The sequence below is a fragment of the Phacochoerus africanus genome, chromosome 1 (assembly GCF_016906955.1).
Source record: "Phacochoerus africanus isolate WHEZ1 chromosome 1, ROS_Pafr_v1, whole genome shotgun sequence".
Taxonomy (NCBI): domain Eukaryota; kingdom Metazoa; phylum Chordata; class Mammalia; order Artiodactyla; family Suidae; genus Phacochoerus; species Phacochoerus africanus.
In genome coordinates, this window is record NC_062544.1 from 91,330,827 (window position 1) to 91,907,542 (window position 576,716).

General features: G+C 40.4%; 1 protein-coding gene across 5 annotated transcripts; it reads right to left on the bottom strand.

Moving 5' to 3' along the window:
* Positions 1 to 4,767: 4,767 nt before the first annotated feature.
* Positions 4,768 to 464,049, bottom strand: THRB (thyroid hormone receptor beta). Of its 5 annotated transcripts, none has more exons than XM_047769184.1 (10): positions 463,812 to 464,049; positions 265,865 to 265,936; positions 137,910 to 137,973; positions 97,893 to 98,153; positions 47,472 to 47,572; positions 41,102 to 41,249; positions 37,690 to 37,895; positions 25,323 to 25,469; positions 18,218 to 18,476; positions 4,768 to 9,617 (listed from the first exon to the last, which is right to left on the bottom strand). In XM_047769184.1, the coding sequence occupies exons 3-10, from the start codon at positions 137,929 to 137,931 to the stop codon at positions 9,376 to 9,378; spliced, it is 1,386 nt and encodes a 461-aa protein (XP_047625140.1). In that variant the 5' UTR covers positions 137,932 to 137,973; positions 265,865 to 265,936; positions 463,812 to 464,049; the 3' UTR covers positions 4,768 to 9,375. The 5 variants fall into 5 exon arrangements, with proteins under 5 accessions (XP_047625140.1, XP_047625134.1, XP_047625131.1 ...); XM_047769178.1 differs by having other exon boundaries at positions 265,734 to 265,936; XM_047769175.1 differs by having other exon boundaries at positions 265,734 to 265,936; positions 463,708 to 463,818.
* Between the last annotated feature and the right edge of the window lie 112,667 nt (positions 464,050 to 576,716).

Here is a 576,716-nt window from a genome sequence, read left to right on the forward strand (position 1 = left end):
CACAGCCACAGCAATGCCATATCTGAGCCGTGTCTGTGGCCTACACCACAGCTTGTGGCAATGCTGGGTTCTCAACCCACTGAGTGGGGCCAGGGATTAAACTTACATCCTCATAGATGCTAGTCAGGTTTGTTTCTGCTGAGCCACAATGGGAACTCCATAAATGTTCTATATTTCTATTGCATTTCATGTATTTTTCTTATTGACTTGGAAAACCCACCTGTATACTCCTGACACTAATCCCATGACATTTCAGACATTGCCTTACTGAAAAAATTTCCCCCTAATGTGTCTGGGTTTGGTTGCTAATATTTGGCTTAAGACTTTTGCTGTTTTCCTTTAATTGCAAGAGTGAAAGTTGGATAAAAGAGGCTCTTTCTGCTTTCCTGTGGAAAATTCCATGAGGACTTTCAGTTTAGTAACTCATCCTCCTGTCTATGTGCAGTCTTAAATAAATGTATCTTCCAGATGTCAGCTACAGCCCTGGAGAAACTGTATTGAAAAACTTCTCTCTCAATTTTCTGAAACCAGATAAAGGAACTCCCATGAATTCTGTGTCCATGTTTTTATCAAGACCTCCTTTGCCCTGGGGCTCTATTGTTCCAATTCAAGATGACAGCTGAGGAGTTCCCTTGTGGCACAGTGGGTTTAAGGATCCAGCATTGTCACTGCTGTGGCTGTGATTACTGCTACGTGTGGTTTGATCCCTGGCCTGGGAATTTCCACATGCCATGGGCATGACCAAAAAAAAAACAACAGCTGAATGTCCCTTTTCATTTGTTTCTATAGGAAAATCACCTGCACCATAATTTGCCAATTTTAAGTTGATTATCAGTTCCGGGAGTGGTGGCACCATATTCCATCTTGAAACTTAAGTGTTTCTCCTGTCCTCTCTGTACCCCCTCAACTTCCATTGCTGTAAATTCTCCTTCCATTATGCAGAACACTTTGGCTCCCCTAGACTGAACCACTTAGCAAAACAAAGTATCGTCTTATTAGACAGACACCTGTAGAAGGCAGTTGGGTTATAAGTAGGTCCTGCAAAGAAGAATTACTCTTCAGTGTTGCAACACCAATGTGTGATTTTGCAATAGACATGTTGCCTTTTTTCAGGATGCTGGTGTTTTTTCCACCAGGGTAGAGGAGCCATTTCGGAAGGGGGATGGTAAACATTTCCAGAGCAGAGTTGCCTTTGCTTTTTCTTCAGGACCTAAGTCGACATGCAGGTCTTATTTGTGCAGGTTGTAAAAAGGACATGGATCTTGGGACCCTATGTGCTCTGACATTTGTAAACTGTGTGATGTTGGATAAGTTACTTACACTGAGCCTCAATTTCCCCAACATCAAATAACGATACTCACACCTACTTTATGGGTTTTGAGGATTAAAGGTAATATAGAGGGTCTAATAGGATTCCCAACTTTGAGGAAGTGTTCATCACGTGGTGGGCCCTCACTCTCTGCTCCATTGTGACAGTGAGGAGCTTTGGAAGGCAGTGCCAACCTCTGGGATGGCACTGGGACTTTTGAATGGAAAGTAAGTGATGAGTGGTATTTGTGTCAAAGTGCTGGAGAAAACGAAGATGAATTTCCTGAGATGTTCAGTTGGATTTTCACAGTAACACAGGATCTGAGCCACATCTGAGAACTACACTACAGAGTTTGGCAGTGCCGGATACTTAACCCACTGAGCGAGCCAGGGATTGAACCCACATCCTCATGGGCACTAGGTGGGTTCCTCACCCGCTGAGCCACAACAGGAACTCCCTACATGAACCGTTTGTATTCGATTAAAAACCCCTGCACATACAAATTCATGATACGGTGAAATACAAGTTTGGCTGGTTGTTGAGCTTTGTGATTCTCTTTGGAACTTGAGATATGGCGCCCCATCTCCAGATAATCAGTAGGATTTGCTGGCCAGAGGAACCCCTGTATCAGAACCCCTTGCAGATCCTCTAAGCTCTGTTTCTCTGCTCAGGACCCAGGGGCATTTGCTTCACCCCACTTGCCACCTGGTCTGTCACTCAGTCTAGATGGACTGTGTCCAGCTGTGGGAGTGGAGATAACTTCCTACTTGTGGGGTCGCTTTTGCTCCTGAAGCATGAGACACCACAGGAGTGGCTCTGGGGCCAGGCATATACAACCGAGCAGAGTGAAGTCAACCCCATTTTATAGCAGGAGGTGAGAGCTGGTAATTATTATTTCCCCCTCTCATGTGAACCATCCAGAGATGCAATGGTTCAACTGGCCCCTTAGAAGATGGTCTTTTTTTTTTTTGTCTTTTTGCCATTTCTTGGGCTGCTCCTGCGGCATATGGGATGTTCCCAGGCTAGGGGTCTAATCGGAGCTGTAGCTGCCAGCCTACACCAGAGCCACAGCAACGTGGGATCTGAGCTGTGTCTGCAACCTACACCACAGCTCATGGCAACGCTGGGTCCTTAACCCACTGAGAGAGGCCAGGGATGGAACCTGCGTCCTCATGGATGCTAGTCAGATTCGTTTCTGCTGAGCCACAATGGGAATTCTCAAAGATAGTCTTTTTGTTCATTTGTTTGTTTGTTTTTATCTTTTTAGGACCACACCTGCGGCACCTGGTATTTCCCAGGTTAGGGTTTGTATCCGAGCTGCAGCTGCTGGTGCATACCACAGCCATAGCAATGCTAGATCTGAGCCCCATCTGTGACCTATACCACGCTCGTGGCAATGCCAGATCCTTGACCCATGAAGCCAGGCCAGGGATTGAACCCTCATCCTCATGGATACCAGTCAGGTTCGTTACCACTGAGCCATGATGGGAATTCTTAGAAAATGGTCTTGCACGATTGAATAGTCAGTGGTGCTTAGTGTGGCTGGTTCAACAATGCATCCTTGCTTTTACTCTCTTTCCCTCCTTGCTTCATTCTTTTTTTCCTCCTTTCCTGTTTCTTTTGGAGTTGTATCTCCAGTAAAACTGTAGCAAATAAACTCTGGCTTTTGGGGAACACTAGCTAAGACAGCTCTCTTTCATTTTAATACCATTTCACTGATACAGACTTCACTTCTGACTTCACCAGTGTATGGTATAAATGGATTCTGTCTTTCAAGAGTATAACATGGAACATTTTTGTCAAATAGCTCATGGTTCCTTAGAGATAGATATCCAAAGGGCATAGGTAACACTTTACATTTCAGTAGTTCTACTCAGTATTGCTTTGGCTTGAACATGTACTGTGTCAGATCTTGGGTACATGAACCTAATGACAGTTCCACTTATTTATAAAGCCAATGTGCCCTGAGTAGCTAAATATGAAGCCAAGATGAACTGTCATCCTGAGATGGGAAAGCAAACCAACTGTGCCCTCTGGCTTCTCTTCATTCCAGATTATTAAATTGTCCAGGGTGACATGACACCAGCTCCATAACCCAAATCAAGCCATTAGATATCACACTAGTTTTGGGTTGGCTTTGCCTGTGTAATGGGGTTAAGAACCATACACAGCTGGAATATATGTGTAAAAAGCTCTCCCAAGGAAAATGAATAATTTCTTGGGGGAGGAAATGTGTTCATTAGGGTGGACTTGAGTGATAGATAGTGTGAAAAGGAGACAAATATGTAAAATTTATGCATAGTCCTTTGAACAGAGAGTGGGAAGACTCAGAAAATGGTACTCTGAACTGATCTTGCCCAGAGAAATGATAGCTGCTCACTTCATCTTACCTTCATCTTGGCCTCTTTCATGAGCCAGGTAGGATGGAATCAAACACTTCCTTTGGAGTGTTTGACTCATGTCCTGGCTAAATTGTGCTGATCTTCCTCTCCATTCAGACTTGTTGCTGTACCAAAAATGGATGTGCTTTCAGACTTAACTCCTGGTGTGGACATTTGTTCTTTTGCTTGCTTGCTGTTCCTCCCACTTCTTATAGTAGCAAGACTTAGAATTTTCTTTGAGGGAACCATTCCTGACTCAACTCTCAGTCCAGTTTGAATGGGGCTGGTTATCCCTCTTTCCCCAGCCCAGTTCCATGATTTTAGAGGATTAAGATAATTAGCATATCTGTGCTCCTCAGCATAGTGATTGGTTTAGGAACGGGCACCTGACTCCATTTGGGCCAATGAGGAGTGGGCTAGGATTTTTACAGGAAGTCTTTCTACTGGTTTGGAGATATGAGGATAGTCTTGGAGTTACTGGGGGCCCCCATAAGATGAAATGCTATGTGAGCATGAAGTCCACATGAAGGAAATTTGTACAGAGGAACCTGCATAGAGAGAGGAAAAGAGGCATGTCCTGATGTACTGAGGAAGTGCCCACATCCAGCTACACATGAAGCCATCTTACTCCTGGACTTCCCAGATATTATGAAAAATAAATTCCTATTAGGGGCTTTTTTGGTTACTCATCACAGCAGAAGTCCTAACTAATGCATGTTTAGGGAATTGGGGATTGAGATATATGTTGATAGCCGATATAAGTCCATTAATAATATTTTGGAACATTTTGAGATTAAAAGATCAATGTGGTCCTTTAGCTGCAAAAACTTCTGTCTTCCCTCCTCACCCTATTTCTGTGGCTCCTTCCAAAGAGAATATCTCCCGTTAGCCTTTTACTTCTCCCCTCCCCCCATGCTCTCCTCCCAAGAAAACTTGCTTATTCTAGTAGATGTTTATGAAACAAATGCCCTTACATCTCTGTTCTCTGTCCTTCAGAAACAGTTAGGTGAGAAGAGCAGGCAACCTTATGCCTATTCAGAAAATAATAATATTTAAATAAAGAGACAAGAAAGTATATCTGTTATAAGCTTTTTCTTTTTTTTTTCTTTTTTAGAATTGTAGCTTATGAGTTTATCTACGCCCGCTATAGTCATAATTACAATTTAATATCTGCATACAAAAGCTATGTAAAAATCCATTTTTTTCCCAAATATACAAATTTTCTTTTTGGATAGTTTAAAACATTTTGATCACAGATTTCAATAGAGTTTTAGGCTGAAAAAATATGACCAACCTAGCAATATCACTTAACACTGTTTACAAAACACAAATCTTCAGGTGACTGTAAATCTCTTCCTACTCTGTTGTACTTTTCTGATTCTCAGGGCATGAGAACATGGTGGGGGAAAGAGTTGTTTTTTTTGAAGAAAGCCTGGATAACTCATTTGGCTCTATAATCAAATGGAAAATGCCAATTAGGAAGAACCAAAAGAATGAAGTGGCATAAGGTCTGCTCATTCATGCCCTGATATCTTCCATGTCAGTGATACACATGTAATTAAAGTGTCTTCCTTTGTCTTGCATTGTGCTCCATAATTTACATGAGTGTTATCTGCATCCTGAGGAGGACAGATTTTGTATCTGATTGTCTTGTGCATAAGGTGGGTCAGCTTTAACTGTGCAACAGAAAGCCACAAACAGCGTTTTACCTGCACGATATTGCTCTTGAAGGCGGCATTAAGTAATGTAGAAATACACTAGAAATGCACACTTTTTGCATTTGCAAACATTTGTACAGCACAGTAAAAATTCTGTGATAAGGCCAAACCTTTTTTCCCCCCTCAGTCTTTTTTGCGTGTGTGTGTTGTGTTTTTAATGTATTTTTTTTTTAAAGATTAAAGTAAAAGGTTTCAATTGTAAAAAATACACACCGGGCAAATCCTTACCTGGATAATAAATATCTACATCACAGTACAATAAAATTTCTTCTCTATAAAATTTAAATATGGATTATAGTCTATCACTATCAAAAGAAACACTATGCTAATATTTCCATATTATTAAAATAACAGGAAAAATTACGAGCTTATTTTAGAACCTGATGCCATAGCCATTGGAAAGGGCAGAGAGATTCAAATGTCTTTAAGCACACTCCTTTTGAAGAGGAACGGTGGCTTGGTTATTCACTTAAATTCAGTTTATGAAAAAGGTTTAGCCTTACAAATGCTGGCTACATTTCAAAAACCATAAGACCAGTTTCATATTTTATGACTCATGCAGCAAAAGGTCAACAGGACACGAATGGGCTAGAGTTCCATAGAATAAAAATGTATCACGGACAGTGACATGCTTTGAGGGCGTCAGCAGTTCGTGGAGGCTGAGTCTGCGGGGGGCGGGGCGGGGTGGGGCTTAGTATGGAGGAAGGGCCCGGCCTCACACCTGGTCACAGGAGAGCGACGAGAAGGCGATGCTGGAGCAGAGCCGGGCCTGGCGGTCCACCCCAACGACTGTGCTGCAGGTAGAGGAGGTGTCACTCAGGGCGTCACTGGGCTGAGGCATCAACACGGCAAGTGTGTCACTGAAGACCGAGGCTCATTTGACTAGAAAAAGCTCAGAGGCGGCACGTGGTGTTTTGAGCAGAATCATAAAGAGGAAAAGATCTTTTTTTTTTTAAACTATTTCTAGAAACACCACACGTCTAATTGAAGAGCAAAGTACACTTGAAGGCTACACACACACACACACACACACACACACACACACACACACAGCACTCATCCCCAAAAGTTGTGATTTATAAATAAGAATCCCAGCTGTCAGGTTTGTTCCCCTCTGCTGGGATGTCTCCCCACTGTGAGGAGTTTCAATCAGTCCACATTTGATTTGAAAGTCTGGACAACATAAGAAAAAAATGTTTACAAAAATCCAGAGCAAATCCCTCCTATTTGAGTTTTATGGGATGGAGTCTTGAGATGCACAAAATATCTCAATCAGTTACAGAAGGAATGAGTCACTTTGATCATAGGGGTCTTGATTCTTTCAGATCTTATAGCTTTTCAATCAAAGTACTTGAAGGCTTGTCCTATTCAGCCTAAAGGAGTCAGCTTTCAGCAAGACTTTTAGGTCAGTGGTTTGCTTGTTTAAAGCAATCATGTAAGGAGCCATATTTACTTGGGGCTGGCTGGGTCACTGTCAATCTACCCAACCATTTGGCCAATGGCCAATCATGGTTAATCCCGGAAGCTTTCTGATGCAGCTTTAGATGAGGCTCTGTACTTATACCAAATCTGGGGGTATCTGATCTACTGGGAATCTCTTTCAAACAAATTGAGAAGAACTTCCTTGGGACCCTTGCTGCCCAAGGAGTCCATGAACCTCCAGTACCCATCTGCTTGCCTTCCTCTGCTTCCCTTCTGAGGGAAAACTTGCCCCACTCTGAAAAGCTTCTTAGAGTTGCTCTGGAGCAGAGAAGGTGATTAAGTGCTTCAGTTTTGTTCTCCAAGGAGAGCCAACGAAGGGAACTGAGATGTTAGCAAAGTGAGGACTTGAGGAGACTGGCTAGAGGCTGCCTAGGGAAAATAAACCCCAAAAACCTGTCTGTAGAAAAGTCATGGCACGTAATCTGCCCATGAACTTCATGCTCATAATCTTAACCTCTTCACCTACTTCCTTTTTCTCTTAGCGAGTTCACAGAATCATTCTTGTTTGCTTTCCTCAGAAGACTGTATCATTGTCTCAGCACATTAAACAAATAATTTTCCTCCCAGATTATTTCTGGTCACACTTGGGATTTTTGATGCTGCTCCTCTCCCTTTCCCAAAGCCATCCTGCCTTTCTCAAAATAATTGGTGAGTAGAATGTCAAATTCCTATTTGGAATCAATACCAAATCTACTTTTCTTAACTGTTAAGATGGTCATAATTTCTGTCTAATTGAGTTAGAAATTTGAATATGAAAGAAACCATCAAAAACACCTGATTCCCCCTGCCCAAATTAGTACCATATTAAGTATGGCAAGGATTTGAGAGTTCAGGACATATTCATCAGGTGAGAAAGCCAAGACTCTAGGTCACAGATCTACCAGTTGACAGTACAAACTATAATTCAGGGACCATGACTTCTGGGCCAGTTAAGAAAGAATTAATCCACATGGTTTTTAGGCAAATTTTACCAATATGGCTTATTTCCCTTAGTACTTCCAGGATAAGGCAGTACAAGGCAGGCAGAAGAATAGTATATGTCTGCCATGCCAGTGAAGGGTGAGGTACATTCAACTGCATGGGTATATTCTTCACCCACTTTCTGACATTGAAACAACCAGGGGCACATTTGTTACTGGGCACACACTACATCAGCATTTGTCCTTGGGGAGGTGGGTGGGGCAGGGAAGGTGAGTGAGGGTTCCTATGAATGGTCTGTGGGTATTTCCTGTTGAATGTCTGTCAGGGCAATGCTATCAGAGAAACAGAGAGGGTCAGTGGCCAGACCAGTCTTTGTTTAGTGATAGTCACACCTCAGAGTTGGAGGGAAAAAGGGACCTGGAAACACTTGTGTGTTAGAGCAAAGACCTTGAGGATCTAAGACCAGAGGGAAGCTGAGGGGGCTTTAAGACCACGGCATTTCCTTCAACTTAGAACATAACCACAATAATCTCTCCTCAGAATTCCTCCAGAACAAGACTCAAATTTCAGCTTGCTATCTCTCCTTGATGAGAAGATTTGATCCACAGGGCAATTTGTTGTCAGGTCAGCAAAGAAGCAATCAAGTTGAATAACTTCAGGCATTTGGGAGATGCAGGCTTAGGTGTCACTGAATAGCGACAACACTCTGTAAATAGGTTTGATTTTTGTGAGAATTTTCTCTGAGCCCATACTGTAAGAAGCCTTCTGACTATGAGGTAACACTACGTGGAATTTTTGGAAACTGTTGAATCACTGACATTAGTGAGGATTTTGGGCTCACTGAAGGCAACTGTTTTCCTTGTTGGCCTCAACCAGTCAAATACCTGCACATTTTTGAGTCATGCCCATGTGTAACTAGACTTAAATCAATATAATTTTAATAATGAAATTAAATGAGAAATTTCATTATAAAAATTATAGTGAAAGGACAGCTAATTTGAGGGAAACAAATATTCCTGTAGATTCTAGGTTAGGCTGCGAGGAGAGAGTAATGAGTACTGAAAAACAGCATGCTCTTGAATAGATAAAAATTTGTCCAGACCTTTCCTTTGGAAGTGAAAGCCTCATTTAACTAAAGGTGGTCAGTGCTGTGCTAATCTCAGCCCTGCAAAAATCAGGATTGCATCAAAGGGACCACATTGTCTTGGTAATAAGTCTTCTTTAGTCTTCTGCCTCGCCATTTTGCTTGCTTGAGTCTCTGACTGGGACAGATGGGAGCTGGTGATGACTTGGTGCTGGTGAATGAATGATTGTCCCCTCCCCACCTCCACAACTGTAAAAACATCCAAAGCATTCACATCAAAGGACTGGAGAACAAAACGCAATAGTTACAAATACCCGCATTCAAGGGGCAATTCATCCATGTCTATGCCAATGACTTCCTCCCTTTACCCCCAAACAATCCCTCCCAACACAAAGAAATAAAGGAACAAACAAAGAGGAGCGAGGCAATGGAATGAAATGACAGCCAGTAGTGCTGATGGAATCATGAGCATGAGTCAGTCTAATCCTCAAACACTTCCAAGAACAACGGGGGAAAGAGTTCTGTGGGGCATTCCACCTTCATGTGCAGGAAGCGGCTAGCGTGGCAGGCTCCAATCATCCTCAGGTCTGTCACCTTCATCAGGAGTTTTGGCCAAAAGTGAGTCACGTGGTGTTTTCGGTAATTGATATAGTGTTCAAAGGCCAGCAGGAAACTATCCTGGTATTTCTCTATTCTCTCAACGCAGGCAAGCCCTGGGCGATCTGAGAGAAGAAAGGAGATGGCTATTAACTCAAAGATGGAAAGGAGATGGCTTGCCCAGTCCAGTTCAAGCCCTTTGGTGTGAAGTGGGCCCATCTGGGGACTTTTATCTCCTAGGAATAGGCATGGATGCAACAAGAATTCTGGGGCATCAGGGACCAAGATACCAGGGAGTGCTGTAATTTACATGAACGGAGTCAACACTTTGCTCAGATCAATATCTATGGTTTAGACAAATCATCTCCTTGGGTGTGAAGGATACCCAAGGACAAATCACCTCCTTTCTAGGGTACAGAAGGAGAAGCCTCACCTAGGGAGTGGAAACACTTTGCATAATGAGGAAGGATCTTGATGAGTGTGGACACGCAGAGAAGGGAGAGACATGAAAGGATACCAGGAAGATCTCAGGAGGCATGGATGCCAAAGGAGGATGTTAGCTGTGAAGAAACTGGTGAAGACAGAGCAGCACAATATCCAATTTCAGTTGTTTATTGGACTGTAATGAACAACTTCCCTTTGAACTTTGGTTGCTACTGTAGCAGCCTTGTGTTGGTGGTGTCTTGGGAAATTAAAATGAAAAGGGGATGTAGGCTGTGCTAGCATCACCCTGGACAGAGAAGAGAAGACTCATAGCAGGAAGCTAGAGCTAGAGGAGACCATGACAACGTACAGCCCACAAGAGCTTCCCACAACATGTAGGAAAGACTCAAGGCAGTATCAAAAAATGATAAAAGGATATCAAGAGAAAGCTAGATTATTGGGGAAGAGCTAGGGTGCAAACGCTCAGGTTGCAAAAGTATGTATAGAGGGAATGTGCTTCAACATAATAAAGGCCATATGTGACAAGTCCATAGCTAACTTCATACTAAATGTTGAAGAGCTGAAAGCTTGAGAAAGATTAGGGAACAAGACAAGGGTGCCTATTCTTGCCACTTTTATTGACCATAGCATTATAAGTCCTATCCAGAGAAATTAGGAAAGAAAAAGAGATATAAGGCATCTAAACTGGAAAGGAAAAAGAGAAACTGTCACTATTTGCAGAGGAGAATCCTGAATGTATCAAAAGAGTAAAATATCTAGGAATAAATTCAGCCAAGGAGGTGAAAGACCTACACACTGAAAGCTATAAAACATTGATGAAAGAAATCAAAGAAGACACGGTAAGTAGAAAGATATCCTTTGCACATGGATTGGAAAAGCTAATATTGTTAAAATGTCCACACTACCCAAAGCAATCTGCAGATTCAGTGCAATCCCTATCAAAATTCCAATGGCACTTTTCACAAAAATAGAATAAACAGCACTAAAATGTGTATGGAACCACAGCAGACCTGAATAGCCAAAGCAATCTGGATAAAGAAGAACAAAGATGGAGGCACCATATGCTCTGATTTAAAAGTATATTACAAAGCTATAGAAATCAAAACAGTATGGTATTGGCATAAAAACAGACACATAGATCAATGGAACAGAATAGAGAGCCTAGAAATAAACCCAGGCATATATGGGCAATTAATTTACAACAAAGGGGCCAAAAATATACAATAGGGAAAGGACAATCTCTTTAATAAATGGTGTTGGGAAAACTGGAGAGCCACATGCAAAAGAATGAAATTAGATTCCCTATCTCACATCATACACAAAAATTAGCTCAAAGTGGTAAGACCTGAAACCATAAAACCCCTAGAAGAAAACATAGGTGGTAAGCTAGCTGACACAGGTCTTGGCGATGAATTTTTTGTATTTGACTCCAAAAGCAAAGAGAACAAGAGCAAAAATAAACAACTGGTACAACTAAAAATCTTTTGCACAGCAGAAGAAACCATCAATAAAATGAAAAGACAACTTATTGAATGGGAGGAGATATTTGCAAATCATATATCTGATAAGGGGTTAATAATTCCTACAACTCAGTAACAAAAAACCCAAATAACCCAATTAAAACATGGGGAGAGGATCTGAATAGATATTTTTCCAAAGAAGGCATACATACAACTGGTCAATAGGGACATGAAATCATGCCTGGCATCACCAGTCATCAGGGAAATGTAAATCAAAACCACACTGAGATATCACCTCACACCTGTTAGAGTGGCTATTGCCAAAAAGAAAAGAGATAGCAAGGGAACCCTTGGGCATTTTTTTTTTGGGAATGTAAGTTGGTGCAACCACTATGGAAAATAGTATGGATATTCCTCAAAAAATTAAAATAGAACTACCCTAAGGTCCAGCATTACATTCCTGTATTTATCTGAAGAAAACAAAACCACTAAATCCAAAGCATGTTTGCACCTCTGTGTTCTCTGAAGGATTATTACAATAGATAAGGTATGAAAACAACCTAAGTGTTCCTGATGGATGAATGGATAAAGAAGATGTGATTTACACACACGCACACACACACAAACACCCTGGAATACTATTTAGCCATAAAGTATGAACTGTTGCCATCTGGAACAACATGGATGAACCTTAAAGAAATTATGTTAAGTGAAATAAGGCAAAGAAAGATGATCTCACTTATATGTGCAATCTAAAAAAATAACAACAACGAAACAAATAAAAAATGCCAAGCTCATAGACACAGAGTAGATTGGTGGTTGCAGAGGCAGGGGCTTGGGGGAGGGTGAAAGGGGTGAAGGAGATCAAAAGGTACAAACTTACAGTTATGAAATGAGCCCTGGGGATGTGTAATATACAGTTAGGTAACAATAGTTAATAATACTGTGTTGCATATTTGAGAGAGCAAATCTCAAGAGTCCTTATCACAAGAAAAAAAATGGGCAACAATATATGAGGATGGATGTTAGTTGGACTTATTGTGGTGATCATTTATTCATTCTTTCTTTTTTTTGGCTTTGCGGCATGCGGATGTTCGAGAGCCAGGGATTGAACCTGTGCCACAGTAGCAACAATGCTGGATCCTTAACTCACTAAGCCACCAGGGAACTCTGCGGTGATCATTTTGAAATACGTACAAATATCTAATTGTCATACTATACACCTGGAACTAATGCAATGTTATATGTCAGTTATACCTAAATTAAAAAAATGAAAAGAAATGTGTAAACCTGGATGAAATCCTCATACAGCTCCAGAGAGCACTACGATCCCCCTGCCCAGTTCTCCTGTTTGTGGCTCTGATCAAATACATTCATGCTTCAGGTGATCAGTTATGGAAATATCTGTATTAGTAAAACTCTTAATAGGATTCTGCTTAGCCTGAAAGAATCAGGGCTAATGTTTCAATCCACCCTTCTTGATTGTAAACAATATATACTGGCTTTTGGACACCACTGTCCATCTCAGACTGCCATTTGTGCATTTTAATGTTGTATTTTCCTTCATATTTGATGCTTCTGCTCTGTGGCTCTACTCCCCCCCACATCTCTGTCTTATCTCTCTCTCTTTCTCTCTGAGTATGCCAGAAGAATTCTCCCCACAGGATCCTTTAACTTTTGATTCAAACAGAAAATCAACATGGCATTGCTCAGGGTATTTTCAAGGAGGAAAAATAACCTGGGTTTGGTGGCATCAAAACTCTGTCCTTTGGAGTTCCTGTTGTTGCTCAGTGGCAGTGAACCTGACTGGTATCCATGAGGACTCGGGTTCCATTCCTGGCCTTGCTCTGTGGGTTAAGGATCCAGTGTTGCCTTGAGCTGTGGTGTAGGTTGCAGATGCGGTTTGGGTCCCGCATTGCTATGGCTGTGGTGTAGGCCGGCAGCTACACTTCTGATTCAACCCTTAGCCTGGAAACTTCCATATGCCGTAAGTGCAGACCTAAGGAAAAAAAAAGAAAGACATCCCCCCCCCCCCCCAAAAAAAAAACCTTTGTCCTTTGATGAGAGACAAAGATAAGGTGGTCATATCAGTGACACAGAGATGATGAAAGGACATTCTGATGAGGTCAAGTGGTACTAAACATGTTCATGAAGAAACACTTTAAAGGTCAAAAGACTGTTTTTAACTCCCTAAGACAACAATCTCTCAAAGATGTGTTTTGGAATCATTCCCAGCTTACTCTCTGTTTATCACTGCAGGACCCAGGGACTTAGAGAATTAGCTCCTGGAAGAGGCATTGAAGAAAAATCCTGAAAGACAGTGTAAATGGAAATAAATACTGGGGCTCAGAAGACAATGCTGAGGAGGAATTGGGGCCTCAGAGCTTGGATGTGGAGTGTCAAGTGTCCTGGAATATTTTTCTGGTCCTGGCAGTATTCATGAAAAGTATCTAGGTCATTGGAGCAGGGAAGATTTAAAAAAGTTAGCAAGTATGTCACGTGGCTGTCAGGTAGTGGTGGTGTCATAAAAATAAAAGAATTAGGGAGTTCTTGCTGTGGCACAGTGGATTAAGAACCCGGCAGAGGCTTGGGTTACTGCAGAAGCATGGGTTTGATCCCTGGCCCGTGCAGTGGGTTAAAGGATCTGGTGTTGCTGCAGCTGTGGCTCACATTCAATCTCTGGCCTGGAAGCTTCCATATAACATGGGTGTGGCCATGAAAAAAAGAATTGGTAAGAATCATTCAGTTAAGTATTTGACAGTTTGAAATTACATTCACGAGTTTGGCCATCTCCACACACTCCCTTTATCTACTTTACTGACATTATTTACTTAAGAATCTATTAAATTGGTTTGCTGCAGGGGAAAAAATATTTAGAAAATAGTATTTAGGCCATAAATAGAAAATAATCACAAAAATGGATGCATGGCAAAAACCTTGATTAAACTTTAGCTAAAGTTTCTTGCTCAAGATGGCTCCTGAGATCTGCTCTCTCTTGGTTGAGGGAGGGGAGGTTAGCAAGTGTTAGAGAGGTGCAAAGGACAGATTAGCATCCAAATGAATCTCCTTCTTCATCTAATTTAGGAAGACAGATAATTTGAAAGAAAACTGTAAGAGAAATAGCTTTCTCACTATGTGTTTCAGTGTTATTTAAAACTCCCTTTGTACCACTAAAATCTTGGCTAAAAATTACTTGAAGCAGAAGAAGAAGAAAAAAAAGGAGTTCCCATTGCGGCTCAGCAGTTAATGAATCTGACTAGCATCCATGAGGACGCAGGTTCCATCCCTGACCTCGCTCAGTGGGTTCAGGATCCGACATTGCCTTGAGCTGTGGTGTAGGTCGCAGACACGGCTCGGATTCCATGTTGCTGTGGCTCTGGTGTAAGCTGGTGGCTACAGCTCCGATTAGACCCCTCACCTGGGAACCTCCATACGCTGCAAGTGCGGCCCCAAAAAAGCAAAAAAAAAAAAAATTACCTTGAATCCTCCCTTCAGGAATATAATCCCTACTTATTTAGTTCAGTTTTTTTATTTTAAAGGATACTGAAGGCCGAGATGCTAGAGGAGCCACCCAAGGTCACACAGGGAGGCCTTAGATAATTTACCCATTTTATTTCTTTAGGGATAATTCTACTAAAGAGCTGGCAGCTCCGATTTCTACCTGGCTGTCCACTGGAGACAAGAGGCCAATAAGCAGCTCCTGTCATGTGAGTTTTCCCAACATCAGGCCAGCAATGAACACCTCTAGAGCAAGTCTGCTCCCAAGAGGGAATTGTATATAATATAACGTAATAGGGTCACATGGGGTGACACTGAATCCTCCATAGCAAGTCATGGGTTCTCACACTCAACAGGAAGGGATTGTACAGGGGTGTGGACTTTAGAAGGGGAGGAAATGGGAGTCCATACTAGAGCCTGTTCATCACAGAGTGCAAGAGGGTCCATTATTCTATTCTACTACTTATATTTATTTCTGAGATTTTCCATAGTAAAAAGAATAATTTCCTTTTAAGTGGAGTTCCCGTTGTGGCACAGCAGAAACGAATCTGACTAGTAAACATGAGGATTCGGGTTCCATCCCTGGCCTTGATCAGTGGGTCAGGATCCAGCATTGCTGTGAACTGTGGTGTAGGTTGCAGATGTGGCTTGAATCCTACGTTGCTGTGGCTGTGGCCTAGGCTGGCAGTTGCAGCTCTGATTTGACTCCTAGCCCGGGCACTTACATATGCTGTGGGTGTGGCCCTAAAAAAGAAAGAAAAAAAAAGAAAAGCAAAAATTAACAAATGGGACCTAATCAAACTTATAAGCTTTTGCACAGCAAAGGAAACCATAAACAAAATGAAAAGACAACCTATGGACTGGGAGAAGGTATTTGCAAGATGTGACCAATAAGGGCTAATTTCCAAAATATATGTACAGCTTATACAATTCAATAACAACAAACCAAACAACCCAATTGAAAAATGGGCAGAAGACTTAAACAGACATTTCTCCAAAGAAGACATATGGATGGTCAACAGGCACGTGAAAAGATCTCATCATCATTAATTATTAGAGAAAGGAAAATCAAAACTACAATGAGGTACCACCTCACACCAACCAGAATGGCTAGCATCAAGAAGTCTACAAGTAGTAAATGCTGGAGAAGTGGTGGAGAAGGGAGAACGCTCCTGCACTTGGTGGGAATGTAAATTAGTGTAGCCACTATGAAGAACAGTATGGAGGTTCCTTTAAAAACGAAAAATAGAGTTATCATATGATCCAGCAATCTCACTCCTGGGTATATACCCAGACAAAACCATAATTTGAAAAGATACATGCACCCCATGTTCATAGCAGCACTATTTATAATAGCTAAGACATGAAAACAACCTAAATGTCCATCAACAGATGAACGGAAAATGAAGATGTGGTATATATACAATGGGATATTATTCAGTGATAAAAAAAGAATGAAATAATGCCATTAGCAGTAACATGAATGGACCTAGAGATGATCATACTAAGTGAAGTAAGTCAGACAGAGAAAAACAAATACCATATGATTATCACTTATATGTGGAATCTAAAAAATAGTACAGATGAACTTACTTACAAAACAGAAAATGACTCAGAGACATAGAAAACAAACTTATGGTTGCCAAAGGGGAAAGTGGAGAGGAAGGATAAGTTAGAATTATGGGATTACCATATATACACTATTATATATAAAATGCATAAACAACAGCACAGGGAACTATATTCAATATCTTAAACTATAATGGAAAAGAATAAAAAAGAATATATATATATATTCATATGTATGTATAACCAAAACACTTTGCTTTATACCTGAAACTAACACAATGTTGTAAATCAACTATACTTCAATAAAAAAATAAAAAAACTCAAAGTTAAAAAAAAAAAGTCTGCCATGCCAAAATTTTCTGTACCAAATACATTTCTAGATTGGCTTAAAAAAAGGAATTCTACTAAATTAACCCACAAGCATCAACTCTGTAAAGGATTCTCATTGTACTTGTGACTGATATTTTACCCATCTAGTCAATAATTAATCCAGTAAACACTTCTAGAATCCTACTAAACACTGGCCTAGAAGCTACGTGCACAATTAGATACATCTCTGTCCTCAAAATAATAAATAGTCCAGGTGTTCCCAGTGTGGCACAGTGGGTTAAGCATCCAGCATTGCTGCAGCTGAGGCATAGGTTGCAACTGTGGCTCCGGTCGGATCCCTGGTCTGGGAACTTCCATATGCCATGAATGTGGCCAAAAACGAAAAAAAACAAGGTCCAGAGGGAGAGATGAGCAGGTGAAGTAAGGAGCTATAGTGCAGAGTGACAAGTGCCGAGGCACAGGTAAACTTAGGGTAACTCTGAAAATGCAGAGGATGACTCTGAAACCGCCTTCTATGTAAAAACTAGCTTTCCTTAAAGAGTCTGATGCAGCTTGCCTTTCTTATTTATTATGACATGATGCCCGAAGAAAAAGTGTCTGCGCTATTCTCCACTTTTCACCATGGAGAGTTAGAGGCTGTGATAATGAGCTGTGGCAGGTTAAGAGGGCTATAGATTCTTTTCCCTCCTCCCACCCAGAGCTAGACTGCAATCTGGGCTGGTGCTGGGACTTGTCTGGACCAGCAGTATGTGACTGAAGTGATGCTATATGACTTAAAACTGGGCCTTATCTACAACTTAAAAAAAATTGAAGTGTATATATTGTTTTCTTTTGGGGTGTGCCTGCAGCATGTGGAAGTTCCCCGGCCAGGGATCGAACCTGTGTCACAGCAGTGACAATACCCAATCCTTAACCACTAGGCCACCAGGGAACTCCTTATCAAATCTTTTTTTTTTTAGGGCTGCACCCACAGCATGTGGAGGTTCCCAGGCTAGGGGTAGAATCAGAGCTGTAGCTGCCTTCTTATGCCACAGCCATAGCAATGCCAGATCTGAGCTGCTTCCTACACCACAGCTCATGGCAATGCTGAATCCTTAACCCACTGAGCCAGGCCAGGGATCGAACCTGCATCCTCATGGATACTAGTCAGATTCATTTCTGATGTGCCACGATGGGAACTCCCTCATTGGGTCTTTAAAATGACTCTTTGATTTCCTTCCCTCCACACTGGGAAACCAGAAAGCGTCATGCCCTTGACGCCCTCCTTCTGTTTCCAGGCTGTTGGCAAACCCCTGCTTGCTCCCTGGAGGAGAGTGAGATATGATTCTGATGCTAAAGGGGGACTGGAACTCATCACATGATGTGAAGTAGCACTGGACAAGCACCAGCTCTCCTGAAGCCCCATCCCGAGCCTGCACACCCACCTGAAGACATCAGCAGGACGGCCTGGAGGAGGGCAACTTCGGTGTCATCCAGGTTGAAAGAAGACAAAGACATGCCCAGGTCGAAGATGGCATCTGACACCACGCCAAGACCCCCATTCTTCAGCTGGCCCCGCGTCACTGCCATCTCCCCGTTCAAGGTTAACGTCTCGCTTTCTGGGTCATAGCGCACAGCAGCGCGAAGGGACATGATTTCCATGCAGCAGCCTTTGAGGAGGATTATCTGGTCTTCACATGGCAGCTGAAAAGAAGTAGCCCACGTCAGCAAGGAGCAAGTGGAGAAGTGTCATTAGGCACAGCACTCGAGATCTTAGTGTGTGGAACGATAGGAACGACCCCCTGCAATGACCCCTCTGCCCCCGTCCTGGGCTCCCTGAGCCCCCAGCTTTCCCTTCCTGCTTGGCTCTAGGCTTTCAACACCATTTTTCACACTCCAAGTTGGTGGTCATATCTCCACTAGCCTTAACCCTGTAGTCTGCATTCTATTACAGTCATTTGTGTAATTGTGCTCAGAAGCCCTAACTCTGGAGGTTTCTGTTACCGCACCAAAAGTGAGACCTGCTTCACTTTACACAATTTTTGTCTTGTAGCTCTGACAGTTGATGGCTGACTTCACTGTTCAGCTGGCAACTGTGCTGCTCTGTCTCTTTTTCTTTTTTCTTTTCTTTGGTCTTTTTAGGGCTGCACCTGCGGCATATGGAAGTTCCCAGGCCAGGGGTTTAATCAGAGCTGCAGCTGCTGGCTTATGCCACAGCCACAGCAATGCAGGATCCAAGCCTTATCTGTGACCTACACCACAGCTCATGGCAATGCCGGATCCTTAATGCACTGAGTGAGGCCAGGGATTGACCCCGCATCCTCATGAGTCACATGAGTGTTTGCAAGTGAGGGGAGGGTTGGAAGCTGGCTCTGTCAGAATCCAAGGTCAAGATAACAGGAGAACTTGTTCTTTGAAGGACTTTGGGTGTCAGTTTCTGTAAACAATGAAAACATGGAGTTCCTGTCGTGTCTCAGTGGTTAACGAACCTGACTAGTATCCATGAGGATACAGGTTCCATCCCTTGCCTCCCTTGGTAGGTTAGGATCTGGTGTTGCCGTGAGCTGTGGTGTGGGTTGAAGATATGACTCGGATCTGGCATTGCTGTGACTGTGGTGTAGGCCAGCAGCTGTAGCCTCGATTTGACTCCTAGCCTGGGCATTTCCATATGCTGCAGGTATGGCCCTAAAAAGACAAAAGACGAAAAGAAAAAAACCACCAAAAAAAACAAATACGTAATGACACGTTTCCATCTTGTCATTAAAACGGGTACCAATTATTTTTTGGGAAATACTCTTAGCAATACTTGACCAGTTTGGTTTACGTTATTATGTAAGGCTGAAAGTAATACTACTGAATGACTTTACAATATAGAGGATTTCATAGTTTTTACTAATGCAACCTACCCGCTTTACCATTTAATTTCAGATTGCTTTGCTTTTCCTACAGAATAAAAGGCATTTTGTATTTGTTTCTTGAATCCATTCATGTGAATTCTCTCCTTCTACTCACGGGGAAAAAAAAAGACTGTGAGTAGGTCTTATTAAGGTGCTAATTTGTATTCCTTAATTACATCCTTTGATTCCTGTCCCAGGGGCATGGTAGGAAAGAGGAAACAGAAAGTTGACTAGATCCTCCACAGGCAAATGGGGAATTGGCTGAGGTGGGCAGGGGCTGGCTTTACTGCCAAGGACAGTGGTCCTGTCCACAACCCCATCACCACACCCACTACCATCAGCAGGTGCCTGTTAAACACACATTGCTAAGCCCTACCCTCTGGGTGTCTGCATTCTCCAGATTCCCAGGTAATGCCCATGCACCTGATTCAGGGACCCCGGTCTTGAGAACCACAGACACAGACTAGCAAAGAGAAATTACTCATCAGATAAAACGACTGATTTTTTTTTCAGCTGTCACCAAGTGTGCAAACTTGGGCTTGCCCCATCTTTGTAGCCAAGTCTGATTACTGATGAAGCAGATCTTTTCTTTTGAAAACTTACTTTTGATGAGTTCAAAATTTAAATAAAAGTGGAATCAGGATTTATCAAGGGTCACCAATGGCTTAAAAATGAGGTCAGGAGTTCCCGTTGTGGCTCAGTGGTTAGCGAACCTGACTAGCATCCATGAGGACGCAGGTTCAATCCCTGGCTGTGCTCAGTGGGTTAAGGATCTGGCATTGCTGTGAGCTGTGGTGTAGGTCACAGATGCAGCTCAGATCCCAAGTTGCTATGACTCTGGCGTAGGCTGGCTGGTGGCTGCGGTTTCGATTGGACACCTAGCCTGGGAACCTCCATGTGCTGCAGGTGTGGCCCTAAAAGACAAAAAGACAAAAATAAATAAATAAATAAATAAAACGAAATAAAAATGAGGCCAGATGCCTTTTCTTTTAAGAGGGATTTGTAGGAATCTGATGAGACCTGTTTCCACATGTGGGCAAATAATCTCTTAGTCAGCTGGCAAAATGCTTCCATTGTGAGACTGCTCCAAGAAGGGTATGCCAGGTGCAGAGGCAGGGGCCCTTCACAGAGGCTTGCTGCCCCCTGGGATTGTGTCACTCATGTTGACTGGTGGGAAGGATAGCACTCTGCACTCTAGAAGTGATTCTTGCGTTGTCAGCAGTTCTGTCAGCCATGATTTAGATTTTTTGAAGCCCTTGCTTGGTAGGTTGGCATGGATCTTAGCAGAAAATTATCATGAGTGCAATTTGAATACAGATGCATCAAACTGCTCCTGGCAAGAAACTTCTGGTTCCAAGACTACCTGGGCTCTCCAGCCCACTCCATTGGTAGCTCAGGGACCTATGCGGTTCATTTCCCTCCTTGTGGTTCCAAAGAGGGCTTCAAAAGGTAAAGGCCCTCAGGAGGCCACAAACATGGAAACCTATGCATCTCTGCTGTCAAGTAGCCTTCCTTTTTTTCTCCCTCCTCTTCAATTTGGAGACTACAAAATATCAGGGTTGAAAGAGATATGGGATCAAGACTTTGAAGCAGGCTTAAACTCCCGAGGGAAACTTGAAAGGAAAGCTTGCCACAACCCATGCTTGAAAACTTCCGTGCCCAGCCCTCACCATTGCCGAAGGCACAAGTGCATGGTGTGTGTGTTGCTGGTGGTGGCAGTGGCTTCTTTTCTTTCTTTAGCTGACGTATCTCTCAGTTATTGGTTTCCCTGAGTTTACATTTTCTCTTTTCCTTCCTTCCTTCCTTTCTTTTTTCTCTTCTTTCTTTCTTTCTTTCTTTCTTTCTTTCTTTCTTTCTTTCTTTTTTCTTTTCTTCTTCCTTTCTCCGCCTTCCTTCTTTCTTCCTTTCTTCCTTTCTTTTCTTTCTTTTCTCTTTCTCTCTCTCTTTCTTTCTTTCTTCTTTTCTTTTTTTCTTCTTCTCTTTCTTTCTTTTTCTTTCTTTCTCTTCCTTTCCTTCTTTCTTTCTTTCTTTCTTCTTCTTTCTTTCCTTCTTTCTTTTTTTCTTTCTTTTCCTTCTTTCCTTTTCTTCTTTCTTCTTTCTTTCTTTCTTTTCTTTTTTTCTTTCTTTCTTCTCTTCTTCTCCTTCCTTCTCTCTTTCTTCTTTCTTTTTCTTTCTTTCTCTTTCTCTCTCTCTTTCTTTTCTTTCTTTCTCTTTCTTTTCTTTTCTTTCTTTCCCTTCCTTCCTTCCTTCCTCATTCTTTCTCTCTTTCTTCCTTTTTTTGTCTTTTTAGGACCATACCCGTGGCATATGGAGGTTCAGGGTAGGGGCTGAATCGGAGCTGTAGCCACTGGCCTACACCAAAGCTCATGGCAACTCCGGATCCTTAACCTGCTGAGTGAGGCCAGGGATCGAACCTGCATCCTCATGGATACTATCCAGATTGGTTTCCTCTGAGCCACGATGGGAACTCCATGTTTACATTTTCTAAAAAAACCTTTCTGGTGGGTATTCAAAGGGGAAACATGCATTGTAGGGGTAGCAAACTCAATGGAGTCCTTTTCAGACACCAAGGACTGAGAAATGAGGACACACCCCGGAGAGAGAGGACCAAGAAAGGTCCAGGAAAACAAATGCCACCCAATGCACCAAAAGGAAAGAGGGCATCCGGATCGAGAGGAAATTGGGGTCCTTGGCACAGACGTGGGAAGGGTACACACTTTCTAGAGGGCAGCTGGGCAACACATATGGACAGCCTTAAAAGGTGTAGCCTCGGTCCTTAAATTCCACTTCTGGGATGTGCCGTTAGAAAATAGGTAGTTTTTTGAGTAGGGCACAGGTACCAGAATGCTCACTGTAGAATATTTAGTGAAATATTGGAAGTGAGCTAAAGAGCCTGTAAAGGCAGATAACTTAACTTGTGGGAGATCTGCTCTTTGGAATACTACGTGGTCATTAAATGTTATTTTGTCTAGTGGTTATCAGTGGGGAGGAGGGAGGGACAATTTAGGGGGGAGGGGGAGGCAAACTACACTGTTGGGTGTAAGATAGGCTCAAGGATGTATTGTACAACATGAGGAATTGAGCCAATATTTTGTAATAACTGTAAGTGGTGAGTAACCTTTAAAAACTGCATAAAATAAAAAATTAAAAAATTAACTACAGAATTAAAAATAGTATTTCATGAGAGAATACTTAAATGATACGAAGAAAGTTAGGTACAACAGGGTGCTGGTAGCATCCTATTTCTTTATCTTGGAGCTGTTACGCAAGTGTGCTAAGTCTGTGAAAATTCATTGATAATGCACCCTTATAATATGTGTTCTTTACTTGTTAATAAAAAGTTAAAAAAAGTAGTTTCAGGAGTTCCCGTTGTAGCTTAGTGGTAAGGAACCTATCTAGTATCTATGAGGATGTGGGTTCCATCCCTGGCTCACTCAGTGGGTTAAGGATCCAGCATTGCCATGAGCTGTGGTGTAGGTCCCAGACATGGCTCGGATCCCACGTTGCAGTGGCTGTGGTGTGGGCCAGCAGCTTCAGCTCTGTAGGTCAACTCCGAGCTTGAGATCCTCCATATGCCACAGCTGCAGCCCTAAAAAGCATAAAAAAAAGTAGTTTCATAAGTGGAAACTACTTATGGTACAAACTATATTAATATATTTCATATATGTGTGTGTATATATGTAAATGTGTGTACATGTATTTTTGAAAAAAGGAAACAGCTTCCAAAGCGTCAGCAGTTAGCAGTTTATCTCTTGGTGGGGTTACCATGAATCGTTATGCTTATGGTGCTGTAGCAATCTCCAGTGAATATGTATTACTTCTGTAAGATCCTCTGAAACTTTAATAAACACTAATTTTAAAAAAGATGGTCAGAGGCAGGAAAAGCTCCACACCAAATACAGATACCAGTCAAATTTCCTTCCCCAGGACTCACTGGCCCCTCTGGAGTGGGGCAGGAATGGTCCCACTGCAGGGCAGCTGGCAGGCACGTGTGGTCCTGGGCTCCCGGCCCCCAGGGCAGAGAGCCAGTGTTAAGAAGGAGGCGCCCCCTCTCTCAGCGAGGTCTAGGGCCAGATCCCTGCGTCCCGAAGCCCACTGCTCTGTCCTCTGGGAACAGCTTCTGTGGAGGCTCAGAAATGGCAACGAGAAGGGTCCCCATCATAGTTTGAGGTCTCCCAGCATCTAGCTGGGCTCCCGTTATTGCAAACTCAGGACGCATGTGGACTGGAGCCGAGGTGGGGGACGGGGTCATTCCAGGTGAGGAAACTAAGCTGCTTCCTCTGGGTGAGACCAGATTCACTTGTCACTCAGGTAGCTCACACAAGGGCTCATGGCAGAGCGTGGCCCTCTCTGATATCTCTCTGGGTCCTCTTGGAGGTGTGAAGAGCAATAGATTGGCACTTGGCAGGCATTTTTCAAAGGGGAGAATTCTCCAGAAAAAGTAACCAACCCCACTTGATTAAAAAGAGGAAGCCAGATGGTAATATAGTAGGTGAAAGAACAGCAGAATGAACAGCTAAAATTGATGGAACGTTTATGATCCAGGGACTATCCATATATTATCCCATTGAAGCCTCTAAGAGGAAGATACTACTATGACTCCCATTTTAAAGATGAGATAATCAAGATTTGAAGCCATGTGATAGCTACTGTAGGATCTTGGCCCCTGCATCTGTCCAGGAGCCCACGTTCTCAGCTCCCACTTGGCAGGATGGCTACAGTTAGGGAGGAAGTGTCCCAAGGAAAGTCTACGAGCTCTGGCAGTGAGCTCCTCAAGGTGCCCTGAACATGTGGTCAGAAAGGGTGAACTTACAAGAAAAGAAGGAAGATTTAAGGAGATTTCCTTTTTTTAGGGCTGTACCCGCAGCATATGGAGGTTCCCAGACTAAGGGTCGAATCAGAGCTATAGCTGCCAGCCTGCACCACAGCCACAGAAACGCCAGATCTGAGCTTCTGTGACCTACACCACAGCTCACAGCAACATAGGATCCTTAACCCACTGAGCAAGGCCAGGGATCAAACCCGCATCCTCATGGATACTAGTCAGGTTTGTTACTGCTGAGCCATAACAGGAACACTGACCTAAGGATATTTTTCGATCCCTACTCTGTGAGGTCATTTCACTTATTCTTGAGGATGAAGAAACAACCACGCAGCCATCTTGCTGGGAAACAGGGTGGAAATAACACAGACTGAGATGCAAAGCGTGGCCCCACCCCCGAGTAAGTGAACTTCATCTCTTTGACCTTAATTTTCCCCATTTGTGAAATGGGGTTAATTAAAGCTGTCCTGCTGGTTTGTTACCGAGATTGGACTTAATGTGGCAAACTTGAACATGGTAACTAGGACATCACAGATGCCGACTGGATGGAAGTCTGGCTATCACGTATTCCTGGACCTGCAGTTGGGTAGGTGGTGAGGCTCTTCACCGACCTCATGCAGATGAGCTAATGGACAATGACTGACTAGAGAGGTGGGAAAACACAAACAGGACTCCATCCCAGAAACAGTGCATTTTCATTTTGTAATGCCATTTGTTTCCCATGACTAATCCCTACTCATCAGCATTAAATTATAAGCAATACTCAGTTTTCCTGGACATCGATGGAACTATAATGAAAAATATCAAAGAAGGAAAAACCAGTTTCCTCACCTCACAAAACATAGGCAACTTTTTGGCAAAATCCACCACTCTGGTAATTGCTGGTGTGATGATTTTTGTAAAATGGCTGAAGGCTTCTAAGTCGACCTTTCCACCTTCTGGGGCATTTACTATTGGTGCTTGTCCAATATCTTCTGGCTGAGGAGAGAGAAAGATTTAAGTGAAGATGTTGAAGGGATTATTGTTCTTTTGTGGCAGAAAATCTCCTCTGAGCGGATGTACTATACAGTTTTCACATCCTTTAGGTCTATGGGCAAAGATACACATTTTAGCCATTGCTTTAAAAGGCTCCCAGTGGTCATGTTCACAGGATTGTTGCTGCAGAAAGAAAAAGGTAGAGAGAGAGATGGAGGGAGGGAGAAACAATAGGAGTTTGGGTTCTGCTTCTGAATGCACAGAGATGACACACATCCTGAGGGCTCTGAGTGGCATTTTCAGAGCACTGCCTATTCTGGTGGGTGTCCTTCTGTGGGAGGTGGGCAAGGCATGGGCAGGGATGGGGAACCTTGGCAAATAGCACCCTAGGATTTATTCTTGCTTTTCAAATTTATTTATTTTATTTAAAAAAAATTTTGGCAGTGCCCATAGCATGGCAGAAGTTCCTGGGCCAGGGATCGAACCTGCACCACAGCAGTGACAATACTGGTTCCTTACTACTAGGCTACCAGGAAATGCCTCATCTTTGCTTTTGATTCCTTTTGCTTGGCTCCAAGTTTGTGTCTGCCCTCTGGGCTCCAGCTGGAGGAAGCCTCTGCAGGCTAGGGGAAGCCCTCAGTGGCAGGCTGCCTCCAGGAACCCGGCTTTGTATACTGGGCAAATTTTAGGGCAGTGGAGAATTTACTAGAGGACTGTGCCTGTTTGCCCAACCGTCCATCGCCTTGCTGCTTAGAGGGTGGTATAGCAGCTTGGATGTCACCTGGAGATTTCTTAGAAATGCAGAATCTGGAGTTCCCATCATGGCTTAGTAGTAATGAACCTGACTAGTACCCATGAGGATGTGGGTTCTATCCCTGGCCTTGATCAGTGGGTTAAGGATCTGGCATTGCCGTGAGCTGTGGCATAGGTCACAGACACAGCTCTGATCCATGTCGCTGCGGCTGTGATGTAGATTGTCAGCTACAGCTTCGATTCAACCCCTAGCCTGGGAATCTCCATATCCTGCAGGTACAACCCTAAAAGAAAAAGACCAAAAAAAAAAAAATGCAGAATCCCAGCCCCTTCCCCAGACCTAAAGGTGCAGAACCATGACATCAGCAGACTCCCTAGGCACTATGCTCACAACAGGCCCCCAAGTCCACTGGAGCCTTCTAGCTCCTCAGCCCGGTGTGCAGGACCTTCATGCTGTGGGCTCTCTCACGTCTCCTATTGTCACCAGTGCTTCCTGCCAGGAATAGTCCCCCAGTCACCTTTTCTGGTCCCTCTGATAATGACCACCTCAGGTAGTTCTCACACAGCTCCCGATTGTCAGGTGAGCAAACAAGCCACCGGGGAGGTTAAGGATGGTCCCTGAGTCCAGGACGGATCCTTGGTCATCCAGGAAGTTGTAGATGCGATCAAAGGGATCCAACACTGCCTGAGGGTGGCCCCCTTTGCCCAGAGCCACAGTGGGCAGACAGGAACAAGGCACCTAGGGTTTGAGGCACGGGGAGGAAGGCAGAAAGGGCAGGAGGAAGTGGCTCTGTGAGCTAGTTGAGTGAGGCTGGTCCCTCACCACAGAGTGGCTGGTCAGGGCACCACCGGTGACAAGACTGTGGCCCACCAGGGAGGTCTTTAAACTTCACTGTGCATCAGAATGACCTGCAGACTTTCTGATTTAGGAGGTCTCTCTTAGAGAATCTGCATTTCTAACAATTTCCCAAGGCGAGTGGATACTGCTGGTCTGAGCCCTCCCTTTAGGAACCACTGGACCAGCAGAGACCACATCCAGCCCGGAGGAATCCAGTTCCCATTTCCCATGCCTCTCCTGTTACCACGCACATCTAATTTTTAGCACAAAGAAAAGCAAGGATGATTCTTTCACTCTCCTGTTGCCAGGGCACCAGGGTCAACAGGAGCAGCCCAGTCCCTCCAAAGGTGCAGCTGTGGTTGCAGCCTGGGGGAGGATATTTAAATCAATTACATAACAAATTTGGGCAGCATCAACCTTTTTTTGGATTATTCAGGAGGTTCTTCTATTTATTTTGTTTTACTTTGTTATTGTTTGTTTGGGGGGCAGCGACTGGATGGGAAAGCAAGCTGGTTTCAGTTGTGTTTTCTTAAACAATGATGATGTTTTGGGGCAACTGTTGTCATGGCAAGCCCATGGAAGGCCACCTCTCTGCTGGTTCTCTGGATGCAGATGGAATTGATGGAATAATCCCAGTACAGCTTCTCCCGCCCTCCCTTCCTTCTCTTTCTCTCATAGACTGAGCTAAAGGAAAAGATACATAAGAAAGTTGGGGTGATTTTGACACACAATGAAGTTTGGGCACTGCTGCTCCTGGCAGCCTTGACTCTTCCTAACAGGTCTTTCCAATCCCTCCCACCCTAAAATGAGGCCCGTCACACTGCATGTCTACTTGATAACTCTTCTATGAAGATCAACTGATTAAAAGGAATATGGTCACATGTTAAAAAGGTAGGGAGTTGGATACACAGACAAACACACATATGCATGGTGAACTTTTAAAGAAATTAAAATAAAAAAAAAGTATTTTCAGCAGCTCCCTTTGTGGCTCAGTGGAAACAAATCTGACTAGTAACTATGAAGTTGTGGGTTCTGTCCCTGGCCTCACTCAGTGGGTTAAGGATCTGGTGTTGCTGTGAGCTGTGGTATAGGTCGCAGACATGGCTTGGATCCTTCGAGGCTGTGGCATAGGCCAGAAGCTGTAGCTCAGATTTGACTCCTACCCTGGGAACTTCCATATGCTGTGGGTGTGGCCCTAAAAAGCAAAAAAAAAAAAAAATTTTTTTTTCATAGAATAGTTTCGACCTGCTTGAATCTAAGCACCCTCTCATTGAACACTGATACATCTAATCTCATACTGAATGGTTTTCAGTGTTCTTGGAAAGGTCAGTAGCTTAATACTGATTTTAATAATTTCCATTCAATCTGTGAGTCTATAGGTTATGTGAATCACCATCTGTGAAACCTCTAAATGTTTGAAAAACAGGAGAGAAATTATACAAGAAAAAAATGACAACAGTAATTAAAATTAAATGCCCAAATGTAACAACCTCACAAGCTTTTCTGTTGATAAATATCAGAGTAGGAAAAAATTTACTTTTAGGCCTTTGGGTATTTAATGGAAAATGGAACTGCTAGAAGTAAAACTGACACAAAGTAAAAGCTTTGTATTATATAACTATTATATCATTAAGGTTTATATCCATAAAAGACCTTGGATACTAGGAAACACACACACACACACATATATATGAATGGACCCCAAGTTAACAACATATCAAGTATAAAAAATTAAAGTTTAGCAATGCAATTTTTTTTTCTTTTTTTTCTTTTTTAGGGCTGCACCTGTGGCTTATGGAAGTTCCCAGGCTAGGGGTAGAATCAGAGCTGCAGTTGCCAGCCTATACCACAACCACAGTAATGCAGGATCCAAACTGTGTCTGTGATCTATACCACAGCTTGCTGCAATGGCGGATCCTTAACCCACTGAGAGAGGCCAGGAATTAAACCCTCATCCTCATGGATAGTAGTCGGGTTCATAACCCGCTGAGCTACAACAGGAACTTGGAGCAGTGCAATCTTGTTTGTGACTTCCCTGAAGATTTTTCACTATAAGGACAACATATTATTTGCTAAGATATTTGGAAGATGTTAAAAATAAAGAAGAGTTCAAATGTTTGGCATTGGCGTAAGTGGCTAGATGTCTTCTAATAATGGATAGCCTGCAATCCATTATCTGAACATTTGCTCACACTCACACATGTGTGTTTATGCTCATAAGATTACATTTGGAGACTGAGGCTAGGTCTCTGGTTTGCAAACTCACCAGTGGAGACTATGGGGAAGCCTGATTTTTGCCTCTGTGCATCGCACTGCCTGAGCTCCTCCTGGGGATGGGTGGGGTCCTAATGGACATCCAGAGCCAACCCAGCCCACCTCTTGACACCTCCTCCCAGAACTGCCTTGCCTCTTCCATCTCAGGCCTGCCTTCCCTCCTGACTTTTGCTTTCTTCAACGTCCTGACTTCTGTTTTATCTCTACCAATTCCAAATCCCACCCAGTGAGACACATTAATTGAATTAACCAAATTAAAGACAAAGAGAAAATATTAAAAGTAACAAGGAAAAAGCAACAAATAACATACAAGAGAACCCTCAGAAAGTTATCAGCTGATTTTTTTTTTTTTTTTTTTTAGCAGAAATGCTGCAGGCCAGAAGGGAGTGGAATGGCATGAAATATTTATAAGTGATGAAAGAAAAAACATACAACCAAGAATACTCTAGCCAGCAAGGCTCTCATTCAGAGTCAAGGGAGAAATCTAAGATAAGCAAAAGCTAAGAGAATTCAGTACCACCAAACCCACTTTACAACAAATGCTAAAGGAACTTCTCTAGGCAGAAAAGAAAAGGCCATGACTAGAAACAAGAAAATTAAAAAATGAGAAAGCTCCCTGGTAAAGACAAACATGTAAAGGCAGGAAACCATCCACACACAAATATGATACCAAAACTAGCAATTGTGACAAGAGGAGAGTATGACTGCAGGATACTGGAAAGGCATTTGAAATTAAGAGACCAGCAACTTAAAATAATATATATTGGATCCCATCCAATTCTAATTCTATTTTCTCTTCTAAGCCTTTCCTGATTACTTCAGTGTGAAATGATATCTACCTCATCTGAATCACAGGGTCACCCATGTAATCACTCACCTGGCATTTAGGAATTTATTACCATTACTTTTGTTATAGATTTATTTATTTATTTAGTCTTTTTAGGGCTGCACCTGCAGCATATGGAGGTTCCCAGGCTAGGGGTCGAATCGGAGCTGAAGCTGCCTGCCTAGACCACAGCCAGAGCAACACCAGATCCGAGCTGTATCTGTGACATACACCATAGCTCACGGCAATGCCGAATCCTTAACCCACTGAGTAAGGCTAGGGATCGAACCTGCAACCTCATGGTTCGTAGTCGGATTTGTTAACCACTGAGCCATGACAGGTACTCTGGAATCTGCCTTAAGTACTTTTGCCTGCCTTGTAGAAGGCATTGGGTCAAGTGGTGGAGGACAGAGTGAGTGAATACATGTATGTTTATACATGTACTCAACCAGTATTTACTGAGCGACTACTATGGAGTCAGACCTTGTTCTAGATGCTGAGGTAACAGCAGTAAACAATGTGTTGTCAAGGAACATTCACAGAGGGAAGACAGACAATAAATAAAAAGAATACTCTCATGGAAGAATTTTAGTTTGTGATAAGGCTGGAGGTGACATAATACATGGGGCTCAGGAGATGGAGTGGTTAGCCAAGGGCCCTTTGAGAAGTGATCTGTGAGCTTTAACTTGAAGAATATCAAGAAGGCACTCCTCCATAGATGCACAGAACATTTAAATCCAGTGCAAAGTCCCAAGGTTAGAAAGGAGGCCCATGTGGTTAGGCTCAGAGATGGCAAGAGATAAAGGATGGAAGGAAGGCCAGTGTCCCATCATGGTGGGCCTCTATGGGTCCTGGAGGAGATGGGTAGATCTTAAATGCAAAGGGAAACCACTGATGGGCTTTAAACAGGGGAGAAGCACACTGAGATTTATGGTTCCTATGTGGAGAAAGGGTGTGGGAGCCAAGGGAAGAGACAGGTGAGCAGCAGCAGTGGTTTGGGCAGGAGATGAAGTTGGCTGGACCATGGGGGAAAGGGGCAGTAGAGATGGAGAAGAGTGAGCCTTCAAGATGTAGTCCAATAGCCAAGAACAGGGATTTCGATGGATTGGATGTGAGGTAAAGGTCCATAAGGAATATACCACAGCTCCTCTAGGGCATTGGAAGGGGTTGGGGGAGATGTATAGAAGGATATTTGGGGGTGTATGCAGGTGTGAACTTCTACCCCAGTCCAGCCCTAGAGAAGGCCAGATGAACCAGGTTCTGCTTTGACTGTTTCATCAGAAGTGTTCAAGGTGAGTAGGAAATGCCACCTGATGACCTCTTTGCAGGTGGCTGTCTCAGAGCTGAGGTCTTCTTAGTTAGCGTCTCTGGCACATGCAGATGGGAGGGGGCCAGACGGGGACTTCCTCTGAGTGACTTTAAGGCATCTCCCTACACCTTGCTGATGGTGGACAAACAGTGATTAAAGGTCCCTAGGCTTGGGATGTTACTGCTGGCTCTCCTTTTTCTGGGATGAGGAGGGACAAGAGGTGTGTGTCATGGGGGGAGGGATGACACATGGAGTAACCCTGTGTGAGGTTGTGAATGAGATGCCCAGCACTAACACACACACATATATATGTTTATATTTATTTATTTTTAGGGCTGCACCTGCGGCATATTGGAAATTCCCAGGTTAGGGGTGGAATCGGAGCTGCAGCTGCTGGCCTATACCACAGCAATGCCAGATCCAAGCTACATCACAGCTTGTGGCAATGCCGGATCCTTAACCTACCGAGAGAGGCCAAGGATTGAACCCACATCCTCATTAATACCACTTGGGTTCTTAACCGGATGAGCCACAGTGGGAACTCCCACATCTAGTGCTTTTAGACCACTGTAAGGGCTTAAAGGCAACTGAGCTTCCAGATGAGAAAGTAACTTACAGAAAGTCACATAATGAAAAAGCAACAGAGTTCCCGTCTTGACTCAGTGGTTAACAAATTCGACTAGGAACCATGAGGTTACAGGTTCGATCCCTGGCCTTGCTCAGTGGATTAAGGATCTGGTGTTGCCATGAGCTGTGGTGTGGGTCTCAGACTCGGCTCGGATCCTGCGTTGCTATGACTCTGGCATAGGCTGGTGGCTATAGCTCCGATTAGATCCCTACCCTGGGAACCTCCATGTGCCTCGGGAATGACTCAATAAAAAGGCAAAAAATGAAAAAAAAAGCAACAGAGGCAAGCAACAAACTCAGACTGTCTGGTTCCAACCTCTATGCACATAACTATAGCCCACACTTCTGTGTGATTAGAGTCATTTGGGGCAACAGAAGCCTTCCTGACTTGACGGCACTTATCTGATGACCCGTCTGCACAGAACACGTGTCCAAATGCCTCGTCCTGCCTCACCCTTCTGCTTGTGCCCCTTTTCTGAGGCTATTCCCATCCAGAATGTGTGACATCAGACTGTGAGCTCTGCCAGGGAAAAGCAGGGAAGGCCTGCTCCGGTTCTGATGGTCATATTTTGGGTGGAAAATCCATCCAGCACCATACCTTTGGATGTGAACTAGAGGAGAAGAGGAATAGACTGGGTCCATATACAATGTTTTTGTTAGCAGGGGATTGACTCCAAATCTATGTATCCCACATCTGGGAGGTGTGGACGTGAGTTACCTTGGCAGAGAGACCCTGCTTTCACTTGCTGGGTGCCACATTCCTCCTTGGCCCCAGCTCTGTCCACATCTACTTTTCATCATCGCTGTCATCACACAGGAATTGGCACCTCTGTGCCATCAGAGATTCGAGTTGATTGGAGAAAACTAGAAAACTATATGACTTAAACACTTTCAGTAGTAGTTTTAGAATGGATGTGAAAGTCTGCATGGCTGTTGCAAAAGTTCCTTATTTGCCAATGACCCTTATTTTCACAGACACATTGACTTGAAATCGAGGTCAACCCACCAATCTGTTTATGACTTGAGCCCTAGTCTTAGGGAGAAAAATGGTTAAGAAGTGCCTTTATTTCTCTGGCTGCCCCTGCAGCTTGAGGAAGTTCCCAGGCCAGGGATTGAATCTGTGCCACAGCAGATAACCAGAGCCACAGCAGTGACAACACCAGGTCCCTAACCCACTGAGCCACCAGGGAACTCTCAGAAGCTCCTTTTGGGGAGTAGGTAACTTATTCATTTCAGATAAATGAATACTGTTAGTTCTTATGACAACCAACACCTTTGAATCCCTTAAGATATATTAATATACTGTTACTTTTAATCTCTTATGCTATATTACTATACTAACATATAACTACACTATTATTAACATAATATGTCTCTTCAAATTCTTTTCCAGAACAACATGGGCCATCATTTCTTAAAAATAAATGAAACAATATACATAGCAGCACCGTAAGCAAAAAAAGTGGTATCAGCCACAGAGGAGATGCAAATTCTTTGGTGCAGAAGCCAATTCAGGACATGGATAATATGTAGCAAAGCTGTCTTTTTTTTTTCCTTTTGTCTTTTTAGGGCCGCACCTTTGCCATGTGTAGGTTCCCAGGCTGGTCGAATCCGAGCTGTAGCTGCCAGCCTTCGCCACAGCCACAGCAACACCAGATCTGAGCTGTGTCTGTGACTTGTACCACAGCTCACGGCAACACCGGATCCTTAACCCACTGAACGAGGCCAGGGATCGAACCCTCATCCTTGTGGATACCAGTCAGGTTTTTTTACCACTGAGCCACGATGGGAGCTCCACAAAGCTGTCTTTAATTCCTTGCAGGAATAAATCACCACTCAAAAGAGTGAACTTTTTTAAAAAAAGAAAGTATATGCCTTCCAACTTTGTTCTTTTCCCAAATTGTTTTGGCTTCTCTGGATTCTTTGTATTTCTGTGTACGTATTACCTTGTCAATATCTGCAAAAAAACCTGTGGGCTTTTTTGGGTGTGTGTGTTATTGAACTTATTGATCAATTTGTAAGACAACTGCCAAATGAACAATACCCAGTCTTCTATGAAAAAAAAAAAAAGACTGAATTTTTTATCCTGAGCCACCCTTCTACGGGGTGTGTGTCAATGTGTCAAGTGGCTAGGGATTAGTGTGCTGTCTCTGAGGATGGGCCTGTGGAACTGGATAGTCCATTTCACAAATCTTTATTGGCTTCTGTTCTGGAGATCTACTGTGATGTGACAAATTATAAATACCCCCAAACTTTGTGGCTTAAAACAACAAATTTTCACTGTCTCTCAGCTTTCTAGGCATTGATGGGCTCAGCTGGATGGTTCCACTCGGGGTCCCTCATCAAGTGGCAGCAGAGGCTGGTGTCCTCTGTGGGCTTTTTGACTCACATTTCTGGTGCCTGGTCTGGTTGGTTGGTTGGGAGTCTCTCCACAGGGCGTTTACATGGCTAGCCTGGGCTTCTTCTCAGCATGGTGGTCTCAAGGTAGTTGGACTTTTTTTTTTTTTTTTTTTTTAAGAGACGCACCCACAGCATATGGAAGTTCCCAGACCAGAGATCGAATTGGAGCTGCAGCTGCTCCTTGATGCCCCAGACACAACAACACCAGAGCCGAGCCTAGTCTGTGACCTACACCACAGCTCATAGCAATGCTGGATCCTTAAACCACTGAGCGAGGCCAGGGATCAAACTCACATCCCCATGCATATCATTTGGGTTCATTACTACTGAGCCACAATGGGAACTCCAGTAGGACTTTTTTACATGGTAGCTGGCTTCCCTCAGAGAGACCAGGTGGTGTCTCTCCTCAAGATAACCAACTGAAACTGTAAGCCCTCTTATGACTCAGCCTTAGAAATCACTGTGTCCAAATCCATTGCTTCAAGGAATCCCAGACCAGCCCAAATCCCTGGGAGAGAACGGTGTATGAAGACAGGGAGGAGAGAAGGAAAGACTGGAAGTTATCTTGGCGAAAACTACCACAAGCTGCAACCACACAGGTGACAGACACTGAAGTGATGGTGCTGGAGGAACATGGTCCTTCCCCCAGGAGAGCAGGGGTGGCCCAGACACAGAAGGGGGTTGGCTGATAGAAACGAAGTTCATTGTAGAGACAGATGGGACAATGGAGACATTCTGTCTCCCCCCACACCCCTCTAAGAAAAAATGTCCTGGAGAAGCAGATCTGTTCAACACTTCCTTGAACACATCAAGGACCTATAAAATACACGTTTCACACCAGCTCTGCAGTGGGTGGGGAGATTGGTGGGTGAAGCAGCGGCTCTGTAAAAATCAGTTTCCTGAAGGAAAACCTCTTGTGCCTGGATAACCTCATGGTCCTGAAACAAAACTAATGGCAAATCACTCTGTGAAACATCTTCCTTGGTCCTTTCTATAGATGGTCAGACTGATGAAAAGCCTTAGGAGCCTTTGAGTTAAAGGTGCAGGCCTGGCTGGTTTTAATTACTGGAAATCATGCTATCTTTTTTTGTTGTCTTTTTAGGGCCTCATCCATGACATATGGAAGTTCATAGGCTAGGGGTCGAATCGGAGCTGTACCACAGCCATAGCAATGCCAGATCCTTAATCCACTGAGTAAGGCCAGGGATCAATCTCAGATCCTCATGCATACTAGTTGGGTTCATTACCACTGAGCCACAGCAGAAACTCTGAAATCATGCTATTTTGGCTGAAGATACCATGACGCCTGCAGAGGTTTGATTCTATTTTACCCAAGAGTTGGTTTCTCAGCTCACATGTTACCTCTTCAGACACACCTTTTCTGACCACCCTATTTAGAGAAGTGAAGTCTCTCCCTCCTTCCAATTCAGTCACTCTGTCCATTAGATTATTTATTTTCCTCTATACACTTACCACCGTATGCATTTATCTTGTTTTTTTTTTTTTTTTTTTTGACCCTCATTGTCTGGAAGAAGTCTGAGTTTTACCTCCACTAGAAGGTGCCTAAGTTTTACCATTTCCTAGCACCTAATAGCTGCTTAATAATTTTAAAAAATTTTTCATCTATTTTTTTTGTCTTTTTGCCATTTCTAGGGCCACTCCCTTGGCATATAGAGGTTCCCAGGCTAGGGGTCTAATTGGAGCTGTAGCTGCCGGCCTACGCCACAGCCACAGCAACGTGGGATCTGAGCCATGTCTGCAACCTACACCACAGCTCAAGGCAACGCCGGATCCTTAACCCACTGAGCGAGGCCAGGGATCGAACCCAAAACCTCATGGTTCCTAGTTGGATTCATTAACCACTGTGCCACAATGGGAACTCCAATAATTTTTTTTTTTTAAATAAAAGAACAAATCTTTAGAGTCTGGAAAGAAACACCTTATGGACAACTGAAACTAGTTTAGTTAGACTAGTATCCATTCTCTTTTGGAAGAAAGGAAGATTGGATTACAAAATTCCCTAGGGGACATCCAAGATGTGTCCCAAACCTTCCCCTTTTCTTGGAATTTGGACACTACTTTGAAATTAGGTCAGAAGTGGTTCCCACAACATTGATTTATGACTGATGCATTTGGGGACAGGACAGATTTTCATATAGGATTAAGGTGGGACTCTATCTTGCTGTGCCCCAAATATACTGGGTTAACATTGATTTCTATCCAAAATCAGTGTTTCTTAATTCCTGGTAGATATGCCAGGGTAGGGCTGAAGATGCAAGAACAAGGCACCAGGAGGCTGCCCCTCCAAAGATGTTGTATCTTTCCAAGCCTCTTTGGGTTTGTGCTTGTGGCCGAGCTGCCCAGTGTGATGATTAAAAGTATGGATCCTGGAGCTGGGCTGCATCCTTCATCATTGCTCACTAGCTGTGGACCTCAGGAAGGTCTTTTTAACATTTCTGTCTCTGTTTGCTCCTCTATAAAATGGAGATATTAACCATATCTACCTACAAGGTGGACATAAGGAGTCAATATGTGAAAAGCACTTAAACTAGTACCTGGCACTCGGCCAGGGCCATCTAAATGTCTCCTATTGTTCCTGTTTCAGAATGGTTAGTCTTTATAAGAAGACTGATATCCCAAGGGTCTGGAAAGCCCTGTTTTCTTTACTCCCCACTCCCCTGTCTCTACTTCCCATTTCCATTGTCCTTCTGGATTCAATATCATTTATTTTAAACTCCACATTCTGACTTCTATATTTTTGACATAAAAATACATTAGAGAGAAGTGGGTCACTTCATCCTAGGGGTGACTGTAAAGGGGGTATTTTGGAGTGAGTTTAGGGGACTAAGTATGTACATAAATGAGCATCTGAGGGAAGAAATGGGTATAAAAAGGGAAAGCTGGCAGGTACAGGATTTTGCTAATTAGTTGATACAGGGCTAGCCTTACAGCAAAAGGATAACTTGGTGGAATCAAGTGCATTGGAATTCAGTGACTCGCAGGCAGAAGGCTGACCGAGCCTCTGCCCTCAGACAGTCCTAAATTCATACCCCGGCTCTGCACTCAACACAGCCCCCCCGGACGCAGCACAGTCGAAGCCTCCCTGCCAGAAGATGCCGAGGTGACACCAGCAGCTCAAGTTCTGAGGGCTGATTGCACAGAAGCCTAAGCGGCATCGGAAGGGGTGGGGCCTTACCAGGAACTTCCGCTTCTGTTTCCAGTGGCTGCCTTGGGCGTTGGTGGCCACATGGGCCTCAGTGACGGTCTTGATGAGCTCCCACTCCTGGTCTGTGGGCTCTGGCTTGTGCCCGATGGATCGCTGCAGCTCCTCCCGCCGCCTCTTCTCCCGGTTCTCCTCGATCAGCTTCCTCTTGGCCAGGCGCTTGCTGTCGTCCAGGACCACTGGGGGCGGAGAAGACACAGAGCAGACACTCCCCAGACACCTGGCAGAGCTGGCTCAGGGCCCTGCCAGGGACACCTTGGGCCATTTCTCCTTTGGCAGAAAACTGCCATTGAGCCACTGAATACCACGAGCCCCAGTGCCAAATTCGTTTTGTCTAGCTAGCTTTCCAAAACAAAGCGGGGGTATTGAGACGGTGAGCGTCCCAGCTCCGTAGAGGGTGACCCTAAATAATGATGTAGAGACAGGTCAAGCCCATCCTACCCACAGGTGCACAGGCGGGTCTGTCTAGCCAGTCATCTGAATTCACTCTTAGGGCTTCTGTTCCTCCCCTTCAGCCACCAAATAGCTCTTAGTAAGAACTTAAGGTTGGAGTTCCCGTGGTGGCGCAGTGGTTAATGAATCCGACTAGGAACGATGAGATTGTGGGTTCGATCCCTGGCCTTGCTCAGTGGATTATGGATCCGGTGTTGCCGTGAGCTGTGGTGTAGGTCGCAGACGAGGCTCGGATCCAGAGTGGCCATGGATGTGGTGTGGGCCAGCTCCAATTAGACCCCTAGCCTGGGAACCTCCATATGCTGCAGGAGCAGCCCTAGAAAAGACAAAAAAAAAAAAAAAAAAAAAAAACCAACAACAACAACAAAAAAAACAAAAAAGAACTTAAGGTTAAAAAAGTTTTGGAGCAGTAAAAGGAGGCTGAAGATCCCTTCGTTAGGGGAAACAGGAATGTAACTCTTTGTTAGTTTCCTGAAGGCTGACTGGGGTGTGCTTGGGCCTGGCTCAGGCCTCATGGGTACTCCCTTTGCATTTCTCTCTGCCTAGTCAACCCTCAAAGGTGATGAAAGAGCCTAGGCTTTTGGAATCTAGGAAGACCCAGGTTGGAATCCTGGAACTACCACATTCTGGCTGTGTGACCTCTGGCAAGTTATTGAGGTTCTCTGAGCTTTCATTTCTTCCCATATAAAATGAGATCCATAATAACAACTTTGCAGGGTATCCATGTGATAATGCACTACACATGCTCTAAAAATAGAGCCATGACTTTTATCATATATGCAAAAGGGAAATAAGAAGGGCAGGTAACAAGAAACTAGTACTTCTGGGGTTAATTTTCAAAATGAAACCATTTCACCAGACTCTTGGTAGCTCTCAGGGGCATGGAAAGACTCAGGTTTAACACTATAGAGTCATAATTTTATGACTAAGGGGACCTCAGCTCCAATCTAGTCCAGTTCCCTCCCAGGAGATCATGAGCTGTCTAGAGTCACAGCAAGTTCATAGCAGAGCCAGGGCAAGACCCAGGACCCCCAAGTGCAGTCCTGGGGCCATTTCTTGAGGAAGGTGTGACATGGTAGGAAACGAAAATCAGCAAATGTAGCAGAGGAAGAGAACCAAAGGGGCCCAGCAAATCCACAAACAGAATAACAAAACCCTAGGTCACATAGTGTGACTGGGTCATCAAAGTCTGGTAGGCACTTGCAAACGTGAGCAGGATAGATGAGCCCTGTTAAATCATTGTCGTTGTGGTTCATAAAGGGAGATGAGGAATGAGCTTTACTGGCAGCCCCACTCCCCATGGTGCACATGGTATTGGACATGCATTACCTAATTTAATCCTGAAGACCACCTGTGAGGTGGACGATGATTTCACACAAAGGAAACCTAAGTCCAATGGTCACACAGCTAGCTAGCCTGATGGCAGCCCTGGGTCTTCAGCAGTTTTTCTGATTATAAAAGCTGAGCTCTTGTAATGAATGCCTCACAAGCCAGCAAGGTGCACTCAAGATTAATTTCCACTCCATGTAGATTAACACTGAGTTTTTAAAATGTCATCAACATTCAAATCTTTAACTGCTCAATAAAACAATGCAGTGGACACTCAGTGGGCCATTCATTTTCACAGAACCTTAGCGGGCATTTTATCGGCAATGGCTAAAAGCCTTTCAAAGAGAAAGACAAAGAACTCAGCCAGAGGTGGGATTAACCCAGGGTTTCCAGCCTAACGCCCTGACACAACCCTCCTCCTTTTTAAAAGATTGTTCCAGACTTCCCACTGTGGCTCAGTGGAAATGAACCTGACTAGCATCCATGAGAATGTGAGTTTGATCCCTGGCCTCGCTCAGTGGGTTAAGGATCCAGCATTGCTGTGAGCTGTGGTGTAGGTCACAGATGTGTCTCGGCTCTGGTGTTGCTATAACTGGGGTGTAGGCTGGCAGCTGCAGATCTGATTTGACCCCTAGCCTGGGAACCTCCATATGCTCCAGGTGTGGCCCTAAAAATGCCAAAAAAAATTTTTTTTCCTTCTGTCTTTAGTGGGCAAACCAGAACATTCCACAGATTTGTTTTGTTCTACCTGTGAAAACCCTGTTTATCACATAAATGTAGCTGTTATTATTCCCTCTTCATGAGGATTCTCATTGCATTCTTTTTCCTTTTCCTTTTCTTTTTTGTTAACTAAAAGTTAAAATCTTTCATTCAACCGGAAAAATTTATGCCACTAGAGCCTATTAACCCTGATGCCTGGCAAAAGGGAGGCCACACATTCTGAATGACATGATTCCTATCTAATGATTAGATTAATTAAAGTGACTGGTGTAAATCCCTTCCTTGCACAGTGTGGGGAGAAGAGACTCCAACGGCTAATCTCACCACCATATGCTGTGGCACTTTGAAAACTGGGTAGGACGACTTCAGCTTGGAATGTTTTTATGGCTAAAAATATAACAAAAGAACCAACTGCAGAATGAATCATGCACGAGCACTCAAGTTCACATTCTTCAGACACTTCTGAACACGATGCTTTCTGCCAGTGCCCCAATTCCAAAAATGTCCACAAGATAAATTACTGTCTGTGCTTTTGAAAAAAATATTAGGACCACTCTGTGCAGTTCTCCATGCATGTTGCATGGAAAATTACATCTCCTCAAGACCCCTCATCTGTAACCTCCGTGCAAACAGAATATTGCTGACCATCCTACAAGCACGAGGAGGACAATTTAACCTCTGTCCCTCACCTGTTGTCTGGATGCCTTGTTAGGATGGAAATTGCCCAACCATGGCTGGCAGGAAGGGTCCCTGGAAATGCTGGGTGCCCTCTCCTTGTCCACATGGGCTCCCGCTTTCCTCCCTGCCTGGTCCATCTCCTTGAACCAATCTTCCCCCCAGTCAACACTCTTTGACTGTGAAGCAAAGGAAGAAGATTACTTACAATCTGTTGCCATGCCAACGTAGATGCATTTTTTAAAGCGACATTCCTGGCACTGATTTCTGGTGACTTTGTCTATGACACATTTTCCTTCATATTTACAGGCATAGGATGGATGGAGATTTTTCTGAATGGTTCTTCTAAAGAAACCCTATGTGAAAAAGAAAGACCCAAGACAACAGTTTCATATTTTCTAGAAATAAATGACTCCAGCATTTTGAGTCTTCCTAAATGCTTTTTTTAGGGCCCCACCGGAGGCATATGGAAGTTCCCAGGCTGGGGGCTGAATCAGAGCTACAGCTGCCAGCCTACATCACAGCCATAGCAACGTGGGATCTGAGCTGCATCTGCAACCTACACCACAGCTCATGGCAACTCTGGATCCACACTGAGCGGGGCCAGGGATCAAACCCGAGTCCTCATGGATACTAGTTGGGTTCGTTACGACTGAGCTACAACAGGAACTCCCTGTGTCTTCCTAATTGTGATGGATTATTTGGACCTTACCTGTGTACCAGCCCATGGTTCTACCTATTCAAATATAGGACATTTGGCCCAAAGTGAATCTAAAGAATTATAAGTCAGAGCTGAAGGAGATGTCAGAGGCTTCAGAGTCAACATCTCAACATTTTTTGGCATTTACTCAAGGCTAATGGGAAAAATCTCTAGTTTATTTTTTTATGAATCCTATAAATAAATTATTTTATTTTATTTCATAGAGTGCCATACTTGTATTGCAAAGTTAAGCTGTGAAGAGGTTTGTTGTACTTTATACTGGAGAATAAAAGAGTCGGATACTGGTGATGCAATATTAATTGATAATTTAATCATTTGGTATTTAAATGGATGCATTAACTGCCATTTGAAACTTAGTTTATCCAACAACCTTCTGAGGTAGGTACTCTTAATATCTCCGCTGTGGAGATTAAAACACCAAGCCTTAGACAGATTAAATCACTTGCCCCAGATTGCATGGCAAGTACATGCTGGAACTTGGCCTGGAACTAAGGAGTTGGACTCCTAATCTTATTTATTTAACTGCTTTTATGATATAAATTGAGACCAATTTTACTATATTATTTAAACGTTTTAGATGAACATATTATAAATAGTCCCCTTTCAGTCACCCCTCAAAAAACAGTTTTGGTAGAATAGCAAGGCAAGACACATTATTTTTTTTAATGAGGCAAGCATTTTTAATATTATCATCCCTTTTTACAGATGAGGAAGCGGAGACACGTAGAGGTTTATGGGTGAAGGAACTTGCCCAAAGTCATCTAGCAAAACAAAATTTGAAGGATGTTGTCCAATAAAGCTTAAAAGGACCTCTAACTTTATTGCAGAAATGGTGGGACTGAAATGGCAGTTGATCTAGATTTAAGTCCACATTTTAATTACCCTGTTTAAGTTGCTCTGGCTCTGATGATGTACCTACTCCACTTGTATATTCCTCCCTCAGACACAGGAGCTCTTCCTTATAATGAAAAGGTCAAAGGTAGGATTTTATATTGGGCAAAGCAGAATAAGATGGAAAAATGCCAGCAATAACTGAGACAGGAGTTCCCATTGTGGCGCAGTGGTTAACGAATCCGACTAGGAATCGTGAGGTTGCGGGTTTGATCCCTGGCCTTGCTCAGTGGGTTAATGATCCGGCGTTACCGTGAGCTGTGGTGTAGGTTGCAGGCGCAGCTCGGATCCTGCCTTGCTGTGGCTCTGGCATAGACTGGTGGCTACGGCTCCGATTAGACCCCTAGCCTGGGAATCTCCATATGCCGCGGAAGCAGCCCAAGAAATAGCAAAAAAAAGAAAGAAAGAAAGAAAGAAAAGAAAAAAAAATAACTGAGACAAACTCACGGACTTGGTCTTGGGGCATGTGTGCAAATCCCTGATCTAGTGCTGAAATTCTAATAGAAGACCTGCCATATTAGGTGGTTTGCATCCTTAAATACTGAGTCCATTAGTTTGAATGACACTGACATATGGTCATAAGACTCGCTAAAGCACACACGGGGCAGCTGCTGACATGTCGGTGGTGTCTCCTGGGTGTTCAGGGTAGGCAATGCTGCCAGGGCTTGGATGTCAGGGCCTGCATAGAGCAAAAACCAAGCTTCTGGTCACCCCTCCTCTACCTCTGTCCCCCTCCATCCAATCCACCCTTCAGGCATTACACTTGCTTGAAAGGCAAAAGAAGGCATATGTCATAGACAGGGAAGGGGAGGGACCAGGTAGCATAACCTTCCTGGAGGAGGCCAAATTTCCCTAAAAGTGTGACACAAAAATCCAGGGTCTCCAGTGAGCCTTTGACTGCTGCTTGGAAGCTGGGGAATCATTAGTCTGAAGTTGGGAGATCTTTTCTCATCCATAGTCTCACATTGGCTGCTGTTCTGGGGGGTGGGAGCATACTGAGGAGTCAGACAACACTGGGGAGAGAATGAGGTGATACACTAGACATGGCAGGAATGCTCATTTCTCCAAAAAGGCTATTCTGTGATCCTTTAGAAGGAATGAGTGAGTAACTTATACTTGGCTTATTTTGAAAAAAGGAAAAAAAAAAAAGGTTGAGGTAGCAGGCTTGGTTATTTGCAGTGCCATCTCTTCTGTGGTTCTCTTGCTGGCTTTTCTTGGGCACTTCATGGACCAAATCCTTTTAAAGATGTCGGCCTCTCCTAAGTGATGATAAAAGCATATTTGACACCTGAGAGACCACTTCATTTGAGTAAATGTTAAAGATGGTAGGTCCCTTAATTTTAAAAGGTGACAAAAATTAACTTTTGGAAGTGAACTTGGCCAGAAAATATTTAACAGTCTAGTTATCAAAAGAATTTTTTATTTATTTATTTTTTTCCTACTATTAAGTACAGTGACTTTATTAAAAAAATTATGGTTCAGCGTACAAAATTCTTCTTTTAAAATCAAGCTCAAATTATCACACGCTAGTTATACAATGGTTTTCACATTTTAAGAATCTGCGCTATTTACAAAATTTTGAATTGATATTTCTATTTGATGACACGTTCTCATACCAACAGAATCTTTCGAAAGCTAAATATTAGACATGTTTCATTTTATCCTCAAAAAGATCAGACAAAAGAAATAAGGAAATAAAAGATCAGGAAAGTTGAGTAGCTTGCCTTAGGTCACAGAATTAGACAGCGGCAGAGCCATGGTTGGAACTCAGATCTGACATTTATACCATAATTAGGAGATTTTTCTGAGTAGCAATGTTCTTATATTAACTGTTCTTGTTTGATTTTTTTAAGGTTTTTACAGACAGAAAGGTTACCGTAGCTATTTTACTGCCTAGCACAAGACGCATTCCTCAAAAAACACCTGGAAGAACTGTTATTAAAAGTATGTTGCGGGGAGTTCCCATTGTGGCGCAGTGGTTAACGAATCCGACTAGGAACCATGAGGTTGCGGGTTTGGTCCCTGCCCTTGCTCAGTGGGTTAACGATCCGGCGTTGCCGTGAGCTGTGGTGTAGGTTGCAGACACGGCTCGGATCCTGTGTTGCTGTGGCTCTGGCATAGGCTGGTGGCTACAGCTCCGATTAAACCCCTAGCCTGGGAACCTCCATATGCCGCAGGAGTGGCCCAAAAAATGCCAAAAAGACAAAAAAAAAGAGGTGAGCTGACAGAAGAGATGTCCCAGGGACTGAATAAGGACATCTTATCTCATTGATAATTTCTTGGTAAGCGAAGGTTTTGCTTTTATAAATCGATATCAGCCATGTTTCTCTGCATTTTGAGAACTGGATCCATTTCTTAGTGGCTCGAAATGATGCAATGATCCATGCTACAAGGAGGTGTCATTCTCCTTGTTCAATATTTGGGCAACTGTCAAAAAACTTTGGAGTCTTTCTTTAAAAAGTGGTTTATTGTGGAGCAGTATCAATGTTCTCTCTACAAAAGACGCTTAAAAACTGGCCCATCGCAATAGACAAAACATCTCCAATTTCCATTGTCTTCAGGGAAAAAATAGGCAAAAAAGATTCTCCCTCTACACATTGCAATGATGGGGTAAAAATAGTTGTAAACTATAGGTTAAAAGAAATACGATGTGAAGAGTAACTTTTTTCATCTTTGGCTACTTTTAAAAACTGTGTTTCATTTGAACACCTCTTTTGTCTTTTTAAAGGGCACTTTATCCTTACATTGAATGATCTGTATAACCATCCTAGGAAGGCTTTCTGATTTTATGACTGGAGCAATCTGGGAAACAGGATTTTAATCTGTGACAAAGGCACCTCCCTTTCTGCTACACGATTTATTCTTTTAAGTAGACTTCCATTGAATCAGGCTCCAAACATCCTGTGATCTTGGGAAAAGAGGCTAGTGGATCTTGACCATCGTGAAGACATGCATGAGTCAAGGGCACGGGTTAATAGGCTTGGTTCTCCTTTGTTTAAGTCAATCACTAATAAGCGCTGAGTCCTCTTGAAGGCACATGTGGTCTTCAGAGTCACTTTGGGAGTTGAGTATTAAATGGAATTTTCATTAGCATCTCTCCCAGCATTCAAAATTTATCATTAAAAACTGATTTGAAAGAATCTCAGTGCTGCATAATCAGGTAGGTTAAAGCCTTATGAATTGGGGCTAATTTAGAAAAAAGGCCTGTTTGAATTACTGAGTTTTTTGGAATGAGAGGATACATCTAAAGTAATGCAGTTTTATTACTTTCAAATCAATCCCATGAAGTTGGGCTTTCAAGAGACCATCGGCAAATTTCCCAATTATTAAACAGCCACAATTTATTTGTAGTTAATTACATTAAACTCCTTAAGACATTAGTTTCATAGATGTAATGGCAACCTTTAGCCCAGTCTTTGTTAAAAGGTTACAAATTCTAGATCAAAGGGGTCTGGGTGAATGAGAACACATTCCCTCACATTCCAAAAACCAGACCTTAAAAATGCCTCTTCCCAATGGAGATACCATTTCAGCACTTCAGCAGGCTAAGTGTTTCCTAATTTTGTGCACCAAAAGTAGGGCGTTTGCACGGAAAATCTTCCACTAGGGAAATGAGACACATAAGTGTGAAATTGAGCTAACGAGTTTTGGTGTTTAGGGTCAAAGATTAGGAGAAAAGAGGGTATTTACAGGAAGGAAAGGGGAGGAGAGGGGATGAGGTGAGTGACAGAGGAGGGAAGACTGAATTGTTTTATAAATTTTAATAACGATTATTTTATTTTTGTCTTTTTGGTATTTCTTGGGCCACTCCCACAGCATATGGAGTTCCCAGGCTAGGGGTCGAATAGGAGCTGTAGCCACCGGCCTATGCCGGAGCCACAGCAATGCGGGATCTGAGCCGTTTCTGCAACCTGCACCACAGGTCACGGCAACGCCAGATCGTTAACCCACTAAGCAAGGGCAGGGACCGAACCCGCAACCTCAAGGTTCCTAGTAGGATTCGTTAACCACTACGCCACGACGGGAACTCCTTAATAACGATTTTTGCTCTAGGGTTTATGTCTTGTGACAATTTAGTTTTAAATATAAAAGGTAAATAAAACATGTAATAAAAAATTAAAATCTTTCTGTGACTTACTACCTCCTTTATAAAACATTAGCAGAACACTGGATCTAGCACTGGGTTAAGCATTATTTACCTTTATAGTGGACTTTCTTTTCTAGGCTAGGTTGTTCCACCAAAAGATGTTTGCCAGAAATGCATCTTCATTTTGATAATGAAGATGTAGGTAGGTAAGTCCAAGTTCACTTTCAGGAAATAAACTGACTGTTGTTCACTGGTGTATTCTTGTCAAGTATCTCCTAAAGATAGGTCTGGAAAGCATGTAATTAGCTGATAGATGACCAGAATTTACTTACTGACTGCAGGCTGTACAGAAAGCCAATTTGGATAATTTCAGCACATAATTGAATCTAAGGAGCCTCAAAGATACTCCCTAATGGAACCCTTAAAAGTGAGCATATTCACTCTGATTAACACTGGCAAACAGTCTGTGGTGGAGCGAACCCTGTCTCCTCAAACACTGGAGATAAAACAGGAGGAGAAATGGTTATTTCTTAGGATGATACCATGGTATACAATATGTATGCATTTTTAAATGCAAAGGGAGACTTTTTTTAAAAATCAAATTCTCATTTTATCAATTTTCTCCCTGTCTAAAAAAACCAGACATCACACTCTCACAAAACTTCATTTAGTTATTTTTGTTTTGGAAAAAAAAAAATAAATTCAGTTCTTGAACAAGCCCCACAATGAAGAAGATAACCGGATACCTGGATGAGCATAGACTGTGAATGTTGGAATCTGGTTCTAATTTGAACTTAAATTAAGGTTGCATTCTGGAGGAATCCTGGGAGGGGCTGGATCTGGGCTGAGCTCTGGGCTCACTGGCCCCAGGCCACTTACCTTGCAGCCTTCGCATGTGATGCAGCGGTAGTGATAGCCAGTGGCCTTGTCACCACACACCACACAAAGCTCGTCCTTGTCTAAGTAACTGGGGATGTAGCCTGTGAAGGAGGAAAAGGAGGAATATGAGAAAACAGTATCATGCTAAAGTCACCACAGCCAAGAGGAGGGATCAGGAGAGGACAGGAGGAAGGTGGATGAGGGAGGAGGCAAGACTGAACTGTTTTATACATCTTAATACAATGTTTGCTTTGTAGTTTATATCTCATGGTCATTTAGTTTTAAAAATCCAAGGTAAATGAAACATTTATCAAGAAAACATTTTAAAAGTCATTCCCTGACTTAATACACTTCCTCAGTATCTTATCCTTCTCTAGGATCTTAGCTCACAGCTACAGAGTTAAGATTCAGCCCAGGATATTCAAATACCTTAAAAACAGGTGTGCTTATTCTTGCTTGTTCAGGTGGGGACAGGCCCTGGAGGCTCTTGGAAGCAATGGGTGTGGCACAGAGGCTGGGATTTGCAATCCAGAGGCTGGGGTGCTCTGGATTCTGGATAACACAGTCTCTTTCAGAAGGCTTATTTCTGAACTTATTCTTAGGAGACTTGATCCACTTTGGAATCAAGGCACTAGGCAATAAATTCAGGAAACTCGATAGCCAGAAAGGTCCTAGGAGAGCAAGTACTTCTGAGGTAAACAAGCCTTCAGTGGTTTGGCCTTCCTCAGGCTCACACTAGAAATTAACAACAGAGGCTAAAACCCAGATCTCCTGAATTCTAGCCCTCCAGTGTAAGTTATGTCAATCTTTTCCTGAAAATAGACAGTTATCTTCAAGTAGAATGGTTAAGGCCATTAAAAAAACAAAAAAGAGATTCAGCACACTTGTGATGTTATAATAACACAACCCAACAATGCCAGCTAGTGTGAAATAATAGAGGTTCTACTGATTAAGAAAAAGAGAAACTCCAACCATGATAACTCTCTTTATTACTGCACTATTAGTTTATTGGCTTAGAGTCCTTGACCCAGGAAACTAAAGTTTAAAAACACAGACAAAAGCTGTCTACCTCCCCCTGACTTTGCTTCTTTCCTTTCCTTATACATGATGTCTGAACACACAAAAAAACCATTTCAGAAGGGCAAATACAGGTTCATATGTATCAATGGTTTACCATAGAAGCACAGAGCTTTAGATAAGACCAAAAAAATCAAAATAGGGCCTGATATGTTGGGATGGAGAGGGTAAAACGAGGAAACAAAATCATTCTTTCTCCTGATCATGGTCCTTCCAAAGTTCTTTGACTCAGGAAACTGGTGGGTTTCAAAAAAGATGAGCCAGGTTGAAATGACAGATGACTTACTATGTTTTACCATGACATTTTCATAGATCCTTCATTAAACTAGGTCATTGAGGGCTTACTTTTCAGAAAAAAAGCCATTAAGAAAACAGAAGAAAATGAATCCTTTCTATAGTTACTGTGCGCAGACTTTATTTTAGAAAAATGTCCCTTTGGGGAGGGAGAGAAATGAGTTCAAAGCGAGATTTGGTAATACACAGGATTATCTTTTTAAATATCACAGCTTTTCTTAGTTTACTTTTGCATCATGCAAACCATGAGTCATCTGTTGAGTTCACTTCAAGGGTTTCAAAACTCATCAGAGATTTGAATAAAGAGAATTCTGAGGAGGATCTGGGCAGAGAAAAAGGGGAATGGAATGATGTGTGTGTTCATCCAATCATTCATCTATTCATGAAGTTAGAAAACATTTATTTAGTGCCTGCCATGTGCTTAGCACTGTGCTTGGTGCTGATACTATAAAAACAAATAAGACATGGTTTCCTCCTTTGGGAAGCATATGCGTAAGCAACTGAGTTCTGGACTTCCAGTCTTGGTCACTTCTCAATGAGAAAAAAAGATGAAAATGAAGGAAAGAACATGAAAAGATGATCAACACCATTGCAAGAAAGTGCAAACCAGGATCACACTTAACATCCTCTAGGATGGTTATAGCAGAAATGACAGACAACAACAAATATTGGTGAGGATATGGAGAAATCAAAACTTTCATATATTGCTCAAAGGAATGTAAAATGTGTTTTGGAAAACAGTTCGGCAGTTCCTCAAAAGGTTCAACATAACATGACATACGACCCGGCATATTGTAGAGACACACGTTTTCAATTCTCTACTCAAGAGAATTGAAAACGTGTGTCTGTACAATAACTTGTATATGAAAGTTCAAAGTGGTGTTATTCATAATATTCAAAAGGTAGAAACAAACAGGGAGTTCCCTGCTGGCATAGTAGGTTAAAGATCAAGGCCGCTGCTGTGATACAGGTTCAGTCCCTGGCCCAGGAACTTCTGTATGTTGTGGGCATGGGCATTTATATAAAAAAAAAACAACACACATGCAAAAGGTAGAAAGAACCCAAATTTCTAGCAAATGATGAATGGATAAACGAAATGTGATACATTTGTACAACAGAATATTATTCAACCATGAAAAGGAATAAAGTACTGTTATATGCTACAACATGGATGATCCTTGAAAACAGTCAATGAAAAGAAGCCAGAAATGAAAGGCCACATATCGTATACTTCCATTTGTGTGGAATATCTAGAACAGGCAAATTCATAGAGACAGAAATTAGGTTAGTGGTTGCCAAGGCCTGGAGGGAGGGAGAATGGGGAGTGACCACTAAAGGATACAAAGTTTCTTTTCAGGGTAATGAAAATATTCTGGAATTGTGTAGTGTTGATGGTTGCGCAACTCTGTGAATGTACTAAAAACCACTGAGTGAAAAACCCTTGTTTTGTGTGAATGTATTTTGTACATTTTAAATGTGTTAATTTTATAGCATGTGAAATATATCCAATAAATCCCTTATTAAAAAACAAAGAGAGGGGGAGAATAAAAGAGGGCAGTTCCATTCAACAAACATATATGGAGGGAGGACTATGTGGTTGGCAACCTGCCAAGGATCTAAAGCTGACTAAGTTGTTTTTCAGTGCTGCACTGGCTGCATATGTAAGTTCCCAGGCTAGGGGTTGAATCGGAGCTGCAGCTGCTGGCCTATACCACAGCTATAGCAATGCCAGATCCAGGTGACGTCTGCAACCTACACCACAGCTCATGGCAACACCAGATCCTTAACCCACTGAGCAGGGATCGAACCTGCCTTCTCATGGATACTAGCTGGGTTCGTTACTGCTGAGCCACAACAGCAACTCCTAAAGCTAAGTTTTGGTTCTTGGGGAAGCTTTCAGTACTTTGGGGAAAACAGACAATGATAGATCATCTGCCTCTAAGGTGGTAGGTTCTGGGACAGGGTTATCCACATCAAAAGGGGGAAGCTCTTTGAAAAGACTTCCTGCCGACCTCAGCCTGAGTCCAGGTTGGGCACCCTGTGCTTCCCCAATCTGAGCCCTTTATTGTCTGTATCACAGTAACATGAATTTTTTCCTCCTTTAGATGGTGATCTCTGGTTCACCCCAGGTTTTATTGGTCCGGCTAGAGGGTAGGATCACATCTTGGCACCTACTCTCCCAGTGGATGGCATCACAGTCTCTCTAGATGGTTGCTATCTGCCAATTGCAAAAATGCAAGGGAGGGGGCTTAAATCTGGAACCTGCAGACACAGGCTTGAAGTCTGGAGGTGTGCCTGAGGAGGCTGAGGGTCTCGGCAAGGGTTTCTGAAAGAGGTGGTAATGCAGACACAGGAGCCCAAACTTCCGGTCTCGTGAAAATTGCATTAAAAAAAATTGAATTTTGGTAAAGAAACCAAGATTCTGCTCAGATTAAGGCTAAGACATCCAGATGCAAGCTCACTAAGACCTCATGATCTGGGGACATGCATGCTCACTAATCAAGGAGATTCTGTCCCACTTTCTTTGATGGCTCTGAGCACTGGGTTTACTAGAGTGACACAGGACGAAAGAGGGCTTAAGGGCAATGCCATGTTCCCACAAGAGAAAAATGAAAATCACTATGTCCAGGCCTGTCTGGTTAAGATGCTGTGGCCAAAAGTGGAGAGTAGAAGTCTGAATTTTATACAACTTGCTCAGTTGTCTAAAACCCACTCTTGGCGTTCCCATCTTGGCACAGCAGAAACAAATCTGACTAGGATCCATAAGGACACAGGTTCAATCCCTGGCTTTGCTCAGTGGATTAAGGATCCAGCACTGCCATGATCTATGGTATAGATTGCAGATGCGGCTCGGATCTGGTGTTGCCGTGGCTGTGGCACAGGCCAGCAGCTACAGCTCTGACTCTCCTCCTAGCCTGGGAACCTCCATATGCTGTGGGTGTGGCCCTAAAAAGCAAAAGCAAAACAAAACAAAACAAAACAAAGCAAACCACCACCACAACAAGCCCCCCCCGCCCTTCATTACACTCAAAAGAGTCTGTGCTTGCTGGTTAGATTTCCTCTTCACATGATCATAAACCTAAATCTCAAGGTCCACTAGGTAGCTGATGTGCTGTGGCTCAAATTGAAGGAGAAATACTAATAAAATCTATAGGAAAACTCAAGAAGCATTAATTCTTTCCAAATAAATGTTGGGGGAGTTCATCCTTAAGAAGAAACAATATAAACACCCCAGCAGGGCTATGTGTCCAGAGAACCAACCAGTTCAGAAGTGTGTAGAACTGGGGGGAGAGTCATAGTGAAAATGCTCAGAAATACTCTGGACCTAAGTAACATTTACCAGTGGTCCTCAGTTGTCAGTCTTTAGGAATTAAAAACAATGTGTATCTTAGTTCAGATTTTTTAAGTAAAAAAAAAAATTTACACAAGTAATATAATTCATTGTGGAAAAATTGTGAGACATAAGTTAGCAAAAAACCAAATTTACCTACCAACTTTCTACCACAGAGATAACCACTGTAACACTTTGTGTTTCTACACCTTAGATTAGTATGTTTAACTGTATGCTTGTGTGTGCATTGAAACATACACTTATAAAGCACAAGGTAACTTTTCAATAACAAAGCAACCCTAATTATTAAAACATGCACCTCCCTGGTGAAGGCCCATGGGGTATACATATCTATATTGTCAGGAAAACATCTTTTTTTAAAAATTAAGTTTTCTTGTTAAAGTATAGTTGATGTACAATATTATGTGTTACAGTTGTACAATACAGCAATTCACAATTTTTAAAGTTTACTCCATTTATAGCCCTCATAACATACTGTCCATATTCCCTATATTATACAGTATGTTCTTATAGCTTATTTTATACCAGAGAGTTTGTACCTCTTAACCCCCTACTTCTTGCCCCTCCCCTTCTCTCCCCCCATTGCTCACCACTATTTGTTCTCTATATCTGTGAGTCTGCTTCTTTTTTCATTATATTCACTAGTTTGTTGTATTTTTTAGACATATAAATGATCTTGTACAGTTTTTGTCTTTCTCTGAATTATTTCACTTAGCATAGTGCCCTCCAAAGTACAGCCACATTGTTGCAAATGGCAAAATTTCATTCCATTTTGTGGCTGAGTGAGGTACACTTAAGTTGCTTCCAATCTTGGCTGTTGTAAATAATGCTGCTATGAACACTGGAGTGCATGTATCTTTTCAAATTATTGTTTTTATTTTTGGGGAGTACATACCCAGGAGTGGAATTGCTGGGTCATATGGTAGTTCTACTTTTAGTTTATTTTGAGGAACCCCATACTGTTTTCCCTAGTGGAAATAACAGTGTTCCATTTTTTCCATATCCTTGCCAACATATGTTATTTGTGCTCTTTTCTATGACAGCCATTCTGCTAGGTGTGAGGTGATATCTTATTGTGGTTTTGATTTGCATGTTCCTGCTAATTTGTGATGTTGAGCATCTTTTCATGTGCCCGTCAGCCATCTGCACAGGAAAGCTGCATCTTGACCTCTTATACCTAGAGGTTAGGTATAGTTGATCAGAGTAAAGACTTTTGAGTTCTTGGTATCAAGTGCAGATGGCAGAGACAAGGGAGAAAGAGGTGGAGGTCTTTTCCTTCTAATCTCCCATTTGGGAAGCAATTGTAGTGCCCCTGGACACTGCTTTGCTTGTGGATCCTGGGAGGTCCTTGGGAGGACTGGAGAATATCTACCTGAGTTGGGAAGATGCAGGTCCCTTGCCATCTCTGACCCTATGTAGATGGTTGAATCCATTTGGCCTTAAGTACTTATGAACTCTGGAATCCAGAGGTCATTCAATCTGTCAGTGGAATGGGTTCCTTCTGTTTTCCAACTGCTAGTCTGAGGGGTGGTTTGCTTTGCTCTCTTATTTCTCCCAGATTATCTGCTTGGTGGGTGGATAAATAGAGGATTTAACTGTGTTTTTACAAAGTCATCAAAACCTCTACAGACACATCTCCTTAAGTAGTTAGCTGTGGCTTACATGATCACACTAGTACACCCCACCCATCTCTCTCTTTCCTCTAAAATATCAACTTGGAACCAATTTATTTACTCAAAACAGTCACCACAGGCAACGACACAAGTCCATTATTCATCATTAAATAACTGTCAGCAGGGAGTAAAATCCCACACAGCATGAGCAGGTAGATGGGGACTCTCTCAAGGTGACTGAATATACTGGGCTGCATCGAATGCTAACGACCTCTCCTAGAGAACCTCGCCATTGCTTGCTCTCCATCCTTTTTCTTTTTCATGCTCCCCAAATGAGTTACGGGCTGGCCACTATGGTGAGCTGAGGAAGGGGCACGCTGCCAGCAGTGGACACTCAATGGATGTCAGTGTTGGGTTCTGCCTAGAAACAAATAAGACACACACACTTTGGGAACCTTATTGCTCACCTAAGAATTGCATCTGCGAGTTGTCCCAGGTGACTGTTAAAGAAGGGTGGTTAATCATGCCCAGAAAAACCATGACTCTGTGAGAGGCCAAAGATGATGTATTTTCCCCAGCTTTTATATCCTCAGATGCATTATTTTTCAGACTAATAAACTATGCTGTCACTTTATCAAGCATATTATTAGGAAAGCAAACTCCATCTGTTTGTTCAACAATGGACTTAGAGATTTTTTGAGTGGACACTTGGCAGTGTCTGAGGAACTGCTAAGCATTATTCTGCATATATAATAGGTAGACATGGTAAAATATTACTAGCATTTTTAACCTTTTTTGCAAAGAGCTTTATTAAGTTATAACACACACACTCTACAATTCAATGGCTTTTAATATATTTATAGAGTTGTGAAATCATCACCACAATCAAATTTAGGACATTTTCATCATCCCCCAAAGAAATCTGGTAGCTTTAGTGGTCACTCCCTATTTCTCCCAACTCCTCTGCCCACTCTGCCCTAAGCAACCACTAATCTCCTTTCTGTTGCTTCAGATTTGCCTACTCTCAACATTTCATACAATTGAAATTATACGATACATATTCTTTTGTGACTGGCTTTTCACTTGACACAGTGTTTTCAAGGTTTATCCATGTTGTAGCTAACATTAGCTTTTAAAAATTTTATTCTCAGAAGGACTTGCTATGTGGAAGGGAAAGTTGTGTACATTTGCCCTAGAAATCATGCCATAGGCAATAAGCCTGGCTTCTTGATTTGCACTGAGTGCCAATCACTTGGTTTCCCATGAATGGGTAAAATCAGAAGGCTGGCTAGTTTCTCTTCTGAGTGAGTTATAACAGCATCTATTATTTTGCCCTTTTTTTAGGGCTGCACCCATGGCATACGGAAGTTCCCAGGTTAGGGGTTGAATCAGAGCTACAGCTACAGGCCTATACCAAAGCACATCAAAGCAGGGTCCAAACTGTGTCTGTGACCTACACTGAAGCTCACAGCAACTCTGGATCCTTAACCCAGTGAGCAGGGCCAGAGATGGAACCCAAATCCTCATGGATACTAGTTGGGTTTGTTACTGCTGAGCCACAGTGGGAACTCCCTCTAAGAGCATCTTAAGTTCAGAAAAAGAAACACTGGCACCCCTTGTTATCTCAGCAGACTTGTAGTCCTTAGGAATAGAACATAAGGCAGACTGATTCTTTTTTTTAATGTGTGTGTTTTCTAAGTCACTTTATTTATGTATTTATTTATTTATTTTGTATTTTTAGGACCCTACCCACAGCATATGGAGGTTCCCAGGCTAGGGGTTGAATCAGAGCTGTAGCTGCTGGCCTATGCCACAGCCACAGCCACACCAGATCCGAGCTGCATCTACGACCTACGCCACAGCTCATGGCAACGCTGGATCCTTAACCCATTGAGTGATGCCAGGGATTGAATCTGCATCCTCAAGGATGCTCGTCAGATTCGTTTCCACTGAGCCACAATGGGAACTCCTCATTTTATTTTTAAGCAAATTATTTATTTATTTATTTGGTCTCACCCTTGGTATGTGGAAGTTCCCAGGCCAGGAATCAAACCTGCACTACAGCAGGAACCCGCGCCACAGCAGTGACGATGCTGGATCATTAACCTGCTGAGCCTCCAGGTAACTCCTAGGCAGACTGATCTTGATGGTAAGTGTAAAGTAGAATGAGCTGCCTAGGAGGCTAGATGGAGCAGAGGGGAAAGGAGCTGAGCTCAGAGACTATTTCCAATCTGGCTAACTTTACCTTTCACATAAGACCACTTGCCTAGTAAACCAGTCCTGGCATCTAAAAGGAGCAGTGGTTATCACCAGTGGTGGGACATACTTTGGGCAGCTCAGAAATTCACATGTGGAATTATCAGCTTAGAGTGAGCAAAGAACCCTGAGTGGTTTGAGTCAGGATATCAAATGAGAATGTATTTTCACATCCTTAAGGAAGCTAAACCATTAGCATGTTTTGTCACTCTTCCAGTTTTATATGGAACTTCCTGAAATCATCCCACAGCTCAGGCTCTTCTGATTTAAGCTCCCCCTCCCTCATTGGCACCTTCTTCTTGCTGTCACTTCTTTATATACTTAAAAAAATTGAACAGCTCATCCTTTAGCTTTTTCCCAAGATATAAATCCCGATTCTTTCTACATTTAATACTTGGTATTATATATACCAAGTTTTGTATCACATTAATATTTAACCCTCTGATAAACACAATATTCATCCATCCATCCATCCATCCATCCATTTATCTAAAAAATATGTATGGCTCATTGTGTAAGACATGGGCTCAAACTTGAAGTAGCATTAACTTTAAAGGTATTCTTTCATTGCTGTCTGCGAATTCCCAGCAGAGCTGCACAGGGGCTCCCATTCATGAAATCTTTCCTTGGAACAGCACTGTCTCTCTGCTCTACCTTCACGGAATTACTGAGTACCTTCGCTTTACACATTGCCCTCTGGCTGGCTGGGGGGTGAAGATGCCCGAGTCCCAGGTCTTTGAACTCTAGAGCATGGGGGGCAGAGAAGGGAAAGGGAAGCTGAAGGTGTTAATCCAGAAAAGGGGAGAGAACATGATGACAAAGCACTCTCAGTTTCCTTCATCTGAAAGCCTTAGGGCAGGAAAAGGGACAAATTGAGTTTTAGATGATTTCTTCTGAAAGAATTCCTGAAACTAAACTATATATTTTTTAGGGCTAGGCTTGGGCATAAAACAGTTTCACACACAAAGAGTCCCTAACTAACCTTCCTTCTCCCTGTTCCCATAGACTCCAACATTTAGGAGCTAACATAATCTTACAATCCATGATTACAGCTAAACCATTCGAAGATGAAAATCACTAGGAAAGGGAAAAGATTGGTATAGTGAGTCAGTCAAAATTTTATTTTATTTTATTTTACTTTACTTGTCTTTCTTAGGGCTGATCCTGTGGCATGTGGAAGTTCCCAGGCTAGGGGTCTAATCAGAGCTGTAGCCACCAGCCTACGCCAGAGCCACAGCAACATGGAATCCGAGCCACGTCTGCAACCTGCACCACAGCTCATGGCAACGCCGGATCCTTAACCCACTGAGCAAGGCCAGGGATCAAACCCGAAACTTAATGGTTCCTAGTTGGATTCATTAACCACCGCGCCACGATGGGAACTCCAGTCAAAATTTTAATCAAAAGGACACACACACTGACAGTTTTCGGGGTTTGGCTTTCAGAGTGTTTAAAATTCTCAGCCAATTTTCAAAATCAGAATTTCATATAAAATGCGGATTTCTTGCTTTGTGTGAAAAATGGGAAACTATGGCAATTTCCTTCCTTCCTTCCTCCTTCCTCCCTCCTTTCCTTCCTTTGTTTTTTTTTTTTTGTGGGGGGGAGGTCTTTTTAGGGCCATACTTATGGCATATGGTGGTTCCCAGACTAGGGGTAGAATTGGAGCTGTATCTGCTGGCCTATGCCACAGCCACAGCAACGCAGGATCTGAACCACATCTGTGATCTACACCACAGCTCATGGCAACACTGGATCCTTAACCCACTGATTGGGGCCAGGGATCGAACCCGAATCCTCATGGATACTAGTCAGGTTCATTACTGCTGAGCCACATCAGGAACTCAGCATTGTCTTTCCATATGTAAAGAGCTGTTTCACAGAATTTTTATCTTTGTCACAAGTAGGAAGAAAAAAGGAATTCAAAAAATGAATTAAGTGGAGTTCCCATCGTGGTGCAGTGGAAAGGAACCATGAGGTTGCGGGTTTGATCCCTGGCCTTGCTCAGTGGGTTAAGGATCTGGCATTGCCATGAGCTGTGGTGTAGGTTGCAGACACGGCTCAGATTTGGTGTTGCTGTGGCTGTGGCGTAGCCTGGCAGCTGTAGCTCTGATTAGATCCCTAGCCTGGGAACCTCCATATGCCGTGGGTGCGATACTCAAAAGACAAAAGTCAAAAAAAAAAAAAAAGAATTAAGATATTTCTGTATGGAAGTGAAAATTCTTATCCCATAATATAGAAACAATGTGTGTGATGGTTGAAAAATTTAAATTAAGTAGTCCTTCTGGAACAACTGTGCCTCTCTCTGATTAGTGTCAGCTCTCTGGTAATCATAAGCTTTGGAGTTTTAGAACCTTGACGCTAAGGAGATCACTTGTTTTAAAAGAGGGGACGGGTTAGAAAGCAGGAAGGTAAAATGTGTTAGGAGAGTGTGGAAAGGGAGAGGGGAGAAAAGGCCCTGTGGCTGCCTCTGATTTTGCTCTGGGAGTTAATTTATGGCACAGGGCTTACACAGAAGCACCCAGAGTTAATTCATGTCTTGTATGTTTGAGAAAGATGGGTGCGTTTTCTTTATCTGAATATTCATTCAGAATGAACTTCAAGGCTATAGCTCTAAAAACATGGATGGCCAGCTGCTCAGCCTGATGTCACAGGAAGGCAAGGAGCAGGTGCCTTTATCATCAGGATAATCTCATTTTTGTTTGTTTGTTTGTTTTTGCCACAGTGTGCAGCAGCTTGATGTGGGATCCCAGCTCCCAGACTGGGGATTGAACCCAGGCCACAGCAGTGAAAGCGCCAACTCCTAACCACTAGATCCCAAGGAACTCCCACCTCATTGTTGTTATAAGCTGCTCTGGTCTCCCTGAAGCCACCCCTGTACGTCACAGAGAGGGGAGTAAAGGAGGTTGCTGTCTTCATGTGCTTATGATCTAGACAGAGTTGACATAAATAAGCCTAAATGATGAAGACACCCCAATCCAGACAATGGGACCGATCTGTAACACACACATGTAAGTAGCATGTTGCATGTATAGATGGATATGTGTGCTCAAGCATATTCCACTTTGAAACAACTCAACATACAAAAATCTAAACTTTTTGTTTGTTTTTTTAGGGCCACACCCATGGCACATGGAAGTTCCCAGGCTAGGGACTGAATTGGAGCTACAGCTGCAGGCCTACTCCATAGCCACATTAATGCTAGATCCGAGCTACATCTGTGACCTACACCACACTCACAGCAACGCCAGATCTTTAACCCACTGAGCAAGGCCAGGGATCGAAACCACATCCTTATGGATACTAGTTGGATTTGTTTCCACTGTGCCACAATGGGAACTCCAAAAAATCTAAACTTTTCAATTTGAATGCTGAGGAGGGATTTTTTTTACATTCCAAAATGAACCTTTACAAGAGATCCTTTGCTTCAGATGTTCTCCACATATTAATTTCTTTTAATGCAGTTTTCTCAACTACAGGTGATTTTGCCCCCAAGAGGGAATCTGGCACTATCTGGAGACAGCCAATGAGGTGAGGGTTGTATGCTACTGGCATCTAGTGCCTAGAGGCCAGGAGTGCTGCCAAATATTCTACAAGGCACAGGACAGCCCCCACCACAAAGAATATCTGGCCTCAGAAGTCACTAGCGCCAAGACTGAGAAACTGGTTTAGTACACATTCTGTATAATTAATTTCTTCAAAGAGAGATGATTTACACAAATGATTCAGCGCTGCTGTACTAGACAAGGGATACTGGTCTTTGAGATCAGGGCCGATGGGGAGTGGGGCTTTTGGAGAGAATGTGGTGCTGGTTAAAGAGAAAAGGCTGGGGGGCTGTGAAATGAACTAGTGACCTGAAATGATGTAGGCTGAGAAGGGCAGGGTGCACACTGCAGTGTGGCTGGGAAAAAACAGAATTGCTTCAGGGGTTGGGAGCAGTATTGAAACAGAGCAGGGCCCTATGGTCCTCCCCCTGCCCCATCCGATGTCCTCCACCTGCCTTTTGTCTGTAGAAAAGCTTTACCCAAAGAATAAGTTTAATTAGAGAAGTGAGAAAGTGCAGAAGCAAAGGAAAGCAAACAAAAGCAAATAGTAATAGTTTAGTCATGAAGCAAAGTCAAAGAACTTAATTCCTTCTCAAAGGCTACAGATAAAATTCTGAGCCATATCCTTTGAACAATTTTGTAGAGACTGAAACCCCACCAGGTGGAAGAAGTTAACTACAAGATGCCCAGGCTGTAGCCATGACACAAGCTGCCACAATTCCTAGAACTGGCCTCAAAGAAGTGGAAAAAAACTGACCTTAGCTGAAGATTAACTGTACTTAAAACTATCAAGATGACACTGATGAGACCACCATGTAACCAATTTCAAGATGACTGTCAGAACTGACTGCTGGTTCTGCATGTAGCCCCCTCCCCAGCCTGTGCAACCCTGAAACTCCCCTTTAGAGCTCTTGCCTACTGACTGTCAGCAGTGGAGGCAGAGGGGGATTCAGCCTTTGGACATGAGTCCATCCTCCTGCCACCTGGGGTTTCTGACCTCTGAAATAAAGTAAACGCTCCTTTTCACCAACCCAGAGAAATTGGCTTTAAAGCAGTGAGCAGCTGGACCCCACTTTTGATGACAGTATGGCAGAAGAAACTGGCTGAGATTTCTGAAATGGAGGGTGTGGGTGGAAGCACAAAACCAGAACCCAAATGGAAATCTTTAGGACAGGGATGTGTTGGTGGAGTCACGGTTTGCTGCAACAGGTCATGGAAAGGGTGTGAGACTTTGAGGATGAGCCCTGCAGAGAGGGCAGAGGAGAACTGCCATGGATTGACCAGAAGGAGAAAACTTTGGGGGAGAGGTGACGGGGCATGCAGAGAGAGAACAGGAAAGCATGGCGAGAAGTATTTGCAGACAAGGAATAGGGTGGGTGGAGTGACCATTTCTGGAGAATGAGGAAATTCTCTTAAGGTGGCTGGAACAGAGGATGCTGAGATGAGCATGGTACCAAGGACAGCGCACAGAAGCCAGCAGCCAGGAGGATGTGAAAAAGGGAGACTACAGATCCTAAGCAAGCTGGTATTGATATCAATATGAGAAAGGGGGTCTTAAAAACTGGACCAGAGAAGATGGTAGAGCTGGAAGCAACTGGACCTTAGGCTTAAGACACCTGAATGCTGGGAGCTGAGAAAAAAACCTTTGAGTTCTCGAGAAAGATTTTGTGGAGGGATATGAGGTGGTGGATGTGAACCCCATAAACAGCACTAACATTCCTCCAAGAAGCCTGATGGCATTTGACTTTAGTTTCTCATAAGACTTGGGACTCTTGCTATTAAGCTTTCATCTCAAGGAATGGCAGTGGATGCTTTAGGATAGGGTTAGGGCATATAATAAAATCTCTGAAGGACTTGTCTTTGATAAGACAGATACCTCAGGAAATGGAAGAAAGAGGAGTCAGCTCATGCTTTTGTCTGCATTTGAACTTGGTTTAGAAACAACTATTGTTTTTTTGCTTGCATTTCTTGGTGCTGAGAGACATTTTATTTAACCAAAGTACAGCATGTGTACTTTGTGTTTGAAAAAATGGTTCTAGGAGTTTTCTTGTGGCACAGTGGGTTAAGGATCCCATGTTGTCACTGCAACAGCTCGGGCAGCTGCTATGGCGTGGATTCGATCCCTGGGCAGGAACATCCCCATACCTTGGGTTCAGCCAATAAATAAATAAATAAATAAATAAATAAAATAAAAAATGGTTCTGTGGTTTTCCAGAGTCATGTTGACTCAATAACATTTGGGTGGCAGTGCCCAATTCGAAATCCTAACTTTACATCCTCATCCTTACAATTACATAAGCATGCATAAAAATCTGCTGTTGCATTAACCTCTTAAGTGTTATATAATTTTTTTTTTGATTATAGCTGATTTACAATGTTCTGTTAATGAATTTCTGCTGTACAGCAAAATGAGCCAGGTATACATGTATATACATTCTTTGTTTCATATTATCTTCTATCATGTTCTATCACAAGTGCTTGGATATAGTTCCTTGTGCTCTACAGCAGGACCTCATTGCTTATCCATTCTCAATGTAATTGCATCTACATATTAAAGACATGATGCCTGCAATGCTTAGTTCATTGGGTGGATCAATCCTATAGGTGTTTAAATTAAGCAAATTCAACTAGAGAGGAAGAGTAGGAGCCCGAGAGAGTGGGGGAGAGAAGGAGAGACTGAGAGAGCAGGGTAGAGAGGAAGTAGTAGGGGAGAGAGACAAAGGGAGGGAGAAGGGGGAAGGAAGGGAGAGAAGGGCTGAGAGAGAGAAGCTGAGATAGTGTGTGATGATTTCACTTTCAAGTTCATGGGAGTCATTATGGCAATGAGACTCATAAATCTTCCTTTTTTGGGGTTTCCTTTCCTGTCTGCCTGCCTCTCCCTGGACTGAGTGTGATTCTAGAGTTTAAAGGTACTTGCTTCTAATGTAGTACTTCCGTGCCCCCCGCCCAAGAGCAGCCTTTGGAACCTCCTTATCCCCAACTCTACTGTATAGCAATTCTTCTTTAACTTTCAAAAAGGCTTAGGAAATTCTAACTAGAGACCATGTTTCTCTGGGGCTTAATTCTTGTTTTTAATCCAGTCCTCTTGATATGGGGGTCACTTCAAACATCCCCTACCTTACCATTTCATTTCCATTTCTAATATTTACACAATTACTCACATGCAGTCGACAGTGCTGCAGAACATGAAAAAAAAAAAAAAAGATTTAGCTTCCTGACCAGGGGCAGAGGAACAATGAAAACAGATAGATAAAGGGCAGATCTAGGTGGAGTTCCTGCTTCCATGATTCATTTTTCTTTCTACAATGCTAAGAATGTGGCTGTAGAACAAGCACATGTGACATCAAACCCCTGAACTGAACAGGGCAAACACACCCCATCTCCTTGATCCTGGCTCAAAAACAGGAAGTTCTTACTCTCTTGGCCCTGATAACCAACATGCATGCAGACACACAAGCTACTTTTGGGACATGCAACTCCTGCAATGATGGTACAGAGGATGTTAGGCAAAGAATCCTGTGGAGGAGGCTGCACAGGACAGACACTCCAAGTTAGGATTCTGCTGAAACGAACCCAGAGGCAGGCTGGCCAAGCTGCCCGCAGAGCGGCCAGACTCAAGCAGTTTGGGGACTTTGGAATGCAATTGGAATTTCTGGTGGAAACAGCCAGCACCCCCTGCAAAAAAAAAAAAAAAAAAAAAAAACGGACATCAACTTTTAGTTATGCTGAAACTTTGGCCACAAAGGAGAAGACACAGCACCGTGGTTGCCAATTCTCTTCCCCTCTGTCTGATTTCTATACTTAATCCCCCCTTCCTCCTGAGCTGAGCCAGGGAGGAGGAAGTGAAGCAGAACTGGGTGTATTGGCTGATTTTTAACATGACAAACCGTGGTTGTGTTATTCAGAAGACAAAAAAAAAAAAAAAAAGGAACTTGTATCTTCTTAGCGATGGCTAGAGTTCTCTTTATTTATCCCTAACTTTAAAACGTCAAACATGTGTTTTCTCCCATACGAAATAAGAGACAGACATCACATTCTGCATTTCAGTCCCTCTCAATGTGAAAATTATACTCCCTACCTTAAAGTTTTATTTTATATTTGATTCAATGAACTGAATTTGGACTCTCCATTAATTCAGAGTCTCAGTGCTTCAGGAGCTCGATAACTTTTCCTCCTCTTGGCTATAAATGTAAAAACAGAAGAACACCACCAAGAGAACTAAGTCATTCTAAAGTCTACTGTTGAGATAACCAGTCTTGTCATTGGGTCCTATAGCCTTCCTTTATTTCATCGGTGTGTACTTCTAACACATTTTTTTTTTACAAGATTATGATCATTTTCTGCATGCCAGAAAACTCCAATTAAAGGCTAGAGAATAAGCCACTCTTAATAAAAATAATGAAAAAGTTTAGACAGCTGCATTATTGAAGAGTGTATAGAGCTGTTGTGACAGCGACAAGCACAGATGAAGCAATTATGAATTTCATGAAAATAGATAAAAATCCAATTGGAATAATGAGGCCTGCCCCGCTGAACACCTGTTTATAGTCTTAATTTTGCCTTAAGGAGATACTACTGATGTTCTCCAACAACAACAAAAATCAATAATGGATCAATATGGATAAACATGTTGGGTACGACCTTTTGTCCTAAGAGACAGTTAACAGCTGGGTTTAGTTTTACTGGGATTTACTTAAAGACTTGTAACAGTAAATAATGGTGCATTTAAGAATATTTGCCTGCTTTGGTTTAGTGAGGTTGGCAGGTGGCTGTGGCCTTTCAATGGCATATGGCTTTGAGAAATTACATCAATATATGCATACAATGTGTCTTAGCCTCTGGTTCCCTGCGTCAAGCTAATTAGTAAAGAATCACTGGTTTAAATTTTATAAGCAAATATTCTCTAGTTCCCCGGGTGAAGAAAATGCAGTGAAAATACCGAAGAAAAAAGAAGAAAAGCCTTTAAAGTTTTGCAAGAATTTTTAAGAATAGGAGAATGCCCAAATACAGAGACAGACCAATATTTTCTTGAGATCTTACATTATGAAAAGCACATTATAATGAGGCAATGTTAACTTCTTTTCAAAGATAAATTACTTATAAGTGTAATATGAATGAAATAGAAAACATACGATCTATCTCAAATGTTCCCATTAGCGGATTTCCACCGTGTGCCTCTTGTATTAAATGAGAAATTCTGATGACTTTTAAGAGATGTGAAGCTAAATGAAAATGCAGAAGAACGATTCTGAATGTGTTTTATGCTGTAATTCCCTTTGTATTTCATATTTGTAAGGTATGGAATAGCACAGAAAATAGAAACAGTGTATGGTAAAAACTAAAAGGGATTTTACTTTTAGTTTTTTTTATTATAATTGTTTTCAAAATGGGCTACTTTTAATTGTGGAGCCACTTTAAGAAAAGCAAGCGATAATATTCATGGGAGCCACAATCAAATGAACCACATTATATTTTAAGATCACTTCACAGAGAAATTCATCTTTTGAGATCATAGGGGCATTATATTCTTGCAAGTTATGGAAACCTGTAAATTTGGTTTCCTCTGCAATGTGGATTGTACACAGAAAAGACAAGTTTCTGGCATCTTTGTGTTAGAATTTATGCTATTTCCAAAAGCATTTCTAGCTGGCAGTTGTTTTTAAGTTCCTTGAGTACTACCTGTTTGCTGCTTTTATTTTAGTTTTTGGTAACACTAAGACATGTTCTACCGACAGAGAATTAAACAGCGTTGGAAAGCCGCAGTGTCTATTAAAATGAATGGATATTGCACTTATTTGAATACTAGCTATTTCAAAGGCTATTTCACTTTCCTTCGTACAGAGAGTTCGTTTGGCATGACGGCAGACACGTCCAACTTCAGGGACACAGCAGCAAGATAAGGTGGATCAGTTTCTTTTTGAGTTTTATGTTCTTAACGGCTTGGTATGATGACAAGTGGATTCCTTACAGTTTACATGGCTAAGTAAATAGGTTAAGAAGAACTTTTACAAATCCCAACATATCAACATTATAGCACAGTCAGAAAAATCGCTAAAATAATTGACCGATTACCTAAAATAAACTTTTGAAACGAAGTGCCAAGAAAAAGTCAAGGAGTTTTTGATCTGAACCTGAGCCAAGGAGAAGGATCCCACTCCAAACGCCAGAGTCCTGTCCACACAGGGGAAGACTTTACGTATCTTCCTTAGCAAAGAAGCTGACAATTTTCAGTTTGGGAAGTACACACACACACACACACACACACACACACAATTGATATATACAACACACACAGCCTAAAAAGCCCACTCAATCCAGCTTTCCTAGATAAAGAAAAAAAAATGCTTGGAAATCTTTGTTATTCAAGGACCCCTTTCAATCACTTAGCAACCTCTCTTTCCTGTTCTTTTTAATTTCAAACATTCAGCGTTCAAAATCAAAAGTCTGATGAGGCGGATGCAAATGGTAACTTTAAAACACCGCAGAGACACCCATGGAAACTCTGACCCAATGCAAGTAAAACAGTCCCTACCTTTTTTTTGAGAGTACGCTGGCGACTGCGCTTGAGAAAAAGTAGGCTTTTCTTCCGTGAAATAGTCAGGTTGGCTGTATTGATTCAGGGCCATGTCCAAGTCAGAGTCCTTGCTTTTCAGCACGTTTCCAGGGTAACTACAGGTATAAGGCTGATTCACTGCCCAGGCCTGTTCCATATATATGTTGTTACTGGGCACAGCCTGAGCGTTGCCACCAGTGTAACCTGGACTGTCTTCGAAATATGTGTAATAATCAGTGGCCTGCATGTAGCAGTTGCTGCCGGCAGCTGGGTGGACTTCATAGAGTTCTTGCACGCAGAAGTTCATGTTGTTAACTTGGTTCCGTTTCTACTTTACATATACACGCACTCTATGCATGCATTCAGCCCATACACCCCGGGAGCCGGGCATATACGGCGAGAAGCGTACAGCCATACACACGAAAGGAGAAGGGAGATGAATAAACACCACCAGCCACACGGCAACCCAGCCTGCTGTACTTTGGAACAGCACCCGACGTGCTAAAATCCTATTTAGGTGGAGGTGTCTTTGGAGCTCTCCTGCCATTCAAACATATTGGAAAGCAGATTTCTGACTATCCAAGGTCTTAGGCTGTGAATGAAGCTAATTCCTGGGGAAGATGGCAGGCAGGTAGGGCTGACCTCCACCCAGCCAGAGGAGTAACAGCAAGGAGGTTTCTGTTGCTCCGAAGCTGGGAAGATCCATTTTATACGCTGTTTTTAACCCCTTTCAACATGATCAGAAAATGATTACTCATTGTTATGTCACTTTGCTTGACAACTTAAGCATGACACACATTATACTGACATCTTAGAGAATATCCTTGGATATGCAGAAAATCCGAAAATCAATAATCTAGTTTATTAGCTCAGACCAGAGAAAATCCAAAAGTAACGAGCCTGATGACTGATTCCAGGAAATTAATCTAGGCACACAAATGTTAGAGGTTACATCTGTCATTGAAGGCTCCTGACGGGTTTTTAAAGCAGGATTCAACCACCTTCCTAATGACACAGAGGACACACAGGTTTTTACAACATGCTACGGGAGGCACATCTGAAAACACTGCTGGTGTCGGGGAGTGAGTTCTGCTCTGCTCCTTGTTCCTGGTGATTTTCTACACCATTAGCCTAATTGACACAGGACCTCAAGCTTCACTCCGCTCTGCTCATTCTTTCCTGGTTGTGTTTGTAAGTACACGATGGAGGAGGCTGTGCCTGGACTCTAAGGGAGGAGCGTTAGCTCTGAGAGCAGTGTCCCCCTTGTGATCGTGAGTGACAGCGGTCTTCCCAGTTGCCTGTGGAAACTGTGTACAACCCTCATTTTACTCCCATTCGAATTGGCTCTCGAGATGATTTTTGAACTTCATTGTGATTTTAAGTAGTCTCCACGCACTTGACATTGATAGTGACCCCCCTGAAAGGGAAATGTATTTTCTAGGGGAATCACTGTATCCCTTAACTAAGACAAAAATAAATATCCAACTAGGGCATAAATGTTTGTGAAGATGATGACTAATGGTATTCTCTCCATGTGGATGATGGTGAGCACATGCATTTTAGACCATGATTCAGAAGAGGGTGGGCGCTGCTTGTTTTGAAGGTGGAGTTCTTTCTCATTCTTCTGGAGACTCGGTTTGCAGGGCTGGTCTGTCCCCAAATGGGTGACCTGTTGGTATTTCCCTCCTAAGGGGCCACAGACAGTGGAACATTGTACTATTCAACAGTGACACCTCCACTTTGGATGCAAAGCTCCAGCCAATGGCAAGGTGGAATTTGAGGCAGGAACTTAGGACCAGAGAAAGGAGGGTATTACAGTCACTCAACAAACATCTCTGCAGTGTCTGTGAAGTACAACAGAGAAGTGGGGGGAGCAGAGGGGGCCATTCAAAAAGCCAATCATGGTCCCTGCCACCAAGCAGCTTAACAGCAGGTGTATTCAATAGACAGTCAAGTGGACCACAGTTGGGAAGGGTGTCTGTAAGTGCTGACTATCTAACACCATGCAGTAAAGGAGCCATTGATTCAGGGAAGAAGGTCAACAATTAGAGAACAAGCAGCAGATGAGAGAAGATGACGGAAGAAACCCAGCAGATCCCGTGGATGTTTCATAATGAGACTTCTTGGAAAACAGCACCTGAACTGACAAAGGAATTTTTAAAACAAGCAAAGGAATTTTCTCCAAATTGGCACATTTGAACCCAAAAAGAACTGCAACATCCTAGAAAGCATGAAAGGAACCATAAGGAATAAAGAGCACAGCTAACATTTCAATAGCGTTTTTTTTTTTTTTTTAACTCTCTGATGACTGGTAAACTAAATAAAAGATTTATTCACAAGTGTTTTTTTAAGAACATATACACATAACATTACAATTAACATTTTCTCCCTACTGAAAATGTCAAAACATTTCATTGGAAGCAATAACTATTTTCTGAAAACCCCAGGAAAAAGGATCCAGGCCTTATGTTTTTTTCTCTGATCTCATTTATTTATCTCAAATTTCCCCAAACTAATCTGAAAATTAAACTTTCAATAAAGCAGTTTTCTTTCCTGGCACACACATATGTTCCAAGACCTCTTTTTCTGGTTAGAAGCTGCATGTCAAATCCATCCAAGTTTGCAGTTTTGCCCACTGCATTTCCTGGCTCCCTTTCTATTTCACTGAAGGCACAAATCCAAGCAATTTCTTGCTTTTCACCAGTAACAATATCAATGAAAGCAAGAGTCTCGAATTTCATCACAAAGGAACACTTCAAAACAATTTTCCAAAATCTCTAAATGTGCTTGAGAAAACAGAGTTTTCTTCGGCCCTAGAATTGGATCCACATTCTGCAGTGAAGAAAGAAAAAAGAGCCTTTCCAAAACGTTGATTCTCTCTGTCTTCACTAAACATTTGGAAGACCTTTGAGACTCAATAGCCGTTTTTTTTGTTGCTTTATTTTTTGGCCTGTACCCATGGCATATGAAAGTTTCCGGGCTAGGGGTTGAATTGGAGCTGCAGCTGCAGGCAACGCTGGAATTGAGCCGCATCTGTGACCTACACTGCAGCTTGTGGCAACACCAGATCCTTAACCCACTGAGTGAGGCCAGAATTCTAACCTGCAATCCTCATGGATGCTAGTCAGGTTCTTAACTTGCTGAACCACAACAGGAACTCCTCAATAGCATTTTGATCAAATGAAAACAGAGCTGAATTCTCTCAGGTATCTTATATTATTATTTTTTTGGCTGTGCCCATGGGAGATGGAAGTTCCCAGGCCAGGGATCGAACCTGCCTCACAGCAGCAACAACCGCAGGATCCTTAACCTGCTGTGCCACCAGGGAAGTCCTCCCTCAGAACTCTTAGAATGGGAAACAAGTTTTGAAACATATTTAAGAGAACCTACTTTGCTAACTTTTCTCTTTGGTGGAAAACAAATGTTTCTGAAATGTAGTCTTCTTGGACCAAGTGGGGAGACTCTTTTCTTTGAAGGAGCGACGCTCTCATTCCTGCTAGCTGGAGATGGAGTGCCACGCTGGCACTGAAGTTGAAATATGGCCCCTTGCACCCTGACAGGAGCAATCACCACGCTGCCACTCGTGATCGATCCAGGCTGCTTCTTTGTGAAGTCAATAAAGCCATTTAAACATATTATATGTCACAAATGAGGTGAGCTTGAGTCAGACTGTGTTCTTATTTCCCTGGCTGACTACTCTAATTTAGTTACTTCGAGAGAAGCTTACGAGTTATTTGACCCATAGAGCATCAAACTGCCTGAAAAAAAAAAAAAAAAAGAAAGAAAGAAACTCAGGAGGGGCTTTAATAATTCTCATTAGAAGTGTTTCGATCAATAATAATTTATTATCTTAATGCACTTTTGTCCTTGGAGGGAAGGAAATCATGTAAAAGGGTAAGAGTAATGATCTTGCTTGGGAAACCTGGTAGGTAAGCAACAAATCCTTAAGGTCTCTGAAGGAGACCTGTTTCCCTCTTTTGGTCTCTCTTTCCTTCTCCTTTCAGCTGTGTTTATTCTCAAGGCTGCATGTTGGAATCACCCATAAACTTTAATTAATTAATTAATTTTCTTGACCACGCCCACAGCATGTGGAAGTTCCCAGGCCAGGGATCAAACCCAAGCCACGGCAGTGACAATGTTGGATCCTTAACCTGCTGTGCCGCCAGGGAATTCCACCTGTAAATTTTATTTTATTTATTTATTTATTTATTTTTTTGAAAATCCAATTCTTTTTATTTTCTTTTCCTTTTTTTAATTTTTTTTTTATTTTCCCACTGTACAGCAAGGGGATCAAGTTATCCTTACATGTATACATTACAATTACATTTTTTCCCCCAGCCTTTCTTCTGTTGCAACATGAGTATCTAGACAAAGTTCTCAATGCTATTCAGCAGGATCTCCTTGTAAATCTATTCCAAGTTGTGTCTGATAAGCCCAAGCTCCCGATCCCTCCCCCTCCCATCAGGCAGCCACAAGTCTCTTCTCCAAGTCCATGATTTTCTTTTCTGAGGAGATGTTCATTTGTGCCGCATATTAGATTCCAGTTATAAGTGATATCATATGGTATTTGTCTTTGTCTTTCTGGCTCATTTCACTCAGCATGAGATTCTCTAGCTCCATCCATGTTGCTGCAAATGGCATTATGTCATTCTTTTTTATGGCTGAGTAGTATTCCATTGTGTATATATACCACTTCTTCCGAATCCAATCATCTGTCGATGGACATTTGGGTTGTTTCCATGTCCTGGCTATTGTGAAGAGTGCTGCAATGAACATGCGGGTGCACGTGTCTCTTTTAAGTAGAGTTTTGTCCGGATAGATGCCCAAGAGTGGGATTGCGGGGTCATATGGAAGTTCTATGTATAGATTTCTAAGGTATCTCCAGACTGTTCTCCATAGTGGCTGTACCAGTTTACATTCCCACCAGCAGTGGAGGAGGGTTCCCTTTTCTCCACAGCCCCTCCAGCACTTGCTATTTGTCGATTTATTAATGATGGCCATTCTGACTGGTGTGAGGTGATATCTCATGGTAGTTTTGATTTGCATTTCTCTTATAATCAGCGATGTTGAGCATTTTTTCATGTGTTTGTTGGCCATCTGTATATCTTCTTTGGAGAAATGTCTATTCAGGTCTTTTGCCCATTTTTCCATTGATTGATTGGTTTTTTTGCTGTTGGGTTGTATAAGTTGTTTCTATATTCTAGAGATTAAGCCCTTGTCGGTTGCATCATTTGAAACTGTTTTCTCCCATTCTGTAAGTTGTCTTTTTGTTTTCTTTTGGGTTTCCTTTGCTGTGCAAAAGCTTTTCAGTTGGATGAGGTCCCATGGGTTTATTTTTGCTCTAATTTCTATTGCTTTGGGAGACTGACCTGAGAAAATATTCATGATGTTGATGTCAGAGAGTGTTTTGCCTATGTTTTCTTCTAGGAGTTTGATGGTGTCCTGTCGTATATTTAAGTCTTTCAGCCATTTGGAGTTTATTTTTGTGCATGGTGTGAGGGTGTGTTCTAGTCTCATTGCTTTGCATGCAGCTGTCCAGGTTTCCCAGCAATGCTTGCTGAATAGACTTTCTTTTTCCCATTTGATGTTCCTGCCTCCCTTGTCAAAGATTAATTGACCCTAGGTGTCAGGGTTTATTTCCGGGTTCTCTATTCTGTTCCATTGGTCTGTCTGTCTGTTTTGATACCAGTACCACACTGTTTTGATGACTGTGGCTTTGTAGTATTTCTTGAAGTCTGGGAGAGTGATGCCTCCTGCTTGGTTTTTGTTTCTCAGGATTGCTTTGGCGATTCTGGGTCTTTGGTTGTTCCATATAAATGTTTGGATTGTTTGTTCTAGTTCTGTGAAAACTGTCATGGGTAATTTGATAGGGATTGCATTGAATCTGTAGATTGCTTTGGGTAGGATGGCCATTTTTACAATATTAATTTTCCCAATCCAGGAACATGGACTATCTTTCCATTTCTTTACATCTTCTTTGATTTCTTTGATGAAAGTTTTATAGTTCTCGGCATATAGGTCCTTTACCTCCTTGGTCAGGTGTATTCCGAGGTATTTGATTTTGTGAGGTGCAATTTTAAAAGGTATCGTATTTTTGGATTCCTTTTCTAATATTTCATTGCTGGTATACAGAAATGCAACTGACTTCTGAATGTTCATCTTATATCCTGCTACTTTGCTGAATTTATGAATCAGTTCAAGGAGTTTTGGGGTTGAGTCCTTAGGGTTTTCTATGTATAGTATCATGTCATCTGCATACAGTGACAGTTTTCTCTCTTCTCTTCCTATGTGGATGCCTTTTATTTCTTTTGTTTGTCTAATTGCTGTGGCTAGGACTTCCAAAACTATGTTGAAGAGCAGTGGTGAGAGTGGGCATCCCTGTCTTGTTCCAGATTGGAGTGAGAAGGCTTTCAGTTTTTCCCCATTGAGTATTATATTTGCTATGGGTTTATCATAAATGGCTTTGATTATATTCAGGAATGTTCCCTCTATACCCACTTTGGCGAGGGTCCACCTGTAAATTTTAAAACCACTAGTGCCTAAGTGTCACCCTCAGAAATTCTGATGTAATTGATGTGGAGAGGAACCCAAGGGTGAGGGTTTTTGCAAGTTGCCCAGGTTATGTTTTACAGGCAGTGAACCTGGAGAACTGCTCTTCTATTGGGCGCCCAAGTCCAGCCCCTCACTGGGCATCAGGACTTCCTGCAAACTCACTCTTTTTTTTTTTTTTTCATTTGCAGCTTCACTGCCTATATCCTTCTGTTCTTAAAAATTTACCTTCCATACCTCAATCTGGCCTCACTGCCTTTGAGTCATCTGGTTACGTAAAGGAGACAAGTCAAGAAAGCATGATGACCATGACATGGGAACACAGGAAGGATCAGCCTCAGGGTCTGGGGACGCCTTTGCAGAGAGGTGACCTGGGAGCTGGCATTTGGAGAGTACGTGGGACTCAACAGTGGGGGCCAGAGAGAAAAGACAGCTGAGAAGAAATGTCTTAGGGAGAGGGGGGTCAGCTATACTTGTGAAAAGGTACATGAAGCAAGATTAATAAACATTAGGACAACTGGTCAGATGCTTCTAGCTTCACTCCAGCTATTGTTCTCACTCTGCTTTAGTAAAAGAACCTCTAAATTTTACTTGGGTACATAGCCCTGTTTCCCAGTCTCCCTTGCACCTGGCTGTGTCTGGGTGACTAACTTTTGGCCAGTGAGGTATAATAGAAGAAATATTGTAAGGCAGATTCCAGGAAACTTAAAAGACAACTTAAAAAGACAAGTGGTGAATGGCATTTGCCTCTTCTCCCTAGCATTTACTTCTTCCTGCTGCCAGCAATGTGTATATGATGGCTGGAACCTCAGCCACCATTTTGGTCTGTGAGGATGAGAATCTTACTCTAGAGCTAGCAGAAGAATAAACTGGAAGGAATTTAGGTTGCTGATGTCCATAGGATTGTTATACTAGCCTTGATTGCCAACCTCTGGAATTTTTTTTTTCTCAAAAGGGAGAAATCAACTTTTTATTTAGGTCATAGTTTTTTTCAGCTCTAAAATAGAAATAACAGTACCCACTTCATTGGCTATTGTCAAGATAGTGAGTTAAATATAAAGAACAGTGAGTGGCATAGTAAGTGACATGATTATATATAAATAGTAATAACTATTATTGAAGTGCCTTAGCTCTGCCTTGGAATATTTCTCTTCTCAGTCTGCATTTTCACTAGGTCAGGAGTCAGTAAGCTTCTGCCTGCAGACCAACTATGGCCTAATACCTGCTTTATTGGAACATGGCTGTGTTCATCTGTTTACATATTGTCTGCTTCTATAGCTACTCTGTGCTACAGCGGCAGAGTGGGGTGTTATGATGGAAACCATGTGACCTGCTGAAAATATTTAGCATGTGGCACTTTAGAGAAAAAGTTTGCCATCCCTGCTGTGGGTGATTTCATCCTGTCCCATAGCTTTATTTTTTCTAAATTTGTTTTAAAATTTTTATTGAAGTATATTGATTTAACATATTGTGTTAGTTTCTGGTATATATATAGCAAAGTAACTCAGCCTCTATTCCTTCCCAGATTCTTTTCCATTATCAGTTATTATATGATATGACTATAGTTCCCTGTATTACATAGTAGGTCCTTGTTGATTATCTATTTTATTTATAGTAGTGTATATCCTTAATCCAAACTCCTAATTTATCCCACCTTGCCCCTCCTTTCCCCTTTGATAACCATATTCATCTCTTCCCTCCCCTTCCACTATTCCATTTGGTAACCCTGTTTTTTTCTATGTTTGTGAGTCTATTTCTGTTTCATAAATAAGTTCATTTATGTTGTATTTTATATTCTGCCTATAAGTGATATCATATGACGCTTGTCTTTTTCTTTCTGACTTATTTCACTTAGTATGATAATTCCTAGGTCCATTCATCTTGCTGCAACTGGAAATATTTCATTCTTTTTTATGGCTGAGTAGTATTCCATTGTGTATATATACCATATTTTTATCCATTCATCTACTGATGAACATTTAGGTTGCTTCCGTGTCTTGGCTATTATAAGTAGTGCCGTTATGAACATTGTGGTGCATGTATCTTTTCAAATTAGAGTTTTATCTGGATGTATATCCAAAATATATTTTTAAGAGTTCCCATTGTGGCTCTGTGGTAACGAAACCTGACTAGTATCCATGAGGACATGGGTTCGATCCCTGGCCTTGCTCAGTGGGTTAAGGATCCTGTGTTTCTATGGATATGGCATACGCTATAGCTCAGATTTGACTCCTAGCCTGGGAACTTCTCTATGCCACAGGTGTGGCCCTAAAAAGAAAAAAACAAAAAACAAAACAAAACAAAAATTAATTCAACTACTTTTCTGTTTCCACTGCCGTCACCCTACACCAAACTCTTACGACCTCTTCACTGGACTCTCCAGATGGCCTCCTCACTGGTCTTGCCCTGTTGTAATTCTTTCTTGATACAACAACAAGCCATGTTTAAAAAACTGCACACCCAATCATGTTACCTCCCTGCTTAAGACCTCCCATGGCTTTTTGCTGCATTTGGAATAAACTTCCAACTCTTCACTAAAAGGCATTCCTTCACCACCTCCTGTCACCCCTCCCCTGGCTTCCTCTTACACACTCCATTCCGCCCAAAAGGTATCTCTGCCATTCCTTGACTTGCGTGACTCAGGGACACTGCGCGAGCTCCTCTCTGTCTGAAATGCCTCTCCCTGTGGCTCTCTACAGGGCAGGGTCCTTCTCATCCTCCACGATTTAGCTTCTCTGTCCCTTGCTCTGTGTTTCAGAGGCCTCTTGACTCCATCATGGTGGAAGGCTCCTGACCCTGATCACCTATGTGAGAGCGGTTGTTCAACCTTTCAGAAGAAAGGTGAGGACTCCCAATGCCTCCCAAACTATGTCCACTTTTAAAACAAGACAACATTTTATATGTTGCAGTAAATAGATTTCCTGAGGCTTGAAAAGTTCCTGTGAACCATCTATCTGTCTGAAGTTGAGCCAGTTTACTGTTTTATATTTTACTGCTACAGAGAGACCTGCTTCTTAAATCTACCTCCATCAAGGCTTGGGATCAGGAATGTGTGTCCTCAGGGCCAAGCACTTCTGCTCCAAGAGAGGTTGTAAAAAGGGGAGGAACATTGCCTGCATCTGAAGGAGCCACCCAGGTTGAGGAAAGATCCCTTATAGATATAAGGGGTGAGGTCCAGATCTCGCCAGATGAGAGCTGAAGGCATTCTCTAAATGTTAGGTCACATATCTGCAGGAAACAAGAGGGCTGCAAAATAACTTTTTGAGCGTGCAATGCGTCTGTTCATCTTTTTTCTTTTTTCTTTTTCTTTTGGTCTTTTGTCCTTTTAGGGCCACACCTACGGCATATGGAGGTTCCCAGGCTAGGGGTCGAATCAGAGCTACAGCTGCTGGCCTACACCACAGCCACAGCAATGTGGGATGCGAGCTGCATCTGCGACCTACACCACAGCTCATGGCAACACCGGATCCTTAACCCACTGAGCAAGGCCAGGGATTGAACCGTATCCTCATGGATACTAGTCAGATTCGTAACCTGCTGAGCTACAACAGGAACTCCAGTTCCTTTAAAAAAAACAAAAACAAAAACAAAAACCCTAGGAGTTCCTTGTTGGCTCAGTAGGTTCAGGATCCTGTGTTGTCACTGCTGTGGTGCTTGTATGATCCCTGGCCTGGGAAATTCTGCATGATCCAGGCACAGTTCAACTCTAGAGATGAGAGCAGAGCAAGCTCCTGGCACTTTGGGACCACTCTATCTTCAAACTGCCCTCCTCCCCTGGACAGCTGGGAAATGATGGCGGCTTCCCCGAGGATCCTAGGATATTAGAATGAGAACTTCTGAGCTTTGCATTCCATATGTATTTTATTTGCTATTGGGACCAGAACCCACTCTTGCATTGTGTGTATCAGGATTTCAGATGAGGTCTTTATTTCCCCAACTCTGGTGCTTTAGGCTTAAAACACTGCGTTAGAGGGAGGGAGGGAATAAAGGGGTTTGTCCCAGGCCTAGGGACTGAGTGTGCCTCCTCAGGACTCCTACTAAATTATATAAAACCTGGAGCTGCTGGGATCATGTCAAACTAACCATTTGAAACTTTTTACTCCCTCAGACCTAGATGTGTGAATTGACATGACTCATTCTCCCCTTGATTACAGTAATTTTGTGATCCTTATTAAATCAACACCATGGCTGCTGGATTAACATTCAGATGGTTTTCCCGAAAGTGGTTCAAAATATCAGTTCCAAGGGATACTTTGAAGAAAAAGCAATAAAAAGAGGTTTTATGGTCAAATGAGTTTGCAAAGTTGTATATGCTTCTCTTGGGGATTCACAAAGGAAAGCTGCTGAACCTTGCATGACTTTGTGTAACTCAGTGTTTCCTGAACACATCTGATGGTAGAACCCTGTGTATTTTGTAATATCCATTACAAGCATGCCATGAAGCATCCTTTGAAAAACACAGAATTCTGTTCTGTTGGAGATATTTTGGAGGTCAGGTTGTTTGTAGGGATGTACCACTTGGAGGAATGGTGTTTTTTTCTCAGGTCACAGACCAAAGATGGAGGAGAAGCCTGGAAGGCTATCAACTGTGAATGTCTTTTTCTTTGGTCTCGGTCAAAGAAGAAGAACTATTGGGCAGACAAGGCCAGAGGAACCATGAAGTACCAATTCTCAGTGGGCCAGAACAAGCCTTTGGGCTTGGAATAGAAACTCAAAGCCCTCTTCTTTTAAAATGTCTTGTGCTCTCAAATGAACCTGTTTACAGAACAGAAACAGACTCACAGACGCAGAGAACAGACTTGCGGTTGCCAAGAGGGAGGGGTGAGGGGGTGGGATGGACTGGGAGTTTGGGGTTAGTAGATGCAAAATATTACATTTAGAATGGATAAGCAATGAGGTCCTGCTGTATAGCACAGGGAGCTGTATCCTATCACTTGTGACAGAACATGAAGGAAGATAATATGAGAAAAAGATTATGTATACATGTATGACGGGATCACTTTTCCGTACAGCAGAAATTGACAGAACATTGTAAATCAACAATATGTTAATTAAAAAAAATTAAAAAGAGTCTTGTTCTCTGGTTTATTTTCTAATTTTCTCCTTTAATAATTGAGAAGAACTTCTTGGTAGTTCCAGCTCTTGATGGTGCTACTGATGATTACCAAGGGGAGGCTTTTGTGCTCCATCCATCACCAAGCAGAACTGGCTTTTATAAAAGTGTGCTTGAGTTCCCGTCGTGGCTCAGTGGTTAACGAATCCGACTAGGAACCATGAGGTTGCGGGTTTGGTCCCTGCCCTTGCTCAGTGGGTTAACGATCCGGCGTTGCCGTGAGCTGTGGTGTAGGTTGCAGACGTGGCTCGGATCCTGCGTTGCTGTGGCTCTGGTGTGGGCCGGCGGCTACAGCTCCAATTAGACCCCTAGCCTGGGAACCTCCATGTGCCATGGGTGCGGCCCGAGAAATGGCAAAAAGACAAAAAAAAAAAGTATGCTTGAAAAGGCAGCAATGTCGTTTACTAGCATAAAGGGAAGGGATTCTGATCTGTGCAATGGAAAAAAAAGATGGCTCTAATGAAGACACTGGAGCGGGAACCAGGCACTCTGGGGTCCCAAGCAGCCCCAATAACTTAGGGATTTCCAAAGAGAAGGAAGCTCTCATTCAGGCAGTCCTGGTGGCTTCTCTTTCCAGGTCTAAGGTTTGGAGGTCGTATATATATATATATTTTTTTTTCTTTTTTTCTTTTTTAGGGCTGCACGTGTGGCATATGAAAGTTCCCAGGCTAGGGGTTGAATCAGCTACAGCTGGCGGCCTCCACCACAGCCACAGTAAAGTGGGATCTGAGTTACATCTGCCATGTATACCGCAGCTCACAGCAATCCTGGATCCTTAACCCACTGAACAAGGCCAGGGATTGAACCCCCATCCTCATGGATACTAGTTGGGTTCGTTACTGTTGAACCACAAGGGGAACTCCCTGGAGGTTGTGTATTTTATTTCACTAGGTTGCCCAACACATTCATGCAAAAGATACCACCAACCCACTTATAGAAGTTTTTTTTTTTGCCAATTGCTTAACTTTACTTGGTTTACAATGTTGTGCTAACTTCTGCTGTACAGCAAAATGGCTTAGTTGTACACATGTATACCTTCTTTTTCATATTCTTTTGCATGATGGTTTATCTCAGGAGATTGGCTATAGTTCTCTGTGCTGTACAGTAGGGCTTTGTGGTTTATAGAAGCTTTTTATAGATGAAATAGATCAATTTAGAGGATGAATGAGTTCAAGAAAACAGCCCTTCAAAAATTCTTAGGCTTGGAGTTCCCATTGTGGTGCTACGGAAACAAATCCAACTAGGAACCATGAGGTTGTGGGTTTGATCCCTGGCCTCACTCAGTAGGTTAAGGATCTGACATTGCTGTTAGCTGTGGTATAGGTTGCAGATACAGCTCAGATCTGGCGTGGCTGTGGCTGCAGCCAGTGGCTATAGCTCCAATTCGATCCCTAGCCTGGAAAGCTCCATATGCCATGGATCCAGCCCTAAAAAAAAGACAAAAAAAAAAGACCAAAAAGAAAGAAAAAAAAGAAAATCCTTAGGCTGGTTCTTTTTTTCAAAATGCAATTGGTAAAAAAATTTTTGGGCAGGAGGTTTTTATTTTTATTTATTTTTAATTTTTAAATTATAGTTGACTTACAGTGTTGTGCCAATTTATGCTGTATACAAAAGTGACCCAGTCATACATATATACACATTCTTTTCCCCATAGTATTTTCCATCATATTCTATCCCAAGAGACTGGATATAGTTCCCTGTGCTGTACGAAGGTTAGTGGTTCTTGAAACGTGGTTCCTGAATCAGCAGCATTACCATCTCCTGGAACTTCTTAGAGATTCAACGTCTTCAGCCCCACCCTAGACCCACTAAACAGAAACTCTGGGGGTGGGGCCAGCAGTGCATGTGGTGACAAGCCTCCTGGGGACTCTGGTCCCGGCTAACGTCTCAGGACCATGGCCCTCGAGGAAAGCTAAGGTGGTCCATTACCTTGGTCTCTGCCAACTCTTCCATGCTCACTGGCTGCCACCTGGAGCCCTGGATTCTCAAAGCTCTTTTCTTCTGTTTGCTGCTTGCTGTGGCAGGTGTTTTGGCTTTGTCCTTGATCTGAAAGCTTTTGGGCCTAATTAGCCCAGGGGAAATCGTGTGCTCCACGTGGCCAGCTTATTTCCACTTACCCAGCCTCTCCTTTGGGCTTTGGTGACCAGTCACTACCTGTCTAATAGCACTGAGCACACTTTATAATTGCCACTTGGGAACTCTGGGAAGGAGCAGTGACTTCCAATATCTTTTGGTTTCTGGACATAATGCTATGGTATCTGCTTCCACCCTCCCCTACAGCCACACCTGCTGATGGTGTTGTAGAAACCTCTGTGTCATGATGCCTTTTTTCATGTGCCTCCTACATCTCTGCTCGATTCTTTCCCCTCTTTTTCAAGAGATATCTCCTCAGCCTGCCTTATTATTTGTTTTCTTTCTTTTTAGGGCCATGCCCTCAGCATATGGAAGTTCCTGCACTAGGGGTCAAATTGAAGCTATAGCTGCTGGCCTATGCCACAGCCACGGCAACACCAGATCTGAGCCACATCTGTGACCTACACTGCAGCTCCTGGCAACACTAGATACTTAACCCACTGAGTGAGGCCAGGGATGGAACCTGAATCCTCATGGACACTATGTTGGGTTCTTACCTGCTGAGCCACAACGGGAACTCCTCAGCCTGCCTTTCAATTTGGCTTTCCCTTTGGTTTATCCTTAACCTTCTTCTAACCACACATGTTCTCACCAGGCTACCTGATCAATGCCCACAGTTCTGACTACTGCCCTGTGCCCCTAGGTCTGCCTGTTGGCCACCTACCCAACACCTCTCCCTGGATGCCTCTGCTGTACCCCACCCTCTGAGACTGAACTTACCTAAAAGTCTGTGCTGAGTGTTTATAAACATCATCTTATTTCATCTTTATGATGGTCCTTCAGGGCAGCCATGGCTATCCATATTACTTTTGGCTATCCCTATTTTTTAAATAAAAAACCCATCTCTTTGTCTAAAGTGGCACAGCTGGTAACTTGAAGAGTCAGGATTCAAACCCAGGTCTTTTCCATAGAACCTGCCTGCTTAGACTTTTCCTTGCAGCTTATTTATCTCTCTCTGGCTTTTCCACAACATCTGGTCATGAAGGGCTGACTAGAGAGTCCCTGCTGTGGCTCAGCAGGTTAAGAATCTCACATAGTGTCCGTGAGGATGTGGGTTCAATCCCTGGCTTCCTTCTGTGGGTTAAGGACCCAGTGTTGCTGTGGCTGTGGCACAAGTTGCAGATGTAGTTTCCATTCAAGCCCTAGCCCAGGAACTTCCATGTGCCGCAGATGTACCCATAAAAAGGAAAAACAAACAAACAAACAAACAAACAAAACCAAAGGGCTAATATGTCCAGGCTGCCACTCTCTTCATGAAACTCCCACCACTTCCCTTAAGAGTTGGTGAACCCAGCATATTTCTATACCTGTAATCTTACTCTAACCTTTCAATTCATCTTCCACAGACAAGCCAAATTGACTGTCAAGGAGAATCTAAAACATGTCACTTCTTCCATCTTCCACAACCCTCATCCCAGCTTGAAATCATACTCACCTTTCAGGAAAAAGTTTAGAGGTCCTTCATAATGTGGTCCTGGACTGGTTTTTATTCCCCTCTCCTTTTTTTTTTTTTTTTTGGCAGCGCCTGCAGCATACAGAGGTTCCCAGGCTAGGGACTGAACCAGAGCCACAGAAGTGACCTGAGCTGCAGCAGTGACAACACTGGATCCTTAGCCTGCTGAGCCACCAGAGAACTCTCTCACCCCTCATTCTTATAACCCCAACTCTGGCGTTTCTACTTTTACTGAGTAGCATCTCTGGCTACAACGTGGCCACACACCGTGCCCTTTTCCTACCTTATCTCTATTCCAAACAGTGAGCCAAACACCATGAAATGCTTTTCATACAGATATCATTTAAACCTCACAACAATCTCATAGGTAGATAGCATCGGTCTGGTTTTAGAGATGAGGAAATGGAGACCTGGAGAAGTTAGGTAACCTGCCCAAGGTCATAGGGATGATCACGGGTGATTTCAATGCAGGTTTATTTGGCTGCTGACCCCATACTTATTTCCAAAATACTGTTCCTTCACTAGGAATATTATCTTTCCATGCAGTAAAGCTGGAATAATTATATTTATGTTTCTACCTTTGTTCTCTTAAAGTCAATGCATAAATTACAGATAAAGGTTATAGTACTCATTGGAGTTCCCGCTGTGGTGCAGTGGGTGAAGAATCTGACTGCAGCAGCTCGGGTCACTGCAGAGATGTGGGTTTCTATCCCTGGCCCAGCATAGTGTGGTTAAAGGATCCCGTGTTACTGCAGCGGCAGCGTAGGTCACAGCTGTGGCTGAGTCCATCCCTGGTCCGGTAACTTCCATACGCCGCAGAAGCAGCCATAACACACAAAAAATTTTTTTTAGACCACTGCTATCAGCATTGAATCCATCTCTTTTCTAAGCCAACCATGGAATTTCTGCTCTTTTTTTCATAAATGAACAACTGATTCAAAAGCAAACGTTTCCTGACTGTAACATAGTCTGATAAGCTTGGACATCACGGCCTAGAAAACATATCATAAAAGTTTAGTTTTAGTGTAACTTTAATTAGAGCACTGGCTAAATGATGACACTGAGGTCTACTGTGTGTTATCTTCACAACCAAACAATAAGACAGGGGCAGAGAGGTATTTCCATTTGACAAAGTGGAAAATGGAAAGAAAGGTTTTCTCACCCTTACTTAGTTACTAAGGGGAGATGTTAGTATTGAAATTTCAGCTCTTGAATTGTTCTTCTAGAGCTGGCTTGTCTCACTTCCCCACACTGCTTTTCTAAGTAGAGAATTATTTTAATGTTTTGAAAGTTCTGGGCAACTAAGTATGTGTGTCAACACAAATTCGATGATCACTGTGATGATTTATCTGTTTTTCCAAAGATGTGCTTAATTTAATGCTACTTCATACATTTATTTTGATCAATATGTTTGTTTCCCTCTATCTCTAGAACAAAAAAAGACCTTCAACATTTTATTCTTTTTATGAATATCATTTATGGTTTGCATGAATATTACATAGCCACTCATTTTATGTATTCTTTCATTTAATCACCCACAGTGTGAGATCCATTTCCCCTTAATTTAATGTGTTAAAATGATTATTTCATTGTAATTCACACTGATGGACTTGATTTGAAAAGTTGAGTGCTTGTTTGAGTGGAATGGTTTTGACATTTAACAGCTATAGTACACTTTTAAAATTCTAGAATAACATATCAGAGATTAATTTTATAACCAATTTCCCTAATAAAAGGAGTAATGAATGAGTGATTGAATCATCTGCATTTCCTTTGCTTTTTCACCTTTAAGAACAACGAATGCAAAATCTAGACCCTGCCACAATTGATGTCATTTTCAAAAGGTTTATTCTTTGCTCATGAAAGACTCTAGTTCTATACTTATACTTGAAAGTATTATGAAGAATAGTTAAAGGTAAAAAGTTCAAAGTATTAATACATGTTACGACATGGGTGCACCTCAAAAACATTATGTTAAGTAAAAGATGTCAGTCTTGCTATATGATTCCACTTTTGTGAGATGTAAAGAAAAATCTGAACAGAGAGTAGGTGAGTAGTTGCCCGGGGCTTGGGAACAGGACAGAAGAGTAACTGTGAATCAGCTCAGAGTTTCTCTGGGGCTGATGGGAATGTTCTAAAATAAGATTGTGGTCATGGTCACACAACTCCGTAAATCTACCAGCAATTATGGAATGGTACACTTAACACTGAAGAATTTTATGATATGTAAAATCTACTTCAACAAAGCTTTACCCAAATAGATGTGAGATTCAAATAGCTTGTGGTAATTAAATCTGATTGTAAACATAAAGAAAAATGAATTAAGTTCACATCATTTATATACCAATACTCTTTATGTTCTTTTCCTGTATCTAATGGAGGATACACTGTAGAAGGAAGACATGATTTTCCTCTGAAATTGGCAACCCAGCCAAAAAAAAAAAAAATCTATCAACAAGCAGAAAGCAGTGCCTGATATACTATTGCCTCTAGGGATAGGTGAACATGGAGAAAAACGGAATTATTATTTCTGGAACAACATAGGTTCTTTATTCTTCTTTAAAAGAAATACCAGCCCATAGAATTTTCACCATTGCTTGGTCACCAACAAGGTAGTTGTTCTTTTCAAGTCTAAACTCAAAGCTCTTCCAACATTTCTATCTGGAAAATCCCATGCAGAAAGTAGGGTGTCTCATCAAACTTCTTATTCTCAATACATAGAACAGTACTGGCCATAGAAAACACCCTAGAAACATTTCTGATGTAAATCAAGATAAACTGAGAGTTCTCTGCTGTGGCTCAGGTTTCGGTCCATGGTCCAGAAACTTCCATATACAGGTGTGGCAAAAAAAAAAAAAAAAAAAGGCAGGGCATGGTTAGTACTTTAATAAAATGTCATGATCGCATGAATAAAGAAATGATTCCTTTTGATGGGGAATACAGAATCCTAGAGCAAGTGAGATCTGAACTGGGCTTTGAAGGATGAGGAGAGTGAAAGAGGATTTGTAAATGTTTTCAAAAGCATGATCTACTTGATGCCAGTACCCTAAGATACAGACCTAGAACTGGTGAACTGAAATTCTTCATTCTATTTCAAAGGCCTAAATAGTCTAGAAAGATCCATGGCAGAGATCAAGATGAACCTAATACCAACCCCAATCTTCACTGTTTTGTAATTTACTATGATTTGAATTATGGAAAGAAAAGAAGGCCCAGTTCAACACGAGAAGAGGAAGCATCTATTTGTTATCCTCAGAGAACTCCTCAGATGGTATAGAATCTCTCCATCCTGCTACAAAGAAAGGAGCCCTCAGGTAGGCATCACCCTACCATTCCCATCTTAGAAATGTCACAGGAAACAGAAACAGACAACTTTTATTCCTATGACATGTACCCTTAGAACACTGAATTGATGCTTCACAAAAGGATGGGCGTGGTTTGGAAGACTGGAAACTAGTTCTGAACTACAGACTTCAATTTAAATTTTTACAGGCACAAATATCATGTGATACACCATTTTTTTTCTTTTTTTGGTTTTTTTACCCACCATGCACAATCTGATTCTAACCATGAGGAAACATCAGTCAAAGCCAAACTGAGGGATATTTCTACAAAATAATCGAAGTGCATTCTTCACAAATGTCAAGTGCCATGAAAGACAAAGAAAGGTGGTGAATTGTTCCAGATTAAAGAAGACTAAGCAGACACAAAACAAAATGAAAGGCACACTACTGGCCTGGTCCTGGCTCAGAAAACAAAGCCGGTTTAAGGAACATTGGTGGCCTGGCCCAGCCCTGTCAGGAATGAAGTCACAAACCATAGACATGACTTCTCCCAGGCCTGGGCTCAACTTTGATCTCCCCTCCGGGAGGAGAGAAAGGCAGGGAGGGACAATTTGTGAAATTTAAATAAAGTCTGTAGGTTAGGTAATAACTTGCATCAGTGATAAATTTCTTGATTTTAATCACTGAATTATGGTTTTCTAAGAGAATTTCTTTGCTTTTAGGAGAAGCACTGAAGTATTTAAAGGGGAATGCTGCCTGCAACTTTCACATGGTTCTGAAAAGTAATAATACATGTCTATGCCAACAGAGTATTCACACAACCAGAGTGATAAAGCAAATATGGTAACATGGTAGCAACTGATGACTTCAAGGGAGGGCACTTGTGAGAGTTCCCTATACCATTTCCACCTTTTGGAAAAGCTGAGGTTACTTTAAAATAAAACAAAGAATAATTTATAGGTTTGCCTCAGCAAATCTTCCAAGAAAACACACAACTCACTCAAACTTGAAGACACAATGGCCCCTTGCCACCAGTTTTATTTTTCCAATTCAACTCTTAAAAATAGAAACTAACTCAAAAGGTAAACAGATTTAGTGGTGATCATTTTGAAACTATAGAAATATTGAATCACTAAGTTGTGCACCAGGAACTGGTATAGTGATGTAGGGCAATTACATTTCAAAAATAACCCAAAAACTCACAGAAAAAGAGACCAGGTTTGTGGTTACCAGAGGCAGTGGGAGGTTGGAGAGAGAATTGGATAAAGGTGGTCAAAAGGTACAAACTTCCAGTTATAAGATAAGTAAGTACTAGGGATGTAATGTACAACATGATAAATGTAATTAACATAGTTACATATGAAAGTTAAGAGAGTACTTTCTTTTTTTCTTTCTTTTCTTTTTTTTCCTTTTTAGGGACACACACAAGGCATACGGAGGTTCCCAGGCTAGGGGTCTAATCAGAGCTACAGGTGCCAGCCTGTACCACAGCCACAGCAACACCTGTGCCTACACCATAGCTCATGGCAATGCCAGATCCTTAACCCACTAAGGAAGGCCAGGGATCGAACCTACAACCTCTTGGTCCCTAGTCAGATTTGTTTCCACTGAGCCACAATGGGGACTCCAAGAGTACTTTCTAAAAGTGTTTATCACAAGGAAAAAATATTTTTTTCTGTTTCTTTAACTTTGTATCTATATGGGGATGTTCACTAAAGTTACTGGGGTCATCATTTCATGGTGTATGTAACTCAACTCATTATGCTGTACCCGTTATACAGTGCTGTGTGTCAATCTCAATAAAACTGGGAGAAAAAATTTAAAAGCAAGCCAATTTGCAATAAAACAAGAAGTGAAGTCTAATAGCTTTTGACTCATCTGAGAAAATGTGCCTGATTTATTACCATTATTTTCTTACTTAGTGGTGATCACCCTTACTCTTAACATTCTTTTTTTAATGAGAAAAAATTTTTATTAGAGAATAGTTGATATTCTTAACATTCTTAATTCTGAAAGGCTTATCTTCTTAATATTGCAAAATATTTTAAAATATCATAAGAATGAGCAGTCACTTCCCTTTTTGGTGGAAGAAATGAGACTCAAACATACAAGGGGCACTTCAAAGGAAAGTCAAGAATGAGCATATCAAGTGTAAGTAGAAAGGGATAACAAGAATGCATTACCCCCATGTCCAGTCGTAAATATTAAAAGAGATGAACCCATTGCAGATACCTGTTTCCTTGGAAACACAGTCAATTGAAACTTCTGCAAAAATTAACATGTATTTTTTTCCCCCTTAAAGGGCAGGATCATCTTTGACTTACACAGTTTTGACCTTTAGTTTTATATCTTAGGCTTATTATAAGATGTTCGTTCCAGAGCTAGGCAAATAAAGAGCCAAATAAGGATCTTTTCATTAGTTCTGAAGCCTGGCTTACACTATCATGGCCTTTGTAGCTGCACATTATGGGGCAACTATGGGTAGGATAGTTGGGGTAAACCTGCCATCCACTGAATACTGCCATCTAGACTCATAAACCATTGAGCCACATGCAATATTCTATCTTGTGCTGAGTGACTTCACAGTATGGCTAGTTGAGTTAAATAGCCATCTTTGCAATACAGTTCTGTTTCAAGAGGTGTAGTCATATTTCCAATACAGTTCTATATTTTAAGAGGCAGTAAAGTTGAATCAAGCCAAATCTCTTGTACAAGCCAATACTGAAAAATGTCATGGGGATAGTGGTTCACCAGACATAACGTTTCTGTTTCAGGCTGATGCCATGGAGGATGGCTCTGGACCATGGAGACTTTTTGACTCTTTTTTCCAGAGCCTGACTGGTTCTGGATTTCTGGTATCTTTGCAATGTGTGTGGAGAAACAGTTCAAGTCAAGGAGGATGACCTGGTACACCAAGGCTAATCTCTAAAGATAGTTCATCATGAGCATCAGTGACAGAAGGAACCAACCACCCCTGTATCAATACAGGTAGTATGCACAGGTGAAATGGTCCCCAGTAGACTTGCCCACTGTGACTGCAATGCTGCTACCAGGGACTGCTCTTGGCATGGGATCTCTGAGGATTTCAAAACCCAAAGCTTCTGATCTTCAGAGGTAAGGCTAGAAGGTAGTACTGGTCACCACTACCTTCCGGGGTATAAGTACGTTTTCAGAAACTGAAGAGGGAAGAAACTTAGACTTACTAAAGAACCAAGACTAGCCTGAAGTCTCCTCCATTCCTGGGGGAAGCTGGCCCAGAGTGAAATAAGAACACTAAAAGAGGCAGTGCAAGGCAACTAATTTCCCAATTCATCCTGGAGTTGGTTCTGTATTTTTATAATGATCATAGCTTAGGTTTGGGGCCTGGTACTAATTTAACATATTTGGCTCTGCTTTCCCTACAATGGAAAATATAGTTATTGTATTGGAGAGCTACTTTAAAGTGGTTGATGTCCTTGGTTTCTTTGTAGCCAACTAATCTTCGATGACGGTATTTGCTGGAGGGAATCAGTGATTTGTCCACGATTAAATAGCTGGAAAGTGTCAGAACCAAGAGCCAAACCATGGTCTTCTGTTCAACGTTCTCTTTGTGCTTACCAAGTGCTGGGCAGCATCCCTAAGGCTTGGTGTGGCAGCCAGCTGTGTAACGTGTGGTTTCTAGAAATGTCTTTTTTTCAGCTTTGTTGTAGTATAATTGACAAATAAAATTGCAAGATATTTAAAACATACATTCTGATGATTTTATGTATTTATACATTGTGAAAGGATCCCTCATCTAGTTAGTTAAAATCCATCACTATATTTATATACACACACACACGCACACACACACACACATACATACGTTTGTGTGATCCTGTGTGTGTATGAGAGAGAGAATATGTAAGGTCTGCTCTCTTAGCAAATTTTTAAAAATCGAAGTATAGTTGATTTACAATGTTATGTTAGTTTCAGGTGTACAGCAAAGTGATTCAGTTTCTCATATATATATTGTATATATAATGTATAAATATATAATATATATTCTTTTTCAGATTCTTTTCCATTATAGATTATTACAAGATTCTGAATACAGTTCCTCGTGCTATACAGTAGGTTCTTGTTGGTTATCTATTTTATATATAGTAGTGTGTATCTGTTAACATAAACTCCTAATTTATCCCTCCCCCGACATTTCCTCTTTGGTAACCATAAGTTTGTGAGTCTGTTTTTGTTTTGTAAATAACTTCATCTTATCATTTTTAAGTTAGATTCTACATATAAGTGGTCTCATACGGTATTTGTCTTTCTCTGTCTGACTTACTTCACTTAGTATGATAATTTCTAGGTCCATCCACGGTGCTGCACATGGCATTATCTCTTTCTCTTTTACGGCTGAGTAGTGTTCCATTGTATATGCGTACAATATCTTATTTATCTATTCCTCTGTTGATGGGCATTTAGGTTGCTTCCATGTCTTAGCAAATTTAAATCATAGCAAAAAGTGTCATCAGTCTTGGAATCTCTTGATAGCCATTGATCAATATGCCATTCACACATTCGTCTAAATTTGGCTGGAATGTCTTTGTATTTTCATCCTGTGTTCAGTGTCAGTTCCTGGCAAGCAGTGAAGCAGGTGATTCTTGTTTTCAGGGTGCCATGTTGGAGGTGAACATGGCTCCCACTGCACAGTGCACAACCTGACAACCTGCACGGTGCCTCTCAGGAATCCTTGCTCCTTGATCCCTCTCTCTCCTCCATCTCCCTGTGATCTTCTTTTCCAGCCTCCTTCCATTCCCAGTCCTTCCACTTCCTTTACTGGATCCTGTGAAGGGGGAAGGAATCTGACCCAGTTCTCCACTTGGAGATGCTAGTGACTTGAGAAGATATCCAGCCAGGAGGTTTAATTTTGCAAGACCACAGAGAGAGGGTCATGTTGGAATCACAGGCATTCTAGGCAACTCAGAGGAGAAGGGAAGGACTTTGAATTCCAATGGTCACCTTTGATGTCTTTGTAAGGCTGACTCTTTCCAATAATACCTTTTAACTATTCATGTTGTATCAGTCTGAAAACTACCTGTCGGGAGTGTCAGGGGACTTGGCTGTTGCTTCTGTTGCTCCTGCATCCATTACATTCCGGGATTTAGAAACTTCAACCCTGTTCGTATCAACTCAGCAGTTCTTCCCACATGGGCATCCTATATCCCTATCTGATCTGCTTCTCATCATGTTTCCAAGCTTCGTGATGAGAAAATAACTCTTATTTACTGAACACTCACAGTGTCCTGTGGAGTCATCCGAACTTTTTTCTTTCCACGGTTCTGTAGGAGAGGGTCCCCATTTTACAGACGAGCAAGAAGGCTCAGGCAGGCTAATGGTTGGTAAGTGGCAGCTCCCGAGTCTGATCTTAGACTGTAACCCTAGGTACGGGCTGAGCCTCCTGCCCCACTATGGCAGATACGACGGCCCTGCACCTTCCCCTCGGTGTGGACCAGTGCCTTCTCTGTGGTCTTAGATTTCTTCTTTAGAATTCCTGCTTAGAATTCTCTTGTCCCTTTGTGTTATAAGTAAAATTGTAAAGAGCTCTGATGCTGGAGTCAGGCTGCCTGGTGTAAAGTTCATTTCAGCTCCTTCATACCTTTCTTAGGGTCTTATTGAATCTTTTTTTTTTTTTTTTAACTTTTTAAAGAGTTTGAAAAATACCTCGGTTGTTGCCATGGATTCTTCTTTCAGCTGTTTATGCCCCTCCTACAGCTGTGTATGTGATAGTTTGTTCTGCTTCTCTTCACTTATGTTTATCTAGTTTGTCCATGTATTTCCAAGGTTCCAAAGGGTGACAAAAACTAGAGGCAGGGGGAAACCAGGATAAGAGACTGTTTATATTTTAAGAACGGTTATCACTGAGTCTCTACCACGTGACAGGCACTATGCTTTACGTACATTATCTTTCATCTTTACAACCAATCTGAAAGTTGGGTGATATTACCTCATTTAAAATTAAGTGGACTCGGAGTCAGAGAAGATAAAAAATTTGCCCTGAGTTGGGGAATGAAAGAGACAGAAGTCAACCTAAGCCTGACTGACTATAAAGCATAGGATATTAATATTAAAAAAAAAAGAACTGCAGAGGTTATTCATTAATGCACTTTTTTTTTTTTTTTGGCCGCACTCTTGGCTTAATGGAAGTTCCTGGACAGGGATCGAATCTGAGCTACAGCTGCAACCTATGCTACAGCTGGAGCAATGCTGGAGCAGGCTGGGGTTGAATCAGCACCTCCACAGAGATAAGTCAGATCATTAACCCACTGCACCTGGCAGTGGATTGAACCTGGGCCTGAGCAGCAACCTGAGCTGCCGCAGAGATGGTTCCGGATCCTTAACCTGCTGTGCCACTGCGGGAACTCCCATTCATGCATTCTTATTGTAAAAAAATGTTGAATATTGTTCTATATCAAGTTAATATTAGCATCCTCCTTTATTCCACTCTTTCCTTTCTAAGGTATCTACTAAAGGGTGATGTGTATCTGTGGACATTTTTTTATGCACATTTGTGCACACAACTATAGACTTTTTAAGTCATTTGGCTGTGCCCACAGCAAACTTTATGCCAGAGACCCAACCTGTGCCACAGCAGTGACAATGCCCATCCTTAACCACTAGGCCACCAGTGAACTCTATAGACTTTTAAAACTCTATATGGACACAATACTGTAAATCAACTATACTCCAGTTAGAAAATACAAAAACCCCTCTACATGGGATCATGCTATACTTAATAAATGGTTCTTCCTTATTAACTTTTCCTAAAACTGCTCCTTTAAAAAAATCTGTTTTCTAGTGGAAGCCTTAGATATACTGTAATTTTTTCAAACATTCTCCATGGATGGACATCTGGATTGTTACCAGTCTTTCAGTAAAAATAACAAAAGTGCAAAGAAAACTTCTGAACACAGATCTTTGTGCCCACGTGTGACTATTTCTAGGGGACAGATTTTTTTTTTGTCTTTTTAGGGCCACTCCTGTGGCATACAGAAGCTTCCAGGCTAAGGGTCAAATAGGAGCCGCAGCCGCCCGCCTACACCACAGCTCATGGCTATGCTGGATCCTTAACCCACTGAGCAAGGCCAGGGATGGAACCCATGTCCTCATGGATACTACTAGGACAAGTGCATTACCTGTAGTTCAGTCCATTACCACTGAGCCATAACTCGATCTCTATAGGGGACAGAATATTTTAAGAAGGACAGCTAGACCAAAGCACATCTGCATTTTATGTTAAAACAGATGCTACGAAATTGGCCTCACAAAGCCTGTGGTCCCCACACGGCTCCAAGCTGCACCTCAATGAAAACTGTGGTTGGGCGAGCAGAGCTTTGGATTCTGAGGTCTGCCTTCCTTTGCCATTGCTGTTCCTGCTTTCTCCCCCTCCCCCGCCCCCATTGCACTCTGGCTGATGGCTTTTCTTTCTTTTCTAGCTCTTCTATTTCTGCCGGCCTTGGGCTACTTATGGGTGTGCTTTCCTGCCTTTAAAGTATCACATCTCAGAATTCTCTAGCATATGTCAGAAGCTGGTGGAGAGCACTTAGTCTCCTGTTGACCACTGAGGCTCCCTAGCGCCCTTGAGGTGTTTGAATCACCGGGTGCTCTCAGCTGGGACTACACTCCCTGATGTATGGGGAGCAGGGCCAGAGAGGAGAGCGGAGATGGATGGAGCAGATGGTCTACTGGTAGAAGGGCTCAAACTTTTTAATCTTCCACCTTTTAAAAAATTTTTCATTTTAGGGCTGTACCCGTGGCACATGGAGGTTCCCAGGTTAAGGGTCAAATCCGAGCTACATCTGCCGGCCTACACCACAGCCACAGCAACACCAGATCCGAGCCACCTCTTTGACCTACACCACAGCTTGGGGCAATGCTGGATCCTTAACCCACTGAGCAAAGCCAGGGATCAAACCCAAGTCCTCATGGATACTAGTCGGATTCATTACTGCTGAGCCACAATGGGAACTCCAATCCTCCACCTTCTAAAATACTCATTTACCTGAAGAGTTCCTTGCATTTTACTTAAGGTCAAAGATAGTGATCCTCTGCTGAAAATGTGAACGTCTACCTTGAAGGATCATGATGCACACAATGACTTGACCTCACGTCTCTCATTCTTAGGACCCTTTGTTATTTTAGTGTATGAGAACTGTACATCATTTAAAATTAATCATTTATTTATTTATTTTCCTCCTTATGAGTGAACAGTCTGCTTCTTTGCTGACATAAGATATTGTTTTAAAAATTACTTTAACTTGTCTGAATCTTGGGGACTAGTTTAAAAAATTATAGTATATCTATAAGCAAAAATAATCTATAGCCAATAAAAGTCAGGACTCAGAAGGATATTTAATGACAAGAGAATAGGTTCATGATATATTGTTAGGCATTAACAGCTGGTTAAAAATGATATGCCTAGTATGATTCCAACTTTGTAAAAAACAGATATGCACAGAAAAAAGATTGAACTATAATAAAGATTTTAACACTGCTTGCCCTTAGAGGATAGAATTACAAATAATTTTTAAAATTTATTTTATTTAATTAATTATTATTTTTTTTAAATTTTAGGGCTGCATCTTCAGCATATGGAAGTTCTCAGGCTGGGGTCAAATCAGAGCTGCAGCTGCCAGCCTACATTGCAGCCACAGCAACGCCAGATCCGAGTTGCATCTGTGACCTACACCACAGCTCGTTGCAACTCCAGATCCTTAGCCCACTGAGCAGGGCCAGGGATGGAACCCACATCCTCATGGATATTAGTTGGGTTTGTTACCACTGAGCCACAGCAGGAACTCCCAGAAATGATTTTTTAAAAGTTATTTCTGTTGAACTTTTGGAAATTTTTCACTTTTTTATGTACATGGGAGGCTTTTGCAGTGAGAGAAAATAACTTTTTAGTAAAATGATTTTGACTGTCTTTTCTGACTGTCTTTTCTTGTCTTCCTGGGTATCTGAGATTCACTTCTCTCGGTATTACACACAGAGCAGACCTACAGAGAAAATTCAGTGAGATCACTGGGTTGCTCCTATCTTTTTTCTGATACAACCAGGGAGATGGGTCCTTGTTTCTCCCACCAGGTTCCAGTGTTTCAGGAAGGTCTCCGACTGACATTAAGGGCAAACATCCCAGTCTGGGGGTCTGAAGGTCTGGGTTCAGCAGGGCTGGCAAGATCCAGTACAGGGGTGCATGCACCTGTCTAGGACCCATCCTTGTGGGGTTGGTGGGACCTGTGGTTTCTGGAGAGAAGCTCAAGGGGGCATAAGAGGGCTCAGTGGAGAAGCCCTAAAAGAACATGGAGGAGGAGCAGGGCTCCAGTCAAATAGAGTGGACTCTCAGAAGGGTTCAAATCCCAAAGGGATGTTACTAGGCCAAGTGATTAAGAAGAACACCCAGGTGGCAATTAAGATATCTGGAATGGATGAGCAAGGGGATCTTACTGTACAGCACAGGGAAATTGGGTCACTTTGCTGTACAACAGAACTTAACGAAACATTGTAAATCAACTATAATTAATAATAATAATAATAGTAATAAAAAATAAGTAAGTAATAAAACAAAGATAAGCCAGGCCTCAGGAAAGGACCAATCAAGAACGGAAAGACTTAGGTAGCTCCCCAGGTGCACTCAAGAGAAGGTTTTAAGGTGCACATTCCCAAGTGTCCACTAGGTGGCAGACACTTTCCTTTACTAGTACTAAGCACTTGTTAGTATTCTCTGGCACTTCCCCATACTCAAGTCTTACTGAATTCCTAAGGGAACTGGTAAAACACAGATTCCTGGGCCCCTTTCCAGACCTTCTGACTCGTAGTCTGGGGATGGGGTCTGAGATTCTGCATTTCTAAGAAGGTCCAAGTGCCAACAGTGCCACTGGTTGGTGAACTTGGAGCATCATCTTAGACTCTGGGAAGGAGGGAGGTGGACCGGAGGAGGTTGTGGTCCCCATGGCTGAGCAATCAGTTCAAATTGAGGCAAAAACTCGAGGGAGGTGTAGAAAGGTGGCTTGGGGGAATGGAACAGGGTCACCTGCTTCTAGTTGGAAATAACCTCTTGTACTAGTGCAGACTTGAATTGTTGGATCTGTAGCAGAATGTAAGGACTCCAGGACTATCATTTTATTTGAATGTGTTGTCAACTAATTTCCTTAGCACTTAGCATGCAGGAGCACCTGTATACGCAGATGAAGATAAAAGCACTATTTGGGCAAAATGGAAAACAAGACATTAAGTATGTCCCCAAAATAAGCCTAAAGAAAAACAGTAAGAATACTATCAAGCACGCATCAGTAAATCTCAAACACTTTAAAGCGAAAGACCATTTAAAAAATATCCAGTCTACACGGCTCAATGCTTGCTTCTGCTACACAAGACTTTACCTAGCTCTCGCTCTGTGTGACTAACCAGGTGAGTTTGATAATATCCAACTGGACTACCATCCTGTTCCGGAAGATGAATCCGATGAGCACGCATCTGAATGCCAGTGGCAATGCTCTTTGGCTATCACAGTTTCTAAAGCTTACTCTCGGTTCCAATACTTGTACCAATAGAGAGGGGGAGCAAGTAACAGTTTGCAGAAATGCACCCAACCACAGACCACACTTAGAGGTGCACTGGCTTGGTGCCTGATTTGGGAGATGGGCTTTTGCACAACCTCAAAAAGTCTGTTTTTTTGTTTGTTTGTTTTTTGGTTTTTGTTTTTTTTGGCTCCCCCATTGCAGCTCCTGAACTTTTTGTCTCTTTTAAGGGTCATTTTGTTCTTATTAATTCCACTTGGGGTCCTCAAAATGGGGATGCCTGGATGTAGTTTTGGTCATGCTGCTATTTCTTTGAGGACCTCAAGGACAATGTCCTACACATAGTAGGCACTTAACAGACATGGATGGGATGCAGGCATGGAACCATAGCCCAGGAATGAGTTGTCAATCATGCCTGGGGGCTAGACAGAGCCAGGAAATCAATGCCTAGCACGGATGGATATCCAAAGAGAGCTCTTCTCACAGTGACTATCAGAAGGCAGCAGGCAAGCAGAGCAGATGGAGAGGAACCAATTTCAAAAAGAAAAGCAACTGACCTAGTTGTTGCCTTGTCTTCACCCACACCTCCCCCAATACATAGGGAATGAGTGAAATTCAATTTACAAGGTTTGTGCCATGACAATGTACACTCTTTGTGGCATCTTCGTGTTGAACCAAGGCATTGCCTCACGTTCACGCCAAGGTGAAACCTGGTGGTTGCTCTGGAAACTTCAGATGGGTTGATCTTCGCTGTTTTCCTTTTAAAGCTAGAATCTGGAGGAAGGACTTTATTAATTTAATTATATATTTTTTTATTAAACAATTCTCTGCCTTTCAGTCAAAGACAGCTGAATGAATGCAAAATGGATTATCTTGTCTAACCTCCCTGAAACGTCACACCCTACCCCACACTCAGCTGTCCTGGTCTCTTTCTCTGTCCCTAACCAGACACATAGCACAGCTTGTAATTTAAAGATGCATAGCTAATAATAACAATCACAGTAAGAATGAAGCTGCCATTTGGTGAGCCCTGTAAGAGGTACTATGCTAGCTAAGTGCTTAAATACACGATTTTCACTTTTTTTTTTTTTAGGGCCACACCCGTAGCATATGTAAGTTCCCAGGCTAGGGGTCTAATCAGAGCTTCAGCTGCTGGCCTAAGCCACAGCCACAGCCATGCCAGATCTGAGCCAAATCTTTGACCTACACCACAGCTCAAAGGCACGCTGGATCCTTAACCCACTGAGTGAGGCCAGGGATCGAACCTGCGTCCTCATGGATGCTAGTCAGATTGTTTCTGCTGAGCCATGATGGGAACTCTGAGAACATGGGTAGTTTTGACTGCCTTCAAATCAGAGCTCATATGTCTATTTTATTATTTGTTTCAATAATCCTATTTCCATATGAAACAATTTGCACACTCAGCTTCCCAGGTCAACTGGTGGCTGGCTCCAAGGAGCTTTGGAAGTGTTTTCAGAAAAGTTAAAGGACCAGCAGTTTTTTGAGAGGGATGAATATAGTCTTATGTTTATGTTCAAGTTAGAAAAGTTTGCAAAAGTCCTTCATGGCTTATATACAAGAGTCTTTACAAGCTTCCATTAACATATCTTGCCATGTGATTGGGCGCTTTCAAATATACCATTTATTTATTTATCTATTATTATTATTTGGCTGCATCCATGGCTTGCAGAAGTTCTTGGGTAAGTGATTGAACCTGAGCCACAGCAGTGACAATGCCATGTCCTTAAACCCACTACGCCACCAAGGAACTCCTCAAATACACCATTTAAAACTTTATCATGCTAATATAACATTGTAAATCAATTATACTTCCATAAAAGAACTTCATCAGGAGTCAAAGTTTTTAAAGAAAATGGAAAAAGATTTTGCATTAAAAAAAACTAAATTGAAAAAGAGTAGGGAAGTCACATGAACTTGGACATTTAAAGACGCCAATTGATTTAAGAAGCCAAGATTTTGGGGAGCCCTAAGACCATAAAGCGATCAGCACAAAGACATCTGTCAGGGTGGAGGCGACCTGAGGTAAAGACCAGTTAAATCTAATGCAATCAGGAACTTAGGCCAGTTTAACATTTTTTATGAGGTGACAACCCTCTAACACCATAATCTTGCCTTTCAGGATGATGACACAGGACTTAATGAGTAAAAGAAAACAACTTCAAACCTCTCTTTTGAACATGAATTGTCTATGTAGGTTAAACGTAGACTCTGAGATCCCATTAGCTACTGGCACAATTGGGAAAAGTCATGTACGCGCGTGCACACGTGGACACACACACACACACACATGCACACACTTCAAAGCAAGTAGTTATGTAACGATAGCAATGTCTGTTTCTACTCAGGTTTGAATACAGAATTAAAGCCCAACTAACAACTCTCCGGCTAATTAGAGAAATAAAAAATGTCTGCTCCCCAAGGGCACCAATCCAACACGCAACTGAAGTGAACTGCTTTCCTTTGGAACCTGCCTATTTATTTACATTTCAAAGAGGATCTGGGGATAAAGAAACTTTGGAAGAGCAGCCCCGGGAAAACACAGAGACAGCATCCATGGAATGAATGGAGACCCAGAACACACTTCCAAGAGCAAATGATTTACCTGGTTGCAACACTGGATACAGTTTAATAACAAAACCTGGTTACCTTTACATTTCTTCTCTTCCGTTTGGAAGGTCTGGGCACCGGGGACACTCTGATCATTCACATCGTCGTGGTCCAGATGGAGTATCGAGCTGGTCCAGGTGGCCTGGATGAGGTGCGGTGACGACTGTTCATTTTTCAACGTGCTGCGCCTCTCAGGGTAGGTCTTCCTCTGCAGGCAGGCGTCAGACATCCCCACTAGCTTCCAGTCCTGCTCGCTGTCTGGACAATGCTTCGGCTTGTCCCAGGCTGGAAGGCCATTTTCTGGAGGGTTGAAAAACACGAGATGACACGCTGTTGGCATTATCAAGACTGGGATGAGATGAAGAGTTGTGGCAAGCAGGTTGTTTCTCGATTTGGGGAGGGGACGCTGACAGCGTGCACGTACCCCTCCTCGGACAGCAGGGACAAGATGCAGAGTGTGTCAGCCTGGGGCACGGAGCCACTGTTGCCGGATTGCCTGTTGGAGTGATCAATACGTCCCCCCTGATGTTCAGTGCCTAAAAAGGCATTGGCTTCTCCATGGGGAGGCTGCACTTTCACCAGGCCCGCTCCCAGAGACAATGGCCCGGGAGCAAGTTTACATCAACTTATGTTACTGCTTAGATGACCATTTGAGGTCTCGAGGGTCAGGGCTGGCCATGAACACTTTTCAGATCCTTAGGACATAAAACGTCCAGGATTCGGCCTGGTTTGACTTGGGTGTTATCACCGGCTGACCTGAGAGGCACTCTGTTCCGTAAATGGGACATGCCACGTGGTGGCAAGAGTGACAACTCTGTTCTCCTTGTCACCTTCCTCTCCTGACAACCTAACACAAAGGGCTGGATCTTCCACGAGAAGTAAGAAATTCTGTTGATGGTTTCAACGTCATCCCAAATAGATCAGAGAGTGGTGGGGTGAACTCATAGCTCTAACGATGGAACGGAAAAACCCCAGGTCTCTTTGGTTGATGTACTGACAGTTAAAAAAAAAAAAAGAATGGATAAGTAATGGAGTCCTACTGTACAGCGCACAGAACTACATCCAATCATGCATAATGACTTATGCATGTTACATTGTTTTCTCTATTCAATTTATAGGGACTTTCAGCTCTGCTCTCTAGAAAATGGGAAAAACTATAAAAATATAATGCAAATCTTCTCGTACTAACCTTCCCTGGTGGTAAATTTACCTCCTTGAATATCTTTATGGAACGAGGATATAAAGTAGAGAGTAAAATGGAGCAAGCTTATATATATATATATATATATATATATATATATACACACACACTATATTATATATATACTATATATTATACTATATAGTATAATACACATTATATATACTATATATTATACTATATATAGTATAATACATAGATGCATTTAGATTAAAAAACATAATCCATCTGGTCATCCATAGTTTTAGAAAGTTTTAGGCTACTGTCTGTCAAAATGAAAAAAATATAGCATGAATAGAGTTCTACATTTAAAGTGATTCTAGGCAGTGATTAAAACGCTATGTACTTCGTAAGTGAATTTTCTTGTATGCTGAAATGGCCAAAGAACTATAAATATCCACAGTGGAGATTCAAGTCCATCCTGCTCTGTGCAGAGTACTGGGAGTTTAAAGCTGCTTTGCAAACATTTAAAATAAATTTTAAATTAATTAATGCAAGGGTTAAATATGGCTTAGGTTTTCATAAGCCCCCTCTGGAAGCTACCAGGCATCTTTAGGGATGTTGGTTAGGGTGGTTTCTCTAAAGGTGTCATGTGCTCTCAGCCCCTTTTGGAAGCTGCATCTACCTTTCCTGGTCTTGGGGTTACTGTGTAGAAACCCCAAGACCCATACAGTTTCTTTCTAGTACAGGAGAAGACTGTAAACAACTATACATATATAGCAATAATCAATGAATGTTGTCTCTGTTTCAGTAAATGCAAAACTGCAGCTTGAAACACCCAAACTTGGCCAGAAAGCAATGATTGCCTTAAAAAAAAATCATACAGGAGTTCCCTGGTGGCTCAGTGGGTTAAAGATTTAGCCTTGTCACTACTGTGGCTTGGGTTGCTGCTCTGGCCCTGGTTCGACTCCCAGACCTGGAACTTCCACATGCCACTGGCGTGGCCAAAGATAAATAATTAAAAAATCATACAATGCTTCTGGATGGAACATTTGATCTTAATCTGAGAGGAGCCCTGAAAATTCACTCTATGCAAAGGGCTGTGCCGGGCGTTGCATGTGAGGTGAGTTAAAAAGTCATGGGTTCTTTGTCCTCGGTGTATTCGGCACTGTTCCAATGGTGAATCAAAGAGGTGTGGACCTGACCGTGCCAGCGACTGGTGCCACTAGAGGCACATATTGCCATTTTCCATGAAAAGAAAACAACAGATTATGATCTTGGAGATTGTACTCATTTATCTGTGAGGGTTCAAGGTTTTCATGAGCTAAACATGAAGCCATTGAATGCAAGGGTTAATTCTGGGCTCAGAGAGTTTCATCCTGTTTCCGCAGATGGGAGAAGCCTTCTCCCTTATGCCCGTTTCTGTGATGTCTGCTCTATTTTCACGGACTCTAAAATCATTGGTAAATTGCTCTGTGTAACGCTCCATTTGAAGTAATATTGAAGTTATCACAGTATTTTGTAGAACCTCCAACACTGGATTTTTCTGAGGAAAATTTTTTTCTTTTTTTAGGGCTGTACCCATGGCATGTGGAGGTTCCCACACTAGGGGTCCAATCAGAGCTACCGGTGCCAGCCTACATCACAGCCACAGCAACGCAGGATCCGAGCTGCGTCGGTGACCTATACCACAGCTCATGGCAATGCCAGATCCTTAACCCACTGAGAGAGGCCAGGGATCAAACCCATGACCTCATGGTTCCTAGTCGGATTCATTTCCACTGTGCCCTGATGGAAACTTCTGAGGAAATTCTTAAAATTTGATATTCATTCCTCTGCCTGAACAGAAATGAAGAAATACAGCCCAAAGGGGAGTCACTTGCTCCCCAGTGAAGGGAGCAATGGATGAGATGCTGGAAGGGGCTCCAGCCAAGAGGAGAGTCCCCCTAAAGCACAGCCCCTTAAAGTTTGCTCAGGGATTTCTTCAAAGCAAGAAAGGTTATTTTGGGGGGTGAGGCAGGGGATAGGATTGGCTTCCATTTTCTTGAGAAAAGAAGCTGAGGTGGTTTGGGAAAGGGCTTCATTCAAGGGAGGCATTTATGAGCTCGTAATTACTGCCTATAATGACTTTCATGATGATGATATTCAGTTGCCTAACTGGAAGGTTTATTGGTTAGGGTGCTGTTGGGAAATCTGGGGACCAGGAAGTCTTGGTTGGGTCATGGCAAAACTCAAGAGGGATTTATTGAAGGGGGGGTCTTAATTCTTATCCCCCCAAGAAGAGAGGGCACATAGAATTCCTATTCCACTCCCAAGGAGGGACGAAACACCATGCCAGACTCCTCACGTTCTGCCTGCTGGGGGATGCTGTGGACTATGTTTCCTCCATGTGGGCTGGGCAATGATGGTTTCCAGGGATTTCCCACTATTTCTATGTTGAATGCTCTTTTCCTTTGGTTCCTCCAAAACTCAAACCAATGAGACATTTCTTTTTAGAGAGGTTAAAGATCCCAAAAGATTAAATCAGTGATTCTCAAGTTTTGGTGAGAATCAGTCACATGAGGCATTATTAAAGGAAGCAGACTTATGAAGCAGGAGGGGGCCTGGGCATCTGCATAGTCACCAAGTTCTCAGATGGTTCTTTTTATTATTATTATAGCAGATTTTAATATACCTTTTTCAATATTTGATAGAGCAAGCAAAACAATATCAATAATAATACGAAAACTTTGAACAAAAAATTAGCAAAGCATCTAAAGGGTTTAAAGAACATAGCACTCAATGCAGAACACTGTTTTCAGGCACTAATAAAACATTTTTAAAAAACTGACCATACACCAGGCCAGGGATTGACAAACTTTGGTAAAGGGCTACAGAGTAAATATTTTAGGCTGTGCTGGGCAAATACAGTCTTTGTCACATCTTACTACCTATGTTTCCACCTTTTCTTCTTTCTTCTAGAGAGAGGGCTGGCGGTTTTTCGGTAGGGATGGAGGAGTGAGTGATGGCTTGATGGGAGGGGAAGGAATTCCGTCCTTAATGTAATACTGTCCTTTACGGATACATTCATTCATTCCTTCCTTCCTCTTCCTTCTTCCTCTTCTTTCTTTCTTTCTTTCTTTCTTTCTTTCTTTCTTTCTTTCTTTCTTTCTTTCTTTCTTTTTTCTTTTTTCTTTTTCTTTTTCTTTCATGGTCACACCTGGGGCATATGGAAGTTCCTTGGGGCCAGGGGTCAAAATGGAGCTGCAACTAAGCCCTATGCCACAGCCACAGCAACATCAGATCCAAGCTGCATTTGTAATCGGATCCTCAACCCACTGATCAAGGCCAGGGATCAAACCTGCATCCTCACAGAGACAATGTCGGGTCCTTAACCTACTAAGCCACAACAGGAATGCCCTTATTTTTTTTTAAACACCCCTTTAAAATGTAAACATCTTACATTTACTTAGCTCCTTGGTACAAAAGTAGACTGGGTGCTAGACTTGGCTCAATAATTGTTATTTGCCAGTCCCCGTACTAGGCTGTAAAATAAATCAGATGGTTCTAATACACAATAGAGTTTGAGGTCCACAGGGTTAAGGAAATCTAAGGTAAGGAAACAAATTATTGGCAGTCCTCATCTCAAACTCTAATGTTTTACACAGCCCTGGACTAAATTGGCATTATAATTAAAACATTCATCAGTTGTTTTGGTATCTACTGCTCGAAACATTAAAAGTCAGATATTAATTGGATGTTACCTTGTAGATTGCAGGCATGGATGTAAATAAACAACCACTCAAAAAGCCTGTTGTTTTGGGACTATCTGGTTCATGTGTACAGTAGCAGAAATACTTTTTTTTTTTTTTTTTTTTTTAAAAAAGGGAGATTTTGGAAAGGAACATATCTTGTTATTCACATGAAGTATGATTTCCTTAATGGATCCCAGCTAACATCTGGCTTTTAATATTTCATCTTCTAGACATCGACAGTTGATTAATTTAACTTGTCAGATATAAGGCAAATTAATAAATAAGTAGGATCAAAGAACATAACTAGAAAGGGACGTGTTAACTGCTACTAACACAATTGGACACACATTGGCCTGTGTGTGTCGAGGGAGTTTAGATTTGAATGACTGAGTTTGTGGTAGATAAATAAATCTAGTGGCCTGGGTGATCCAACATTGATGGAAAGAGTTCTGTTGCAAAAAGAAACAAACATAAATCCCATTAACATAACTCCCATATACTATCTCTGGAAATTTCACTAAAGATGACAGAAAAGAAATCTGTTCATCAAAAGGGGGAGAAAGACAGAAATCATATCACTTATATGTGGAATCTAAAATGAAAAAGATACACATGAACTTACTAGCAGAGCAGAAACAGACTCACAGACTTTGAAAACAAACTGATGGTTACCAAAGGGGACAGGTGCGGAGGAGGGATGAACTGGCGGTTTGAGGTTGGCATATGCACACTGAGGTATATGGCATGACTGGCCATCAGGGACCTGGTGTATAGCACAGGGAGCGCTACCCAACATTCTGTGATAAGCTATATGGGGAAAGAATCTGAAAGAGATGGGTATGTGTATATGTAAAGCTGAATCATTTTGTTGTGCAGCAGAAATGATCACAACCTTGTTAATCAACTATACTTCAATACAATTTTAAAAAATGAAAAAATTACATGAAAATATTCAGGTGTTTTAGGACACAAAAGCAAGCTGATACCTCAGAAATGTGCTAAGTCAAAAGAAACAGGATTACAACAAAGTGCCAGAAAGGCTCAGGGAAGTAGGCTGGGATCCCATGGCACCATTTAGGAGTGTTTAGTTGGCACTAAAAGGCCATCAATACAAGGCACTGAAACCCCAAACCATACTCTGTATTCAGGAGATGTGTATATAATATGCTGTGCAAACTCAGGGAGCATGTAGAATTATCATTGTATAGCACCAGGACATTAAATATAATGTCTCTGAATTCCACTTAAATTTTTTACTACAACCCATAAGTTTTAGGCTTGTTGAGACTTCCTGTTGTGGCTCAGCAGTAGTGAATCTGACTAGTATCCATGAGGAGGCGAGTTGGATTCCTGGTTCCACTCAATGGGTTAAGGATCCAGTGTTGCTGTGAGCTGTGGGGTAGGTTGCAGAAATGGCTTGGATCCCACATTGCTGTGGCTGTGGTGTGGGCTGGCACCTGCAGCTCCAATTAGACCCCTAGCCTGGGAACTTCCATATGCTGCGGGTGGGGCCCTAAAAAAAAAAGACCAAAAAAAAAAAAGTTTTAGGCTTGTTAACTCTGTACATATCAACCAACTTTTATTTGTGGAGTCATGTAGAACAGGAGACTCATATTTGGCTGAGCATTTACTACGGGCCAGGTATGGAGCTGGATGCTTTAACTTATCTTCATAAACATCCTGGAAAGTACACAGTGTCACACTGCTTGATGGACAAGGAAACTGAAATTCGGGACACACTTCTCTGCTCTTTTATGTTTTCTGTATCGTTAAGTGATATTCTCATTGTTTGCCTTAGTTTTGTGAGTCATTCTTGACCTATTAATAGCTACCATGTGAGGAATACTGTGAAAGTTCTTTCTAAACTATGATTATTGTCTTATTCAATTTTCCCAATTACTCATTTACAGTTACAACTGGTCCTCGCTTTCACTCTCAGCCACCTTCAATCCATAGTCCACTCAGCAGCTAGACTGAGTTTTTGAAAACATTCATCAGAGAGGATTTCTCTGCTGATTCACAATCTTCAGGTGACTTCCCATCAATACTGGAATGAAGTCCTCTGGCCTTACTGGGGCCTGCCGGGCTCTGTGGGCTTTACCAGCCTTGCACTCTGTCTTCTGGCCGTGTGGCTTTTAAGCTGGGAAGCACATTCCCACCACAGGGTCTTTGGTGAAGCTCCTCCTATGCCTGAACTGCTCCTGTCCCAATCCTTATACAACCGCCTCCTACTGTACCCAGAAAATGAAGAGGATCCAACTTCCTCTCCCTTTTATAGGAAGGTTAGATCTCCCCTCTTTCAAAAACCTGTCAAGGTTGCATATTTCCAGGAAGATAACTGAAAATGAAACACCTGATGGACTGGACCCAGGTACATCTTGGTGAAGGGGAGGAGGGGAGGAGTTTGGGAGATCTGAGTCCCAATCCTTCTCTGGAACAGCTGAAGGGTCTAGTCTTGGGAAGATCACTTCCTGTCTCTGAGTCTCAGTTTTTCATTTGTAAAAGGACAATGTAATACTGCTCACGAGGGGAGTTCCCCTTGTGGCTCAGCAGTAACCAACTCAACTAGTATCCAGGAGGATGAGGGTGTGATCCCTGGCCTCACTCAGTGGGTTAAGGATCTGGCATTGCTGTGAGCTGTGGTGGCAGATGTGACTCAGATCCTGAGTTGCTGTGGCTGTGGCATAGGTTGGCTGCTGCAGCTCCGATTCAACCCCTAGCCTGGCAACTTCCATATGCTGCAGATGCAGCCCTTAAAAATAAACAAATAAAACATTAATACTGCTCATGGGATTTTTCTAAGGCTCAAATGAAGGAATGTATGTGAATGTATTTAATAATTACAGGCTATTCACAGTACATATTGCTGTAACTACCTAATCCATATCACATTCATGGCCACAACTATCTCTTTCTATCCAAAGAGAAAAATACCATTAATAAAACAAAATGTTACTTTTACTAATAAAACTTTTTTTTTTTCTTTTTAGGGCTGCACCTGCGGCACATGGAAGTTCCCAGCCAGGGATCGAATTGGAGCTGCAGCTTCCAGCCTACACCACAGCCATAGCAACACCAGATCTGAGCTGTATATGTGACCAATGCCACAGCTTGCAGCAATGCCTGATTTTTAACCCACTGCTTGAGGCCAGGGATTGAACCTGCATCCTCATGGATACTAGGTTGGGTTCTTAACCCACTGAGCCACAATAGGAACGCCAATAATAAAACATTCTACGTTGAGTGGATATAGCTACTTTACCTTTATCATCACCACCACTACCATCACCACTGGTCCTCAACAGAACAGGTGTGTAGGTGAGGTTGCTTTTGATGACCTCCCGCTTCCCCCTTGACCCCCCTTCCTTTTGTCATCTCTCTTCCTCCTCCTAAGTCCTAGCTGTTCTAATGCTGTCCTTTGAGTGCTCAGTCCCCACAGTGGGTGGATCAATCACACAACATATTTTTTATGTTATGGCAAAGTTACTTCTCTTCTCTAAATTTCAGTTTCCTCATCTTTAAGATAGGAACATTCTCTTGCTGTGATGATTGAATAAGTTAATATGTGGAAAAATCTTGGAACAGTGTGTGGCACACTGTAACCAGTGTTAACTCCTCATACGTGCACTCAAAATTATCTCTTTCCTTTGCCCCATCCTCCAAACTCAAGTCTTTTCTAAACATCATTTTCTTCTTTTTCTTTTTTTAGGGGTGCTCCTGGGGCATATGGAGGTTCCCAGGGTAGGGGTCTATCAGACCTGTAGCTGCTGGCCTGCACCACAGCCACAGCAACACCAGATCCAAGCCACCTCTTTGACCTACACCACAGCTCACGGCAATGCCAGATTGTTAACCCACTGAAGGAGGCTAGGGATTGAACCTGTGTCCTCATGGATGCTGGTCAGATTCGTTTCTGCTGAGCCACAATGGGAACTCCTCCAAACATCATTTTCAAAGGAAATCTCTAAGAGGAAGAGATTTGACAAATGACTTCACACCACTATGCTGGTATGAGTCACCCCTCTCAGCAGACACTGTGATTTAAAGAGGCTGCTTGGAAAGGATAAGACCACGGGCCCAGGAATGAATGTCTAAGATTGGATTCCTGATTGCTGTGCAAGGCAGGTGGGAGAGACATTGTGGTGAAGTAAGAATTTCTATCAAGGCTGCCTGACCAACATCACACCTGGCTTGCTTAGTGTGATGGGTCAAACGACACACACAAATCACAATAGGTTTGATGCCATTCAACTTTCAAGACCTAGTTCATTGTTTAAGCTTTCTTGAACCAATCCATCCACCCTCAAATTTCCAGAACAGTTCCCATGAACTTCCCTTCCTTCATGTGCTGCTTTTAACCTTGTGATATAGTCATTTACATACATGAAGATGTGGTATGTATATACAATGGAATACTACTCAGTCACGAAGAAGAATGAAATAATGGGATTTGGAGTAACATGGATGGACCCAAAGATTATCATACTAAGTGAAGTAAGGCAAAGATAATTATCATATGATATTGCTTACATGTGGAGTCTTAAAAAATGATACAAATGAACTTATTTACAAAATGAAATAGACTCACAGACATAAAGAACAGACTTGTGGTTGCTATCGGGCAGGTGGTAGGAGAGGATTGGAGTGGGAGTTTGGGATGAGCAGATGCAAACTATTACACATAGAATGGATAAACACAAGGTCCTACCATACAGCACAGGGAACTATATTCAATACTCTATAATAAACCATAATTGAAAGAATATTAAAAAGAATATATATATATATATATATATGAGTCACTTTGCTGTACATCAGAAACTAATACAACATTGTAAATCAACTATACCTTAATAAAATAAATTTTAAAAATCATTTACACACATGTATAGTTTTCTTTTTTTGGTTTCACCTAACATTGTCTAGCACAATGTCCTAATTAATATTTATCATCCCCTAATAATCTGGTAATTGCAAAGAGAAAACTATTTCCCTTTCTGTCTGCCTTTTTCTTATCCAAAAGCCACAGGTTAGTCACAAGGTGGATACATCACTATTACAACCAATTCAATGCAGATTTTCTACTACCAACAGTATTATCTTCCCCAAACTGCTGGTGAAAATGAAAACTATTCTGCTTTTTAGAGGCAGGAGAGGAGAGTGGCTAAGACTATGGGCTCTGATAGTCAAGGTATGAATTCTGGCTCTGCCACTTATTAGCTGTGTGACTTTGGGGAAACTGCATCCCTCTCCAGAATATCCGGACTATTTTCTGTATCTCCTCTGTAAGGCAAGAACTTGCCATGGCCTCTTTGTGTGCCAGTGGTATCTGTACTTTCCCCTCCTTTTCCTGCACTCTAATCAAAGTATCCCTCTCTCAAATCCCACAGGTTTAAGCACAGTGTCTTAACATGTCAGGACCTCAATAAATATTATTTGGAAATAATTGAACATAATCTAGACAGGGTCAAATCAAAATAACCCCTGAAGCTGAACAAAGCACATACAGCCTCTTATTTAGGAGGAATTTCATCTAGGAATTTCTACCCACAGAGCAATACCATGTGCTATGTGAGTCAACTCAACCAGACAGGTCAGCATCAATAGAAAAGGTGGCCCCTCCAGGGACGGATGCTGCAGCACAGGCTGAGGGGTGTTCTGTGCTCAGAGAAGGCAGAGAGGCAGCAAGATGACTCCTCCTCCAGTCCCAGGCTGGGGAATCCCACTGTTTTTACTTTGGCATTTATACCCCATGAATGCTCTGCCTAAGCTGTGGGTGTAGCCTATTTGCTTGCCCAGATCACATGGGTGGCAGAGCTCCACTGTGGTGGCTGCTGTGTCTCAGGTCCATCCCCTGACTGGGTACAGCTCCCCTAGTCTAGTAGCATCTGCGATGAGGCAGGCTGGCCACCATAGGATAGGCTCTGGGCTTGCCTCCTGGTACCTTGGGATCTGTCCAGGGTGGCTTTATCTGGCCTGGGGATCTTCCAGAGTGGCTTGGAGCTGCAGGGCCTGGGCCACCATTTACTTCCATTTATGAAGGCCTCTTCCCCCATGGAAGGCATAAGACTTGTAAATTTGGAATATTTGGGCAAGAAAGGGAGATGTCTCTGAAATAGAGAAAAATCAAATTGATGACTGTTTCTTAAAGGATATTCACTATTATTGCTTTCAAAAGAATTGTGAGGGAAGGGTTACACAACCTATCTGAGTCTCATTAATAACCTGGGGTGAAAACACCTCACGGGGTTGATGTAGGGATGACATGAGCCAACATACAGACCAGGTCTAGCTTAAAGCAGAAATTCAGGTGCTTGCAGTATCCCCTTCCTATTTTACTACTAATGATTATGGAGATGACACCCACTGTTCTCAGTGGGTGGGGTCCTCCAGGACCCCTCCCAGCTCAGTGTGGCCCTAAGCACATAGCCTTCCTTTACTATGCCAGCCTGTGATGAGTTTCTCTTCCTTTGGAAACCATCTTTTATTTGTTTTTGTTTGTTTGTTTGTTTGTTTTGTCTTTTGGCCTTTTCTAGGGCTGCACCTGCAGCATATGGAGGTTTCCAGGCTAGGGGTCTAATCGCAGCTACAGCTGCCAGCCTGTGCCACAGCCACAGCAACGCCTGTGCCTACATCACACCTCATGGCAACACAGAATCCTTAACCCACTGAGCAAGGCCGGGGATCGAACCCGCAACCTCATGGTTCCTGGCCGGATTTGTTAAGTGATGAGCCATGACAGGAACTCCTATTATTTGTTATAATGCCATGTAATAGTGTATTGTTTTTGAGATCTTGCTGATATACATTCATATGCCTAATATGAAGGCTTGGCTAGCCCTTGAGATTGGACCAGTTACAGCTTTGATCCTCTCCACAATTTAAACCTGCCAAATAGAATGAGATGTTCTGGTTATTGTAAGAACATGAGGGAATGGGCCATAGCTGGGGAGGGGGCCTTCCAGGCCACTGGCCTCAAAAGGGATTGTAGCTAATGAGAATAAGAAAGGAAGGAAACCATATTGTGTGCAAGGTATTTTTCATGTACATCATGATAATACTGGTACAAGCAGCTTTTGGCAGGAAAGAGCTCTCTGTAGGAAGTAGCCGTCTGCAGGAGGCCCCTTGGTGGTCTTGTCACTAACCTTAAGTCAGGCACCCCCATGCTCTACTCACCTCTGGGCCAAGCCCACCTTTTGAATCTTTTGATTACTCAATACCTTGCCTAAACTGTTGGTTCTTTCCTGAGCTTAGAGAACTAAAATGGAGAGTAAGTAATTAACAGATGATCAGATCTCCTCCCTAGATTCCGCTTCAATAATGTCTTGAGCAAACTGAACAAGACAGCATCTAAAGTAAAAATCAGAAGGCGACGACAAGTCTGCCTGAAGTGGAAGAGGGTTGTGAGTTTGATCCCTCATCCCAATGATCCACTGAGATTTTGTCCCCTTTTCTCTTTAAAAACTGTCATGGCTGAGCAGAATCTTCAGAGCTGGATTTGGGACACCAGTTTGCCTTCTCCCCAGATTGCCAGCTTTCTGATTAAAGGCAACATTTTCCATTTCTACTACCACTGGCCTCTTGAGTATTGATTTTTGAGATGGGGGCAGCCAGACCAGAGTTCAATAACACTGTAAAAATGTACTGAGCACTTACTGCAAGCCAGGCTACTAGACTGGGCCCCATATGTAATAATTGCTATTCACTGAGCACCTACTGTGTGCCAGGTAGCATCCTAAGTGCTTTTCATATATTATCTTATTTAAATCACATAACAACATCAATAAATAGTTATTCTTATGGTCTTTGGAGGAGACAGTTTGGGGGATAGGGGGATGTGCTTGGGTTATGGGATGGAAATCCTGTGAAATTGGACTCTGATGATCATTATACAACTATAGATGGGTTAATTCATGTGAGTAATAAATAACAAAAAAAAGAAATAGTTATTGCTTCTGTCATTTAAACCAATGATGAAATAAGGGTGGAGGGAAGTTAACTGACTCCTGTGTTTCTATTGAGACTGGGTTACAACACACTGCAATTATTAGTTCACCACCGGCAATTGTGAGTCCTTAACAGCTGGGACCTTGGGTTGTTTAGCTGTGCATGCAGCACACAGCATCAGGTCTGTTCCGCTGAGTGCCCACTGTCTGGGGTGAAACTGCACTAAACTGAGCAGGTCTCCCCATCTCCCGCCCTCCCATGCATAGCCCAATGGACCCTGGAAGGCAGTGAGAGCATCCTTCTCCCTAAGTGCCCATTCCTATGATCTTTTCTTGGTCCCCACACTCTTTCCCCTAAACATCTCTTCCTTCATTTCCTCCCCTTTCCAAATGCTGCATGTCTGTGGCTATTTAAAGATTTGGAGCAGAGGCCTCTAAAGAAACTGGACACTTGGGTTTAAGCAACAAATAATGGCATTTTATGTATAGTTTATTTGAAAATTTAAAAAGAAAAGCTTTTATTTTTGTTGTTTTTGGAGACTGACCTGAGAAAACATTTGTAAGGTTGATGTCTAGTCACTTATGATGGAGCCTGATAATGTGAGAAAAAAGAATGTATACATGTATGTGTAACTGGGTCACCATGCTGTACAGTAGAAAAAAAATAAAAGGTAAAAAAAAAAGAAAAGAAAAACTTTTATTAACATTGATGTACTACTGTACAGCACAGGGAACTACATCCCATCTCTTATGATAGAACATAATAGAAGATAGTATGAGAAAAAGAATGTGTATAAATATATGGCTGGGTCATGATGCTGTAAAGAAGAAATTGACACAACATGGTAAATCAATTATATGCTAATGAAAATAAAATAAATAAAAAACAAAAACAAAAACATTGACGTACATGTGAATGAATAAGTGAAATACTGAGGTAAGGGCAATATGCTCAAACATTCCAGTCAGGGCTTACTCATCTGCTGCTTCACCCCTGAAACTTTATAAACAAGACTGCAGAGCCCCTTGCTCAGTCTTTGTCTAGTTACCTGAAATGCATCCTCTGAAATATAGTCTTGTAGGCAAAGACTTGCAGACTTAGCCTCTTTGTTCAGATAGGCTGCCATCCATTGCTGTATGGTTTTGGTTTTCGCTCTCCAAGCACCTGCCTATTAATTTTCCTGCTTGTTGATCCTGGCCCTCTTGGCCCCCACATTCAGGTGAATTTAAGTTTGCTATCTCAGAGGTTTTCTCTTGTTTCACTGGCAGGGATTCTCAGTCCATTAAGTGAGTGAGATCTGGGAACTGCTAAGAGAGAAACAAATCTTTTCCTTATCTGGCTCTTTCCCATTTCTCTGGTTTTCCTGCCTATTCCATTAGGCAATCACTATCCCAATGAAAAACAATCATCATAGCTAGAGAAACTGCAAACAATTCTTCTGAAACTAGAACCAACAATGATAATCTCTTGATAAGTTAAAACCATTAATTTTTTTTACAAGTGTGTGTTTAGGACTTTTATGTGGGATGCACATGAATCTCTTTGAAAGTTTAGCCTGAAAAACAGTTAAGAAGCCAAACCACAAAACAACGTGTGTTCAAAGACCATGGGAGAAATTCCACTTGGGGTGTCAATGTGTGTCAGGAGTGACATCTGACAACTGGCCACATGGGAACAAGCTGTCTGCTAGAACATGGACTGGAGGCCCTGTAGACTGGGAAACAACCTTCCAGAGAATACAATGGAATCCTCCCCTAGGAATGGTCATTGGTTTTCCATAATTCATACCGGATTTAGTCAGAGAATCCTCAGGTCAAATGACTCAAACTTGGAGTTAATTACTCTAAAGGCCACAGCGATTCCATTTAGGATATTAAAAAAGCTCCAGCTGTGGCAGAACCATTCCTATTAAAGAGCCACACATGCACAGACAAGGGAACAGATGTTTGTTGCCAGGATTAGATTTCTCCTGTGTGAAGTTCAGAACATAATGTTTATTCTTGTTGCCAGTCTGAACCTAGACTTTTTTTTGAAAAAAAAAAAAAAAAGCAACATATGTTTGCTGTATGTTTGGCCCGAATTTGATGTTCCCCACCTTGAAATATACCTTCCAAAAGGAAGAAATACAAGTGAATCTTTTCTAATGCTGCAAACTAGGACTGGCACACAGTTGGTGGATAAAGAACAAATTCTGAGATTTGCCATTTATCAAGTAGGCAAAATGTGACTCTTGGGTAATCAGAACAAATTTCTACATCACAATTTAAAAGGGGTCACTACTTGGCAGCAAGCATACATACTCTATCAATGAATTACACTCAGGGATTAATGACATAGACAAAAATATACACTGGTGTTGACACACAAAAAATTATTTTCCAGAGATGGGATTAAGATGGTGGAATAGAAGGACTGGAGCTCAACTTCTCTCCTAAAAACAACAAAATTCACAACTAAAGACTGAGCACTTTTCACCCAAATGGACTGGGAACCTTAAAAAAGATAGCCTACTCCACAAGAAAAAGAGGAGGCCACATCAAGAGGTAGGAGGGGCGATTTCATGATATACCTCCTGGGTGGGAAGTGCCACAGACTGGAAACTAATTGGTTCACAGAGACTCACCTACAGGAATGAGAGTTCTGAGCCCCACATCAAACCCTCATATGCGGGGATCTGGCACTGGGAGAAAGAGCCCCCGGAGCATCTGACATTGAAGGCCAGTGGGGCTTGTGCACAGGAGCTCCACAGGACTGGGGGAAACGGAGACCCCATTCTTAAAAGGGGCACACAGACTTTCACGTGCACTGGATCCCAGGGCAGAGTGAGGTCTCCATGGGAATCTGGGTCAAACCTGACTGCAGTTCTTGGAGGACATCCTGGGAAAACAGGGGTGAACATGGCTTGTTGTGAGGGAAGGACATTGAAAGCAAAGCACATAGGAATATTCAGCAGTAGTGCCTTTCTCTGGAGGTGGCCATTTTGGGAAAATCTGGCCCCACCTGTCAGTCAGCTGCTGAGAAGCCCCAGGGCAAACAACAATCCAGGTGGGATCACAGCCCCGCCTCTCAGTAAACAGGCTACCTAAAGACACCTCAGGCACACAGCTGCCTCTAATCCCATCCAGAGACTAAGCCCCACCCACCAGAGGGATTAGAATCAGCTCCACCTACCAGTGGGCAGGCATCAGCCCCTCCTATCAGGAAGCCTACAGCAAGCCCCCATACTGACTTCAGCCACAAGGGGGGCAGACACCAGAAGTAAGAGAGGCTACAACTCTATTATCTGCAAAAAGATCACCACACCAAAAACCCATAAGAATGAAAAGACAGAGAACTATAACTCAGATGAGGGAGAAAGGAAAAACCCCAGGAAATCAGCTAAGTGGTGAAGAGATTCTCAGCCTCCAGGAAAAGTTTACTTTAGACTGTTGATGCTGAAGATGATACAAGACATTGGAAATAAACCGGAGGCAAAGATGGATAACTTACAGGAAACACTGACCAAAGAGATACAAGATATAAAACTAAATGAGAAGAGATGGAAAATACAATAACTGAAATAAAAAATTCACTAGAAGCAGCTAACAGCAGAATACAGGAGGCAGAAGAATGAATAAGTGAGGTGGAAGACAGATTAGTGGAAATTATGGATGCAGAACAGAAAAGAGAAAAAATATTGAAAACAAATGAAGAGAGTCTCAGAGAACTCTGGGACAATGTTAAATGCACCAACATCCATATTATAGGTGTGCCAGAAGGAGAAGAGAGAGAGAAGGGGACAGAAAAAATATTCCAAGAGATAATAGCTGAAAACTTCCCTAACATGGGGAAGGAATCACTCCCTCAAATCCAGGAAGCACAACAAGTACCATACAAAATAAACCCAAGGAGGAATACACTGAGACACATAGTAATCAAACTGACCAAAATTCAAGACAAAGAGAAAATCCTGAAAGCAGCTAGGGAAAAGAAACAACATACAAGGGGACCCTGATAAGGTTATTGGCAGATTTTTCAGCAGAAACTCTGCAGGCCAGAAGGGAGTGGCGTGATATACTTCACGTGATGAAAGGAAAAAACCTCCAACCAAGATTACTTGACCCAGCAAGGCTCTCATTCAGATTTGAAGGAGAAATCAAAACCTTCACAGATAAGTAAAAGCTGAGAGAATTCAGCAACACTAAACCAGCCTTACAACAAATACTAAAGGAACTTCTCTAGGCAGAAAAGAACAAGAGAAGACGGAAAGAAAAAAGAGCAGCAAAAGCAAATCCAAAGCAATTTATAAAACGGCAATAAGAACATACATATCAATAATGACCTTAAATGTGAATGGACTAAATGCCCCAACCAAAAGACATAGACTGGCTGAATGGATACAAAAACAAGACCCATATATATGCTGTCTTCAAGAGACCCACTTCACTTCTAGGGACACATACAAATTGAAAGTGAGAGGATGGAAGAAAATATTTCATGCAAACGGGGATCAAAAGAAGGCTGGAGTAGCAATACTCATATCAGACAAAATAGGCTTTAAAATGAAGAATATTTTAAGAGACAAAGAAGAACATTACATAATGATCAAAGGATCAACCCAAGGAGAAAACATAACAATTTTAAATATCTATGCACCCAACATAGGTTCACCACAATATATAAGGCAACTGCCAACATCCTTAAAAGGAGAAATTGACAATAACACAATCATAGTGGGGGACTTTAAGACCCCACTTACAGCAATGGACAGATCAACAAGACAGAAAATCAATAAGGAAACACAGGCATTAGACCAGATGGACTTCATAGATATTTATAGGACATTCCATCCTGAAGCAACAGAATACACATTCTTCTCAAGTGCACATGGAACAGTCTCTAAGATTGATCATATCCTGGGCTACAAATCCAACCTCGGTAACTGTAAGAAAATTGAAATCATATCAAGCATCTTTTCCAATCACAATGCTATATGGTTGTGGTCGGAAAAAACTGCAAAAAACGCACACATGTGGAGAGTAAACAACATGCTACTAAATAACCAATGCATCACTGAAGAAATCAAAGAGGAAATTAAAAAATACTTAGCAGCAAATGACAACGAAGATACGACACTCCAAAACCTATGGGATACAGCAAAAGCCGTTCTAAGAGGAAAATTTATAGCAATACAAGCCCACCTCAGGAAACAAGAAAAAGCTCGAATAAACAAGCTAACTTTACATCTAAAGTAGCTCGAGAGAGAAGAACAGACAAGACCTAAACTTAGTAGAAGGAAAGAAATCTTAAAGATCAGAGCAGAAATCAATGAAATAGAAAAGCAGAAAACCATAGAAAACATCAATGAAACAAAAAGCTGGTTCTTTGAAAAGATCAACAAAATTGATAAACCCCTAGCCAGACTTATCAAGCAAAAAAGAGAGAGGACTCAAATCAATCAAATTAGAAATGAAAAAGGAGAAGTAACAAAGGACATCACAGAAATACAAAGGATCATAAGAGATTACTATATGCAGCTATATGCCAAGAAAATGGCAAACTTAGAAGAAATGGACAAAGTCTTAGAAAAGTACAGTCTTCCAACACTAAACCAAGATGAAATAGAAAAGATGAATTGTACAATCACAAGGACTGAAATTGAAACTGTGATATAAAAACTTCCAACAAACAAAAGTCCAGGACCAGATGGCTTCACAGGTGAATTCTATCAACCATTTAGAGAAGAGCTAACACCTCTCCTTCTGAAGCTATTTCAAAAAATTGCAGAGGAGGGGATACTCCCAAACTCATTCTATGAGGCCTCCATCACCCTGATACCAAAACCAGACAAAGATACCAAAAAAAAAAAAAAAAAAAAAAAAGCAAACTACAGGCCAATTTCACTGATGAACATCAATGCAAAAGTCCTCAACAAGATACTAGCAAACCGCATCCAACAATATATTCAAAGGATTGTACATCATGATCAAGTGGGATTTATCCCAGGGATGCAAGGGTTCTTCAATACCCACAAATCCATCAGTGTGATATACCACATTAACACACTGAAGAATAAAAACCATAGGATCCTCTCAGTTGATGCAGAAAAAGCCTTTGACAAAATCCAACACCCATTTCTGATAAAAGCCCCTCAGAAAGTGGGCATAGTGGGAACCTAGGTCAACATAATAAAGGCCATATATGACAAACCCACAGCGAACATCATTCTCAATGGTGAAAAGCTGAAAGAATTCCCGCTGAGATCAGGAACAAGACAAGGATATCTGCTCTCGCCACTACTCTTCAACATAGTTCTGGAAGTCCTAGCCACAGCCATCAGAGAAGTAAAAGAAATAAAAGGAATCCAAATTGCAAAGGAAGAAGTAAAACTATCACTATTTGTAGATGACATGGTACTATACCTAGAGAATCCTAAAGATTCTACCAGAAAACTGTTAGAGCTCATCCACGAATTTGGCAAAGTCACAGGATACAAAATTAATACACAGAAATTGACAGCATTTCTATACACTAACAATGAAAGAGCAGAAAAAGAAATTAGGGAAGTAATCGCATCCAAAAGAATGAAATGCCTAGGAGTAAACCTACCTAAAGAGACAAAAGACCTGTACTCTGAAAACTATCAGACACTGATGAAAGAAATCAAAGATGACACAAATAGATGGAAAGATACACCATGCTCGTGGATTGGAAGAGTTAATATTATCAAAACGACTATACTACCCAAGGCAATCTACAGATTCAATGCAATCCCTATCAAATTACCAAGGACATTTTTCACAGAACGTGAACAAAATATTTTAAAGTTTTTTTGGAAGCACAACAGACCCAGAATAGCCAAAGACATCCTGGAAAAGAAAAATGGAGCTGGAGGAATCAGGCTCCCAGACTTTAGACTCTACTACAAAGCAACAATCATCAAAACCATATGGTACTGGCACAAAGACAGAAATGTAGATCAGTGGAACAGGATAGAATTAAACCCATGCACCTACAGCCAACTAATGTATAACAACGCAGGCAAGGATATACAATGGAGAGAGGACAGCTTGTTCAATAAGTGGTGCTGGAAAAACTGGACAGCCACATGGAAAAGAATGAAATGAGAACACTCCCTAACACCATACACAAAAATAAACTCAAAATGGATTAAAGACCTAGATATAAGACCAGACACTGTAAAACTCTTAGAGGAAAACATAGGCCAAACACTCTCTGACATAAACGACAGCAACATCTTCTCTGAGCCACCTCTTAGAGTATTGACAATAAAAACAAAAATAAACAAATGGGACCTAATCAAATGGAAAAGTTTCTGCACAGCAAAGGAAACTCTAAACAAAACGAAAAGACAACCCACAGAATGGGAGAAAATCTTTGCAAGTGAATCAACTGACAAGGGATTGATCTCCAAAATTTATAAACAACTTCTATAGTTCCATACCAAAAAAACAAACAACCCCATCGAAAAATGGGCAGAAGATCTAAACAGACAGTTCTCCAAAGAAGACATACAGATGGCCAAAAAACACATGAAAAGATGTTCAACATCACTCATTATTAGAGAAATGCAAATCAAAACCACTCTGAGGTACCACCTTACACCAGTCAGAATGGCCATCATCCAAAAGTCTACAAATAATAGGTGCTGGAGAGGGTGTGGAGAAAAAGGAACCCTAGTACACTGTTGGTGGGATGGTAACTTGGTGCAACCACTATGCAAAACAGCATGGAGATTCCTCAGAAAACTAAAAATAGAAGTACCATTTGATCCAGCAATCCCACTCCTGGGCATCTATCCAGAGAAAACCATGACTCGCAAAGACACAGGTACTCCAATGTTCATTGCAACACTCTTTTCAATAGCCAAGACATGGAAACAACTTAAATGTCCATCGACAGAGGAGTGGATCCAGAAGATGTGGTACACATACACAATGGAATATTACTCAGCCTTTAAAAATAACAAAATAACGGCATTCTTAGCAACATGGATGGACCTAGAAACTATGATGCTAAGTGAAGTCAGCCATACAATGAGACACCAACATCCAATGCTTTCACTGACATGTGGAATCTGAAAAACGGACAGACTGAACTTCTTTGCAGAACAGATGCTGACTCACAGACATTGAAAAACTTATGGTCTCTGGAGGAGACAGTTTGGGGGGTGGGAAGATGTGCCTGGGCTGTGGGATGGAAATCCTGTGAAATCAGATTGTTGTGATCATTATACAACTACAGATGTGATAAATTCATTTGAGTAATAAAGAAAAATTAAGGGAAAAAAATAAAATGTAAAAAAAATACACCGGTGTTAATAAAATATAGTAACGTACAGGCCTGCAGAGTCCTCCTTCTTCTGGGTTTTCATAGAATCTCACTACCCTTTTCCAGATATTATTTTGTGCAAATAAGTTACTAGGATCAAGATCAATGTAGATATTCCCTTCATTTACTGAGAAGACATTTCAATCAGGAGAAGCTGGGTCTTCCCTTTTGGTCAGGAAGAGTGGGCTGGCCACATCTTCCTCACCCTTGGTTATTATGCCAGGTGAGCTTCTTCAGGGAGGGGAGGGCCCCTTGGGGGATATTTTTAGGCCCTCAAAATACTATTTTTTTTTAAATTGATTTGCTCAGATGACTAAGGTTTTACTATTTGTAGGAAAGATTTTTGAGATTTGTTTTTGTTTTTGGCTGCACCCACACCATGTGGAAATTTCCAGGCCGGGGATCAAATCTGTGCCACAGCAGTGATTAATACTGGATCCTTTAACCACTAGGCCACCAGGGAACTCCCTAAAATGCTATTAAGTGCTTCGAAACCTATTTTCTTCAGTGGGCCAGAGTGGAAAGACACCACTCCCAGCAGGTCTGTGATGTCTTTCCAGGAGGACCTGGCTTAGCACCTGCACCTCACAGCCCCACCCTAACTGCAGGCACTGAGGAGAAAATTAAATGGTCCTCTTTCCGCCTGTCTTGTGGAAGATAACTTAGCATTGCAGGTGGGTCAAAGTGCTTGGTTTAATCTGTTCCATGATGCTTTTACAGGTCAGAAAAATCAAGAGAAGAAGGTGGGATTTCCACTGTCTTGTTCCACACCATGTTGCTTTTTTTCTTAAACTTTCGCAAATAGACCTGGTGAAGTTGGGGCAGGAGAGGGGAGTCTGGCACAGAGTTCCTGTAAGCCTGGACCTCTCCACCCTGCTTGCCCCTCAGGAGGGCCAGACATGCTCCCACTTCCTCCAGTTTCAATGGTCTGTGAGTATCAAAGGTCTTGTTCCTCTAATTGGTCTGGGACCCTCAGCATCAGCATCACTGGGAGCCTCTTAGACACATGGATTCTGGCCCCAGAACCGAAGAATCAGCATTTTAACATGATCCTCATGTTATTTCCAGGCACACTGATGTTTGAGACACTGTTCTAGAGCACAGACTCCATAGAAAGTAGATGAGATTTGTTCAATGCATAGTTAGCCAGTTTAAACTTTGGTGGGATTTAATTTTTACTATATAGAGAGAAGATATTCCAATCCTGGAATCTGATGGATTGTAGGTGAGGGAACGTAAAGGGAAGTGCCTTTAATGTTTTTATTTACTCAATGGTTAGTTGGTAAACTTGGCTCATGAAACAGACAAATCCAAACATAAAGATTTGTGATCATAATTTCATCTTTTGTAGGATTTACTCCCTAGAGACTTTCAACACAATTATAAAAGTAATAGCTAACATTTATTGTATACTTACTAGATGCCAGCCTGAGCCCTTTACATAAGTGTATCTTCACAAGTTACTCTATGAGGCAGAGATAGTATCCTCATTTTTTAAATGAGAGAACTGGGACACAGAGAGGTTTAACAACCAACTCAAGGTCACACAGTGAGTAAGTGACAGAGTCAGGATCCAAACCCAAGGAGGTCTAGCCAACCATGCCGCACCTCTACCTGTTATGGGAAACTGACACCAGATGACTTAGGTGAGAAGAAGAACTCAGGCAGAAGAACTAAATTCTGTGAACTAAAATATGGCCTTAGAGGTCTGGAATAAGAGAAACTAAGTCTCAGAGAGGTCACATTCCTGCTCAAGGTTACCCAGATGAGGGATTCCTTTTCCCATGATGTTTTAATTGAAAACATATGTTTTGTGGTATACACCACAGATTTATTGCTCAATCTCTACACTGTTTTGAATTTGGACATTTTCACTCGACCCATCAAACATTAAGAGCTGTTTTTCTAATTCAAACTTTTGTCTTCCACTCAATTTGTCAAAGAGAAGACACTTCTACAGGGAGCAATCTTGATTCCCGCACTGGCTGTGGCTGCTGCTTTTTTTTCAAAAGGCTAATGTTTATGATGGTATGGGCTCTGCCTCCAAGTGACCAAAAACCTTCGAAAGGCTAACACAAACAACACAGCCACGGTGCATCTGGGCTGCTCATCCCAAAGGTTAAAAGGCCACCTAAGAGATTAGAACTGACAACAGGATAGTTTCATTTTGCATTTGTGATATTGAGAGGTAACCCTTAGAGAAGGCTCCTGTGTGCCAGGCATGGCGCACACAGCATTTATTTACTCGTTAACAACAAAGCCGTGAAAGAGATGCTGTTATTAGCCTCATTTTGTGGATGGGAAAACTCTGCCTGAGAGAGCTACAGATACAGCTCAAAGTTACAGACGGTGAATGGGGAGCCCTTCTAATAATTCCCAGGCTACAGTTTACGTGAGGCAAGGGTAGCGGGAGAAGAAACACATTTGGCCACAGTCACAAAGCTAGTTAAAGGGCAATGCTGTGCCTAGAATCTACCTCAAGATGGGCCAGGCTGGCCTGGTGGCAAATGGGACATCCTATGGAATGACAGAGGACCATCTCTCAGCATAAATATTGCTCTAGAGAGGTTTATCTATTTCCTCAGGAAACATGGCTTCAGGAAGCAAAATCTCTCCTCAAAAAAGAATGGAATCAGGAGTTCCCGTCATGGTGCAGTGGAAACGAATCTGACTAGTATCCATGAGGTCGCGGGTTTGATCCCTGGCCTCATTCAGCGGGTCAAGGATCTGGCGTTGCTGTGATCTGTGGTGTATGTCGCAGACGCAGCTCAGATCCTGCGTGGTATAGGCTGGCAGCTGTAGCTCTGATTTGACCCGTAACCTGGGAACCTCCATATGCCGTGGGTGGGGCCCTAAAAATTAAAACACAAACAAGCAAAAGAATGGAGTCAAAGAGCATGTTTCTTTAGAAATGTAGGAAAGACATTATGTTCAAATGAACAGGCTTGTCTAATTTTGACTGTATAACAATAGATGCTTGAGATACGACATATTACAACTTTCTGAAAGTCTGGCCTGAGATGTTTTCTGCCTAAATAGTTACCAAAAGAACAAATAATATTGGACTGTTAGCAATTATCCAGTCTGTCTGGTATATATCCACGGATGACAGCTTCTGCAGGAGGGGTTGAACTAACAAAATGGCAGTGCGAAAGCACTCTCTAATCAGAGGGCATATTCTCTTGTGTATTCTCATTGTTGGATTTATTTGGGACAATGTGGCAAGTGAAGTAGAAGGGGTCAAAAGTGGTCCAAGCTTGCTCCCCAAGTTGGATGGGCAGCTTACTCCCTGGGGCTGCCTTGCCTACAACTGCCTGAATTTTAGGGTCCACTTGCCTGGAAAGAAGAGAAAAGGTAAGGTGGACCAAGGGAACTGCCCAGGTGAGGGAGATGCTTTGGAAGAAGAGTCCCATTCTGCATGTTACCACCTTATGAAGAGGACTCAGTGGATTTATATTCAGATTCAAAAAGAGACCGAAGCTACCAGAAGCACCTATAAGGCTTCCCCTAAGCTGGGAGTCCTTACCCAGGCTTTTTGCCTCCCTAGAGATGGTTGACAACGGTTAGAGACTGGCTACTGCTAAACATTTTATAATGCCCAGGTTAGCCCTCCACAACAAAGAATTATCCATACCCTAAAGGCAATGGTGCTGAGGTTGAGAAATCTGCCTGCAAAGCTGTGAGGTGAGTGACCCCTGATTCCAAATGTTCTTACTCTGATCTGAGACAGTGGAGTTCCTCCTATGTACCTCCCCACCACTGTGACTGATTCCAGAAGGTCAAATCTGATTGAATGAATATGTGCTAAGGTATGAATGACCGATAGATCCAGCACCAGCCAACTGCCTGTATTTTAAGTGGCCCACTAATTTATTCCAAACTCAGCTCCAATCTGGTAAATTTCAGCGAGGGTGGTCTAATAATGCAGGCACTTACTTTCAGCAGATGGGCAAGATGGTGAAATTTGCATAGCGCTGCTCACCTTTTTAAGTCCAAGTATGTATAAACAAATCTGTGATGTGATTCCATTGGGATAAAATCATGATCACTTGTTTATTATAATCAATTATTTGCATTTGGTATTGATCAAAATTGCTTTCCAGCAAGGGAAGAAACACTATTAAAAGCTTTCTGTGCCCCAAATAAAGCTTATTTACTTTCTTTTCATTTCTAATATTGACTTGTGGGTTTGACATGATAGGGCCAATTTTTTGGATGTTTGAATGGTCCTTGTTACCCTAAGTCCCAAGCTGTCTTCCCTCTGGACTTTCCTTTGCCACTTTGGGTGGCAGGCTGTATAGGCCTTTTATTTATTTTATTTAAAAATTTAAAAAATTACTTTATTTAAAGCAAGTGAGGCAGACTGCATAAGCGAAATAATTAGCAGTGGAGATGAGTGTCAGATTCATTTCTTCTCATCTTAAGGTTCAAAAATGGAAGGTTTTACCTTTTTTTTTTTTAATGCAAAGCATGTGATGGGGCCAAAGGGAAGTGCTCCTCCCTTGGCAAACCCACACTGGGGTGACTTCCCGGGTCACTTTACCTCTCTCTAGATTCTTTGTCCTTCTGACCATCAGCTCAGGACATGTATGGTAGATTGATGTGTAGAAATATTCCATGCTGAATTTCAGAGACAAATGAACTAGCTCAACTGGTTCTCACTTTAGGACTCTGAACAGTAAAATTTAGAGAAATGGTTGGGGCTAAAAGGGACCTTTGATCTCATCCCAGTTCCAACACCTCATTTATAGAAAAGGAAACTTGATTCCAAGAAGGTGGCCTGCTTTGATCAAGGCCATTTGGACAGTCAGCAGCAAAACCAAGCCTGACCTCCCACAAGTATGCTGACTCCTAATACAAAGTTCCATCAGGAGCCTTCTACATGACACAGGGAGAGCTCAGACCATCTGTGGTGAAACTGGGTGAAGGCAGGTAGCCCCCATCCAGATGAAGCCACCTTTTTGTTCCCAGAACTGGCAGCCCCAATCTTACATATCTCTTATCTGGCCTCAGGATTAAGGCAGCTGCTGATTGTTTAGGATGAACTGATATTGGGCATTTAGATGATTCCTTGTGCCAAGATAGTTGGCAGACTTTCTAGACCACCCCTGGGGACTGGATAATGATGGTACTCTGTGGGGGTGGACCACTCTGGCAGCACGGCATGATGTCAGCAGGGGAAGGGGGCAAAGTGATGAAAGCTACAATTGTGTCAAGCAGACCAGACCCTTAGATAGAATTCCTGGGAGACTGAGAAAGAGAAGTCATGATGATGGACAGGGCTGATGGGGAAGGGAGGTGAAATGGTCATCGGACTGGACAGCCTGTCCCAGGTCCAGGAACCTCATGTGCTGGTCAATTTAATTCTTGTCCTCTTGGCCAGTGCATGTGGATATCAAAGGCCTTTCTTCAAGTAATTTGTGGCATATGGAAAATTCCTATGAAGGGTTAGGGCTTGACAGGCTCAGGAAGAACAACATATTCTTAATCTCAGAAATTTGGAATCTTAAGGAGGTCTCTAATGATTAAACATGCCATGGACTCTGCAGTTTGAAGGGAGAGGAAATCTATCAGGACTACATTGACCTGCCTGAAAGCAGAGATTAGTCTAATCATAGGTTTGCTCAGTATTTCCCAAGTTCTTCCAAGAGAAGGGGCCAGGTGAGAAATCCTTGTCTGGAGAGGAGGGAACAATATAGTTGGATGTATTATAAGGGCAGGCAAGTGACAAGAAGATTATAGAAACCTTGATAATAGACTTTCAGCGATGTCTTCTTTTACAAACATCCTGAGGGGATATTTAAAATGAATGGGCAATTCTCAAGGATCAGGCCTAGCAAGTGGGACTGGAAGGCCCATTTCTGAGTCACATCTATGACTCTTCACTTCTTGGACTGTGGAATGGGATGGCATTTGGTCATGGGATATATCAAATGTGCCTGAGCAAGATAACAAGATAGCTTCATTCATGCTCCTAAACTCTCTTGGCAGGGGTGGTGCATTTGGCCTGGAGATACAAAGATGATGTTATATATTGTTTATTCCTTGTGCTTGCAATGTTCTAGCCCTTGTGCTTATAAGCATGTTATTTCTTTTGCCCCTTACGTTATCGAGATAAATACTAATGGTCATCTCCATTTTACAGATGAAGAAATGGAGGATTAAGAAAGGGAAGGCAACTTGCTCAAAGTCGTAGCTGAAGAGGTAGAGCCACACTAGATCCCAGGTGGAAGCAACCACAGGCCTGCCCTTGGCCCCTCTGCTGCCTTTTAAGGGGTCAGATGTGCAGGTGTGGTTTGGGCTGTTGGAAGTGGTTGATGCAGAGTTAACTGAGGTCAAGGATGGGGTGAAGGATGCAGAGCTAATTGGGATCAAGGATGCAGAGCTAATTGGGGTCAAGATATTGTTTGTCTGTCCCATCTCCCCTCCATCCTCTTCTGCATTTAAAAGAAAAAGGTAAAAGCAAAAAAAGGAGGTGATGGGGGGTGGGGGAGGGAGAGAAATAGAACAGAGCTTCATGGAAAGAACAAGGCAAGAGAATGAAAAATAGGCTTTAAAACAAACAAATATAAAGTTTCTCTGTTCTTTTTAGAAATCATCAGAAGCAATACAACAAGAGCTGAGAGACAAAGAGTCAAGGAGGACCAGAGGTGAAGGTTCCCCAAGTGAGACCTCAGGAAGACACCCCATCTAGAAGACAGGGCAGGCACTGCACCCTTCCTGCTCCTGGCGGCCTTGTCTGCCCAAGACCCAACCTATTAGCAAGAAGGAGGGGCTGACCCACTCCCCACCTCTGCAGATCCCCCATCTCTGATCTGTAAAGGATGCTTTGTGATGCAAAGGCTGCTAGCCATGAAGAGGGCTCTTGGCTCAGACGTTTCTCTTATTGGAACTGAGCAAGCATTTGTTTGTAGCTCAAATTGTTTCATTTTAAGCCCTTGTCCCTCCCACATGCCTCATAACATCACCATGTCAATTCAAGTCCAAAGAACAGGAACAACAGAAACATCTCCCACGGGACCTCTTTGTCTCAAGGATGGATCATCAGACACTGATGTATCCTACCTGGAATTTCTAGGTACTAGCCTGTTCTTATGTCTTAGATGCATAAGGCCAAAAAGAAATAAATGGAAATCATATCAAATTTGTAGTGTGTACCATGGAGGGTCATGGTGGGGGGATGAGAGCCCTCGTTTTTTTTCTTTTTCTTTTTAGGGTTGCACCTGTGGCATATGGAAGCTGCCACTCTAAGAGTAGAATAGGAGCTACATTGTGGTCTACACCACGGACATGGCAACACTGGATCCAAGCTGCATCTGCGACCTACCCTACAGCTTGCAACAATGTCTGATCTTTAACCCACTGAGTGAGGCCAGGGATTGAACCTGCATCCTCATGGATACTAGTTGGATTCTTAACGGAGCCACAATAGGAACTCCAGCCTTCATGTTTATTAAATGCCTACCAGGGACAAGGACTTCAGGCATATAACTCTGTACCTTATTTATTTACTCTCGGCTGTTTCCCTAGGTACCAAACTTGTCACATAGGAGAACCTCCATAAATGTTTAGTGATTTAATTAGAGTCTTACTGCAACATTAGGATGCTTTCTGTCCCTAACTTGACAATAAGGGAATTGAGGCTACTAGACCTTAATTGACTTGCTGAAATTTATGATCTTAATAAGAGGCAAACTGGAGATTTGGACCCAAGAACACATGACTCCAATGTTCTTTTCATGATACCATGCCACTCCAGAAGCAACTAGAACAGGTGGGGAAAAAAGATCATTCCAGCCCCATCTAGAGATGCTGACATTACCCAGAGGAGATGCAGAGGACCGTAACATGTATTTTATTTTTTGGCCGTGGCCATGGCCTGCAGAAGTTCTTGGGGCCAGGGATCAACTCCGTGCCACAGGAGTGACCTGATCCACAGTGGTGACAACACTGCTGAGCCACCCATAAAGATGATGACTTCAACATAAAGACCAAGTCCTTGCTAGCCTTACTTACTTGACATTATTGTGAATTTTAAAAAATGGCCACACCTACAGCATATGGAAGTTCTTGGGCCAGGAATTGAATTTGAGCCACAGCTGCTACTGCAGCAATGCTAGATCCTTTAACCCACTGCATTGGGGCCAGGCATCCAAACTTCGCCTCCGCAGCAACCTGGGCTGCTTCCTAACCCACTGTGACACAGCGAGAACTCCTATCTTGTATTTGCATTGTCCTTTGTGACGCAGACTCATATCAATATCTGTGCCCTGCCTGCTTCCTGGGTACGCAGCTGGACCACACTCCCAGTCTCCCTGAGATGAGCTATGGCTGTGTGCCTGAATTCCAGGCAATGGAATGAATAAAAACACTGGCCACCATCTCCAGGCCTGGCCTATAAAACTCCACAGAGCTATTCTTTTCTTTTCTCCCTTCTGTAGGATGGAGGGAATTCTAAAATTCTAGAGGTGAATGGAGTTGGAAGAGGGAAGGAGCCTTGGTCCTCGATGACCACAGGAACATTACCCATCAACCAAGAACATGAAGCCCTGGACTTAACATGAGTCAGATGTAAAACTCCATTGTATGAAGTCACTGAGATTTTAGGATTCACCTTGGTGCAGCCAAGAGCACTGTTTCATTATAGGTCTCCTAACAATTCCAAACAGATTTCTTAGCTATTGTATCACTCAATTGCAACAAGTCAATGGAAGCTTAAGGAGTGTGAAGAATTATCTAGCAGAAGCATCCAAGCATCCAAACAGTGGTGCACTGTTGCATGGCCAGAATCACATTCCTTTAAGTTCACCGGCTTAGTATCTCCAATGTAATTTCAGGGTGTTGGGTCAGATGGTCTCTAAGATTCCTTCTAATTCTAAAACTCTGTCTTGGAATTCCCATCATGGTTCAGCAGAAACAAATCTGACTAGCATCCATGAGGACAAAGGTTCGATCCCTGGCCTTGCTCAGTGGGTTAAGGATCCGGCGTTGCCATGAGCTGTGGTGTTAAGTGGCAGACACGATCTGGATCTGGCCTTGCTGTGGCTGTGGTGAAGGCCAGAGGCTACAGCTCTGATTAGAGCCCTAGCCTGGGAACCTCCATATGCTGTGGGTGCGGCCCTAAAAGAAAAAAAAAAAACCTTGTATTTTTCTATGTTAAAAATATATATTGTGATGTGTTCAGACACTGATCTTTTGATACTGTGATTTCTTCAAAGGTAAGGACTATTTCTTAGCTATGCTTATATGCCTAGAATTCAATCTCTTAGATGCTTTAATGTTAAATTTAATTAGAATTTTCTGCTGGGGAAAAAAAAACTCAAAGAATTTACGAATGTTCTGATTTATGCCAATGATTTCTTGATCTAATTTGAAGCACAGTATCAAATGATTGAAATTCTCATGAATATTTTCATTATGCATTACTGAGTATGATAGGCTATTTTATATTCATTTACATAGACTTAATCTTTGAGGAATGATTTTATAATAATACTGAAAGACTTTTTTGATTAAAGGTAGTGCCAGCAGTAATTGGTATTCTGATGGCTTCATTTATAGTTCTATTTAGCTGAATAATATAGGAGCATAATTCCCACTTAGAGTTGAGAAAATTGGAGTACAGAATATTCAGAATTTTCTCATTCAAATGGATCTTAACTGGAGGTTCATAAAAGTAGTATTGGGTGAACTATGAACAATTTAAAAAGTTTGAAAAGGCCCAAGGGAAATGATACAATTATACAAGGCAGCCTAGGTCACTTTCATGAAAAATGCCTTATGTTTTTGAAAAATAAAGACATATTTTATGCCTTCTTGTTTTTGAAAATACATTTTTTCTATATGTTTATGTGGTGTGGGAACACTGGTCATTTCATCCTGTTCATCAAAAGTATCAGATTATATGTTTTTGGTTACTAAGAAGAGTGAACAAATTCTATTACTTAAAAAGCGTAATTTATCAGGTAAAGTGTTTGAAAGTACAGGGTTGAAGGGAGGTAGGGGGTGGATAACAAGAGGTTCCTGGCAGAAAAAATGGGAATCACAATTTGACACTGTACAGGTAGAATGAAATCTAATGCTAGGAAGCCAGCCCCCGCCCCCCCGACTTTTAAAACTTCTTTTTATTGGCAGCTGCGGGGGGGGGGTTGTTTATTCCCCTCCCATGTTCTGCCATCACTTTCCAGCTGATGTGGTTATACCATGCTCCATCCTATCGCCTGGGGAGTTCAGAACATCCAAGATGCTGTGTGATATGGGTACTTTGCCTCAGCTGGCATAGAAACCTGGGCCTATTGGAAATGAAATAATGATAATTCCAGCAAGCATTTTAAGATGCTTATTTTATCAGGGATTGCAGAAAGGAAGAGACTGTATTCCAAATGATCTATTTCCTTTCGCATGAACTGTTTGCTTCAAATATTATGTTTAGATCACTGCTTCATTAAAATTATCTTTCCACAAAAATAATAAAGAGTAACAAAGGTATTTCTTATCTCTCACTTTTTAGAAAGGGAAAAGGCCTTAAGCTGTACAGAAAAATTTTTCAGGAAATCCCAAATAGGAGGCAGAATTTGAATGTGACCCTAAAGAGAAGTCATGGATTATGGGAATGAGCTTAAGCAAAGCTAGGAAAATGTAAACTACCCTGTAAAACGATTCTTTAAAAACCTACGAACATTCATTTACATCTGCTTTTTTTTTCAGTAATTCTTTGGGCCATTTCTCACTATTAAATTGACATAAAGATGTGGTACATGTATTCAATGGAATTTTACTCGGCCATAAAAAAGAATGAAATAATGCCATGTGCAGCAACATGGATAGTCCTAGAGATGATCATGCTATGTGAAGTAAGAGAAAGACAAATATCCTATGAGAGCGTTTATATGTAGCATCTTAAAAAATGATACAAATGAACTTATTCGCGAAACCGAAAGACACTCACAGACCTCGAAAACAGATGTATGGTTACCAAAGGGGAAAGGTGGGGGGGGGATAAATTAGGAGTTTGGGATTAACATAGACACACTACTATATATAAAATAGATAACTAACAAAGACCTTCTTTACAGCACAGGGAATTCAATATTCTGTTATAATATATAATGGAAAAGAATCTGAAAAGGACTGGATATATGTATATGTATAACTGATTCACTTTGCTTACACCTGAAAGTAACACAACACTGTAAGTCAACTATACTCCAATAAGATTTAAAAACCAGAAAGAAGAAAAAGAAAAAGAGGATGTATTAGCTGTACAGAAGTTCTCTTTCTTAGTGTTTTTCTTTTTTTTTTCTTTTTAGGGCCACACCCGCGGCACATGGAGGTTCCCAGGCTAGGGTTGAATCAGAGCTGTAGCTGCCAGCCTATGCCACAACCACAGCAATGCAGGATAGAGCAGTGTCTGCAACCTACACCACCACTCACGGCAATGCTGGATCCTTAACCCACTGAGCGAGGCTGGTGCCAGGGATTGAACCCTCATCCTCATTGGAAACTAGTAGGATTCGTTTCTGCTGAGCCAGGATGGGAACTCCTTTAGTGCTTTTCTTTTGATTTCTCCCATTATGGTGGAAACTGTAGGAAATCTTGAACTGAGATGCTGGTCAGACTGGACACCCTACAGGGACTTTCAATTTTTAAATTTATTTTATTTTATTTTTTCCTGCTGTACAGCATGGGGATCAAGTTATTCTTACATGTATACATTTTCCCCCCACCCTTTGTTCTGTTGTAATATGAGTATCTAGACATAGTTCTCAATGCTACTCAGCAGGATCTCCTTGTAAATCTACTCTAAGTTGTATCTGATAACCCCAAGCTCCTGATCCCTCCCACTCCCTCCCTCTCCTGTCGGGCAGCCACAAATCTACTCTCCAAGTCCATGATTTTCTTTTCTGAGGAGATGTTCATTTGTGCTGGATATTAGATTCCAGTTATAAGTGATATCATATGGTATTCGTCTTTGTCTTTCTGACTCATTTCACTCAGGATGAGATTCTCTAGCTCCATCCATGTTGCTGCAAATGGCATTATTCTGTTCTTTTTTATGGCTGAGTAGTATTCCATTGTGTATATATACCACATCCTCCGAATCCAATCCTCTGTTGATGGACATTTGGGTTGTTTCCATGTCCTGGCTACTGTGAATAGTGCTGCAATGAACACGCGGGTGCATGTGTCTCTTTTAAGTAGAGTTTTGTCTGGATATATGCCCAAGAGTGGGATTGCAGGGTCATATGGAAGTTCTATGTATAGATTTCTAAGGTATCTCCAAACTGTTCTCCATAGTGGCTGTACCAGTTTACATTCCCACCAACAGTGCGGGAAGGTTCCCTTTTCTCCACAACCCCTCTAGCACTCGTTATTTGTGGACTTATTAATGATGGCCATTCTGACTGGTGTGAGGTGGTATCTCGTGGTAGTTTTGATTTGCATTTCTCTTATAATCAGTGATGTTGAGCGACTTTCAATTTTTTAGCAATTCGTGTGTGATGGGGAAAATTTAAAACGATAAGCATTTGTGGTTTCCCTTCCTTTGCTTTCTCAGGTGAGCTCCTTAGAAAGGGAAACCTGTTTATTTTGCCGAGTTGGATCATAAAGGGGGATGCAGATGGGCAAGGTGGAGCCAGCGGCCACCATCTCCAATGGAAATAAGCAGGTGGAGAAGGGCTGGGAGGAGGAGCTGGGTGGGTGGGGCTCCTGACTGGAGAGGGCGGGGCCTGCAGCCTCTGAGAAGAAGCGGAGGACCTGAGGTTTCTGAGTGAGGGTGAGAGGCATCTGGGGACGAAGATTCCCAGTGCACTGTGTATGCAGTAGTCTCCCTCTTGTCCTCAAGGCATTTTGGGGCAGATTCATATTTCCTTTGTAGTTTACGTGCAGTGAGATTTTTGTTACTTTGAGAAGTGGCACCAGGCTGAGGAGGGAGCAAAGAGATCCCTTTTGCTTTGGGTGGTTAAATACCTCAGAAATAAAAGCAAAGTTCCCTTTTGTGATTGGCTTTACCAACAGTAGAGCAAACTGTTTGAGCAAGTTGGTATTTTTCTTCCTCTAAAACTATTTGTAGCAACATTGTAATGTGTGTGGACCGCTCAATGGAATCCAAGGCCACATTTTATTATTGGCCACAACTGCGGAAACAGGAATTCGGAAGAGAGTGAAATAAGCCTCCAGAAGCCCTTTCAGAACAATCCCATTGGGATTGTATAAATCAACAGCATGCTCCTGGTTCCTGGAGAGACATGGGACAGGAAGCAGAACCACACCTGGCTTCTGTGTTGCCTCCCTTGTTGGGGTGACCAGGAAACACACCTGGGCATGGCTTCCTGATTTGGGCAGGAGGGACAGAAGGACAGCTAGCACTGTTGGATGTCCCCTTCCTGCCCTCTAAGGCCAGGGCAGGAGCACCGTGGGGGTGTGGTTGGTGCATACAAGGGTTTTTGTTGAGATGGCCTTCGACCTTAGCTGGTCATTTCTGTGTCCAAGTAAAAAGAACTGCATGTTGGAATAAAAGTGCTGACTCAGCCCAAAGACCTACCGAGCCCCAGCCTTCAGTGCTCACCAGAGGTCATTTCTCAGACTAGAAAAGAAGACAGACATCATACAGTGACACCTCACTATATCTAAACTGAAAACTTCTGTATGTCAAAAATACTACTGCATCATGTTCACAGCTTATTTGCAAATGGCTCAAAATAAAAATTATATTCATAGGGATAGAAAGAGCTAGGGAAAAGAATTAAGCAGACATGATGCTAACATTTGAGGACTTTGGGTAAAGAGTACCCGGAAATTCTTTGAACTAATCTTGCAACCTTGCTGTCAGTATGGAATTATTTCAAAAGAATAAAACATTTAAGAAGGTCAAATATTACCACAAACAAAAAGGAGAGAAATATACTAAAATGGGAAAAATATTTCTAACATTTATGATAGACAATGAATTAAATCCTTAACATATAAACCATGAGAAACAGGCACAAAGTACAACAGAAAAGTTCTTTGAACAGGTAAGTTAGAAAAGAAGACATTTAAGTGGCCAATCATTTTGTGTGTGTGTGTGTGTGTGTGTGTGTAGTCAAACTTATTATCAGTAAGAAAAATGTAAGGTTTTGAAAAAGCTTTGATAAAAACTGTGATAAAACTTTGTCTAGGAGTTCTCTTGTGGCATAGTGGGTTAAGGATCTGGCATTGTCACTGCAGCAGCCCAGGTTACTGCTGCAGTGTAGTTTGATCTCTAGCCGGGGAACTTCCACATGCTGCGGGTATGGCTGAAAAAACAAACAAACGCACAAAACTTTGCCTAATGTATTGTCTTTCTCAAAAATAAACTACCAAAAATCTCCACAATTGGAAGGTATTTAATTAAATGGAAACTGCACTGCTGATTGGTCCAGTAATCTAGTTACAATTTGGCAATAAAAAAGGTTTTGAAAGATGTTCAGTTCCTTTGCCCCAGGGACTTAACTTTTCTCTTTTCTCTTCTCTTCTCTCTTCCTTTCCCTTCCCTTCCCTTTTCTTTTCTTGCTTAGTAGAATTTATCCCAAGGAAATAATCAGAGAGGTGCCAAATTATGTACACTGGAGTTCATTATATCATTATTTATAATAACGTTATATTAAAAGCCTAATATGCAGGGACTATATTACTGTTTGATGGGTCACTAAGGAACTGTGAACAGAATCTTATTTTAGAAGAGTGTTTATTGATGGAAAATGTTAACACCACACACGCTGTTAGAACTGGTTATCTTTTTATATTTATTTATTTATTTATTTATTTATTTATTTATTTATTTATTTATTTTGCTTTTTAGGGCCACATGTACAGCATAGGGAAGTGCCCAGGCTAGGGGTCCAATCAGAGCTACAGCTGCCAGCCTAAGCCACAGCCACAGCAATGCAGGATCTGAGCCACATCTGTGACCTAACCACAGCTCATGGCAACGCCAGATCCTTAACCCACTGAGCGAGGCCAGGGACTGAACCCACAACCTCATGACTCCTAGTCAGATTCGTTTCTGCTGCGCCACGATGGGAACTCCAGCACTGGTTATCTTTGAGTGGTGTTATTGTCTGGCTGTGAACCACCTCTGACCTCCTGAGGTGGTATCCTACACAGGTCATAGGAAAAGAGCACAAATGTGGCTCTGCCTCTGAAGTGGTCATCAGGAGGGGTGAAAAGCCTTAGGGACACCTGGCAGGCCACCTCTGAAAATGACGTGGGCTTTACAATAAAATATCAAACTGCTCCAACTTAGATGTTTTGCTTGACTCTGAAAAACTTGTACAGTAGGATAGCCTCAAAACACAAAAAAACCTTTCTCCAGGGTGCCTTTTCCTTCATACGCAACCAGCAATGTCCCCATGCCCTATTGTTACGAACATGTGATTGATAAAATGTCCAAATCTGAAGAACAACCTCATGTTAAAAGTGGAGGGAGATTAAGAGATGAACTAGCTCCACTTTCCTCCTTTAATTGATAAGGAAGTCAAGCTCTAGAGACATTAAGTGACTTGCTTGGTTATTATTCTTAATATGTAATAAATTGATTCTATGAATAATGAGAAGGATATAAAACTCACAGTGGGCAACTGGACAGTATATATGAACAAGCAAGTTATGAATGAAGAAATACAAGTGGCCCATAAACATGTAAAAGCACCTCAACCTCGGGAGCAGTGAGAAATGTAAACTTTCAAACACACTTAACAATGCGGGACAAGTGGCTTCTATAGTATCTATTTCAGATTCTTCTATATTGTACAGAGTGGGGTGTGCACCCCCATCAACTGCCTTTTTTGGTCACGCCCATGCCATGTGAAAGTTCTTGGGCCAGGGATTGAACCTGCACCACCCAGCAACCCGAGTCACAGCAGGGACAACACCAGATCCCTAACTCTCTGAGCCACCAGGGAATTCCCTCTACTGCCTTTTCTGTTTCCCATAACCTCCCTCCCACCTATACGAAATGTTGGGGCGGATGAAGAACCCTCTGCTTCATGCCCTTCTACCAACGACAATACATTTTGCTTTTTTTCCTCTTCAAAAACACAAAAACAACCCTCCCAAACAAGCAAGCCAACAATCTGAAGGTCACCCAGTGAGAACACTGGGACACTGAAAGCTTCGGTCCCATCCTGCAGACACTCCTCCCCTGGCCTCTGGGACACTCTCTATATGATGCCTCAATAGAAAAAAAGGAGCAGACAGAGGTCACAGCAGGGAAGTCTGATGAACATGCAGGTCCCAAAAGAAGAGGTGTAGGTCACACAGCTGCGTGAGGACTGTGTTATTCACATGGCAGTATTCCTAACAGTGGGACCCTATGTCTCATCCTAACTCTCTAGAGCCAGGTCAGGGAAAAGGCGACAGAGCCCTGTTTCTGCCTCTTCAGGCCACATTTAGAGGAGTCTGAGCTCTCAGTTCCCTTTTCTTCAGGGCTAAACGCCTCTAACTTCGGTATTTCATAATTTTAGGTATTCATACTACAACAAACTCCCCTATGCTGTGAATCATGATTTGATGTGAAGTGGAGCTCATTACAATGACCCAAATGTTAGCTGAGGAGCTCCCGCTGTGGCGAAGCAGATTAAGGATCCAGTGTGACCGTAGCTATGGCATAGCTCAAAGCTGCAGCTTGGATTCAATCCCTGGCCTGGGAACTTCCATATGCTGCAGGTGTGGCAAAAAAAAAAAAAAAAAAAATCCCTCTCGATGACCTAAGAAGCCATGCTTAATATCAGACCAAATACATATTGCATTAAGGCACTTTCTTCCTTTCCTCTAAGATTTGGTATTTTCAATGAATGATTTCAAATCATCCCAATTTCAAATTAGGTGGGGAAAGAGCAATGTGAACATTTTAGCAAGAGTGGTCTCCACTGCAGCTGATACTAAACAGCCCCAGAAAATAAACAATTCTCCATTTGAGTTAATATAAAGTATATAAATTTCATAAGTGCTATGGCCGAAGGCTTTTTTATCTGAAAATGCTGGTCTGCTCAGTTTTAGTAAAACAGATTCTTAGTCCTGTTCATGTAAAGATTTTTTTTTCATAAAGGTTAACTGATTTCCTGTATTGCATAACAGTAAGGGTACCCATTATGTGTTTTAAAGAGGAAACTATGCATATTTGCCCTTTAAATTATGCTCTTAAAGCAAGCACTTAGTTCTGATGACTTACAGCTTTATTATGGGCTCCTCTTGGGTTTCTTAAAATAAACATGCAGCTCGAAGACAGAGGGAGAAGGACACTGTTTTATTTCATCCACAAACAAGGGAGACGAAAGGAATGATTTTCTCAGTTGAGCCATTAACATACACTGAGCATATGTGTGTGTGGAGTAGATTTCTTTTGAAAATAGAACTGCTGTTATTTTCTACGCTATGAAGCAAACTCTAGGAAGCAAAAACTCCCTCCTCCACAGGGAGGCAGCTGGTTCCAGTCCAGTCTGTAGGGAAAGCATTCAGCATTCTGCATCTACAGATTGACTGAAAGCTGTTCTAGTCCGGGACCATCCTGGTGGGAGCCCAGGCTCCTAGCTTGGTCCTAGAGATGATCTGCCTCCGCCTGGGGGTTCTGCTCAATAATAAGATGGTCTGCACTACCTTCGATTCTAGACTACGGGTCAGCAGACTACAGTCCTCAGGCCAGATCTGGCTTGCTGCCTATTTTGTAAATAAAGTTTTATGGAGACATGACCAAGCCTATTTAAACACAGTCTGTGGCTTTTTCATGCTACAATGGCCCAATTTGCAGTGGAAGAAATGGGAGGGGGTGTGTTTTGATGCTTGTTACTGAGAAATAAGATGAGAAGATGTGATTCTGAGCCCCGTCCCCGACTTACGGGGGTGCATTATTCTGGTTTGCCCAGGTGCTCTATCTTTTTGCTGCACCAGGAACTCAGATGTAGATGGGTAGAGAGGCAGGGCAATGCAATGATGCTGGGAGATATGATGTTATGGTCATTATGTAAGGCTTGTAAACTTGCAGAAGGCTGAGGTCTATAGGTATCTGCCCTGTTGCTATGGTAACCAAAGGACAGTCCTAGGCTTGGTGTGGGGCTGGATGGTGTGCAGCCCATTGTTGAGTCCAGTCAGCCCATGAATCTTTGAGATTTTTATATATTAATTGTTTACAATTAGAAATGGGGACATTTCATTCAACATTTGGATTTGCAGCTTCTCTGAAAATTTGAAATCTCTGGACACACTGGGCTCCTTTTCTGCTTGTTGGTGATTGCCTGGGGCAAGAATCCAGACAGAATCTGGTTCACCTGTATGGTTTGTTTTTCCTTACATCTAGCTGTTTCAGGCTTTGGGTTGGTGTTATCTGCCTGGCCCCTGGGCATCTGAGTTTTCAACTCCTGCTCTGTGCATTGCAGAGGAATTCAATTTAATGCAACCTTTTGTTCCTTGGGGGTCATTCTCCTGTCTCAGGGAGGGGGGGTCCTCTCCTCTGTCTTGCTAAGATTTTCTAGCTCACTTTATCTTATGTGCTCTAATCATATTCCATTCTGACTCCACTGTTGAGCGCTCCATCTAGGAAGATGCCTGGACTCAGTTGTCATTGAGTACGTAGAGCCATTTCTTATATTGATCTCAATGGAATGTGAAGGATAAATGTATCAGGTGTGCAATAGCCTAGACCTGAGGATCTAGGATTTCACAGTGATTTATCATTTCCTCCTATCACATTTCTGGTGATGTTGCATCTCATCATTTCTGAAAATGCTGGAAGCACATTTGTAGGATGTATTCACAGGATATATTTACATCTCATAATACTCGTTGGCTTGGAAATAATGGTTGCTGGGACTCTTTTAGGAAGCCTATATTTCTCTTTGGGTAGAACAAAAATGGAGGCACACAAAGGAAAGAAAAGAAAACAGATACCTGTCATACTGTTGGGAGTCATGGGTTAGTAATCATTCTGGACCCCTTTTTTCACTGACATCTCCTACAGAGAAAAAAGACAAGAAAAATACCATGGGTTATAACCTGCATTTTCCACAAAGTTTTGTTCCAAAAAATATCACATGCATTCATTAGCTCAAGGTGACCTGTTACTTTCAACTCAGAGCTGGGGAAGGTGAAGCATAGTTGGGCTGTGTGACACACATTAAGTTTATAATACTTTGAATTTTCACCTCAGGATTTCTTCTAGAAACATGTCTTTTTAAAATTCTTTATTCAAGATCACATGTATATTTTTCCATCTCAAGTTTTTAAGAAGGCACCAGCCTATTGATTTGAAGGTTTTCCCAAGATTGGCTAAGAGGCACTAGCATCTTTGATACAGATCCTTGCTTCTCAATGTGTGGTCTGTGGACCAGCAGTTCCAGCATTGCTGGGAGCTTGCTAGACCTGCAGAATAGCACAGGGAACTCTACTCAATATTCTGTGATAACCTATACAGGAAAAGAATCAGAAAAAGAATGGAGATACATATATGTATCTGAATCACTCTGTTGTACAGCAGAAACTAACGCAACACTGTAAATTAACTCTGCTGCAATGAAATTTAAAAAAAAATGAAAAAAAAAGAAATAGAAAATTTGGGTTCTCTGTCAAAACAACTCCATCTAATCTGCATTTGGATGAGACCCACAGGTGATTCATGTGCATTTTAAAGTCTTAGACATGCTGCTTCTCCAGGGAAGGGAATCCATATTCTCATCATATTTGTGACTTTTCCTTGGTCAGTGCTCCTCTTCATCACCATATCAGTGAGATCTGAGAGCAGCAGACAGTCCTGACTTCATTAAGGAATTAGAAGGGAGAGAAAAAAGCAGGGAAATGTCTGAAAGTATAGAGCACTCCGCTCTATCACCAAAAAGCTGGTTTCAAGTTAACTTTTTTATTTTTAGTTTTTCAACTTAATTTTTTTTTATTGGAGTTAGTTGATTTACAATGTTGTATTAGTTTCAGGTGTACAACATACTGATTCAGCTATACATATACATATATCCATTCCTTTTCACATTCTTTTCCCTTAATGGTTATTACAGAAGATTAAGAAGACCTCCCTGTGATATATAGTAGGTCCTTGTTGGTTATCTGTTTTATATATAGTAGTGTGTATTTGTTAATTCCAAACTCCTAATTTAACCGCCCCCCCCCATCCACTTTGGTAACCATAAGTTTATTTTCAATGTCTGAGTGTTTCTGTTACATAAGTAAGTTAATTTGTGTCATATTTTAGATTCCACATGTAAGTGACATCACATGGTATTTGTCTTTCTTTGTCTGACTTACTTCACCTAGTATGATCATCTCTAGGTCCAGCCATGTTGCTGAAAATGGCATTATTTCATTCTTTTTCATGGCTGAGTGGTTTCCAGTTTATTTATATTTGTTTATTTATTATTATCATTAGTCTTTTAGGGCCACACCTATGGCATATGGAAGTTCCCAGGCTAGGGGTCAAATTGGAGCTGTCACCATCGGCCTATGCCACAGCCGCAGCAACACTGGATCCTTAACCCACTGATCAAGGCCAGGGATTGAACCCGTGTCTTCACGGATACTAGTAGTTGGGTTTGTTACTGCTGAGCCACAGAAGGAACTCCTGTTTCAAGTTTCAAGTAAATCAACCACCCAGCGATATTCGTAAATGAAAAGAAATACTTAAAAAAAATACATGCTGAGTAAGTGAATAAAATGAAATAAATCAAAGTCGATAGAGTGTGATTTGAGCTCCTGGAATTGGTATCTGGTAGAAGATGGAACGAAAAACACATTCTTGCTCCTGGTGAAGATTTCAAGAGTCACCACCCCCAAGCCCTGTGCTCTAGTCTCTTCAACTGTCCAGCTGGGCTGTGAGCGAGAGGATTGGGTTCCGAGACCCCTTAAAGTGAGGGCTCAGATCACACTATGGTGCTGACTGCCCAGACCTCTTGTTCTTAGAAACTGAGACACCATTAACTCCCCTCCTGACCTGTGGACATGGCCATGTGCTCACACAGCACTGCTCCTGAATGTTCCTGAGAGGATGAGGAACATGGCTCAAGCCGGGTCCACCACAGCAGCCCACCTTGGCTGACCTGCGTCAAGACCTGAGGTGGCCCATACTATGCTTTTTGGGAATGTTTGGAGAGAGGAGGACAGAGACATGAAGGGGAGGAAGAGAGAGGGAGGGGGGGTCACTTAGTCCCTCTCTGGCAGCAGAATTTATAGGAGCTAAAACCTGCTGAGGCCTGTCTGAGGCCAGGTCTCTCAGCCCCATAGTGAAAGCCTGTCTGTAGGTGCGAGAGAGGATGAACCTGACGTTCGCTGCGAACTTGAGGTAAGAAGAGAAGGATGCGTCCTTCCACCCCCTCAACCCTTCCTGAGCAAGATGGTGCCCAAGTCTTCCCACGGCATCCATGAAGCTGGCTCCAGTCAGGTTTCTCCCCCTTGCCACCAAAGGAATTCCGACTGATAACACTGATACTAAAATATAGCACGCATACAAGCATGTCAGAAGAATTCTGTGTCCTTTTTATCACCTTGAAGGTGAAATCCCGGTTATGTTCTTGATATACCAACACGTTAAAAATATTTTTGTTTTCAGGGAGTTCCCACTGTGGCGCAGCGGAAACGAACCTGAGTTCGATCCCTGGCCTCTCTCAGTAGGTTAAAGATCTATGCTATACTGTTATTGCTACGGCATTGCTGTGGCTGTGGTGTAGGCCAGCAGCGACAGCTCCGATTCGACTCCTAGCCTGGGAACTTCCATATGCTGTGAGTGTGGCCCTAAAAAGAAAAAAAAAAATCTGTGTTTTCAAACTTTCAATTGAATAAGCAGAGGAACTATAGAAAGGTACTGAGAAGCAGAAAGTATCCAGGAACAGGAAAAATGTCTTAGGAAGGCCTAAAAAATATTGTTAACACCACAACATCTAGTACTGATGTTGCTATTAGTACTGTTTTCCTTTTATAGCAGCACTATAGTACTTTAGCATTACCATACTATACTGAACTGTTACTATTACTCTGTCAGTAATAGGATATTCCTATTCCTATATTGCTTTAGTATTTCTATGCTATGTGATACTGTTACCATTGCTATAGCATTAATAGTATATTTCTATAGCACTTGAGTATTACTACATGATGCTATACTATGCTATACTGCTATTGCTACGGCATTACTAGTAGATTCCTGTCTCTATTCTTACAGTACTCTAGTATTTCCTATTATTTAGTGCTATTTTCCTTCAACAGGCTCTTGAGTTTTAAACTATAGTTAAATGTTCTGAGCAGGAAAGCTTCCCAGCACTGATTTGGGGTCACTTATGACACAGAGAAGGAAGCACAGAAGGTCCCCTCCAGACCCACCACAGGGGTCACACCGTCAAAGGAGGAAATGAAGGCTTAACAGCTTAAAAAGAAAGAAAGCTGAGTTTTTCACTTGCAGGGAAAGGAAACAGTGCAGGGCTTCCCCCATGAATGGGTCCGTGGTGATGTGAGCAGCCCGCGGTGCCCGAGGAGGACTGACCACAGCACTGCCCTGCTGTCTTTGTTCCCTCTGCCCAGAGGCCGAGTCGCAGCCTGCCCATCACAGTTACAGCAATCCCACTGCTTCAGGGCAGAGAAGCGCCTCCAGTGAGGCCTGGCAAGGGTCTGCATTCCAGGCCCTCAGAGCTGAGGGGCCTTTAACAGAGTCAACATTTCAGCACCAATGGAGGGGACAGTGACCTTCAGTGTCATCTCCTAGTAAAGTGCTGCTGAACTCAGGCAGAACATTCCTTTCATATGAGTCATTCCTTTATCTGGCTGGTCAGTCCAGAGGACTTGATTGAGGGCACTGCCCAAGGCTTTGTCCAAAGACAACGCTAGGGCCTGTCTGCATGGGGCTTCTAGTCTAACAGAGGGAGAGAATCAAGTCCATGCACATGTGTATATAAATACTGGTTGAGCCCACAGCACGCAGAAGTTCCCCGGCCAGGGATTGAACCCATGCCATAGTAGCAAACCCAGTCACAGCTGTGGCAATGCCCGGTCCTTAACCTGCTGAGCCACCAGGGAACTCAAAATGTTTGTATATGTATGTGTGGGTGGGTGTGTATACACACACACATGTATATTTATGGGTGTGTATATATATATATTTATTGTCACACCCATGGCCTATGGAAGTTCCCCATTAGGGACTGAATGCCAGCCACAGCTGTGGCAACTTGTAGCAACACCCAATCCTTTAACTCACTGCATGGGTCAGGGATCAGACCTGTGACTCCACAGCAACCTGAGCTACTGCGGTCATATTCTTAATCCACTGAACCATGTTAGGAACTCCCAAAATGAATTTATATTTTAAAAATACAAACGACGGAAAGTTATTGTACACTGAAACTGAAAAGGAGGTTATTATGGACCCTTAAGAAATAGGTCCAGGAGCTCTGGAAGACACCAGTCCATGCATCCCCTGGGTTTGTGTGGGTGGAAGAACAGCCTGTAGAACTGCAGCCAGACAAGCTGCACTGGGCTATGATATTTAAGATAGAGCCTCACGTAGAGTGTCTGGGATGACGGAAATGTTGAAAGTGACCTGGAAAGGTGACATGCAATATTGGAAGGTGTTGGTACTATTAAAATCAGCTCATCTCCTGGCCAGCCCCAGTCATCCCTAAGGTGTGGGAAATTGGAGCTGTTATCTGGCCTCCACTTGGGGGCGCCACAAGTTGGTTTCAAAGAAAGCTCAGACGTGCACCTCTCTGGATCTCATCATTCCCAGGGTAAAATGGAGTGGAACAGATCTTCTCTCCCCTGCCATTCTCCTCTTCCCACACTGAATTTTGCTTTTATTAATTTTTTTCCAAGTTCATTTAAATTTGTTATGGGGAGCACGGAAGGTTGAGAACACAGGTGAATTATACCCAGTTCTATGGCAGCCCAAATGCAGCCCCAGTTGTCCTTCCCTGAGTTCTTTGCCTTTGAACAGTAAATCCAGGATCCAATGAGGTGAATATATACTGGTTGAATTTCTGATAATAGTAATAACTTAGGAACTCATATAGAAGAGAACAGAGGCAAAGGATATTCCAATCATACAACTCTTTAATCCACCTTTTCCACTTGCTAAAACTAATGGTCTTTGGGAGTGTGGCATCAAAAAAATCAGTCAGAGAAAAAAAATTAAAAGCCAGCACAGACAAGGGATCAGGCTGGTTACAATGGGGCAAAAGACCATGAGATAGTTAATAAAGATGTGGAAAAATAAGAGTATCTCTGCCCGGTGTTATGGCCCAGGTGTTAGTCCCAGAGGCTCACCTCTTAGAGTGGAAGGAAGGCAGGGTCAGAATTCTTCTGCTGGGTGTGGTGGGAGCAAGGGCCCCACATCAGAAACATCAGTAAACTATTGATGGCAAAGCTACGATTTCCTTTTCAGATTGTAAATAGTCACTGCAAGGGTTGTGCCTCCAGGAGTAAGAAGTTACAACAAGGATTTGTGGTTGAAACTGAGCTTAATTTGCTGTGGCCGATTTTTTTCAATTTCTCTTTATTTTTTTAAGAATCTTTTAAAATTTTATATTCATTTTATGTATTTATTTAAAAATTTTAATTGAAGTATAGTTGATTTATGATGTTGTGTTAGTTTCAAGTGTCCAGCAAAGTGGTTCAGCTACACATACACACACACACATTTTTTTTCAGATTCTTTTTCATTATAGGTTATTGCAAGTTATTGAGTAAAGTTCCCTGTGCTATATGGTAGGTCCCCCTTGCTTTGATTTCTTTTCCTGTCTTGGTAAATTGATTAGTCTTTACTTCCACTCCACCTGCCCCTTTTAATTCAAGTTCAACAATCTCATTCTGGCGCTCATTTCTGCTCTTCCTTTTAACCTCTTCTTTCCCTCTTCCCTCCTCTTTTTCATTCTCTCTCCTGGGCAAAGTCACCATGGCTTGGAGGGAGCATGGGCACTGCTATCTGTCAACAGAATGATACAGGGATGTCAAGAGTTATGTCCCTAGGGAGGTAAGGCCATATACCTCAAAGGGAACATTTGGATTAAATACGACAAATACACTTGGCACTTGCCAATATTCTTCCATCCTCATGTGTGAGTCTGGGGCCACAGACTGAGAAAAATCCTGTTTCTACTTTGAGGACTAGGTCAGCAGTGGTAGGCATGCAGTCTGGGGGTCAGAGTGGGCTTTAAAACAAACACAAAAGCCCCCTGTGAACCTAAAACCATCTGCTACATCTCACTCAATGTCACACGGAGTGAAATTTGGAACAATTTCTAGCCACACAATGCAGTGATAGAAAAGTCAAGAAGAAACCAGCCAGAAAAAATTTTATGAGGCCAGCTCTGACAGCATCAACTTGACTGCCTGCTCTGTTGACAGCACACTTTCCTGGTAGCTACCTCTTTCTTTAAGTGGACTGTTGCCTCCGAATGCTTCTAAGAAGAGGAAGCCAGACTCTGAAGAGGAAGGAGATGGGTGGTTTGAGGAAATGTCTGACCCAGCAGGAGAAACAACCTCAGCAGATGCCCTGTTGGCCAAAGCAAGCCACGAAAACTGCCTCTGCTGACACCTGGTGGAGAGCAAGCAGCTTCCTTGCGCCAAAGATAACAGCATGGGGGCGGGGGTGGAGGTGGGGGTTGAGTGGCCTGGGATGCATTCATTACAACGCCTGAGGGATGAGGGGACCACGCAGAACCACCAGATGCTGGAGTGTTTACGTGTGGCTAGGTGACTCATCAAGACACATGCATGGAAAACCGCAAACATGAATCGGAAAATAAAACATTAGCATCGAAGCCAATGATGTGTTATTGATGTCTTAAAAGTGTTTGATGACAAATAAGACAACAAACAAAAACTCACTCCATACTCCTGCTCTAGACATCTTCCTAAGAAAAGGCTCCACTGCTTGACCCCTGGCAGAGGTACCAGCTCCATCCCAGGAAGAAAAGGGTGCCCAGATGGAGCTTGGACTCTGCTGCCTCTGGCGTCTGCAGTGAGCTCCCTGCAGATTTTCCTGTGTGTGTGTGTGTGTGTGTGTGTGTGTGTGTGTGTGTGTGTGTGTGTGTCTTTTTTAGGGCTGCACATGCGGCACATGGAGGTTCCTAGGCTATGGGTCGAATCGGAGCTGTAGCCACCAGTCTACACCACAGCCAAAGCAATATGCCAGATCTGAGCCACATCCTTGATCTATGCCACAGCTCACTGCAACACTGGATCCTTAACTGACTGAGTGAAGCCAGGGATCGAACCTGTATCCTCATGGACACTAGTTGGGTTCTTAACCTGCTGAGCCACAACAGGAACTCCTCCCTGCAGATTTTTAACCCTGGTATAGAAAGCATACTCTTCCAAAAGGAAATATTCTGAAGATGGCTTTGTCCCTAAAAGCCCTTGAAGATGAAAATAAAATTCTCCTAATAAATGCAATTACAAGTGTTTACTACTCTTTAAATGCCAAATGTGAGTGAGGGGGTGGGGGCTGCATCACAGAGTTCCTACATAAAATGGATTTCATAAACTTGTTACAATCTCCATTTTCCCCTTCCATGGGTTCTTTAAAGCTGCCTGGTGAAGGCTGACTTTTTGGGGGGGCAAATTCAATGGTTTCTAGCACAGTGCACACACAGCCTAGATTTTGTCTTTCAACAATCTGTTTTAAAGGTGATTTTCAGGAATGTACTAGAGTAATTATTAGCTCAAATTTGTAAGAATCCATTATGTTTAAGTTATGAAGAAAGTTTTTGTTTGTTTTAAATCACAGGCAGTTTGGTTATGGGCAAACTCAGGGAGTTGGGAGGAACAGATCTACATATGAAGGTAAGAAAGAAAAGAAACCACTAGGAGTTTCCATTGTGGCTCATTGGCTAAGGACCTGACATTGTCTCCTTGAGGATATGAGTTTGATCCCTGGCCTCACTCATTGGGTTAAGAATCTGGCATTGCCACAAGCTGCTGGTGTAGGTTGCAGATACGGCTCAGATCTGGCAAGGCTGTGGCTGTGGTGTAGGCCTGCAGCTGCACCTCTGATTCGACCCCCATGACCCATAGCCAGGGGACTTCCATATGCCTCAGATGTAGCTGTAAAAAGAAGAAGAAGAAGAAAAAAGAAACCCCTAAAAGACTCATGTAGTTGCAATTATAGTTTTTTCTCTCTAAGATAAATTTAGAATGTATATTTCCTTAACTATGCTGGCTCAGATGTATGATTCTGACCACAAAATGTACAACAAAAATATACCTCCTCCCATGGTCAGTGATTCTACGACACAGAGATTCTCAACTTTCATGGCACCCTTTGTGTTTTGGTAATTGTTTCACAGTGACCCCAGGTAAAAGGAATAAATATTCTGTTTATTAACTAAGGTCCAAACAGCCTAATAGTAGCATTTGCATGGTGTCTGACAGTTGTTGTGATTCCCTTAAAAATGAACGAAAGACATTCCATTGTGTTCCTCTGGGTTTGTGGTGGTACCCACCCCCCATCCCCCCCACCCCCCTGCCAAGGTGCCTTGGTACCATGGCTATGACAGCTTTGGGAATCAGTGAAAAGTTCAAGGGTATGGTTTACCGGATCTCTTTTCAGCCCTCTGTGAGACCAGGGCTACATAATTTGACCTTTCAGTATCATTCTGCTCAGTGAGTCAGAGTGGCGTAGGCTGTGGTGTGGGGAATAGAGAATGAAATCTTTGCTGGATTGAAGCTCGCCTTGGGAATAAACAAGACTTGGTCATTATTTAATAGTATTTCCTGAGCCCCTATCATCTGGGGAAGAGGCAATGAAGTCTCTAAATAAAAAAGCACAGCTCTTGCCGCGTCTTAGAAAGAAGATGCAATAAGTCACATTAACACTGGGAATTGCAGGACCAGCAAGGGGTGGCTGGATGCTATGTTCTTTGGTGAAAATCTGACGAATGAGCATGAGGTGTTAAATACACCAGAATCCTTGGAAGAGTATCTCAATAAATCCATAAATGACTGGTCGCCTGCTTTTCTGTCCTGTTCTGTTCCTGGCTTATATGGAGCAAGCAAGCTGTGTATAAATTAAATTACTGGTTCTCAAAGTTTGGCAAGCACCTGGAGAGCTCCTTGAAACAGACTGCCTAGCTCCACCCCCAGAATTTCTGATTTAGCCAGTCTAGTGGTGGTGGGGGGTAGGGGTGTCTGAGAGTCTGAATTTATAACAAGTTCCCAGGTCATCAGACTGTACTTTCCAGGAACCACACGTTGGGAGGCACCAGCCTAAACCATGTGGGGACATGTTAGAAGGGAGGAGGTGCCATCTTGGGGGCTACCCTTTGAAGACCCTAGGCAGGCGTCCCTACCTCTTCAATCCTGACCAGCCCTGACCACCTGGTCCGGAACACACCAAAAAGATGGGCTTATCAAGGCCCCCAGGTTCCTTCTCTGAAGGCCACTTGCATTTTAAGAGGGTACCCTGGAATTTGAGACACTTAAGTCTTGTTGGAACAGAGTGATGAGATAACGATGATGGGAAGGAGTTTTGTGTGTTCAGAGGTTGGCTTTGCAGTCTGTTCACTTGGCAACACCAGGGAGGGGTTCCTCATCTCAAGAATGGAGTTTACAGCAGAATCTGCAGAGAAGCCTTGCTCATCCTCTCCAGGGCTGGGCCCCGGGCACAGGTACCTAGAGAAAGCTTCCCACCTGATCCTTTTGAGAACTTCTGCTTGTAAGAGGAGTACTTGAGTGTGTGGGGATGGGTCACACTACTGTCATCCTCTTATCTCTGAAGCCATTCAGCTGCTTACACCTGCCCACACAGGGGCTCATGGCTTCGGAGTCACTGGACACACCCCTGCTATCCTATGTCCTGTTTGGCTGCCTTAGGCCTGCAGGGAACTCTTTTTCCCTGCCCCTCACCATGCTTCCTTGGAGGGTAACAAACTATGGCCATTGTGGTTTATCCAAAGCATGTTGCTAATTTAAAGCTATTAGCTATGCACTAAGGGACCCACCAGAGCACTGACAAACCATGTTACCTTACCTGGACTTCTGCACCCAATCTACATTCTCATCCACACTCTCCTGCCCCAGGCACTGATTTCCTTTTTTTTTTTTTCTTTTCTTCTTTTTTTTAATCTTTTTAGGGCCATACCCAAGGCATATGGAAGTTCCCAGGCTAAGGGTCGAATTGTAGCTGTAGCTACCAGCCTACACCACAGCCACAGCAATGCCAGATCTAAGCTGTATCTGTGACCTACACCACAGCTCATGGCAATGCTGGATCCTTAACCCACTGAGCAAGGCTAGGGATTGAACCTGAATCCTCATGGATACTAGTTGGGTTCATTACCTCTTTGCCACCACAGGAATTCCCTTAGGCACTGATTTCCTCAAGCAGGTTCTCTAGCATGGCCCCAGATCAGCACCACCAGCCTCACCTGGGAGCTCATTAGAAATGCAGAGGCTCAGGCTGTACCCCAGACCCATGGAGCTGGGAACTCTGAGGGTGAAGTCCAGCAGGATAGGCTTTAACAAGTCCTCCAGGTGATGGGTGACTCTGGCGCTGCTGGTGTTCAAAAACCCATGGCCCCAGATCAGAAGGTCTTCCAAAGGTAGGGAGCCGCTCTTCATCCTCTCCCACCAGCTGGCCCAGTGATCAGCACAAAACACTCTTAAGGTACTAACGCTAGGGTAGCCCTACTTCCTGCTCCGCGGAGACAATGAACACTCACTTGGCCTGCTGCCTCCGAGAGGCTGCCAATGCTGCGGTCCAAATCATCTCTAAAGGGTTGTATTTTCCATATTCCCCAATCAGTTTTCCCTAAATATTCTCCAAGTTTTTTTTTTTTTTTTTTTTTTAACATTCCTTTCAGCTCAGGAAGCCAAAAACAAGATGCCATGTTTTCGCCAGTGTCTATTTCCCATGGGGAGCAGGAGCATTTCTGCAGGATTCTTCTATTCCCTCCTCCCAGCGTTGTGATTATTTTCTGAACAATAGAAGGAGATTGCTGATTCATGTTTGGCTCATGGCTCCAGGCATCTTTTTTCCTGGCTGTGCTTGTGCCTGATGCAACACAATAATGTTCTATTCATCCCTCTGCATTAGAAATGCCAACAGCTCAGCTCTGCAACTGAAGGGTCCCCCCTCCCCTTTGGCTTATTTAAAGGCTTCCCACAAGCAACACGTTTTGAAATATTATATGGTGTTCACTCTGAGCCATTTGGTTTTGTCAAGGATGGAGACCTTCCTTGCACAATGCCTGGCACACTGGAACCAAGATTCTTCAAAAATACCTGTTGAGTGAATGACAAACCCACTTCCTGAGGTTCAAATCTTACCCTCCTCTTCTGCCCTGATATGGGATACGCAGCCCCCTGTCTGGGGTGGGGAGGAAGCTGGCTCTCACATTCAGGCTTGTGTTTGCAGCCAGTCAAAGAATGGGCTGGACCTCCTCTAGGTCCCATGGCCCAGGGGAGCTCCGTCCAGCCCTTGGCCCTGTTTGCACACGCACTGCCACTTCTGGCCCTGCAGTGAGGCCCTGGTCACCTCTCAGCACAGCCTTGCCAACAGCAGCCAGTCCAGCTGCAAAGTCACACTGTTGGGACTACTCTGTACTCATAAAACTCTAATGGTCAAGCTGAGCAGCACATCTGAATTACCTGGGTAGCTTTGCTAGGCCCCAGTGCCCAGGCTGCATCCCAAATCAATTGGTGTTTTGTAACTCAGGCCTCAGTTTTGTCAAGCTGCCTGGGCCATTTGGATATGCTGCCAAGGTTGAGAACCACAGCCCTCAGGTGGCTCTAAATAGCGTCTGGGAGGTTTCGCTATTCTGCTCTTGTTCCCTCCTAATCTCGTCTCAACAAGGAAGTCGGAGGATATAATTCAGCTCATGGCAGCCTCTGCTTCAAACCCCGCCATGGCTCCTATGCTCTGTCCCCATCTGTCGTGGTTTCCTACTTTTCTCTTCATTTCAGCTCCACCAACCTCCTCACTATTCCTCAAACATGTCATCCACTTCCCCACCAGACAGCCTTTGCACAGGACTGTTCCTGTGTTGGAAATGCTCATCCCCTGGACACCTGCTCAGTCCTTCCCTCACCTTCACTAAGTTTTACAGATCTTAACTTCTTGGGGATGCCACCTTGACCTCCCAGTCCCTGCTATAACCTGCCCCTTCCCTGTGCTCTGACCTCCCCAACACCCCTCATCTGCCCCACTCTTTCTTTTTTACCCCAAAGTATGCAACATCTTTTAACATGCTGCACAGTTGACTTCTGGTTTTATCGCTGTTTTTTGTTGTTGCTTATTGTTTTGTCTCCCTCTGCTGGGAAGTAAACTCCTTACGGTCAAGGGTCTTTGTTTTGTTCCCCAATTAGCTCAAGTGTTCAGTGTAAGGCACATGGCAGGCCCTTAATACACTCTCATTAATGAGGAACAGTGGTCACCTGTGAAGGTGGTGATGAAAGATGGGGGATGAATGGAGGAGAGGAGGCTCAGAGAAACATGAATGAATTTTCTCAAAAATGACAGATTTTGAGGGAACACTTATCATTTGATTCTGATTATAAGTCAAGGGAAGGAACTGCCAGGTAAAGTCTAGGTTACAAAAAAATCACACATATAGAGGCAGAAAATGGATTAGTGGCAATTCAAGGCTAAGCAGTGGGGGGTGGGTAGTGGAGGGGTTGGTATAGGGATGGGGAATGACTGGTAATGGATCCAAGGTTTTTTTTTTTTTTTGCGGGGGAGGGGGCAATGAAAATGTTCTTAAATGAGATTATGATGATAGCTGCACAACTCTGTAAATATACTAAAATGCACTGGATTGTACACTTCCAATGCGAGAATGCTGTTATGTAAATTAGGTCTCAATAAAACAGTTAAAAATGCACACAAATGAAACATCATAGACTATTAAATTTAAAGCTAAAAAAGAAACATAGTCATTATTATTTCCCATCAAGCATGTGGCTTTTTTTCTGGCTTAGGTTTGGAATTGGAGGTGGGAGAGCCTTCCTTAGCCCATAACTGCTTCCAGAGACATCTATTAGTCAATAATGGAACTTATGATTCCATGGCATATGCAGGTTCCCAGGCTGGGGGGTCAAATCAGAGCACAGCTGCCAGCCTACGCCACAGCCCACGCCACAGCTTTGTGGGATCTGAGCCAAGTCTGTGACCTACACCACAGCTCATGGCAAAGCCAGATCCTTAACCCACTGAGCAAGGACAGGGATCAAACCTGCATCCTCTTGGATACTAGTCAGGTTCCCTAACCACTGAGCCACAACAGGAACTCTGGAACTTAAGATTCTTGATCAAGGCTTAACTCAAGAGTAAATTATTTGGATTAAATGGCTTTCCCTTAATAACTTCAACACCTCCCCAAAGTCTGGTCTTTTTCAAGACTAGCACTTCTGGGAAACAAGCTGCCACTTTATATGAATCTGGTCTTTGTATAGATTTGATACTTTTGAACTTACAATGCTAAGAAACACTCCATCCTTGCTGACATTTACCATCTACTGATGGATGGCCAAGTACCCTGCACATTGCAGAGTTCAATTTGTCTGCAGTTGTAGCTTGAGATGCTGCTTGCCTAGCAGCCTTGTGAACCTCCTCCAACTTGCTGATGCAGTGCTTATCTAATAACAGGTATGGAACAATAACAGCACTTTGTGATTAAAATGATGGAAAGTGGCAACTCAACGAGGAACACTCTCCCTCCGCCAGGAGCACAATAGCACACCTTGTGGGACCATGAAGGGGAAAATGTTCCCTCTGCTGTTCTGCCCAGTTCTCTGCTCACAATCATTTTATTTTATTTCTATTTTATTTTACTTTATTATTTTATTTTATTTTATTTTCCTTTAGGGCTGAACCTATGGCATATATATGGAAGTTCCCAGGCTAGGGGTTGAATTGGAGCTGCAGCTGCCATCCAAACCACAGTCACAGCAATGCCGGATCCTTAACCCACTAAGAGAGGCCAAGGATTTTCCAACATCCTTGTGGATACTAGTTGGGCTCATTACTGCTGAGCCACAATGGGAACTTCCTCACAATCTTTTTAAAAACTTAAAAAAATTTATATTTTAAATTTATTTTTATTTTCTTTTATTTGTTCCTTTTCATTTGAAAGTAATTTTTTTTTAATTTTTATTTTTTGCCTTTTTTAGGGCTGAACCAGTGACATATGGTGGTTCCCAGACTAGGGGTCAAATCGGAGATGCAGCTGCTGGTCTACACCACAGCCACAGCAACACCAGATCCAAGCCGCATCTGCCACCTACACCACAGTTCATGACAATGCCAGATCCTTAACCCATTGAGCAAGGCCAGGGATCGAACCCACAATATCATGGTTCCTAGTCAGATTCGTTTCTGCTTGTAAATCATTTTTAAAATTGAAATATAGTTAATTTACAATGTTGTGTTGGTTTTAGGTGTGCAGCAACATGATTCAGTTACACTATATATATAATATACATTATTTTTCAGATTCTTTTCTATTATAGGTTATTAAAAGATATTGGATATACTTCCTTGTGCCATAGAGTAGGTCCTTGTTGTTTTTCTATTTTATATATAGTAGTGTGTCTGCCCACAATCTTGACACATGCTCACCCAAGCACAGAATGTCTGGTTGAACTAAGGTCAGGAGGCTACCCTGAGTCCTGGTTTCAATATTCTCACGAGGGAATCCCTAAAACTGAGCAATGGTGTGATGTAGGAAGACCTTTGGAGACTGCTATGTCTCCAGATTCCTGGGGACACAGACTCTGTTTGAAGGAAGAGATGCTCAGAGTTGTTTCTGCTAATTGATGAAACAGAGGGTTGGAGGGACAGAGAAACTTCATCCTCCAGCTGGTGAGAAGAGGAGTTAGAATGTCAGCCTAGAGACAGTACTCTTCATTGCTGAGCCATCTTCACACCCGCCATGTGCGTGTCCCTCAGCTGGATGCCTTGATGGGCACAGAGATGACTAAGCCCTACTCCTTTCCCTCTGTAAGCACTGCCTGGTAGAGTTGACACGCATGATTCTAATCAGAGGAAGTTGTATTTGGTACTCTATCAGAAGCGCAGAGGGTCATGGAAGTATGTGGGAGGGAAGGAGTAACTAAAACGCCCCAACTTTACAAAACACAGATGCTCCGCAAATAATCACTCCATTCTGCACAGAGGTTATACCAGTTTTCCTGGTCCAGATTCAGCTGCAAACAGAGTGTCTTTCAGAACATGGATTGTACAACGTGTAGGTGATTGGACTGAAATCATCCTGACCATGCACTCTGGATGCTTGGGCAGAATACCTTTATCAGCTTGTTTTAATGTCATTTGAACATTTGTCCTTAGGAGTTCCTGTCGTGGTGCAGCAGAAATGAATCTGACTAGGAAACATGAGGCTGCAGGTTCAATCCCTGGCCTTGCTCAGTGGGTTAAGGATCTGGTGTTGCCATGAGCTGTGGTATAGGTCATAGATATGGCTTGGATCCTGTGTGTTACTGTGGTTGTGGTATAGGCTGGCAGCTGTAGCTCCGATTTGACCCCTAGCCTGGGAACCTCCATAAGCCTCAGTTGTGGCCCTAAAAAGGAAAAACAAAAACAAAAGCAAAAACAATAACAACCCCCCCCCCCAAAAAAAGTTTGTCCTTGAAGAAGAAAATAGGATGACCCCTGACAGAGCTGTTATGAAGATTCAATGGGTTCATTCAAGAAAAGTGCTTCTATTGTGCAAGAGGGAAGAACTGCCAGGTGAAGCTGTGTTCTCTTGGTGGGGTAGCTGAGGTGGGGACAGGGGTGGAGAGCTCCCTAGGTAGCACTGCTCTCTGCTGAGAGCTTGGCTTCCTTCATGTTAGGTTCTAGTTTATAAAAAGGGCAAAGTATTAGACACACATTTGTCAGGGTATAATTTTTTGAAAAATAAATGGTAACATTGGGAAAGCATGGGATTTCCATCCTCTAGGGTGATACTGTGTAAGAGAGATTTGATTAGAGGAAAACCCAATTCTTGGGGGCCAGCTGCATTTGTCAAACGGACTCTTAAGCAGCAGTGCAACAATCACTGGTTACCATTTGAATGGTCTCTGTTGGGATTTCAACTAATGCTGTCTCAGTGAGAGGATATTTAAATAAATATTTTCCACAACTCTACTTGCCCTCCAAAAACAATCACTTTTTTGGTCCAAAAGTGATTTTTATAGATGTGAGATGAAACACTTCAGTTGAATCATTGCTGGAGCTGTTGTTTTTTTTTGTTTGTTTGTTTTTGGCTTCAGAAGTTCCTCGGCCAGGGATTGAACCTGAGCTATGGAAATAACAATGCCAAATCCTTAACTGTGAGGCCACCAGGGAACTCCCTCTAGAGTCATTATTTATGGTAAACAAGACCCAATTTCCTACCTGTTTCTTATACGAAAAGGAAAGACAGTGGGCCTTGGTCGTCAATTTGTATTGTAGGTTATATCTACCATAGAGAAAACAAATTGTGTGATTTTCAGGAAAAATAAATTCATATGATTGAAACAAAGATTTTCAGAGAAAGGGAAATCAACCAGTTTCTATAACATCCAAGAAAATGCAGATCCCATGTGAAATGCATGAATGTGTACCTGGAGATACTTCTACCCAGGCCCCATGGCAGAGGCCAACTAGACCAAACATAGCCGTTGGCTTTGTCGTAAAATGTACAGCTGATCTAAAGAGGTTCTACTTGTGTGCTCAAGGACATGGAGTAGAGAAAAAAGAAGATAATGATATTTATGTCAACGTTACCGTGTTAATCACTATGTATCTTGCACATGTGCATATGTTTCCCTAAAAGCAGGCTAATGATGATAAAAATCAAGGCAATACCACTAACAGCAACTAACATTTATTGAGTGCTTGACATTGTGCTAAGTGTCCTACATATAATACCTCTGTTGTTACTCTCAACAACCTATGATGGAGGTGGAACCACCCCATTTTATGGTTAAGAGATGTGACTCCCTTGCACAAGGTCATAACGATTTTTAAGTGGGAGCATCAGGAACTGAACCCAGGTCTCGTGGATCCAGACATTTTGCTCTCAGCTACTACACTTGACTTCCCCTTGCAAGAATAAAGATTATCTGCATTTACAGTGCCTTTTTACATGGATCATTTCATTCAACGCCCACAACTTCACTTTATGATATCTTTTACAAATGAGGACACATAGGCTCAGATGTTAAAGGTTTCAAGTTAAACACATTGGTATATGGGAAAAATTGAGACTCAAAATTCTGCCACCTGACTTCTAAGCCAAGTGTGTTCTTCAAGAATCTGAGCTTAAATCATTTCTGAATGGAAAGTCCTGACAACGAATTGCCCATATCAGTGTCTATGAAGGCAAAGATTGAACAATGATTGCACCCATGGGATTTTTTTTTTTAAACATAAAATTTCTAGCTCAGAACATAAGGTCACTGAAATTCTAATATATAGAACACATGGTTTGGTTAGGCTGACACAAATTATTTGAAAAGTTCACTTTTGATGAATCTGAAACTCCCTCACACACCCACATCAGTGAGCCACATAAAGTGGCAGGCAAACATTTCTTGCTAGATATAAGACAATTTCTGAGTTCAATAAAGGTTACATCACTATTCATAAAATTAGAAGTTCTATTAATAATCACTGCTCCATTTGATTGAGGATATTATTCCCCTTATTTTGTGGCCGAGTTGATGAGAATAAGCCTTATCAATGTACCAAGTGGGTAGGAGTGTGTGAAAATGAACTGACCCCTCATATGCTGCTAGGCCCAACCTCATATTAATGCTGCTGGAAAAGTTTATAAAGGGATTACCAGTGAGTACTCCCTTAATAAAGGAAAGGTGATTTTCTTGAAAAGACAAGACATATCTGGAAATTTGGAATATCAGTAGTTATTTGAAGGAAAGGAAAAATTGCACAATGGATAAAGCTGGCTGACAGCAGCTTACGAAAACACAGACCCCAACCCAAAACTGAGCACCAATTTGTTACCTGTAGCCCCCACCTCCAAGCTCCAAATCTGCTCTTCTACTCCCTGCTCTGTGATTCTGGGGCAAACTCCCACAGTGCCTTGTTAGACGGTGTTCAATTTGATTCTGCCAATAGGAGGTGCTAGAGGGAGATTGGAGGGCCCTTCCTTCCCTCTCTCTGTGCCCCCTGGGAGCCACTGCCAGCAGTGGCTGTGGGCTGCAGCCTCTGGTCTCTTTCAGCATTTCCTGCAGCAGTCTCTGCCTCCTGCAGATTTTCTAGCAGCACTGGTTGGAGCCCTTTCTTAATGCTCTGAACACCAACTCGACAGGACTGCTCTCTGAGCATGTGACAAATGATAGCCCCCGACTGAAGGGTAGTTGATGGAAGACTCCAAAGGACTGAATGTTTAAAAATATTTTTTAGTGTAAAAATAACTCCTGTTTAAGTGGAAATGTTTGTGAACATTTTGTGAGCAGTGTAAAGGAGAAAAAAAATTAAAACCTGTTCTAGATTTAACCACTGATATTTTCACATATTCTTTCTGGTCTCCCTCCCCCTCTTCTGCAATACTTCTACATATTAAGAAAAAAAAGATGATTTTAAACTAACACTTGGTGTCTAGTATTTTCATATGATGTGACAACATGAGGAGCTCAACTCTAAGAGGGATATGACCTTGCTTCATCACAAGGACAACTTGTCTCTTCCATTTTGGGACTGGATCTCTCTGGTAAGGGCTGCTCACCTCTGGCCCAGAAACTAGACAATGGCTAGGACTACAGGCTCCTACCTCTTCTATGTCTGTTATGCTTTCTCAGTTGGGATCACAAAACAGAAGAAATCTGTACAAATTCAGGAGGAATGTTTAGTATATTATGAGCTGGATCCTGGGGTGAGTCTATAAAAAATGTTGAAGCAATATGAAACACAACAGTCTGCTCTGTAAGGAGTGGCATGTTTGGCCGAGAGGTGGCACAAAAATGCTATACTAATTACTCTGGTATGCAACACATATATAGTAATTTGCTACTTCTACATCCATTCACTCATTCACTCACACATTCATTCATGTGCTCATTCATTCACTCATTCATTCATTCACTCATTCAAACTACTACCAGAGTATCTACCCAGAGCAAGGGTAAAGCACTGTGCTACTTACCAGATTCATGAATAATACAATTGCTGCCCTTTCTTGCAAAATTATAGCCAGAATAACCAAACTCTGGGAAGAAGGAATTAAGACCAAGCACATATACCCTCATACCACTTTTGTGATTAATAAAGCATCTCATTATTACACACATTTGTTCTTGGCTCACTCACAGGTACATTTGTCACCAACTCCTTCTACCCCTTTGAGAAGTCTTCAACTATGAGATTTTTCTCAGATAAATTCAGTGTAGACTAATTGTCTATTTATTGGTCCAATGTTTCAATCTCATCTGCCTTAAAATTATTTACCAAGTTGAATACGACCATTATGAATTTTTATGCTCCAAATAACATAATATAATAACATATGAAATTAAAACAAAGAAATTTCAAGGCAAAATAAATGGAAACACAAGAGTAGTTGAAGATTTTAAAAATATCTTGCATTCCTTGAAAGAATAAGTAGATATAAAACAAGAAAGAATGTCAGAATAATATTACTAATAATGTTAATCTGGAATTATATATAAAATTTCATACCTAAAAACAGAATAATTACAGAATGATGAATAAAAGCAAAATAATTATAAAATGGAACATGATGGAGGATAATGTGAGAAAAAGAATGTATGTATATATGTATGACTGGGTCATTTTGCTGCACAGTAGAAATTGACGGAACACTGAAAATCAACTATAATGGAAAAAATAAAAATCATTAAAAAAAAAGAAAATGTGCCAAATAAAGCTAAAGACATTACCACTGACAACAAAAAATGTGACCAATGTTAGGTGATAAAGAATCTTCCCAAGTGTAGAAATACTAGAGAGGAATATTCTTCCTACAATATAATAAACTTAGAAATTTAAAAAGGGGAAAAAAAAGCAGACATATTAAAAAAAACCCTGCAATTACTTGAAATCAAGAAAACTCTTTCCTAAACAACTCATCAAGAGTACATAACAATTATAATACATACGCATCCAACACTGGAGCATCTAAATATACAAAGCAAATATTAACAGATCTGAAGTGAAAAATGGACAGCAATACAACAAGGGGAGGCACTTCATACTTCACATTCACCAATGGATAAATCATCCAGACTGAAAATCAATAAGAAAAGAGTAGACTTGAATAATACTTTAGATCAAATGAACCTAAAAGTTATATACAGAACATTTAAACCAATATCAGCAAATTATTCTCTCTTGCACACAGAACATTCTCTAAGAGAGAGCATATGTTAGGCCACAAAACAAACCTTAACAAATTTAAGAAGACTGAAAACATACCAAGTATATTTTCTGACAACAATGCTATGAAACTAGAAATCAACAACATGAAGAAAACTGGAAAATTCACCTATGTGTGGAAAGTAAACAACACACTCCTAAACAACCAATGTCAAAGAAAAATTCAAAGGGAAATCTAAAACATCTTTAGACAAGCAAAAATGGAAATCCAACATAACAAAACTTATGGGATACAGCAATAGCAGTTCTAAGAGGGAAGTTTATAGTGATAAACACCTATATGAAGAAAAAAATTCAAACAACTTAACTTTACACCAAAAAACTAATAAAAGAAGAACAAACTAAGCCCAAATTAGCGAAAGAAAGAAATAAAGAAAGGTTAGAGCAGACATAAATGAAATAGAGGCTAGAAAGACAATAGAAAAGATCAACAAAAATAGAAGTCATTTTTTAAAAGATAAAACTGACAAAACTTCAACTACACACACCAAAAAAAGAGGCCTCAAATAAAACTATAAGTGAAAAAAGAAACATTACAATGATACCACAAAAATACAAAGGATAAGAGAATTACTGTGAACATTCATATACCAACAAATTAGATAATCCAAAAGGAATGGATAAATTTCTGTATACTTACAACCTACCAAGACTGACTCATGAAGAAAAAGAAAATCTGAACAAAAATAGAAAATCTAACCAGTAAAGAGATGGAAGTGGTATTTTAAAAATTCCCAAGAAAAAAAAGCCTAGGATCATCTGGCTTCACTGGTTAAGTTCTACCAAATATTTAAGGAAGAATTAACAGTAATCTTCTCAAAATATTTCTAAAAATTGAAAAGGAAGACATGCTCGCAAATTTATTATATGAGGCCAGTATTACCCTGATACCAAAGTCAGATATGGACACTGTGAGGAAAGAAAATGACAGGCCAATATTCCTAATGAGTACTGATGCAAAAGTCCTCAACAAAATATATGCACACTTAATTTAACAACACATTAAAGGACCATGCACCATGATCATGTGGGATTTATCCCTGTGATGCAAATAATTCAACATACCCAATTCAATATATGTGACACATAAAACCAATAGAATGAAAGAGAAAAGTCATATGATTATCTCAACAGAGTCAGAAAAAGCATTAGACAAATTTCAACATTGTTTTCAACAACTCTCAACAAACTAGGTAAGAAGTGAATGTATCTCAACATAATAATGGCCTATATGAAAAGCTCATAGCTAACATCTGAAAGCTTTTCCTCTAACATCAGGAACAAGACAAGGGTACTCACTCACACCAATTCTATTCAACATAGTACTAGAACTCCTAGCTAGAGAAATTAGGCAAGAAGAAGGAATAAAAAACATCTATATCAGAAAGGAAAATGCTAAATTGTCTCTGTTTTCAGGTGACATGATCTTATATAGATAGGACCCTAAAGACTCCACCCCAAAACTATTAGAACTAATCAATTAATTCAGTAAAGTTGCAGGGTAAAAAAATCAATATTTATATAAAATTGTTGCATTTCTATACACTAACTGCAAAACTACCTAAAAAAATTAAGAAAACAATTCTATTTATGAGAGTATCAAAAAACAAAATACTTAGGAGTAAATTTAACTAAGGAGGTAAAAGATCTTTACAAAGAAAATTGTAAAACATTGATGAAAGAAATATAAGAAGACACAAATAAATGGAAAGATATTCTGTGCTTATGGACCAGAAGAATTAATATTGTTAAAGTGTTCACTCTATCCAAATCCAACCATAGATTCAATGTAATCCATATCAAAATTTCTGTAACATTTTTCACAGAAATAGAAGAAACAATCCTAAAATTTGTATGAAACCACAAAAATCCCCAAATAGCCAAAGCAATCTTTAGAAAGAAGAACAAAGCTGGAGACAACACACTTCCTGATTTTAAACTATATTACAAAATTATAGTAATCAAAACTGTATAATTCTGCATAAAAGTAGACACATAGACCAACTGAACAGAATAGAAAGCCCAGAAATAAACCCACACATATACGGTTAGCTAATTTTTGACCTAAGAATACACAGTGGGAAAAGGATAGTTTCTGCAATAAATGGTACTGGAAAACTGAATATCCACATGCAAAAGAATGAAACTGGACCCTTATCTTAGACCACTCACGAAAGTTAGCTTGAGATAGATTAAAGACTTACATATAAGATTTAAAACTATAAAACTCATAGAAGAAAACATAGAGAAAATCTTGACATTGGTCTTGGCAGTAATTTTTTTTTGGATCTGACACTAAAGGCATAGACAACAAAAGCAAAAATCAACACTTGCGACTACATCAAACTAAAAAGTTTCTGCACAGCTAAGGAAACCACCTATGAAGTAGGAGAAAATATTTACAAATCATGTATCAGATAAGGGGTTAAGATCCAAAATATGTAAGGAACTCAGACAACTCAATAGCAAAAAAATCAAATAACCTACTTTTAAAAATGTGGAGAGGTGCTGAAGAGATGTTTTTCCAAAGAAGATACACAAATAGTCAATAGGTATACAAAAAGTTGCTCAACATCACTAATCATCATGAGATTGAAAATCAAAATGATATTACCTCACATCTGTTAGAATGGTTATTACTGAAAGACAAGATAACAAATATTAGTGAGGATGTGGGAAAAAGCAAAACTTGGTATACAGTATCAGTGGGACTGTACATTGGTACAGCCATTATAGAAAACAGTATGGAAGTTCCTCAAAAAATTGAATATAAAAATATCACATGATCCAGAAGTTCCACTTTGGGGAATATATCCAAAAGTAACAATATCAATGTCTTGAAGAGATATCTGCACTCCAATGTTCTCTGCAACATTATTCACAATAGCCAAAGATATGAAAACTACCTATGTATGCATCAATGAATGAATGAATACAGAAAATATGGTATGCACAGAATGGGATATTATTCATCCATAAAAAACAAACCCTGTCATTTGTGACAACATGGATAATACCTAGAAGATATTATGTTATGTGAAGTAAACCAGACACAGAAAGCCAAATACTGTATGATCTCGCTTATATGTGGAACCTAAAGATGTCAGTCCCATAGAATTAGAGAGCAGAATGGTAGTTTCCTGGGGATGAAGGTGGGAAAAGTGAAGAGATGTTGGTCAATGTGTACAAATTTTCAGTTATGAGATGAATAAGGTCTGAAGATCCAATGTACAGCATGGTGATTATAGTTAAGAATACTGTATTGCATATTTGAAACTCGCTAAGAGAGTAGATCTTAAGTGTTCTCACCACACTCATAAAAAGTGGTAACTATGTGAGGTGATGAATATGTTAATTGCCTTGATTATGGTAATCATTTCACAATATACACATATGTTAAATCATCCAATTGCACACTTAAAGAATCATATTGAAAATCTACATATACATAATTTCATACTAATAAAGCTGGAAAAAAAATCCAAATGCATTATGCATTTAACATTAGGTATATTAGAAAAAAACCCTAAAGTAAAGAAATGTTGAAAGAAGAATTAATAATATCAGAAAGCTTATATAATTAGAAAAATTGTAACAGGACTGAGAAGTAAAGATATCCAAAGTTGGTTCTTTGGAACAAACAAAACCAAGACAATAAAAAGATGAACTACCAGTTAACTTAATTAAGAAAAAAAGAAAAATAAAAAATTCACAAAATTAGGAATAGAAAGAGATATTAAGGTACGGATGCTGAGAATTAGAACAATTATAATGACTTTGATTAACTTTGTGTCAATAAATAGGCAGAAGATCTAAACAGACAATTCTCCAAAGAAGACATACAGATGGCTGAAAAACACATGAAAAGATGTTCAACGTCACTCATCATTAAAGAAATGCAAGTCAAAACCACTCTGAGGTACCACCTTACACCAGGCCAGAATGGCCATCATCCAAAAGTCTACAAACAATAAGTGCTGGAGAGGGTGTGGAGAAAAGGGAACCCTAGTACACTGTTGGTGGGAATGAAAATTGGTGCAACCACTGTGCAAAACAGTATGGAGATTCCTCAGAAAACTAAACATAGAACTACCATTTGATCCAGTAATCCCACTCCTGGGCATCTATCCAGAGAAAACCATGACTTGCAAAGACACATGTACTCCAGTGTTCATTGCAGCACACTATATATATAATAGCCAAGACATGGAAACAGCCTAAATGTCCATTGACAGAGGAGTGGATCAAGAAGATGTGGTACATATATACAATGGAATATTACTCAGCCATTAAAAAGAACAATAAAAGGGCATTTTTAGCAACATGGATGGACCTAGAAATTATCATGTTAAGTGAAGTCAGCCATACAATGAGACACCAACATCAAATGCTTTCACTGACATGTGGAATCTGAAAAAAGGACAGACTGAACTTCTTTGCAGAACAGATGCTGACTCACAGACATTGAAAAACTTATGGTCTCTGGAGGAGACAGTTTGGGGGTTGGGGGGATGTTCTTGGGTTGTGGGATGGAAATCCTGTGAAATCAGATCGTGATGATCATTATACAACTACAGATATGATAAATTCATTTGAGTAATGAAAAAAATAATAAAAAAGAACCATTATAATGACTTTGATTAACTTTGTGTAAATAAATCAAAACCTTAATTAACTGACTTTCTTGAAAAATACAAAGGAGCAAAATAAATAAATGACAATTCCATAGAGACTAATGATTATGGAAAAATAAACACTGTCAAGGAATTCCACTACCCCTTCCTTGAGAGTATGACATCCAGATGATTTCATTTTTGGTTATTCCATAGACAAAATGCTATTTAAACTTTTTGATAGCACAAAGAGAGCAGAAACCTTCCCAATGATTTTTGTGAAGCCACAGTAATTATGGTACAAAAATATGAAAAAATGATCTGCCCAGATCACTTGTTTATATATATATATATACATACATATATGTATATTTATTTATTTATGTATGTATATATACACCAAAAACACTCTTGAGAAAAATTAAAAGAGCAATATTTCAGAAAAAGTGGAATATTTTCAGGAAAGCAAGGATGGCTCAATATAAGCAACACTGAAATGGCTAATCTTGGTCATATGTACACTGAGTAAAAAAGTATTTGATCTTGAAGGATGCTAAAATAGCATGTCATAACATTCACTGCTTGTTCTCGATAACTTAAAAACCCTCTGAGAAGAGGCACTGTATGAATATTATCTTGACATAATAGCAAATATATGGAAAATTTTGAAAAAGAGGAGTAATGTGAAGGAATTAACTCTGTTAGATATTAAAACATAGTACAATGCCTTCATGTTTAAAACAATGTGCATGAATAGATTACAGATTGACAGAGCAGCAAAGAAGTTCAGAAATAGACCTTAATATATAGGGAAATTGAGAGTATGATAAAAAGCTAGCTCTTCAATTCACGGAGATGGGACAACCACTTAAGCCATCTAGAACAGAAGTCAATGTTGAATCCACAACTTATACCTGATAAGATAACTTGGTTAACTAAGTAGATGAAAGCTTTAAATGTACCAAATGCCATGTCCCAGAAGAAACAGTGAGAGAATTCTTTCAAAGCTCTAAAACAGAGAAGACTTTCTAACTATGGCAGAAAATAATAGAAGGTACCCACGGTCTCACTTCTTAAACACCTACAACATCCACATCTTGACACCTGTAAAAGGAGATATATGAAATGTAAGTATCCATCAACAGGGCCTATGTAAATAAACCATCTGAAAGTCACTCAGTGGAGTGCCATATGGATGTAAAAAAGAATGACAAAACTCTTTATGAGTTGATATGGAATAATCTTCAAGAAATACGACGTGAGGAAAGCAAAGTACAAAATGCATATGGTATCAATCATCTGTGAAAACAAAGAGAAAGATGAATATATAAGTGTGTATGCAAAGAACATCTACGGAGGGGCACTGCAAGTGGAAAATATTGCATCAGTAAACAAAGGATGCTGCGGCCTTCAAGCCATCACATTCAGCTGCCCTGAGGTGAGCCCTGAGGGAACTCGGGATGAAGCCTGCTGCCAAGCCCTCAGTCACTGCAGCCACCGCCAACATTGCACCCTGAGGAGACTCACAGTGAGAAAGCACAGGAAGCTGGCTCCATTCCACGGTGCCCGAGGGGCACATCAAAGGAATGATTTCAGTGAGCCCAGACTCTTGTCTACAAACTCATTAACTTGACATACCTGTTTTTCTTAATTAACAGTAATCCTTTGATGTTCCAACTACCTGGTCTTTGTTACAGAAACTCCTGTATATCCTGGCTACTCTTGTATCTCTTCGGAGCGATCCCTCAGTCCCAGGCTTAAACTGGCCCAACAAATAAAATGTAATTTTCAACCTTTAGGTTGCACTTTTTTTCTCCCCCACAAACACACAGATTGACAACATGCAAAAAATTATCAGCATTGCTAATGAGGAAAGAACCTAGTGATTAAGGGATGGTGGTTGGAGGGATACTTTACTGCAACTTTTTAATACATTCTGAATTCTGAACCATGTACAGAATTTAGCATGTGTTCAAAAGAATGCAATGGATGCCACTGAATAGGTAGAAAAATCCAAGGGAAAAATCAGAGGTGATATGCATTTTACAAAATTGTTGTGAAGATAATGCAGGAATGTTGTGATGATGGCAGAAAATAAATCATACAGGAAAGAAAGTGAAAGTATACATGCTCTAAAATGTTCTTGATCTATACAAAGGTATGAATCGGTCTTCCTTTCTACTACATAAGACTCTGGGGAAAGGGTTGTAAACTCAACTGCCCACAGGGGTTATACAGTCATTCATTCACTCATTCAGCAGGTAGGCAGTAGTGCCAGCTATTCCCCAGGTACTGGGGACAGAGCTGTGAACAAACACAGGAAAAAGTCTCTGCAGTGGTGAGCTTTCAAACGAGAGGGGTGGTACAGACAATTCAACAAAAGTCACACAGGGAGCTCACTGGTGGCTCAATGAGTTAGAGATCTGGCATTGTCACTGCTGTGGCTCAGGTCACTGCTGTGGTATGGTTCTGGTCCCTGGCTCAGGAACTTCCGCATGGCAACAAATGTCACGAAACATCATACAGAATAACAGACAGCCAAGGGGGGAGGAGTTCAGTTGTGAATAGTGACATCAGCTGGGTGATGATGGCAGTGAGGGCCAGGTCTGGCTCTTCCTTTATAAAGGAGGCAGCAGGCAGGTCCCTCCATCAGAAGACTATCACGTGGGGCTGTGGGAACAGTTTTGCCAGATCTTCAGAGGACACCAGAAATAAAAATTTGTACTTGAAATCTCCTTGTAAAATCCTGACTCCATTTTTGTATAAACCTCTGTGTTATCCAAATAAAATACATCTTGCTGGCCAAGACTGGCCCTGGGGGATGGCCAGTTCAAAATCTCTAAAGAAATGAGATTTGAGTTTTAAAACAAACATATGAAACTTGTAAGCGTTGTCATCTGATGAAGCTATGAATGTTTTCCATTTCTCGAAATATTTCTGGAACTTCTCACAGAAAACCAGTTGGCTCTTAAGAGCCTTTTTTCTCACCACATAAGAAAACCTGTATCCACAGTTCCCGTTGTGGCTCAGTGGGTTACGAACCTGACTAATATCCATTAGGACATGGGTTCCAGCTCTGGCTTAGCTCAGTGAGTGAAGATCTGGTGTTGCCATGAATGTGGTGTAGGGAGGTCTCAGATGTGGCTGCCATCTGGCATTGCTGTGTCTGTGGCATAGGAGGGCAGCTGCAGCTCCAATGCGACCCCTAGCTAGGAACTTCCATATGCCATAGGTGTGGCCTAAAATAAAAGAAAAAGAAAAAAAAAAGAAAAGAAAAGGAAAAAACCAGCATCATTTGGACTTAAATCTCATTTTCGGACAAAATATTATTACTTAGCTTGATGCCTCATTTTATTCACCAGATTTGATTCTTCATAACACTGGGTTTTCAAAAAATCAAATTTACCCTCAAAGACTAAGCATCTGTTTAATAATAGACTCTTGGCCTTGAAGGGAGTCCCAAAGAGGAGTTACAAATACTTAGAGTAAGGGCAATGTCACTCAAATGAAAATACTTTCTTCTATTCTTTCTAAGATAACTGTTGAAGAGAATGCACTTAAATGTGTTAGGGGTCAACCCAAGCATCCTAGTTTCCTAGGCATTTAGTAAAAGACTCAATACTTTGGAGTCAGTTGATTGTTATAGGGTGCTGTCTTTTTTTTTTTTTTTTAAGTAAGGGCTCGATTCCTTGAACATGATTGAATCCTATAAGGCCGTTCATTCTAGGGATCCTTAGCATGCAAATGCATATCCACCCACACCAAGGCTTTGTGACAAATACAACCAGGACAACACCATTTTTATTTTCCTGTGACCGATGCCTTAGTTTCTGTGGTCGTTTGATGACATTAGTCATGTAGAAGTGCCGTGAAGAAGAATGCAGGACTTTTCATATGCCTGTGACAGCTTGGATTTTTCCTCCCTCACAACATGGATGAATCAGAAGCCACAAGTTTGCATTTGAGAAATATTTGTGGTAGTTAAGAAACACACACCACACTTGTTATTATTACATTCTCATAAAAATAGAGTGTCCCTGGGATGAATGTAAAAACAGCATGGTGATGGCCAAGGTATTGACTTCAGCAATCCCATCGTCAAATGCCTATGTTTCCCTCACTTTTTGTTAATGGAAAATTTGCAGTGTTCAACCCATCAGTCTAGTGCCTATGCTAAAGCATCTTAGATTGAACATGCTACAACTGTTATCTGTCCATCCACCCTTTCTTCCCTCTCTCCTGCCCTTGTCCTCCCTCTATCCATTTCTTCCATGAAATATATATTGAGCACCTACTATTGACCAACCACTATGCTAGGCAAACAAAAATAGTATCTGTCTTTCAGGTGCTCACTGTCTTTGGGGAGAGAAGAGATGTCAAGTCAATCATACAATTCAGTGTAAAATGAGAGCTAGCTATTATTAATTCGATGTAAAACTACATCTAGGCTACATCATATAATATAAGGGAAAGATTAAAATGCAGATTTTGACTTAAGGAAGGCTGAGAAGTGGTGGTGGGGGGTTGTTAGATTCCTAGAAGTGCCCATGGGGATGAAATCAAAACAGGAGTAGGAGTTGGCCAGCTGGAACGGGAGAGAAGGGTACTCAAGAATAAGGGTAGAATGAGCCCAGGCTCTGTGCCCAGGGGGAGGGGGAAGAAGGAGCCTGGCCCAAAGGTGGAGTGAAAAAGCCTGGTGCTGGCAGAGGAGGGAGGTGGGAGGGGAAAAATCCAAATGAAAACAGTATTGCTCAGAGAGCTCTCCAATATGGACCATGGAGGCCACTGAGGAAGTGGGACTAAGGCATGTCTCAGCCTGGATGGAACCATGCCATGCAGTTGTGAAAGCAGCTGTGGGTGGACAATGCATGAGTGAATGAGCACAGCCCAGAGAAATGTTTGCAGAAAGTGGCATTGGATTTGGCCCTTGGGTCGGCATTTGCCCCCTGATATAAACCATGTGATTCCAGTTTGCTTTTTAGGGAATGTTCAGTCCTCCTAATTGGTCTGAGGAGAATGAAGCACTTTGCATGCGACGAGTTATATGATGCTTTAAACACGCTAACAGAGCAAGTGGATGTGCCCCAGGTGTACAAGTGCAGCAGACTCCTGCAGTTACACTCTGAGGAGCCCAGCACTTGTATCCCTGCAACTAAATCCATCTTTGGGTAGAAGTCAGTTCCATGGTTCAGCCCCTCAGACCTAAGCAACACCTCCAAACATGGACTGTGTGAAGAGCCATGGTCTCTAGTGGTTCTAGACCTCTAGGGATTAAGGTCCAAGCCGTGCAGAAATCAAACCCTCCTGTTTCTGTGGCTTTATGTACAAAAGGGTTGGAGAGGTATCCCTCTGAACAGAGCAGAGAAGGAGGGAAAGAAGGGCAAAATCAGGAGGCTCAGAAGCAGCACGAAGCCTAGAGATCATGTGGGGGCAGGGGAAGGACTTAAAAAGGGCACCCAGAAATGCTGGCAATGCTGCAGGGCCAACAGGACCCCCCAGGCTGAGGCTCAGAGATTCAGAGACAGGAAGAGGCTGTGGGTCTGCCCTTGGTCAGCTCCTCTGGGGAATCCTGGTTTCCAAAGCAAAATAAACTTGGGAGAGTCAGAGGGGAGAAAGGAAAGAAACAGACAAGGAGCAATTCACTTATGATTTCTCCCAACCAACAGTCCTAGCCCTAAACTTGGCTGCCTGAAACTCCATGGCGTCATCTAGCCCTTTTCTGGACTGTTACTTTATAGTTAGTACCGTGTGGTTAATAATCTTGTATGTACCAGCCTCGCTTCCCAGGGAGACTGACAGTGGGTTTGAGGCCACCTTTTTTGTTTTGTGTTGATTGAGCACAGACACATTCTGGCTGTAAATACTGATAGCCTTGACCCCATCGCAGGCCCTGTGAGACAGTAACTTATGGTATCTAGGCAACAGGTGAGAGCTGGGAAGTACCAGGTGTGGAGAGCCTGAAGAACCAGAATGTGGTCACAAGCAAGCAGCAAGGCAGAATTCCAACCAACTCATCTGGACTCTGGGGCCACAGTTTTCCACCTCCCCAGAAGTTCATGGCTTTTCTTAAGATTGTTGTTGGAAAGAACACCACAGGTCACTTGATTCAGCTCCTCATTTTTAGAGGTGGAAGTGGAGAATGGAGTGACTTGCCCAAGGTCAAGAGCCACTGGCTGAAAAGCTAACTTGGCCTCCTGATGCATCCTTCTTGCTCTGACTGCAGAGTCCCATGCTGCTCAGTGAGTGTCCAGTGACTTCTCCATAAACAGCCACCAAGTCCTCAGAGGTTCATTTGGGATCCTGGAAGACAAGACTGCATGGTCTTGGGACTCTTTTACTCAAAGACAAATTGACTGAGATAGATAATTGAGGTGTCACTTTAAATCACTGGGAGCAAGAGATAAGTAAATGCCAGCATGGTTTAAAACAGGGACAAGTTCTATATTTAGTTTTCTGAGGAAACTCCATACTGTTTTCCATAGTGGTTGTACCAATTTACATTCCCACCAGTGGTCCAGCAATCCTACTCCTGGGCATATACCTAGACAAAATTTTCGTTCAAAAAGAACATGCACTCCTATGTTCATCACAGCACTATTCATAGCAGCCAGCACATGGAAACAACCTAAATGTCCATCGACAGATGAACGGATTAAGAAGATGTGGTACACATACACAATGGAATACTACTCAGCCAGAAAAAACAAAACAATGCCATTTGCTGCAACATGGATGCAACTAAAGATTCTTATACTAAGTGAAGTAAGGCAGAAAGAGAAAGACAAATATCTTACTTACATGTAGAATCTAAACTATGGCACAAATGATCCTATCTACAAAACAGAAAGAGATCACAGACATAGAGAGCAGACTTGTGGTTGCCAAGGGGAAGAGGAGGAAGTGGGATGAACAAGGAGTTTGAAGTTGGTAGATGCAAGCTGTTGCATTTGGAATGGATAAGCAATGGGGTCCTGCTGTACAGTACAGGGAATTATGTCCAATCTCTTAGGGAAGAACACGATGGAAAATAGTATGAGAGGAGGAATGCAGATATATGTACGACCGGGTCACTATGCTGTACAGCAGAAATGGGCACAACACTGTAAATCAACAGTACCCTAATAAAAAAATAAAATTAAAAATATTTAAAATACCTAAAAAAACTAGGAACAAGTTGCACATTTTAATGAAGGCATGAAAAGGAGTGTGGCTCCCTAAACTTGGAGCAAAAAATCGAATGCAAAAGTGAAACAAAGGACACAATTAGTGTTCTGCCCTGAAGCTGATGGAAGCAGAAATGAATTTGTTCTCAACAGCATGTGCTTGGACAAAAGCAGGAATGGATCACCTTCAGACTTCTGGGAGCATTTGTCTTGATCAATCAGCTAGGTCAGAGAGGATCTAGTTTTGAAAAGTAGAAGTAACAGCAGCTTTTCATCCAAGTTTTTCACAATGGAGCACCACAGAGCAGGAACTGGCTTTTTTTTTTTTTTTTAAAGGAATGAAATGCTTAACTCCTGGAAGTTATTCCAGACACTATAAGTTTTTTTTTTTTTTTTTCTGTCTTTTTAGGGCCGAATCTACGGCACATGGAGTTTCCTAGGCTAGGGGTCAAATTGGAGCTGTAACTGCCGGCCTATGCCATAGCCACAGCAACAGCACCGTGGGATGTGAGCTGCATCTGTGACCTACATCATGGCTCGCAGCAATGCCAGATCCTTAACCCACTGAGCAAGGCCAGGGATCGAACCTGCATCCTCATGGATACTAGTTGGGATTGTTAACCATTGAGCCATGATAGAAACTCCTAAGTTTTTTGTTTGTTTGTTTTTTAATATATTAGATGGCCCTCAGCATTTGATGGAAGTTCTTCTATGTATTTAAAGATAGGTGCAGGAGTTCCCATTGTGGCTCAGCGGGTTAAGGACCTGACATTGTTTCTATGAGGATGCAGGTTCAACCCGTGGCCTCTCTCAGTGGGTTAAGGATCAGGCATGGCTGAAAGCTGCTGCATAGGTTGCAGATATGGCTCAGATCTGGTGTGGCTGTGGTTGTGGCGTAGGCTGGCAGCTACAGCTCCAATACAGACCCCTAGCCTGGGAATTTCCGTATGCCGCAGGTGTGGCCATTAAACAATAATAACGATAAAAAATAAGTATAGATGTAAAAGAATTCAGTATTATATTTAAATGATTTGCTTTCAGTAACAAGTCCTTGATTTTCATCTATAGGGATGAGCAATGAAATGTGTGGGTGTTCAAGTTTGAGATATAATTCACATACCATACAATTTACTCATATAAAGTGTAAAATTCAATGGATTACGGTAAATTCACAGATATATGTGCTGTCACTTTTAGAACACTTTCATCACTTCAAGAGACCCTTAGCTATCACCCTCTACCCTGCATTACTCTTGCGCTAATCACTAACCTACTTCCTGTCTATAGATTTGCCTATTCTGGACATTTCTTATCAATCCAATCATACCATATGGGGTCTTGTATGACTGGCAAGTTTTTGCTTAAATAATAATTTTGTCCAAATTGGAAAAGATGGTGGGTAGGGAGGAAATGAAGAAACAGCTTTCTGGGCACTCTGTGGGTGCATGCTTCTGCTCTGACTGGTGTGCCATCTGATCAGTTCAGCACCCTTTGTCAGATGCACCGCCTGGGACTTGTAAACTGTGGTGGTGGCATGGCAAGACTGCAGACATGACTCTCCCACCAAAAAGCAAACAGGGCAGCCATCCAAGCTGGACCTTGAACCTTAAGCGTAAGAGGTAAATTGGTCTTTAGGAAATGTATAGTTTCTGAGCTGGAAAGCAATGTTTACCTATAAAGCTCTTATTTATAAGGTATTAGTCATTTTCTTCATTTATTCCTCCTGTGGATTCAGTGCTCTTTTGTCTTGTCAACTCCAGCTGGACAGGGCTGGAGAAAAGGACACAAGTGGACTGCCTCCGTGTGGACATGTGATCATGACCCCCAGGCAGGCACTTGATGTTCTTAGGCACTTTCCCTGTATCTGCTAGATCACAAAGCTGCCTCTCCTCCTGGGTAACTACTTCAAACATCTCCTTTCTCTTCAAATCTCCTGCAGCTTCTCCCTAATCCTCATTCCTGGCTAATGTCCTTCTTATTTCCCTGAGAAAATACAGGCAGCCAGAAAAGGGTTTCCCACACTCCCAGGACCATATGAGTACCTGTGCTACATAAGTCCCAACCTCAGCGTTTCTGCAGCAGGAGATCTGGGGCAGGGCCTGAGAATCTGCACTCCTCATAATGATGGTGATGCGAGTGGTCCCGGCCCACACTTTGAGAACTGCTGCAACAGGTGATCTACCGTCCTAGCTAAGGTCAACCTCTCCACTTGTGAACTCCACCCCTAGCCCTCCCACTCAGGAACACAGCTCCATCAATTCTCCCCTTTACTTCTGCCTTCATCACTTGTCCTTATTTATTGAACCAACTTACTGACCAACCCACGTATTATTTCTTGGATAAATATCTCTCTCTGACCCCACTTTCTTCTTGGGCTCAATTTGTCTGCTCCCCTTTAGAGCAGAGGAGTTGTGCTCACCCCCTGATTCCAATTCCTCCCCCTCTTCCTCTCCAATCAGCCTGGGCCCCACCACTCACACATATTTCCCCAGTCAAGCCAGCACTGCCCATGTTCCCCACATGGCTGAATCCTATGGCCAACACGTGGGCCTCATTCTGTTGGATTTATTTATTTATTTATTTTGGGGGGGTGCACCCACGGCTTATGGAAGTTCTCAGGCTAGGGGTCGAATTGGAGCTACAGCTGCCAGTCACAGCCACAGGCACGGCAGATCAAGCTGCATCTGTGACTTACACCACAGCTCACGGCAACGCTGGATCCTTAATCCAGTGAGCGAGGCCAGGGATCAAACCCACATCCTCATGGATACTAGTCAGGTTCGTTACCACTGAGCCATGATGGGAACTCCCTCATTCTGCTAGATTTAGAAGCAGTGTTTGACACAGCTGATTTGTACATTTCCTTGAAGCTCTTTCTTCTGTTGTCCTCCAGGATACAACGTTTTCCTGATTTTTCTCACAAATCACTGGCCACTCTTTTTCAGTCTTTTCTGGCTCTTTTTCATCTATCTGTTGAGATGCTCCAAGATTCACTCCTTGGACATCTTCTGTTCTTTATCTTTACTCACTCCCTTGCTGATCTCTTTCTGTCTCCTGGCTTTAGGTACCATCCCTAAGCATGTATCTACAGCCCAGACCTCTCCCTGGAAATTTAATTGTTTGCCTTAATGGACATACTAAAGTTGACATGTCTAAAACTAGATCGAGACCTTCCCCTCCTTGAAAAACTCAAACACACTTGTTCTCCCTGTGATCTTCCTCCTCACGAAAAATAATGTTTCTAAATGATTCAGACTCAAAATGTCCTTCCCACCTTGATCATTACTGTCATCACCTCTAACCTGATTACAACAGCTTGGTTTGCCTGCTTTCCTCCCTGCTTCCAACATTTTTTTTTTTTCATTTTTGGCTGCCCTGCGGCATATGAAGTTCCCAGACCAGGGATCAGATCCACGCCACAGTCACGACCTAAGCTGCAACTGCGGCAATGCTAGATCCTTAACCCACAGTGCCAGGCCAGGGACAGAATCTGAATCCTAGTGCTCGAAAGATGCTGAGGATCCTGTCATGCCACAGCGGGAACTCCCTTGCTTCCAACATTTTAACCTCAACATGCAGCTGGAGGTGATCCTTTTAAAACATGCATTGGATTGTAAAAATGGCCATACTACCCAAAGCAATCTACAGATTCAATGCAATCCCTATCAAATTACCCAGGACATTTTTCACAGAACTAGAACAAACAATCCAAACATTTATATGGAACCACAAAAGACCCAGAATCGCCAAAGCAATCCTGAGAAACAAAAACCAAGCAGGAGGCATCACTCTCCCAGACTTCAAGAAATACTACAAAGCCACAGTCATCAAAACAGTGTGGTACTGGTATCAAAACAGACAGACAGACCAATGGAACAGAATAGAGAACCCGGAAATAAACCCTGACACCTATGGTCAATTACTCTTTGACAAGGGAGGCAAGAACATCAAATGGGAAAAAGAAAGTCTATTCAGCAAGCATTGCTGGGAAACCTGGACAGCTGCATGCAAAGCAATGAGACTAGAACACACCCTCACACCATGCACAAAAATAAACTCCAAATGGCTGAAAGACTTAAATATAAGACAGGACACCATCCAACTCCTAGAAGAAAACATAGGCAAAACACTCTCTGACATCAACATCATGAATATTTTCTCAGGTCAGTCTCCCAAAGCAATAGAAATTAGAGCAAAAATAAACCCATGGGACCTCATCCAACTGAAAAGCTTTTGCACAGCAAAGGAAACCCAAAAGAAAACAAAAAGACAACTTACAGAATGGCAGAAGACAGTTTCAAATGATGCAACCGACAAGGGCTTAATCTCTAGAATATAGAAACAACTTATACAACCCAACAGCAAAAAAGCCAATCAATCAATGGAAAAATGGGCAAAAGACCTGAATAGACTGTTCTCCAAAGAAGATATATAGATGGCCAACAAACACATGAAAAAATGCTCAACATCGCTGATTATAAGAGAAATACAAATCAAAACTACCATGAGATATCACCTCACACCAGTCAGAATGGCCATCATTAATAAATCCACAAAGAACAAGTGCTGGAGGGGCTGTGGAGAAAAGGGAACCCTCCTGCACTGTTGGTGGGAATGTAAACTGGTACAGCCACTATGGAGAACAGTTTGGAGATACCTTAGAAATCTATCCATAGAACTTCCATATGACCCCGCAATCCCACTCTTGGGCATCTATCCGGACAAAACTCTACTTAAAGAGACACGTGCACCCGCATGATCATTGCAGCACTCTTCACAATAGCCAGGACATGGAAACAACCCAAATGTCCATCGACAGATGATTGGATTCGGAAGAAGTGGTATATATACACAATGGAATACTCCTCAGCCATAAAAAAGAATGCCACAATGCCATTTGCAGCAACATGGATGGAGCTAGAGAATCTCATGCTGAGTGAAATGAGCCAGAAAGACAAAGACAAATACCATATGATATCACTCATAACTGGAATCTAATATCCAGCACAAATGAACATCTCCTTAGAAAAGAAAATCATGGACTTGGAGAAGAGACTTGTGGCTGCCTGATGGGAGGGGGAGGGGGAGGGAGTGGGAGGGATCGGGAGCTTGGGCTTATCAGACACAAGTTAGAATAGATTTACAAGGAGATCCTGCTGAATAGCATTGAGAACTTTGTCTAGATACTCATGTTGCAACAGAAGAAAGGGTGGGGGAAAAAATGTAATTGTAATGTATACATGTAAGGATAACCTGACCCCCTTGCTGTACAGTGGGAAAATAAAAAAATAAAAAAAAATAAAAAAATAAAAACTAAGTTCACACACACACACACACACACACACACACAACAACAACAAAAAAAAAACAAAAAAAACATGCATTGGTTGACCTGTTGCTTGAATTGTGTGTCAGTTCATTTTATCCCTCTGCATAAACACTGCAATGGTGTCCTGCCATACTCTGGATAAAAATGAAAGCCCCCCCGACCTCTGTTTCACTGCCTGATGCTCTTCCTCACTCACCTCACTCCAGTCCAGCCGACTTCCTTGCTCTTCCTCTAACAAGAGGCTTGCTTCTGCCTCAGGCCCTTTGAACACGCTCTTTCTGGAAAAACGATTTTTTCTTTGTGTTATTTATTGCCTAGTTCTCCCCCACTAGATTGTAAACACCATGAAGATAGGGGTTTTTCCCTCTATTTTGTTCACCGCTCTATCTCCAGTGTCTCAAACAGTGCTAGGCACATAGCAGTTACTTGACATATTTATTTGTAGAATGTAGTTCTTGCAAATCTTGTTTCAGCCAATTTAGATGGTGGGTTAAAACTGAACTTGTCTCTTTTAGAGAGTCTGGGCCCAGAACAGAAAGACAGTGGAGAGCACTACGATACAGAGGGCAAAGCATTCCATTTTTAGTTTCAAACCTAACAGAAGATATTACTTTTCAGCTTTTTCATGACTTCCAGTCATTTTCATACAATATTAAGCAACTTTTCCATTTTCGGCATCCTGCCGATCCCAGCTTGCCTCCTGGACTGCTTTCAAGTTTCTTTTCTCTGTTTCTTTTTGTTTGTTTGTTTGTTTGTTCTTTTTCACTCAACAGCTGCCATGTATTGAGTGTATATGCCAGGCTCTTTGTACATACACATTATCTTATTTAATCCTTACAAAATCCCTGCAAATTAGAGAGTATTACCTCTGATGATTAAGGATAATCTCAGATGCATAGAGAGGTAAGGTGGCTTGTTCAAGACCACACAGCTAATAAGAGGTTGAAAAGAAATTTGTCATATCCCAAAGCAGATGCTTCAAAATGTATATTATGACACCATCATTATGCATTATATAACTAATATATCCAATTTCCCAGCTTTTTTTCCTTTTTTGGCTGTGTCCAAGGCATGAGGAAGTTACTGGGCCAGGGATTGAACCAGCTTTTAACTTTTGGCATTTTACCCCCAATTATTTTTAAGATGGCACTGGGAATGATATCAAGACACATTAGATAGAAGATTTCATAAGGACTGGGTTACCGCTATCTCTTTTGTTGATGTTTCCTTCATGCCAGCACAGGGTGGGTTACTCAATGTATGTTGACAGAATAGCTTTTGTTGGATGAAACGTAATCATGCATAATTATATTAATACAAAGTTAATTACATTCAGAAACACAGCTCTCCTTCCTAAGATAAGGACTACCTCTAGAAGCTTTAAAGAAGTAACTTTGTGGTAAAATAAGAATTTTCAGGTGTTAACTGACAGTTAACTGGGCATGTAATAAACACACCAATAATGCTCTTAGTCTTAGGATTCTGGATCCACCATGCCTGGGAAGGATGAAGAAATGACATTTTGTCCCCCTGTGGCACGCGCTAAGCACAATTGCTGAAAGCGTCTTCCACCTGAAAGGACCCTCCGCCTCATTTTACATTTGCGGAACCTGAGGTCTGGAGTAGGGAAACAAATCTCAATGTGACACAGAGAAATCAGCATCAGAGTTGAATCAAGAACTCAGGCCCCTCTGGTATGGGACAACGTAACTGTTTCTCCACCGTGTCATTTTTTTGCAGAAAAAGTTGCAGACAAAGCTTGGACATAGAAAACCAGCTTTATGCCAAAGCTTGGGAAAGCTGTCTTTATGTTTCTCACGTTATTGCCTTGTTTTCTCAGCTGACAGTGCTTATTCTAAATGAGATAATATATGTAAATTCCTTAGCACAAAGGTTGGTCCTGAGAAAACACTGATTGAACAGTAACTGTCATAATACACCAAGGTTGCTGAACATTTTAAGTTATTCTTATATCAGGTAGATTAGAAATGTATTACTCTGCCACCTGAAAATCAGTAAGTCTCAGGTATTTGACATTTGAGGACGAGCCCTGCCCCCCGACCCCCAACCAAGGCCACCACAAAACAACAAGCCAGTGGTTGCAAAAAATGAAACCACTTTGTGCCTTTAGTAGCAGTATCCTAAAAGTCCACAAGAGGGCAGCCCCTCTCACAGCAGAAAGGCATCAGGGCTGTAGGAGGGTAGAAGGGAATTGTGGGTGCTGCGGTAAGCTAATAAAAACCATCAGTCAGAGCCATTATTTTATTATGACTGTTTTTAGAGCTATTATTAAGACACTTTTAAGTTATGAGAAGCACTATGGAGAAAATAAAGCAGAATAATGGAATAGAGAATGACTCCAGGGGAGGATAATTATCTGAACCCTTGAAGGAGACAGGGTCAGCCATGAGTAGACTGGGGGAAGAGTGTGATGTCTGAGGGAGTCAGGGGCCAAGGTGGACATGATCTTGGCCTGCTTGAGGGACAGAAGTCAGTCAGTCATTGGAACATAATGAAAGAAGGATATGAAGAGGGAGGTGTGGAGGGGGCATCAGATTCCACAAAGACATAGAGACCTTGGGAATAGATCCCAGGTCATTCTGACCCCAGAGTTTGTGCACTGAATCACTATGCTACCCTGAACTCTGCATAAAAAGCCAAAGGGCAGTTTGTGTAGTAAAAGTGATACTTTTTGAAAACAATGACAAAACAACTTAAGAAATACTTTAGTTGCTTTCATCAAATAATCCAGCAGAATTTACATGATTTAAGAACTTAAATTTATGAGGAACAAACACTAAGAGACATATATGTAAATTTATTCAAAATTTTATGGCCCAAGAAGTAACCTGGTGCAGGGTTTCTCTTTGTCATTTTTATAGCACTGTATAATAATCAAGGTTTATAATGATTAATAACATATTTTAAAGGAAATACTCCCAATGATTTATATAGAATGATGTTTATCCCAGCATTAATGTTAAGAAAAATTATAAATAGCATAAATGCCCACTAATTGGGGATTATTTAAATACATTTGCATGCTTCCAAATGACTAAAATCATTTTTTCCCCAAAATATTTAAGGCTCCGTTAAATTCTTATAGTATACTGTTAGAGGCAAAGCAAACAATAAAATAAAAAGCGATATATGCAGTATAAATCCAATTTTTAAAAGCTGTACAACAGTAACCAGAATATTAAAAGAAAACACACCAAATGATATGAGAATGAATGCATTTTTTACAATGCTTTTCCATATTAAATTTTTTTCAAAAAATATATTCTCTTACAATGCTAAAATCAAAAATAAAATTAGATATTTGGCATGGAAGTTTTAATCTCCATTTAAACTTTTCAAAATCTGCGTGGTGCTTTTTTTATAGAGAAACTTAGGTGATTTTTGAGATGATATGGGGAAATGATCACTGTGTGAAGCTGGATCATAGGATCTGCCTCCTATAACATAACGAATAAAAAAAATAAAGTAATTATTTACAGCAGCCACAAAACAGAGAGAGGAGTATAACTACATATCCTCATTTAAAAAGGTGTGGGCCAAAAGACTAAGGCATGATCCCTCCACTGATCCCTCCACCTCTGAGACAACATAGAGGAAAGAAGATCAACAGGCTGAATTAAGAGACTCTTTGGGACTTCCTGTCATTGCTCAGTGGTTAACAAATCTGACTAGGAACCATAAGGTTGCAGGTTTGATCCCTGGCCTCGCTCAGTGGGTTAAAAATCCGGCATTGTTGTGAGCTGTGGTGTAAGCTGCAGATGTGGCTTGGATCTCGCGTGGCTGTGGCTGTGGCTGTGGCTTGGATCCTGCATTACTGTGGCTGTGGCGTAGGCTGGAGGCTGCAGCTCCGATTAGACCCCTTGCCTGGGAACCTCCATATGCTGCGGGCGAGGCCCTAAAAAGACAAAAAGGGAAAAAAAAAGACAGACTATTCGATGGTGTCTTTTTTTTTTTTTTTCCTTTTTATGGCAGCATCTGTGGCATATGGAAGTTCTCAGGCCAGGGGTCAAATCAGAGCTGCAGTTGTGGCCAACACCACAGCCACAGTAACACTGGATCTGAACTGCACCCGCTAACTACTCCACAGCTTGTGGCAGCACCAGATCCTTAACTCACTGAGCCACAATGGGAACTCCTCTCTCATGATGTCTTTAGACTTGGAAAGTAGTGATCTGAGAGATGTACAGAGGTAGCCCTGGGAAAAATCAAGAGAAACACCTCAGAGAAGAATTGCTCTTCTGTAGGATCATGGGACACTGGCCAAGGCAGGGCTCTGATCCAAATCAGGGGGAGAGCTGAAGCCCATAGCCATGGATCCACTCCAGGTGGTTGTTTGTGATATCTCATGGGATTTAGAAGAGGGAGCTGAGCCCAGGTCCTCAGCAAAGGTGACTTGCTGCACTTTCACATTAGCATGTTTTCGCTTTAGAAAAGACTTTGGAAGCCAATATTCAGCCCACAAGTTGTACTCACGGAGGAAGACAAAGGTAGATGATGTGGGTCAAATGTTAAGAAAAAGTCCCCTACACTCTACTAGAGTAAAAAGAAGGTCTGGCCAGAGCTTTCTCGTCAAGCAGGAGGAAGACCAAGAGATACTGCATGGACCTGTGGAAGAGGGAAGGCAGAGAGAAAGAGTGGGACAGACAGTCCCTCAGAAGGATACAGGCTTATGACAATGTTGGTATATTGCTTCATGACCAGCAGCTGTCTTGGACATTTCTCCACAAGTATGACGTGCTGCCTTCTGGCTCATAAACGTTGTTGATTTGAATTAAAGTAAAAAACTGGCAATGCAAATGGGAAAGGAATCAAAAAGTCTTCATGATTTACTAATATCGTCCCCAAGAAAGAGTAAACATTGCCTCTTGTGGGACACTGGCCAAGGCAGAGCTCTGATCATATATGTGTACACATATACACATACACACACGCGCACACACACATACATACATATATATGAAATAAGGTAAAAGTATCTATGTAAATTATATAAATGAAATATAAATAGCACTATATTATATAATATAAAAATATATTTAAATAATTTCCAATTAAGGGTAACATTAGTTTCTATGTTCCAGCTCTAGTTTATCTACCTTGACAAGTAATTTGAGCACAGATGCCAAATTAGTAAGAAATTAAGTGTAAACACTTTAATGTTTGATATATACATTCATGATTTATACAATAATTTTTTCCTTCTTTGGTTGCCTTTTTTTCTGAAATATTTTCTTCCAAAACTACTCGTATTTTTTCTTTTTTTTCAACATCTAATGTATTTGAGCATTGAGGAATTAAGGCTATTTAACTTCTTGCAAATGTTGTGTATTTACTCAGATTAGGAAATGAGAAGGAACTATTTTAAAAACTACCACCATATAGACTAGAGTTTTATATCTTAGAAATGCAGACGATAAGAGAGTTCTATTGGAAATGGCAAAAAAATTTAAAACTGCAACTCTAAGGCAGTATTGCATCTTTCTTATTCATAATTTGTCTTGCTTCACATCTTTGAAAAGCAAACAAGCTGTTAAAAGCATGCATGATGTGCTGGACACTTAACTAGGTTTATTACTGCATGGGGAATGATTTTATTAAACTTGAAACACATTTTAACGAGCTAGAGGTATAGTTTGTTCTGCAAAACTACAATGAATTACTCACTCCCTAACTCACTTTAAAAATGAAATACAAGTGTCAGGTCAAAGATGAGCTGGAAATCCCATCTAATTATCAAACTAACAAGAATGTAAAGGGATCCATGCTGCCATTTAATCAAGGGAGCCTGCAGTCTTGGGTGCTAACATTATGAGCCTCTATCTATAATGCCATTACTCAGGCTGGCTAGAAATTAGATACTTCCCAGCCCTTCCAGCTGCAGCTTAATAGAAGCATTGCTAGCATCTGTGCAATTCTTTCAAGGGTCTGAAAAGGAGCTGAAATAGCAGCTAACGATGGGTCAGTTCATAAGGACACGGAAATTTAAGTCAGATGGTGTCCTGGAAATGGCACTGGTCTGGGAACTAGCAGATGTGACTTCTAGCCTTGCCTGTGTCCTGATCGGCCAGGAGCTCTTGGATGAGTCTCTGTGCCCTTTGGGTCTCCTTCTAAAACTGTTACTGAGCCAAGCTTGTACTGCTCACAGCATGACAGGTCAATAAATTGAGAAACGAGTTGTTGGGGCAAGGAATAATGACTTTATTAGGAAAGCTGGCAGACTGAGAAGATGGTGAACTTGTGTCCCAAAGAGCTGTCCTGCCTGAGTTAGAAGTCAGGCTTCTTTCATACTGAAAGTGGAGGGGTTTAAGTCAAACATTTCCTGGTTCTGATCAGCCTCTGGAGAGGATGTGTCAACTTCTTCCTCCCTGCAGCTATTCACAGGTAGGCTTGGTCATAATGTTTCCTGTGAGCTAAACAAAGGTATTTTAGCTTAATTTCATTACCTGGGAGGCAGAGTTCCCAGAGATGGGTCATTATGTATAATTGGAGTTTATAGGCAACATCCCTTTAGTGATTAACTTATAATACAAATATTCTTCTCTTTTACAAAATGTAGAGTCTTGACTAGTTTATTTGTAAAGTTCTTTTCTTAACATACTTTGATTATTAAAAGCATGAATTTTCAGGAGTTCCCGTCATGGCGCAGTGGAAACGAAACTGACTAGGAACCATGAGGCAACAGGTTCGAGACCTGACCTCACTCAGTAGGTTAAGGATCCGGCATTGCTGAGAGCTGTGGTGTAGGTCGCAGATGTGGCTTGGATCTGGCGTTGCTGTGGCTGTGGTGTAGGCCAGCAGCTGTAGCTCCAATTTGACCCCTAGCCTGGGAACTTCCATATGCCATGCTTGTGGCCCCAAAAAGCAAAAAAAAAAAAAAAAAAAAAAAAAAAGAAAAAGAAAAAAAAGAGCATGAATTTTCATCTGATCTTGCACAGGAAAGTTGCTGTCCTACCTAGCTGAGACTTCCTGACAAGGTTGATTCAAGACAGGAAAGCTCCTTTTCTCAAAATACCTTCTTCCCTGGGTGCTCGTTTAAGACATTTTTCTAGTAGAGATATGCAGTCAAAACACAGCCCTCTCTAGGAATATATAGATAACAACTTATCACTATTCCTTCTGAGTAATATTTTTATTGGCTGTTTTAGTTAATGAGCATATTTGAGTGTAGGACACGATCTCTGTCATAAAAATGAATTCTCTATCCCAGGAGGATATTTAGTACTGGGACCAAAATGCAGTTCTCTCTTTTACAAAATCAAACCATCATTTGTTTTTTTAAACCAGGGCATTTGCACGAACCTGTAATGCACGCAGCTTAAGAAGCAACTGAAGAAATCAGAACTTGTTCTTTTTTGGTGGGAGGAGGGATCTGCCACACAGCATGCGGAAGTTCCCAGACCAGGGACAGAAGCCAGGCCATAGCAGTGATGTCACTGGATCTTTACCCCCCTGAACCACCAGGGAACTCCCAGAACTTGTTCTTTTTTACCTATTCCACTTCCCAAGATTTGCAGCTTTAGAAATGGAGTGAAAAGACAGGAATGAAGACAAGATCTGTGTCTTCTTCGAATGTTCATTCCTGAGTTTGGCTAAATTTGGAACGCAAACAGCTATGGGAAGCAGCACTGTGGTGTGAGGTTATTAAAGGGCTTTCATCAGGAGAAACAGAAAGCATCTCTGATATCCTTTAAGAAGCAGCCCTCTAACCATGATGGAAGAGAATGCTTCTACTATTTTTTTCCAGATAGAGGTTCTCATTAGAAGAGAAAACAATTTGAAAAAGAATTTGTACATATATGTATACACATATATATACATAACTCACTTTGCTATACACTTGAAACTAACACAACATGTAAATTAACTATCCTTCAATAAAAAAAATTCTTAGATTTTTGTCGTTAGTATCATGTTAATCTTCAAAGTGTGAAGGATGTAATAAAAAATATCCATAAAAAAGGAAGACACTTATCTGAGCCCTCTTTGAATTTCTGGAAGCTCCTCACCAGAATCTTACCAGAATTGGAGAAAAGTCTAATAACTTTCAAGTCCAAATGGGTGTCTAGGAATGTCCTCATAGACCAGTTTCTCAGTCAAGTACACACTGCATGTCTCAGTGTATACTACGTGTCTTAGGACAACAGCACTTTTTCCTTGAGAGTTAAGCTAACTTCATAGCCAGAGTACAGGCACGTGGGCTCCAGGGAACTTTTTTTCCCCAGTGTTAGAGGTGAAGGGGGAAATATTTATCACATGGTAAATGACTAGAGAAAAGAGTAAGGGTCTTAAGTCAGTGTTTGTGTTCTAACTCAAGATCCTTAAATGAAGATATACATTCAAATATATCTAAAACCAATAGAGTTCTTACGTTTAAAGCATAGCTAACAAAAATCATCTTTTTTGGTCATACCCACAACATGTGGAAGTTTCTGGGCCAGAGACTGAACCTGTGCCACAGCAGTGACCTGAATCACAGCAGTGACAATGCCAGGTCCTTAACCACTAGGCAACCAGGGAACTCCAATAATACCTACTTTTATAGTTCAGGTGGCTTGAAAATGTTAGTTTCATGCAACACCAGAGAAAATTCTCTTCTGGTAACATCTTGTTCACAGATAGCAGGTAAGCAATTATGTGAACTGAAAGTGTTTAATATTTAAAGATCCTCCAGCAGTAACTAAATCAGTTAACTCACTGGAGTTTTTTCAAGGGAACAGATACCCTGAGTTCAAGTTTTTCAACAATAAAATCCCTTTTCACTGTTTTGTCCATTTTATCCTAAGTCTGTGGTCTCAAAAGCTCTCTTCCCTTCATATGAAAACTTCGGGAAACTGAGTAAATAAAGTAGATTTGCCCAGAGACATATTCATTTAAAAAGAGGCGGGGAGGGCTTTGGGGAGGGAGAGAGGCTGGAAATTCACTGTTTCCTCGTCTGTGGGCTCTGTCAAGCTCCTTAAGAACTGCCTGTGACCTCGTCAGGTTCTTTGTAGTACACCTTTGTTCTAGACCTGAATAGTAGTGCAAGCCTCCCCTGGAGCTTGCTGGAAATGCAGAATCTCAAGGCCCACCCCAGACCAGCTCAATCAGCATCTGCAGTTTTCATAAGACCCCCATGATGTGCATGCACCTTGAAGTTTGTTAAGCCCTGGCTTGGAAGAGTGAGAGAGATTTCACAGAGAAAGTGGGTGAGAGGAAGGTCTGTATCAGCAATTCTCAAATTCAGCTGCATCGGAATCACCTGCAAGGGTTGTTAGACTACAGACCTCTGGGTCTCCATCTCTGGAGAGGTTTTTTTGTTGTTGTTTTTTGTTTTTGTTTTTTGTGTATGTGTCTTTTTAGGGCCACTCCTGCAGCATGTGGAAGTTCCCAGGCCAGGGGCTGAATTGGAGCAGCAGCTGCCAGCCTATGCCACAGCCACAGCAACACCAGATCTGACTTACACCACAGCTCATGACAACTCCAGATCCTTAACCCATTGAGCAAGGCCAGGATCAAACCAGCATCCTTATGGACACCAGCTGGGTTTGTTACTGCTAAGCCACAATGGGAACTCCTGGAGGTTCTGATTCTGTACCTTGGGGATGGGTAATCCCCCCAATCTTCATTTCTACTAAGTTTCCAGGTGATGCTGATGCTGCTGGTCCAGAGACCACACTTTGTGAACTATTTTATCTATACTTCCTTACTGCTCACCTTTTACCTTTCTCACTGTTCATTTCACCTGTCTGCCTGCCCATCTGTTTTTAGCCAGCTCCCCATCCCTCTGCCTTTCTCCCCCCGCTTGCTTTCTTATTATTGGAGAGAACAACAGAGTGAATATTTAGCTTCAACTTGCTGTCACTGCTCACCTCTCACCTCATTTAAGGCTGTGAGGGTTATGAGTGATGCTCCTTAATCTTGCCCTCACATGCTGTCAACTCTTTAGGGCGGATAAGATAGTACACAAATATCTATAACCTAAGTTGGAAAAAGAGAAATGCCCTAAAGGAGAGCCATGGAAAGTGCTAAGCAATAGAGAGACAGTTGAAAAATGTCAATTCCTTCACTGAGTACGATACACTGGTCTTTCTGAGATGATTCAGGGTCTTGGACATTCAAGTAGGATTTATTGAACTAAAATGTTTGAATATTAGAATAATGAATGATGCTTAACCATTATCACAGCAATTTCAAATTCTCAAGAAGAAATCTGTTTTTTGTACACTTGTTCTACGTGTATACAGATAGGCAGTATAGAAGGGTGGTTTGAATTTTAGTTTTTAGGTTTCCATCATTTGTTTCTTCTAAAAAATTCAATAGGGAAATTTATGGTTACATGATGGTCCTGCTACTTTATTTTTTCTATTATAGTTGATTTACAATGTTCTGTTAATTTCTGCTGTACAGCAAAGTGACCCAGTCATATATATACATATATGTGTATATATATATATATATATATATATATATATATATATACACATACACACACAGGCACATTCTTTTTCTTACATTATCTTCTATCGTGTTCCATCACAAGTGACTAGATATAATTCCCTGTGCTATATAGCAGGATCTCATTTCTTATCCACTCCAAATGCAATAGTTTGCATCTACTAACCCCAAATGCCCAGTCCATCCCACTCCCTCCCCCTCTCCCTTGGCAACCACAAGTCTGTTCTCCAAGTCTATGAGTTTCTTTTCTGTGGCCATTTATTAGATTCCAAATAGAAGTGATATCATATAGTATTTATCTTTCTCTTTCTGACTTACTTCACTTGTATAAGAGTCTCTAGTTCCATCCATGTTGCTGCAAATGGCCTTATTTCATTCTTTCTTTATGGCTGAGTAGTATTCCATTGTGTATATATACCACATCTTTTTAATCCATTCATCTGTTGGTGAACATTTAGGTTGTTTCCATGTCTTGGCTATTGTGAAAAGTGCTGCAATGAACTCAGGGGTGCGTGTATCTTTTTAAATGAAAGTTTTGTCTGAATATACACCGAGGAGTGGGATTGCTGGGTCATAAGGTAGTTCTATATAGTCCTACTATTTCAATTCCAGGTAACTGAGGTTTTACTTTATGCTGATCCTGTCTTCTTTATGGAAGCCTGAATAATATACATAAGTATGTTAAAAAGTCAGGCAAGCAGATGATTTGTTACACTACTGGGAGGAGGAGACCAGCTATTGTGGGTATGAATTTTTCTTTTTTTGGGCACACCCACGGCATACAGAAGTTCCTGGCTCAGGGATTAAGCCTGAGCCACAGCTGCAAACTGGGCCACATCTGCAGCAGTGCTGGATCCTCAGCCTACTGTGCTACAGTGGGAACTCCTTTTTTTAATTGGTCAGGAAACCATATTTAATTTAATTAAATTATTTATTTTGGCTCTGCCTGAGAGCATGAGTTTCTGGGCCAGGGATCAAATCTGCACCACAGCAGTGACCTGAGCCACAGCAATGGCAATACCAGATCCTCCTTCCCCAGGCTACTAGGGAACCCCTAACTCATGTTTTAGGTTATCTCTCTGAATATACAAAGTATAGTACAATCTACTTGTAATAAAATATAGGGAGGGACACAGCCCACAGCTGGTTTGGACAGAGGGGTCCTTGGGAGCAAGAGGGGAGCACACAGTGACCCCCGGGGCTAGCAGACACTTGTCCATCCACACCCCACACAGGATGCGCTGGCATGGAGCAGAAGTGCTCTCTGTGATTTTCTATCTCCCACTGGGTGCTGGTGACCCCACTCAACCAAGGGTCACACACCAGACCCGACACAATGCCCTGGAGTAAAGTGCAAATTATAAGATTGGCCTTCTGTATCCTCATCTTGTATAGCCATTGATTGTAAAGTCAAGTCCTTTAGCAAGTTGCTGAAAGGCACGGTTAGGAGCAAACCTCTCGTGGCGCTGCAATCTGCCTGTTGGAGTCCCCTCTCACTGCCACCATGGGTGTCTGCCTCAGAGATGCCCAGGGACATGTGTGTCCACTCAGCCAGCGCTCAAACAGGCACAATGCGAGGGGAAGCCCAGAACAGCATGGTTTGCACTCTGCTCAGCAGGAAAATCAAGGAGCACTAGCAAAAGGAGAGATGACCCCAAGGGGAGGAGAAACAGATACCAAAGAGGGTGCACAGGGCCTGAGCTAAATCAGTGGGAGGCAGGAAGGAAAGGACAGATGGAACCACAGGAGAAGAGTTCTGAATCTTTACATGGCGAATACCAATTCTGAAAGAGCTAGAGAACATCTGAAGTCAAAAGAAAGAATGGGGACTATTTCAAAGTGGGTGTACAGGAGTTCCCGTCGTGGCTTGGATCATGCATTGCTATGGCTCTGGCGTAGGCCGGTGGCTACAGCTCTGATTAGACCCCTAGCCTGGGAACCTCCATATGCCCAGGGAGTGGCCCTAGAAAAGGAAAAAAGACAAAATAAATAAATAAATAAAGTGGGTGTGCGGACGTCGGACTTAGAGGAAGGCACAACATAACAAACTCTTAATAGCTAAAATTAGCATCAAGCAGATATAATCATTCCTGGCCAAATCAGACTGGAAGTGAATGGAGAAGTGTGCTCAGGTCAATACCGAATCCTCTTATGCCTACAGTCTTCCTGGACCTGCTAGAACCACATTCTAGATCCCCAGGGGGCAGGGCTCACACCTTGGGAACAAACAATACAGCAAAGTTCTAGATGGCACTTATTTTGTCCCTGAAGGAACAATCTTTAGTCTCTATTGTCTTATTTCAAACCTCAGCCTTAACAGGATGTCTTAAAGGCTCTTTTCATTTTAAAGACTCAGCATCTTTTTTATAAATCAAATATACTACACCCCAAAGCACCTCTACCAATTTCTAATGCATACCAGGGAACTCAATGCATTTTTTAAAGGGGTGAATTGATGATGTTTAGCTTTAATTAAACTCAGTTTCTATGAGAATATTTCCTTCCTTTGATTAGTTCACATGGAAAGTCTTTTTTTTTTTTGTCTTTTGTCTTTTTAGGGCTGCACTGCAGCATATGAAGGTTCCCAGGCTAGGGTCGAACTGGAGCTATAGCTGCCGGCCTACATCACAGCCACAGCAACGCCAGATCCAAGCTCCATCTGCGACCTACACCACAGCTCATGGCAATGTTGGATCCTTAATCAGGGATCAAACCCACAACCTCATGGCTCCTAGTCGGATTCGTTTCCACTGTACCACGATGGGAATTCCCTGGAGAGTCTTTGCTTAAAATAAATTAAGTTATAGTACAGAAATTCTGTAATTCTTTTCTGGCAGTACCTGGCAAATCTATAACTAAAAGTTTCATTATTTAAGATGTCACAGGAAACAAGAACACCATTAGTAGGATAATTAAAATTCCAGAAATCTGGGAGTTCCCTGGTGGCCTGGTAGTTCTCACTGCATGGTTTGGGTCACTGCTGTGGTGTGAGTTTGATCCCTGGTCCAGGAACTTCCACATGTCATGGGCATGACAAAAAAAAAAAAAAATTCCCACAAATTTATTTCAGAATGAACAATTTCAATCCATTCTTTTGTGTAAGGAAAGAATGGTAAGTTGAAAAGACTATTATCTGAGATGAATTCTCTTGTCTTTGTGGGTATATTCATGGTAATAAGCAGAAAATGAGAACACTCTTCAGAAACATGCATTATAATAATTGGAATTGGGAGTTCCCATCGTGGCTCAGTGGAAATGGATGTGACTAGTATCCATGAGCATGAAGGTTCAATCCCTGGCCTCGCTCAGTGGGTTAAGGATCTGGCATTGCCGTGAGCTGTGGTGTAGGTTGCAGATGCGGCTTGGATCCAGCATTGCTGTGGCTGTGGTGTAGGCCAGTGGCTACAGCCCCCATTCAACCCCTAGCCTGGGAACCTCCATATGCCCCAGGAGCAGCCCTAAAAAGACAAAAAAGGAAAAAAAAAAAAAGGAATTGCTCATTGTGTCAGTTACCTTTATACCAGGGAACCACAGATCTTTAAAGTGCTTCATGCATCTTATGTGACTGAAGGAAGACAGCGTGGTACACTGAACAATATATGATCAGATGGATATTGGATTTCCCTACTTTGCCACGGAGTGTGGTATACACCTAGAAAGTCATTAAAAAAATTTTTTTTTAATGTCCACACTTACGGAAGTCCCTGCTGCAGTTGTGACCTCACCACAGCTGTGGAAGTACCGGCTCCCTAATCCACTGAGCTGGGCTGGGATTGATCCTTCACTGCCACAGAGACAACACCAGATCCTTAACCTTCTGTGCCATAGTGGAAATTCTTCTCTTTAACCTTTTGGAATTCCACTTTCCTCAATTGAAAAATGAGAATGGGAGCAGTGATACCAGTCTCATAAGTTTGTAAGCTGATTAATATTTACTGTCCAGTGCCCGGCCAATGCTAAGTAATCGCTAGGAGAAGCCTGTTATGATTGTGATGACCAAGGGGTTGTTTGGGTTAGAAGATAATGGCTACTTACTGATAATTGAGCTCTACAACCTTTGGACAAATAGGATGATGAACCATTTAAAATTTCACTATAATCTGTAGTTGGAAAGGGATGGCAGGATTTTGTCATGGTTCTGAAAAAACTAATTCATGATGTGCTAACATGCTGCCTTCACTTACCAGAGAGTGATACTGCCTTACTCTTAGTTGGGAATAATTTTTTTCCCTGACAAATAATTTTTGTTCTTTTTTTTTCCTTTCAGGGCCCAACCTGTGGCATATGGAAGTTCCCAGGCTAGAAGTTGAATTGGAGCTGCAGCTGCTGGCCTATGCCACAGCTCACGGCAACGCCGGATTCTTGACCCACTGAGTGAGGCCAGGGATGGAACCTGCATTCTTATGGATACTAGTTGGGCTCATGATCCGCTGAGCCACAACACCAACTCCCAATTTTTGTTCATTTAATCACACTTTTATCAAAACCATACCCACAGGAGACAAGGGAGAAGAACCAAATTCACTTCCTTTCTGGAAGAATTAAGCCGTGATTACACTAGTTTCTTTTTGCCATCACATTTCATCCAGCAGTAGTCATATTTTGTTGTGACCATGAAAATCAATTTAGATCCTTGGTTGCTAAGCAAGTTTCTTTTTAAAATTTCCCTGAATTATTTTATTATTTATGCTGAATTATTTTACTATGTTCGTGGTCTTTTTTTCCTTATTAAGGTTCATTGAATGCTCACTTATTTTTAGACCATCTGCATCTAAAATAGCACAGAAAATTAAATACTCTGTCTTTAAAAAATAACCATCGGTACTGAATACTTATTTGTGTTGACTCAGTTTCAGATGATTCAGTATATGACGTTGCCTTCTGGAATCCCTTAGCCAATTTCTGTTTACAACGGAAGAACTAGTTGGAAATGTTCACATATACATGTATTTTGTTTTTCATAAAAAGAATGTAACAGGTTGCTCTGAGTTGAACACACCCCCCCCATAAGTCAACTCTCTATATCCATGAGTTGTTAGTGCTAATTTTAGTGTTTGCATGGGTTGTTAACTTGCAGATCTTTCAAAATTTTTTTTTTTTTTAACCAACTAAGCCTCTCTAATGTGTCAGGTACACTTTCAAGTGCTTGAGATACATCAGTGAACAAAACAGCCCTCCTTTCCTCATAAAGCTTCTGTGGGGCCATTTGGAAATCTCTTTAGTAATTACCAAGTCGAATATTACATGAATTAACATAGCTCATCACCACAGGGCCATGGTTGTAACCGGAGAATTAGAAAAATTATGATCAGAGGCTACACACACAGTTCACACATTGCCATCCTTGGACCGTGCCAGTCTGTTGGCGGGGCGGGGGGGGCTCCCAGTTTCATGCAAAAATGAGACGGAAAAGGGCATGTAACATACATGAACATGATTTCTTATTTGTAATTTCAAAATCCAAAAATGTCTGAAAATTGAAAGGTTTCTCAGAACTTATTGGGTGGTAAAAGCTGACCTGATTTCTTATAGGTAAACTATCAATCTTTATCAATCCAGTTTAGTGAATGTTCATGCTTCACTGCAGAAATATTAATGCGTTTGATACAGTGTGGGATATTCCCTGAGATGCACAATACTTACCCATCCTCTCTAAAACAAATCTGAATTCTGAGACCTGTCCAGCAAGGGCTTTGGACAAGGGACTTTAGACCTGTCTGTATCCTTGTACAGTTGGCAACCACATCTTCTTGGAAAGGCCTATCCTCCCCCCTGCTGATATTATCTTTCTTGCTTTGGAGATTTTTAAAAATATTCTTTTCTTTTTTTTTAACGTTGTGATAACAAACAAAATGTTTGTTCCGTTTTCAAATATCTTTATTTGGGAAAATAGAAAGGTTGGCAGTCCCCTTTCTTTTTAAACATACAGCTCATCTGTGAAATGTGAAATTCAGGGTGATACTGACCTAGAATAGCAAGCCTGCTTCCTAGTCACTCATATTCCACCCGCGATCCATCTGCCTCATTATTTAATTATTATAGCGCTTTAAACTGGCCCACTTAGAAAAGCTGAAATAAACTGCTTTACAAAAAATTCTGTCACTACTGGAAATGGAAAATTGGTATCATTTGCCATAAAAGGGAGGTCACTGAAAAATGAACGTGTTAGAAACAAAATATCTTGGTCCACCTAAACTCACATGTGCATCTCACACATGCTTCTACCCTTGAAATGAGTCAGATTTAGAACATTTAGGGTTTCTTTCTATTTGACTCTATTTCTTCTCTCCCAAGACTATTTATTTATTTATTTGTTTATTACTCAATGAATTTATTATATTTATAGGTGTACAATGATCATCACAATCCAAGACAATTCAATTCCTTTTCATTCTAACCTGTAAGTCACCAACCTCCTTCCAAGTATTTCATAAGTCCCACAGGATAATCGCATCACATCTTGGATTTTTTTCCCCCAACTTGGATCTCAACTGTTCCAGCATAGCCCTGGATTTCCTTCCTCTTACAAGGGGATAGCCTGATGCTTCTCAAACGTTGCAGGCACTCAACAGCTCTGGGCATCCTGTTAAAATGCAGCCTTTGGTTCTGCAGGTCTGCAGTGGACACTGAGACGTGCTTTTGCCCAGGATCCTAGGGATGCTGATGCTGCTGGTCTCAAGACCACACTTTGAGCAGCAGCAGTGTCTCTGGTAATGAAATTGGCAATCTGACTGGAGGGATGGGATGGTCTAGATTATCTTTGGAGCTTCTCACTATTCTTCTTTATCCTGTAATTTTTTTTCTAAACTTGAAGTATAGTTGACTTACGATGCTGTGTTAATTTACATGTGACTACACAGCACATTACACAGCAATGTGATTATTTTATGTATGTGTGTATTTATTTATGAATATATACACATATTCTTTTTTTGGATTCTTGCCCTATAATTTCAGAGAGTCCTTTCCTAAGACTGACACAGCCTTAAGTTATTCTAATATCCATTTGGTAACTGAGTCTGTGGCAAACTGACTTTTCCTCATTTCTATTTCTCTGCATCTGATGGTACTTATACAAGCCTAATGGTATATACTACATTGACACACTATTTATATTGACTGAAATTATTATTATTTTTTTCATCTTAGGGCCACACCTATGGTATATAGAAGTTCCCAGGCTAGGGATTGAATTGGAGCTGCAGCTGCTGGCCTATGCCACAGCCACGGCAATGTCATATTTGAGCTGCATCTGTGACCTATGCCACAGCTTGAGGCAACACCAGATCCTTAACCCATCGAGCAGGGACTGGGATCTAACCCACACCCTCATGGGTACTAGTCGGATTCTTAACCCACTGAGCCACAAAGGGAACTCCTTGACTGAAATTATAAAATGTTTAGGGCAAAAAACAAAGGGATAAGCAATTAAGATTTACTGCGGAAGCAAATTAGTATTAACTATTTTTCAGTTCCTATAGATTCATTTGTGTTTTCTTTCTCTGTCAGCTACAAAAATGCACAATTTTATTTTACTTTTCCAAAAAATTATCTCAAGAAATCAGGAATGAATGTATGCATAAGAAATTTGTGAGGCCTTTGTAATGACCAGCTTTTGGAGTTCCTAAGCCAGGGATTAGATCCGAACCACAGTTGCAACCTGTGCTACAGCTGTGGCAACACTGGATCCTTTAACCCACTGCAGTGGGGCTGGGGATAAATCCCACAACCCACACTGCTGCAGACGGTTTCTTAACCCACTGTGCCACAGCAGGAATTCCTGTAATGACCAATTTTGATGAGCCTAACTCTTTCTTTCTGTTTCCTTTTCCTCCCTTTCCTTCTTTCCAACATGTTCATTTCCCTTTTTCTACTATCCTGATCAAAAACATCCACATCCTAGTTGTAACATATAAACAAGTTGAAATTCACATGGTACCTGCCTCCAGAGAGTGAAGCAAAGATTCACCGTATTTAAATCGCTGCAAAAATACCACACTGTTACTTTCCCAGTTAGTGGTTTTGGTTCACTAAATTTTAAGAAACACTGAGCCCAGCAGAAAATTTCACTGCCAGCAAAGTTTTCACTCAAGTATCTTACATTGTTTACTAATCCATTTACTTTTCTCTGAGTTTTTATACTATCTGATCAGGTTTATACTTTTAAAATATGTAATATCAGGAGTTCCCGCCATGGTTCAGTGGTAATGAAACCAACTAGTATCCATGAGGATGTGGTTTTGATCCCTGGCTCCACTCAGTGGGTTAAGGATCCCACGTTGCTGTGGCTGTGGTGTAGGCTGGCAGCTACATCTCTGATTCAACCCCTAGCTGGGAACTTCCACATGCTGCAGGTGTGGCCGTAAAGAGACAAAAAAAATAACATGTATAAATTTTAGGTATAATAACATATATATATATATATATATATATATATAGTATCTTAATTCTAAATATATGCAAAAATTATAATTTGGACATCAATCTATTTTTCTTTATCTTTCCATCTGTTTATTGATTGAGGGGAAAGTGAGAAAGAGCAACCAAGCAAGTGAGCTCAGGTTCTGAGTTTTCACAGCAGCCCTTCCATTCCTGGAATGACTGCAACCTCTTTGATTGTCTGTTTACTCATCTGTAAAAGGGGACTAATGGCTTACTGTGGGAGAATGAAAGGAGGTAACTCATACCCAGCACTTAACACAGAATCTGGTTCACTGAACTCAATAAAACTATCATTCTTTTAAGATCCCATGGGAAAAGATACTCTTGTCTGCCAATAAGCTCTGGGGTTTTGTTCTAAGGAAAATTTGTGTCATTGATTGTAGATTCAAGAGACGCAGAACAGGAGTTCCCATTGTGGCGCAGAGGTTAACGAATCCGACTAGGAACCATGAGGTTGCGGGTTCGATCCCTGCCCTTGCTCAGTGGGTTAAGAATCCGGCGTTGCTGTGAGCTGTGGTGTAGGTCGCAGACACGGCTCAGATCCCGCGTTGCTGTGGCTCTGGCGTAGGCTGGTGGCTACAGCTCCGATTAGACCCCTAGCCCGGGAACCTTCATGTGTTGAGGGAGCGGCCCAGAAATGGCCAAAAGACAAAAAAAAAAAAAAAAAAGAATGCAGAACAACTAAGTTTTTTAAAAAATAAATTTCTTTCCATATGGATGTACACAATTTCTTCATGATTTTATTTATTTGTTTATTACTGCACCCATGGCAGGCCAGGGATCAAACCCACGCCGAAGCAGCTACCTGAGCTGCTGTGGTGACCACACCAGATCCTGAACCTGTTGCACCACCAGAGAACACCCATGTAATGCTTCATGATATAACTTTTTTATCTATAAAGCGAAGGTATTGGACTAGATGGTCTATAATAAGAAATATATCTTGCATTGCCATACCCTCGGCCACATACCCCAAACAAAGTGTCATGAAACAATATTTAGTCTTTCTGCAGGAGATATACTATGGTAGCTTCTATTCTGATCCATTGTTTTGCATTCAAAAAACTGGATATGAGCCCCTTAACTCATTTCCTGCTCACTATCTGTCACAACTTGCAGTCTGAGAGCCCTGGACCAGGGGAGGCACAACTTCCAATTCCAGTGGGTTGTGAATAGAATTCTTTTGACGATCAAAGCAGCCTTCACGTCTAACACTCTCTAACCAGAATTTTAGTACCAGCTTTGTTTTCAGTTCTAAGCACTCTGTTTTTCTGTTCTCACATAATGTACTGTTTATGATTTTATAAACCAAACCTCAGCAGGGGGTGGGGGCATGCTATCAGAGAATGTGAAATCTTCCCTCGCCCTTTGCTTTTCCCAGCAAACCACTTGGATCACGGCTGGCACATTCCTCTTCCAAATATTTTTGAAACAGGCAGTTTGCATCTTGGGTTTCAACACAAACATAAAAGTTTGTTTGGAAAAGGAATATAGGAGGCAGCACATAGCAATCGTTCTACATTCACATAAGGAGAAATCAAATGCTATAATATGAAATGAGTAAAATAAATTTAAACATTATGTTTGACAAAAATGCTCTGGCAGTTTGCCTGGTGCATTAATAATCACTTCTAATTTTATGAAACTTTTAAAGCTGAAGTTTTATGAAACTTTTTAAGCTGAACTGGTGTCCCCCTCTTCATCTGAGGATGCTGCTGGCTCTTTTGAGGACAGTTCTGTTGTGAAAGGCCAGCCTGCAGTGAGGCACCCTCACTGCTGCTTTGCCTGTAGCCGAACTTTGCGGTCCAACAGTTTCTCTTATGAAGGGAAGAAGTCCGGAAAAAAGAAGCTGCCAGTCGTCCATCCTGGGAGAGCCCTGTTTCATGTACACTGTCGTGTCACACTGCTTTTAGCTACATTCCACTTTCTTCCTTGGTGCTGACGGAGCAGCATGGAAGTGTCTCTGTCTTTTTTTTTTTTTTTTTTTTTTTTTAGGGCCGCACGCACTGCATATGGAGGTTCCCAGGCTAGGAGTGGAATCAAAGCTAAAGCTCCAGCCTACACCACAGCCACAGCAACGCCAGATCTGAGCCCTGTCTTTGACCTACATGGCAGCTCTCAGTAAGGCCGGATCCTTAACCCACTGATTGAGGCAAGGAATGGAACCCGCATCCTCATGGATACTAGTCAGTTTCTTGACCCACCGAGCCACACTGGGAACTCCTTTGCCGGGGTTTTTGAGGGCAACCTAACTCTGGGACCGACTCTTGCTTCTTTGGATGCTGGGAACCACCTGGGAGGAGGTGTTGCAGGACAGTGGCTCTCCACCTCTGCTGCCCAGCTGAGTCTCTGCAGACTTGAAAATGAAAGACCAGGGCACAGCCTTTGAGATTCTGATTCAATAGGTCCCACTGCACCTGCACAACCCTCTACCGTTTGAAAATGCACTCTCAGGCATTTTCATATAGCAGACATATATGACATATATTGACATATAGCAGAGACTGAGAACTGGTGGATTTGGACACATTCGAGGGCCTTGACCTCATCTCTAAACTGCCACTGCCCCAAGAGAAGTCCCAGAGAGCATGGGAAGTCTCCCTCTAGTCTTCTGTTTCCTTTATTCCTAGCTCTTGGAGGCAGCCTTCTGATGGAAGCCATTATTGCCCTTAGAGATGGAAGACCCAATTCAACTGTCCTTATTGAACATAACTTCACCAAGTAATACTTTTTGGGGCAGTTTCTAAACAATTTTCCCAACTGTTGCCACTTATTAGTCTATAATGATCAATACATTATATGAGTGAACTTTTAGGGAGTTCATCTGAAAGCTTTCATTATTAGCTATAAATAATCAAGTGAATTATTCATCCATTTATTTGTTCATTCATCCTTCATTAAAGAGTGAATGCATTCACCAGCCATGTGCGAAACCCTGAAAGCTGGGCAGAGATTAACAGCCTGAGACCAAGGATCTCCCTGGGGTCAAATTCAGCTCCATCATTTCTCCAGTTTTTGACCTTGAACAAAGTCTCTTACTTTATAGATCTCAGTTTTCTTCTCTGCCAACAGGAATAATGATGGAACCTGCCTCACCTGCAGTGGTATGAGAAAATGGCTTCAAAACACTCAGCACAGTGTCTAGGACATGATAACTCTGCAGTAAAGGTTAGTGCTGATTGTTATCATAATGTGTAAGGCACAGGGCTGGTCCTGAGGATACAAGGATGGATAACACTGGATGACTTAGAGTACAGAATTGAGGAGTCCAACATCAATTAATACACGGAGGAACTGTGCTGGGCATAGCTGAAGGAGCCCATGGCTATTGTGGCTGGCCAGGGGGGTGGGGTTGTGCTCAGAGAGCCTTAGTGATAGATGTTGGAGTAAGGTTCTAAAAAAAAGATTAGCAATTAACTACTCTTTATTAAAAAGAATTATTATTGTCTCATATAATTAATTACAAAAATTATATGAGTACATTCAAATAAAATATATTTCAAAAGTTTAAGCTTTCAGTAATCTTTTTTTTGGGTGGGTGGGGTCAGTGGGATGAGTTACCAATCCCATGGATTCTGATGGGAGAAGGGAAATAACTCACACTGGAAGCAGAGGTAACTGTCACTCAAAGCTGGAGGGTGTTCTAGAGCAAAGGTTCTCAAAAGGGGAATATGTTGCTTCTCATGGGACATTTGGCAATGTCTGGAGACATTTTTTTTTTTTTTTTTAAATTTTAGGACCACACCCACAGCATATGGAAGTTCCCAGGCTAGGGGTTGAATTGGAGCTATAGCTGCCTATACCACAGCCACAGCAAACTGGGATCTGAGCCACGTCTGTGACCTACACCACAGCTTACAGCAACGCTGGATCCTTAACCCACTGAGCAAGACCAAGGATTGAACCCGAATCCTCATGGATACTAGCTGGATGCGTTTCTGCTCCGCCACAACAGGAACACCAGGAGGAAACATTTTTCATTGTCATGACTGGGGAGGGTGCTGCTGGCACCTAGCAGGTAGAGGCCAGGAATGCTGCTAAACAGCTGATAACACACAGGATAGCCCCCTATAGCAAAGAATGATCTGGATCAAAATGCCAATCTAAAGTAGTGATTCGCAAACTATAGCGTGCACCAAGACTGCTTAGAGAGCTTGTTAAAACCTACATTTCTGGGCCCCATCCCCAGAAGTTCTGATTTTGTAGGTCTGGGGTAGGACTCAAAAACCTACATCTCCAGACTATTACATTCAGAATGTATAAACAAGGTCCTACTGTATAGCCCAGGCAACTCTATCCAATCTCCTGGGATATACCATGATGGAAAAGAATGTAAAAAAAATATATGTATAACTGAGTCACTTTGCATCATAGCAGAAATTGGCACAACAGTGTAAATCTACAACACTTTAATACAAAAATAATAATAAAAAAGAATTTGCATCTCTAACAAGTTCCCAGGTGATAACGATGATGCTGGTTTGGGGACCCTGGTATATACAAATTTTATATTCCTTTTCAAACTTAAGATCTCTGAGTTCTGTGAGGTTTCAAATTTATACAAAAATTTAAGTGGAAAGTGACCAAGTATTTTTACATCATTTGCCAATAAGGCTCAGTCAGTTTGAGAAATGGGTAGACTTAAGCCAATCATAAAAGTTTCAAAGTCAGTCGTCCATGTGCTGTCCCAAATTTCAACTACTGCCTTTGGCCCACCCAGTCCTTTCCCTCGATGGCTGTCTCGGCCCAATGTAATGTCACACTTAAGTTCTAGGTTTAAGGAATTACTGGTCCTTCCTCTGAAATTCTAGTTTGTTACCGTAAGTCAGCCCTTTGTCATTTACCAAATAACCCATGTTCTCAATTAAGTGGTAACATCATTAACAACGCATTCACTCACTGATGATTATGCTATGATATTTGTACCGCACATGGATATATTTTTATTAAGCTTGATTTTTCTTCTAAAGAGATAGAAGTCTAGTTCTATTCTTCTCATCTTAAGAGGGGTTTGGGGATTTAAGTTGGGCTAAAGGGATCCATAATGATATTGGGATATAGAAACTAGTCAGAAAAATTATGAGAACCAGAATCATAGCTCTCAAAAAAAAAAAAAAAGATTCATAATGCCTTGCAAGTACATGTATTCACTCTCTTACTAATTCATTCTTTTTTTTTAATTCAAGAAAATATATGAGAGAGATATATATATACGATTATGGTGTCTGGCTAATCTCCATTTTCAGAATTTATAAAAAAGGCATAAAGTATACTATAAAGAAACAAGAGAAGAGAAATGTGAACTCATTGGAGCATTGTTAAAACAGGTAAGATTTGCTGTGAGGCTGTGTAACGTGTAAAAATTCAGCAGATTTCATCCTATTCGTGAAGTCTGAGAATGTCTTGCCCAAAGGCATGGGGATGGAAGAGTTGGTCAGCATCTCTAGAAAAAGCCCATTTTTTTGGCTTCTCAAACAGGCAGCATAATATTATACTTTGCACAAAAGGATGACATACTTTTCGCTGAAAAAGCACCCACGATTTTGGGAAAGGGAGGACATATTACATCACAACCCTCTATTTATGCTCTAACATTTGAGAAAACAAGTTTTAAAAAAATTAACAGCACTTAAAACTTGTTTTAAAAAAAATTAAAAAAAAATAACTTGAGAAAACAAGTTTTAAAAAAATCAGTAAAAAGAATTGTCTTTTGACTTGTTCCTCACAGCCTCCAGATTCTCAGGAACCTCATCTTTAATGATTCCATCTCATCATGATTCCAGCAAGCAGCACACTCCTGGCCTGGCAAGTGCTCAGAACTGCTCCCTAAATAAAGATGGCCCACCCAGCCCTTATATTTAAATGGAAACTTCCTATTTCAGAGGACATCATTTGATGGGACTTTGATTCTATAAGCAGAGAATTGGAAATATTTATACTAGGAAAAGTGAACACGTGGGACTTGCCTAAGAGAAAAAGAAACACTAATATTGAAGAAAAAAAAAAAAAAACCTCTGGAAAGCACATAAAAGAGAGGAGAGTCAGTAAAAAAGGATTTGCAGACCCAGTTTTGGCTGTTCTCTGGTCTCTCTTCCCAAGCACTGTGACGGGCTCTCATGCTACTTTTAGATCAGTCAGAACCTCATTTTTCATCCTCACGTTGCCTTGTAAAATGGTCATTATAATGCACTGAAAATGTTCTCTTCACTGCATCCCTCTCCCTTACCCGTCCTCTGGGTTTCAAGTACCTGGGGCTCTTAATCTGTGGTTTATGAACCCCAATCCCCAAAGGGTCCAGGGATGAAGCTCTATTTCAGTATAATTCATTTCCTTTATAATCCTAAGTATTTTCTTTCATATATTTAAAAGCATTATTCTGAAAAACACATCTATAGGCTTCACCAAGATGGCCAAAGGGGCTCATGGCACAAAATGGTTACAAACATCAAGCTGCCTTGGCTGAAAGATGCTTACTCATTACCTTTCTTCCTCACAAGATATGGAGCCAGTGTCTCATACCACAAATGTTTTATTTCTTCCCGGATGATTCACTATCTAACCCTAACTGCGTGAATATTCCCTAGGTTCCAAATGTAAATAAATGCCCCAGAAAATGGTGCTACAGCTATCATTCAAACAATTGCTAAATTATCATCCACGATGTATCTAGAGTGAAAGTAATTTTGCCATTACATTGACCACTGAAGTCAGAAGATCTTTAGCAGTTTAAAATTTTCATTTTTAGCGTTATGCCTTGTTATGGGCTGATGCTTCGTGTCTGTGCCCACCCCCCCACCTCCCCCAGACTTATGTGTTGAAGTTCTAACCCTGGGACCCTCTGGCTGGGATTAGGGATCTCAGAAGAGGAAGACAGAAAAACCTCACTCTTTCGAAAGGCATGCACCAAACAAAGGCCACAGAGAATATAATGAGAAGGCAGATGTCTGCCAACCAGGAAGAGGGCCCTCCAGCAGCAAATCTACCGGCTTTTGGTTTTGGACTTCCCAGCCTCCAGAACCGTGAGAAATACAGCTTTGTTGTTTAAACTATGGAAATCCATGGTGTTTTGCTACAGCAGCCCCACCTAAGACTCTCCTTCACAGGCCTTTATCAACAAATGCAGGAGTCATCAGTGACCACATGCTTTTATAAAATAGTAGCTCGTGGGAGTTCCCCTTTTGGCTCAGCCGGCTACGAATCCAACTAGTACTCATGAGGATGCTGCTTCGGTCCCTGGCCTTGCTCACTGGGTTAAGGGTCTGGCATTGCTATGAGCTGTGGTGTAGGCTGCAGACGTGGCTCGGATCCCACATTGCTGTGGCTGTGGTAAAGGCCGGCCGCTGCAGCTCTGATTCAACCCCTAGCCTGGGAACTTCCATAACTCACTAAAGAAACCATTACCTTTGTAGTAATTTTTTCCAGGATGGTTCAAGAAGATGTTGATCGATACAAAGAAAGAAATCTCACCTGCTGCATTCTCCCCCATTCAACCCTGTCGCCATCACTAGCTGAGAGGCGACGGAGAACTTCTGCATGCAGCCGACTTAATGCCTATGGTTTAATACTCCATCCTCAACTATTTGGTTTCTTGCCTCTAAACATCTCAAAACTCTGCATCTGAACCAACAGCTAGATAATTGATAGACAGAACTGAAAAATGGTCCACTCTTAGGCTGAGCTCAATGCCTTCGACTAGCAGCTTTGTTTCTTCCTGTTAAAATCAGAACTACTTCAAGGCTTAATATCAAGGCATAACTAAAAGAAACAGAAATGTCATATCGAAGCGAAATTTCCTCATCATAACATCTCTCTCTTCCCATGAAAATGCTGTCCTTTATACCCTTCTTATCCTTTATTTCTCTGGTAAACAATCATATTTATATCAGGAAATGCATATTCTCACCACCAGCCAGGGTGGAATGGGGTGCACAGTCAGGAGAAGCACAAGACTGGGGCTCACATGGCCCTTCTTACATTCCACTTCAGTGTAAATTAAGAAGCTGAAGGTCAAGTTTGACAGAATTTCAAGTTGGATAAATTCTAGTGACTAACGTTCAATATTCATGAGCTGTAGGTACATAAGCAGCCCTCTAAAGGTCCTGCAGCTTGTTCTGGAAATCTAGGCTGAGCTTCTGGAATACCCAGTATAACCTGCAGGTGCAATGAGGAGGTGGGGGTGTCACACAGCCTCTTAGGCAGGTTTCTCTTCCTTTTCTTTCCTTTGCCACTGAATTCTTCTGCTTGGATTTCCCCTACCTAATGCCCTTGATTTAACCTCTTTTCCTTTATTCAGATCTAAGCCCTGTACACTCACCATAAAAATCAGACTCTGAAGCCATGAGGACTTGCAAAGCTTTCTCTGCTGTCCCCCAATTAGGTCTGGACTGATTGAAACATAAGAGAACCTAGCACTCATGTTTGTCACAGCATTTTCCTGTGCATTGTCTTATTTGATGCTCACACCCACTTGTGAGCAATGCAGGCCAGGAGTGGTTTTCCCAGCTTAGAGAAGCAGAGACCCAGCTGCAAGGAAGCATAGCTTCTACTAGTCTCCTGGTTTGCAGGTGGAATGACAGTCACCCTTGGCAGTTCTGCTCCCCCACTGAACCTGTTTCTGGCTCTTCCTGACCCCCTTGGGAGAGTAAGAAAACTGACTTTCAAAAATATGGAAGTACCTATGTGTTCTAATAACCACACAGGGAATGTTGAGTTCAGTTTTGGATATAAATTCAAATGTTTTTAGAAAAAGATTTAACAAGTAGTTAATAAGAGGTAGAGGAGTTCCTATTGTGACTCAGTGGAAACAAAACGAATCTGACTAGTTTCCATGAGGACACAGGTTCGATCCCTGGCCTCGCTCAGTGGGTTAAGGACCCGGCATTGCTGTGAGCTCTGGTGTAGGTTGCAGAAGTGGCTCAGATCTGGCATTGCTGTGGCTGTGGTGTAGGCCAGCAGCTATAGCTCAGATTCAACCCCTAGCCTGGGAACCTGCCTATGCTGAGGGTGCGGCCCTAAAAAAGCGAAACGAAATAAGTAAATAAATAAATAAGAGGTAGAAACCATGCAAAGAAATAATTTGATTCAGTGATACAAAATCTTCCTGAAAGGACTCTCCACCATTAATGTCTAGGTTAGTCTACCTTTTGACAGGGGTGTTGTGGGAAAAATTCAAACCTTAGGTGGGTTATGACAGCAAAAGAGCTTTAAGTTTCCGAAATGTATCAGTTTTGAGACTCAAGTCTGGAAGCAAGCAGAGACAATGTGATGAGTGCAGCTTTCCCACCATCTGATAAGACCACTGAAAGCCATATTGATGCTACATGGGGAATTATCACCAAATGTGAAGCACCAGTGTTTCCACAAGCAGCTCGTAGCCTTCATCACTCCCAATGTTTGGGGAGATATTTTTTTTTTTCCTCAAGAAGAAGTGGTAGGAGAATGAGGAAAGACTATATGCTAAATAAGATGTTTATTTTTGAAAGATGAGCTTTTCTGATCGATGCAAACAACACTGCTTGCCTCACAGCATTTCTTCTTAGATTCTCAAAATTCAAATTGGGGAAAGTTTTATAATTTGTGTGGACATAACATATGCAAATATACGATGAAAAGGCAATTATCTGTGAAACGAAAACAAAAATGGAGAAAACTGACTTTCAGTGAGAAGACGTGCAGCATTCTCCCATAATCCTATAGAGTGCCCAAGAACCCTTCTTTTCGGCTTGATGGCCTTCAAATGTTTTTTTGGGATGGTGTGGGGAACACAAATGTGCAAAGAACAACCACAGACGTCCCTTTGAAGTTCAGTGTGACGTTGCATCATAGGAAATAATTAAAATTCAGGCTCCTGGGCTGATTTGATCCTGTTCACTTTCTGTTGTCATCTGATAAATTCCCATCCAGGGTTGGCATGAACTTCCAATGGAGATATAAATAGCCAAAGACCAAGAGGAGAAAAGCAACACTGACTCCTATCACTAAATGAAAACTTCCCAGTACAGAATTCACTATTGCACTGGTCTTGGATCTTCTCTACACTTAGAACTGTACTGACTAGAATTCTGAGTGGGGTCATGGATACATCGTAGAATCAGAACTTGCCTTCAGATCTCAAGAACATCTTTTAGTTTGTCCCAAATCTAGAAAACAAGTGTGAGCAGAGCAGGCTGATGCCCAAGGAAGTAAAAGGAAGGCTGGGTGAAGCTGGTTGTGAGATGAAGCAGCCAGTGGCTAGAAGCCCAGAGAACACTCAGTTCCTGGTCCCGACAGGAAACGAGGCATGACTGGCAGTCAGAGCCAGGCTGCCTAAATCAGCCTCCTGCGTATTCTCCTCTCCCGCCTGCATCTGAATATCTGCATTCCTAACTACCTGGAAAGCAGGCTGGCCCTCTTTAGTTATCAGCCAAGAGCTGTCCCGGGAAGCAAAGTTCTAGAGCTCAAGTCTGTGGGCTTCCATCTACTTTCTCAGAGTGCGTGGCAGCAGTACTTTTTAACCCCTTGTTATGGTTTGGTTGAGGCATGCTTCCATGAATAGACTTCATACCTGTGTATTCCACTGCTATTAAAAGTCTTCTGAAAGCTGCCGAAGGATGTTTTTACCGTGTTCCTAGCAATGAATAGTCCTGCCTTTTTCTGCTGATATACACCAGCCTGGGGTTGACTGCCAAACTTGAAATTCCCAGGCTGAGGCAAGTACACTAAAGCAGTGTTGTTCCAACTATGGGTCCCAACTCATCCACAGGCTGTGAAATCAATTTAGTGGGTGGCAAGGAGCCCCTTGTAAAAAATGAAATCGAGTGGACTGGAAAGCAGCAGAGTTCACTGTATTTACTAAGAGTAAGGATGGTTTTGTGAGGCTTTCGTTTGAGTTTGCAGACACCTACCGCTTGTGGGCTCAGTCGTTATGGAAAACGTACTTCTTACTGTGGACTGTGATCATCATTTTGAAAGCCGCTGCACCAAAGCCAGGCCAGAAATGCTGAAAAAAGTGACTTGCTGAAGGAAATAAAGCCCTTCTGATTTCTGACTGTTGTCCAGAGAACTGGCTAAGAAAAGGGAGGGGACTGGGAGACTCGAAAACTGGACACGAGCCCAGGATGGGGTTTCAAGCCAGAGGCTAGCTGGCCAAATGGGAGGGTTGGCAAGTGGACAAACAAGGGTTTATTACTGCCGCTTATTAGCTGCATGAAGACTAAGGCATTTTTAAAGAAACCAAGCACATAGGATTTAAAGCCCAACCAGATCTCCAGCCATGTGATTTCACTTTGAGAACGTTATTTCATAAACTGCGTGGTTGACGACTGGCACCAAGTTCTAAATGCTCAATAAAAGCACACAAAAGTGTAAGTGTGCTTGAGATGCATATTCTACTAGGTTAAAACATAAAACATTGCCACAATTTAGTCCTTTCACCTACAGAAATTGCATTTTTATATATTCAAAGAAACTGCATTCCAATTTTTCTCCAGGTAAAACAGCCAGGGTGTGTGTATATCCATCTGTCTGTCTGTCTGTCTGTCTGTCTGTCTGTCTATCTATCTATCTATCTATCTATCTATCTATCTATCTACCTACCTACCTATGTATTATTTGGGGGGCTGACAATAAGGATTAAAATGCCAGTTTGTCTTTCAGAAATGAAGCAAAGTGTCAATATCCTTAAGTGGTACCTAAAGAACCAAAACCTCAGAGTTTGGGAGATTGGGGCTTTTCCCTGTCATATTGAAAAAATCTCAAATCGTGGCACTTTACCTACAGATTCCCCATCCCCAGAAAAATCTTCAATTCTTTCATAAACAACTGCCTTATTTTCTAAGGCAAGGCTTATCTTCTCTCTCCTGATTTTTAAACTGTAGCAGACAGCATTTATTCTTCTGGAGATTATTTCCTAGTAGAAAAAAAATAAACCAAGCTGTGCTTCCTTTTCCTTTCCTCAGCTGCCCAGAAACGTGTCTGCAAGGCAATAAAGTTTTCCATAATGTCTGAGCTGAAGAAGAAATGAGCCAAGAAAAATCCCTAAACACTGGCAGAAAGAAAAATATTTGGTGCTTAGTTATGTTTCTTTTTAGATAGGAAGGAGGGGAAAGAAATCGTTCAGAAAGTTTGCTAAGTGACTTTAGTGAAATGCATGCACGGGCCATGGGGCTTTCAGAGTGTTGTTTATCTGCTTTTGGGCCCTCCTGAACTGTTGGAATTGACATGAAAGGCATCTTGTCAACAAAATATACCTTTAGGTCAGCATCGTACCCTAGGCATGTTTACCATAAACCTCAAAAACTATAGTAAAAAAAAATTGGAAACAAAAAGATTATGGATCAAAATTCTTCCTTAGATGTACTCAAAGTATTTTCTTTCTTTTTACGGCTGCACCATGGCATATGGAAGTTCCCAGGACAGGGGTTGAATTGGAGCTGCAGCTGCCCGCCTACACCACAGATACAGCAATGTGGGATCTGAGCTGAGTCCGTGACCTACACCACAGCTCGTGGCAAGGCTGGATCCTTAACCCACTGAGTGAGGTCAGAGATCAAACCTGTGTCCGCATGGATACTAGTCGGTTTTGTTACTGCTGAGCCACAATGGGAATTCCCAGTATTCAGAGCATTTTCATCATTGAAAGTGTGATTTTTCTGACAACTAAATTCCATGTCTACTCTAGGAGACATGGTGCACAATGAAGTGGTTAAAATACCCTCATTAATCAGAAATTGAAACAAACATTCTTTCTGACAAGAGGAGACTGTTTTTTTTTCCAGCAATTGTTGATCCTGGGCTGGTGTTCACACCAGTCACAGTGAACAATCAAATGGCCACGACCAACCCTGCAACACTGACTTGGAGATTCCTAAATCTGACATCTAGCCCTAGAAACTAATATTTTTCTATGCTCTCAGGCATGAAAGAAAGGATCTTAAAGTGGCCCTTGAAATTTTTTTGACTGACTGTAGGGAAGTGGTATAAGGGACAAGAGAAGTCACAAAACTGAGCCTAGCCTTCCACACTGTATGAGATCAGGGGATGGGTCACCTGTCCTGCTCACTTGTGACTGATTGAACAAAAGACATCACCTGCGTTTTCCTAACTGTCACCACTCTCAGCTTCCCTCCGGGGGACCTCACTTAACAGATCATTTCCCTCCCACGACAAGAGGTTATAAGTCATGCTGTACATGAACCGAAAGTTTAAGGAAACTCTTCAACTAAATGCCCACCCCACAGAGTTTTAAATACTGGGCTCTGCCACTTCCTTTTATTAGCAAAATGACACAGGGCTCTGCTTGGACCTTTCTTGAAAATGAAGGGCAAGTTTGGTCTCAAAGCTCCATCAGTCCCTTTGTGAACATGTGGGTTATTTCCCTGTACACTGTCAGTAAGAGGGCAAAATAGTCCACCATTATAGCAACACCTGTCCGAATTCTAAGTGTGTATGGCCTCTGACCCTATGATCCCACCTCTTGGAATTTATCTCTCAGACACACATATATATTCATATATTCATGTATATATAATATACATATTCACTGAGGCTTGTGTGACATGACAACAATCTGGAAACAAATGTTCATGAATAGAAGGTTCAGTGAATAAGGTTTGATACATTAAATCATTCTACTAATATGTGGCTATTTAAAAGATGAAAGAGGGAGCTCCCCTTGTGGCTCAGTGGGTTAAGAAATACAGTGTCCCTGAGGATGCAGGTTCGATCCCTGGCCTCGCTCGGTGGGTTAAGAATGTGGCGTTGCCTCAAGCTACGGCATAGGTTGCAGATGCATCTAGGATCTGGTGTTGCTGTGGCTGGTGGCAATGGCCTCGGCTGCAGCTCTGGTTCAACTCCTAGCCTGGGAACTTCCATATGCCACAGGTGTGACAGTAAAAAGGAAAAAAAAAAAGATGAAAGAGTAAGACAGAGTGAAATAAAGTTGTATAGAGAGGTATGGAAAGATGTCAAAGTCTTGTTATTTAAGAGAAAAGTCACAGCATGATAGAGTAGATTCCATTTGTGTAAAAGATATAAATACATATATATGTATTATCTATCTGTCTCTATCTATCCATCCATCATCCCTGTGTGTGTATGTGATAGCTATCTACATCTATAGTTATAGCTGTAGTTATAAAATATAAATACTGTGCGTATGAAATTTTTGGTAAGATATATGAGAAAATGTTACCACTGGTTTCCTATAAGGATTAGGCCTGGGAAATTGAGAGGAGAGCTTTTACATCTTATTTGATATCCTTCTGAACTTTTGAACGTTATTATTATTTTCACTATAAGCATGCACTACTTTTATTAAAATATGTAAAAAGAGCTCCATGGTCATAGTTACTACAAAAATTATCTCTTTTAGCCCCCAGGGGCATTAAGGACATGTCTAACTCTAATGCTTGTTTTTTTGTTTGTTTTTTGTTTTTTGTTTTGGCCATGTCAATGGCATGTGTCAATCCTCTGGGGCTAGAGATTGAACCGAGCCACAGTGGTAACAACACTAGATCCTTAACCTATTCAGCCACCAGGGAACTCCTGACACTTAGGGTGGTAGCAAGGCCATGAACCAAGATGCGGATGCTGGTTCCTCCTCTGTGCTCCTGTGCACTGCACCAGGGTACCACCTTGCTCCGCACCCTCCTCCCTAGCTGGAAGGCTGGATGGGAAGTACCACTGTCCACCCCACACTCCCCAGCCCCCCACTCCGCTCAGGGACAGGAACTGTCTTGCCTTCATTAATGAATCTCTGGTTCTCAGCACAGCACCTGGCAATTACTAGGCAGCCAATGTGTCTTGTTGACAAAAAGAAGCCAGCAGCTTCATCTCAACTGTGGTTCTAACAGGAGCATTACATGTTAGATTTAAACATCAACAGGGGAAGGAGGACAACATACCTTGAAGATATTAGCAAAATTCGGCATAAATCCCAAATGCAGAAAACAAGGAGTAGGCTTCAATGGATGGAGGTCCTTGCACCCACCCCTTGGAAGACTTTGAAGACTCCTGTTCACTGTCACTGTCCTCTAGTTGTCTAAAGCTTCCTCTCTCTCTCGTTAAAGGACAGCTACTCCTGCCACATTTATTTCAATGAGATTTAAATTTTTTTTCCAAATTATAGTTGATTTACAATGTTCTGTCAATTTCTCCTGTAGAGCAAAGTGGCCCAGTCATATATCATACACACACACACACACACACACACACACACACACATATTCTTTTTCTCGTATTTTCTTCCATTGTGTTCTATCACAAGTGACTGGATCTTTGAGATTTTAAACTGTGTTTGCTGGAATCCAACATCTTCCAAAGGATTCTGGCAAAATACTCATTGGTGCTGATTAAATGACTTCCTTTGCAGAATTTGATGGGGTGGGGACTGGGGAAGGAGGACTCAAGAGCATAGGGTAAATGAACTAAAGAAAATGACTGCTCTCTGGAGTTGAAAACCAACAGAATGCTGTGGAACAGGGATGTCTGGCTCGGGGGAGTAAACTCTTCCTGAAGTTCTGAGCCTGCTAAGCCTTTAGGCTCTCCTGGACTTCCCTTAAGAGGCAATATCTTGCAGTGGCTTTGAAGTCAGGATGTCTTGGGTTGTAATCCAGCTCCATTACTTACTAGCTGTGCAACCTCTGGCAATTTATTTAACCTTTCTCAACCTCAGTTTCCTCATTGGTAAAATGGGAATTATCACAGTCCCATCTCACAGAGGGTTTGTGGAGGTTGAATGAGATATCTGTAAAGTTTCCCATAGTGTTAGTTAATGGTAATAGCTGTTATTATTTTTTTGGCTGCTCCCCTGGCATGCTGAAGTTCCCAGGCCAGGGATTCAACCTGTGCCACAGCAGGGACCTCAGCCACTGCAGAGACAACACCAGATCCTTAACCCACTGAGCCACATGGAACTCCATGGTTTTGTTTTTGTAAATAATACTGTAGGCATATTCTTTTTTTTTATTTTAATTCTCCATTTTATTTTCTTGGCATTAGCTCTAGTAATTCTCAGAAAGCCTCAATAAATTGACAGCAGAGTGCAGCACAGTGGTTATTAGAACTTCTTCACGGCATTTCCCTACAGCTAACTTCTGTTCCCAAGCAGCTGATCAGGGTCCACCTTTCAGCCCGGTCTAGCTTCACTGTCAGTTGTGTTACAGAATGTAGGCATATTCTGATATAAAAATATCAGAATATGGAGTTCCCATTGTGGCTGCAGTGTAGGTCGCAGAAGCAGCTCGCATTTGACCCCTAGCCTGGGAGCTTCCATATTCCACAGGTACACCTGTAAAAAGAAAAAAAAAAAAAAAAAAAAGGAAGAAGAAAAATACCAGAATACAATGCAAATTTGGATCAGCTCACCCTGCTTCCTGGCCCTTTCACTGATCGATGGCTTTCAGACCATGTAAAAACTTCAATGTCCCATAAACTAGATTGAGGCATTTCAATGCAAAAACAGAAATTTGGTCAGAATTAAATAATTTAATTTATTTAAACTTTAGCAAATTTTACCAATTTTCCAAAAATAAAAAAATTTGAGAGAATTTCTCAGCTGCAAAGCTTTTGTGTGTTTCCCATAATTTTTTGTACCTTCTACCGCTCATTGCTCTGTCCCAGAATCAAGTATAAAATCTTAGTTGATTTTATCCAAAATGAGGTTCATTACTTGTGAAAGGTCCCTGCATCATTATGTTTTGGTGCCCTAGGAGGTTGACGACCTCCAGACATTCTGACAGCTGTATGGATTTGGATTTGAGACTGTTGCGACCTGTTGTTAACTAAGTCATTGAACTTTCCCTAGACTCTATAGCCACCCCCCAGCATTATCCCATCACATACAGGGCCCTCCCATCTGGAGCTGTGGCCTTGGGAAGAGAGAAGCTTCAGTTGGAGAGAGCAATGAAAATCAGCTAGAAATGCCCTTTTCCTTCTCACTAAGGACCCCTAAGCTCACTACAGTACTCTATTATTTTTGTTTAAAATTATATGTTATGTTAAATCTACAAAAAAGTGTGAAAGTCAATATAACAAAACCCAAGGACAGCCTACTTCAACTGATCAAATCTTACCATTTTGCCATATTGCTGAACTTATTGTTTATCAGTCCCCACGCACATTTTATCCTGTTTAAATATATGGTAATCTATTCTTGAACTAATGCAACTTTAGAGAAAATGAAGCCGGGTTCATTCAGTTCTCTCAAACGGAATTTAGATGCACGGTATCATTTCCTGAGCATGGCCATGCTGGTACTGTATTCTCAGAGGTCATTTAAAGGGCTGAACTGGACCAGGCCATGTCCAGGCGATGACCAGTGCAGCAAACCGGATGCACAGTGACATCTGAAATGTCAGGTACAGTTTATAAGAACTGGAGAATTCCTTGCACTCTACAGGTTGTGGGCAATCTGACTTTGCCACCCCTTTCATCAAGAGATGGCACTGATTTCCTCTCCCTCTGAGTTAAGGCAACCCTGGGCGGCTCCTCCTTCCTATTCTTTTGGACATCGGTTACTGCACAGGAAATCAGATGACTCCCAGTCGGCCGTGATGTGAGGAAGCCCAAGCTGGCCACATGGAGAGGCCCTGTGTGAGCAAAGAGAAATGCCTGGCCAGCCAAAATAAAAGACGCATGGGTGAAGATGTTATCCAGGAGACACCACACTGAGCAGAAATGCCACCCAGCGAAGCCCAGTCAGACTGCAGAATCACAGGAAGTAAGAACTTACTGTTTAAAGCCACTAGATTTTGGGGGGTTTGTTAGATGTTACTGGGTCACTGAAACACCCACTTAGAGTTAAGGTATGAGCATGTAACCTGGTTCTGGCCAAGAGATGTCAGAGGCAGTTTGCTAGAGGTAGTGTGTGTGTATGTGCGGAGGGGGGTAGGTTTCTGGAAGAGGTGTTGCTTCCTATAATGAAGACACATGTGAGGAGAAACTGCTTCTATTCCAGGCTTTGGATGCAGATGCAGTCGGGCAAGCATATGATGCCCAGAGATGTGACAGTTTGTGACTCTGAGGGGACAAGCCTGGGATGGAAGACATCATGGGAGAAACAGCAGAGCAATAAGATGGTATCTGGATGGACGTAGAGATGAACATACTAAGGGAAGTAAGTCAAACAGAGAAAGACAAACATCATGTGATATCACTTAACATGGAATCTTAAAAAATGAACTTATTTACAAAACAGAAACAGACTCACAAGACTTTGAAAACACACTTACATGGTAAACAAAGACGAAAGGTGAGGAGAGGGAGGAGATGGATTGGGGCTTTGGGATTGGCATGTGTACACTGTTGTATGTGGAATGGATGGTCAACAGGGACCTGGCTGCACAGTGCAGAGAACTCTACTCAATATTCTGTGATAATCTCTATGGGAGGAGAATTTGAAAAAAGCGGATGTGTGTATATGTATAATTGAATCATTTTACTGTATAGCAGAAATCAAGATAACATCGTAAATCAACTATACCTCAATAAAAAAAGAAATGGCATCTGAATGATCTATTCCAGAGAATGAACAAACTCTAAAACCAATCATTTCCACAGTTCTTGCTTTGTGAGATAACTTTTAAGTCATTTTTGGCCTGGAGTTATGTACTTTTCTGTCAAATAACTCAAACACTATTAAAATGTGACTCCAGTGAATAGAGAGGAAACTTCCCCGAAACACTAGCCATACACTGTTTTCTAATTAACCATCTGGCTCTCAGCACCATCACCCAAGGTGCTAAAAGAAACAGGATAGAGATGTCTTCACTCAAGTGTAGGTAGATGAATTGCCTGTGAATTCCATCAAATCCCTGTTAGCTTTCTGAAATACCATGTCCAAAAATGTCCCTGTAACTATGACACCAACACCCATTCCTCACATACTGGCATTTTAAATGTCATCCCAGGTCTGAAAACTCACCGCCTTGGTTTCTGGAGACCCGATTTAAACGGATAAAGAAATCTGATATTCTTTAGAGCAGGTCAAACGTGGGCACATTCTCCTTCGTCCTGAAACCAGCTCAAGACAGTAGACAAATTGGAACACACATAGGAAACATTTTGAAAAGCCAAATGAGTCACATCAATGGATGATGCTGGACAGCCCTAACCGCAAGTCTGTATACACAGAAGATGCAAATGTGTGTTTTTCTTTGGGGAATATTTTGAAACACAATCATATGTAATTACTGTAGCAGGCTACAAGTGTGTACACTGAGGTTGTGATTAGTATGCAACTTCCTCACCTGATATTAAGTTGAGTGATTAGATGGTGTTTTGATGGCCCCATAGCTTACCATTTTGACTTGAGTATAAAGGCAAGTTTTGTTCAGAAGTTGTTTTCCACTTAATTACTATGCCGTGGACTTTCTACTCTATTTCAGTAAGTTTGCTTCATGTAATAGCACTGAATGGCTATTTTGTACTTTCTAAATCAACTGAAGTTTGCTAGCCTTCTGCATTTTCTTGGACCCACACAAACAAGAACAGTGAAAGTGGGCACATCTAACAGCATGGAGTGTTAGGAGGCTAGCCTGGGGTTCCCGAGGTTGGGGTTCCAGGCCTAGGCCTACTGTGTGTCCTTGGGCCAGTCACTGACCTTCTCCAGCTGTCAGGTTTCCCACATGCAAGGGGGTGGGATGTGTCCAGAGCTGGCCAGTAGAACTTACTCTGACAATGGTGATGCTCCGTATCTGCCCTACCCAATATGGCAGCCATTGGCCATACTGGAAATGTGGCTAATGTCACTGAAGAATTGAATACTTAATTTTGCTTCACTTTACCAATTGACATTTAAACTAAATAGCCCCCTGTGGCTAGTGGCTACTTATTCCTCCTCTGTCAACCTTCCACTTAGACTTCTCTTCCCTACATTCACCCTCCAACTTGCCATTGTCTTTGTATTTCACTTAGAATTAAAGATCAGATACTCCTCCATTGCCATTCTGGCTTAGAGTCAAGAGCTCAGAATGAACCTTCAGCATTAACTCACTTCTTGAAATTGAGAAAAGAATCAGGTCTTAAGAGCGTCTTTGATCTTCCATTAGAGCCACACTGGAGAGTCAGGAACTATTTGGATGGGATGAGAGCTGACATTTATCGAGTCAAAAGGCAGCATTGATGTGGCTTCCTATTTTAGGATCATGTCTGCTTCAGTTAAAAGCGTTACTGTCCAAAGGTTCTGCTAATAAATATGGCCACATTGTCAGGATGGGCCACTCACTTGCCAAACATCGTCTCCTGTAATTACATGGGGTGGTTCCAATCATGTGCCAAGGCCTAGAACTAATTTGAGGCTGGGAATGTGAGGAAGAGTCCCTTCTCTTCTAGAAAGAGCCCAGGTCTAACAGAGGAGCCCGGCCAGAGGCTAAATATTTATAACACACTGTGCACCTCCTATAATCAATGTGACTACAGAGGCCAGAGCAAGCGAGGGAAGGTTTCAGAAGGGAGGTACCACGTGAAGGGTGGTAAGGAGTTTATTAAAGTGTCAAGGACAAGAGTTTCCGTTGTGGTTCAGTGGGTTAAAAACCCGACAGAGTGTCCACAAGGATGGAGTTCCTTGGCCTCGCTCAGTGAATTAAGGATCTGGTGTTGCCTCAAGCTGCAGCATAGGTTGCAGATGCAGCTTGGACCTGACATTGCAGTGGCTGTGGTGTAGGCTGGCAGCTGCAACTCTGATTCGACCCCTCACCTGGGAACTTTCATAGGCCACAGGTATGGCCCTAAAAAGGAGAAAAAAAAAAAAGTATCAAGGGCAGAGGAATTTTTGCCAGGGTGGCTCCTTCGGGGCTGTCAGTTGATTAAGACTGTCCATAAACTTCATGTTTAAGTTGCAGGGAGAAGACGAAGACATTAGTGGTGATTTTTCGACCTCTCACCAACTAGCTGTCTGGCTAATGCCTTCTCATGTAGGTGAAATGATTCAAACTTTAGGTTCTGAATCTTGCTTATTTCAATGGGCAACTTCCTTTCCTTGATAAATGATCAGACCCCTTCCAATCCGACTCAACCTGACCTCTTGGATACAGTTAAGGACATTCTAAGGCATATCTGAAAAGAGAAGTGTTCTGAAGGTAGTGGGTGCAAGAGAGAACCTGGGGGTGAGAAAGGGGGCCAGGGATCAGGAAGCTGGATAAACAGCAAGTCTAGTCATTTGCAGTGCTGATTTCTCCCATCAAAATAGAACTATCTTTCATCACCAGAGTAACTGAACCTTGGCGCACAAACTTCTCAGAGTCTAATGCTGACCTCTGTGAAACAGAGATGTTGAGTCTCCCAGAAGTTTGTTTTCCTGCATTTCCTTTTCCTAAAGTGAAGTCATCAAGGCAGATGAGATATACAGCACTGGAATTGGCCTCTCTGGCGAGCTGTGGAAAGGGATTTCTGCCTTATTGTGATCATCTGTTTAATTGCAGTGTTTAGTTGCTTGTACAGTTACCCCGCCCCCTCGTCCCTGCCATTTAGCAATTTATAGGCTAAAAGGAGCATGATGACCCAGACAGGATATTAAGGCTCTACAAACAAATACATGCTTATTATTGAAACATACAGTAAAGAGCTGTCTTCTCTGAAGGCCACAGGCCAAGGTGGGTGGGTGCTGGCAGATCTGGCTTGAGGCAGTTAAATGATGCTCTTCTCACCTGCTGTTGACAAATACCTTATGGGAGGTTTCCAAGCTCCTTCCCTGTCTTAGGCAAATTGTTCACAAATGTAGCTATACATTAGGATCATCTGGGGAACTTTTAAAAATCTGGATGTCCAGGTCACTCCCCAGATCGATTAACTTGGAAGCCCAGAGGTAACCCAGGCCTCAATACTTTTTAAACTCCTTGGGTGATTCCAGCATGCAGTAAAGTTTAAGAACCTCTGCTGTAGACTTCAGAGCAGCGGTTCCTAATTTTGGTGTTAAAAAAATACAGATTTCTGGGCCTCATCCCAGACCTACTGAGTCACCATCTCTAGGGGCGAATTTTGACTTTAATTTTAAAAAATATCATAAGCCAGTCTGATACCTGCTCTTAGTTTGAAAACGTCTGTTTAAAGCACTGAATTTCTCCTCTGTTGTGCACAAGAAATGTGAGAAAGATTGAAATAAAAGAATACAGTCTGTTAAAGACCAGAGGATATTTACTTTTTGGGACATCTTTTTTTTTTTTTTTTTAATTTAAACTTTCATTACAAAATTTTTTTTTAAACTTTTTATTTTATTTTAATTTTTGGCTGCACCTACAGCATGTGGAAGTTCCCAGGCCTGGGATCAAACCTGGGCCACAGCAGTGACAACACCAGATCCTTAACCTGCTGAGCCACCAGGAAATTCCTATTTCAACTTTTTATTAAAGTGTAACACAGTTATTGGCACATGCATTGACTGGAAGCGCAACCATAATAAAACCCCAAAGCTACCCAGTCACCCAGGAGCCTCTTCTGGCAGGTGACCTCCCTCCCCACCAGCCCCAGAGGAATCACACACCTGATTTCTAACATCAGTTCTTCTTCTTAGAGCTTTATTTATGCCCATTATCAAATGCAGAAGATTTGGCCTATTTTTTTTTTTGTGCCTTTTTTGTCTTTTTGTTGTTGTTGTTGTTGTTGCTATTTCTTGGGGCCGCTCCCGTGGCATATGGAGGTTCCCAGGCCAGGGGTCGAATCGGAGCTGTAGCCACCAGCCTACGCCAGAGCCACAGCAACGCGGGATCCCAGCCGCGTCTGCAACCTACACCACAGCTCACGGCAACGCCAGATCGTTAACCCACTGAGCAAGGGCAGGGATCGAACCTGCAACCTCATGGTTCCTAGTCGGATTCGTTAACCACTGCGCCACAACGGGAACTCCCAGATTTGGCCTATTTTGATGCAAATAATTACTGTGAGATAATGAAGAAGGCAGCAGTATTTTGAGAGCAAATGGCCTATTACACTTCCTATTGTTCTTTATGGTTATTTAAAACAAGAAAGAATAAAATGAGGAAAAAACATCTTCCTGGATTTTCATAGATTTTAGTTATTTGGTACAATTTTCCAACACTTTATGGCACGAACCCTAAGCCTTGCGACAACTCTGCAGAGATGAGAACTACTGTCATCCCCACTTAATAGACAAAAGCTTGGAGCCAAGATTTCACCTTCAGTCCCTCCTTTGCCAAGGCCTCTCTGGGCCTACCCAGTCTCACATTTGTAATTTAACTGAAAATTTAATCTCCCATAAATATGGGCATGTAGAAGGTCTCCAGGCATTCACACTATGAAATTCAGAGCATGGATTGTAACTAAATGGGTTGCTTCTTTAAAAATCTACTCCCCAAATACTTTCATGAACTATAATTCTCAAATCACATAGATGAGTTTTTTGTTAATGTGTTTTTTTTTTCTGATTAGAAAAGCAATTTATGTGCAATATAGAATAAGATAAAAATATGGAAGAAGAAATTAGGAATTGTGCATGATACCTAATGGTTCTTCAAAAGAACCTTCAAGAGCTGGCTGGGCAGTCTCCAGCCTTGCCTGCAGGAAGGAAAGTCAGTTACTTGATCTTTGGATGGATGTGACTGACTTATTTCTAGATATTTCTAAGTATTCTGGAGTTGCTACAGATATGCTCCACTCTATACAGGATGCAAATGATTTAAAAAGATCAATAACTATCTGATCTCAGGTTTTCATAGATTACCAGATATACTGCATCTTTGCACATTTTAAAAAAATACAGTTTCTATGATCAAAGAAACTTTCATCTTTTTTTCCCTACCTGTTAATCATATTGGGATGAAATCATGGGATCAAGAAATTTATCATCAGGACATCTGGATTCTTAACTGAGATTCCAGGAAGTCTTGAGGTTTCTGGGCAAGTGAGCTTTTTTTTTTTTTTTTTTTTTAAGCAAACATACCAGGGTTTATACCTTTAAATGCATGTGGTTTTTCTTTGGAGGAGGAAGAAGCTGTGTACCTTTTTCAGTGTGTTCTCACTGCTCAGAATATTCTGGGGGAATTACAGGAAGCAGAGGGAAGGCAGCTTTGAGCAGCCCATCCCAACACTGCCTCTCAGTTCCTGGACTAAATGGCACAGGAATTTTCTCAGTCAGCAATGACTCTGTCAAAAGCCACTGATTACATCTCTAAATCTGTCCAGTCAAATCACAAAACAGTATTCTCACTGCGCCTCGGGGAGGGCAGAATCAAAACACTTTGCTACTCTTGGAACTAAGAACATACTCAAAGGATGGAGAAGCTTGAGAGAGAAGCAAGGGTAGCCTCCTACAGGAGGCTGAGTAATGGGGACCAGCATGGCTGGGCATCCGTGACTGTCATACTAAGAATTAGGGAATCAAGATACTTCTACAGGACCCCAGGCATGGTGGCTCAAAAGAAAGTAACCTCTTCCACTTAAACCATCACACATGAACTCTGGCATAATCTACCCATCACTCTGCCCACAATGAAAGCTGATATGTTCTTCCATATATTTCTCAAATCTCTTTCATATACACATCCATGAAATAGGTGTACCACAATTTTTTTTTCAGTTATTCCCCAAGCGTTTCCAGACTCTTCCTTCCTTTACCACAATGATGATGCAATAACATTTTGTGCACAAAATCCTGCATACTGGTGCTTTTATTTTTATGGGCCAGTTTCCCAGGAGCTGAGTCATGTAATATAGGATATGTGTATGTTTCTGCATTAATAGTTTGCTTTTCAGAAATTCACAAAAGACCACAGCAGAGTACCCTACCACCCTCTCCCTCTTTATCCACCACAGCTGTGGATAACCAATTTGATTAAAGGGATAATATTTCTTAGGAGTGACTGAATAGTAGCTGCTGCCCCCCAGCAATATGTCCAAGTTCTAATCTGCAGAATCTAGAAATATAACCTCATTTTAAAAAAGGGTCTTTGCACATAAAGAACAGATTTTCTTTTCACCAAGGGGGAGGGGTTTGGGGAGGAAAAAGTATTGGGATTTTGGGATTAGCAGATATAAACCATTATATACTGTATGGATAAATAACAAGGTCTTACCAAATAGCACAGGGAACTATATTCAGTAACCTGTGATAAACCATAATGGAAAAGAGCATGAAAAACTATATATGAATATATATGAATCACTTTTGCTATACAGCAGAAATTAACCCAACTATACTTCAAAAAAAAGTAAAAAAAATAAAAAAAGAGTCTTTGCAGGTATAACTAAGGATATCTAGATGAGATCATCCTGGACTATTTGATAGGCCCTAAACCCAATAACAAGGATCCCTGTAGTAGGCACACAGGGAGAGGAGGAAAGGACCATGTGAAGAAGGAGGCAGAGACTAGAGTTAGGCAGCCCCAAGCTAAGGAGAACCTAAAGCCAATAGACACTGACAGACAAAGGACAGGGTTCCTGGAGACCTCAGAAGGGATCATGGCCTTGACCTTGATGTTGGACCCTCTACTTCCAGAACTGTGAGAACAATGTATTTCTGTTGTTTTAAGCCACTCGAGTTTGTGGCAATTGGTTATGGCATGCCTAGGGAACCAATATACTCATTGTTACCACATACTTGTGGTTTTCTGCAAATGTCTGAAGTTGAACATATTCTGTGGTTTTACTGGCCATTTTTCTTTTCTGTAAACTGACTCTTCAGATCTTTGCCCCACTTTTCAAAGGTTGTCTTATCTTTTCTTTCTTTCTTTCTTTCTTTCTTCCTTTCTTTCTTTCTTTCTTTCTTTCTTTCTTTCTTTCTTTCTTTCTTTCTTTCTTTTTTCCTTTTCTTTTTTCTTTTTGTCTTTTTAGGGCCACACCTGAGGCATATGGAGGTTCCCAGGCTAGGGGCTGAATCGGAGCTATAGCCGCTGGTGCCATAGCCACAGCAATGCAGAATCTGAGTCATGTCTGTGACCTATACCACAGCTTACAGCAACACCTGGATCCTTAACCCACTGACCAAGGCCAGGGATGGAACCCACATCCTCATGGATACTAGTTGGGTTCATTAACCGCTGAGCCACGACGGAAACTCCAAAGGTTGTCCTTTCTATCAATTCTTATGAACGCTGTGTTGTAAAAAGGCAGACATTAACTCTCTGCCTGCGACATGGTGTAAGACATCTCGTTTGTGTCTGTTGAATTTCTTTATGGCATGTTTCATCACACAATTAAAGCAAATTACATAGCACAGCATACCCATCTTTTTCTTTATCGCTTATGAGTTAGTTTCCTGTTGATGATAAACATTTCTCTGATATCTGGATTATGAAAACATCCTAATTCTCCTTTAAAATGTTTGTCATAGGCACAAAGAGGATCCCCAAAGACGTCCATGGCCTTATCCTTGGAACCTGTGAAGGTGCTACCTTTTCCATGGCAAAAGAGCCTTTTGCAGATGTGATTAAACATACAGGCCTTGAGCTGGGGAGAGAAGCCTGGGTTATCTAAATGGGCCCAATCTGGTCCTAAGGGTCTTCAGAGGGAGAGCCTTTCCCAGGTGTGGTCAGAGGGAGGTATGACTATGGAAGAACTGTCAGAGAGCCGTAACACCACTGGTTTGAAGGTGGAGGAAGGGGGCCACAGCCAAGGAATGTGGGGCAAACCTTGGGAATGGGGAGGAAATGGATTCTCCCTCAAAGGCTCCAGAAAGGAATACAATCCTGCTGATTCCATAGCCCTGTGGGACAGAAGTCAGACTTTTTACATACAGAACTGGCAGGGAAAAAAAATTTATTTTCCTTAAGCCACTAGGTTGGTGAGGATGTGTCATGGCAGCAATAGAAAAGGAATACATATTTACTGCTCAATTAAAAAATCTGTACCTTTATCCATCTATAATTTACTTTTGAATATACTAGCAAGTGGAAGTAGCTTTGGTTCTAGATGGACTCTGCAATCTGTTGTTCTGATCAATTTGTTTATTCCTCTGCCAAGATCATGTTGTCTTGATATGGTCGCTTCAACATGCTCAAATATCTGGTAGGCAAGTTAGCCTCCTCTGTTTTTGTTTTAAAAATAGTTTTCTTTCTTTCTTTCTTCCTTTCTTCCTTTCTTTCTTTCTTTCTTTCTTTCTTTCTTTCTTTCTTTCTTTCTTTCTTTCTTTCTTTCTTTCTTTCTTTCTCTCTCTCTCTCTCTCTCTTTCTTTCTTTCTTTTTAATTCTTATGGCCATAACCAAGCCATAACCAGGCCAGAGAGTGAATCGGAGCCACAGCTGTGACCTACACCACAGCTATGGCAACACTGGGTCCTTTTTACCCACTGTGCTGGGCCAGAGATTGAACCCACACCTCTGCAGCAAACTGAGCCACTGAAGTTAGATTCTTAACCCAATGTGCCATGGTGACAATTCTAAAGATAGTTTTCTTGGGTTTTTATAGATACTGTTTTATGTTCTTCAAATTAGTATTTCTTGCTAAAGTTCATCCCTAAGTGTTTTTTTTTGTTTGTTTTTTTGTTTTGTTTTGTTTTTGAGGTGGCGGCATGCCTGCAGCATGTGGAAGTTCTTGAGCCAGGGATTGAACCCATGCCACAGCAGCAACCTGAGTCACTGCAGTGATGATGTCAGATCCTTAACCCACTCAGCTACCAGGAAACTCATTCCTAAGTATTTTATAAGGTGTTGTGAGGGTGACAATTCCTTCTCCATTTGTAACTGATGGCTCTTATAAATCAAGCACACAAAGCACAGCCTTGTCTCAAGGCCTTTGACCATGCTGTTCTCTCTGACAAGAATGTGCTTGTCTCAATTCTTTGCATGGCAGGTTTCCTCCTGGGCCTCAGGTCTCTGCTCAGATGCCAAACTGTTTGTATCAGGGAGGCCTTCCCTAGTCCCCCATAGGAAACAACAGAGCACTGCCCGCTACCCATGTTGCCTGATATGCATTTACTGTACTACTTGGCTTTATAGCTTTCTCCAAGCACTTGACTCCATCTGACTTATTATTTACTCATTTGCGGTTTATTTTCCATTTCTATCAACTAAAATGTCAGCCCCATGAGGAAAAGTATTTTCTCTCTTTCCTTCGTCACTATATCTCCAGGGACTAGATGAGTGTGTTGGGGCCCAGGGTGGGCATCCCCCAAGTGGACCTCAGTGGCATGTTGATTATTTTGAATTATAGTTACAAGACGGCCAACGCAAGAAGAACACACTGACCCTCCTTTCTGACTTTCTGAAAACAGGAACTAAATCTCTCATATGCAAGGTGCCCTTCTTGAATCTGGAGGTGGAAGGACACCCTTATCATAGAGATAGAGAATTTAGAGCTGAGAAGCCTGTATAAATAAACCTTGTCACATCTTTAAGACCTCAAGTCCAAACTCTGCTGAGATTCTTCAGTAATTAAGCACCCAAAGCCCAAGTTCCTTTGTCCTGTCAGTTCTTCGCAAAGGTACTGTTCCTTGTCTAAAAACTATAAACACTGCCTGCTTTGCCCACTTCTCAGATCCCATTTCTATGGGACCTTCATGTACATGAATTCAAATTTGTTTCTTCGTCTCCTGTTAATCTGACCTGAGTTGGTATTTTGATAAGTCCAGCCACCAGGGTAGAGTCCAGGGTAGAGGGGAAAATTTCTTCTCTCTGGTAAGTGCTCTCGGCTTTCATTCAGCCAGTGTTCAATAAATATTTGTTAAATGAATGTTTCTAAAGAAGACCTATTGATTTTTCTATATTTATTTTTAATCCACTCCCCTTGTCAAATATCATTATGCATCATAGCAATTGCATTTTACTAGAGTCCCTTGACTTTTGCAAGTGTACAGTCACATCATCAACAAAAAAGGATAATATTACTTTTCTGGTTGCATGAACTATGCTAAATATTTCTTTTCTCACAAGTTCACTGGAACCTCTGAAACTATGATGAATAATATTAGCGGAAGATGGCAAAGGCCATCTCAGTTCTCCTTGCATCCGTGCCCTCTGTCCTGAAACTCTGCAGGGCTTCGCCCTCTGAGTCTACTCTGAGCCATGTGAGTCCTTGGGGTGTTAGCAAATTGGATGCAAGCAGAGGCCTGGAAAGTACTTCTGAGATTGAGCTTGCTTTTGCTCTGCTCTTACTACCGTGAGAGTGTGCCCGGGCTAGCCAGCTGGAATATGAGAACATGTGCAGAGTAAAATTTTCTCAATTATTTTAGCAGAGACATCCTATATCAGTCCCCAGCCAGCCAGCCCCACACACGTGAGCAAGCCCCACACACGTGAGAAAGCCCAGTCAGGAACCCAGAGATGCCCGGAGGACCCCAGATGGACGAGCTCACAGCCCAGCTCACATCCCTTGATCCCCACCACCAGGAGCTACCTACATTCTTATACGCCCCTGTAGTTTGGTAGTTGTTTGTGTTACCGTATTATTGTGACAACAGATCCCTGCTATACTCTCTCAGGCCTGATTTTAACATAAAGAGCCACCATTTAGAATTTTGTTGACAGTTTTTGGTGGCTAGTCTATCACATTTAAGTAAAACAGAAATAGAAAGCAATTAAGATGTTTTATTAAAAAGGGCTGAATTTTACAAATGCCTTTTCCAGATGTATTGTTACAATCTTTTTTTTCCTTCCTTTTATTATTTGGATAGATTTCCTTATTTTTAACCATGTTTATATTCTAGGAACAAGCCCTTCTGGGTCATAATGTATTATTCTTTTGAGATGCCTTTGGATTTTAGTTAGTAATATTTCATTAAGAAATTTGCATCTACATGTATAAGTGAAAATGGTCTGTGGTTTTTCTGTTGGTTTGTTTCTTTTTCTGTTTTTTGGTCTCTATTTTGTTTATCAGATTTTGAAAGAAAGGTTATGTTGGCTTTAGGAAATGATTTGGGAAATTTCGGAATGGATATAGAAGACCAAAGACAAGAACGGACATAGAGATTTGAAAAACATAAGCCACAATCTAATAGGCTTATGCACAAAACTTTATCATAATGGAACAAAATAAAACATAAATTATAAGACTAAAAAGACAAATAATAAAATAATAGCTAGTCAATCTTAACTACTTGAAAAAAAAGTCCTTCAATACTCTAGGATTAATGAGAAGAGCAAAATCTAAATTATAAACTATCTAGAACCAAAGCAAAGGAGAATATTTTCCACTAAAACTTATAGAATACGGCTAAAGCTATATTCAGTGGAAAATGTGCAGCTTATAGCTATGATAGCTTCATTACTGACTTACAATGAATGAACACAGTACTCATACTAAGAATTTTCATAAAGAATAAAAGAATAATACTAAATAAAATACAAAGAATAAATTACTAAAGATAAGTGCTAAAATAAATGAAATGGAAAACAAACATGGTAGAAGGAACAAAATACACTCAAAGCTGGTTCTTTTATAAAATATATAGCCATCTCATGAGTATGATTGAGGAAAGAACAGAAAAAAAATATTAGGATTGAGAGAGAAGAGAGAAACACACACAAACATTTTAAAATAATTACAAGAAAGTACTACATTTAAGCTCTTTGCCATAGATGTGAAAACCTAGAGGGAATGGATTATTTTTTAAACAAAATAGGAATTAACTAGCCCAAGAAGAAGTTAAAAAAAAGCTAGAGATTGAAAGAGTGATTACAGTCAATCTTTTAAAAAGAGGAAAAAGTACTAAGATAAATAATTTCACGGATCAGTTCCAGCTAACTTTTAAAAAACAGATGATGCCAATGCTATTTAAACTATTCCAGACCAGAGAAAAAGAAGTTTCTAAATTCATTATATGAAACATATAGATCTGTGGTGCTCACAGAGTGTTTCCTAGACCAGCATCATCTGGAACTGTGCTAGAAATGCAAATTAACTGGTCATACCCCAGACCTATTGAATCAGAAACTTGGGGAGAGAAGGCCTTCAAATGCCAAATTCTGAGAACCACTGCTGTGGATGTAGCTGGCATACATTTTATGCACAAAGGCTACAAATGTTTCACTTTCAGGAATGTATCTCCAGATTTGACCTGGTCTCTTTTCTTTTTCTCCTCATAAAATCTATCTTACAAACATAAACTTGCTCACAAATTTTTCCCTCCCACAAAACAGATACTTTGTTGCACATCAAATCCCTTCCATGTACAGATACATCCAGGCATTTACTCTGTGAGTACCTGGAAAGTCTTTTCTTTAGAGGGCAAGGGAGTGGGGGGGGAGCAGGTGGAATGTGGGCTGGGTATGGGAGTGTTGGTGGGAATGTGCTCTCAGTATCAATTTCCCGGTGCTGAGGCTCCTATTGGGAAGAGAGGTTGCACATGTGGGATGAAGTTCAGGGCCATGGCTTGAGTATCAGCATTAGTATCTGTTTATATATTGGTAGGAATTTATTAATTTATTATTATAAATATATGTATATATTTCCATTAAATATATACATATATTTTATACAATATAAAATTATATATAAAAATATTTTATATTATATAAAATTAAATAATATTTTATATAATATAAAATCATATATATAATATTTTATATTATATAAAATCATATAATATAAATTATACATTATATAATATAAAATTATATAATTATGTATAATATAACATTAATTTTGTATATGTTAATTTACATATGATATAAAATATAAATATATATAAATAAATTATAAATGAAATAATTTTTATTTATTGTATTGGTAGGAATTTATATATTGGAAGGCATTGGTGGTAATTGATTCCAAACTAAGGTAGAGCATGAGCATTTGCATATTGCATATTGCATATTGCATTTCCATTACCAAATGAGAAGTACATTTTTCCTGTAAGGGTGAACAAACTACCATGGGTTGGAAGCATTTCAGATGCTTTAGTATTGTGATGAAGAGGTATGTGAAATATTACCACAAAAGCCAAACGTTCTATGTCCATTAGATCATTTCCTCTATATCACTGTGGAGAGTATTTATTATGAACTCCCTTCTTTTTTAACTTTATGACTTTAACTTTTTAAATTTTATTGGAGTAGAGTTGACTTACAATGTTGTGTTAGTTTCAGGTGTACAGCAAAGCAAATCTGTAATACATACACATATACTCCATTCCTTTTCTGATTCTTTTCCCATAGAGATTATTATAGAGTCTTGGAACCCCATTTTTTTTCCTTTTTAGGGCAACACTTGCAGCATATGGAAGTTTCCCGGCTAGGGGTTGAATCAGACATATGTCACAGCCACAGCAACGGGGGAGTCCAAGCAGCATCTGTGACCTACACTGGAACTTGTGGCAACGTCGAATCCTTAACCCACTGAGCAAGACCAGGGATCAAACTCACATCCTCACGGACACTATGTTGGGTTCTTAACCCACTGAGCCACAATGGGAACTCCATTTTTTTTTTTTTTAAATGAGGAAAGAAGGAGCCAAAAAACATTGGGAATGTGCCCAAGGACACCTGATTCTATACAAGATTCAAAATCAGGTTTGCCTCGCTCTAATCCTGCTTTGGCTCCTTCTATGAAACCTCTTAGACTTTTTCTCTCAGGCAGACTTGGCTCCCAAGACATCTGAGTCTGTCTCCTTCTCCAACGGCTAACTCCTTCAGAAGGGTTTTTTCCAACAGATAACACATTTCCTTTCTTTGCTCATTTAGATGAACTTCAAAATCAAAGCCCTTCAGTGATGCTTTTATTGCATTGGCCAGATATGAATAAATCGTTACACATGCTATATAAAAGAAACCATTTTAATATTACTTCTCCTGTCGTTGGAGGATTAAGAGTTTGGGGTTTGCTTGGCATGCAGAAAGAATATTAGTTACCTGTAATTCTGGTTTTCAGGAGGCTCATAAGCTGTCATAGATAACAGCTCTCTGAATCTACATTTCCTGGCATCACAGGCCTGCGCTGGAAAGCTCAGGTTCCCTGCCTCAGACCACCCACAGGAGGAGGCAGGAATGTGTCAACAGTGTGGTCTCCTCCACAAAGCAGCCTTCCACAGAAGCCTCTGGTTCCTCCCACAGCGCCCCAGCCATGATGATTGGGTCGTCATAAATACAGACTCCCTCAGAGCAGAAATTATAAATGGGGTTGAGGAACAAGGGGAAAATTCTCCAAAACAGAGGAGCATACGTTTTTCTGATTATCTGTCTGTTCCTGGCTGACTGACTTGGTCTCTAGGGATGGAGGCGGCTTATCACCAAATTTTCAAGGTGATCGGAATAGTTGGTCATGCTTCTTTCCAAGGCAAAAGTGAATGGCTTGACAGCTGGGTGAAGAAATAAAGTGTTTGTTAGGCTGAATCCCTCTGCCTCCTCCTTGAAGTCCTTGAACTGACACAGTACTCCAACCTTGCTGATCAGAACACGGGTAACCTTGTAACTTATAACTGTGGGGGGAATTGGGGGAGTCGGTAAAACTTCTAAAGAGAGCTAAAATCTCTCTGCGTGCAAACAGTTCTCTTGCCTTTCCTACAATTTCTTGACAACATTAAGTAATCGGTTAGGGAGGCCCTGTGTTTACTGTGAGCCAGTTAATAACCACATATCCGGTTCTGAAAAAGGGCTACGTCCTTAAAGCAAACCATGATTACAAATCCCTCTCTTTTCCCTCACAATAAAGAATCAAAATCTCCTATGAGTTCTTGATTGTTTTATAAACACAACCAACAAAAAACTATAAAATATTAACGTTGCTTTATTACTTGACAATATTTGTGACTAAACTAAACAAGTGTATACTCATTGATGGCTGGCAAAGAAAAGTTTGATATCCTACCCAGTGCCCTGTGTACACTGAATACTATCTGACACCATGAATTATTTTTACATTTCCTGGGGAGAAGCAGCATGATAAGGTTTGAGCTAAAGTTTATCTGTTTAGAACATAAAAGGAATATATTTTATGGGAGAAAAATATTTAAAACACTGAAAAGTATAAGAAAAAAATGACTAGTCCATATCTAGATCTCTAACTCTTATTTCCTTCAGCTTTTCTATGCATCTGTTTCATATATAGATGAGACTGTATCATAAATTCTTCCGATCTTTTCTTTATAACATTAACCATTCAGTTACTCTCGTCATAAACAACACTTTTGTTTTTGGTCTTTTTAAGGCTGGACCTATGGCACATGGAAGTTCCCAGTCTAGGGGTCAAGTTGGAGCTGTAGCTGCTGGCCCATGCCACAGCCACAGCTTTGTGAGATTCGAGCCGCATCTGAGACCTACACCATGGCTCAGGGCAATGCTGCATTCTTCATCCACTGAGTGAGGCCAGGGATAGAACCCGAGTGCTCATGGATAGGAGCTGGGTTTGTTACTGCTGAGCCACAATGAGAACTCCAAAACTTACAATGACTTTAAATAATCCACTACATAGACGTAGTATTTAATATACTTAACACTCTCCTGTTGAAAGATATTTGATTAATTTTCAAATGGAAATAATGCCACAAATAACATTTCTGTTCCGAAATCTATTTCTGAATTATTTCCTTAAGAAAAAATTTTTAGAAGTATTCCAGAAGATTCTCAAATTACTGCTTCAAAGACTATGAACATTTAGCAAGTTCTTGATATGACTGCAAATTACCATGTCTTAACCTGTTTGCTTAAAGGATCCTTCACAAATTTCCCTGTAACTTTGCTTGGTCTATACTCAGGTTTTTTTTTTTTTTTTTTTTTTTACTGGATTCTAGTTGTTTTGAGCTAAAGTATGAATACTGTTTCTGGAGTTTCCAGACCACTCGCCAATGGCCTGTGGTTCTACAATCCATCATAGTCAAGGTGAGACTAAGAGTCTACATTGTCAACGGCTGAAATAGCTTTTGTTACCACAGTCCATTGTAGTCAAGGTGAGACTAAGAGTCTATATTGTCAACTACTGAAATAGCTTTTGTTACCACTGTTGCAGTCTCTGTGAATTCTGCCCACCTGGCAAAGAAAGTGGGAGGCTGAGTTCTGAAGAAGCTGCAGGCTGTTAAGTGGGCAGGAAAGTAGGTAAACACTGCTCAATAGGCCTGTAAAAGGAGCTTGGGCAGTTGAACTAGGTGAGATGGCAGGGAGATAGGAGGCTTAAAACAATGGTGATCACATCAACCACAGCCATGGTATAAGTTTGTTACAAACACAGGCATAATTACTGTCCAAGCGTTGGCTTTTGAATCTGGGGTTCTATGAAAGATTCAGGGAGCCTTGGGGTGCAGACTAGACTGTTACAGGTTATAATGCTTTGTTTGAGGTCCAAGAATATAAAATCACCCACTGGATACAGACAATCCCTATCTTTTGAAATATATATCAGAGCAGATAATCTAATGAGGCAGAAACCATTCTGTTTTAGATAATTAGGCAGAAACTAGTCTGGAGTGAATGAAGTCTTTGTTAGAAAGCCAAATAGAGAAAAGTAAATTTCAGGCATGTGGAATGGATATTCTTAAAAAGGAGATGACTGACTTTTATGAATAGGTGAGTTATAATCTTTGGCTTTTGTGCTTATGTGTATTTAGAACCCTACACTGACATCTTCAAACTCTTATTTATCTTCAAATTCACCCAGCATAATTATTTGCCCATGGTAAAAACTCCATAAATATTTGCTGAATTTTAATTGAATGTATGTTTTCTTTCTACAAGTTATTTGAATTGGGGCTTTTCCATGTGTTTGACATGAGACCTAGCTGTGTTTATGGAATAGATTCATGTCCCCCTTTTGTTTTGGTAACTCTAACAACCCCAGGTTCTCAAATTTTCCTTCCTGAGGAGGAAGGAGATGAACTGTCCATTTTCTTTGCCATTTAGGTTGCCACACACCAGGTACTGAGGCCCCAGCAGAACACTTGCCGTCCCTTTTGTCTGGAAGGCTGGCTTTGTCCTGCGGGCTCCCCCCACCTCATTGGGTAACGCTGGAAGGGTCCTCCATCAGAGAGACCATCCCTGACCACACGGCTAATGTCGGCTGTCTCCCTGCCCTTGACATTTTTTGTGATTTCCTATCTTCCTTCATTATTCTTTTCAAGGCATGCATTACAATCAAAACCATTTCATTTATTCATTTATTTAAAAAATTTCAATATTTTCCAAACTTTCAAAACGCATAACAAGAAATGTCTGACTCTGACTTATACTGTCACACACACATACAACTGAAATGACAGTCTGATGAAATAACACACTTAAGAACTATGGTAGAAGGAGGTCCACTTTCTTCATTCTACTCTAGTCTGTTCATTAAAGAAATAATTACAAAAGCTGTTTGTGACCAGCTAGCCTGATCTCATAATCCACTGACTGGGTACAACTCAAAAATTAAACTACTGGGTTATTTGCTGTCTCTTTCCTCTGACTACAAAAACATGGAAACTCCATGAGGCCAGAGAATAAATATTTGTCTTCTTCACTGTTATACAGTCGACAATAAATATTTTTTGAACAAATCAATATGTGAAAAGAAGAGAATAGGTGAATGAACAAAGTCTTACTAAATTTATCTTCCTTAGTTTGGCATACTTGACTCTTTAAAAATAATTACATGGAACATCATTTCCTTTTCTAATAAAATGATTTTTGAAATCCAATCTAATGGGGGCCCCAGCAGGCATTATTTTAAATTACTCGATGAATTTTATTACATTTATAGGTGTACAAAAATCATCACAACCAAATTTTATAGCATTTCCATCCTAAACCCTCAGTGCGTTCCCCCCCATCCCCCACCCCCTAACGTCTCATTTGGAAACCATAAATTTTTCAAAGTCTGTGAGTCAGCATCTGTTCTGCAAAGAAGTTCATTGTGCCCTTTTTTTTTAGATTCAACATGTAAGTGATAGCATTTGATGTTGGTGTCTCATTGTCTGACTGACTTCACTTAGCATGATAATTTCTAGGTCCATCCATGTTGCTGCAAATGCCATTCTTTCTTTCCTTTTAATGGCTGAGTAATATTCCATTGTGTATATGTACCCCATCTTCTTTATCCACTCCTCTGTTGATGGACATTTAGCTTGTTTCCATGTTTTGGCTACTGTATATAGTGCTGAAATGAACACTGGAGTACATGTGTCTTTTTGAGTCATGGTTTCCTCTGGATAGATGCCCAGGAGTGGGATACCAGCAGACATTTTGTAAAAATGTCAACATTATTGAATTGTTTAACAACTCATACAATTTGCAAGTACACTTGAAGAATTAAAGTTTTTGTCTTTTTTTGGGGGTGGGGGGCATCCCCGCAGCATATGGCAGTTCCCAGGCTAGGGCCATATCAGAGCTGCAGCTGCCAGCCTATGCCACAGCCACAATGTCTTTGACCTACACCACAGCTCATGGAAACACCAGATCCTTAACCCACTGAGCGATGCCAGGCTGTGTCCTCATGGATCCTAGTTGGGTTCATTAACGCTGAGCCACAACAGGAACTCCATGAAGAATAAAACTTTTGTCTGAATTTTTATAATTTGTAGGATGGGCTATACAATTGCTGTTTAAATGGATCAGAAAACTTCGCCCCCTTGTTCAGTCCTGTTTAGGGTAGAAAAGGGGCAAGTGAATAAACAAGTGACAAAGGAAGCTGAGGGAAAAAACAAAGGAAAGGTTTCCCTCACACAGACACCTGTCTTTGCTTTCGAAACGCTGTAGGGTGCTGGGCAGACAGCGCGGGCCTCTCACCCCCATGAAAGCTCTGTATCACATTTCTATTCTACTTGCAGCAAGTTTTTCCATGCACTTATTTAAAATCTCTCTTCATCCATCTGATATCCAATCATGTGACCATTGTTTGATTTTTGTGAACTAAGGAGAAAGGAATTCTGTTCAGAGTCACAAATTTTTCATGTGATTTAAAAATTGTCTCTAAGAATTTTCCATGACAGGGAACTATTGATCGGTAATCTTTGCCTTGCAGAAATAAAATGATGTACTTTCACTTCCTTCCTTAAGAAAGAAAGGAAAATGGAAGACAGAAGATCTTCCCTTATCCAAAATCTTTTTTTTTTTTTTACATAAATAACTATTTCTGGTGAAATTTTTGTGACCGTTCATTTGCTCCAGGGTTGTGCTTTTCAAACTTTAGTGTTGATCAGAATCATCTGGATGGCTTCTTAAATACAGATTGTTAGCTCCACATCTAGAGTTTTTTTTTTTTTTTTTTTCCTCTCACAGAATCTGCATTTCTAATGAGTAATGCTAATACTGTGGTCTAGGCACAATTTTTTTTTAAGATGCTTTCTTTTTTTGGTAAGATTTTTATTTATTTTTTATTATAGTTGATTTACAATGGTTTGTCAATTTCTGCTGTACAGCAAATTGACCCAGTCACACACACACGCACACATATATATATATATATAGACCCAGTCATATATATATGTGTGTGTGTGTGTGTGTATATATATAGAGAGAGACCCAGTCATATATATATGTGTGTGTGTATATATATATATAGACATTCTTTATATATTTTGGTCTTTTAGTCTTTTTTGGGCCACACCTGCAGCATATGGAGGTTCCCAGGCTAGGGGTCCAATAGGAGCTGAAGTTGCCAGCCTACGCCACAGCCATAGCAATGAGGTCTGCGTCTGCGACCTATACCACAGTTCATGGCAACACTGGATCCTTAACTCACTGAGTGAGGCCAGGGATCAAACGGGTGTCCTCATGGATGCTAATTGGGTTTGCTAACTACTGAACCATGACAGGAACTCCTATATATACATTCCTTTTCTCACATTATCCTCCATCATGCTCCATCACAAGTAATCCAATATACTTCTCTGTGCTACACAGCAGGATCTCATTGCTTATCCACTCCAAATGCAATAGTTTTCTTGTAAGGTCACAAGATTTTGAGAACCATTGCTCTAAACAATGATTCTCAACTGGGTCAATGTGGTCCCTACCCCCTGTGGACATTTGGCAATGTCTGAACTTTTAGAGACATGTCTGATTGTCATGACTGGATCTGGGGAGGTCTTTGCTGGCATCTAGTAAGTGAGGCCAGGGGTGCTTCTAATTATCTATCTTCCAACACACCAGACAGCCCCTGATAATAAAAATTAACCAGCCCCAAATGTCAGTAGTGTTGAAGGTGGGAAAGGAACTCTCTCTCATGGAAGCCTGATGTTTAATACAAGTTTAAATAACAGGGAAAACAAGAGCTACTCATTCCAGAAGGTTTCAGCCACAGTGGGGTGATGTCACAGAAATTACATTAATTGGGTGGAGTCTCAAGCAGATATCTGTCGTCTGTCTCTCCCACATTCACAGGTCCATGAAGCTTATAAAACACCACAGTCCAGACATTTACTCATCCAAGAAGTAAATGAGGACTTGCATTGGGCCAAAGAGGGATATGAAGCCAGCTGGGTTGAGGAAACACTTTTATTCCCCAAGGGGCTGCAATGCACCTGTCCAAAGTGGGTAAGACTCTGGGCCCACCATGATCGTAGAAAATGTTCACACAGGTTATCACAGAATAATGGAGTTGGAAAGCACCTAGCAGACTCAATATTTCTCTTTAATATTATTTATTAATAATGGAGGAACTTGCCTAGCATCTTGGCCAAGGCTTAAGCCAAATTAAGGAGGACTCAGTGATTCTCTGAGGACCTTCTTAGCTCCCTTCTCCACCATTCACAAACTCTTCCAGCCATCTAGCTGCAGAGTTTACAGAGCCCACAGCACAGAGAAAACCTGCTCTCAGATAACAAAAGAAATATATTTCACCATCTGATGTGACTTCTCCCAACTTTCCTTTTGCATTTGAGTCCCTGTCTTAGCCAATGGCTCCCTGGGAGAAGCTGCCCATGGTGGAAACATATGAATGAGCTTCTTTTTGCTTGTTTCTCATGCACCCCTGCAGCAAGTTTATATCCAAGCCTTTCAGATGATCCTTTTCAAATCTCTCTTCTGGATCTTCTCCATTCTTTCTACCTCTCTGTTGGATCATACCAACATCATTTCTCTTCTGGATTATAGCATAGCCTTTCAATTGGCCTGCCAACCTCTGGTTGGCCCCTCTGAAGACTCTCTCCAGAGTGAGCTGTTTATTTATTTATTGTTTTTGGCTCTGCACATGCCAGGCGAAGTTCCTGGGCCAAGGATTGAACTGGAGCCACTGCAGTGACAATGCCAGATCCTTAACCTGCTGAGCCACCAGGGAACCCCTCCAAAGAGAGCTCTTTAAAACATGTATCAGGAGTTCCCATTGTGGCTCTACAGGTAATGAATCGAATTAGGATCCATGAGGACTCGGGTTCGATCCCTGGGCTTGATCAGTGGGTTAAGAATCTGGCGTTACCATGAGCTTCGGTATAGGTCACAGATGCGGCTTGGATCCTGTATTGCTGTGGCTGTGGTGTAGGATGGCAGCTGTAGCTCTGATTTGACCCCTAGCCTGGGAACATCCATATGCCGCAGGTGCAGCCCTAAAAAGCAAAATTAAGAAATAAATAAGTTAAATAAAAATAAAAATAAAAATAAAACACATATCAGATCATGTCATCCCACTGCTTGAAAGCTTGCATTTGCTACTGACCTGTCAGAAGACCTTATGATGACTGTAAGACTGTGTTCACAGGCTGCAGCATACTTCTCACATATGGTTCCTCTATTCCCCGCTCCCCCACCTTCCTGTCATGTTCCAACCATCCTGAACTTTTCTGGTTTCTGTGATAGTGTCACACCACCCCAACACAACATCCTCTCTCATGGACTGTGTCTCCTGCCAAGGATCCCGGGACACTTGCCTCTGCCTTCTGCCCCAGACCCATGCTGTTAAGTCTTGGCTAAAACGGCATTTTCCCTGGGAAGCTTCCCTCCACCTCCCGAGTCAGAGTCAGGTATCCCACCCTTGTGTTCTCATAGCATCTGGTACAACTCCTCAACCTGATTATTTTTTGCCGTGCTTGTCTGCATCCCCTGATGGCCTGAAAACACTAAGAAGGTAGGTCTCTTTTCTTTTTCTTTTTAAAATAATGATTTTTATTTTTTTCCATTTTAGCTGGTTTATAGCATTTTGTCAACTTTCTACTGTAAAAGTCTCTTTTCTTATAGCTCCTCTACCCAGTATAATACTTGATGCACAGGAAATACTGGCTATTCCTCTTGGCGGGGATTTAATGAACTATATCACCCTGGGAGAGAATTCAATGAAGCTGGTAAAGGAGACACATTTTGAAATATAAAAGGAGGCTTCCCTGGGGGGTCCTTGACACTAAACCATGGTGCTGGTATTTTCCACTTAGATGCCCCCATGTGTGTGGCAGAATCATTCTCAAACCAAGCTTTCTCGCTAAGTTTGAGCTGATCTCTTTACATGGCCTTAGGGAATGTTCACATGCTTTTTCTCTATTGTACATCTAACTGGCTCCCAGCATCCTAGGAGGGCAGTGTGGCTGGACCCTGGTAGGCTAAGGGGAGAAGAACAGGGGCGAATCTGGACCACATCCTACAGGGCCTAGTCAGCCAGGTGAGGAGCGAAGACCTCATCTGTAGCCCAGAGGGAAACCTCTGAAGAGTTTCCAACTCAGGGGTGACCTCATCACACCATTTCTTTTATGGAAAATGGATTCAAGGATGGGCCCAGCAGGGAGAGAGCAAGTCTGGTTAACCTACTAAAGCATTTCAGAGAAATGATGGTGGCCTGACCCAAGATGATGGCCACAGAGATGGTGAGAGTCAAGATACATTTTGGAGGTAGAAGGTGAGAGTCTGGATTGAGGGATGCGGGAAAGTGGAAGCGAGTATCATTTCTAGGGCTTTGGACTGAACACCCAGATGAGTGGTGCTGCCATTTATTGAGACAGGAAGACAGAAACTCCCACTGATTTTCGAGATCCAGCTCAGTCCTCCCCTCCTCCACAAAAGCTATCATCAACTGCCACACACAATGTTCCTTCTCTCCTCTCAACAACTTGGGAAGTCACTGCCAGTACCACTCCTCCTTTTAGGAGCATGTGTTGACCTCTCCAATCTGGCTTATGGTCCTTGTAGGTGAGAGGCACCCCTGCTTCCTGCCTTCCCAGGAATAGCTCTGGATACAGTAGGTGTGCCTCACAAATCCGCTGCTTGGTGAATTAAATATGATTCGCATTGGAGCAAAGACTCTGGACCTGTTCCCTGGAGATTCCAGCTGCTAAGAATAGCCTGCCTCCCATGGAACTAAGTGTTCATATCCTCCAGTTCAAACCCCATTGGACGTTTTAAGAAGCCCATTACCAAAGGGCTTTGAAAACTATATTCCTCTCTAGAATCTTAAAGACAGGCATTTAGCTGCTATACTCTGTGATTATTCAGTATTACCACTTCTCACTTGATATACAGTTCTTTTTCTTTCCCATTATTAATATTACTTTAAAATGCAACATCATTTCCTCTTCTATTAAAGAGAAATTCAGGATAAGTTTCTCCTCATTGAAAACACTTTGAATCATCTCAAGTACCTTTCATTTTCTACAAGGTTCTTTCACACCTTGGTTAGAATGCTTAAAAAAAAAAACACAACAAACTTTAAGAGGAGTGCCTGCTGTGGCACAGTGGGTTAAAGGATACGGCATTGCTGAGGCATAGATCACAGCTGCGACTTGGATTCAATCCCTGGCCTGGGAACTTCCATATGCCACGACAAACAAAACCCCAAAGCAAAACCTCTAAGATGCCATAATATCACCTTTCAATTCATTTTACAAGTTTTTTAAGAAATATAAATCTGGTACATGTTCAGAGTTAGACATTTATTGTTACTTCCCACACAAAGCTAGAATGCTGTCTCAAATATTCCTAACAGTAAAAAAAGGAACATAATTATGAAGAACTTATGCATAGGCAAGATTTCAGCTTTTTCCTGCTCTTTCTTCAACCCATAATTTTTGAGAATTATTTAGAAAAGTTCATTTTTTTTTTGCTCATCATCCACTCTAGAACTGGGATAAGCATTTTGCATACCCTTTGTCACTGAATGATCCCAATCACCCAGTAATAGGTTTGACCTCCATTCCCAGCGGGGTGAGGGGATTTTTAGCAGGGTAGATAAATTGTCTGAGGAGCACAGCTAGAAGCAGTGTCACCTGTATGCCGATCCTATTCTCTGTGAGTCTAAAGCCCACAGACCATCCATGCAGGTTCCAGGGATTGGGGAGTAAATCCCCTTAAGAAAAACTGGGTTCCACTCTAAGACTTGCCAAACTCTTGGAGAATTCTTTCTTAACTCAAACCTAATCCTGGAAATTTCCATTCGCTCTCAGTCCTACTGTCTTAAACAGGAGTTATTTACATGAATGTCCTAAGATCCCACGAAATCCCTGATCTTATGGGCCAATTTTGCACTTCGAACAGTGCATTTTCCTTTTTTTTTTCTTTTTTTATGGCCACACCTGCAGCATATGGAGGTTCCCAGGCTAGGGAATTGGAGCTGTAGCCACCGGCCTATACCACAGCCACAACAATGTGGTTTCCAAGTGGAGTCTGCAACCTACACCACAGCTCACAGCAACGCTGGATCCTTAACCCACTGGGCAGGGCCAGGGATTGAACCTGCATCCTCATGGACATTATGTCAGATTCTTAACCTGCCGAACCACAATGGGAACTCCGCTTTTTTTTTTTTTAAATTCATTTTGTCAAAGAGGTCTATCATTCCCCTCCCCAAAGGATGAAACCCTTTTCCTTGAAAAATAACTAGTAGTGCCCTTACTTTGTCCTTCCTCTTTCGACTTAAAAACAGCTGTGATCACTTCCCCACCCTTCTCGTTCCCAGATTAAACACCTCCAGGCCTTCCCACTCTTCTTGTAGAACTCAGAGCTTCTCCAAAGCCTCAGCTTCCATGGAACACACTGTGGCTGTGCCCTCAGGCATGGCACTCGAGGGAACTCAAGGTCCCTCAATGTATGGCACCAGGAACCGATTTCAGTTGTCTGTTCACATATACATTCAACATTTTCTTGAAGAATCAGAAGCTAATTTTTCTTTTACAAATCTCCTTAAAACATGTAAAGTTGAGGAAACACAGCATTATAATCTATATCCCTTTATCATCCCCCTTCCCATCCTCCATCAAAAAAAAGCTTGACACCTAAGAGTTTTATATACACATACACACACACACACACACACACACACACACATATACATATATAACAAAATCCAGGACTTTTCTACATGTGTGTGTGTGTGTATACATATATATATATATATATATATATATATATATTTTTTTTTTTTTTTGCCTTGTCTTTAGCTGCCAATTCAAGATGTACGCGAAATATTGGAAAAGCACATTTGTGTGATCTCACGCTTAACAATGCTCTATTAGAACTTAAAGAAAAGTTGGCTGTGGGAAGCCCATGCCTGGAGATGGACAGGCCGTGACCCGCACCTGAGCTGTAACAAAATCCCCTTTGGCGTCCACACCGAGAGCGTCCGTCACAGGGGTGGCTGGACACTTACCCTGCTGTCTCCTGGCGTTTGGGACCGGCTGGCATGTCCACCCCCTCAGCCTGACCTGCTCCCACTCTCCTTCCAAGTCAAATGGGAGAAAGGCTTTCTCAGCGAAGATACTGCTTGAACCCACAGCCACATCCCGCACCTCTGTGGCCGAGGGCGCCTAATTAGATGCCCTTCAACTGCCACTCAGACGCCAGAGCTGATGGAGGCTGGGCTGGCGTCACGACTGGACGGGTTTTGCCACATAACTTGCTCCCCAGATCAATGGTTCAGACTTGGGGTTGGGGTCCAGCTCTGGGCTTCCTCATGCCTCCAGCCTGCTCCCCAAAGTCAGTCCTGCAGCAGGAAGATGAGTGAAGCTTGCGGTAACCTGAACCCCCGAGAAATGAGACTCCAATAACACCAGGACAGCTAACACCTGCTATGCCACCTTATCCACGTCTGCAGGCCCTGTGGTGATGAGAACTTTTCCCCCTCTCCTCATGCCAAGCCCCGGGCACTCAGCCTGCTCAGCACAACTGCAAAGGGAAATCATTTGTTCCGCTAATGACGCTGCTTATCCCAGCTAAGAGGACAAGAATAACTGGGCTTGAAATAAGGCTTGTGACTCCCATACATTGCAAGTTTCCTTGGGTTGGAAGCCATCAAGATGTAAGCTGGGGAGGCTGAATTTCAAATGGCCTTTTTTCAAAAAGAAAAAAAAAATTATTTTTAAGAAAAGCTTCATTCCGAAAATGTATCGCAGCACTTGTCTGCGGCCGGGTGCTGAGCAATGAATTTAATTTGCTTCCTTGCATCTTCAGATAACATGTTTCTGCTGGTGTGTAAAGTCTGGAAGCTGTCTGCATGCCAAGGCAATGCCCCTTAAATGAAGTCTTACATAAGCCTGACAAATTACCTGCAGATAGAAGTCATCTCAATGGGCTATCATAGAGCCATGACAATAACTGTACCACCGAAACAAAAGCTGGCTGAGAAAAGCCTTCCCAAAGCCCCAACCATTTGTGGACTTAGGAACATTTTACCATGAGATATTTTTAAGGCACTGACATTTTTTCCTTCTCTTTTCACACTTTCTTCCCTCTTTTTCCCCCCACTCCTCCCTTTCTGTAAACATTATTGTCTCTCTCTCTGTTTCTTCTGCCTCCCTTTTCTTTCTTCTTCTCTCTCTTTTTCTTTCTTTCTTTCTTTTTTTTTTGGCACATGGAAGTTCCCAGGCTAGGGGTCAAATTAGAGCTGCAGCTGCTGGCTTACACCACAGCCACAGCAACTCGGGATCCAAGCCGAATCTGCGACCTACACCACACCTCATGGCAATGCCAGACCCTTAATCCACTGAGCGAGGCCAGGGATCAAACCCAAAACCTCATGGATACTAGTCAGGTTCTAAACACTCTGAGCCATAATGGGGACTCCCCCTCCCCTTTCTTGCTCTCACCTGTCTGTCTTCTGCCCTCACATGTCCCCTCTTTGCATGTTACAGTTCAGACTCCAGATTTTATTGTCAACCCAGTGATTCTCCTAGATTCCAAATACCCTACATCCTTGAATTTCACGCTCTCCTGAGTCACAGCGATGAAGACATCCTTCAGCTTTCTGCTCAGTGTTAACATGCTTAGTGGTTTCGCTGAGATGAAGCTTTGCTCTCCAGCCTGTGAAGGGGGCCCTCCAATCCGGCCCCCAGTGCGGCATCTCCTGTCCTGTCTCCCACGCTCACCTCAGCCCACATGCCTTAACCCCTCCCACCTCCAGCACCCACGTCCCCTCTAAACCCCTCTGCTTCTCAGGCCTCTGGCAGCTGCCCCTTCTGTTCATGCCTTTACACAGGGGCTGGGCGTGTCTTTGAGGCCCAAGCCCTTCCCTCCCTCCCCAGGCTGAGTTAGGTCCTTGCCTCCTTCCTCCTCGGGCTCATACTGCATTGCAAACATTTTTTCGCCTGTCTTGTCAAATAGGTGAAGAGTTCCCAGGGCAAAGGTGTTGCTGACTCACTCGCCAGGCAGTTGCTCAATATGTCTTTGCTGAATGAACTTTGTTCTTCTGAGTTTCTCCTTGATACCTCACCCAGAAGAAGCAGCAGCAGTGGACAGTGTTTACAGGAATGAAGGTGTGGGTTCAAATCCTGTGACTTGAGCAAGTATGCAAACCTCTTGCGGCCCCAGTTCCCCATCTGTCAGTGGAGGTGATATTGTCCAGCTCTGGGTGGTGGGGAGAATGAAGTGAGTGGCTTTATGTTATGTAGTTAAAATGCTGCCTGGCAAAGGGAAAGGGACACATGTCACGTGAGAGTTGTTAAATACAGCGGAGGTCATTCTGATACCCCATGGTGTCCTTGGCTGTGCTTGAGGGAGAAGGTTTTGGTCATTATCAGGGCTGACTTGGTTTAGATGAGAAGATCCTTGATTAGGAATGTGACTGTCTGCCTCACTCCTCCAATCAAAAGGACAGATATAAATACCTAGAACAAAACTCCATTCTGCATGAAAACTTAAAAAAGTGGGCGTGTACCACCGTCAGGGCTACTGCGTGGGCTAGGGAGTTAGATCTGGAAGGCATATAAGAAAAGAAAACCCCTAATGGAGAAAATACAATTCTTAGGCCGGCATCTATAAAGAAGTTCATATTGGTTGCAAACTGCTTAAAAGGAAATGTGTTCAGGTTCAGATGAGAAATTGGAAAGAAGTCTAACATCACGCAATTTAACTTCAAAGGGTGAGTACAAGTTCAAACTCAGAAATTCAGAGACAGCAGCCAGAGGGGAGTCTTCTTTTTTTTTTTAGGCCCACACCTGTAACATATGGAGGTTTCCACACCGGAGGTCAAATTGGAGCTGTAGTCACGGGCTTATGCCACAGCCACAGCAATGCGGGACCCAAGCTGCACCTGTGACCTACACCACAGCTCATGGCAATGACAGATCCTTAACCCACTGAGCTCATGGCAATGCCAGATCTTTAGTGCAGGGATTGAACCTGTATCCTTAGGGACACTGATGGATTTGTTTCTGCTGAGCCACAACAGGAATGCCCCAGAGGGGAGTTTGTTTCTTTTTCTTGTGGGTGCCCTGAGAAGGAGATTCTCTAGGCTGAAATTCTGCAAAATCTATCTTCTCCTAAGTACCCCCTGCACCACGTGGCCCTGCAGACATGCTGGCTGGGTCTCCAGCCTGTGCTGTCTCCTCTGCACAAGCCTGATGCTCCAGCTGCCCTGGCGGTCCCATCTCCATGCGTTTGTGCTGTGGCTGCCTTGCCTGGTGCCCTCCCTCTGCTCTTGGAAACACTCACTTGGGTTTTGACTCTTCCTGGGAAGACTTTCCTTGTTCTCTCCAACCACCTTTCCTCTGGGCTTCAAAGCCCTGAACACACACATTCTTCACAGCCCTCACACTGCAGGGCACTTGTCAGCTACTTTCTGTCTCCCTCACTAGACTGTAAGTCTTTGAAGAGAGGGACTGTACCTGGGTCCCCATTGCTTCCTCAATGTTCAGCACAGTGCTCGAAACAAGGTAGGTGCTCCATAAGTATTTGTCAGGTACTTACTGACCAGGTAAACTCACTGCAAGGTGTCTATGGCAGCAATGCTGGGGGTTCACTGTGCACTGCCTATCAGGGCCAAGCCCTGGGGATAGTGCACCAGGGGTGCAACTGAAGAATTTTCACATTTGACAAAGTTGGGGTGATGGCACAATGAGGCATCGCCTCTCTCAGCAAGGAGAAATAGGATTCCTGAAAAGGATTAATAACTATCGCATGTGTAGCTGATCGAGCCAAGACTTTAAAAGCTTCTTCATGAACTTCCATAATTTTTATGACTCACCTATTGTAGATGAAGATGCACTTCAAAGGCACAATGAGACATCACTATACACCCATCAGGATCGCTAAAGTTAAAAAGACTGACATTACCAAATGTTGGCGAGGACAAGGGGCAACTAGAAGTCTAGGTGCTGCTGCTGGCTCTGTATGTTTTTACAACCACTTCGAGAAACTGGAGGTTCCTAATAAAGTTAAACATACACTTACCTATGATCTAGCATTTCTACTTCTTGGTATATATCCAAGAGAAATGCATATGTTCACCAAAAGACAGCCCCAAACTGGAAGCAACCCAAATGTCTACCAGTGGGAGAATGGATAAACAAACTGTGGTATATTCACATAATCAATGCTGCTCAGCAATAAAAAGAGTAAAATATTGACATCCACATCAATATGAGTGAATATCTCAATTCAGCAAAAAAAGTCAAATACTTGGAAGTATATTTATGTAATTTCATGTGTAGGAAGTTGAAAAACAGGTTAAAGAAATGAACCAATGGTGATGGAAATGAGAATAGTGGTAAACCCACAGGGAAGGGTTAGGTTCTGATGGGGGGCAGAGGAGACATGAGAGAAATTTCTGGAATGTGGAAATGTTCTGTGTCTCCTGAGTGGTGGTGACATGGGTGAATGTCTATTTAAAAAAGTCATCAAGTCTTACATACTTCAGCACATGCATGCAATACATCACTAAAGAGTTACAAATAGATGGATAGATCCCTGCTGAAGCTTAAATGAGCGTAAGGGACTGAAACACTCCACCATTTATGTGGATCTCAGGCACTGGGTCATATAGGTCCTCATTGTTTCAGGGAAAGAGATGATCACTGAACAAAACCCAACAAACTCTGGAGTGGGTGTGGAACAGAGAATTAGGGGAAATGCAATTTGTTTGAACAAGTAAGAGCGAGGCTGTGTCCTTTCCAGGAGGCTGTACTAGGAGCATAACTCCTTCTGGGGGAGTTCCCACTGTGGCACAGGGGGTTATAGGATCCAGCATTGCCACAGCTGTGGCGTGGGTCACAGTTGTGACTTGGACTTTACCCTGGTCTAGGAACTCCCATATGCTGCAGGTGTGGCAAAAAAAAAAATAATAATAATAATAATTCCCTCTGGGGGATGAGTGAATAAAGAGTTCAGAAATCTCTATAATGAGATGGTTGCAACACAGGCTTTTTCTTTGTTGTTTTATTTCCTTGGGGTTACACTGTTTGAAAGTTATTTTAAACAAAAAGTTAAAATTCTCTCAAGAGGGTAAGCATACTAAAGCCAGAAAGGGAAAATAAAGCCTTTCTCTAAAGTCTTTCGGCAAAGCTCTGCAGAAATGTGAGAATAGCCAAAGGTGGTCAGAAATCGCCAATCCTTGAAACTTTCTATGTCCATCACACCTGTCCAACCCAAAGAAAATAGATGCTCCAGGAAAATGCATTTTCTCCCCATTATCAAACAGGGCCTTTGCCCCAAACCTGAGTCAAACTTGACACCATATAGGGAACTAGAGAATCCTTATTACTCTTTTAACATTTCTCAACTGGGGTGTTACAGCACTGGGGGCAGGACAGATCTTTAGGTGCAGAACTGTCCCTTGTACTGAGGTCTCATAGGCTAGTGGCATCCCAGCACCCACCCCACTGTGGGATCAACAAAATGCACAGAGCCAGTTACTGACTGAGAACCACCACTGATGTTTTTGGCTGAAGACTTAACTGGCATCTTATTGACCTAGTCCATACCACAAAACACACCACCTGACACCAGTGTTCTCACTGGTGTCTCTAGAGTTTAATAATAATAATAACAATAGAGTCACCATTTGAAAGAACAGGTCATTTTACTCAAAAGTTCACATTTCCGGTTCCTTAAGAAGTGACTCATTTCAGTTATCTGCCCAGTGTTTGCTAGCGTTTGAATTTTTAGCCTGGACTTGAGGTCAATGCTGCAGGAAGGTCAAGTGGACAATTATTGGCTGTGTCTCGCATCTGTCCAGTGGGACTCACCAAATGGACTTCAACAGGAGGAAGCCAGCAAAGAGAGCGGGAGAAAAAGCCCATGTCTTTAAGGGCTAAAGCAACCTCATCTGAGTCACCATCCCAGGCCTCCTTCCCTCAACTCCCCCTCCCAACTCCATTTCTCCTAAGAGAGAAGAGGTGAAGAGCTATCTTCTGGCAAAGAGAGTCAGGGGAGAAAATGCATCAATAGAAGGAAAAACCCCACAATTCTATGGCCCATGAACCATGCCAAAGTGAACAATTCTGCCCAGTCTTATGCCCCTAACCCCATCCCCCCACTGTACAGATTTAACAGCTCAACCGGTTATATTACTGTCGTGATCTTGTGCTGTGTCTCTAGACACTGCGTTTCACTCCTGCAGCCTATCAGAGTGAGCCTTAGAGCAAGTTCATCTGGTTCCCATAGCCCTAAATAATGCAAGTGATAGAAAAGATGAATTTAGGAGGTAGTTCTTGTGGATGAACAGCTAAAACAAATTAATAAATATTTTTAATGATACAAATGAACCTATTTGCAAACTTTTACATTTAGAATGGATCAACAAGGTCCTGCTGTATAGCACAGGGAACTATATCCAATCTCCTGGGATAAACCATAATGGAAAGGAATATCTATATCCACATATCTATATTTATATCTATATCTATATGTGTATAACTGGGTCACTCTGTGGTACAGAGAAATGAGCACAATACTGTAAATCAACTATGCTTTCTTGTAACAACCTATGGTGGAAAAGAATCTCAAAAGAATACGTACTGAATCACTTTGCTGTATACCTGAAACATTGTAAATTAACGATGCTTCAGTCTTTAAAAATAAATAATACAAAACAGTTATTTTTACAGTTATCTTTTACTTTTGGCAAATGACACATTTTTCATCTACAGAAGTGACTTAAATGAAAAAAAAAATTTATGTGACTCCCAAAGGTCAACAACTAAGAAAACTTGTGAGACTAGTGATGGAATTATTATGGTTTAGGATTATTTTATGATTGAAAGTCCAAGGTAGCTTCAAGGAGTTAGGGCAAATGTGTGTGGGCGAGAATTTTTCTGGGATGAAGCCCACAGTTTTCTTCAGGTTATCCTAAGCCTATTGAGCACACGTGGCTACTGAGCACTTGTCACATGGCTAGTTTGAAGCGAGATGTGCTGTAGGTGTATAATACGTTCAGGATTTCAAAGACATGAAAAAGAGGATGTAAAATATCTCAATGATTTTCATATTGGTTACTTGTGGGAATGATATTTTGGATATTGAGTTACATAAAATATAATATAAACATACATTTATCTTGCTTTCCTTTGTTAATATGGTTTACTAGAAAACTTCGCATATGTGCTTATATTCGTGGCTCACATTATATTTTTAGTGGGTAGTACTGGGCTATATAGCATAGGGCAGAAAAAAATAAAATAAATCTCACAAGTCCATGAGAAATTACAACTGTGAATACACTTTAAAAGCATATTTATAAAGTAAAAAAATGAGCTTTTGTAAAATACTGATTTAGAAACAATCCTACAAGTATATATTTCCCTTTGTCCCCTTAGTCACTGAGCCAGGAAAATAAACCAGTATTTGAAGCTTAAACCCTTTTATCTTTTCAAATCAAAACCATAATTTCTATAGGTTCAAACAAAGGGTTTTTAAAAGTTCATGGGAAAAGTAGGTAGATGGGTTAAGTATCAGTTTTTGTTAATCTAATCTACATGCACCAAATAACAGAGCATTTATTGTATTTACCTTGGGCAGAGTCCAGCTCCGACCTCTGTCTTGTGAGCCCTTCTAGGGGTAATTAAAGTGTATAAAGTCTTTTAGAGCAACAGTTGTGGCTCCTTTTATCCCCCCCGCCCCCCGGAGCTTTAGGAAGGCACTTTTCTCTTTGGGTCTTTAGATCTTGGGGGCATCAGAATCCGTCTTCAGCTTTTCCTTCTGAACTGAAAGCTAGTTGCTTCAGAGTATAGTTGCCCAGGAATAATGGAATATTATTGTGAAATTTTTTTCTCTTCCATCGTTATCAAAGTTTTGACTCAGCTAGAACATTCTACTGAAAGACACTTCTTATTATACAAGCTGAATCTTCTGTGGCTGAACAATATGTGGGTATAGTCTCACATTCATTTTATTACATGGTCCTGCATATATAATCTATTACAGAAAAGATCAAAGCCTTTAGCTCCATCTCCTCTTCCTAATATGCTGCCACCTTTTGCAATACAAACAAGGCAAATGTCTGTGTGCTATTTATTTATTTATTTAATTTTTTCTTTTTAGGGCCACACCCATGGCATATGGACGTTCCCAGGCTAGGGGTTGAACTGGAGCTGCAGCTGGAGGCCTACGCCAAAGCCACAGAAACACCAGATCCAAGCTGCATCTGTGACCTACACCACAGTTTACTGCAACGCTGGATCCCAGACCCACTGAGCAAGGCCAGGGATTGGACCCATGTCCTCATGGAAAGTAGATGGGTTCATTAATCACTAAGCCACTATGGGAACTCCCTCTGTGTGCTATTTAATGGTACATTCTCAGGTACAGGTGTGGAACTCACGAGTGAATTTAGTTGTGCTGGGCTGAGGATGAAACCCATGTCTCTGCAGAGACCTGAGCTGCTGCAGAAACAATGCCAGATCCTTAACCTGCTATGCCACAGCAGGAACTCCATATGTGCATTTTTCCCATAAGCATTGCATTCATGTTCACTTCTTTCCCAGTCACTCCATTCACTACTCCCCTCAAATCTTTTAAAAGTAGTGCTGTTGGTGTCCAACATTTCCACAAAATGATGCCATTCATTTTAATGAGTGTTAAGTGGGCCACAGATACAGAGACCATCATGTTTTCCTTAACAAGTTGACTCGTTCTAACAAACTCAAGTCCCAGGCAACCGAAGTTCCTAAGCATATTTTTTTGGATCATGTTCTCACTTTGTTTCCTGGGAACATCACTTCTGTCTTTTAAAATGGCAACTGCTCCCCTAGCCAAGAGAGAAGCTGTTAATGACTCTGTTTTGTTTTCCTATGTTCTTAGGGCAGCGGCAATAATCTTAGCACACAGCTAGCCGTGCGTGCAAGGGTGCTGAGGATGGACTCTGGTTTCTCCCATTTCACTGTGTGTAAGAATCCCCTGGGGAGCTTATTAAAGTGCAGATACTGATTTACTAGGTCTAGAGAAAGCACTGCGATTCTGCATTTTCTTTCTTCTCTTTTTCTTTTCTGAGTTTTTTTTTTTTTTTTTTTTTGGTCTTTTCTAGGGCCGCACCAGTGGCACATGGAGATTCCCAGGCTAGGGGTCGAATCAGAGCTGTAGTCGCCAGCCTACGCCGCAACCACAGCAACAAGGGATCCGAGCCACATCTGCGACCTACACCTTTCTTTTTTTTTGGTCTTTTTAGGGCTGCACCCATGGCACATGCAAGTTCTGAGGCTAGGAGTAAATTCAGAGCTGTAGCTTTCGCTTATGACACAGCCATAGCAATGCCAGATCTGAACTGCATCTGCAACCTATGCTGCAGCTTGAGGCAATGCTGGATCCTTAACTCAGTGAGTGAGGCCAGGGATCGAACTCACATCCTCATGGACACTAGTTGAGGTCTTCACCTGCTGAGCCACAACAGGAACTCACAGATTCTGAATTTCTGACAAGCTCCCAAGTGGTACATGGCAGTACACATACTTATTGGAACTGATAAACAATGGATGTGACAGAAGGCTCTGTGAATTTTTGTGTTTGCCATAGCCACACCTTGTGTAACAAAGGAGTTCATCTCTAGGAAATCTTCCATCTCCAGGATTATATAATCTGGGAGACCAGAAACCAACAGTTGACATGAGAAGGGGTGGATTATCCTTAGGACCTTTGCTAGACTGCTCCAGAAGTCATAGTACCAGTTGTAGAAATTTATTTAAGTATGAGGATTTAGAAATTAAGTCTGAGAGTCTATCACCAGACCACTTTAGAATCTTGTAGTGGATCAAGTTTCTATCTAGTAGTTAGACAGTCTCTACAAATAGCCCCTTTATATCCCAGCTAGATCCCTGATAATAGGATGCAAAACATGTCTATGTTTATTCAGTGACTAGTTACATAAAGCAGCTATCTTGAATCCTTATGCAAAGAAAAATTTTGCTAAATAAATATTGGCTATTCAATTTATCCATTCAATAAATACAAATGCTCCTGTGTAAGGTTTGCTTAAGTGGAACATATCTCTCTCATTCCGTATCTGATAAGCATGAAGAAAATAATTTGTATTCAGGGCAAACACAAAAATTCACAGAGCCTTCCATCACATCCATTGTTTATCAATTCCAATAAGTATGTATACTGCCATGTATTTGATACTGGTAATAAATTCCTTGGTGTAGGTAAATTCTTTAAAAAATGATGAAGTAGGCTAAGTGAAAGTCAAAATGAAACTAATATATGATTTTTTGAATGTATGTTTTTTTCTGCTTCTCTTGACTAATGGGAGATGATTTTTCATGATTTTAACTGTCATGTGTCAAACTCCGTGCGAGGTGCTGGAAGGGGAGGGGGTAAGGGGTGAGAAAATGATAATTACAGCCTCTGCCCCAGTCAGGCTCAACTGAGTGGGGGGAGACAGGCACCTAGCTAGGTATTTACAGCATAATATGCCTCTAATGGAAATATCTATAAAATGGAATGCAGAACAGAGGAACTACCTGGATGGAATGCTGGCCTCTGAGTCCTAATGAAATACATTCTTATGTAGTCTAAAGTTTTATGGAAAAAATTGAGCATGCATGCCTAGGTAACTTTTCAGCAAGTTTTGGAATTTAAACTAATTCACTGCAAGGGCAGAAGGGAGTGAATGATTCAGGTTGTGGAAGTGGGATTTGAACTCATCTTTGTCTCACATCTAAGTCCAGGCTTGTACTCCTGCAACAGACTGGGTCTTAAGAAATTCTCAACTTTTCATAGGCTTGGCTTCATTTCTAAGTAAGTAATAGTAATAATAATAATAATAATAATTCAGCTGAAGCTAATACTAATACAGCTCCTTTATCTGCCAGGCATTCACTGTTCTAGGCATTTTACATATATTAACTCATTTAACCTTCTTAACAACCCTGTGAACTACTGTCTCCATTTTATGGCCGAGAAAATAAGTAAAAGCTAGTGAAATAATTTCCTTACAGTCACACAGTAAATACACGGCAAAATTAGGATTTGAACCTGAGAAATCTGGTCCTGGAGCCACTTTGCTACTCAAAGAGCAGTGTATTTAGCAGCATCATGGGCATTCCTCAGGGCTTTGTTCGGAATACAGACTCCCAGGCCCTGTCCTAGATGTCTGGATCCAGAATCAACTTTTTTTTTTTTGTCTTTTTTAGGGCCACACCGCGGTACATGGAGGTTCCCAGGTTAGGGGGTCAAATAGGAGCTGCAGCTGCCGGCCTACACCACAGCCACAGCAACACCAGATCCGAGCCACGTCTGCGACCCGTACCACAGCTCACGGGCAACGCCAGATCCTTAACTGACCGAGCAAGGCCAGGGATCAAACCTGCACCTCATGGTTCCTAGTCAGATTTGTTTCTGCTGCACCACGATGGGAATTCCCAGAATCAACATTTTTAACAAGACTCCCAGTTGATGTCACTGTCACTAAAGCTTGAGATACACTACTCTAAACCACCATAATATGCAGCATCTGGGGGTGGGAGACCAACCCCTCCACCATCTTCCACTTTGGCCTGAACTCTCATTCTGAAAGATTCCTACAATCCCCACCATCACCTCAGACACCTGTGGCACCTCACCTGTCTCAGCTTCACCCCATGACCTGAGTCAAAAGTAGGTTCTTTCTATAACAGGTCTATTAGCACCAAACATTTCAACTTCTTTTTTTTTTTTTTCTTTTTATGGCCTCACCTGCAGCATATGGAAGTTCCCAGGCAAGGTGTCTAATCAGAGCTGCAGCTACGGCAACATTGTATCTGAACCGCTTGAAACAACTCCAGATCCTTAACCCATGGATTTGATCTCTGGCCAGATCTCAGGCCAGAGATCAAACCCATGTTCTCACAGACAACATCGGGTCCTTAACCTGATGAGCCACAATGAGAACTCCCATTTCAGCTTCTTTAGTGAGGATCTGAGGGGACATAGAGAGGAGTCATTTTACTACCTTACAATCTTCTGTTATCTCTCTGGCCTTTTGTCCACTACTGTTCATTCATTCATTCCCTCCTCCCACCTCTACCTCCATATCCATCCCCATATCCATTCCTATGACCCATCTCCCCTCCATCCCCATGCACATCTCCCATCTCTGTCTCCATCCCCCATCTCCATCTCCATCTCCTATCTCTCATCTTCACCTCCATCCTCATCCCTGTCTCCTTTCTCCATCCCCATCCTCCCATCTCTCCATCCCCATCTCCCATCTCCTTCCCCATTCCCATCCCATTTCCATCCCCATCTCCTATCTCTCATCTCCACCTCCATCCTCATCCCTATCTCTCATCTCCATCTCTATCTGGAGTAATGGCCAAAACCTTTCTTTCCTTCCAGCAAACAGTTCCACTCTCACCCAGATGCCTTGGAGGCTTTTCTTTTTACTTCCAAGAATATTGGTCAAGGCATTTTCCCAAGTAAACACAGTTCATTTTCTTAGAGAAATTCTGTTGCTAGTTGTTACTACATATCATTTTCCATTATCTTAAGTTACTTCTTCTGTGCTGCCTCTTTCTTTAAAAATTGTGAAATATAATATGAATTCAGAAAACTGCATATATTTTAATTTTTTACCTTCGACTTCTACTCTCTTTGATTTTTAATGGAGAAAATAGTTGCTTTTCATGAAAAACTTATTAATAAAAATAAGAACCATATCATTTAGTAAAATGGCCATAATTAGTGGCTCACAGATCCAAGATACACATGAACTGAGGCCAAGCTTAAACTAGTAAACTAAAGGTCTCTATTGGTTGCTAAATGGGATGTACCAGACTGTCTTTTACTCCCAGGAATGCTAGAAAGTCAAGTAGGTTAAATTCTTAAAATAAACATATTCCAGTGCTGTGCCTACCTTTATGCAAAATATCTAATTAAATGAAAAATGCAAAATATATATGATAGTATTTTTTTTTTTTTTGCCATTTCTTGGGCCGCTCCCACGGCATATGGAGGTTCCCAGGCTAGGGGTCTGATTGGAGCTGTAGCCACTGGCCTATGCCAGAGCCACAGCAACGCGGGATCCGAGCCGCGTCTGCGACCTACACCACAGCTCAAGGCAACGCCGGATCGTTAACCCACTGAGCAAGGGCAGGGACCGAACCTGCAACCTCATGGTTCCTAGTCGGATTCGTTAACCACTGCACCATGACGGGAACTCCGATGATAGTATTTTGGATTAAATGGGAACATCTCATAAAATAGATAACTTCAACTGGTTCCTACTTAGTCACGGTCTGTGTCTTCAGACTGTGGATTAAGCTCCTCCTTCTAGTTTTTGGCTGTCTTTGATCCTCTTTCAGGCAATAATAAGAAGTAGTAGAAGAGAAAGAAGTCAAATATATAGTCTATCAGATGAAATTCTGTTATATATTAATTACTATCACAAAATATTTGCTAAGAAAAAAGGTTATGCTCCTTACTAAATAGCGGTCTCTAGATTATGTGAAGCAGCTCACCACTGCTCCCTCTGACCCTGTTATCACTGATAACTAATGCTTGGTATGATACCTGCCATATCAAATGCTTCCTTTCAAAGGAAGAAAAAGAGCACTGAAAAAAAAGTGACTGTCTGTCCTTGGGATAGGGACAAAGGCGAGATGGGCGAGAGGACGGCTGCGGGGCGTCTGCCGCCGGCCCACAGTCCGCCCGCCCAGAAGGGGGGCGGGGATGGAGCGGAGGGCGGGAGGTGCGGGAGGGCGGGGGGCGGGCGGGCGGGCTTGCCGGCGGGCGGCGGGTCTGTCGGGCTGGCTTGCGCGATGGGCGGTCGGTCCGGGCTGGCTGTTAGTTCTGTCTGTTCTGGCCTGGCTTGCTGTCTTGTCGTGGCGGGCCGGGCGTGCTGGCGGTCTGGTCGGGCCTGCGCCCCTCCGGCAGGCTGGCGGCCGGGCCTGATTTCTTGGCATGCCTGTCCGGCCCGCCTCCTGCCGGCCTGTCCGCCTTCCGTTCCTTCCCTTCCTCTTCCTCCGTCCTTCTCTTCCTCCTTCCTTCCTCCTCCTCTTCCTTCCTTCCTTCCTTCCTTCCTTCCTTCCTTCTGCTGTCTTTTGATAGTCAGTCTACATATAAATAACCTTGCTAGATTTTCCTTATTGATTAATTTCAATTTTATGTTAGTGTAATCAAATCTTCAAAGTAGAGATAAAAACTTGTTCGTACATGTACTAAACCATAGTACAGCAATTGACTAGAAATGAAACCATGACAACAATGAAAACATGAAAAAAACCCCACAAAACCAACTGTTAAATGTTGGAAATAGGTTTAAGGATTACCAGCTTCCCTCTCTCTTCCTTCTCTTCTATAAAAGTCAAATTCTCTGATTTGAATCCTAATCCCTTCAGTAAAGGTTTCATAGGTCACTGGCACTTACATCATCTCTTCCTCGTCTTCTATCTTAAATATGTAATTGGCCCCATTCATTTTGCCAAAAACATAAATATTAAGAACAAAAATTATTGTTTACCCTTTCCTGCATATGTATGTTCACTCCCCCATTAATTTCAAGTTCTTTGGGGAAGTAAAATTGGCAGTACCTTTTGCAGCTCCAATTGGCAGAGCATGAGGTTTTGCATAGAGGAAAGCTTAATAAATATTTTACAACGTACTTTCCCAAAGGGTGTTGGTAACTGGCTATTCCACCTATCATTAATAGGAAGCACAGTTCCAAACCAGAAATTATTGTGCCTTGGTATGATCTAAAAGTAAAAGCTGTCTAATCAATGTGGTTTTCTTAAGGGGTTGGCATTAAGGGTATCCATGAAACAAGTCAACACAACACAGAAATCAATGATTACAAAAACTGATGTTTAAAATAAACTAGATAATTTGTACATTTTGTGAAAGAGATGAACATTTTTTTGATGAATGATTTGGTTCAAGTAAATGTTGAAAAACTTCCCTCATTCTTCTACTTCTAAGGATGCATTTAGAGATGAATAAATTTGAATTTTGCTTCTAGTTCAACCAACAAATTTCTTATAAAACTGTCAGTAAATCCTGGTGGCAAAGGTTTAAAACATTTATTGGTAGATAATGAAAGAATCTAGTTTCCATCAAACTATTTCAGGTTCTAATCAGACTCTATGTGTATGAATTTAAATTAGGATTTTTAAAAGGTAGACTTGTGAGCTAATAACAGAGTGATGAAGAAGTTTTAAAAATGAGATGAAATTGACAGTTTTGAGGACAATCCCTAGTTAGAGCCTCATCTCACACTATATATGCTAGTAAATGCCAGATGGTAAAGAGTAATTCTTTTAAGGAAACTTAAAAAATCAAGAAAACATAGCTGAATATTAATTCAGTTCTACATGGGGAAAATATTTAAGCATGAAAATAATGAAAGAGATTGCAAAGGAAAGACAAACTTACATCAATTAAATTCTGAAACTCTAGGACAATATAAAAAATATAGCAGCAATTCATACTCATGTAACAGATATTTATTAAGTATCTATTATGTGCCAGATATTATTCTAGGTGTTTAGGTATCTATCTATCTATCTATCTATCTATCTATCTATCTATCTATCATCTATCTAACAGACAAAGGTCTGTACATCCTTTCTATCAAGGATTCTAGTGGATATTCTGTGGATAAAGACTTAAATTTAACAAAATAAATAAATTATATTTCATTCGAAAAAGTGGAAGTGCTATGGAAAAAAGAAAAGTGGAGCCAAGGCAGAATCAGAAGGGCCAAGGGCTGTGCTTGTTGGGTGGCCAAACTATTAAATAGGGTGGTGTCAATAAGGGATAAGATTCAAATAAAGACTTGCAGGAGTTGTGGGGGAGAGCCCAGTGGGTATCTGGTGAGATAGGTGAGGTGTCCAGGCAGAGGGAACAGCCGCCTATTGAGCTACTAGAACAAAGACACAGGAAAAACTAGAAAAACAAATTTGCAACAAATGAAATGGGTGGAGAGATGATATCCTTAAAACAGAACAGTTCTTAGAAATTGGTTTAAAATCAATATCTGACAGAAAATGAGCAAATGACATGAACAGATAATCTCTGGATAAAAGTCAACAAGGAGTGAAGTATGTCCAATCTTACAGTAATTGGGAAAGTATGGACTGAAGTAACCTCACAATTAGGAAATCAGATTTGTGACGATTAATAATCTTGGTGAAGTTATGATGAGCTGGACTTTGTTCTAAATGTCCATGGAAGCATAAACATCACCTTTGTCAAATCAAATGGTTATGTTTACCAACAGCCTTTATTCTAGACGTATCTCCCATGGGAATGATGAGTAAGAGAAAAATTTATTTAAAGATAAATTCATTGCAGCCTTGTCGACAATGACATCTAAATGATCGATACCTAGGTATCATCTAAACTGGTTTCCAGCCCAGGAACTATCTGTGATCACGTGATGCCCCCAAATGGATGTTCCATAAGCACCTCCAACTCAAAATGTTCAAACTAACTCATCTTCTCCAGCCCCAACACCAGTTCTCAAATCTCCTCCTCTTGGCTTTCTGTGAATGGCATCAATGCCTGCCCATTGCCTAAGACACAAACACAGACACTGGCGCAAGTCCTTGATGGCTTCTCTCTTGCTCCCTGATTTCTAGCATTCCTGTTTTGTCCATTCTATTTTTATAGTATTTCTTGAATCTGTCGTATCCTTTCCATTCCCACCAAAACTGCCTTAGTTCAGCTCTTATTTCACACCTAGGCTACTAGAGGCTCATCTGGACCGAGATAGCCAATCTCAGTTCCATGCCATCTGGCACATCATTGCCATAGGATTCTTTCTAAAATATTAAGCTGGATTAAATCTCTCCTTTGTTTAACCGTTTTCGGGGCTCCCTGGTGTTTTCAGGTTAAAATCCAAACACCTTAGGTAGACTTAACATAAGCTGACTCTTGATCGCCAGCTTGCTTGTCCTGCTAATCTGAATTCTTTACTCTATCACAACCAACTTGCAAATTATATAATATGCCTCTCTGTTTTTGTCTAGGCTACCGCCTCTGTTTGCTCCCACCCCCCACCTTTACTGTTTCCCAGGTGACTTTCTTCCCCTTTCTAAATTCAACTAACATAAGATACAATCTTAGTTTTTAGTTCTGGTCAGTCTAAGCTAGTGTATCTCAAAGTTAAGCATGAATCAGAATCATCTGGATGGCTTGTTAAAGTTTCCTGGGTTCCACTTCCAGATCTTCTGATTTAGTGGGTCTGGCATTGGGCCTGGGAACATGTATTTTAACAAGTTACCAGGTGACACAGATGCTGCTGGTCTAGGGGTCACACGTTAAGAACCACTTGCCCGAGAAGTCTTCATCGAGGAAACTAGAGTTTGGTTGACTGCTCCCTTTTTCATTCATTAAACAAGTGTCTGCTATGTGAGTATTTGTCTATTCCAGGTGGAATGAGGCCAGGGATTCTGCATAGAGGCATAAGGCGGGGGGAGGGTCTCTCTGATGGGAAGGAGGCAGTTCTGACACAGACAATTTTGAGCAAACGGTACCCACTGAGGTGCTGCAGCCCAACCAGAGGTGATGGTCCTGGAAGTCAGAGAAACAAGCCTCTGGTTTACGGAGCCGTGTAATACATACCATGATACAAAGATGTACTGGTTTCTTTGAGACATGAGCAGAACCTCCAAACTCAGATATGAATGGAGGGCAGGGAGTCAAACGAGGCTTCCTAGAGGAAGTGATACCTCTGTTGAGTCTGGAAAGGTGAGAAGTTATCTGGGGAACAGTGAGGGCAGAAGGAGGCAAGGAAAGGAAGTAGCACACACAGAAATGCAGAAGCAAGGATATGTGATTGCAAGTAGACTGCTACAGTTGAAGGAAATAATTTCAAGGGCTCCACTCATTTTACCCTATATGAGGGGCATTTGCTCAATTTTAAAGTTTTTAAAATTATGAACTATTTCACACATTCAAAAGGTATATAAAACAATATCACAAACACAAGTGCCCCACCATTCAGGGTTAAAATTTTTTTTTTATTATAGTTGATTTACAATGTCAGATTTCCACTATTTGCTTCATCTCTTTTCCTTTCTTCTCTCTCTCTCTCTTTTTTTTTTTTTTGGGTCCATATCTACAGAATGTGGACGTTCCAGGGCCAGGGATGGAACCTAAGCCACGCAGTAACAACACTGAATCCTTAACCTCAGGCCACCAGGAAACGCCTCGTCTCTTTCTTTATAAGAAATAAAATACAAGAAAACATTCATGACCTATCTCCCTCCGCTTTCCTCTCCCTCCCACTCTTCACCCAGCTAGCCACAGTGTTACAGTTGGCATGTTTTTCCCATGCATGCGTTTGTAATTTTCTTACGTAAGTGTATAGGCATTTACTTTTTAATGAGAGGCTCTGACCAGGACGTTAACAGCAGAAATTACAACGCTTGCCTCAGCAGGCTTCCTGGGAAGACACGGGGAAGAGCAGCCATCCAGTGCCTGCCCCTCTCCAAGGTGTGGGAAAAACAGGACTCACACTAGCTTTCCAAAAGGCTATCAGAGGGGGTTAAATCAGAAAAATCAAGTTCTGCCTATTCAGATGATTTTAAAAGTGAAAGTGAAAACTCATGTTGCCCGGCAGCCAAAGATGTCAAACACAAAGCATCAAGAAAGCTGTACTGATCAACTTGGTTGTTTTTGTCCAGTGCTGTGGATTACGTACACAAAGGGTGTGTGCATATGTGGGCATGCTGTGTACCACAGATGCGAGGAGTTCCAAAATAGCTGTGCCGGGGGCCTGCCTCCGTCCTACCAGCACCACAGATGGGTTTTGGTTTTGTCATCTGCAAAATGGCCGTTACCTGCTGCCCACTGGCTTAATAAAAGGAATGTGATGATGGCTTGGAGCTTAACTTCTTTCTCATTTGGGAACTCAGAATGAGAAGCCTATGAAAATATGGTTAGCAAATGCATGATTCTACTCCTAAAATTAAAGGAGAGACAGCAAGACAGCACGAGAAGGAAAGAAAGAGAGAGAAGGAAAGCAAAACTAGTTTCCTCCTCCATCCTGATTTTCCTACTTCCTCCAGCTTAGCTTTTTTTGAGGTGGGGGGGCTGCACCCTCAGAATGCAGAAGTGCCAGGAATGTGACCTGTAACACAGCAGTGACAACACTGGATCCTTAACCTGCTGAGCCACCAGGGACCTCCTAGCTTGGCTCCTTAGGACAACCTCTTATCTTTACAACTCTTTCATCCTTTGTTTCCCTTAAAAGTCTATTATTTAGCCCCTTGTAATTCTTCCTTTTTCTTTGGGGATGCTGAAGTTTGAAAATCATTGCAATCAGTGGTATGGAGTCCTAGAAAAGTTTTATATTGTTTGTGTTCTGTGAATGCATGTATGGATTTATTGATATATGATTTCTCTATGGCCAAGAGACTGCATTGTAAATCTCCAGCAAGTTTTCTGTATAGGAAAAAAAAAACATGAAATTTTTTGTTTATCCAGATCCTGTTTCCTAGAAGTTTAGCAAGATATATTTCCTGGGTTGCCATTCACTATACGTTATATATATATATATATATATATGCATATATATATATATATATATATGTATGTAAGCATATATATATATATGCACTCATATATATATACACACACATACGTAAATGTATGTGCTCTAACATATACACATTCGTGTACATGAAAATATGTATATGAATATGTAAATACATATATGAATATGTATATATGTGTATATATATATATATACGTATATATAATGTATTTTTCTACACATACACACCTGCTACTAAGACATGTGTATGTTTGTTGAAATCTAGTTTTGAATTGCACAGTTAATTAACGAATACATTCTCCTTAGTCAATGCATTTTTCACCAATCTGATCACATTGATTTCTTCCCTCCTGTCCCTAATGCCACCTCAGTAATACAAAATTCACCACCACGACCTGGAGTCCTCAATTCTGTCTTCTGTTGCTCCCACTTTTACCTATCATGCAGTTGGCTACAAGATCAGTTCCTGTAGCCATAAAAGAGAATGAACTAATGTCATGTGCAGCAACACAGATGGACCTAGAGGTTATTACACTAAGTCAAGTTAGTCAGACAAAGACAAATGTCATCTGACATCACATACATGTGGAATCTAAAATATCACATAAATGAACTTATCTACAAAACAGAAACAGACTCACTTTTTTTTCTTTTGCTTTTTAGGGCCACACCCGTGGCATATGGAGATCCCCAGGCTAGGGGGTGAATGAATCAGAGCTACAGCTGCCAGCCTATGCAACGGTCACAGCAACAAAGGATCTGAGCCGAATCTGCGACCTACACCACAGCTCGCAGCAATGCCAGATCCTTAACCCACTTAGTGAGGCCAGGGATTGAACCCGAAACCTCATGGTTCCTAGTCAGATTCACTTCCATTGTGCCAGATTTTGAAAACAAACTTATGGTTACCAAAGGGGAAATGTGGAAGAGAGGGATAAATTATAATTCTGGGATTAGCAGATACACACTACTATATATAAAATAAATAACCAACAAGGACCTGCTGTATAGCACTCAATATTCTGTGATAATCTATATGGGAAAAGAATCTGATATAGAGTAGATATATGTATATATGTAACTGATTCACTTTGCTGTCCACCTGAAACTAATACAACATTGTAAATCAAGTGAGATATAAAATATTGGCTGACATATTGGTAAAAAAGGACGTCACAATCACTAGTGATTGCAGCCAGCTCCTAGCAGGAGAGCTCTGGGGGAACTCAGGAAGGAAAGAACGAATCCCTGCCATCCAGCGGCTATCAGACTGTAGCCACTCCCCAGGGTTAGCACTCAGGATGTGAAAGCACAGGATACCAGCCCCAGAAGGCTGAGGTGCATATCAAAGGAATGATTCCAGTGAGCTGAGACCCTTGCAAGACCCATACAGGGAAAAGTGCTAAATTCCTTAACTTGAGAAATCTAGTTTTCTGTTATTAACAATAACTTTTTGTTCCTACCACCTGCCCTTTGTTGCAAAATTCCTATCTATCCTAGTTCTCTCTTCAGAGTGGTTTCTCAGGGTTACTTGAGATGCTGCCTCTTGGTGTTAAGTCCTTAGTTTTGTTCACCAAATAAGACATAACTCTCAACTTTAGGTTGTGTATAATTTTCAGTCAACACAAGTATACTCCCAAAAAAAAAGATCAGGGAGTTCCCTTCATGGCTCGGTGGTTAAGGAACCTGACTAGGATCCATGAGGATGCGGGTTCAATCCCCGGCCTTGCTCAATGGGTTAAGGAACTGGCGTTGTTGTGGGTATGGCATAGGCCAGCAGCTGTAGCTCTGATTTGACCCCTAGCTTGAGAACTTCATATGCTTCAGGTGCAGCCCTAAAAAGCAAAAAAAAAAAAAAAAAAAAAAAAACCCAAAAAACCAGTTTCTCTAGAACACCACCCTGATCATGCCTCTACAAAACTGCACAACCTTTAATAGCTGCCTAATTGTGACTATCTGCCTCCATGATATTCCTTTATAACCAAATCCTACTTTGCTTTTGGATGGCAAAGTACCCAGCTACATTTCTCAGATTCTTTTGCAACCAGGAGTTGGTAGCTGAGATTGCAGGTAGAAGCGATAAGGTGGAAATTCAGGGAAGGCCTCCTAGAGAGAAAAAAACAGCTGGTAATGGATGCCTTTTGCCCTTCTCTTTCCATCTTTTCTGCTACCTAGAATTTATGCGTGAGGGCTAGAGCTCCAGCAGCCATCTTGAGCCAAAAGGTAACCTTGAGAATAAAGTCATATGCTTAAGAAGAGAAACACACAGAGAGAGAGAAGGTATCTGAGTCCTGGATGATAACAGAACCACCTCCCACTGCCCTGGAGAGAAAGATAAATTTTTTTGTGTTTGTCACTTTATTTAAGATTTTCTGCTATGTGTAGGCTCCAAATAGTAGCTTATTCTCTCCAAAAATTTAGCTATTTCTCTGCTCCAACCAATGTAATATGATGATTAGTTTCAATCCATTGCTTCCCTTCTCAAAACAGGGGCTTGCTTTTTTTTTTTTTCTTTTTTAGGGCTGCCCCTGAGGCATATGGAAGTTGCTAGGCTAGGGGTCAAATCAGAACTGCAGCTGCCGGTCTACACCACAGCCACAGCAACACGGGATCCAAGCCATGTCTGCAACCTATACCACAGGTCATGGCAACACTGGATCCTTAACTTACTGAGTGAGGACAGGGATCAAACCTGCATCCTCACGGATACTAATTGGGTTTGTAACCCACTGTGCCATAATAGGAACTCCAAGACTTGGGTGTATAGACAGAAAGGTCTGAGTTCAAGCCCAGTCCTGTCACTATGACAGTGACACCTTTAGGCATGGCTTCTGATCTTTTACCCTCCATTTTCTTGTCTGGAAACTGAGAATAATAATAATCTGCACACTAAGTGTTTGTTATTTTCTTTCATCCAGTTTTTCAGTTGTTATTCATCCAATGGCATAAATAGGAAAAATAGTTGGGGGAAGGAGAAGGAGCTAAACTCAAATCAGGATATTTTCCTATTTGTTAGCCCTCATAAGAAGTTTAATGGATGAAAAGGTTCAAGTTGCTGATTTTTAAAAGTCAATGGAAAGGTTTATTTATGCCGTGTATTACTGGGATGGACTGGGAATCTGGGGTTAATAGGTTCAAACTATTGCATTTGTCATGGATAAGCAATTAATCCTGCTGTATAGTACTGGGAACTATATCTAGTCACTTGTGATGGAACATGATGGAGGATAATGTGAGAAAAAGAATATATATATGTATGTGTGACTGGGTCACTTTGCTGTACAGTAGAATATTGACAGAACACTGTAAACCAACTATAATGGAAAAAATAAAAATCATTTAAAAAATTCAATTGGAAAAATTATCAATAGATTGGACTTCAGTTATTGACATTTTACTCTCATTCTCATGAGTTACTGAAATCTGAATACATACATTTTCCTAACACCGCCTGCCCTGTAGATAAATGCATACACACATATACACTTTAAGAATGTTAGCTCCAGAAGAATGGGAAGGTCTTGTCCCAAGTCCCAGGAATGGAGAAGTCACACAATTCGTCTTGATAGTTTCCATTTGGATAAGGTGACTCTTAATGACTTGAAGAAACAGTTCCTTTCAAATGGGCACTGAATTGCAAAAAGAGCAAATTCTGCTCAAACTCTTCCATTGTGCAATTTCATTTCTGCTCTTATGCACATTAAACTAAATTGGTTGTATACAAATCTTGCTAAATTAAACTTGATTCGATTAGGACATCTGCGTGTATGTGCAGGCAAAGTGCAGTATGTGTGGGTTAAAAAATGTCCTAGTTATTTAAAATGTTCTTTTTACAGATGATTTGGTTTTGCCATAGCTCCATTTAGTGAGCTAAATTTTTGTTAATGTAGATTCATCCTGTGAGTGAAAGAGCCCTTGGCCCTTTGCTGGGACATTACTGAAGAAGCAGTTTGTTCTTTTTGAAGAAAAGTTACACTTCCCTGAAGACTGGAACCTTCGACCCAGTCTGTCCTCCAGATCAATCTGGGGTTGGCTGACTCCATGGATGCAGCTCCTCAGATCTGGAAGGCCGACTGTTCCACACCCTTTCAGCTACCTGAGGGCCTTGAGCACCTGTGGGTTTTGGTAAATGCGGAGCTTTTGGGACCATTTCCTCTGAATACGTAGGAACCACTGTATATTTAAATCTTTCCTACTCTTGCTTCACGCAACCGTCTCTTACCACTTTCCAACACTGTCATCATTTTCTTCTCAAGAAATTCTCCTTGCTCCTCCCAGCCCAGTGTCCTCATCAGGCTCTAAAAGTCAGGGTTTATGCTGGGTGCCGCCTTCTTGGCCTATGACCTTAGCAGCATTTCAACCCAAATAAAGACCCTCCAGGGTACTGCTAGACTTCTAAAACACAAATGAAAAAATTTAAGTAGGGTTGGCTCCAAGTATTTGAGAAAGAAGAAAGGCATTTTAAAGGATCCCTAGAACTCTGATTTGAAAAGATACTTGCAACCCAGTGTTCACTGCAGCACTATTTACAATAGTCAAAACATGGAAACCATCTAACCGTCCCCTGACAGATGGATGACTAAAGATGCGGCACATATATAAAACGGAATATTACTTAGCCATAAAAAGAATGAAATAATGCCATTTGCAGCAATATGGATGGACCTAGAGAGGATCATATCAAGTGAAGTAAACCAGACAAAGACAAATATCATATGATATCACTTATACATGGAATATAAAAAGAGATACAAGTGAACTCATTTACACATTAGAAATAGATCCATAGACATATACATAGACACAAACTATGGTTTCCAAAGAGGAAAGAGGGAAGGGGAGGGATAAATTAGGAATCTGGAATTAACAGATACACACTGCTCTACATAAAATAGGTAAACAACAAGATCTAATGTATAGGGAGTTCTCGTCGTGGCGCAGTGGTTAACGAATCCAACTAGGAACCATGAGGTTGCAGGTTTGGTCCCTGGCCTTGCTCAGTGGGTTAACGATCTGGCGTTGCCTGTGAGCTGTGGTGTAGGTGACAGATGCGGCTCGGATCCTGTGTGGCTGTGGCTGTGGCATAGGCTGGTGGCTACAGCTCCGATTCGACCCCTAGCCTGGGAACCTCCATATGCCATGGGAGCCGCCTTAGAAAAGACAAAAAGACCACACACACACACACAGAAACAAATCTACTGTATAGCACATGGAACTTTACTCCATATCTTGTAATACCGTATAAGGGAAAAGACTCTGAGAAATATGTATGTGTATATATATATGTTTACATGTATAATTGAATCACTGTGCTGTACACCTGAAACTAACGCAACACTGTAAATCAAATACAGTTAAATTTCCTAAAAAAAGGGTCCAAATGCCTTATTGCAAGGATGGAGGTATTACTTGAGGCCTGAATTCCAGCCTGGCACCAGAAGTTCCACTCTGGTAAGATACATGAAAAGGACTCCTGCATTTTTCTTAGGTCCCCCAAAAAGCATTCTGATGAAGGATCAAAAGATTAAAAATTATGAACAATTTCCTGAGCCTTATCAATAGTCCATGTCACAGGAATGCACAAATCAAGTTTGTATTTGAAGTTTCTATTCCAAAACTCCTACCTCATCCTTCAGCTAGCTGTATTACAGGCTAGAAGACCCCAGAAGATATTTAGTGGTTCTATAGTCTGAAATTCTGCGATTTCTCTTTTTTTTTTTTCTGATTTAGATAATTACTGAACAAAGAAAGTGTCAGAAAAGCAGCATGATCTCCTGTCTCCTGCGACTCTGCGTAATGACTGCGGACCCCACTCAATAAACAGCTTACGTAATTTAGGAAAGACTGTAAGGATTTTCAGTATTTAAGGAAGCGCTCAGTGTTTTCATCCACCAAATGGCTGGTTTTCTGGCTTTATTTTCCTTCTTTGGTGTTATTTTTTAAGGGAGGTACAATTTATGTACAGTAAAAAGCACAGAAGAGTTTTGACAAATGCCATGCAGGCCACGCTCCTATTAAGATATGCATTCCTATCACCCCAGAAAATTCCCTTGTGCCTCTTCCCAGTCCATCCTGTCTCTCCCCCCAGGCCAGGTCCTTAACCCACTAAGCCACCAGGGAACTCCTAATGTCTCATGATTTAAGCATTTATACAATCACCTCTTAGTTTCCTTATCTGAAAACTGAGGGGCTCACGCTGTGCAAATGGTATACAAGTATTTGGAGGAGTCGAAGGTTTTTTGGGGGTGGGTGGAGTGGAGGCTGAAGAATGGAGTTGAGAGCAGCCTTCTCTCCTCCAAAGGGAACAGCTCTACTTTTCCGTGTCTGATAAACTGCATTTCATTGGAAGATTTCATTTGGGTAAAGGGTTCTTTGTGGAAAAAAAAAAAGGTAGAGAACTGCAGGTCTAGACGATCCTTACTGATCTCTTTCCCTGGCACATTCTATAAATTACAAATAGCGTTTCTGATAGAAGAGCTGGGACTGGTCCCCTGGAGAGAGGGCTGGGAGACAGAGGCAGCCAGACTGGGGGCCCCCAGGGAGAGCCTGGCCCTCGAGCACTGTAATATTAGTACTGGTTACAATCAGATAGCGCCACCCCAACTGAGGCGGCTGGACAATAGGCCAGAGGCCCTGGCGATGGGAGGCACAAAGACAGCATTCAATCGGCCCGACTCCCACAGCAGCCTGCACTTCTATAGACGCCACAGACCTCGGCCCAGCCGGAATGACACCTCACTGCCAGAAAGCCGTTTTTCCTGGTTAGCTTTTAAAGTGCTAAAAATAATAAACAGAGAAAGGGAAGTGCTGACACAACTCTAACTGCAAAGCCAAGCTGAAACTGTTGTTATAATAATGTAAACAAACTGGGTTCCCAAATGACATCCTAGCATCCCAAACAGGCTGCCTGATGTCTGCCAAACATCTGGGGACTAGAGGGAGGTTGGGGGGGCTTCTCAGGAAGGGGAGACCACCTTCCCTGTACAGGTGCTCGTGTCTACCTGACTCGCTCTGACCCAGGGTGACCTGATCCTTTTGCCTTCTTTAGCACTCAAGGAAAAGAGAGATTTAAGAGACCGCTGCCTCTCCATTGAGCATTTTCTTTCTTTTCTTTCTTGCTTTCCCTCTCTTCCTTTCTTTTGCATTTTAGGGCCACACCTGCAGCATATGGAAGGTCCCAGGCTAGGGATCAAATAGGAGCTGCAGCTGCTGGCCTGATTCAGCCACAGCAATGCCGGATCTGAGCTGAGTCTGCAACCTACACCACAGCTCACAGCAATGCTGGATCCTTAACCCACTGAGCAAAGGCAGAGATCAAACCCGCATCCTCATGGATACCAGCTGGGTTCGTTACCGCTGAGCCACGACGGGAACTCCCTCCACTGAGCATTTTCCACATCACCAATGAAAAAATGGGCTCCTTTCTCTGTCCAATTATTACTCTTCTTCCCCCAAGAGAATTTGAAGCCTCCTTTTCTCCTTTATGTTTGTTTTTAGCCCCTGTAATGCTTTATATTTCTCCTGAATACCTACAGAGTTCAAAACTCTCTTAAAGAACCACAGCAGCACTGCCGCAAATAAGGAGGTCATTCCCAGAACGCCAAAACGTGACAACCATAAAGATCACGAGTCTGCCAACAGCCAAGTCAAGCCTGACATCTGACCTTCCGATCCATGAAATCCCATGTGGAACTCGGCACCCACGCAGGACGGCCAATGGGAGGGAAACCACAGATCTGGGGGAAAAAAAAAAGAGGAAACACAAGAAGATAAATAGAAGTGTTTTGTTGTTGTTGTTTTTAAAGTTTCCCAACATTTGCTTGATCGGCCGCTGTTCTTCTTTCTATGTTTAAATAGGGTCTGGTTTCAGAGCTCTTTCTGATTCTGAATACATGCAGATAGACTTAGATAAAAATCTCATTCCAAAGGGGAGATGGTTACAGAGAAAGAGACTTTAACACAAAGATCGTAATAACACAGTATAGGCATGGGACATGAGGATCCCAAAGACCTACTTTTCTGTGCACAACAGGGCTCCAGGGTTTTGGATTCCCAGCCTGGGAAGAGGATGAAAAGGCAAATATGAATCTTAAACCATTCAGAACTTTTGTGCTTAAAAAAGGTCCAGCTGGGTGTCGGGGGACGGTTTTGATAAGTCCTAACAAACACCAACTGGGGCCATGGACATCAGGGTGTGTGCATGAGAGGAAACTATGAAGCCGTCTAGATGGTGTCAAGGGCGATGACACTGGGGACACTTCCCTTGCATGTAAGCAGATGAAAGAGAAACCATGGCATCTGCTCTTGCAGTAGACAACGTCTTCGGGAGTCTGTTTGCACAGCAAGTAAAGACCTGCTTTTTCAGTAACTGGTCCCACAATTGTTTTCATGGTCCCGGGGTGGGGACTTAGAAATCACAGGGAAACAGAGGTTGGCAGGACAAATGTCTGGGGTCCCCACTACCCAAGAAGGGACTGTTGACAACATGGTGTCATATCTGCTCTTTTTTTAAAATTAAACAAAATAGAGCACAGGTATAATCTCCTTGACAACCTCACTCCAAGACCAGACCATGAATTGGTTTGAATCTTTGTAGGACACATTTTAAAAAGCATTTACGTGTATCCAGGACAATGGACAGTGAGTGTGTGTTTTGTTTTGTTTTTCTGTTTTGCTTTCTAGGGCTACACCCATGGCATATGGAAGTTCCTGGGTTAGGGGTTAATCAGAGCTGCAGCCACCAGCCACAGCCACCAGCCACAGCCACAGCAACGCAGGATCCTTAACCCACTGAGCGAGGCCAGGGATTGAACCTGCATCACCATGGATACTAGATGGGTTCATTTCTGCTGAGCCACAAGGGAACTCCAGTAAGGGTGTGCTTTAATTCATCTTTATGATTTAACTCAACACATGTGTATCTACGGTTCTACATTTTGACTCAACATCTCGTGTGGGAGCTGACCTCACTGACTGCAGAAGCTCATGCCCTTTCCTGGCACACTGAGTCTAAGCTCAGTCACTGCCTTTTCACCTAACACACCATTGAAACATTAAAGTGTCTATAATGGCCTTGTTGTGTTATTAAAGCATGTGCTGGTTGTGTGTGTGTGCCTGTGAGCACATGTATGTGTGGAGGTGTGAATTTTCTCTGCAGCTCCCTCTCTGTGAGCTTCTCAGGATTCTGTTCTTCTAAGCTATGGCTCCATGCAAGCCGGATACTCAGTGTGTTGAAAGACAAAATATATTTCTGGTGTCAGAAAAATTGATCTGCTTATTATTAATTTTCTCCCCTTTTCGAACAACATTAAGGACCACTTGGGGGTTGTATTTATCTATTTTCTTCAAAGTACCTCTCTGCTTGCTTTTGTGATAAATCTTTAACTTCCAAATTGTCATTATCAATGCACTGTTTGCTAGGCCATCAGAAGCGCTGATATTATGAGGCTGAAGACCAGGACATTTTAGAAGCCCATTTACAAAACAGACTCACAGACAGAAAACAAGCTTATGGTTATCAAAGGGGAAAGCTGGGAGAGGTTTAAATTAGGAATTTGGAGTTAGCACATATACACTACTATATATAAAATAGATAAACAGCAAGGACCTAGCGTATAGCACAGAGAATAACCCATAATGGAAAACAATATGAAAAAAATATATATAATGAATCACTTTGCTGTACACCATAAACTACCAGAACATTGTAAATCAACTATACTTTAACCAAAAAAAAAAAAAAAGCAATAACAATGCATATTCTAAAAGTGGTCTCAAAGACTAAATTGACAAAGCCTGGAAGAAGCTTGTGTTTGTAGCTGTTGTGGTTTTCTAGTGAATATGAGTAGACATACCCTACCACCCTTGACACTATTATCTAAAAAGAAGCAGTGCCTTTGTGTGAAAATAATATTGAACCTCAACTAATTTTTTTGAGGACATAATTCTGATTTAGACCTTGAAGAATATATGTGACCCTAACTCAGTGAAAACAACCTAAACACTCTCACATCATGATTCATAATAAGCATTTTAATGCAGAACATGTCTCAGGTAACTTTTGTGGGCTAGGGTATGCTAACTTTCCCATCCAATTTCACGTAATCCTCACAATGGCCCTAGGAGGTATGTATTATTAATAACCCTATTTCTCAGATGAGGAAAGGAGTGACAGAGAAAGGTTTAAAATTTTGTCCAAAGCCAAAGAGTGAAAAAGAGGCTAGCCAGGCATCTCACTCAGGCAGCAAGATGTCATGGACCTCATTCTGAATTACTGAGAACTGGCTCAGATTGAAAGATAAAACTGCAGAGAAGAAAACTGAAAAACAGTGTCACCGAGGTGGCTTCCAAGTTTTGCTGTAATACAAACAGACAGCATCTCTTTCATGGTGTGGCTCAAACCAAGAACACACCAAATTAGAGTTCTCCAAGTAGACAAATTCAAAGTGATTTCCTAGTGATGAAGGAAATTTAAAGTAGCAAGGTCAAGCCCCAGACCTTTCCAACTTAAACATTCCCATTTTTAAATTCTTCTCTTTAGAAAGCAGGGAGCTGTGGATTTGCTCATAGCTCAAAGGAGGCTGCCCGGTTTGTTTACACAAGATTCAAAGCAAAAATGAGAATCGTTCCTGGGGACAACTTTGGCCTAGAATGTGTGTTCTTTGCACATTTTTAATTGGGACACAAATACATTAACAGTGTGGTTATTTTGTACTTTCAAAAGATTCTGTTTTGTAACTGATTCATATTTATATTTGGAATACATTTATTTCTGGGTATGAAACAGTTCATTTTGTTAAGTCATCTGACCTGAAGTGAGGTTGGCACTATTTCCCATGACTGCTCCCAATTAATGCAAATTGAAGGTTAAAAAAATAAATAAAGTCCCTTTAACTTGGTTTATTAATATATGTTATTTATAAATGGCTCTTGGTCTATTTTTTTTTCAGTCTGTAACTATGTACAAATATACTCTACAGAACAAACTAGTAAATACATAATGTGTATTTTCTTGCAAAATTTTCATTTAAAAAAGGGTTACTATTATGGCCCCAAACTAATGTCATCTATCTATTTCTCTGGTTTCAGGTCTCTCCCCAAATCCTGTGGAGCCTGAGATAGACAGATTGTGTGGCATTCACGACCTACATCTTCAGCCCTCCCTGTTCCTACCCTTTTGTCATGTAACTCTGCAGATCCTCTCACTAAAGAGATCAAGTTAGTTTCCTCACTCCCTTTGATTCTGGTTTTGGCCATGCAACTTGCTTTGGCCCATGGAATATTATTAGCAGGTAGGCTGCATGTCAAAGTTTGAAAAAGTTCTCGTGTTTATCGGTTTTCTTAGCTCCTCTGTAATCACCATGAGAACATGCCTGGGCTGGCTTGTCATACTTGAGCAATATAGAATGGCCATCACAGATCAGCCTGGAGCAGCCAAGCCCCACACATACAAGAGCACCCAAAGATGAGCAGCGCCCCCCAGCTGACCCACAGGTGCATGGGTGGACTAGCTAGAACTCAGAGAACCACCAAGTAGCCAACCTTCAGACTTGTGAACTTAGAAACGCCAATTGTTTCAAACCATTGATTTTGAGGTAATGTGTTACTCCCCCAGGTAAGCCTGTATAACGCTACCCCTGGTTTGCTCAAAAAAAGAGAGGCCCTCCTAGAAAATAGTTTAAAATCAGGCAGTAACATTCAGCAAATATCCACCCAATGTCAGTCCTATCAGTCAAGGTTCCAGTAGGAAAACATAAGGTGGACTAAGTATTTAAACAGAAGGACTCTTGTCAGGGAATTGATGACATAGGAGAAGGAAGGATGTGAAGGCAAACAGGGAAGAATGAGGCATCCAGGAACTCAGTAACTGCAGAAAATCCCTGAGTGACAGACATGAAGAATAGAAGTGTGGGTGCGAAAGCCCAGAGGCCAGGGCGATCCCACAGAAGCTCACAGCCCAAAGGGCCTCCCTAGGAGGAGCTGACGCCCCAGGGGAGACCAGCTGCTACCAGAGAGACTCTTCAGGGCTTCCCAAGGCTGACCGCAGCTGGAGGCCCCTTGACTCAGGACCCTGGACAGCCCACTCCTAGGGGCAGCCTCTCAGTCACACCAGGAAAGGGCAAGGAGGGATCTGAAGACCATCAGGCCAACACACCACAAGGATGGTCAAGACGCTACACACGGCATGAGCCGGTGCTGAGAACACCATCCACAGAAATAACTGAGAGTCAGAAGAGACACTGGGCTTAAAGGTTAGAAAGGGCCTGAGCAGGTGAGGGGGTGGGTGGGAGCACAGTGAGGGAACATTGAGAGAAAAAGGCATGTTCCAATTAGGCTGAGACGGTTGTGTATTTGGGAGGAGGCAGGAGGACTGGAGTGGGAGCAATGAGGCCACAAAGTGAGAGCTTGAAAGATTGAACTTCTTTCTGTTCTGAAAGCAATGGGATGTGAATCAGTTCTGAGCAGAGAGGAATATCACTTATATGTGGAATATATTTTAAAAAATGCTACAAAGGGACCTATTTACTAAACAGAAACAGACACACAAACAGAAAACAAACTTACGGATACCAGAGGAGAAAGAGGGGGGAGGGATAAATTAGGAGTATGGGATTAACAGATACACACTACTATATATAAAATAAACCATCAACAAAGACCTGCTGTATAGCACAGAGAACTCTACTCAACATTCTGTAATCACCTATATGGGAAAAAAAATCTGAAAAAGAATGGATATATGTAGATGTACAACTGATTCACTTTGCTGTACACTTGAAAGTAACACAATATTGGAAGTCAACTGTACTGCAATATAAAATGTGAATTAAATTAAATTGAGAAAAATAATTTTTTTTAAAAAAGAAATAATTACTCTGATAAAAGTTTGAGCGATAGGTGGGAGGGAAACAACCAGACTAGGATTTATAATTAAGCATCGACCTCCGGTAGCCCATAGCCCTCCTGAGCAAATTGGCAGGAGTCTGTGCAAGCTTTCAGTTTTCTGAGAGGTGGCACTGAGCTTTCACGTGGCTTTCAATGGAGTCCCTGACCCTTGACCCTAACCAACATTTGTAAGCACCAGAAGCAGGGAAGCCATCTAGAGAGCTCCTCGAATAATTCTTTTAATGAGGATCAAAAGTGCAACAGTGGCAACGGGTACAGAAAGGAATAAACAGACATAAACATTTGCAAGGAATTATCTAAAATAATCTGGATAGCTATGAGCAGAAATGACAGAGGCGCAAGAGATACTAGAAGGTTTAATTTTGTAAATGAAGGATAATGAAAATATTGATCTCTGGGTTGTACACTTGAGACTGATATAATATTGCAAATCTATTACCCTTCAATTTAAAAAAAGGGTACAGAAGAAAACAAATAAAAGGTTTAATTTTGGGTTACCTCTATCTGCTTTCCTTTCCTTCTCCCTATAAAATGGAGGAAGGCACGCATGTTTCCAAGATACCATAAAGATTACTAAATTGAAAAGTTTCAACATAAACAAGTGGCATATACATCATCACTGTCCCCACCCATGTCATCACAGATATTACTAATCAAATGCCACCTCTCCTTACTGCTGAGTCCAAACACAACCTCCAAACCCCTCTCAAACAGCTCCTCAGGTAGCCAATGCTGTTTTCTAGAGTGAATGTTTTTATTTATTGTATTGCCTCTTCTTTGTTTTCATAAGGATTAATGATGTACCAATGAATTGATGCATTTGGTCAAAGGTATTATATACTAATATGATCTATATACACATATTTATAAGTGCATTTCCCATGTATGGATAATTTACATACCATTGCTCTACCCTCTAGATCTTACCTAAGTTCATGAGTCTACTTAATATGCACTCAAAGCAATGAATACAAACTTAAACTAAGCTGAATTAAGGGGGAAAATTTTGCATGCATGAAAACTTACTTGGTTAGTAAATTATTATAGTAAAGTTTTAAAATCAGCCCATGTCATCACAATTAGCTACTAGTGACTTCATTGTTTGGTAAAGTCTTAACTCTAATCACAGGCAATCAGATATATGGTTGCCATGAGCCAGCCTTGTGTCAAAATATGATGACCCTTGGTTTGGTATTTGAATGACACTATGGAAGTTTTCTGACCTGGGGTGTTTTCTTTCTGACATTTGAAAAGAGGTGTCATTATCAGAGTTGCTTTCTATATAGAACCATAATAAAGACAGATTCCGATAAGCCAAGCTTTTTCTACTTGTAGTTTTGATCAGCAGGAAGGTAACTGCTATCTATATTAACATAGAAACTTCCCTGCTCACCTTAACCCCAAACCCCAAAGTCTGATCTGTTCAATTCCAAAGAAACAACTTTTGGGAGTTCCTGTTGTGGCTCAGCGGGAAGAAACCCAACTAGTATCCACAAGAACATGGGTTCAATCCCTGGCCTCACTCATGGGTTAAGGATCCGGCGTTACCATGAGCTGTGGTATAGGTCGCAGATGCACCTTGAATCTGTTACTGTGTTTCTGTGGCTGTGGTGTAGGCTGGCAGCTGTAGCTCTGATTCAATCCCTATACTGGTAACTTCTATATGCCACAGGTGTGGTCCTAAAAGCAAAAAATAAAAGAAACAACTTTTGGAAACCATCTATATAAAAAAAAATATTCCCAGCAAAAAGTAGGAAAAAACCCTCTAATGTAAAAAAATTTCCAGCAGTAATTATTTGACCATGACTCACAATATGAAGCTTGTTTTGATCTCTAACACATGTGCAGAAATTTAAATGTGTGTATGTATATCTACCTGAAACAAAAGTTCTCTAAGACAATATTCTTGCTTATGTGAAGTACTTGGATATTTTCTATTCCATTCAACCCTTCTCTTTCTATTTGTTTTTATATACTATTTCATTAAAGAAAAGTTGGTCATAACTTGCTAAACTGATTTCATAATCCGCTAATAGGGCCTAACCCACAGTCTGAAAAGCACGACTGTAGCAAAATCACAAAAGGATTCTGCCTTTGTTCACCAATGTAAACATATCCACGAAAGACCAATCCTCAGCAACTTAGTAAGGAAAAAAAAAAATCTCTTGGCCCTCTCTCTAGTACCCTGGGTGAAGCCAAGGTTTGCTGAGCCAACTTTTGTACTTCGTGATGGTTGGCAATGATGGAAGACTGAAAGACGGAGATCAAATCCTCTCTGTCCTCAACACATCTCTTCCGCTGGGTAATTTATACCATGCAAGTATCAAGCTATTCCATTTTGCTGTCATTTACTGTTCTTTTTCCAACCTCAATGGAAACTCAGGATCAGTTTACTGTCTTCTCACTTTGGTGGAATTAGATTCTTCTCCCTCTGGCCCCTTTGAACAAAGATGGCATTCATTCCTCTGGAGAACCACCACCTCTGTTTGATCTGCAAACAAAGCATGGCAGGGAAACCACTACCCGTGAAGGGGCAATAGCAGAAACCAGTGTTGAGGATGTCCATCCGGATCACAGACTAGAGCGAACTTGTAATGATTCTTTTGACCAAACGCACACAATTAGAATTGGAACCACACAATGAACTGTAAGAACCAACAAATGGCACAAGGCTTTAGAGCTTCAAAGTCAGTGGCAGCCAGCAAAAGAGAGCCATTGATTGAAAAACTAAAAACCATTTCCTTGGAGTTCCCTGGTGGCCTGCTGGTTAAGGATCCAGCCTTGTACCTGCTGTGGTACAGGTTTGATCCCTGACCTGGGAACTTCTGCATGCCATGGGTGTGGCCAAAAAAACCCTAAGCAACCAACCAAACAACAACCAAAAAACCCCATTTCCTCTTTCTTAAAAAAAAATGAGCAGATACTACAGAATCATCATATTGCAGTCTTTGGAGGCTTTCTGGCCAGTACTCTGGTGCTAGAATAGCCTTTCTTACCTGTGACTTCTTTGATATTCATGCAGTTACTATGCACCCTTCCTTCCACCTGTATTCACCCAACTAGTAAAACATTAGCAAGCATATCAAAACCCTGAAGTTTTCAGGTTCTTTTATTCAGTCTTTCTTCTTCCCAGGATTTATCTTAAATAAATGGTTAAGGCTATATGCAAGGCCTCTGTGGCAGAGATGTTCATGAGGTATTATCTACAACAGCAAAGGGCTCAATGGATATACAATGAATAGCTGAAAGCAGTCCTCTTTGGGTGGCTGGGTCATTGAGATTTAAATTTATTCTGTACGAGTTCCCGTCATGGCGCAGTGGTTAATGAATCTGGCTAGGAACCATGGGGTTACGGGTTCGATCCCTGGCCTTGCTCAGTGGGTTGAGGACCTGGTGTTGCTGTGAGCTGTGGTGTAGGTGGCAGATGTGGCTTGGATCCCACATTGCTGTTTCTCTGGAGTAGGCCAGTGGCTACAGCTCCAGTTCAACCCCTAGCCTGGGAATCTCCATATGCCATGGGAGCAGCCCTAGAAAAGGCAAAAAGACCAAAAAAAAAAAAAATATTCTGTATACTTACCTATGCTTTCTGAATTTTCCAAAATAAAAATAACATGTAAGAACTGAAAATAACACATCTGTGCTTCTACTTGTTACTGACACACTGGTGAGTCTTTGAGTGATTTTCACCAGGCCCCGGGATGCACATGTATGATCTCGCCCTGACACACACTTCAGGGCACTCCAGTTCCCACCTTGGGTTCCTCAATGATAAAATGGGGACAGTAATAACCATCTAATTCACAGAGTTGTGGGAGGATTAAGTTAATAAAATATTGAATGCATAAAGTGTTTAGAACAGTGCCTGGCACATGGAGGCATGATGTAAAGGTTAATATCATGCTGACCCAGGAAACTGGAAGATTCTTATCTAGTACCATGATGAACCCAACGCAAAGGCCCAGGAAGAAATAGGTTTGTTCTAAGTGCCCTCAAAGTAATGTGGACTTGTGGTTGCCAAGAGGGTGGAGGGAGGGAGAGTAATGGACAGGGAGTTTGGTAGATGCAAACTATTCCATTTAAAATGGATAAGCAATGGGATCCTCCTGCACAGTACAGGGAACTATGTCCAATCTCCTAGGTTAAAATGTGATGGAAGATCATATGAAAAAAAGAATGTGTATGTGTGTGTGTGTGTGTGTGTGTGTGTGTGTGTGTGAGTGAGTGACTGGGTCACTTGGCTGTATAGCAGAAATTGAAGGAACATTGTAAATCAACCACACTTTAATTAAAAAAAAAAAACCAAGGACCTACTGTATTGCACAGGGAAATCTACTTAAGACTGTGTAAATAGCTTATATGGGAAAAGAATCTGAAAAAGAATGGATATATGTACATGTATAACTACTTTACTTGGCTATATACTTGAAACTAACACAACTTTGTAAGTCAACTGTGCTCCAATAACATCTATTTTAAAAATGTGAAAAGGAAGGATGCTCTGCACTTGGAGAATCAAAATGGAGCATAAAGAAACCTTAGTGGATAATGGATATATTCATTATGTTGATTGTGGTGATGTTTTAATAGTCAAAACATACTAAACTGAGTATTTTAAATACATTCAGTTTATTTTATATCAGTTACACCCCAATAAGACTGTTTCAAAATGAAGATGAATTAAAGACCTTTTTAGATGAGGAATCCTAAGAGAATTTTTTCACCAGCACAACAACACTAAAATCACATTAAAGAGCTGTACCTCAGGCAGGAGAGAAAAGGTCCAGATGGGAACTTGGAAACTTACAAAGAATGATGAGTGACAAAAATGGTAAATATGTAGCAAAACTAAATGAATATTAACTGTTTTTAAAACAATAATTGTAATGTCTGTCTTATACTTTTAAAATGTATGTAAAGTTGAAATATAAGCAATAATAACTCAAAAGATATGAGCAATAAATAGAATTAAAATGCTCTGTTGCACTTTCTAGTCATAATTTGTATAACAAATTAATAGTACAAATTAATAGTACAATCTTAATTTCTAGGGTAGATATTAAAATGAAGTAAAAGAACATAGGACTAAAAAGCCAATTGAGGCTTTTAGAATTTAAGTGAAAGAAAGGCTGGAAATTAAGGAACAGAAAAGGAGGAAGATGGGATTAAGATGGTGGAATAGAAGGACTGGAGCTCAATTTCTGTCCTAAAAACAACAAAATTCACAACTAAAGGCTGAGCAAGCTTCAACCAAATGGACCAGAAACCTTCAAAAAGATACCCTACTCCAGAAGACAAGGAGGAGGCCACATCAAGAGGTAGGAAGGGTGATTATATGATATAAAAAACCTCTTAACTCCCAGGTGGGAAGCCTCACAGACTGGAAACTAACTGGTTCACAGAAACTCAACTACAGGAGTGAGAGTTCTGAGCACCGCAACAAAATCCCACGTATGGGGATCTGGCATGGGGAGAAAGAGCCCCTGGAGCATCTGGCATTAAAGGCCAGTGGAGCTTGTGCATAGGAGCTCCTTGGGACTGGGAGAAATGGAGACCCCGTTCTTAAAAGGCACACACAGACTTTCACATGCACTGGGTCCCAGGGCAAAGCAAAGTCTCCATAGGAATCTGGGTCAAACCTGACTGCAGTTCTTGGAGGACATCTGGGGAAAACAGGGGTGAATGTGACTTGTTGTGAGGGAAGGACATTGGAAGCAAAGCTCTCAGGAATACTCAGCAGCGTGCCTTTCTCTGGAGGTGGGCATTTTGGGAAAATCTGGCCCCACCCATCAGTCAGTGCTGAGAAGCCCCAGGGCAAGCAACAACCCAGGTGGGATCACAGCCCTGCCCCTCAGTAAACAGGCTGCCTAAAGACACCTCAGGCACACAGCTGCCTCTAATCCCATCCAGAGACTAAGCCCCACCCACCAGAGGGATTAGAATTGGCTCCACCTACCAGTGGGCAGGCACCAGGCCCTCCCATCAGGAAGCCTACAGCAAGCCCCCATACCAACTTCAGCCACAAGGGGGGCAGACACCAGAAGTAAGAGAGGCTACAAATCTAACATCTGTGAAAAGGTCACCATGCCAAAAACCTATAAAAATGAAAAGACAGAGAACTATAACTCAGATGAGGGAGAAAGGAAAAACCCCTGGAAATCAGCTAAATGATGAAGAGATTCTCAGCCTCCAGGAAAAAGACTTTAGACTGTTGATGCTGAAGATGATGCAAGATATTGGAAATAAACTGGAGGAAAGGATGGATAACTTACAGGAAACACTGACCAAAGAGATACAAGGTATAAAACTAAACGAGAAGAGATGGAAAATACAATAACTGAAACAAAGAATTTACTAGAAGCAGCTAACAGCAGAATACAGGAGGCAGAAGAATGAATAAGCAAGGTGGAGGACAGATTAGAAGAAATTATGGATGCAGAACTGAAAAGAGAAAAAAGATTGAAAACAAATGAAGAGAGTCTCAGAGAACTCTGGGACAATGTTAAATGCACCAGCATCCGTATTATAGGTGTGCCAGAAGGAGAAGAGAGAGAGAAGGGGACAGGAAAAATATTCCAAGAGATAATAGCTGAAAACTTCCCTAACATGGGGAAGGAATCACTCCCTCAAATCCAGGAAGCACAACAAGTACCCTATAAAATAAACCCAAGGAGGAAGACACATAGTAATCAAACTGACCAAAGTTCAAGACAAAGAGAAAATCCTGAAAGCAGCCAGGGAAGAGAAACAAGTAACACACAAGGGGACCCTGATAAGGTTATTGGCAGATTTTTCAGCAGAAACTCTGCAGGCCAGAAGGGAGTGGCATGATATACTTCACGTGATGAAAGGAAAAAACCTCCAACCAAGATTACTTGACCCAGCAAGGCTCTCATTCAGATGTGAAGGAGAAGTCAAAACCTAAGAGAATTCAGCAACACGAAACCAGCCTTACAACAAACACTAAAGGAACTTCTCTAGGCAGAAAAGAAAAGACAGCAACAGGAAACAAAACTGCCACAAATGACAAGGCTCACCAGTAAAGGTATATATACAGTAAAGATACGAAATTATCCATGCACAATTATACCACCAAAATCAGAAATCACGAGTAGAGGTGGGTACAAATGCAGGACACTGGAGATGCACTTGCAATTAAGAGAACAACAACTTAAAATAATCTCATATACATATAGACTCTTACATCAAAACTTCAGAATAATGGCAAACTAAAAATCTACAGTGGATACACAAACAAAGAAAAATCAACTCAAATACAACACTAAAGATAGTCATCAAATCAGAAGAGGAGAGAAGAAGAGAAGAAGGGAAGAAAAAAAGAGCCACCAAAGCAAATCCAAAGCAATTAATAAAATGGCAACAAGAACATACATATCAATAATGACCTGAAATGTTGATGGAATAAACACCCCAACCAAAAGACATAGACTGGCTGAATGGATACAAAAACAAGATCCATATGTATGCTGTCTTCCAGAGACCCACTTCACTTCTAGGGACACATACAACTTGAAAGTGAGAGGATGGAAGAAACTATTTCATGCAAATGGGAATCAAAAGAAAGCTGGGGTAGCAACTCTCATATCAGATAAAATAGACATTAAAATGAATATTTTAAGGGTCAAGGAAGGTCACTACATAATGATCAAAGGATCAATCCAAGAAGAAGATATGACAATTTTAAATATCTACACATGCAACCTAGGTTCACCCCAAGATATAAGGCGACTGCTAACAACCTTAAAAGGACAAATCCACAATAACACAATCATAGTGGGGGACTTTAACACCCCACTTACAGCCATGGACAGATCATCCAGACAGAAAATCAATAAGGAAACACAGGCCCTGAATGACGCCTTAGACCAGATGGACTTCATACATATTTATAGGACATTCCATCCCAAAGCAACAGAATACACATTCTTCTCAAGTGCACATGGAACAGTCTCTAAGATTGATCACATCCTGGGCTACAAATCCAACCTCGGTAACTGTAAGAAAATTGAAATCATATCAAGCATCTTTTCCAAACACAACACTATACGACTGGAAATCAACAACAAGGAAAAAACTGCAAAAAACACAAACACGTGGAGACTAAACAACATGCGACTAAACAACCAATGGATCACTGAAGAAATCAAAGTGGAAGTTAAAAAATACCTAGAAGCAAATGACAACACAGATACAACACTCCAAAACCTATGGGATATAGCAAAAGCCATTCGAAGAGGAAAGTTTATAACTAACACAAGCCCACCTCAGGAAACAAGAAAAAGCTCAAAGAAACAAGCTAACTTTACATCTAAAGCAGCTAGAGAGAGGAGGACAGCCAAGAGCTAAAGTTAGTAGAAGGAAAGAAATCATAAAGGTCAGAGCAGAAATCAACGAAATAGAAACAAAGAAAACCATAGAAAAGAGCAAAGGAACAAAAACCTGGTTCTTTGAAAAGATCAACAAAATTGATAAACCCTTAGCCAGACTTCTCAAGAAAAAAAAGAGAGAGGACGCAAATCAATCAAATTAGAAATGAAAAAGGAGAAGTAACAAAGGACATCACAGAAACACAAAGGATCATAGAAACTACTCCATGCAACTATATGCCAATAAAACGGAAAACCTAGAAGAAACGGACAAATGCTTAGAAAAGTACAATCTTCCAAGACTAAACCAAGATGAAATAGAAAAGATGAACAGACCAATCACAAGAACGGAAATTGAAACTGTGAATAAAAAACTTCCAACAAACAAAAGTCCAGGACCAGATGGCTTCACAGGTGAATTCTATCAAACATTTAGAGAAGAGCTAACACCTCTCCTTCTGAAACTATTTCAAAAAATTGCAGAGGAAGAGATACTCCCAAGCTCATTCTATGAGGCCTCCATCACCCTGAAACAAGCTAACTTGACAAAGATACCACAAAAAAAGGAAACTACAGGCCAGTTTCACAGATGAACATCAATGCAAAAATCCTCCACAAGATACTAGCAAACCGCATCCAATAATATATTCAAAGGATTGTACATCATGATCAAGTGGGATTTATCCCAGGGATGCAAGGGTTCTTCAGTATCTGCAAGTCCATCAGTATGATATACCACATGAACACACTGAAGAATACAATCCACAGGATCCTCTCAATTGACACAGAAAAAGCCTTTGACAAATATCCAACACCCATTTCTGATAAAAACCCTTCAGAAAGTGGGCATAGTGGGAACCTATGTCAACATAATAAAGGCCATATATAACAAAGCCACAGCTAACATCATTCTCAATGGTGAAAAGCTGAAAGAATTCCCACTGAGATCAGGAACAAGACAGGGATGTTTGCTTTCACCACTACTCTTCAACATAGTTTTGGGAGTCCTAGCCGCAGCCATCAGAGAAGTAAAAGAAATAAAAGGAATCCAAATTGGAAAGGAAGAAGGAAAACTATCACTATTTGCAGATGACATGATACCATACCTAGAGAATCCTAAAGACTCTACCAGAAAACTGTTAGAGCTCATCCACGAATTTGGCAAAGTCACAGGATACAAAATTAATACACAGAAATTGATAGCATTTCTATACACTAACAATGAAAGAGGAGAAAAAGAAATTAGGGAAGTAATCCCGTTTACCATCACATCCAAAAGAATGAAATACCTAGGAGTAAACCTACCTAAAGAGACAAAAGACCTGTACTCTGAAAACTATCAGACACTGATGAAAGAAATCAAAGATGACACAAATAGATGGAAAGATATACCATGCTCGTGGATTGGAAGAGTTAATATTATCAAAATGACTATACTACCTAAGGCAATCTACAGATTCAATGCAATCCCTATCAAATTACCAAGGACATTTTTCACAGAACGTGAACAAAATATTTTAAAGTTTTTTTGGAAGCACAGCAGAGCCGGAATAGCCAAAGACATCCTTAAAAAGAAAAATGGAGGTGGAGGAATCAGGCTCCCAGACTTTAGACTCTACTACAAAGCAACAATCATCAAAACCATATGGTACTGGCACAAAGACAGAAATGTAGATCAGTGGAGCAGGATAGATAGTCCAGAATCAAACCCATGCAGCTACAGCCAACTAATGTATGACAAAGCAGGCAAGGATATACAATGGAGAGAGGACAGCTTGTTCAATAAGTGGTGCTGGGAAAACTGGACAGCCACATGGAAAAGAATGAAATGAGAACACTCTCTAACACCATACACAAAAATAAACTCAAAATGGATTAAAGTCCTAGATATAAGACCAGACACTATAAAACTCTTAGAGGAAGCATAGGCCAATCACTCTCTGACATAAATGACAGCAACATCTTCTTAGTTCCCCCTCTTAGAGTATTGACCATAAAAACAAAAATAAACAAATGGGACCTAAGCAAACTTCAAAGTTTCTGCACAGCAAAGGAAACCCTAAACAAAATGAAAGATGACCCACAGAATGGGAGAAAATCTTTGCAAAGGAATCAACTGACAATGGATTCATCTCCAAAATTTATAAACACCTCCTACCACTCAATACCAAAAGAACAAACAACCCCATCTAAAATGGGCAGAAGATCTAAACAGACAATTCTCCAAAGAAGATGTACATATGGCCAAGACACACATGAAAAGATGTTCAACATTACTCTTCATTAGAGATATGCAAATCAGAACCACTATGAGGTACCACCTTACACCAGTCAGAATGGCCATCATCCAAAATTCTACAAACAATAAGTGCTGAAGGGGGTGTGGAGAACATGGAATCCTAGTACACTGTTGGCGGGATTGTAAATTGGTGCAACCACTGTGGAAAACAGTATGGAGCTTCCTTAGAAAACTAAAAATAGAAGTACCAATGATCCAGTGATCCCACTCCTGGGCATCTACCCAGAGAAAACCATGACTCGCAAAGACGCATGTAGTCCTACTTTCATTGCAGCACTATTTGCAATAGCCAAGACGTGGAAACAACCTAAATGTCCATTGACAGAGGAGTGGATCAAGAAGACGTGGTACATATGTTGAAGTTCCTGCTGTGGCGCAGTGGTTAACGAATCTGACTAGGAACCATGTGGTTGCAGGTTCGATCCCTGGCCTTGCTCAGTGGGTTAAGGATCTGGTGTTGCCGTGAGCTGTGGTGTAGGTTGCAGACCTGGCTTCGATCCTGCATTGTTGTGGTTTTGGTGTAGGCCAGTGGCTACAGCTCCGATTAGACCCCTTGCCTGGGAACCTCCATATGCTGTAGGAGTTGTCCTAGAAAAGCAAAAAGACAGAAAAAAAAAAAAAGAAGATGTGGTACATATACACAATGGAGTATTACTCAGCCATTAAAAGGAATGAAATATGAGCATTTTTAGCAACATGGTTGGACCTAGAAATTATCATGCTAAGTAAAGTCAGCCATACAATGAGACACCAACATCAAATGCTATCACTGACATGTTGAATTTGAAAAAAGGACAGACTGAACTTCTTTGCAGAACAGATGCTTACTCACAGACATTGAAAAACTTATCGTCTCAGGAGGAGACAGTTTGGCAGGGAGGATGTGCTTGGGTTGTGGGATGGAAATCATGTGAAATTAGATTGTGATGATCATTACGCAACTACAGATATGACGAATTCATTTGAGTAATAAAAAAATAAAAAAATGCACAATAAAGAAAAAAAAAGCCAATTGAGGCAAAATACATCATTAATTCTAAACGAAGAGGAAAGAATCACTCAACTCTTGGGGCAAATAAAAAAATCAAATAGCAATAACATAGATTATAACTCAAATATATCAGTAATTGCATAAAATATAAATGGATGAAACAGTAATATACTTGCACTAAATTTTTTTTTAAATCCCAGTTCAATGCTGCTTAAATGAGACACATTTTGGATATAAGGACACAAACATTGAAAGAAATAAAAAGATTGGAAAAAAACATATAAATTATATTAATATAAGACAGTGAATTTAATGATAAAAGAAATTGGAAGTGGTAAATGGGATATTTCATAATGACCAAAGAATCAATCCATTGGAAGCCATAACAATTCTAAATCTGAATGTACCTGATAGGAAATTCCTTAAATATATAAAGCCAACATTGCTAGAGCTGAAAGAGAAGTAAATAAACCTAAAATCAGTGTGGGAAATTGCAACATACCTCTCTCAGAAACTTGGAGAACACCATTTTAAATGAGTTCAGATATAGATCTGGATAACACGATTTATAAAATGAGACTTACTCTATTTAGAGCTCTTGGCCAATACCTATAAAACACACAGCATGTTTACTGGATATGTACCCAAACTTACCATGTTCTGGGCAACAAATAAATATGGAAAAATATCAACGATAAAAAAAATAGAATGATCTCTAATCACAGTGGAATTAAGCTAAAAATCAATAATAAAACCATAACTAAAAATTATACAAATGTTTGAAATTAAGTATTATTAATGCTACACTTCTAATTACCCTATGGGTTAAGGCCAAGGCACAACAAAAATTAGATAATATTATGAACTAAAATATGAAGAAAACATGATATAGCAAAGTGTGCGAAATGCAGCTAAAAGTGATGGGAAGGAAATTCATATACCTAAATGTATCTTTTATAAAAGAATTAAGGCTGAAAATCAATAATGTAAGTATCTGTCTCAAGAAGTCCTAAAAAAATACCAAAGTCAACAAAAGTGGAAAGATAAAAAAAATTAGAAATTATTATATGGAAAATACAGATTAATAGAGAAAATAACCCACACCAATTTTTTCTTTGAATATACTAATAAAATCCGTAAGTCTGTAGCCAGGTTAATCAAGAAAAAAGAAGAGGAGGGCAAAAATTACAAATATGGAATGAAGAAGAGAAATCACTTATAGATTCTATGGAGATTAAAAAATATGAGGATATTTGAACACTATGACAGTACTTGAAAAGGTTGATGAAATGGATAAAGTACTGAAAAATATTTACCAAAACAGGAAAAAAATAATATAAATGTGAATGGTCCTATATCAATTAAAAATTGACTTGATACTTAAAAATTTCCCCACAAAACAATCTGCAGTCTTAAACTGCTTTATCGATGAATTTTACCAAGTACTTACGGGAAAACCATACCAATCTTACATAGTTTGTTCAGAATATAGGAAAAGAGGGATCACGTCTTAATTTACTGCGTGAAAATGTATTTTATGAGGCCAAGACAGCCTTGTTCCTGTAACTGAGCAAAAACATTACAAGACAAGGAAGTTACAAACTAAAACCCCTTATGAACTTAGGAGAAAAATACTACACAAAATATTAATAAACTGAGTCCTGAGACATTTTTAAAAGGATAACACATTATGAGCAAGAGGGATTTTTTTTTCTTTTTACTAGAAATAGAAAGTTGGTTTAACACTGAAAAATCAAACAATGTAAAGCATCCTATTAACAGAAAAGTGAGGGGACAAGCACATGATTATTTTAATAGCTACAGAAAAAGCATTTGATATTTGAAAGCAATAAAAAATCTTCCAGCAAACTGGGATTAGAAGGAAACTTTCTCAATTTGATAAAACCCTACAACAAATATCTTATGATAAATATTGAAAGCTTCACTCTTAGATTAGGAAAATTTCAAGGATCCCTTTATAACCATCTCTATTCAACATTGTACTTGTGGTCCTAGCTGCTGCAATAAGAAAAAAAAAAACAGACTGAAAAAAGGAAGAAGGAAAATCATGATTATTCCCCGACATTATAATTATGTAAAGAAAAACCAAAATAATTCTCTGAGAAATTATTGAAACTAATAGGTGAATTTAGCCATGTTACTGTATATATGATAACCATACAAAATTCAATTAGATTGCTATACAACAAAAACAATTAGAAAATAAAATTTGATAAATTATAACACATTTATTAGCATAATATCCAATACATAAGAAATAAATCCAAAAAAAAAAAAGATGTGCAAGGCTTCAACATGGAAAACTATATAACCTTACTCGAAATAAAGAGGAAGGCAAGAATACATGATCATAGGTTGGGAGAATCAATATGGTAAAGACGTGAAGTCTCCCCAAATTACTACAGAGATTCAATATAATCCTTATCAAAATCATGTAAGTATTTTTTAGTGGAAGTTAGCTGATTCTAAAGTTTATGTGGAGGAATTCTTGCTGTGGTGCAGCAGTTTAAGAATCCAGCATTGTCTTTGTTGTGGCATGGGTTCGATCCCAGGCCTGGTGCAGTGGGTTAAGTATCTGGCATCACCGCAGCTGTGGTGCAGGTCACAGCTGTGGCTCGGATTCAACCCCTGGCCCAGAAAATTCCATATGCCATGTGGACAGACAAAAAACCCCACCAAGTTTATGTGGAAAAGCAATGAGACAAGAATAGTTAAGGCAACACTTGGAAAGAATAAGTTCAGACTAACACTACCAGTTATGGTATTATAAACAGACATTAATTAACATAGCATGCCACTGACACAAGGATAGACAAATAGATCAAAAGAGCTCAAAAGAGAGTCCAGAAACAGACTCACCCATATACTACCATTGATCACTGAAGGTGACACTGCCCTGCAGTGAAAAAAAGGATGAAGTTTTGAATAAATGGTGGTAGGTCAACCTCACATGACACAGAAAAATCAATTCCAGGTGGAGTGTCAGTCTAAATGTAATAGATATATAGCATGGGTAACAAAGAATTTCTTAAACAGAACACAAAAAATGCTAATGAAAAAGGAAAAAGAAAATAAAGGGGGAAAGAAACAAAAAGCAAATAAAGAAAAATAAATTAGATTGTGTTAAAGTTACGAGTTTTTGTTCACTGTTATGAGAGTGAAAAGTACAAAATAATATTTTCAATATATATGGTTGACAAAGGAATAATATTCAGAATATACATAGAACTCCTCTAAAGCATTAAGAAAAGACAGGGTGACCCAAGAAAAATGACCAAAAGATTTGACCAATATTCTCTCTCTCATGTGAGAGAATATTGAAGTGCATTCAAGCATATAAAAAAATGCTCAGCCTCATTATTTATCAGGAAAATGCAAATTAAAAACATAAGGAAGAGTTCCCGTCGTGGCTCAGTGGTTAAAGAATCCGACTAGGAACCATGAGGTTGCGGGTTCGAACCCTGGCCTTGCTCAGTGGGTTAAGGATCCGGCGTTGCCGTGAGCTGTGGTGTAGGTTGCAGACGTGGCTCGGATCCCGCGTTGCTGTGGCTGTTGTGTAGGCCGGCGGCTACAGCTCCGACTGGACCCCTAGCCTGGGAACCTCCATATGCCTCAGAAGCAGCCCTAGAAATGGCAAAAAGACCAAAACAAAACAAAACAAACAAACAAAAAAACCGCAAGGAGATATCTATACACACCTACACACCCACCAGATGGCTAATATGAAAAGTACTGCCAACACCTAGTGTTGGAGAAGATACAGAGAAACGAACTCTCACACATTGCTTATGGGAATACAATCACTGATTGTTCTATATCACTTGAAGCTGAATGTGTGTGTATATATATATATACATATATATATACACACACACATACACACACACACATATATATACACATATATAGTTATGAGCCAGAAATTGTATTCCCAATCACAACAGAAATGTATACATTTGCTCACCAACAGACCTGTACATAAATGTCCATAGCTGCACTTTTCATCATAGCCAAAGCTGTCAGCAATTAAAATATTCATCATCAGTAGAAGGGATGCATGCACACAATGGAATATAAGTCAGCAATGATGAATGCCTCACAAACTTAACACTGGGCAAAATAAGTCAGACACAATAAAAAAAAAAAACCTACAAGAGTCCTTTACATAAAGTTCAAAACAAAGCAAAATTAATCTCTAGTTTCATAACTCAAGAAAGTTCACTCTTTTGGGGAAAATGCTGAAGGAGATCTTCCTGTCAAAGTTCCATTTCATGATTTAAATGGTGGTTACATGGGTATTTACATTTTGTGAAAATGTACCAAGCTGTATGCTAATGACTTGTATATATACTTAGTTGCAAGACATTAATGGTCCATGGCATTTTCTTAGCAAGTAACCACCATTTTTAATGGAATGGATGTTTGTTTTCCTGTATGTTTTAGTGGAATGTATGTATGCTTTCCTTCAAAAAATGTTATGAAACTTTAAGAAATATTATGTTTCCTACTGAGCATTCATAAGAACATTGACATACATAGTAAGGAGCTGTGATAGGACCTAGAATATTCGTCAGGGTAAATTTCAGATGTCTTGTAGAGTTTGGAGTGATGCTGTTATTTATATGGGGAAGGGGGAGGCTGAAGGAAACAAACCGTTAAGTTGCCAGGGTTTTCTCTAAAGAGATTGTTTAGTGTGTTACTCATTTTTCTCTTTGTGAAAAATAGCGGAAAATCTTTTCTTCTACATAGTTGTAGGAAACGAGCAGCAAAAATTGTATGTTTCCCTTTTCTCATTGGCTTTTAGAAAACTCAGCTCTAAATTTGCGCATACCTACAGGTCGGTGATTTTCAAATTTTCTTTTTATTGTGGCCATGGTAAGAAACAGGTTTTATATCATGACCCAACCATATACAAACACACATGTAAATTTGAAACATACATTTTTGTAAGTAATACCCTTACTTTGTGCAGTGCCCTTTGACATTATCTGTTCTATTCCATTCTAACCTTTACATCCTATTCCATTAAAAATGGTGGTCACTTACTTAAAAGATTTCATGGACCATTAATGTGCTGCAACTAAGTTTGAAAAATGTGTTCCAGAGTTCCTGGCAAATATTAGGCACTCGGGAAAAATTTATTAAATGTATAATGGTATATATTTGCATATTAACCTAATCTCTATCTCATTATTAGCCTCTATTCCTTTCCTTTGCTTCTTGCTTTTTCTTATCCTTTATAACTTATGTTAACTTGTTACAGTATATATATATTTATAAGCTATCATCATCTTTTCCAGAATGAGCCCCCCTAAAATGCTTTCAAAGTCACAAAGTAAATCATCAGTCGGGGCAGAGCCAGAAGAGAAAGGTCGTGGCAAGGCACCCGGTCCAGCTTCTCTGGGAACAGGAAGCTCAGTACCTGTAAGAGAGGTACTTCCTGTCCCATCACTGCAGCAATGTCTGCAGCCAGAGCAGATGGTGGCAGTGACCATGTGACAGGGGCTCCCCTTCTAACCTTACCAGGAACAATATATACTCTTGCTTTCCATAAAGTTCTCTTGTATTTCCGACAGCTGGGAGAGAGACAGCCAGCTCATTCTGAGAAACACAAAGACACCTTTGAAAGAGTAACAAAGGATTCTACAATGACTATGAAGAATGGTGTAGCATCTATGTGCATCTCTGTGATAAAGGAGTTCATGGTCTTGAGTTTCCTTTATCTCTCTTTTCAGGGTGTAAAGTCCTTCTCGGGTCATTGACATTTATGTGTCTACAGAAGAGCTAGCAAATGTGCCCAAAGAAGCTAGCCCAGGTATGTGGGAATAAACCATATCTTTCTAACACAGGAACACATTTTACCTTAACAAAACTTTTATTTTAAAACCTTCTCTCAGGTCCTACGGAACAAAACTTTCCTTTCAAAAGGTTCTTGGATCACTGTTGGGCAAGTTGCCATCCTGGCTTATCTTCTACACACAAAGAAAGGAAAACACGTTTTGGGCCAAGCACCATGGTCCACTTCAGTAACACTGTTTTTGTGAGGACGAGGTTGTGGGCTAAAGAGGGATGTGAACGTGACTGGTCATTCCCTTTAGCAAAAAAGGATCACCAGGAATTTAACAGGGCTGAAATGGAACAATTCTTCCCTAGGACTTAGATCCTAGGCTTTGTTTCTTCTTTAGCTCCAAGAGAGTATGGATGCTGCCAAAGAAAAAACCAGATGTATTTGCCTTAGTAGTGTGAAGTCAGAAGCAGCCTATAAATTCTGAAGTGGGGGCAAACCTTTTAAAAAAGTAATAATGCAGCCATGAAAACTAATATTTAAAATCACAGTGTTAGAAATGACCACAAAATGTCAAATATAAAAAAAACAGGATGAAAAACTATAGATACAAAATATGAATTCAGCCATTTTAAGGCACATATATATTATTATCTGCATGGAAAAATATTTGGAAGAACACTCCAAAATGTTAAGAGAAGCTACAAACACTGGCTAGTGAAATCAAAAGTGAATATTAAATATGCTTTTTTTTGGATTTTTTCTTAGGGCCACAGTTGTGGCCTAGGGAGGTTCCCAGGCTAGGAGTCAACGCCACAGCCATAGCAGCTCCAGATCCAAGCTGCATCTGCAACTTATGCAACAACTCACAGCAATGCTTCATCCTTAACCTACTGAGCGAGACCAGGCATCAAACCTACATCCTCATGGATACTAGTTGGGTTCTTAACCCACAGCCACAATGGGAACTCCTAAATATCTTTTTTTATTCTTTTCTCCTTTTTTTCAAAATTTCCAATATAGGCATGGATTGCTTTTACTACTAGATAAAGGCCATTGTAAAAAATGTAATGATGCATTTCTTTATAAATTCTAGTTTGTTCATTTGCTGATTCATAAATATTTGGAAACTTTATCCATTTTCTCTTTAATGACAACTTTAGGAGTTTAATTTCTAACAACATGAAGAACAAAAAGACTGGTTGCCTCAGAGACTCATGCAAAAAAAAAAAAGGTGAAACATGGGTTCTTACCATCTGAACATATTTGCATGAAGCAAGACCAAGTTAAAAAAACACCCTGTTTGTCTGGAGTTCCTGTTGTGGCTCAGTGGTTAACGAACCTGCTTAGCATCCAGGAGGATGTGGGTTTAATCCCTGACCTCGCTCACTGGGTTAAGGATCCCATGTTGCCTTGAGCTGTGGTGTAGGCAAGCAGCTACAGATCCAATTGGACCCCCAGCCTAGGAACCTCCATATGCTGTGAGTGTGGCCTTAAAAAGACAAAAAAAAATCCTCTTTTTCTAATATATATGTATTTTTTTATGTCGGTTGTGTGAACTGATTTAATACTGTAGCTTATCAATAACATTAAAGGTTTAGATACCTATCTGAAAGCCCATATAGTTAATGTAAATGTCACATATATGCATGAATTCCCTGGCACAATTCCCTAATCCTGCAGCAGATAATGTTGTCCAGCTGGTTACAGGCAAAAGTGAGCAACAGAGTAATTTCCACAGCTATTTAAAAAGGAAATGAAGGTAGTAGAAAGAAATGATGCTGGCTTACTCAAGCTAGGACCGCAGGATACTCACAATTAGTTTTTTCTTTTTCTTTTTTTTCCCTTTTTACAGCTGTACCTGCTGCATAAGGAAGTTCCTGGCTTAGGGGTTGAATCAGAGCTGTAGCTGCTGGCCTACACCACAGCCACAGCAATGCCAGATCCTTAACCCAACTGAGCCAGGTCAGGGATCAAACCCCAGTCCTTAAGGATACTAGTGGGGTTCATTAACCATTGAGTCATGACAGGAATTCCTAGTTTTTGTTGTTGTCTTTCTGTTTTGTTTTTTTTTTTTTTTCCTTTTACAGCTGCACCTGCCACATATGGAAGCTCTCAGGCTAGAGGCTGAATCAGAGCTGCAGCTGCTGGCCTACACCATAGCCATGGCAACACCAGATCTGAGCTGTATCTGTGAGCTATGTCACAGCTCAAGGCAACACTGGCTCCTTAACCCACTGAGTGAAGTAAGGTATCAAATCCAGACACAATGTCAATTTCTTAACCAGCTGAGCCAAAAGGGCAACTCCTAACAATTAGTTTAGCTGGCACAGCAGGTCAGTATGGGGTATCCCCAAAGGCCTACTGTTTCACTGGCAGATTCAGGGGGGAAAAGATGGTCCATTTTATCACTTATTTCTCTAACGTGGCATATTTGACAGATGTAAAACCTTGTGGAAAAGAAAACACCTATAAAACCTTGTTGCTAGCAAGCCGTTTAACCAATTAAGAGATTTGCTTTTTTATCCCTTAGATAATTTAGGAATTGAGGATTAACAGATACACATTACTATATACATAATAGGTAAACAACAAGGACCTACTATATAGCACAGGGAAAGGTACTCAATATATTGTAATAAACCTATAAGGGAAAAGAATCTGAAAAGGAGTATATATACATATATATAAATACTCTTTTATTTGTTTATATAATATATCCTTTATATATGTTTATATATAATACACTCATATATATTATAACTGAATCACTTTGTTGTACATTTGAAACTACCACAACATTAGAAATTATACCTCAATAAAAAAAGAAATATATTACTGAAATGAAGTAACAACAACAAAAATAAAACTAGAAAGATTGTCAAAATACTTTGAGCCTTATTAAAATATGCCCTCCATTCTTTGGGAGAGGATAGATATAATTTCCACTGCAGGTGCAAATGTTGTGCTGTATTAGAAATAAACATTATTGCAATTGAATATAACCTATATGTGAAATGGCATCGGTATATATTGGACACTAAGAGAGTAAAATAAATTCAGTATGTAAAAAAAAAAGTCCCTTGATTTAAATAAAATAAGATTTAATAAAGCAAGTCCATGAAGCAAATTGTAAATACTGAGACTCTGGCAACAAAGCAACCTTGATCCCTTGCTAAACTCCTCTAAATTAAAAAAAAAATTTCTTTGTAAGATGGGCATACCACCTACAGCGTGGCAGTCTTATGCCTCCCTGCTCTCATTCACAGTTCCTAAATAAAGAGGCTTTTTTGTTTTGTTTTGTTGTTTTTGCTTTTCTTTTTTGCCGAAAACATAGGGAAGTTCCCAGGCCAGGGATTGAACTTGTGCCACAGCAGTGACCACGCTGGATCCTTAACCACTAGGCCACCAGGACACTCCTCTAAAGAGTTTTAAAGGAAATTCAGGTACCATAACAAACTGGATAGAAGCTCAAGTTTACTTTGAAAAAATGCCAGGCTTAAAGGGTTCCTAGAACCTACCCATTGGGTTTTCTGGTCTGTAATGGAAAGGTAAACTTTTTTGACATCTTGGAATCTTTTATAGTACTTAGGCCGAGACATTTCGTACTGAATTTGGAATATTCACTTGGGCCATTGCATGTACACCCTGGAGGGGAGAAAAGAGAGGAGCACGGGTCTCTCCAAGAAGGGATCTCAGTGTCAACCTGTGAGTACCAGTGAAGAAAGCCACACTTCCAGGTTAAATAAAGGCCTTGGTTTGGAAACAAGATGATGAATCCCGTTTGGCTATGAAGTCTTTCCTGTGCATCCACCCTCCCATGCCCCCCTCTCTAGGCAGCTCCAAGTTCTGGATGCTCTGGCTGGTTCTCAGTGATTCTGGAGTGGGGGGACCACAGAAGCCTCAAGACCTAAGGGTATAGGGTTTCTCCACAAGTCTGCACTGATGGAATAAAGATACGAACACATAAACAGAAGAGAAATCATAGAATGCCAACTAATAAATACAGAAGGAACAACAGCACTAGGAAACCATCAATGGATGTTAAAACTAGTGGGTAAAAATTTGAGGAGGAAATCGGTATTTGTATCATCTCAAGGTACTTCCTCCTAAATAACATATTAATTCCAAAGAGAAAAGTAGTAACCTTACTGGGGAAAACCTGGCAGACAGCTCCTTAAGTGATCAAAACGGACATCATCAACTAGTGCAACAAACTCGCAGCAAGTGTCCTAAAAAAGCCACAAGATCACTGCTGTGGTTTTCCTTCCAGAAAGGCACTACCTGAATCTCACGTTGAGGAAATATCAGAAATCCAATTCTACAAAAGAATTGGCCTGTACCCTCCAAAAACATCAAGGTCAAGAAACACAAAGACTGAGGAAATGTTTCAGAATAAGGAGACATGACAGCTAAATGTAGTAGGATGTTGTGGAACAAGTCCAGACTAGGGGAAAAAAAATTGCTACCAAGAACATGATTGGACAGTCAACAAAATTTGAATACAGAATGTTGATTAGATCATAGGGTCATATCAGTGTTGAATTTCCTGGGTTTGGTAACTATACTGTAGTTAGGAAAGAGACTGTCTATGTTCTTAAGAAATAGATGCTAAAGCATTGGGGAGTGAGGGCAAAAAAGACAGCAAGGTGGGGAGCAGAGATTTGATGACACAAAAACAGCACGGTCTCCACCCTGGAATTCCTCCCCAGCTCTATCAGAGAGGAGGGCCTCCTGGGGCGTGGGGGGCAGGGGGCAGGTCTGCTTAGAATAGCTTGCATCTGCACATTTTGCAACTTGTCATGTGAGGCCTTCTCTAAATGACGCCTTATGGAAAGATAATGTTCATCTTGATTACAGTCAACTCCAGGTGGGCCAGTCCAAGGAGTGGGATGTGGCGGAGATGAAAACCAGGACTTGAAACACGATCCATTTTGAGTTCCAGTCACACAACTGCAAGCCTTACTTGAATCAATAATGCAAATATCAGTTAATCTAAACTCCATAGGGATCTTGTCAAAATTCAGATTCTGACTCGGTGTGTCTAAGGGGATCCTGAGAGTCTGCATTTCTAACAAGAACATGCCAACACTGCCAGCGGGCTTCTCAAAAAGGGGGTCTTCAAAGCACGAGATGTTAGCACCTTACACCAGAGGAGCGAGGTGGTCTTAGGCCCATTTTTAAGATGAGAAAACTGAAGATCAGCCTGATCAAATCCCTCTGCCAAGGAAACAAGGCAAGCAGGGGAGAGGTAGAATTGAAGCTCTAGCCTCTTCCATTAAACATCCCTGGCCCAAAGTCTGTTTCCCCCTCCTTCCCCAGGTGTCCAATAGAAGGGTGGGTGGGAGTGGGGGGAGGCTGCTGGACTGAGAGCACTTGTCAGCCATGTGGACAGCAAGTGGGCCCCTGATCTTTTCTGGGTCATGTGTCTGTCCCTGGGGGAATCTAACGTAGGCAATTTTGAGGTCGTTGTTGCCTTGTTTCCAGACAGAGTTCTTGCACACTTACACTGTTCTACGTACAGTCCTAGCAAGTTTATGGACCACTTCCCTGTGGACTCCTGGGATAAGAACAGGAGGTGTTCAGGCTGCAGGAAGATGCCTAAGATCTCATAAAGCTTCAATACTCCATAAATGGTGGCCATGGGTACACCAAAGGTCCTTCCGTGTCCACATACCCCCTCCAGAAGGATGAAAAAAGGAACAGTTCTTCCTCACTTGCTTTTCAAGCAAACCTGAGCTATTGCCAAAGTGAGTAAATTTTTAAAAGAAGTTTTTGTGACTCTGTCAACACCTTGAATTATTATGCAATAAATTGGTCTGACCCTACTGCTTAAGCTTATATTTATATTTTTATTTTTTTGCTTTTTTTTTCTTTAGGGCTGCACCTGTGGCATATGGAGGTTCCCAGGCTAGGGGTTGAATTGGAACTGCAGCTGCTAACTTACACCACAGCTCACAGCAATGCTGGATCCTTAACCCACTGGTCAGGGATTGTAACCAAAACCTCATGGATACTAGTAAGATTCATTACCACTGAGCCACAATGGGAACTCCTAAGCTGATATTATTGATGAAAATTCAAGCCAACGTGAATTCATGGTCAAAGTCAATAGAAGGGCTGAGTCAGATATGACCATGTCAATTGAATATGCAAACAGAAAAAAGAAAAAAAAAAACAAAAACCCAAAAGTTCCTGAGGCTTTCCTGATCATCAAAGACAGGCTTTGATCACTGCAGTCCTAAAATATTTCTTGTTGAGGTGGAGTAGAGGAACATAAAAATAGAATAAGTTATCCTTTGGCAATATAGAACAGTTTGTATTTTTTAAAATTTTAGCACTAGCCACAACCATTCTTGGTGACCTCTTGTCAACAATGTAACCAGAACATAAGGCTCTTTCTTGGTTTGGGGAACCTGGCCTGAAGTCTGAGGTGAAAAAAAAAAAAAAAACCGGGCTGCTGTGAGTTCCTGCTGTGGCGCAATTGAAAGGAATCCGACTAGTATCCATGAGGATGCGTGGTCGATCCCTGGCCTCGCTCAGTGGGTTAAGGATCCAGCATTGCCATGAGCTGTGGTGTAAGTTGCAGACTTGGCTTGGACCCCATGTTGCTGTGGTTGTGGTGTAGGCTGGCAGCTGTAGCTCCTATCTGACCCCTAGCCTGGGAACCTTCATGTGCTGTGGGTGTGGCCCTAAAAAGCCAAAAAAAAAAAAAAAAAAGGCTGGTAGGCCCAAATCAGTTTTGTAGTTTGTTTTTCTCCTGGTTGTTTTTTTGTTTTTGTTTTTGATCCCTCTGTGTCTCTTCTCCTTCTGGGACTCCAATAACATGAATGTTGGTGTTCTTGATGTTATTCCAAAGATCCCTCTCCTGGTTGTTTTTTAATGTTTTCTTTCTGCCTTAGTAGAAAAGTGACTTAGTAAAGTGACTTGCTCAGTTGTAACATTGTGCTAATGCTGGAACCCCTGTCTCTTTTATTGGTAGAATAGTATAAAACCTATGTGGAGCTAAAAAACAAAACAAAACAAAACAAGCAAACAAAACACCACCATGCAAAGGGAGTCTCCAAAGAGCTGGCTGCCATCGGTAGAGCCTGACTCATTCTCCCAAAAATGTTCCTTGCACACATGTGCATAGATATCTATGTGTCCTTTTTTCCCCAGAGATAAAGGATCGTGTTATAAATTTCTCTGGCTCATTTTGTCTGGCTCTTGGTTTGAATTCTTTCATACTGATATATTCAAATGTGCTTCCTTCTTCTACATGGCTTGTGTGGAATTCCATACTTACTCCACTCATCCTTTCTTAAAGCACTTTCCTAATGACGTACTTTTAGGTTGTTTGCTGTTCTTTAGCCCTACAAGTCACGCTGTGCCAACTGAATATATTTCACCTGTATGTATATTTTCATGCTCTTCTTTCCCTTGTTTCTGCCACTTGTTTCTTTTTCTGAAAACTTCCCACACTAGCAGCCATTCCTCATCATTCTTTACCCTCCTCACCTCGTTCTAATTGCCTCTGCAGCATTTATCACTAAATGAAATAGAAGGTTATTTGCTTATTTATTTTTTTGTCATTTGTATCTGCTAGCAGAATGGAAGCTCCATGGGATTAGGAACTTAGTTTTATTCATTGCTGTATACTTAGCACAGAAAATAGTTACAGGCTTTCGATAGGTGCTCAATACTTAATGAATCAATGAATGAATGGTTTGCACATTTTACTATTAGATTATTGGTGTTTTCCTTATGATTCTTATGAGTTCTTTATATAGTAATTAAATAAAACTTTGTTTTCATTTGCCTTACTAATATAACTTCCAGTGGGGTGTTCGTTATTTAACTATGTTGATGGCATACTTTTTGGCATAAAGAAAGGTTGAATTATTATATACTCAAGCATAACATATTTGTCCTTTACAGCTTTTGAGTTTTGTCTTGCTTATAAAGGCCTTATGCACTCCAGAGTTATTTTTAAAAACTTGTCTGGTATTTTCATGGTTTGTTTTTACGTTGGAATCTTTGATTCATTTGGAATTTATTTTGGCATAGGTAGTGGCTATGTAATCAGCTTTGTTATTTTTTTCCCAAATAGTTAGCCAGTTGATCCAACATTAATTAAAGAACAATTCGTCCTTTTCTCATTGCTGTACATGCCATTTTATCACATATCAAATTCCCACAAGTATTTATACTGTATCTGATCTCTATTCTGCTCTGATAATTTGTCTGTCTATTCCTGTGTTGGTACTAATTTATCTTAATTCCCTTTGCATTATAGTGATTTTAACATCTGGGTAAGACTGAGCCCTCCCCCTTGTCCTCTTTCCGCCATAAATTTTCGGTCAATTCTCATGTGGTTATTTTTTCATCAGAATATCAGAAGCCACAAAGCCAATCAACCCTCCCTCCCAAAAATTATCTCACCATTTCATTGAGGTCAGATGACTTTTTGGAAGAAATGACATCAATACAAGTACCCCGCTCTCTTGACTCTTGAATGTTTTTTATGCTCTCCTGGGTTCCCTGATACACACAGATGGAACTTGTCTCTCACTCCTATGCACACCACCTTGGCAGGGATGACAGGAAGGCTGAACCCAGCTGGGATTATTCCACAGAGACTCTAGATGTGGCCTCTCTATCACGGCAGCTTCAAGGCTGTCGGACTTCTTCGATGATGGCTGGACCCAAGAGCAAGTGTCCAGAGAACAAGGGGCAGCTATGGGGCCACCTAAGTCCTCATATCCCTTCCCCATGCACTATTGGTCAAAGTGCTCACATGCCCACCAGCTTCAGGGGAAGGGGATGTAGTCCCTCCCCTTTTGCTGGGAGAGGGTCAAGGCCACGTTTTAAAGCCACCATACCTTCTATTAGGAGAAAACTGGACAGTTTTCTCATTCATTTCATTACTGATGACTTTTCTACAATTTTTCTTCCACTTCTCCTTCTCTTTCTCCATGTTTGCCTCTGGAAACACTGACCTGGTTTAGAACTGGAATGTAACTCATTTTTGAAATAAAATTTTCAGCTGAGTTGCATTCTTTGCTGACATCCAAGGGGACAGCCGTGTCCTCAGCCTGACTCTGGCATTCTCATGTCCATTCTCCATGCTACCTTCAGCCATACCCACTTTAGAGCTTGCTGGTGTCCCCCTCCCAGAGGGTTTCAGGAGCAGAGGAAGTCAACTCTAATTCTTTCAATTTTTAGAGACTTGTTATTTGGCACCAATTTTGCATAAGGTTGGAAAGGGAATGAAAATGAAAGTTAAGTGTTTTGAGGAGTCATGGTGAAATTCAATCACTTAATACAGAGAACACCAGGGTTGGCTGTTCTTTCTAAGACTAATGGCCTTATTTCAAAGACCCTAAAAGACGTGCCCTGGTGATTCCCTGGGACCCTTCCTAGATCATCCTCTTTTCTTCTAAATTCTAGTCATAACAGCAACATGTACTGAATACCCACTGTGTAGGTATTTATAGATGTTTATTATCACATTTGACTCTAACTTCAAAGGTGAGAATTCTCTTTTTTTTCTTTTTACTACTGCACCTGCAGCATATGGAGTTTCCCAGGCTTGGGGCTGAATCAGAGCTGCAGCTGAGGCCTATGCCACTGCCACGGCAATGCCGATCCGAGCCGCATCTGCGACTTACACTACAACTTGTGGCAATGCCAGATCCTTAACCCACCAAGCAAGGCCAGGGACCAAACCAGCATCCTCACAGAGACTATGTTGGGTCCTTAACCTGCTGAGCCACAACAGGAACTCCTGAGCTGAGAATTCTGAAGCCCAATTTAGAGCTGAGAAGACTGTTGCTCAAAGTGATTAACTGAATTGTCCCAGTGTCACAGAGCTGAAGTAGAGCCAAGCTCTTCCCACATTATTGCCCTACAAAACGCAGCCCCCTTGCCAACATTATTGGCATCATGTGGGAGCTTGTCTGAAATGCAGAACCTCGGGCCCCATCACAAGCTACGGTTTAACAGGATCCCCAGATGACACAGGTTCATCTGAGAGTTTGAGAATTATGGCTCTGTGTCCCTGCAATCTTCCTATACATGGAATCCCATGGAAAGCTATTAAAAATCCTGATGCCTGAGTTCCTTTCCCCTCTTACTTGCCATTTAATTGGTTTGGGGTGCAACCTGGACATCACGGTTTTTCCAATGCCCCCACCCCAGGTGGTTCTAACATGTATCGAAGATAGAACCAGTGCTTTATACGGCTCACTTGGTACTAAGCATATCTCGTATTCTGCATGCTTGCTTATTACCATTTTTATATATGGTCTATGCCCCCAACACGAACATATTTTACACATTAGCTCTCTTTCCAGAGTGGTTTCTGGCACAAAATATGCACTCAGTAAACATTTGCTGCTACTGCTGTTATTGAAATTGGTGCTTTAATTGGTTGCTGTGGGAGTGGGGCATCAGTGTTTTTGACAAGGTGCCTCCTGTGATTCTATCGTGCAGTCAAGGTTGAACACCACTGGGTTGGTTCCTGCAGCTCCAGCTAATGGTTGCTATGGAGAAATTTGGGTGGAGGAGTGCCAAATGTTCCAATTTTTTGAAGAACCTTAAAACCCCCATTTCATAATAAATGTCATCAACAAATTTAGGTTTTTGAAAAAGCAGAGTAAAAGTAAAATAAACCATATTTGTTTGTATGTATGCTTGCACCTGTAAAAGATATGGGAAACTCAATATATTTCCAGTCATCCACTGGGGGTGTGTGTCCATGACCCCCTCAAAGTCTAATGATTATAAATGCCACCACCCCCACCATCTTGGAAAAAACACATCACAATCATTGCATAACCATCCAAGCTTAAAAAAAGAGTCCCTATATTGTTCTGTCAATGAGTATAATACACAGCCCAAACTAGAGATTGTCAAGCCTTGAAGAAGAGTAAACTGTGCCTAATTTTGTGTTCTATGCAATGCCTAGATGTGCCAACAGAACCAGGGAATGTGTGACAACAATAGGGGGCAGGAGGTAGTTTGCAATTCTGGAAAGAAAAGCGCTGTTTATCAACAAGACGCTATTGTCACGATTTCCACCCACTGCCTGAGCTCTGTTTAGTGATGAAGCAAAACCAAGGAAAAGAGACTTAAACGAAGAGAAGCCAAGAGTAGAAATGAAGGAGTACAGAAGAAATATCATGGCCAGAAGAAAAGTTTTCTATCTTGTTCCTTCATGACCAGGGCGTCCCTCTGAATGGAGTCATTTGCCTGGAAAATGGACAGCAGGGCTTCTCCTGAAGCTGCTGTGGGTGGTTGAAGTACAGGGGGCATGGGCTACATGGTCCATGACATTCTCAGTGAAATGCTCCAGGTATTGAATTTGCAGTCACCTTTTCTTATTTAACTTGGGTCCAAAGATGATTGAGGGCCCCAATTCTAACCCCACATCCTTGCATTTGTCTCATGATGATTAAGGACCCAGAAGCAAGGCCAACATCGAAATAAATGATGAGAAAGAGGAGAAAGATGATGATGGTGGTGTTGGTGATGACAGAGCCAGCACCAATCATCTCAGCAGTTGTCAATTACCAAATGCTTACAATGAGCCATAAGCTGTACTAAATGGCTCACATGTTATAGCTCGTTTATTCTCAACATGATGTCCACACTGATTCCTTTTAAAGGGAAGTCCGATCTTGTTCTCCTGTCCTTCAAACATTTTATGGCCCCCTCCCTCTTGACTCATTTCCTCTCTGACCTCACCTCCAGCTTATCCCTTCTCCCATCCATCTCATTAACTTCAAGAGATGTTGGCTATTCCTCCAACATGAAGTCTTTGCACTGTGTATTCCTAAGTTAGGAAACTCTTCTTCAGATGTCACAAGCATCCTTCCTGCCACCTTCTTAGTGAGTCCTTCTCAGACTGATTTGTCTAAAATTGCATGTCCCCACTCCTTCAGCCCCCTTTACCTTATTCTTTCCATAGCACTTACCACCTTCTAACATCCAATACTTAATGATTTTTTAAATTGTGTTTCACCTACTAGATGGTAAGGTTCATGGCTGTATCCATGGTATCTAGAAAGATGGTAGGCATATAACTGGTGCTCAATAAATATTTTTTAATGAATATATAAGTGAATTTCATGCTCACAACAATCCTGAAAGATAGGTGCTATAAGTATCCTGCTCTTACAAATGGATAAAGTTTAAAGAGGTTGCATTTGCCCAAGATCACAAAGGAGAAATTGCTAGAGAGGAGATGTGAAACTAGGACCCAGTAGCACCAAAGCTCATAACAATTCATGACCTGCTCTGTTGTGATTTTTAACAGTTTGGGGCCTTTCTGCGGAAATAACAAATGTAACAATTAAAGCTTAGAGGTGGAGCTGTATTTGGTGCAGTTGGAAATAGGGGAGTTACTGGAAGCTGGTGAGAAAAGGAAAAACCATTTTTGTTCCCTCTGGTTAGGGTAATTCTTAATGTTTAGAGCAGTTGATACCATTTCTTGAATGCTCATTTGTTAAGAAATTGGAATTTTTGGAGTACTACACTGATGGAAAATTAATCAAGGCTTAGCAAGTCATATTTCTTTGGGGTAAGTAAGTCAAGGGCCACTTGGAACCCTAAATCGCTTAAGAATTTCATCCGGTATGATCCTGCTATATGAAGTTAAGGGTCCAAAGACACCACATGTCATGCAAACATTTCTCCAGGAATCTTAAAGGCTTCTGTAGATAGCACATTGCATTAACTCAGCCTAATGACCACTCCAACATTCCTCCATCCAAGACTAAAATGAATAGAACTCAACTCATGCCAATCTCACTATGCCTAAGGTGGCTGAATGTGCCTTGGGGACACTTGGTAAATATTAAGCAACATACTTGAGGCTGAGCTTTCAGTGGGTCAAAGTGTTTAGTCTGTGAGGCATTCATTTATGTGGTGTTTGGCCAAACCAAAAAGCAAAGTTCAAGGAAAAGAAGACTGAACAGAAAGAGACTCACATACTTTGACAACAAACTTATGGTTACCAAAGGGGTCAGGTTGGCAGGGGGAAGGAAAGGACTGGGGGTTTGGGATTGGCATGTGCATATTGCAGTATATGGAATGATTTGCCAGTGGGGACCTGCTGTACAGCACAGGGAATTCTACCCAATATCCTGTGATGGTCTATGTGCAAAAAGTATCTGAAAGAAAACAGATGTGTACACATGTATAATTGAATCACTTTGTTGTACAGCAGATATTGTCACAACATTGCACCTCAACCGTACTTCAATAAAACTTTAAAAAAGAAAAAAAAAGGAAGCTAAAACTAAAACATTTTCTCTGAAAAAAGTTTGCAAACACCCTTTGAAAATTGTCTGAAAAACAGTATACAAGCAGAAAACATCTTTTGGCAAGTAAGTGAGGAACTAGGTGGATGAGATGTTTCTTAAGTTTCTAATACAATTTAAGGATAAGAAATAAATTTGGTGACTTGACTTTTTAAAGTTCACTCATTTTAAATAATGAATTTTAAAGTTTCCAGAAAAATCACATATGTGTATTTTGCTGGTGGGAAAGTCTGAACTTCTAGGCTAAGAACAAAGAAATTAATATTTATATTAGAAGGTGAAAAGGCATAATACCCTTAAACAATCTGAGATTCATTTTTTTATTCCTTACATAAATCCCTGTCTACTTGGTTACTAAGGATGGATGGAGCCAGAGAAGTAACACAAGGATCAATCCATGTATCCAGAATGACTGCTTGAATTGCAAACATGAAAATTCCACCTAAGCTTTACTGAAACAAAATAGATACTGGCTCAGTTATAAAGGCCTCACACTCTTAATGCAAATATTTATTTACCTAGGGATACTTGGCAAACCAACGTCTGAAAAGCATATTGTGGTAGAAACAATAGACCAGGGATAGAGAGGGAAGTTTTAGAAATGGGAACGGAGGAGCACAAGTAAAACATGAATAGATATATATTAAAGACCAGCTACAATTAAGTGTTCTCATCAATATCTGCAATCATCTGATACATCATTGGCTGTGATGACTTAATCAGACCAACCTAAGTGAGGTAATGCAGTGCTTCACAATGACAGAAAATCACTTTTTCTAAAAGTCTACCATGTTTTGGGCACTTCACATTTTAATCATAATAGCCAGCCTTTGGTAAGAGCCTTCAAGATTGAACCACCCACACATTATTTCTAATCCTTACAAAGATACCCTGAAATAGATGTTATCTCCATTTTACAGATGAGAAAACTGAGATTTGAAAAGGTTAAATAATGTGGTCTATATTACTTCGTTAGTAAGCAAATCAGAATCCAAACCTAGTTCTGATTCTAAAGCCCCACATATTTCTGATTTGTTACCTGGCTGAAACAATATGTCATAATGTTAAGTGACTTACAAGGCTCCCTATGGAAGGAGCTACTGAAAGAATTCACATGGAAAATTATGAACAATGAGAACATTCCCAAACTCATTCTATGAGGCCACCACCACCCTGATACCAAAACCAGACAAAGATATCACACACAAAAAAGAAAATTACAGGCCAATATCACTGATGAATACAGATGCAAAGATCCTCAACAAAATACCAGCAAACCAAATCCAGCAATACAATAAAAGGATCATACACTATGATCAAGTGGGATTTATCCCAGGGATGCAAGGATTTTTCAATATCCACAAATGAATCAGTGTGATATAACACATTAACAAACTGAAGAATAAAAACCATATGATCCTCGCGATAGATGTGGCAAAAAGATTTTGACAAAATCAAACATCCACTTCTGATAAAAACCCTCTAGAAAGTGGGCATAGAGGGAACCTACCTTGACATAGTAAAGACCATATATGACAAACCCAAAGCTAACATCATTCTCAATGGTGAAAAGCTGAATGAATTCCCGCTAAGATCAGGGTCAAGACAAGAATATCCACTCTAGCCATTTCTATTCAACATAGTTTTGGAAGTCCTAGCCATGGAAGTCATGGAAGAAAAAGAAATAAAAGGAATCCAAATTGGAAAGGAAGAAGTAAAACTATCAGTTTGCAGATGACATGATACTGTACCCAGTAAATCCTAAAGATGCTATCAGAAAACTGTTAGAGCTCATCAATGAATTTGGTAAAGTTGCAAAATACAAAAACTAATACCTAGTAAATCCTAAAGATGCTACCAGAACACTGTTAGAGCTCATCAATTTATGTGGTAAAGTTTCAGAATACAAAAATTAATACATTGAAATTGATTGTATTTCTATATACTAACAATGAATGATTGGAAAGAGAAATTAGAGAAGCAATCCATGTATCATCACATCAAAAAAGAATAAAATACCTAGGGATAAACCTACCAAAAGAGACAAAATATCTGTACTCTGAAAACTGTAAGACACTAATGAAAGAAATCAAAGTTGATACAAACAGATGGAAAGATATACCATGTTCTTGGATTGGAAGAATCAATATCATCAAAATGAGTATGCTACCCAAGGCAATCTACAGATTCAATGCAATCCTTATCAAATTACCAATGGCATTTTTCACAGAACTAGATCAAAAAAGTTTTTAATTTGTATGGAAACACAAAAGACCCCAAATAGCCAAGTAATTCTGAGAAAGAAAAAATGGAGCAGGAGGAATCAGGCACCTCTACTTCAGGCTATCCTATAAAGCTACAGTCATCGAAACAGTATGGTATCGGCACAAAAAAACAGAAATATAGATCAGTGGAACAGGATAGAAAGCCCAGAAATAAACCCAAGCACCTATGGTCAATTAATCCATGACAAAGGAAGCAAGGCTATACAATGGAGAAAAGACATTCTCTTCAATAAATGGTGCTGGGAAAACTGGACAGTTATATGTGAAAGAATGAAATTAGAACATTCTCTAACACCATACACAAAAGTAAACTCAAAATGGATTAAAGAACAGATGTTCTAAATGTAAGAATGGATACAATAAAACTCTTAGAGGAAAACATAGGCCAAAGACTCTGATATAAACTGCAGCAATATATTCTCAGATCCATATCCTTAGAGTAATGATGATAAAAATAAAAATAAACAAATGGGAGCTAATTAAACTTAAAAGTTTTTGAACATCAAAGGAAACTGTAAACAAAACAGAGACAACCCATAGAATGGGAGAAAATATCTGCAAATGAAGCAGCTGACAAGGGCTTAATCTCAAAAATATATCAACACCTCCTGCAGCTCAATATCAAAAAAACAAACAACCCAATAAAAAAAATGGGCAATAGATCAAAATAGACATTTCTCCAAAGAAGATATATGGATAGCCAAAAAACACATGAAAAGATGTTCAACATCACCAATTATTAGAGAAATGCAAATCAAAACTATCATGAAGTACCACCTTAGACCAGTCAGAATGGCCATCATCAAAAAATCCATAAATAATAAATGCTGGATACTTTGATAGGGGTTTCATTGAATCTGTAGATTGCTTTGGGTTGTATAGCCATTTTTATAATAGTAATTTTTCTGACCTGGGAGCATGCAATATATTTCCATTTCTTTGAATCCTCTTTAATTTCCTTGATTAATGTTTTATAGTTCTCAGCATATAAGTCTTTCACCTCCTTGGTCAGGTTTATTCCAAGGTATTTGATTTTTTTGGGGTATAATTTTAAAAGGTATTGTATTTTTGTATTCCTATTCTAATATCTCATTGCTGGTATATAGAACGTGACTGATTTCTAAATGTTAATCTCATATCCTGCTACTTTCCTGAATCTGTTGATCAGTTCAAGTAGTTTTTGAGTTGAGTCCCTAGGGTTTTCTACATATAGTATCATGTCATCTGCATACAGTGAAAATTTTACCTCTTTTCCAATTTGGATACCTTTTATTTCTTTCATTTGTCTGATTGCTATGGTTTGTACTTCCAATATTATGTTGAATAAAAGTGGTGAGGGTAGGCATCCTTATCTTGTTCCAGATTTTAGTGTGAAGGCTTTCAGCTTTTCTCCACTGAGTATTACATTTGCTGTGAGTTTGTCATAAATGGCTTCTATTATATTAAGGTGTGTTCCCTCTATACCCACTTTGGTAAGAGTTTTTGTCATGAATGGATGTTGTACTTTGTCAAATGCTTTTTCGGCATCTATTGAGATGATCATGTGGTTTTTGACTTTTCTTTTGTTAATGTGGTACATGAGGTTGATTGATTGTGTATGTCGAACCATCCTTGTGAACCTGGGATGATTCCCACTTGGTTGTGGTGCATGATCTTTTTCATATGTTGTTGGATTCAGACGGCTAAAATTTTGTTGAGAATTTTTGCGTTTAGATCCATCAAAGATATTGGCCTATAGTTTTCTTTTTTGGTAGTATCTTTGTCTGATGTTGATATTAGGGTGACAGTGGCATCACAGAATGTCTTTGGGAGTACTCCTTCTTCTTCAACCTTTTAGAAAAGTTTAAGGAGGATGGGTATAAGTTCCTCCTTGTATGTTTGGTAGAATTCGTCTGTGAAGCCATCTGTTACCAAAACAGACATACCAATGAATGGAACAGAATAGAGAACCCAGAAATAAACCCAGACACCTACAGTCAATTTATCTTTGACAAAGGAGGCAAGAATATAAAATGGGAAAAAGACAGTCTTTTCAGTAAGTGGTGCTGGAAAAAACTGGACAGCCACACGTAAATCAATGAAACTGGAACACACCCTCACACCATGCACAAAAATAAACTCAAAATGGCTTAAAGACTTAAACATAAGACACCATCAAACTCCTAGAAGAGAATATAGGCAAAACATTCTCTGATATCAACCTTACAAATGTTTTCTCAGGTCAGTCTCCCAAAGCAACAGACATAAAAACAAAAATAAACCAGTGGGACCTAATCAACTTACAAGATTTTGCACAGCAAAGGAAACCACAAAAAAAAAAAAAAAAGAGAAAACTTACAGAATGGGAGAAAGTAGTTTCAAATGATGCAAAGGACAAGGGCTTCATCTCTAAAATATACAAACAACTTCTACAACTCAACAGCAAAAAAACCAACAATGCAATGGAAAAAATGGGCAAAAGACCTGAGTAGACATTTCTCCGAAGAAGATATACAGATGGCCAACAAGCACATGAAAAAATGCTCAACATCACTGATTATTAGAGAAATTCAAATCAAAACTACTATAAGTTACCACCTTACACCAGTCAGAAAGGCCATCATTAATTAGTCCACAAATAACAAATGCTGGAGAGGGTGTGGAGAAAAGAGAACCCTCCTAACTGTTGGTGGGAATGTAAATTGGTACAACTACTATGGAAAACAGTTTGGAGGTACCTTAGAAAACTAAATATAGAACTACCATACGATCCAGCAATCCAAATTTTGGGCATATATCCAGACAAAACTTTCCTTGAAAAAGACACCTACACCCACATGTTCACTACAGCACTATTCACAATAGCCAAGACATGGAAACAACCCAAATGTCTATTGACAAATGAATGGATTAAGAAGATGTGGTATCTATACACAATGGCATACTACTCAGCCATAAAAAAGAAAAATAATGCCATTTGCAGCAACATGGATGGAATTAGAGACTCTCACACTAAGTGAAGTAAGTCAGAAATAGAAAGACAAAAACCATACAATATCACTTCTATCTGGAATAATCTACATACAGCACAAATGAAACTTTCCACAGAAAAGAAACTCATGGACTTAGAGAACAGATTTGTGGTTGCCAAGGGGGAAGGGGAGGGGGTGGGATGGACTGAGCATTTGGGGTTAATAGATGAAAACTATTGCCTTTGGAATGGATAAGCAATGAGATCCTGCTGTATAGCACCGGGAACTATGTTTAGTCACTTATGATGGAGCATGATAATGTGAGAAAAAAGAATGTATATATGTATGTGTGAATGGGTCACCATGCTGTGCAGTAGAAAATTGACAGAACACTATAAACCAGCTATAATGGAAAAAAAAATTTTTAAAAAGAAATAATAAAACAAGCATCCTTGCTTTGTTCCTAAAAATAAGAAGAAGAATAAATGCTGGAGAAAAGGGAACTCTATTACACTGTTGGTGGAATGTACATTGTGTAACCACTATGGAAAACAGTATGGCGTTTCCTCAAAAAACTAAAAATAGAATTACAATTTGATCCAGCACTCCCACTCCTGGACATCCATCCAGAGAAAACTATAATTTGAAAAGATACACATACCCCAATGTTCACTGCAGCACTATTTACAATAGCCAAGACATGGAAATGACCTAAATGTCCATCAACAGAGGAGTGGATAAAGAATGTGTGGTACATATACACAATGGAATATGTGCATAGCACAAAAAGAATGAAACAATGCCATTTGCAGCAACATGGATGGACCTAGAAACTATCATACTACGTGAAGTTAGACAGTGAAAGACAAACATCACATGATATCACATATAAGTGGAATCTAAAAAAAAAGGATACAAATGAACTTATCTGCAGAACAGAAAGAGACTCACAGACTTCAGAAAAACTTATGGCTACCAAAGGGGACAGTTGGGGGATCGGGAGGGAGGGACTATAGGTTTGGGACTGGTATATGGAATGATTGGCTAACGGGAACCTGCTGTATAGCACAGAGAACTCTACCCAATATTCTGTGATCATCTGTGTGGGAAAAGAATCTGAGAGATAATGGATATGTATATATGTATGACTGGGTCACTTTGTTGTACAGCAGAAATTATCACAATTTTTTAAATTAACTATACTTCAATAAAACTTTAAAAATTTATGAAAGATATAAATAAGCCAGTAAGAGAAATCAGCCACTGTAGGTTATACTTTTTATGATGAACAACTGAGAAAAGTAGGCCTTGAAAAAGCCTATGGAGGTCATTTAAACATTGAAAAACATTTTTTTTTTTTTTTGGTGTTGCTTCAGAGAAATAACAAGTAAGCGAATGACATCATTTTGCAGTGAGACAAAACCCTATAGCTGTGTATACGTCTGTGTCTGTATTTTCCATACCAGAAAGGGCATTTTTTTTCTAATTTTATTCATTCTAGTATCTTATTTCCAAATATGCATAGAATATGCAAGAAGTGAAAGGCTCCCCATCTTTGGCATGTTAGAGGTAAACTGCCTAATTTCAAAACATAATTGTGGGGGGGGAGGGGATATATCAAGAGTTTGGGATTAACATATATACACTACTGTTTATAAAATAATTAAAAAGGATCTGCTGTATAGCAGAGGATAATCTACTCAATAATCTGTAATAACCTATGTGGGAAAAGAGTTTGCAAAATAATGGATATATGTATATGTATCACTGATTTACTTTGCTGTGCACCTGAAACTACCACGATATTGTAAGTGAACTATACTCCAATAAAATGTTTGAAAAACTGTATTTCCAAGCCTTGTGTTTATAAGAAAAGTCATTTACCTGCCACATTATCAGCCTGATCATTTTTTAAATTCACAAGCATTATTTCCTGCCTTCTTCAGCAAGAGTTACTTGAGAGAGGGCACCATTCCAGACAGAGTCATGGTGTCAAGGTCACCCCATGAACTTGAGGGCTCAGGAGTGTGCAGGAACAAGTCTGGGGCAGAATGGGCCTCTCTCCACCCACCTTTGGGAGCTGACAGCCTGTGGAGAGCAAGTGATGAATGCCACAGTCCTCAGCCAACTTCGTGCTTTTGGACTTTACAAAAACAAATAAACCTAAGCTTTTCAACTGACTAGAACTGCTTAAACAACTTTATTAACGCGGCTGCTTTAGAAGGTCCCTGGGCAGTTTGTCTTTGGGCTGTAGATAAGATACCTTGCAAAGAGCAAAGCCATTAATATTCATTATTATAAACATGGGAATCACAAAGAAATATGGCAATTGTAAACAAGATAATTATAACATGGATAGTTTTTATTGGCTAGAAAAATTAACTTGGTTTTCTTAAAAACATTCATTTTATTTTTAAGTTTGAACTTCAAAAGCTTAAATATTGCCTGGTACAATTACTTAACAGAAATCTCATTCTACATCTCACATTTCTTTCCTTAGTGATTAAATATTTTTAATGGCTTCTGGAACTTCATGAGCTTATACAAATTCACTTTGAATATATTTTTCTCCTCATCAATAATCTCAATGTACTGGCAAAGTAATATCAAGAAACAATGTACTCTTGTCATATTTGATAAGGTGAGAAAGAAGAGAAAGAAATAATTTTTAATGAGGGGTATTTTGATCTCAATCACATTTACTGGCTAAAAAGCTGTATAATGCATTCAGGTCAGAGTTATTTGTTTAACTGGCTACTTTCAATATTAATCAGTTAGGCTTGGTACATATTATTTGCATTTTGAAACCTATGATTACCTTTTCCAAACTAAAAATCAAAATGTGTCAGAAAAGTACAGGTACACTTAAAAAGAGATGAAATATTTTCAGTTAGAATTGTTCTTGGAAAACCAGATCACGTACCCAGAGAGCTTCACTCTAATCCAGATGTGTCAGTCAATGTAGAGAGTAGCTCTTAAAGACAACTTCATCCAGTTCTAGTTTTTGGCAGCAGAGCTACACACAAGGTGTCAATGGGACCTACAGCTCTCAACCATGCTTAAGTTAGGGCTGACTCACTCCATGCAGAACAAGCATCCTCCATTCAGCCTCACTGTGGCCATTATGTCACCTCGTGGTGCCAATCTAGACCAGACTTAGGGTAGCCAGGGTAAGCCAGAGTCCCTCTTCCACTTTACCTTTACCCCTGAGCTTGGGGGAAGTCATAGCCAGGGTGGCAATGGTGGGGTGAGAGGCTAAGTCCAACTTCTACTGCTTGGTTCCAACATCTACATCTCTGCCCACCAACCTGTAGGTTGCTCTACTTCCTGGAAGCATGTGTACTCTGATTGTCTAAAGGATCTAGAGTTAAGTTATTTCCACTGACATTCATCAGTATTTGTTTTCATATCCATTTTTCCCTGTGACTATTTCACAGCTGCCTTTCTTCTTCTTCTTTTTTTAAAGCCATACCTGCAGCATATGGAATTTCCCAGGCCAGAGGTCAAATCAGAGTGTGGCTGCCAGCCTACACCACAGCCACAGCAACACCAGATCTGAGCCACAGCTTGAGGCAATGCCAGATCCTTAACCTACTGAGTGAGGCCAGGGATCATACCCACATCCTCACAGAGACAAAGTCAGGTCCTTAGCCCACTGAGCCACAAGGGGAACTCCCATAGCTGCCCTTCTTAAACAACACTCCCCAGCATTTACAAAACTGATGACACATTCATAATTACTTCAATGAATGTGTACTGAGCCCCAGGTGTTTGCTAGGAAGTGAGCTGGAGGCTGAAAATATAAAGCCAACTCAAATGGTAGTGTCCTCACCTTGGATGGACTTTCAGCTTATTGGGAAGATCATGACACTGTTCTAGGACCACTGGAAGGGTACAGACAGAGCTCACTGGAGACTCTGAGGAGGGAGGGAGTATCCACACCTGGGAATAGGTTAGGGTAGTGATTAAGGACTGAGTCAATGCAGAGGAAGGGATGTGAAAAACACTTGCATACATTATTACCACATAAATGAATATATATTACTATAATGATATTAATATTACATCACATATATTAAACAAAGATTCACTGCACTTGAGGCTGGCGACGGCAGCCAGGGGGTGAAGACCCTGTGGTTTTATCAACCACATTGGGATGAACAGAGACATGAAATAACCATCCCTTGGGCTCACTTCTTCATGGTACATAACACCAAATTCAGACTTGTTAGATCAGATTGCTGTGTGGTATAGAAGACCAGCTTTTAGGTTGAGCTCAGCCTAGCTGGGTTCAAGTCTTGCTGTGCCATTTAGAGCCAAGAGAATGTAGATAAATTGCCTGAGTTCCTCTCTTCTCATCTGCAGTAAGAATACCAGGGTAGGGAGTTCCCTTTGGGGCTCAGCAGTTAACGAACCCGATTAGGATCCATGAGGACGCAGGTTTGATCCCCGGCCTTGCTCAGTGGGTTAAGGATCTGGTGTTGCCGTGAGCTATGGTGTAGGTCACAGACGCGGCTCAGATCCTGTGCGGCTGTGGCTGTGGCTGTGGCTGGCAGCTGTAGCTCCGATTAGATCACTAGCCTGGGAACTTCCACATGCCACAGGTATGGCCCTAAAAAGCAAAAACAAAACAAACAAACAAAAACAACACAACAAACAAAAAAAAAACCCCAGAATACCAGGGTATGTAACATGCTCTGAAGATTCCGACTTTTATCGGATATTCTGAAGGACATTCTATAGCAATATAACCAGATTATAATCAGCAAAATATCTGAAGTTCTGCTGGGCTTGCAGAAAATCTCCAAGGGGTTTAATGATATAAAACAGTGATATAAATCTAGAAGCGTGAGTGGTGAGCAAATGAATGAACCGCCATTGCCCCGGAGCCAAATGTTGAACTCTCACCCAGATCAGAGGCAGAAACCTGGGGTTCCATACAAGGAGGCTGGGGATTAAACATAAGACCTTCTGGAAGCTAAAATCCTTAAAGGGACTAGAATGGCCCCAGGTGAGCAAAAATACAGGTGGAGAGCTAGATTCGGTCTGTGGGTCATAGCTTCCTGAATATTGACATAAGATAATAATAATGCTTAACATATTTTAAGCTTTATGATCTGTAAATCCTTTTCTATGTGTTATCTAATTTGATCTGTATACAACTCCTACAAGCTAAGTCAAAGGTGGAATAGCCCTTATCCTGTTGGACACAGTGTACCACCAATAGGACATGTGGTAACAGAAATATTAATGTTAGGTATAAACCAAAGAAGATAAGATACTATGCTATAGCTTCATAGAAGAAGAGGACAGAAAAGTTGAGGAAAGGTTGGAAAAGCTTTTTGGTTGCCACTGTGAACATCAATTGAACTATCGACAAAACGAAATAAACTATTTCAACAAAGTCATGTCCATTTCCTTCCTGTAGCTTTACTGCAGAAGCCGGCAAAAGTTGTGACTCAACACAGTGCCACCGGTTACCTTAACTATGCTACTTCCCTGGCAATGGCCAAAAAAGAACAGAAAATTCATGCACACCTGAACTCACAATGTACGATCATTTCTTCTTCCCACTTTGTATGTGCAAGAAAACTTCGCTCATGTGGCAGGATTTACACAGCATTGTAGACCTGGACTGTAGCTCAGAAATACCTTCATTCAATTGGCCTTCATTCATTTTTTTTGGCCAAGCCCATGGCATGCAGGCCAGGGATTGAACCCACGCCAAGCAGTGACCTGAGCCACAGCAGTGACAGTGCCACACCCTTAACCCTCTGCCCACCAGGGAACTCCACTGCTACATTTTAAAGTGGAAAGAGAGATTCATAGGGATAGATAAGACTATAAACAATGGTCCTGCATTAGCTGCTAAAGATGTAAGGCATTATAAATATCATGTAGATATCACTCTCAAGGACGCATAATCCTATAAAGACAGAGCACTGGCTGACACAGATAAGTGCTGGTGCAGAAAATAAAGGAGAAAAATGAAGAGGGAGGAGGTGTCATTGTGACTGCCATGTGAGGTGCTGGTGTCACACATTCCATGTGACATCTGATTTAAATATCATGACTCTGCCACGAGGTTGTATTTGTATTTTGCAAAAGAGGAAGTGGAGATTCAGCAGTGCATCTCAGGCCTGCTAGCTGGTGAGTGGCAGAGCTGAGGTTTGAATTCAGGTCTCTACTGGCTCCAAAGTGCTTTTTACTGAACACCCTGCTTCCACCACAGGGTGCTCTGCATTTGGGGACAAGTGTAGAAAGGAAGGATAAGGAGAAAAGAAAATCAACCTCCATCGTGAGACATCGGATGATAGATGTTCATGCATTTGACTGAACTTAACAAGGGGGCAGTATTTTACCCCAAGTTGGGTCATTTTTAACACTCTCTTCCTTTAAACTTTAAATAAAAAAATTTTTTTTTTGTCTTTTGTATTTTTAGGGCCACACCTGCCGCATATGGAGATTTCAAGGCTAGGGGTCTAATCGGAGCTACAGCTGCCAGCTTACACCGCAGCCACAGCAATGTCAGATCAGAGCAGCATCTGTGACTTACACCACAGATCATGGCAATGCTGGATCCTTAACCCACTGAGCAAGACCAGGGATCAAACCCGCAAACTCATGGTTCCTAGTTGGATTCGTTTCTGTTGCGCCATGATGGGAACTCCTCTAACCATTTTTTTCAACAATAATCATAACACATATATTTCACACGTGACTAAAAATTACTAAACAAAAATATTTCAGCTCACCATGTACCCTCTGTTTCACCATTTTAAATTTAAAGCACAAGTAAAAATTCCAGGTGATCACATCGTACGATAGAACTGAAGGAATTTGTTTCTTCGTCTCTAGTCCTTGGGCTATTACTGTTTATTTTGAAACTATTTAAATGTCAATTACATAGTCCCCCAAGGGCTGGGGATACAAACAATTCTAAAAGCATTGAACATCTAGAGAGGGATGGGAGTTTGTGGTTAGCAGATGCAATTATATACAGAATGAATAACAAGGTCCTACTATACAGCCCAGAGAACTTTATTCAATATCCTATGATAAATCACAATGGAAAAGAACGAAAAAGAATATACGTGTGTATAACAGAATCACTTTTGTGTATAGTGGAAATTAACACAACATGGTAAATCAACTATACCACAATTTAAAAAAACCTGCAAAGAACAAAAAGAGAAGCAACAGGAAACAAAAACAAAACAAAACACAGAACATCCTTCAAACCTCTAGGAACTAACTGGAAACTAAGATGTGCTGCTGAGTTCTATGTGCTGGAACTGACAGTATAGAGGGGAATTCATGTGAATTTACATTTATTAAATGATACAGAATACAATTTGCTGATTTGAGCCTGAAAAATATGTGACTAAAACTCAACAGTACTTGCAGCCATTGTTTAGAACTTGAATCAACAAAATATATTTTTTAGGGGTAGCTTTTTATTACCGAGATTCTTTAGAACAGGCATGATGATTTTAAGACCCATTGGTTTTTACTGGTTTTATTATCGTTTTTGGATTCTCTACAGACAATGTGCCCCCTCATGGCCTGCAGAGCCTAGGACGGACCAAGGCCAACATCTTGTCCTTGGTACGTCTCTGTACTGGAATTTTGAAAAATCAAGTATGGATGCCTCTTCTTTCTGGCATGCTCCATTAGCACACATGCCCTGAGCTCCCCTGGCTTTACTGTGGTGGGGTGTCAAGATGATCACGGTGGGCTGTGTGTGATGTTTGCACGTACGTGTGCCCCAAGGAACAGGGGAGATTCTGCAATGTGGAAAGCACACTCAACATAGCTAGTCATCTGCAGAGTGATTAAGAGAGGAACAATGCTCCAATGTTCCAGAAGATTCTCAAGGGACCTCACTGGTCTGGGGAAAGCCCTGTAAAACAGAATGGATAATGACAGGGCATCTCACCAGGCACAGGGACTCACTTATGGCACCATATTACCACATCTTCTCAAGCTTGCCAGCTTCACCTCTGACAAATTCAGACAGACTCCCAGGGGCTCCTCAAGCTGGAAAGTGGCTTAATTTTAGCTTTGGCTCCTCTGGCTGCAGGTTCACTCCATGGAACCGCTGGTCAAGGTCCTAAGTGATGTCACCACTTGAACTTAGGCCATGGGACCATTTGACTCACTCTTTAATGCGGTTAATGCCTTTCGGTTAATTGAGCTCTGTTTGCCTGTAATTTTCAAAAAGGCCCCAGGAAAGAAAGACTATTATTAACCCCATTTGATGAATGAAGAAACAGAGGCTTAGGGAGGATAAGAAACTGGTACAAGTTCAGGGAAACTGCAGGGATAGAGCTGGAGCTCCAAGATAGCTCTAATGCTTAAGTCCATTCTCTTAACTTTTACAGTATGTTTATGAGCAATAAAGGAGTTAGAAATTCTCCCTAAGACAAACACAATTTCAAAGTGATAAATGTAGCTTAAGGTTAAAGTACAAAATAAAAGGTACAGATTTGTCTCTCTGTACCATTTGTGAAAATATTTTGACCCGAGAACCTTAGATAGGAATTCCCATTGTGGCACAGTGGAAATAAATCTAACTACTATCCATGAGGATGTGGGTTAGATCCCTGGCCTCATTTGGTGGGTTGGGATCCTACGTTGCTGTGGCTGTGACATAGGTGAGGAGCTATAGCTCTGATTCGACCCCTAGCCTGGTAACTTCCATATGCCATGGGTGCAGCCTTAAAAAGCAAAAAATAAAAGCAAAGAAAATAAAAAATAAAAATAAAATTAAAAAAGAGCCCTAGATAGAGGGCCAGGGTAACAACATCCAGAGTCTTAGTCCACAAAACAAACAAACAAACAGAGGTTATAACTAAATATATAGTTATAGAACATAAGATAAGCCTGTTTTCAATCAAAAGGTGAAGAAAATCACTTTTTTTTTGTCTTTTGTCTTTTTAGGGCTGCACCTGCAACATATGGAGATTCCCAGGCTAGGGGTCTAATTGGAGCTGTAGCTGCTCGCCACAGCAACGCGGGATCCGAGCTGAGTCTGCGACCTACACCACAGCACACAGCAACACCGCATCCTTAACCCACTGAGCAAGGCAAGGGATCAACCCGAAACCTCATGGTTCCTAGTCGGATTCATTTCCGCTGCTCCACGACGGGAACTCCAAATCGCATATTTGAAGCATACTTGGTAGAGATTTTATGTTCTCATCTGACTAATAATAATTTGTCTGTAAACTGCTTATTTATTTATTTTTAGGTTTCATTGAGAGCACCTGGAGAAATTTCCAGCAGTGCTAGGATTATCCACGGCCACCTTTCATCCAGATTCTCATTTGGCTGGATGTGTGTTACCTGCAAAGTCAGAGACTGGCTAGCTTCTTGCACTTTCCTTAAGGAGAAAGCCATTTGCAGGCCCTCACCTGTCCTGTGTACTGGTAATTCCAGCAGCAACATCCTCAAGGCTGGAGTCAGGTCACTTTGGAGGCTGGCACCCAACAGAACCCCTTCACTAGCCAGCGATTCCAGCCCTGGGAAGCACTGAAAGCATTTGTCTTTTAAGAGTCCACAGCTCCATTTTAAAGAATGGCTTTAAATGCATTTCTAGGTAATTCAGCCTATGTCTGATATTTATGATTCTTTAAAAGCATATATAACGTTGCGTTTATAGGATCTGCTATGGTGACACTCATTTTTTAAATTTATTTTTTATTTTTGGCCATGCCCACAGCAGGCAGAAGTTCCCAGGCCAAGGACTGAACCCCTGCCACAGAAGGGACCCAAGCCCCTGCAGTGACAACGCCAGATCCTCCACCTGCTGCGCCACCAGGGAACTCTGATGCTCATTCGGTTTAATGAAGTAAAATAAGGTCAGTTCATGCTCATCATGTTCTTTCTCTGTCTTTCCATTAACTAGTGGAAATGACAGTGCTGGCACTTCTGCTGGCACCGTTTTTGTTCGAGGTTCTTTCACACACACTTGGACTTCCACAACAAATCAGGGAGACAGACAGAGCAGGTATTGTCTTCTGCAGTTAATGGATGAGAAAATTGAGGGGTAAAATGTTGAGGAGGAGTATTGGATCTGTAATTTGAAAGCTTCTACTCACAGTGGGCTGGTACAACAGCTCTCTCAAAAAAAAAAAAAAAAAAAAAAAAAGGCCCCACGTAGCTGATTTTCAGGTGTAAGGAATTCCTCCATAGACGTTTTAAACTACCGACACAATACTACTGCGTCTGTGGAGGTGGGGAGATGTGGAAAATTAGCAGCACAAGCTAGCTCTGGTCCACAGAGTCCTTAGCTCCTAACCAAGTGTTCTTAATAGGCCATCATGGTATCAATTTAAAACCCCTTTCTAGCCTGAGGTCCTTGAGAGGAAGCCTCAAGACTGTAAGAACAAGGACTTACTGTGTAACAGAGGGTAATCTATTCTATACTATAATATAACCTATATGGGGAAAGAATCTGAAAAGGAATGATATATGCATGTGAACAACTGATTTACTTTGTTGTACCCCTGAAACTAACACAACTTTGTAAGTCAACTATACTCCAATGAAATTTATTAAAAACAAATAACAAAAAAGTACATGCAATGCATGGTTGTCTTGTGGGAAGCTTGGCTGTAGACCTTTCTTCTGGTTGTGATGATCGCACCATGGCACAACCAAATGGATTCCAGAAACTGTCCCTACAGTGATCCAGGGATCAGAACCATACCAGGATGTGTCAGAGAGCACCAGCTCCTACCACTCCCTTTGTACTGACATGGTACTTTTCAGCCTAAGATCTCTGAGCATCTTCCAAGCCTGCCTAACCATCCATTTTACAGATGGGGGTGGAGGGGAGGGGGGAAAAGTCCTGGAAATCAGACCACAAGCTCCAGATCATACAGGACATGAGAGCTTGACTGAGTCGTGACTGGGGGCTTCACCATTGCACCAGGACACCTTGGCCATTACTGGGAAAAAAGAGACTTCTGAAAATGTGCCAGGAAGTCCAGGACTCCCATCAAACACAACATGAGAGGTGGGAAAGTTGTGGGCCAACACTTCTCCTATAGGCCATGTTTGGGTTGTGGTTTTCAAACTATGCTTTGTGGAGCCTCAAGGGTCCTAGGGTCTCAGGGACATGGAAGGTGGGAAAGCATAAGGGGGAAAGACTCTGGACTCTTCCCCCAAATGTGAATTAAAGCATTCATCTGTTTTATATATTGCATGTCAGATTAAGATTTCCTTTGAAGAGAGAGTTCTATGACTTAAAAAAAAAAGTTGGAAAACCCTAGCAAAGACCAAAGTCTAAACTGTTAATTTTCAAACAAGGCTCCTTGGTGTGACATACTGGCTCTTGTAAAACAAAGGGAGCCTCCAGGCTGCTTTTTTCCTATGATCCAGCGAGACAGTCTATGTGCAAATACACTGAAAAGAGTGTGGGGGTAGGGAAGCTGAAGTCGACACAGGGCCTTTTGCTTCAACCTGATCCATTTTGAAAGCAATTGGATGCTGTGGTGGTGTTTCCATCCTATGATTTCCCAAACGGTCCAGGCACTCTGGGTCCCCAGCTGACATCCTAGAGGCCAGCCATGATCCCCTGAGCAAATGCACAGAGGTAGCTTCCTTCCCACACTTGCTGGGGTGACATGTGTGCAGGCCGCACAGACCCATAACAAGGCTTCTGTGAAAACAGACAAGGCAACTGGGCATTGTGATGAACAAATATCAGTTTGTCCGAACTGCAAACTCGCAGTCACCTTTTAATGTACTGCTGGCCAAAAGTCAAAGAAGCAAAGAAAATTGCTTTTATAATTAGCCCAAGTAATTCAACTATTTTAAATAGTAAAAAGAACACTGAGCAGACTGCTGAATATTCTATAAAAATCTACATAGGAAAGAAAGAATATATATATAGAATATATATATATATATGTGCATATATATATATACATAAAACTGATTCACTTTCCAGTAAACCTAAAGATAATACAACATTGTAAATCAACTATATTCCACTAAAAGATTTAAAAATAAATAAATAAGTAGAAGGAAGAAAAAAGACCTAGGGGCTGTGCCAATCAAAATGTATAGCTTTAATTTGCACAACACTATACTAACTTTGGGCCTACTCAGAACCAATATTAAATACTAAATATTTCCTGAGACAACATTAGAAGCTCATAGGTAAAGACAGGTCTGATATCGAAGCACATATTTTTTTTTTTAAACAGATATTCATCCTGAAGCTACAATGGAAAAGTGCATAGGAAGAGAATATATACATAATCGTGTGTTCCTGTTATGCCTTACAGCATTTAAGTACATGATGTGTAAAGTGTTTCAATGTACATTTATCTATGTGTGTATATATTTATACTGTCATTTTTAAGATTAATAAAATGCTCTATAACTTCTTGATGGAATAAAATAACAGTCTTTAAAACTGATACTCTTTTTTTTTTTTTTTTGACTGCTCCCACAGCAAATGAAAAAGCCAGGGATCAAACTCAAGCCACAGCTGTAACCAGAGACACAGCAGTGACAATGCTGGATCCTTAACCCATTGACCCATGAGGGAACTCCAAGACTGATACTATTATTTAAAAAGAAATTAAATAATTATAAAAGTCAAATCATATAAAGTGACTGTGAATTAAAACATTTGTGGAATCCAGGTCAGAACAGTCAGAATACTATGTATATTAGATAAGAATTCCTTCTTTTTTTTTTTTTTTGGCTGTGCCTACAGCATGTGGAAATTCCTGGGTCAGGGATCACACCTATGCCATAGGAGTACCTGAGCCTCAGCAATGACAACACTGGTCCTTAACTGTTAGGCCACCAGAGAACTTCCCAGGAAGAGCATTTTTTCTTTTTTGTCTTTTTGTCTTTTTAGGGCCGCGCCCATGGCATATGGAAGTTCCCAGGCTAGTGGTCCAATCAGAGCTGTAGCTGCTGGCCTTTGCCACAGCTATAGCAATGCAGGATCTGAGCCACATCTGAGACTTACACTACAGCTCATGGCAACACCAGATCCTTAACCTACTGAATGAGGCCAGAGATCGAACCTGCGCCTTCATGGTTACTAGTCAGGTTCATTAACCACTGAGCCATGACAGGAACTCTGAGGATTCTTAAATATTTCATTTTTCTCTAGATTTTTAATGAGAATGTGAAATGAATACAAAAAGATATGAAAAGTAAAGTGAGGATAAAATGACGTTTTGGTGTATTGAGGCCAACCTATTTCACTTTCTTCTAAGACTATGTGCACTAAGATATAATGCTTAAATCATGTTGGTTGCAAGTGAACTAAACACACTGAGGATGGATGTTAGAGTCTTTCTAAAAATCCAGAACACAGACAGCGAAGGAAAATATGCCTCTCTATTACCTTCAAAGCTTACATTTGACCATGCTTGCCAGGCACGTAAAAAGTTAATCTTTAGCAAAGCTAGTGTGCCTAAAATAGTTAGTCTATTGTTCTCAACAAGTTATAAACCTGGATTATGGAACTGTTAAACACTAGAGATCCAAAACTCAAATACACAAATTCTTTTGCACACATTTTCCCCCTCTGCTTTACTTTTCTTTTACAGAGGCTCAGATTTTATGACTGAGGGATTAATAAAAAAAAAAAAGAAAAGAAATGCAAACTTCTCTGAGGCAAAAACCAAGTGCTACCAGACATATTTTAAAGTGGCATACCTTGTCTTCCTTTTAAATAATAATTTTTTTTGTTGCTCTGTTATACTGAAGTGCTTCATGTTCAAACATTCTATTAACATTACATTTAGCTATACAGAAAAAAAGGAAAAAAGCTACTTCAAGAACATGGCTAAATGTCACCTCTTAATTTTTCTAGTCTATACAATAATGGATAGAAAAATAACAAGAGTCTGGAAAGTATTCTCAACATTATCATTAGAATCCTGAAAGGTTTGTATTTTTATCCCATTTTACAGACAACCTCAATCCCAAGATGTTTCGTCCTTCTGGGATTTGAACTCAGATATTCTAATTTCAAGACCATTTCGCTTTCCCTAGTCCAAAGAGTTTTCAAAAGATGACGTATCTCCAGGTAAAAGAAAATACAGGGATGCATAAATGTTAGAATTTACAGAGATATGGATAAATTAGGAAAGAGTTATTAGCTTTTCAACAAAAGATTATACCAGATTAAGACGCCTGCTCCCAAAAGTCATTTAAAGAGGCCTACAAGTGATACGGAAGATAGAATAATGGAAATCACTCAATCTGGTCAACAGACAGAAAACCGAATCAAAAAACTGGAAAGCAATATAAGAGACCTATGGGATAATATAAAGTGGGCCAATCTATGCATAATAGGAATTCCAGAAGGAGTAGAAAAAGATAAGGGGATGGAAAATATATTTGAAGAAATTATCGATGGAAACTTCCCAAATCTAAAGGATACTGGGTTCAAGATACAAGAAGCACAGAGGGCCCCAAACAAACTGAACCCAAATAGACCCACACCAAGACACATCATAATAAAAATGGCAAAAGTTAGTGATAAAGAGAGGATCCTAAAGGCAGCAAGAGAAAAACAGAGTGTTACCTACAAGGGAATCCCCATAAGAATATCAGCTGATTTCTCTACAGAAACACTACAGGCCAGGAGGGAATGGCAAGAGATATTTAAAGTGCTCAAAGGAAAAAATATGCAACCTAGAATACTCTATCCAGCAAGAATATCATTTAAAATAGAAGGGGAAATAAAAATTTTTTCCAACAAACAAAAACTTAAAGAATACTGCAACACAAAACCCAGGTTAAAGGAAATATTGAAAGGGCTTCTCTAAACCAAAAAGAAAGGAAGGAAAGGAGAGAAAAAAGAAAAGAAAAAAAAAAGAAGAAGAGGAAGAACTAGGACTGAGGAAAACGCAATCAGAGAGCAGTCACTCAAATAAGCCAGCATACAGATTTAATCATGAACATGCTTCAAACAAAATAAAATTAAAAAGAAAAAAATAAAAAAGAGTCATCAAAACCATAAAATGTGGGCAAGGGATGTTAGGAAGTAAATAACCCTTTTTGTTTGTTTGTATGTTTCTCTTCTTAATTTTAATATAGTAATGAAGGGTTTGAACTTACAGGACCATCAGGCTAAAACACACAATTATGGGAAGGGGTTAACATACTTAAAAAACAGGGCAACCACAAGCCAAAACCAAATATTGCATTTGCAAAAAATGAAAAAAAAAATACACTCAAGCAGATAATAACAGGAGACCATCCAACCAAAAAAAAAAAAAAAAAGAAAGGAAGAATGGAGAACCATAGAATCAACTGGAACACGAGGTTCAAATGGCAATAAATAATCATCTATCAATTATCACCTTAAATGTCAATGGACTGAACGCCCCAATCAAAAGACACAGAGTGGCTGAGTGGATAAAAAGGCAAAAACCTTCAATATGCTGCCTACAAGAAACTCACCTTAGGACAAAAGATACATATACATTGAAAGTGAAAGGGTGAGGAAAAATATTTCACGCCAATAGACATGACAGAAAAGCAGGAGTCGCAATGCTCATATCAGACAAAATAGACTTTAAAACAAAAGACGTAAAAGAAAGACAAAGAAGGACACTACTTAAGGATTAAGGGATCCATCCAAGGAGAGGATGTTACTATCGTCAACATATATGCCCCAAATACAGGAGCACCCAGATACATACAACAAATATTAACAGACATAAAGGGAGATATTGATGAGAATACAATCATAGTAGGAGAACTTAATACCCCCCTCACATCAATGGACAGATCCTCTAGACAGAAAACCAATAAAGCAACAGAGATCCTAAAGGAAACAATAGAAAAGTTAGACTTCATTGATATCTTCAGGACACTACATCCAAAAAAAGCAGAATACACATTCTTCTCAAATGCTCATGGAACATTCTCAAGAATCGACCACATCTTGGGACACAAAGCTAACCTCAATAAATTTAGGAGCATAGAAATTATCTCAAGTATCTTCTCTGACCACAATGCCATGAAATTAGAAATCAACCATGGGAAAAGGAGAGAGAAAAAACCTACTGCATGGAGACTAAACAACATGCTACTAAAAAACCAATGGGTCAATGAGGAAATCAAGAAGGAAATTAAAAACTACCTTGAAACAAATGATAATGAAGACACAACCTCTCAAAATCTATGGGATGCTGCGAAAGCAGTGCTCAGAGGGAAATTTATAGCAATACAGGCCTTTCTCAAAAAAGAAGAAAGATCCCAAATTGACAACTTAACCCTCCACCTAAACGAATTAGAAAAAGAAGAACAAAAAAGACCTAAAGTCAGCAGAAGGAAGGAATTATAAAGATCAAAGAAGAAATCAATAAAATAGAGACTCAAAAAACAATAGAGAAAATTAATAAAACCAAGACCTGGTTCTCTGAAAAGGTAAACAAAATTGACAAACCCCTGGCCAGACTCACTAAAAAGAGGAGAGAAAGAACCCAAACAACCAAAATTAGAAATGAAAAAGGAGAAATCACAACGGATACAGCAGAAATACAAAAAACCATAAGAGAATACTATGAACAACTCTACGGCAACAAGGTTGACAATCTGGAAGAAATGGACAGTTTTCTAGACTCTTACAGCCTGCCAAAACTGAATCAAGTAGAAACAGACCAACTGAACAGACCGATCACTAGAAATGAAATTGAAGAGGTCATAAAATCACTCCCTACAAATAAAAGTCCAGGACCAGATGGCTTCACAGGTGAATTTTATGAAACATATAAAGAGGAATTGGTGCCCATCCTCCTTAAACTCTTTCAAAAGGTTGAAGGAGAAGGAATACTCCCAAAGACATTCTATGATGCCACCATCACCCTCATTCCAAAACCAGACAGAGATACCACCAAAAAAGAAAACTATCGCCCAATATCATTGATGAATATAGATGCAAAAATTCTCAACAAACTCTTAGCCAACCGAATCCAACAACATACCAAAAAAATTATACACCATGACCAGGTGGGGTTCATCCCAGGTGCACAAGGATGGTTCAACATAAGCCAATCAATCAGCATCATACACCACATTAACAAAAAAAAAAGTCAAAAATCATATGATCATCTCAATAGACGCAGAAAAAGCATTTGACAAAGTCCAACATCCATTCATGATCAAGACCCTCGCCAAAGTGGGTATAGAGGGAACATTCCTGAATATAATCAAAGCCATTTATGACAAACCCACAGCAAATATAATCCTCAATGGGGAAAAACTGAAAGCTTCTCACTCAAATCTGGAACAAGACAGGGATGCCCACTCTCACCACTGCTCTTCAACATAGTTTTGGAAGTCCTAGCCACAGCAATTAGACAAACAAAAGAATCAAAAGGCATCCATATAGGAAGAGAAGAGATCAAACTGTCACTGTATGCAGATGACATGATACTATACATAGAAAACCCTAAGGATTCAACCCCAAAACTCCTTGAACTCCGAGATTTTTACTTTTTATGAGTGCCATCAAAGTTACTTGTGCAATATTCTGGGAAGACAAGTGACCTATCTGGGGACAAATCCTTAATTTAATCATAAATCACAGAACTGAGATCTGGGTGGCAGATTTGGCAGGGACTTGTTAGGCAGGGTATTAAAGATGCTGCATAATGGAAGAACCCCAGAAATAGGCACAGAGGTTCCCTTGAGCCTTTAGCAGAACATGAAGCAAAGTGTACATGAGGCCTAGCCAAAACAGCTGCTCTGGGAGAAGAGTTTCTGAAGGTTGCACACTGCCTGGAGACAGGGTTCCAACCAGCCAGAAAAAAGAGACCTTGTTGAACTCTCCCAAGATTCAGTGGAGACCCTCAAAGGCAATACCTTATCAGGACTACTCTAGCCCTAGAGTAAGGACCACTCTAGATTGGCCCCAGTGAAGCCTAAAGCCACGGCTGGATCCAGCACATCTCCAGAAGATTAAGATTCCAGTAAAAATCCATCCTTCTCTAAAGAAAGACAACAGCCAACGTTTTCACATTGTCACATCCACGATGTCCACCATCAAATAAAAAGAGTACACACAGAGTTCCCATTGTGGTTCAGTAGGTTAAGAACATGGCTAGTATCCAGAAGATTCAGGTTCAATCCCTGGCCTCGCTCATGGGTTAGAGATCCAGTGTTCCAGTGGCTATGGTATAGGCCGGCAGCTGCAGCTTTGATTATACCTAGCCTCACGACTTCCATATGCCACAGGTGTGGCCTTAAAAAAAAAAAAAAGAGTATGTTTATGGTCTAGTTGACACATTGTTTCCACTTGCCCGACATGTCTTTCTCCTACTTCTAGGAAGACAAATGTAAAGCAAAGGGATTTTTTTCCTATAAGGAACATATTCCATTTGGTTTCACCAAGGCCCTCAACACTCACCCGTGGCCAAGTGACCAGAGAGGTAGAATGTCCTACTTGGACACAAGGATGACACATGACTTGAATTGGGCCATTGAGAGTCCTCTTTGGTACTTATTCCCTAAAAATATGGTCATTTACGCACAGATTTCGAAATCAAAGTTATGATTACCAAAGGGAAAAGGGGAGGGGAGAGAGATAAATTAGGAATCTGGGATGAAGATATACACACTACTATATATAAAACAGATAACCAACAAGGACCTATGGTATAGCCCATATTCTGGAAACTGACTCCAAGTTCCGTAATAACCATTACGGGGAAGAATCTGGAAAAGAATGGATATATGCATATGTATAACTGAGTCACTTTGGTGTACACCTGAAACTAAGACCACATTGTAAAGCAACTGTGCTTCAATCAAACTTTAAAAAAAATGTGGTCAAATTAGTGTGATGTGAAGGCAAGGGTGCTCATGATGTCACACTTGCTCCATGAACTGAGATGGTCAAGATATGAGGAGGTAGAGAGGCAGCCGTGATGCTGCCATTTGTGTCCCAGGATTTCGTTGTGTCAAAAGGCCTTTGCCAGCTTGGTAGGGTGGCATTCAAAAGTGTTCCACTTCTAGATTATTAAGCAGTAACAGTCTGACAGGGCTCAGGGTAGCGTGTGAAGCTTGTCTGTGCAGACTGTGACTGTAACTTACTGGTGAGAGAGTCAACATTTGATAGCTGAAAATGGATAGTCATGGCTCTTTGTTAAAGAGCTGTATTATCTTGGGCAAATCTCTTAGCTCTCTCTTTCCCCCCTCCCCAACGCCGTAAACTGAGAAGGCAGACTTTCTAGGGTTCTTTCTAGCTACAAAATTTCATGAGTCTATGAAGTAAGGGACTCTCCAAAGTCAGCTAGATAACAGGCTAATGCTGATTTATAAAAGTGTCTTGTTCAAGCCAACAAAGAAAGGGTGTAAGATGAGAGATATAGGAATCCAGTGACCAAGCTTGAAGGAAAAGCTCATATGGTTTCCCAATGACCCCATTTGCTGATCCTTAGACCAAGTTTTCTCCTTTTGTTTACAAGGCTGAATTAAACCATTTCTATCACCCAGTAGCATGGGCTCAAGAGGAACTCAGTGTGAACAAGGCACAGACTGAACTGAGCAAGGGGATTACTGTTTTCCCTCAGTCCTTCTGTCCCTTGAAGATTTTGAGCAAATCCTCTAATCCCTCCTCCATGTTCTAATATGTGAAATTACACATAATGATTTAGGACTGATGTTACGAGGAAAAAGGAGAAAAGATTGTGCAAGTATCTGGATAAATATAGTAATGATATCTGTTGGCCATCTATGCATTCGTTAGAAAGTCTCACAGTGAACAAACACTTGCTTTTGATCCAAAGGTAGCTTCTGATTTGTTTCCATGAAAATAGATGTTTAGTGGGAGTTTTTTTTTTTTTTTTTTTTTCTTAGGGCCACACCCGAGGCATATGGAAGTTCCCAGGCTAGGGGTCGAATCAGCTACACCACAGCCACAGCAACATGGGATCCGAGCCACGTCTGCCATCTACATCACAGCTCACAGCAATGCCAGATCCCTGACCCACTGAGCAAGGCCAGGGATCAAACTCTCATCCTCATGGTAGGAGTTGGGTTCATTTCCACTGAACCACAACTGGAACTCTCTTAGTGGGAGATTCTTATTGTATTTGAAAAGAGACAATGCTGCTCATCTTTCAGCCTTGAGATCAGAGAAAGGCTGGCTCTAAGAAGTTAGAAGGAAATATGAATGAAGACAAAGTCAAGCAAGCTGTGAAAGTACTGGCCATCTCTTTGACCCGATGGCCTATCACTTCTTCAACACTGGGTGATAATGGTCCTAGTACCATGGGCCACTGAACCTTTCCTCTTTCAAAGGGTAACAGCTGAGAAGGGGCTTCAAAGTGCCACAGATAGGAAATACACAAACTGAGAATTCTGAACTTAAAAACTCAAGATCTCTGAATTTTTTTTCCCTTTTGGTAAATGCTATGCTAGAAAACTCATTTTATTTATAAAAAATCTTTAATAAATAAGGTTTTCTTTTTGTCTTTTCTGGGGCTGCACCCACAGCATAGGAGGTTCCCATGCTAGGGGTCTAATCAGAGCTGTAGCTGCCAGCCTACGCCAGAGCCACAGCAGCGCCAGATCTGAGCTGCGTCTGTGATCTATACCACAGGTCGTGGCAATGCCAGATTCTTAACCCACTGAGCAAGGCCAGGGATCGAATCTGCAATCTCATGGTTCCTAGTCAGATTCATTAACCACTGAACCATGATGGGAACTCCTTTAATAAATCAGTTTTATCTTCATTTGCCTTTGTATGAAAGATATCCAAGAACATCTTTTTTCTAAGTAAGAGAAGAATCCAAAATTTTTCAAAATCCCACAATTCAAATATAACTTTTTTAAAAAAGTGGACACATTTTTTCCAGTCTTTTTTGTTAGTTTTTAGTGCCAGAATTATTTCAAAGTGTTTATTATTACTAGTAGTATTTTGCTTTTTAAGGCCGCACCTGCAGCATATGGAGGTTCCCAGGCTAGGGGTTGAATCGGAGCTGCAGCTGCTGGTCTACACCACAGCTCACAGCAACGCCGGATTCTCAACTCACTGAGCAAGGCCAGGGATCGAATCCATGCCTTGTGGATACTAGTAGGGTTCATTACCACTGAGCCACTACGGGAATTCCTCAAAGCATTTTATAATCATCATCTTATTGACTGCTTATAACAACTCTATGAGGCGGGTATTATTCCTACTTTATAGCTAAGGATTACACAGCCCTGCCTAACCCCAAAGCCTATGCATTTAAGCACTACACTTCCTTGGATGCATGCGTGTGTGTGTATACATAAATATGTAAATGTGTGTGTATATATGTATATGTATTTATACACACAGGTTTATATACACATTTATGTGTTCAATTCTACATTCATATATGTGCAAATTTTCATAATTATACCCTAAATGCTGTAGCTATAGACAGTATTTTGTAATTTGCATGTTTTAAACAACTTATCAAGGGAAAGTTGCCAATTAGGTCACAGAAAGCCACAAACTGAGATAAGAAAGATCAACTGCTATTTGCCAGGTGTTGAGCTCCCAGAAGTGAGATCCAAGGGGACAAAAATCTTCAGAATGTTTCCTGACATGAAAAGAGACCCATGGCTCAGGCCAAGAGAAACACTCGACTCAGGATCCTTGACGTGGCAAGCTTTTGGAGCTCTAATAGAATGTATTGGGGTGGTGGCTTATTTGTTTTATCCGGGAGTGGAATGTGCTCTGAGGTCATGCCTACTTGGTGTGAGGATTCTGGGACACGGTTCCATAAATCACAAGGCTGACTCAACAAGTGGAAGCAGCATCTCCACCTGGCCCCGCAGTGCTGAGCATGGTCCTTGAATATTTTATAAACATGATGAATGACTCTTACACATCCTCATGCAGCTCAACCTGCAGCCTCACTGACTCCTGCAACTCAATAGTTCACAACAAACTCTTCTTTGTTCTCCTTATCCACGTTATTAATTTTTATGAATGTTAATTGTTATTCTCCTTAACCACGTTATTTCCAGTTTCCTCCATCTCTCTTGTTTAAAAATCATTGTCAACATCATTATCCCAGTTTCTCTGGCAGAAAATCTGAACCCACTTTTCTCTCTCTCCTTTTTGGTCATCAAATTCTATTATTTCCTTTTTTGGGGGTGGGGAGGGGCCACTCCCGAGGCACATGGAAGTTCCCAGCCTGGGGGTCAAATTGGAGCTGCAGTTGTTGGCAGGATCCGTGCCGCGTATGTGAACTATGCTACAGCTCATGGCAACGCCAGATCCTTAAACCACTGAGCGAGGCCAGGGATCAAACCTACATCCTCATGGTTACTAGTCAGATTCATTTCCACTGAACCACGATGGGAACTCCCAATTCTTTTTATATCCTGCCATCAACCCCTTCACTTTTCTGCCCATTTCCTTGACCCTGCTCAAGTTCCTGATGACTAACACCATCCTTTTATTACAAGCAGCAGCAGGAGGGAAGGAGGCCACCACTGGTAATCACTCTGGTACCACTAGTGTCCTCCTGACTGTCCAGATACATGTTCACCTTCTTATGGAACGCCCTCATCCCCTGTCTCCTCATCTTCATTGTTTCCCACATACTACAGCGGGATACTATCATCATCCCTAAACATAAAGTGTAATCTTCCTGAAAAGGGTTTTAAGTCAAATCCAGACTTTACACTATCCTTAGAATAACTTCCTGGTTCCTCGGTCGGGTCTTTATAATGTGACCCCCCCCACCTCACTCTCGAATTATGTCTCCTCCTCCTCATTTTCTGGTTTCCTGCTATTTCAGGGAAATGGTGACACTCAGTAGTCTCTAAACATACCAGGTGTACTCATCCACCGTCTCTTTGTACCCTCCCTGCTTCCTTCCATCACAGAACTCCTATTCCTTTTGAGTCCATTTTACATTACACACCAGCCCTAAATGCTTAACTGCATGAACACACATTGCTTCATTCTGATGCTCGGAGCATATCGCCTTAGTATTTGTTTTTGTCTCCGTGTCCTATCTAGGCAAATAATAGTAAGAATAACTTACATCTTTAAAGACTTTTACAGCTCACAAAACATCTCCTTTTTTCACTCTATTTTTTCCAGCTTTATTGAGATAAAATTGCACATAACATTGCGTAATTTTGAGTGGACAACATGATTACATATATGTATGTATTGGGAAATGATCACAACAATGAGATTAGTTAACACAACCATTATTTCACATAGTTACTTTTCTGGTGGTGAGAACTTTTCTTGTGGTGAGTTCTTGTGGTTAGAACTTTTAAAATCTACCACTGTAGTGACTTTTAAGTATATAAGAGAGTATTCTTAGTTACAGTCACCAAACTGTAGATTAGCTCCCAGAACTTACTTCTCTTATAACTAGGAAGTTATACCCTTTGACCACGTCACCCATTTCCTCCAACTCCTGCCCCTGGCAACCACCAATCTATTCTTTGTTTCTATGAGCTTGTTTGTTTTTTTAGATTCCACATATAAGTGAGATCACACAGGATATGCCTTTCTTTGTCTGACTTAAGTTCACTTAACATAAGTCCTTCAAGTTCCAACCATGGTGCCACAAATGGATTTTCTCTCTCCTTATGGTTGAATAATACATTGTGTGCATTGTATGTATGTACATTTTCCTTATCCATTCATCCATCATTAGACACTTAGGTTGTTTCCATATTTGACTATGGTAAATAATGCTGCAATGAATATGGGGGTGCAAATATCTCTTCGAGAGAGAGATTGTATTTCTTTAGCTATATACCCAGGAATGGAATTGCTGGATCACGCAGTAGTTCCATCTTAAATTTTTCTGAGGAACCTCCATTCTGTTTCCCATAGTGGCTGCACCAATCTACATTCGCGATAGTGCACCAAAGCTCCCTTTTCCTCCACATCCTCGTCAGCACTTGTCATCTCTTGTCTTTTTGATAACAGCCATTGTAACAGATGTGAAATGATATCTCATTGCGGTTTTCATTTGCATTTCTCTGGTGACTAGATTTCATATACTGTTAGCCATTCGTAAACTTTAGGAAAATGTCTACAGGCATACCGTGGAGACATTGTGGGTTCAGTTGCAGACAACCACAATAAAGTAAATATCACAATAAAGTCACACGAATATTTTGGTTTCTTAGTGCACTTAAAAGTTATTTTTATACTATAGTCTATTAAGCATGCAATAGTATTATATCTGAAAAACAAGGTATATTAATAAAAAAGTAATGCTATTGGAGGATGGGATTAAGATGGCGGAATAGAAGGACTGGAGCTCAACTTCTGTCCTAAAAACAACAAAATTCACAACTAAAGGCTGAGCAAGCTTCAACCAAATGGACCAGAAACCTTCAAAAAGATATACTACTCCAGAAGACAAGAAGGAGGCCATATCAAGAGGTAGGAGGGGCTATTTTGTGATATAAACAAGCCCATACCTACCAGATGGGAAGCCCCACAGACTGGAAACTAAATGGTTCACAGAGACTCACCTAAAGAAGAGTTCTAAGCCCCACATCAAACCCTCACCTGTGGGGATCTGGCTATGGGAGAAAGAGCCCCTGGAGCATCTGGCATTAAAGGCCAGTGGAGCTTGTGCATAGGAGCTCCACAGGACTAGAGGAAACAGAGACCCCATTCTTAAAAGGCGCACACAGACTTTCATAAGCACTGGGTCCCAGGGCAAAGCAAAGTCTCCATAGGAATCTGGGTCAAACCTGACTGCAGTTCTTGGAGGACATCTGGGGAAAACAGGGGTGAATGTGACTTGTTGTGAGGGAAGGACATGGAAGGAAAAGCTCTTGGGAATATTCAGCAGCATACCTTTTGCAGGAGATAGCCATTTGGGGAAAATCTGGCCCCACCCATCAGTCAGCTGCTGAGAAGCCCCAGGGCAAACAACAACCCAGGTGGGATCACAGCCCTGCCCCTCAGTAAACAGGCTGCCTAAAGACCCCTCAGGCACACAGCTGCCTCTAATCCCATCCAGAGACTAAGCCCCACCCACCAGAGGGATTAGAATTGGCTCCACCTACCAGTGGGCAGGCATCAGCCCCTCCCATCAGGAAGCCTACAGCAAGCCCCCATACCAATTACAGCCACAAGGGGGGCAGACACCAGAAGTAAGAGAGGCTACAAATCTAACATCTGTGAAAAGGTCACCATGCCAAAAACCTATAAAAATGAAAAGACAGAGAACTATAACTCAGATGAGGGAGAAAGGAAAAACCCCAGGAAATCAGCTAAGTGATGAGGAGATTCTCAGCCTCCAGGAAAAAGACTTTAGACTGTTGATGCTGAAGATGATGCAAGATATTGGAAATAAACTGGAGGAAAGGATGGATAACTTACAGGAAACACTGACCAAAGAGATACAAGGTATAAAACTAAACGAGAAGAGATGGAAAATACAATAACTGAAACAAAAAATTTACTAGAAGCAGCTAACAGCAGAATAAAGGAGGCAGAAGAATGAATAAGCAAGGTGGAAGACAGATTAGAAGAAATTATGGATGCAGAACTGAAAAGAGAAAAAAGATTGAAAACAAATGAAGAGAGTCTCAGAGAACTCTGGGACAATGTTAAATGCACCAGCATCCGTATTATAGGTGTGCCAGAAGGAGAAGAGAGAGAGAAGGGGACAGGAAAAATATTCCAAGAGATAATAGCTGAAAACTTCCCTAACATGGGGAAGGAATCACTCCCTCAAATCCAGGAAGCACAACAAGTACCCTATAAAATAAACCCAAGGAGGAAGACACATAGTAATCAAACTGACCAAAGTTCAAGACAAAGAGAAAATCCTGAAAGCAGCCAGGGAAGAGAAACAAGTAACACACAAGGGGACCCTGATAAGGTTATTGGCAGATTTTTCAGCAGAAACTCTGCAGGCCAGAAGGGAGTGGCATGATATACTTCACGTGATGAAAGGAAAAAACCTCCAACCAAGATTACTTGACCCAGCAAGGCTCTCATTCAGATGTGAAGGAGAAGTCAAAACCTTCACAGATAAGCAAAAGCTAAGAGAATTCAGCAACACGAAACCAGCCTTACAACAAACACTAAAGGAACTTCTCTAGGCAGAAAAGAAAAGACAGCAACAGGAAACAAAACTGCCACAAATGACAAGGCTCACCAGTAAAGGTATATATACAGTAAAGATACGAAATTATCCATGCACAATTATACCACCAAAATCAGAAATCACGAGTAGAGGTGGGTACAAATGCAGGACACTGGAGATGCACTTGCAATTAAGAGAACAACAACTTAAAATAATCTCATATACATATAGACTCTTACATCAAAACTTCAGAATAATGGCAAACTAAAAATCTACAGTGGATACACAAACAAAGAAAAATCAACTCAAATACAACACTAAAGATAGTCATCAAATCAGAAGAGGAGAGAAGAAGAGAAGAAGGGAAGAAAAAAGAGCCACCAAAGCAAATCCAAAGCAATTAATAAAATGGCAACAAGAACATACATATCAATAATGACCTGAAATGTTGATGGAATAAACACCCCAACCAAAAGACATAGACTGGCTGAATGGATACAAAAACAAGATCCATATGTATGCTGTCTTCCAGAGACCCACTTCACTTCTAGGGACACATACAACTTGAAAGTGAGAGGATGGAAGAAACTATTTCATGCAAATGGGAATCAAAAGAAAGCTGGGGTAGCAACTCTCATATCAGATAAAATAGACATTAAAATGAATATTTTAAGGGTCAAGGAAGGTCACTACATAATGATCAAAGGATCAATCCAAGAAGAAGATATGACAATTTTAAATATCTACACATGCAACCTAGGTTCACCCCAAGATATAAGGCGACTGCTAACAACCTTAAAAGGACAAATCCACAATAACACAATCATAGTGGGGGACTTTAACACCCCACTTACAGCCATGGACAGATCATCCAGACAGAAAATCAATAAGGAAACACAGGCCCTGAATGACGCCTTAGACCAGATGGACTTCATACATATTTATAGGACATTCCATCCCAAAGCAACAGAATACACATTCTTCTCAAGTGCACATGGAACAGTCTCTAAGATTGATCACATCCTGGGCTACAAATCCAACCTCGGTAACTGTAAGAAAATTGAAATCATATCAAGCATCTTTTCCAAACACAACACTATACGACTGGAAATCAACAACAAGGAAAAAACTGCAAAAAACACAAACACGTGGAGACTAAACAACATGCGACTAAACAACCAATGGATCACTGAAGAAATCAAAGTGGAAGTTAAAAAATACCTAGAAGCAAATGACAACACAGATACAACACTCCAAAACCTATGGGATATAGCAAAAGCCATTCGAAGAGGAAAGTTTATAACTAACACAAGCCCACCTCAGGAAACAAGAAAAAGCTCAAAGAAACAAGCTAACTTTACATCTAAAGCAGCTAGAGAGAGGAGGACAGCCAAGAGCTAAAGTTAGTAGAAGGAAAGAAATCATAAAGGTCAGAGCAGAAATCAACGAAATAGAAACAAAGAAAACCATAGAAAAGAGCAAAGGAACAAAAACCTGGTTCTTTGAAAAGATCAACAAAATTGATAAACCCTTAGCCAGACTTCTCAAGAAAAAAAGAGAGAGGACGCAAATCAATCAAATTAGAAATGAAAAAGGAGAAGTAACAAAGGACATCACAGAAACACAAAGGATCATAGAAACTACTCCATGCCAATAAAACGGAAAACCTAGAAGAAACGGACAAATGCTTAGAAAAGTACAATCTTCCAAGACTAAACCAAGATGAAATAGAAAAGATGAACAGACCAATCACAAGAACGGAAATTGAAACTGTGAATAAAAAACTTCCAACAAACAAAAGTCCAGGACCAGATGGCTTCACAGGTGAATTCTATCAAATACTTAGAGAAGAGCTAACACCTCTCCTTCTGAAACCATTTCAAAAAATTGCAGAGGAAGAGATACCCCCAAGCTCATTCTATGAGGCCTCCATCACCCTGATACCAAAACCAGACAAAGATACCACAAAAAAAGGAAACTACAGGCCAGTTTCACAGATGAACATCAATGCAAAAATCCTCCACAAGATACTAGCAAACCGCATCCAACAATATATTCAAAGGATTGTACATCATGATCAAGTGGGATTTATGCCAGGGATGCAAGGTTTCTTCAGTATCTGCAAGTCCATCAGTATGATATACCACATGAACATACTGGAGAATACAATCCACAGGATCCTCTCAATGGATGCAGAAAAAGCCTTTGACAAATATCCAACACCCATTTCTGATAAAAACCCTTCAGAAAGTGGGCATAGTGGGAACCTATGTCAACATAATAAAGGCCATATATAACAAAGCCACAGCTAACATCATTCTCAATGGTGAAAAGCTGAAAGAATTCCCACTGAGATCAGGAACAAGACAGGGATGTTTGCTTTCACCACTACTCTTCAACATAGTTTTGGGAGTCCTAGCCACAGCCATCAGAGAAGTAAAAGAAATAAAAGGAATCCAAATTGGAAAGGAAGAAGGAAAACTATCACTATTTGCAGATGACATGATACTATACCTAGAGAATCCTAAAGACTCTACCAGAAAACTGTTAGAGCTCATCCACGAATTTGGCAAAGTCACAGGATACAAAATTAATACACAGAAATTGACAGCATTTCTATACACTAACAATGAAAGAGCAGAGAACGAAATTAGGGAAGCAATCCCGTTTACCATTGCATCCAAAAGAATAAAATACCTAGAATAAACCTACCTAAAGAGACAAAAGACCTGTACTCTGAAAACTATCAGACACTGATGAAAGAAATCAAAGATGACACAAATAGATGGAAAGATATTTGTTTCCATGCTTGTGGATTGGAAGAATTAATATAATCAAAATGACTATACTACCTGAGGCAATCTACAGATTCAATGCAATCCCTATCAAATTACCAAGGACATATTTCACAGAATTCAAAGAAAATATTCTAAAGTTTTTTTGGAAGCACAGCAGAGCCGGAATAGCCAAAGACATCCTTAAAAAGAAAAATGGAGGTGGAGGAATCAGGCTCCCTGACTTCAGACTCTACTACAAAGCAACAATCATCAAAACCATATGGTACTGGCACAAAGACAGAAATGTAGATCAGTGGAACAGGATAGATAGCCCAGAATCAAACCCATGCACCTACAGCCAACTAATCTATGACAAAGGAGGCAAGAATGTACAATGGAGAAAGGAGAGCTTGTTCAATAAGTGGTGTTAGGAAAACTGGACAGCCACATGGAAAAGAATGAAATGAGAACACTCCCTAACACCATAACAAAAATAAACTCAAAATGGATTAAAGACCTATAGATAAGACCAGACACTATAAAACTCTTAGAGGAAGCATAGGCCAAACACTCTCTGACACAAACAACTGCAACATCTTCTCAGTTCCCCCTCTTAGAGTATTGACCATAAAAACAAAGATAAACCAATGGGACCTAAGCAAACTTCAAAGTTTCTGCACAGCAAAGGAAACCCTAAACAAAGTGAAAAGATGGCCCACAGAATGGGAGAAAATCTTTGCAAGTGAATCAACTGACAATGGATTCATCTCCAAAATTTATAAACACCTCCTACCCCTCAATACCAAAAAAACAAACAACCCCATAAAAAAAATGGGCAGAAAATTTAAACAGACAGTTCCCAAAAGAAGATATACAGATGGCCAAAAGACACATGAAAAGATGTTCAACATCACTCATTATTAGAGAAATGCAGATCAAAATCACTATGAGGTTCCACCTTACACCAGCCAGAAGGGCCATCATCCAAAAGTCTACAAACAATAAGTGCTGGAGAGGGGGTGGAGAAAAAGGAACCCTAGTACACTGCTGGTGGGATTGTCAATTGGTGCAACCACTGGGGAAAGCAGTATGGAGATTCCTCAGAAAACTCAAAATAGAACTCCCATTTGATCCTGCAATCCCACTCCTGGGCATCTATCCAGAGAAAACCATGACTTGCAAAGACACATGTACTCCAACTTTCATTGCAGCACTATTTGCAATAGCCAAGACATGAAAACAACCTAAATGTCCATCGACAGAGGAGTGGATCCAGAAGATGGGGTACATATACACAATGGAATATTACTCAGCCATTAAAAGGAATGAAATACCATAATTTTTAGCAACATGGATGGACCTAGAAATTCTCATGCTAAGTGAAGTCAGCCATACAATGAGACACCAACATCAAATGCTTTCACTGACATGTGGAATCTGAAAAACGGACAGACTGAACTTCTTTGCAGAATAGATGCTGACTCACAGACATTGAAAAACTTATGGTCTCCAGAGGAGACAGTCTGGGTGTTGGGATGTTCTTGGGTTATAGGATGGAAATCCTGTGAAACTGGATAGTGATGATCATTATACAACTACAGATGTGATAAATTCATTTAAGTAACTAAAAAAATTTTAAAAATAAAGTGGATAACGTGAAAAAAAAGTAATGTTGTTGGAGAAATCATGCCAATAGACATACCTGACAGAGGTTTGCTACACACATTCACTTTGGAAAAAAAATACAATGTCTGTTAAGTACAATAAAGCAAAGCACAATAAAACAAGGTATGCTTGTATTCAGTTCTTTTGCTTATTTTTAAATATGATTTTTTGTTTGTTTTTGCTGTTGAGTTGTATAAATTTCTTCTGTAGTTTGGATACTTGTCCTATAGCTAATATATAATTGGGAAATATTTTCTCCCACTCTGTAATTGCTTTTTCTTTTTCCTTTTAATTTTCAAATTTTTAAATTTTTATGTTTTTGCACCCACAGCATATGTAAGTTTCCAGGCTAGTGGTCAAATTGGAGCTACACCTGCCAGCCTACACCACAGTCACAGCAGTGCCAGATCCAAGCTGTATCTTCAACCCACACCACAGCTGAAGGCAATGCTGGATCCTTAACCTACTGAGTGAGGCCAGGGATAAACCTTTGTCCTCATGGTTACGAGTCAGATTAGCTTCCACTGAGATGGGAACTCCACTCTTTCTTTTTATTAATCTTTTCTTGGGACTCCTTAGACCCCTAGTATGGGAAGCTCTATATTCAGTGTGTAGCCCTTAAAAGCAAAACAAAACAAAACAAAACAAAACAAAAAACAAAAAAACCCACAAACATTTCTTTTGCTGTGCAGAAGCTTTTTAGCTTGATATAGTCCCACTTACTCATTTTTGCTTTTGTTGTTTGTCCTTTTGGTGTCATATCGAGGAAACCACTGTCAGGACAAATGTCAGAGTCTTTCCCCAATGTTTTCCTCTAGGAGTTTTATGGTTTTGGGTCTCACATTTAAGTCTTCAATCTATTTTTAGTTAATTTTCTGTATGATGTAAGAAAGGGCCCAGGTTCATTCTCTTGCATATAGATACCCAGTTTTCCAGCATCACTTACTGAAGAGATTATTTTTTCCCTATTGAGTATTATTGGCTCCCTTGTTAAGTATTAGTTCATCATATATGTGTGGGTTTATTTGCAGGCTCTCAATTCTGTCCTGTGATCTTCATGTTTGTTTTTTGCCAGTACCATGGTGTTCTGATGACTATAGCTTTGTAGAATAGTTTGAAATCAAGAAGCGTGATGCCTCCAGTTTTGCTATTTTTTCTTAAGACTGCTTTGGAAGTCTTTTGTTGTTTCATACAAATTTTAGGATTGTTTCTTCCAATTCTGTGAAGAATGTTATAGCAATACTGACAGAGATTGCACTGATTCTATAGATGGCTTTTGGTAGTATGGATAGTTTAACAATATTAATCCTTCTGATCCATGAACACAAAATATCTTTCCATTTATTTATTTCCATTCATTTATTTTAGATCTCTTTCATCAAAGTCTTATAGTTTTCAGTGCACAGATCTTTCATTTCCTTGGTTAAATTTATTCTTAAGTATTTATTATTTTTTGATGCTATTGCGAACAGGAATCTTTTACTTCTTTTTCAGAGAGTTTGTTGTTAGTGTATTGAAAAGGAAATGATTTTGTATTTTGATTTTGTATCCTGCCAATTTACTGAATTTATTAATTCTGTTAGGGTTTTGTTTTGTTTTGTTTTGTTTTGTTTTTTTGCCATTTCTAGAGCCATTCCTGTGGCATATGGAGGTTCCCAGGCTAGGGGTCTAATTGGAGCTGTAGCGGCTGGCCTACGCCAGAGCCAGAGCAACTCGGGATCTGAGCCATGTCTGTGGCCTACACCACAGCTCACAGCAATGCCAGATTCTTAACCCACTGAGCAAGGCCAGGGATTGAACCTGCAACCTCGTGGTTCCTAGTCAGATTCGTTAACCACTGAGCCACGACGGAAACTCCAAATTCCGTTAGTTTTTTTTTTTTTTTAAATGAAGTCTTTAGGTTTTTCTGTACAAGATCATGTTATCTGCAAACAGAGATTATTTTACTTCTGCCTTTCCTATTTGAATGCTTTTATTTCTTTTTCTTGCCTTATTACTCTGTCTAGAACTTCCAGAATTATGTTGAATAGGAGTAGTGAGAGTGGGCATCCTTGTCTTTTTCCTGGTCTTAGAGGAAAATTTCTCAACCTTTCACTGCTGAGTATGATGTTAGCTGTGGGCTTGTTACATATGGCCTTTATTATGTTGAGGTGCTATACCTAATTTGTTGAGTCTGTATCATGAAAAGATGTTGAATTTTGTCAAATGCTTTTTCTGCACCTATTGAGATGATTATATAATGCTTATTTTTCACTCATTAATGTGGTATATCATGTTTATGGTTTGTCTATGTTGAACCATTCTTGCATTCCATGATGAATCCCACTTAATATGCTGTATGATCCTTTTAATGTGCTGTTGAACTTCCTAATATTTTGTCAAGAATTTTCGCAACTTATACTTATCAGGGATATTGGTCTGAGGTTTTCTTTTTTGGTAATGTTCTTATCTGGCTTTGGTATCTGGATAATACTGGCCTTGTAAAATGAGTTTGGGAGTGTTCTTTCCCTTTGGTTTTTTCGAAGAGTTTACAAAGGATTGGTATTAATTCTTCTTTAAATGTTTGGTAGAACTTACCAGAGAAACCACCTGGTCCTGAGCTTTTCTTTGGGAGGTTTTTGATTATTGATTCAATCTCCTTACTCATAATTAGTCTGTTCAGATTTTCTACTTCACAATTTAGTCTTGATAGGTTATATATTTCTAGGAATGTATCCATTTTTATATGTGTCCAATTTGTTTATTTATAATTGTTCATAGTAGTCTCTTATGAGCCTTTGTATTTCTGTGGCATTGGTTGTAATGTCTTCTCTTTCATTTATAATTTTTATTTATTTGAGTCCTCTCCTTTTCTTGGTTAGTCTAGCAAAGATTTGTCAGATTTTTTAAAAAATCTTTTCAAAGAACTACCTCTTAATTTTGTTATCTTTCCTATTGCTTTCCTACTCTCTATGTCATTTATTTTTGCTCTAATTTTTATTATTTCTTTCCTTCTGCCAACTTTGGGCTTAGTTTGTTTCCCTTTTAGTCCCTTGTGGTGTAATGTTAGGTTGCCTATCACAAAGCCCTTTCTAATACATTGTCTACTTTAACTCCCCAAAACAGAAAGAGTAGCAATTGCTTGTTCCCATTTTGCAGATAAAAATTTTGACCCTTAGAAGCCAAAATAAAGTCATTTTCACAAAGCCCAAATTCCCCTCTTCCAAATTTATTAAAATGAATAAAAAATTCAAACAACAACAACAACATTCAACCAAAGGAAGAATTACAACCTAGCAAAATAATATTTTAAATATGCTGGTTAGAGAAAGAGTGATACAGCAGTATAGAGACCCAAAAGTAATTACTAATTCCAAAGCAATTCTAGGAGAGGAGAGCAATTCTGGGAGAGTTGAACAAGTTTAGGGGAAATCTCACAAATGCTGCAGAATTTTTTTGCACAATAAGCTTTAAGAGTAGAAGTCTTGACTCACTACCATGACATTCACCTAAAGTGAAAATGATGCTTTAGAAAGGGGAGATGAAGCAGGGGAGGTAAGTGCACGGGACTGTCTCTGTTAAAATCAAAAACTCTTCCCCAATTACAGCAGAGTCTGCACCCAAGGGTTCTCACTGATAGGGCTAGACTACATCCCTTCTTTAAAAAAAAAGTATGAAATGCTAAATAAAACCACAGAACAAAGAGTAGAGTCTGAATCCATTAACCGTTACTATCCAATCTCCCAGCTGAGTCCCTTTCTCTACCTTCAAGCAAAAGTAAAATCCTAGTAATAATGTCTTCAAACTTAAGTTCTAAGAGAAAATAAACAGGTCTCAGAGAAGATGGGATGATAAGTATGGTTCATAGATACAATATTTGGGGAAAGAGATGGTCTAGCTAGCATTCCATATTAATATGAGAAACATCAAAAATCAATGGCATAGAACTATGCAAAACCAAAATCAAGAAAAAGAAAAAAGAGGAAATAAGGGAGAGAAGGAAAGAGGGAGTGAGAAAGGTATCAAATAAAGATTAATAAAACATTAATACATTCTGGAAACAAAGTCTTGAGAAACAGAAGAAAAATTCTATAAAAAATGTTATATCATAGAAGACATTAAAAATGATGAATTTGATGAAAGAAAGAATCAAAGATGAGCTGCAAACATAGTAGAATGAATAAAAAAGTGAGACAGTAGAGCTCAAAATACAAAGTAAACATCAGAATACCACTTCTGGAGAACTATCAAATAAATTAGGAAAATAATGGTTGATAAATTTTGTTAAAGGCCTTTTTGGTATCTATGGCATCTACAGTGATGATTATATATTTCTATAATCTTTTTGCTAGACAAAAAACTGAGGTCCTTAATAAACAAAAGTATTTTACAGATAAAGTAAAAGATAATTATACAAATGGATGAATATTATGAACAAGCTGGTCACTCGATATAATTACTCATGGTCAATAAGTCACACACATATATACACAAACTTACTTTAAAGGAAGGCAAAGAAGATTTAGTACTGATTAGACTGGCAAAAATTAAAACCTTTGTTAGAATCGTTAACAGAATGTGGGACCAAAAAGTCCCACAAATTATTGGTGATGGTATAAAATGTTGTAAAGTTGTTTTAGGGCAATTTGAAAATAACTAGCAGATATTAAATGCATTTGTGTGTTTTTTTGTTTTTTGTTTTTTGTTTTTTTGCTTTTTGGGCTGCATCCATGGCATATGGAACTTCCCAGGCTAGCGACTGAATCTAAGCCACAGTTTCTTTCTTTTTTTCTTTTTTTTTTTTTTTGTCTTTTTTGCTATTTCTTTGGGCCACTCCCTCGGCATATGGAGGTTCCCAGGCTAGGGGTTGAATCGGAGCTGTAGCCACTGGCCTACTACGCCAGAGCCACAGCAACGCGGGATCCGAGCTGTGTCTGCAAACTACACCACAGCTCACGGCAACTCCGGATCGTTAACCCACTGAGCAAGGGCAGGGACCGAACCGCAACCTCATGGTTCCTAGTCGGATTCGTTAACCACTGCGCCACGACGGGAACTCCCACAGTTTCTATCTATGCCACAGCTGTGGCAACACAGAATCCGTAACCCAGTGCACTATAGTAGGAACTCTGAAGTGCACCATTTTTTTTTTAAATCCAGCAATTACATTTGTGGTAATTTGGTACATTATATTCACCTAAATCTGTAAACACAAATACATAGTACAAGTATGTTATATTAAATTGTACTATTGTTTGAAATACCTTACCCCAAAACAAAAACAAAAGCAAAAAACAGAAGCAATCTCTAATTGTATATCAATGAGGTACTTGTGAAAAGAATTATGACACATCTGTATCATGAAATATAGTAAGCTTATTAAAAATACATTATTGAGGAGTTCCTGTCGTGGCACAGTGGTTAACGAATCTGACTAGGAACCATGAGGTGGCGGGTTTGGTCCCTGGCCTTGCTCAGTGGGTTAAGGATCTGGCGTTGCTGTGAGCTGTGGTGTAGGTTGCAGACTTGGCTCAGATCCCGTGTTGCTGTGGCTGTGGTGTAGGCCAGCGGCTACAGCTCTGATTTGACCCCTAGCCTGGGAACCTCCATATGCCGCAGGAAGAGGCCCTAGAAAAGCCAAAAAGCCAAAAAAAAAAAAAAAACATTATTGAAATTGGGGTGGGAGCAGTGGAGGAATTTCCAAAACATATTATTAAGAGAAAAAAAATGCAAAGTCAGAACAATGAATGCAGAATAATGCCACATATATAAACAGAGAAACAGAATATCTTTTTTCCCCCTTCCTTACTAACTACATACAATCAATCACTAAGTCATGTGAATTTTACTTTCCAAAGTACCATGAAATGCCTCAATTTTTCTTCAACCATATGCTAGTCCAAGTCGCCCTCATTCCTTCCCTTATACTCTGCAATAGCCTTTTTTTTTTAATTTAATTTTTTTAATTTAAATTATTTTTTTAATTTTTAATTTTTTAAAAAATTTTTCCACTGTGCAATAGCCTCTTAACTGGAATCCAATTATGTCCTTCTCCCTACTTTTGCTCACTCCACCCTTCAGCCACTCTCAGCACCTTTAGCAGGCTATGTTCCTCCTGGCACACAGACTTTCACATACCTTTATGTCTCTCTGGAACATCCCCTGCCCCAATCCAATTCAATTTTCCATTCTTCCTTCAGACGTCAGCGTAACTGTCACTTCCTTGGAGAAACTTATACGCTCTTTTTTGCTGCATTTAATTTCTAAGTATACATTTGCCTATGTGTGATTAATATAAATTTTCCTCTGCTAGACTATAATCTCTAGGAAAGTTGATACTGTATCTATTTTTGTTCATCACTGAATCCTCAATAAGGTAGGTGACTTAGAAATAAATAAGTATGTATTTCAGTCTATAGCCATCCATCCATCCATCTATCCATCCATCCACCCATCCATACATCCATTCTGTAGTTGAATTAAAAATACCTGGAAGATACTATTAGCCATGCTTATTATCCAGGGATTGGGGCTGAGGGAATAGATGGGAGTGAAAAGCAAAAAAGACTCACTTTTTCTTTTAAATATTTGCATTTGTTTACATTTTACTAGGTATACTGAATTTAAAAAATTATCATAACAAAACATTACATTCTTGTTGATGACATGAGATGGAGTGTATCTTAAAAATCTCTCCTTCAGTCAACCTGGGTAATTAAAGAGTTTCTTAATATCTTGTCACTAGGACTATAATTGTAATTCTGACAAACCCTTCATTTTAGCACAATTCTTTTGCCAACTCAATTCAATTCTATTTTAAGGGTAGAGTAAACAGTTCTTCTCGCAAACATTATTATGTGTGTTTGTATACTCATGCAAACACACATTTTTTTCCTCATTAAAGGTGTAAGAAAATTCGCTTGGGAAATTCAGTCACGTTGTTATTGTCTTTTCACAGAAAGGAATGATGTGTAGGAAACAAGATTCTCTTGATTTTGATTAATGAATACAGGAATCTCTTTAATCCAGTGCATCTTAAAGCATCTTCCCTTGATGGAACTACCAGCTCCTACATTAATTCAAAAAAGCAAACTCTCAGTAACCATGGAAGAATTTTTTGAAATTAATAACCAAAGAGTTCTATTTTGGTCTCTATTTCTAACTTAACTACTGCTAGTCTTTCTTGAATGTTGGTTTAGTCTGGAGAATTATCTCTGCAGCAATCTGGGCCACACCAAGTCTTGCCTCCTTAATATGTGATCACCAAGTATCATACCATTCATCAGATTTTGTTGAAGAAACGAGCTTCAAGATTCTAATTTTGGTATCTAAACAGGGGGAAGTTTGGACTTAGAAAACAATCATAGAACAACCCTATAGAGCAGAAAGAAAACAAGACTGTTCTGGGTTGTTTTCAGGTTTCCTGAATCATTCAACAACAGGGGTGATTTTGTCTGCTCCTTTTTTTTTGGTCTTTTTAGGCCACACCCATGGCACATAGAGGTTCCCAGGCTAGGGGGTGAATTGGAGTTGCAGCTACAGGCCTACACCACAGCCACAGCAATGCGGAATCAGAGCCTTATCTGCAACCTACATCATAGCTCACTGCAATGCTGGCTCCTTAACCCATGGGTGAGGCTGCATTCCCATGGATGCTAGTCAGATTTGTTTCCACTGAGCCATGATGGGAACTCCTGCCTGCTCACTTATCAAATTTTGTATTCTTTTTCTTTTTTGACCATGCCTGCTGCATGCAGAAATTCCCAGGTCAGGGATCAAACCCACATCACAGCAGTGACGAAGCCAGATCCTTAATCCACTGAGCCACCAAATTCTGTATTCTTACGTATTGGAAACTGTCCTAAAGGCTTTTTAGGAGAAAGTAAAGTATTATAAGGTGTTATATAATATAATATAAATTGATTAATACAACTTTATAAAGAAATCTCATTCAGATAACATAGAACCCTTGGGGGCAGGGGATGGTGAGAGGAGAGGAAAGTTTAGGATAGATTTGATTCTGTGAAAAGAGTGAAAACCTATGACCTCCTTTAGAGGGTGGAGACCCATAAAGTCATTCACCCTTAGTATAATTTCCACTCTTGTTATTACTCACCCTTGGTATAATTAGAGTGTGCCACTTCTGATTGTGAAAGCCCAAGGATTAGTCACTCAAACAGAAAGAGTTCCTCTTATACACGCGACCTCTGGAAAGAAGTCAAGAGTACTTCCTATTGTGCTAGCACATGCCAATAAACACATTTCAGAACTTATTTATGTGTAAAAATTGCACTTCAAACCCATGCATCCCTGACCAATGTCGCTGCAGCCAGAATAGAGGACACTTTGAAGGAGTGATATTGACAGTGAGGAGGCATGAGGGAGGGAGACTTCTGGGTGCTGGAAAAATTCTATAACTTGATTTGTTCCACAGAGATATATATTAATGCAAGAATTCACCAGCCATGCATTTATAATTTCTGTACTGTGTGAATGTAATACCTTCGTCGAAATGAAATTTACGTCAGTCAGTGGAGACCTGCTGTATAGCACAGAGAACTCCACCCAATATTCGGTAATTATCTACATGGAAAAAAGAATCTGAAAGAGAATGGACTGCATACATGTGTAACTGAATCACTTTATTGTATAGCAGAAATTACCACAACATTGTAAATCAGCGATATTGCATTAAAACTTTACAAAATGAAGAAAAATTTAAGTAAAGTTACAATTGTTTTCTGGAAAGTTAGGGGAGAGGAATCTTTAACAAGGAAAATGACAGAGTCCCCGTTGTGGCTCAGCAGAAACGTATCTGACTAGCATCCATGAGGACACAGTTTCAACCCTTGCCCCACTCATTGGGTTAAGGATCCAGTGTTGCTGTGAGCTGTGTTGTAGGTTGTAAACATGTCTTGGATCTGGTGTTGCTGTGGCTGTGGTGTAGGGTGGCAGCTGTAGCTCTGATTTGACCCTAACTTGGGAACCTCCATATGCCATGGGTGTGGCCCTAAAAAAAAAAAGCCAAAAAAGAAGGGAAGTGAGTAAGGAAGAGTAAAGTGCAGTAAGGAAGGAAGGGACAGGAAGGAAGGAAGGACTGGAAGGAAGGAAGGACGGAAGGAAGGAAGGAAGGAAGGAAGGAAAGGAAGGGAAGGAGAGAACGAAAGAAAAATGAAGAAGAAAGAAAGAAAGAAAAGAAAGAAAGAAAGAAAGAAAGAAAAGAAAGAAAAATGACACAACCTGATTCTTATTTCTAAGGTCTAATAAAAATTTTATGCTATAACAAGAATTATATCATAATAGGTTTTTAACTGATGTGCTAAAGAGGGGCCCTATTAATAACTGCTACAGAATGAGAATATAATTTGAAATGCAGAATTTTTATTAATAATCGGAAAAAGACAACTGACCACCAGCCTGCTACTTGGTAGAAGAAACTAAGTTGAAAATTTCTGCAACAGAAATTTCTTTTCAGTCCTGGCTTTGATATTCCCACTTGTGTCTAGGGAAACACCCAAACTACTAAATAATTCCCAGAAAAAAAATCAAATACACTTCAGTTGCTCACACACACACACACACACACACACACACACACACACACACACACACAGATTTGTATGTATTGGAGGAGCAGGGAGGGGTTGGAGGTATTGCCATACTTTAAATTTTAAGGAATTGCTTCCTCCAGCATAATCTGCCTCTAACTCCTTGGGACTTTAAACTGTACATAGTAAAAATGAATCCTATAATTATATTGTCATTAGGATAAAAGTAGTAATCCACAGTTTAAACAAGGTAGAACTAAAGAGCAGATTATGATGGTTTAACAGAACAATGTATGTACTGAGTAGCCAACAAACATCAGAGACTATTGGCTCCCCCAAGTTCATCTCTGGCCATGAGGTCAGGGCTGTGCTCCCAGGTGATGGGCTACTGAGTTTCTGGAAGATTCTGAGATAAATCACTGTGTTAATCTTGCTCTTCTCTTGAAACATTTTATTCAACCTTAAACATTAATTCTTAACTGAATTGTTAACTGAAAGTTCACATACTCTTTTCATAGCCTGTGGCCATGATGGCCCATTTCTTATTCAATAATATGATGTACAATATGACTGAAAAGTCATCTTCCTTTACCCTCTCTTTTAATGTATACTTTCTGACTTTTCAGCCTTGATGGCTTTTCTTCAGTAATGTCAAATCCACACCTTCCAAACTCCAATGTCCAATGAACCCTCTAAGTGAGGTTCCCTAGACTTCTAGACAGAACCCTTCCCGGGGCCCAAATTTCTGTTTTTACGACCTGGACCTGTGCTTGTGTTCTCTCTGCATCCAGCTTCGCCTTCATCCCATGGTTCCAATATCACAAATTCAAAGCCCGAGTCAATGCAATGAGCATATCGTTCCTCCCCTCCTCCAATAAGGCAATTCTATTTCCTTCCACTTGCCCTGTCCTCACCCTGCTTACAAACAACCTTGCCAGCATTCAGGGGTTTCTGCCTCCCCTTTCTCTATATCTATCCACCTCCAGCATCTCCCTTTCTCGTTCCACATTTCCTGAATAGAAAATTTCTTGCTCAAATGAAGCTTTGACCGTGTCTTTGCTCACAACCCTCTTTCGTTCCCCATTTCACATAGAATAAAACCCTCACTTCTTTTTTTAAATTTTTCAAATTAATTTTTTTTTTTTGCCTTTTAGGGCCACACCATAGCAAATGGAGGTTGCGAGGTTAGGGGTCGAATAGGAGCTACAGCTGCTGGCCTACACCACAGCTCACGGCAACGCCAGATTCTTAACCCACTGAGTGAGGCCAGGGATCGAACCCTCAACCTCATGGTTCCTAGTTGGATTCATTTCCTTTTTGCCACAATGGGAACTCCTCTCACTTCTAAGCTAGGTATTTAGAGCCATCTCCAGAGATTGTAATCTAATGCTGCAAACTTATCCTTAAACCATGCTCCCACTTCTGCACCTCACCTTTTGTCAAACCTCTTGCTTCCCCCCCCAAACTGAAAATATCATTATATCTTTGAAAAATAGTTCCTTCCATTTGAATGCTTTCCTCTCCCATGTTTATTTCCATATCAATTTCAAGTGGGAGATTGTATGGTTTTGTGATAAGATGCCAGACTTTGGTTTCAGACAACCTGGGTTCAAATCCCAGGGCCACCACAGAAAATGAATCTTGGGCAAATTGCTTAGTTTCTGAGAACCTCAGTGTCCTCTTCTCTATACAAAGAGGATGATGATAGCAGTATATATATTGCAGGATTGTAGAAAGAATGAGATGGGTTAAAATGAGAAATGATGAAGTACTTAAAACAACTCTCATACTTAATAAGCCTCCATATAAGGAATTCTTTCCATTGATATCATCATCATCATCATCATTATCCACTTCAGGAAGATTTTCCTATCTCATCAACTAAAATGAAAGCCTTCCTCTTTTTTTTTGTCCTTGCAAAGGACGCTGGCCATGCCTCTAATTATATTTATCAAAACATGACATACATGAGCTATTAATGACTGCTTGCCTTATTTCATAGGGAAGAATAAATTCCATAGACAGTTATTAAGTACTAAACTCTTAATTATGAGAAGTGTATACTTAGTGCTTTGCATTTTTCTCCTCAATTATTCCATTATTCGTTCACACCCTCCCAATCTACAACCATGGAACCCTGCAACCTGGACAATACGGCAGGGTCCTTAACTCCTCACTCTTCATGTGTGCTAATATTTCCTGGGTCTTGCAGAGTCTACCTCCTTGGCAGATTTTATAACCTGACCCTCAGTGGCCCAAGCAGCATTGCCTTGGTGAATTGTTCTCCAAGATTATTATGATTGTTTCTAACTAGTAGCTTTAATCCAAGTGGCCTTCCAAGGTAACACTTGTGACCACACCTATGAGGGCCCCTATCCTGTATTTGTCTGCTCATGCACTAGCACTGCCAGCTAAAAACAAAGTCTCTTGCATACAGGGATCACATTACGTTCACAGTGAATAGCTCAACGCATGGCACATTGTAGGCTATCAAAAAGCAACTGTCACAAAAATGAGTGAGTCATTTCATTCCATCTCCATATACTTAGGTTGACCTTGATGCTTATAAATGCCCCAGATATGGACTATAGGCCACAATAGTGCAGCTCTGGGTTTAGATAATGGGGCTAGGAATTCCCCAGTGAGTTGAAGAATTCTATTCCAATAGCCTCTGTGGGAAACATGCAGGCCAGCAAAAGGCTCAGAGAAAGGAGGGGACTGAAAGGAAAAGCAATGAACGCATAATCATTTCTTCTCAAAAGCATGGTATCAGGCCAGTTCAAAGATGATGGAGACCTAGTCCTTGTTTTCAGAAGCATCACTCTACAGGCAGAAAAGCCGACCAACCACTGTGCTGTATTGTGATGTACCACCTGATTTGCCCTCTGGGTCCCCAGCTTGTGGGAGTGCTGCTGGCCCTGAGGAATATTCCTTTAAAAGCATCAAGGTTCAACCTAAGTATAAGGAGATGGAATGGAATGACACACTCATTTTTGTGACACTTGATTTTTGATATCCTGTAGGTGCCATGCACTGAGCTCTCCACTTTGAACATAATGTGACCCCTGTATGCAAGAGACTTGGTTTTTAGATGGCAGTGCAGATACATGAGCAGATGCATCCTTCATACCTCAACATCATTGTGGGTTCCCAAAGCAATCCACATCCAATGACTGATATAAAGGCTGGGCCTTTTCATTCAACTTGGAGCAGCACTGTAGGGCCATCCCAGGCTCAGTGCTCCTGGAAGGTTGACTAAGACCTCCACTGGGATGGCATTGCACCTCAACTTTGTTGGGCTTCAAGGGCCCTCCAAGGAGATTGAACTCAAAGCCTCTGGCCAAGACAAGAATCACCAGACCCTTATCACCTCCCCACCTGTTTCATTGTGATGCTCCTTCCCCGAACCTGAGCAACTTGGCCTACTCCTTCCTGTCCCCTACTAGGAAAGGTATGTGGCCCACTCCTCATCCCACCTCTGTAGAAGCCTTATATGCCCCCAACCAACCAGCAAGTGTATTGTAAGACCTCTATTTCCCCAACAAATTAGCAGATCAACAGGCATATCACAAGACCTCTCCTCTCCCTGGGTTATAAAAACACACATGACCAGGCACTCACTGTCAGCTCTCCTTGACTATCAGGGAGTCATCCTGCTGCACTTGCAGTGTCTCTAATCTCAATAAACTCTGCTTTCTCTCCATCTCTCCATGCTCAATAAAATCTTCTTTCCTTTCACCCTGGTATGAATCTGGAAATTCTTCTTCCAATCCACATGCACAGGCCACAACAAACTTCTCTATTCACAGCTCTTTCTTTCTCTTTCCTAGTAAACTGATCACACCCCCAATAAACCGTCTCCTGGCTAAACTCTGTTTCAGAATCTGCTTCCTAGAACCTAACCTGTGACAGCCAAAGATAATGAACATAGTATTGAATTTTATGACAGAACATGCCACAACTCAGAGAAAAATAACTACTGGCCAATAAGCCATGTTTCATCCTTGGAATTGTTTTCTGTTGACTTTTCAGGAGTTAAAGATGGTGAACTATTGGTCAACACTAACACAAATTCTTTTGAAAAGGCTGAAGGCCTGGCAGTAATGGGCCAGCACCTACAGACGGCCCTGAGAACTGGAGTTAGGAGATGGCGTTCCATTTGGATTGTGCTCAGGCAATCCACCCACCATTCATTTCCTTTAGCTGCCTAGCCTTGAGGACCTTGGAGTTGTATAGGTCATGACTGATTCTAATATTCCAGTTTCTAACCTTGAGGTAGGTTACTTCCCTGGTCAGCTGCCTTCCCTCAATAACTTACACACCTCTTCTGACTTTTCCCAGAGAACAGAAGCTTTTGGCTGGCTGGGTCTTCACAATAGTCTATCTTGGTACCTCTGCCCCAGCAGATGTGTGAGATGGGTGAATGTGGCAGTTGTTCAAAGCATGCTTGTTAAGCCAACAGAACTAAATAGAAGGCCCTCCCTGCTCCTCTCCGTGATAACCACAAGCAGTGCCTACTCTTCTAGTGCATTCTGAGGGAGACTCTGTGATCTTTGGATGTAAGAAGTGGTTTTTTTCTGACATGCAGAAAGAAGTTGGGTTCTCCTTTTCAGAGGACATGACCAATAGTGTGTTTCCAAGGCTTAGAGATGAATACAGGTTATTTGGGTGGTTTTAAAAAGCAGAGGCAATAAGTAGCCTATATCACAGGACTCCTTTGCTTGGTTGAAGTCACCAGGAGCAAACCCGTGGAGGACTTAGCATTGCAGAACAGGTCCTGGCTGTGCTGTCCAAGTGCAGGTGAAAGGCTTAAGTAATTGCTGTCCTTGGGCATCAGTCAAAATGCAGAGTCGAAACTATACAAGGGCAAGCGCTCCCACTGAGGAAAAATGATCAACGATTGTTAGACGGAATAATAGGTGACTGCTGACATTTCACCTTCTATTGTTATGGCAATGCTTCAAGAAAGAAGTGTAGTTAAGTTTGTCAGAATTTCATTTTATCCCCTCCTTTGAGGCTGTTAAAAATTCACTCATGCTGAAACTTGCCTTTCAGGTTCTCAGCCAGATTTGTGCTTTGTTTCTAATCCGTTGTTCTCTAATGGAATGCAAGATGCAATGCAGTGGCAAGGGTTTTTTTCCCCAAGGATCTTTCTATAGATTCCTTGCTACCTCAACTCCCCTTTCCTTGCTCACTACACTCTCTGCCAAAAGGTTAATTTTCACCACCAACAATATATGCAACGGAGAGAGGATTAAAAGCTTTTGGTGATGTTTATAAAAATAGCCACAGCAATAAGCAATACTCAACAAGTAGGAATCTGTTCAGTGAGGCACTCACTAAAGGGAACCTCAATCCCAGAGTGCTGTAAATGTCCAGAAGAGACACAGGTGAGTCAACAGGCATTTCTGTGGCTCTCACAGAATAAAAGGTAACCAATGACAATTCAAAAATGTCTTCGTAGGTGTGACAAAGAGTTGATGATCTGGTAGGAAGGAGGAACTAGAGATAGACTCTCTGAGCTGCATGTGCCTGGCAAACCCACTGATTTTGTTTAGACACTGTGCTCTTCGCACCCACAGTTCCCTATGACCCCTCCCCAAGCCATCTCCCACGGAGACAAAACTCTAGGGGCAGAGGAAAGAACCAATGATATACTGTCAGTTACTCTGTGCCAGGCAGAATGCTAGGCACTTTATTAACCATAAGATACCAACAGGCATGAGATGCCCTCTCAATTCTCCAGCTGAAACCTGCTTTAGGTTTCTATACCTGTGCATAAATGACTGTCAAACACTCACTCACTCTCATGCTTGCTTTGCTTATCTTCACCTCAAGCAGCTGTCCAGCAAGACTTATTATGTGGATCAGCAGATGAGATATCACCATATGCAACAGAGTATTTACTTTTGTAGACATGCTGCCAGTCTTTGATAGATGTGTTGGGTCTTGCACGTACCATCCTTCCCATTACAGAAGTCCCAGAACCTGAGAAAGTGCTATAATTAGCCTTTTATTATTATAAGCATTTCTGCAATACTTTCCATTTGCAAACTGCTTAACAATCAACTCTACTCTTTATGTCTTGCAAGCAATCAGATAGCTCAACACTTGTTAGCTCTGTTTTATGGCCCTGAATCCTCAGGCCTAGAGTTCAAAGAAATCAAGGGTTACGCAGCCAGCTCAGGCTTAAGATCAACACAGCTGCTCTGTTTTTATCCAGCCTCTCAGTCTGGCTGCCCAGCTGCTTCCTGGTCCTTTCCCTGAATATATATAATGTATATATATATTATTTTTAAACTCCTGGCATTAAGACAAGCATAGTAAGAACATCGACCCCAATTCTGCATTTTTAGTGTGAAGAACTCACAGCCTGGGCTTTTGCCAAGTGTTGCTGGAATAATTTTGGCAGATCTGAGACAGCCCCGCAATCTCCCTCAGCTGGTGGAGAAGCCAAGCTGAATCTGTGCGGGGGGCCATTTACCCCAGCCTGTGACACTAAGGAGGGCAGGGGTATCCCAGGCAGAAGTCAGGTGCATTGTCCAGCTGGGCAGAGGCAGCTGTGGAGCAAGTGGGGCTGGGTGGGTGGGAGAGCTGCTTGGCCTTCGGAAGCTTCTTTGGAGAATGACAGAGCTGCTCTCTAGGGTCTATGTCTGCTGTGACATGCATCACAGCCTCATGAAGGTAAGGCCCAAGTGGGTCTAGCTTTCCAGGAGGGAATATTTGGCCATTGTCTTAGAAAATGGGTGGCAAAATATGGTCAGAGGCATCAAGAATAACCATAGCTCAGCTTTGGAAAAGGTCTTGTGGAGAGACGCCCCTCTCTTCTTGGAGGCAGGCTATTTTGTCTACCATTGTTGAATGATGCCATGATCTCATACATGTAGCAATAAAAATGTTTATTATCCCACATTGTCATCTCATAATCTCTGTGAAACCTGCTATTAAATCCAGAGACCATGGTTCCTTACTCAACTTTTTTTTTCTTCTTAGGGCTGCACCTGCAGCATATGGAGGTTCCCAGGCTAGGGGTGGAATCAGAGCTGTAGCTGCCAGCCTACACCACAGCCACAGCAATGCTGAATCCGAGTCATGTCTGCAACCTACATCACAGCTCACGGCAACACCAAATCCTTACCCCACTGTGCGGGGCCAGGGATAGAACCTGTGTCCTCGTGGATACTAGTCAGGTTCGTTACTGCTGAGCCACATTGGGAACTCCTCAACTTTGTTTTGAAATTGCAATGTAATGGCTCCATTGTGAATTTGGAGCAATAATGGCTCCAACTGTTTTATTTTTAAACTATGTTAAATGCTGCTAATAATATTTCTATCAGTATCAAGAAAGACAATTGTCTTGACTTAGAATATATTTATTAACTGGGTATATCTTTCCAGTCTAATTCCAAACCTAATTTATTTCTGATATCCTCTTTACTCTTCTTTAAATGGTGAGGGTCAGCTGGTCTAGCGCCCATATTCAAAAACAAATACTTTTTCTCTTGTACTCTCATTTTCCCCAAATACATTTGCATCCTCCTCATCACTTTCATCATCATCACCAGCATTAGTTGCCAGGCATTATCCTGAGAATTTTACATGGGCTGGTGGGAATTTCTGTGATCCCTATTTTACAAATGTGGACACTGGGATGCAGACTAAGTAATTCATACAAGACCGGTCATGCTGGAATTGGGACACACAGCATCTGGCTCCAAAGCTAGACTCCTTACTACTAGGCTCTAGGAACCCCCTGGGACCCTGCTAAGTATGTTGTCATTTCCAAAGCAATTTTATGTGCATCTTTTTACCTGAGTCTTACAATCACACATAAGATTTTGTTTAAACTGGAAACCCCCATTTCTTTCAATCTTGGAAAAAATATGTAATGTTTTATTTTGTCAAAGGATTTAGGGTTGGGCTAGTTTTTTTCCTGATGAGAATTCTAGATTTAATCTAAAGTAACACTATGGACTTCTCCACCCAAAAAGTTAAAGTTATATTCAACTGTAAATCGTCCTCAAATAACTCTCCATGGCTTTTTTTTTTTGTTTTCTCCTATTACAAAGCCAAGTCCTATATTTTTCAGGGGGATGTGCTGAACTCCAGTAGATACAGGGGGTGTATTAAAATGTCTTAACTTATAACTGATTGCCCTGCAGTATCAAATAGTTTGGACTTTACATGTTTATAGTTATATGAGTAATGTCTGTACTTACATGTCTAGATTTATATATACCAGGGCAAATTCCAGAAAGGATTTTCAGAGCTTTGGAACATATACTGCTTGGAACTTATTTATGCCTCTGATCTCTTGATATGAAAAAAATAAATGGTTTATTCTACTATTTGTTTTGGCTATGCCCATGGAATGTTGAAGTTCCTGGGCCAGGGATCAAACCTGTGCCATAGCAGTAACCTGAGCCACAGAAGTGACAATGCTGGATCCTTAACTCACTAGGCCATCAGAGAACTGCCTATTCTACTTTTAAAATATATCTACTTATATCCACAAAGTTTTAAGAAAGGACATATAATGTGGCCTAATAAAAATAAATGCTAAATTCTTTATTGAATTACTATTTCTTTTGATGCTTATTCATATAGAGTTCTTAACTCTCGCAGTTTTTGACACATCATTAGGGAAACTTACAAATTTTTTTACAGAGAATAACTGGACTGAATTCCACAGGAATACAAATAATAGAGACACCCTTACTTGAACGTGTTCATTGTTCTTGGAGTGAAATCCTTCATGCCTATTGTCTTACGGATGATCTTTAAGACATTACAGGAAGGCCCATGGAAGAAAAGATCAGGACTTCCATTTCCTGCAGAGGTAGTAGAAGTGCTTGAGACTGAATAAACACCCAAGGTCAGCTGAAGAACAAAGCCAGATCCCATGCCTCCTTAAGGTAGCCTCCTCTGAATGGGGCCACACACACTTGTCATGATGAATGCTTCCTCCCACTGACAGTCAAACAAATATGAAAAATGACATCCCCCCCCCCCGCCAAAAAAAATAGCATCTTAGGGAAATGGGCTTAGCTTCAGCTTTGTGGCCAAGAAATATTTGCATAAACAAACTCTGGAGGCTCTTGGTGGAGGTGAGTGCACAGACAAGATCATAAGACATTCCAACACTTAATCAAAAGATATAGACCCAGAAAGCTTTTCCAAGAACGGGCAGCTGCATTTCATCTTTGCATATCCACACCAAAGAAAAGAAATCCCTGCTGTTTCAAACAGCTGGACAGTTCCCTGGAATGCTGATGGATCACCAAAGTCATGGACAGTAGCAATGTTTTTCTTAGGGTGGCAGGAAGACCCCATGAAGTGAGGTCCTATAGCCTGCCAAGAAATGAGGGCTTTCAGACCAATGAAAGAAGAGAATGATATGGAGAAGGATCTGACATGTCCAAGCAGAAATTCAAACTCCATTGTGATTAACAATCCTTTTCATTCTTTGGATTTAAGGCCTAAAATATGCATTTTGAAATTGGAGGCCCACCATATCTTTGGCATTAAAGGCGAGAAAGGAATAAAATGTAGATCTCCCAACTTGGGCCAGGGGTTTTATTTTTGTTATCTCAGTTTATCCAATGATGACCATTAATTAATATTTCTACATTCCTATAATTTAGAAGAGGGGAATGAGACTCAAAGAATTTAAATACTTTACTGAAAATTACATACATGGTGTCACAGAGCCAGGATTTGGACTAAGGTCTCTGTGATTCTGTGCCTGCCTTCCTTGCTGCCATATTGGGATAAAATGGTATTTGCATAGGAGATTTATGGGAAGTGATGGAAGTTTTAACACAGTCCTCGAAAGCATACACTGACAGGCTCTGTTAAAGTTCAATGGTAAGCATGCATGAAGACCCTTGTCATATCTGTTCCCTTCCTACACAAGCATGGAGAGGCAGTTTTATGGAACATGAACCTCTGCGCATGAGAATCAATACTTTCAAAGCTGAAGGGGGGAAGGAACTTAACTTGTTCTTAAACTTCTATTCTTAGTCCAGTGGCTTGACTGATGGCAATTTCTCTACCTACTGGTGGAATTGTTCTTAATCCTACCTGTCACCCATATAACAGCACAGAACTTTGGATGCAGATAATACTCCCCTCCACTTTGGACAATATTTCACTCAAGGGACTTTTGAAGGGATGGTTTATCTGCTCCTTTCTTAAGCATGTTTAGATAAGACATCTTCATAACCTTCCCCAAAATAATTTCTGACTGATGGTTTTCAGGAAGGGGCCTTATTGCATTCAAACAGGAAAGAGAAGAAAGCAATGAAACATCCTCAAATAGCAGCATAGCATTCATCCAGGCATTTCCTGATTTAGAGGTCACATACTGTAATTTAAGTATTTGTGTAGATCACAACAGATCAGGGTAGAAAAGTGAACTCAACTCCTTCAGAGACCTTTCATGATTGATATTACTCTTTCCTTAATTCCGGACTGGCCCCCTGTAGGGCAACCTTGGACCAGAGACTGCGTAAAAGTGTTCTTGGGTAGTTCCAGATGCATGTTTAGTCTTTTAACTACTGTATGGGCTCACTAGGGTAGAGCAGAAAGAATCTGGAATTCTCTGGTGATCCATGTCTGCTATGGATGCTTCATGTGCCAAGACCCATGAAGTTCATCACGCAGCTGATTTTCAGCAAATGTTCATTGACTATCAGTGAGGCATGATTTTAAAAACTTATTCTAGGATATCCACATCCAAAGAATGAAGGTGGCCCCTTCCTCACACTGTATAGAAAAACTAACTCAAAGTGGATTACAGCCATAAATGTAAAAGCTAAAACTGCAAAACTCTTAGAAGAAAGTATAGGAGATTTCCATTCCCCGGGGTGATGCAAAACCTTTTCAGATAGAATACCAAAAGCCTAACCACAGAGCAAAAAGAAATTGATGTCATAAAATTAAAAACTTTTGTGCTTCAAAGGAGACCTTCAAGAAAGTGAAAAGACAACCCACTATGTGGATGAAAATATTTGCAGATCATATTTCTTATATGGAAACTTGTATCTAGACTATATAGAGAACTTGTACAACTCGATAATGAAAAAACACAACTTGATCAGAAAATGGGAAAAGGATCTAAACACACCTCTTCAAAGATATACAAATGGACATTAAGCACATGAAAAGATACTTGATGTCATTAGCCATGAGGGAAACACAGATCAAAATTACAAAGAGATACCACTTCACACCCATTTCTTAATGTGTGTTTGAATTGTGTGTGCTGAAATTGGCCATTTTTGGCTATTGACAAAAACAGAAATAACAACAAATTGAAGAGGTTGTGGAGAAATTGGAAAACTCATGTGCTCCTAATGGGAATAGAAAATGGAGTGGCTGCTTTGTAAAATGATCTGACAGTTCCTTAAAAGTTAAACATAAAATCACCATAAAGCTCGGTAATTTCTACTCCTAGATATAAACACAAGAGAAATAAAAACACATAGTCATGTAAAAACTGTTTCACAATGTTTGTAACAGCATTATTCATAATAGCCACAATGTAGAACAACCCAAATAGCCACAAAATGGTGAATGGACAAACCAAATGTGGTAGATCCATACAATGGAATATTATCTGGCAATAAAAAGGAATGAAGTAATGATACATGGTATATAATTTATATGAATGAATCCTGTAAACATTATGCCAAGTGAAAGAAGACAGTCACAAAAGGCCACATATCACATGATGCCACTTACGTGAAATACCCAGAAAAGGTAAATCCACAGAGACAGAAAGCAGGCTAGTGGTTGCCTATGGCTGGGGTGGGGGTGAGGAAAAATGAGGAATGACTGCTAATGGACTTTTTTTGAGGAGTGACAAAATGTAAAATTGATTGTGGTGATGGTGATGCAACTCTGTGAACATATTAAAAATCATTGACTTGTACAGTATTTTTTTTTTTTTTTGCTGCACCTATGGCATATAGATATGCCATAGGGATCTAATCTGAGTTGCAGATCCATGTCACAGTTGCAGCAATGCTGGATCCTTAACTCACTGTCCCACAGTGGAAACTCCCATTGACTTGTACACTTTAAATGGATGAATGGTATAGTGTGTGATTATAGCTCAATAAAGCTATTTATTACATATCATATATATTGTATTAATATATGTTTAATATATATTTAATATGTTTAATTATATATTTAAAAAACCCTCTCCTCATCCTAGACCTTGGTTTTCAGTCCTGGCTGCCTCTTAAAATCACCTGGGGGACTTCTCAAATCCCAGTGCCTGGGCCATACTCTACAGCAATGACATCAGAATTTCTGTGGGCAGGACCCAGAGACCTTTGCGATCACTGAAGAGGAGAGACCAACACAACTGAGAAAAAGCTCCTGGAGGTTACTGAGGATAAATATGATGCTCTCACTGGGTGTATCCCTGAACTTCTGATTTCTTCTCAGTTCATAAGTAACTGTATATTTCAGCTTCTATGGCTCTTATTTTGAATCACGGTAAACTAGTGGTCAAAAGGTTTATTCATTCTGAAAAAAATGCATAAAACTGAACCTTTCACCTAATTATTTGAGGAGTTTTACTTTTTTCTTTCCATCTAAAATCCCACACTTTCAAAACTACCAGTTTGCTGCTGGAATGATTCAATGCATTGGATACAAGGAATCCAAAAATGGAATTTGGGACTATTGCTTTGCTGGTTATCAGTACCAGCCAGATAGAGAACACTGAATGACCAAGTGCATTTCCTTTAAAAGTTGACCAATTCTTGGAGTTCCCTTTGTGGCTCAGTGGTTAATGAACCCAACTAGGAACCATGAGGATGTGGGATCAATCCCTGACCTTGTTCAATGGGTTAAGGATTCAGCATCGCCATGAGCTGTGGTGTAGGTTGCAGATGCAGCTTGGATCCCACTTTGCTATGGCTGTGGTGTAGGCCAATGGCTATAGCTCCGATTTGACCTCTAGCCTGGGAACCCCCACATACTGCAATTTTGCCCTAAAAAGCAAAATAATAATAATAATAATAATGTGACCAATTCTTTTCTTCCTTTTTTTAAGCATAATTTGAATCAAAACACACACTGTGTGATTTAAAAAATAAAAATGACTTTCACAATAGCCAAGACATGGAAACAAGCAAAACTGTTTAGACTGTTCCATTGACAGGTGAATGGATTAAGAAGATATGGTACATATACACAATGGAATACTACTCAGCCATAAAAAAGAACATGGATGGAACTAGAGACTCTCATAGTAAGTGAAGTAAGTCAGAAAGAGAAAGACAAATACCATATGATAACACTTATATCTGGAATCTAATATATAGCACAAATAAAACTTTCCACAGAAAAGAATCTCATGAACTTGGAGAACAGACTTGTAGTTGCCAAGGGGGAGTGGGATGGACTGAGAATCTGGGGTTAATACATGCAAACTATTGCCTTTGGAATGGATAAGCAATGAGATCTTGCTGTATAGCACTGGGAACTATATCTAGTCACTTATGATGGAGCATGATGGAGGATAATGTGAGAAAAAGAATGTATATATGTATGTGTGACTGGGTTACCATGCTGTACAGTAGAAAATTGGCAGAACACTGTAAATCAACTATAATGGAACAAATAAAAATTAAAAAAAATAAAAATGACATGTTTTCAAATCTGTAAGTAGAAAGTTGGGGCAGAACTTAGAACTCAACCTACATGCTGTCACTTAAATTCAGTTTTATGAAGGGAAAAGACTAAATACTTGAAAATATTCAAATACTGTTAATATAATTAAAAGTCAGCTGCTTTCAAGTTTAAGTAAATAGAATAAAGCTTTATGGACTGAGGGAAAAAAGATAGTTTTTTGGAAGCTTATGAAAACTACATTTGTAAAAGAAAAAAGTGTTTGAGGATTGTTTTGGCATTTTCAACGCTTTGAACAAACATACTCTGGAGTAGCCCATCAGAGCAATTTATTATCATGGATATAATATGTCAATTGGCAGCTTAGTTGCTTAGAGATCTCCTCCAAGCTTCTGAAAGCAGACTCATTGTAAAACCACATCCAGTGGTCACTGGGTACCTAGAAACACTTTCCCTCTGTCTTTTGTGCTCTTCCATCTCTGGTATGCAATAATGAAAAAACCAAGGAAACATACTTTCCTTGCAATCACAGAATAATTTTTATCCATGTTGATGTGTACAATCAAGCTGGCCTTGCATGGATATGCATTTTACACATACAGCAAGTCCCTTTTTTTTTTTTCTTTTCTTATCTTTGTCTTTTGTCTTTTTAGGACTGCACCCATGGCGTATGGAAGTTCCCATGCTAGGGGTTGAATCAGAGCTGCAGCTGCTGACCTACATCACAGCCACAGCAACACCAGATCCGAGCCACATCTGTGACCTACACCACAGCTCAGGGCAACGCCGGATCCTTAACCCACTGAGCAAGGCCAGGGATTGAATCTGCATCCTCATGGATACTCATCAGGTTGTTAACCACTGAGCCACGATGGGAACTCCAAGTCCCTTTTCATAGAGAATTGATCTCTTCCAGTCTGAAGTGGCTGTCCTACCCTCAGAGGGGAGAGAAGCTAACTTGGTTAGAACAAAGCCCCTCCTGGTGGAAAAGAAGTCTCCTCTCCAGTCTGTCAAGAGTCCTCTATATTGCACTACAGGTGATTACGTGGTTCTAGCAAGACACTGAAAACACTTAGTGATAAATACCAGTAACTAACTCTTATTTTTTTAAAAATGGGATTGAGGTAGGGCAAGGAGGAATGGAAGAAGGAAAATATAGACAATAAAAACTCAGATTACTATGTACACACACACACACACATACACACACATATATACACACTACTATATATAAAATAAACAACAAGAATCTACTATATAGCACAGGGAACTATACTCAATATTTTGTGATAAACCATAATGCAAAAGAATCTGAAAAAGAACACACACACACAACTGAATCACTTTCCTGTACACCTGAAACACTGCAAATCAACTATACTTCAATACAATTTTAATTAAAAAATTAAAAAGCTCAAAGCCCACAAAAACTCAGATCATGAAAATAACCCTCAAATCCACCTTTATATTTGGCTCTCCCAGACTACCCAAAAGATACAATGGTGGCCAAAGTGACAAATTCAAGGTGACTCCTTTTTCCAGCTGATAAACATACTTGTAAGAAATGTATTACTGAAAGGCAGGACCAAGGACATAACCTGTCTGGTTCAGAGCAAAATGAAAATGCAGGACCCTTGTTGAAAAATTAATAATACTTTCAAAATGGTAACAGCAATGTTCTGGAGCCGGCACAGAGCCCTGCTGAGCAGGGGGCTGGTGTGACTGCCCGGGTTTGCACCCAGGAAGCCAGCTCTGCCCAAAGGTAAGAGAAATGGGAGGTGGGGGTCTTCCCTGGATCTGTTGTCTGCTCTCTAGTTTGGCTTCTCTTGGCAGAATATACAGCTCACCCATGGCCTGTGTCACTTTCTCATTTATAGAAACCAATGCCCAGGGAAACTCAATGACTCGTCTAAGGTCATGAGTTGAAAGAGCCAGAACTAAATCCCAGGTATCTTGACGCCCACACCAGCAATCTCTCCCCAACATCATGCTACTGGTCTCCAGTTACTATTTCTCCAGGATTACAACTACCAAAGCGGGTGGGGAAGGACATTACCTCATCAGAACTTCCTTTTCAACTCTTCGGTGCAAAGAATAAAGTCAGTTTTCAAGATCAGTTTCAAATTCCTTTTCTGAATCAACGCTTCCGAGTCCTGGAGTAAAGACATCGGACGACAGCGCCAAACGCCGAAGCAATTACCTTTGCCGAGAGCTCGCTGGAGCCCATTAACAATCACAGTCCAAGGTGGTTATTAGCGGAGGGTTATGAGGCAACACGCTAGTAAACTAATCAGTGTTCCTGTACAAATATTTAAAATAATTCCGAGGTAATTTGAACTTCGACACAGAGCTAGTCAGACACATTTGTAATCTGAACCCAAGGATCTAATAAGTTACTGCCTTTTGGATGTCCTTCAGTGTGAGGGACATTTTTAGAAAGATTAGCGCTGAGTGGAAACAAAGACTGACATTTTCAATGCAAACATGAGACTTGGACTTTTTTACACAAAACAAAATGCATGGGTCTTTGTCACTCAGGTACCCATGTAAATGTAAGATATCAAAATATCTGGTGCAAGGACATGGCCATTGAAAGATAGTGCACAAATCAAAGAGTTTTAAGCTTTAAAAGCACATGAAAAACATGCAACCAGGTAATGAAAGAGTTCAAGGTAGGCTGCAATAAAACAAACCAAAGAACAAAAAAAACACCCTTCAGAGACGCAAAAAATAGCTGCCAACCCCCCTCAACAAGGCACAGAGTCAGATCTCCAGTTCAAATCTCGGCTTCATCTGTGCTTTAGTTTTTTGAACCATGGCTAATTCATCTGCAAAATGGGGTTGATACATTCAGCCCAACAGCTGAATCAGATCCTTTTTAGATTGTTTCAGTGATCTCTGAAATCTATGATTCATACACCTTTAATTATATCTTATTGAGTTGCCCCTCAGAATTTTCACTGTGGGGTTAAAATTAGTTTTGCATGTCTGCTTTCCATAACTTTATGGTCTGTAGGTAGCAACAGGGAAAAACAAACTATTCTCTGGCTTGGGTAAGTTTTGGCATAATTATAGGTCTGGTGTTTGGAAAATGAGGACCAGATGAAAATGGTGCAGAGACATTAGTAACCCAATGTGTCTGAGGCTACAGCACTTACATCTCATTAACAGCCAATTACCGTATTCATAATTTAACACAGAAAGGAAAAACACAAATGGGGTTTAAAAAAAAAATCCCTTTTATCTAGACTTTAGTTTATACTTGGCCTCCAAAGGCAGGATTAATGCAATAGGTTGAGAAAGGAGGTAGTTAGATTGAGCAATAAAAACACTTTTTTTTGATAACATGTGAGGCCATAAAAATGGCTTGGCTGAATCTATTAGCCAAAGATAAATAATACCCTGCAGGAGGAAAAGAAACAGCTTTTTCTGGATCATAAGGTCTGGTATGTTTTTAAAGACCCTGCTTTCACTGAAAATGTAACATCCATTTAAAAAGCTATTTTTGAAATTTGGGATTTCATACTGTTTTTGCACCTGAAATCTTGTCTCTCTTCTGGCAAGATCGTGTTCAAGACTTTGGTCAAAACACGGAAATAAAAATGGTCCTCAGGTATTTATTTTTGTTATTATTAATCTTGCTCTTTTTCTTCTAATTATTACCGCTGCCACTAGCAATGCTATTACTACTACTGCAGCCACATGTGCATTTCTAAATAGAAATTCTAGTGAATAACATTTTATTGTTCAGCCCCTGAGTCCCTGATTGGCTTGTCCTCTGCGGTCCACAGGCCAGCAGCTTCTGTATCACTTGGATGCTTGTTACAAATGCATATTCCTGGGCCCCACCACAAACCTATGGAATCTGAAGCTCTCAGGTTGATAGTCAGGAATACATAGCTTGAAAAATTCTGATGCTCAAATTTGTGAGGCTCTGCTCAACAGAGCAAGTGCCCCAGGTGCCAGAAAACAAAGCAAAGTGGGATGGGAGAGAACCGAAGAGAAACACCTGGAGCTACCACCTGCAGTTTTGACCTTGCCTGCATCAGGGCAGGCTGCCAATGCCAAGGAGAAAGCAAAGTCCGGGGCAGGTTTTCAGGATGCGGTTACCAAGGTGCCAGCTCCAGGCCTCTATCAGAGGGGCACGAGCAGACCTGTCCCCAGCAACCGTCTCTTTTACCTGCTGGGTACTGAAAATGACAAAACTCCTTATTTTTCATTAATGTTTTTAAGGTGTGAGGTCTATGTATTTCAGGGTCTCCTGGATCCCCAATCCCACCAGATCAAAATCTCTAAGGGTTGCAACAAGTTCTCAAATGACTCCTATGCAGTGTCAGCTTTGGGTAATACTCTATTTTTCTTCTTTTTATCTTTTCTAGCGCCGCACCCGAGGCATATGGAGGTTCCTAGGCTAGGGGTCTAATCCAGAGCTATAGCCTCTGGCCTACACCACAGCCACAGCAATGCGCGATCAGAGCCACGTCTATGACATACACCACATAGCAATGCTGGATCCTTAACCTATGGAGTGAGGCCAGTGATCGAACCTGCAACCTCATGGTTCCTAGTCGGATTCGTTAATCAGTGAGCCATGATGGGAACTCCCTATTATTATTATTATTATTATTTTGCCTTTTCTGAAACTTAGTTTGGGATGAGGTTCCAAGATCTAGTTTCTAACCTACAGTTTGCCGTCCCTCCCTCCCTTTTTCCTTCCTTCCGCCCTTCTTCCTTCCCTCCTTTCCTTCCTTTCTTCCTTTTTTTTCTGTAATAACATGTTTCTTCGAAAACACAAATTAAAAAAATACACACAAAAATTAACACACAAAAATTAACAGAACTCCTATCACCTATTTTGATAAATAAAATTATATAAAATAACAATAAACAAAATCAGAATATAAAATAACATAATAGTCCATTAAAAGATATTACAATGTATTTAACTAATCACCTATTATTAGGCATCTAGAAGCTGTTGTCAAGATTTTCCACTCTATAAATATCAATGCCATAGGCACCTTTGTAAAAAAAAACTTTGTACTCATTGTACTCATGACCAATTTTTAGAATTGGAATTTCTGGTTCAAGAGTGATGTTTTCTCTTGAAGTGTCTGACATACATTGCCAACAGCTCTCAGACAGAAAAGGCTACATTAGGCCATAAATTGGTAAAGCCGTGTTGGAGACAATTCAGCAATACAGAAAAGTAAAACTGACTTTCGTGCATACATTTACCCTTGGAAATTTCACATGATGGCACACAACCTAAAGCGACATGTTTAAGGAGATATTCACAAAAATTAAAAGCTGGACATAATCTAAATATCCATCAACACAGGAACAAAGAGATGAGTAGGTAAAACCTACCAACTGGATGATATCGACAGAGATCACTCTCAAAAACAAAATGGTGCAATACTGAATGAAAAGCACTTGGTAAAAGCATACATACAGAATGAACTTGTTTATGTAAAATAAAAAAGAATCACAAAAATATACTGTTGTGTTTATACACATAGGGAAAGTATAAAACCTCATTCAGGAAGGGTACACTGACTTCAATACAGTGGGGAATCTCTGGAAAAGAACACTGAGGGAAGAGGTGTAGAAGTTTTATCTAGACCTATAATATCTTTTAAAAATTTTTTATTATGATTGATTTACAATGTTCTGTTGATTTATGTTGTACAGCAAAATGACCCAATCATGCATATATATACATGTATACACACACATATACGTTTTTTTCCTCACATTCTTCTCCATTATAATATCCTTTTTGGGCCATATCCTTGGCAAGTGGAAATCCCAAGGCCAAGAATCAAACCTGTGCCACAGAAGTGACCTGAGCCACAGAAGTGACAATACCAGGTCCTTAACCACTAGGTCACCAGGGAACTCCCAGGATCTATAATATTTTATTTTTTGATAAACAATTTCAAAGCAAACAAGGCAAAATGTTAACATTTGTCAAATCAGGGGCACAGGTCTCAAAGTGGAGCATGAGGACCTCTGGGGGGGCCAAGTCTACTGCAGGATGTCCCTGAGGTCAAAATTATTTTTATAATAATACTAAGACATCAGCAACATGGATGGAACTAGAGACTCTCATACTGAGTGAAATAATTCAGAAAGAGAAAGACAAATACCATATGATATCACTCATATCTGATATATAATATACAGCACAAATGAACCTTTCCACAGGAAAAGAAAATCATGGACTTGGAGAATAGCCCGGGGGGAGGGGGAAGGAGGGAGAGGGAGTGGGAGGGATTGGGAGCTTGGGGTTAACGCATGCAAACTATTGCTCTTGGAATGGATTGACAATGAGATCCTGCTGTGTAGCACTGAGAATTATGTCTAGATACAACGCAACACAACAATGGGAGAAAAAAATTATGTATACATGTATGTGTAACTGGGTCCCCATGCTGTACAGTGGGAAAAAAAAAGTGTGTTAGGGGAAATAACAATAAAAAATAAATTAAAAAAAATACTAAGACATTATTTGTCTTTTCCACTGTGTTGACTTGCACTGATGTGCATGATCCATGGTGGGTAAAACTGTGGCGACAGCACAAACCAAGGCAGAGGCTCCAACTAAGTGAGAAGGAACCGCATTGTTCACCCCATGCACTTGTAGAAACACCAAACAAACAAGACAGTTTCATTCAAATATGTCCTTGATGAAGCAGTAATGCTTATTTTAATTAAATCCATCACCTGAAGGCTTTTAAAATAATACTCTGAATGACAAAATAGCAGGTATGTATATGCGCAAGTATGCACATGGCACTCCTGTTCCATGTATGACTGTTGTCTCTGGAGAAAGTGCTTGTGTGATTGAACTGTGAAATACCTGCTTTCTCCCTTTCTCTTTCATTTTTCTTGAAGGAATGAGTAAGAAACAAATTATGGTTATTCAGGTGAAGAGTCTGTCACTTCAAGGAAAATGACCAGCCATAATCACTGCCCATGAGAAAATTCAAGCTTGCAAGTAAAAATTAGAATTTTTTATAAACATAAGTGGAAAACTTAAATTTATTACTGTGGGCTTGGCAGATTCCTAATAAAGACTTTTCTGAGATCAGTGTAGGTTTAATCATAAAATCTTTAAAAAATTTTAAAATTATTATTAAAGTATAATTGATTTACAATGTTTCATCAAGTTCTGTTGTACAATAAAGTGACCCAATAACACACATTTCCCTGTGCTGTACAGTAGGATCCCATTGCCCATCTAGAATCTTGACTATTGCCATGAAATGTGTCTATATCAGAAAGATCTGTATTCCTCAGTGAACCAGTATTTCCAAATGGTCAATGCATGATGTTACAAAATCATGCATGAGTAAAAGATCCATTCAAAGTGCAAGATAAATGAATGGCTTTTAATGCCACAGAGTCTGAAAAGTTCAGTGACATGGTTTCAGATTCCTTGTTGTCACTACCCTTTTAGAAACTACCATTTATTGAATTTTGGTGTAATATCAAAGCAGAATTTTCAGTTATCAGAAAAGGCTATTAAAATACACTTCTCTTTTCCAATTACATAATTGTTTGGGGATTGATTTTCTTCACATACTTCAACCAAAACCATACCACAACAGAATGAATTCAAAAGTGGATATGGGAGTTCCCGTCGTGGCGCAGTGGTTAACGAATCCGACTAGGAACCATGAGGTTGAGGGTTCGATCCCTGCCCTTGCTCAGTGGGTTAACGATCCGGAGTTGCCGTGAGCTGTGGTGTAAGGTCGCAGACGCGGCCCGGATCCTGCGTTGCTGTGGCTCTGGCGTAGGCCGGTGGCTACAGCTACGATTCGACCCCTAGCCTGGGAACCTCCATGTGCCGCGAGAGCGGCCCACAAAATAGTAAAAAGACCAAAAAAAAAAAAAAAAGTGGATATGAGGATCCAGTTGAATTCTTTTAAGCCAATTATTATAGAGATTTGTAAAAGTGTAAATCAATGCCATTCATCTCAAAACTGGTTTTTTTGGCTTTGGAAATAGTTATTGCCATAAAAATGCTATATTGTCACATGAGTTTATTATTACTATTTTAAATGAATTAAATATTTTAAATATTTATTAATTTCTAATATGGTAAACATTATAAACATTAATAAACAAAACTTCTGGGGGTTCTCAGTCACTTTTAAGAACGAGACTGACATTTTGAGAACTGCTGATTTAGGGAGTGAATATACAGATAATCTTCTATGATTTGCTGCACTCTTCTCTGCATAATTTAAGTAAAGATAAAAGAATGAAAAAGCCTATCAACAGCATATGAGGCTGTGCAGGAGCCTATATTCTTACCAAATTTAAGGATAATCATTAAAGAAACAAATAAACCTTGTGAATCTGAGTCAGAAAACATTAAGCTGTAACTTTAATTTGCTTTCCTTTCATTATGTGAGGTTGAACAATTTTGTATGTTTTATTGTTGATTTTAATTTCTTTTTTTGTGGGTTGTCCTTTCTCTAGTTGTTCACCATATATTTGTTGAGCATCTCGCATATTCCAAACTTGCTTCTAGGTGCATCTAGAATACAGCAGGAAACAAGCCGTGGAAGGTCTACTGTAGGCGTTGGCATACTACTGTCTGCGAGCCAACTCTGTCCCACTTCCTATTACTGTAAATAAAGTTTTATTGGAACATAGTCATGCCTATTTGATTCTTTTTGTCAAGGAGTCTAGAACATTTCCCTGTTCAATCTCATCTTCCAAATTATTTTATAGTTTTTTTCAAGGTGGTCTAATACATTTCATATTTATTTTTAGTTATTTTCTGTTTTAGAGTTGCTACTAAGAAAAATGTGTTTTTCTTCCTTATTTTAAAAAAAATTGATTACAGCAAATAACTACACTTTATTTTTCTGTATTTGTTTTTAAAGTAGATACCGTATGGAACTTTTGACAATTCCAATAGCTTCTTTTGTTTCAGTTGATTCTCTTAAATTTTTTTTTTTTTTTTTCTTTTCAGGGCCACACCAGCAGCACATGGAGGCTTCCAGGCTAGGAGTCAAATCAGGTCTGCAGCAGCTGCCTATGTCATAGCCACAGCAATTCCAGATCTGAGCCATGTCTGCAACCTACACCATAGCCCATGGCAATGCTGGATCCTTAACCCACTATGTGAGGCCAGGGATTGAACCTGCATCCTCATGAATACCAGTTGGGTTCGTTACCACTGATCCACAGCAGAAACTCACATTCTCTTAAATTTTTAGAGTAGACAAATTGGGATTTAACTTCCCTTTTCTGATCACTTTACTTAATTTTATTCCCTATTATTACATTTGTTAGACTTTTGAAAAAAATAATAAATATTTAATTTTCTTGCTTCTCATTTTAATGAAAATATGCAGTGTTTTACAATTAAATGAAATACTTAATCTTTGTTTCAAATAAATAACCTTTATAATTTTATGTAATTAGCCTTCTTTATTGGTTTCATTAAGATTTTTTATCAGTAACATATTAAATCAATGCCCTTTTGAGGGGCATTTATGGAGAAAATAAAATTTTTTTCATTTACTCTATTGATAAGATTAATTATAATAATGGATTTCTCTAATAGTAAAATTTCTTGCGTTCTTAAGAACCATCTCTACGGTTACAGTTTGGTATTGTTTTTAAGGTTTGCTAGATTGAATTTGCTGGCATTTTACTGGGGACTTTTCAAACTATAAGGTTCATTTATAGGGTTTTGCTAGGATTTTCCTGTACAGTAAAAGAAGAACAAATTGGAATGGTCAAATCTTCTATCCCTAGAATAGTTTGCTGCTATTAAGATGATAAATTTATATGAATTATAAGTGACAAAAGGAGTACATAAAATGAAGATTATGAGAATCAGATACAGTATAAATTTTCTCCAGCAAATAATATAGAAAGATATTGTAATCATGCCATGAAAATAGCAACAACTCAACAGAATCACATTTAGATTTTAATTTTTTGGTAAATGAGAACAATGTTGAAGTATGCCTACCCTTTCAAGTAATGATTTGTAGGTAAAGGAATAAGTTTCTCCTGTAAGCACTGGATTAATTAACTCTTTCCTAGGTCTATGGAAATAGCCACTGGACTGAGACCAACTATGGAGCTTAATCCATGATATTAACACATCCAACAAAAGACATGGTCAATTCCTGGAGCATGGCCACTTTAGACAAACTGAGTTCAGACAAAGCAAATTTTGTCAGTGGATGTTGGGCACTCTTCATGGGAAGACAGAATCCAGGAGTTCTAGGCATCCAGTAATGAAAAATATGTACTTTAATGGTGATGGGCATTTCCTCAGGCCTAGCCATGCCTGGGAGAAATGTCTTTCAAGATTATGGCTCTTTGCTCCATGCATTCTATCAACTTTTTGCTTATGAATTCAGCACTCTCTACTGATCATAAAAAAAGTTTGCAGGGGGTACCTATATCTGCAGGTCACAAATTTTTATGCAAGGAAACATCACCCTATGTTTTCATTCGAGACTCATTCCCATTGGCATCTCCAAGGGATATGTATGTAGCATTAAACTCATCATCTGAAACCGATGTCTGATTTGAAATGCTATTGTGTTAGTGTAGCATTTTGAGAAGGATAATTTTAAATATACTCTAATTTATATAAGTATAGAATAAACTGCTAACCTCAATACTTTGGTAATTAGACACAAATCACATACTACATGTCTTACTGCTTGTGGCACCCTGTTCACATGGATCTGGACTCTCTCACTGGATAGCTGAGAACAACTGGGTTGAATAATTCAAATGGCATTTCGAGTCCAAGCATGGTTCTGAGAATTTCTTCAAGGAATTATCATTGACCCATTTACTTTTCCTTTGGATTACATTTTGCCCATTGGCCAATGGTATAAAAGGATTCTGAAAGAATTCTAATTCTCTTGCTAGTGCTGAATACCTGTTTTGGTGAAACTTGCTGGTGATAAAAACCTATTTTAATTGGCTCACAAAATGGAATTTATGGATAAAAATATGCTGAAAATATTTTCAGTAGATGCAGAAGAAGCTTTTGACAAAATTTAACATATATTTGTGACAAAAACTCTTACCACTTTAGGTAGAGAGGAAACCTACCTCAACATAATAAAGACCGTGTATGACAAACCTATAGCCAACATCATACTCAACAATGAAAAGCTGATAACCTTTTCTCTAAATTCAGGAACACGACAAGAATGCCCATTCTTGCCAGTTTTATTCAACATAATATTGCAAGTCCTAGCCAGAGCAATGAGACAAGAAACAAACAAACAAACAAATAGGAATCCACACTGGAAAAGAAGAAGAAAAACTAGCTGTTTGCAGGTGATGTGACACTATATATAGAAAATCATAAAGACACCACCAAAATACTATTAGAACTAATAAATGAATTCAGTAAATTTGCAGGATACAAAATTAATACAAAAATCTGTTGCATTCTATACACTAACAATGAACTATCAGAAAGAGAAATTAAGAAAACAATCCCATGTGCAACTGCATTAAAAAGAACAAATTACTTAGAAATAAATCTAACCAAGGAGGTATAAACCTATAACTGGAAAGCTATAAGATATTGATGGAAGAAACTAAAGACAAAACAAACAGATGGAAAGATACTCCATGCTCATAGATTGAAAGAATTAATATTGTTAAAATGACCATACTACACAAAGCAGTCTACAGGTTCAATGCAATCCCTGTCAAAATACCAATGGCATTTTTAACAGAACTAGAACAAATAGCTCTAAAATTTGTACAGAAATACAGAAGAACCCAAATACTCAAAACTATCCATGAGAAATAAGAACAAAGTTGGATTTAAAACTATATTACAAAGCTACAGTAATCATAATGGTATGGTACTGGCATAAAAACAAACATGTAGACCAATGAAACATAATAGAGAGCCCAGAAATAAATCCATGCTTATATGGTCAATTAATCTATTACAAAGGAGGAAAAAACATACAATGGGGAAATGATAAATAAATGGTATTGGGAAAACTGGATAACTACATGCAAAAGAATCAAACTGGACTACTTCCTCACATAATACATCAAAGTAAACTCAAAACAGATTAAAGAGTTAAATGTAAGACCTGAAATCATAAAATTCCCAGAAGAAAACATAGCAGTATGCTCTTTGAATTGATCTTAGCAATAATATTTTTATCACTGTCCTCTGGCAAAAGAAATAAGAACAAAAATAAACAAATTGGAATACATTAAACTAAAAAGTTTTGGCACAGCAAAGAAAACCATGAACAAAACAAAAAGCCACCTACTGAATGGGAGTAGATATTTACAAATAATATATCTGATAAGGAGTTAATATCCAAAATATATACAGAACTCATACAACTCAACATCAGAAAAACAAACAAACCTGATAAAAAATGAGCAACAGACCTGAACAGAAAATTTTTGCCAAAGATTACAGATAGCCAATAAGTACATGAAACGATGGTTAACATCACTAATCATCAGGGAAATGCAAGTCAAAACTGCAATAAGACATCACCTCAGATCTGTCAGAATGACTATCATCAAAAAAATCCCCCACAAATACAAGTGTCAATGAGGATGTGGAGAAAAGGGAACCCTTGTGCACTATAGGTGGGAATGTAAATTGACACAGCCACTATGGAAAATGATACAGAGGTTCTGCAAAAAAATTAAAAATAGAACTAACATATGATCCAGGAATTCCACTTCTGGCTATAATCCCAAAGAAAACAAAACACTAATTTGAAAACATATATGCCCCCTATGTTCATTGCAGCATTATTCACAATAGCCAAGATATGGAAACAACCTAAATGTCCATTGATAGATAAATGGATAAAGAAGATGTGGTATATACAGACAATGGAATATTACTCAGCCATTAAAAAGATTGAAATTCTACCATTTGAGACAATATGGGTGGTCCTAGAGGGTATTATACTAAGTTAAATAAGTCAGAGAAAGACAAATACTCTGATTACACTTACATGTAGGATATATAAAACAAAAAAGATGAACAAACATAACAAAACCAAAACAGAGTCATAGATACAAAGAATGAACAGGTGGTTGCCAGAGAAAAGGGAGTTTCTGGAGGGTGAATGAAATAGATGAGGGGATTAAGAGGCACAAACTTCTAGTTACAAAATAAATGAGCCCTTGGGCATAAAACGTACAGTGTGGGGAATATAAGCTAATAATAATGTAATATCTTTGTATGTTAAAAAAGGTGGTCAAAGGTACAAATTTCCAGTTATAAGGTAAATATGTGCTAGAGATGTAATGTACAGCATGATTAATATAGTTGACTCTGCTGTACATTATATGTGATCATTGTTAAGAAAGTAAACCCTAAGAGTTTTCATCACAAGAAAAAAACACTTTTCTTTTTCCTTTACTTTGTTTCTATATGAGATGCTGGATGTTCACTAATAATAATATGGTTATCATTTTAGCTTGCATGCAAATAAAATCATTATTCTATATACTTTAAACTTTTACAGTGCTATATGTCAATTACATCTTGATACAGCTGGGAAAAAAATTTGACCCTCACTCAAGTTATTTATATCAGTAAGATCTATCTTTAAAGTTATGTCTTTACTGCATAATTAAAATTACTCATCTTTAAAAAAACAGATAGAAATATTGAGGATAAAAATGAATATGATAAATATTATTCTGTCATATTGAACTATATGAATTTGCAGATACTATTTTTTTGGTGTGTGATAGATATATTTTGTCCTACAGGACAGAAACATCAAATATCAGCCATTTTATCTAACATATCTCAACCATTAAAGGTTGTCAGCCTATTTTCTCTTATACAACAGAAATGTATCTGTCAATTTGCCAAAGACAAGAAAGTCACACTGAAGCAAACTGGTTTTATTTTTTCCTCAATTATTCAAACATCATGTTTCTCAGAAGAGAATGACATTAGTTTTATGACTTGCTGTCATATGGCACCTCTTATAGTATCAGACTGAATGAAACAATATTGCACCATTCTGCTGTTGTAATCACACCAAATTTCAACATATGCTTAGTATCTGGCTCTACATGCCTGTGTGTCACCAGGTTCACACTTGGCTCCACATTTGCATGTGTGCATGGCATGTGTGTGAGCTTGTCTGCAATTGCATTTGGACATTTGTTTCCTGTTAACAGAAACCCAAGCATATGTTTGAGACCAAGTTCCATTTGCATCTGACACATTTTCTGTGATTAGATTCATTAAGAAATACAGCAACAGCATTAAAAATTAGAAGGGGGTGTGTATTTGTAAACATCAATGTGGTTATGGCAAAGACCTTGATATCAACTAAAATGTGTATTCTGGATCCATAATCCATTTTCATTGACTTTACAGTATAGTTCAAATCATTACAGAAGAAAAAAAAAAAACTTCCACAAAGAAAATAAAGATGGTGAAATAACATGGCTTATTTGAACATTAAACCATCCTCCATAAAAATGTCAACATAACTGGATTACTTCCATCAATGCTGCAAAAATAGAATCACCAAATGAAACTTTGAAGCTGGCAGTTGAAAAAAAAATTTTTGGTGTATTGTTCTTGTGGTTTATGAGGTTCCTAAAACCCTCAAGGTAATTATGGTTTGATGCTTTCTATCATTTTTTATTTTATAGGCTTCTAAAGGAAGTGGTGTAAACTGCGTTCTTTAAAACATCATTGAACACGTTTTAAGTACTCATAATATCATAGGGAGTGAAATACAATTATTCAAAACATGAACATGTCTCCAGCTACAAATTTGGCTCATGAAAAGCAGAGGAGTGAAGGCCCCACTCCAAGTTAAATTAGCACAGACAGGATACTTTTAAAAGAATTCAGGTTTGGATGACACGAAAGGCATCTGGGTATCACGTTTATTTATTTGTTTTGAGTAAAGTGTGATAACAGCAATAAAATCATATTACTACTTTGGCAAATAAAAATAATATAAATCTTTGTGATAATGACTTCAGGGAGGCAGTGTAATATAGCAGTTAAGTGTATAAGCTGTCGATACATACAGATCAAATTCCAGTTCTGGCTTGGCCATGTGTTAGTGTTAGCTGTCTATCTGATCCTGGACTATGGACGGATTAATACTTACCCCTCAGTTCCTTAGCTGTACAATGAGGATAATAATAACATCTAGTACATGCCATAAAGCCATTGTAAAACATTAAATGAAATAAATTCATTAAAGTACTTTGTACAGTGCCTGACACCCAGAAATGCTTGATAAATATGAAAATTCTTAGAAAGAGGAGAGCATCATGCATTTTGAAACAAGAAATTCTAAATACAGCTCTAATGGTAACAGAGAATGTGTAGAAATCAATTTTTTAAAAAGCACATGCTTCTATGATTCACAAAGAAACAAACTTACTAAAGGGGGGAGGGGAGGGGAGGATACATTAGGAGTTTGGGATTAATATATGTGCACTACCATGTATAAAATAGATAACCAACAAGGACCTACTATGTAGCATGCGAAAATCCATTCAGTATCTTATAATAACCTAAAATGGAATGGAATTTGAAAAATCATATGTAAATAAGTGAAATACTTTGCTGTGCACCTGAAACTAATACAACATTGTAAATCATCTATACTTCAATTTTTTAAAAAAAGCATATGCTCCTGAATTCAGTAGTTAAATAAAACAATCAGCAGAAACATCTGTGGATATTCTTGCATTCAAGGCTCAATCTGTTTGGTGTGTCCGCTTTTATTCATTTGAGAGTCAATATGTTTAGCAGACTTTTGATAAGGTGAATATCCATTTCCAGTAGCTATTTTTTTCCATAGGCTATCAATGGTGATTGCATTTTGATGAAAGCATTTTGAATGGAAGAGATTGAAATTAAATATCTGTTCATCACCAGAATATCTACCCACGTTGTTGAAAATTCTTATGCTACACCTGATAAACCAGAAGAAAACTTTAGGCAGCAATGAGAAAGGAAAACCATTATATAAATGATATTAAGCTCCAGATGTTCCCTACAGGGAAAATGTGGGCTGGGATTGGAGAGTATAATTGGAATTCAAAGACCAGCGGAAAATGAAAAGAAGGAAATGTACTTTAATACTGGAACTGAGAGATTAAACCAAACTGGCCAAGCTTCACTTGCATCCCTTACTATAAAGGCAATTTAGTAGGAACAATGCAAATATTCCAAAAGCAGAACTGAGTCAGTTTTTGGAATGGGCAGATGCAGAGGGCCATGCTTCCATGTTACATAAAACATTACTATATATGGAATGGATGAGTAACAAGGACCTACTGCAGAGCACAGGGAAATCTACTCAATACTCTGCAGTGATCCACATGCGGTAAGAATCTGAAAAGGAATGGATATATGTTCATGCATAAGTATAATGGAGTCACTCTGCTGTACACCTGAAATTAACACAACATTGTAAGTCAACTCTACTTCAATAAAATTTTTTTAAAAATCATAAATTAGTATTAAGGAAATTGGTGCTGAGGATCCTAGTTAATATCTCTTTGCCATCACAAAGCCATATTAAATGCAAGTAAAATTCAATCTCCATTTCAATAATTATAAAAATCTTCCCATTCCAATGAAACGTGGCCTGAATTAACCATGATAGTTACATAGGGGCAAGCAAATAGATGAGTATGATCACTCATCTCTCGAAGTGAATGATTAGAAAATAATTTCACAAGTGGGTATAACATACTTCAAAATATATGATCAACACTGCAAATCTGAAAATGAAAATAAGAGTTGTTTACCTTTCAAAACTACAGCTGTCCTATCTGTTAATTCCCCCAAGTTTGGAATAAAAAAGTCTTTCCCTCAGTGATCTACCCTGGCTATAAACGTAGCTCCGATTTAGAGAGGACTCTGAATTTAGTGTTTTCGCAGTGATCTGGCTGAGGGACTACAACGCGGATGGCCCATCATCATCAATGAGTTGTGACCTTTGCTTGTCCAGGCGAAATGGTCTTGGGAGTGCTGAGTTGGCAGCATTCTCTGTTCTCATCTTCCTTTTGGCTGTTGGCTGAGAGGGGTGGCAGGGTTAGCAGTGCAGTCTGCTTCTGTGAAGCTGGGCTTTTCTTCCGTGAGGCTAATTGAAACTGCAACATTGGCCTCATTACCATCTTGTAAAATCCCTCTGAACTAACCAGCTCAGACAGCCATGGTTGTAGGCTTAAATCAAAGGCAAGATGATTCAAAGAATTATGAACGTAGAGTTCAGGTCATTTTCTAAATGTCAAAATATATGATTAAACCTCAGGGCAGAATTCATTTACCTATACCAATACGGTTATCACGTTGACAATGTTTCAAATTTACCATCAAAATAGGCCAGGTAGGTTGGGAGGGAGAAACCAAAAGAGATATCGGAGGTGTTTTATTTTGAGCAATCAGGATGTCATTCTTCTTACTATGGTCATGTTTAAATCACATGGAAAAGCAGAATACCCTGGGGTTGATTTTTTAAAGTCCAATGACAGTAAACCGTTGTGTGGTTAATTAGACTGCTCTAGGTTCCACCTGATTGTATTACTACGATTACGCAAAAAAGAGAATAAATGAATAAAAGTTAAATACACTTATCATGCTTCATGCCATCTGACTACTTTGACCTACATTAATAATTCTCAATGCAGGCAGCTTTGTCCCAGAGGGACATTTGACAATATCTGGAGATATTTGTGATTGTCACTAATGGAGCGGGGGAAGGAATGGTGTTACTGGTGGGCAAATGCTGGTAAATATTCTATTGTGTATAGGACATAACAGGGAATTTTTTTAGCTCAAAATGTCAATAATGCTGAGGTTAAGAAACTCTAATTTAAATAACCAAATCAGAATGAAGGGATCTGGGATCTGAGTAGTTGAGTCACAGCTGGTCCTTACTGTGGCCGAAGGGGAGAAAACCAGCATGCTGAAAGATTTCTCAAATAGTTTAAAAGTTTCAAGGACCCTTCTAAATACACTGCATCCTCAGGCAGTGAGTTTGGAGACAGGATAGGAGAAGGAGAGGGGAGGATGGAAACATTATTTAGAGTACCCCATTGTAATGAATCAAAAATCTATGTTGCTAATGTATAGAAGTAAAGGCTGATACAAATTATTGGCAAGATAATTTATGTGCAAGCCTGTTTGCCTTTATCACATGCAATGACAGCACTGTATTTAAGCAAAAGTAATTAGATTAGAGACAAATGGTAACTTGATTAGAGACAAATAACTTCATGACCTGATTTGCCTAATGTTAAAAATATATCTTAAAATTTCAGGAGTTCCCTTCGTGGTGCAGTGGTTAACGAATCCGACTAGGAACCATGAGGTTGCAGGTTCGGTCCCTGCCCTTGCTCAGTGGGTTGACGATCTGGTGTTGCCGTGAGCTGTGGTGTAGGTCGCAGACGCGGCTTGGATCCCGCGTTGCTGTGGCTCTGGCGTAGGCTGGTGGCTACAGCTCTGATTGGACCCCTAGCCTGGGAACCTCCATATGCCGCGGGAGCAGCCCAAGAAATAGCAAAAAAAAAATATATATATATATATATATATCTTAAAATTTCAATATAAATCTCTTGTACTGGTCATATCCTCTCTTAATTCCTTCAGTATTTTCACTATCTCCCTTTTGAACTAAAAGTCTGTCACACTGCAGAGGTCTGTTCACTTGGACAATAGACTTATTGTTGCCAAGGGGGAAGGGGAGGGAGTGGGACGGATGGGGTGCTTGGGGTTAATAGATGCAACTATTGCCTTTGGAATGGATTAGCAATGAGATCCTGCTGTGTAGTACTGGGAACTATGTCTAGTCACTTATGATGGAGCATGATAATGTGAGAAAAAAGAATGTATACATGTATGTGTAACTGGGTCACCATGCTGTACGGTAGAAAAAAAATAAGTGTTGGGGAAATAATAAAGTAAAATAAAATTAAATAAAGGCTTTAATAAAAAAATAAATAAATCTCTTGTACTGGCCCCAAACTAGATGAATGGAATAGAATAAATACAAGAAATGGAACAGACTTATAGGAGAATTTTGAAAAATCATAAAGAAGACAAATTAACAATAAAGGGATGGATAATTCAATAAAAATGATTTTGAGATAATTGTTTATTTAGGAGTTGGGAAAAACTTAGTTATTATCTCAAGTTCTCTCCATATATTAAAATAAAAATACAGACAGATTAAAAAAAAACTGGAGAGAATTAGATGAACAGTTATCTTCTTTCTGAATGCGGGATAATTTCCCCAAATTCCCCTACTGTGGCAGAGAAGAAATACAAAGGAAAATCTCAATAAAATGGCCCTAAGTAAGATAATTTTACACTTTCCTTTGTTAAAATCCCCCGAAATCAAAACTTGTCAAAATTCAAAGGCAAACCACAAACTTAGAGAGCCATTCGTAGCACAAATTTTAGTGCCACTATTTTTAACTATATAAAGTTAATATAAAATTATTTTTAGAAAAATTGACAACTGAGCAGAGAACACAGAATTTTTTTTTCTTTTTAGGGTTGCACATGAGACATATGTAAGTTCCCAGTCTAGGGGCTGAATCAGAGCTGCAGCTGTCCGCCTATGCCACAGTCACAGCGACACCAGATCCAGGCCACATCTGGGACCTATACCACAGCTTGCAGCAATGCTGGATCCTAACACACTGAGTGAGGCCAGGGATCGAACCTGCACCCTCATGGATACTAGTCGGGTTTATAACTCCCTGAAAGACAATAGGAACTCCCAGACACAGAAAATGTTAGAAAGGAAAAATGTATTGATTAAAACATACAGGAAAGCATCTCATTCCATTAGAAATACAAATTAAGGTACTCTTTTCTACTTATCAATTTGTAAAACTTTTTTTTTTTACTTTAAATAAGAGACAGCAGTACAAAATACTTTACTTTTACTAATAGCAAAGTTGTTTTTTTTAAACTTTAAATAGGAGGACCCTCTTTCTATAGGCTCCTCCTTTAAATAGCAGGTGCTTATAGAAAGAGGCTTTCTTATATTACAGATTGAATGTAAGTTGGCATTCACCTTCTGGAATATACTCAAATTAAGTTGCTATTCATTGCTTTTGGCCCATTGAACTTATGAAAAATTAAGATGGAAAAAAATCTCAAAATACAGAAAAAGCAGCTTTATCTACAAGGATATTTATTGCAGCATTATTTTAAAGAAAGAATTTTTTCTTCATCTCTTTAATGTTCATCAGTTGAAGTGATAGTTAATTGTGATGGATCTGCTGATGTGGCAAATATTTCATTACAATTTGAAAAGATAGTTACAAAGAATTGTAGTAAAATGAGAACCTGCTTGTGTTATAAGGTTAAAATTTTGCTTATGTTAGGTGTAGTGGGCTGAATGTTAGCCCTCCAAAAGATACATTCATGTCCTGATCCCCAGATATTATATGATAACACTCAGAACTTGTGAATATTATTATATATGGCAAAAGATGTGCTTAAATTATGGATCCCAAGAGGGAGAGATTATCCTGAAACAGAACTACATGTTTCCCTATAAGGTAGTTCAGACACAGACACAGAGAAGAGGACAAGGTGATATGAAAACGGAACCCAGAAACTGGAATGAAGCAGCTGCAAGCCAAGGAGTGCTGGCAACCATCAGAAACTGGCAGAGGCAAACAACAGAACTTCTACTGGAGCCTCTGAAGGGAGCAGAGCCTGGCCGATGCCTTGATCTTGGATTTCTGCCCTCCAGAACTTAGAATAAATTTCTGCCTTTTTTTTTTTTTTGGCTGCTCCTGTGACATGCAGAAGTTCCTAGGTCAGGGATTGAACCTGAGCTACAGCTGTGACAATGCCAGATCTTTAACCAGCAGGCCAGCAGGGTATGCCTGAATTTCTGTTGTTTTAATTCATCAAGGTTATAGCTATTTGTTACAGCAGCCACAGGAAACACACATTAAGTGTATATGCAAACTTTTAAGAAACTACAGCTTACTCCTGTGTAAAACTACACAGTTTTCTAAAGCATTTGTATCACTTTACTTTCCCCTTAGCAGAGTATGAAAGACATTCTTCCACATACTCACTAGCCCTGGGAGTGGTCAGTCTTCTTCACTTGAGCCATTTTGATCACAGTGGAGTGGCTCCTCACTATAGTTTTAACTTGCATTTCTTTAATGACTAAAAATGTTGAACATCTTTTCATGTGCTTATTTATCTGTATATCTCCTTTGGTGAAGTGTATGTTCAAAACTTTTGCCTGTTTTTATTTTGGGTTGCTTGTTTTCTTATCATCGAGTTTTGAGTGTTCTTTACATATTCTGAATACACGTACTCTGTGACCCAGTCATTCCATTCCTAGGTATTTACTCAGGAAAAATGAAGGCATATGCCCATATAAAGATTTGTATACTAATGTTCATAGATGTTTTACCTATAGAGGTCGAAAACCAGAAACAATCCAAATGTTCATCAGCAGGTGAATGGATGAACAAATGGTGGTATCCATACAATGCAATACCACTCGGCCATAGAAATCAGTGAACTATGGCTACATGCAACAACATGGATTAATCTCAAATACTTACACTGAATGAAAGAAGCCAGACAACAAACATGATACATACTGTATGAGTCCACAATTCTAGAAAAGTCAAACTAATCTATAGTGACTGAAAGCAGATCTATGGTTGCCTAGGAATGGGGCAGTGGGGAGGGGATAACTAAGGAAGAAGAGAAAAGTTTCAAGATGACCCTTAAGCTCACCATATTGATTGTGGGGAACATTGCCAGGTATATACATATGTCAAAAGTTATCACATTGTAGACTTTAAATGTGCAGCTCATGGTATGTCAATTATACCTCAAAAAAGCTGTTAAAAATTGCATAATCCTATGTCTCAGTTTTCTCATCTATAAAAGGGGATAATAATAGATCTCACCTCATAAGATTGTTTCAAGGATCAAATTGTGGGAGTATTTGCAAAGCACTCTGTTCAGTATTACATACAATGAGCACTCATAAAAGCTAAAAATATTTTCATGAAAAGAATACATGGGCTTTTTTGGGGGGTGCCACACTCACAGAACGTGGAAGTTTCTGGGCCAGGGAATGAACCTGTGCCACAGCAGCGACCTGAGTCACAGCAATGCTGGCTCCTTAACCTGTTGAGCCAGGAAACACCTATATAGACTTTTTATACTAGTGAGATCCCAATGTATTTAAAATAGGTTTAGAAAAAAAGACTGGACAGAAATAATACCAAAGTGTAAAAAGCTATTTGATGTGAATGGTGAAACTTGGGGTGGTTTTGTTCTTCTAAGTTTCCTTTATTTTCCAGATTTTCTACAATAAGTATGTATTGTTTTATCCAGTAAAAATGTTTACTTAAAAAAAATAATATTCATGGAGTTCCCATTATGGTGCAGTGGAAACGAATCCAACTAGTATCCATGAGGATGCTGGTTTGATCCCTGGTCTTGCTCAGTGGGTCGATGATCCGGTGTTGCTGTGAGCCGTGGGGTAAGTTGCAGATGTAGCTCAGATCCTGCATTGCTGCGGCTGTGGTGTAGGCCAGCATCTGCAGATCCCTAGCCTGGGAACCTCCATATGCTGCAAGTGCAGCCCTAAAACGCAAAAAATAAATAAATAAATAAATAAAATAAAATAAAAAATAAAAAATATCATAATCCCCTAACAAAACAAAGTTCCACTAAACAAATCAAATGGTACAAAGCATGTCTGTTTCCTGCCTACTCTTATACCCTGGCACCTCTGGATGATGTTCCACCTCAGAGAGAGAAACAGCAGCATGTGACTTCTGGGGCAATGAGGCAGACCTTATGGGGCTAATGGCCAGGGGAGGGGACACTGGTTGGTCCTGACTTGGATTCTAGCTGTAAATTAAGGGAGCTCTAGCTGGAAGAATTACTACTGTATATAAAATAGATAAGTAATAAGGACCTAGTGTAGAGCACAGGGAGATCTACTAAATTCTGTATAATAACCAATACGGGGAAAGAATCTGAAAAGGAGTGGATATATGTGTATGTAAAACTGATTCACTTTGCTGTACACCTGAAACTAACATAACATTGTTAGTCAGCTATATTCCAATGACATTTTTTAAAAGGGGGAGTTCCTGTCATGGCACAGTGAAAATGAATCCGACTAGGAGACATGAGGTTTCGGGTTTGATCCCTGGCCCTGCTCAGTGGGTTAAGGATCCTGTGTTGCCATGAGGTGTGGTGTAGGTAGAAGACTTGGCTTGGATCCTGCATTGCTGTGGTTGTGGTGTAGGCCGGCAGGCATAGCTCTGATTGGACCCCTAGCCTGGGAACCTCCATATGCTGTGGGTGTGGCCCCAAAAAAAGGCAAAAAAAAATTTTTTTTAAAGAGGGATATCTAAAAAAAGAAGAAGAAGAAGAAGAAGAAGGGGTGGGGGGAGGAAGAAGAGGATCAGGAAGATTTCTGGCAGCAAAATTTATGGGATACAGCTGGGGGTAGCTTGTCTCATCTGAAGGCATCAGAGGAAAGTCACGTTATGGGTGGAAAGCCCTACCCTACATGCCTGCCACCTACATGACTTGGCACTACCATTTGTTTGATGACTTGGGTAGCTTCATACCTACACTTCCTTTTTCCAATCATATCCCTCTGCACTCTGCAGTCAGTGCTCAAACATGCAGATTGCTGGCATTTGTCTCTTGTTTCCAACCCCTCAATGACTCTCTATAACCCTTTAGATAAAGTCCCTATTCTGGTCTGGGCATGGCTCCCACCTACCTCTCCAGCCTCATGTGGCACCATTCTCCATCCCCCCGCACTCCGGCCACTCTGCTCCTGCCCTACCGGCTTTTCAAGACCTCCCAGTTCTTTGGTTTCTCCCATCTTAGTAACATCACATCTTCCTTGCATCATACCAATAAACCTTCCTTCCCTTATTGCTTTTTATTGACTGATCTCTTTCCCACTTAAGGCTACACAGGGAAGTCTTCCTTGACATCCTTTTGCCATGCTCTCCCATAACATTTTTGGCTAAAATTCAGTTAACTCTTCAATGGGTCTTGCTAGCTGGTGAGCCATCTGAGAGCAGAATCACACCCATGTTGTTCAAAGCAGTGGCCCCTAAACATAGCAAAGCTGTAGGTACCTATTACTGGTGATTAAGAAAGAGCTGGTCCAGATTCCCTGGCAAAAGTATCCTGGTAGAGGAGAAAGAATACCGATCAAATCACAAGGACACCCTCCTGCCTCTGGCAAGTCATTTCTTTCTGATTTAACAATAAATATTTATAAAATAGGCCTAAATGATCTCCTAGGGCTCCTCTAACTCTAAATGTAATTGGGTGACATTAAGGTCATGTCCTATTGAGTTACAATGATTTCTTGAGTAATTAGTGTCCCCTTCACGTTATGACTGCAACCAGCAAAGAGTAACTCACTTGTATAGAAAACCAGAGCAATATTACCAACAATTTATCATTTATTTCTGAGAAGCTAAAAAGTCAGAATGATGAGCTTCAGTTATCAGCTCCTCTTAAAGTTGTTTTCCACCTACAAATACTCTAACCCTTGGCCCATATCATTCTTCTACAGACAGTAATCAACAGGAAACTCTACAAGCATGGGTGGCCTTAGTTTGGATCATTCTTGAATTAAATAATATGCATACTCAGCAGAATGAACTGGGAAGAAAGAGGATGGAAAAGGACTGTTTGGGGTCAACTCTGGACCAAGCCAAGGACAGAAAGATCTCCAGCTGCTTTTTTTTTTTTTTAAATCTCTGCTTCACATCTACATAAGACTTTCCCTAAATGGGGACCCAGAATTAATCTCAAGTAGAAGAAACACATGAGGCCACCCTTGTCCTGGATCTCTATGGTGTTTTTGTATTTTTCAGGTGCATCTCTAATGGTAGCAAGTAATAATGCACTAGAACAGCAAATGGAAACACTGAATTCCACCAACTCTACCCTGATCACAATGGCATTGGTGCAGAGAGGGAATTCAAGGGAATTTTGTTCCATAAATGAAGCAAAATATACAGCCATGAAAATGCATCTTTATAAAGAGAAAAGCTATGTTTCCAAGAGCAGAAAGCTGACCATTGCCTGCAAATTCCTTATGTTGATTCAGGAGACAGTAAATAATCACTCCCAGTGTAAGTATGTCAAGTTTACTTGGACAAAGTCAATTTGACTGGAAGCCCAAAGTTAATAGTGAGAACTTATTTGGTATCCTTCTTTCTCTGTCTTTCTAGGAATGTTAAATAAACAGCACATACCTGTGTCTTAGAAGCTCTACAATGCAATAGAAGGAAAATAGGTTAGAATAATTGCGTGATAATTCAGAACAAGTTAAATACATAAAACCTTTTCCTTGGGTCTCTAAACAAAGCTACATTATATGATGTAAAAAAATCCCACAAATAAATATAGAAACAAAAAACATTGTTGCTTCAGGGTATGCTTCAATGTTCCTAGAGAAATCAGTTTTTAATTGTGTAGCAGTCATAATCTTTCATACTAAACTATTACTGGAGTTCCTGTCGTGGTTTTGGCAGGTTAAGAACTCGACATGGTGTCTGCAAGGATGCAGATTCCATCCCTGGCCTCACTCTGTGGGTTAAGGATCTGCTGTTGCCTCAAGCTGCAGCGCAGGTCACAGTGGTGGCTCAGATCTGGTGTTGCCATGGCTGTGGCACAGGCCGGCAGCTGCAGCTAGAATTCCACCCCTAGCCTGGGAACTTTCATATCCTGCAGGTAAGGCCCTAAAAAGAAAAATAAAAAACAAAGAAGCTATTACCGAAAAGTGGCAAATACGAAATAGTCAGACCTTCATTTGTAGTCCAGGTAAAGATGCATTATATTGGGGGAAATAACTAAAACCAAAGATTTCTATAAGTATTGGTATTGTATTATCAATGGACTTTAAAAATGGAATCCATTTTGGTAGAAAGAGTGATTTCCTATAAAACTGTGGATAACAATAAGCATATCTAAAATAAAGTGATATCTACTAGAACCCATTCCCAAAAGACTCAAATAAATGTGCTGAAGAGCAAAGTATTTTTCATAGCACCTTTAGGGGACAATTCCCCATGGTCTTTCAATTTTCTGCAAGTCTTGTGAGAAGAGGTATTGGCTGTCTATGTTCCAGACTGGCTCTTCAAGGATGTCTGTGGAATGTGAACAAATTTGGAAGTTAGAGACAATCCCTTATGTCATTAAGGGCCAGGCATGCTTATAGCCTATTAGAAATAATTTGACTTGACTAAACCCAGGATTCTTTCTAGTAATGCAACTCATGACAGGTGTTACCTGGACCTCTTTGCATCCCCTTGTGGTAACTCTGACTCAGGGAACAAGCACAAGAAAACACCGATATTCTGGCTACTGCTGGTGCTATATGTAACAAACCCTCCGTCCTTTCTGACCTCATGTTTTCTGCCCTCATTAATGAAACCATGGCAGGCTAACTTTTTAGGTCACCTAAAAAGGCATTAGGGTTAAAATTCCAGACCCTTTAGAGTTCTTGTCAGGTAAGAATCTCAGAAGGAATCAATACCCTTCTGATTTTGAAGGGTTGACCCTATGTTAATGTGTTCTCTAATCAAGTTAGCTATTTCTGTCTAGTTTTGGACAAATATTTGTTGGTCTCACAGAAGGAAAGGCCTGATTCCCAAAACTACAGAGGCCATTTTGCTATTGGTACTGTTATTAGAATATTTTTTAAGAATCCAATGAAACATTTAGATGAAAGAAAAACAAAAACAAAAACAAAAACAGTCCAAGAAATCCAAACTATAGAGCATCAAGGAACTGCCATTCTCATACAAAATTTAGATTTTTTTTTTTTCGAATTAAGGGATTTCAGAAGCCTAGAAAAGTAGAGGTAGAATTGTAAAATTCAAACATTTTTTCAAGTATCCTGTTGCCTTTACTATAGAAATGTTGAATGGGCGAGATGGATTTTTAGCATGATCCTATTTACTTAACTATAAGTGAACTCCACTGGATTTTGTAAAAGACAGTTGATATTTAATGACTCTAGTTTCTGAACCAAGAACCTAAAATCATATTCCAAGAAGTATGTGTGTGTGTTCATAGTAACCCATGGAGTGAAATATTTGAAATCAAAACTGTTTAAGAAAATTAGTTACGTAATTTAACTTGCCAGATATACCAGACCACAACTGAAAAAAATTTATATTTTGAGGCCTATAAAAAGTATGCAAATGATACTGCCTTTTTTTTTTTCTTTTGGATGCACCCACAGCATGCAGAAGTTCTGGGGCCAGGGACTGAACCCATACCACAGTGGTGACTAGAGCCACAGCAGTGACAATGCTGGATCCTTAAACTGCTGAGCTACTCGGGAACTCCGATATTGCCTTTTAGAAGCATAATTTCTCCCTCAAGTGGCTTTGTATGAATTAAAGGATCTACAAGGACTAGACAGAGCAAAGGAGATGAGGATACAAGTTTAGAAGAGACAAGATACTTGAACCCAGAGAGGCCAAGTCCACTACTAGAAAGTCATATAAAATAAAGTAGCATGAAGAAGCCTTTACCAGAATAATACGTGTAAATGGATGGCTGATGAGGTGAAGATGTCTTCAGGGCCTCCAAGGGCTTCCCAAATTTTACAGGGAGCTGCCTTTCAAATTGTGCTTGCAGGATGAAGAGCCAATGAACCATGAAAAGAATTTAAAAAAAGGATAATGGTGTTCCTGTTGTGGCACAGAGGAAATGAATCTGACTAGTATCCATGAGGATGTGGGTTCGATCCCTGGCCTCACTCAGTGGGTTAAGGATCCAGCATTGCTGTGGCTGTGGTGTAGGCCAGTGGCTACAGATCCCATTTGACCCCTAGCCTGGGAATTTCCATATGCCGTGGGTGTGGCCCTAGAAAGCAAAAATAAAGAAAGAAAGAAAGAAAGAAAGAAAGAAAGAAAGAAAGAAAGAAAGAAAGAAGAACATGGGCTAGAATCTGCTAGCCTTTGCCAGGGCAAGTCCAACGTGTAATGTGCTCTATTGAAAAAAGACAAATTCAGCTGTTTATTGAGTGGTTCTGTGGCCTTGGCTGGGTCTCTCCCTTCAGAACAGTGGTGCTGCCCTAATTCATCAGGCCACCTATTCCCCGTGTCTGACATCTAAGTGAACTATCCAGGTGGGAAGGGCTAAAGGGATTTTCACATTCCGATACTTAGACCACTCGGATCAAAGTCACTGGGTTGTTACAAATGCAGATTCCTGGGCCCTGTTCCAAACCTCCTGAATCAATCTGAGGTGAACCCAGGAGTCTGCATTCTAATAAGCCCCTCAAGTGAATGGGATCATGGGCTGAATTTTGAGACTCAGTGGATATGACAGAGTTTATTTCTATAGAAAAGTTTTCATTGGACACTGCTCTGAATTTCATGGTTTTGAACACGAACTCAGCTCGATCAACTATTCTTTTGAAATAAAAAAAAATTTCTTTTGTTTTAGAAAAAGCAGTTTCATAAGCTCAAAGGGCACTTCTTAAATCTATTTTTATGTATGCATATTTACTCTCCATTGATTCATTTTGTAAGCCATCCCCGCCCCCGCCACTCACACACACACACACATACACACACACACACACACACACACACACAGAGTCTGTTATGACAGATTAATCTGGTTGGATGTCCCTCAAAATTGAAGTGGCCAATTAATAAAGCACATTGTCTATGGTTATTTAAGAATGCATTCATAAAAGTGTATCACTGTGTGTGTATCCAAGTATGCTGGAGAGAACATACTAAAGATATTAAATAAATACGAGAGGACAAAACATCCACCAACCTTGCATCATTTCTGTTAGCCTCTGATGACGAACCTGGGAAAGAGTACTTAAAGTTTTTGACTTCTTGACTTTAAAAGATAAGGAGCTTATGGGAAAGTTTCCCATCACTGTGTTAGGTTGAATTTGCAAGTATGTCACCAGGAATTTAGACATTTTCCCCTCCGAAGCAAAGCTCTTCTCCCATCCCTGCTGGAGTCTGCTGTAATTACACTAAAATCCATAAGTCCTGGCTGGCAAACCTACCAAGGCCTAAACTGCCCACCGTCCACATCCATGGCTATACAGCAGAGAGGGAAAGTACCTCCCTCGGCTCACTCACCTGTCAGTTGTTCATAGTCTATCCAATCAAAAACATTCCATCTTCTGCCTGACAATGGCTTCCCCACTGGCAACCTGTCTGGAGAACTTCTCTTCATCCTTCAAAACCAAATTCAAATATCTTCTCATCAGTCAAGTCTCCTCACCTGCTGATTCTGGCGCCTCCTTTGCATTCCTAGAACATCTGATTAAGGCCTGCAACCTTGGGAGTAACTGTGGGGTAAGGATCAGGGGCTGACACATAAGGACAAGCTCAGGCTCAGGCACAAATATTTTTTATTGACTCAGTTAACTGTTTAACTAAATACACTTTGGGATACTTAAGTATTTTAGACTTCTCAAGGAGCATCTCCAAAGCTAATTCTCAAGGCTGTCGATACCAGTAAGAGACTCCTCACATCTTTCTGGTAAGGCTTGCTCATCGATGAGCATTGCCTTCCCAGGAAAATGATTCTGCATTAAAATCATGATCCTGAATTGAATCTACGCTTCAAAAGAAAAGGTCACTGTAGCTTCCACCCCTCTCCCACAGATGCCATTGAGTGCTTTCACATGCCAGCACCTCTTGATGTCTTCCTCATTAACTCTCCCCACCACTTGTGCCCCTGATTATGTTGGTTCTCTCATCATCCAGGCTCACCAATGAAGAAACGGGGTCTAGAAGAATGAGGTAACTTACCCATAGTCACAGGACTGGGTAAGTGCATAGGTAGATTCACGCTTGCATTGCCTGGTCCAAAGCCGATCCTGCCCTGCCGTCATGTGACTGTCTCAGGTGGACGTCTTTTTCTCAAGACCTTTAAACATGTATCCTATTTTCCCCCTTTTCTTCCCCATTCTCAGCCGTGTCAACTTATCTCCCAGAAATTGACTGTTCCTATAGGAGATGCCACCCTTCAATCTTTGCTGCAGTCTTCTGCAACTCTATTCCCCTTCCATGCCTTGCACATTTATGTGTACATACACATGTGTGCACGTGCACATGTGCACACACACACACACAAGCACACATGCATAAAGACACATGTCAAAGGTATGTGGATACAAAAAAATCATTTTTCCTGTGACCTAATCTAGCATTACTTAATTAAGCTATACCTATGAAACTTTTTTTTTAAAGTCTTTATCTGCCTTAAAGGTTTATATATTTAGATCCTCCAAACTGAACACTGAAGAATTTACTTAAACTGTGTATTTATAACCCTTTTTGCAGCACCACTTTAAAAGTGGCTTCTTGGTTGAGATTATGCTGTGCTAAGTGAAAATATTGCAGTTTAAAAAAACATCCAATCTTATATAGCAATGAATCTCTAGCTTCAACACACACACACACAATCACTGAGGATACTGGTGAAAACACAAATTATTGGGTCTTATCCACAAAATAATTTAATTTAGAAAGTCTTGGATGGGGACCAACAATCTGTACTTTAAACAAGCTCACTAGGCCAATCTGACACAAATATTTTGTGACCTACTCCTTGAAAGATCAAGAGAACCTTCACGTATTTCACATATTTAGGTCAATGCCCTAAATGTTCTAGAATCTTCTTAGCAAACTTCCAGGACTACACTGTTCCCATAGGTACAACAAAGATAACACTAACAAAAATGGCTGTTCAGTCATCTAACCAATATTTCTGGAAAGTCTACATTAATCTAGGGAAGGCCAATATTAAACAGATGGGATATGAGCCCCATCTATCATCCCCCCTACATCCAGTGCCCATGACAGACATCATTTATCAATATGGTACTCTGTCAGCTGAGCCTGGACACATGACTGTGAAACCATCCCTAGCTAACTGTGCAACAATACAGCTAGGACATGGTCCTTGACCACAGGGCATTGGAAGAGAAAGCAAAAGGGTTAAATCATGATTGAGAAACACTAGGCACATTTAGAGCTCCTCCCTTCTCCCTCCTGGACTAGTGCCCTGTACCATCTCTCCCAGCTTAGTGGCAGGCTCACTGCCATCCCAGGAAAGCAACCAGGCTACTGGAGGCAGACAGAGGCAAAGCTCCATGGACAGGTTGAGGAAGCTAGCCTGCTCAAGGAAGCTTCCACACACTGAGTAAGGGGTCCTTTCTCTCCTGTCTCTCCCCTCCACCCTCATGCTTGTGGACCCCTCTCTAAATGAAAAGTCAATTAGGGCTTCCTGCCCCCTGCATAAAAAAGCATTCTACTTAGGGTTCTAATGATGATGGAACCTTTTTTACCATTGCTGTAAGAACCTTCTCTTTCAACTCATAGTGGAGACTCTGAGAAGTCAAATGACTCACTCAAGTTTACTTAAAGCCAGAAGTAGAACTCAGGTCTCTGGACTCCTGGTTTCTTGCTATTCATAGATTTTAGAACCTTGATGCAATTAGCTTATAAAAATAACACCACCACATAATTTTCCAGTCATTCTGATATCATATCTTGGTCATATTTACATATCACAGCTTCCATTGTGAAGAACCTTTCATTAGGTCAGGCTCAACCAGAAATGAGTTAATAAGTTTTGCAGACAGCAGTTCTACATTATTATCAACTTTAATCATCTTTTAATCTATTTCTGCAGAGGTGGAAAACCACCTTGTAATAATAAACCCATGAGGCATAGGTATTTTTTATCTCAACCGTGGAGTGGCCCAGAAAGGTTAAACAAATAAGAGCAGTGAAGTCAGACACACCTGACCTTGAATCTCAGTTCCACCTCCTCCCAAAGGTGGAACCTTATACAAATGACTTCACTTCTCAGAGAATCTGTTTCCTTATCTATAAAATGATGAACTTATTTCCTCCTTAGAATTACACTGGAGGTGAAATTAATGAATGGGTGTAAAAAGGACATGGATACATGGCCTGGCATACCACTGTGCTCAGCAGATGTTAGCTCCTCTCTCCTTTTCCTTTGTTTTACACGTTACCTTGGAGAAGTAAGGTGAACTATTCTTTTCCATCCTTTCTCTCCCCTTAGTGTCTCCCAGTACTGGCTACCTTTTCAAGACTCGATAGAAAAAGAAAATGAGGGCCACTTGTTCAAAATTTATTAGGAATTTTGAGATAGTGCCAGCAGGAAGCTAAGCAGAGGGTGGGCCCTTCTGAGTAGAGACTGAGTGATGGCCCAGGTCCCAGGCCCATGTGGCCAGCCTGGCTACCAGATCTGTGCCAGGCCTCCTCTCATCCTCTCCTTGGCCTTGGTGAGCTGCTCCTCGGATTCCCAGTGGGCAAGGGGAGTGTGCATGGGCTCAAGGGTCTAAAGGATTTGAATTCTGGCTCCATATGAAATTGTTGTTATAATCATTGTCACTTGGTGTGGTAAAACATTATACTCAGGAATACAATAGACAGACACATAAATGCTACTTTGACCACATGAACTTCCTGCAAGTCAACGATCTAAGGCTTATTCCTCTCCTGGGAATGGGTCTAATAATGCATGTTCCTCAAGGCCCAGGTGAGGGTTCAATGAGACAGAAGCTGGAGATGGCTCACCCAGCCTAGCCCTGAAGACGCAAACATTGGCTGTTACTATAATGTCTTTCTTTCCTTTGTACGTCTCCCAAATCTTTGGCTTTACTAACCCAATAGAGTTAGATTTATGACAATTTCCCCAGGAAGTGTCCCTCAGAGTCCTGCCATGGTGCACCCACCATGGAGCAAAAAGGCTGCAAAATGGGTGGAATCCACATTCTCAATGATTTTACTGAACAACGCAGAATGAAGGATACTGGAATGCCCTGATTACAACATGACACGCTTGTGATGCTATTAATAAAATGAATGAAAGTAAAATATCTGAAGTTTGTAGGAAGGATTTGTTGCATCACATTCCCATTATTATCTCACTGGATGCTGCCCTTCTACACACTGTCTACAGACCACAGGTTACCATCTCCACTTCGGAGGTCCCAAGACATTTCATGATTTCCCTGATAATCTGAAGACTCATGTTTATCTAATTCCTATTCCAATGTGCCTTCTCCCCAATCAAAAAAGAAAAAACATGGTCAAAGTAGCATTTATGTGTCTGTCTATTCTATTCCTGCATCTAATGTTTTACCACATCCAGTGACAATGATCATAACAACAATTTCATGTGGTTCTCATTAAAAAAGAAAAATGGGAAATGGTAATAAAGAACTCACGTAAGTAGCTTTGGGGATCTAGAATTTACCTGTTAGAGTGGCTGCAAGTATTAAATGAATGAAACACTATATAGCATTTTAGAACAGTGCCTGGCAGGGAGAAAGCACTATGTATTAACACAGCAATCATTACAACTTAAAGAGCTTGCATGTGATGTGCTCTCTTAACTAGAACTCCACACAGATGTCAGTGGTGGGAGGGTCTATTACCGATGTAAAGGCCACCACAGTCTTGGCTAAATCTTTACCAATTCCAGGATGTACTCTGGAAATGAATTTTTGAATAAGGCTCTGACACGCTCTTGCTTTTTGGTGATTCATCTTTTTCTTCTAAATGTGGAGTGTACGAAAACCAACCTGTTCATTATTAGCTGGATTATGACAGTCAAAGCTACCCATGAGAGTCACTTTGTTCCATCCAGGAACTCAATCTTTACAGATAGATAGATGGCCACAAGAGTGTTGGGCCCAAGGTGCTCTAAGATAGGTGTGTACCAAGCTTCTTATCTCAAGGCAGAGCATGGAATGGATTTTTAGATGTATTGTCTATAGTTGGGTTAGCTAAATTCTGTGTTTTCTGATTTATGTTTGCCTTATGCTCTCAGGCTAACAAAGAGTTTTTGGTAACTCTTAATATGAATCATAATTAAGACAGAAGATGATTAAAAGAAACCCCCAGCATTTTGGTCATTTTATCTGATGCAACTCCCACTTTTGTCCCCATGAGTTACACTGTGTCAAAGAAAATATATCCATATGGAATATGCTTGTGAATCAAAAACAAATCCCGAGCCCAAAATACAAATCAAAAACACTGCCTAGAACAACAGGCCTCAACTAATGAATTAAAATGATTGCTGGTTTCTTTAAAATATTAAGCCCATCGATGCTTGCCAAAAACCCCTTGGCTAGCTGAGGGATTCAAGCTGCATTGTTCAGCTCGAGATTGAAATCCTCCCATTCATCGTTGACATGTGAGAGACAAGACGAGGCTTTGACAGAAAAGGGATGAGGCGCCAGATGGTTTCCATCTGTATCTCTATTGATTGTACAATGAAAACCCACCTTCCCTGATCAGAAGGCCACGCAATACACGGAAAATGAATACCCAGTGTTTTTAAAGGAGCATAATGGCCCTTCCCAACCAGAGATGTATAAATATTAATGAACACAATCTGGTTCTGAGCAAATTTAGCATGAACTTTTAGCTACCCTCCCTTGACAACTTCCTCCTTCTTTAACTGAATTAAGCTTCAAAGTTTAGTGATTAAAAATAGCAAACCCTGCACTCAAGTTGGATTTGTGACTGAGGAAAACCTTTTCCTTCCAGCTAGTCACCAGTTAACACGGTAAACATCATTGTGTACTTTTTTAAACCCCAAATAGGGTCTCAATGAATGAATGTTCAGGAGTTCCCTGGTGGCCTGGCAGACAAGGATCTGGCATTTTCACTGCTGTGGCATGGGTTTGATCCCTGGCCCAGGAACTTCCACCTGCCGTGGGCACAGCCAAAAAAAAAAAAAATGGTGAATGAATGTTTAGGAAGGGTGAACGGTGAAATATAGAATCAATACAAATGTACAAGGAACTGGTCAGTAATCTCTTATTTCTACAATGCCTATTTCCAAAAGGACTTGCACAAATTTAGAGATTATTACACACAGCACCAGGAGCTTTTAAACAAGTTAATTTCTGCAAAGGCCTGGGATACATTATATATTAAAACACTGAATCTTAGGAAGAGAAAAAGATACTCCCTCTCTTCCATTCTCTCCACCTACATATCTACACACACACACACACACACACACACACACACGCTTTTCTGCAAATTTAACGGAGAGCATTAACTAAGAGTATTATAACAGTTTTAATGACTAACATTCAAGAGAAAATATTAGCTGCCTTTGGGGGATGTTTTAAACTTGCATCCTTAGTATTAGAAAGCCTCTAACCAAGAAGACTTTCTTAGTCTCCTTCCTTCTTGTCTCACTCCCAAAGGCTTTTTATCAAAAATATCAGAAAGAGGCTAAGATTTGAAAATTTCCATTAATATTGCTTCCTTTCCTTTCTGTTCAAACAGGGAAGATTTGCATTCTTTCTCTTGCTAATTTGTCTTTAATCTGTCACAGCAATGGCTTTTCCAAGAAGCAGATTCCATATTTTCACCACTAATGTTTCCCTGTGGATCAAAGTGGCCAGACTCTTACAGCGAAAAAATGTCAAATAAGCCCAAAAATAATATTAAAAATTCAATCAATAGTTTCAACTTTAGTCCCTCATGTGAGTTGAAGGAAATACTCTCTTTTCCTCTCTTCCAATACATATTCTTCTTATTTTGTCAATACACATTTCTATTGAGTACTACTATGTGCCTGGCATTAGGTAGGCACTGAGGATCAAGTCGATGGACAGTATTGCTATGTACAGGCACAGATGTGATTTCAGAGATATCCTTCAGATATTGTAAAGGATGTTCTTTGCCACATGGTAGCAGCATCATGTACAGAGTTGATGGGTGTCTCCATCTCAGATGATCAAACCCATCTCTTAGCCTACAAAAACCTTTTGGGAATAAGCTCTCCACAGGATTAATTACCAGTGTCATCAAGTGATATTGGTGATCAAGGTTTATCTTCACTAAATTTTGAGAAGCTTTCTTTTACCCTTCTTAGCACAATTTGGTGGTCAGAAGCATGGTCACAAGTCAGAATAACATCAAATAAAGCTGGAGTCAAGGATGAGCTGAAGCTTGCAAAGAAAATGCTGAGTATGTCAAAATGCATTTTGGTTACATTCAGGGCAAGAAGAACAGGAAGGGCCAGACCCATGGCCTCAGCCAGATTGTGCAATGTTAGCACATGACAAAGAGGAAGGAAAACACTTCTTCCCTCTGTTGACTTTTGTAATTTTCATCAGGAAGAATGATAGTCAAAGTGTAAGGAAGAGACCTTAAATGGTTAATCTTAGGAGGAAAATGAAAAAAGTGAGAAGACTGAAAGTGAGTATCTAATTGTGTTTATGTCTCCAGGCTCAGGTGCATTAGATCTTCAGCAGTAATGGAGAGAAATAAGTAACAGATTTTTTTCTTATTGTATAAGAAAATTAAATTTATCTTGATTATCAAAAGAGGGATCTGAGGGCAGTGGGGAGAGAAAGGTATGGGAAACACGTAAAACCCACAATTCTAGAAGATATATTTAAATGCATGGTTTACAAATAGTATTAAAAGAGAGTGAAACGGAGTGATCAATAAAGAGTAGTAATGAGTTGGGGAGGAGAAAACAAATGTATGATGTATGATATCTGACACTATGATATAACAAACATATTAAATTATATTTTGTGTGCATTCATGTCAAGGTATACCAATGGCATCATATGCCTATTTCAGCAGGATTCTTGACAAAGTCTTGCAAGATATCCAGGGTAAGATGGTAGAATATTGCATGGAAGACAAATAATGAGTAGAGGTGTTGAACCACTGTGAATTAATTAATCATTGTCATTTGAGCTATCGAGCATTCTCCCGTCTAGAATTGTACTGATTTGGATAGAGACAGAGAGGATTTTCATCACAATTGAATGGTTGTGGATAGTTGAGATAATAGCAGATCATGTCTATACAATGATCTGATAAAACGGATCAGATAAAATTGAGGGAGCAAACTATGAAGTATTTTATTTAGTATAAAACATGAGTAGGAAGTACAGGGTACAGAGTTGGAAGAGACTTGGATGACAGCTGTTTAGAAGGAAAGAACTGAGTCACCAGAGTGATACAGTGGCAAATATGAAAAAGAAATGGTAGAGAGATCTTAGAGAAACAGGGACAGGTCATATTCTTTGGCCCCTTCACTCCCATTTCCCATGGTCACCCTGATGGTGATGGGACTTTACCACATATTGGAAGGTGCTATGAGAGGAAATCATCATTAGCAAGAGATAGCCCTGTTTGTTTCATCAATGATCCACTTTGGAATCTATCAAGAGGCTCCTAAGAAATTCGCTGACCTTGGACATAAGTGACTCATGGAATGAAAAGTCCAGGATCCTTCAAGGAAGGCAGAAGAACAGAAAGTGAAAGAGGAAAAGGAAAGCCAACATGATGTGACCCATTGTCTGATGAACTAGAACAGAAAAAACAAAAGCAGTCTCACATAATTGAAAATTTAATTTATCAAAGCCTTGGCATTGAAGACCAAGGGGAAAGCTGTGCTCATGTAACTGTTTTTCACATGAGAAAAATGAAGTTGGTATAGGGCACAAAAATCCATTCCAGATGAACTGTAGACTTAGATATAAAGATAACATTTAAAAACATTGAGGGAAAAAATAGAATGTGGAGGAAAAGATTTCTTAAGCAAAATTCAAAAAATACTTGCCATAAAAGAGACTAAAAATATGACCACATTAAAATTAAGAACTTCTGGAGTTCCCATGTGGCTCAACAGTAACAACCTGACTAGTATCCATGAGGATGTGGGTTCGATCCCTGGCCTTGCTCAGTGGGTTAAGGATCTGGCATTGCTGTGAGCTGTGGTAGCTGTGGTGTAGGTCACAGACATGGATCTGGATGTGGAGCCACTTCTGGATCTGGAGCCATTTCTGTTCATTAAACGTTACCATAAAGTGAAATGGCAAGCTGCAAATTGGGAGAAATTTGCAACACCTAAAACTGATAAAGGATTATTATTCTTTCTCCTTCTCTCTCTCCCCTTCCCCACATACAACACACGCACATACATACACATACACACCTATGAATGAAGAGAGAAATAAGGGGGGATATATGAATAGCATTTCACAAAAAAAAGAAGCAACAATGGTAAATAAGTATGCAAAGACATTCAACCTCCTTAGAATTCAAGGCCTTGCTTTTTCAGGGCCTGATAAGATACGTTTCAGACAGGTGAAATTTAAGAGCCTGACATCACCAAATGCTGTCAAGGATGTGGAACAAGAACACTAACATGGTGCTAAAGGGAGTGTCAACAGGTTCAACCTCTTTGAAAATTGATTTCCAATTATCTAGTAAAGAATACATGTACCCTTTGACCCAGCCATTCTACTCCTAAAGAAACTTTTTTTTTTTTTTTGGCTTTTTAGTACCCACTCACGGCATACGGAAGTTCCCAGGCTAGGGACTGAATTGGAGCTACAGATGCCGGCCTAACTCAGGGTCCGAGCTGGGCATCTGTGACCTATACCACAGCTCACGGTTGCCAGATCCCCAACCTACTGAGTGAGGCCAGGGATCAAATCCATGTCCTCATGGATACTAGTTGGGTTTGTTTCCATTGCGCCACAATGGAAACTCCAGAGAAATTCTTACTCACATGTACCAAGAGGCCTGTGCAAGAAAACTCATAGTAGCATTGCTTATAATAGGAAATCACTGGAAATAAACTCCTTAAACAGGAAACAACCCAAAAGACCATCCACAGAAGAACAAAGTTAATGCAAGAGAATATTATACAAAAGGGGTAAATGAGCAAATTCTAGCCTTGCATAGTAGATAGACAGAGCTTAGAAATATAATCCTGAATGAAAAAGCAAATGACAGGAAATTATATATACCATGCTACTATTTTTATAAAGCCCACATACAATCAAAAATTCTAAATATTTATGATTTAGGGAGATGTGTACACATAATAAAACTTTAAAAAATTCTTAGTGATAAATACAAAATTTATGACATTACATCTCAGTAGAGGGAAGCAGGAGATAGGATGAGCAAGGAACATTATATATATATATTCAATATCAACCATATTGCAGTGTCCTACTTCCTAAATTGGGCATTGGTTTCATGGGAGATTTTTTTCATTATTAAGTTGCATAGCCTATGTATATGTTATAACATGTAAATATTTACAAATAAAAAGAGGAGAGAAAGAGAGATACACACACAAACACAAACCAAGGAAAGCACACACCAGTCCTTCTTAACTCCATCCAAGCTGACCATATAGCACTTACAGGTCATCAAGATCTAAAGGACTGTTTTGCTTCTTTTTCTTAACTTCAAGTGGGTTATCTGTCAAGTTACAGCTTAAAATGGTTTCATTCTGTCTTTCTAGAAACATGTTACTGTCTAGCTTTCCATTAATTCTATGTCAACAGGGCAGTATTAGAGGTACATTTTCCAATTAAGGGAAGGGAACATTGCAACTGTATTCAGTACTATTTAACTATAGTTGCAATATCATGTTCCATCCTTGGAACATACTTTGTGAGAAGTGTTTGACAAACTAGAGAGTGTCTAGGGGAAGCTAATGTAGACAGTGCGGTATTGAAAATCCATTTCCTATGAATGGCTAACTTTGAACTTGAGAGAATCAACTGGGAGAAGAGAGAGATGAGAAATGAGGCAGGTGACTTTAAAAATTAAGAAGAAATGCCATCAGGTTTTAACACTTTTAGATTTATTCTGCATACAGAGTGGCCACCCCCTACTAATGGACAGAAATGTACTAAAGCTGATTTAAGTTTTGAATGTTAAAATATCAGCTCACAGCAGTGAGCAGGCTGACTAACTTTGGATCGTGGCCTGTTACAGTTCAAGAATTACATAGAGCTGTTGATGAATGTTAGCCTTGAAAAGAAAAACAAAGCTTAGAACCATTTTCCTTATAATGGATTATATTTTATAATTCAGACCACAGGCTTAGCATATTTTTGGTCTAAAACTCTAATGATGCTATATCATATTTACCTCAAGCTTGGTTACATCAGTTATTTTTCACTCCTTATAACTCAGTTCCAGAGATAGTGTTAAAGAATGAATGACTCTGGTCCTCGGTAACTATCTCACTCTGTGGAAGTTACTTTATCTTGTTGAGGTTCAGTTTCCTCAGCCGTGGAATAGTACCTCTCTGAATAATACCCAGCCCCAAATAAGTCCATGTTCTATTCGTGGAACCTGGGAATATGTTACCACAATTTTGCAAATGGGATTAGGTTACAGATTTCATGATGAGGAAATCATCCTAGATTATCTGCAAGGCCCCAGATAGTCACATCAGCTCTTCCAAGAAGAATGCAGGAGGAATCAGAGCAGAGAAGATTAGGTGTTGATGGGAGCAGAGATGGAGGCGATATGCTGTGAAGATGCTGGAAGGAACCACATGTCAAGGAAACAGGTGGCTACTAGAAGTTATAAAAGTCAAGGATATGCATTCTCCCCTTAGAGCCTCCAGAGGGAACCAGGGATGCAGATCCCTGGACTTCAGTCCCATGGAACTCATTTTATAATTTTGACCTCCAAATCTGTGTTGTTTAAAGTCACTAACACATGGTAATCTGTTGCAGCAGCCATAGGAAATGTCATCTCATAGGGTTTTGGTGAAGATCAAATGAGATAAACCAGTAAAAAGTTCTTGGCTTCTATTACTGTTATCATCCACCTAATTTTCCCCTAATGAAGTCTGACAGTTGACATGTGTTCTCAAGTATCTGCCCTCACAAGCCATTTTTATACCTTTGTGCATATTGATGAGGCTGGGAAAGGATTCTGGAGAGGAGTCAGGCATTCATAGCCATTAGTGGTGAGGGTCCTGATGGGGTCTTGACTTCTCCAGGCCTCATTCCTCAGCCATAAGTAGAAGCTTGATCCTTCTCAGCTCTAAAATTCAATGAATATATGCTTACTTAGGTAGACCAATAAATGCTTTCTTAATTCACCCTCTCTCCTTTTTTTCTGGTTGAACTTGTAGCCAGTGTCTGAAGTATCTAGTGCCAACTGCCCCTGGGTTATCTTGGCTCTGGGCACTGATTAACCAGTCAGGCCTAATTCCAAGATTAATACCAAAAAAAAAAAAAAAAAACCTGAAAAGAGGTCAAGGAGTTCCTAGCTTAAATTGATGCTTTAAAAAGGCATTCAGTGTTTTACAAATATGGTTCTTAGCAAGAAGTCCTAGCTGTAAGAGTCCATATAGATTTCCCGTGGGTCTTTCTGTCTTTAATTCAAGGTTATCACTTTCAAAAACAGAGTTGGCTGGCCATTCTCACCAAGTGTTCTGCCCAGGCCCTTATCCTCCGAAGTGGCAGGATGTTTGACACACTTTCCTTCTTGCTAAAGGTGTAGATAACAGGACAAGGGGATCAAAAATGACCAAAATAGAACAGACACCAAAGTGCCATGGAACACAACCTCCCTTTCATAGCTCTGCTTTTTTTCCCCAACTCACCATGAAGAAAAATTCATGAAAGAGCTTTGCATCTATAAATTATTCTGCAAATGCAAAGCATTCTTTAAAAAAAAAGCAAACTCAATGTGGGGTTTGATGACATGATAGAGATCAGCGATATTCAGCCAACACACAGAAGAGTGGCTACTTCAACATGAGAAACCCCAGAAAACTTTCTAAGATAGTCATAAAATAAGAACAGATCTCAACTAGAGAAAATGAGAATAAAACTGTTATGTGGAAAGGCAGAGAAGGCTGCTCTAAAAACGGTAAGAAGTTAGTGTGTCTGGCATATAGTGGGGAAGGACAGACAGTGGCAGGAGGTCAGCCACTGCCTGGCTGTTGGTGCCAAGCTGGGCATCTGAATTTTATTGCATAGAGTTCTGGAATCGAAGAGATACCTATCATCAGGGATGTGGCATGTTTAGATTGCTTTCTTATTTAATTAAATTAATTAATCTGTTTATTCATTAGCCATGTCTGTGACATGTGGAAATTCCTGGGTCAGGGGTCAAACCTGTGCTACAGCAGTGACAACGCCCGATTCTTAACCATTAAACCACCAAGGAACTAGATTTCTTTTTTTAGAAAATAAAAATCTTCTAGAGGCATCTGGAAGAGTCCAGACCTGAGATAGGGGCTTTGGGATGGGGGATAGAGGTAAGTGCTGGACGGGAGTGACCTTTCATTGAAAACAACTGGATGTTGGGGAAGAGAGGTCAGTAATGGTCTGGAGGTTCCCAGCTTGGCTCTTTAGGTTCTTGGTGACATCACTGGCCAAGTCATCAGAAACAAGGGGGGAGAGTGAGAGAGCAAGTTTGGAACCATAGACAGCAGACTCAGGACACTGGGTATATGGAAGATGGAGAACCACTCAGAACACTAGCAAATAGAGCCACTTAGGCCCAGAGAGACTAGAGAGACAGGAAACATGTGGGCAGAAGGACACAGGAGATAAAAAAGAAGGGTCAAAGAAAGTAAATGCAGCAAAATGGACACAGGAGATAAAAAAGAAGGGTCAAAGAAAGTAAATGTAGCAAAATGGGCAGGGAGGGGCGCTGGTCAGTGATGCCAAGAGAGTGATGACTCCAGAAGATCAAGGACGGACTAGGCAGCACACAGTCACACCATAGCCCAAGACCTCTGCGCATGCGCAGGAGGAAGAGGGGCACCCTTTTTTCTCTCCCCCACTCAATAACTCTCGGAACACTTCGTATGAGCCTTGCAAAAGATCCGAGCTTGGCCCATTTGCTGAGGGTGCTAAGGTTTCCCATATTCTCTCAGTGCCAAGGGCAGATCCCGATTTAGCCACAGCCACTCAAACACAGCACAGCAAATCCGTCTCTGAAGTACTGCAAAAGCAAGACGGGAAACAGTGAGCGCGTGGGTCCAGGAATGAAACCAAAGCCCGCAGCGCTGCGCAGGCGTGCAGATGCTCCTCAGGCCAACCCCTCCTCAGGCTCTCCAAACTGTTTAGAAAGACTAGACGACTGGGCCTCAGTATAATTAATTCTCTTTCAAAGAAGGAGAAATTAATTGCAGCTTAAGGGACTCCAGAAATCAAAGAACTACACTAATGCTTATACACACAATGATCATTAAATGTGCCCTTAAGAGCAGTGGTGGGAGAAAGCGAGGCCTGGGAAAGAATTCAAATGACACCGATGTACACTGAGAAGGGGATTAGATTAACCCCAGTGTGAGCTGGAAAACAACAGAATCCCTGTTTGAGGAAAAAGATGAGAAAGGAACTATATTGGGATCATCATGTTAGTACACATCTGGGAATAAAGTACAGGAGACTGTGCTTTTCTCATAATAAGGAATGTGCAAAGAAGATCAAAAGAGCTACTGCTTTTCTAAGGAAAAAAAGAACAGAAAAGGGAGAATGAAAGGAAGCTGACTGAGAGGAGGGCCCAGGCAGGGAGGAGGGGGTGGGGTGGGGAGTGTGAGGGCAGAGGGCAGCCCTGGAGATCAGTGACACTGGCTTCCTTCACCCATCACTCAACTTGGAATGGTAGAGTTGGAACTACTCAGGGGTCAGCTTTCTTAAAAATATATATCATCATCTCTTTTTTGAGTTGTGTTTTTTTTTTTTTTTTCTTTTTAGGGCCAAACCAGTGGCATATGGAAGTTTCCAGGCTAGGGGGCGAATCAGAGCTGCAGCTGCCAGCCTACACCACAACCACAGCAACACCAGATCCGAGCCACATCTGCGACCTACACCACAGCTCACAGCAATGCAGAATCTTTAACCCACTGAGTAAGGCCAGGGATCGAACCCGAGTCCTCAGGGATACTAGTTGGGTTTGTTAATTGCCAAGCCACGATGGGAACTCCGTCTTTTTGAGTTTTTAAAACTCAAAAAGTAGGAAGTAAAAAAGTAAAAGATTAATAAGAGAAATCAGTATTTTGTAGCTCCATCCTGAGCCTGGCTATCAAAAATAAGAAGTGATCAGGAAAACATACTCCAGCTGAGGCATCTGGCACTGCCCGGAACATTAATTCTCTGACATTGCCTTTCCAAGCTTGGAGCTTATTCGTGGGACGGGTGGTCTAGAAGATTATGTACATCTAACTATCTCTGTCTACCTTTTTTAAGCTACTCTCAGCACTTTAAGTGTAATTATAATAATGTGGACCTGCTCACTTTATGCTCAAGGAATAAGCTGATCAATACTAAAAACACTGTCTTGATTACTGTGGCTTTGTAATATTGCCTAAAGTCTGGGAGAGTTATGACTCCTGCTTGGATTTTGTTCCTTGGGATTGCTTTGGCAATTCTGGGTCTTTTGTGGTTCCATAGAAATTTTTGGATTGTTTGTTCTAGCTCTGTGAAAATGTCATTAGAGAAATGCAAATCAAAACTACCTCACACCAGTCAGAATGGCCATCATTAATAAGTCCACAAATAACAAATGCTGGAGGGGGTGTGGAAAAAGGGAACCCTCCTGCATTGTTGGTGGGAGTGTAAGCTGGTACAACCACTACGGAGAACAGTATGGAGGTACCCTAGAAAACTAAATATAGAACTACCATATGACCCAGCAACCCCAATCATGGGAATATATCCAGACAAAACTTTCCTTAAAAAAGACACACACACCCACATGTTCATTGCAGCTCTATTCACAATAGCCAAGACATGGAAACAACCCAAATGTCCATTGACAGATGATTGGATTAGGAAGATGTGGTATATATACACAATGGAATACTACTCAGCCATAAAAAGGACAAAATAATGCCATTTTCAGCAACATGGATGGAACTAGAGACTCTTATACTGAGTGAAGTAAGTCAGAAAGAGAAAGACAAATACCATATGATATCAATTATATCTAGAATCTAATATAAGGCACAAATGAACCTTTCCACAGAAAAGAAAATCATGGACTTGGAGAATAGACTTGTGGTTGCCAAGGGGGAAGGGGAGGGAGTGGGATGGATGGGGCGCTTGGGGTTAATAGATGCAGACTATTGCCTTTGGAATGGATTAGCAATGAGATCCTGCTGTGTAGCACTGGGAACTATGTCTGGTCACTTATGATGGAGTATAATAATGTGAGAAAAAAGAACGTATACATGTATGTGTAACTGGGTCACCATGCTCTACAGTAGAAAATTGACAGAACACTATAAACCAGCTATAATGGGGAAAAAATAAAAATCATTACATAAAAAAATACTAAAAACAGATCCATACATAAACATTTCCAGTTCTCATGTCTAGTCGATGTAGTAAAATTCACTGGAAAATAAACATTCTTTAGTCTCACTGCAAAAGGTTAATTCTAAAGAGGTGTTCTGGTCCCTACATCTATCCTATGTATATGGACCAGGCTCTTTTTCTCCATTAAGCATAAAAGGATGTAAAAGATCTTTGTTCTTTCTCTGGACTTATGCAATGTCCTGCTGTCTCCATGCTCTAAGCCAGAAAGAAGGAAGACAACGAACATACTTTGGGAACCAAAAAACAAATATTCAGGGGGATTCCCTGGTAGTCGAGTAGTTAGGATTCAGGATTTTCGCTGCTATGGGAACTGAGATCCCATATCAAGCCACTTCCCATGCAGCAAGAAAGAAAAAAAAAATTACTGAGAACAAACAAATATTCAGCAGGCAATGGCTTCACCATCCTCTGAAGTCCTATTGAACCCTGTACATCCCTGATGGCACAGATCCTCTCTACCTTAAATGGTTTTTATTTATGTTCATACCTCTACTCTTTTACTATTTTGCAAGCTCTTTACTAGGGTACTCTTTAATACAGTGTCTGAATAATACCTCATGTTTGTTGAGGGCTTTCCGCTTTCCTAAGACACCCTCAGAGGCACAACCTCCCTTTGGTCTTCATGGGCCTGTCAGGTAGGTGGGTGAGGACATTCTCCTCACCTCATACACGAGGACACTGAGACAAGAAAGGTGAACTGACTGGAAGGTCACGTGGCTTCAGCCGAAGTCCAGAGACAGGAATTACACAAGTCAGTTCAGACTCCCAAACCAGGCCTCCCTCCCCACACCAGGCTTTTCCTCCCTCCCACAGGCCACGCCAGACGCCCAGGATCAGCCAGGTGCCCATCATGAGAAGGACGTCTGGAGCAAAGAACAAAAAAGCAGAAACATAGGCAGCTGAAAAGAGAAAAGGAGATGGACACCAGTGGATCTGCGTGTGTTTGAATCTGATAACCCCAGCAATGCCGCTGCTCATCTTTTCATCTGCATTGGAGAGTCAGGTAGCACTGCCTGCCATTCAGAAGGAACCAAAGAAGGGGTATGTGCGAGTGTGTGTGTGTGTGTTTGTGTGTGTTTGCACATGCATGAATGCTTGCTCACACACATTGTGCATTTTAAAGGACAAAGTGATGTTATGAAATGTTGAGGGGACAGGTCCTTTGAGGGCATCTCTTCCAGTGTTGCTAGAGGGTCTTCAGGACAGAAACCTGAGCCTGCTGAGGATGCTTATTTTTTCATTTTTTAATATTTACTTTTATTTTATTTATTTAGTTTTTGTTGGCTGTGCCCGCAGCATGTGAAGTTCCTGGGCCAAGGTTCAAACCTGTGCCATGGCAGTGACTGGAGCCATGGTAGTGACAATGCCAGATTCTTAATACACGAGGCCACCAGGGAACTGATGCTTCTGGCAAAATTACCTTCTTTTCAGCCAGTCCCAGTGTAGAAACTTGGAGAAGTGCTATCTCGGCCCAGTTAGGGAAGAGAATTAATGAAAATGCTCCTGTGTGCAGAGGCAAGAAGTTATAAGTGGTCCAAAGAAACGCAGAAGTGGTATCTTGGATAAGGGCCCCTAGAAGCAAAGCCTCAGATGACAATTTCTGTGTAAGTCAGGGCTCCCAGGAGAACATGTGAGGGGTGTGGAAGGGGTGATGGGGCAGAAAGGAAGGCAGTGTGGATGTGGGGTCAGGGGAGGTCAGCCTGACCTTCCAGGTGCTCTGCAGAGCTGTCACATGGGCCAGCAGCAAATGAAACTGAACCTGCAGCAAATGGAAGTTCCTAGGCTAGGGGTCAAATCTGAGCTGCATCTGCTGGCTTATGCCACAGCCACAACTCTGGATCTGAGCTGCATCTGTGGCAATGCCAGATCCTTAACCCACTGAGGGAGGCTGGGGATTGAACCCATATCCTCACGGACACTACGCTGGGTTCTTAACCCACTGAATCACAATGGGAACTCTGATTCTTCTTGTTCTATATACAGTAGGTCAATTAATAGTTTTTAAAACTAACTTTATGATTCAAACAAGCTCTATTACATGCCCTGGTCTACCACTGATTTATGCCAACTTGTACATAACTGATCTAAATATTTTTTCATATGGAGTCTGTCTCACTCCATCCCTAGCTTTTAGATTGATTTTTTTAAAAATTAATCATAAGCTTTACACCTATTGAACTAAAGTTCATCTTGTTAGTTGACCGACCATCATTTTGATCTCTTTGGATTCTAATTCTGTTCCTCAAAGTATATGCTACACTTCTAGGCTTCATGTCAACTACAGCTTTGATAAATATGCAATCTATATCCTCACTAAAATTACTGATGTGAAACAATCCCTTGATAGGGCACAGGGTGGGTTCTTCCAGCCTGCCATTAGCAACAACCCTCCCAGGAGCCACTCTAGTTCTCCCACAGCTTAATTCATGCTTGTTCCAAGACCCAATCTAAATGTGACAATGGAAAATGAATTCCATATTCAGACATAATCTGAATATGTCTATCTGAAAGGGTAAATCCACTGATTTATGATATGTTAAATTTTGAAGGATGCACAATAATTCATTTTGAACAAAATATTTGTACTTACATTCATTTAATAGAATATAAAAATAAAATGAAGCCAGTAATGGTTTTATGAATAAAAACAATCTAAAGAGACAAAGGCCATATTTGAGAATTTAAAAATTCTTGTCTTCTATTTAGAAGAGGATGACCAGTCTGGGGAGACCCAAGGGGAGCCCTGGATGGGGACACATGGAATGCACTTGCACTAAGGAAAACAGGTGGTGGGTGATAAAAAAAGAAGACTAACTTCATTATTTCTCTACTGCTATACAACAACTGACCACACATTGGGTAGCTTAAAATACCAAACCTTATCATTTCCATGAGTTAGTGCCATGGGTCAGGTTGGCTTAGTCCCCTGCTCAGAATTTCATCAGACTGAAATCAAGGTGTTGGCTGGGGCAGCAAACTCATCTGAGGTTTGGGGTTCCCTTCCAAGATCACTGGTTGCTGATGGAATTCATTTCCTTGCATTTGCATTTTCCTGCTGGCTGCCAACTGGAGGCAATCCTAGGCTCCTAAAGGCCCCCTGCCCACCCCGACCATGTGGCCCTCTCCACAATATGGCAGTTCTTGAAGGCCATTCTTCAAGGCCAGCAGCAGAATCTCTCTCCTCATTCTGCTAAGATGGGGTCTTATGTAAAGTGGTCAAGAGAGGGACAATCCCATCATAGTCCCAGGTCCTGTCCTCAGCAAATAGAGGGGACTACAACGGACAGGCACAGCAGAGTGTGGGAATCCTGGGGCATCTCACACTCCCACTTTTCACCATAATCAACAGGGCTGGGCACAGTGAAGGACCATAGCAGGACAGGGGGCTGCAGAGGTTGTCTTGGCCCTGCTGTGAAGTTTGGACTTTATCCTGAAAGCAACGGAGCATGCTGATGGATTCTTCTCCCTTTGGGGACATACAGGAACGTGTTGCAAGTAGCAGAGGTTAGGAAAGTCTTCCAGGAAGCCTGCACTCCAAGAGAGTACCGTTGAATGAACACAGGCAATGAATGTCAAGCACAGTATTATCCACATATACACTTGAACCACCTGTACCTAATGTATCCCCTCATTGCCTTCACGACAACGTGAGAAAGCCAGACCATGCCTTGCTCTGCTGCCATTAGGGTGAGGTGTGCCCTGAAGACACCAGACAGAGAAAACCAAAAATATTTTGCATCATTGGAGAACCCTCTTTAAGCAGAAGCATCCTGTCTAATACTAATCCCTAAAATTAAAAAAAAAAATTAAAGACTTGAGCCTCTTCTTATATATTGCTGGCTCCCTCAAGAAAACACGTATTTCTCTAACTTTTGGAACAGCTATTCGCAGACAAGTGAGGACTCACACAGATGGGATTAGCATGTGAGGAGCTGCTGTTTTTCCATCAACACGGATTTTGAACAGATTAACTGTAACTTCTTGGTCTGTTTTTTTTTTTTTTAATATCTTCTATACCTTTATTCAGAGTGTCTGCTTCTTCTAAAGGCTGGACACCCTTCTAAACATTACAAATAAAAATACGTCATGTTTAATTTGTCTCTGAGTTTTCCATTTGTAGCTCTGTCTAAACACTGTAACCTTGAGGGCAGTCACAGTGTTTGTTCTTAAATATAATGATGACAAGAGTTAACTAAAAGCTACTTACTACATACCAGGTACTGTTCTCATGGCTTCGTAGCCTCATACTTGGATGAGGAAGCAATTCATTAGAGACTACATAGCTTGTTAGTGGTGGGGCTTAGCTGTGAACCCACACAGAAGGGTCTGCAATAGTTTCCAACCTTGGAATGAAAACAAACACCAATTTCTCTATGAAGGCAGGCCTTGGGAGTGCTTTGGAGGTGGCAGAGTCAAAAACATAAAAAATTAAAGTTTAATCCCTATGAGATACTGATTCAGATGTGAGGGGCACACACACACACACAAAAAAAAAAAACAGTAGGATAAATAAATCCAAGAGGTAGTTCTTTAAATAAGTTAAATAAATCTCAGAATTATGCAATAAGCCAAGATAGAAGCACAGATATTAAAATTTTAGAAATTATGAGAGAATACTGTGCTTGACTCCATGCTTATTATTTTAACAAAAGACAATTTGTAGATATAATTTGAATTACTAAAATTGACACAAGCATAAACAACCTGAATAAACCAAATGATGAGAGAACACAAACAACAATAAATATTAAAATATCTAAAAAGTTATAAAAGCATTATCTGGTTCATAGATAATGCTTAGAAAATTCCACAGGGAACTCCTTTCTAATTCTCAAGGAAAATGTTATTCCCATAGATCCAAAACACAGAAAAAGACAAAAAATTCCCAATCCTTTTGATGTCAAAACTAACTGGACAACATAAAAATTCAGCTAAAGACCAAATTACTATAAAATTGATGGAATAATCTGAAACAAACATTGAATACAGCAGCTAGTTAAGAAAACATTTCATCATGACCAAGTAGGCTTTACTCCAAGAATAAAAAGACGATTAGCTACTAGGACATTTTGTATTATAGTACACCACTTTAATAGATCGAAGGCAAAAATTACACAATAATTGCAAGCAACTCTCAATTGAGACACTTGCAATATCCTTACAAGATACTTATATTAGTCTTCTCAAAGAACAGTGTGTAAGAAACTGAAATTGGAAGAAAACAAATAACTCACTCAGTGATGTAAATTTGAGGAAGAGGGGTAATTTGAGCCTAGGTCTATCTGGCCATAAATCCTATGATCTGACTTCCATGTTATGTTGTCCACATAGAGCATAATTTACAGAAATAATCAAAAGGCATTTTATAACATTTCGAAACCGTTTTTGATTAAAACTACCCTCAGCATATTAGGAATGCAATGAAATTTCTTTAACATGGATGGAAAAACCAGTCCTAGCTGTTAAAGTCAGAAACAAGATAAGAATAGAGTATTATTAAATATATTTAACATTAGTGCAGAAATTTGGGCTAAAGCTATAAGACATAATTCTAGAATAAGAGGTATGCTCTTTAGAAAGGTAATAGAATCACTGTTTGACATAACATGACCGTTATTAAGAAAACTCAGGAAAATTAGGTGAAAAGGTGATTATCATTACTAAACAGAATCAAACCCCAAATATAAAAAGCAATAGCTTTTACCAAATTCATGGATGAGCTCTAGTAGTTTTCTGGTGATGTCTTCAGCATTTTCTATGTATACTATAATGTCATCTGCAAATTTTACTTCTTCCCTTTCAATTTGGATTCCTTTTATTTCCTTTTCTTATGCACAGCAAAGGAAACCATAAACAAAACAAAAAGACAACCTACAGAATGCAAGGAAATATTTGCAAATGATGTAACCCCAACAAGTGATTAATTTCCAAAATATACAAATAGCTTATACAACTCAATATCAAAAAAGCAAACAACCCAATCAAAAAATGGGCAGAAGATCTAAATGGACATTTCTTCAAAGAAGACATACAGATGGTCAACAGGTACATGAAAAAATGCTCAATATCACTAATTATTAGAGAAATACAAATCAAAAGTATTATGGGATAGCACCTCACACATATCAGAATGGCCATCATCAAAAAGTCTCAAATAATAAATGCTGCAGAACATGTGGAGAAAAGGGAAATTTCCTACACTGCTGGTGGGAATGTAAGCTGGTGCAACCACTATGGAAAACAACATGCAAGTCCCTTAAAAAACTAAAACTAGAGTTAACATATGATCCAGCAATCCCACTCCTGGGCATATATCTGGAGAAAACTCTAATTCAAAAAGATGCTTGCACCCCAATATTTATAGCAGCACTATATACAATAGCCAAGACATGAAACCAAAATGTTCCTGGACAGATGAATGGATAAAGAAGATATGGTACACATATACAATAGAATATTACTCAGCCATAAAAAAGAATAAAATAATGACATCTGCAGCAACATGGATGGACCTAGAGACTGTCATACTAAGTGAAGTAGGTCTGACAGAAAAAAAGCAATATCATATGAAGGCAATATCATATGTGAAATCTAAAAAATGATACAAAGGAATTTATTTACAAAACAGAAATAGACTCACAAATGCAAATAACTTATGGCTACCAAAAGAGAAAGAACAGGGTGGAGTAAATTAGTGATTTAGGATTAATAGATACATACTACAATATATAGAATAGGTAAAAAACAAGGAGCTACTGTATAGCATAGGGATTATACTCAATATCTTGTAATAACCTATAATAGAAAAGAACCTGAAAAGAGTATACATATATACATATGTATAACTGAATCACTTTGATGTACACCTGAAACATTGTTAATCAACTATACACTTCAGTCAAAAAAAATTAACAGCTTTTATATAACAGTAACCATCACTTAGAAAACAATAAGGAGAAAAAAATAAAACAGTAAGAAAAAAAACCCCAAATATAATTAAAAAAAAAGTATGTAATACCTAGGAATAACCTTAAAATATATAGAACTTGTGTGAAGAAATCATTTTTCTGCCACATAAAATAAGGTCTGAGAAACAGGGAAATTATGAAATGATTAAAAACTGTAAAGATGAAAATTCTTCCAAAATAATTTATAGTATGTATAAAATTCCATGCATATACATCACAATTTTTAATTTGAAAGTTAATTCCAACATTCACCTTGATGAATGCTCAGATGATAATTGTTAAGATACATTTAAAATACGGAATAATGAAAGGGTTAGAGATTATCAGAAATGGATATATGCTATACAAAATATAATATGGTTCTAATACAATAACAAACATAAGGTTAAAGAAATAGAATAAAGAGCCTTGATACAAAAAAATGTATATAATTTAGTTAGAGATATTTAATCAGAACTCAATAAAGAATAAAAGGATTATTCAATAAATGGTGTTGAAGTAACTATTTGAATAGTTAAAAATTCTCTCTCTACTTCAGACAATATGTAAAACTAAATTACAGATGGATTACACACTAAATTAAAAAATAAAATCATAAAAGGTAATGAAAAATGTAGGTGTTCATTTATTAGATATTGGGCCAACAAAGAATTTCCAAACACAGAAATAATGGAATACATCAGAAAGTAATAACAAACTTGACTGCAGTAATAAGCATGAAAAAAATTCATACATCAGATAGAGCAATACTCAAAATTAAAACGCAAACACCAAACTAGGAAAATAATTTCAAGAGATGTGGCACACAAAGAATCTTTAATAGAAAGTTTGTAAGCAAAATATTAACATCTTATGGACAAATGGGCGAAGAACATGGACCAAGTTACAAAAGAAATACTGTAAATGTCCTGTGAACATTCAAAAATTTTTTGAAATGATTAACGCTTATTGCTATTGAACGTGAGGGGCTGAAGACACTCTCATACATTGGCAGGTGGAGGTAAATTATTACCTTTGATTATGTTTGAGAAGTATAAAAATGCTTATGCCCTCTGATTGCATCTACTGTCATGTAGAAGTGATTAGGATGGCAAAAGATGAAAGCAAAGCATGAACATTCAACTCCAGTTATATACCCCTAAGTGCAGTATTGTAAGTCATCAGTTAATCACAGTTTTCTCATTAACTAGCCATCTATAATTTACTTTTTTTTTTTAATTTTGGAGTATAGTTGATCTACGATGTTGTGTTAGTTTCAGGTGTACAGCAAAGTGAATCAGTTATACACATACATAGATCCACTCCTTTTCAAATTCTTTTCCCATATAGGTTATTACACAGTATTGAGTAGATTTCCCTGTGCTATACAGGTGCTTGTTACTTATCTATTTTATAAATAGTGGTGTGTCTATGTTAATCCCAACCTCCTGATTTATTCCCCTCAGCCCCCGCGCCCAACGCTTCTCTTTTGGTAATTAATCGTGTTTTGAAGACTACTTAATGTCATGAGAAAATGCTCCAATGATTGACAAGAAAAACAAGAAGCTGGATGTCCCGGACACAAAAGGCAGACTTCTTCAGATGAGTAGAACGTTATGTCCGGGACATCCAGCTTCTTGTTTTTCTTGTCAATCATTGGTTTGTTTTCAGACATAAATTTTACTCTGACGTGTATTGTAGAAGACAAAAAGTACCTAGTCTAATACTCAGAGGTAACCACTGTAACATTTTGGTGTATTTTCTTCCAATTTTTTCTATATATATTATTACATTGTGGAGTCAAGACCATGGTCTAGATGTAGTTTTACACCTCACTCATGTTCACTTGACTGGAGTAAGGTGTCCCTCTGATGTTACTGCATAATCTTCGGCAAACAGTGCAGCAAGTGTTGCATATGCCACTTCCCCTTGTGAAAGGCATCCTAGAGCCATTCTGCATCGGATCTGGCTAATTCCTTCTTTGCTTCTTGCACTTTGGCCTCCTCCCACTCAAAGTCAGTGCACGATAATACAATCCCAACCCAAGAAGCAGGTCTGGAAGGAGATTGGCTTGCTGAGTGATTACTGAGAGAAGGATGTGTGTTTCTGCAGAAATTTCCTCTACCTCTGCCAAATTATCATTTCACAACACTATCCACATTGGAAAGACGTTTCTCAAAGAAATCTACACTCTTAAAAATTCTTGCAAAACCTTCTTGCAAAGACGATGCCAGAAGTCCATTTCTCCTACACCAACATAATCAAGGAGTTTTACTAAAATCATTGAATTCAGTCTCTTAAAGATATTCAGCCAATTTTTATTGGGTACCACCTAGGGTCCTGGGAAATATAATGTGGGTGTTGGAGGCTGAATAATGGTCCCAGAGATGTGCTGACTCTGGAAGCACTGAATATGTTACAGTACATGGCAACAGGGATTTTATAGATATGCTTAAGGTAAGGATCTTGAGATGGAGAGGCTCAATCCAGTCATGGGGCTCCTTATTAGGGAAAGAGGCAGGATAATCAAGAGAAGGAGGTGTTATGAAAGATGCAAAAGTCAGAGTAATATGGGGCCATGAGCCAAGAAATGCGGGCAGCCTCCAGAAGCTGGAAAAGGCAAGGAAACAAATGCTCCCCCATAGTCCTCAGAAGGAACAAAACCTGGCTGAACTATTTTGAACATTTATTTACAGTACTCTAAGATAATAAATCTGTGTTGTTTTAAGCTACTAAATTGGTGGTAATTTGTTATAACAGCAATAGCAAATGAACACAATGGAATTCATGAAATCTGGTGCCTCCCTCTACGCCATCACACTGAACACTTATCACCATTAAAGCATTTCTTATTTTTGCCAGAGTTTCCCAGAGTATGTTACAGTGAATGCAAGTCCTCCAAGCTATTCCACAATTTGAAAGAATTCTCTAGTCAGACAAATACACTGCATCACCTTTTGGAAATTCATGATGTACTTAAGCATATTAAAGACTGGATAGTCTTTCTCACTTTGATTAATCCAGAATTCTCCAAACTTACTTGACCACAAAAGCTTTTCAATATCTATTTACATCAACATAATTAACAGCAACAAATTGCTTTGTGTACCTAATATGTGGCCTTGGGTTGCAGGGATGAATCTACCACTTAAACTATGTCCTGTAATTTAAACAAGTTTCACAAACTGGTAAACGCTATCAGTCCCTATGACACTTGAAACATACTGTATTTTTAGCTATCCTTGTAGGTGGTATTTTTATCTTACCCAATAGGAAGTTAAATTCCCAGAGGGCAGGTGTGTGTCTTCACAAACCCATCTTCTGCAGCACCTTCCCTCAGAGCATATTCCAGTTGATGAGACATGCATACACTCAAATCAAAAAGACAGTTTGGGAAAGCAGTTGGAAGATTTTTGATATCCAGCCAGACACAACCCAGACTATATAACCAGAGTCTCCTCCTTCACTGCCATGGCCTCTTTCCCCTCTCCACCGTTTCCTGCTCCTTCTGATCTTATTTTACTTTTTGGCTGTGCCTGCAGCATAGAAGTTCCTGGGCCAGGGATCTAATTCACATAACAGCAGTGACCTGAGCCACAGGTGTGACAATGTAGGATCCTTAACCATTAGGCCACTAGAGAACTCTTCCTTCTCATCTTAAAGTTCGAGAGTGATATTTCTTTGATTTATAAACTATCACAGTGGTACAGATGGATCTTTGGGGTTATCACTGCATTGAGTAATAACATCATTAAGAGTATTAATTACAGCCCTATTTCCAGAAGGGAATGAAAAACAGTTCAACATAGACTACACTCTAGTCTAGCTTCAAATGTCTGATACTGTCCTTCTCCTTGCAAAGTATTCTTTGCAACTTTCTAGTCTCCCATTCTCACAGGGAACACCATTATGCAAATATCGCCTCTGTTTTTATAAGAAATCAAGTAATTTTAAAACAGAAGTAGATGAAACTTTTTAGCAACATATAATTTAATTATAAAACTAGCAAGGCTAGCACCCCCCCTTTCCGATTTTCAACTCAACTCAAATCGATGGAATTTCAGAGAACTACATATTTTTTTAATTCAAGTAGGAAAAATGGGAAGCATTTAATAAATGTTATAAATTATAACACACTACCAGAAGAAAAACCCATCAACTCTGTTTATGTATTATTGAAATTCTATACAATCTACCACCCTGTAACAAGTACCTAACTAGGTTTAGCCATAAGAAAAAAGTTAGCTCCTGAACTTAAAATGATCTCAACAACACAGACAAGTCTAAATGAAATGCCAGTAAAGCTAAGCAGAGCTTTCTCATGCCACGCCTTTCTTTGCAGTAATGGGGAGGGTTTGATACTAGAGGGAATATGTTTTGTTTTGCCTTGTCCTGTTAATATATTAATTCTAAGTTCAACTACCAGCTGTGAGTTTTTAGTCATATAACTATTAGGACACAGGGCTGGCTATCTTCCCTTCTTCTGATTTACTTATCCTGTGTAGGATCAGTGATGCCAGGACCTTCTTACAGTAAACAGTGGTGGTCACCCCTAATGTAAATCTGAAGTCCTAGACAGCACAACATCTAAGGATCAAGTTCTGGACAGGAAGAGATGGGTGGGGAATGGATGATGAATCACCAAGGAAAGCCAAGAATCAGATCACTTCTTTGCTTAGAATGTGCCAGTGGTCAGTGCTCTACACACAGGATATGTGGAAAGAAGGATTCATATTAAGCGGTCACCTAATGGTGCAACAGGATTCGAACTACAAAGAGACAGGAATTGCCTCTTGGTGCCCAACAAGATTGCCGCAGGTTTCAAGGAAAGGGTGCATTTGTCATTCAGACTACTTCATTCAAAGACAAATACCATATGGTATCACTTATATGAATCTAAAACATGATACAAATGAACTTATTTCCCAAACAGAAATAGACTCACAAACATAGAAAAGAAATTTATGGTTATCAAAGGAGAAAGAAGGAGATAAATTAGGAATTTGGGATTAGCAGATACACACTGCTATATATAAAATAAATAAGGACCTAGTATATAGCACAGGGAACTATATTTAATATCAATAATACCTTAAAATGGAAAATAATCTGAAAAAATATATATACAATGTACATCTGAATCACTTTGCTCTACACCTGAAACTAATACAACATTGTGAATCAACTATACAATAAAATTTAAAAAAAAATTTTTTTTAAGACATGAAAATGCAATTGGTGACCCTTGACATTAACATTTCCTGACTCTTCTTCAACACAAAGTAATTATGGTCCAGATTTGGGCATTTGAAACTTCCATATTTTAGTATTTAATTTTATATTTAAACTGTATACAAATTGTACATGTGACATAGCCTTCTGCAGCTTAATTTCTCATTGAAAATTTTAAAAACTCACTGATATCCTTTAATTATCTATGTCAACTGTATTTCTATAAAAAAAATGTTAAAAAGAATGCTTCCTTCAGTAAGCAGTTCTTAAGTACCTACTAGATCCCAGGCACAGAGCCACAGGGACACTGCACCTGCCTGGCTGTTGGGTGAGTTTCACTGGGGAGTAGAAGCACCAGCTTGACGAGTAAAAAGCTAGTGAATCATCAGACAGCCCAAACTGGGACAGAAATAGGTCAAAGGCAAGATGGACTGGTCAAGTCTCTTTCCATGAAAAGAAACAGAACCCCAATTTTCAAAAGCTAATCAGGAAAGGAGCTTTAATGGAAGAGTACTGAGGCATCCTCAGACTCTGAAGACATACCACCCACAAAAGCATGGTAGTAAACTTTACAACAGTGCTGGTCCCGTGCAGTCTCACCAAAAGAATCAACAGGTTTTTGTTTTGTTTTGTTTTGTTTTTTAATTTTATTGGAGTACAGTTGATTTACAATGCTGTGTTGGTTTCAGCTGCGGATATCCTTCTTTAGACTCTGAGGAAGGGCCAAGGGAGCTAGGGAGCTGAGCACTGCCCAGCTGCCCACAGAATTTATCTCTGCTGGTCCTCCTTTCTTTCCTTCTTTCAAGTGGCAGGTATGTTTTCCATAAATGTAGCATGGCACCTACCAGCTCTCATGAAGTCCCAGCCTAATATAATCATGCAAACAGCAGAAATCTGGTGTCCACACACATTAACTGTGCTTCTTGCTCAGTGCTTTTACATTTTAAGTGTCTCTACTCTTTGAGAAGGTGGCTTGATTTCTGTTGGGAAAGTTTTCTTTCTTTCTTCCTTTTTTTTTCTTTCAAGATGTTTTATTTTGTTTTTTGTTTGTTTGTTTGTTGTTGTTTTTTGCCATGTCTGCAGCATGTAGAAGTTCCTGGGCCAGGGATTGAACCTGCATGCTCATAGACCCTGTGTCAGGTTCTTAACCTGCTGAGCCACCAAGGGAACTCCAGAAAATTCTGACATATGCCACAACATGGATGAACCTTGAGGATATTATGCCAAGTGAGATAGGCCTGTCACAAAACGCAAATACCATATTCCACTTATATGAGGTACCTGGAGTAGTTAAATTCATAGAGATGGGAAGTAAAATGATGGTAGCCAGGAGTTGGCAGGAGGGGAAACAGGGAGTTACTGTTTAATGGGTATAAGAGCTTTGGTTTTGCAAGCTGAAGAATTCTGGAGATGGTGGTGATGGTTACACAATGTAAATGACCTTAACACCCCACTGAACTGTATACTTAAAAATGGTTAAGATGGGGGAAAAAGCTACCCTTAGAAAAACTGTTACTGATTAACTCTGAGAAAGGCAATAAATACTGTCAGAAGTGATTAAACAATGAAAATTACAGTGTTAATAATATTAATGATCAGCTTGGATAACCACATACAACAATTTTCCAGAGACAATTGTTACCAATTAGGAAAGCTAAAACACCAAGATAAGCAGGCCTTCCCCTAGCTTGCTCCATTAGATAAAGAAGCAGCCTAAGCCTGGGGTCAGTAGATGCAAACTCCTGCATTTGGAGTGGATAAGTAATGAGATCCTGCTGTATAGCACAGGGAACTATATCCAGTCACTTGTGATGGAACCCGATGGAGAATAATGTGAGAAAAAGAATATATATATATATGTGTGTGTGTGTGTGTGTGTGTGTATATATACACACATATATATATTTAGGTCATTTTGCTACACAGTAGAAATGAACAGAACAGTGTAAATCAACTATAATGGAAACAATAAAAAATCATTAAAAATTAAAAAAAAAGAAGCAGCCTGAGAGATGGATCTTTATTAAAACAAAGTTGTTTGCCTCCTATCCTGCCAGAGCCACAACCTGGAAGTTCATTTCTTGAACCAAGACACACCCCTGTCATGAGATCACAAAACATATAAGAAATATATATCTTAGTCTTTGAATGTTCACAGAAAATTGAGGTTGTTTGACCACACATGTATGAAGACGGTCAAGAGTTAGCAAGTCCTGGGTAGAGATTCTAGATTCAAATACAGGAATGTCCTTTCAGAGAAGACAAGACTTGAGCTGGCACTAGTGGGGGAGAATGCAGGCTGGCGGATGACAGGGAAGGGCTGTGTGCCACCGGTTAAAAATAAATGACAGAGGAGCCCACACAAAGGCCAGGGAGGGACAAATGTGGAGAATGGCAAACCAACCAGCCAAAATAAGGCCAAGGACAAAGGTAAGGCAGGGGGAAGTGAGAGCAGAAATGACATGAGTCTGAAAGCACAGGCCCAATTCTGAATCTGAGAGAGGCAGTGATGGGAAGGCAGCCCTTGGACTAGAGGTGGACAAAGCCAGTCAATGAGAAGCAAAGGAAGGACAAAGGGAAACCAAAAGTTGTTTAGAAATGAGGGTTTCCTGCTCTTGAATGTAAGCTACCTGCAGACAGGCTTCAGTAGAAGCCTGCTGAACACGGTATACCAGTTATCTTGAATCTTCCTGACTTTGAAACTGCTCCTAACTGTTTTCATGGGCTCAAAGATGGATGAATCATTTCTGAAACCCCGACAGGCCACTCTCACATTAAAACTCTGCAGGCCACACCACTGCCACATTAACCGGTCCCGGGACTGTGCAATGCCTGATTGACCAAAATGACTTTTTGGACAGGAAATTCCCAGGACCAAGTAACCCACACTGGAGAATACCACGGGAGAAAAGACGGCAGCACTATATTTTGGCTCAGCAGGGAAAGTAGCTAAACTGTTCTCCCTGGTTATTAATAGACCAGTGTTTAGTCCAATAGCTCTACTTTGCAGTGGAATTTGTGACTGTCTCTCCTGAAAACGGAACATCAAGTTAATGGTTTTCTGCATAATGTCTTGTCTACAAAGTCTGCGACTATCTGCATTGGGTTTAGAGAGGTAAGTGAAGATTTTTCAAAATAAGGTAGCCAGTTTCAAGACCATCAACCTTATCATTTAGCTAAATACTATATATATGAGAATATCTAACACAAAGGAGGCAATACACTGGTGAGGCTTTCTGAATAAAAGCTAGTTTTAGTAACCACGAATAATGGGGTGGAGGGAGAGAAGATTACGTTTAGAATAGTAGGAGGTTAAAAAAAAAACACTAACTTGGCTTTCAGGTTCTTTGCTTTGCTTTAAAACTAATAATTTTAGAGACAGAAATAAGATACTCTCAAATGGACATGATAAGAATAATTGAGCAAAGAGATGAAGGAAGGAGGAGGGACGAGAGAGAAGAAGGAAGAAGAATTAGTTAGCTAGTAAGGAAACAAAGTTACACCCTTTTGATCAAAGTATCACAACTTAATTGTTTAATATTCTTAGACAACTGAGTCTCATTTAACTCTTTAAGCAATAAAATTTCCATGGGTCTACTGTACAACCGTAGCTCAGGGACCGTGCAATATTTACTCAATAGTCTGAAAGTTCACTTCATTAATTCTTGAAAAATAAAGACTGAATACTCACAAAGCAATTCCTACATAGGGGCAGAGAATCTGACAGCCAGCCTGAGCTACACAGACAGGCGCCACATTGACAAATTGGCAACCCTCATGAAAGCTTAAAAGTCCTGTCATTTACTCTGCTTGTTAACTTTTAGTTATAAGTTCCAACTTAAATAAAGTTCTGCAGGATACTTTATTACCCTCAAACTGGTATTTTCCTCCCCTTTGTGCACTTGTGTAGCTATTCTACAATTGTTTGGAAGCATTCTTTACTTCTCTTAAAAAGTGTGCCCCCCTGAATTATCTACGAGGTTTTTTCAGGCTCCATCCATAAAAACCCTTGCACTTATTTTTCCTAAAACCTCCAAGATGGGTTTCTGAGTTATGTAATAATGAACTTCATCCTTTTGTACAAATTAAACCAGGAGTCATAAAGCAGGAGGTAAATGAAAAACTGAGTTTAAAAAAAAAAAAAAAAACAACCCACCAAATCTATAGCAGGCTCAGCTTTTTTTGAGAGAGAGATTAAGGTGCATGCAGTCGAGTGGTATGAAGGTCACCAAACAAAATGTTGCAATCTTAAAGTGCCATGGACATGCAGACACGTCCAGCAGCAGCTCTGAGTAATCCTCATGACTCTTTCCCTTAGCTCGTTACCATCTCACCCTAAATCCCAAATCATTCATATATACAGGCCCACTACGATGGTATGTTCCCTTTGCAATAAAATGCTTTAAAAATTAGGAGAATTGTTTTCTTTAAATGGAAATAAAAATACTTAAGATAACTTCTTAAAAATTTGCCCTCCCCCATTTCCAGCTTTTGCTAAGGAGCAAAAATGACCTGAAATCTCAAAATTCCACCATTGGTTTCTGTATGATAGGAGCTTTGACACATCTGTCTTTCAATTACTCATTATCTGCCTGTTGACACTGTTTCAATCATGAAATTGTTTCTGGTGGAGATTTTCTGATTTTCGCGGGAAAGAGCTGAAAGCCACAAGCGACCAATGGACCACATGTACCTTGAGCTTTCTCTAAGTCAAAGTCAGAAGGAATCGCTCCTCAAAGGGGACCTACGTTTATCTCCCACCTGCTGCTGACCTGCAGTGTTCCTGTTGGCAAAGACAGCTCCAGGCAAAGCAAACAGCTCCCCAGTCTGAACAGAAAGGCTCATCTTCTCAGTCCATACTGCCAGCCTGAAACTCCCCCAGAGTCATTTAGGGAGTGAATCAGGCTCAGCCGATAAGCACAGCGCTGACCTTTAAACTCCAGCCTCTAATAGAGCATGGGGCTATTTCACTTCGTGTTTGCTCAACAGTTCCAGGGTCACGAGGGTCTGCGTTTACCGAGGTGGGGGCGGACCCAGGAGCCTGGCTCCAACTCCTACCTTGCAGCGATAGAGGAAGGTCAGGGGCCAGGCCGGGAGAGGCCCCAAGCCCACTATCAGGGCTTAGAACACTCTCTAGCATCCAGAGGGATCATGAGAACACAAGTCCGCTGACTGGCTCTTAGCTACCAATGTTGGAAGAAACGAGAAAGAGGCATGGGGGCCCGGGAATGGAAATTATTTTTTTCTTTGCTTTCACCTGGTCATAGTGCCAGACTGAGTGCAAAAGCTGGGGGAAAGGAGAAGTCAGGAATACTTCCCTGGGCTTTATTAAAAATATTTTTATTCAGGGAGTTCTCGTTGTGGCGCAGTGGTTAACGAATTCGACTAGGAACCATGAGGTTGCGGGTTCGGTCCCTGGCCTTGCTCAGTGGGTTAAAGATCTGGCGTTGCCGTGAGCAGTGGTGTAGGTTACAGACGAGGCTCGGATCCCACGTTGCTGTGACTCTGGTGTGGGCCAGTGGCTGCAGCTCCGATTTGACCCCTAGCCTGGGAACCTCCATATGCCGCGGGAGCGGCTCAAGAAAAGGCAAAAAGACTCTCTCTCTCTATATATATATATGTATATATATATGTATGTATATATGTATGTATATATGTATATATATGTAATTTTAATGAATTTTTCCATTCCTTTGGATTTTTCAAAATATTACATTTAAAGTAATATTTATCTTCATTATTTAGAATTTTTGGTGCCCAAAGTAAGTATGGCACTCACCTCACTCTATTCCTCACCCTGCTCTGTCACCAGACGACTCCCATCCTACATCTTAATCTCCAAATAAATGGAAGCAGATACAGACAGGGTGGTTAAGATGCTTGTAGCTGAGGTCAGAAACGAAAAACCAAAACATACAAAGAAGCCCAAAGCATACAAGTAAAACGTCACTGAGCATCTCCACGTATATGTGCCAGATACATCCAATGTACATTCCTTTGGTTCTCACCTCTGAGGAAGCTATACTAGTCTCCAGCTGAGGAAGGTGAGGCTTTGAGAAACATTCTTTCCACATGCATTCATCTCAGGAGGAAAGCTATCTGGCACTTGGACAGAAACCTGGGAGTTGTCCACGATTTTTCCTCTCCATCGCATTGAATCCATGGCCAACACTTATAAATGTTCACGGTCACCCTGGTAGTAACTGTGGGAGTAAAGATCAAAAGATGGTCTATTTGATGACAATTTCCACTCTTTTTGCTATAGCCACCTTTCCAAGGAAAGTCAGGGTCAGAACATTGATTTATCCCAGTCTTGGACTGGCCAGTCCAGGACAAGATGAAATTATTTCCAACTGCTGATCATTTTACAAATACATCTCTCTAACTAACATGTCCAAGAGAAGATTCCTAATCTTCCTTCCCCTCCAATCCTGCTTTTCTCTGATTTCCTCCATCTCAAGACCTGTCATCATCAGCTACCTAATACTCAGACCAGAAACCTGGCAGTTATTTTTGACACCTCCCCCCACTTCCCCTTCTAAACTATGATTAACACCTGTCCACTTAAACAGTAAAACAATACCACCACCGACACTTAACTGAAGCATTTACTATGTGCAGGTACCCTTATGATGCACGGAGATCATTATGAACTCACTCAACTTTCATAACAGTTTTATGAGATGATTCTTATTACAGAGAAGCCAATTTACCCATGGTCACAGAGCTAGTAAGGGGCAAGTAGTATTCCAACCTAGTTTACCTGGCTTTAAAACACACAATCATGTTTTTCCCTCTTTTTAGAAAACTTTTAAAAATTAAAGCAGAGTTGATTCACAGTGTTGTACCAATTTCTGCTGTACAGCAAAGTGACCTACTGGCCATCCATACACACACCACATACTCTTAACCATTACACCCCATCTCGAAAATAACTTCAATTCCATATTCACCTTGCTGGCTTTCCACTGCCCCATCTTAGTCCAAGCCACCATCATTACACACTCGGGCAACTGCAAACACCTCCTAAATGGTCAACTTGCTTGACTTCTCCCTCATTTCCACACATCAATGGTCAATAAGCAGCTGACATGATCTTTGCAAAGTTTGTGTCAGATCATGTCATTTCCTCTGCTGAAACCCTTAAAACCATTCAACTACTTTCTGAATGAAACGAAAACTCCTCAGTGTAAACTGCTACCTCTTATGTGGACTGGCTCCTGCCCTCTCCCTAGATTTCGTCACTTCATTTCTATTCCACTAGGCTTCTCGTGCTCCCTTGGACCTAGCAAATTCTTTCCTCTGCCTCATGACTTTTTGCCAGCAATGCTTTCCTCCTTCCCTGGCTGTCTCTATCTCATCCTCCACATGTCCCAGGGGATTTCCCTGATCCCATTAGCATAAAATACATCTCCCCCTTATTCTCTCTTAGCACCTTCTTCTTTTCCTTCATAAGAACTTTTTATTTATTTATTTGTTTATTTTGGGGTTTTTTAGGCCATACCCATGGCATATAGAGGTTCCCAGGCTCAGAGTTAAATCAGAGCTGTAGCTGCTGTCCTATGCCAGAGCCACAGCAACACCAGATATGAGCCGCTCCTGTGACCCACACCATAACTCATGGCAACACTAAATCCTTAACCCACTGAGCGAGGCCAGGGATCAAACCCAAATCCTCATGGATGCTAGCTGGGTTTGTTAACTACTGAGCCAAGACAGGAACTCCCATAACAACTTCTAAAATGTGTAACTCTACGTTTATTTACATTTTTACTTGTCATGTTGCCTGTAAGCTCCAGAAGGTGCAATCAAAGTCTGTTTTATCCATCACCTTACTCCCTACCCCTATCCCAGAGCCTGGAATATAGACAGTGCAATTACTTGCTCAGTGAAAAAATTAATCCTGGGAAAGCTCTTGTAAAGACTTCTGCAGGTTAACTGAAGCAAGCACTTAAATAATTAACATCACTGATTTTAGTGAGAGAGATCCCTAAAAAGAAAATATAGATATTTACATATGTATTATATATTTTTATCTCCAACATGTGAACAAAAATTATTAAGCCAGATATTTAATATTTGGAAAAGACATAGAAGGAAACAATAAAAGGAAATCTCTAAAGAATTATTTTTTTAAAAGTCTTACAGTATATCTAGGTTTTTTTAAGTTTTTGCATTGTCATCATGACTAACAATTCCAATAAGATGAAACTCAAACTCGCAACGGTTCTTATTTAACCCCAGTACATGGTGGGGTTCCACAAGTATCTATTAATGATAAGCTATAGGAGATTTCAATCATGTATTTTTTTCCTACTTATTTCTCCTCATAACTTACTTAGAGATTGATGTTCCCCTTGGGGCCACATCTCTTAGCAGGAAACAGCAGAACCATCTCTTGTGCATGATTTTCCTCTGGTACTGCTATGTCATAGATGTTTTAGGAATAAAGACAGATTCTTCATGTCTCTGTAGAATAGGTAATCATTTGGCTTGAAATCAAGGTACCTGTTCTTTAGGATTTTGATACTTCTAAAAAGTAGAAAATGAATACATCCAAAAACGGAATATAAAGTGGGAGAAAAACTTTGCAAATCACGTATCTGATAAGTGACTTGTATCTAGAATATATAAAGGACATAATACTACAAAGATGACACAGTTAAAAAAATACACAAAGAATATGAAGACATTTCTCCAAAATAGATATAAAAGTAGCCAATAAACACATTAAAAGATGCTCAATATTATTGGGAAGGGAAATGCAAATCAAAACCATAAGCTATCATTTCATATCCACTGGGACAGTTATAATCCAAAAAAGGAAAATATTAATGGTTGGAGAGGACATCCTTGTATACTGTCAATGGGAATGGAAAATGGTGTAGCCCTTTGGTAGACAGCATGGCAGTTCCTCAAAAGGTTAAATATAAAGTTACCATATGACAAAGCAATTTTACACCTAAGAGAAATGAAAATGTACATCTACACAAAAGTTCGCATGCAAGTGTTCACAACAGCCTTATGCATCATAGCCACAGGTAACACAGCCCAAACGTTCATCAACTGATGAATGGGAAATAAACTATGGTATATCCATGTAATGGAATATTATTCAGCATTGAAAAGAAATGAAGTACTGATACAAGCTACAACGTGAATAAACCTTGAAAATGTTAAGTAAAAAAAAAAGCCCCACAAAAGGCCACAAACTGTATGAGTCCAACTATACGCAATGTCCACAACAAGCACATTCATAGAGACAGAAAGAAGGTCAGTGGTTGCCTAACACTGGGGGGAGAATGAGGCACCAGTGGTAACCAGGTTTCTTTGGAGGTGATACTAATGATCTAAAATTAGATGGTGATGGCTGCACAATTCTAAGAAGGACTTTAATTCACTGTAAATGAGTAAATGGCATTGGAATGTGAATTATATTTCAATAAAGCTGTTATAAAAATGACAGACTACAGTTTTTACAACACTTTAAAGCTGGACCTATGTTTGGCATTTCCAAGGGTAGGTGTTACTTAACTAAAGAGTATAATTTACTTTCGAGCTCAGAAGATGAGTTTTAAATGAAACTTTCTCATAAAGAATTTATGGTCTCCCTCGATTCTCACAATTCCTACACTCATATCATTATCCCTGTTTAGAGACAGACTTGAAATCACAAGGCCAGGTTTATAGAATGCTAGAGCAAGACAAGATGAAGAGATGATGATTTTAGAGTAACGAAACTAAGATCCAGGGAAAATAAATGTCTTTCCCAAGATCAGAAAGGTAAATGAGAAAGAGAATCAGAGCTTTCCAGACCAAAGCTTTGTTTCTATCATGCAGAATGGTTATGGCAGGCATGGCATTTTCCAAAGTGGTTCCAGCCAGAAGTTCTACACAAGAAGGTCTCCTGCATGGAAAGGGAGTTCCACTCAAAGTATAGAAGCATAAGGATGAGTGTCACATAGTATTCACTGCCCCTTGAGTTATTTTCTTCCATAAGCATTGAACAGTTTGGCTGTGTGTTGGGCACTGTGGAAATAACAACATATGCTTTTTAAAGATAGCAGAAACTAGGAAGTTTAGACTTGGGTCTCCAACATCAAGAGTTAGACCTTCCTCAATGTTGGGCACCTGGACTGGTCACCTTCTTTACTCAGGTCCTAAGCAGAGATGGAAGGCAAACAAGATGCTCAATTTGACTTTGAATCTTCTCTTCAACCCACCCACCCAAACCCTTCTGTTTCTACCTTCTCCTCCTTATCAAACAATTTATTTTGAGACCCTGAAGGATCCCACCCAATTGGAGGCTTCAGTTCACACCACCTGTTCTTCTGTCCCTGAGAAATGTGAATTCAAAACAGACCTGTGGTTACCAAGTGGGGAAGGGAAGGATTGGGAGTTTGGGATTAGCAGATGGGTAAACAGATAGGATGGATAAACAGTAAGTTCCTACTGTAGAGCACAGGGAACTTCATTCAATATCCTGTGATAAACCATAATGGAAATGAAGGTGAAAAAGAACATGTTTGTGTGTATATAAATCAACTCCACCTCAATGAAATAAACTTAGATGCCAACTACTGCATTTGGAGTGGATAAGCAATGAGATCCTGCTGTAGAGCACAGGGAACTACATCTAGTCACTTATGATGGAATATGATGGAGGAGGATAGTGTGAGAATAAGAATGTGTGTGTATATATATGTACGTGTATATACATACAAGAATGTCACTTGTATATACCCAAGAGAGGGTCACTTGGCTGTACAGCAGAGACTGACACATAAACCAACTATAATAAAAAATTAAAAATGTAAATTAAAAAAATTTTTAAACAAAAAATGATTTTTTTTTCTTGGAGTTGCCGAGTTCATGCAGCATGACTTCAGTTAAATCATTACTTATGATTCCATTTAAACACTGGTATGAACACAATACTTGAAAAAATAATCAAACCAGTCAATCTGTTTAGATAAGAATTTTGACCCCTAAAGTTAATTTTTTACTTCTATATTCCTGTACTACCTCCTCTTTCCAACTGCCCTCTATTTCAGAAAGTCTTAACTGCCTGAGAGAATTCTGGCTTCCCTCCAAGAGGATATTTTATTAACAGGTGGAGAAGAGAACTGAATTCTAAGAGTCAATGAAACACATTGGGTTGACCCTCACTATTCCACTCTGTCTGAAGGAGAATGGTTGTGCTGGGCCCAGGGCTGGCTTCGGGAGGCTGGAGAATGAGTGGATACTGTTTTGACATCACTATCCTCACTCCACTCTGAAATGTATTTTTAAAGCACTTTATCTGTCGCTTCACTGAATTTCTCTGCAAAGTATTATCTTCTCACACAAGTCATTGAGAAAGCAAGGATATGGATCTTGTAGACTCAGAGCAAGTCACTGAAAAATACGTTAAAAGAATTTTTGAAGCTTATCAGAAGGCATTGCTTATCAGAATCTGCTTTGGTTGGCACTGGATAGAACCTGTCTTCCAAGAGAGCTGGGTTCCTCTACACTTTGTGGAACTATGAGATATAGTTTTGTACATGAGAGTCATAAATGTGTTTAACTGTCTTTCTCTCACTCAGTAACCATTTTGTAGTCTATCTGGGTTTACTAGTCACTCTCTTTCAGAGTAGAGTTTTGTTGGTTTGTTTGATTTTTGCAACAGCTGCACCTGCCTCATAAGGAAGTTCCCGGGCTAGGGGTTGAATCAGAGCTGCAGCAGCAGGCCTATGCCACAGCCGTAGCAACGTAGGATCCTTAACCCACTGAATGAGGTCAGGGATCAAACCTGCATTCTCACAGAGACAACGTTGGGTCCTTAACCTGCTGAGCCACGATGGGAACTCCTCTTTCAGAGCTTTTATTCATTTGGCCATTAGTGAACATCCAATACTAGGTAGAGAATAAAGGCGCAAAGGTGGCAAATTGTGAATCCATCTCATTTCTGATTTGCTTGTCATTCTAGAAATAGTTTTGGGGAGAAAGAGGATGAAACTAATACAAATTGTGAGATTCAGTGTTTTGGTGTCACAAGCTGGCAAATCTCAGTTAATTGTGTGCTTAGTTAGGCTTTATTGGACGACACTCTATTTGGATGAACGCGGGGGTGGGGAGGGACAGGAAGTCTGGGTGGAAAGGAGCTTTCTGGGCTCACACATCTCTAAGCCAGAAGGTCAAGTTTCCTGGTAAGGACATCTTCTATGGAGAAAAGCTGGGCCCATGTGGAAGCTAAGTGAACTCTTCAGAGTCAGGATGGCAGCAGCCATTCAGTCACTGCTTCATTATTTTACGGCAGAGCTTGGCTGAGACTGGGGTATCTTGTCAAGTACAGATACTGGTCCAACACGTCTAGCTTGGGACCTGAGACTCTGCATTTCCGACAAGCATCAGGGCTGTCCATGGGGCTGGCCCAGGGACCACATCTGAACATCGAGGCTCTAAAGAAATGCAGCAACGTAAAAGAAAACACTCTGAGGAGAAATGACACTGGTCATTCTGGGCTGATAATACCTGCAAGACAAATTATTTCAGGGTTATTTTATTTTATTTTATTTTATTTTATTTTTTGTACCTGGAAGAGGAAGCAGCTGAGTTTGGTTGATGGCTTGTGAGCTTTGGTTAGCAGGCTTTGCAGGCTCAAGATCCTGTGACTTTGAGAGAAGACTGAAATTATGGTCTGTCGTTTATATTTAATGGCTTTGAGCATTAAAAAGAGGAACTTCTTTCTCCCCAACTGAAATCTCATTGCCTCAGTGAGTTAAACATTTCCAACCCTTTTAGCCACTGTGGAGGGTTCTCATTCCTGCTTTGGCTGCTCATAATTTAGCTATTACTTTATAGTTCCTCCATCTGACCTTTAATAAATGGTAAAATTGACTGAGTCAAGTATCCTCCTCCTTCTCTCACAGGCAGTAAATCTCTCTTTTTTCCTGGAAAAATATTCACATTTATTGTTATTTGGTTTTTTTTTTTTTTTTTGGTCTTTTTGCCTTTTCTAGGGCCGCACCCGAGGCACATGGAGGTTCCCAGGCTAGGGGTCGAATCAGAGCTACAGCTGCCAGCCTATGCCAGAGCCACAGCAATCATGATCCGAGCCGTGTCTGCAACCTACACCACAGCTCACGGTAATGCCAGATCCTTAACCCACTGAGCAAGGCCAGGGATTGAACCCTAAACCTCCTGGTTCCTAGTCGGATTCGTTAACCACTGTGCCACGACGGAAACTCCATTTGTTATTGTTTTGACACAATATGTTGATAGCAACAAAAATACATTTGTAATTTGCAATATAATGAGAATATTGACATAAAACTGACTAATAATATCATATTCAAAGAGTCCTTCAGCTTTATCACAACACAGGAATATTTGCCCTGAAACCTCAGGTATAAAGGAAATTAGCTAAAGGAGTTCCTGCTGCAGCACAGTGGGTTAAGGATCTGATTGCAGTGGCTCAGGTCACTGTGGAGCTGCAGGTTTGATCCCTGGCCCGGCATAGCAGGTTAAAGATATGATGTTGCCACAGCTGTGGCACAGGTTGCAGCTGAGGCTCAAATTCCATCCTTGGCCCAGGAACTTCCATATTCTGTGCGTGCAGGTTTTTACAAATTTTACGAAATCTTAAAACTCTGTCATCACCAAAACTGTGTGTTATGACAGGCAGTAAGTCTTATACCCATAACCTGAATAATGAATACTCCTTTGTGAGCACCCAACTGATGATGGAGGAGAGATTTAAGCCCTGGGAGAATTAGCCTCATATTGTTCAAAGAGAAAGACCAAACTCCAAAGCAATAGCAACAGAACAAGAAAGATGCAGTTTAAGTAGAGCCTGAGATGCCCTGGCCTGTGGCTTTCAACCTTCAGGTATGTTCTGGATTGCACATAATCTAAAAAGAAAAGGGAGTTCCCTGATGGCCTAGTGGCTAAGGACCCAGTGTTGTTATGGCCATAGCTCAGATCACTGCTGTGATAGAGGTTCAATTTCTGGCCTGGGAACTTCCCCATGCCTCAGGCACAGCCACTAAAAAAAAAAAAAGAAAAGAAAAGAAAAGAAATTAATGTACTTAGTTTTCATGGAAGTACTTACTATGTAAATATTCATTGAGAACGTATTTTTGTGTACTCTGGGGGGCTTGGTAACCCCATATTACCTTCAAAATACATTTCAGTCAATAGACTAGGAGAGTTAAATTGTAGCCATTTCTTTCTAGGAAATCATTTCAAACCACATACCTCAGAGAGTGCCTAAGCATCTTACCCACCGTCGCCACAGCTTTGCTCCCACTTCCCCTAAAATGAACATGATTCTATGGACTTTAAGGAGATTTCATTGAGCACATATTCTTTATTTTAGAATGTATCATGTGATATATTCTGCTGTTTGAACAGCAAAAGAGAGACATTAAAACAACAGGCTTATCCATCTGTGGATAATTTTACCTAAAATTAAGCAGAAGTTTCTATTGCTCTTCTTGTTTTATATCACACTAAGAAAACGAATACACTGATTTAAATTATAAAGCTACCATCAGCAGAGGCATCACAGAGTTCATACATGATCAGAAAAATTGCACTGAACAACAACTTTTACTCTCAATTATATGCATTAATGATGGGAGTAGTGGCACAGAAAATGTTCAAACCACTGTGACACAACTGTTTTTGCACCAGATTCCTTTTTTTTAATCTACTTTGCATATTGTACAGACGCATATTTAAGAAATTTGCCTTTGTTCCTTTAACTTACTCTGATTTAAGCAAGGAGAACATGAAGGTTTTAATTTCTATTTCATGAAATAATTGTTGGATATCTTGAGAGTTAATCACATGGCTGTTAAATAATAATATGTTGGGAACAATTCTGTAGTAATGGTTCAGTGTCAGTACTAAAAATTTTAGGGGTCCCATCCAGAACTGGCTGATTCCAGAGAAAATAAGGAACAAGTACAACATGTAACAAGTGCTTCCTGCCATCTTTGTTTCCATTTATAAAGTCTGTCTCAGCAAAAATGCCATGATTTTAGTTGATAAGCACTCTAGGTGTTCCTTTTAGAGGGGTATTTGTATTTTAGCAAAGATTCCAGAAGATTGGAAAATTGTAATGACTCAAAGGACACCACTCAAATGTAGTGGGTCTTTAGGCTAGAGACTGTATCCCCTGAAATTTGACTTTAAAGTTTGCATATTTTTTTCAAATAGACCATTTTCTAGACAACAGTGCACATTCTCAAATGGTCTACAAACCTTCAAAGGTTAAGAATTGCGCTAAAAGTAGAATTTAAGTCTTCAGAATCGCTTTGGAGAAAGCGACCCTATCTTGGAATTTGGAGTGAGGCAGGTCTAGGTTCAAAAGGCCATTCTGCCACTCACTCACCATTCCACTTCAAGCAAGTTACTTCATCTCTCTGAGCTATATGTCCTTTCTCTATACAGTGAGGATAAAACCAATGCCTACCGCTTTGGGCTCTTGTGAAGACTGGGTGTAATGTTTGTAAAGTACTTGGCACATAGCTACCATGCTATATACTCTCAAGAAACAGTAGCTGTTACTATAATTAATACAATTATTTGTTTCATTAGCATTATAAAATACACTGTGAAGACAGTGGCTTTGCCTAACAAATAATGAGGTATATTATTCTAATCCTTTTGCAGTTGGCTGATAAAACACAGACTGTGGCTAATTAACAATGATTAAGTCATCTTTGACCAAGACAGGGCTAAAGAGATTTGTTCTCTAAAGTGATCTGATTTTATTTACTTTAACTATAGGATATCTAATCTAGTGACTTGAAATAACAAGGTTTTACAGGTTCACCAGTCTTCCAAGAATTTCCTAAATGACTGAAAAACTATGGTTTCTATGCTTAGGGTTTTCCACACAGCATGCAAAATAAGCAAGGATTTACATTCAGCTGTGTTTAAGATAACATCTTCATGCTGAAAAACTGGCACCTTCTCAAATGACCACTAATGGAATTTATTAGCTATTATGGTATATTTACAGCAAAAATTACCATTCAACTACTAAAAATAATTTTAGGAATAATGCTCAATGACAAGGGATAATGTTTATCATATATTAAGCAAAAAAGGCAGTGCACAAAATTAAGTAAAGCCTGATTGCTTTTTTGTACAAAGATGGCACAGAAAAATGCCTGGAACAAAGTACACAAAATTTCCATGGTAGGTGGTGAGATGACAGGTGAGTTTCTACACAGAACATTTATTATTTTTGCAATATGAATAATAATAAAAGAGGAGTTCCTGCTGTGGCTCAGCAGTAATGAATCTGACTAGTATCCATGAGGATGTGGGTTCCATCCCTGGGCTTGCTCAGTGAGTTAAGGATCCGGTGTTGCTGTGAGCTGTGGTGTATGTAGGTCACAGATGCAGCTCAGATCTGGTGTTACTGTGGTTGTGACATAGGCTGGCAGCTACAGCTCCGATTCAACCCCTACCCTGGGAACCTCCATATGCTGCGGGTGCAGTCCTAACAAGAAAAAAGAAAAGAAAAGAAAAGAAAAGAAAAGAAAAGAAAAGAAAAGAAAAGAAAAGAAAAGAAAAGAAAAGAAAGAAAAAAGAAATTTTAAAAAATGGTTAAAAATGAAAAACTTATCAGCAGCCAAGGACTTGGGAACAAAGGCCAAGACACAGGCCTATTAAAATGATAACCTCAGACAAATTAGCTCCCCATCTGGGGGCCAAATTTTGCTCCCTTGAGATTAAGAAAGTTTGAACAAATGATCTGTCTCTTTCCAGTCTGACATTCTAGGAGACGCATGGTCACATGTTGCAGATAAACTTTTTTTGTTTTTTAAGCTAGCCCACCAATGCTACATGGTGACACCCAGTGACTCTGGGATGGAGTCCTCTTATTTTCAAATTGTCCTGTATTGTTGATTTTGTAAATAATAAGGATGTTATTCCTTTGATAAATAAGAAAGATAAAAGGAAAAAAGTATTTGAAATGGGTAAGGGGCTCAGCATACATAAAGGCTCACAAGCCGAACACTTTGGTACACACATTGCACCTTGAAAGTGGGTTAACATTTATTTTATTTGACCTAAACAAATCAATCCAAGAAAAAAAAATCACACAATTGACAGCCACAGTCCTGGAATAAAGGACTCCAGCCCAATAGAACAGACTCTTGTTATGAAAAGTAGATGGTTTTCTTAAGAAAAGTCTCAGACATTTTTGGAAATCAATGGAACAATCACCTGCAGCATCTGGGGAGCAAGTTATCGCTACAATCACACCCTGGGCCAAACTATTAAGTGTCAGAAAAATATCTATGCGATTAAAACTGTTTCACAGGAATAAGTGGCAAAGAAATCAGATTACTTAAAGCCTCAAAATCCAAACAGAACAAAACACATTTTAAACTGCTACCTTTGGCCCTGTGTCTAAAACAAATGCACTAAATCCCACTTTGCATGAAACCTATAAAATAGGGAGGGGAGAAAAAGTCTTCTTTCCTCCTGCCCAGATTCCTCCCCTGGAACCAGTGAGCTCTCCCGCTGCCAATGAGAAGTTTCCTCGAGGTGCTTTTTAAAGAGCATTGAAAGGCGGCAGCAGTGACCCAGAAGCCTGGGAAAAATACCCGGTTTCTCAGGCTACCAGCCCCACCCCCTTCTGGGCAAGGCACCCAGCTAAGTGGAGCTAGTCCCCAAAGCTGATCTGCTTCTTTGCATGAGCAGGGACAATTTTCCACCCACACTGTGCAACCCCGCTCCAGACACGGCTGTCAGGTTACACAACCTGGCTTCTCTCCTGGACAGAGGGGGGAGATACCCACTGGATCTCTTGGGGCTCTGCTATTGATCAAGGGATTGCTTTGGCCTGAGGAGTAAGAACATGGGGCTGGCTGCCTTCTGCAGCAGGGGCCACTTAAGAGGGAGGAAGTATCTGAAACCTTAAAAAAATGCTAAATGGATTAAGATTTCTGCACACACTAGGGTATGTGGGATGGATGGCCAGTGGGGACCTGCTGTATAGCACAGGGAACTCAACCCAACATTCTGTGATAACCCATGTGGGAAAAGAATCTGAAAAAAAAATGGATATGTGTCTGCATATAACTGAATCACTTTTCTGTACTGCAAAAATTATCACAATGTTGTAAAATCAACTCTACTTCAATAAAACTTGAAGAAATGAAAAAAAAGATTTCTGGCTGATTTTCTTAGTAGAAAAGTGTTGGAAGGACGTGGGAGAGGGCTCTCTTCACTCCATCTCATTTTAAAACTTGATGATAATCTTTAAAGACCTGCTGATAGGATCTTTTAAAAGGCACAGGTAATTATGTGACTGCTACTTGAAGCGAATTTAAAAGAAAAATATGCTGCTTGGACAATTTTCACTGTGATTAGAAACTGCTTCAAAAAACAAACTTGATTTGGACCTAGAGTCTCATTGTGGACAAACTATTTCCCAAGAATTAGACAGATTCTGGAGCTGCCAGTCAGCAAGCATTGCCAACTATTTACTAAGTATTAAGGAACATGCATGGGTGCAGAACTCCTTAGGTAGGTCACACTGCCACCACACAGGACACCGATGAAGTAATCTGTTAAACGGCATCTATTATGACAGAGTTATTGACACTTTAAAAATGTGCAAGAAAACCTGTAAGAAGTGGTTACATTAACCTGGTAAACATAGCACCTTTGAACACAAATGCACAAAGATAAATCTAGGTCATTAAATTTTCGCTGAAATGATCAATGGTGATGATAATTTTAAGTCTCATCTTAATATTTTAATTTACCTAATATAATATTGTTACTTTGGTTTTAATTCACATTTACCTGACATATCTATTTCCAATCCATTTCACTCAAAATTTCTGAGCCACTGTGTCTTAAGTATGATGTTTATAAACAGTATGTAGCTGGAGCTCAAATTTTTGTGCAATCATTGTCTTCAAATGGGAGAATTTAGCTCATTTACCTTTATTGTGGTTAAATATACATTTGGACCTATTTGAATCATCTCATTTTTTGTTGTTATTTTCTATTGAACACACATCTTCCTTGGTATTTTTTTTCTCTTCTCTCCTGCTATCTATTGAATTGATTGACTGAACTTTCTTCATTCCCCTCCACTGGTTTGGAAGTTATTCTATTTCTATAGAGGTTATCCCCAAATTTGTATAGCAACCAAAATCTAAAGAAAATCTTATCTCTATCCTTCTCTAAAATAATATGAATACTGTGGAAGATATTACTTCCATTTCTCCTGCATCCCATGCTATTACAGTGCAATATTAAGCTCTATATTATTGTTTACAAACACTCCTCAAAAATTGTTACTATTACTATTGTTGTTATTGTTTTATCAACAGTGCTTATTTAGATTTCCCATTATGGTTACCAATTTCTTTGCTCACTGTTTTTCCCTGAAACTTACACTTTTTTCTTGGTTCAATCCTCTTCTTATTCAAGCATATATTTTAGTAGTTCTTTCAGCAAAATTAATTAGCCTGCTTTTATTTATCTGAATAGATTTTTTATTTATCCTCAGTTTGGAGTTCTCCCTTAGTCACTATAGAATTTGGGATTAAAGATTCTGCTCAGCATTTTGAAAATCACATTCTGCTGGTATCTAGCATCTATTATTGCTGAGGGAAGGTTAGCCAGCTGTTTGATGATGGTTACTTTGCAAGTAATGTTATCCCCACCCCCTTCATATTTGATTGGCTGCTTTCTCATCAGGATGGGTCTTGGTTTGCATTTGTTTTTAGTTATGCTGTCCAGGACTTGGGGTTTTCCTTTAGTTTGAACCTCTAAATCCTATCCGTATGCTGGGAGATTTCATTACTATAATCTTCAAGCTCAGTCATTTTTTTCTCATGTGTCTAGTCCATTCTTTCAGTAGACATTAAAAAAAAGGGTTTTTTTTTTGTTGTTTTTGCTTTTGTCAAATTTATATTTGCTCATAGTTTGAAGTATTAAAGTTTTATAAGATTTGGTATGAAAAAATTCTCTCCCAACTCTTCCTCCCTAGAGATAACCACTTGGAGCACTTTCATTTATTTAAGGAAAAGAAGGCATTACTTCCACATTTATGATAACATGACTGCATCATGCGACATTTCAGCTTCAGGCAGTAACTAGTTATTCTCCATGAGTGAAGAGGAGAGTCAGCTCACCTGTCTCTGTGCCCTTGCGCACCCTTCTGAATTGGCTTATGGTGGGTTCTCTCTGTTCATTTTTCCTGTTTTCTCTTCCTGATACTTCTCTTGTTCAAAGGTTGGGCTGACTAAATTGATCCTTTAAGTATCTTGCTCTTTTTTTATTTCTTCTTCTATTTACTATCACCATCTTTCCTTTTCCTTCCCGGAGATTGTCTCAGTCTCCTTTTACTTTGAAGACTGATAAGGTGGGATATAGTTCAGTATAATCAGTACCCCTGATTCAGTATCTCTAGGTCTCCTTCTTGGGCTGTTCAGATTTCCAAGAAAAATACTTTTTTCAAATGACTGCCCAAAAAGGGAAGGCCTGGGTGCTAGGGTTCTCGAAACCCAGTGGGGTGGGAGGTCTGTGCCCAGTATGCACACATTTACCTAATTCACACACGTGCAAAGAGACACCCACAGTTTTGCCAGTCTGGCTATTACCAATTCTTCAAAACAGATCAACCAGCACCTCATTGGGGAAGTTCTCCATGATATCCCCAGTAGACACCAAGTCTGAGCTAGCTCAGAGAACCCAGAGTATTCCTCTATCTTAGCAGGTATCCCCCTGCCTCTCTAGCTGCCTGGTTTGACATCTATCCTCCTCCAGAACCAGTTCTATCTATTTTAGATTTATTGACTCTTGACACAATTAATCTAGCATATAATAAGCTCAATACATTCATGATTTATTAATTAATTCCAGAGGCAGCCCAGTTAAGGGAGTTGCTCACATATGCAAGAGCCGCAGAGCTGGGAAAGCACTTTAAGTAAACTCCACTGTCAGAGGCCTTTGGCATCAACATTAGTCCTACTCCTGGCTGTGCAACTTCCCAACAAAACACAACACCCCAGATAAGCTTCTCTCCTCGGCTGTCTGGTAGTGCTTATCAAATTTGTCCAGGTATATCAGGCAAAGCATTTAACTGACTTCTTAGGAGTATAATGAAATACCTCTGAAAACAATCACTCTTGCTTTAAAATATTAAAGTTTCATAAACATGCAAAAATCATACCATATTGTTACTAAGGAAAACTGAGGTATAAGGAACCAGGCTAAAATTGCTACTGGATGTAAGAATATATTTTGTTGAATTCTTTACAGGAAAGTGTTGAAAAATAGCAAGCTATGAGCAGGTGTCTGTGCTGGTAAAGAGTGAGGTATGAGTGAAAAATAGGAAACAGTTTGGGTACTTAGTTTTATGCTCACCTTATCTATGACAAGCAGAATCTTTGAGGATCTGCATAAATCTTCTAGGAAGCAAAGAGGAAATAACCAAATCATTTGATGAAGACTGACTCTGACTCAACCGAAGTCAATGTTTTACGCAGTCATACAATTTTAAAGTGAGACTATCAGTTAGTCCAGCCTCCCCTTTGAGGTGTGGATGCTATCTGTGACTGTCCATATAGAGGGCCATTTAGGTTCTAAGAAACACCCCCAAAGCTGAGACCCTAGCACTGTTCCTGGACCCCCTAACGGACAGGTAGTGATCCACACTAACACTATCCACCACTCCTAGTTTTGAGTATCACAGAGGTCTACACATCCAGACGCAGGCTAGAGGCTCTATAAATACTATCTCTTTTGACTCTTTGGAATAACCCTATGAGAAAATGATTTTGTCAATTTCAAAGATGAAGGAACGAAGGCACAAAGAAGTTAGGGATGTCGCTCGCAGCCAATAAGCAGAGAGGAGGCAAAAATGGACAGGCAGCGTCATGAGGTACTTATGAACATGGGCACCATGTGGCTGCCTGAATCTGAATCCCAGTTCTACCACTTACTAGCTATGTGACCTTAGGAAAGGTGCTCAACCTCTCTGTACCTACTTTAAGGTTTATTGTTATAAGGATTAAACAAGCTAATATGTGTAAAGCATTTGGAGAAGTGCCTGTAATTAGCACCAGAGAAGTATTTGTTAAATGTATGAAAGGATGGCAGAATTATGAATCAAATCCAGGTTTATCTATTTCCAGTGTATATTCCAGTGTATACACTCTTCAATATGTTAATCTCTCAAGTGTTGTGAGAAAGTTACTATATCCATGAAGTTTTTCTCTTCTCCATATGCTCTTCTTTCCTCAATGGCCCTTAATATTACTTGGTTTCCAGGATTCTTTCCATCCTTCCGGCTTTTGACCCAGCTGAAAGCATGGGATGAAAAATTGCTTCCATAATTCAGGAAATCACAGTAAACTTCCAAGATTTGAGCAAGGCTGCTCTTCTAACACAGTAGATTATCAGCATCACCTGGGATTTTATTCCAGATGTAAATTCCAATTTAGACCAATTAAATCAGAAACTCTAGGGATGAAGCCCAGGAATCTGTATTTGGACAAGCCCTCCAAGGGATTATGATGTAGATCAGGTTTGAGAGCCATTGTCTCATGTTTTCATTGATCTTATGGCCACAGCAGAGGTTGAGGCACCACACTGCTCATCAGCTCATACCATATTGATGATTAATGGGCTACTTGAATTTGGGCCTCCAACATGTATCTAATGTAGCCCTGTGGTTTTAAATCCTCCTGCAGGCCTTCTTGATTTGGACTCACTCCTCCAGCCCCTCAAGATCTCCCTAAATCCACACTCTGTTGTTGGGTGTATTGGCTGAACCCTCCAGCTCCATGGCCCCTGAACATTTGATAAGCATGTCATTTCTGTCTCCATGGTGTCACCCACAACATTCACACAAGCTGGGGCAAAAGGCCAGAGGTCCTTGGCAGATCCTCCTCCTCCCGCCTGACATTAATCCATGAAAACATCCTGTGCATATGGTTGTTCAACTTGTGAAATTTTCTAACTATTATCCACCTGTATATCCCCATTCTGTCCAAGAGGAAATCATAGAGATGCAAGCTTTGCTCTAAAACTCTGAATAAAAGAGAAAAGAAAATTCCTTATGAGCAGAGCAGTTTAGGATACTCTTCTTGAATTTGTCTTTTTCCTTCTCCTTCTCCCCCAACCAGAAGAAAGTGGCCTGGAACCTGGCATACTGAAAAATTTTCACATTAAACACAGAGCTCTTAGACCAGTTTAATTTTACACCAATAACGTCTTTTCCAGGTATTCCCACTCTTCATTATTGTCCTACATGACAGGCTTTCTTAAAACCGGGAATTTTTTTTACAGAATTGGAAAGTGAAACTCAGAGAAGTGAAGCAAGTTTTCCTAAGATCATGTCAGCTAGTTTAGTGGGGACACCCATATTTATATTGAGGTCTGTCCTAAGTTCACACCTCACCTGCTGTGTTACATTAATACTATTAATACTTTCGTAGCTGTAAATGGTAGCACAATTAAAGAAGATGTTCATATGATTTTTGAGACCTTCTTAACCCATCCTTTATTCCAGAGAATACTAAATTCAATTACTGATGGTCAAAACAACACATATGACAGCTGCCAGAAAGGTAACGACAGCTGCCAGAAAGGTAACATCTTAAAACAGCTACAGGAACCCAGCACTTGGTTCCCTTCTACAAGAATCCTTTAAGTTATAAAGACATTATCTGGCCACAATTCTTTCTATCCTGAAGAAAATGAACCACTACCAAGGAAAGACAACTATTCAATGGGCTAAAACACAAAGCCAGTTGTCTCCCACTGCTCTCTCTGCCAGCCTTCACAAAGTCAAGTTCTGGACTTGTTGAAGAAAGTGATTCATCTCTCTATGGAAGGAATGCCAAAACCAACTCTACAAAAGATTTCTTTCTTCACATCTTTAATTCCTGAGGACCTTACAGTCACTTGATATAATGTAAGCCATTATGAGCTTCTAGGTATGGTAGATGGTTGAGTAACAATGGAAGGAAACACTATTCAGGTCTTCTCACAGGTGGATTTTAAGGGAGTCCAATCAAACTGATTGACAAAGACATCGTTTTACTTGATGAAATAAGAAATACAGGTTCTGTTGACCTTCCAACTTCAGTTTTGCACTGTTGTAACTTCTTTCCCAAAAGTTCTATCTTCCTAGTTTGGTAGACTCAGCAGAAGCTTGGCTTGATTCCCCATCTGCCTTATCTTCTCATATACAGTCAATTTCCTTCTTGTTCTCCATGTCAAGGGGCTGGCCAAAGCTTCCTGAGAGGGTGAGTATTGCAACTGAGAAATAAAATAGACCATGAAGTCCAAATGATAAGTTATACAAGTAAACAGAATTTTGCCATTTCAAAATATAATAGAAATTATTGTCTTCAATTTTATTTTAAGAACCTAGCCTGTTTTTGAAAGAATTACAACAATTTTGTTATTTCCATTGTTGAAGTACTATTAATAACGTATTTATAGATCTGAGTGTCAGGACTCAGAAAACCAAAGAAACAATGCAAAAGTTCACTGAGTGCTTTGTTTTGTGTGCTACTATACCATGCTCACCAATCTGAAAACACTTTTACATAATCTCCTAGACTTCCAAATGAATTATCAGATTTACTATTGAAAAGAAAGTGAACAAGTCTTCAGAACAAGTACAGTATCTCTTCAAAAGCACAAAACTCAAGCCAAAGGCAACATAATGGGACAATGTCTTGTGGATTTAATCCTCCTTAGGTATGGACACAGGATTAAAATCAATACTTGACACTGAGGCCATCACTCCTAATTGTTATTCCATAGCAGACATTATTAATCAATCGCAACACTCTACTGCCAAGATCAAACACATCAGCCACCCCAACCTGCTTGAGTTGGCACAAAACTATTTGACCTTCTAGGCTCTGACAGATCTACTAGAAGTTGTGGGATTAATGGCTACTGTTATGATTCAGGTTTCTTATGTAGAAAAGAAAAAGCTACAATAATTCAAGTACACAATACTTTCAGCAAAGATTCTGTCTTTGAAACTTCATTAAAAAAAAAATCTCTGATTTTTGGATGGAACGAAAGATTGCTGCAGACCATGCATGCTATGCATAGCTGGGTGTGGAAGTGGAGGGACAGGGAGGGGTTCAAGCCTTAGACATTTGCACAAGGGCACAGTTGATTTAACTATGTGGATTTGTAGCAGATTGGTGCATGTTGAAACATTCCCTTTTCTTACTTACTTGAAAAGTGTCTATATGAACTCTGTCCAAAATGTTATAGACAGAAGAATGACTTAACACCATGAACTATACTTTTTAATTGAAAGAACGTAACATCTATGATACATTACAAAAGAAAACCACTACATGGTTTTCAGCTAATGTTCTAAAAACGAAATGTTCTTTTTGGCATGGACCTCAAATTTTGTCATGTTCTCATTGGTCCTGAGGGCAACAGTGCTACTTTATACAAGTGTAACCATCATATAACAAGAAGTGAGAGCCTGAAATAATGGATTTTTTTTCAATCAAGCAAAATATTGCTAAAAGTACATTATGACAAATAGGAATAACTGCAAGTTGATATTATTCAAATTAATGTTTTATTTGTTTAAGTAAAAACACAAGTCATGGAAAAAAATCAAACCACAATATTGAGGAGCTGCAATTTATTCCAGTTAGAAATCATTAGATGTAATAAGCTGTTATAAAGTGTTACCATTTAGAAAAACTCCAACATTCTTTCTCATATTGGTTTCAAATGATATATATTTAATATATAGCCAACATATGTTCAAAATACATATGTTCATATATATTCAAATTATATCATTTCAAAATAGATAATTATCTATTTTCAAAAAGCTGTGCACTAGCAAAAAGTTTTAAAACAAAGAAATAGGATAGTTTTTCTTTTTTTTAATAAGCAAAATCACAGACTTTAACCCCTATCCCTGAGAAGGAATGCTAATTTTCTCACCTTTTACAGCATGAAAAATTATTTTTTAACTTTCCCCGCAAACGCAGCATTCTTAAAAAATATAGACACCATCATTTTTTTCAATTTTAATAAAGTGAAGCATCTACATAGTTGACATTCTTATAAAAGAAAATAAAATATTTTCAACTGTTTCTTAAAAGTACATTTGGAGTCATGTGTCATGAGATACTGCTCTGGACAACACCCATGGCATCCTTCCAAGGTACCACTTGGGTACACGGTCATGTCATCAAAATCGGAGGCCCTGCAGACGAGGTTGGGAAAGGGTCTGAAAGGTTGGAGGGGAAAAGCTCAGGACCTGCTCTGCAGGGCAAAGGCACATTCATGGACTCATCCCCTGGCACAGATCCTGCCTGAAAGGTTGCAAGCTCTGTAACCATGCCTCAGCTTGGCATTAGCACCCTTCTTCACAGAGCAGGGCCTCACCTCCAAGGACTAGTTCTTTCTCACACGTGGTGAAATTGGATTCTACCTGATGTTTAATATCTTGGGAAGGATTGATGCTGCAAACTCAGAGGAGAACGCTCTGGCTCTGGAAAGCCTCATTATCTACATCTGTTTTACACTCACTAAGCCTTGCAGCCTTTGAAAAGTAGATTCCCCCCCCCCCGAAAACCAACTGTATTTTTATATGACAGCAATAAACAGCCTGAAAATGAAATTAAGAAAGCAATTCCATGTACAATAAGATTTTTCATTTTTATTTTGTCTTGAGTCTCTCTGATGGAAGCTGGCAACCACTGAAACCATAAGTTAAAAGTAAAAAATTTACTTTTCAAAATCTGCAAAGCTAAATGAGAGTTAAAGAAATGTAAATGATTAAACTTCCAGATAATTTCTTGCAAATTGCTAGCACTCACACTTCTGAAGATATTAAAATTGTAAACAGGGCTGCCACTTTTGGGACTCCCTGTACCTCTCATGACCTGGGGATTTTTTTTTTTTCAGGTCAAAATTATTATTCCCTTCCAGCTAACACATGCTCTCCCATCAACCCAGAGCTGTGTTTTCACGATTTAAAATGAGTTTGTCTTTGAAAGTATCTTTTCCAAGATTTTGAGGTATTCTCTGATAGAGCATTGTTTTTTGAAACTGAATGTGAAATTTAAATGCTTATTATCATTAATGTGCAATTGAAATATTTTTTAAAACATATATTTTACCTGTTCAGGAATCTGAATAAGGAAATATAATCTCACCATCTCTGGGGGAGTCAAGGGGCCACACTTCATCTAATGCATGTGCTCCAGGTTTTATTAAAAAAAAAACTGATAAATACATATTTAAACAGATACATTCATTTGTGGGAGGAAGATTGTTTGCTTGCTTTTTTTTTTTAAACCATAACCCCAGCCAGAATTCTATTTTGCTATCATGACTCAGAACATACATATAAAGGTGTGTGTGTGTGTGTGTGTGCGTATATTTGAATTTTTTAATGAAATATTTCTAATACCCTCTATTCTAGTCTTTGTTGCTTAAAACTTTTGCTGATTGTGATTCCTTATGTGGATTCAAGGCCCACTGATATGCTGATTACCAAATCTGAAAAACAATAAACCAGGCATAATGGGGTAGGCAATATCCATCAGGTTTACCCACTATCTCTTTCATACACTGGGACTGCATATTTTTACTTAAGAAGAAGTACAAAATGCAAGCAGAATAAAAGCTCATCTCCCACTGCAGTCAACTCCCAGGGGAGCTTGCAGAAATGCATATTCTGGTTGGGCAGGGCTGGGGCACTGGGACTCTGCCTTTCCCACCATCTCCTGGAGATGTGGTTGGGCTGGTCTGGGGGCAGCAGGCTCTGAGAGGTGGGGGTGCAGAGGAGCAGGTGTCAGGGGATACACACCAAAGCACAGCCACACTAGGCCTCACTGCTCCCTGGGCAGGTGGGGACCACCTCAGGGTTCCCACGGGCCACACACTCCCTGTAAAGGAGCCGTCCTCAGGGGCTCCTTCATCCTCCCTCATCCTCTCCTCTGTGATCTGTGCTCCTGTGTCCTTCCTCCACAATCAATCCTCACCCCCCAAAAGCAGGAAAGAGGTCACCCTGTTCCTGACTGCTTACATGCCCCTTTGGAGGGGGTTACCTGAAAATGTGAGCCCCAGCTATGCCAGTCTCGACAAAGAGGAACAGCAAAGGTGATGCTGACAAACAAGAATGCAAAAGATTTATTCACATTTCAGGCACTTGTTAAACTGTGAAACCGGCTTGTCAAGGTGGACCGCACTCACAACATACTTCTGAAGGTGATGGCGCTAAATCCTGGAGTTCAAAGCGGGATTCCATAGTTCTAAAGCATTTAGTCAGAATTCCCACCCTGGGAAATACGGAGCAGGAATTTTAATGACCCCTGGTGAGATACCGGCTTTCTATACTTCCAGCTTCCAGAAGCTGAGGTGTAGGTGACTGATAAAACGAAAACAGTCTTAGTTTTGGTGAGGCTGTCTTCTGTGTACTCCTTGTGTCTAGAGTACTCCCTACTGTACCTGAGCCTGTCCCTGGCACATATTTGGTGTTGGGTATGTGTGTGATAAGAGAGGGAACGCATGAACATAGGTTTTAAATGATACATCTTACTTTATTGGCTGATTCACTATTACAATATTTGCTTTGTTGAACTGAGCAAGGGGGCTCTAAAAAGGAGGCAGAAATGAAAAGTGCCTATTTCCAAATTGCAGTTGTTCATGAGGTGGATGGAGAGGAGAGAGAGGAAGGAAGGAGAGGAAGAGAGAGAGACAGACCAAGGCAGTGATTCTTAACTCCTGTTTGGACTAGGACATGGACAGGTGGAATAAGAGGTAGATCTGGGTATGCCTCTGCCACTCCCATGAGAACTAGGATCATAATGAAGGGAGACTATAATTGATGAGGAACTTGGGGGAGGCAAGGATTAAGACTTAGAACTGAAGGTTTAAGGCAGTGGTTTTCAATGGGGACAATCCCCTGGGGTTGCCAGGGGAAGCTTGGCAATCAATGTCTGGAGATTCTTTTTCTCCCTCCCTCCCTCCATTCCTTTCCTTCCTTCTCTCTTTTTTTTTTTTTTGTCTTTTTACAGTTGCACTGTGGCATATGGAAGTTTCCAGCCTAGGGGTCATAGCTGCAGCTGCCAGCCACAGCCACACCAGATCAGAGTCTCATCTGAGACCTACACTACAGCTCATGGCAATGCCAGATCTTTAACACACTAAGCAAGGCCAGGGATGGAACCTGCATCCTCATGGGTACTAGTCGGGTTCTTAACCAACTGAGCCACAACAGGAACTCTGGAGATGTTTCTGATTATCATGACTCAGGGGTGGAGTTCTAATGGCTTCTAGTGAGTAGAGGGCAGGGATGGTGCTAAACATTCTGTAATGCACAGGGCAGCCCCTACCACAAAGAATTCTCTGCCCCCAAATGTCAACAGTGCCCAGGCTGAGAAACCATGCTCCTGGGGGACCAAAAAAGCCTGGGAGAGCCCAGAGCAGATGCTATCAGGAAGGAAAATGCACCCATCAGGACCAGGAGGCCATCACAGACAATGAGCAAGGTCTCAGAGAGAACAAGGAGAGATGAGGCTAAGGAAGGGGGTTAGGGGCTTGGCTGTGCACCCTGTTTTACCAGATCTCTCTCTAGTTGATCCTGAACCATCTGCTGGTGGGGTCAGCTCCACCTCTCCAGATGAAGGCAGACTATGGGGTGTGAGAACCCAGCAGAAGTCTGAAAGAGGCCAGTGGTCCTTGGGTAGAAATGAGGATTACAGGCTGCCCTCCAGGGTATCATGCCACTGACAAGAAAGGCTGCCCGGTGCCCGACCCCATCCTCATCAGCACCACTTCAGTGCCCACCAGCTTGTCTTCTGACTGCCAAAAACTGCATTCTCTTGCCTGGAGGTGTGTTCTTGGCTGGCCAAGAAGCAGTCCTGAAATGCCAGGAAATGAATTGCTTCTGTAGGCAGTCTTCAGGCACCACTCTCCTGGGGGTGTTTTCTTCACCTTCCCCCTAAAAGAACTTGCACTTGAATTCTCATCTCAGGGTCTGCTTCTGGGGAACCCAACTTTAATAGTGAGTCTTTTGAAGGAATACTGGGCTGGAGACCACTTGATCCTCAAGTTCCTTTAATGTGAGACTTCTCTGGGTCCACAGCAGCCACCTCTTAAGAGGTACTGATATGCCCATTTCCAGGTCCTGACTGCAGAATCACTGGGACTCTGAGCCAAAGGCTCTCAACCCACTTCTTTCAGACCACCATAAACCCAAGTTCAGCCACATTCCTCTGTCTCCCAACGAGGGAACAGGCAAAGCCACATCTTTTGCTCAAGGCTGGCAGGGAATGTGGGCACAATGCCCCTGAAGTCAAACTTCTACAAGAACTCAAATAAGTAACACTCTACTCCAAGAAGGGGGGTCTTATTCCAGTGCTGAGAAGAGACAAAGATGAAAACAACAGCTGCCATAGTTCAAATGAACTTTAATGAATTACCAGTGGGGTTTAAAACCACAGAATAGCAAAATGAAACAGCTATTTTCAAAACTCTGCTAGACAAAGAGAAGTGAACTGTAAATCCCCTCAGGGTGATGTTAAATCACTCTTCCCTGTACTGGGAATTCTGAGATGCTAAAAATCTCAAGAAAATGCTAGGAGCTTGAGGGACTCCATGTAGCAATGTGCACCAGGGGTTCCACACACCAGCAATAGGTCTGCAAAGAGCAGCACAGCTGACACTTTCCAAGAGCCTCAGCCTTTTCCTGTGGCCCTGAAGGAACCTGAAGCCATAGCCTAAGAACTCCCACTGCCATACAGTTGGGAATCAGGCACCAAGCTTAGGATCTACTCAGAAGTTACCAGGCCAGGGATTGAACCCACACCACAGCAATGACAACGCTGGATCCTTAATCCAATGAGCCATGAGGGAACTCTCACAGCCAGCCATTCTTAAGGGTGCTTCTTCATAAATCCTCAGAAGACTTTCTTCTTGGATTGTGGATGTTTGCTGGGTTTCATCTTTGCAGAGAATATCCACTTGGGGGCCCTGATTTCTTGTCAACTCAGGTGAGGAGACAGGAAGATCTATCTCAGTTCTTACGTATGGAGACGTTTTTTGGTTTGTTTGTTGTTGTTTTAAGGGAAAAGAACAGCAGAGCTTTTCTGCAGGACAAACTATTCCCTTATTTATAATGCAGGACATCAGCGCCTTGTAAGTGTATATTCTGGTTCATCTAAGGACACACGGTTGTTCATTTTAAAATTAGATTCATCCTGATTATATGAAAACAGCCTGCGTGTGGTTGGTAAAAACAGAAGGAAAGCATACTCAGCACCTACCTGCTGGCCCTGCCTTTTAGACTCTACCAAACTTGTTCAACACACAGCCCCTGCCCTCTTGGAACTTCCAGTCTAGCAGAGAAATATCCATTCTATTGACCACTGCAAGGTTTGGACACTGAACTGTGAAGAAACCCACACAGTAGTTACTAAACATGTAAGGTTACCTTTGGATGAAGGGGTGGAGGAAACTGTCATTAAGGGGCCATGTTTCAGTGGGGCAGAGCCAGAGCTAATTCGGATCTCAATCCCAGTTAACTGGAGCAGGATTTGGGGAATGCCTTGAATGAAGGATATTGGAAAGCTGAGTTGAAACAGAAGCAGGAAAACATGAGCATTGGACTTTAGGAGGCATTAGTTTGATTGTGGACAGCAGAAGAGCATTAAAGCAAGAGAGGGGAGTAGATACTATGAAAAAAGGAAGTAAGCTTCAGCATCACATTCAATTCAAGTGGGAGAGGAAGATGGGTAACTGAACATCTATTATTATTTCCCACCAACCCTGAGGGTTCCTTAAGTTCCATGAATGACCATGGAATGCATCAGTTGAGGCTGAAAAATGCTAGGACATCCACAAAAAGGACACTGTTACCAGTCAACACAGCTTAACAATTTAAAACTGAAACAAACAAACAAAGAAACAAAAACTAATGTTGCAAAGAAATATGGAGGCTGACTCCCAGCTCTCTCTCTCTGATTTCCTGCCTTTTGGACAATCAAGCTCCATTCTTCCAGGGTGCGAGTTTACCTAAGACAATCAATTTTACAACTTTTGTAATAATAAGATGATAATAAAATTGTTTTCCACGCATTGGGTACTTGCCAGGCACTTTGGACTGGATTAGCAGTTTATAACCATTACCCCATTTAATCTCCTCCACAATGCTGTGAAGTAAGTACCAATGTTAATGTCATTGCACAGACAGGGGTGACTGAAGTTCAAAGCGGTAAAGTAACTTGTTGGAGAGACAAGCTAGAAGGAGGCAAAGCCAGGCATCCAACTCAATGCCTGTCCATCACCCTACCCATAACTCCTATTCTCTCTCCAAAGCCCCAGCTCTCAACTAATCCAGGACCCCGGATTCCCAGTTTCCACCTTCCCCACAACCCACCTGGCTATAAGGGAAAGGGGTATCTCTTCTTCTGCTCTGCAATAGGACTTTAAAATATGACATTACTGGAGTTCCCTGGTGGCCTAGTGGTTAAAGGTTACAGCGTCGTCACTGCTGTGGTGTGGGTTTGACCACTGGCCTGGGAACTTCTGCATGCCATGGATGCAGCCAAAAAAAAAAAAAAAAAAAAAAAAGAACATTACTGGTGCCCACAATGCAGGTTACTCTGAGCCCCATAGATCCCAGTAATGGGCCAGGAAGAAGTTGGGGATTGCTGAATTATTTCTTCTTTATGATAGAATAGCAAGAATCAGCTGGATTCTGTACCTGAGGGGGGCTTATAAGGAGTAACCTCATCATACCACAAATTTTAATTTTCAAAAATATTGCAAAATATTTTACAAAAATAGATTGGTGGAATCAAAGACAGCCCTACCTAGGGTAACATAAAGGCAAACAATTATTTTTTTTCCTTTTCCATGTCCCTAGCATGATACTTCTGAGCACTGGTTCTTTTTACTTCTTGATAATCCAAAACACATGTGAACTTGGTATTTCCTTATTTCTCAGAACAAGACATTTAATAATAATTAAATGATATGTTTTCAGAAAGGCAAAATATGCATAGTTAGAAGGAAAGCTGGGGCTTGGGAGAGAGATTAGGAGCTTCTTTGTTCTTTTCACTTACCTTACTTTTATTATTCCTGCCTGTCTCACATTTCCTTCACAGGACAGACTTCCATAGAACTAGGTGAATATTTGATCAAGCATGTTTATAATTTGGGAGGAAAACAAATACCCTTTTTGACTAAAAAAGATGGTTACCCATTGTAGTAAGGAATGATAAGTAGAATAAACACTAGGAAAATTGCTATTTTTAGTCAAGCTATTATGTAATGAGTCATTTATTTAAACAGTCTAAAGTTGTGTAAAATGATGCCAATGAAAATGGCTTCAGTACCTCTGTCAACACACCAAGTATTGGTTCTGGCCTCTGCTTCCTGACATCTCTACTTTAAATTCGTTTCCTTTAAAAAAAAATACAGCACATGAATGACATGCCAGTAATACCAGGATCAATCAGCAAGGCCTCAATACTATGCACACATTATGACCCACAGAGATCTATCAAGGAAATAAAAGTGATGGTCAAACTAAAAGGAAAAACCAGGTCTAGCCAGATTAAAGATGACCCCATAAGAGTGAGCAGGAAGTGAGAAGACAGAATTGGGTCAGCTAGGAGGGTGGTATTGCTCCAAAACCCAGAACTGGGTTACCTCACTGCTATTGCGATGTTTCCAATCACTTGCCAATGCCTCCAAAAGTACCAAGGCAGGGACATGAGCAGGAGAGCCTCACAGAACTGAAAAACAGAGTACAGCAAAGACCACTCACTGCCCCCCAAGTATTCTGGTTTCCCTTCCACAGCAAAGAGGCATCACAGGAAAGCAGCAGTGAGGCAGGTACTGAATTTCCCATCCTGCTTCATTGAAGTGGGGGCACATGATTGTTCTCACCAGAGGAAGTGGAACAAAATGATTCTGTGTCACTTCCAAGGCCAGGCAGTGAGGAGGCGGGTGGGCTTCTGCACTCTCTATTTCCTTCTCAGATGTCTGATATAATGAAGACACGACCCTGGAAGCCTTGAGCTGGAGACTGAGGAGCCCAAGATCAAGGGAATCAAGACTCCTCACAATCAACACAGCAGGGCCACCAGTTAATTAGGATCAGCAATGTTCAGCTTCATGTGGGTGAAAGATAAACTCCTGTTTTCAGCCACTGTGTATTTTTAAAATTTTATCTTAAAGTGTTGATAGTATTTTCCTAACCAATATATATATATGTGGCAAGAAAAAGGAAGTGTCTTAGTCACTTCAAGTTATGCACATAAATTATTTTTGCATAGAATTATAGGGCCACACTAGCGGCATGCAGAAGTTCCCAGGCTTGGAGTTGAATCAGAGCTGTAGCCACCAGCCTACAGCACAGCCAGAGAAATGCCAGATCCAAGACACATCTGTGACCTACACCACAGCTCATGATAATACTGGATCCTTAACCCACTGAGTGAGGCCAGAGGTCAGACCCGTGTCCTCATAGATACTAGTCAGGTTCATTACCACTGAGCCATGATGGGAACTCCAGAATCATAGATTTTTAAGGTGAAAGTTGTATTGCCCAATATTTATGGCAGCTACTAGCCACAGATGGCTACTGAACACTTGAAATGTAGCTGGCTGAAGTGGAGATGTGCTGCAAGTGAAAAAGATACCCCAGATATTAAAGATGTAATACAAAAGAGTAAAATAGCTCATTCATACTTTATAATGATTAAATGTTAATAATTTTGGAATATTTTGGATGAAATAAAATATACTATTGAAATTATACTCACTGGTTGCTTTTTGCTTACTTATAATGTGGCTACTAGAAAATTTAAAACTACATATGTGGCTCAAATTATATTTCTATTGGACTCCTGCTGGATCAGCAGGTGTTAGCAAACTACAACCTACCTTCTGTTTTTATAAATAAAGTTTTATTGGTACACAGTCATGACCATTTACATATTATATATGGCTGCTTTTGGACTACAGGGCAAAGTTGAGTACTCCTGAAAAGCTAACCTGACAATATTTATTATATGGCCTATTATAGAAAATGTTTGCAGAAAGTCTGTGTTGGATTATTAAGAAATAAGACCAGGGAGTTCCCGTCGTGGCACAGTGGTTAACGAATCTGACTAGGAACCATGAGGTTGCGGGTTCAATCCCTGCCCTTGCTCAGTGGGTTAAGGATCTGGCGTTGCCGTGAGCTATGGTGTAGGTCGCAGACGCGGCTCGGATCCCATGTTGCTGTGGCTCTGGCGTAGGCTGGCAGCTACAGCTCTGATTAGACCCCTAGCCTGGGAACCTCCATATGCTGCAGGAGCGGCCCAAGAGATGGCAAAAAGACAAAAAAAAAAAAAAAAAAGAAAAGAAAAGAAATAAGATGAATCAATGATAAGGAGTATCATACTAAGGACATGTAAAAGGAAAAGAAAAAATAATTATTTGCCTTTATATTACCCTAGGTAGAGCTGTCTTTGACTCCACAAGCCTGCTTTTGTAACATATTTTGCAATATTTTTGAAAATTAAAACTTGCAATATGAAGACATTAATACTGGTACTGCCTGGACTAAGAATAACTTTGAAATCACCCAATTTATCTACACTTACTGTTTCATGACTAAGGAAATTAAAGCTCAGATAAGTCAAGAGATGTGTCCAAAATATTTTTATTCCTTTTTTTTTTTTTGGTTGCACCGACTGTATATGGAAGTTCCCGGGTCAGGGGTCAAATCAGAAAAACAGCAGTGACCCCAGCCACCGCAGAAAAAATGACAGATCCTTAACCCACTGCACCACAGCAGGAACTCCCCTTATTCTTTTTTTTTTTTTTTTGGCCTTTTCTAAGACCACAGCCGTGGCATAGGGGTCTAATCGGAGCTGTAGCCACTGGCCTAGCCAGAGCCACAGCAACGTGGGATCCAAGCCATGTCTGCATCCTACACCACAGATCACAGCAAAGCCAGATCCTTAACTCACTCAGCGAGGCCAGGGATCAAACCCACAATCTCATGGTTCCTAGTCGGATTCATTAACCACTGCACCACGACAGGAACTCCCCCCCTTATTCTTAATTAGGTGGTATTTCCACAAGGCCACTATCATTCACTCATTGACTGATTCATAATACTCTCCACCCATCTCTAATTTTGATCATTAAAGAAATAAAATCTCTATCAGTTAAAAAAAATCAAAACTTAATAGCAGAGAAATCCTTGGGTAATATTCAGCTACAAAGAGACTGCAAGATAGTTTTTAAATTAAATTTCATTTGAAAACACTTGATAGGGAACCTATCACATAGCCTGCTTTGAAATTAATCTTCAAATTCCCCAAATACAGAGCCAGCTTGCTAAACATATCCATTATTGGAATTTAATTCAAAAAAAAATTGCCACATCTTGGAGAAAGTGAAATTTGTTTCCAAAGACTTCACAGCCACATATAACTCCCCCTTTTCCAGCAGTCAACACCTCTCAGTGTGTTATTCCAGAACCTCTAACTGAGCTCATCATTTCCAGTCTCTGTCCCACTCAAAACCTATCCCAAAAAACCCTTCTAAAATAAAACTCTGTTGTGCTGGACATCTCTTGGTCTCTTCATGTTATCAAGATAAGGTCCACCTTACTTATTTGGCCAGGGAGGTCTTTGCCATGTGACTCCTACCTGCTCCTACAACCCCATTTACTGTTCTCTGCAAGGCCAACTAAGATCCCTGCAATTCCCCAGATGCTTCCTACTTTGACCCCCACTTCACCTGCCTGCCTTCAGTGTTCTCACTGCCTACTCTCCCCACTCTAGACCATGGGACCCCACTGTACACTGTACCTACTCCATCACAGAACTTGTCAATATTGTGATTTTTTCTTTTGGCTGCACTCAAAGTGTATGGAAGTTCCCAGCCCAGGGATCAAATCCACAGCTGTGGCAATGCCAGATTCTTAACCCACTGCGCTAGGCTGGGGAATTGAACCTGGGCTTCAGCAGCCACGTGAGCTTCTGCAGAGACCACACCAGATCCCTGACGCACTGAGCCACAGTGGGAACTCCTCAATATTGTGATTTATTATAATTGTTGAAGCATTAATTCTCCCACCATACGAATAGCTGATATTTAGGAACACTTAATTGTGGGTCAAGTGCTACATTATTTCATTTAATCTTCATGTGTTACAGATGAGGAAACTGAACACATGCAACGAAGCCAGGGGGAAGCCAAGATACGAATCTACACATTCCACTCTTTAGCCCTAGATCTTAACTCTATACCAGTTGTTTTAAGTGGGGGTGGTTTTGCCTCCTGTGAGACATTCGGCAGTATCTGGAGACATTTTTGATGGCTGCAACTGGAATGTAGGAGGAAGCTACTGGTATATAGTGGGCAGAGGCCAGTGACATTGCTAGGCACCCTGCAAGACACAGGGCAGCTCCTCACAGCAAAGAATTATTCAGTTCCAAATGCTAATAGTTCAGAGGCTGAGAAACACTGCTCTACCCTAAATTAACTCCTGTGGATTGACCCAAGAGACTCTGAGCATCTCCACAGCAAGGATTTTTAAATGTTCACCATGGTGTCTTGGCACCTACCATAGAGCTTGGTACTCAGTAGATGCTCAATGAGTATGTGATGGATGGGACAGATGGGTGGAAGGATGGGTGCTGGGATGGATGGATGGGTGGAGGGATGAGGGGATGGATGCAGAAATGGAGGGATGGATTAATTCCAGGAGCAAAGAAACAAGTTTACCTATTTTAAGGCTTGTTTTTTGTGGCAACTTTGATAAAGATAAATCTGCACACACACACACACACACACACACAGGTAATTAACAGTAAATGAATGTGTGCAGGGCACATTCCAGGGGATGCCCTCACCTTAGCAACAACTTACATTTATGATTCTATAGTGTGAGATCAAATTAATTCACCAAATGGCTAGAATTAGTTTTTCTAAAGAGTCCCTTTCAACCACTACACTAGAGGATAAACTGGTATGTTCATCATCCACACAGGCCACAACTCAAATTGTTTTTTAAAAAGACTTTCTGAATAAGGCTCCCCTGGTTTCTTTTCTTTTAAATAAAAGCCAAATAACAAGAGAATATACAATCTCATGCTTTCCCCTGTTGTAACTACAATTCAGACATAAATTCATTATTCTAGATTTCCAGATGCTGGAGGTAGAGTAGAAATTACAATGAATCTTAGGTGAAGTTTTTAAGGATAAACAAAAACATACATACCGGAAAGAAACCACTCTCTGGCTTCTGTAACTAATATATCTAAATACCAGAAATGAAGCCAAGAAAAGATATATTTCATGATTATAAGATTTTTAAAATAACAGCAATTTAGCCTGATTTTTACAGCAGCACAAACCCTTAAACAATGGCAGCATTAATCAGTGCTGAATATGAACTGATAGATTTTCTACAGAAAAGCAAAAAGGTTCAGCTGTGGGGCTGGCTCCTTTGAGTTACTACTTATTATAAAATGTAGTCAGAAGTTAAAACAAATGAGACTAATTTTTAAGTGTAATACTCTCAACTATGCCTCACAACTTTGCATTGAACTCTGCAGTTTTATACAAGCACACACACACAACCAAAGAATACAATAACCAAATAAGTTTTGGTACCTGTCCTTGCTCTTGGAGATTCATAGTGCAACATAAGCATAAAAGTAGGCTCTGAACACACTTGCGTTAGGTTGTTAAACTCAGGACTTCCCATAGAGCGGCATCAATAAAAAGTAAAATCAGATGAGGATCTGCCAAAACATTCGGAAGTATGGAAAAAGACTAAAAGTGGTGACAGGATTTGTAGCTGGGGACATCAGTGTGGCTAGGGCATTTCTCACCATGGGAACCATGGCTGAAGCCAGAGACAAGCTGTGCCTTTGTCACCGTAGGTGAGAACATGACACACACTTGTCACAGAGGCAGATTGTGCTTGTACAGACACGCAAGTTAGTGACACGTTTATGCATAGGAGAGAGGAAAAGAAAAAGTTAACCCAAACTCAGGAATGTCACGATCACTGACATCAATCATGATTTTCAGAGCACCTATTCTGTGGAACCATTGTGGAAAATCTGGGAAAATAGTCTTAAAGGAAACAAAAGAGGGGCAAGTATATCTGAACCATCTTGAGATCCACTAAACAACACGTCACAAGAGCCAGACCATTTAATGGGCTGCTGAATGTCATGATCATACATTTTGCCACTAAAACCATGACAATCTCCTCCAGTCTCCTCATCGTAGACACTCCTAGGCTAGGCCTTCACTAGAGTGACACAAGTGTATTTCCCAAATTAAGAAGACATCTCTGCTTTCAATTAGCATTCCTTAGTCCAAGCTTTTGCTTTCATCAGCTTATCACTCATGATGTTCTGAATGAACCCCTAAATTCTTGATCACAGAAGAGAAGCCATGATCCTTGAAAGATCTTTTTTTTTTAGAACTAGGAATTTGAATGAGAAACTTAGTTCTGATCAATCTCTTCCTCATTGTCATATGTGCCCTAACTATAGTTCACATGCATACACATACACATTATTATACATAATACACTGCTCTAGACATATTAGTTCTATATCATAATATACATATTATTGTGTGTTGTATGCATACATACATACATAGATATGTTTATTTATTTATGTTAGAGTATGTGATTGACAGGATGGAAAGTCTCCAACATGCTTCCTGGGACAGAGTCAAGGTTCCTGGGTCCTAATTCCTGGCTCTCTGGACTTGCCACTTGGAAAAGATACTTGAGTTCACGGCAGAGCTCAGTTTCTCACTCAATAAAAATAGTACTGCACAAGAAGAGCTGCCAGTACATAAAGTCTCCCAAGTTCCTTGAAATTAGGAAAGTATGGACCAAACAACATTACCATTAAACGTAGATCATGATTCTAGCTGTCAGTTAACCAGATTCCTGAGAGGAGGATATGGAAATACATATATATATATTGATCTTTTGTCCTTTGTCCTTTTAGGGCCAAACCTGCAGCATATAGAGGTTCCCAGGCTAGAGGTCTAATCGGAGCTGTTGCTGCCGTCCTACGCCAGAGCCACAGCAATGCCAGATCTGAGCCGCATCTGCGACCTACACCACAGCTCACGGCAATGCCGGATGCTTAACTAACCCACTGAGCACGGCCAGGGATCGAATCTGCAACCTCATGGTTCCTAGTGGGATTCGTTTCTGCTGCGCCACAATGGGAACTCTGGAAATATATTCTTTGTGATTCAGTGATTTGTATACTCCCCCTAAGCCCACTTGCTTAAAGTCCATAATTGACTAACGAGTTGGGAGCTTAAGGCAGAGAGTGAACATCCTTAATCGGAGACTCACTGGCCTAAACGTATTCATTCAACCCCACACCACGTGGATTCCAGGAGAAAACTGGTTGACTTGCATTGCAATTTTCACGAATATATCTGGGTGACAAAATCCACAAAACAATCACCTCTCAGATTAAAAGAATTTTATTTCATCTACGGGGCTATCTGAGAGACCCCAATATGCATATCCATTCCATCAAGGTGGAGACTACTTCAGAATCTCTTTGTATTAATATATGCTTATTGTCTCATAGGTCACTAGGCTACACGCTGAGCTGCTAAATGGCTAGCTGGTACACAGAAGATACATAAATTTTTGTAGGCTGAATGAGGAATCAAATCAACTATGCAAAATGACTTTAAATAAAGCAAGGAGTTAACCTGCTATCCATTACTTAACCAGCTCAGACACTAAAACAAATCCTTCTAGCAAAACACTCAGCTGTGATATGGACATATGATATAACCCAGGCAGCAAACATTCATTTTGGACAAAACTAAGCCAGAAGGTGACACTTAATACAATGTCAGAAAAGAAAGAGAAGCATCTCCCCTTCTCCCCCTGCCATTCATACTTTCAACAAGAATCTCTCTGGGCCCATGTGTCAAAGTCTTCACTAGGTGCTAGGAGTCAAGGATGAGTAAACCCACAGTTCAGAGGGGAAGACAGGAAGGAAAAAACACGAACACACACACTGCTCTGCAGGGTGATAACTACACAGATGAAAGCACAAAGCATTGAGGCCACCTGTTCAGAGAGGTTTATGGCCATTGGGTCCTTTTCAAGTACCTGGCTGTCCTGTCCTCTCAGACTGCTCCAGTTAAAAGCTTGGCTGAGACACTGGATATTTGAGAAAGTCAGCCTAAAGAACATGTTAACCCTTCATTCCTCTAAGTTTTCTGAGCTCTATTTCTGCACTGGGGACAGTGTTTAGAATCTCCACCATGATGAGGCCACAGTAGCTCAGGCTCCCAAAGATAAACTCCCACTGGGTGACTTTTCTTATTACACCTTCTGCACTTTTTTCCCTTGGAGGGTTGGTAAAAGATCACCATATTAAGAATGTTACTTCATTTTCTGTAGAAATGAAGTTCAAGTGTTGGCTATTACATGGTCCAGTATGCAAACTGCCATCTACCATAATAAGCATTCTACAAATGTTACCTGATTTATTCTTATATCTTCAGCACATACCTGCCACCTCCAATCTCCCCCCGCCCTTTTTTTGTTAATTTGGCTATTGAGAAGCTCAGAGCTTAATTAAACACTGAAAAGCAATAAGCATTTATGATTTCAGTTTAATTATCTTTACTCCTCTATAAGATCTGGAACTTTCTTCCTTCACTATTTTTTACCAGTCTCATCATTTTGTGGGACTCTTATTATGCATTTACTGAGACACATTTCTGGAAGTTGATATAGACAAAAACAAATTACCATAACCATCAATTGTAATTTACTTTTAGACTCACCAGTCAAGAGTTCCCATGATTATGTATTTACTGCCATTTTAAACCTTGTTTTCTAGTTGATTCTGTTTCTCCTTTGTTCCTTTCTTTTTTTGGTCTCATATACAGCACAAATAAAACTTTCCACAGAAAAGAAACTCATGGACTTGGCAAACAGACTTGTGGTTGCCCGGGGGAGGGGGAGGGGGAGGGAGTGGGGTGGACTAGGAATCTGGGGTTAATAGATACAGACTGTTGCCTTTGGAATGGATAAGCAATGAGAAGCTGCTGTATAGCAGTAGGAACTATAGTCACTTATGATGGAGCATGATGGAGGCTAATGTGAGAAAAAGAATGTGTGTATGTATGTGCGATGGGGTGACTTTGCTGTATAGCAGAAAATTGACAGAACACTATAAACAAACTATAATGGGAAAAATAAAAATCAATGAAAGAAAAAAAAAGAGTTTCTAATTATCAGAAGAGGTATTAGAAGATGACCCCTTAGGTATCACACCCTGATGGCTTCGAAACTCAGAGAGTACAATATTTCCCCACAATCCCTGGTTCAGAACATGTATGGGAAGTGCAAAAAGGGGAAAGGGGAGATTGCCTTAATTCACACTTAGGCTAACCACCAGGTTTCCTAATCTACTACCAAGGGACATTTTTAACTTGTGTTGGGTCCTCACAATCCCATCTCACCCCTTCCCCAAGGGCTACTTTTGTAGACTAGCTATACGCCACATGTCCTTGGTCCCCTTAGGGCTGCCAGGGCCAAAGGCACTGCCAGAACCTGCTGAGTGAGAAGGCATTGCTATCATCCAGTGATGTCTATTCCCTGGAATTTCACTCTCAGCACTGACAATGCCTCTGGAACTCATAAAGATTCTACAGAAACTCAGGAGTTGAAGGTCAGTATCTTCAGGGAATCAAGATAACAGGTAGGACAAACTGCAGCTGAGGATTTCCATGTACTCATTTCAAGGCAAATGCCCCCAGGAAGAGCTCACAGAAATAACTCTCTGCATTGTCACTACATAGAACAGGATTAGCTTTCAAATCAACATGAGAGATAAAAATTGAATGATATATTCATGGCACACACAGGCACAGATCTTGGCATAACGCAACTGACACCCACTTAGATGCTTAGTCAGGTATTCTGGGGAATACAGTGTTTGGGCACAAGCATTCATTTATTCAACAAAGATTTATTCAGCGCCTACTGTTTACCATGCACTGTTCAAGATCCTGGAAAATCATGAGTGAAGGACAGGTACTCAACAAGTATCAACTGAAATGAAGAATTCAGATTGCAAATAAGACCAAAGAAGGGGGAGGGAGAAAGGAAATAGAAACAATGTGATGATTCTGAGAAAGGATGGGAGACTGCTTTTGCTCAAATGGTCAGAAAAGTTTTTCTTTCTTTTTTTTTTTTAAAGATAACAATAATCTTACAATAAAACGACAAAAAGGAGAAGAAGAAACCAATCACCTTAACTCTGAGTTCCATCAAAAAGAAGAGTTTACTAAAAAAAGAAACGTGCAGTTCCTTTTGTGGCCCCACATACCCCATGCCTCAAACAACTGCAAAAACCCCAGGAAAGAAAAGGTATCCCCAACTTTCTCTGTTCTTAAGGAAACTTTAAGAAACCATGCTTCCCCAAAGATGCTCAATTAAAAGAAAGTTGTCTTACCTCATCCCTACAGAAGAATTTATTACAAAGAATCCAGAAAGGGGGGGGGGGTAATGAAAGGTTTATTCCTCTTTTAAAGTCAGTTACTTTATAAAATAATATCCCAATGTCAATAAAACTATGCCTTTGCACTGTAATCCCAAGAGGAAATGCTTCATCAAAAAAAGTCTACCGCTAAATTCAGTATCATTTACTTTCACTTGCTAAAAATGAGAAGCAAATCATACTTACTAGCAGATGATATATTACTTCCAATATATAATAAAACTTTGAAATTCATCAAAAACAAGATTCTGAAAGAATCTGTTTAATGAACACAAATGACAAATGGTCATTCACCAATGCCTTCCCATATTATACCACAAACAAATCACTTAGTATTGAATTTCTGTTAGAGTCAATTAAAATAGCCAAATGGCATAAAAACTCTTCAAAATATCCATTGCTCAAAAGAAATTTCATCAAAACACCGTCTTCTTTAACATTTCCTAGTCCCTGACTTGTTTCAGAAGAGAGGTAAGCAGAAGTAAATTAGGGAACAGTTCGGTCATCATAAATATTCAGAGTGAATCATGGAATATTTTGACTAAAATGCAATTTTCATTACTTTGCAATCCAGTGCATGCTTTACGTTATTACAACATAAATAAACTTAGTAAAGTATAAGGCCAAAGAATGTAAAGATATAACTCAAGAGGTCTACAGTGGCCAATACATTAATCACTATTAAAAATCGCTGTGCTCTGTTATTAATACATTGTCCAAGGAACGCTTAATTTTTTGAGTTTCAGAACAGGTCTTTAAAACTGATTCTCACCAGCACCTAAAACCAATAACATGCTAAGGGGAAGACTTTGCTTCATTTAGCTACCGATTAGGTTTAGTGTTTGAATTTTCCGCAAATTTTGTGTGTGCGAGAGGGAAGGATGGAAAGTTTGAGCTTGTCTGCTCAGGTAAACTCTTGTGTCTTTGACTCACTTTAGGAATTGTTAGGTTTCTAGATCTTTCCTTTAAAATTTCTCATTTGGAGCAAATTATATCTTGAACTGTCCATCAACAAAAAAACTCAGCCCACCCCAATTAAAATACATCAAAAAGCTTAAGAAGTAGCACTCATAATAACCCTACAATGGTCACTGGGAAATCCTCCTGCAAAAGTGACAACTGCAACTGAGACTGACCAAACCCACCAGGAGTGAAAACTCCCCCATGAGTCCATCTCCGAGGGGTAGCGAGGAGAGCACAGCTGGCATAACTCTTGGCATCAAAACCAAATGGAACGGCCCAGAGGAAGATGCTGCGTCAAGAGAAGCTAAGCAAGAAGCGCGACCCAGGAGGGAGGCGAGCGAAATCGCCCCCAGCCCCAGAAGCGGCGGGAGAAGCCCAGTCGCCAGGCACCGGCGCGCGCAACACGCAGGATTCGTCCCCGCTCCAAAGCCCCGAGTTCCCGGGCAGGAGAACAGGGGGTGGGGGACCACAGTCCCTTTAAACCGCACCCCCCCCTCCCCCAGTGTCTGCCAACCTTTGCCGAACCCTCGTGTCACAGAACTTCCTCATCATGGAAACTTCCACTTGGTTGGGCGTTGAGGATGCCAAACTCCATTTCACCAGGAGGCTGTCAACAGCCGGGCTCGGGGTTTGAGGAACACCGCCGACCGAGCCACCTGGCTCTACCGCTGCCCCCGCCGCGGCTGCCCGAGCGGTGCCCGAACGCTGAGGCACCTCCTCTCCGAGCCGGGGAGCGAACCCCGGGAGGAAAGTACCCGGGCGGTTGACACCCCACCCACGCCTGCCTGCCCGTGCGCGCCCCCGGCGACGCCGCTCCCACCCCTGGGCTTCCCGTGACACCCCCGTCGCCCTCCCGCCCACCCACGGGACTGCGAGGACTTGCCGCCCCCTCCCCCCGCCCCCGCCTCCGCGCAGTTCTCTTGCCAAATTACCGGTGCCCTCGCGCCGGCCGGTCGGGCGCCGCCGCCCGGGGAAGGCAGCCTGCGGGCGCTGCCCGAGCCCGGGAGCAGAAGGTCTCCTTTCCCAGCGCACTCACATTATTCATGCAAAGTTAATCCCCGCCGCGTCACGGCCGCCCGCCCGAGGATGTGCGCCTTCCTTGGCCAAGCCCCGCAGTCTCCACCCTCCTCCGCCCCCTCCTCCCGGCGGCGGGTCCCGGGGAGCGCCGGCGACGGGACGTCGCGCGAGTCCTGCAAAATGTCAACTCCCCGGGCGAAGAGAGGCGGCCACAACCAGGGCCGCGCCGGCCCGCCCGGGCCGCTCCACTTTTATAGGCGCAGGAAACGAGTGCGGCTCGGGCGCCGGAGTCCCCGCCTCTCCGGCCCGCGCGCCTGGCCCGCCCCGGTCCGCTCCCCGCCGCTGCCCTCCTCCGGCTCCGGCGCCCGCGCCGCGCCGCGTCTGCCAGCCGGTGACCTGGTTTCCCCTCCGGTCCTCCCGGCGTTCCGACTCGCGCGGCGGCGGCCAGGAGCAGGCCGGCCCGACTCCGCCAGGGGCGCAGCGAGGAAATGGCCTACGGGCCAGGCGCCCCGCCGCCGTCCCGGCCGCCCGCCGGCCCCAGACCCCTAGTGGCCCCAGCCTGGCCCCGGCCCCGCGCTCGGACGTGCCTGCCGCGCCGGGGCCCGCGCCCTCTGCCCGCGCGCCCAGCCCGGGCCTCCAGGCTCCGCGCCTCCGCACCTGCCGCCCCAGGTGCGAGCGCTCCCTCTCAGCCCAGTCCCGGCCGTGCCCTCCACCCCGAGAGTGTCTTCAGGTGGCGATGTCGCGGCGTTTTTGGTGGCCGCTCGTCCACCCACCCGGCTGCTTGCGCACGGAGCTTCGGGCTTGGGCGTCATTCCTCTAGTAGCAAAAAGGAAGAAACGGGGGACGAGGAACTGGGGGCCGGGAGGGGGTGACTGCCAGAAGCACTGGCTTCTCTTCCCTTCCCGGGCCGTCGCGCTCCTCCCTCCTGCCCCGAACCACTTGTGGCGCGTGTCGGGCCCACACAGCGCTCTGGCTCCTCCTGGGGCCTCGCTCCTGCCGGGCGGCTGGCGTTCCCAACCATCGCCACCCCTGGGAATGGAAGTTTGGAAAATACCTGCCTTGCGCTTGCGGGCGACACCCCTCACACCACCCTGCACATCTTAGGAAATGTGCGCAGAATAGAGACCCTCCGCAGGTTCCAAAAGGGCCGCCCTGTTTCATTTGCTTTTGCCCTGGATACGTGCAAATCGAATCCGGAAGACAAAAATAGTTTATTTTCTTGAAAAGTTATGCCCTAGCAAATATCAGCTTCTAAAAATCTCCCTCCCCTAGTCTTGAAGGCCAAGGATTCTGGCTGGGAAAAAATGAAGCAGGCTACGGCGGTGTTCTCCGCTAGAAGCATGCTTGTGAAAATACCGATTACCCAGAAAACTAAAGTGTAGTTGGTCCGGAGCTATAGTTGCAACAAAATTATTTTGACCACCGAGTACAACGATAAATACTATTGAAATAATCATGACTTCATTTTTCAATATATACATTTATTACTATAACGAAAAGTTTTGGTAAAGCTTTGACTTTTTTTTTTTTTTTCTGCCTCAACTGTCTTAACAATGATTTATTGGAGAGTTTTTGAGATTTCCAGCCGGTGACGTGTGTTTTATTCCCAATTTTTGTGAGCATCCCAGGGAAAGGGACTAGGAGCCTTTTGTCACCATTAAGGACCACAACTGTCAAGAATTCAGACACTGCCCCACGCCTGGGTTCAGGGTTTCAGCGCGTGTCCAAAGAGGGAGTCCCAAACCCCAAAGCTTCTTGGTGAGAGGGAGGGACCTCTCCCGACAGACTTCATGGACCCTATTACTTCTCATTCTTGGCAAGAAATCCGTGCTTTCTTTTTTTTCACTCACAGCAAGGCTGCACCCTAGGACTTGCAGGTTTTGTAGCTGGAAAGAAGTTGTTCTCCTTTTGCAGGGAAGTTCCTGGGCTTTGCGCCAAAGTTGCCAAGGGGTGTTTTGGTTGGTCTGTAGGAAAGCTGTGGAGTCTGCACCATTTGTTCCAAACAGGCGGCCCCCTGGTGGCAGAACTGTGGGTGGAAAGCTGGCCACTGAGGGAAAAGCCTGTCCTGACGGCCACCACCAGTTAGTTGACAGCTGGGTTTTCCCAGGGGCCACTGAGTGACTTGAAAGACATTGTTAAGAGGTAGAGGTGTGCGGTAATGCCAGTATTCCTTCACAAATATGGATTATCCTTAGGCCCTAATCCGCTGGAACTTCTTAATTTTTTTTCTCTTTTTGAGTGTAATTTGGACCTATACTCTTTCTTAAATAGGGAACATCATACAGAGAGTGAAGTATAACAAAAACTATTGCTTCCCTTTGTTTAAATGGCTTTGTTTCTCTGATCCCATTTGTGCCTGAAAACTTCTGAAATAAAGAGTAAATTAGGGCGAAAATAACGTGGCATTAATTAAACAATTCAGGAAACAGCATCATATAACAATAAGGGAGGGCAATTTAAATGCAATGGTATTGGAACACCATTAACTACTAGGATTCCATTTGAATCAGTCCTCTGAGGGCAGCCTTACAGGCTGCATGATGGGGAGGAAGGATTACCAAGAGAAGGGCATTTTTCTTTCTTTCTTTCTTAGGCTACACCTGTGGCATATGGAAGTTCCTGGGCTAGGGGTCGAATTGGAGCTGCAGCTGAGGCCTAGGCCACAGCCACAACAACACTGGATCCAAGACACATCTGCAACTTTGTTGCAGTTTATGACAATGCTGGATCCTTAACCCACTGAATGAGGCCAGGGATCAAACCCAAATCCTAATGGATACCAGTCAGATTTTTAACCTACTGAGCCACAATGGGAACTTCTTATTTTTCTCATTTTACACAAGGAGGTACATTGGAGGAGAATTTATGGGGACCCAAATGAAGGCAGGAAATAATATTCAAATTTTAGAGCATAGGGTTCTGGGTTCCAATCTAAGAGCCACACCAAAGCTGTTTTCATGACCCATGCTCACATTTCACCACAGCCATCCTCATTACCAAGGTCTATAAATTTCAAGCTGAGGACTTGGTTCAAGGAAGCAATTCATTCATATATTCATTTATTCATCAACTGCTGGGGTAAGAGGATAAATAAAACAGGATCCAACAGGGCTGGGATTATACTGAAGACAATGAGGCCAGTGGTGCAAGAACAGGGTCCAAGCCTCTATTTAAATCTCTGATACACTGTTCATCATGGATAATTATTACATTCATTTTGATTTGTAAAATATGGCATGAAAATATAATCTCTTGATTACTTAGATTTTTAATGTTCTCTTAAATTTTGTACTCAAGGCAAGTGCTTCTCAGCTGCTTCAAACTAGTCTCCCTCTGCTGTGCCCCCAGTGTTATCAGAGGGTAGTTAGAGAAATGAAATTCAATTCAAATTTTATTAGTGTTGAAGATAATTAATATGTGGTAAGGAACTTGAGATCAGAGTTAGAGATATGGGTGTGAGGGGAGGGGGAAAAACTGAGAGATTTCACTGAATGAGGTTGCATTTAAAACAGTCCATTAAGGATGGACCAGATTTTACCAGAGAGTGTTGGAAACAGAAATAGTACCATTCTAGGGATCAGAACCATTGGTAATCTCTCATTCATTCAACAACTACTTCTCAAGCTAGCTGTGACCCAGCCTTAGAGCTCCTGATTCTATCTGTTCATTGTTAGTTCCTGGAATTTATTTTGGCCGTGAGGGCCCCAGTGATTCTGGTCCCTGGCCAGCAAAATAAGAATGCCAAGTCTGTTCCTGCCCTTCAGAGGAAAGACTATTAAGGGAGATGACATGTTCAAAATTAACTCCAAGAGTGAAGGTGCAATTTATATGTATATAAATTGCAAGGTAATTGCTGGCCAGGAGGTCACAACAGAAAGAATGGGGGAATCAGATGACTTTCCGTAGAAGGTCCTGTAGAACTTTGGGGAGAAGCTGGAGAAAGAAAAAAATGCTGCCGGCTATGTTATTAGCAGGACCTAGTGAAAACTGAAAATGCTGTGCAGTATGCTCTTTATTCAAAAAGCAGGAAGAAAGTGCCACTATAGGCACAAAATATAAAGCTATCTCCTTTCTTCCATGTTCTCTCTTTGGAATGGTTATAGTATTTTTCCTCAGCTATTGTCTTTTTTCTGCATTCAAAGACATTATGGTTGGAATGGAAAGCATGGCCTCTTAGGGTTCTCCCACTTAGCTGTAGTTGTAACATGCTTACCTTGTACCTGATTTGAGTTTTGCTGGTATGGTGGGGTCATCAGAATTCTGTGCTCAAGAGGCACCAAGAATGCTGGATGTGGGTGTTCCTGTTGTGGCTCTGTGGAAATGAACCCGACTAGTATCCATGAGGATGTGCATATGATTCCTGGCCTCGCTCAGTGGGTTAAGGTCCAGCATTGCCGTGAGCTGTGGTGTAGGTCACAGACATTGCTTCGATCTGTCGTGGCTGTAACATAGGTCAGCAGCTGCCACTTTGATTTGACCCTGAGCCAGGGAACTTCCATATGCCATGGATGAAGTCCTAAAAAAATCAAAAGAAAGAAAGAAAGAAAAAGAATGTATGTGAGTGGAGCAGGGAAGAACACAGGAGACATATCTATTTTATGGATCTCCTCTCCCCCAGACTTCATCTACAAAACACAAATTCAAAGATAAAATTACAGTTTCAAGATGGTAAAAACAGAGTATTGAACTAAATGCCAGCCTCCAAACATGGGGACCCATGTGACTGCACAAACTGCCTGCTCATGAAGCTGGCTTGATTCTTTGTCCTTGCAGAAGCCTGGGATGCATTGGAGGGTAAGTAGACATTCTCACATGGCTGATTATAGTGAGGTAATGCAACTGACATTTGTTAAACTCCTGTTAAGTGCCAGGTATTGTCCTAAATATGCCACACATTTTTTTTTTTTTGGCCATACCTGCAGTATATGAAAGTTTCTGGGCCAGAGATTGAAGCTGAGCCACAGTAGCAGCTTGAGCCACAGCAGTGACAAGGCTAGATCTTTAACTACTAGGCCACATGGGAACTCCACACATTTAAAAAAGTTTATCCAAGAGCTCTGTAAAACAGTATTTTTATGGATTCCATTTTTCAATTGTGGAAACTAAAACATAGAAAAGTTAAACAATTTGCTCAAGCTTAGGCCCAGGTACTCATGGCAGAGGCTGTACCCTTAAGCAGCCCATCATGCTGTGTGTATGCAGGAGAGGGTGTTGTGGGGCAGTCATGTGACTTCAGAAAATGTGAGCATGTTTTGGGAGTCATGAACTTTCTCTCTACCTCCTCACTTAAAGGGCTGTTGTTCACTAGGACAATCAGAAGAGGCCTAAATAAAACACACATGTCACCAGCTAGTAATCTAGAAAATTCCCTAATCACATTCTCTCTCCTTGTTTTCCAGCTAGAGGTAGAAGATTCTAAATCTCCTGGGCAGGAGGTAGTAAGCTACAAGCTGCAAGGAGCTTGGGTTCTTTTGTAATGGGAAGAACAAATCTGACTCCATATTGGATCTGTTTCTTTTACTTTGACCTATACATTCCATTGCTTTTGCTTAGAAGTAAGAATGTTACCTAAAGTCTGAAATGTACAGGACAGCCCATTCTCAAGGCTCTGACCTTTAAGAGTATAACACTTTTCCATTCACATAGAGATAAAAAAAGTTGTAGAACAGAGAATAGCATTTGTCATTTGTAGGTTTATAGAACTGTAATGACCTGACCTACCTGGACAGTTGCAAGAACAAAGGATTCAAACAGCAAGAAGTTTGCAACAATCAACCATGCCCCTCCCTCACCTTGTCTTTAAAAGTACTTTGCTGAAACCCTTTGGGGAGTTTGGGGTTTGGGGTTTGGCTTTTGGGCAGAAGACAGCTAATCTCCTTGCATAGCCCCACAATAAACCTTTCTCTGCTCCAAACTCTGACATTTCAGTTTGTTTGGCTTCCCTGTGCATTAAGCACGTGAACTTGTGTTTGGTCACACCTTCACCATTACATGGAGAAATACAAGAACTCTCACATTAAACTGTCTGAGTAATGCGCTTCTGTTATTCAAAGCCCCTGAAATGTGAAGTTTTGTTTGTTGCAGTAGTTAGTGTTATCACAATTCACTCATCCGCCAAGCCAAACTCTATCAGAGCATAAACCATCTTTGCTTCAAACAGTTAAGATGATGAAATAGGCCTAGCCCTAGGTATATCAACACGCATAAAACTCTAAAATAAAATGTTGTGTTTTAAAAAAAGTTCTGTACTAATTTTTTAATTGAAATGTAACTTAAGTAATAGTAAAATAGACAGATCCTCAGGGTTCAGTTTGATGAATGTTTGTATTTTTATATCCTCGTGTAATCATGACCCCAGGAAAAGATAGAAAACGTTTTTCAGCAACCCAGAAAGTTTCTCTGTGTGTTTTCTCTCTTGACAACCACACCCTTCTAGAGGATATACTATTTTTTTTTTCTTTGTACAACCACACCCATGGTATACAGAAGTTCCCAGGCTAGAGGCTGAATAAGAGCTGCAGCTGCCAGCCTATGCTACAGCCATAGACATGCTGGATCTGAGTCACATCTGCAACCTATGACACAGCTTGCAGTAATGCTGGATCCTTAACCCACTGAGCAAGGACAGGAATCAAACCCACATCTTCACGGATACTATGTGAGGTTCTTAACCTGCTGAGCCACAACAGGAACTCCAGAAACACTATTTTGACTGTTGTCACTGGTTATAACCTTCATCACCATGCAAAGAGAATCACACTCTTATATTTGGTTTCTTTTACTCAGGGTAATGTTATTGAGATCAATCCACATTATTGTATGGAATAGAAAGATTTTCCATTTTTCGTTTCTATTTGATATTTAATCATAAAAATATACCATAATTTGTTTATTCATTCTGCTATTGATGGACTTTTGGGTTGTTTCCAATTTGGGACTATTACAAATAAAACAGCTATGTAAACTGTTTGAACAATTGTTTTTGTGGATACATACACTCATATCTCTTGGGAATATGCTTAGGAGTGGAATTGCTGCTCATATATCCTTTCTCGATATATGCTCTCTGAGGTACTAGCACAATTATGAGCAACTAGAAGATGGGCAATTAGCATTTGCTAACTTCTCCTCATTATTATCTAGGTATGACAAATAAAACATTCAAATAGGAGTTCCCGTCGTGGCGCAGTGGTTAACGAATCTGACTAGGAACCATGAGGTTGCGGGTTCGGTCCCTGCCCTTGCTCAGTGGGTTAACGATCCGGCGTTGCCGTGAGCTGTGGTGTAGGTTGCAGACGTGGCTCAGATCCCACGTTGCTGTGGCTCTGGCGTAGGCCGGTGGCTACAGCTCCGATTCAACCCCTAGCCTGGGAACCTCCATATGCCGCGGGAGCAGCCCAAGAAATAGCAACAACAACAACAAAAAAGACAAAAAAAAAACATTCAAATAAAATCATGTGGAGCCTAACTTGAATGAATAAATATTATTAGTATTGAAGTATGAAAATCCTCAAAATAATAATCAAAACTAGTCTTGCCTTATGTAGCAATTACAAGCTCTGTTTGTAGCCACCAATCATTTCCTATGAACTGAGCCCCATACTAAAACTCTATGTAAAGGGAGTTCCCTTTGCCGCTCAGTTGTTAACAAACCTGAGTAGGAACCATGAGGATGCGGGTTTGATCCCTGGCCTTACTCAGTGGGTTAAGGATCCAGTGTTGCAGCAAGCTGTGATGTAGGTCACAGACGTGGCTCAGATCCCTCAGATCCCTCGTTGTTTCCGCTGTGGTGTAGGCCAGCAGCTGTAGCTCTGATTTGGCCCCTAGGCTGGGAACTTCCACATGCCATGGGTGTGGCCCTAAAAAGCAAAAAACAAAAATAAAAAATTTAAAAAATAATAATAATTTTAAAAAGTCTATGCAGAAATGAAAATGCTGATTAATTAAAGTCAATCTGGGAAAATGTGAATGGGGAAAGGAAGATAAGAATACCAAAACACTTCTAAATTAAATCTTAATTTTCAGCTGTCTGAAAAATCAGTTTAAGATGAGCTGAGTAATTGTGAAGGAGACTATAATGACTTTTGTCCATTGTAAGCACATGAAAATATAATATGTTGTTAAATTCTTTGTCACAGATGAACTCTAGTGATTCGAAACATATCTTCCTAAAACATGTCAATAAAGTGTACTTTTTTGAGTTATGTTTACATGCACTGAAAATAGAAGGATAATTTTTAAAAACTTGGCGAAAATATTCTTTCTACTTAAGAAGACAAAGCGAATTTACTCATTTTCATGGAATAAACTCTAACTCACCTATAAACAATAACATATCTGATGTGATGCTTAGAATTATGGGCTATTTTCAGAGTCTTAAAATCTCTGAGTCATATCTGCTGTAATCATCAGAACTTCGAATTTACTTGCATTTGTCAGTTTAAGTGAGATTTTCAATTTGAGAGCAACGTAGGTCTTATTGACACTTCCTATTTCCATGTATTATAGCTCTCTTTTACAATAAACCTGCTTCATCCCAAGTTTACAAAGCATTGTATAAAATATTAGTCACACAGCTGCTACAGAGACAATTGCAGAACATATTTTGAACATCTAAAGATGATACATTTGAAGTGAAAAATTGAATCTAGAACTGGCAGAGAAATAAGAAAGGCCTGAACTGATATTTATGCATAATCAAAATTTTTTATTGTAGTATAGTTTATTTACAATGTTGTATTAATTTCAGGTGTAAAGTGAATCAGTTTTATATATGTGTGTGTGTGTGTATGTGTGTGTGTATATACATATATATATATATATATATATATATCCTTTTTTTCACATATAGGTTATTACAAACTATTGAGAAGATTTCCCTGTGCTGTACAGTAAGTTCTTGCTAACTAACTATTTTATACAGTAGTATGAATATAATATTCCCTTCCTCCTAGATCCTCCCTCTCCACCATGGTTTCCCCCTTTTTTTTTACCATAAGATTGGTTTTGATATCTGTGAGTTTCTGTTTTGTGAATAAGTTCTTTTGCATCATTTTTATTATATTCCACATATTATGATATCATCTGATATTTGTCTTTCTTTGTCTAATTTACTTCCCTCAGTATGATAATCTCTAGGTCCATCCATGTTGCCAAAAACAGCATTATTTTATTCTTTTTATGGCTGAATAGTTTTCCATTGTATACATGTACCACACCTTCTTTATCCATTCCTCAGTTGATGGAAATTTAGGTTACTTCCGCATCTTGGCTACTATAAATAGTGCTGCAGTGAATATGGGGGTACACGTAGGTTTTCAAATTATGGTTTTTGTCCAGATATATGCTTAGGGGTGGGATTGCTGGATCATGTGGTAGTTCTATATTTAGTTTTTTGAGGAAACTTCATACTGTTTTGCATAGTTGTTGCACCAATTTACATTCCCACCAACATGTAGGAGGGTTCCCTTTTCTCCACACCCTCTCTATTATTCTTTGTAAACTTTTCGCTGATGGCCATTCTGATTGGTGTGAGGTAATACCTCATTGTAATTTTGGTTTGCATTTCTCTAATAATTAGTGATGTTAAAAATCTTTTCATATGCTTTTTGGCCATATGTCTGGCTTCTTTGGAGAAATGCCTATTTAAATCTTCTGACCATTTTTTAAACCAACATCCGTATTATAGGGGTGCCAGAAGGACAAGAGAGAGAGAAGGGGACAGAAAAAATATTCCAAGAGATAATAGCCGAAAATTTCCCTAATATGGGAAAGGAACCACTCACTCAAATCCAGGAAGCATGAGTACTATATAAAATAAACCCAAGGAGGAATACATCGAGACACATGTTAATCAAACTGACCAAAATTCAAGACAAAGAGAAAATCTTGAAAGCAGCTAGGGAAAAGAAACAAATAATATACAAGGGAAACCTGATAAGGTTATAGGCAGATTTTTCAGCAGAAACTCTGCAGGCCAGAAGGGAGCAGCATGATATACTTAATACAATGAAAGGAAAAAACCTCCAACCAAGATTACTCTACCCAGCAAGGCTCTCATTCAGATTTGAAGGAGAAATCAAAACCTTCACAGATAAGCAAAAGCTGAGAGAATTCAGCAACACTAAACCAGCCTTACAACAAATACTAAAGGATCTTCTCTAGGCAGAAAAGACAAGACAGCAACAGGCAACAAAAATTCCACAAATGACAAGGCTCATCAGTAAAGGTATATATACAGTAAAGATACGAAATCATCCATGCACAATTATACCACCAAAATCTGAACTCATGAGAAGAAGAGGGTACAAATGCAGGACACTGGAGATGCACTTGCAATTAAAAGAACAACAACTTAAAACAATCTCATATATAGATATAGACTCTTATATCAAAACTTCAGAATAACTGCAAACCAAAAATACAACCGATACACAAACAAGGAATCTCTGGAGAAGAAATAGATCTCATAGTAAATAAGTGCATAATCCACCATAAAGGGGACCATATGACACCATTCTTGGAATGCTGAATTCTTCTTACATCTGATTCTGATTTCCTCTCCAAAGAATTTATGATAATTATAATTAAATAATGCAACTGTACAATTAAATAATACAGTTCTACAATCGTATTATTAATAACCATTTCTCTACATGGTACAATATAAAGTCTATAATGTCTTGTTTATCACATCACCTAGAATGGTATAATGCCTATATTGAAGAATCAATAAGATGTAACAAATTGTGAGGACATATTTATATAGTTACACTGTTTTTTAACCAATTTATGCATTTTATACTTTACTTATTTTCAGAGGTATATTATTTTTGCTATTCTTACCAGTTAAGTTATTCTTTTTATTATGCTATATAAAATATTTAATGGTATATAAGGCTTTCTTTATAAATTTTAGTTGCATAATATAACAATTTTAATATAATGCTAATTTTTAAAGAAAAATTGAAATGTAATAGATAATACTAAATAGTAAGGATGAAAGCCATACAAAATGGGATAAAGTATGGAATAAATTTCCTATTTGTATCAGCATATTTTCCATTCCACTTCTTCAGAGGGAGTCACTTAATTTGTTTCTTAAGATCCATGATATAATAATCTGTGTGAATGTAATTGTGTTTAAATGTATGTATTTTATTCTGTAAAAAATAAAAATGAAATTTCAGAATAAAAAAAAGAAAAAAATCTTCTGACCATTTTTTAAATTGGGTTGTTTGTTTTTTTGATACAAAGCTGCATTAGATATTTGTATATTTTGGAAATTAACCCCTTGTCAGTTGCTTCATTTGCAAAGATTTTTTTCCCATTCTGTGGGATACCTTTTTTTTATGATTTCTTTTGCTGTGCAAAAACTTTTAAGTTTAATTAGATCCTACTTGCTTATTTTTGTTTTTATTTTCATTACTCCAGAGATGAATCAAAAATGACATGACTGTATTTATGTCAAAGAGTGTTCTGGCTGTGTTTTCCTCCAGGAGATTTATAATCCAGGCTTATGTTTAGATCTTTAATCCATTTTGAGTTTATTTTTGTGTATGGTGTTAGAGAGTGTTCTAATTTCATTCTTTTACATGTAGCTGTCCAGTTTCCTCAGCACCACTTATTGAAGAGACTGTCTTTCCTCTATTGTATGTTCTTGCCTCCTTTGTCATAGATTTGTTGACCACAGGAGCTTGGGTTTATTTCTAGGACTTTTTTTTTTTTTTTAAAGGGCTGCACCTGTAGCATATAGAGGTTCCCAGGCTAGGGTTCTAATCGGAGCTACAGCTTCCAGCCTATACCACAGGCACAGCAATGCCAGATCTGAGCCATGTCTGTGACCTGCACCATAGCTCATGTCAATGCTGGATCCTTAACCCACTGAGCGAGGCCAGGGATCAAACCTGCAACTTCATGGTTTCTAGTCAGATTCAATTCCACTGTGCCATGATGGGAACTCCAATTTCTGGGGTTTTTATCCTGTTCCATCAATTTATTTTTCTGTTTCTGTGCCAGTTCCATATTATTTTGGTTACTGTAACTTTGTAGTATAGTCTGAAATCAAGGGACCCTGATTCCTCAAGTTCCATTTTTCTTTTTCAAGATTGCCTTGGCTATTCAGGGTCTTTTTGTTCCCATACAAATTTTAAAGTATTTTGTTATAGTTGTGTGAAGAATGTCATTTGTAATTTATATAGGGATTACATTGAATCTGCATATTGCCTTGGGTAGTATAGTCATTTTGATAATATTGACTCTTCCAACCCAAGAGCATGGTATGTCTTTCCACCTGTTTGTGTCATCTTTGATTTCTTTCATCAGAATCTTACAGTTTTCAGAGTAGAGGTCTTTTGTCTCTTTAGGTAGGTTTATTCCTAGGTATTTTATTCTCTTTGTTGTAATTGTAAATTGGATTAATTCCTTAATTTCCTTTTCTGATCTTTCATTGTTAGTATATAGAAATGTCATTTACACAGGTGGAGTTAAGCCTTCCACTATTGTCATGCCAGATAATGGGCTGGCTAAGGATTTGAGCTCAAAATCTGTGTCTTTTCTGACCATTTTGGGCACTTGCTTAGCTTCTCTGTCTCAGATTCCTCATCTGTAAAAATGGAGAAGATATCCATGCCTGCTTAGTAGGGATGGTGTGAGGAATAACTGGAGAAGATGGATTGGCTGTACACAGAACTTAGCACACAGAACTCTGGTCAGTGAGTATGAACTTTTATTTTGGAAAAAAATTAATTGATGCTATTTGGCAACTTAGAAAAATGTCAAAGGTTAAAATATTTTCTTGAAGATGCTTCTCTATAATTTAATTGACTCGGCAAAAGATCATAACAATATTTACAAGCTTCCCACACCTAGACTGGCACTACTATAGGCTCTGGAGAGAGAACAATGAGCAGGGTAGTCAAGCCCCTTTTCTTGCGGGGCTTCATGTCATTGAACTGGATGTAAAGTCTCTGAAAGAGGAGGGACACTCCTATCTTGGCAAAGACTGAGCACAAACAAGATACATGGCTGAATCCAAACTTGCAGAAATAATATCTTCTGGCGACAGACTCCTCAGCTGATCTATAAGTTCTAGCCCTTGATGGTATTTTGAGGGAAATGACTCAGTTCTTAGAAAAACTTTTTTGTGAAAATTTTTTTTCCGTAGCATTTCCTAACTTCAACTAAACTCTTATGTTAAAATGCCTTTCTCTAACACCCAGTTTCTAGAATGCCTGGAAATTTTTTTTCCAATGCAGGTGAGAATACAGTCATCCAGAAATCTTCAAATCCTAGATTTAGCACTGAGCTGACCTGAACCATGGTCATAATTATTTACATTACCTTGACCTACTCATTTCTATCCTGTCATCCCATTCACATAAATAAATGCAAGGGATTGGACTAAGTAATTCTTAAAATCTCTCCCAGCTCTTCATTTCTAAAAATGAATGCAATTTCATCCTCAGGTAATGACTTTATTTTGTGGAGAGATCCTTAGTTTTTCTTAATATTTTTGCATTCATTAACTAAACTGAGAACCTGGGGGATTTAATTTTTTAAAGCAGAATCTGGTACTATTCTCCACTCTATGGGGACAGTGTCTTTGGGGAGAAAGGAAAGCAGCTTCTTTGTTATCCTGATCATTTTAAGAGCACTTTCCATTAGCCAAATAAGTCAAATGACAGGAAGACTTATTTGCTTGTTTGGATAAACTACAGATCGAATTTGGCATAAATTTTGGGTTAAATTAATTAATGGCAAGAGAATCTAAAAATTCAGGTCATCAAATGTTCTTTTCTTGTCTTTCTTTCAATAATTCTTACTCATTTTTGCAATCATTCATCATGTTAAAAAAAAAAAGATGATGAACAAAATCAGAGAACTAAAGAAATGAAAGTATATTCCATGCTGATAGATGGAGAGGGTCAGTATTGTCAAGATGTTAGTTCTTCCCCATTTGATCTGTAGATTAAATGCAGTTCCAGTCAGAATTCCAGTGTCATTTTGTATACAATGAGAAATTAATTCTAAAGTTTACATGGAGTGGCAAAGGATCCAGAATAGCCAAGAATACATTGAAGGAGTGGAACAAAGTTGAAGAACTGACATTACCTAGTGAGCTACAGTAATCAAGGCAATGGTATTGGCAAAAGTATAGACAAATAAACCAGTTGAGCAGAACAGAGTCTCGAAAGAAATCCCCATAAATATAGTCAACTGACCTTTGACAAAGGAACAAAGCCAGTAGAATGAAGCAAAGATAGTCTCTTCAACAAATGGTGCTTGAACAACTAGACATCCACATGCAAAAAAAAAAAAAAAAGAAAAGAAAAGAAAAAGAAGAAGAACCTAGACACAAAATTTTACCCTTCATAAGAATTAACTTGAAAAGGATCATAGATCTAAATGTAGAATGCAAATATAAAACTCCAAAAGATAACAGAAGAAAACCTAAAAGCCCTTGAGTATGCATATAATTTTTAGATATAGCACCAAAGGCACAATTCACAAAAGAAAGAATTGATAAGCTGAACTTCCTTAAAATTAAAAACTGCTGTTCTTCCAAGAGAATGAGAAGACTATCTACAGGCTGGAAGAAAATGTTTGCAATAGAGAAATACATCTAATAAAAGACTATTATTCAAAATGTATAAACCTCTTAAAAGTCAACAATAAGAAAACAAGTAACCCAATTTTAAAAATGGGTCAAAGATTTTAACAGACACCTAATCAAAGAAGATAAACAGATGGCAAATGAGCCCATGAAAAGATGCTCTACATCTTATGTCATCAGGGAAAATGCGAACTGAAACAACAACAACATGTATTAGAATGGCCAAAATCCAAAACACTGACAACATGAAACGTTGGCAAGGATGTGGAGCAAATGGAACTCTCATTCATTGTGAATGGAAATGCAAAATGGTACAGACACTTTGAAAGGTAGTTTGGCAATTTCTCACAAAACTAAACATACCTTTACTGTGTGATCCAGCAGTCATGCTCCTTAGTATTTACCCAAAGGAGATGAAAATTTATGTCCAAACAATAAGCTGCACTCAATTGTTTATAGCAGCTTTATTCATAATTGCCAAAATTTTGCAGGAACCAAGATGGCCTTCGGTAGGGAAAAGAATAAACTCTGGAATATTATTTACCAGTAAAAAGAAACGAGCTGCCAATCCATGAAACGACATGTAGAAATCTTAAATGCCTATTAGTAAGTGAAATAAGACAATATGAAATGGCTACTTACTGTATGATTCCAACTCTATGAAATCCTGGAAAAAGCAAAACTGTGATGGCTGTAAAAATACCAGTGGTAGCTTAAGGGGTTGGCGATCGGGGGAAGGATGAATATGTGGAATATAGCTGACTTTTAGGGCGGTTAAAGTGTCTAATACTGTAATAACAGATACAGGTCATTATATATTTGTCCAAAGCCATAGAATATGCAGCACCAACAGTGAAGCACAATGTAAACTATGGACTTTGGGTAAGGTGTCAATGTAGATTCATTGATTATAACCAATACTCCACTCTGGTGGGGGATGTTGGCAATAGGGGAGGCTAGGTATGTGGGGGAGGGCAGGTAGTATATGGGAAATGTCTATACCTTCCTGTCAGTTTGTTGTGAACCTAAAACTGCTCTAAAAAAATAAAATCTTAACAAATAAGCAATAATGATAATGATAATGATGAAGTATAGTTCCTCATATGAGGACATTTGAGTTGGGTTTTTTTTTTGGGGGGGGAGCATGCAGAAGTTCCCAGGCTAGAGATCAAACACACACCACAGCAGTAACAGCAGCAGATCCTTAACCACCAGTCTACCAGGAAACTCCAAGGACATTTGAGTTTTTTTAAAGGATGTGGTTGTCATTCCTTCTAGATTAATTCTTTCACCCCTCTTATCTCTGAGCATAAAAAGGGTGCATTGTCAGATGGACTGCCATAAATTGTTCTACCAGGAGGTGTCTCATTCCTATCACGTGTGTTCCCACTTCTTGGTCTTTTTTTTTTTGCTATTTCTTGGGCCGCTCCCGCGGCATATGGAGGTTCCCAGGCTAGGGGTCGAATCGGAGCTGCAGCCACTGGCCCACACCAGAGTCACAGCAACGCGGGATCCGAGCCGAGTCTGCAACCTACACCACAGTTCATGGCAACACTGGATCGTTAACCTACTGAGCAAGGGCAGGGACCGAACCCGCAACCTCATGGTTCCTAGTCGGATTCGTTAACCACTGCGCCACGACGGGAACTCCATTTTTTTTTTTTTGTACCCACTTCTTGATTCTTCCTTCAGGCTTCAGTGGAGTGTTTGAGAGAAGGTTCTGTGGCTATTGAGGTTAAAGGAAACATCAGTCTTGAGAAATGACACTGAGCTGATCACACTATTGCCCTCAGACCCATTTGTTAAATTCCTTGAACCTCAGTTATTTTCACCTACACGATGGAAAAAAAGTCCTCATCACCTATGGGATTAACTAAAATCTCACTTTAAAAATGTTGAATCAAGTGTGTGGCTCTTGGGTGCTCAGTGAAGTTTGGCTCTCCTTCTTATGATGGAGAGTGATGATTCAATGCACAGGAGTAGTTAGTAGAGACCAGAGCCCAGGTTCTCAGGAAGGGCAGCAGTGGGAAGGCTGTGGGCTTGGCCCCCAGTGCCCTGATCCACTGTTTACCTTGTATTTGTCACAGCTTGCACAATCAGTTAGCCTTTCAGAAAACAGATCCTATGAAGAGTAAAGAAAGAAATGGTTCTGAGTGTTGGCTTCTCCAAGCTTCAGTGGCAGGGGAATAATAATTTCTGCATTTCCTGCATCATGAAATGAAATCGTGAGGGTCTAATGAAATCAAGAATGTGAAAAATGTCTCCTAATATAAAGCATTCTAGAAATCAAAATGAGCGGTTGTCTGAGAAGACCCACACATACAGAGGGAGCCAGGTTGAGACAACATGCCTTGACTTGAAAAATCAGAGACCCGTCAGCAAGCCAGAGGCAAGGATGTGGGGACTTTGTGAATTTAAGTGATACCCAATTCTGGTGTCCACATCGAAACCAGTGGACCTCTGCAAGTGAAACGTGACACATGAGCAGTTTCTTCTTCTTGTCTTGGCATAAAATTTAACCTAAACTCCTTAAGTCTTCAAGGTTCTTTTACTATCAACTATTTCTAAATGAATGTTTTATCCATAATTCAGCTAAAAGCTCCACTCCCTTGGGCCCAGCATACCTGTGAAGGACGTGTGAAGATTGCCACTCATCATTTATGTAGTGATAGGTGACAAGGAAACTGGTTTGCTACCACACCAATGGCTACTAGGAAAATTAATCCTTGCTATTCCTCCAGAACAATAAGCTCAATTCTGCCTCTACTTAAAATTCTCTTTCCAAATCTCTCATGGCTTCCTCCCTCACTTCAGTGAGGTCTTTCCTGACCTTTCCTGCAGCATCAGCATATCCTAGGAATTGGTCAAAAATGAAATTGTCAGTCTCCATTTGAGACCTACTGAGTCAGAAACCTTGAGGGATGTGACCTAGAATTCTGCATCTTGGTGTTTCCTGGTGGCATTGTTAAGGATTCAGCATTATCACTGCTATAGCTTGAGTCGCTGCTGTTGCACATGTTCAGTCCCTGGCCTGCGAACATCTGCATGCCAGGGGCACATCCAAATTAAAAAAAAAAAAAAAGAAATCTGTATATTTAACAAATCCTCAGATGATTCTGATGCAAGCTACTGTTTAGAAACAATGATCTAGCCCTTTACTCTATATTGCTTCACAAAGTCCTTATTTCCATCTGACATTATATTTAGCTATTTCTTTCCACATTTAAAGTCCACTTCCTCTGCTAGAATTAAGCTCTTACAGAGAGATTTGGCTGCTAATGTATCCCCAGTACTCAGAATAGCACCTGACACACAGCAGGACCTCAAAAAAGACTTTGAGGAGTTCCCACTGTGGTGCAGTAGGTTAAGAATCCAATTGCAGTGACTTGGCTCACTGCGGAGGGAGGGGTTCAATCCCTGGCCCAGCACAGTGGGTTAAAGATCCTGCATTGCTACAGCTGCAGCGTAGGTCACAGCTGTGGCTCAGATTCAGCCTCTGGCCTGAGAACTTCCATATGTCGCCAGGGCAGCCATAAAAAAAAAGAATTTGAGATGAATGAACCATTTGCCACTTTAGGGTTAGTACAACTCATCAGAACAGAATATAGTATGGAGCACATGATAGCAAATGCATCATCAAAATTTCTATCTCAAATGACAACAGGTGGACAATGACCTCAAAGGGGCCTCAGGGAAGGAATTTTGTCTTTCATTTCACCTAATTTGACCAAGCCAGATTCATCAAAGGACCTACAGTTTGCAATTGCTACATCTTGAACCATGACCCACATGTCACGATTCTTGTCCATTTCACTACCAGTCTGTTCAAAGGGGGGTTTAAGCAGTGATCAAGCCAGGACTGTGATGCAAAGAGGAGATGAAAATTTGGAAGTGAGGAGCTTGAAATTTTTTTTAGCAGGTTTTTGTTTATCTATTTTTTTTAACTGCATGATTCCTCAGAATACTTAATGTGTTAATTCATTTTTCAAATCTCTAAGTGGAAAATACTTTAGAATGTGGTGATTCCCAAACTTTGGACAATCTTAAGGGACTAGAGAGCTTGATAAGCATGGCCAACTGCATAATTCTGGCTATTTGACATGCTTCCTCGGTCAGTCACACAGTAATATGTTAGCTGTGACTTGATTGTATAAGTTAGCTCTTGCTGTGAAACAAGCCCCCCCCCCCCCAAAGTAATGACCTAAAAAAGAAATCATGTAGTATTTTTCATGATTCTGTGGGCAGTTCATTAATTTGGGGTTGGCTGATTTATGGCCATCTCCCATGTCTGGTGGTTGGCAGCCTGGTCAGCCTGCAGGGCCCTTGGCGGTGATGGATCTGCTTTGCCCCTTGTGGCCTTTCATCTTCCAACAGGCCAGCCTGGGCTTCTGCAGCTGGTGGTCTCAGGGCCCAAAAACCCAAAGCACTGTGTTTTTAAAGTCTGTGCATATGTCGTATTTGCTAAAGTTCCATCAGCCTAAGCAACTCCCATGTTCAATCTAGATTGGAGGGAAGGAAAAGCAGGCTCTACCTGTCGAGGGGAGGATCAGCAATGTCTTGATGCTAGGATGGAAATGAGGCCAATGGCTGGTATTCAGAGGCACAAAGCCAAATTTCTGGCTTGAGGCATTTTGGGTTTTTTTTTTTTTTTTGTCTTTTTGTTGTTGTTGTTGTTGCTATTTCTTGGGCTGCTCCCGCGGCATATGGAGGTTCCCAGGCTAGGGGTCGAATCGGAGCTGCAGCCACTGGCCTACGCCAGAGCCACAGCAACTTGGGATCCAAGCCGTGTCTGCAACCTACACCACAGCTCACGGCAACGCCAGATCGTTAACCCACTGAGCAAGGGCAGGGATTGAACCCGCAACCTCATGGTTCCTAGTCAGATTCGTTAACCACTGTGCCACGACAGGAATTCCTGGCTTGAGGCATTTTGAATGAGAACAACCATAGATCCCTTTCAGTGTCCTCTTGTAACTGAGCAACATCTTCAATTCCTTACCTATCCCTGCTTCTCTGCTCTGCTTAGGGCACCATGCTAGGAAAGTTTCACCAAAACTAGCCAAAAATTTTCCACATGGCTTCAGAGATTGATATCAAAAGCCAAGAGCAAAGGTTACTGTGTGTATGGAGGTATGAACCGGTCTTGACATAATTATGCCACATACGACAGGTTGGAGGTCACCCTTATGCCACATACACAGGAAGAAAATAGACCAAGACCAAATAATACAAGGTATTTGCACTCAGCCTAAGGTGGTAGGGTGTATTCATCTTATCACAGTGAATGGAAGAAATCATGCCTTGACAATCTCACTACTCTTGGCAGTGATGAAAGAAATTTTCACATATAGAGCTAAGGGGAAGTCATTCTGGCTTATATCTGAGTTAACTTGATTTTTATGCTAACTAAAACTCCCTGTTTGTGGCCTATCAGACATACATCTTACATTTGCTTTAATTATTAAAGAAGTGGGAACACTGACCAGGAGTAAAGAATGCCCACATTAAAAATAAAGATTAGGAGTCCCCACTGTGGCATGGTGGGTTAAGAATCCTGATTGCAGTGGCGAGGGTTGCTGCAGAGGTGAGGGTTTGACTCCTGGCCCTGCACAGTGGGTTAAAGGATCCGGTATTCACAGCTGTGGCTCAGATTCAGTCCCTGGCCTGGGAACACCATATGCCTTGGGTGTGGACATAAAAATAAAATAATAAATAAAATAAAATAAAATAAAAAAGATTAAATGCCTCTCTTGTTGTCTGGTTGGTTTTCCTTCAATGATAAGACTCTTGTTCCAGATGCCAAGGCCATTCTGACTTGCTATTTACATGCTGATCAGTTATTTTTAAAACTTTGAAGACATGTATCCCTGACTTGTTTGATGTTCTTTGTTCTGACAAGACATAAAACTGTGGTGAAAACCATGCTTCTCTGGAGCAGTTTCTCAAGAGTCATCTGGGAGGCTCTCTTCTGGGCTATATTCCCCAGTTTGGCTCAAATAAAACTCTTTTCTATTTTTATTATCGATTGTTTACTAATTGTTTTCATTGACAGTAGTCAATATGTCTTGAGTGGGTAGCTTTTATCTCATCCATAAACATTCATTGGAAGCAAAGTAGGGATCATGTGCTAGGGTCTTGAAAAATCACAGTGGATATAGTAAGATAATCCCTCCCTTTGTGGAACTTTGAATCATGAGGAGTAGAAAGAGTTTTAAAAATATTTTCAAATACATTTCTCTCTGAAAAAGAGGCATATAGATAGACAAGGAAAAACAGAAGGATGCATAAAAAAGAATGATGAGAAGTTCCTGTTGTGGCTCAACAGGTTAAGGACCCAGTGTTGTTGAGGATGCAGGTTCAATCCCTGGCCTCACCTGGTGGGTTAAGGATCTGACAGTTGCCAAAAGCTATGGCGTAGGCTGGCAGCTCCAGCTCCGATTTGACCCCAAGCTGGGGAATTTCCATATGCCCCAGGTGTGGCCATAAAAAGAAAGAAAAAAAAAGAATGCTGAATGAACGCACTTAATTTAGCTGGGGTGTGCAGAGAAGGCTTCTCTGAGCTGGACATTTTAGTAAAGTGCTGAGGGATGGTTAGGAGGCAGCAAAGAGAAGGGAGGTGGGAGAGCACAGAAAAGCTCTGAGGCAGAAAAGAAAGAGATTCTACCCTGAACTCATGGAAGGTGCACATATTCTTTGATTAGATTTTATTTCCTTTCCAGATAACTTTTAGCAATTGCATTGCACTGTCATTCACTCCCTCTGTTTGCAGTCTATGAATTGTTTACTTTCATGTTCAAAAGCTGTAAGTCAATCTTCCAGGGATGTATTTCTTCTTCAGTCATTATTGGAGCAATTGAAATAGTATCTAAACAGTTGAAATCCTCCTTCCCCATGGTTTTGTAACAACTATCATTTTGTGGGGTTTTTTTTGGCCATGCGTGTGGCCTGTGGAATATCCTGGGCCAGGGGTCAAATATGAGCCACAGCAGTGACTTGAACCAAGGCAGTGACAACACCAGATCCTTAACTGCTAGGCCATCAGGAAACTCTCATTTTGTGTGATTTTCTTCTCAACACAGGCTGTCCTCATTTATTTTTGAAGTATAAGTTTTTTTTTCTTTAAAACCTGAAAGAAGATTTCCCACTGTGGCTCAACATGTTAAGAACCCAACATAGTGCCCTTGAGGATACGGTTCAATCCCTGGCCTTGCTCAGTGGGTTAAGGATCCAGTGTTGCCACAATCTGCGGTGTAGGCCAGCAGGTGCAGCTCTGGTTCAACCCTTAGCCCAGGAACTTCCATATGCTGCAGGTGCAGCCCTAAAGATAAATAAAATAAAATAAAATAAACCTGAAAGAAATGATATTGAAAAGAGAGTGTTGCTTTGAATTCTGTAATTGCTCTTCACCATGCCATTTTGGCCAACTGATGAAAGAGTGTTTACTTTCAGTCAAGTTAGAAATAAGTAAGAGAAGAAGAGCAAGAGAATGTTTATTTTATCATTGTGTTTTTACTTGTGATTATGTGTTTGCTTGCTCGTGTGTGTGTGTGTGTGTGTGTGAATGTATGTTCCATGACAGCAGGGTTTGTAAATTTTTTTGTTTTTTTGGCCCCGCCCATAGCACGTGAAACTTCCCAGGCCAGGGACTGAATCTGCACCACAGCAGCAGCCCAAGCCACTGCAGTGATAATGCCGGATCCTTAGCCCACTGTGCCACAGGAGAACTCTCCAGGCTTTGTAAGTTTTGCCTGTTTTATTTTCTGAAGTACCCCAAACACCTAACATAGGACAAAACCCATGGGAAATGCTTAGTAAATATTTGATGATTGTATGGTTTCATAATCCTGCTCTGATCTTTTTCAAAAAGAAATAATGGCTATTATTTAATGAGCATCTATTATGTGCCAGACTCCTTCTAAGCTCCCTCTTATTATATACAACAATCCTCTTAGAGAGATAGTAGTACATTCCTCATTTTACAGATGAGGAAACTGAGACATAAAGAAATTAAGCAAAACCTAAGATAATCTGCTTAACCTCAAAGCTATAAGAAAGGGTTTTATACTATATCCAGTGGGGAGAAATGTTAAGGAAAGACTATCATAGGCATAGTAGAATATATATAAAACATATGCTATGAGAAACTAGGAGTGAGTCAGAGTAAAGCAATGGGTAAGACAGAAGGAAATGGCAAGAGAATCTACCAGAATGTGTCTTGAAAAAGAAGAGAACTAACACTCAAATCATTGTACAATATATAAAACCTCTTATCCTGAAGTACCACCCCCACAACCCCCATCAAGTTTCCCCATTTTTTTTTCTTTCATCTTATTGCTGGATTTGAACAAAAAGTAGTTTAGAAGTACATCTGCTTTAAATCATCACCCTGTTTAAAAAGCTATGTTCTATAAGCAGAATAAAAAGCAGAAGGATAGTATATACTTTCCCAAATTCAAAACCATATTTAACCATCAGCTTATGCACTATTAGAAAAGGGAAGAACAAATGTCCTGATGTGTGGTGATGCGTATCTTGATTTTACAGCATCTTAAAACTAGGAATAACAAATAAGAGGATGAGTAAGAACTAATGATTCACTGTAACGAAAAGGCTCATGCACTTTATTTTTATTTTTTATTTTTTGCTTTTTAGGGCCACACCTGCAGCATATGGAAGTTCCTAGGCTAGGGGTGGAATCAGAGCTAAAGCTGCCAGCCTACGCCATGGCCACAGAAATGCCAGACCTGAGCCGAGTCTGCAACTCACACCCCAGCTCATAGCAATGCCGCGTCCTTAACCCACTGAGTGAGGCCACGGATCCAACCTGCATCCTCATGGATACTAGTTGGGTTCATTACCACTGAGCCATGATGGGAACTCCTGCACTTGTATATCTTAATGAGATATGGAGCCCAAAGGAACTCCAAAGGACAAATGTTTCCCTTCCTTTTATATTTAAGTTGAGTTCCTCTTGGGTTACTGCATTCTTACCTTTGAAAAAGATCATGATCCAGTAGGTCAAGTTCAGACTCTCTCAGTGGTTTTCCTTTGCTTTACTATTTAGAACAAGGTTCAGAAGCCAGGCTTTCTTGGTCTCAGCACTATTGACATTTGGGGCTTGGTAAGTCTTCATTGTGTCTTGCACTGTGGAGAGCTGGGTACCATCGTTGGCTTCTTCCCAGTAGACAGATGCAGGCAGCACGTCCAGCCATCTCAACCTTTCCCCCTCCTCCTCCCCAGGTCGTGACAGTCAAAACCATCTCCAGACTTTGCCAAATGTCCCCTAGGGGGCAAACTCGTCCCCAGTTGAGAACCACTCTCCTACCTTATTGGCAGAAAATTTGAACTTTGCTGCTGAAATGATTTTCTAGGTTAAGAAACTACTTCCCGGCATGTTTTAGTACCTGGTAGAGAACAGGGAAAATGTGCAGTTTGTTAATAACATATCATTTAGTCCATTTCTATCCTAAAACCATTTAGTTGACTCAAAAACTTAACATTTTCTCAAAATCAGGAAAAATATTAGCAAGCCTGACATTTTAAGTAATATATTTCTCCCAAACTGCCTAATAGACAGAAATGAAGGTACCAAAAAATGAGGATTTTTTAAAATAAATATTGCTGCAAAGTAAAAAAAAAAAGCACACTCACCAATTATTTGTCACCTACAATTCTTTTGTTTGACAGTAAGTCCCTAAAAATGTAGCAAAGGAAATTAACAACCTAGGAAATACAGAGCACCTGAGAATGGATCTGAATGGATCTGTGGTCTCACTTCATTTCTTTTCATGGATACTTCTGAATACAGAGCCATTGTATTTAAATTTATAATTCTACACTTTCTCTTGCCTTGCTCACATGGCGCTCTATTACTCAGTGGAAACTTAAAATGTAAAACAATTCATCTTTTCAGAACACATCTGTAGGTACGTAACCTACTCAAGTTGAAAGGACTCTAAAAAGATGGTTCCTTATCTCACGTTGTGGGTTAGAGAAATCGATGCTTACTCACTGCTACTGCCGCTGTAAAGGAGTCATGAGAGTACAAAGGACGTGGCGTACTCAGTGGAGGTCAGCTGCCTGATGATGATAAATGGGCAGGGAGTTGTTAATGTGCCCACATGACCCATGGTTAGTTAGCAAAATGTTTACCTCAGTAATAAAAACCCACATCAGTGAAATACATACAGGTCATTAGGAATGATAAATGAAAACTCTGTCAGACCCTAACCTAGGCTTAACTGAAGATACTCATTGACTAGGCGAGCTAAGTGCACCTTGGACAGTCTATCATGGAAAACTAACAGGTCCTCACTGAAAAGGTGCCACCCAGGGAAAGAAGATGTGGAACAGAGTAGTGAAGTATAATAAGAATTATTTATCTGTTTCCTCTGAACTCTTCTAAATAAATATCCCCCACCTCCCCCTGCAACAAAAAGGAGTGCTCTTGTGGTGCAGTGGGTTGAGGATCCGGTGTTGTCACTGCTATGGCTGGGGTCGCTGCTTTGGTGTATGTTTGATACCTGGCCCCAGAATTTCCACATGCCATGGGCATGGCCAAAAAATTTTTTCCCCATCTGTCATAAGGGGTTATCTTCTTGGCAATAACAAATGAGAGATTAAGAATTATATGTATGTATACATATTTGTACACAGGACAGTTGGCTTAACATTGAGCTTGTGACCGAATTTCTTTGAACAACAAATATATTTGAGCAGAATATATAGCATTGTGCTGTCTCTCCTTCTATTTATTTGCGGCAACATTTTCATAAGTCACCTTTCCAAATGAACACATTTTGGTCTGAAATGTGAATGATCACTCAAAAGATAGTTAAATCCTATTATGGTGACATAGGACAATGCTAGAGGCCAAAGTTTGGATAATTTTATTCCTCTGGAACACACACATAAGAGAAAATACCCTCTGAGACCGTAAAGCCAAAGCCCACAAAGGGTTGCATGTATATTCTCCATGCCTTCTTACTCTTATTGCATTTATATTTCTTATCAAGTTTTGTTACTGGTTCCCCAGGCCTTTGTGGTGTTGAAAGAGCAATCTAAGGACAGGTGGAAGAAAGACATATGTGAAGAGGTAAAAGTTGAGTGGGCAGTAAGGGGTGTGTTGCTGGGATTACTGTTAATTTGCTGTCATCTTATCAACAAAGACCAAAAACTCTAGGGCAGTTGCCTACCTATTACACCACAACACCACAAGAGGCGATCCTAATTATCAGAAAGAATCACAGACTTCTGGATGGGGGTGGGATTGGGGAACTTAATGTCTACCCTGCCCTCCTCTTCCAGACTTTCAAACCCTTTATTACTCCTGTCAAGTGGTTTTCTAGCTTATATTTTTACCCCCATAGGGAATGGTAATATCTTACAGTCTGGCTAAGAATTTTTCAACCAAACTGAGAAAGAGCAAGACAAGGCTGAGGATAGAACTGGTTGGTACCCTCCAAGAAGCATCTACTCAGAAGGACACCCTTCAGTCTCTTGATAACACATTGACATTGCCTGGTGTTCCTGGCTAGTCCAGTATCTATGCCTGCCTCACGTCTCCAATTTGCCAATCCAGCAATCACAATGATAAAGGAAATAAGGTGAGCCTGAAATCCTTACTCTTAAAGAACTCACACTGACCAGTAGTAGGTATCACCACTATCTCTTTTAGGGATCTCTGACTGTCTCTTCAAAAATACATTCGAGAAATGTTCAGGTGAATTTTATGTTCATAAATCAAAGGCCACACTTTCTCATCCTTTCTGAAAACCAGGTGAACTACTTGATGACTTTGATCAAAAAGAAAATTTTAGGAAAAAAAAAAAGAAAATTTAGGAGATCCCATTGTGGCTCGGCAGGTTAAGATCCCAACATGGTGTTGTGAGGATGCAGATTTGATCCCTGGCCTCACTTAGTGGTTAAAGGATCTGGCGTTGCTGCAAGCTGCAGCATAGGTCACAGATGTGGTTCAGATCTGGCATTGCTGTGACTGTATTGTAGGCAGCAGCTGCAGCTCCATCCAAATCAATCCCTAGCCCAGGAACTTCCATATGGTGCTGGTGAGGCCTTTAAAACAATAAAAAAAGAAAAAAAAATTAAATTATATTTAAGAGCACCTGCTCACAGAGATAAGAATAAAAATGATAGATAAAAAAAAAAAAGAAAGAAGACCTTCACTGAAAATGGATAGAATTAAGAAAGTATCCCAGGAGTTCCTGCTATGGTGCAGTGGAAACGAATCTGACTAGGAATTATGAGGTTTCTGAGTTCGATCCCTGGCCTTGCTCAGTGGGTTAAGGATCTGGTGTTGCCGTGAGCTGTGGTATAGGTCACAGACTGGCTTGGATCCCAAGTTGCTGTGGCTGTGGCTGTGGCCGGCAGCTGCAGTTCTGATTAGACCCCTAGCCTGGGAACCTCCATATGCTGTGGGTGCGGCCCTAAAAAGCAAAAAAAAAAAAAAAAAAAAGAAGAGGAAAGTATCACATATGAGGTCAGCTTCATTTACAGGGAAAATTCTCTTGCCAAGGACCCTTAATCCCCTAATCATGCCAGTTATAGGAAGTTATTCTGTAGCCCAGAGGTTTTCAGACCTATTAGAAATGTGGACACTGGGGTCCCACTCAAGACCTTGTTACTACATTAGAGTCTCTGAGGCATGCAGCCCAGCAATCTGCCTTGCCACAAGCTCTGCAGTGGACTCTGGTACACCGTGAAGTTTGAGAACCTCTGCTATAGAAGCTAAAATCAAGCTGGGATAATAATGCCAGGCTTTCAGTGCTTCTAAGCTAATGCTAATGGTGATGGTGATGATTACCATAGGTTGATAGGTTTCTGCAACAGTGACATATGGAAGTTCCCAGGGTAGGTGTCAAATCAGAGCTGCAACTGCCAGCCTACACCAGAGCCACAGCAAAGCAGGATCTGTGCCATGTCTGCGAACTACACCACACCTCACGACAACGTTATATCCTTGACCTACTGAGCAGGGCCAGGGATTGAACCCGAATCTTTGTGGATATTAGTCGGATTCATTTCCGCTGCACCACAATGGGAACACCTGATAATGATAGTTTTAATGAATAGTCTTGTGTTATGTACCTCATGCACTAACTCATTTAATTCTCTCCAAAGCCCTATGAAGTAGTGTTATCACATTTTATAGATGAGAGGATAAAGTTAAGAAAAATTAATCAATTTGCCCCCAGGTCAGCCATTAAATTGAAGAGCTGGGAAAATAGCCTGTCTGGTTGATCTCTCTCTCTCTCTCTTTCTCTCTCTCTTTCTCACACACACACACACACATGCTAAATAAAAGCTATCATTCCATAATGACTTCCAGAATCAAAACCAAGAAATCTCCCAACTTCAGTTCCTTCAAGCCTCTCTCTCTCTTTACTTCCACCTCTTAAATGGCCTCTGTCCTAAGGACCACATCAGGAAAATTCCCCTTGGCCCACCTGTTCAGCAGCCAGCTCCCTTCCAACCCCCCAGCTTTGTCCTGGCTTTCCCCTCCAAGACCTACTAGAAGTCTAGAGACATCATACCTGGAACAATTTGAGACTGGTTTTCCGCTCCAGGGAACCTGAATCCTTTATTCCTTCTTCATGTACAAAATAGGCCACCATGATAATTGTAAACTACAACTCTAAAGGTGGCAGATACTCTTGCTGGATACCACTTCCACCTCTGCTATTGCATCTGATACTCAGGCCAGCAGCTGGCTCATTCCAGAAACTTGTCACAAGTACAGGATCTTAGCCTCCAGCCCCAGCCCCTCGGAGCTACTGAACCGAAATCTACAATTTTAACAAGATCCTCTGTGCACATTGAAATTCAAAAAGCACTAGTTTCTCTGGATCTATCCCCTCATTTTACCTGAAGAGACTGGGACCCAAGGAAATTGAATGACCTAGGCAAGGTAACAAACCTAGTTAAATTGGAACTGATCCCTACTTGTATATGCTTTTCTCCATATCCTTGCAGCCTTCAGCTCTACATAGGAAAATGTTGCTGCTGCTCTGATTATTGAGAGCTTCCTAGGTCCTGAACTTGTGCTCATCACTTTATACATATTACCTCATTTACTCCTTTACCACATCCTGTAAGTTCAGTGCTATAATTATCTCCACCAGAAGACTAGAGAAGCTTAAGTAGTTGTCCCAAATCGTGCAACTTCAAGTAAAGAATCAGAGATTAGAACCCATGTAGTCTGACTTTGAAATCATGATTGTAGCTACCAGATATACACTACCAGATATACACTGCGTGTATATCTTTATCTTTTCCTATGAGTCTAAAAGCTTCTACCTAGCTTCTATCTATCTATCTATCTATCTATCTATCTATCTATCTATCTACCTACCTACCTACCTATCTATCCATCCATCCATCTAACTATCTATCTCTATCAGCACCACCAACACCACCACCATCATCATCATCTGTCTAGTTTTTGGAGATTGGAGAGAGTGCATAAGATGGAATTATTCTGCTTGATGTCTCTTTTCTTTTCATTAATCTCAATGATAGTGATACCCAGGTTGTTGACCCAGAATCATACCCCTGGTCCTCTCATGAATAGAAACCACTTACTGGAGGAAGATGCAAAGAGAAAAAAACAAGAACTGGTTATAACCAACCAAGCCCAAGATGGCAGAAGATTTGACCTCCAGTGGACCTTGAGCCTCATTACATGCTCACTGTAATGCATTAACATCTAAATGATGTGCCCACTGGTCTCTTGACAGCTACCAGTTGCCATAACGACAACAGGAAAAGTCCACATGAGGATGGAAAAGGAGAGCTGCATCAGTTCCAGGTTCAAACCACACCTCTATTCTTCAATAATTCATGAATATTCCTCCCACAATTTCCAAATCCCTGCCTTCCCTTCGACACTCCTGTATATTTAGTGTCTTTGCCCAAACTGGATTGAGAAGTTGATTTGTGAACTAAGTTCCTGCTTTTCCCTTCTTTGGCCACTGGTTAAAGCTTATGCTCTTACAGTCTCAGCACCAGTTTCTTTATTGGCTGGTGGAATCCAATTGGAAAAAAGAACTTTCCTGGCTGAGACAAAGGATTCTTGGCCAGGCTAGGACCAGAGACAAGTCCAGTCGACCAATTCAGTAAGAACAGCAGCTCTTTTCTACAGCTGCTTAGAGAAGAAAGCGAAAGGTCCCTTACCATTTACCCACCTTCTGGGCCTTTGGAGCTCAGCTGTCCTTCCCCTGGTCTTCCTTTCCAGTCACCTCTCCCATCACCTCAGGAGCCCTGGCTTAGTGGTTACTGGGTCACTGCACCTTAGAAGTTGTAAAGCCCGTGACTACTGAGGTGGAGGAATAAGAAGGGTGTTGATCAGTCTCCCTCCCTGGAGCACATAAATGTTGAAGAAAAAAAAAAGTTTAAGAACAGTTATTACTGGAGTTCCCATTGTGGAGCAGTGGAAACGAATCCGAATAGGAACCATGAGGTTGAGGGTTTGATCCCTGGCCTTGCTCAGCGGGATAAGGATCTGGTGTTGATGTGAGCTGTGATGTAGGTTGCAGATGAAGCTTGGATCCTGCGTTGCTGTGGCTGTGGTGTAGGCCGGCAGCTGTAGCTCTGATTTGGCCCCTATCCTAGGAACCTCCTTATGCTGCGGGTGCAGCCCTAAAAAGCCAAAAAAAACAAAAAACAAAAAACAAAAACAAAAAAACCCACAATTATTACTGAGTTATACCTTAGATAAATGAATTGCTTTTGTGTGGTTTTCTTGAAAACCCAGCATGTAAAGGATTGTTTCTGGTAGAAATTTCTGCATTCCAATCATCTTAACACCTGAAATGTAACACAAGAATAAATTGGAAACAGACTTTGTTATGTACAACATAATTACAGAAGTTTCACTTCTCTGTAGCACTGCTAAGAAAGTATTTGAGCCCTTCAGAATAAAATTTTTCTTGTAATCAACCAATGTATTTTCCTCATCCTGTGTACACACATATTTGGTAAGCAAAAATAATATAAGAAGGCCCAGATTTGTAAAAATATCTAAATTGGAATGATTTTTAAAAATTTAAATTTGAGTTAACTATTAATTACTATTAAAATGGTGTTTAACAATTTTATGCAAAAGCAAATTTTTACACAACTTTTTGAAATCTGGGCTGTTTATATGTAGTGAGAGGAACTGCGTATACTTTTGCTAGGGTCACTTCGAATCTAGGCAATAAGCAAATACTTTGGAAATCGTGGCTAACAATGGAATATTACTCAACCATAAAACATGGAATTCTGCCTTTTGCAGCAATGTAAATGTACCTAGAGAATATTACGCTTAGTCAAATAAATGATGGAGATAAAAAACTGTATGATATCTCTTATACGTGGAATCTAAAAAATTATACAAATGAATGTATATGGCAAGACTGAAAAGATTCACAGAGAAAACTAGTTGTTACCAGTGGAGAGAGGGGAGGGGAGAGGGTCACTTTAAGCATATAGGATCAAGAGATACAAACTACTATGCATAAAATCAATAAGCAACAAGGATATATTGTACGGAACAGGGGATTATAGACATTATCTTGTAATAACTTTTAATGGCTTATAAACTGTAAAAATACTGAATCACTATGCTGAACACCTGAAACTAATGTAAAATTGTTAATTAACTCTACTACAATAAAAAAATACATGAAGACATACTAAAAAAAAAGGAATAGTGGCTATATAAATCATAAGTAATACAATTGCATAGATCTATAGTATCCCCAAAGGAAAATATTCAAGAATTTTATTTATATCTGGAAACAAACTTAGTTTATTGGTGTTCTCTATAAAAATATTTCCTATGCATTTGTGCATGAGTGCAGATACACACACACACACACATTTGGCTCCAAATATATCCTGTTAGGCTCCTAGATCCTCAAGGTAAGAGGCCTGGCTTATTCATGTTTTAATTTCTCTTATTATGGTAACATGAGGTTTTTTTTGCCTTAATAAGTGTTTGCTGAGCTGACTACCACATCTTAACTACATATATCTGGAATTTATGTTGTCAATTTTATCTAATAGGGGTTGGAAAGATTTGTGGTTTTTTGTGGGACTATAATTTTCAATCTCCTGATTTTTGTGATTTTTTAAAAAGCTGGTCGTAATGCTATATAGTTCTCAGATTTTATTTCTTTGGTACAAAAAAAGCAAAATGAATGCATTGTGATTGAGCCATGGAGCTTGGTTGCTTGCATATGTAATAGGGGCTCTAAATTACCACATAAACACAGCTGCAGTTTCTCAGTCTGGAGGCTTTGAGAAGCATGCGGACTGGTGAGTGGGGGTATTTGGAGCTCTAAATTTAAGAGCATTATTATGAGCTGCAATAGACAATCATCCTGCCTTATTTAAATCTCTGGGCAACTGTAAAACTGGAGTAGGTCTTGCTTAAGCATTCAGGTTTCTTATCTATGCCCAAATCTGAACAAGCAAGTTTAGCCCACATCTTAAGCACTGACAAATTGTAGTTTATGGTATATCATTGGCTACTGCATTTATGAAGTCATTCAAAGGTTAACAGTTTTAAAAGTGTCAATATTTAAGTTATCTCATTGTAAAGGTTGTTTCAAAGGTGAAGCAGATTGATATTAAATCATACTTTCTTTCAGGGAAAATAGATCCATGCAAGAAAACAGATGAAAATTTTACCGCTTTATCTATTTATTTACCTACACATACACATAAACACATATACAACATGTGTATTACAAGCTTTGTGCCTGAATTTTAGGTTGAGAAGAAATGAGGAAAGGTAAATTTTAAAATATATTTTCCACTAATTTTCTTTTTTTAAGAATTTATTTTATTTTTCATTTTTAAAAAATTTATTGAAGTATAGTTGATTTACAATGTTGTGATAGTTCTGCTGTAGAGTGAAGTGATTCAGTTATACATGTACACACATTCATTCTTTTTCAGGTTCTTTCCCCACGTAGACCATCACAGAATATTGGGTAGAGTTCCCTGTGCTACACAGCAGGTCCCCGTTGGCCAATCATTCCGTATACCTCAGTGTGCATCTGCTCCTCCCAAACTCCCAGTCCACCCCTCCCCCAACCACCTGTCAATTTTCCAATAACCCTTATTTGAGGAGAAAAATACCTCTAAAGAATAGGCACCTTGCTTGCTAAATTTGCTATTTAAATTAATAGGAAATACGTCTCATAATTTAAACAATGCTTTCATAAAATTTATACTTTCAATATTTTCTTTTTAATATTCCTTAAGAGGTTTTTAACAGAATTAACCACTAATTGATAAAAAACAGGTGGAATCCTATTTCATGCCAGCAGTCCTTTGAAATATTTAATTGCGGTAAATTAAATCGCAAAAGTTTGAAATTTTTGAAATATTTCCTGCAAATGAAATGGGAAATATCATTGTGCTCTAATACTATCTTGATTAGTTCAATAGAAAATTGGAATTAGAGTCAAAGTTATCATTTGGCCATTTTTCTATGCTCACCAGATTTACCAAGATCCTAGAGACCAAGGTCAGGACTGGATAACTTGAATTATAAATCATCTGCTTCATCGTGTAACCTTGGAAAATTTTAAGTCCATATACTTTTTCCTGTGGGTAACCAACACTTTAATGAATTACCCTCTTCTACCATAGCCTCGGGAAATTCATCCTAAAAACAAAGGTGTTAACTCAAACAACACTGCACAATAAACACTGTAAGAACAAACTGACCAAAAAAACCAACCCAAACCAGAATAGGTGACCTGTCCTCTCACCCAACTGTCTAAAATCAGGTAGATTTGGAGACGATCACATTGTTGAATCATTCTTGACATCCTACTCACTATTAAAAATGTTTGTAATTAAGTAAGAGCATAACAATTATTCATTTATGTTTAATAAAGAAAAAGTTAAAATTATGGCTTGTCCCTTATTTTTTGTCCTTCTCCTCTGCCTGCTGGCTGGAAGCATAAGGCCTGCACAGTGTAATGGTCGGGGCTGGAGCAGCCGTGGGGGTATTCTGGGAATGGAGGTCCTGCCTGGAGGAGCAACAAGCTCGAAGGATCTTGAATCTTGAGGATTTCATGCAGAAGAGTCCTAGCCTATGACTTGTAGGCTTTTCCAGAAGATAAAAAAAGAAAAAAAATCTTGTCTTACTTAAGCAATGTTTAGGTTTTTTATTTTTTATTTTTTTTCTGTTCCTTCTAGTCAAACCCAATCTTAATTCCCATTCTGCTGTGACATCGGCGCCTGGTACAGTGGCATGCATGTAGGAGCTATTCAACAGCTGTCTGCAGCAATGGGGGAGGCCCCCAGGTACCTGCCTTCGTGGAGGCCCAACCTAGCCTTGGGTCCTTTCAACTTCACCTCCTGACATCTCTTCAGTCCATGCACCCGTCCTATCTCCCCCCAAGTGTGAACTGAAGCTCTTGCCTATTCTTTTTTTTTTTTTTTGTCTTTATGCCTCTTCTAGGCCCTCTTCCCTCAACGTTTGGAGGTTCCGAGGCTAGGGGTCTAATCGGATCTGTAGCCACTTGTCTATGTCAGAGCTGCAGCAACGCAGGATCCGAGACAAGTCTGCAACCAACACCACAGGTCATGGCAAAGCCAGATCCTTAACCCACTGAGCAAGGCCAGGGATCAAACCCGCAACCTCATGGTTCCTAGTTGGATTCATTAACCACTGTGCCATGATAGGAACTCCAGCTCTTGCCTACATTTGCCTAGACTAGTCTGACTTCTGAATGGTCTCATCCTCATCACATCCCTTTCCACTTAAAAACTTGGCTTTTTGGTTTTTTTTACGAGAAAGACTCAAACTCTAAGGTTTGAGATCCACTGGTTTGGGGATGTTTGAGGTTCTTGGAGGTGGGAAGACAGTAGTGTTTTGGAGCATGGGGTTTCCTGAACACCTTGGGTGTCCCATGTGAAGCTAGGGCAGAAAACTGCCCTGGGTGTCATGGATGCTGTGGGTTCCCCAGAAGGAGCCCCATCACTGGGCTGCTGCATCCAGCTCTCGGCCACTGTGGTATGGGCTGCTAATGGCTCATTGATGTCCCCTTCTCTGGACCAAAGACACGGTCTGGCTGGCAGTGGGTACAGAAGCTTCCGCCTTTGCTTCAGAGCGAGACTAACCTCTTTGATGAGATTCATATTCTCCATGGAATAGATTGAAATCAATCGCTGGTTGAGACCACATTCTTGCTCAGTTTTCCCGCCTGCTCTAGCCTGCTGCCTTGCTCCTCTCTTGAAAGCACTTTGTACAGAAATTGCTGTAACTAGAGTCTTGGGCATGGATTCTGTTTCAAGCAAACCAGACTTGAGACACTGTATTTCAAAGTCAGACAGTCTGGGTTTGTATCTGGGTTCCCCAAATTAACAAAGTGACTATGGGTGAGTTAAGGTAAATGTCTCGGTTTCCTTATGTGTTCAATGCAGCAAATACTGCCGTTTGAAGGGTGGCTATGTAGAAACCCTCAGAACAGTGCCTGGAGGGTGGGGTGAACTGCCCAGAGCTGCCCTTGATCTTTCCCTGACTTGCCCTTTGGCCTTGGGCATGTTAATGTTTTTGCGCTGATTCCTTCTAACACCAAAGTGCTTCATCAATGACTGGAAGTCAGAAATATTTTTTCTAGTGGCAAAGTACTTGGCAAAATTTGAAGTGCAAGCATAAGGCATAATGAGCATTAATTATGCAGCCAAGGATGGAATTGCCCTGAGAGAGAAGTGGCTGGGAATTCAGAGGCCAGGAGAAATGGATGGTCCAGCCAGGGCCTTTCCTGAGACCTTCCCACCCAAGTGGTAGTATCATGAACATGAGGACCTTGAAACTGCAACCTGGTCTCCCCAGGTCAGGGAGACCAGTAAACTGGAGGCAGAAAAAGGAGGGAGAGAGTTGGAGTGCCTTCTTCCCAATGGCCTGTCTCCATTCAGAGTTGGCTCCTTCTTGGCTTTGAGGTCTGGACTCTGTTGTCACCTCCTCACAGAGGCCTCTCTGACCAGCCTGTTTTAAGTGCTCTCCCCCAATGCATGGCCCAGTTTTACTGTTTTCTCAGCACTTAGAACCATCTGGCATTAGCTCCTCTAGATGTTTGTCAAAGTGGCATAATGTCTCACTCTTTGCTAGAACTCCTTGAGTACAAGGGCTCAGTGTATTCTGCTCCCTGCACACAGTAGGTCTTCCAGAAATGCTTGGTCTTGGAGCCCTGGGTATTCTCACACACTGTTGCTGAGACATAATTGGGTACAGCTCTTTGGACGTCATTCTGGTCATGTTTAATAAAGCTAAACATATGCCTTCTTATGACCCAGCAATTCCATTTCTAGGTATGTAAAGGTGTCACTAAATGATATGTACCAGAACGCTCACACCAGCACTTTCTGTAATAACCATGGAACAGGAAGCTATCCAAACTTCTGTGAAAACAGAACAGATGAACAAATGGTAGTATGTCCATACAAGGAAATACTACACAGAAATGAGAACCTTCAACCAGAGGCAAAAAAACAGGCATGAATTTCACTATGATCACATTTTGTTTGTTTAGAGTTTTGTTTTGTTTTGTTTTGCTTTTCAGGGCTGCACCCATGGCATATGGAAGTTCCCAGGGTAGGAGTAGAATCAGAGCTTCAGGGCCGGCCTATACCATGGCCACAGCAATGCGGGATCCCAGCTGTCTACAACCTACACCACAGCTCACAGCATTGCTGGATCACCCACTTAGCGAAGTGAACCTGCATCCTCATGGATACTAGTTGGATTCCTTCTGCTGAGCCACGGTGGGAACTCCATAAGATCACGTTTATGTAAAGTCGGAAAACCGGCTAAACTAATCAGTGATAGAAGTCAGCATAGAGATTGCAGCAGGTGCATGGAACTAGAAGTGGCTGAGGGGGCATGGAAGGTCCTACGCAGCGTCTGAGTCTGGCTTCTGTTGGTTGACACAGGTGTGTGCAGTTCGGGAAAAATCATCTAGCTGCGAACTGTGCACATTTTGTATACACTTAAGACAAAAATATAATTTACATTGAATCAGTTGCATGGGGTCTGCCCAGGAGAGTGGGAACTCTTCCTCACGTTTACCAAACACAAAGCACCTGGGCTTGGAACCCTGGAGTTGGGTGATGGCTCAGGGGAGGTGGGTCCAGGTGCTTGGTTGGCCGTCGCGGTGCCATCAGCGCTGCGCTCAGGGCGGCCGATGGAGAATGGTGACAGCGAGGCTTGAGGGGCCACAGGGCCCAGTGCGGGGGTGGTGGTGGTGCGGCTTCAGGGTAAGACCCGCCCGGGCTGCGCAAGCCGACGAACTGCGCAATTCTTGACCCTACAGCCCCCACGATGCCTATCAGCCGTCACGCGTCCTGAGCTCATCCCTTACATTGCGGCGGCTGTCGGGGTCGGCCCTCGGAGGTGGGGCTCGAACCGGGGTCCGGGGCGGGCTCCAGGGTCGCTGGGCACACAGGCTGGCCTTGGCCGCGGAAGATCCAGGCGAGGCCTGTCCCCAAGTGACCCTGAAGCGGAGGAAGGGTGGGCACCCGCGGCCTGGGGGGACGGCCGGGGGGAGTGGAGGGAAGGAGGGACGGGAGATCCCCCCAGCCCCAATCTTCCCAGGGAGGGGAAAGGAGCCCGAGCCTGGGACTGGGGTGGAGTGGGACTTCTGCCAACAACGCCCCTCCTCCCCATCCCAGGACTAGGATATCTCGCGGGCTCAGAACTTGAGGCGGGGGAGAGAAAGGTGGCCCCGGGGATTTTAGGAACCCAAAGACAGGGCGGGTGGACAAGGGAGTGGGTAAAGGGGCTGGAGATTCGGGAAGTGGGGGGTGGGGTGGGGTGGAATAAGTGTTAGAAAAAACTGGCGACAGTCACGCGGAGACTTTCTGAGTTGCCAAGTTTCACTTTAATGCTCCCGGGCTTTTAAAGACTGGCGGCTGCTAGTGAGCAGCATCTGCGTTTGAACAGGAGATCTGGTACTTTTTAGAGGCCTGACTTCACCCCTGCGGGGCCAGCTGGGCTGGCTGGCAGCTGCGATCCCCACGATCCCCGCCTTACCTACCTACCTTTTACCTGGTTATTAGGCCTTTGCGCGGACCCGCGCTTGGGAGGTGCCCAGACGTGGAGACTAGAACCTTGCAGGCTCGGCGCAGGGGTCCACACCTGTGCTTTGGCCGGGGGAGAGCGGTCCTGGGTCAGGAGCGGGAGGAGGGATTTGCTTGAGCCTGCGGCCAGAACCACAGCACATCCGGAATATCTTTCTAAAAACAGAAGTTTCTCTTCCCCCGGCCCAACTCCACCCCCCAAGCCCTGCCCCCCCAACCCAATTCTCCTCTCCCGGGCTCATTGGGAGGGGAGATTACAAGGGCTGGATTGTCCTCAAGGGCAGCTGATTCTGCTCCCCACTTTAATTTTGAAAGCCTAATCGGATGGCCACTTAATTTCCCAGCCATCACAAAGGAGGGATATCCTGTTTTGAGTTTTTCTGAAGTGATTTTAATTTTCATTTGGGCAACCAGTGATAACTCCTGCAAACATCAAGAACTGAAAACAAAGGAGACTACAGGAGATGAAGGGCCACAGACAAAGCAGCTCACAGCCTTTTTCTCAGGGGACTGCCTCATCTAGTTTGCAAAGACCAGTAACCTATAAGCATTGTTTGCTTGGGGGGGGGGGGAGGGGAGGAATTTAACCAATACATCTCTCCTCTATTTTTACCCATTTCCTTTACTTAGTCCTATTTTTTTTCTTGGCCAAAGAAAGTAATCGTCTGCCTGTATTATATACTCAGATTTTCCCCTTAATTACAAGTTAAAAAAACAAAACAAAACAAAAAACAAAAGATGTAAAGTGTCAGAGAACTGTCTAAAAACTATTATAATGATAGTAGGAGAGTCCCAGAATGACTTTTGGGAGACCTGGAACCTTTTCTATGCCACTAATGTGCTCATCAGGTGACCTCGTTTTTCTGCTATTCTGTTTGTTTTATGGGAGATTCCAAAACTTGATTCAAACAAATTTCTATTCGGTGTATGGCTTAATATTTAATTCTCTCCTCATCTTAAGCTGAAGGGTAGATGTCTGAACATACATTTTTTCTCATCCTAAATCCCTTTTATCCTTTCCTAATGCTCACAGTGCAGTGTTGATGTCTGGCAGGCTTTGTGTTCAGTTTGTACCATTTGCAAACACAGGGACAGTTACCATGGAAAGGAGGGGAGGATAGCTACAGGATTTCTTGGACCTGAGACTCTCACACTTCTCTTTCCGATTTCACGCTAATTAGCACGCAAAATTTAAAAGTTGGCCTGAACACTGCAACACTTTCACACATCCCTACTAAAATCCATGCTAATCTTTCCCATGGGATGTAATTCAATTGAATTGACATTCTAATAAAATACTGGCAAAGACATAATCGCAGTTTGCCTGTAATGCATAATGAAAATAACACTATGCAGTTGCTTAAACCTCAGCTAATGGCTTCCTACATATTGTTGGTGATGAGATTTCAGGGTTTTTATTCCTGGATGTTAATGTAACACTATAAAGCTACTCTTTTTAGCAAAGTGGATTGTGGTTTCAGTTCATCTTTGCTAGGAGTGCAGGAAAGCCTACGTAGCTTTCAGATTGGCTTTGGACAGTCAGTGAATCCAAACTTGCCTTCAGATTTTTATTTTCTGGCAATAGCTGACTGAGTACCCTCTGCTATCCTCGAATCATTGGCACAGCTGTGTGCTGGCTTGGAGGCTTTTTGAATCTACCATATTTGGCATTTGGGAAATCTTAACTTTTCTAAAAGGCTGAAGACAAGAGGACTCGCCTTGGGTAATGAAATTCAGATTTTGCTGTTTTGTTCCAAAGTATTTTACACTGAAAAAGCAGTCTTGATTTAGCCTTGTGGTTAATGACACTCTACAGAAATAATACATAGCTTGAGTTCCTACATTTCATTTAAAGTTGGTCATCGTTAAATGGTTGATACTTTTTAGGTTATTAATTAATCTGTAGTCAAACTGAACAATTTCACCACTGACAGTTTTCGTTTTATGGCCAGGAAGAGCTGAAATTTTGACGAAGGAGCTAGAGAGAAAGAGTGGGTCATTTTGTGGATTCCTAAGTGTTTTTGGTGAAGCTTGGGTAGTTGTGCCCTACCCATATTGTGAAGACACAATATTGTGCATGCATGAGGCACAACTTTATTAACTCTATACATTGTGATATGAACAATCTCTGACTTCAAAGACAAAACACTTCAGAAAATGGGCCATTCTTGCTACTGGGGCTGGGAATGTCCATATCATTTATTGGCCATTAAATTCCCTCTGACTTATATGTGACTACAACTAAGTCTGTCCTCCAAAGTGGAGGTCCTAGGTGTCCAGACCAGTGGGGTGGGAATGGTTGAACTAGAAAATATGTTTCCCTGAAAGCAGGAAACTAGTGTTTGTCTTTGAACAAGCTGCATGTTTAGGTAAACTGCTCTAGGGCAGATGAAACAAGATGGCGCTGACCAGTCAAGACCAGACACCAAATGGGAGAGAATCCAAGTTCAGTACTTGCAGGGCTTTTGTGCTTAATGAAGTGCATACATACTTTTATTGATATTCTTAGCATCAGAAATTGATGCCCAGTGCCCTGTTTTGGCTGTGTTAAGGAAACTTAGGTCCGGGAGGCAGAAGAGGAACACATATTTTTCTGTGCAGAGGGAACAATATTGGAGGCAAATTCAGCTCAAGAGAGAATCCTCATGACGATGTGAAGGTGGAAGGCTAAGCTGGACTGTTAATTAATTGACATATTTTAATTCTTTTTATAGTGATGGATCACCTGATCCACCAGACCAAGAGTATTTTAAATGGTAATCCTGTCTCTTTGTCTATTGTTTTAATTAGTCAAGGTAAGTTGTAGTAACAAATAGATCCCAAAATAATGATGCAAAGAACAGAGCAGGAAAGTTGATTTCGGCTGTGATGTACTGGTGGCTATGTTCCTTCACACAGTTATACTGGGACTCTGGCTTCTCCCCTTCTGTGGCTTTCTTTATCCCTTAGGGGTTTATAATTTTTTGCATCTATGTGAAAGGGGGAAAAATAGGGTGGAGAGACATTAATATCTTTTGAATGAAAAAAAGGCACAACCTAAAGGTTGAGAATTATGTTTTATTTGATAGACTTTCTGAGGATTTAAACCTGGGACACTGCTTCTCAGATGGCTCAGAGGGACAGCTCCAAAAAGGTATGGGAGGAACCAGAATACATAAGGGTTTTTGCAACAAAAACCAGGTTGTCTGGAGTTCCCGTTGTGGCTCAGTGGGAACGAATCAGAGTAGCATCCATGAGGATGCAGGTTCTATCCTTGGCCTTGCTCAGTGGGTTAAGAATCTGGTGTTGCCATGAGCTGTGGAGTAGGTTGCAGATGCGAGGCTTGGATCTGACTTCGCTGTGGCTGTGGTGTAGGCCATCCACTACAGCTCTGATTCCCTCTCCTGGGAACCTCCATATGCCTCAGGTTCGGCCCTAAAAAAACAAAAACTAAACTAAACTAAATAAAAAACCCAGAAACAGAAAAAAATCCCACCCGATTGACAAAACATCAAAATATTACTGTTAATTAAAGAAAAGTAGACATCACAAGTTAATGAATTCAGTGCTTTCCTACGTATGGCAAAATGCAAAGTCCAAGTTCACTGAAGTCATTCCTTTGATAAACAATCGTATCGTACAACGAGATACGTATGTAGAGCCCGTATCATATCCTGCTTTTCCAAAATGTGAATCCCTTCAGGTGCATAGTCCTAGGATTGCTGGCTGATGGCCTCTGCATTCTTTGCTTATTGATATGGCAGGCGACATTCTTTATCCACAGTGCCTCCTTGGGGAGGCATTTAAAGACCAGTTTTGTCCCACAATGCTAAGAAAGCTTGTTCCTAGATGAGGCAAAGATTCTGTTGATAGGCCACTCAATGTGTTAATTTTTAGATCAGGCCCTGCAGGTAATTTAAAATTCATTTCATTGCCTATTTTACCAGTCTACTATGATGTAGGAAATGGCTTCCCTTGTTGCTTCTTCCCATATCAAGAGGTGCACTGCTGCAATTATTATCTGTAGAGTTATTTATATGATCAACTGTCTCAAGACTTTTAGCCATCATTAATTTTGTTGGAGACCTGGTTACACATTGGGTAATACAAGAAACAGTCACAAAATAGAATATAAGTGATACAGCTAGTAACATTAATATAGCTATCATGCAGAAGAGACATAAAGCATAAATAATTTTAAAACAATAAGAGAGAATAAATTAAAACACTGATTAGTATAACTTAGTTGTAATCCGATCACAGTAAGACCTCAAGTCCACAGGGGAGTCAGCTGGAGAAGCCAAATTCTATAAGGTTCTAGTGGAGAGAAGAAGATAAATGTTTCATCCTTGTTCACAAAGTTATACTTACTTTATCAATTTGTAGGTCATAACTGAAGAGGAAATGATTTTCTGGAAAACAAAGATTAAAGTCTATAAAATTATGTCATTTTTATCAGCTCATTCAGTCCCATGAAATTAGTTTCTGTTGGCCTGGATGGAAACATCAGTTTTCCATTAGAGTTTTGTCATTTCTCACCCAGTTCAGTGGTATTACCAAAGTTACTAGAAATATGTAATTGTAAAAAATTCCTTTTTTATGAATCTTCTTGAAAATCTTTGGGTTTTTTTGTTTGTTTGTTTGTTTGTTTTTGACTTTTAGAGCTGTACCTGCGATATATGGAGTTTCTGGGATAGGGGTCCAGTTGGAGCTACAGCTGCCGCCCTACCGCACAGCCAAAGCAATGCCAGATCTGAGTCATGTCTGCAACCTACACCACAGCTCATGGCAACACCAGATCCTTAATCCACTGAGTGAGGCCAGGGATCCGAACCTGCATCTTCATGGATGCTAGTCGGGTTTGCTAACTGCTGAGCCACGACAGGAACTCCTTGAATATCTTTATTTGATGAAAGAATTAGAATAAAACAATGATGGTCTATAAATGACAGAAGACAAAATGCCATGGTTAAAGATCTGATGACAATGTAATTGACAAGAAACTTGGATATTTCTGTGATATACAAGCTTTTAAGAGAATAACTAGACCCATGACTGATAACATTTTACCAGGACTTATCACATTTTTATGAATTCCATTTAAATTTTGGAATATCTATATTAATGACTCTTACCCACACTATATAACCCAAAGTTTACCACTAATCACTGGACAATGATTCTAAAGTAATTTAACATAGCTAATAAGCCTAATCAGTTTAAAATTCCTCTTGGAGCTGTCTCAGGGTTCCTTTGAAGTATCCCAGAGTGAGTTGGGGATCAAAAGAAATTTAGTAATTTTGATGTTTGGGAGGTTTGTCAAAATATTAGGGGTTTCAAAATAACTTGGTCAAATAAGATCCTAAGTTGCTGTGAAATAATATTTATTCATTTAACCAAAGTGATAATAAAAGATTTTTAAAGCAAGAACAGATTAGCAAAGAAACTCACACAATCTGTTATCAAAATTAGTATTCCAAGAAAACGTTGTTCTCTTAGAGAGAAGAACGAAATCCAGTCTTGCACCAGTCTACTTTTAATAACAAAATCCACTTACCTAATTAAATTTAATCTAATCCCAGCCTTACCATGTACAAAACTCTTTTTCAGAGCTCCTTTTTATGAACCTTCCACAACTTTCTGTATTTATATTAGTTTGTCCCTTATTTTTCCATTCAGAAACAAGCAGCTCTGGGACAAAATTATTTTTTTTCCCCTAACAAAATATGTTTCCATTCATCATAGCTTCTTTTGCCGAAAACATACATCCTACTTTCCTTGTATCCCGAAATATTTCCTTATTATCTTTAATAGCTTTGATTACCTATTACAATTTTACCACTTAAAAACCTTAATCTCTAGCAAAAACCAACGAACAACAAGTAATTGTGAGCTGTTTGTCAGATCAGCATTTCCTAAGTGGGATATCCCGTAACTTCTAGAAACATATGTCTTCTCATAGTGTAACTTCTTTTTTTAATGTTACAAGAAGTGTGTCTAAAAAACCCAAATATCTTTAGTTTTCCTTTGCTTTGGTAAGAAGACAAAGTAGTTACAATTAGGCCTGCTTAGCAACTAATTGTTCAGTACTTTATCTTATTCGAAATGACTTGGATATTCAATGAATTTCAATCATTGAACTTAACTTAGTTGAACTCAAGTAGCCAAAAGTCTGGAAAACTATTTTAGATAGACATACCCACAGCATAATTATTCCTAAAGAGTTCACTTGAAAACCCTTGTCTCATTTACTTTTATCTTATAATTTGTGAAGATATTACTATAACGAGTTGATTTTTTTCTTGCTGGCAAACTCTGTAACAGAAGTAACATGAACTTATTGACCTTCAGTAAACCTAGGTGCAATAAAAGTAAGGCATGTATATATTGATTAAACCAGCCAGATTAAGCTAACTTTAAAACCAGATATTAATTTAATATTGAGTATTTCTTAGATTATGTGAAACAAATTCATTCTGGGTAGTTTCTTTAATATTTAGAAATATTTAGTTTGTAAGCACTTACTTTTAAGTCAATTAAGAAGAGCTCTGTAAGAAATTTAATTTTGATAATATTTTCTAGAGGAAGAGACATCTCATGTAATGTACACACAGACATATATGTCTGTTTGTTTATAAACAAACTCTAGCTTCAAACTGAATAGCTTCACTTTAAAAACTTTGTTATGAATCAGTATTATAACATAAATGTATTATTAGTCATTTATAACTGTTGGAATAAGTTAAATTTATTTGCTCCCATGACTAAGGCTTTATTATTTGTGCAAAATATTTTTAAGATTTGCATTTGTCCTTGATATACCCTTAATGAGATTATGAATTAGATCTTGTGTGAAGAAGCCTTTCCAGCAGTTTGAGTTTTAAAAGGCTTTTTCTCCCTTTTTTTTCCCCCTCTTGGTTTCAGGTTTTACCCTATTGAGCTAAGTAGGCACTGTCTCAGGTTATTGTGGGCTGTGTTTACATTTCTGACTAGTAGAGCTTAGGAAGACAGACAGTTGTTTTTAATTCTCCAAAGAATTGATTTGCCACCTATAAGATATTAAAAGATTGATTTGCCCAAATACATTTTCTTTAATTTGCTTTTTTATATCAGTGACATTACTCACTAAACTGAAAATTAAGAGTTCTATATTCTAGAACTTTCAGATTTAATTTATCATGCCTTCAAAAGCTGGCATAAGGCAGTCAAAAAAGGCCGTCTTTATGAGGGCACAGTTTAGAACCAGAGCAAAATCTTTATTATTATTTTTTATTGGCCCTGAATATTAGTTCTCAGTTTTACTCTATGTTGTATGGGCTTAGGTTACCGCATTGGTTTCCTTTAGAATATTTATTTAATATTTCTTGAGAGGCAGATCTATATGCCCTGTCTTATAGTACCAGGCAGGGGATGATTTCTTCACTGAAACATGTCTATCCCCCAGTATAATTAGGCAAAAGGGATGTAACTGTCTTGTATAAAGCCCATTTAGATATATCATTTTTATAAACATTTATCTCAATTATATCAACTTTCATATCTTTGACTTCAGTTTCCATTACGATCCAATCAACAAATTTTAGTCTTACAAGGAGTCCTAGAAGTGTTCTTTTCTTTTGTCCCCTGACTATTTTATCTAATTTTGTGAAAAAGGCTCTGGGGTCTCGAGTGAAGGGTTGAACAGGGACCCAGACCATTTGTAAATCTTTTAGCTTGATAAATTGGCCTAACTGTTGCCCCAAGTAATTGCTAGTTAGGTATCCTGGTGTAATTTTTCCCAGCCATATATATACATATTTATATGCCACTTCCATGTGCCACAATTGTGGCCCTAAAAAGACAAAAATAAATAAATAAATAAATACTATATATATATATAGTACATATATAGTATATAGTATATATATTATATAGTATATATATCATATATATATTATATAGTGTATATATATATTACACGCACAACATAATATTACATATATGTTATATATAATATTATATATAAATACATATATACATATACATACACACATATACATATATACATATATTATAATATATATAATACATACATACATATATACATATAAATACATATATTGTAATATATATGTGTATAATAGTATTATATGTATATAATATACATAGAAATATATATATGTATATAATATTATATATAACAACAGCTCATGGCAATACCATGTCTGTAGGTCACAGACGTGGTTTGAATCTGGCTTTGGTGTGGCTGTGGTGTAGGCCAGCAGCTGTAGCTCCAATTCGACCCCTAGCCTGGGAACTTCCATATGCCACAGGTGCAGCCCTAAAAAGTAAAAAAAAAAAAAAAATTAAAGGAATTCTTAAATTTATATATATATTAACATATGTATATGACATATATATTATATATATATATCTTTCCACCTTCTTATTTGTTTTTCCCCCAACAAAACAACTGTTTATAATAAGAGCTTTCTAAAACTTTACCAATTTAGAAGTTTCTCCAATTTAAAGGATCCATTATCTGGCCATCAATGACATATATCTTAAGATTGACTCAAAGCAATAAGATGCAAGAGGCTTCCCCACTAGAGAGTGTTAAGAATGTAGCTTTTATAAGAGAGATTACTCCCTAATCAAGTTTATAAGCTTTTGCATAGCAAAGGAAACCATTAAAATAAAAAAAGACAACTTATGGAATGGGAGAAAACAATTGCAAATGATGCAACTGATAAGAGCTTAATATCCAAAATATATAGACATGTACAACTCAATAACAAAAAAAAACAAACAACCCAATCAAAAAATGGATAGAAGGCCTAAATAGACATTTCTCCAAAGAAGACATATGAATGGACAATAAGCACATGAAAAGATGCTCAACATCACTAATTATTAAAGAAATGCAAATCAAAACTACAATGAGGTACCACCTCACATCAGTCAGAATGGCCAATATTAATAAGTCTATAAGTGACAAATATTGGAGAGGGTGTGGAGAAAAGGGAAGCCTCCTATGCTGCTAGTGGGAATGTAAATTGGTACAACCACTGTGAAAAACAGTATGGAGGTTCCTCAGAAAACTAAACGTAGAATTACCATATGATCCAGCAATCCCAGTCCTGGACATATATCTAGACAAAACTGCAATTGAAAAGACACATACATACACCTCTATGTTAATTGCAGCATTCTTCATAATAGCCAAGACACGGAAATGTCCATTGACAGATAAATGGATTAAGATGATGTGGTATGTATACACAATGGAATATTACTCAGCCATAAAAAAGAACAAAGAAATGCCATTTGCAGCAACATGGATGCAACTAGAGATTTTCATACTAAGTGAAGTAAGTCACAAAGAGAAAGACGAATACCATACAATATTACTTATATGTGGAATCTAAAAAAGTGACACAGATGAACCTATCTACAGAACAAAACTAGTCTCATAGATGTGGAGAACAGACTTGTGGTTGCCAAGGGGAAGTGGGAGGGAGAGGTATGGACTGGGAGTTTGGGGTTGGTAGATGCAAACTATTACATTTAGAATGGATAAGCAATGAGGTCCTGCTATATAACAAAGGGAACTCAGTCTCTTGGGATAAAACATAATGAGAGATATATGAGAAAAAGAATACATATATTTATGGATCACTTTGCTGTATAGCAGCAATTGACACAGCATTGTAAATGCACTATATTTTAACAAGAGAAAAGACAGAAAGTTTACTCCCAAAAATAATCTAAGAAAGTAAAGGCCTTCATCGTAGAAGGTAAGACAACAAAGGTCAAGATGGTAAAATACCCCTGATAATTGGCACAATCAGATAAAAGAGTGCTCAGAATCCTAGCTTATTTGACTGGCTAACAAATGTACACCCTATGTAGACCTTTGAGATGGCAGAGACTAAGTTCTAAACACACACACACACACACACACACACTCTCACATCACAGAAGAAGATCAGGTAGAACATTTACATCTCAAAGACATAGAAGAAAAACGAAAGTTCCCCCTAGAAGAGCTTTTTTTTTAAGGTCAGATTTCTGAAAAAATGTTTTATCAAGTTGGCTTTCTCTACCTTCACTGCATATGCAATAAAAGAGCCCCATCTTAGTCATTTTCAGGCTGAGATTTCCTTTAATTCCCAATTAAATATGTACTCGCAGATATAAGCCCTGTACGTTTTTCTGTTTTGAGAGAAGCTATTTCCCATTTTAATGTTGAATTTGCCAGGGACACAGTGTGCTGCTTGTGAGCTTAACTCCTCTAGGTTTGTACCCCAGAGTCTTTTCAGCTCATTTTACTTGTCTTGGTTTCTCCCTGTGTTAGTATTAAAACGCCGTGGGGGTGCTCAGATCACAGGGTGGGCAGTTCTTATTTGATTCCCTGGAGCAAGTTGTTAATTAAAATTAGTGGGTTTCCTTGGAGTTCCCATCGTGGCTCAGCAGCAATGAACCCGACTAGTATCCATGAGGTCGCAGGTTCAATCCCTGGCCTCACTCAGTGGATTAAGAATCCAGTGTTGACATGAACTGTGGTGTAGGTTGCAGACGCAGCTCAGATCCCACGTTGCTGTGGCTGTGGTGTAGGCTGGCAGTTACAGCTCTGATTTGACCCCTAGCCTGGGAACTTACATATGTTGCAGCTGAGGCCCTAAACAAATAAAAATAAAAATAAAAATAAGTTTCTCTAAGGGCGGCTGCACAGTAGGAGGACTTGCCTTCCCCACTCCTGCAAGTTTGTCAGTTGCCTGAGAAAACCGCTGGCTGGAAGGAGGTGTCCCTTTTTTTGGAGCATGTAATCATATTTTCACTTTTATCCTGACAAATTCTTAAGGTAGCCAATTTGAGGAAAGATATCATGCCAGCCTCCTCCCTAACCACTTTGCCCAAACCGCTCAGTATCTTTCAACTGAGTATAGCCAGCGTCTTTCAACTGGGTTCCCCCAGTATCTTTCAGCTGGGGAGCCGGGTACCTAAAATAGTGAGCTGAAAGTGGAGCACATACCTTTGCTCACATCTTTTCTGGAACTCAGGCACACGACCCTTGTTCCCTGCAAGAAGCCTCAGATACTCGGCCTAGCTGTCTGGCAGAGAGGAAGAGGAAAGCCTGGATTATATACCCTATTCTTCCAAATGTTGTAGTCATAATGTTGCAGGAAGGGGGACCCCTTCAAGGGTTCTTGTCTAAGAAGACAATGGATTCTTGTCTAACACTTGGAAATGAATTGTCTGAGGAGACACAGTAAGAGACTTTATTGAGAAGGGGTGTCCGTGGGGTGGCGGGGGGTGGAGAGCAGCAGGGTAAGGGAGAACCGGGGAGGACTGCTCTGTCATGTGGCTCCCAGTCTCAGGTATTAGGGGACTGGGGTAGGTTTCTGGGTTGTCTCTGGCCAATCATCTTACTCAGGCCATACTTGATCTGGCCCAGGGTCCTTCTTGGAAGTGTGCCCACCCTCTCGGCCAAGATGGATTCCAAAACCAAGGATTCTGGGAATTTGGTTGTCTCCCCTCATCTATTGGCCCCTCTCAAATCCTCCTGCTTAGTCTTCAGGGCTTCACCATATCCATTATCAGGGCCTCCTGTCATGAGACAACTCATGCAAGCGGCTTAATGATAATTCATGCCTGGCCAAGGTGGGCAGTTTCAGTTAGTGGTCCCCTAACAAAAATAGCTAATATGGATTAGTGCTTCCTATGTGCTAAGGGTTTTGTATACATTTTTTCACTTCATCTTCACAACACCCCTATGAAATAGGAAGCAGCTTCCCATTTTACAGATAATGGAACTGTGGTTTGGAACAGTTAAAGAACTTGTATAAAGCAGCAGAGCTGGGAGTTCCCATTGTGGTGCAGTGGAAATGAATCCGACTAGGAACCATGAATTGTGGGTTCCATCCCTAGCCTCACTCAGTGGGTTAAGGATCTGGCATTGCAGTGAGCTGTGGCATAGGTTTCAGACATGGCTTGGATCTGGCATTGCTGTGGCTCTGGCGTGGACTGGCAGCAACAGCTCCAATTACACCCCTAGCCTGGGAACCTCCATATGCTGTGGGTATAGCCCTAAAAAAGACAAAACAAAACAAAACAAAAAAGCAGCAGAGCTGATCACTTAAACTGATGCTCATCTGGTGGGTCAGGATTCTTCTCCAAGTTAAAGAACTAGATGACAGGGAAGCAGACACAAAAGATCACAAATACCCTCCCCACTTTTGCAAAGTTTGTTCCCTCTTCCTCCTTCACCAAGCCTCCCTCTGGAGACACTGGGAGAGGTGAGTGGGAGAATTGGAGGAGAGAGGTGATTAAATCACCTCGAATCTGTAAGATCTCTATTTTCAAAAGCTTTCTGTTTCTAACAATGCTTGACTCTGTGAGAGATACTAGCCCCTTTTCGGAGCCAGTAGAGAAACAGAATGCAGCTTCTAACAGACTGGCTGGCATGCAAAGGTAGCAATTGTTTTTAAATTTCAATATCAGTATCGCTAGCTGGAACCACCTAAAGCAGAAGGGAGGAAGGGCTATGGAGGCACATTTTCACTCCTTCAGCTGCCCTAATGGGCTAGAAATGGAAAGTTTTATGTGACAAGAGTTTATTTTGTAACTTGAAATTTTACTCTCCTTTGGAAATTAAGGCAAGCCTAATAGAGAATAATATTGGGGCTAATATAGCAGTAATTTTGTGGAGTGAAAAGGAGAAGTTTTCATGGTGTCATATGCTCACCCATAATGAACATAAATGTATCACTTGGAATACTCCAGATTTAAGTTTCATTATAGAGCTAGTGTGCTATGAACACCTTAACTTTAGATTTTAGAGTTATTGAAATTAAATAGCAACTCATAGAGTCCATGTAAATTTGTTTCTTTTTTATAGCAATGCTTTGTCTTGAGAACAACAAAAAAATCATAGTCTGAAAATCATCTTCAAGTTTGTACACACCTGGATGCAAAAAGTTAGAAAACAGCCACTTTTACTTAATCCAGTATGTAGAAATTTAAAATTTTGAAATCCTTTTAAATGAAGTCGATGTTTTGGATTATTCTTTTTAAAATATAATGATGCGTATGTATTCATAAACTGTGAAATTCAATTGCTGAAGATGTAGAAATGGGACCCAAAGTGTTCTTTAAGGCGATTTTCTAAAATTCCCCATGGAGGTCTGTTTATCCTGAGCTGGCAAGGCTGCTGCATTTCAATTCAGGGCTTCTTTTGCATACAGAAGTACAGACTTGCTGAGCTGAGCCAAATCTGTCTATCCAATTACTGGGTAAGAGAGCTGACTGTAGCTTTAGGCAAAACCTGTAATCTGTAAAACTCTATCGTATCAGTGACAGCCTAATGAAAGGGAAGGACCAATAGAGTGTATATGTTACTGAAGTTGATACACAGATGCATAGTTCTTGCTGCAAATAACCAGATTCAAATCTAACACCAAAGTGCAGCGAGGTCTACAAAGCCTCAAAAAAATATCATTTGATGTGTCTGAAATAATTTTAGGTAGAATGGTTTGCAATGCAAACAGTCTTGGCAGTGTATTACAGGTCACTTAGCTGAGCACTAGTTTAAATGCTTTTATTACAATCTGGTTTAACTGCTCTTGTTCTCAGTAACTGACTACTTTAGTAACTTTGTAACAATTCGTAAAATCCTATTTTGCTAAAATGCATGTTATTGGTAAAGAGAATGAATTCCAGGGTAATATTTGATTATATTATAATCCACACATTACTGTAATGATTTCCATTTAAAATAACAAGTTAATCTCTATCAAAATATAATGTGGAGTAAAAGAAGCCAGATACCCAAAAATGTGTATATATATATATATATATATATATATATATATATATATATTGCGTGATACTATTTGTATAAAATACAAAAATGGACAAAATGTTATCTATACCATTTGAGGTGCAGAGAGAGAGTACCTTTTGGGAGAGAGGAAGGCATCCTGGTTGGGAAGGAGGACTGGGTGGTCTTTGTGATGCTGATAATGTTCTTTCTTGACTGGGTTCTGGTTCACTGTTCATTTTGTGATAATTCATTGAACTCTGAACTTATGATTTGATGATTTGAATGCTTTTGGGGGTATGTGTAATAGGTCTATTCAAAAAAGTTAAAAATATCAACCTCTACAATATTACTTTAGTGTCTTAAGATAGAAGAGATTAATAGTATGAGCATGGGCCAGGCATTTTTGAGCCAAATATTAGCTTTGTAGTCACAATATACAGAGTCAATCAAAAAAGATTTTTTTTTTAAGAAATTGAGATTACTTCCTATTTTGGTTTTGAGAAACAAGTTGCATTTTCTATGGAAAGAAACTGGTTTAACATATATTGAATTGCAGTGGGAAAGTGAATTCTTTTTTTCATGCATGGAAGTATGGGCGAGAATAAAATCAGGGCAGGGTATACTTAAGAAGATATTTTAATTCATATTATCAGTATATCTTATAAGAAACCTAAAACCTCTGTAGCAAGGTTTTGCTGGGCCCAGCACTTTTAGTGGTAATGAAATTTCATGGCCATTATCATAACCATCTGGTAATCAATACCTGGGATATCTACTCCAGTCGAAACAAAAAACCCTGGTAAAGTGTTTCCATTTATAGTTTTTTTTTTTTTTAAGTGGGAGCAGATAATAGATAACTTAGTAAATGTGTGTCTTTATGGTTCCACTGCCATACAATTTTTAATGGCTTAACTTAATTTTTTCTTTTTTTTTTTTTTTTAGGGCCGCATCTGCAGCATACAGAAGTTGCCAGGCTAGGGGTCGAATTGGAGCTACAGGTGCCAACCTACTCCACAGCCACAGCAATGCCAGATCCGAGCAACATCTGCCACCTATACCACAGCTCATAGCAACGCTGGATCCTTAATCCACTGAGCGAGGCCAGGAATTGAACCCTCTTTCTCACGGATCTAGTCAGGTTTGTTAACCGATGAGTCATGAAGGGAACTCCTATTTTAATTTCTTTAAAAAAAATAAAACCACAGGAAATTCCATATGAATTTACCCTCATTCCATAACAGCAAGGCAGATGACTTAGTTCTTAATTCTTATATTCATTCCACCAGTGTTTTTTAAGGGCTTTCCATCTGCTTCTGCTGGCCATGGGGGAATAGTGATACTAGAAACCTGGGCTTTGTCCTCAAGCTTACAGTCTAAGAGGAGTAGTTAATTATTCATTTGAAAATGTTTTTTCAAAGTGGCTCCTATATGGCAAATCCCTGTCTTCGTGGGGTTTACATTCTACCAGGGGAAGATAAACAATGAATATACTATTTGAAGAAGTTCTTTATATTTAAAGTGTGTCTCTAGTACACAACATATAATAGGATCTTGGTTTTGTTTTGTTTTTTTTTTAGCTGCACCCACAGCATATGGAGGTTCCCATGCTAGGGGTCGAATCGGAGCTACAGCTGCTGGCTTATGCCACAGCCACAACAATGAAGGATCCGAGCCACGTCTGTGACCTACATCACAGCTCACAGCAACGCCAGTTCCTTAACCACTGATCAAGGCCAGGGATCGAAACTGCAACCTCATGGTTCCTAGTCAGATTTATTTCCACTGTGCCACGATGGGAACTCCGATCTTGGTTTTTTAATCTGGTCTGACAGTCTCTGCTGTTTGGAGTGTTAGTCCAATTACACTTTCCAAGAGTGCACATTTCCTATAAGCCAGGACATCCTCCACACTTACAATACCACCATTAAAATCAGGAAATTAACATTGATTTATTACTGCCACCTATTCTTCAAGCTTCAATAAATTTTGCCAGTTGTCCTGATAATATCCTTTATAGAGAGCCAAAGGGCCCCCTTCAGTATCACCTGTTGAATTTAGTTTTTATGTCTTTCCTTGATTTCTATAACATTGACACTTTTAAAGCTGGAAGGTCATTATTTTGTAGAATTGCCCTTTAATGTTTTTTCCTGACGTGTTCTCATGTGGTTCAGATCATGCATCTTTGGCAAGAATACCACAGATGTGATACGGTGTTCTTATTGTTTTGTATCTGGTGGAACACAACTTCATTTGGTCCCTTACTAATGATGTCCGCATTGGTTACTAGATTATAAGAGTATCTGCCAGGCTACTGTGAAGTTAATTCCTCATGATTAATAAGCATGTTATGGGGATGTACTTTGGCACTTAAGCAGATGTCCAGCTCCTCAAAAACTTCGAACTCATTCATTCTTGTCTTTCTATCAGTATGGATTCATGGCTTCGGATTTTAATCAATACGTTACAATCAATGAATATCATTGTTCATTTTGCTGCTCAAAATTATTTTGTTGGCTTTCTAGTCAGTTTTTGAATCCTTTTGACATGTCTCCATCTGTCTTTGGCCATGCCCTTGGTTTCTGGTACAAGGAAAGTTCCAAATTCACCTCTTATTTCTTCCACCTTGTCCTGAAAGCAGTTGTCTCTTTTCTTGTACTGGATGTCATCTTCGTGTTCAGCCTTTGAGTTCACATCCTGGGCTCTGCTCCTCTGGGTCCTCCTCCCCCACCCCCACCCCCAGCCCCACTTTCATAGTTACTCAATTTATAGTGCTTTTCATTCCTTTCTCTAGGCCTCTAGATCTAGATCTAGATCTTCACACACTGTCACTTTTCCTCCAGCCTGGAAATCTTCTTCTAATATTTCTTGTAGAGCAAATCTGATGGTGGTAAATTCTCTCAGCATCTGTTCCTCTTGAAATATTTTTAGTCTGCTTTCATTTTGGAGGGATATTTTTGCTAGACAGATAATTCACGGATGACAGCTTTTTCCTTTCAGTGCTCTGTCAATGTCAATTGTCTTCTGGGTTGTACGGTTTCTGGTGAGAAGTCACTGGTATTTCTTACCATTGTCCCCTGTTTGAAATGTGTCTCTTCCACCCCCCACTCCCCATTTCTGGCTTCTTTTAGATTTTTCTTTTTGCAATGGTTTTCACATTGGAGCAGAATGTGCCTAGATATAATCTTTCTTCTTTGTTTCTTCTAATTTTTAAAAACATTGACTAGGATTAACTGAGCTTTTTGGATTGGTGGTTTTGTATTTTTCCTCAGCCACCCCACCCCCCGCAAACTGTTTTACCCTCCTTGTGCAAACCTATTTGCATATACACTTGTCTGCCTGACAGTTTCTCAGGAGTCACTGGCTGGTCAGAATTCCCATAAGTCCCAGCTCTGTGCTGTTCTAGAATCTGCACTCAGTTCATCACTCTGGTGCTTGTTTCTTCCAGACTTTGCAGAGTCTTGTCCTCACATGCACAGCCAAGTATTCAATTAATGACTAATGGGAGTGCCTGGAACTTTCTGGAGCTCCTTCTCGGCACAGCTCCTTCTTCTCCAATACCCCGTCCTGTAAGCTTAAGCCCTCTCAGCAAGTCTGAAGTCTAATCCCTTTCCTCAGGTCAGCAGGACCCACAAGCGCTGCTTGGGTTGCAACTTCCTGCACTGCAGTCTGGCCAGGGACTCTAGGCAGAAAGCCAGAGCTATTGTGGGCTTACTTTGGAATTCTCCTTCTCTCAGGGACTAAAACCCTGTGTTGCTATTGTCCAATATCTGGATATATTTATCTCACATATTTTTTTCCCAGATTTATAGGTGTTTATGTCAAGAGTGCTAATTTGATACCATTTAACTCTATCATGGCCAAGAATGAACACCGAATAAATTCTATGTTATGTTAGAAAGTAATAAATATTATGGAAAAAAACAATAGAAGAACAAAGCAACGAGGATGGATAATGCTGGGTGAGGGAGGTACAGACCAGGAAACTGGCATTACAATTCAACATGATGAGTATCTTGGGCATCTGAAGAAGAAAGGACACCTAAGTGATTCAGGGGTAATCTGGGAAGACTGCATGGAGGAAGTCATGTCTAGTTGAAGATCTGAAGGATTAATAGGAGCTAACTGGTCAATGGGACAGAATGTGAGGGTGCTGACATGTGTTCCAAGATATGTATTCCAAGATATTGGGGGGAAAAATGCACATATTGAGTTTGGCAGAATATGTCTTTTTTTTTTTTTAAATGGCTGGAGTTATATTGCATGATAAAGCAGAGACCAAGGCATAGAGGTAAGCCGTATTGAGAAGACTGCCCTTTATTCTATGGCCTTGGAAAGCTATTAAAGGATTTTTAAGCAAGTGTGAAACTTGATCGTAACCTCTGAATCTCTACAACCCTATCTATAGAAGGAGTGTGCTGGAAATAATGGCATTGATTTTTTCTTTTATAAATGAGTCTACTTTTTACATGAAGATTCAAGTCTGTATCTATGTCAAATGCCTAATGTAAGAGGTCCTTGAAAAGAATGCTTTTCAAAAAAGTTTGTGGACCGCATATTTTCTGAGAGATAAAATGATCTCAACATAATAAAGGAGATTGATGGTGAAACTAAGAACACAAAACCTTTGATTTCTCAATTATTATCATTCAAAAATGTAAAAGACTGAATCATAATAGAAGGTAGCCAATTGAATCGTGATCTTTGTTAGTACATTAAAAAAATCTAGACAGTGAAAAATGTTTATACATTAAACATTTTAGATTAGGGTTAGTACAATTGCCAAATAGAGGAGGGGAACAGAATGGGAAAAAAAAAAAGGCAGCAAAACAAGAAATCAGTCTTTTTATTTCCATGCCATATGGGCTAGGTAGAAAATAAGGTGCTTTTTTTTTAAATATTATTCTTGGTTTGACTCAATTTCTTTGCTTTCATGCTAGGTACTAATGGAGTGAAAAAAGATGGCTAAGTCTGTTTTCACACCAAGGGAGTTTATAAACTTTTGAGGAAGCAGATGCTTCTAATTATTTGTTAAGACAGCAGAATAAAATGAATCATTTATATTTTGATTTGGGAGAAAAGAATTGTGAACACTGAACTGTATTAAAAAGCACACAGGAGTTCCCTGCTGGCTCCGGGTCTGCACTGTCACTGCTGTGGTTTGGGTTGCTGCTGTGGTGTGGGTTTGATCCCTGGCCCTAGAACTTTCACATGCCATGGTCATGGCCAAAAATAAATTACATAAAATAAATGCTACATGAAGGGTACAAAGAAACTCCCACGGAAGAATAGGCTTAATGAATGCTGAATTGAGGAGATAGGGAAATTTCACAGATGAGGAAGTGTTTAGACTATATTGCATGTTGAGTAGGTCTTGGATAGTTGGACAAGGTAGGAAGGTTATTTCAGGAAAGTTATGGATTGATGGATGTGCCAGGCATATTTAAGAAACAACATTCGTGAGTCGTTGAAGCAGAGGGTAACGAGGTAAGATATGTTTAGAGATGGCAAGAGATACCATTGTTGCCCTGCCCAGATTCCCTTTAGTAGGTCTCCCCTCTCCTAGCTACATAGGGTGCAGTTCTGCCCTTTTTCAGAGAACTGCCCCCAGGTGAAGGGAAACCACCTCAGAAGAGCACTGACCTACTTCCTCCCTGTCACCTCTCACCCCATCTTCAGCCCAATAGCCAGTGACTGGCTGGTGCGGGAGTACAAAGAAGCAAACCCCTTGGCCTCAAGGTGGGACTGTGAATTCCCTGCTCCAGAGCAACATGGGGATCCAGCTGAGACCATATCCTTGCTCAACTCGTTTCCCTTCCTATCATATTTCCTTGTTTCCTTTACCCTGAGAGCAACGCCCCGCCCAATTGCACATATACACAGAATCCCTGTCTCAACCTCTGCTTATAGGCAGTTGGAGCTAAGATGGATTGAGTTGGAAAATGGATGGAACCAGTCTGGGCAGAGTCTCAGATGCCATGCTAGGTTTAGATTTTCTTGTCTAGGCAGCAGGCAACTGACCACTGAAAGTTTTTGAATGGGAGGAGGGACTTGCGTTTTTGGCAAGATAACTTTGATAGCAATTTATGTATGAAAATGAGGTGAAAACACAGCAGAAGTAGAATTTTTAAGACTTAATAAATGGTTGATGTTGCGAGAGGAGGTAGAAAGAGAAGAAAAGATGTTGAGATTTCTAGTGAGAGTCATTGGCTGTGGGATTCTAGGGGAAAACCAGTATGAAGATGCCTAGCAAGCAGTTGGAAATTCAACCTGTAAACTGTGGACAAGATTAAAATGTATATTTAAGAATCAGCATTCATTAAACTAATAAATATTTATTTAACACCTCTGTGTTTTATCAACACAAAGGCAGATCAGACATTATCTGTAGATGACACAGAGATGTTACAAATATTTCAATAGAAGTGGTTGATTGTTGTACTGAATGCAAGATGGTGGTGGGATAATGTGTTAAAACCAATAGGCAATTAACTGAAGAGTCATAAGCTTAATGTCCAAAATGGATGGCTTCCTTTTGTACTTGTAATAAATCCTTAGAAAATGAAATGAAAAATAGCCCATTCACATGGACCATAAAAAGTACCAAAGAGCTAAGAATAAATTTAAGGTACAAGACATTTCTGGGGAAAAAAAACACAACAAAACTATAAAACATTATAAGAGTTTCCTGGGGGCTCAATGCGTTAAGGATCTGGCATTGTCACTGCTGTTACTCAGGTTGCTGCTGTGGCAGAGGTTCGATCCCTAACCCAGGAACTTCCTCATACTGTGGGCACAGCAAACAAACAAACAAATAAGCAAACCAACCTTACAAGGGGATGTAAAAGAAGATCTGAATAAATGTATGGATAAATAACACCACTAGTTAGGAAGACCATATTTGAACAATGTCAGTCTTTTCAATTATTTTCTTAAATCCAATGACATTCCAATGTAACTCCAGTGGAATTTTGGGAGAACTTGTCAAGCTTATTCCAATATTTATCTGCAGAAGACAAACAAATAATAAAAAAATTACAAACCTGCATGAAAGTAGACAAGAATATTTTGAAAGATAAGAATGAGTGTGGCGCTCACCCTCTCAGACAGATAGAAAACAAGAAGTTATTATAACTTAATGTTTATAATTCTGGCATGAAAACAAACAAATAATTTCATGCAACAGAGTCGAGAGTCTGACACAGATCTAAGAACATACACCAATTGAATATATCAAAAGTTTGCCTAAAGTGAGGAAAGGACTGATGATTCAGTACTTTGTGTTAGGATGTTGGACTTATCGCAAAGATAATAAATATAGACCCCCCCACATCAAGACACATAAATATATTGCATGTTTTTCATATCTGCTGTAATATTATATTATTAACTTGAGTAGGAAAAAATGCTTTTATAAGTAGGTATGAAATCTAGAATTTATAAACAAAGAGATTGCATATTTGATAGAATTTATAGTTCTGTGCTGTTGTAATTTGGTACAGAAAGGCAAGCAACAGAATGTATCTAGTAGACCAATAGTATTGTTTGTTAATAATCAGAATCCCTACACAGCAATAAAAATATATAATATAAAGTGGGCAAAGTATAAGAACAGATCAAAAATATAAATGGCCAATAAACACATGAAAAGAAGCCCAACTTCACTCATGATTATAGAACTGAAAGTTAAAACAGATATGACTTTTTTCTATTAAAATGACAATTTTTCATATACTTATATTTTGAATTAGTACTTTGTTGAACAGAACAAACTGTCTATGTGGCTTTCACCTGTTTTCTTCTAGGTATTTTTTTTTTTTTTTGTCTTTTTAAGGCCACACTCATGGCAAATGGAGGTTCCCAGGCTAGGGGTCGAATCTGAGCTGCATCTGTGACCTACACCACAGCTCACGGCAATGCCGGATCTTTAACCCACTGACCGAGGCCAGGGATTGAACCTGCGTCCTCATGGATGCCAGTCAGATTCATTTCCACTGAGCCATGATGGGAACTCCTCTTCTAGGTATTTTTAAAGCCTTATTTTTTTTAAAATAAAACCTAAATTTTTTATTGCTCTAGAATTAAGTTTGTTGTGAGGAATTAACCAGTGATCCAGATAAGTTTTCCAGCAATTAGTCTATTTTCAAATACAGTTTATTAAATAATTCATCTTTACTCTACTAGCTAAAAATTCCATCTTTATCATAGACTAAATCACGTTATGCATTTAGATCTATTTCTGGATTCCGTTTCATTTCTGTGTCTGTTCACTCCTCTACTGGTATAATGCTATTTTAAATACTATGATTTTAAAGATTTTAAAATGCTGACAGTGCTTGTCTTTTATCATTACTCCCATGTTTTCATGTTTATCTTAGCTATTCTCACATGTTCATTTTCTTCCAGATGAACTTCAGAGTAATCTAGTATTTATTTACTTTTTGTGTGATGAGAATGCTTAAGATTTACTCTCTTAGCAAATTTCAAGTTTACAATATAATGTAATTAACTACAGTCCTCACGCTGTACATTAGATCCCCAGAAGTTATTCCTCTTATAGCTGAAAGTTTGTATTTTTCCTGATATTTCCCCATTTCCCTCACTCCTAGTGCTGGTAAGCACCATTCTACTCTCTGTTTCTATGAGTTGGGCTTTTTTCCCCTCACGTATAAATGGGGTCATCTACTATTTGTCTTTCTCCTTCTGGCTTGTTTCACTTAGCATAATGCCTTCCAGGTTCATCTATGTTGTCAAGAATGCAGGCTTTTCTTCTTTTAAAGGACAAATAATATTTCAGTGTATAAAAATGTATATTTCACATTTTCTTTATCATTCATCCATCAACAGATACTTAGGTTGTTTCAATAGGTCATTGTGAATGTTCACAAAGAACAGGGGAGTACAGTTATCTCTCCAAGCTACTGATTTTGTTTCCTTCCAAATATATACCTGGAAGTGGGATTGCTGTATCACAGAATAGTCCTTTTTTTAATTGTTCCAGGAATCTTTATAATGTTTTCCATAGTGGCTGTGCCAATTTACATTCCCATCAGCATTGTGCAAGGGTTTTCTTTTTTCTGCATCCTTGCCAACATTTGTTATCTCTAGACGTTTTGAGGAGAGCTGTCCTAACAGGTGTGAGGTGCTATCTCATTGTGATTTTGCTTTTTATTTCCACTATGATTAGTGATGGTTAGTATCTTTTTGTATACCTGTTGGCCACTTGTTTGCCTTCTTTGGAAAAATGTCCATTCATGTTCTTTGACCATATTTAAATCAGATTACAGTTGACCTTTGAAACAATGAAGGGGTTAGTGGAATAGACACTCCTGCAGTTGAAAATTCATATATAACTTTATAGTTGGCCCACTATGTCCACAATCTGTATCTTCAGATTCAACCAACTATAGATCATGTAGTACTGCAGTAGTATTTGTTGAAAAAGAAAATTCAAGTATAAGTGGACCCACACAGTTCAAACCCAGGTTGTTCAAGGGTCAACTGTATATTTTTTGCTATTAAGTTTTACAGCATATATATTTTAGTATTAAACCCCTATCAAATATCAACTCTACCCATCTAATATTTTTAAGGCCCTGCTCTCCTGAATCCTAAACTTTTTAATAGTTTTCAATGGCATGGGACCCCATCAAATTTAGAAATTTAATTATTAAGATTCTTTTACATTTTGACATTTTCCATCCAATATCAAGATATACCTTTTAATTATTCATCACCTTAATAGCTCTCAACGTAAGATTTTAAGAAATCTTAAAATTTTCTTTTTTTTTGGAGCGAGTGTCTATATGTCCTGAATAAGTCATTTGAATTTTATCCATAAAATTGGATAAAATTTTGTTGTTAGAGCTAGTACTCTTAAATCCATTATATTGTCTGGTTATTTTTGTATAGAAAAGCTATTGACTTTTGAGTAATTATTTTGTAACTACTTTATTAGTTTCCTACCAAGTTTTTAACAGACATATGTTTCTGCTTTTTTTGTTTTTTAGCATGTAAATTGTTCCAACTTCAAAGATCAGATAAATTCAGGGTATTTAAGTAGTTCCAAAACAAAAAGAAGAATCACTTCCAAATTCTATTTGCAAAGCCAATGAGCACTATTTCATAGATAACTCATCCCAAGAAAACTACAAGTAGTCTTACTTGTGAAAATTATGCAAATATACTGAATAAAATCTTATATTTCTATTGTTTTCTTTCAGTTGATGATCTTAACTTTTCCATGCATGCTGGCAAATTATCCACAAGTAGCTATAAGTTTACTTTATTTCTTGTACTGGTACTTTATATTTCTCTAAATGCTTTGTTTGGTACTTTGCAAACAAGAGTAAACTGAAATTTCATTTTTTGTTTCCCTTTTCAAGGGAAGTTTTTCACATTTTTTTTTTCGCTATTAAGCATGATGCTTTGAAATGAGATTAGTATGTCAAGGAAGTGTCATTTGATCCTGTTTATGCTCAGAGTTCTTTTTAGGTAGGAATGCAATTTGGATTTGGATTTTATCAAAGGTCTAATTTGGCATTATTTGAAGCAATGATTAAAATTTATCCCTGTCCTATTAATAAGCTATTTTAATTCAAGAAAGTGCTTACTATTAAATCATTCTTGCAGTCCTTTATTTATCATTTTAACTTTTCTACCATATTATATTTGCTCATTTTTTGGGGGTATTTTTGCATAATTTCCACAAGTGAGACTGATCTTTTTTTTCCTTTTTTTTTTTTTTTGCTGCAACTGTGATACATAAAAGTTCCCAGGCCAGGGATCAAACTTGTGCCTCAGCTGCGGCAATGCAGGATCCTTAACCCGCTGCACAGGAGGGAACTTATTTCTTTTTGTGAGATATTTCTGTCAGGTTTCTTATCAGTATGTTGCTGTCTTCCAAAAAAGTATTTGAAAGATTCTTTCTTCATATGTTGGAGCAATTTAAATGGACAAGACTTATCTAATTTTCAAAGGCTGAAAAAAATTCTCTCCCCTTCATTCCTCTTTTAACAACCTGTACCTGAAGAAATTCTGGCAGAAAGCCCACTAAAGCTGAAATGCTTGACTTTGACTCTTTCCAATTTTCTAAATTTGGGGAAATTTTGAAACATTTTATATTAAATATAAGAGAAATAAAGGAAAGAGAGAAAGGTGGGGAAAGATAGTTTTTATAGGACAAGAGGTAGTTAATAAGTGTCAGCAGGAAGATTATTTAGGCAGGTTTGTGAACGTCCAGGAAAGAAATGATAGGGATATATATTAAGGCAGTGGCCCCCAAGGAGAGGATGAAGAGCGCTGATAATTAAAGCTTTGAGGCCGGATGAAATAGCAGAGGGAGAAAGTGCAGAGATAAGAGGGAAAGTCAGAACCTTAAGACATTGCCAAGCACTTGAAAAGCGCTGATAAATGCATGGAATGTACCAGGAAATAAACCCTAGAAACGTGTGCCTAGAGACCCAGGTCTCAGCAGAGCAGAAGGGAAAGTCATCAGAGAAACCAGAAAAAAGCAGAGGGGATACACTGGCTTGAGCCAAGAGAGAAGGGAGCTTCCAGAAGGAGGGAAGTTTGTTAGGGGACAAGGTGCATGGTGGTCTTTCAGAATCCCAGGATTGCTGGCCTCTTTTGAGAAAGCATTTGAAAAAAATGTTGGGGAACAAAGCGAATGGGAAAGGGGAAAGGTTTTTCCAGATAAATTAAGTGAAGGGAACCAGAGACTTACATGGTAACTTAAGTGGTGTCAGGGTGGAGGGAAGGTTTTCCATGAAGGGACAGGGGATGTATGACCTCACATTCTTGGCGAAGTAAACAAGCTTCTTGCTGCTTTGGGATTTTTTTGGCCACCATGATGGGTCACCATGCTGTGCAGTAGAAAATTGACAGACCAGCTATAACGGAGAAAAATAAAAATCATTATTAAAAAAAAATGAAAGTTTATTTCAAAAAAATAAAAAGGAGTCCCCCTCGTCACTCAGCAGAAATGAATCTGACTAGTATTCATGAGGACACAGGTTAGATCTGTGGCCTCGCTCAGTGGGCTAAGGATCCAGTGTTGCCGTGAGCTGTGGCGTAGTTTGTAGACACAGCTCAGATCTGGTGTTGCTGTGGCTGTGGTGTCGGCTGCCTGCTGTAGCTCCAACTCGACCCCTAGCCTGAGAATCTCCATATGTCTCGGGTACCACCCTAAAGAAAAGACAAAAAAAAAAAAAAAGAAAGAAAGAAAAAAAGAAAATAGCTTATTTCACTGTTACACTGGATCCAGCTGAATTAGTAAACTGACCAAAATAACTCAAGAATACATTTTTTTTTTCCCATGAGCTAAGAAAAGGGCTCCATATAGGCCTGAAATATCAGGGAAATAGTTACTTCTAAGCTTTATAGAATTCTGATTGTAAGCAGTGTGTTTACTGGTGAAATTTTTATTTCTGCTTTTCTGTTTCTTCTTAGCAATGCCACCATGGAAAGTTTACAGTAACTCCTTCAAAACAAATAGAACACTGCCTACCTCCAAGTTGAGTTGAGCTGAACATTCACTTTTCTTTTCTTACTGAGACAGGAAAACAAACAGAGGCCAGCTGTTTTGTTCTAGGAGAGCCAGATTCCCCAGCAACTGGGCAAAGCTTGGTGTTGTCAGTTCCCTGTAAAGGGGCAGGGCTTATTTTGGCCTCTCATTCTGAAAGTGCTCTGTGTTTGGAAGTGGCATGGCTGTCACTTGGCAAAGGGCAGCCGTGGTCACTGACTTTGCATTTAAAAAAATGCTTTCCAGAGTTCCCGTTATAGCTCAATGGAAATGAATCTGACTAATATCCATGAGGATGCAGTTTCAATCCCTAGCCTTGCTCAGTGGATTAAAGATCTGGCATTGCTGTGAGCTGTGGTGTAGGTCACAGACACAGCGGGGATCCTGTGTTGCTGTGGCTGTTGGTGTAGGCCAGCAACTATAGCTTCAATTCAACCCCTAGCCTGAGAACCTCCATATGCCGTGGGTGCGGTTCCAAAAAGCCAAAAAAAAAAAAAACCCATAAAATAAAATAAAAATAAAAAATGTTTTCCAGTGGATGTGATTCCATTATTTTGAGATAGAAAGTATTACATCTATCATTTATGTTTCCCACTTGGGGCTTTCCAAAATATGTAGTGCAAGCATATGCATAGTGATTATTTAGGGCTACAGGATAGTTTTATTTCTTTGGAAAAACAACAGCTTGATGCCATAGGATGTAATCATTTACAAAGCATCATTAGCATTATCCAGAAAACAGCTGCTGGTATTTTCGAAGGCCTGACATACTCCTGTGCAGTCATGTTCCTTTCCCAGTGTTGTCAAAGCAAGCCTGGGGCTTCCTGGGAGACAGTTTGGCAGTCTCAAATAACTCAACATTCTATCACCATAGGATCCAGCAGTCGCACCCCTTGCTATTTACCCAAAGGAACTGAGAATTTAGATCCATCAAAAAACCCTGCACAAGGTTACTATAGCAGCTTATTCATCATTGCCAAAAGTTGGAAGCAACAAAATATCCTTTAGAAAGTGAATGGGTAAATAAAAGGTGGCACATCCAGACAATGGAATATTACTTGGTGCTCTCAAGACAAGAAAAGACATGGAGGGAACTTAAAAATGCGTATTCCTAAGTGAAAGAAGCCAATCTGCCAAGGCGACATACCGTTTGGTTCCAACTATATGACATTCTGGAAAAGGTGAAACTAATGAGACAGTAAAAAAGATCAGTGGCTTCCCGAGATTGGAGGGTTGGGGAAGGGATGAACAGGCAGAGGAGAGAGGATTTTAGGGCAGAAAAATAGCCCATATGATACCATAGTGATGGATTCATGTCATTATACATTTGTCCAAAGCATAGAATGTACAATATCAAAAGTGGACCATGGTATAAACTGTAGACTTTGGGCGATTATGATATATAAGTTCATCAGTTATAACAAATGCACCCTCTGGTCAGGAGCTGACAATGGGAAATGTCTATATCTGCCCTTTCATTTCTCTGGGACCTTAAATCACTTTAAAAAAAATAAATAAATAAAGTGGAGTTCCCGTCGTGGCGCAGTGGTTAACGAATCCGACTAGGAACCATGAGGTTGCGGGTTCGGTCCCTGCCCTTGCTCAGTGGGTTAATGATCCGGCATTGCCATGAGCTGTGGTGTAGGTTGCAGACGCGGCTCGGATCCCGCGTTGCTGTGGCTCTGGCGTAGGCCACTGGCTACAGCTCCGATTCGACCCCTAGCCTGGGAACCTCCATATGCCACGGGAGCAGCCCAAAGAAATAGCAAAAAGACAAAAAAAACATTAAAAAATAAAAAATAATAAAAAAATAAAGTCTTAATTTAAAACCAACAAGTTGTATTATTTTACCGGTGATCTAATCTTCAGAATAAATTTGGTGTCACTCTCCCTTTCTCCTCACACATTGTCCTGTGCTATTTCAAGACGCTTGGAAATGTGTTCTGACGTGTTGATGGAAGATGAATTGAGGAGAAAGGAATGAGGGTGTTTGGTGTCTACTATTTTTTTTTTTTCTTGACGTATAATTGATTCACAATGTTGTGTTAGTTTTTGTTACACGGCAAAGTGACTTGGTTGTACATATATATAATACACATTATTTATATTCTTTTCTTTTATGGTTTATCACAGGATATTGACTAGAGTTCCCTGTGCTGTAAGACCTTGTTGTTTATCCATTGTATATGTAATAGTTTGTATCTATTAACCCTAAACTCTCAGTCCATCCCTCTCCCTCCCCACTCCGCCTTGGCAACCACAATTCTGTTCTCCTAGTCCATGGGTCTGTTAATAAGTTCATTTGTGACATATTTTAGATTCCACGTATAAATTATATCATAAAGTATTTGTCTTTCCTTTTCTGACTTCACTTATTATGATAACTTTTAACTGCATTCATGTTGCTGCAAATGGCATTATTTTTTTGTCTTATGGCTGAATAATATTCCATTGTATATAGGTACCACATCTTCTTTATCCAGTCCTCTGCCAATGGACATTTAGGTTGTCTACTCCTTTTTAAAGACATTTGAAGGAAATACATATGTTGGATCCCCTCTCTCATGTGAGGCTTGCAAAGCTGAGGCTCTTGGGCATTTTGCCTTTTCAGACTTTCCACATTAAAGAGACTTCTTACATTGTGGAGTTTCCTTTTTCTGACAAGAGTGCACTAGGGCTTCTTAAAGATCAGTAAATACAGTTGAATATGGAGAATGGTGAAGGGTGAAATACAAATGCTATTTTTTTTTCTGTTTGTAAGCTTCTCTTTTCTTTTGGGATGTGGGATTTCCCTCTATAGACTTTGAGGAATAGAAAGTTATTTATTATATTATAAATCCCTTCAAAGATAGGAATCTGTGGGGAAAGTTGTTGTCTCTGGGAAGAAAGAGCTTTGATTAAAGGACATGAAACTAAATTCATGATTGCTATATTTTTATTCCCTCTAATGTATAGTGGATAGTAGTTAAATTTTATGTCTGTGGGATAATCAGGATTTAAAAAACCAATACGAAAAGCAGAATTCATTTTCTTACAGAAATTAGAGATTGTCATATATACATATATATGTGTGTGTGTGTATATAAATATATATAAGACAAATGCCTTATGTAAATATTAAAACCTTTTTCTGAAATCATGTATTTTTAAAGTGTGAGAGCACTTTATTTTCCTGTCCCTTGGAAACTGAAAATATTACATATTTATAAATGATGGTTTTTTAAGAGTACACTCCTGAAAGTTTTAAAACAATTTACAAAAATAGCTTGACATAAAAGTCACCTTTAACTGTCTTAAATTGAGATTTGAACTAAAGTTGGTCTGTGTATATGAAGTAATTAATTTTCCCCTTTGTGGTGTTTTTAAGCCTGAACTAGTAGCATATATTATAAAATGATGCAGGTGCTCCTTTAAGGAATTAGATTTGTGAAGAACTTTAAGATCTCTCGATTATACTGACCCTAAAATTCTAAACGTCCTGCTAAAACTGAGGCTAACACGGATTAAGAAAAATATCCATGGCTAAGCACTTTAGGAGCCAATAGACATAGAAGCTTATGACTCTTCTACTTGTTTTTTGTAGAATCTAAACTATAATTAATACTTCAAGCCCACAAAATGAATGGGGTTGAGGGTTTGGCTTCTGGAGAAATATTTGCAGTGAGAGTTAAGACGCTGGTGAAACAGCTCATTAAACTAGCTCCTCCCATATAAATACCATAGCCTGTGAAGTGAAGTGATGAAATCTTGCTGGAATCCTCCATATGAGCATCAGTGCCAGGGTCAGTTTCCATAACACAACTGGAGTTGGCTGTTTTTCAGACCAGCTGACCTCTTACTTTCTATGGGAGTATGCCCTTCTGGCTTCTCTTAAAAAAAAAAAATGCTCCTCTTCCTTTATCTACAAGACTGTTTTTGGAGAAATTAGTTTGTCATTTTAGTGAGTCTCAGAGGTATCAATGAGTGGCAAGCAGGGAAGAATTAAAACACAGTCCAATGCCATAAGGAATCCCTGCTTTGTTGGCCAAACCCACTTGCAACACAGTTATTTTTCTGAAGAGCAAAACAGGAAGTCCTTCTTCAGGCCAAAGGGCCACTTAAGAATCATTTTACAGGATGACTTACATCCCCTGTACAAAACCACCAGTCTTTAAAGCAACAAACACCTTCTGAGATTTCTAATAAGATTTTTCTTCTTCTCAGATAAATGAAAAATGTGGATGTTTGATATACCCACAGTACCAATAGTCACATCATCCACTTTGGCATTTTCCAGGGAAAATTCTATCAATGAGATAAGTAAGGTAAGTAGAAGGTATTGTCCCAGATTCTCTTCCCCCCCACCCCACTGGGAGGGGATCTTCCAAATGGCAGCACAACCATCTCAGCATGGTAAAATTGCTCCTTAGAGATTGAGGAAATATAAGTACAGAAGGAATAACTAGAGCATCACAGGAATAGAAGGGAAAAAATATTCACACCTTTCTAAACTTTGGGGGAAAATAATGGTTTTCAAAATTTCCATTGCTTTGGGTGATTTAGGATCTGCACGATTCTTGGTAGGCCTATCCCTTTAGGAGCCCTCGCAGAAAATGTTTTGTCCCCATGGGCGTTGGAAAGAGGTCCATAAATGGGCAATTTTGGATCTAAAATTAACAAGTCTCCCTCCAAAGAGATAAGAATCTGAGTCATTTAAGAGACATTCTCTAAGGAGAAAGGCAATCTCAAAATTAGAGTTCTTGATATGAGTATGTACAACTGTATTTTTTTATTCATAAAGCTCTAAAGACATTATTTCAGGCATTTTGCCTAATGTGCAGATGATTGTTAGATTCCTGGTGTTATTTTCTATGGTTTTCTAAATAGGTTAGATGTTCCTAAGAATACAGAAAAGAAGAAAAGAAGAAAATTGCCTGCACTTGCCCAGGTTCCTATTGTTCAGAACCTCACTTCACTGATCATTTGTCCCATTTGAAGGTGAAACTGTCAACATTTTTGACCTGAACCCAGGTTGGGGCTGGAACCCATGGTTTTACAAGTTTTTTTTGTTTTTTGTTTTTCCCTCTTTTTTAGGTCCACACCCAGGGCATATGGAAGTTCCCAGGCTAGAGGTCAAATTGGAGCTGTAGCCACCAGCCACAACCATAGCCACAGCAATGCCAGATCTGAGCCGAGTCTGCAACCTACACCATAGCTCAAAGCAATGCCAGATTGTTAACCCACTGAGCAAGACCAGGGATCAAACCTGCATCCTCAGGGATGCTAGTCAGACATGCTGAGCCATGATGGGAACTCCTGAATCCAAGGTTTTTAAATTAGAATCACTCACCAGCTGTCTGCATTTACCAAGGTTCATGTTCTTTGTGTCTCCTCACAGAAAAAATTCACTGAGAGACAAAGTCATAGGCAAGAAATAGATTTATTAAGATAGGATGCTTGTGAGAGATGCAAGCTGGCAGGTAAGGAGGCTCTATCCTGAGGATTATGTGGGCTACAGTTTTATCATCCAAGAAGAGAGGGATGGGAAAACACCTCTTCTTCCTCTTTCTTCTAGTAGCAGCTCCTCCTTGGTATCCAGTAGGACAGTATTTGACCCTATAAAATCTAACTAGGACTGTCATGGTGCTTATTCATATTAGCAGAAGGGCGGCCCTTAAACTCCTGCCCTTGGTCTGAACCTGATTGCAGGCCTCACCCCATCCCCCACCCAATGACATGAGGCATATCTTGTGCTTTGACTAGTCAAGCGAGCCTGGCTTGTTCTGATGGCCCTCTTGAGCAATCACCAACCCACAGTGATCTCCCAAAACTCCCCCCCATCAATGTTCCCCTGCTGAGACCCCCACAACCACCTATGCAACTATCCTACTGCATCCTTATCAAATGTGCTATTGCTAACGTGATATCACCTCCAGCAAGTGACACTCACCAAGGCTTTAAGAATATATCCCTTTAAGAGAGTTGATTTTATTTGATTACCAGCAGAGATTATTTGAATAAAGATCCAGACTTTACATATTCTCCCAAGTCACAGCTGGAGCATGAAAATTGGGCTTTTCCAGTGAGTATTTTGTAACCTGAGGAATTTTATGATTTTCCTTTATTGGCCATCTCTGGAAAAGATGATTCTAAAACACATTTTGTTGATCATCTAAGCACTATTAATTTCAGGTCTGAAATTTCCAAATGAAATTTTATTGATGGCTGAGACTTTTTTCTGAAGTTTATGATGTTTTACTGATGTCTCCTTTGTCTTAACAGCATGGAATGGGATCAGAGTCAGCACACAGATCCCTGACAAACAAGTCCATGTACATGAGATGACACTACTGATGGCACTTGTGTTACCTCAAAGGATTTGAATTCTCCTCTCCTGTGTTCAAATAGATAAAAAGTACCAGGGAAAGGCATCTTGCCAGTTAAGTCCAATTTAAGACTCTAAGTCTGAATCACTCTTGAACAAGCTATTTTCATATCTTTGGCTGGTTCTACAAGGCAAAATGTTATAAGTCATGGATGGGGACTGACCAGATGATTCTGGCTCCAAGTTCTTTATATCTTTAGTACAATCATTACTGAGCAGGAACTATGGATCCTTTCCAGGACAGACCTCTCCCCATAGCCTCTGCCATAGTTCCTCTCTGAAGCACCCAGAAAATAGTATCTGATGCATATTTGCTGGGGTTTTCAGATGCTCAATCCATCACCAAATGGAAGAAATTAACTACTTGAGGACCATAAGCACATAGCCCCCAGACCTTCTGGTGCCTAAAGATGGATAATGTGAACCTCTATAACACTGCCTTGTTCCCTCACCATCAGCCAATCAGAGAATCATAGATGAACTGATCACATACCCTGTAATAGTCCTCCCTCACATGGCCTTTAAGCTTTGCCATAACCCTCCTGGAAATTGGGGGTGTTTTTTGAGTACAAGCCACCGTTTTTCTTTGTTTGGCCCTGCAATCAACCTTTCTCTGTTCCAAACTGATAGGTCACAGACAGAATATACCTGCAAGGAAACCACTGTCAAGTCCTAAGTAACAATTCTAAGTGAAATTCTTGGGGTCAGAAGATACGGAGCTGTTCCAGGTTAACAATCTCACAATGTGTGTGAGGAATTTCAGGTTCATCATTAGTTAATCCTACCCTGAATCATAACAGTGACGATGATGAAAGTCAGTGAACATTTCTGGAGGGTATGTACCAAACATGGTATTATTATTTAATCCTCCTTCTAGCCTTGAGAAGTCAAAATAATCTGCTGCAGAAGGAGAGAATTGTAGCTTTAATTGTGGTTTGTTTTACTTTAAAATTTAAATGTTACTGAATTAGAGAACCTTGATAATGAAGCCAGATTAAAGTTTAAGAAAATATATGATGAATGATCACCCATAATGCCATCTTTCTAGTTTGTTCTATGATTTCCGGCACAGATGCTGTTGAGCCTCCAGGGTTCTTGAAACTTGAACTTGTACCAAATACTGAGAAAATGTGAGCAAGCAACTTCCAAGCTGATTTTTATAAATGAAGACACATTTAGACATGAGTAATCACTTCATTAAACAAATTTTAATTTATATCATTTCCCCTGGTTGTACCCTTCTCTTCTTATAAGTAGCTCTTTGCAGGAAACTGCCCTCAGCACGAAGTCCCTTTCCTTGTCACTTGAGCAAAGCTATATTATAATTCACCTTAAACCAGGAACCCCATGCTCTACTCATCTCCGGCTCAAGCACACCTTCCAAATCTTTTTTTTTTTTTTTTGGTTTTTAGGGCGTGCAGCATATAGAGGTATGGAGGTTCCAAGGCTAGGGGTCTAATTGGAGAGCTATAGCTGCCGGCCTGCACCACAGCCACAGCAACGCCAGATCCAAGCCATTGTCTGTGACCTGCACTACAGCTCATGGCACTGCTGGATCCTTAACCTGCTGACAGAGGCCAGGGATCAAACCTGTGTCCTCACGGATGCTAGTCAGATTTGTTTCTGCAGAGCCACGATGGCACGAACTCTCTCAAATCTTTTAATCACACAGTACCTTGCCTAACTTGTAGTTTCTTTCTATAGATCAAAGAAGCAGAAATAAGGAATGAGTAATTAATAGATGACATTCAATAATCTTCCGAATGAACTGTGTGGACATAACATCTAGAGGATCATCATGAAGAGTGGACAAGCTTGGACACAGTGGGGGATGGTGGTGACTCTGACCCCCTATCTCTATGATTAACTGAGGTTATTTCCCTGTTTCTCTTTAAAAATTTTCATGGCTGAGCAGAATCTTCCAGGCAGTTTCTGGATTTGAGTCCATCACCTCCCCAGATTGCCGGCATTCTGATTAACGCGACTTTCCTTTCTACCAACATCTGTGAGTTTTGATTTTGTAAGTGGTGGGCCGCTGGATTGATTCAATAACACACTGACTAATAATGGATTGTTTGCTTTTTAGAGCTGGATAGTAATTTCGCCAGTTAGATAGTTTCTTTTATTTTGTGACATGTGGAAGTTCCCAGGCCAGGGAACAAACCTGTGCCAAAGCAGACCTGAGCCACAGCAATGACAATGCCAAATCCTTAACCCACTGTAACATCTGGGAACTCCTGCATAGCTTATTTAATTGAATACAGCCAAGAGCAATTTTCCTATTTGACTCAATACAACAAGTAACAATAAAAGGAGTTTCAACTAGAGTGACAACTATGTACTACAAGTTACTACATGTGGTAGGCACTCTCCTATTTTCCAAGTATTATCTCATTTAATATTCACAGAAACCCATGAGGTAGATGCATTTATTATTGCTGTTTTGTAGACAAAGAAACAGAGTCTCAAAGAACTTAACAGCTCAAGCTGACAAAGCCAGTAAATGTGGAGATCCAGCATTTGACATCAGCTCTGCTTAATTTCTGAGTCCAACAATCTGTTCTTATTTTTATTATATATTTTTTTAAATTGTTCTACAGTCTCAGTGTCTTCTCTGATGTCTTTGATGATACCATTACTAGTTTCTTTCTTTTTTTTTTTTTTTTCTTTTTTGGCCACCCCACAGCATATGGAGTTCCTGGACAAGGGATCAGATCTGAGCCACAGTTGTGACCTAAGCTGCAAACACAGGATTCTTAACCCACTGTGCTGGGCGGGGGATCCATGTCCCTGCACTCCCAAGATGTTGCCCATCCATTTGTGCCACTGCAGGAACTTCAGTACTAGTTTCTTTAGAGTAGTCATTTGTTTGTACAATACCCACTTTTTTTTTCTAGTTGGCTCTTTTCTGGTTGTTTTTCTCTAGCTTTTATGTTATCTCGAAGTTTCTCAATCCTGGGTATAATCAAAGTCACTTAGGGACCTTTAAAAAGTACTGATGCTAAGAACCACCATGGACCAGTCAAATCTAAAGTCCACTATTGGGATATGTTTCTTCAAAGTTTACTAGTTGATTGTACCTTCAGATCAGGAGAAATCCTTGGATGTTTATATGTATTTAAGAGTGGAAGACAAGAAAGCAAATTGGAAAACTCAGGCCCAGATTGCTCAATTGGTGAATTCTATTAAATGTTAAAGGAAGAAATAATACCAATATTACACAAAATAGACATGGAAATAGAGGATGATGGCTCCATTAAAATAGAGGATGATGGTTCTATTAAATGCATTTTTGAGGTCAATATCACCCTGATACTGAGGCCAGACAGAACCACTAAAAATCCATCCAGCCATACATACCAGTAAGCCTTGTGAACAAATATTTTTAACAAAATGTTAACAAATAAGTCCAGGAAGGAAAAGTTGATTTAGCATTTGAAAATTGATCAATTTAATTCATGTAATCAAGAAGAAAAATGCTATCATTTCAATAGATGTAGAAAAATGTTTGAAAAAATTTAATATTCATTCATGGTAAACATTTAATCAAATTAGAAAAGGGAACTTCCTCAGTCTGATAAAGGGCATACATGGGAAAACATTACTAACATATATGTTTTTTCTTTTGTGGCTGTCCCACGGCATATGGAATTCCCAGGCCAGGGATCCAAGCCAGAGTTGTGGGATCTATGCCACAGCTGCTTCAATGCCAGATCCTTAACCCACTGTGCTGGTCCAGGGATGGAGCCTGAGTCCCTGCTGCTGCAGAGACACTGTCAATCCTGTTGCACCACAGCAGGAATTCTTACTAATATTATATTTAATTTTGGAAAAGTAAATGCTTTCTCCATAAGATCAGGAACAAGATAAGAATGCTAACTCTCACTACTGATGTTCAACATTGTACTGGATAGCCTAGTCTTCACAATTAGACAAGAAAGGTAATAAAAAGCCAAAAGATCAGAAAATATGTAAAACTGTCTCTACTTGAAAATGCCTTGATTGATTATGTGGAATAGTCTAAGGAATATGCAAATAATTACTATCTACAAACATTAAGGTTAAATTGGGTGGTTATGGGGTAGAACTTAAATTGGGTGGTTGTAGGGTCACTATACAAAAAGCTGCATTTTTATGCACTAAAAGCTAACTGTAAGCTCTTAGCATGGCTGATGGGATGGCTGACATTCAATTTCAGTGTAGGGTGCATCTACTTAGTTGTTTATTGGGATATCCCAGTGTAAATACTTTATAGCTTTCCTCTTGGGCTTACTCAGAGAAGAGTTTCTCTCTAGAGCATAATGGTCTGGCTGCCAGTGCTCTGAAGGTTGGGAATTTCAGCATTCAGTGGGCATATTTCTACTTAATACTCGTTTTTTGTTTAAAAGATGATAGTCTCAACTGTGCCTGGCATCCCTGGTACAAAGGCCTTCCATTTATCATTTATCCTCTCTTGAGAATGAATCGATAGTGTTCTGCTGTTACTGAACACAAGCTCGACTGCTTGCCACTCAGAAGCCAATAATTTGAGAGGCATGTGAGTTGGAAGAAAAGGTGCTTTAATCAGAAAAGCTGGCAATCTGGGAGAAGGTGGACTCTTGTTCAGAGACCAATTCTGAAGATTCTGCTCAGCCATGACTGCTTTTAAAAGAGAAAGGAGGGGAAGAAGCTAAGTGAGTCATCGAGCCAGGAGATTGGGTTCGGCATTCTCCACTGAGTACAGACTGGCTGGCTCTCTCTTCTTTTTTTATCTTGCCTGTGTGACCTGCCTGCAGATTGCTAAGAGGGCCGCTGGGGCTAAAGATCTAGTCATTTTTTAACTATTTAATTCTTCGTGCTTACTTCTTTTAATCTAGGAAAAGAATCAATAGATTAGACAAGGCATGGTGTGCCTTCAGATGTGCATAAGTCAGGAGTTTGCTTATATGGCCTAGTGATCTCATTCTGTAATTAGGTTCTTTTAAGATTAGAGGGAGACAGCAATGGGCGAACAGGAAAGGGGCAAAAAGAGCTGCTTTCACTGCCAGGAGGAGGGGAGGGTTTTCACTCTGTGGCACCCAGTGGTGGAGCCTTTGGGAGAGTAAATGCTTCTTTTGATGCCTGTGCTCAAGCATTTTAATTTCCAGCCTCTCTCTCCCTCACCCTACTTCTGAAGTGCCTGTTGCTACTAGTGTCTGAGTCCTTTGAGAATTCTGTAGTGGAGATGAAGTTGGCTCTCAGTGTTCCTCGCTGCCAGCTCAGGCTTCATTCCTGGGAAATTAACTGCTACAAGTTCGTTCTTCTGCTTCCCAGCTTACAATATTTTTATTGTTCTTCTCTCTTCTCCTGTTCTCCCTTCCATATATGTCTTTTTAAGAAACCTCTTCACTATCTTTTCCGTAAATTACAACACAGATACCTCATGTGAAACTGATACATTAAGAGCACTGCCTGATTTAAAGAAATGACTTATTTTATAAAAAATTAAGTTGTATATTACTTTACAATAATACCTATGTAAGGAAAGAGTAATAAAACATCTTGTAGACTTTAAAGTAACAAGTGTATTTCATGGAAAATTCCATATTTAACCAGTTTAATTATCTATATTAAAAACAATAACAGCGAAAACCAAAACCAAAACAACCATCCATTAAAAAATGCTAAAAGAATATCTGCTTTGCTCAATATCAATGACGTAATTTTCTCTTCATTCTGCCTCTCACGTAAACCATACTAGAAAATTGGTATAATTGTAGTCAGGGCTCTGATAAAGTGAAAAAAAAAAAAAGGATTTTGGAGGCAGTATTAATTAATTTAACAAGCCCTAATTAAGTACTAACCACAAGACAGACACAGCTCTGCTGCTTGGGCTAGTGGCATCAGCAGAATGGACCCAAGGCCCCAGCCCTCTGTGAGCATAAAGGGCACCAAGAAAACTCCTTCAGCAAATTCTGTGAAACAGGGCGTCTGTGGCTATTTCTTACTGGACTGCTATCTGTGTTTTTGACATCTGTGGTGAAGAGGTTAACAAATTGGGTTCTGATTTAGTTATTTTCTTTATAACATCCCCTTCTAAAGATGACTTGATATAGACTTTCAAGGGACAGACAGTGTGATAAAACAAGTTAAGGTACGTTAGAGAACTGAAGCTAAGGGAGAAAATAAATAGGAAAATAGCATAAAGCTGAGTGACAACAATACACAAATGTGTCTAGAGAAGCCCAATTCCTTGTTAGGTACAGGCCACATATTTTCCTCTATTTTTTTTTTTTGTACATGTTTTAAAGATAAAGACATCCATATGTCAAATAGTAAATCAGTCATCAGGTGATGTTAAAAATACGGAAATTTCTTCCATGGATTTTCTTTCTTTATGGAGGTTCCCAGGCTAGGGGTCTAATCAGAGCTGCAGCTGCCAGCCTATGCTATGCCACTGCAACATGATAATATTAAGACAACACACAGAATGGGAGATATTTGCAAGTCAAATACCTAAATGGGACTCATATCTGAAATACATAAAGAAACTTAAAACTCAACAATAAAAACCAAATAACTTGTTTTATTTTTTTGCTTTTTAGAGCCTCACCCATGGCACATGGAAGTTCCCAGGCTAGGGGTCAAATTGGAGCTGTAGCCTCTGGCCTACACCACAGCCACAGCAACACCAGATCCGTGCCACGTCTGTAACCTACAGCACAACTCATGGCAACGCTGGATCCTTAACCCCTACTGAGGGAGGACAGGAATCAAATCCACATCCTCATGGACACTACTCGGGTTTGTTTCCACTGACCCACACTGGGAACACCATAACTTAATTTGTAAAATAGGTAAATGATCTGAATAGATATTTTTCCAAAGAAGGCATACAGATTGCCAATAAGCACACGGAATGCTCATCATTATCATTAGGAAAGTGTAAATCAAAGCCACAGCAAGATTCTACCTCACAGCTACTAGGCCTGCTATAATGGTAAAGATGAACAATAGCTAGTGATGGTGAAGATGCGGAAACACTGGAACTCTGCTCCGTTGCTGGTGGGAATGTTTGGTGGTGCAGCCACTATGGAAAACAGTTGGCAGTTCCTTAAAATGCTGAAATTATATGTCTACACAAATCTTATACAAGAATATTTAAAGGACCATTATTCACAATACCCAAAGTGGCATATTCATAAATGGGCACGTTATTCAGCAATAAAAGATACTGATATTGGAGTTCCATCATGGCTCAGCAGAAACAAATCTGACTAGTATCCATGAGGACGCAGGTTCAATCCCTGGCCTTGCTCAGTGGGTTAAGGATCCAGTGTTGCCATGAGCTGTGGTGTAGGTCACAGATATGGTTTGGATCTGGCATTGCTGTGTCTGTGGCATAGGCCAGAGGCTATAGCTTCAATTCGACCCCTAGCCTGGGAACCTCCATATGCCACAGGTGCAGCCCTAAAAAAAAAAAAAAAAAAAAAAAGAAGAGAGAGATACTGATATTATGCTACAATAAGGATGAATCTTGAAAGTATTATGCTAAGTGAAAAAAGCCACATACCAAATAAATCCATTTATGTGAAATTGTCCAGATCAGGCAAATCTACAGAAGTGTAAAGTAGATTAGTGTTTGCTTGGGGCTGGGCAGGATTGGGAGGGGAAGTGTGTTAGATAGCAATGGGGAATGACTGCTAATGTGTGTGAGATTTCTTTGGAGATATTAAAAGTGTTTAAAATTAGATTTTGGTGATAGTTGCATAATTCTTTGAATATAGTAGGAAATGCTAAACTGTGTACTTCAAATGGGTGAATTTTATCCTTTGTGGAATAGATGTCAATAAAGATGTTTTTAAAGAAAGAACAAGACCCAGCTATGATATACACATTATAAATGAATCTCACAGACATTTTAGTAAGCAAAAAAAAGCCAGACACAGAAGAATACAGACAGTACAATTCCACTTACATGAAGTTCAAGAACTGATCAATTTAATAATAATATAAGCCAGAATATTGATTACCTCTGGGAGAATAAATGTTGAACAAGAAATGGCATAAGAACCTTCCATATTTTGATTTGGCTGGTTATTACAGAGTGATAGCCATATGTATTTCATCGATCTCTGCTCCATATTAGTGTATGTATGCTCTTTATAGATTGCGCAAAGTTAAAATAAACAATTGTGTTAGCACTTTCTTAGTCACCCAGATGTAGCAAAACAGTAGAATTGCTATGATGTTAAGAAGAAAAGATCGAGTTAAAAATCCTTTATTCCAATATTTGTTTCCCATTCTCTGGCTAGGAAATCTTATTTAATACACATGATTCTCTATAAAGATGATGATGATAACATATGCTGGAAAGTTACCTTGGTAGACAATTCACGTGAAAGTACTTCATAAAATATTAGTAAGCGTATTATAACTTCATGGAGAATGTAACATTCACAAATTTTCAAAAAAACATGTAGAGGGATTTTTAAGAATCTTCTTAATTTGGACTCCTACTATTAGAACTCTTACTTTGTATTAATATGGTTGGACTATGATAAATATGTAAAAGAAATAGTCTAATGAAACTCATAGTCCTATTTTTTTATAAGAAAGTTTTTTGCTCCATTTCCTAGTGAAGATCCTTTCACAAAGATCCATGGGATGGTGTTCCCATTATGGCTCAGTGGGTTAACAACCCGACTAGTATCCATGAAGATGTGGATTATATCCTTTGCCTTGCTCAGTGGGTTAAGCACTTAGCATTGCCACAAGCAGTGTTGTAGGTCACAGACACAGCTCAGATTCGGTGTTACTTAATGTTAACGATAATGATGTGCATATTCCATGTGCTTATTGCAGTTTGTATACTTTCTTTGGAGAAATATCCATTCACATCATTTACCTATTTTAAAAATTAAGTTATTTGGTTTTTATTATTGAGTTTTCAGTTTCTTTATGTATTTTAGATATAAGTCCCTTTTAGGTATATGAGTTGCAAATATTATCTCCCATTCTGTCTGTTGTCTTTTTTTTACCATTTTTTTCCCAACATCTGATGATATTAATTAATTAACTATTGTTGAAAAATAGTTGATGTACGATATTATGTTACTTTCAGGTGTATTACATTGTTGTTTGACACTTAAATACATTATGAAATGATATCACAATAGGTACAGTTACTTTCTGTCCCCATAGAAAGTTGTTATAATATTACTGACCATATTCCTTATGCTGTATATTCTATTCCCACGGCTTATTTATAACTAGAGGTTTCTACCTTTTAATTCATCACCTTTACCTATTTTGTGGCCCTATCCTCATTCTTTCTAACAACTACCCATTTGTTCTCTATGTATCTATGAGTCTGTTTCCATTTTGCTTTGTTTGTTTGGTCTCCATGTGCTTATGATTACTGCAAGATTTTTTGGTAGTTGACTCATGTCTCATAACATTGTGGTCAGAAAAGATGCTTGGTATGGTTTCAGTGTTCTTAAATTTATTGAAACATGTTTTGTGATCTATCGTGTTATCTACCTTGGAGAATGTTCCATGTTATATCTCCTACTTGATTGATCCTTTTATCATTGCATAATGTCCTTCTTTCTTTTTGTTGCAGTTCTTTTTTTTTGTTTTTTTGTTTTTTTTTGTTTTTTTGTCTTTTGTTTTTTTGTCTTTTGAGGGCCGCACCCATAGCATATGGAGTTTCCCAGGCTAGGGGTCTAATCGGAGCTGTAGCTGCTGGCCTCCACCACAGCCACAGCAACATGAGATCCGAATCTTGTTTGTGACCTATACCAAAGCTCACGGCAACACTGGATCCTTAACCCACTGAGAAAGGCCAGGGATCGAAACCGCAACCTCATGGTTCCTAGTCAGATTCGTTTCCACTGTGCCACTACGGGAACCACACTTGTTGCAGTTCTTGTTTTAAAGTCTATTTTTTGATATAATTTTTACCACCTCAACTATCTTTTCATTTCCAGTTGCATGGAATAACTCCTTCTTCATAGCATCTTTGATGCACAAAATTTTTTAATTTTAGTGAATTCTAGTTACCTATTTTTTCTATGGTTGCTTTGCTTTTGGTATCACATCTAAGAAATCATTGCTTAATTTAAGGATTTACTCTGATGTTTTCTTTTAGGAACTTTGTAATTGTAGATATTACACTTAGACATGTGATCCATTTTGAGTTAATTTTGGTGTGTGATATAGAGTGTAGGTCCAAATTTTCTTTCATATGGATATCTAAATTTCCAGGCAAAATTTATTGGAAAGACAATTCTTTTCCTGCTGAATTGTCTTGGCATTTTTATCAAAAATTAATTAACAATATATGTTAAGATTATTTCTGGAACTACCAATTCTACTTCATTGATCTTTGTCTTTTTTATATCACTACTACACTCTCTTGATTACTATGGCTTTGTATTACATTTTTAAACCAGAAATTGGAAAGTGTAAGTCCTTTACCTTTCTAGTTTTTTTCAAGACATTTTTGGCTAACTTGGTTCTGGATTTTTAATTTTTTAAAAAAAAGAGTAGTTGAGGTGTTCCTGTTGTGGTGCAGCAGAAACAAATCCAACTAGTACCTGTGAGGATGCGGGTTTGAGATCCTTGGTCTCACTCGGTGGGGTCAGGGATCTGGTGTTGCTGTAAGTTGTGGTGAAGGTCACAGACATAGCTCAGATCCCGAGTTGCTGTGGCTGTGGTGTAGGCAGGCAGCTGTAGCTCCGATTTGAACTCTAGCCTGGGAACTTCCATATGCTGCAGGTGCGGCCCTAAACAGCAAAAGAAAAAAAAAGGAGCTGAGATTTTGATAGGGTTGACAATAAATCTGTTGATCAATTTGGGAGGATTTCCATCTTATTAATGTTGTCTTCTAGTCCATGAACTTGGACTATTTTTCTATTTGGATCTTCTTTCATTTCTTTCAGCAATTTTTATTGAATTTATTTATTGTGTGAGTTATACCTCTTTCGTTAAATTTTATTAGTAGGTATTTTTTTTATTTCAAATGAGGTTGTTTCTTAATTTCATTATTGTTTTTTCATTGCTGTTGTATGGAGTACTATTGATTTTAAATAATATTTATCTTGGGGTTCCCTGGTGGCCTAATTGTTAAGGATCCAGCATTGTCACAGCTGTGGCTCAGGTTATTGCTGGGGCATGGGTTTAATCCTTAGCCTGGGAACTTCTGCATGCTGCAGGCATGACAATTTTTTAAAATAAAAAATAAAAAATATTTATCTTGTATTCTGCCACATTGCTGAATTTGTTATTCAATGCTTTTTTTTCTTCAGTGTAATTTCCCATTGTTATCCTATATTTTGTTTAGATACACTTGGATTCTTTTCAATTTTTGGATATTCTGTTTAACCCTGATATAAACACTTCGGACATGCTTTTTGGTGGACATAGATACTCAAGTACCTAAGATATACACCTCTAAGAATTACTGGGTCAAGAGTTGCCATTGTGGCTCAACAGAAATGAATATGACTAGCATCCATGAGGACACATGTTTGATCCCTGGCCTTGCTCAGTGGGTTAAGGATCCGGTGTTGCTGTGAGCTGTGGTGTAGGTGGCAGACATGACTTGGATCCCGTGTTGCTGTGACTATGGTGTAGACCAGATGCTACAGCTCTGATGTGACCCCTAGACTGGCAACCTCTATATGCCTTGGTTGCGGCCCCAAAAAGACAAAAAAAAAAAAAAGAATTCCTGGGTTGCACTGTAGTAAACAGACCTTCAGTAAACACTGCAAGTGGGTTTGGATATTTTATTTCCATACTTTGGCTGTTGTAACAGCCAGTTTGCATTGTTTTTTTAGAGTATTACTTATTAGTGATTATGACCTCTATTTATTAATGATTAATTGCTACTTATAAAAATTGAAGAAATAGAAATGACTGCAAAAGTCTAGATGTAATGTGATGAGTGTTAAGGAACATTAAGTGGATAATAGGAAGATTCAGAATATGAGGAGAAGGATGGGTAACCTTAAAATGCACATTCGGATTCCCTGTTGTGGCTCAGTGGGTTAAGAACCTGACATAGTGTTGCCATGGCTGTGGTGCAGGCTGGCAGCTGCAGCTCTGATTTGACCCCTAGCCTGGGAACTAGGGGCTTGGGAACTTCCATGTACTACAGATGCAGCCGTAAAAAAATTAAAAATAAAAAAATAAAAATAAAAAACACATTCAGTAGACTGTGTTTTTCTAACCAATTATAGAAAGTAAAAATTGAAAACATTTCTTGAGGATGACAGAGTCTGATTTTGTAGTCATTTATAGATAAAGCCTGAAGAGAAATATACTAGATTCCTTCCTACTTGCCTAGTTTTAGAGGTCGGTCCTTTTCTCTATAGCTTAGTCTCATCTGAAATCAATCTTCAATGTTGCATTAAAAGTAACTGAGTGGTGCAGTGGTTAACAAATCTGACTAGGAGCCATGAGATTGTGGGTTCGATCCCTGGCCTTGCTCAGTGGGTTAAGGATCTGGCGTTGCTGTGAGCTGTGGTATAGCTCGCAGACATGGCTCGGATCTGGCGTTGCTGTGGCTGGCTGTGGTGTAGGCCCGCAGCCGTAGCTCCGATTGGACCCCTAGCCTGGGAACCTCCATATGCCGCGGGAGCAGCCATAGAAAAGGCAAAAAGACAAATAACAAAAACAAAAAACAAAAAAATAAAACAAAAGTAATTGAAAGAAAAAATAGTTTACCTTAAGAAATGAGTTTAAAGAAGTAATTTAAAGACAATTTTTTCCACATTGCACCTTTTCTCTGATGAAAGGAATCTGAATTTTTTTTTTAATTTTTCTAAAAAATTAACTAAAGAATGGTGGTAAGGATTTCCCTACTGACACAGTGAGTTAAAGGTATGCTTAACTCACTGTGCCATGCAGCTGTGGTGTGGGTTTGATTCTTGGCCGAGGAACTTCCACATGCCTCAGATATAGCCGGAAAAAAAAAAAAAAAAGAATGGTGGTGAGGTTAAAATTTTCATGCATGAACAAAATCCTAGCCTATTTGAAGGAAACTTTAACAGGTTATCCACAATCTTTTCGCATGCAAGAAAACATGAGGAGTTCTTGTCGTGGCTCAGCGGAAACAAATCTGACTAGCATCCATGAGGATGCAGGTTCAATCCCTGGCCTTGCTGAGTGGGTTAAGGATCCTGCGTTGCCGTGAACTGTGGTGTAGTTTGCAGACGTGGGGTTTGGATCCTGAGTTGATGTGGCTCTGGTGTAGGCCAGCAGCTACAGCTTCGATTTTAACCCCTAGCCCAGGAACCTCCATGTGCTGTGGGTGCAGTCCTAAAAAGACACACACAAAAATCATGAAAGCATCTTTTAAACTTTAATTTCACTATACATTTCAACTTTGGCAGGAATTCAGTTCTTAATGAGAAATGAAAGGGAAGCCAAATTTGAAGAAAAATTGTTAAGTATATTTAAAGTTTGGGTAATTTATGTTGTGGGAACTTTATAGAACATTTTGATTTAGTATTTTTGGATACAGATGATGGATTAAAGTTCTTTCTTCTGAAAATCAATGCAGTTAATGATTTGACATTTTAAAAATTTCTTGAGTTTAAGGGAGTTTTTTTTTCTTTTGAAGGGAGGGATTTTTTTTGTTGTCATGGGATGAAATAAAGTGACCCAGATCAGGAATGTACCCAATAACTGTTAGGTACAGTGGCCATTCTATTTCTTTTTTCTTTCTTCCTTTTTTTTTTTTTTAAGTATAGTTGATTTACAGTGTTGTGTCAGTTTCTGCTGTACAGCATAGTGACCCAGTCTGCATATGTATACATTCTTTTTCTCATACCATCTTTCAACATGTTCTACCCCAAGAGATTGGACATAGTTCCCCAAGGACATTGTTTTTTATTATCATCCTTTATATTTCTGTTTTCTTTTTCCTAACCTTTGGTTATTTTAGTGTCAATGTTTATGACTTTTCCAAAATATTGACTCCATCTTTTTTTTTTTTTTTTTGTTAACCTCATTTTCTAACAACTTCTCTGGCTTTTTGTTTCACTTGGAACTGGTGAGGATTCTTGGCTCTGAAATTCAGCTTTTGACCCATGGCTTCCATTTATCTCTCTCATTGTTATTCTTAGAGAACCTGTCCTTCTCTCTCACTGAGAAACTTCCCCTCTCTTAATTCCCACCCCCTATTACTTACTTGAGCCTTGCTGCTTCTCTGGTGTATCATTGAAAATAATGTTCTTGATGGATACATAGAAATAATTTCTCCTTTGACTTTATGGCTTGTGAGCCTTGCCAATTCCCAATTTTTGGTGAATAACAAAAATAGTTCCTTTAGTTATACTTCTCAAAACTGAGTCTCCCTGGAGTAGGTGACATGACGATTATGACTGGCTGTATATTCCAAGAGGGTCAATTGATTTCTTCTGATTGACTCATGTTCATAAAGCCTCAATGTTCTCATAGAGCCATGACCCATAATTTTCCTCCTACTTAGTCTTCACAAGAAGCTATTCCAGTCTCATCTCCTGATTCCCACCTGGGCCCCCTCTGTCTACTTATTCTCAAATAAGACATTTCTTCAACTCACCACCTCTCTTATCTAAAATCTCCTCATTCACTCTCCTATCCTTTCCCTCTGACATGATTCCTCTATTATTCTATCATTTTTTCCCTCCAAAATAAGTTCCTACATAAATACCTTTGACCTCATCCACCTGTCTTGAAACCTGCAATCTGCCACTTACCGTTCTTTCATGGTCAATTTCTTGAACTCACCTATTCCTCCATCTAAAGAAATATTCCTTTCTCTAAGCCAGTGGTTCAAAACTGGGAATGATCTGTCTTTCCAGGAGGTTCTGGTAATGTGTGGAGAGATGTTTGGTTGTCCCAATTGGTGGTATATACTTGGTACTCTCCCCTATTGATTTGAGGCTAGGGATGTTGCTCATCATTCTACAATGCACAGGGCAGATGCCCATAGTGAAGAATTTCCCAGCCCAAAATGTCACCAGAACCGTCATAGAAGATCCTTGTTCTAAGTCTAATTCAAACTGAAATTTTGCTTCTCTAGGAAACTTAAAGAAAAAGTTTTTATGAGTATGTTTACCTCTTTAAGTTCTTCTTCTATCTCCCACTTTTTCACCAACAATCTTCTAGAGTTGAAGTCAATACTTTCTGGTTTAGTTTCCTTAATTTCAATTCAGATCGCTGAATAACACATCATGATGATAATTACTACCCACTGGAATTTCTTAAGATCTTTAGCAGACTCGGATTTCCCCTGAGTTTCTGGCAGTGACCTTGGAGGGAATGAAGCAGATGGGAACACTTTTCTTATCCCAACTTGTGAATTGATTATTAGCCACAAAAGCCTGTGACCTTGAACTTAGATACCTATTTAAACATTTGCTATAGTATGACAGATAAAAAATTATCTTTGCTCAATTTTGTTTTGAGACACACTGGGGCAAAAACTTTTGGAAGTAAATATTATTAATGATATATTTAAAATTCAATTGTGTAAAATAATTTTCTACAACATATAAGGATTTGGAGTTCTCACTGTGGCTCAGTGGAAATGAACCTGTCTAGTATCCATAAAGATGAGGGTTCGATCCCTGGCCTTGCTCAGTGGGTTAAGGATCCAGACTCCAAGCTACAGTGCAGGTCACAGATGTGGCTTGGATCTGGCATTGCTGTAGGCTGGCAGCTGAAGCTCTGATTGGACCCCTACCCTGGGAACTTCCCTATGTCACAGGTGTGACCCATAAACATAATCCAATATATGAGGATTTGTCAGAAATCATAGAATCGAGTAAAAAATAGGTTGCTTATACAGATGGGATCAGATCTGTAGGGCTTTACTGTAGGTATGACTCTCCATCACAAGGCCACTGTGCCCTTGAAAACATCAACAGATGCCGCACCATTCAAGGAGACCCATTCTCCAAAACATTTGCTTCTCTGTCTCCTCAGAGTGTCTAATAGACTATTTTTAACACAGGAAAGACAACACATTTCTAGTACAATGAAAAATAATCCTCAGTTCTTCCTTCGCTCTGTCACCAGCATAGACAGTTGAAGGAGGTGCTTGGAATTTCTCAAGTCAGAATTGAATTATTTTCCTTCTTAGAGGAAAAATAATGAAACATAGGGAAAAAAATATGGGATAAAACCCTTCATTGTAATGATAGAGAGTAGCTTGGTAGTTCAGAGTTTAGACATGTCATAACATATAATGAAGATACTGTGTTTTTGTTGTTGTTTTGCTTTTTAGGGCTGCACCCACAGCATATGGGGGTTCCCAGGCTAGGGGTCAAATTGGAGCTACAGCTGCTGGCCTAAGCCACAGCCATAGCAATGCAATGTGGGATCCTAGCCATGTCTGTGACCTACACCACAGCTCATGGTAACTCTGGATCCTTAACCCACTGAGAAAGGCCAGGGATCGAACGTGCAACCTCATGGTTCCTAGTCGGATTTGTTTCCACTGTGCCACAACAGGAACTCCTTTTTTTTTTTTTTTCTTTAATTAAAACACAATGGAAGATAGTATGAACAAAAGAATGTATATATGTATTTTACTGGGTCACTTTGCTGTACAGCCAAAACTGATACAACATTGTAAATCAACTATACCATAATAAAAATAAAATTTAAAAAATTACTCATCAATTTTTTCCACTGAAAAGGGCCTCTGAGAGTATTCCCTTAAGGAAATAAAGAGGCAAAAGAACCAGAGATTTTTCTGTCCATTTTATGACCAAAGTGGCTTGAACTCTCACCAAGAGGAAATCTAGTAAAATTTCTATCCAAAGTAGCCTGAAGCAATACCACCAAACTCTACAACATTCATTTCATTTTTTTCTAAAGTCGACAATCAACCAATAGCATCTTACTTATTGGCCAATGCTTAGGTTGAACAGAAAAATTAAACAAGGGGCCTGACTGGGTTTGTTCTCAGGATCTTGAGAACACAGGTGGAAATATTTCAAGAATAGGATAAGAACTCTAATGCTAAAAGTGACACATAGCACTAATATTGGTAGATTTGAATTTTCCCCTGCATATAGAAATGATTTAATGCACAGTATCTTCCATAAATTGACACATAACTCTTTTTGCTCTTTTCAAGGAATTTGTTCAGAAATTGAGAATATCTATAATAAACGGAAAATAAGAACGCCCTTATGCCCTCTTATATAGGCTATAAAGAAGAAATAATAAAATTTACAGATGACAACTTCAGCTCTCTCTCAATTATTCATTTTTAAACATTCAAAATCAAGAAGATAGAAAAGAAAAAATAGTGAAAGACTTTTAAGAAGAATTTTTGTTTGACAGCAACTGGAAACCAGTGACTGGACGCATTCAGTGCAGTATGTCCCACAAAAGATTTTTATTTTTATTATATATAGCTGATTTACAATGTTGAGCCATTTCTACTGTAAGGACTTAAAATCTTATTATTATTATTTTTTTTTTTGGTTGACTTTGAAGCCCTTCTCCCTTTCAATGCTATTTAAGGAAACTCAAGTGTCAAACTGCTCTTGCAATACTTTCCTAATTGGAGGAAGAAGTTTGGAAAAGAAAGTTGCCTTTTTTTTAAGGGCTGCACCTGAGGCACATGAAAGTTCCCAGGGTAGGGGTCGAATCAGAGATGCAGCTGCCTGGTCTACACCACAGCCACAGCAATGCAAGATCCAAGTTGCATGTTCGACCTATACCACAGCTCAAGACAAGGCCAGATCCTTAACCCACTGAGAAAGGCCAAGGATGGAACCCACATCCTCATGGATACTAGTTGGATTTGTTTCCACTGAGACAAAAGGGGACCTCCAAAAGTTGCATTTTTCATGGACTAAATTAGATCTTTCAAATTTTAGGAAAGAATCCTCTCATTGTTAATCTAGTGTCTGAATTTTTTTTTTTTTCTGACAATGGAAGTTGATTTCAGAGGAAAATAGTTTGTGAGCTCAGTTCAAGGAGTCTCTAATTTATTAGTGTAGTATGTGATAGTTAACATTTCCTCCTTGGTATTTGAGTCAGGAAACTCTGGTGGCTCGGTGGGTTAAGGATCCAGCTTTGCCACTGTTGCAGCTCTGTTTGCTGCTGTGGCATGAGTTTGATCCCTGGCCCGGGAACTTCTGCATGTCGTGGTTGTGGCCAAAAAAAACAAACCAAGTGGTGCCCTCAGAGGATCGAAGAGACTGCTAATCTATAATCCATAGATTTGTAGGCAGACTAAGGAAAACAAAAAAGAGATGGGGAGCTTCAAGATACTAACAACAGCTGGAAGCCTGTTCTAGCCAAGGCTTGGCAGCCCATCAGAGGGAGCTGTTAGTAGACAAGCAGCCAGTGCTGTGGACAGGATCCACCAGAAAGGAATTGGCCAGATAAGCCCTACTTTCCAGACTCCTCTGTCTGCTGGCCTCCTGCTTGGTTGGGGTGATCAGAAGCAGGGGTGAGAAATGGGGAGCTCTTAAGAGGGAAGGAGAAACCACGGTGGTTTCCCTCCTCTTGTTTAGGCTCCAGTTTCTATCCAGTAGACCCAGCTGGTCCCAGTGCTGCCTGGGAAGCTGCCCCTCCCCCACTTAGCAGCAGTCTTTCTAGTCTTGCTAGTCTTTCTGAGTTGCTCACTGTATACTTTTTTCAGCCCTTGCATCACTTTTGAAACTCATCCATCGATTTAATTCTCTTCACTTAAAAACTAAAAATAGTTTATCTTTCCTTATTTTATTTTATTTTAGTCTTTTTAGGGTAGCACCCACGGCAGATGGATGTTCCCAGGCTAAGGGTCAAATCAGAGCTACAGCTCCTGGCCTACCTCACAGCCACAGCAACGCCAGATCTGAGGTGTGTGTGAGCTACACCACAGCTCACTGCCACGGTGGATCCTTAACCCACTGAGTGAGGCCAGGGTTGAACATGCATCCTCATGGATGCTAGTCAGGTTCATTTCCACTGAGCTACGATGGGAACTCCATATCTTTCCTTATTTCATTGTAGTCTTCCTTCTAGTTTGATTGGATTTCCTTTACTGTCCTTTTCCCAACTTCTTTCATTGTTCATTTTTTCCCACTATTTCTTCCTGTTTTAATGCATTTATAGCTATAAATTTCATACTGTGTACTGGATATGATATTAATTTTTTAAATTAATTTTTTCCAGCTTTAAAGAGGTATGATTGACAGGTAAAAATTGTATACATTAAAGTCTACCATGTGATTTTTAAAAGTGTGTCACATGATGATTTAATATATATATGTATTATGAAATGATTACCACAATCAAGTTAATTAACATATCCACAACCTCACACAGTTACTATTTTTGTTGCTGTTGAAGTAAATCGATCAAAACACTATGTTAGTTCCAGGTGTACAACACAGTGATTCAATAGTTCTATATATTACAAAATGATCACTACAATAAGCATGTCATCATACAAAGCAAATATTACCATATTATTGACTATATTCCCTATGCTATACATTTCATTCCTGTGACTCATATATTTTGTAACTAGGAGTTTGTAAATCTTAATCTCTCTCTTCTATTTTACTCATCTCCCATGCCCTGATATTAGTATTTTTAAAATGTATTGAGGTTTCCATTGAGTTCTTCTACCCATAATGAATTTTTGTGAGTGCTCTCTATTCTGACAAATCTGTATTAATTCTTTGTTGGGTATCATCTTTCACATAGTTGTGTATGTTCATTTGAATAGTTATTTTTTCCTATTTTTGCTGTTTAATTTATTTGATTCTGTGAGAGGCATGTTGAAATCAATTCCAATTCCAATTGTTGACTTACCTACTTTTCACTTTCTTTCAGTTGTTGCTCTACATTTTTGGAGTCTATTTCCTTCTGTGCATATGTTCATGCTCTTCCTTTTCCACCATATATTTTTGCTCTTTATCTTTTATGCTTTGATCTTTATTTTATCTGATATTAACTTTGCTATTCAGGCTTACATTTGATTTGTTTTCTGCATTATTAATCTTGATGTCATAAAAGTACTCTCATATTGTTTCTAAGAGTTCTGAAATTTGTCTTTTACATATAAATCATTAATCCATCTGGAATTGATTTTTATATGTGGTGTGGGATGGGGACCCAATTTCACTTTTTTCCCCACTATTTCCATCTATTTTTTTCCCCACTGATCTAAAATGTCAGCTCTATTATATAACAACTTTCCGCATACATATTTTACTGTTTCTGGGATCCCTATGCAGACCTATTTTTTAATTTTTGCACCAGATACATTGGTCTGTCTTACTAGGTTCATAATAAGGCTTAATATCATGTACAGAATCCTCCTAAGTGTGTGTTTGTTTGTTTTTCTCCCGAGCATTCTTTCTGAGTATCTTGGTCCTTTGTTTTGCCATATAAGTTTTAGAAAAAGCTGGTTGAGCTACAGAAAATCTGTTGCCTCTTTTTTTGGAATGCCTCAAACTAATATCTTGATGGTATTGCATCTTGTTTTAATGAACATGGCTATTTTCCTTACTTATTGTGGTGCTTTTTAATGTTATTCCCTAAATTTTTATAATTCTTTGCATATAAGAGATAACTTAGAGTGCTGAGCTGGAGTCCTTTCCTACCATCACTAATTCTTGGGAGGGCGCAAGCGACAAAAGACAATCCCCTGTATATAGTATGTCTTAGCTTGAGCTGCCATAACAGATACCATAGACTGGATGGCTTAAAGAACAAAACCTATTTCTTACAGGTTTTAGAGGCTATGAGTCCAAGAAGGAAGTGACAGTTGATCCAATTTCTGGTGAAAACTCTCTCCCTAGCTTGCAAACAGCTGCCTCCTCACTTTGTCCTCACATGATGGGGATGGAGAGAAAGGGAGGAGAAAGGAAGTGGGAAGGAGTCTCCACTTAGAAGGTCACTAATCTTTTGGGATCACAGCTCCAATCTTATGACCTCATTTATTTTTTATTTTATTTTTTTAATTTTTATAATTTTTTTTATTTTCCCACTGTACAGCAAGGGGGTCAGGTTATCCTTACATGTATACATTACAATTACATTTTTCCCCCACCCTTGCTTCTGTTGCAACATGAGTATCTAGACAAAGTTCTCAATGCTATTCAGCAGGATCTCCTTGTAAATCTATTCTAAGTTGTGTCTGATAAGCCCAAGCTCCTGATCCCTCCCACTCCCTCCCCTTCCCCCTCCCCCTCCCCTTCCCATCAGGCAGCCACAAGTCTCTTCTCCAAGTCCATGATTTTCTTTTCTGAGGAGATGTTCATTTGTGCTGGATATTAGATTCCAGTTATGAGTGATATCATATGGTATCTGTCTTTGTCTTTCTGGCTCATTTCACTCAGGATGAGATTCTCTAGTTCCATCCATGTTGCTACAAATGGCATTATGTCATTCTTTTTTATGGCTGAGGAGTATTCCATTGTGTATATATACCACATCTTCCAAATCCAATCATCTGCTTATGACCTCATTTAAACTTTATTTCCTCCATCTGAAAGGTCCTGCCTTCAAAGATCTTCCCAGTGGAGGCTGGGTCTTCAACATATGAATTTGGGTGGAACACAGGTCAGTCCACAGCATAATACTATCAGGCTCTTCCTCCTGCAGCTCTTTGTTTCTTAGGACTAGCGTTCAAAGGCACCACTGCTGCCCCAGCCCCAACTCTCCACTCTGCCAAGCAACGTCCTAGTCCCCATCCTACCCAATTCTGGCATCTCAAGTGACAGTATGGTTATAAAAATACTTGAAGTATGTTCCTTTGGAAACCTAGAAAGGCAGAATCGTGCAGAAGAATGTTGCTCATTTTTTCTTATTGCCCCAGATCCAGTTGGGAAGAGTGGAGAGGGAATGAAGTATTGACTCCATTTTTCCGCTCCTTTAAGCTGGAAGGGATGCTCTGTATCACGGGGCAAAGCATCAGTTGGTCACACTCTGATTTCTCTCCAACTAGTTCCATCCATCAGCTTTATAGTTAGAAATTCCTTCCAGATGCTGGCCTTAAATCAATTGTCTTCATTTTCAGCATTGTTGTAAGCTTTTCTAACTTCAAGGGTATTTAGTTGGAAGGCAGAGAGGCCAGCTCAACACCCTTTTAAATGGAAACACCCAACTTTACCAGTTTTCACATTAAATACATTTATGTTTTTTGGCCAGTGAAAAATAAAAACGAAATGCCCAGGATACTGGGTATTGAAATTGGAATTTTTATGAGTGTTTAAATAAGATCCATATTTTCAATCATCACTATTTTTCCTTTTTTGTGGGCATATCATCAATACTGTGAAAATCCTAGAGGCCAAATAAATGAAGACAAGCCTGACAGAATCACATATGATATTGAAATGGGTTTGAATGGTTTTCAAGATTTTACTGTTTTTCTGTATTTATCCCAAGAGTCTAATAGTTCTGTTAAGTGCTTTTCTGAGGCGAACTTTTTTGTGGTTTTGATCAATAGCAATTCTTTTTCAATTATATATATGATGGTAATCTAATACCAAATTAATATTTCCATAGTTTCTTAGTGTTTAAAATAAACAATTCATATAAATGTGTTTTGGCTTTAATGTTTTGAAAACTAAACTGGAGTTTGTAATTTAAAAAAATATTCATCTTTTTAGGGGCCAAAATTTATCTTTATAAACTCTTGCAGTGAGACTTTACCTTATTATAATGATGTATTATAAACTGTTTTAAGAACAAAGACTTGGGAATCAGGCACTTCTATTTAACTTTGAGTGAATAATTAAAGCTTTCTAAGTTTTAGCTAATACGTAAAATGTAAATTATAATAATATCCACCTTATAGCATGTATATGACATTTATAAGACTTATTTAGCATAGTGCTTGCCATAAATGAACATTCCTTAAAAGTTGGCTATTGTTAAGTATTATTGTCCTTGTGAATTGTACCAAAAACTAAATGGAAGTTTTCTAGTGATATATCTTCTAAAACAGTATTTTCCAAACCAAATGATACTACATATTAATAAGCTGTCTAGTTTTGTGGAACAGTATCTTGGAGGGAATTTGTAAAATCCTAAAAATCTTTGAACTCTTAGAGGACAATGGCCAAATCACATTGTGATAATGCTATTCTTCTTGTGTTGAGACTGGAAATACGCATAGCTTTTGTAAACATGGCAACCAATAGCCATTTCTTAATATTTTCCATCCTGAACCAAGTCAGAAAACACAATATAAGCTCTTGTTAAAGGTAAATCAGAATCTTGTCTTTCCAAGAATTTTGTAGATCTAGTTTCCATTTCAAAAAATCTAGTTTCTACCTCAAATGACAAAATGAAAGAATTATTCCAATAAAGATATCGGTTCTCCCTTTGTGATAATCCATCGTTTGAAGTGCAATACTCTGATGTATGACCTTTTTCTTCTGAATGGGTCTCCTGACTGGAGAAGCAGTGGTGAAGTCTTAGGTTATACCCACACATGTGGGCACTTCGTGTTGTAAAAGAAAGATGGATTAGAGCTGCTAGTGGCAACGTCCCCTTTCTTTTGCTGCCCTCAGGAATTAAAAAGTCTTGCTCCAAACATGCACAGCCTGCCTGTATGTACCTGCACCTTTTCATCAGAAGTTGGTTTAATGATCCCCAGTGGCCATTGGATTATGTCTCATAAGGATATTGCCTCTACCCAAGGGTTTTATTAAATTGTTCCTACCACTCATAAACAGGATCATTCTGGCTAGCCATTGTTGAATAACAAACTCCCTCAAAGCTTGGTGACTTAAAACAATAGCCATTTTATTTTTTTGTGATTTTTGTGAGTCAGGAGCTTAGGTGGGATTTGGTAGGTTGAGTCTTTTTTTTTTTTTTTTTGTCTTTTTGGGGCTATACCCTTGGCATATGGAGGTTTCCAGGCTAAGGGTCCAATTGGAGCTATAGCCACTGGCCTACGCGACAGCCACAGCAATGCCAGATCCAAGCTGCATCTGTGACCTACACCACAGCTCACAGCAATGCCAGATCCTTAACCCACTGAGTGAGGCCAGGGATTGAACCTGCAACCTCATAGTTTCTAGTCAGATTCGTTTATGCTGAGCCACAATGGGAACTCCTGGTGGGTTGATTCTTGATTTGAGCCACTTGGCAGAATTCAGCTAGTAGCTCATCTGGTCTAGAGGGTCCAAGACATGCCAGCTGCCTTAACAGAGTAGTTAAAGAGAATCCCCCAAGTTGGTCTCTATAGCAAGGTAGATGGACTTTTTACACAGTTGATGGCTTTCCCAGAATGAATGTTCCAAGAAAAGAAGATGGAAAGTGGAAAACTTCTTCTGACCAGTTCCCTGAAGTTATGTAGGATTACTTCCACCTCATACTTTTAGCAAAAGATGTAAAGAGTGGATGGATGAATACATGAGATCATGAGCCCTGCGGACATGGTTCATTGGTGGCTCTCTATAGAAACCAGTTTCTCTGAGACGATGTAGAAACAGTTCTTTCAATCTTGATATATAATTCCAGTGATGCTTTTGTAGCCCTTATAAATTGGCACCTTTGGAGTTCCTATTTTGGCTCAGTAGGTTAAGAACCTGGTATAGTGTCCTTGAGAATGCAGGCTCAATCCCTGGCCTCGCTCAGTGGGTTAAGGATCTGGTATTGTCACAAGCTTCAATATAGGTCAGAGATGCATCTTGGATTAGGTATTGCAGTGGCTGTGGCAGAAGTCTAAGTTACAGCTTTGACTCGACCCCTAGCCTGCAACTTCCACATCCTGCTGGGATGGCTGTAAAAAAAAGACAAAAAAAAAAGGCACCTTGGAAACCACCTGGTCGGCCTGTCATAATGGCTCTGTTGATGCCAATAAACTATTAGTTGCCAGAGGGCATGTAGACAGTCTTCTTGGTGGGAATCTGGTTAACCTGAGTTCATTGCTATGTGTGAACTGACAAACGAATCTAAGTTTGCCATCACCGGTTACACTCCCGCTCCTGTGGAAACTGGGCTGGAATACTCAGGCAGCTCAGTTCATTACTACCTGGCTTTAACCCTGTGTTTACTATCTAACATCCCTCTAGTTTTGTATATTCCTGTAATTCAGATCTTAAATAATAGTTGCACAGCAATGGACTTCTGTCAGTGCTATTTATTATTGAGGCAGCTTTCTTCCTGTTCTCCCAGCTTCAGTTCTTCCTCCTGATGGTTTAATCTACTGTACTGTAGATTAAACTGTAATCAAAGATCACTTAAACCGTAAATCAAGTGATCTTTGAAAAACCCCAACAGAGCATGACACTTCACTCGGAGACCTTCAGTGGTTGCTCGTCTTACTTTAGGTAAAATCCCAAGTTCTGACAGTGATTTAAGAGGTCCTGTGTTATGTACACTGCTTTCTTCCCTTCCATTCTCATGCATTTGTTCATTCATCCATTCTCCTGGCAAATATTCACTTAGTGCCTACTATGTGCTAGACACTGTCTCATGTGCAGAGAATAGAGCAGTGAACACAGCGGAGAAAAATCCCTGTTCTTGCGGCATGCCCCTCGCTCACTCCACCCCATCCACATTGGCCTCCTTGCTGTTCTTGGAACATTCCAAGCCCAGTCCCACCTCTGGGCCTTTGTTTTGGCTGCTTTCTCCACGGGGGCTCTTTTCTCCCAAACATCCACATAGCTTGCTCACTCACTTCATTTATGGTCAGTTCTCATCTCCACAGAGTCTATTTCTCAGCCACTCTATAGAAAATAGTAGCTGTCCCCCACCAAATTATCTTCCCCCTCTTATCTTATTAATATTTATCATCATATGACAATCTGCATATTCGATTGTGTATGTGCTTATTATTTGGCTCTTTCCACTAGAATGGAAGGTCTGTAGGACAGAGCTTCTCTGGGTTGTAACCCTGTCTGAACCATAGCAGGCATTCAGTTTGTCCTTGTTGAACGAGTTTTTGGATTCAGTAATACAAATTTTATTAACAAAAAAACAAATACCTCCTCAATAATTACAAGTCTCCCACTTGTCTGTATTTTTTTTATATATCTGGACCGTTTAGCTGCAGATTAGATTGCTTTTGGTGATTGGAACTCCACTTAAGTTTAAATATTTACCTTAGGTAACACAGAGAGAGCGAGGCAGCAGAAGCTCTACTGTGTGGCTACATAGGACAATTAAGGCCTCATTTGTATTTCATTAAGAGAAAATATATGGGAGAAGGATCTTGAGCCATCGCCTTTAGATTATCCGTATTTTCATATTCATGCATCATGCTCACTCCCAATTTATTCTGGTAGGCAATGAAGCAGCAAATGTTGGTTTACTTTAATTAAAAAGCCACTCAAATTAAACCAACACCATTTAAAGTTACATTACACAAAATGGACCATTATACATCATGTAGTAATTACAATGATACAAATAAAATGGAGAACTGAACAGAACTTTTAAAAATATTTTGTTGCTAGAGATTCTTCTTTTTTCTTTTTACTGCATATGGTTCTTAACCCACTGAGCCACATGGGAACTCCTAGATTAAATCAATCAACTTAGTCACAAATCACCACTTAATTGTTATTCAGAGAATTTAGATAATGCTACCACTTATGTCAGTCTTTTCTATTCTTAACTTTTAAGTTTCACAGGATTTTGAGTTATTTTAGCAATATTAACTCAAAAAAGGAAAAAAGTAATAATGGATGATGAGTTCTTTCAGAAGATCTGAAGCAATATTAAGGAAATTATAATCATTACTCATGAAGGAAATAGTAATACCAATGATAATTTCATATAGGGTTTAGCAAATCAAGGCTTCAGGGCAAATCTTCCCACCACTTATTTTTCTTCAGCCTAAGAGCTAAGAATGTTTTTATGTTTTTATATTTTTACTTTATTTATTTAATTTTGTCTTTTTAGGGCCATACCCATGACATAATGAAGTTCCCAGACTAGGGGTCGATTCAGGGCTGCAGCTGCCCACCTGCACCACAGCCAGAGCAATGATGGATCCGAGCCCCATCTGTAACATACACCACAGCTCACAGCAATGTCAGATCATAAACCCAGTGAGTGAGGCCAGGGGTCGAACCCAAATCCTCATGGATACTAGTCAGATTTGTTTCCACTGAGCCACGACAGGAACTCTATACAATATTTAATTCTCATCATGATGCTATGAGGTTTTCTAACCAGTGTTTTCATTTCCTTCCCAGCCTATTGGGGTGTCAACATGTCCAAAGCTGAAATGATCATTCTTCCTTCCTATACTTTATTTCTGTATTCTTGAGCCAGAAGACAGTTGTATCACCATGTGCCCCAGCAGCCCTTCTGGAAGACAACCTATATAACTACCGCTTACCTTCTCCCTGTCTCATCTCCAACCACTTACCTGATTCATCATCAAGTTCTGCTGACTCTTTTCTTTCAGTATGTCTTAATTGTAGATTTCTTTTTCATCTTCTCTTGATGGTCAAGCCCACATTATTTCATGCCTAAACTATTGTAAATATTCTTTAATTGGTCTCTGCCTCCATACTAGTTCCCTAATCCACCCACTATAATTCCCTTTCTCTCTCCCTCTTCCTTCCTTCCTCCTCTCCACTCCCTCCCTCCCCTCCACTCCACTCCACTTCCTCCCTCCCTCCTTCTCTCTCTCTCTTTCTTTCTTTCTTTCTTTCATTCTTTCTTTCTTTCTTTCTTTCTTTCTTTCTTTCTTTCTTTCTTTCTTTCTTTCTTTCTTTCCTTCCTTCCTTCCTTCCTTCCTTCCTTCCTTCCTTCTTTCCTTCCTTCCTTCCTTCCTTCTCTCTCTCTCTCTCTCTCTCTCTTTCACAACACCTGCAGCATATAGAAGTTCCCAGGCTGGGGGTCAAATTGGAGCTGCAGCTGCCACGGATCCAAGCTGCATCTGTGATCTACACCATAGCTTGTGGCAACACTAGAGCCTTAATCCACTGAGTGAGGCCAGGGTTTGAACCCACATCCTCACCAACACTACATTGGAGTCTTAATGCACTGAGCCATAACAGGAACTGCACTATAGTCCCCTTCCTAAAACACAAATGTGTTTATGACACTTTCTTATTCAAAATTTTAATGATTCCACATTTCTTAGAATAGTGCTTCTATAAGTTTAGTGTGAATTCAAATGATCTGAGCATCTCGTTACAGGGAAGATTCTGATTCAATAGGTTTGGGCCCACAGATTCTGTATGCTGAAAAATGATGATGATGATGTTTGCCTTGGACCATATTTTGAGTAGGAGCGGCATAGGGGATAATGGTCACATACCTCCACAGTGGCCTTTACTAAGAACTGGCCTTTATCTCACTATCAGGCTTGAAAAATATTTCCTTTTGTCTCCTGTTGTTTAAGTTACTTATCTACTTTCCAAGACCCTCCAATCTAAGTCATTCATTTTTGGCATGTGTGTGAAAAAAAATCACTTAAACTGAAACCCCACATTTTAAATTCTATTAAATTTTTCATCTAACCTCATGATTCCATCACTGAGAGGCAACTGGGACAGGACAGGCAGCCGACTCCAAGCTCAGCATCCATTCTGCCCTCCTGTTGCTTTTGCTTTCAAGTGAATCCAAAGGGATTCTTGGGTAAAGTCTTTGTCATTTATTACCTGGTCTAATTTAGTGTGTGGTGGGCTGGGGTCAGGAGTGAAGGGAAGAATTTCTGCAGCTCCCTAACTGACACTTATTGAAGCTGTCCCATGACCTGGATGTGGGGGTTGTTCTATTGTGGAGCAGGGGAGAGCTCTCTACAACCCTCTCATCTCTCTTTTCAAGACCGAAGTTCTTTGGTCTCAGGCACCAAGATGGTCATGTTGTTTGAGATCTTCCTCAGTTTGACCAATGTATAGGCCTTCTTCCTTCCCCTTTCCAATCAAGGCACCTGGGTTAAGTCCAATATTCAGTTCCCACCTCCTCCCTAGTCACACACCAGCCATCTCATACTTTTGTTTGTTCAGGTTTTCACCAGTTTTCACTCTAGGAATATTTATTGAGCAAATTCTGTGTGCCCAGCTTTGTGCGAGGTGCTGGGGGTACAGGGATGGAGGTGAAAGCTGTAGCTCTAACACTTAGCACTACTTACAGGCTATGTGTGAGACAGACACTTAAACAAGTGGGGTCAAGTTGTCAAAAATTGGAAGATAGAGTGCTTAAGGAGATTGTAGCTTACTCTACCAACCTAAGTTCTGATACTGTACCCCACGGTGTTAATATCTGATGTGACTCCATCATTGCTCCTACCTGCACTGCCACTTAAAAAATCATTTTTATTATTATTATTATGTTATTTATTATTATTACTTCTTTTCAGAGGTCAAATATATTAACTGCATTATGATTAAGTGAGTTAACTCTATATATTAACCAAGACTTCATTTGGTTGTAAAAAACAGAACCCAGTCTGAACTGCTTAAGCAAAGAGAAAATCATGACAGTAGCTGAGAGCAAGGTATGACAATCAACCCGAGGAAAAAGCAGAGGTGGAGGCAGATTCACGGACCACAATAACTCAGTAGGGGAACATCTTCCTGTTTCCCCATCTCTTCATGCTTACCAGATAGGTTTTTCTGTACTGTTTACGTGTATATAGCTTCTGCCATCAGGCAGGAATAGAGTATTTTTCTCAGTTGCAATCTGAAAAACCTCCCAGAACTCAGCAGTCATTTCTGGACCAATCACAGGTGGCCATGAGAAAGGTTGGGCAGCTTTCACTCTGGCCCCGTGATGGAGGAGGGGAGAGGGCGCGGTTATCAGCAGAAGGCAGGGGTGATTGCCATATGATGCTATAAATGTCTATTTGCTATACCTAGAAAGCAAACCACTAAGGTTTCCAAGGTCCTGACATATAGTAATATTTGGGATTCAGGAATAAGAAATCAGAATTCTTGGGAATTTCCCAAAATTGTAAGTCCTTCTTAAAACACATCCAATGTTCTTCATACTTTTAAAACTCTTTATTAAAAATATCTAAAAATACTTGATTAATAAAAAACATTAAGTTTGGAATGCTATTTAGCAAGAATCATAGCCTAAAATGAATATTTAAACAGTGGAAAATGCTAGCTAACATTATGAAATAGTAGTCAAATAACATGACATTTAGATCTTCTAGTAAGGTTAACAACATCACACCAAATCACATGTCGGAATTATTGCCAATTTAACGCCTTTTTTCGTTTCTTGTACTTCTTCATTGGGAGACCTTCCATAGGATTTATATGAAGTATACTGTGCATATAGGCTGTGTACACATAAAATGGCAACAGCTACAAGCCAGAGGGACTGATTTTTTTTTAAATGGGAACTTTTCCTGTTTCCTGGAAAAGCCAGGGTTGAACATTAACTGTCAGCTTTTATTTCTCTCTCTTTCTTTTTTTTCTGCACCCATGGCATGCAGAAGTTCCTGGGCCAGGGATCAAATTAGGGCCACAGTGATGATCCAAGCCACAGCAGTGACCCAAGCCACAGCAGTGATAATGCTGGATCCTTAACCAGCTGAGCCATCGGGTAAATCCCAGCTTTTACTACTCTTGATTTCAACTTGATATCTGTTAATTTTTTAGAACCAATAAGGTCTCTGTATTGATTATTCAGTTTTAATTCCTGCAGGAAAATTATAATTATTTCCATGATTTCTTAAATGTTTTTTGTCGAAATCTGGAATTTGTAAAACCATTTCTTGTGAAATTCTGGGAAAGAATTTGTACCTGAAAATATAGCTATTGGTACTTAATTGCTATACGGAAATGTGTTTAAAGTTCAAGTGGTTGATATATTGTTGTGAAAACTCTTGAAAACACCTTTTTAAAATTTTTTTATTACTCAATGAATTTATTACATTTAAGTTGTACAATGACCATCACAACCCAATTTTATAGCATTTCCATCCCACAACACCAGCACATCCCCCCAACCCACCAAACTGTCTCCTTTGGAAACCATAAGTTTTTCAAAGTCTGTGAGTCAGTATCTGTTCTGCAAAGAAGTTCATTCTGTCCTTTTTTCAGATTCCACATGTCAGTGATAGCATTTGATGTTGGTGTCTCATTGTCTGACTGACTTCACTTAGCATGATAATTTCTAGGTCCATCCATGTTGCTAAAAATGCTCATATTTCATTCCTTTTAATGGCTGAGTGATATTCCATTGTGTGTATGTACCCCATCTTCTGGATCCACTCCTCTGTCAATTGACATTTAGGTTGTTTCCATGTCTTGGCTATTGCAAATAGTGCTGCCATGAACATTGGAGTACATGTGTCTTTGCGAGTCGTGGTTTTCTCTGGATAGATGCCCAGGAGTGGGATTGCAGGATCAAATGGGAGTTCTATTTTGAGTTTTCTGAGGAATCTCCATACTGTTTTCCCCAGTGGTTGCACCAATTGACAATCCCACCAGCAGTGTACTAGGGTTCCCTTTTCTCCACCCCCTCTCCAGCACTTATTGTTTGTAGACTTTTGGATGATGGCCCTTCTGGCTGGTGTAAGGTGGTACCTCATGGTGGTTTTGATTTGCATTTCTCTAATAATGAGTGATGTTGAACATCTTTTCATGTTTTTTTTTTTTTTTTTTGTCATCTGTATGTCTTCTTTTGGGAACTGTCTGTTTAGATCTTCTGCCCATTTTTTGATGGGGTTTTTTGTTTTTTTGGTATTGAGGGGTAGGAGGTGTTTATAAATTTTGGAGATGAATCCCTTGTGAATCGATTCATTTGCAAAGATTATCTCCCATTCTGTGGGTTGTCTTTTCGTATTGTTTAGGGTTTCCTTTGCTGTGCAGAAACTTTGAAGTTTGCTTAGGTCCCACTGGTTTATTTTTGTTTTTACTGTCATTACTCTAAGAGGTGGACCTGAGAAGATGTTGGTGTTGTTTATGTCAGAGAGTGTTTGGCCTATGTTTCCTCTAAGAGTTTTATAGTATCTGGTCTTATACATAGGTCTTTAATCTATCTTGAGTTTCTCTTTGTGTATAGAGTGTTCTAATTTCATTCTTTTCCATGTGGTTGTCCAGTTTTCCCAGCACCACTTATTGAACAGGCCATCTTTTCTCCATTGTCTATTCTTGCCTCCTTTGTCATAGATTAGTTGGCTGTAGGTGCGTGGGTTGAATTCTGGGCTTTCTATCCTGTTCCACTGATCTCTATTTCTGTATTTGTGCCAGTATCATTACAGTTTTGATGATTATTGCTTTGTAGTATAGTCTGAAGTCTGGGAGCCTGATTCCTACAGCTCCATTTTTCTTTTTCAGAATGTCTTTGGCTCTTCTGGGTCTTTTGTGCGTCCAAACAAACTTTAAAATATTTTTTTCAAGTTCTGTGAAAAAGGTCCTCAGTAATTTGATAGGGACCGCATTGAATTGGTAGATGCCTTGGGTAGCATAGTCATTTTGATAATATTGACTCTTCCAATCCAAGAACATGGTATGTCTTTCCATCTGTTTGTGTCATCTTTGATTTCTTTCATCAGCATCTTATAGTTTTCAGACTACAGGTCTTTTGTCTTTTTAGGTAGTTTTATTTCTAAGTGATATTTTTGTCTCTGGTTGCAGTCTTTTCCTTTCTGCCTAGAGAAGTTCCTTTAGTATTTGTTGTAAGGATGGTTTAGTGTTGCTGAATTCTCTTAGCTTTTGCTTATCTGTGAAGGTTTTGATTTCTCCTTCAAATCTGAATGAGAGCCTTGCTGGGTAATATAATCTTAGTTGGAAGTGTTTTCCTTTCATCACGTGAAGTATATCATACCACTCCCTTCTGGTCTGCAGAGTTTCTGTTGAAAAATCTGCCAATAACATTATCAGGGTCTCCTTGTATGTTATTTGTTTCTTTTCCCTAGCTGCTTTCAAGATTTTCTCTTTGTCTTGAATTTTGGTCAGTTTGATTACTATGTTTCTCAGGGTATTCCTCCTTGGGTTTATTTTATATGGTACTCGTTGTGCTTCCTGGATTTGAGTGAGTGGTTCCTTTCACATGTTAGGGAAGTTTTCGGCTATTATTTCTTGGAATATGTTTTCTGTCCCCTTCTCTCTTCTCCTTCTGGCACCCCTATAATACGGATGTTGGTGCTTTTACTGTTGTCCCAGAGTTCTCTGAGACTCTCTTCATTTGTTTTCAATCTTTTTTCTCTTTTCTGTTCTGCATCCGTAATTTCCACTAATCTGTCCTCCACCTTGCTTGTTCATCCTTCTGCCTCCTGTATTCTGCTGTTGGCTGCTTCTAGTGAATTTTTTATTTCAGTTATTGTATTTTCCATCTCTTCTTGTTAAGTTTTATATCTTGCATCTCTTTGGTCAGTGTTTCCTGTAAGTTATTCATCTTTGCCTCCAGTTTATCTCCAATGTCTTGCATCATCTTTAGCATCAACAATCTAAAGTCTTTTCCTGGAGGCTGAGAATCTCCTCATCACTTAGCTGTTTTTATGTTTTTTTGTTTGTTCGTTTGTTTTTGTTTTTTTTTTGTTTTTCTTTCTCCCTCATCTGAGTTATAGTTCTCTGTCTTTTCATTTTTATAGGTTTTGGTATAGTGACATTTTTACAGGTAATACAGTTGTAGCCTCTCTTACTTCTGGTGTCTGCCCCCCTTGTGGCTGAATTTGGTAGGGGGCTTGCTGTAGGCTTCCTGTTGGGAGGGACTGATGCCTGCCCACTGGTAGGAGGAGCTGATTCTAATCCCTCTGGTGGGTGGGGCTTAGTTTCTGGATGGGAATAGAGGCAGCTGTGTGCCTGAGGGGTCTTTAGGTAGCCTGTTTACTGAGGGGCGGGGCTGTGACCCCACCTGGATTGTTGTTTGCCCTGGGGCTTCTCAGCACTGACTAATGGGTGGGGCCAGATTTTCCCAAAATGGCCACCTCCAGAGAAAGGCAGCTGATGATTATTCCAGAGAGCTTTGCTTCCATGTCCTTCCCTCTTGACAAGCCACATTCACCCCTGCTTTCCCAAGAGGTCCCCAAGAATTGCAGCCAGGTCCGACCCCAATTCCCATGGAGATCCTGCTTTGCCGTGGGACCCAGTGCACATGAAAGTCCGTGTGCACCTTTTAAGAAAGGGGTCTCTGTTTCCCCCAGTCCTGTGGAGCTCCTGTGCACAAGACCCACTGGACTTCAATGCCAGATGCTCCAGGGGCTCTTTCTCCCAGTGCCAGATCCCCATGCATGGAGGTTTTGTTTGGGGCTCAGAACTCTCACTCCTGTAGGTGAGTCTCTGTGAACCAGTTAGTTTCCAGTCTGTGGGGTTTCCCACCCGGGAAGTATGGGGTTGTTTATATCGTAGAATTGCCCCTCCTACCTCTTGACATGTCCTCCTCTTTGTCTTCTGGAGTAGGATATCTTTTGGAAAGATTTTGGTCCATTTGGTTGAAGATCGCTCAGCATTTGGTTGTAAATTTCGTTGTTTTTAGGAGAGAAGTTGAGCTCCAGTCCTTCTATTCCACCATCTTAAACCTATCTCAGGTTGAAAACACCTTTTATGGGCAAAAGGGCTTTATATTATGGCTCATGCCATTGTCCTTCCTTTCTCTGGAGCAGTATTTAAATTATTATATTATTACTTACTGCTAATAGGCCCTGAATGCCTCTTCCCCAAAGAATTTCAATTACAGTTCAGCAAAGTAAGGGAGCTGCTATGCTCTGTGAGGTTCATAGGAAAACTTTGCCCTGATACCATGCTCACCAATAGTTTTAACATTAGAGAGGAGATAAAAGAAACATTTTCCTCAGTTTTTCGGATAAGTTAAGAAAGTTTGACTCAGTATCTGTGTGCCCCATCTGTGCCCCAAGGGACATTATAAAAGGGGTAAAGCATTTCTTTCCTTTGAAGGCTTCATGTCCAAGTACCTGCAGGGTTTGGCTGTAGACTGCAGACAGATTCCTCTGGTGCTGGCCATTAATCCCGGGCATCCAAAAGGGTCATAATATTTGAGAAAAGAAAATCATAATCCTTCCAGCAAGGGGCTAAAAGCAGTCCAGGCCTTGTTTGGACTTGGAGGATTTTTCATGAGATCTGAAAACAAAAGAAACAAAGTGACAAGTCACTGACACTACAGGATGATTCTCATAGTTCACTTGTGGGTCTGCCAAACACACGTGTTAAACCCCAAGGGACTAAATGCTGTAAGATGGGAAGGCAGGAAAGGGATGAGGTCAGGTGACTGGCAGGCAGACATTCTGCAGACATTTGCTGCACTGGCCTTGCCTTTGAGTTGCCTGACAATATTACCCGATCAATGAACCCATGCACAACCAAAAAGCTCAAAATCACATCCAAATTAGTTCATCAGCAAGGATAAATGAAGGTAGGGCAACGTGACCACAGCAAAACTCCAATTCATCATGACCTTACCAATCAGAATCCTTAATCATCCAGAGTTTGAAAGCAAGAACAACTCTGACTTCTAACATGACTTCTCTAAAATATGCTATGGTGAAAAATATGTTCAGACTGATCCATTTTAAGCATTGAAATGACTGAACTCATGAACAAGATGTGTCTGCTCTTTAGATTTTTATTAAGATAAGTAAATGAAGAGTTCCCATTGTGACATGACTAGTGTCAATGAATGTGTGAGTTTGATCCCTGGTCTCTCAGTGGGTTAAGGATCCAGCATTGCCACAAGCTGCAGTGTAGGTCACAGATGTGGCTCGGATCCATTGTTGCCTTGCCTGTGGTGTAGGCCAGGGGCTGCAGTTCCAATTCTACCCCTGGCCCAGGAACTTCCATATGCCAAAAGTGTGGCCATTAAAAAAAAGAGAGAGAGAGAGAATCAAATGAAAAAAATTTAAAGTGTTGAAGCAAAACCAAAATATTGTAACTGGAAAAATAAAATGCTGCAGAATAACCCAGTCTCAATACACTGGGCTGATTGAGACTGCTTTATAGCTGGATAGCCAGGAAAAACTTGGAGTCATTTTGTCATTTCAGCTGTTAAACCTTCTGGCTTTGCAAGGAATTGTGGGGATTACTGAGATCTAGATTTTGTGACAGCATCAATTGTCCCTCTCAAATCTGACCCTCCAATTGATATGGCCTCCAGAAGCCTTTCAGTGTCTTGGAGAATTTTCACTGGAACCAAGCAGTTAGTGGTAAAGGAGTCCTATGGGAAACGTTCTCTTAGGGGGATCTGAAGCATGTCTTCCTCCATCCAGGGTGTCTTTTGGCGTCCTCTAAAGTGTGGCTTGGGATTATATGAGCCGTCTCCTTGGGCTTATCTCCGCATTCCCTATCTCAGCTGCAGAGCTGCCTTTACACACAATTTGGTAACAGAGGCTTAGGTCTGCAACAGGGAACAGCCCCTTCTGGAACTACTTCAAACTCCATGCAGTCACCAGAGTGGCTGGCCCTGCTCCGCCCAGTGCCCTCCATACATCCACTGGCAATGTGTCCAATGACAGCAGTCAGGCGGCTCATCTGCAGTCAGGAAGGGGCCAGTGGGAAAGGCTGGAAGCCAGGAACTGAAATCTCCGTTCCGAACCCAGATGAAAACCAGAAACCCAGAGAGACTCAAAGGTGATTTTCAATTCCCCAGATCCTTCAACTCTAAAAGCAAATAAAAACAAATGAAGTTAATAAAGAAAGAAAGGAAAGAAGGAAGAAGCTGAAATAATTTATTCCCTTGGCTAAAATTACAAGACTAACATGGAAGAAATGATCTGAAGATGATAACGAGGCAGCCCTTCCGAAACAATGCCTCTCTATTGGGGAACTCCCCAGAGGACATCTTTAGTTAGTTTTAAAAACTTAAGCATAAAGATGATAAGCATTGCTAATTCTTGTTCTAAACAAATGAAGCTGCACTGATGAAATAGCAGCTGGAAAATAACAATTTGTTATAAAATATTATTATCATCAACATAATTTTTAGAATGATGGTAGTAAGGAAGGAGCTACTTGAGTCAAACAACAAAATAATGTGGCTTTCATTTTGTACCATGTCAGCAGTTAATGAAATATTACTTTATGCTCTAATATTTTATACCATGTTAAAATTACACAGCCAGCTATAGAATTTGTTTTTCTTTGTTTTGGCCCTGTCCATGGCATGCAGAAATTCCTGGGCCAGGGATCAAACCCACACTGCAGTAGTAACCTGAGCTGCTGCAGTGGCAGCTCCAGATCCTTAACCCATTGCACCACCAGGGAACTCCCAGAATTTTTCCAAGGGGAAAACTGTGGAGGCAGAGTGACCAGAGAAAGTATGATTTCTAACATAGAAGAAAATAATGAAAAAAAAATCAATTTAAGTTGAATGCCTACTCTCAATAGAAGTTTTTTGTTTTTTGTTTTTTGTTTTTCTTTTTAGGGCTGCACCTGACACATATGGAAGTTCCCAGGCTAGGGATTGAATTGGAACTACAGCAGCCAGCTTACACCACAGCCACAGCAATGTAAGATCTGAGCCACATCTGTAAACTATACCACAGTTCATGGCAACGCCATATCCCCAACCCACTGATTGAGGCCAGGGATCAAACCCTCATCCTCAAGGATACTAGTCAGATTCGTTTCCTCTGTGCCACAACAGGAACTCTGAGAAGTCATTATTGATCCTTTCTGTGGAAGTGGAATAGCCTCTCTGACTAGTTCAATCTTTGACTCACTCACAATCATCTTGTATCTTCTTGCCTTGGTGCCCTATCCATGAGGGCTCAGCTCCCACTTTCTGGGAACTCTAATCACTACACTCCAGAGACTCCTTGCTTGGAGTTTTCTCTCCTTGCTTGGAGTTTTCTCCAGCCATCAGAGTCTGCCTAATCCATGAGAAGAGCTGCCCAGAAATGCCTAGGAGGTAATACTTTCTGGAAGCCACCCTCCCAACCAACAATGGAAGCAAGCTGGTAGGCAAATAACCCAGCTACCTGCCTCTTCAGTTAGGACCATGCTGACAGGGATTCCTTAAGGACCAGCCCCTTGTTCTTAGGAGTATTGACCTGATGAAGCCACTCTTGTGCTACTTCCTATACATCCTTGTCTCAGGGTATGTTTGGGGGAACCCAACCTAAGAGGTCCAGGCAAGGCCCAATTTCACCCATTCTATTACCTGTCTCCCTACAACTCCCATCTTTAATCATCTAGGGAGCCTAAGGTGGAAATGGATCCCTTGACTGCCCTTTCTCTTCTGGCTCATACTTGTCACAGCCTCGTCTATAACCTCAATCCCTGCCCCCACCCTCCCCCTGATCTAACTCCTAACCCCCCACCTGTTAAGTCACCACTCCTCCTGGAAACAAGCATTGCTAATCCTTATTCTAAACAAATGAAGTCGCACAATGAAATGGCAGCTGGAAAAGACAGGTTGGATGCAGGAAGTGGATCGGCACTTTGCTCAATTCACGAAGAGCAGCATTTCTGAGGAACATCCGGAAATCCAGACATTTCCTTTGATTGTTGCAGCTATGATAAAAGTATGCAGAGCGAGTCTCGGATTGTACACCCACCACCACCCACTCTTCCCCCACTCCAAGATAATAAACTGTTTAAAATACTTTGGTTTAACTCTTCTGATATATTGCTTCTGTTATTGCTTTCTATTTATACCTCCAGCCCAGCAGTTCCTGGAACTGTTGATACAGAACGCTTAAACCAACTGCTGTAATTCCGAACAAAGCTGACAGATCTCTCTGGTTTCTCTAATTGGGAAGATCTTGAAGGCAGAGAACTGGATAAAAAGAGCATATATTATTCATTTCTACTCAGGTGCTTTTGGATGTAAATCAATAAGAGCTATCTTTGTCCTGCTTTGTCTCATATTCGGTTGGTTTTCCAAAATGATAATTTTTTTAACTTTTTGTTCAGTGGGGACCATAGCTTTGCTATGAACTGCATTTACTCTTTCCCCATCTTTTGTGTCCCCAACATATGTAATTTTGGACAGACCAATTACTTTGCTAAATTTTCCAAACCAAGGTCCTGGACTACTTGCATTAATACCATGGCGTGGGGTTGAGGGAGCAGGGGTTGAAAAACAGATTCATCAGGCCACTATTGACTGACTCAATGCAACTTTGGGGAGAGACCCAGTGATTCTTAGGTACAGAAGTTTAAGTATTCACATTTGACAGGAGGGTTTGGATTACGAAGGCTGAACCCAAATTTTCCTTGTCTCTCCCAGGACTAAATCCATGGTTTGACCTCATCAGCTGGCTCTCAGTAACTAAGCTAATAAGCTTTTACACTAGCCCTTATTCTGAAGAGTGACAAAAATGCATGCTAATCCCTTCTGCTGGAAAGCGATAAAAAGAAACATTGAAGAAAAATCATTTCCAAAGTGTAAAAATTCACCCAGGTTTTCTAACGGAAAAAAACATGACGTGTAAACATCACACTTGAGGCAGGAACAGGGATCTTTTTTTCTTGATTCCCATAAACTGTTCTTTTTGTTTGTTTGTTTTCAAGTTTTTCAAAACAATTTATTGGGATATAGTTGGCTTACAAAGTTGTGCTAATTTGAGGAGTACAGCAAAGTAAATCAGTTATACATATACATATATCCGTTCCTTTTCAGATTTTTTTCCCCACAAAGTTTATTACACAGTATTGAGTAAATTTCCTGTCCTATACATTAGGTTCTTGTTACCCATCTATTTTATATATAGTAATGGGTATGTATCTATCTTAACCCCCTAATTTATCCCTCCCCCCATGTTTTCCCTTTGGTGACTAAAAGTTTGGTTTTGAAATCTTTCAGTCTGTTTCTGCTTTGTAAATTCTACTGTATCATTTTTATTAGCTTTCACATGTTAGTGATCTCATATGATATTTGTCTTTGACTTACTTTACTTTTTCACTTAGTATAATGTCTGGGTACATCCATGTTGCTGCAAATGGCATTATTTCATTCTTTCTTATGGTTGAGTAATATTTCTTGTATATATATACCACATCTTCTTTCTCCAAACCCCTGTTGAACAACATTTAAGTAGCTTCCATGTTTTGGCTATTGTAAATCGTGCTGCAGTGAACATTGGGGTGACGTATCTATTTGAATTATGGTTTTCTCTGGATGTATGCCTGGGAGTGGGATTGACGAATCATATGGTAGTTCTATGTTTAGTTTCTTTTAAGAATCGCCATACTGTTCTCCATAGTGGTTGCTCCAGCTTACATTCCCACCAAAAATGTAGAAGGGCTCCTTTTTTTTACACACCCTCTCCAGAATATATTGTTTGTAGACTTATTAATGATGGTCATTCTGATTTGTGTGAGGCAATACTTCATTGTTGTCTTGATTTGTATTTCTCTAATGATTAGTGATGTTAAATGTCTTTTCATGTGCTTTTTGGCCATCTGTCTGTCTTCTTTGAAGAAATATCTATTTAAATCTTCTGACACTTTTTAAAATTAGGCTATTTTTTGATATAAAGCTGCATAAGATGTTTGTGTATTTTGGAAATCAATCCCTTTTCTGTTGCTTCATTTTCAAAGATTTTTTTTCTCCTTCTGTAGGTTGTCTTTTCATTTTGTTAATGGTTTCCTTTGCTGTGCAAAGTCTTTAAGTTTAATTAGGTCCTATTTGTTTGTTTTTGTTTTTATTTTCATTACTCTACAAGGTGAATCTGAGGAGACATTGCTGCATTTATGTCAAAGAATGTTCTGCCTGTGTTTTCCTCCAAGAGTATTATAGTATCTGGCCTTGCATTTAGATCTTTAATCCATTTGGAGTTTATTTTTATATTGATGATAGAGGGTGTTCTAATTTAATTCTTTTACATGTAGTTGTCCTGTTTTTCCAGCACCACTTAGTGAAGAGATTGTCTTTTATCCATTGTGTATTCTTTCCTTCTTTGTCACCAATTAATTGACCACATGTGTGTGGGTTTATTTCTGGGTTTTCTATGCTATTCCAATGATCTATATATCTGGTTTTGTGCCAGTACTATATTGTTTTGATGACTATAGCTTTGTAGTATAGTCTGAAGTCAGGAGACTGATTCCTCCAGGTCCATTTTTCTTTCTCAAGATTGTTTGGCTTGTGTTTCCATACAAATTTTAAAATATATTGTTCTAGTTCTGTGGAAAATACGTTGGTAATTCAATGGGGGTTTCACTGAATCTGTAGATTGCCTTGGGTAGTATACTCATTTTGACAATATTGATTCTTCCAATCTAAGAACATGGTATATCTTTCCATTTTTTGTGTGTGTCATCTTCAATTTCCTCCATCAGTGTCTTACAGTTTTCAGAGAAGAAGTATTTTGCCCCTTTAGGTAGGTTTATTCCTAGGTCTTTTATTTTATGGGATTGTTTCCTTAATTTCTCTTTCCAATCTTTCATTGTTGCTGTATAGGAATGCAAGAAATCTCTGTGTATTAATTTGTATCCTACAACTTTACCACGTTCACTGATGAGCTCAAGTATTTTTCACGAATCATCTTTAGGGTTTTCTATGTGTACTATCATGTCACTGCAAAGAGTGACAATTTTACTTCTTCTTTTACAATTTGGATTCTTTTTCTTCTCTGATTGTCATAGGTAGGACTTCCAAAACTATGTTGAATAAAAGTGGTGAGAGAGGACATCCTTGTCTTGTTCCCAATGTTAGTGGAGATGCTTCCAGGTTTTCACCTTTGAGAATAATATTAGCTGCGGATTTTCCATATATGATCTTTATTATGTTGAGGTAGTTTCCCTCTACTCCCACTTTCTGGAGAGAAAAGAAAATAGGTGTTGGATTTTGTTGAAAGCTTTTTTTTTTTTCAGCATCTATTGAGATGACCATATGGTTTCTATTCTTCAATCTGTTGTTGTGGTGTATAACATTGATTGGTTTGCATATATTGAAAAATCCTTGCATCCTTGGGATAAACCCTACTTGATTATGATGTATGATCCTTTAAATGTATTATTGTATTTAGTTTGCTAATATTTTGTTGAGGATTTTTACATCATTTTATCAATGATATTGGCTTGTGACTTCCTTTTTCTGTGGTGTATTTGTCTTGTTTTGGTATCAGGGTGATGGTAGCTTCATAGAATGTACTTGGGGATGATCCTTCCTCTGCAATTTTTTGTAGTATTTTCAGAAGGATAGGTGTTAAATCTTCTCTAAATATTTTTATTTTTTTTCTTTTTGCCTTTCCTAGTGCCACTCCCATGGCACGTGGAGGTTCCCAGGCTAGGGGTCTAATTGGAGCTGTAGCTGCTAGCCTATGCCAGAACCACAGCAACCCAGGATCCAAGCCGTGTCTGCAACCTACACCACAGCTCACAGCAACGCTGGATCCTTAACCCACTGAACAAGGCCAGGGATCAAACCTGCAACTTCATGGTTCCTAGTCAGTTCATTAACCACGTTCATTGGGCCACGATGGGAACTCCTCTAAATGTTTGATAGAAATTCACTTGTGCAGCCATCAGGTCTTGGACCTTTGTTTTGGGGACTTTTTTTTTTAACTTTATGGCTGCACTTGAAGCATAAGAAAGTCCCCAGCCAGAGATTGAATCTGAGCCACACCTGTGACCTACACAACCCACTGCACTGGGCCAGGGATTGACTTGCACCTCTGTAGCAACCCAAGCTATTGCAGTTGGATCTTAACTGGTTGCACCAGAGTGGGATCTCCTGTTTTTTGTAAGTTTTAAAATCACATTTTCAATTTCAGTACTTGTGATTGGCCTATTC

Excerpts from the sequence above, each read along its gene's own strand:
- THRB (XM_047769172.1), bottom strand. The coding sequence starts at position 66,465 with ATGAACTTCTGCGTGCAAGAACTCTATGAAGTCCACCCAGCTGCCGGC. Across the intron at positions 41,250-47,471 it reads TCACATGCGAAGGCTGCAAG|GGTTTCTTTAGAAGAACCAT; the intron begins GTAAGTGGCCTG and ends TTTTTCACATAG. Across the intron at positions 18,477-25,322 it reads AGTTGCCTATGTTTTGTGAG|CTGCCATGTGAAGACCAGAT; the intron begins GTGAGGAAACTG and ends ACTTCTTTTCAG.